Below are 454,122 nucleotides of genomic sequence, written 5' to 3'. Positions count from 1 at the left end.
TGTTACAGCAAAAACAGCCCTCTTTGTATTCACTGCATTCAGGTAGAATTCACTTCATTGCATCCAGGCGTTCGGTAGGCGTGAGAGGCAAGGAAGGAAAACCATCCTTCCCACATTATTCCCTTCGGATCCCGAGCCAGTCACGCTTCTGCTGACTGATCCCCTCCTATTTTATCAAAGTTGCATTTTTGGCATGATAGCAACGTTCCTTTTTTAGCTTGGCTACTGCATAAAATAGCACGCTGCTGGGGGAGGCGAGGTGGACGTGCAGGAGAAGTGTCCAGCCCGTATTTAGGGTGGCTTATACACAGGAAAGCAGTGAGAACATGTTGTTCTCCCCCAGGAACAACGGAGCAATGCAATCCATCCTTCTGTTACACCCCCAAACCAAGCTGGTTTTAATAACACTGCCAGATAGAGACTTGGTGCATGAATTACTGTTCACCAAGGTGCAGAGAGACAAAAGAGGTTCCCGGACTTTGAGCAGTCCCTGGAAGCAGTCCCAGTGTTCCACTTGCTTTGTGTTTTCCTGCCACCTTGCTGCAGCACAGGGATGCTGCGGAGCCAACTGACCTGCAGGACAACCAGCCTGGCAAATAGGAGGATGCTGATGAAGCAAGGACCGTCATGGGACAGGAGGGAAGCAGCAGGGGGAGCAGGGACAGGAGTTGTCCGAATAAGCACTCTTTTTCGGGGGAAATGCTCATCTATTCCAGCATAAAACCCCTGTGGGTTTAGGAATTGGGAGTTACTCAAGCAGGTAAATGAGTGATGCTTGTGTGGTGAATACTGCAGAGAGGCTCCAGCTGGGACAGCTTCTTCCCTGGAGCATCCACATTGGCAAAAGCTCACCACATGCATGTTAGGTCACACTTCTGTTCTCCTTCGCAAGGATTTTCTGAGTAGGTAATTCCCATAAACACAAGTGCTGAGCAGTTAATTGGGAACATGGTTTCTTAATAAATAAGGCTTCTAATTTCAGCTAAATCCAGCAGCCAGGTGAGTGATGTGAGTGCGGGGGCAATTTTCCTTGGTTTGTGTTGGAAGGGACCTTAAAGCTTCTCCAGTTCCAACCCCCTCACACTAGAGGGACACCTTCCACTAGAGCAGGTTGCTCCAAGCCCCTGTGTCCAACCTGGCCTTGAACACTGCAGGGATGGGGCAGCCACAGCTTCTCTGGGCACCCTGTGCCAGCGCCTCAGCACCCTCACAGGGAAGAGCTTCTGCCTCAGAGCTCATCTCAATCTCCCCTCTGGCAGGTTAAAGCCATTCCCCTTGGCCTGTCCCTCCAGGCCCTTGTCCAAAGCCCCTGTCCAGGTTTCCTGGAGCCCCTTTAGGCACTGGAGCTGCTCTAAGGTCTCCCCTTCAGGAGCCTTCTCTTCTCCAGGCTGCCCCAGCCCAGCTCTCTCAGCCTGGCTCCAGAGCAGAGCTGCTCCAGCCCTTGCAGCAGCTCCGTGGCCTCCTCTGGCCTCACTCCAACAGGTCCATGTCCCTCTTGTGCTGTTGCCCCAGGGTGTGCTCAACCTTTAGCGACCATCAGAGAATTTACCAGCTCCAAACCCCAACAAACAAAGAGCTCAGCGAGAAGGAAACATCCTGTTTACCCCTTGCGCCCATCCCATAGAGAAGCTTCACCAAAAGCCATTCCAAAAGGCCTCCCTGTTCTCCCTATGTGGTGCAGGGAGCACCGTCCCCAGCGCCGTCAGCAGCCACTGGTGTGGCTGGTGAAAATTTGCTTTATCATATGTAAAAACACAATGTGATATTTCAACCCTCTTAACACAATGTACCGAGAACAGGAACTGGGAGCAGGGAATGCGCCTTTAATCTCATCAGCTGGCCAAGATGCTCTTTGCTGCACCCAGGCAGCTATTTCCAAATGAATGTGTTTTAAAAGTAGTCAGAGAGGCAGAGGCCAGGCTTTGAGCTCTTATTAAAGAAACGGGGATAAGCATCAGCTTGGCATCTGCTTCCTGAGCATGTGAGAGGTAAATCTTTCCTTTCCCCAGAGGTGTTGCCTTGTTTCCTTGCTCATCTCCCTGATAAGGACCAGCACAGGCTGCCATCCAGCCCGAGAGGCTCCCCCTGCTTTCTGCATGCTCTGGATGAGGTCCATGCTCAATCCCTATGGCCAGCACAGGTTTTGAGTCTTTTCAGTGACACCTTTACCCTGTGTGTCCCTTCCCAGGGCTCAGAGGATGATTTTCTAACAATGCCGCCAAGCATTCCCTTCGCATGCATCCACATTTCTGATACCTCTAAATATAAGGTTCTCATTTTAACTGCTGAATTCTATGGAAATGCCAATCCAAAAGGAGTCAGGAGGTCAGCCAAGCACCCCAAGGACAGTTGTTCCCAACACAACAGCTACAGGCAGCGCTGAGGAGTGAAAGGTCAAATGAAATGTCCACTCTATAGAGTGTTGTCACACCCTGGGAAAGGGATGTTTCCGCTGGGGGAGTGGAAATATCCTGCTCCCTTGCTGCCCTCCTCCTATCCAATGTAAAGAAGGGGATAAATCACACTTACAGTTTGCAGAAGAGCTGGGATACATGTTTAGAAACTCATCAGCTCCATGAGACTGGATCTTTCCCCTAGCTGGCAGTGGAAGGGCATTGGCTTAGGGTCAAGGATAGCACACGAAGGCATGGAAAAGCAGCAGCAGATTAAATTGCTGTCATCCACTCTGCCCTGCTTCTGCTCACTCAAATACAGAGATAATGGCAAGCAGGATGGCTTTGAAAACTAAAATGGTAGCAGAGTCTTTCTTCCATTTGAAAGGCTGTTAAGAAACCCCATGCAGGAACACCGGCCCAGGTGAAGCTCCCTGACATCCATCCCAATGTGGGGATGGAACTTTCATGTTGGTTGTATCTATAGTACTTTTTAGGCCAGTGGTGTAGGGCTCAGATGGTTAGACTGCTTTTTGCTTTGGTCTTAGCTTGCATGCCAACCAGCAAGGAGCCCATTGCCCATGAAGGGGAGCTGCAGCAGCGCAAGCCTTGCAGGGCCTGAGCCAGTCAAGGCAAAGGAGTTGGCAGCACCATTCAAGCCAAACCAATGAGTCCTCTGTCCCGATGAAAGTCAAGCCATCGAGGTCACAGAGTTTTGCCCTCCAAGACTCAACACAAAAGTAATGAAGCCTTTGACAATATTTGCAGAGCACATACAAAGCAGAGCCAGCCAAAGACGTGGGAACCCTGAACCTCGATCTATGCTATAAATCTGATACTAACTCATCACCGGGCTTGCCAGATAACCCTTCCTTTTATTAGTTTTAGGCTAAAGGCTTTAGGCCAGAAGTGCTGACAACATCGATGCCAGTGATGAAGACACTGGTTTCTTCCTTGAGAAGAATGATGCAAGAATAAGAGAATGATGCAAAAATACAGGATGGTTTCGGGTAGAACAGCCAAGGCTGGGTCTAGAAATGCAGTTCATTTGTTAACAGAGGTGCTACTAGGTCCCTCAAAGGCTGCTTCATTTCATGTGTGCATCGACCGCAGTGTGAAGCAGGGTCCACCTTAGCCAACAGCTCTAGCTTAAGAGTTTGGATGCTGGAGAGGGACTCTTCATCAGGGACTGTAGGGACAGGACAAGGGGTGATGGGTTCAAAGTTAAACAGGGGAAGTTCAGGTTAGATATAAGGAAGTTCTTTCCTGTGAGGGTGCTGAGGCGCTGGCACAGGGTGCCCAGAGAAGCTGTGGCTGCCCCATCCCTGGCAGTGTTCAAGGCCAGGTTGGACACAGCGGCTTGGAGCAACCTGCTCTAGTGGAAGGTGTCCCTGCCCGTGGCAGGGGGTTGGAGCTGGATGATCTTAAGCTCCTTTGCAACCCAAACCAGCCTGGGATTCTATGATTCTAAGCTACTCTTCCTCTTGCAGTAAGAGTAGGGGTTAATCAGCTCTGGGGAGCTCACTGAGGCCCTTGGCTAAATAGTTTGCCTGTCCTGGAGCTCATTAGTGTTGCCTGCAGTGCCCTGAGCAGTGTCCCAGAGGAATGTGTGTGGCAGCCCCTCAGGAAGGACGCATGTCCCGCAGGCACGGCTGCTCCTGCTGCTGCTTATCTCCAGTGCACTAATTGGGGCAGGCAGAGGAAGCACAAGACATGCAATCAATATTATTGTGGCTGGTGTAAGTAAGTCCTCCATTGGCAAAGGAGAGCAAAAGAACAAAGAATGATGTGAGCGGGAGAAATCCCAAGGGAAAAGGAGGGAGTTCAGCAAGGAAAGCAGCTGTGGTTGAACGCAACTTGCTTTCCCTGCAAGAATGACTTCAAAGTTGGTACAACCATAAGTTGTATTTGCATGATGTCAGGCTATTTTGTGTCTGTCTCAGCAGCAACCAACTACTGTAAGCTAAAATCAAGTCACTGAAACTGCTTCAACAGTTGGATCAGCCCATTAGGCTCCTCACTGTGTGGGTCTCAGTTACCCATGGATCCCCTCTCTCATTTTAACCCCTGAGGGAATTGAGGTTGGGGTTTCATAGGTCTGGTGAAGAGCAAGTGCAGGAAGCAACAACTGGTGAACAGTTATGCCCATTACTAGTAGAAATGGGAACGGGGCTCATTTTCCTTACAATAAGATACTTGCTGTGCTTCTGCTTCAGGCTGTAGGCTTCTCTGTGTATCAGTATCTTGAGCTGGGCATATAAACTCCTGTAATGATAAAGCAAATAGAGCACGTTCAGTACTGCAGGACAGCAGGCTTTGCTTTCCCACTCTCCCAAAGCTTTGCCTTTGGACTTTGCCTGATTAGCCAGCGGTGACAGCTCAGGAAATGGATTCCACCAAATCTCACAACAACTGATTTAAAAAGCTCTAATCTCTGACAGATAAGGAGTTGCTACAGCAAAGCCAACATAAACCTGAGAGCTATGGAAGGTTGGGCTGTTGTTTAGCTGCTGTTGCTAGTTAGCTACTGTACTTGATTTCAGAGACCACCCCGTATTTAAACCTTCTCACTTAACTCAACACATATCTTTTCAACACCATCCAAAGCTCACATCCTGGACAGCCTCAGCCACACAGGGCTGAAGGACATTGTTTGGGGAGCTCCAGTGCTGCAGTGAGCATCCCCTCAGCCTAACGTCGCTGCAGATATGGCAGGCAGCAGCTTCTGTGAGATACAGAAACCCATTCCTCTCCTTTCAGTTCCTTTATTGCAGCCACGTCGATTGCTTTTATCCCTCATATTTCCTTTGTTTACTTAAAAATACAATCAAAGGTTCCCCTAAGCCCTTAAAATGCTGAGCAGGAGGTTGAGCAGTTTGCATTGTGGATGGAATCACACTGGGCATGTACCTGGCAGAATAAAACGAGGAATCAAACTTCCTATTTCCACGGTAAGCATATTTGCTCAGAGCTGGGTGTATTGCAGTGCACATGATAGAGAACTCTTCTACATATTCTGGTGTTCTCTGCTCTAAAAAGTAACTCAGTTTGCTGGGATAATGCAGCCATCTCCTAAAGGGTTTGGCCAGGAATGCTGTGTGGTGAGATGGGCTTGGAAGCGGAAATTGCCACTGCTAAACATTAGCTCAACTTCTGCTTGGATTGACATCTCCTTGAGAGGCAGGAGAGTGAACTGCCATTTACTACCATGTGTCTGAAAGCAAATGTGCTCAGTTGCTGCAGGAGGTGTTACCAAGACTTCAGCAGGCAGAGCTGGACCCCCATCCATTATTCATCTTGACAAGGGTATCAAAAGGTGGATGTTTCCCTCCACTTTTATCTGGGGGAAGAGGCAGGAATTCTAATGGCTGCTCCTTCTACTGCTTCCAACAGCCTCTTAATCCCCCAGTGTGCTGCTCCTGTGGGAATGGGGTAGGAAACCAATGTGCCTCTAGTCCTGCTCCCTGGGGAATGGCTTGCAGAGATCCAAAACCAAGCTGCCGTGCCTGAGCAAAAGTGGATGGAGAGAGATAGAGGGATGAAGGAGAGCAAGACAGGGATGAGGGGTGAAGGAAAGCAAGACAAGATACTTAGCAGCCACATTTGTTCCCAGAATGGGGTGCTGAGGTTATTTGAAAGCCTGCCCCTGTAGTGGGATGTGCAAATGAGATGATAACTCTGATAGACCTTCCCTTGGAGACGACTGGCGTTATGGTTCACAGAAGGAGAGTTTGGGTTTGGTTTTTTAAGGAATGTCTCTATTCCAATGGGCTGGGAGGGCAAAACTCAGCTTTTTCTTCTTCCTGAAATGATGCTTTTGAAGAAGTTCATGTGCACAGCATAGGTTTGACACTGTTTTCATAGGGGTGCTAAGCCATAAACTCCAGTCCTCTTTGGGTTCCAACTGTGCCAACTAAATGTGTGGCTAGACCTCGCCACTGAAACCAGCTTAATAACTGGTTGTCACCAACCTGCCTCATTTTGCCTGCAGGACAGTCAGGGTAGACACCTTTGGGGTGGCTTCAATCTGTTCCCATTTAGGCATCTAAACTCTAGACATTCAAATGTTGTCCCTTTACTTGCAGGTAAGACAAAGAGGTCTCCTCCTTATCTGGTGTCAGTGCCAGAGACAGCTTAGGTTGGACTTGATGATCTTAAAGGTCTTTTCCAACCTGGCTGATTTATGATTCTATGATTTTATGCCATGCCAAGGTGCAGCCTCGAATGTGTCCCTTTTCACAACCCAAAAACCACACCATTACCCTGTGTGGGTCTATACAGAGAGAAAACACACTTCATTTCTCCCTTAGACCTCAAAGCAGGAGTTTAGGGCAGGACTCAGCTCCCGTTTTCTGGCTGGTTTCTGTTTTCTGCTCCACAGGCACCTCCCTGAGCACTCTGCACTCCAGTGCTGCCTGTGCTAGAAATACACAGCTCTGGCCAAACTGCCCAGCCCCAGCTCTAATATCCAACACTAATACACTCCATATAATAAACCTCTTCTTCCAAGGGGTGCTGATAAGAATTTCCATTTTTAGTTGAACCATCCAGCCTTTCTTTGTTGCTGCTGCAATTGAAGAAGGAGCAGAAGCTGATTCTTTAGCTTTTCCTGTAAATAGAGCATTAATGAAGACAGATGGGTCAGCAGTATAAACAAACCTCTATCTCAAGCTAGTTTTGTCCTGGCTTTGTTTCCCTATATAGTAAGCAAAGCACCAGCACCCTGGTTCCCATCCTATTAACAGTGTTTGCACTCCAAATGTTGAACTGGGTTCTAAGGAAGTTTAAATTAACACTGGGCTGTAGTTCTTCAAATGCTTGCAGCAGATGTTCAAGTGCCAGAACTCTTCCTCTCTCTTTGTTTTCTTAACCCCCCTAAAAAATGACAGATTTTGCTGGGTTTGGCTCAATGTGTTGCACAGCAAACACTGAATTCAACTGTAGGTGAGCCAGACACTGGAGCTGTGAACTGCAGGATCCTTCTTGTGTTCTAGAGTGCTGCAGGTTCTGGTTTGCTTTGCTTTCTGGTTAAGAAGGGCAGTGAGGAGAAGATGGCCATAGTTTTTGGATGATGGTTGCTTTGGGAGATGGTTTTTCCTAAGTGACCTCAGGTTTGGGGAGGCTGAACCTCACACCTTTGGCTCTTTGGCTTTGCATACCCACTGGCTTTGCAAGAGGTATGTGCCCACAGTATTCAGGAAGGCTTTCTTTTTCCGCAAAGACTGTCATTTGGGCACCTCCAAAGGGTGGCACGAGCCAGCAGCAGACACTGCCAGGGAGCTGGGTGCTCTGCTTTGCTGCCAGAACAGTGTGGAGCTCTGCCCCTTCTCCCCAACAGCCCATCTGCCCAGTGAGGGTCTGGCAGGGCTGGGGCAGCGGTGGCAGGAAAAGCTTCGACACCCAAAAAGGCAGGAATCTGTATCCTCAATCAGCTCTGCAGGGCACTGCATGGTGAGCCTGGAGCCCTGGGATCACACCCAAGCAAGGGATAATGTAAGAAAGCTTTGGGGAGAAATGTGTTTGAGGAATTCTAGTCCATGTTCAGAGAGCTAAGAGATATGGATCATTTATGGGAATCTCAAACTTGCAAATGCTTCATGAAATCTGGGATTGGTGCTGAGTGTTTGTACAGGAGGTACAGCTTCAAAGGCCAAGCAATGAGTAACATGTCTTGAAGTTCATGCTCTTCTGGAGACATGGTGTGTGTTGGTTTAAGAGCAGCAATGCAAGACCAAAGCTCTTCCCTTAACCCCTTCACTGATGTGTTATCCAGCTCATCCTCTCCTTGTCTCATCTGTTTCTACTCCCACCCCTCTGCCTGTCTCCTTCACACTGCCTGGGGTTTCATACAGCAAAATGGGGCTCCAGATCTGCTCACACTTTTTATACATCTTCAGTTAGAAACAGATGAAAGCAAAAATCGAGCTGATGCTGATTTTGGTGAGACAGGGTTGCTGCCTCCTTTAGTGGCATGAAATAAACCAGAGATGGATAGATGGGTGTGTGGATGGATGGATGGATGGATGGATGGATGGATGGATGGAAAGATAGATACTTCCATAATGAAGTAATATTTTTCCAAACCTTTCTAAAATCGATTTGTGCTTTCAAGATTGAAGTCAAGCAACTGCTGGCATGTTGATAGAAAATAGACCAGAAATGAAAGGAAGATCAATGCACACTACTATTTAATGTGAAAAATCATTTGTTTTAGAAATAGAAGTCACAGTATCAATGTGGACAGATGGAAGGAAGGAAGAAAGGAAAGAAGAAAGGAAGAAAGCAAGGAAGGAAGAAAATGAAAACATGCAGTGGGATATTTTTTCCAGGGCTTCTGACATTCCCAGCACTACATCTTGGCAGCACTGGCTCTTGTCACACACTCACCATGTTCTTTGTGAGTATTGTATCTACACAGACAGGCACTTCTGAGCTTGCAGAACCAACCTTCATTTGCTACATAGGGAAAACTCTTTATAAAATAACTGCTCCCATTTGGGTTTTGTGCTATTTTGCCTGATCCCTGCCATCTAACTGCAGGAACAGCCAGCAAATGTCCCTATGTAATGGTATTCAAAGGTAATGTAGAAGCAAGGTAAGGGTTTGCTCATAAAGCAAGCATGCAATCCTAACAGACACACGAAATGCCATTCGCAGTAGTTCTACTCTCAGGTTATGAACAGCATAAGTGCAGTTGAAGGATTCAAGAGACGCTCAGTTTTCTACCAGAATAGCACAATATCTCATGCTTTACAGTTTTCACCCCAAACTCTGGATGAAGTCCCCTTCAGTCAGTAGCGAAGTCCCTGTTTCTTTAGGAAGAAAAGAAGTCACTAATATTAATATAAAAACACTGGCTGAGCCCTAATTCTAGAAAACCACCACTGCTGTTTTTACTGATCTTGTATAAACTCACACCTGCAGGTTTACCAGCTTCTAACACTACGTGCCTACCTACCTTTGGGTGCTGTAACACACACTATCTGCTCCATTACACAAATCTCTGGCAGTAAGAGAGTGTGAAGGCAGCCACTCTGCTTTTCTACATGGTCACTTGAATAGTAACACTGATTATGGGTGATTACAGTGGGTTATTGATGATTTTGAAGGCCTCTTCGGGAAGGTTGGCACTGTTCAGTAAAGGACAGTGGTGCAAAGAGCACTCTGCTCACATCACTGCCACGGGACCAGTCGCAGAAAAGACATGATAAAAGGCAATGTCGGATTATCTCCCTAATGCTGGATTATCACTCCTAACAAGGTGAATGGTTTGTCTTGGCAAATGGCTTCATAAGGATTGTGGATAGTTTCGAAAGGAGCTGTGTGGTCACACTTCAACCGTTGGCTGCTGCAGTTCATGTCAGCAGAGCAAAACATCACACCTCTTACGAATTCCTTTAACGTGCCATTAAGCACAGGCTGATTGCAGTGGGGGAAGGCTCTGTGGCAGTGTCAGTCACTCACAGGCTGTCACAGCCATAAAGCAATACAGCCCCACAGCAATCCTGCTATCAGGAAACAGGCAGCACGAGTGGAGACTGTGAAACTCTACAATAAACTACACCACTGGCCGCTTAGAGCAGTGATACCCCTGCTAGAGAACTTCCATGTTGGAACAGTGCTCCAGAATACCATTTAAATCACTGCAGCAAGTGAATCATTCCATAAGCAAGGAAGGGAACTGGTATGTTGTGTTTATGAATAGCTAGGGGAGAAAAAAGATCAGCAACACCCATCTCTGTGCAGCACATCTCAACAGAAATATTCCATGTAAACCAGGATTGGTACAAGGTTTTATCCAAGTGGGATTACACACAAGCACAAAAATAAAACATTCTGTATTCTACATTATATTACAAAGGCAGGCCGTCAATAAATAGGTCAATAAATTATGGGAAGCACAGAAGAGTATGTGTGAAAGTAGGTGAAACTGGTTTTTAGTTGGTGCATGATAAAGTCATTTGTGTTCATTCCCATGAAGCGCTTGAGTGATGCTTTCAAAGAGCCTTATCACTCCCAGGGACGATAGCTTTCCCTCACAAGTGAGCACCAGATGCAGGACAGGGAGTGGGCTCTGGGACAGGCTGCAGGAGTCAACGTCACTTGCACTTCCCCAAGAATCTGACAAATTTGCAGCTTAGTATAAATAAAGTGACGGGTCTATTGTTTCTGAGCTCCGACACCTCCTTATCACCACCACTGGTTGCAGAAGAGTGGTGGAAACATGGCATGTGACTCCATCCTATAGAGTTTAAGGGGGGGGCAATATCTTTATGAATTAACAACGTCAGCACATACATAAAGGAAAGATCCTCTCTATCTAGCTGGCACAAAGGGGTTTCCCCTTCTGTCTAGCTCTACGCAGACTAAATGCAATCCTACTTGGCCATTTGAATTGGGTTATGGAGCTATATTGGATGTGATTTACTGGACTGGGAAGGGGGACTGGTTTCTTAGCTGGTATAAACTGGTACAGGTTCAAGGATTCAGGAAGTTTACTTCAGTTAGTTCTGCTCTATCCCTAGAGGCAGCACATGGATAATGCAACAAAGCCATTGCTTTACACAGGGGGCTTCTGTAATAACCACACACAGGGGAATTCTGGCATTGCCCCTCAGAGCACTGCACAAACCTGGCACTGCTGTGGGGCCCATTGCTTCACCAGGAAAGATGGGAAAGAGAATGGTTCCCTTCTGCTCCAGATGCCAGATCATCCCTGCCAGTTACCTCTCACTGAGACAGGGAGAGATTAAAGATGCTTAAGACAAAAGGAGCAAAGTTTAACACCTTGTTGTGCCTTTGTGATTTGAGAGCTTGAGAATTATTGGGACTTGAGATCTTGTCCTGGGTTCAAGTCCCATTCAGTGCTCCCAAACCCTGTAGACAAGGCCCTTAGTGACATGGTTTAGTGGTGGCCTTGGCAGTGCTGGAAAATGGTTGGACTTGATGATCTTAGAGGTCTTTTCTAACCCAGTTGATTCCATGATTCTGTGATTCTACTCTATGAGCTTTAATAGCTCTGGAAATCCCTATAGATGCCAATCAACATTTATTAAGTACAAAAATACGCCTTTATTTCTGTGAACTTGCATGTGCCCCTTTGGCACAAGGAACCTCCGAGACAACCCAGTGATCTGCTCTATGCCCTGCCAGGAAGTGAGACTCAGCCATAATGTGAACAGTGAAGAACAGCAAGAAGCAATGGAACAAAATATACATTCCCTACGGTCACAACTTGCCCATTCCCCTACCAGGAAACACACAATTATCTGTACATGCCTCATTAAATAACCTTATTAAATAGGAAATCCAAAATGTACAAATTTACAGACTGAATCATTAAATACTCCCCCCTGTGCACTCCCCTCTGCTTGTGCTCCCCACTACTATCTGCAGCCACACTCTGATACCACCATGCCTTCGTATTTGAACTTGTAGGTGACCACCCCTGCATCTAAATAGAGGATAGAGATGGGATCGAGTTTGGTGGGCACACAGCAGGCCTTGGAGGCTTTCTGGGGATTCTTCAGGTGAACCAAAGTCTGGACAATGGCATGTTTCGTTGGCGTGACGTGCTCTGTTAAGGGGTAGGCACACACTCCGTGGCACTCGTAAGCTTCATATCCCGCTGGGGCGATGATCCAGGAATCCCAACCTATTTCCTTGAAATCTATGTAGAGTGGGGTCTTTTTGCAGTAGTTGCCTTTTGCGTTCCTCCGGATTCGGGCAGTAGAGTCGTAAATGATGTTGGAGCGCATCTGGAGCAGCGCCTCCTCCCCAGGCTGGCCATGGAAGTTGCCAACTTCCAGGTGCTCCAAGTCCAGGAGCTGCTCGTGGTCTATCATCTCGTTCAGCTCTTGCTTCTCCTCTTTTTTGTCATTGCTTTGGTCATCAGAGAACACAATCAACAGGGGCACGTGCTTAGCCTCAGAGTTGATGTCGATATCGAGCTTCCCCTCTCCGTTCTGCTCCTCCCCTTCCCTGCTCTCTATATGAACCTCCAGCCGGTGCGTGGTCAGGCCTGCCCTTCTCCAGCGCCTGATGGCTTCGGTCACCTCGAAGCTCTCCCACTCGCTGCTCGTGCCATAGATCTGCCTGGATGCCAGTGCCATTATCTTCCTCTCTTCTCCTACCCCCAGATGGCCATTTTCCAGCACTTCAAAAATGGTGACCTTCCGGTCAAGCCCGTCGTAGAGCATTTGGTCCCGTTCCACCAAGGTGTAGAGTCTCAGCTCTGCCATGGTGATCTCTTCATGGTGAGGGATGGAAACATTGAATAGAAGAGGGTATTTCCGAATTCCTGTGACACCAATAGGGTGGGAAGCCAAATCTGGAAATGACAAAGATCAAACATTTATGAAGGCTCAATACATCCAGCAAACACATGCACAGAAGTTCGGCTGGCACCTTTTGCATAGCTTGGTTTCAGCTAATTCCAGGAGAGTGGGTTTTACCCTTTCCCAAAACTAGACTTGGAAAAAAGGCTGACTTTCTTTTAGATGTGTAAGGACAGCAAGATCCCAGACATGCTAGAGAGCATAAACCTGGATTTAGAGATTCTCTTTCTATCCCCCTGCCTTCCAGGGACTTCCTTGTCACCTGGAAGCATTATGTATTAAGAGTGCATTGCCTAATACTGAAATACAAATTGCTTCTAGGTTGCTGCACAGCAACTATTTTAAATGAGGAAAAACATTCATTGTTGTGGAAGAGGAAGGGAAGAGAGATATAGCACTGGACTGAACGTGAGACAGGTGACATATAAGCTGTGCATGCAAGAACGGTAGGCTGGATTTGTGTCTGCTTAGCATTTCTGTGCGAGCAAGTATTCCCTTCTGCTGAAACATCCCTCGGAAACTGAGAGGGCCAAGCACTAAGGGAGGAAAAGTTGCTTTGGAAGATGTAAAGGCTCCTGGTTAGGAAGAGCAGGTGGTGAACATCCCTTTTGAACCACTAGCCAGCAGAAATCCTGCACAGCCTCAACGGGCTTCAAGTGAGCAGTCAAAGAGCTGTACTTGACCAGGCACTTTTGGCAGCTTTAGTTAATAAAACATATAAGAAGTGTGTAATGTTTGTTTGTCCGTCAGGACGTCTGTCCTATCTGCACTGTTTGTTTATACAAGAGCAGTATGCATTTCTTCACACCATGCAGGAATCAGCTCATCGTAGAACCCTGGAATGGTTTGGGTTGGAAGGGAGCTTAAAGCTCATCCAGTTCCAACCCCCTGCCACGGGCAGGGACACCTTCCACTGGAGCAGGTTGCTCCAAGCCCCTGTGTCCAACCTGGCCTTGAACACTGCCAGGGATGGGGCAGCCACAGCTTCTCTGGGCACCCTGTGCCAGCGCCTCAGCACCCTCACAGGGAAGAGCTTCTGCCTCAGAGCTCATCTCAATCTCCCCTCCGGCAAGTTAAAGACAGGACATTTCCCTTGTCCTGTCCCTATAGGCCCTAGTCCAAAGCCCCTCTCCAGGTTTCTAATTTCTAGTGATGGTGTATTTACTGCTGAGTTACTGTGCTGTCTGCTTGTAACTCAGAAGACAGATCACGACATAGAGACTATGGGCAAAATGTCTGCAAAGGCAAACTGTTCATGACCTATCACTGTCTTCATCTCTGACTTGTCCAATTTTGGTATGTTTGTAGAAAAACAATGCTGACAAAGCTGTAAGTATTGGCCATGCTCCTTCAGTGCACTTAAACAGTTAACCTTAGCACATTGTCCTGCTTCATTTCAGCTTGAAGCACCTTTGCATCTGTTCATAAATGAGGGGTGATTCTGCTCGCACTTCCCTACCTGTCAGTTGGTAAAGGTGGGAGCTGGAGATGCTTTGCACAGCACCAGGGTGGGAGCAGACCATGAGCTGAGAGGCAATGCTGTTAAAGCTTAGCTGTAATCTCCATACTGGAGCTAATTTTTGGGGTTTCCTAGACCTTGCTATGCTAAGCAAGTCTGCAGTGAATACATATAATGACAGGGTGGAGAAATATCACCTGACCCTATAGATGAGCACAAGCAGCTCGCTAGAAAGCAGTGGAAAGCCACATTACATGTAAGAAGCTGGGTGAGTGCTAGCAGGACAGGAGCAGCGTTCAGTTCTAAGTCAGGATGTGACTGATCTTGAGCTAGGAAGTCCATAGGGTGAAGTATCTCCTACTGCTCCCAGTGCCCCCCTGGAAGGGTCAGGAAGAGAGATCTGGAGTCCATAGGAAATGAAAGATTTCCCTTAAGACCTTTATTCAAGTCGTAAGAACTGATTAGTCACGTTTAGAATGGAGACATTACGGGCCATGGGTTAAATAAAGAGCTGATTCCAGCCATGCAGCATGTTATAGCTCTATAATAAGGGATTTAATGGATAATGGAACCACTATTACTGCCAGTTTTCAGCAGGCAGGTGAATAAAAAAGTTCCATGGTCTGTTTCTACTGCCCTTATCGTTGCAAGTGATTAATTTCTCTATCAGAAGAGCTCTTTAGCATGAAATGGATGGTTCTTAGTTACGCAGACTCTGAAGACACATAACAAACAGTAACACATAGTTCCTTTAACCATGTGCTTTTATGAAGCTGTCTTAACATCAGCCGTCTGTTTCACTTCACATCTTGCTGGTTTGGATTGGAAGAGGTGAGAGAAATACTGACATGACAGAGAGTGAAGCCAAGTGATGGCTACAGCATGGCACAGAACTGTGAACCGCTGCAAAAGGTCAGTGTGTCCCTTTCCAGTGCTGCAAACCTGATTTTGCCAATGGAATGATTTCAGCTTTGCGTCACTAAACCACGCTGTAGTTTATGCTTTAGCACCCTGTACTGGACCATTTTTATCCCGTTTATTTTTTCTGGCTAGTGCAAAACGGGAAAAGAACAACGCACGTTCCTACATGTGTCTTCATTTATGCTGATGAGCAGTGACAGGCAGGGCTGTTCAGATGCATAACTGCTCACCAGTGGGTGTAACTGCTTTGCCACCAACCCTTTAATAGATTTCTCCACACTGGAGAAAAGAACACATAAAGAAGATTTAAATGATGTTTAAACCAGAAGCGGGCTGCTGCTAAAGCGTGCCCAGGCCTGGCAGAACGACAGAGCAGAGCTTTTGGATTCTCTCCCTGCATCAAACTGCATCACAACACTGAAGTGACTTGCACGTAGATTCTCCTTACAGGTCATAGCTTGAAATTGCAAATGCTATAGAAAGAGTAATAACAACTTTATACTTAATAGACTAGGAAAGGATGAGAGAAGCCCCACAGCAATTTGAATAGCTGAGTGTGCCCCTGAGTAGTTAAATCAAATCACAGCACTTGTATTTGCCAAGTGGAGTGATCGGTATTTGGGATTTAGTTGGAACATATTATTAACATAAAACCTGTATTGGTGCAAATAGGTATTGACAAACTGTGGAGTGTTAGCAGTGAAACATTCTCTTGTCCTCATTGAGCTGAGAGGAAATGCTGAAGCAGAAACAAGTCACTATTAGGCTTCCTTTTCTTTTAACAGGAAATATTCTGCTCCTCCAAAGTAAAACCTAAGGGTTATCCAAAGTTCTGCTTCACGTATTTCTACGTATCTGTGCTCAGATGCCAAAGGAAGAAGATGTTACAAATTCCATGAAGATCAATAGTGAGAGGATATTAACAGAAAACTGTATTTGGTTAAGCTCATCATAGGAAAATATCGCACCTTTGAACAGTGTTTAAAAACATTTCTTGCCTTAGTTTCAAACATTATTTAAGGTATCCATTTGATAGCAGGTAATTGGAAATGATGCGCGTCACTATGGGGATAGTAGAACTGATGCCCCTACATTATACTTGGTGCTGCCCAAACATTAAAGAAACATCTTCCTCCAAAACCTTTCAGTCCCAAAAGGGAAGGACAAGGGATCTATGTCACAAGGAGTGGGATGTGGTAACCCTGGTGCCTATTCCCAACACCATCCTCACTGAAAGGCCTTTTTCACCCTAGTACAGTTCACATTCCGTGCCTGGTGAACACATTTCTCACTGACTATAAAGATGCTCGTTTCTATTTCCTTCTCCTAGAGATGCACATTTCTTACCTTCATTTTTGAAGCTCCTAATAATATTGGCGGATGGCATAGATGTCCTATCAGTGGCAAACCTGTTGTACAGCTCAAGCATGTACTCTGGCGGATCCACCTTGGCCGATTCATGCAGGGGAATGTCAGAGAGGTTCAAGGTCTTCAGGAACTCGTTTTTCATGTTCTGAAGCAGCGTGTTGAAATCAACACCATCCTGCTCGGAGAGAATCTCGTCGAAAAGAGGCACGTCTTCCTCCAAGGAAGAGTGCTCCAAGCTCAGGATGGGACTGCAAGTGGCAAGGTGAACCAAGAGGCAGAGGACAGCCCACAGCTGGGGGACTAGAGAATCCATGGCTTCGCTGGAGCCTCCAACCGCACTCAACAAGCTCTAGCCCTCGTGTGGGCTAAGTGGCGGTTTTATCCCCTGTGCTTGTGTCACGGAGAGATGACAAGTTTGGAAGCTCTTGTCTTGAAGCTTGTGATCCGTCCTGTCTGTCTCCCCCTTCCCCCTCCCCAAAAGCAGGTCTCAGTAATTGGATATGGCTTGCTCTCTCTGTGGTCGCCCTGGCTCTCTTATCTCGGGCCGTGTAAGCTGTCCACCAGATTTGTTGCTATCTCGCAATCCCCTTTCCCTTAATGAGCGTTTTGTAAACATTCTGCGCTAGGACACGCCGAGATAGGGCAAGTTTCTCCTCAGAGAGGAGCTGCCCTTTCTCTCTGCTCTGGGAGCTGACTCTGCCGCTCACCAACAACTTCCATCCATGCACGTTTCGAGCTAACACGGGAATTCTATAGAGTCTCTATCCCAACGTACCTATTTCATGCCAAGGGCAAACAACTGCTCCCTGAAGGTAACAACTCTGCCCTTGACAAAAACATTTCAGAGCTAAGTTCTTTACATTATGTTTGCAAAAGTAAGGAAAAGGTCCATTCTTTGCCTGTACAGCACAAAGCATGGGAGAAGAGCTCTAGGTCCCACCACAATACTGGAGGTACAAGGCCCTGAATGCAGAGGAGCAAGATGAGCAAGGAGATGAGTGAGGAGAGCTTCTCACATCACAACTATAAAGCTGTGCAACGGCTCTGCTGGAAAGAGCCCATTGAAGAGCCTTCAAATGCCAGCCAGAGAGCGTGGCCTGTTAAGCTGAGACATGAGTTTCATTTATGCAGGCACCATATACATGCACTGGCACCACAGTTTAGTGCTAAAGGATTTGTTATTTCTTTTGCAGCACTTATTTTTGCTATAAACTACTCTTTCCTGAGCTGAACATCAGCACCGGTTGGAAGTGAGGGCTCAGTGCTGAGTGCCTCAGAAATGCTCAGAAATAGAGAACTGGAGCATCTGCAAAGGGTTCAGAAACTCTTCCTTCTTTATCTGTGTGACTTTGCTGGTTACTGTTATCCATGATTTAACCTCTTTGGCCGTTCTGTGAGCATCTCAAAGCTCTTGAAAATACACAGAGACCATCAGACTACTCTGACTTCACGTTTGCATCAGTTCAAATAGCTCAGCGGCACAACATGGAAATGATTTTGCCAAAAAGATGTGCTAAAATTGTTTACTTTTTGCTTCAGTGTGGGAATTTCCACAAGATGGGAGCACTGTGCATGCAAACATGTGTCTAGTTCTTGTATAACATTGTCTGCTCCAATGTTCTGGTTCTTCATAGAGGTTTTTAAATGCACCCTTGTTTTGGTGGCAGGGCCAGAGTTCAGCCTTTTCCATTATGGCTAAGCACATCCATAAGTTTGTTACTGTATCCGTGCGAGTTTCTTCCCTTTCAACAGCCCAAATCTATCAGTGACACAAACAGGCACAAATCCATCTAACAATTAAAATGATACCCAAGCCATGGTTTAAATTCATCCTCTATTTTTTGTCTTAAATATCAATATCTTTATGAAATTCATGTATTGTTGCCATGGAGCCAGATGTTGGCATGGCCTTTTAACCTTGTTTTATTCAACTTTTCTTCTTCTAAACATGGGGAACTTGACAATAGAAGCCAAGTACTTTACCAAGGTCCCTGTTATTGATACACGACATTAGAAATAGGTATTTGAGCTTAGAAAGATTAAATTAGACCTCACTGTGGAGTTCATGGTTATCTGTGCAAGTTTATCTATAAAGCCTTATCAAAGGCTCATCTCGGAATATTGTGGCGTTCCAGAACTAAGCACAGAAAATTTGGGGAAATTCTGGAGTCAAGTTCAGGTCAATTCTGTTCATTAACTTGAAAAAAAAAGCACAAGCTTCTTTTGGTGGTGATTCATCACCTGACTATGCAGAACTAAGGTCCTTACTGTCATAGGAAGTGAGATTAACATTAAAACCATGAGAATAGGCTTAGCCTTAACTCTTTCATGCAGCACGATACTGGCTCCTGTAAAGTAAAGTCTTCAGGATGGCTTGTCCCAGCCAGCTGTGCAGGTAGGGGATTTGTCATGAGAGCAATAATACCTGGAGAAGTGGTTTCCTTTGCTTAATGCTTAAATATCCATTTCAGAATGCACTGGTTTCATGTATCTAAATGCAGATATTGTTAAATGAAAGAGAGAAGCACATTGGAAGAGCTACTGTTTGCTGGACGGCAGCACGTGCTGAACCTTCTCAGCACTCCCAGACATGGCCTTATCCTCAAGTCCTTGCTCATATCAGGTTTTCCTCCTCAGACAAGTACCAATAATGGCTTGTACAGGCAAGAACTCACAGATATGCCTTGCAGAGTTTATAAGCACTGGGATCTATGGTATTACATGGCTCCTTTCTGAGGGTTTGGGGTTTTCTGTGAGATTTAGAGCTGATGGGTTTGAGTTCAAAAGGATTTCTTCAGCATTTGTGAGGCTCTGAGGTTTTTAGCCAAGTCTCCTCTCAGTGTGAATGCACTGGCCCTTGATCAGACACTGAGTAAAACTCGTCTCTGTCTTAATCCAGATGAACAGTTGTAGAGCCAGAGGAGCTTTTCAGGTTCACTCCATTTTCCTGGGACTTAAAACTTAGTCTGCTGGATGTGAACTAACAGCATTCCTGCTCTAGCAGTGACATACGCAGCCCCAGCGTTGCCTTGGAGCAGAGACTGGGCTTAGTGACCTCTCTTAGCCCTGCTACATCCAGACAGATTCTCTATGAATCTGTAATTTCACACCCTGCAAATATCAATATGTAAAAAGTAGCATCTGCACAGTGATCCAACATGAATTCCCAACTCCACAAATGTCATCTTGATCCAGAGGCTCATTAGGAACACAATTCCTGCTCAGACATTCCAACTGTCTTTGCGTTTCCGCTCTCATTTTGATAACTCCTTGAACAATAGCATCCTGCAGGGCCATGCAGCCTCTGGGTTACACACAGACCCAATTCTGCTCATTTCTGTAATTTACTCAATTCAGACCCTGCTGGGAACTGACCAGATGAAGCATACCCATAGAGTACGTCTGCTACAAAAGCAGCTTCCTGCTTCCTTAGGTTGGAGGCTGATGAATTTCACACACACTTATTTCCCCCCCTCCTAAATTAAATTGTTTCACAGAAGGGCTTTATTTCATGTCACTGAAATGGAGAGGTTTGTCCTTTTATTCACATGCACAGTAAGTATCCTAGAAAGGAAATTGCTCTCAACAAATCTTTGTTAATTACATTACCTGAGGTAGCTGGAGAAGGAACATTAATAAGCATCATTTTAATTCTTATTAAATCTGTATCATAAAGAGTGAACCTATTTCATTAGTGGTGCATGAGGCAGGCAGAATTATAGACAGGGCTTTTGGCTCTCAGTCCTAGGAAGTTTGTGCTCATTTCCCCTGTTAATGTGCAGCTGATTGTGGTATAACATAGCTAATGAGAGCCTGAACCTGCCAGTGTTTGGGAACAACACTCAGCACCTATACAGCACTGTTTAATGAATGTTTCACCCTTCCTGTCAGAGCCAGAGGTGGCACTGTGGGTCAGATACTCTCCATTCTTACACCATGGCAAGAACTGGAGGGGTAAAATCAGCCCAGAGAGCAAAGAGGGGCCTTTCCTACTGCCAGCACGAAGCAGATGGGGCAGGACCATGAGTGCAGCAGCTCATGGGAATAGAAAGGGTCAGTCCTGAAGCTTGTGGGGCTCCAAAATAGCCTCTAATCTCAGGCACCCCACAACTTCCTCCAAGCCAATGCCTCCACGGCTTCTTCTGTCAAGAGGCAGCAGAAGAGCACGGGTTGGAGCAGGAATGTGTGAAGCAAGCTTGGTGCTGAAAGGCTGGAAAGCAAAGCAGGGCTTTACGAAGTGTCAAGGTCGACGATATACAAGATGGAAAGGGTGTGATGCTCCTCTGGGTGAGAGGAAGCGGGAAGAAAGAATGCAAAGTGATTTTGAAACATCCTCACCCTCCGTTAGTCTGGTTTTTGGAATGGAGGAACACCTGCTTTCACTAACACACCCAGACTGGGTCGTAGAACCTTTCCCAGGAGGAAATGCCTGAGCTTTCTGGACATCAATAGGGCTCAGTGAATAGAAAGAAAGTTTGCCAGTTAATTATAATGTCACGTGTAAACTCAGGTGGAGTTTGGTTCGGTAGTGCACACCTCCACTGATTTAATTAAGATTTTAAAGTTAGATTGTTATTACATCTTGGGCTTTTCTTAAATAATGAAAAATGGTTCCTTTTTTATTTGTTCCTTTCTTCCTCCCTTTTCCTTTGATGTTTTTTGATGGATTCTGTCTAAAGAGTCTCTCAGAAACACCACCGAGCAAACTCAAAGAGATGAAGGTAGAGGAAAACAGAATTGTTCTTGGTTTAAATACAGAAGCATTACAGAAAAGACAATATTCCTTGAAAATATATTCAATTAAATAAATTGAATTGGAGGGGAGAGGATTTTAAAATTTTGCCTGTCCTGCTTATTTCTATGTGAATATAAGTATCACAGGTAATAATGTGGCTGGAATGTGGAGGGAAGAGCATTTCATTTCAAATTTCACAGGAGAAGGACTCACATCAGGGGCTTTTGGGCACATTTCTCATAGATCTTCAAGCTGCAGTTCCAAATCCTCATACTTAGGACAGGTGAGACAGGGGAAAAGAGAAGAAAATCTATTGAATTACTTGCCCAAGGTAGCAGAGGACTTCGATAGCAGAGCCAGCAATTGTACTTCGATTCCCAGAACTCAAGATGCAGTGTTCTGCTTCACCACAAGAAAACATCCTATCTCATAAAATGTATATCTCATCTCGTATCCTATATCATATCTAATTACATTATAGCACAAAGGAACCTTTGTTTCTGTGCTAAAACCTTCGAGAAAGAAAATGTCAAGCTGGAGTCTTTTCTATCTGAGGCAGAGAGCTGTCATTCTCAGCCACAAGAGTGTTTTTGCCCATAAATAATACAGCATTAATAAAGAAGAAAAAGGTGTGTTTTAATGGAAGAACAGAGGTGCCTTTAGCGATGTCAATCAGTGCTCAATCCCACTGAGATCAGTCTGAATAGAGCCCATATGTTTCCACTGTAAGGAGGTATAAGACATCTGTACCACAGCACTTGGGTTGAATCTCAACATTCAGATTGAATCTCAACATTCAGATCGAATCAACAGCAAGACAGCCTGCTGAGAAATTGTTAACTTCATAGTAGGCAGACTTGAAATCCCCCTCAAAAACTGTGTAAATGGTTCATTTCAAGGCTGCTCTCTAATCAGGACACCACAGGCATATGTTCCATTCCAGGGAGGAAGATGAGTGCTCCAGCTCCAGCACAGCATGTGACCTCCAGTTTTCCACAATCCAGGTTTGAAATTCTTATAAAACTGCCCCACAATGGTCCCTGTCAGGAGATAGCTGTGGCATGAGGTAACTGTTGGGTGCGAGATGGGAGATAAAGAAGAGTGTGACACTGACAGTGTGATGAGCTTGCAATGGAATAACTAAAATTAGTTTCCATTCCTGCATCTGCCTAAGTCCTTATTCCTGTATGCCTCCGTTCACGGCTGCTCTGGTTTGCCTGTCCATAAATGGGCTGTTCCCAGCAGCTCTGTTCTGATTTCAGATTGCACTGGAAAAGGAAAAGATAGGATTTAATGAAAGAGAAGTGCAAGAGAAGCGCACCGATGCATTACAACCTGCATGGTTGAGAAAAAGAAATACGGAGAAGAAGGAAAGTCTCTGTGCAGCCACAAGGGCAGGAAACTACTTACACTGTGTCCTACAACCTCCTCCTGCCCCAGAGACAGGACCAAGATGCGCAGCAATAGCTTTATATGGGAAAGCCCCAGCACATCTTCCTCGTCAGCTATTTCCAGGCAAGTGAAAAGGATGAGGGTCACACTAACAAACAGAGCACCAAAACTCCCTGCACTATTCCTGGCAATTCCCTTTCCTCTCTCCTTTTCTCCTACAGAGGTGGCAGAAGCTCCAGGGTATAGGAAGGGAGTCCCTCAGGGTGCATTTGCACTTGTGCAACCTGCTCTGAGCTGCGGGTCAATGGCCATGCGGCGGTACAGATACATAAGGATAAGCAGAGATTTTGAAGCCAGCACAAAGCCTGAGAGACTGAAACAGAAAGAAAAGAGCTGGGAATAGCTGGACATTGCCTTCCTGTCAGTGTCCTGTCAGCCACATGCAGCAAATTCACTGCAAGCTCTCGGTCTCATTGTTCCTGTGAGCCCCAGCTCTGTGCGTGCTCCCTCTCCAAGCAGTTATTCGGAAGAGCTTCTGGTGTGATTGGGATGGTGCTTGCTTCTGCACATTCCAGCATGTAACCTGTCTCTTTTCCTGCTAGGCCTCAAAGTGAACTAACACAGGCAATAGACATGTTTACATTTAGCACAAGTATTTCCAGAAGCAGCAAGCTAAATATTTGCTTATATCATTGATAGGATGGGAGGTGTCTCAAGAAATCTATTGATTTGCCTCCACAACCATTATCTTGGTACATGCCCCTGTGCAGATGGAGGCCTGAATATTAAAAGGTCATTTCCAAACCAGTATCCCTAAAGGTCACATCATTTATTAACTCTGATCATACAAACATGGTGAGATGTGGTCAAAATCAACCCATTGCTATTAGAGACCTTGGCACAGACGCAACCGCACTGCAGGGCTAATGAACAGCAGCGTAGGCACGCTGCTTCCCCTCAGGAGCTGGACTCTGCAGGCTCCTTATCACACAGGAAAAGGTCAAGAGAAAGTTTTAATTTGACATTTCTGAAATTCCTTCTCTCCTCATGTAGTTATTTCGTGGAGCTTCGGGATTCCTGCGGGTGTTCAACTCCCCGGAGCAGCTTCAGTGACACTGACAAAAGCAAGGCAGGAACAGAAAGCTTCACAGCACTCTCCAACATCATTCCTCTTTCTCTGTCAGCTCTGGGTCCAAGTGGGCTGGTTCTGATCATTTTTTTCCTTAATGAACTCCATTTAAATGCTCCCACAGCCCTAAAAGAACAAATGGGAATGGTTACTAAATGTATCTCACCCTTGGTTTTTAGGATGGATTCTTAATCTTGAGCAATGGGATGGAAGAAAACAGGCTCTTTCACCAGAAATTATTCTATTGATAATCCAGATCAATAACTTGAAATGATTTCATTGAAAACCTGACTGGTGGAATATTTTCTGTCAGTGTTAGTTGACATCTCAGCACAAGATGGTGATTACAAAGCCAACAGCTTGTAACCACAGCAAAACATGAGAAGAAATTAGACAGGCTGTTCATTTGATGTTAGGGTTGGGATCAAAAGGGGAAAGCAAATTATATGTAACAGAAAAGATTGACTCAGTTAAAACACTGCTTAAGCACAGCCTTAAAAATGCAAAGATTTAAATGTAATCCATTGCAGGGTCTGTAACTTGATGTTTGCAATTAGACTGGGTAAATGAGGGTTGTCAGCAGCCTCATTCGTGTTTGCCATGCAACTGAATATCAAATCTTTTCCGTATATGTATATCTACATATTTTTTAAAGGAAACTGTATAGAGAAACTATAAGGAACTGTATAAAGAACTTTAAGGGAACTGTATAGGAAACTCAGTAATTTTTGGCTTTGAATTCAGAATATGGTCTGGTCCTCTTAGACTGCAGCCCTGTTTAAGGATGCTTAGAACACTCATTACCACTGACAAGAGGCAGGGAAATGAGAGCCGAGGGGTAACAGCTCTATGCAGATACCTTTGCAGCCAGGAAAGTCACCCCATTGATACACAGACTGATTAGCTGCCACATCAGTCAGAAATTTAGTGTATGCATACAGAGACTGCTCTATTTATACAGTATTAACACTTGTGAGGCTCAGGAGCATGAAAATACGTTTTAATTGGAGGCTTTTGGGTCAATCTGCCACTTTTTAGACCCTAGTAGTGCCAACTCTATCATTCTTGTTGCGTTGCTCTCTCCTTCACAGCTGTTTAACATCTGTAAGCTATGCAGAACCACTGCCCTATCTGAAGGATCCCACCTCTGTGGAAGTTCCTCACTTTTAACTAGCAAAACCCCTACATTTGGCATTTGGGGGGGGCTGTAACATGCTTTAAATCATGCTGCACATCTCCCAGTTTTCCCTCAGAGCAGCTTGGCAGATAGGAGTGTCCTGTGAAGCGTGGATGGCAGCTTATCTCATTGAGAGCATGGAACAAGCCCCTCGCAGGCCCTGGTGTTAAAGGGCTCGACTTATCTGGAATGAGTGGCAGAGTGCCCTGGCTCAGCTCTCAGTATGTTGCACCCAGGGGGGACATTGCTTAATGTGCTGCTGTCAAACACCTCCCAGTGTGCTCAGGGCAAACTTCTGCATCAGGGAGCTTCTTTAGGTGAAAACAGCCTCTGCTTCCCATCACAGGGAATGGAAAAGGTTATTGGCTCCCACTGTTGGCTCAAGCCTTAATGTCCCTATGTCTCAATTTAAACATTTCTAAATGTTCAACAGTCCTTACGTGACCATCTGTACAATGGTACCAGTGGGAGCGAGGGGAAACTCCCAGCAGCTGGCATCATGACTATCGTGATATGTATAGGAAGGGTGGATGTACCACATCCTACCTGGGAAGTGCCAGGCGGGATTAACAGCCTGCAAACAGGCCTTGGTTACCTTTGTAGTCTGGGCTGCCCTGGAAGCTGTCTGAATGACAGGAATCTCCTCAGAAAAACCCACTGTCCTGCTTTACCCCTCTGCCTTCCTGTATATCCCCACATCAGCTCCCATCTGAGCACTAGTAATTATAGAGTGATGCTTTCTCCACTCTGAGCAGAGCCACAAAAGGATCGACTTCATGCTACATCCACTTTTCCACCCAACAAGAACTGGCTGGAGTAACCTGAGGTCCCCATGCAGAAGGTCTGAATCACCTTCTTATCTTTATACACACCCTCAAAAGATTAAGTAAAGTGGGAACTGCCAAATCACCTGAGTCTGGCTGCCTCTTACCGAGCTGAGAGAAAGAGCAAAGAAAAGAACTTGCAGAATAGGAAGAAAGATGCTAAAACCAGCATGAACTGGCAGGCCCCCTTTCTCCCCGATCCCTTCCAAACCCCCCAAAACCAAACAAGGAGCCAAGAGCACATAATTCCTTGCTGGGTTATTCATGTCTGAGGGAGGAGCCTGGCTAAGGGCTGGCAGAGGCAGACGAAGCTGGTTCAGTTTCACATAGTGGCAACAGGATTGTGATAAGGAGAGAGAGATAAGAGGAATACAGGAGTGCTGGGGCTTCCCCTCTTACCTGTGCTCATGGTCAGTGTGTGATTGCTGTTTGTCAGATGCATCTTTCAGGCGTTACTGTGTCTCTTGTCTGAAAGGGAAAAGGTTTCCCTCATTCATCAATCTTTGCTACTCACGTTCCTAGAGCTCTTTGAAATCTTTGGTGAATAAACCTTGTGCAATGCCTCAGTAGATAATGGAATTATATATTAAAAAGAAAAAAACGACAAATATGAAGGGGTTGAAAGAGAGTTCAGTTTGCCACCAAATGGGGCATCGTTACACGAGAGAACAAACATCCCACTGCTTTGGGAATGTGAGAGAAACGATTCTAACCCTCTGCATCCTGACTTCACTTTTACATCCTGGGGAACAGGTCTCGGGTTGACAGAGGTTCATTTTATATGAGTTTTTTGTTATGGTTTGCTCCTACTAGGTGTTTTTGCTGGCCTAATAACAGCGAGATCTCACTTTAGAGCCCCGGGTCAGACTGCACGAATTAAACCCAATGCGGAGGTTACTGGAGCCGTTTGCCATCTAGTGGTGGATGAAATCACACCCGGTTCTCAGCTCGGGTGGGAAGGAGTGGATTATACGCCTTGGAAAATCTGGTCTGGCCAAGACTTTTCCTTGTTTTAAACAAGGAAATGTGCAAAACCCAGCTCACCTTCCCCCAGAAAATAATATGTATTTAAGAAAGTCCTTCCCTTTTGCGTCCTCTTTTCTTCTTGCACATGGATCTCGGTGCTTAAGCACAGCAATTTGCTCCTGAGTGCTTAGAGACACACTCAAGAGGCAGGGTTTTGTCTTCTAAAATTAAGGCAATGTGTTTCTTCCTCCTTGTACTAAAAGGGTGGGAAGCCCTAGACAACAGGACACTCATTCCCATCATGGCCTTCTCTTTCAAACAGCAGGTTTGATTCTCCAGTCTGACCTCATTTTTCTCCTGCAGTAGAAATTCTTGCTTTAAGGGACAATCTGCTGTCATTAATAGCTGTCCCCTTTCACTACCTGCTGCAAGCTGGAGAACTTGTTTTCCTGTATCAGACAAGATACCTGACAATCTGCTCTTCCTCCTAACAGAAGCAGCCTCATTTAAATGGCATTGCTCACCAGGGTCAGAATTGCCATGTCAAGCTCTGATTTTAAACTTCCCACAACTGGCAAAGGTGTCATACCCTGATCTTGGTACATAGTTGTGTACACTGGGAAATTTGGGGGGGTTCTCCATGGAATGGGTTCAGTGGTAAAAACATCTTGGATTAACGTGTAACACAGGTGATAAACTGGTGTCCTTGGCAGTGAGGGACCACAGAGGCTTCCTGCCCACTGATATGTGTGAGGATCCAGAAAGGTTAACTGCAGTAGGGCTGGAGATGTGACTGGAATGCGTGCTAATTCTGCCCTCCCCAAATGCTTGAGATGTTTTAGCTGCCTGTCAGTGTGCATCCGATGATACCATTGCTCGGATTCCAGGAATGCCTTGAGACACCTTTCAAGCTTTTTTAAAGAGCTGGGAGCAAGTAATCAGCACTATTCTGATATCCCAGCCCAGGATAAACACTATTTTAACTTACAAAAGCTGTCAGTGCATATGCACACAGATACTCAGGCACACCCTTTCACATATAACACAGAGACTTCCACATATGCACACAGATAATCAGGCTCTCTTCCATATAAAACCCCAACCCCTCACTTTTATAGGACAAGCCTAGCTGAGAAGCTAGCTGAACTTCCAAGACATGTGTGTTACTTTAATGGAGAGAAACTCTTGGAAAGATCAGGTAACTTTCAGGACAATAAGAGTCACATCCTGATACTCTCTTCCTCTCTAGACTCTTTCAGCCAGTATGTCTTTAGGATCGAAGCTCATGCACTGGCTCCTTTCTTCACTGTTGTGATTAGAGCTGTGGGAGGATCACCACAGCCCTGCCCCTCTCCTGATGCAGATACACCAGTTGCCTGTGCTGTTTCCAAGGTGTTAATCTTACACTTAAGGCTAATAAACCCTCACTTTATCCCCTCTGCACATTAGCCAACCTTGGGCAGTTGATAGGATAAGCACTTTGCTTTGTTGACCCTGAACATAACTCTCCCTCTCCCATTGTTTCTGAAACAGTCGCTGGCTGCTCTCCACTTGGGAAGTGGCTGCAATCCTCCCATGGAAGTCATTGGGAATATTCCATCCATTCCAGTGGGAAATCTCATGGATCACAATGTAAAAAGATCGTTACCAATAAATAAAGCTACTGATACATAATGAGCTCTACAATAGCAGATGCTTCATGTTATATACAACATCTCAGTTAACTGATGAATGAAATGAAAGCTCTGTAGTTCCTTCAGATCATGAACGTTCAGTCCAGACCCTTTGCTGACAGGCAAAGATTTAAAGATTGAAAATGTTTTCAGACTACAGTTATTTAAGGCAACAGATGGACCATATCTTCAGGGACACTTTACCTGTTGTTGCTGCTTGTTGCTTCATTGGTCTTTCACTTTAGTGGAATAACAATATCCACCACCTTGCAAGATAAGAAGAATAGATTCATTATAGTCTAAGACAGGTATGTAAAACACATGGTAAACTGTGGCATAGTCAGCAAAGAATGAAACAGCAGGAAATAGCACTGACAAACTACAGTATTGAGTAGATAAATTACCAAACTTCTTTCTCCTGCATAGGTCCTTTTCCCTGCTTTTGCTCAAAGCCGGGGGTAACATTCCTGCTTGTCCTGTAGTTAGTTACTAAATTCAGAATCAATTCCTTTTGCTCCACAGCCATTTCTGGCATGATCTTCTAAATCAGTGCTACGCTGGTGATACCAACAGGCCCCAGAGCTGTAACATGCCCACCCATGTGCCCGTGTGAAAACAGGCCACCCTCTGGAAAGCAGAGAAAGAACATGGGCATATGGGTCATGTGGAATATGGATCTTCCTGTGCTTCCTTTTCTTTGTGTGAGCTGTACCCCAAAAGGTACAGCACATCACAACAGATGTGTCTTCAGGGTGCTCCATCCTCAGCAGTTCCCTGTATCTGTGCACCTTGGCATTGGAATGCCACAGGAGTGGATGGATAGCTGAAGCATTACTGATCAAACAATAAACACAACTGTATTGCTAACAGACCTGGCTGATACAATGAGATTGTGAACTAAAAGAAAAGCTAAAAACAATCTTCTTCTAAGCTTGAGTACACGGAGGGCAGAAACATTACCTCCCAGCTCAAACAAAGTTAAAGAGCAGATAGATAGGAGGTATTGAGGCTCATTTCAGTTTCTCTTTGTAGAGCTATTTGCTCAGTATTGAGTGCAAATCCACAGAGTTTGTGACACTGCCCTCAAAATTAATAGGCAGCCAACACTAAAAGCTTATGGATAAGATGTATATGCAATACTTTCTAAACAAAACATGTAAGGCCTCAAGTATGATTCTAATTTCAATGGAATTCAGTCAAACTACAGCAAAGGATCTTTTTAAGCCATCTGTGAAGACTGAAGAGCTGCACAGAGTTCCTGCCTCCTTCCATGACAGCAGTCAAACCACAGAGAATAAGACTGTGCTTTGATTTCCCACTGATAGTACCAAGGCAGCAAAGCATCCCTTCTTTCGTCCATCCAGAACAGTCCTCATGAGCTGTAAGCAACTATGCAAGAGGAGGACTCTTCACACCAGTGATGGTGTTTATCCCTGGGTTAGTGGATGAGTTTAGCCCTGCATCTTTTCTACCCACGCATAACCACGCAGTTGTTCTATTCAAATCTCATGTCTCCCAACACTGTTTCATTAATAAATGAAAAACCTAATTCTGATTAAACCAGAAGCTACAGGATGAGAGTCTCAAAGGACCATTATTACACTGCACACACAGTAAAGGTTCCGATTCATCTATGCTGCAATTAGACAGAAAACCAGATCACACTGACTAGTTATTTCAAATAACTTTGAATTCAATAATAAGCTTAGAATAATAAGACTCAGCTTTGTTCGTACATCTAATCCGCCTCTCTGGAAGCTCTTCCAGTTTGTTCCTTTGGGATCTCCTTCAATCTCTGGTCTTCAAACTCTCACTAGATAGTTGATGTCGGGTCAGAATCCCTAAAGATAGAGGAAGTCTGAGACAGTGAAGGCAGTTATTTTCTATATTTTGGAGAACTTGGCTGGCTGGGGCAGTGGCTTGTCATGACTTCCATGCCCTCTAACAAGAGAAGATACAAGGATAGGGTTGAAACGTGACAGCTGTCACTGGGGAACTAGGTTAGAGCTTCCAACCAAGTTTTGAAGGTCTCAAAACAACAGCCTCAAAAGCTTTGAGTCACGCCCCACATGATTCCACTTGCCAAGCAGTGCTCCGAGTGCTTTGAGGTGTTTCACAGCCACAGTGCACCAGCCAAGAACATCACAACTAGAGCTCCTGGTTTCATTTCCCCATCAGTGAGCTCCACTTCCAAACATGACTCAAGCAGGTCTCCTCCATCCTGCAGTCACACATGAGTATTCCTGCTTCAAATTACCAAAGTGTGACTCTCCAGAAACATTCTTTGGATCCCCAAGAACCTGCAGCCTGTTGTGAATCCAACTAATTTGAAAGAAGTTTCACCCCATGATAAAACACTCTTTTAACAAACAGCAGATGATTTAACCAAGACCCTCATATGAAAGTAACAAAGTGCAGACCTGGGGTGAGGTTCTTCCCCAGGAATGCCTTTCAAGGCTCCAATAAACAATAAACTGAGTCTTCAGCCCCAAAAACCAAACTTCTTCACAGCACCATGGAAAGGATGTGTCAATGGAACCATTCCCTGAGCTCTACCATCTCTGCCTCAGCTTGTCCTGTGATCAGCTCCTGACACAAACTACTCCCCAGCATATGTGGAGCACTCAGCAAGTGGCCACAGCTCTGTGTACACTGGCATTGTGCGAAGGGATAATGTCATTCTGTGTTATCAACTTCTTAGAATGGGGATAGTCTTCTCTATCTGGGTGTGAAAAGGGCCCACAACAAGCGGCTCTGATCCATTGCTCCTGTCCACATTGCTACACATGGACACTGGCTGCAGAACTCAAGCTTCTTTGCATGTGTTGGTAACCTGGCTCTGCTCCATCCCTTTATGTCTATTCATGTTTGCTCCCCCCCCCCCTCCAGCAATAAGGTGAGTCAGCACCTGAAGAAGCTGGGTGCTGACTCCAAAGGGAAGTTCTCCTCTGGAAACAACTATCCTGGGACTGTTTCTTCGTTGACATGAAGCATATCCAATGCCCAGGTCATGTTGCAGCCGGAGCATAGGAATGCACCAAAGGGAAACGTGTCTCTGCTGCAGGAAAACTAAAGGGCCACTTTATTTCCATTCTGCTTTCAGGTTGGACATAAGGCAGAAGCTCTTCCCTTTGAGGGTGCTGAGGCGCTGGCACAGGGTGCCCAGAGAAACTGTGGCTGCCCCATCCCTGGCAGTGTTCAAGGCCAGGTTGGACACAGGGGCTTGGAGCAACCTGCTCTAGTGGAAGGTGTCCCTGCCCGTGGCAGGAGGTTGGAGCTGGGTAAGCTTTAAGGTCCCTTCAACCCAAACCAGTCTGGGATTCAATGACGACAACAGACAAAGCACTTTCATTACTGCGTTATCTTTATTTGTATATCAGAGGTTTGCTGAGCTCAAAGCTTTGGATAGGCAGGTTGAGTCTAACACCCAGTTTTGTTCCAGTTGGAGAATGTGGCTACCACCACAAAAGCATGCAAAGAAACAAGGTGTTCCCATGCAGCAGAATTGTCAGGATGCAGACTAATTGGCTCTTTCACAGATTTTCATGCCCAAAATGCTTGGAATTCCTGCACTGGCACAGCCATTATCATTCGATAGTGCTAAAAGGAACAAGAAAATGAAGATATTGAGTGACAAGATCCCTGTATCCAGTGGGGAAAAGTCTGCCTAACACACAAATTCAATCCCCAATGATGGTTCTATTTGAGACTCCTGTTGGTGTCAATGATACTGTGTAAAATGTTTATGGTGTAACTCAGAGGGAGGAAATGTCTGTACAGCTTTACATCGCCTTTGTGCTCCACCTTCCCCATAACTGCATACAGCAGGTAGCAATGGCATCCAGTATATTCCATGAGGGACCATTGTATCGCTGGGGCATCAAGTGGATACAGCTGCTACACAGTGGCTCCCTCTGACACCAGCCAAACCACTTTGCAACAGGGTTTCAGATACAAGCATCCCAAAGCCTTCCCCTTTCAATCCTATTACGCAGCTTACTCCTGCTCTCTAAAGCAGGACAATATGTTCCTGCCTCAAAGGTACCATGTGGACTTAGTCTGGAAGGACAGAAAGGTGTTTATGAACTGTAACAGAAACATCGTATTCTGATCTTGCAACTTACCTGAAGTCCCTTCAAGCTGGTAGAGAGGCAGACCTGAACAGAGCTGCTCAATGGGTTTACCGTAGACAAGCCAGTCTCTGGCACTCCCAAACATGGAATTGCCAGGTTGAAACTGTACCCACACATTATTTGGAGAGTATACTGTCCTCATAGCCTAAAAGGAAAGTGTTAGACATCATCAGCAATGTAGCTTTGTGCTCATTCTACATCCCCAAATCTAAAATCCCCCTCATTTGCACAAAGAGGTAGCAAAGGAAGCTACATACTTTTAAAGAAAAGTAAGTATTTCCAATCTATTCAGGAACAAAGGTCACTAGATACCAACTGCCAAGATAGCAAAATGGACCTGTATTGCTACCACAACCAGTTCTGTTAGCTGCCAGTAAGTTTTGCTGTAAATGTGCTGTACTGTAATGTTAGACAGTCCAGAACTCAAGGGAAAGCCAAAGTCCTACTGTGATCTCCTCAAAATGGTCAAATCACACTGCTTCCCAGGGCAAGGGATCTTGCAGTTCTAGTCCCAATGCCAACTCTCTACAAAACCCTGTGTGGGGCTGCCAAGATTGCTCATCACCTGAAAAGCATGTTTTACATGACATTCCCTTCCAGTTCCATCTTGTCAGATCTGCTTCATCATCTTGGGAATGGAAAAGCCATTCCTACAACAGCTGCTCTCAAAGGCAGAGCAAAGAGCTGCTGACAAGCACGCAACTCTGATAGTAGCCTTTCCTATACAGGTTTACTATAGTTACCTGTCTCTCAAAGGCCTGGCGCCCGATTTCTTCCAGCTCTGGGATGTCATCCTTGTTCATCTTCATGATGAAGCAGGCATTTCGTGCGAACAGCCTTGTTGCAATGTACCCCTGCGATTAAAACAAGGGGAGTTCATGAATTAAAGGCTACCACTAATATTAGCTGATTCTTTCTAACTCTTTATGACAACCTAGAAGAAACACAAACAGGTTACACAGGCTACTACTGTGGAATGACTCTGCGCTTATGGTGTCACCTATGGGAAATGGAAGTAGCCTGCCCAAGCTGATGTCTGTCCATAAGGCTGGAAGGATCTTTCCCGACAGACTTCTGCTGGAGTGATGGCAGCCCATTCTCCACTCTGACCTCACTGAGGTCAGGGACATCCTTCTCACCTTTAGAAGGTGCCGTCACAGATTTCATTACAAGTGACCACATCACATGGGTGAAACAAAGAGGTGGCCCAAGAGGAGGAAAGGTGGCAGGAGTCTTCAAAGAAATCATGTTTCAGGACAACTTATGATGAGAATGCTCTGAAATAATTTCTGAGTTTAAAAACTCAAGTCAAGGCAGATTCTCAGATTTACTTACACTGGAGTAGTCAAAAATGGTATCAGAGGAGTACATGCCAGAACGGACATGGACATCAGCAATCTTGTTTTCATTGTCGATAGTCATTGTTCCAGTGACATAGCCATTTTCAGGATCTTGCAGGGCAAAGCTCTTTGGTAAAAAACACAAAATCATCGGTCATCAGCTGGCTTGCAGCTTTTAAAGGTGCAATAAGAACAAGAACCATTACTTTATGTAAATAGTAAATCCCTTAGATTTACTATCAAGAGACTTAGAAGGCTCTTGAGGTTGAGATTAATTATGCACGAGTGTGTCAGAGTGAGAAAGGAGGGGACAGGCCCTCACTGCAGGCTCAGGAAAAACACAGGGCATCCCAGTCACTATGTGTAGTAGCAGGAGACTGCAATAGCCTCCAAATTTCAGCTGGAGCTAAGGGGATACACATCCCAACACATTTCTCCTTACTATGCACCTGCATAGAGCTGCCTCTTTGGCTTATAAGATTGCCGCCTCTGGCAAATGCTATTTTTCTCTACACTTGGCCATAAGCACCCTGTTAGTTTCTTCTGTGCTTTTCCTCCTATTATCTTCACCTCCTGCCCGGGATCCAATACATGTTAAATGAGTACATTCACTAAAAGGCTTCTCATTCTACTTACATCCAGTGCCGAAGTCTGAGTCCAGAAGACTCCCAGCAACACGAGGACTGCAGCCTGTGAAAGGAACACACCAGACAGCGCCATAAAAACCCCAGTTCAGGAATAGAGGGAAGCAGCATCAGTTTGAAAAATCCCCCACTTAACACATGTATTAGCTGAAAACAAGTCTTCAGTTCTTACTATTAGGCTCTCTTTTGCCTGCAATTGAAAAAGCAGAATGATAACTAACCCATTCCATTTTCCCAAAGTCCCTCCTTGATGCCATGTTTCTTCTTGATTTGCCTCTTCAACTGTAGCTGTTAAATCATAACCAAACCCCCCTTCTGAATTGTAACCAACTTCTGCACAAATGATGCTTCCACTGCCTTCAAGGGGATTACTGTGCACTCCAGAAATGCAAGTTTCCCATGGAACAACCCAAAGAAACAATACACAGATCATATTAGTCCCAACACTGTACCACATATTGGAGCATCATCTTCTCTATCTTTTTGCTTTTAGAAAGAAGGAACATTTTCTAACACAAGTTGAAAAATGGATATACTCACAAGCCCGTTCATTTTCCTCCAGATAAGACCAAGAGGCTGCAGAAAGGAATAATGCAAGAAAAGCCCAGAGACCTTCAACTTTTATATCCTGCTGGAGGTGTGGGAAACACTTCACAGAAGTTTTCTTGAACAAGTCCATATCTACATGCCAAACTATGGCAAAGTTCATATCTGAATTTTGGGCTGGCACAGATAACCTGCCCCCGATATGATGAAAGCACTCAGGAAGTCAGCTTTTGTGAAATCAAACACTGTGCAAGTGGCCATTATTCAGTGGTTTAAACTTTAGAGCAGTTCCCACTCTCGGTGGTTCCATTGTTTTAAATATTTAACAGGATATTGTCTAGAATGAAATGGCGTCAGGAATAACTCTGCTATTCACTCCTACCAACTGCATTTTGTCTTCTGGAATATAACCCCTAACAGTTCAATAGTCTGCAGGCAAATCCTGGAAAGAAATACCAACGTCATGGTGGCCAATACATGAACAGTAATTCTTCAGTCATTTCTTCCATTCAATATACCAATGAGCTCCTGACAGGGAGTGCTGCTTGGTTTTGATTAGTTATCATGATGTATACAACACATGCATTGACATCAGTGATGTAATCAGGAATAACTGTCCTGCACAAGACACTCCAGGTAACTTTTAGCCTCCTCAGTGTATACAGGAGAGACATGAACCTTCAGAGGATGTGCAGTTCACACAAGGTCACAAACCCAAAGGAGCAGGATGGGGATTCCTCCTTTAAAGCTACCTCTGTTTTCTATATTTAGTCAAAGTGCCAATGACCACATGATATTCATCAGGGACTGTAGTGATAGGACAAGGGGTGATGGGTTCAAACTGAAACAGGGGAAGTTCAGGTTAGATATAAAGAAGAAGTTCTTCCCTGTGAGGGTGCTGAGGCGCTGGCACAGGGTGCCCAGAGAAGCTGTGGCTGTCCCATCCCTGGCAGTGTTCAAGGCCAGGTTGGACACAGGGGCTTGGAGCAACTTGCTCTAGTGGAAGGTGTCCCTGCCTGTGGCAGGGGGTGGAACTGGATGAGTTTAAGGTCCTTTCCAACCCAAACCATTCTATGATTCTATGAGAAGTATTCCTCTATGACTACAACCTTGACTGCCTCCTCCTCAGCTGTGACTCCATACCAGCCTGTGCTGGAACCTTGACAAATCACACTCTGCTTTCTATTAGTTGTCATACCTGAGGCCTATTCCCTTCTAAGAAAACAAGAACTCAACCTAAGAGCCAACATAGTTCTGTAATCTCAGTCACTGGAAAAAAAGGTGAAAGAGATTGTATGGAATCTCTCTCAGCAAACAGGCCTCAATAAAAACAACGGAAATTGCACACATTTGCTTTATTGCACAAAAAATGGTACCTCAAGTGTAAAAAAGCTGTGCTGATAAGCAGCATATCAGAATGCATATAAACAGATATAAACTGTGAGAAGCACTGTTATACCGATTAGATTAGACTGACGTTACTCCTGAAAGCTGGCTCTGCCCCTCCTGCTCAACAGATTCTTTGTTCCTGACATTACAGATATGCCAGAAACACTCAGATTTCAGCAGCCAAAGCAGCCTTGCGTAGCAGGAATCTGACAGGGTTCAGGTGCCACAAACTAAACCAAAAAGCTTTAGTAAGTTTTAAATGCTTTTAAAGTAAAGCTTAAATAACTTCATATACTCCTTTCTTTTGAAAAGCACCCAAGAATGAGCTTCTGCATTTTAGGCACAGGTAAGAGCAAGGCAACATGTGAAACCAACAGTTATTTCATTTAGGAGAATTACACCAATAGCCACCATCTCATGATTTCCACCTCCTTCTGGACTGTTTGGATTGTGCTGATCTGATCAGACAAGGCCAAAAAAGGAAAGATTAATTTCTTAATTAACATTATTGCAAGAGAGAACCACTGCCAGATGCCACAGGCAAAGCCTGCATACACTGCCAACAGGAAAGCCTTGCTTTCCGGAGGCTCTCCCCTCTGTCTCCTATCTCCCAGTAATGCACCTGAAATCAGCGTGCAGGCGCTCGAAGGCAATGTTATCCGTGACAATGCCAGAATCACGAAATCATCGAATCAACCAGGTTGGGAAAGAGCTTGCAGATCATCAAGTCCAACCATTGACCCAGCACTGCCAAGGCCACCACCAACCCATGGCACTGAGGGCCTCGGCTACACGGGGTGTGAACACTTGCAGGGACGGTGACTCCAGCCCTGCCCTGGGCAGCCTGTTCCAATGCCTGAGCACCCTCTGGGGAAGGAATTGTTCCTCAGCTCCATCTAAACCTCCCCTGGTGCAGCTTGAGGCCGTTTCCTCTTGTCCCATCCCTTGTTCCTTGGGAGCAGAGACCAGCCCCCTCCTGGCTCCATCCTCCTGCCAGGCAGTTGTAGAGAGCGATAAGGTCCCCCCTGAGCCTTCTCTTCTCCAGACTAAACCCCCCCAGGTCCCTCAGCCGTTCCTCATCACACTTGTGCTCCAGGCCCTGCACCAGCTCCGGTGCCCTTCTCTGGAGCCCTCTAAGCACCCTTCTGCATTAAAGAACTGAAGTCGAGCTGCATGAGAAGGGCTGTGACCTGCTTTAATCTCCCTTCTGCCGGTCCACAGGCAGAGTGAGGTTTAGCTGAGGAAGCTGTGGCTCAGAACCGCTTGGTGAACATGGAGTTTCTCAGCCATGCTCACATTCTCAGAGCATTCTCTTCTTGCTTTGGATGCTTTTGATCAAAATGAAGGTTTTGATCAAACTATTCCCCCAGTAAAATCACTTTTTCCTCAGCTGTTGCGCTTGCTACAGACTGCTCATATCAGGGAAGCCAGCTGAAAATGGAATCTAAGTCATGTTCAGTACAACTAACATGTTACAACGCAGCAGCGTTGACTGTTGCAGGAAACAACTTCTCAGTTATTTTCATAAGGCCAAATACTTTCCAAATACATCCTAATTTATCCTGATGCAACATGATGAAGCTACAGAATTGCTCTTAATCTACAGAAGTCAAATCGCCAGGAGAATCTGGCCCATTATTTGGTCCCGTCATCTACCAAGCAGCATTTAAACAAAACAACCTTGAACATCAAATTTGGTGAGAAACATGAGCCAGCTGTAGTGTGCGCTCACAGCCCAGAAACTAATCGTATCCTGGGCTGCAGCAAAAGGAACGTGAGCAGCAGGTCAAAGGAGGTGATCCTGCTCCTCTGCTCTTGTGAGACCCCACTTGCAGCACTGTGTGCAGTTCTGGTCTCCTCAATATAAGAAGGACATGGAGCTGTTGGAGTGAGTCCAGAGGAGGCCACGAGGATGATCAGGGGCTGCAGCACCTCCCGTATGAAGACAGGCTGAGAACATTGGGGCTGTTGAGCCTGAAGAAGAGAAGCTGCATGGAGACCTCAGAGCAGCTTCCAGTGTCTGAAGGGGGCTACAAGGATGCTGGAGAGAGACTCTTCATCAGGGACTGTAGTGATAGGACAAGGGGTGATGGGTTTAAACTGAAACAGGGGAAGTTCAGGTTAGATATAAGGAAGAAGTTCTTTACTGTGAGGGTGCTGAGGCACTGGCACAGGGTGCCCAGAGAAGCTGTGGCTGCCCCATCCCTGGCAGTGTTCAAGGCCAGGTTGGACAGAGCCTTGGGTGACATGGCTTAGCGTGTGGTGTCCCTGCCAATGGCAGGGGGTTGGAACTAGATGATCTTAAGGTCCTTTCCAACCCAAACCATTCTATGATTCTATGAAATGAAAAGAATATTTGTCCAATTGCAGTTCAAGTCTGATTACCAAACAGGAATTCTAACACATAAAGGAGATGGATTCAAACATCATCAACTCTCCTGGTGCCTTTTTTTCCAGGTCCTTCTGGTAAATATGTACTTTATCAGGGAGTGAGCAGGTAGTGGGAGGAAGGAGAAGAATGAAGCAACACCTCAAAAAATCAACAACATTCTCTCTGCTTCCATTAGCAGAATGCCACGCACTAGATAAAGATGGGGTGACACAGCCTAGAGAGAAACTGGGTGGCACAAGGACAGGTCAAGCAGAATGAATCACATTGTGAAGTTAAAAACTAAACCAAGCCTCAAGGCTGAATGCAGAAAGGATTTCAGCACTTTTGTTCTTGTTAGACAGTAACATGTAGAAAACCAAGTGAAAATGTGTGTGCGCAGAAGGAAACAGGAACTGGAGAAAAGGTTTAAAACTGGAGCAGCTCTTGACCTTAGGAGTTTACTGCGCAGTGGTACAAGAGGCTTGTACAGAAACAGAATGTCTTGAGCAGAGCTTTAAAAATGAGAGAGACAAACTTGTGCTGGAACAAGAACCGGGTCTTATACAGTAAAAGCAGCCCTCCCTGCCCTGTTTCCTGGCTTCTACTACTGCCATTAGTTTCATTAGCTATTCCTAATGTCAAATGGTCTAGCTGTGTGGTGTTTGCCATACAAATTACTCAAGCACTCAGAAGTTGATAGAAGGATTGGAGGTTCAGGCTTCCAAGTACGACACATCACTGTAATGGCCAAATTGGCTACGGCTGTTGGAAGAAATGGGCAAAACTGCTTTCCAACTGATTGCTAACGACACCACAGGGATTAGCATTCCACAGTTTGGTCTCAAAATGCTTTTCTTGAGAACTAGTCAATTAATCAAATTTCCAGAGACTACGAGAGGGTTTTATGACACACAAAATAAGGCTTCTCTGTGTATTTTGGGTCTTGGAAGCTAAGGACATGCCTATCTCCATTTGGCATCCCCCGATCAGTCCGATTAGAAGACCCATAAATCTTTTCCCTTAGTAATTTATTACTTTCATTCACCATATTTTATACCTCGTGCAAAGTGAGTGCAAAATAGATGGAAAGCAGAGCTCTCTGCTCACAGTGCTGGCAGAGCACTACAACTCTGCTGCACTCATGTGCAAGGCAAGGCACCTCATGCATGGCAAGGCATCAGCCAGTAGCAGAATGACGGAGCTTTGAAGCTTACACCAGCCTTGACTGGTGTAGATGAGAATTGGGCCTCACCTTCTCAAGTACAATAAGATTCTGTGGCTTTTCCAGTAACAGCTTCAACAAAGATCGTCAGCTTAGTTCAGAGACTTTAGTTTATAATGACACTGAGCCCCGCTTGTGCCATTCTGGTGATGAAAAGGCAACTGAAGTATGCAAACCCACACTGCCCCACAGCAAAGTGCATGATTACTGTACAGAGGTACCGAGAGAGCTACTATTTACTAAGAAGCACTTTTGGAGTAGGTAAATGAGCATCTCTGAAAGTGCTGCTTCTGTAACAGGCACAAAGAAACAAATCCATGTTATCTGAGGAGATACACGCGTATATATATAATCTTAGTTCATTATTTCCTTTGAAATAATAGTGACATAAAATGTTCATTGTTACTGCTCCTCCCTTCCTCATCTTTTGTTGTCTCTAGCTTATGGTCCCTTTCTGGAATTAGCCCTTAGTCTGTATTCAGGTCCTACTCTGATGAAAAGGCTCTGTGAAGACACAGAGGCTGCACCTGAAGACTGGTAAGTGAATCTGAACTGAGTGAGCTGAGAAAGGTAACAAAAGAACTTGGTAATTCCTAGGATTTAGAACAACCTCATGATTTCCAGGGGCTGACTTAACATTTAACACAGCAAGATTACCACCTCCGTTGATATAAAAGCTGGTATCAGCTATAGATAAAATACCAGGCTGAGAGTCCTTTGCCATGAAGGCACAAAGTGTCACTGCAAATTTTATTAGGCATCTATTCTCCAGTTCCTATTTTTTTCCTCCCATTTAAAAGTTACTATAAAACACATTGAACTGAACACGACAAGTTTCTTTTCACCCTCCTGCACGTAATGAATCCCCTGAGGTTGGTATCAAACCTCCTCTTATCAGAGCACTTCCCCAGGAAGCCCAGTGTGACTCTGTGAACACAGGGCACGCGCCGATAGGGTAAAGCCAGTGGAAGGTTTAACTTTGGGCTATTACTGTATAAAAAGAGTACAGATCTACTCCCAGCAGATCTTGCCTTGCCTACCATCAAAATGAAGGTCACAGTAAGTATCTGCATCACTTTCTCATAAAATGGGTAAGGATGGACAGTTTTAAAGTTATTCTGAGTCTTTCTTGGTGCTGAACAAACTCGCACTGATTTACGCAGGGACTGCAGAGGGATAATGCCAAATGGGTAGGGACCGAAGGGGTGGGATTTCATTTTTGGCAGGGACTTCACTCCATATGACTGCTGAAACATGAAGGAGAGGAGTGCTCTGTTACAAGGGCAATATTCTCTCATTCGCAACTCAGGTGCAAGTCAGTCTCAGCAAGTTTGATAAAGTTAGGGCACAGCTACAGTGTAGGGGAAGCACCATGAGACATGAAAGACTCCAAGTGCTTGACTCTGAACCCAGGATATTTACAGCAGGCTGAAATTGTTGCAGGATAAATCCCAAACTGTAAGCGAGAAATACTCTGAGTCACACTTCGACTCTTCTCATAAAGATTGTCCTTTGAAGTAGACGGAGTTTGTCACCAATTCAATATTAGAGGGATTGTCTCAAAGAGAATTGTTCACAATAATTATCACCAAAGAATTTATCATCATAAGGATATTAAGTCTCTCAAAAATGTATCAGCAGCAGTTTTGACAAATCTGAGGGACAAGCATGTAAGTCACTGAAATTATACTATTTTATAAGTGGGTAAGAAAGTGTTAAACACTTCATTTTCTGCAACAGAAATGGTTGTTCTACCCTTACACGATTAGTCCTGTATTCAGAGGCATGAGATCTGCTATACTCAAGCCCCGTTTCTGCTGTATTCTGAGTACAGAGCTGTACTGTGCACCCAGATTCCAACTCTTCACAATAGGTGCACATGGACCTTTCATGCACTCCTAAATAAAGCATTTCAGCCCCTCTTTCTGCAAGGAGTTCACTGAACTGGGGCTGTATGTGTTTTACAATGCACTATTGAAATGATGTTCTTACCTATGCAAAGTATACTACTGAGGTGAAGAGAATTTAGGAAGTGATCTGATGTAAGCTCATTACAAAAGAAGCCTTCTGCATATTTAAATATCTTTCAACCAGACCCCACTTCAGACACACATGAGCAGGTACACAAAGGTAAACTGGAAGTCAAAATGCTTTTAAGACAGCAAATAACTCAATGCCAGATGATCAGTCCCAATGTCGAAGTGCTGTGACTTTCGAATGTTCATTTCAGATCGTGATTGCTTCTCTTCTCGGAGTTTTCCTGGCTCCAGCTCTTGCTAACAGGGTAAGTACAGAGCTACCTGTGATCATACACTGCTGCCACAAGAACTAGTGGCTTTTAGCTACAGCCTCTGAGAAATACATTTCTGAAAGAGGGAGTATATTTTAAAGTCTGATACTTAGCAGGAAACTGCATTTTTTTAATACCAAATAAAATATTGAAGTGCTTGATATATTGAGGGGAAGTAAGACAGCTGCTAGACATGAACTCAAAGTCTGTCTTGAGATGAGCGTAAGCATAGAAACCCAAATATTAGCATGTGACCACAAAATACAGTGAAATGCTGTAAATAACCCGCTGTCTGCACAGTCCTCCTGGGGAAAGAACAACAGGGAATTCTTTTTCTTTCCTTGGAATTTTTTCTTGCAAGCTTGACTCTGAGCATCCGGCTTAAAGAAAATTCCCTAGTGTGCCAGTGAAACAAGTGTTATATGCTTCTCTATGGGGGGAATAGAGCAGTAGTGTTAGAGGTTGGCTGTCTTTGTAAGGTGGCTGCAGACACGTGAAAACCAGGGCTAGATAAAGCCTGAATGTCAGTTTTGACACAACAGTTCTCAGGCCAGAAAATATCTCCCCTTTAATGTGATCTCTAAGAGCAACTGCTTCCCAAAATGTGGCTACTGGAGCTATGTTTTGAGTGAAAAGCTCCTGGGACCCCACGATCCTCAATCCTCACCTCCTTTCATTTGTTTCCAAACCCAGAAAAATGAGAGAAACTTCAAGGAGCACCACAGAGTGAGCTTGTTCTATGACACAGGGGCCAGAAAGAACCCAGAGGAAGGCTCTGACCCTTGGAAATCAGTCTGGGATGCCAAGACGGTAAGTGAGTGCCCCCATGGTAGAAACCCCATGGGAAACAGCAAAAAGGTGTGTCAGAAACACCTGAGCTTCAACAAAACTCTACCAGATTTTAGAGGATATGCTTTAAAATGTTCTCGTTGAACTATTTGAGTGCTTCTGCTGCACTGATGTTTGCAGCAGTGAATCCCTACACCTGACTCTGGCAGTGTAACTTCTCATACACAAGGCGTTATGGAGAAAGCAATTTACCTGTTACCAGTCCTTTGTCAGCCTCCATGGCACATTTACCTAGGCAATATCATTGGAAAAGCACTGTTTTACTTTGCTATGACTATCTGTACTGTGTAAAGCTTTATTTCTTCTTCAAATCAGTGCTTCTCTCTGGCAATCCTCTTTCACTGTATATTGTTTGCAACAAAAAGCTGCTTCTTTTCTTTCAACAGGGCTATGTTGCCACCAAGGTATTGTCAAAACACACCTGCATCATCTCTAAAATGGACGAGGGTTTCCTGTTTGATAACCTGTTTCCTGAATCACCTGAAGGCAACGAGGTAGGATGGTGAATGGAAGTGGTGAGAAAGCTGATCGCTTGCCTCTGAAAAGCCCTCATTCCCTACACACAGAGCAGAAATGGTTCCAAGAACCAAAGACCAGCTTCTCAGCAAAGCTGAGTCACTCTGAAGGTTCAGTCATTTCAAAAGCTGCACTTCAATAACCCCTCATCCATATGCAAAGATGTGCAGTGAGACTCTCAACTCACTCCTTGTTGTCACTAAATGCTGCCATCTGGGTTTGTCTCTTTGATGCTCAGGGATCTGACCCTCGCGAGCTTCCACCCAGAGAGAATCGCCTGCTCATCTCAAGGGACAGACTTCAAACCTTGCGCCCATATGGAAAACGCATTCAAGCTCTGTGCAGAGGGATTCCCTCTTATCTGGCTTACCCAGCTGCCGGTGAGTATACCCCTAGCAGTGTTTGTGTACACCAAAAGAAAGAGCAGCAAGATTACAAATAAGGATTGAAGTGAAGATGTGCAAGCTACTTGTCGAAATCCTGTGGTTTTCTATGGCTTCTTCTACATTGGGGAATGTGTACCTAAGGAAGAGCAGCAGATCTGTCACTCTTGTGCATGTAACCTGGAGACCAGGCTTTAGGCTCTGGCTGCTGACACAAGCCTTAATTGTTTCAGCAGCTTCTTGCATATGCAATACCTCACTACCACGGGTCCTACAACAGCACAGTTTTGAGATGCAAGCCCAAATTTGCAGCTTAGATTTGTCTAAAAAGACTTCACTAACAGTAGCTTGTGGTATAAGTTGAGAGAGATGCAGCTCACATATTCTCAGTGCAAATCTAATCAGTTCTTCCTTTTCTTTCAGGTTCAAACTTCATAAGGGAAGATATTTCATGCTTCAAAGTCAGGGTTAATGAACGGCCTCTCCATTACTGTCAGTAACTCCTGACGAATTAGAACAGCATTCGCATGAACAGGATTTTCCTCATCGATAACCTGCTCTTGATCACGTTTTCAATCATTCCTCTGTCTCTTCTGCTCCGTGTGGAGGCTCTTGTATCTCAATAAAATTTATGATCACCCTACACTGGTCTGTGCTGTGTTTTTACAAATCCTTTCAAAAAGTGGAAGCAATTCCAAAGACAAGTTGTTAAAGTAGTGTTCTGACAGAATGCCAACGTGGGCATAAACCTCATCCTGAATCATTTCCCAGTGAGATTTCACATGCTGCCTTAAGCAATTATTAATCATAGTAAAAGCAAATGGTGCTGTACAATTACAAGGAGACAGATGAACTATTGCTCCGATCAACCCAGAAAGCACACTGTGAATAAAAGAATAAGCATATGAAACGTAACTTGCAGCTGCATTTGGAGCTGAATACAGATGTTACTTAATGTTTTATAGATATTTCACACAAGAAGCATAAAAACATCCCTTAACCAAGTAAAAGTTGGACATTTGAAAGACTCAAATTCCAGTTAGGCCCAAACTAAGGACTACTTTCTTCATCTAAAACAATCACTTCAGTAACTCAGTCTGTCTAGAAAATACCAGACCTTCACCTCTCCCCTCCTTGCTCAGAGGCCCTTTTATTGAAGTTGGAAAGCAGTTACTTTAAGAGACCCTTTACCCATTGAGGAACAGTCAAGAGTTGCTCTATATAAAAGATGTAGCAGCCTGTTCTGTTCAGGAAATGCTTTGGGGGGTCTTTAATAGTTAACTGACATTAATACCAAAGCAAAACTCCAAAGAAAAGCAACCATCCAGCTGCAGCATTGAAAACTCCTGTCCGACGCGCCTGAGGTTTCTGGAGAGAATCTCCTCTCCCTTTCCAATGTTAGACTGCCTTTTCCCAAGATAACCCAGGCATCCTCTTCACTTATCCCATCGCATGTCACTGGGAAATGTCTTTCTGGAGCCCTTGAAGACTATGGGCCAGGCTCTGTAAGGGATGATGATTTAAAGGTGCCTGGGGTGGCAGGGACCTGACCTGAGCAGGGCCTGTGGTGCAGCACATGGCACAGGTGAGCAGCCCCGCAGGCAAAAAGGAGTAACCCTCCATTGGGCTCACACAGGTCTCCTTGGCAGGGAATACCAGGACACTGGTGCCTGCTCCAATACCCTCTTGTTTAAGGCCAAAATTGCAATACATCTGCAGCAAAGTCGAGCTTCTCACAAAACTACTTCAACTTGATGCAGAGAGTCCTATTCTTACTATAATACCAGACATTGTGATGCTTAATACTATTCCAAGCTTTTTTATTCCATGAAAAGCTTAAATTAACCATGTGTTCTACAGTAACATTTCAAACTTTACAGAAAACACCCAACTGCTACTGACCCAATGAACGAAAGGAGTTGCTTTTTCCAGATCCAAGGAATTTTTATGGTTTTATATATTAACACACACCCATTTTTTTATTTTTTTTTTTTAATAACATGCTGAATTCCAGTTAAAAAAGCAATTTTTCAATCTTTACAGGCATTCCCTGCCATGGGCTGCACACAAAATGAAACTGAGCAACTTGACACAAACCCTGAGTATTCCACAACCTCCCTGAGTGATCACCTCCTTCAGTAAGTATTTGTATCCCCGCAGAAAATACTGGGAGGCAAGGTGAAAAAAATGATGGTTGCCACTTAAATAACAAAGAGACATCCACAGACTTGCCCATCCATGGAATATTTGAGCTTGAACTGCCTATGGATTGTAAAACATCAGTTTGTAATCGGGCCATGGATTTTGTTGGGCGCTGTGGTTACATGGGTATCATACAGTATACTTCGGAAGGCACAAAGGCTATTATTTATTTGCCTAGTGCAAAGCTTTTGGGTTTTTACACCTTAGGTTATCTCTGGTCTTAAGTTTGATGTTAATTTTCAAAAGCAATTAGCTAGAAGGTTACTAGAAGACATATTTGATTTTCCACTGCAAATGGTTTCTTACCTGATAATTATCAGACTCCGGCAGGTCACAGTTTGCAGAAGCACAATCCCTGTATTCATGAGGAAGTTAGAGCAGGAAACCATGTTCAGCAACATGCAAACAGGGATATAAATGGCAAAATCATTGTATTTCAACATTTAAGCCTTTCACACCTAACTCTGGAAACATATATAAGTTCACACCATTCACTCTGCCTGCACCAGCATCAGCTCTGCAGTCAAGATGAAACTCACTGTGAGTATGCATGCTTCTTTTCCTCCTTATAGACTAAAATTGATTCAAAGCCACTGCCTTGATCTCTCAGAAGTGCATATGCCTATCTAGAGTAAAAAGGTGTTCTCTGGACAGCTTTTTCTCTTCCAGAGAGAACAACTCAGGCCCTATTAACCTAATCAGCTGAAGGGGTAAGGATCTGCAGGAAGCCTAAATCCATGTCCATTTTTATCAGTGCTTTTGCAGAACTGGAGTAATGCTCTAATGGATCAACCACTTTCTTGTAATGCTCCAGAAGAAGGAATTTAAATCCCTTCTCCTCATTCTTGTGAAATATCTGGATATTATTGTACAGGTCTCAGAAGACTGCAGATTCAGCTCACAAAGAAGCAGCTTTTTCCATGTCTAGTTTGCATTACTCTAGGGAAAAGCAAGGAGTATCATAATTCCAGTATGATAGCCCAAAAAGATCCAGATTACACTTACATTAGGAATTAGGATTCTCAAGACCAGATTTGTCAGCCAGACCTGCAGTAACACTTTCATTTTCCAATTTCATTTCAGATTGTGGCTGCTGTCCTTCTCGGAGTCTTGCTGACTCCAACCCTTGCTCAGGAAGTGAGTATAGAGACCAAGTGCCACATCCATTGCTGCTCTTTCTATATTCTCTTGAGTTTTCTTTGCTTCTTTCCCCATCCCTTTGGAGGAAAGGAACCTAAAACATCTCTGTGCGTAAAACTTTTAAACTCAGCAAATGACAGTTGTAAGATATAGGAATATTCATTGAACTATTAAAAGAATTCTCCATTAAAAACTACTCTAGAATGCCACAGCCTTAATTCTCTGTCATGTTGAAAACACTGTGCTCCCTGTGGGCAGCATTTCTTCTATTGTAGCAGTGACTTGGGGAGGTAACTGACTGATTTGGAGGTCTTACAGTGTTGTTTAATTCTGTTTTGTAGTTTCAGAATCCAGAAAGAGGAAATCAAATTCCTTTTGAAGTAGGCTACCCAAGGGTGAACTTCAATGGCAGAAGGCGCGTGGCAACTATTGAGCAGAGGGGAGCCCGTGGCGGATGGAGAACCATTTGGGACTATGATAAGGTGAGCGGCAATGAGCATGCTTTAACAGAAGGTGCCCTATAGAGCTGAAGAGCATACAGGACTTCTTTCTTTATTCTTAGCATTTTGAATCTGAGTTTTGGGATAAAAACTACCTGCATTTATTACTTTAATTCAGACTTTATTCCAATCTTAATTACTGAAAAACTGAATTCTACCTGTCAATAACTTTCTTTTCAAGGGCTTTATTGCAACCGAACTGCTGCCCGAGGGATCTTGCTTCATTTCCAGCATGAACAGAGACCTGTTCCCCAGGTTTGACGCACTTCGCGCACTGGCTCAAGAGAACAGGGTAAGAGTAGTTACTTGTGGAGTTGTACAGCTGTGCAAAGCAGACAGATGTCAGAGATACCACTACTTGCAAAAAGCTTTTAACCAACAGCTACTTAAAAATCACTTAGATCACACCATGTATTATGAAGTTGTATCCATTTCGGTGACATTTTACATTAACCTTTAAAAGGTTAGAATGGCCGGGTTCAGATGCTTGCAGTGGAGGGCTTGCATGTTTTAACAATGTTGTAGATCACTTAGATGTTTTATTTTTTAATGATGGTTTAAAAAGCAGTAAATCTTTTGATATTGTTTTATGTTTGGAGGTTTTTGGGATGGCTCTCATCAGAATCTCAGATGCTTTGCAGGCTGAAAACAAAGGTTTTGGGCAAATGGAGTTGAGAAAGAACAAATGGAATCATAGAATCATAGAAAAGTTAGGGTTGGGAAGGACCTTAAGATCATCTACTTTCAACCGCCTGTCGTGGGCAGGGAAATAATCCAGCGATGAGGAAAGAAGGTTAAGATTGAAGCTTTCAGATCTTTTTCAAAGCATCACATTAGCACGAGTTCAGCCCTCAGAATTAGCACAGGCATTTAAAAAACCACCACAGCATTCAGCATAGCAGCCTTTTGCAGACACTGGCTTCCGTCGAAGTCTGAGAACTGAGACCTTAGGAAAATCCTGGCTTTTAAGGGCAAGAAGGCAGGGTGGGGAAGTAAAAGAGGAGAGTTACCCAAGTACAGGCTTGAGCAAAACCATTCACCTCTAGCTGTAGCTCCAGGCTTGCTTGCACTAAGGTGCATCTCTGTGCCCCCTGAAGCTTATCTCAGCACCTTGCTTACCAGCAAGAGGAAGCACATTGGAGTGGGCTTCCAGGAACCCTGCGATAAAATTCCACTATAATTCATCAAGTTGTTTCTTAACTGTGCTTTTTCTTTCTTGAGAGGCTGAGGTCTTCACAGGTAGAAGGATTTTGTTCTTCTGAACAGGAATGTGGCTTGGGAATTTGCCATGGGGGTGGTTTTCCCAAAGAAAAAGAGTAGGCGCATCATTCCCCCCGCCTCCCCAGTTCTGTTTTCTCTGAGGAGCTTTAGGTCTGCAGGTTGCTAAGAAACAGCTTAAATTAGGAAACCTTCAATAATGTTAATTATTTTGGGATAGCAATACCTAAAAATAGCTCTGAGTCATTTCAATAGGAAATGGTGTTTTCATTCCAGAACATTGCTTTGCAGATGCTATTGTTCAGACCTCCATGTTCCTTTAGGGCACAAAAGAGCAGCTCTGGATTCAGCAGCTTTTCCTCCATGTTAATGGCATGAGCCAGAACAGGAGTCCTGTGGCTGGTGCTGAAAGAAGCCTGGGTCCTAAGGGAAAGCACAGACATGCAGACACTTTGTCCAGATGACAAAGCATTCAAGTAGGGAAATACCTTTGAAATTCATGTGAAACAATGCACTCTGCAGCAGTTCAGAAGCTGTCCCACTGAACCACGCAGAGCTCAGAGTTCTCAAAGAGACCAGAAGCACCACTTGCAAATAGTTTTAGTGTAAATGTAATGCCAAGTGTTGCTACTGCCCTCTTTGGCTCCTGTTTTAGAAGGCTGAATGAAAGACTTCTCCTTCCATGCTTCCAAGTTACAACCTGAGTACCTCTAGGGCAAGAAGTTAGGGGCTGAAGAATTACTTTTGTAGGAGCTCTGTGTTAAATTATTCAGTCTTCCTTGTTCAGCTGTTTCATTGAGTTTCCAGCTCTCTTTAGCCTCCCTCCACCTTGATTCCCTTGGAAAGATCTGCCATAGGAGTCGTCCTCGATGCTTGCTAGTGGTTCCACAGTGGATTAGACTGGAAGGCTGCACTAAATTCAGTTTTGAGTAAAACACATCACTAAGTCATCATTCCAGAAACAGGAATATACATAGCATTAAATGGATCAAGGCACTGATCTTGCTGGATGATGTTATTTGATGTTTAGATCCTGGAAGGTGAAGAACAACCCAGAAGGGAGCTCACATACGCCATCGGGGGACTTGTCCCTGACCTCAGCCCCTACGGCCCAGACATCTCCAGTATGTGCAGAGGACGCAACATCTACAGGGCTAATGAACTTCAGGGTGAGTGCAGGCAAATGAACGATGTCTGTATCCAGGCTTTTGTTTGGCTTTCCTTGGGGAATAACACAAATGCTGCTGTTCGAACTAGGGATGAGCACAAATCAGCATCTCTGCAGATCAGGGTTGGAACAGTGTCGAGCCACAACCTCCATAATGATCCGATCCAAACCCTTGCTACTCCTTTTAGTAAAGTTTAAGGTGACTTAAGTTTTGGCCCAGAATTTTGCAGCTTTAGTGCCAATGCAAAGAAAAAGGGTAGTTCTAAGAACTGCTCTCCTTCAGTCTGCTGCTAAGTTTTCCAAGGAATCCCATCAAATCCTTGTGTTTCACAATATTAAGCCAAGTTGCTCCATTCCCTGTAGGTTTCTCAGGTGTGGAATGATCCCATTACCTGGGAGTTTAACAATCTACACTTCATAGGATTCTCTGGTAACATCAAAGCTTGTCAGGGCCTAGTAACGAGTACAACCATATAATGCACTGGCAGTATAGAGAGCCATAGCGCCACTCTGTACTGCAAACCCCAAAGAATAATAAATAGCACGTCTTTGATTATTCATTTTTGAGGTAAAGATCCAGCTGTGTTTGGTGACTATGAAAGAATCTCTCAGTCATACATGGAAGGTATTTTTAGTGCAGCAATGATTAAAAACATTGCTCAGAGCGATAAAGATACACCATTGTAGAACACCAACTATTGCTATGGAGACTCATCTACGTCAACTGTCTTGCTGTGAGGCCATAACCATATTTTGATCACTTGCAATAGAATTTCTGGCACTGTGGATCCCATTTCTTGTACAATGGATTTCAAAAGAATTTCATATGAAGGAACTAAGTTTTACTCATAGGAGTTAATCCTGGAGCGCCAGCAGAGCACTCGGAGCCTTACTGCAGGCAAATTGCAGGCCCTATCATGAGAAAGATGCTCTGCAGATGAGGCCTAGGACGGTGCATTCTGATATAGCGGCATTTCCACCTACTCACTGGTTGCTTTGCTACTTGAGGTGGCTCAAGTCGATAAAAAATGCAGTGCAGCGTGCCGGGTATCAGGGGCTGGCAGTGAACACCCAGATCACTGAACATCATCTTCAGTATTACCACATGGCATTCTATTTTCTTGTTCTTATAGGACCTCCCTACGCATACGATGAAGGATCTTGCACTGGACTTGATGTCCTGCGTGCTTTGGGCCTTAGATACTGTCGTGGCAACAACAAGTTGTGAAAATCTTGCCTTCCTTGAACCAAGATGCTCTATAGCTGCTACACAAAACTGACCCCGAAGCTGTTCTTCCCTGGCATCTCTGCTGAGAGTGTTGTTCTTGATGATTCAGATGCTGAAACAGATCAACTAGTGACCATATCTTTCAATTAAAGATCTTTAGCATGGATTAACTCTGGCTACTTTCTCATTATTATATGCTTTATCAGCTGTGAACACATCCAGAAAACAGTACTTTGATTGCATGTCTCCTACCCCTTCTGAGCCCTTCCAATCCTCTTTTAATGCCTGCTCTTAACATAGGGCACACCCTTAGAGGTAGGCAAGTTTTAGTGTATGTACATTACAAACAAAGCATGTAGAGTTAAGACCTTCCTTTCCCTTTCCAGAATATTGATTCATGTGGCATGAAAGGTAGAAAGAAAGAGGAACAACACAAGGAATTTACCTTTTTTAGTGGAAGGGGAGTCTATTTGTAGGATTTAGAGCTGTTCTGTTCCTAGAGTTCTCAGTTTTTTCCAGTGCACACAAGGACTATGGCTAGTGACATTCAAGTACAGGGGTTTTTAGCAAGGCAAGGTCCCTATAGCTCAAAACTTTAAAGATTATTCCCTCTGTTCTATCAAAATGCCCTGGGTTTGCCAGGTGACTGCAAAGAAGAATACCAGCCATGCAATGTCCCTCAGCTGCCATTACACTGGTCCCTAAAGGCTTTGTTCTGTAGGACACAGAGTCCACTTAGGCACATCTCAAACAGAAGAATCTGAATTACCTGGGTTAGCACACATCAGGCCTAGCAGAGAAGACAGACAGTCGTTTGTTGTTGCTGATCATTTTCCCTTTTGGAATTACCCAAGTTCCTTCAGTTCCTTCCCATACCATCAGCTCTCAGCATATGGACACATTGGCTTCACTCTGCTGGGCTGAGAGTTCTGGAGCTCAAATACAGCAAGAACAGCCTCACTACAGATCTTCCAGCCTGTTCCATCCTGCAGCACTACAGAAGACGACTGTAGCCCAGCAGGTGACATTTAATGGCAGAGGGTATAGCAGATGGCCACAAAGTCATCTCCCAGGCTCTGATACACGCTGATTTGGGGTTTTCAAAAGCCACAGCTGCACCCTGCATATACTCCTCTGCATTTTGCCCTATCAAAGAAGTGCAGTACTAAAGACAATGGACAATACTCAGTTGAAGGAGATCTTTACGCATGATTAGGAGAAGGATAATATGACAACACAGCACAGTCTGAAGAGGGAAAAGTGTTCCATTTATCACTGCAGTCCAGACTCCAGTTTGGAGCATGCGTCAGTATCATTAACCTCTTCCAATGGAAGTCTTGAAGGAGGAACAGGATCAGTTAAGATACAACACCTTGCCTCATGGGCAAATGGTCACCTTCTCCATGATTACAGCACTTTGAAAGGGACAAGTCAGACACTGCAGGTCCAACAGTGCAGTAGGATTTATTTTTAAATCCCATAGGATTGAGTGAAATGTAGTCAGTAAATCCAAGTCCTTCATCCTGCACAGCTCTGCTCCCTCCTGCTGGGCGTCCATGCTTATCCTTGGCCTGAAACCCAACTGCAGAAGATCCTGCTATTCATTTAAACCAACAGTGCTTCGGCGGTGCTACTTGTGTGCTCACTGCTCATAGATGCATGTTTCTACATAATCATTTTTACCTTAGACTGAATTGCTTCAGATTCACGCACTTTAAGGTCTCCAGGGTGCCAATTACTGCTGAATATCTACTCAAATACTAATAATTACTAATAATCACTGCCTAAATATCTGGTCAAATGGAGCAGTTAGAGAGCAAGGCACCAGTGATGACAGATGCCCCTTTGATAGCCTGGGCTGAATTTTGCCTGGCTATTAAGTGAATATATAAAACCCACTTGCAGAGTTGCTGGAAGGATGCTCCAGCCCTGGCAACATGGTCAGAAGTGGTTAAAGGCAAGCACAAGCAATATACACACAACACTGAGTAGAGGAGGGAAGGCTGCTGAAAAGTGTGTAGCTTTATTACACAACTCTGTGCATACAGCTCTAACCACCGGGGACAACAGCGCATCTGACTGCACCCCTTGCTCATAAGCAGAGATTAAAAACCAAGACCTGGAAAGCGACTGTGTGGCCGCCTTAGGTTATGGTAAAATTATTCCCTACACCATATTTTCTCCTATTTTATTTAATACATTACAAGCTCTATGTTTTCATCTGTGTACTTAGCAGACGACTGCTCTTCACGAAGGAGTTACATACGTACACAGAGTAAAAAAGCTAGTGGAACAAGCTGATCACCAGAGGAATAAGGCAACACAGCTTTACATGTTGCAGCACAAGGAAGTGAAATCAAAGCAGGGCAGAGTCAGTAAGAGACAAGTGAATTCTTGATCCCTTGAAAACTTGGAGCAATCCAGGGAAGGAAAAAAGCTTTCTTGGCCACTGGGTGGCAGCCTTGAGTTGTATGTTGTGCAGTTGAAATGTAAAGGGGCACAACTCGCAACCGGAGAAGTCTTGTCCTACACTGTGTAGGTCAGGGTAGCTCTGCTGGGTGCATTACGCAATCTGAAGATACAGGCAGTGAATTTAAGGACATGTCTATACTGACAATAGGGAAATAATTCCTGCGCAGTGATAAAATGTTTGTGATAATAACACTGGGCAGTGTAGGTAATTTGTTATAGCTCAATTACCCCTACAGATGCTGTAACAGCTTCCTGAAGGGCCATGAAAACTAGGGAACAGAAGCAAATTACACACATCAGACTTTGTGAGGCAAAGGGATCCTCCTCCTCAAAGACACCCAAGTGAGCACCCACAGAACCTACAGGACACTACCAGGGGCTACATCTCCCCTATCAGCAACACCACAGGTACCACAAACTGACAGATCTGCCTTCTTCCATGCTGTGGGTTTCAGAAAAGGTCCCATAGATACACAGAAGTGACTAGATGATCATAGAATGGTTTGGGTTGGAAGGGAGCTTAAGATCATCCAGTTCCAAGCCCTGTCACAGGCAGGGACACCTTCTACTAGAGCAGGTTGCTCCAAGTCCCGTCCAGACTGGCCTTGACTTATTCACACGCTGATGGCATCAGTTGGAGCCTGTTAACTGCTGTATGCAATCAGACCCCTTACTGCTTGTTCCTCCCAGAACTGCTGCTCCTTCACACAAAAGCTTTAGCATTCTGAATCCTTGTTTCCAGCATTTCTGGTGAGGGAGGGAGAGACAGACATTCCAGCACCCCTTTCTGTGTCTCACATGAGCTTCCCATTACGGAGCTGCTTTACTCAGAAGGTTGATGCTGCTATTACAAGATCCTAAACAAAAAGCCAAGTTCTGAAGATGGGCCTATGAAGAGGACTGGACCTGAGGACAGTCAGAGTTACAGCACCAACGTGGCATTTTGCTGTGTCAGCAGCTCCCTCCATCCCAAGGGCTCTAGGCTTCATCTGATGCTTCATTCCTTGGCTTTTCCCCAAGCTTTCCTGGGCCTTGAGTCAGACTGAATCCACAGCTACACAGAGGATCTGATCTCCTCCTCTATTCCCCTCCTTTCTCTCGGAGAGCTTTAGGACAGTACAGTGTTCAAACACACACACAAAACTCTCTATGCATCACCTCATGATTTAAGCAGTTCAAGCTTTGTAAGTATGAGCAGATTTGTTCTAGAACACCCATATGAAACCTCTAAAATCCCCAAACCCACCCAAAACCATCCATCCCCAGCCCATCCACACTGGCTACAGGAACTCTCTGCACTTTGATGCCTCCCAGCAGCCTCATCTCAGGGCTTTAAGCAACCAGGACCCTTAGATACCTAAACCAGTAGTGGCCATTCTGCCTCTTTGCCACAGCCACCCAAGAGGAACTGGCTGCCCTCACCCTGTGCCTGCTCAGGGCTGGTGTGGGTGCTCACCCACAGCTTGGGCAGCACCACAGGGACCTCAACAAGAGGCTCTCACACATGTATGTGACACTGTGCTTCCTATAGAAAGCCCCATACCCTGACAGAGATCTTTGGTCTGTGCTGGAGTGAGATGTGTTACTACTGTCAGACTAAAAGATAAAGTGACTCACACCCACACTCCCAACTTCCCTTAAGTTTAGCCCAAAACACCCATCTACGAAAGGTTCTGCTCCTGTCTAGCCCTAGAGAAGCTCTGATTTCCAAGGGATCCCCACTTCCTTTAGGCCTGATAGGGATTTGACAGCAGGAGCGAAGAGGTGCCATTTTTCCCTGTCTCTGTATTATCTAGAATAGAGGGGATGGAGCTGGTGTATTTGCTGAGCAGAGCCAGGTATGCGACACATTAAACTCCTTAAGCAATGAAGACCATCTGAATGCCTGACTTGAGTGCACTTGCATCCCCTGTCAGAAACCAAACCTGGTCCCCTCACATTTGATGCAACACCTGAAGCAGTTCCACTAATCAGCAGGTTCTACTTTGGAGGGCAGGTGGGTTGTATGTGATACCCTGAGAGGATTTGAAGGGGAAGGCCAGGACTCACTGCTCTTAGGCTCTCTAGTTTAGCCCTTGTTGGTGTGGGGACTGGTCTGACTGGGGGATGCTCTTGCTTTTGAGTTGTCCTGCTCAGGTTCTAGAGCTTGTGGTGCTGTTTGTGGAAGGAGACAGAGAATGCAAGTGTAGCTGAATCTCTGTTTTCCAACAGGTTTCCTTGGAAAAAGGAGGGTTGAGGTTGAAATGAGTTTGCTAAGGATGGGAAGAGGGGGAAGCCCTTCCCTGTGAGGGTGCTGAGGCGCTGGCACAGGGTGCCCAGGGAAGCTGTGGCTGCCCCATCCCTGGCAGTGTTCAAGGCCAGGTTGGACACAGGGGCTTGGAGCAACCTGCTCTAGTGGAAGGTGTCCCTACCCGTGGCAGGGGCTTGGAACTGGGTGAGCTTTAAGCTCCCTTTCAACCCAACTTATGATTGCAAGCCTGTTTCATAGGTGCAGACATTGATATTTCTTAGGACTGAGAAAGAACAGAAGGGATGAGAACTGGCTTGTCGCTTTAACTCAAGGTTTTTAAAGGGCTTTAAGCTCAGATGTTGCCTACGTGGGAAACAAAGATGCCTCCACGCATCGCTGCGTGACCGCTGTTATGTTCGCCCCTAAAGCTGCTCGGTAGGTGATTAGTGCGCTCGGGATGCTTAAAGCCAGAGACCCCGCTCAGCCCGAGGTTTCACCACGAGGTGGCATTCTCAGAGCTCTTTTTTTTCCTTCTGAAAACTAAACCTCCCCATCCCTACTAATAACAACAATAATCAAGGCGGTGGGGGGAAAACACCCTCAAACCCTGCCTTGTGTTGCCTGGAGCGTGTGACAAAGCCGGGTTTGCCAGGAGGCTGCTGCTCCTCTTGCACAGCGCTGGTGCCGCTCTGGGCGCTGCGAGGGAGGCTCCAGTCCCTTTAAGTAAAAAAAGTGAAATTCAGTATTGTGCATCTTGAAACCTGAGAGCCAGAACCAGGAGTGCGAGGGGGAACAACGGGAAAGCCTCGCCATTCCTGAGGACAACCGCCGCGAGTGGAGCTTTAAGGGATAAAAGACACTTTAAAAGGTCGTTGAATGGCTTTTGTGGAGAGACCTGTGAAATAAAGGAGCTCTGGAAGAAGAGAGTTCTTTTTCTTCTCCTCTCTGGATACAATGGCCATTGCAAAGCAAAGCATCTTGAGATTTGGCTTCAAATGGCTCTTCCTTGCAGCTTTTGTGCTCGCCTGTGGTGGACAAGGTGGAAAGAGAGAGAATGGGGGTCCTGCCTGTTACGGGGGATTTGATTTGTATTTCATTCTAGACAAGTAAGTGAGTCCTACTTTGTTTTCAAAGAAATATTTCTCTCTGCATGCTCTGGGATGGCATACACCGATCCCGAGGAGCTTTTCCTTGGATTTGGGTTTGTAGAAGTCACTGTTTCCCCGAGGGACCTGCCAGACTCCGAACTTGCTGCTCTGGCTTTGGTTTTGTTGCGGTAACTGGTTTGGTAGGTCTGGTCTATAATCCCATTGCTCTCTGTAAATCAGATTGTTTTCAGTGTTGCTGTGGCTGAGAATGAAGCTTTGTTATGTGCTTGAAAGAGTGGTTGGGAGAAGGCATCTCCCTGGTCCTCTCTGGTTTCCCGATGGCCAGAGGAGGTTAAGGCACTCCTGGAAGTGGGGGCTGTTGTTGCAGGGGTTAGTCCTGCCTGGAAGTCTGATCCTGTTCCACTTGCTCCTGAGCTCCATAAACTTCCCTACCTTCTAAGGCAGCAACTTTCAGGTAACACCTGCCTCTGAGAGGTGGCTGCTTGCCTTTGAAAGCATCTGATTTTGGCCATTGTGATGGAAAACAGCCCTGTTTAAAGAGACCTTTATTTTCTCTGCTGAGTCACATTCTCTTTGTCTCCTGCTAATCAAATGCATATTTTGACTGCTAAAACAGTTTAACTGTTTACTGATGATAACTTCCTACCTCACTTTTTTCATCACCAATTGTGATGGCACCATCTTCTTGGTACTGGTAAGTTTTCCTCTTTACAGGCCTTCACATTCTAGATGGAGCAATGTGGAATAGAAATGTGCTGAGCTTTGGAAAGCCAATACAACAATGGACAAAAAAAAATTATTCTCCTCATTTTCTGGATTAAGAATAGTTATTTTTCACCAGAGGATTGGGAATACTGGAGAACGCGCATGCCAGAGCCATGGTACTGACATTATTAACCATGAGTTTCAGACACAGGAAAGTAGTTGCAAGCTGCCAAAGCACTCGGACTGATCCTCTGGAGTGTTTTGCAGCAGCTCCCACATTCCCTTAGTATAAATGACTTGGAATTCCATAACACTTTATTACAAAATACTGGGTAAAAAGTCAGACTGAGACAGTGGCTGTTATCGTGTACCGCTTGTCGTGATGCTTTTGAGTTTTATTACTTTATTCAGTGGCAAGATCTAACTGTCTAGTGCATTGTGTTGCTTTGGCTGCTCAGTCATTAGTTGGAACACCCGTATTGCTCCACATCAACAAACAAAGCCAGAGCATGGCTTGTCCTTCAATTGCGTTTCCCTGACAACTGAAGCAGGATTGAAGGTTTTATCGCATCTGATGGATGTCTGTGTTACACCTAGGAGCTAATGCAATTTTAACAGGAACTCATTTCAAGTTCTGGGCTGTTCTCTTGCTAAAAGTCATGACTTTCTAGCCTTGCTTAAGGGGTTATTTGGGTGGAAATATGAGGCTTGGCACAACCTTCAAAGCAGGCAGGCTTACTCCAGTGTATGCATCCAGGTATCCAGCAAAAAATCCTGCTTTGGGAGTTGCAGGATTTCCATTTCTGGGATTTTTCTGGTGCAGAAATGAACAGGGTCTGATGTAAAATTTTCCTTGGTCTACAGTGGAATTTGGAGGAGAGTTACAGTGTTCAAGCTACTCCTGAGAACAATATGCCATGGACCTGGTTGTTCAGCCTTTGAGGAGGCTTATTGGGACTTACTGTGGTGGAATAGGCTATCCCATATCCTTTATCTCGAAGACTTTCTGCCATTCCTCAAGGCTCAGCTAAAGTTCTAAACAACTTGAGTGTTCTTTAGTCTGGGTTTTCCACCTTCCAGTTGTCTAGAGGCTGTTTTCAGAAGTGCTGCTCAAGTCCTGTATGCAGAGAGGTGATGCCTATAGAGGCCTTCAGGCAAACTATGAAATTATAATAATAGGTTCAGGGCTCACTGCTTTTCTTTGAAATAGCTCTAAAAGTGACTCAAAATGATTAAAAGGGATAGAGGACACTGGAGCAGAAGAGATTCAGGTTCTCAAACATGAAATATGAATCTTGGTGGTGGAAGAAAGCCATTTAAAGCATTGAGCAACCTACTTGCTGGGATTAAAGGAGTAATAAAACCAACAAACACAGCCCTGGAAGCCACCAGTGCTGGAGCCCTCCACTGACTCTTTTGCCTCATGGATTTAGTGACTTCTCAAGTCCATATAGTGCCCTGTGCATGTGCTGCTATAGGACGTGTTCCAACTGCTGCGCTGGGCTTGGTCCCTGTCACAGCACTGGCTCTTGAAGCACGTCTGGCTGCAAGAAGCATCTTCAATGTGAATGTGTAATGCACTGGGGAAGGGGCACATGTTATGGGCTGTTCTCATCCAGTGATGCTCTAACTTCCTGCAATGTTCTCCTTAAGCAAACTTGCTGTCCAAGCAAACCGGGTTTCCCACAGCTGTCTGCAGGCAGCTGTAGACGTCCCTGCTCAGGGGACCTGAAACCAATCTCCCATTTCTCATGGTCATGAAGGAGGAGAAAATCCAGGATTCAGCTGTTCAGGAATAATCCTGTTAAGCTCTGCAGCCTGTGTGGCTGTGACAAACACCAGCAAAGCTTGAATGATGCCAGACATGCTTGTTAGGGGACAGTAGCCTCCTGTGTGCACTTGAATGTCTGTTACCACTTCCAAGAGTTCTCACCCAGCTTAGGTAGCAGCAGAGGAGCCTCTCACATTGTGGCCATGGCACCTCAGCCTGGCAGAGTTACATTCCAGAAATGATGCAAAGATACCCCAGAGGACTGCAGTTTGAGTGGGGCCAGCTCCTTGCCAAGTAAAACTGGAGTTATCACGCTGTTAGTGCAGTGCTCCAGCTTTGGAGGAAGCTATGGTTTGCCATCTCTCTTGAGAACTGCTGCTTGACATGCAGTGAACTGAAAAGGATAGAAATAGCATTACTCACACAAACCCCTATGAAATGCTGAGCTGCCTGACAGCAGGTTTGCTGAAGGAATTGTCTTCATGTGGATTAAGACTGGATGAATCCATTTCTCTTGTGCTTTGACTGTAGAAAAAGCAAAGGGAGGTAGGGCTACAACTCAACTGAATGCTATTTGGAGTGCAGTTGTATGCTATTGAGGTTATACACGGGATCTAGTCCCACACAGTGCTGAGCATCTCGCAGTGGAGGCTGTACCAAGATGCTGTGGAAGGTGAGGCTGGCTTATCTTGGGAGAATTGCTGAGAGCTGGTCCTAGATGGCACAGCCACAGCCTTTTGTGTTCCTGTGCTGCTGAGGGGCTTCACAGACTGAGGCTCCCGTAGACTGATGGTAGCAAAATAAATGGCAGAAGATGGTGCCACAGAACTTGCAGCTTGGGATGCAAGATAAGATACAGGGCCTTTCTGAAGAAGGAAGCAGCTGATAAAAGCACAAACATTTGGGGTTTGCTGATGCTGATATTGTAAAAAGATCATCCATGCAAGTGGATCTTCATTGAATACGTGCAATGAAGACTATGACCCAGGCCTGGGTGACACCATGTGCAGTGCTGTCGTATGTAATCCCCCATGAGCTCAGCTGGAACATTTAGAGTCAGCTCCCAGATGAATTTAGTTGCAGGTAGGGAGGAAGGAAGAGCAATGAGGACGTGTTCTCAGTAAGCTGTGGCTGTATCCACCATATGTCAGAGGCGTTCCTTCCTGTGCTCTTGCTTCTTGTGTGCAAAGAGTGGGCATTTATACCCATGTACAGAAAACTCGCAGGAAACTGTGCATGTGTGAAAGAAAACTTGGCTCTGGAAGACCCTTGGCAAGATGAAGCGAGTAATCCAAGCTGTTTCCTGTGATCCCTTCACTACCCAGCCAGACAGCTGATCTGATTTTAACCACATGTATTGAAGTGAAACTCCTGCTATAGGGAGGCTAATGGTTGGGGTTTTTGAGTCTAGCTTGAGTAGCTGGAGTTACCAGGCCTTAAAGTGGGACTAAGTCCAGATTTACACTCAGCGTAGGAGACCATAGGGGCCATGGTGGGATGGAGAGCAGACAGACATGGCATCACCAGACATGGAGGCTGACCTGTGTGAACTGCTTCTGGTAGTAGTGACTCTTCCCATGGGAAGTGTGAGCCCTCCACAGAGCTAACCCCAGGACTCTTACAGAGCAGAGTAATATTCCAGCTGCTCTAGCCTGAAGAAATACAAGCCTTTAGTATTGGTAATGGTAAAATCAAGTGTCTGCAGAAACAGATTCAAACTCATCTCTGATCTTCACTGACCTAGTCAGTGAGTCCTTGACTCTTTTTCTGGAATCACAGCCCAATCCCAGAGCAACATACGCAGTGTGTTTGGATGGTGAGCACTGCAAGCATAGGGAGGCTTGGTTTTCCTTTTGTTTAGGCTGAGGGCTCAGGGTGCTAGCAGGGCAGGGTGGAGAAGTTCGCTCATTCTTGTGTCTCTTTGCTTGTTGCCTGGAGAAGTGGAATTAACTCCCAATGCTGTGGGCAGCAACTGCAATAAGCTGAGTTACTCTGTGAAATCCCTGCCTGTCAGGACCTGCGCGCATGACTGCAGCCAGTGGTGAATCTAAGGTTAACTATTCCTTGGTAAAGGGATGGGCAGGAGCTACCTTCCACCCAGGGCCAAGTGTGGTGCTTGCAGCACTCTGCAATACATCTACTGCTCGAGATGTAAATCCACTCATTGTTACTTGTTTATTAGTTGTGGTTTTGTGTGACCACTGCCGGTCAGTAAGAGAAGAAAGTTCTGGGGCTGCAGTTGGGCTTAGAGGCTTATCCAGCTCTGAACTGCACCTCCAGACCCAGTTTGACAGCATCTCTGGTGAACTGTGGAGTGTGGCACAGGACAGTAATCTTTCCTCAGAGAATTGCATCACCTCTCGAATATCTTTGTGTTATTTAGTGTCTCCAAATTGCTTCTGAAGTATTTGGAAAGACAAAGGACACTTTTTGCCTCATTTATGTTCTTTTTAAAGAGCTCGATAAAGACATGCTGCAAAACTTCTTGGGTCAATGCCACCTCTGACAGCTCTGAGGCTTCTTGAAGTTAGTCCAAAACCATGCAAGTGTAAGAAGAACTTGGATCGACATCAGTCTCCGAATTGGGTGTCTTTATGTATCTGTGTCAGCTGCAGGGCATAGAACTGGTGTGAAGTCTTCATAGAAGAGTTCGTGGGCTTGATTCTGTTTTCTTCTAGTTTGTGAATTAAATAAAAGCATGGGGACTCTGAGAACTAAATGAAATCACTCTGAAAGGTGCAGTGAGAGGCTTGGGAATAAGTAGTCTAAAAAGTGCAAGACACTGTAAGGAGTTTGGGTTGCTGCAGCTTTGGGTTGTGGCACCTCTTGTCACAGTGAGAAGGAGAAAAGCACCTGCAGGAGGGCAGAGTTTAGCCAGAGTCTGGAACCATGGAGCCATGTGGAGCGTCTCTCTCAGCCTTGCATTGAGTTGAGATGTGCAAAATGCCAGCACAGTTGACCACAGAATGTTTCATTCTCTTGTCAAAGCCATAATGGTTTACTTAGTCTTAATTTCCATTTATTGGGCTTTTCTCCAGCAAGAGAATTTGGCATCCTCCCGATAAGCCTCTTCTTACGTTGCAAGTTTATAGCATCAAGGATTCAGCTGCAAAGTGCTGGCTCACTTATCGTGTTTCTCTCTGGGAATATGAAGAGATAATGATTTTAAATTTGGCTTTTATTATCTTAGAGTTAGGCTTTAGAAATACTTGTCCCACTCTGAGTTCTTGGTCTGCCTAAAGAGAGGATTTACAAGTGACAAGTGTCTTCTATTGCAGGACTTCTGAGTAACACAGTGAGTAACTGAGCCAATTTTGATTTTGTAAGCTCTCTATTGACTGCAGGAAGGTTAATTCTATTGCTTTTGGCCATTTTAGGTCAAGTAAACCTAAAGTAAACTCAAGCCTGAAGTGTGTTTCAGAAGATTGTTTATGGAGGAGTAATTCTTTCTAAATGCAGACCTGGGCATTTATAGCCATGCACTTGGGCTTGACTAGATAGAGAAATTAGCTGCAAGTAGACTGCAGGTTACAGATGGAAACCTTGCTGTGCTAGCAGTTGTTATGGTCAGCAAAGTGTGAGCCTTCATTTTGGGTCCTGTAGCTTGTTCTGGTAGAGGTGAGGAACAAACGGGTTGTAGACTGTTCCAATTGTCCCACTTCTGTGCCTTTGGAACTGAAAGCAGAAACCATTCTCTTTTTGAGGGGTAGAGAGGGTTTGTTTTGGTGATTGTAGCAATGATAAGAAGAGTCCCTAAAATAGGTGCTCACCGTTCTTGAACTTCAGGTTGTTCCCTTTGTGTGTCAATAGACATGTGGGAAGGTTCCATGGAAAATGAGCTGTAACTTCAGATGGGGGGAGTTTTGTTCCAGAGGTCATAAGGAAGGGAGTGTTGGTGGGAGACCAGGGTGAGGATGCTGGAGGGGAAGGAGGTGGAGCAGGAGCTGAAGCTTATTGTGTGAAGAACTAAAAGCACTGCTTACCCAACAGTTAAAGCCCACCACAGCAACAGTTGCAGAGACAAACACTTGAGGAGGATGTGCTATTGATGTGTTGACAGGCACAGCCCTGAACTGAGCTCTTGGGTTCAGCTTTATTCTGGCAAATGCTGTGTTCTGACTTCCCAGAGCCATGGAAAATGACAGGGTTTTATGTGACGACCCACATACCTGATGTGCTCTGTGCCTGGCTCTCATTCCAGCTGCCCTGCTGCAATAGTCATTCTATGTGATGATCAACTTCAGAGGGGAAGAAATAACCATCCTTTTAAAGGCTGATGGAGCTTCTAGGGCAGTGTCCTGTTGCAAGAGGGGGTCAGCTACAGCTACTGTGTTGGCAGGGGCTGAAAGCTGAGTTTCCCTGTAACATGAAGTGTAGTGTGATTGTCCTACCTGCTGGCTAAGAGAAGGGTGGTTTGGGTATACTTGTGAAAGGGTCTTGGTTCCACGTGTCTGCTATCAGATGGTTCAGAAGATATGTGAAACTTCAAGGAGGTGTCCTTTTTTAAGAGGTGGATATATGGTCCAAAGCAACATACATTTCACTGGAGGAGGTAAACTGGTTTATGGTTAGCAAAGCCTTGGCTTCATGTGTCTTCTGGAGCTGATGTAACCATTGCTATAAAGTCATAGAATCATAGAATGGTTTGGGTTGGAAAGGACCTTCAAAGCTCATCCAGTGCAACCGCGCTGGAATGAGCAGAGACATCTCCATCTAGATCAGGTTGCCCAGAACCACATCCAGCCTGGCCTGGAATGTCTCCAGGGATGGTGCATCCACCACCTCTCTGGGCAACCTGTGCCAGTGTTTTACCACCCTTATTGTAAAGAATTTCTTCCTCCCATCCAGCCTGAATCTCCCTCTTTCATTTTAAAACCATCATCCCTCCTCCTATCACAAAAGGCCCTCCTAAAAGTCTCTCCCCATCTTATAGACCCCTTTTAAGTAGCAAAAGGCCACAATAAGTCAAGTGTTTCTTTTATGCCTTGCCATATAATGACAATAAATACTTACTTCCCAGGTCAGTTCTCAGAACTATTTGGGCTATATAGAATTGGTAAGACTGGAGTGCCTGTCATATCCAGGGCCTTAGAGTTATTCTATACGTCTGAGAGGGATTTGCACCTGGGGTTGAGCTTTGTGTGTCTCTGATCTATCAGGTTGGATGTGGTGGGAGTTAGTTTCTTGTTTGAGAGCAAGTCCTGGCATACCTCACCTTTCATCTTTTATAAGACCCCAATTTTCCCACTGTCTGTGTGGTTTAATCAGTTTATCAAGGCCCTTGCTTGGTGTTTCTTTGGTCCTCTCTGATACGTGTTTGCATGGACAAAAAGTAATGATTTCAAGTCCTGGTCTGATGAAAGGGAGGAGAGCCAAGAAGTGATCTAGCACTACTAACCTTTGCTTATGACCAGGTCTCCTCTGCAATCTGTCCCTGACAGTCACAGGCAACACGAGGGTTGCCTCTGAGGTTAAAGAGATGCATTTGGTATCAGTCCTCTGTGCAATGAGAGTTGGAGAGTTCATTGTTCTCCCAGATGGACCATATGCTTTTGTACCTGTGCAAGGGTCCTCACTGCATGTCATTGGAGGTTGTCTTTGGACATATTTGGGTCATACAGAGAAAGAATAGCTCAAGGTACCGTGGAACAATAAGGTAAGGCTGAGGTTTTCACTGAAGGGCTGCAAATGATGTGGGGAGAATAACATCTCAAATGCTCCTCTCTTCTTCCTCAGGCTGCAGTTCAATGGAGTTTCTGTCAGAGCTGGAATAGTTATTTCCCTATAAACGCTTTTAATTGTAGCCGATGAATTAAATAAGTGATGACACATTTATTTCCCAGCTCTAGGAAGGAATTTTTTTCCCCAATATTAATATTCCGGTGTCCACAGAAGTGTTGATGCCAGAAGGGGCATTTAGTGGTGAAAGATTCTGATTAACCTAATTTTCTCCTGGTTCTTACAACATAAAGAAGAACAATCCAATCCCATTGTGGTCCATGGTTTGTTCTCCTGGACAGTTTGATTTGCCTTTAACTGAGGGGTGCAAGGATTAGCCAGAGCAGTTGGGATGTGGCTGAAGGTGTTTCACTTTTCCTGGTCTCCAGCACAGTGGAAACACTAGAAAAGCTTCATAACCTGTTCCTCCGACTGCATTTGAGTCTTTAAATATGCTTGAGCTAAAAGCTAATGGTGTGAGTTTGTGGAATTAATCTAAACCACAGTGCAGAGAGACAGGTCTTCACTCACACAGGGTTTATTAGCTTAAAGTTATGCTAAAGGTCTGTGCAACTGCGGTGTGTTATTGTCAAGTTTAGCCCCAAACACTTGCACCAAGTGGGAATTATTCTGCTTTTCAAAGCTAAATCTGAAATGTCATTGCCAGTTTAATATCTCTGTAAAGGCACAATATGGACAGTGTTAAACAAGACAACAACTGACTTGCTGAGCAATGTGCAAGGAAACATCAGGCTGGGACACGACACTGATATCTCCTGTACCAATTGTTTCCCCAGGTCGGGAAGTGTCCTGCACCACTGGAATGAAATCTATCATTTTGTGGAGCATTTGGCCCGCAAGTTCATCAGGTAAGAAGTGGGGACACGTTCTGGCATGGGCAGGTAGCAACAGGAGACGCAGAGGAGCTCCTCATGCTTCCTCGCATCATCTCACTGACTGTTTTCCCTAGGTTCCTGTCATGCAGAAATAAGAGTAGATAAGCTGATTGTTCCCTTTTTCCCCTGCCTGACTTCCATGGATCAGATCATGGTTTTGGGGGGATGGACTCCTCTTGGCTGGCTATTGCCTGAGTACAGCAGTCTGCGTCTGCAGGGACAGGCGTGAGGCTGTAGCTTTCAGACACTGAATGACTTGAGGCTGGATGAGAAATCCAGTGGGTGGGATGTGTTGTGATAAACACCATCAGCCTGCCTTTGTCTCCATGGTGATCCCGGAATGTGCTGAAGCTTTTCTTGTTCAGCAAGTATGATGCAAGTGCTATTTACATGATGGTTTGCCTTCGCTAGGAAGGCCCAGGGCAAAGCATCTTTTGCTGCTCAGGCCTGTCTTTCACCCTGTTGGGTGAATCTAGATAGCACTCAGAGCATCCTTTGTGTTTGGTATTAAGCTCTGGTCTGGACATCCAAAATAACTCTCTTTTTCCTCTCATCCAGCCCTCAGCTGAGGATGTCCTTCATTGTGTTTTCAACTAGAGGGACCATTCTAATGAGGTTAACAGAAGACAGGTAAGAAGAGGCTTAAGGTGCACAGCCTTTTCCGTCCTTGTTGTAGCTTCCTTCACTTTCCTTGCTCAGTGATTTCCAGGGCTGTGAGCAGTGTTGGGACTCCCTTCCTACACAAACAAACCTGAAAGCTGTAGGTGATACCCATGTTCTTGAGATAAAGGTGAGCATGGTTCCTTCAGAGGGCTGAAGGTATGTTATAGACAGCAGTGTTCAGGCTGGATTGCAAGGGTGTATGATTTTGGCAGTGACAGTTTGATTGCCATATTCTGAAGCGAGTAGATCCCCAAGTTAATCCCAGTAAAACCTATGGGATGGGTTTTCTTTTTTCTCTGACTTCAAGGAGAGCTGCATGAGCTCCTTTAATCACTTCTGCTTCCTTTGCTAACTTCATTGCCACGTCGAGCAAGAATATATGGAACACATGTGAAGAATCTCTAAGCCAGCATGTGTTTTACATATTGGATGTCTAGGAAATGGCATACCAGAGCAGCTGCTATAGAGGAATGAAGAGAGAGCTGGCAGCTTTCCTAAAGAGCAGTCCACATACATACCAGCCTTGACTATGTCATTAAAGCCAGACAGCCCAAGCAGATCTTGCCACTTACTGAAACTCAAAGTGTAAAGAGAATGACCCTTGTCTAACTTGGTGCCAAAGGAAAACCTGTTCTATGCTTCTTGCTGCCCAGTGCAAGATTCTCTGGTCTGTTCAGGCTGTAAGTGATGACACTGAAGTGTTTCCCATGTGGAAATGTATTTCATATTCATCCAGCTCCCCTAGAAATGTTGATGGGAAGAGGATATTGGTAAGGTATTAGTCTAAAAGCAATTAACTGGAGAGCTGCTGGGTTTTACTGGAGGACTGGCAAACAAGGTGTGAGCTTCTTGCTGGTCCTTTAGTTAACATGAGTCGGTCTTAAGCAGGAAGCTGGAGCAGTAGAAAAATCTCTGCTACCTTGACCACCCCTCCATGTGATGTATCAGCATTTGAATGTGGAGATTGAGGTTGCTTAGCATCCCTTGGGAAAAACTTAGTGCATCTCATGGGACTGCAGTGATGTGTTTTGAAGATCTTTGCTGTGTATTTTGAAGAAGAGTTCTGATCACAAGAAGTGCTCTGGATTCTATATTCGGCTTTGGCTGGGTATGCGCATGGGTAGCTGAACAGGGGAAATACTGCCCCTCCCAACCTTTAATATACAGCTCAGGGTCTGACTAGTTTGGGATATCACAGGTACAGAAGGAGTTCCTGATAGTTTGATAACTCAAACCATTGCAGAAGCAGATACTCTTTGCTCTGTGGGAGTTACTGCTCTGTAGAGTGGATAATGTCAATGTGCTGCTGCAATCAGCCTCACAAACGGGACAGTGAGGATGTGAGCACACAGACTGGATTTGCTCAAGTACTTAAATTCAGGGACAAAACTGGTTTCTGACATTCAGTGTTGCAGTATCAGTGGTCCTGCAAGCACTGACCTAATCCATTGCCCATGAAGCTTGTATATTTTGCTCAGATACACCCCTTTATCCCAGTATTAAAGACGTGTGGCCTGTTCTTGGCTTCAGAGTTTAATATCTGCAACTCAGTGGACCAGCAAAAGGGTGCTCACCCCATTGAGCCTGCAGTTATCTGTCACTATCCTGGGATTTCCAAAGAAATTAAAACATACCCTGGATCATAATAAACTATTAGGAAAGGCTTTAAATCTTCAACTCGGTCTGAGCAGGAGCTGAAGGTGTGATGTTCAGATAAACCAGAATTGGAGGCTGGTTTGAGATTGTGCCTTTTTTGGCTGTTTGGTGGCATTTGAATAGTCAGGAAGTGTGAGAGAAGTGAGCCATGTGCAAGTCAGCTGCTCTGCTGCTTGACCAGGGTGGCACAGGGAATACTAGAAAGTGTGGAATCTGACCTCAGGGATGCTGCTGTTGTGATGCTGTGGGAACACTGGGAGCATCACTGCTCTGTTTTCCACCTCCTTAGGAAAGCATCTACAGAGACATTACCTTAGCCTGGATAAACACTGAGCTAACTCCTTTTTTCCCCTCTATATCTGGCTCTGCCATGCATGTCTCCTGTACCTGGATCCCAGCTGCTGATATATGTAATCTGCCTTCATTCCAGGGAACAGATCCGCCAGGGGCTGGAAGAGCTGCAGAAAGTCCTTCCAGGAGGTGACACGTACATGCATGAAGGATTTGAAAGGGTAACTAGATGCATGCCAGTGCCTCTAAACTGTGTTTGGGTGCTCCTTGGGATCTGGTTAATGGTTCTCTGGGAGGGGAATGGGGCTGTTCCCCTTTCATAGGTACAATAGGTACACTGAAGTGTTGGCATTCAGTGTTGGAGCTGGCACAAGGGACCTGCAAACCTTACTCCTTAGCTTCTTTTATTGCCTTCAGCCTTTACGGGAAAGCTGCCTTTTCAGAAGGCTTTGGCATTGCAGTCCCACACAGAACCAGGGTCAGGAGGAGTGGAAAACTGTCTAGAGTCCTGCATGGGGGCAGTAGTAGGCTTGATAGAGCTGGGTGAGGACTGAGGCCATAGCTGTAACTTGGTGGCCAAGTAATGCTGCACAGAAGAGACTGCATGGTCTTATCTTCTCCTTCAGTGTATTTAGCAAGCTCAGAGTTTCTCTAAACCTGAGCTCCTGACCCCCATCTCCCACTCCTGTACATATGGGAGGATTGGCGAACTGTCTGCCCATTGGAAATGCTTGTCAAGGCACAACAGAAAGCCAGCTGACCTGACAGAGATGCTGTCTCTTAAACAGGAGTCCAAAACCCAACCCCAGAGCTTGGTGACTTCAGAAACTTTACAGGAGAAGACCAAAAAAAAAAAAGAGATTTAAATTCTGAATAGTAATGAAATTCCTAAGCCAGGAATGTTCAGGGTGAACCATTCTGATTTAGAACTGATGCACTCTGAAGCGTTTGCCCTTCTACCATGCACAGCGCTCTTGTGAATAGACCAAGTGGGAGACAATATCTCTCTGAGGCTGGATTATTTGCAATCAGAGTAGCTGAATCTAGAGCTGCTGGGGAATATTTGGACCTAGGATGCTTCCCAAGGAGGGAGATGAATGGGATTTTCACATAGTGGAATAGCAGGAGACTACATTATTGTTGGCCAAGGGCCTTAGGGTTGGTTTGACTACAGGCAAGAAACTTGTTCTGTGAAGCAGCTACCTCTGAAAGCAGAGGTTATGTGCAGACATGGCATCCTCACTGCCATCTTCTTATTTCTGGTGCATGTGTGCCCACAAAGTATTATCATTCATTTATTGCTAATAATATTCTGATTTAATTTCAGGCAAGTGAACAGATTTACTATGAAAATGTTCATGGTGAGAGACTTTCTTCATACATTGATTATTATTTTTCTCTTTCTGACTGATGAATAGAGTTGAAATGCATCTTTACTGTGGGAGAGGTGGGGGGTAGCTCCTGTTCCTACAGGAATATTGCTCTTTAGGGTAGTTGTTCCTGAAAAGGAACAGTTGGAGCTTTAAGGCTCCAGAGCTGGAATGAATGTGTGCCGGGCCAAAAGCAAGAAGCCAGCTGAGTGAAGGTACCTACTCTTACCCAGTCTGGTACTTTATGTGTTGCTCTCTGTGCTTGAGGACTCAGGTAACCATTTCTTCTTCCTTCTGAAACATGAGTTTGGGGAGATGCTGGCAGATAAAAGTGATTTTGTTATGAGCAAGTATGAAACCCAGTAGTAAGCGCAGACAACTGCAGAAAGGTTTGTTCTTTCCTTCCTTGCAATTAACATAGAAAGCCTGAAGTAGAACTATAAAGGTTTCTTCTCAGAAAGCAAAAGATAGGCAACCAGATGGTTGAGTACAAAGCCAGTCCTAAGGGTTCTGCAGGGACACTGAGGAATCAGATGCAGTAGTGAGTAAGTCCGCACAGCTTTGGGACTCACTTGACTGCAGCAGGATGGAATAGATAGCTCGAACAATTTGATGTGGGGTAGATAATGCTTTTAAATGCTGGTGTAAATATCACAGGTAAACAGATTGCCATTATGCAAGAAGCAGTGGACAACTGGGTCCTCAAGTCTGAATGCTGGCCTGTGTATTTGTCCTTGCTCCACTCTAAGAAGTGTTTCTGTCTCCTGCACTGGGTCCAGAGGCTCCTGCAGTAGTCAGTGGAGGGAGAAAGGCACCTCTGGAGGTCATTCAGGCTCCTAAGTTGGCACAAGAAGTGCTTGATTTCCTCCATTTCCTACAGAAAGAGCCTGGCACTTGACCCTATGTGTTGCTCATTGCTTGTCAAGTACTCAACTTTCCTCTTGCTTCATTACCACCTTATTTATAATTGGGGATTTCTAAGTAGCACCAGGAAAATTAGGGATCAAATCTCTGTTCTGCAACAACTGAAGAAGCTCCTTATTGGGATGTTTGTCTCTTCAGCAACAGCTTATAAAAGCAAAGGAAAACTCCAGAGATGGTCTCAGGAATGTAAAGGTTGATAATTTACACACCTGGACACATTCAGCCTTTGTCTTTCTTTGGCAGTGTTTGTGCAGATGTACCTACAGAGCTCCCTCCTATCTGCAGCAGGACCGTTGTCAGAAATAGGAATTGATTTTAGCTGGCCTCTCCTGCAAACTAATACACCTTGTAAACCCCAAGCTATAATCAATGCAAGAGGGAGACTGCAAGGTTTAACCGCTGAAATCAGTTACAAAGGAGTGTGGAGGATTTTAGGCCATTTTCCCACCATATCTGTTAAAATCCCAAGTGAGCTTTTTATCACAAGCTGAAAAAGCAACATCTCTGGATTTATCGAATTGGCAGCATTGCTAAAATCAGGGAATAACTAGGAACAATTTGCATTGGGTTTTGATGGCTGCAGTCTAATCGAATGGTCTGAAATACTGCAATAGTTATGAGGGTGTCAAAAGTCATTGGCACATCGAGGAGGGTGATGTAAAACTGGTGCTAAAGGCAGGTGCCTGAGTGGAAAGAGCATGCAGCAATTCCTGGCTGGTAAGGACATGAAGGGCTTGATGGTCACTGTGTCTGGCCCTTTCAGTGCACTAGAAGGTCACTAACAGGATGTTTTCTAGGCTAGTGTAACAAATACAACTCAAATCCAAGGGACTAAGGAAATTTGTGTCTTTAGGTTACAGAACTGCAAGTGTCATCATTGCACTGACAGATGGAGAACTCCATGAAGACCTATTTTTCTACTCTGAGAGGGAGGTAAGAGTCTTACACGTTCTTAGCCAGAGAAATGTCTGGGCTTGCTGCTTGGAAGGCAAAAATGAGGGAAAAGCTTTTCTCTAGTGCCAAAACTCCTGGGAATGGGTTTTTGGTATGGGTGTTCCTGTTCTAATGAAATGTGATTAAATGACTTCATACTCATGCAAGCAAGAGCATTTACAACAGTTGCTTTCTGAATAGTAAACGCACCTTCATCTCCCTAGCAATGACATAGCCTGGCTGGTTCTTTTTGCTTTATTTTTACAAATATATGATGAAGATCTGTCAGAAACCTGCATCCATCCCATTTGCATCCATGTCATCCTGCCTTTCCTCATTTCAGGCTAACCGGTCGCGTGACCTGGGAGCAACAGTGTATTGTGTTGGTGTGAAAGACTTCAATGAGACCCAGGTAAATGATGCCTCCTGTTTCCTTAGGTCTCTGGCAAAGCTGCATGTTGAACACATCCAGTGCTCCTCAAACACTTCCTCAAGTGGTCTGACTGTTTGACAGTGTGAGGTGTCTTGGTCTGGCTGTTGCATTTAAGCTCCTTTCTCTCCAAATCTCCCCGTGTGGAGGACTGTCCCTCTGCATGTCATGGTGACTCTTGCTAATAGTGAGAAAAGCAGAGGCAAAGACAACCAGAGAACAACAAATCAGCCTGGCTTGAGCTGTAGGCAGGAGGAGGTTGTGGGGACTGGTTTTTCCTCATCAAATTGAGATGTTGCCATAGAACAGTTTCAGTCCAGCTTTTCTTTCATGGGAAAACTATGCTATAAAAACCAAACAGCTTTATTAGTGACATTAATATTTTAGTGGTTTCCTATTTGATAGCCTGACTTCTAAATTTATCATATGAATGTTGGTATGTCCATGAATTATGCTTCACATCAAGTGTAACAGTTGACATTGTTTTCCTAACATGAGTGAGGCACTTGTACAGCCCCTAAGTGCTGGAATAGTTCTGGAATAAAGCTTTTCCAGGCTAACGCAGGTTCAAGGAGGAGTCATAACAAATTTGGTTTAGAACAATCTCCTTTGAATCAAAACCAGACTAGTGTAGCCCAGAGTAAGCAACAGAAAAGCAAAGAGGGAATAAAAATGGCAAAGAGACTAGATCTGAAGCAGCAGACCTTAAAGCCATTTAGGGGCTGAAGAAATCAACTGGAATTAGATGGCACTGTCTGAATTCCCAGGGTGCCCAAGAAGAAGGACTATGGGGAATGAGTTGAGGAACCCGTAAGCATCCTGGTTTACAGAAGCTGCTGTATCCTGGCCACAGCAAAGCTGCTTTACTGGAGGCTGCCTGGAGCGTTCCTCTGGATGCAAACCAGGACTTGGCACTTTGGTGCTTTGCTTGAGAAGGGGGAGTTGTGAGCGACAGGAGCTGGGAAGGTGGAGCCAGTGAGGTTGAGGGAGGAATGTGTGGGCTGCTGCCTCCCGTTTGCAGTGCGCAGGAGACACCAGGAGCCTGCTGGGTTGATGTTACCTCTGCCATGGGAGAGAATTACTATAACAAACCTTGGCTTGGCAGGACTAGACCTTGATTCTGCTCCAGCAGATGCACGGAGAGCTCATTACTTGTATTTCTGCTTAACCCTTAGCATGCTACTCACAAGTGAAGCTGCATGTAGCTCTTTACTGGTAATGTCCTGGCTCCCCTCATCTTAACACCAGCTCATGAATGGTCTCCTTCCTTGATGTATAGGTTTCCAAATACTCTTCTGCTGCCTTCTTCCCTCCATTTGGAAAATACCTCCTGTTAGGTCCCTGCTTTCTTCTTCTTGGCTCTCTAATGGTTGCACCTTGACAAACAGTCAAATCTCTGTCCTGACAGGAAAGGTGAATCAGGCCACTATCTCCAGATGGGATATAATTTGCATTAGTCTTCTTTCTGTGTGAAAACACAGAATCGTTTTGCTTGGTTCCCTGGTTTAAATGGTGTGTGTGCTGAGTGTTTGCCACAGTAGTGACCTGTCAGGTTGATGCTGTGGTGGTTTTGGTTGGGGAGTTACTGTGCTGGCTGATGGACAATCAGGTGGGAGACAGGTTTTGTACTAAAGACCATTAGGCTCTGGGCATCTGTGAAACCCGATGTCTTGTCCTCAAAGCTAAGAGCAGCTTTTTCTGATGCCTGCTACAGAGCTTTCTAAAAATCAGTCAGGCTAAAGAGAACCTTTTCAATGCCTGACAAACTATAATGCACCAGCACAGATACTTGGAGTATTTGGGGGTTTTTACTTGCAAGTGGCTGAGTCCGGAGAGGTCTCACTTTGCAGCCTGCTGGCTCATTTACCTCATTCTTTGCATTTCTGTTTGATTCTCTTTTCCCACTGTGTCAGCTGGCCAGAATTGCCGACAGCAGAGATCATGTCTTCCCAGTGAATGATGGCTTTGAAGCCCTTCAGGGCATCATAGACTCTGTAAGTATTTGGACTCCTGTGTTTGCATGTTAGTCTGGCTTTCGCAGTTGAAAGTTTAGCTTTCCTGTGTTCACACGGACCTGCTGACTGCTAATAAATCACTTACTCATTTCAAAGAAACTCACCTTTCTTTGTACTGATATTGCTACTTCCAGGTTGAGTTTCTCAATTGGTCCCAATACAGGGAGCTTTGAGCCCAAATGTTATCTTTGTATGTCTCCCTCCTTGATGGGCAGTAACCGACTGAATGGACTTCTGCACAAGGGGACAGATCATCAAATAGGTGCACAGCCTGAGACAGCAGAGATCTGTTAGTGCATCATCTGTATGAAGGATGAGAGCACTCATTGGTTTTCCTGCTTGGTTAGCATCCTTCTCTCCTGATGGTTGTGCTGCATTGCTCATCTCTTGAGAATGGGGAAGGGAAGCTGCTACATATGCCAAAATCCCCCAAACTCTGCTTTCTACACTCAACCTCCTGACAAATGGGCTATTAATGGCAGGGGGTTGGAACTAGATGAGCTTTAAGGTCCCTTCCAACCCAACCCATTCTAGGATTCCATGACTGCTGTAAGCAGGGAAAAAAAAACGGAGAGAACTGAAGTGATTTATGACATGTTGCTTTGCCATGAAAACTGGATATGTGTAATGTGGTAACTTGTGAGAACCTGATGTGAGCATTTAATAGATGAAGTATAAGAAACGTGGGAATGCTTTTCTGTGCTCATCCAGAGCTAGCTGTTCAGACTTCACTTGATCACCACTGCCAGCACTGCCAAGGCCACCACTAACCCATGTCACTGAGGGCCTTGGCTACACGGTGCGTGAAAATCACCAGCTCCAGCCTCTTGCCTTGGATAGCTGCCTTGCCTTACCCATCTCAAGTGCAGGATGAACCCCCAGGCTCAACTTTATAGTGATTCTCATTACTTATAGCAGCATATGATTATGCCTTCTACTTCTTTCTTCCCCCAAAAGCATCTTTAACAAGGGCTTAAATAGATTTATCTTGCTGAGCTCATGCAGATATCATTGGGCAGGAAACACTTCATAAACAAAGCGCTGTTTGTAATTGGTAAGAGCCATGGTTATGTAGTAATTAACCAGAACTGATAATGAGTACCCAGCCTCAGCCTGCGGGTCACTCACACTAACACTGATGGGGCAGTGACCTTCTATTAAAGTTCAGCATCCTGTTGGCTAATCAGAATTCCCAAATCTGGTGGAAAAAAAACTTTATAAGAAATATGCAGCTGTTGCATGAGGTAATCTCTCTGCATGCTTGTGGAGCAGAATTCCAAATGGGAGCTTCCAGCATCCAGGAGTTGGATTTGAGAATCTGAGCTCCTCACTCAGCATGTGCTGCTCAGGACAGTGGGATGCTTCCTCCCCAAGTGTGAGCTCTAGACACCTTTCTACCTGGATGCCAAGGAAAGCTGCAATCAGTTCCTGAGTGAAGCAGAGCTGTCGTGGCTCTCCCTATGGAACTGAGAATGTGGAATCAGTTCTCCCATGTGTCCTGTTGGAGCAGTGCTCAGCTGGGGGATTGCATCCCCACTCCTGCGTGTTATTTTCCTTTCCTGGGGAGCTGGGCTGCAGTGAATGAAGTGCACTTTTAGCGCACACAAGGCTGTGCAGCCCCGGGGAAGTAAGAGAAGAGAAGTGATGAAATCCTCCTCACTGAATGTGTTGAAGTCCTTTTGGAATGTATTTGTGATGAGGAAGAGACATGAAGGAATTCTTGGGCAATAGTCACTGTTGCCTGATTCTCACCTTAGGGTGGGTGCTCCAATGGTTGGAGCATTGGAAGCTTATTCTAAAGCAAACTAACTATTGCAGTTGGCACTGTGAAAAGCCATTAAGGCATTTTTATAGTTCTGGGAATGGATTGGGCTGGGCTGGAAGGGAGCTCTGCACCATCTAACTGAGCCACCTGCTATTGCACCCTGTGTCCAAGCCAGCTTACAGCACGAGTGTGTGTAAAGGGCTGAATAAAAGTCATGAATTTCAAACTTAACCATGTCAGGTTTTGCTTGATTTTTAAAAGAATGGATGTATTGATTGTATTTTTCATGCATTTGTTCTCATTTGTCTGCTCTCTTCCACTTCATTGTGACATGAAGGAGAAGAAATTGCTGTTAACGTGTTTGGGGGTGCTGAGGGAGAGGGGAACAGAATCTAAGGGGGAATTGGGAGAAATGTGAAATGATTCTCTTCTTAAAAGAGGTGTTTTTCAGGGGAGAGGAAAAATGCCTGGAAAAAACTCAACTCTTAGTTGTGCTCATTAGTCCTGGCACTCTGGGAGAAATGTTGTATCTTCAGAGGAGCAGAACCTGGAATGAGTAAGGGGGGGTAGTAGAGGACTGACAGGAGATGGAGGGATGGATAACTGCAGATAGGTACTTCGGAAGTGTTCTTACAGCCCTCTTTATTTTCCTTACTCTGCCTTTCAAATTCTTCTGGTGCTTTTCAGTTCTGCTCTCCACTGTTGACTTTCTCTTTTTTTTCCACTTGACAGTTCCTGTATAACCTTGTTCCTGCAAATCCTCCCTCCTCACTTGTGAGGCTGCCAGCAGCTCCAGCAGCTCTGCTTCCTTCAGTCCCTTGGTACTCCTTCCATCTCTCCCCACCCTGCTTCTGAGTAACTCAAACCCTTGTTTAAAAGTATAAGATAACTAAATCATGGCTCTGTCTGCATCGTTTGCAATCGGGTATTTGAGGCAAGAGCTGTGATTGCGGAGAAATCCGAGATTATCTTTTTCGTACAGAATTGTTGCTGTTGGTTGCTGTTCATTCCTTACAGATGTTTCAATTTAAAGTTGGGAAAATAATTTTGGTGTTGGATTTGAGTCATGATGCTTGGCTGACATTTACTTGCCTCTTGGAGCTGACCTAAATCTTGTTTAGCATTACCTCGTCTAGGGGCTGCTCAGCCCAGCACTGAACATCACAGCTCTTGATTGCTGCTCTCACAGGGGCTTATGGACACTGGCACCAGTTTGCTGACTGGGGGCAGTGAAGAATTAGAGTTGGTCTTCAGAGCAGGAGAAAGGCTGCCTATTCTAGCTAGAGGCTACCCCGCTCCAGCATGTTCCTCATGCCTGCAAGCAGCCTGCCAGGACTGATGCTGAAGTACTTGTGTCTTACATGTATAACATGGTTAAGAGCAGTGCCAACCCTTACACAGGGTTCAAATACTGCTTCATTTAAGTTTGGCTTAGGTAAAGAACAATTGTCCATACACCTTGATATGAAGTCTTTGAGGATGCACTCAGGTATGCTCTCGTAGGTCAGGTTAATATCTGAGGAAGTTAGAGCCCCTATACTGAGGCATGGGAACTGGTTATGCAGCTATTCCCAGGATGTCTTAATGCAAAAGCAAACAGCTCAGCTTAAACTTGTGCTGTTTTATTTGAAGTTCTGGGCTCCAGAATCATTTAGGAGAGAGAGGTGTGACTGCAAAGGGAGGGCAATGGCGCTGCCCCACTAACCCTTCCGTGTGTGCTTGAGTTGTTGCTGATCGTAGTCTGCAGAGTAACTTGTACCACAGACAAAGGCCAGTGTGTACTGGGATCCTGGAGAGCATCTGCTGCCTTCCTCCATAGCAGGAGCTTGCTGTGGAAGAACAGTGACACATGGCTGGTGGGTTAAATTGTCACTAAGATGGCATAATCGTGACATGAATGCAAAGTGCAATGTTGAGTTAAGCATTTGCATGAGAACAAGTGCTTTGCTGTGAGCTTCTATAGAACAAGTCCAAGATACTTTATGACATCTTGTCTCTCTTTTAGATTCTGAAGAAATCCTGTATAGAAATCCTGGCAGCAGAGCCTTCCAGTATATGCGCAGGGGGTAAGTATCAGCTGAGCCCTAGTTGGTCATGTTGCCTAAAGCACGCCTTGGGTCTATCTCTAATTGCTGGCGAGTGAAAAAGGAACCCATTAACTGGTGCTAAATCTGTTGCTTTTCTTGGTGATTTTTTTCATCTTACAGCAGGTTCCCAGTTCCCATTGCTGCCAAGTGAAGTCAAATGAGATTTGCTTACAGAAAAGGCTTGAATTTGAGAGTTTTGTCTCAGTGTATTTCAGTCAAATCAGTCTGTCTCATTCAGATCATGCTGCATCTGCTCATTTCAGTCTCAAGCAGAGACAGGATCCCTGTGGTTAATCAGACATCACTGATATGCTGCTTTTCCACTGTACTTGAACTCTCATTCCCCAGCAGTTGAGACTCCTGTGATTTCTCTTAAGCATTCATCAGCCCCCACACTCCAGAACAGAGCTCGTCTCCCCCGTCCTTCCCAAATGCTCTTGGACAATGGGCCTGTGAGGCAGCAGCAGCTTCCCTGGCTGGGTGTGCTGGGATGATTTGCAACTTGGCTGTAAAGAAGTGGGACCTGGAAGGGAGCCCAGATTCCAGAGCAGAGCTGCTTTTCTTGACAAGTACAGTGTATGAGTCCTTCAGGGAGAAGAAAGATGATGGGGACTGTAAAGTGCAAGGGCAAAGCTTTGAATCTGCAAAAACTTGATTCCTTCTTGCCCCTGGGAACCTTAAAACCAAGAGCAGTGTTTGATGCACTGTGGTTACTCCTGCATTGTCTGGAAGGTGAAGCATTGTGTGTTCAACCCACAGTCACCAGCCAAACATCAGCGGGGATTATCTGAGTGCCTCTCCAAGATAGTAATTCCCACAACAGGAATTGTGGGGGCTGTTTCCTTCGCTGGGTTTGAGTCCCTGTGTTCATGGCCAGAACTTATCTGGGACTGTGGCCCTGCTTCAACATCTGAAAGTCCAAATGTGGTGCTTCCTTGCAAGGCACTCTTATTGCTGGTGGTGTCAGGAAGCTTGTAAACCTTTCCCAGTATTAGGTTCAAGTAGTTGGGATAACAAGGGATAGTAGAGAGTGGTCAGAAAGACTTGTGAGGATGTGATCTCATTGCTCAGCTCTGCTTGTTCCAGAAAGGCCCACTCAGTTCAGCACTCAGGTGTAGGGGACTGTCCTTGATGCCTTCTGCTTGTGGTGACCTTGTGGAGCTGAGCTGGAGAAGAAGAAAAGAGGAAGACTTGGGGAAATGCCCACAGGCTCTGGTTTATCCAGAGACCAGGAAGCTGATGGAATGAAATTCCCTGCCACTGTATGGAAACGAGTCCCATCAAGGACTCCTGGTCATTGTACAGGCTGGTAGGGCAGGACGTGGCCAAACTCATGGCAATTGCTACAATTTTGAGTTACCTAAAGCTGCACTTGAACTTCTCTAGGTTATCTGTTACTAGGAGACTGTTTTCCTTTCCGTGGAAAGATACTTTTACCTTTCTTCACCCAAACCTTTCTGCTATTTAAAATGGCAACCTGGGGAGGGGGAAGCTCAGTGTTCTCACTGTGGTCAATGTTGTCACTGTGGCTCAGTTAAAATGCTTCTGTTGTGTGTTATTGCCCGTTTCTAAAAGCTGAATTTGGGCAGGGAGGGAGTAGAAGGTCCATTGTTAACTACATTTAAACTTAAAAGTTACTAAACTGCAAATTTAAACTGAGGAGACCAAGTGAAAACTTGTGACATAGACACCTTGTCTAAATGAGCATTCTTTGCCTTGCCATGGATCAATAACCCACTGTCTCTCTTGCTCCAGAGTCGTTTCAGGTGGTTGTGAGAGGAAACGGATTTCGACATGCCCGGAACGTTGACAGGGTGCTCTGCAGCTTCAGGATCAACGACACCCTCACCCTCAGTGAGTGCTTTGGATTTGTGGTTTGTCTGACTTTGTGCTTGCAAAACATTTTGGATCTTCAAGTATGTTGACTGTGAAGGGAATAATTATATGGGATGAGGAGCTATGGTGGTGGTGTATGCTGTGACTGACAGCAGGGATGTGACTAAATGAGCTTGAGCAGTGGAGGGGACAAAATACAGAAGATGAGAAGCTTGCCTGTAAAGAGTATCTCTATGCGTCCTGTTGGGTTAAGTATTTGGTGAGGTCAGGTCTGTTTCTCCTGATGGAGTTAGGCCGGAGGAGGCCATGGAGATGCTGTGAGGGCTGGAGCAGCTCTGCTCTGGAGCCAGGCTGAGAGAGCTGGGCTGGGGCAGCCTGGAGAAGTGAAGGCTCCTGAAGGGGAGGCCTTAGAGCAGCTCCAGTGCCTAAAGGGGCTACAAGAAACCTGCACAGTGACTTTGGACAAGGGCCTGAAGGGACAGGACAAGGGGGAATGGCTTTAACCTGCCAGAGGGGAGACTGAGATGAGCTCTTAAGGTCCCTTCCAACCCAAACCATTCTATGATTCAATGGCTACCTATATGTTGTGGTATTTGGCAGGTCTGGTCATGCAGCTTAATTAAACACTGCTGTTGGAAGCTATAGTGGAGCAGTGGTTAAGGCATTGATGTGCTTCTGTGGAGGCAGCTTGGAAAGATGTCTCCTCTACAGAGCTCTCCAGCAAAGGAACCAAAGTAAGAGAAGCAAATTGGACCCTGAGTGTCTGGTCTCTTTGTGAGGTGTATGAGATCCATTTAGCTGGAACAACTAATGATCGTATTGTTCTCATCTGGCACGTTTGCAAACCCACAGAGGAAACCAGATAGCATAACTCACAGCTAATACCACCATGACAGCAGAATTAATCTTGTCTAATATAGAATCTATTCTGGAGCTGCCTGATCACTTTGGAGTATGTGAGTCCTGACACTTCTGAGTATGAAATAAATGTGTGAATTCGTTTATGTGTGGAAGTCAGATGGCTCAATGTTGGACTTGCTCATGCTTTGAGCATCTGTGTAACTTGCTCTTTGGAACAGGCAACAGTTCACTAAGGCTGTTTGTCCTATGAGGAATGCCACTGAGCATTCAGGGCAGGTATAGGACAGTGAGTGTGTGTCACTTGCCCTGAATGGCTCTGTCACTGTTAGACTGGCCTCCTCTGCAGTAGTTTGGTTCTGGAATTGCCAGCTGTGGTGTCCCTAAGCAGGAAGCCTGGCTGCCTGTGGTTTGTGTTTGCTTCATAAAATCAGACCCGAACCTGACACGTGCCCAGAACTCCTTAAATCTGGATCATGGCCACATCAAGGTGTTGAACCATGTTTGGTTTCTCCCCAGAGTTCAGATCCAAAGTTCTGTTTGGATCACATGTGTTATAACGTCTCCTGTAGTCCTCTAGGGCTGCGCAGGAAACTTGCCCTCCTATCTCCACCTGGAAGGAAGGTTCCAATGGGAATGAACTTGCTATTCAGATATTTAGAAGTGGCTTTTTGTCCAAAGTCTGAAGCCACATGGAGCAAACTCTACTACTCCTGTTTCACAGATGGGAGAACTGAAGGTAGCTGCTCCAAGCGAGCTACCTGCAGACAGTTCTTCATTCATTTCTGCCTCCGTATTCACCCAACAATTATCTTTCTTATGGCCTCCTATGCACTGAGCACAAATGGAAGGTATAAGTAGCTACTCTTCCTGCTTTGTGAAGTAGGGAAGTGATATTAGTGCTTTCCTTCATTCTTCTCCTATGTAAACTCTTTTCAGCACTTGATTTCCTGTTCCACTTTATCCTCAAGAGAGGACTGCTTGCTCCCTTGCCACTGGTGTGAAAGGTTCCTCTGCTACCTGAGGCTATGCTGCTCTTGCATCCCAATTGCTTCTCAGCTCAGCTTCCTCAGAGCTGGCTGGCTCTGGAGCAAGCCATTCATTCCTGGAAAACATCCTGACGGCTTCACAGAGAGAAGAATGTCATCCATCAGCTTTCCACTCTTCAGTCTATGGAGACACAAAAGCATCCAGTGTTGCCAATGGGAGGAGCTGTTTGCGAGGGTTACCTCACTCTCAAACACTGTGACCTGGTGTTGGTGAGGAGGAAGACTCTTTCCCTGCTTTGTGTGTGCTAATTGCTTGTCTGGCCGAGTGATTTATTCTGGTGTCTCTCCCCATCACTTCATTGGAGTTTTGGGAAGGATCGGCTTCTTTTAGTGCAACCCATGGGCTTTTTCTATTTGAAGCTGTCTTCCTGTGTCCGCAAAATGACTGTGGAAAACAACGAGAAGGGCCAAATGTTTCCTGCCCTCTGACCTGGTGCATTCATTGTGTCCGAAATTGATGCATCAAAGTGAGCTCATTCTCCTTGGCACTGCACCAGGACTTCTCGCTCCGTTTTGCTCAGCTCCAGGCTGTTCTATGCAGTGACCTGGAAGCAGGAGGCCACAAACTCAGTTTCTGAGTTCAAACCATTCCCTGGTTGAGGGAACTCAACAGTTGCTCAGCAGTGCTCTTAAATCCAAGTCTCTCCTTGTGGGAACAGCTCTGTTAAGCTGCTCTATGTGAGAATGTGTCTCAGCTTTTTGCTTTATAGGAGCCTGCAGATCCAGCCCCTGCTCTCTGTGTGCCTTTGTGGCACTGAGCTGCGAACAGCTTACCCTAAGAGTTAACTGAATGAGAGCTTAGTGGAAACCATGTGGGGATTGGCTTGCTCAGCTGGTTTTGTTTGCTTGGAACCTCTCAGCCGCCGATTGTATCAGGGAGGGAGTTATTGTTAAAGATAACACTGAGCCAACAGTTCCCGAAGCCTTAAATTATCCCAGATGAGATGTCGACCAGCACAGCAAGGACTTGCTGAGGTCAAGGGCATGAGCTAATAGGGTTTTATTGGGATTATTGGCAGAGAGAAGTGACAGGTGAAGGAGACAGCATCACTCCTAATGCTCATAGCTATGGGGTAAAACATCTGTAGAAGCCATGAAGAACACTTGGCTGAGCAGAGCTGTAACCAGATGCATGTTCAAGAGCAGCGTGTTTCTGCCAGCACAGGACCTGGGAGAATTGCTTTCAGACTGCACAGAGTTAAAAGTAATTACCCAGTGCAGTGACTTACGATTGCTTTATAGTGCTAAAATGGCTTTGTCTGCTCAGGTTGTGCAGGAGCCAGCAGAGATATTTGTGGGCATAGAGACGGGCTCTGTCCTGTGCTAAAGCTGAAGGGTTGGTGAGGAAGCAGCACCACAGCAGAGGTGAGGTTAGAGCTTTGTGCTCCAGTGAATGCTTTGGACACCTGGCCAAATCTGAGCCTCTGCACAAAGTTGCCTGAATTCTTTAGTCAGCACTGAGTACCAGGAGTGAGGGGCAATGAGGCAAAGACAGTGGGAGCAGGACTCCCTAAACTGCCCCACAAATGTCTTGTGTTTTTAAAGCCTTGCTCCATTCTCCCTGTCTTTTTCCTGGCAGCACAGCACTTGTGATATCTTCTTCACTTTCTCACAGCCTGCTCACTCTTAGCACAGGAATGGTTCACTTTGCAGTTCCACTCTTTAATCCCTCATTTCTCCACTTGATCACATCACTTCAATCCTCCCCTGAATCTTTTCCTTTTAGCTTTTCCCTCTTTCCCCTATGGTACTAGAGGATGTCCATTGCTGCATACAAACCCCATCAGGTGTTCTGGGGAGGAGTGTGGCCTTTATGGAGGACACAACGTATGCTTCTATTTCTCCTAGGTGAAAACATACACCAAGGTGAGGTTGGCATCATGTTTTGAAGGGTGGCCCAAGCCATTGCTTGACAAAGAATATGAACACAGAAGAAACAGTCATACTTCCCTCAAAAGCTCTCCTGGCCTCCAAGAATTGCAGGTTAAAGAGCTTTTAGAGCAGGATTCCTGTTGAACCCATCAGAAAGAGAATCCTTCCAGATCCCTCCTCTCCATCTAGAGATTGTTATGAATGCAATATCATTGTTATGTGCAGATCTGCTCTTCCCCCCCATCCCCTAACTCTGCTCTAAATGGCTTTGGCATTCAAAGCTCATGTGTCCCTACACAAAGCAGAGCAATTACAGCATGATCTCAATGTGGTTTTCATTACAGCATTAACAAAACATCTCTTATTTATGGGTCGGTCTTGCAGGCAGTTTCTCTAGCTCAGAGAGTGTTCCAGTGTCTTCCTACATTCCTATGTCCCACAAAATGGTTTGAAATGAAAACTTTGCTTGCAGAGCTGTCACAAGGAGTGGCACAGGAGGAGGAGCTGGCGAGGAGGAACAGAGATTGGGCTTTGGTGGGTGGTGCAGAGGATTATAGGGGTATTTTGTCCCATCTGAGGTGACAAAGGTGTGACAGAAGCATTCAGGCTCTATGATTCTATGATTCTGAGCATGTACTGGTCTGATAGAGCAGAGTCTTCTCCCCTGCAGAAGCAGAAGAGATGCTCGAAGCATTGCCTGAGATGTACTTCAGTGTAACACAAATCATAAAGAGAGGGATAACAGAAGGAAGTTGTTAGTCTGAGAGATGGGAAGTTTGACAAACAGCTTTTGCAGCCTCTTCTGGACTAAACTATTGCTGATATGGTGAGTCCAACAATCAGCGCTGTGAGAAGACCCTGCGCTTCCTCCAACCCCCCATGTAAGGATCTTTGCAGACAGTTCTCAGTGTGCCACTTGGTTCTGGGGTGAACCAGTAACCAAAGAAAAGGCTGTTAGGTTTAGCTTGGTTATATGGCTAAAAGAAAGTCCTGCTGTCCTGGTCACCTTCTTCGAGGTGTTGTAACTCTCCTTCACTGAGGTTTGTTCTTCTGTGTTAAAGCTTAATACATATATTAAGGCTTTTATTATTATGGTTGGGAAGTACTCCAAGTCCTGGCTTGCCAAAAGGTTACACCCTGCTAATGGCAAAAGAAACTATTCCCTGATGCTGGAATAATAGATTTTACAGGCTGCAGATAGTTGTTAAAGGTGTAGGAATGCTGGGTAGTGACTTTCAGGAATGTGAGAGGGAGCAAGGACCTTGTTGAAAGGGGACCCACAGAAAACAGATGGATTTTTGTGTGATGTTTGTCCCTTCTTTGTTTCTGCACACTGCTCCAAGTGGCTCCTGCCTCAGGGCTGACTGGTTTTAGTGGTCTGTGTCCTGTGGGGGCTTTTATACAGCAAGAACCTCATTTTGCTTGATGGAGTGGTCAGAGGAAGGAAGCAAATTGTGCCCATTTCTGAGGGCAGACTTCCTCAAAAGTGAGGCATGGTAATATTTCCTGTAATCACGGACTGGTTTGTGTTGAAAGGGACGTTAAAGCTCATCCAGCTCCAACCCCTGCCATGGGCAGGGACACCTTCCACTAGAGCAGGTTGCTCCAAGCCCCTGTGTCCAACCTGGCCTTGAACACTGCCAGGGATGGGGCAGCCACAGCTTCTCTGGGCACGCTGTGCCAGCGCCTCAGCACCCTCACAGGGAACAACTTCTGCCTTATCTCCAACCTGAACTTCCCTTGTTTCAGTTTGAACCCATCACCCCTTGTCCTATCGCTACAGTCCCTGATGAAGGTCCCTCTCCAGCATCCTTGTAGCCCCCTTCAGACACTGGAAGCTGCTCTGAGGTCTCCACGCAGCTTCTCTTCTCCAGGCTGAACAGCCCCAATGTTCTCAGTCTGTCTCCATACAGGAGCTGCTCCAGCCTCTGATCATCCTTGTGGCCTCCTCTGGACTTGCTCCAACAGCTCCATGTCCTTATGCTGGGGACACCAGCACTGCACACGGTGCTGCAAGTGGGGTTTCACAAGAGCAGGATCACCTCCCTCGACCTGCTGCTCATGCTCCTTTTGATGCAGTTCAATGTACAGGCTTCATCAAGCAAGCAAGCAAGGTGCCCAGGCTCTGCCTGTAACTGGTGTCTGAGCTATGCTCCAGGCCTGAGCACGCTGTCTATAGCATTGCCAATGGATATAGACATTGCCAATACATCCATTGCCAATGGATATAGACATAGGCAGTGGGATTTCTTCCCGGTTACGCAGCAGGAACCACTTCCTGGGCAGCAGAGACATGGAGTGGAGCACTCTGCTCCCAGACTTCCACAGCACTTCCACTCGTGATGTCAGCTAAGCGGAGGCCAAACCACAAAATTCCCATTCTGGAAGGGAATCTGGAGTCTGGGAGCGTTCAGGCTCATCTCTTCCTGCACCAGAATGCATCGAGTTCCTTCTATAGCAGACGAGAAACGGCGTTTTACAAGCGCATCCTGCAGATAGAGATGTAACAGCAGATGAGGAGTGTTGTTTTGTTTGAGTTCCCTGTGTAAGTTTTCCAGGAAGGAGTCAGATGGTTGGAGTTATGCAAACCAAATGGATCCTCTTTTGTTTAGAGCAAAGGAAAAGAGGCTCTCATTTTTGTGGTGAAACACAAACATTCTCCAAGCAAAATCATCTCTCCCTGTAGCCAGCCACGAGCTCCCTCCTGGGACCCAGCTCTGATAAACTGTGTAGAGAGGCACAACTTCCATGCAAGTTATGGGTGGGAACAGAGAGAGAAAGAGAAACAAAAAGCTAATGGCATCGAAGTAGAAGGCCTCATGAAATCAAGCCAACTTTGTTTTAGTGAATGCTGGCACGGAGAAATCTTTGGCCTTTGCTGCCAGTGTTAGTGAAGGAGAAAACAAGACATTGGTCTTCATTCTCTTGGCATGTGTGTGCTGAGACAATGCCATAAATTGAGTGGACTTACTGATACCTTCATAAATCAGAGTGAGAAGAGATCCAGAGCCAGATTCACCACCACTGTGCTTCTCTTGCTTGTGCAAGGTGGGGAAAGCTGCTGGTTTGGTTTGGTAACTTCATTGCGAAACAGAGTGTGTATGTGATGCAAACTCGTCATCAATCCAGTGCCTGTGCTCCTGGCAGTGGGAAGTGAAGGGTGTGCATCATATCACTCCATCCTGTGTTTTAAATGCCTCTTGTCTATCTGCCTCTCTGTTCATGAGGAAGGAATCTGGATAGTATGGGGCTGGCAAAGGAATACCCTGTCCTAAAAACATCTGCTCACAGTGCTTAGTGGAAATGACTGTATGTGTTCTTACCATAGAGCTGGGTTGGAAGGGAGCTTAAAGCTCATCCACTCCCAAGCCCCTGCCACAGGCAGGGACACCTTCCACTAGAGCAGGTTGCTCCAAGCCCCTGTGTCCAACCTGGCCTTGAACACTGCCAGGGATGGGGCAGCCACAGCTTCTCTGGGAAAAGTCTGTGCCAGCACCTCAGCACCCTCACAGGGAAGAGCTTCTGCCTCAGAGCTCATCTCAATCTCCCCTCTGGCAGGTTAAAGCCATTCCCCTTGTCCTGTCCCTACAGGCCCTTGTCCAAAGCCCCTCTCCAGGTTTCCTGGAGCCCCTTTAGGCACTGGAGCTGCTCTAAGATGTTCCCTTAAGGAGCCTTCTCTTCTCCAGGCTGAACCAGCCCTGTTCTCTCAGCCTGGCTTCATGGAAAGAAATGTTGGATTTGTTTTCCTGAAGTGGAGGGTATCTGCTTTTCCTCTGTGTTTACTGTATAACTCCATGGGCTAAAAGCATACTTACAGTCGCCTCAACAGCTGCTGTGCAGTACTTTTACCCCTTACACAGTGCTTGATCCTATTTATGCATCAAGAGCGAGGGAAAACATGAATTAAGCTTGGTCTGGAAGGCCTGTATTGCTGATCTGGTAATAAATCCCAATATCTTTATTTTCCAGATGAGAAGCCTTTTGTAGTGGAAGATACCTACTTACTGTGCCCAGCACCTGTGCTGCAAGAAGTTGGCATGTATGTATTTTACTTTCTTGTGTGAGAATGAGTCTCTGTCACCTCACTCTAAGCTGTTTCTGACTTGTTTCTTGTGGTTTGGGTGTTTTTCAGGGAAGCAGCTCTTCAAGTCAGCATGAACGATGGTCTGAGCTTCATCTCCAGCTCCGTCATCATCTCCAGCACACACTGTGTAAGTTTTGATTCATGTGCCTACAATGATTCGGTAGGATGGTGGGACTTAACAGCAGATATTTTACATTGGTATTGGGTATTGTGTAAGCCTGTCATGCAAAGGACCTGTTTCTCTCTTTGAAAGGTGAGCTTGTGAGTGTGCTAATACGACACTTTGCGTATCGTGTGTGCCATAATGTGGCAAAGCTCTTGAGTCTTCGGTAAACACCATGGGCTCTGCTGTAGGATGCAGACCAGAACAGGACCAGCAGCCATCAGTCTGGAGGTGTCAGTATCTGCTTGTCCGCTGCACAAGAAGCAGGTCTGTGGCCTTTGTTAGCTAGTCTGGTTCCTCTACAGCGATGTGCTGCTGCCTGTGGAAGGTGTGTGGCTGTTGTGATCACAGCCTTTATCTGGAGACTGGTGTGGTTATCAAAAGATGGGGGAGATTCTCCACTGCAGTAGCTGGTTTATGGCTGGCAGCAGGGAATTGCTGCACTCAGCCTCTGGTGAAACCAGGCAGAGGATGATGAAATCATTTATAATTCATGTTATTGCTGAAGATACTGCTTCTTTTAAGTCATGTCTATTGGAAATAGAGCATGAAATGACTTGTGCTGAAGGAGGAATTCACTTTGAGTTCAGAGTAGTCCTTTGTGCTTTAGTGTATTCAGCTTTATCCATCTATGAGCAGACTGATCTGTTCTGGGAATGGTTGGGATGCTGCTTTACTTCTCCTGTGCGCTGACTGAAACTGCTTTATGGGAAGCCAGAGTAGTCTCACCAGCAACTCTGTCCATGGGCTGCTGTACTCCCTGCCCAGCAAAGGCACATTGTGTTTCACACAAAGCAAGTGAAAGGCTGTGTTGTAGGACATGAGTTACCAGCAGTCCGCTGCGCTTCACAAAGGCTGATGCACAAGATGAGAAAAGTCTTTTGTGTCCCTTGATCTTGCTGCTTGTTCAGTGAGGACTAGATTGTATGGAAACAGCTCAGAGCTTACAGGAGGGGTTATATTCCAAACCATACAACAACTTCCTTATGCCTTTAAAGAAGGGAATTAATTCTATCAGTTAATTTTTTGGTTCAAGTTCTCTTTGCTCACTGGCATTTGTGTGTTGTCAGCAAATTACAGGCATATTTTCCTATGTTTTGTTCATATGAGGCAAGACCTGGGAAAGAGTTCTTAGAGAAAAATTATTCCTTCCTGATAGGCTTACTTCTGAGGATGGAAGGATTATTCCTAGGTTATAGGAGGTGAAATATCTGTTTGTTGCTGTTGTTTTAATTGCTGTAAGGAAACTTCTTTTGCCTGTGCTTCATGGCAATGCCTACTCCTCTGATGCCTCCAGACTATGGAACTGGATGTGCAGTGCAGCTGAGCAGCCAGAATTCAAATCCTGGTCCTACGTCCAACCATGTGTGCAGCAACATTCATTGGTTGCTTTGAAAACTATAGCACAGGCTTCACTATTGAGGCCATTTCTCCGGGGTGCATTAAGTGGTGCTACTTGTCAGATCTGTCAGCACCAAATTAGACCTCACTGCTTGGACACTGGATGGGGTTTTGGGGTTTTGTTCTACATAAAGCTAAAACAGCTTTGGAGCTTCTAAAATCTGGACACTTTGGAATCCACTTGCCTGGACTGTGGGTGTCTGTTGTGCTTTGAGGGACTCCTAATTTTCCCTGGCTTTCTGTTCCTGAAATGTGGCAGGCTTCAAGGATTGCAGCCCCCCAAGTGTGCAAGGAGTGTCAGAAGTTAAACTGCATGGGTTCTGCTGTATTCTGCCTCTGCTTAACTGCTAGTGCTTTCCAGGATCTGAGTACAGGCTTGACTGTATGTGCCTTTATGTGTTCTTTCTATGGGACTCAAGGAATTGCTGGTTTGGGTTCCCAGAATAATATTGCCAGAAGGGCTTAGTTGTTGTTCTCTAAGCGAGCCTCCAGGTTTTCCTGTACCCACCACAGTTCTCTCCCTCTGGGGAAAGGGAATGGACTTCTTCCATTTAACAGAAGAAAACAGAAGGAGGTGTGGGAGAGGCTTGTAAAGATGCTTTTGTTGCAGAGGACCTTTCAGTATTTCCATCTTAAAGTCCATTTGCAGTCACATAACCGTGATGTCAGCTGGATCAGGGGGAGTGAAATCTCCATTTAGAGAATACAAATTCCTCTCAGTTGGCCCAGTTGCTGTCAAGCCCAAGATATGAAACAGTCCATAGGAGGCCTCTGGGGGTTTTGTGTTGTTGTTGTTCTGCAGGATTTTCAATGTGAGTTTTTAGAGGCAAGAAAGTTGGTTACACATAAGGGGCCCTTTTAAATCCCTTGGGATAAGTATCACAACAGTGAAACTCCACATGCAGGGTCTGTCTGGTGCATGGAGAAGCATCAGTCAGAACAAAGTTCAACTCCCTTATCTCATGCAGGGGTGAAGGTGAAGTTAAAGGTGGAGTTGTCATTGTCTGGCAATGGCAAAAAGCATTGGCAGCGGAATTGCATGGGATGGGCAGCCTTTGCCTCAAAGAAGGGTGAAAGAAAGAAAGCAAGAAGATGGAACCAGGTTAGTAAAGGAGCTGCTGTGGTTGGGCAGAGCATTTGTCTTATTAGATGCTGGAATGCAGACGAAGCTCTCTAGCTCAGGGCAGGGTGATATTCCATGTAAACATCCAGCTCACTTGTACCCTCCCTGTGCATGGCCAATATGATTTGTCACTCGAAGGCTTTGCTGATTGTACAGCCCAGACTGAGGATTAGTGAGTGGCTTCTGGTAAAGCTGCTGACAGAGCCTGGGCTCTTCAGAAGCAAGAGGTAACACTGTAAATCAGGGGCTGCAGACAGCACTTTAATCCTGCTCCCCAGTAACTTACATATTACCCAGTTAAACTAAGACAGTGCTGTCCTGAGTGTAATTTAGGGTGTTGTTTGGCCTGGGCTATGTGACCACTGGCAGCTACCCCAACAGAGCAGGGGAATGGCTGGAATGAGTGTTGTTAAGGTTTGGAGACAGCGTGCTGTTTATATAAGGGCGATCAAATGCCAGCATCTCCACTATGACAAAGCTCAGCTGGCTGGAAGTATGTGATGACTTTGTCTGCTGGCTTCCTTGTCTTGTGGTTTAATCCCAGCCAGGAGCCCCACACAGCCACTCACTGAAGTGGCAGGACAAGGGGTGATGGGTTCAAACTAAAACAAGGGAAGTTCAGGTTAGATATAAGGAAGAAGTTCTTCCTTATGAAGGTGGTGAGGTGCTGGCACAGGGTACCCAGAGAAGTGGTAAATGCCCCATCCCTGGCAGTGTTCAAGGCCAGGTTGGACAGAGCCTTGGGCGACATGGTCTAGTGGAAGGTGTCCCTGCCCATGGCAGGGGGTTGGAGCTGGATGATCTTAAAGTCCTTTCCAACCCAAACCAGTCTGGAATTCTATGGGGGAGAGAATCTGAAGGGTAAAAGTGAGAAAACTCATCGGTTGAGATAAAGACAGCTTAACAGGTAAAGCAAAAGCTGCACACAAGCAAAGCAAAACAAGGAATTAATTCACTACTTCCATGGTCAGAATATCCTCATTGGGTGGCAGGTAATTAATGATGAGTTTGAAAAGTAGCTTCATCCCACCGCTGAAGTCAGTGGACCTTTGATAGCTGAAGGCACCAAGAACTAGAGCTCACTCTAGTGAACTTCTAGTTGAAGTAGCAGCAAGTGATGGCTGGTGGAACTGGGAAGCCCTTAACTGGGAAGCCTTAAGGGAGTTACTCCTGTTCCCATGTTGGGAGTTCGAAGAACTAAAAGAGAGCAGAAGTATTCAATGCTGGTTATGGATTTGTCCACCAGCAGATGTGCCCAGAGTAGGTTTCACACCAACTGTGCTCAGGAAAAGGAATGTCCAATAGAGGAAACAATAACGAAGGCAGCGTGTGGAGGCAGGAAGTGAGTCCCACTCTGCTGCTGCCAAGTTCTGCAGTGCAAAAAGAGCATCTCGGAGAGGAGCCAGGATGAGAATTAAAATAAGTCTTTGTTCATTCTCTCAACTGGTCCCAGAAGAGGAAAACCCACTGCTGACCTCTGGCACTGGTAACTCCCAGCCTCAGAACTAGAAGGGAGGTGAAACTGCAATGCTGCAGTGACAGTGTAGAACAGGTCCTCCTGGGCAGCTCCCGATGGGAATAGCAGGGGTATCACGCAGTGATGTTCCTGCATTCCCTGTATCACCGAGTGAGAAACACAAGGCGCTTCTTAAGGAGAAGAGATGATGGAGGTACCCACATGTGGGCAGGGGGAACATTTCTGTGGGAGGATATTAGACCTGCTTTGGACTAGCACTGATTGAAACTCATTTTTATTTGCCATGTGTATCCCGTTCATAACGGATGTCTTCCTGGGTCATGCTGTGCTCCTTCAGGAGGAGGGCTTGGGGAATGGTGCTTGTAAAAAGAAGACTCTTCCAGCCGAAAAAGGGAAGTTCTTCCCTGTGAGGGTGCTGAGGTGCTGGCACAGGGTGCCCAGAGAAGCTGTGGCTGCCCCATCCCTGGCAGTGTTCAAGGCCAGGTTGGACACAGGGGCTTGGAGCAACCTGCTCTAGTGGAAGGTGTCCCTGCCTATGACAGGGGGTTGGAGCTAAATGAGCTTTGAGGTCCTTTCCAACACAAACCATTCCAGGATTCTATGACTCCTATGGTTTGGAAAGTAGAGATTCACAAAAGAGACCAATGAATTGGAGGTGGGGGCAGAATCACAGAATGGAAGTTTGGAAAAGATTGAATTGGGAAATGCAAAAATACCTTGTGGCTGCAGAGGTTTTTCCTGTGTCAATACTGAAGTTATCCAGAACATGTGCTGGAGGTTCTGCACGCGTGTGCATCGCTCAGAGCAAAGTCCCATTTAACATGGAAGTTGAAACAGAGCATTTGAAACAAAATGGTTTACTCTATTAAAATGTTTTTCTTCTCTGGGTACCCTGTGCCAGTGCCTCAGCACCCTCACAGGGAGCAACTTCTGCCTAAGAGCTCATCTCAATCTCCCCTCTGGCAGCTTAAAGCCATTCCCATTGTCCTGTCCCTACAGGCCCTTGTCCAAAGCCCCTCTCCAGGTTTCTTGCAGCCCCTTTAGGCACTGGGAGCTGCTTGAAGGTCAACAAAATTTGTTTTCTTGGGCTGAATTGAGCCTGTTTTCAGTGTCAAACACAGCTCCATGCATTATTCCGTGGTTCAGTGTTTCCATGAACATTTACATTGTTGTTCCAAATTTTGATTAAAAGAAAAAGAAAGGAATGAAAACAGACGTTTCAAAAGCTTCAGCCCTTCTTCAGCAGCTGTAAGACTGGGAGCAAGATTTCAACATGCCAGTGGAACTTTTGCAAACTATTTTAGCAAGCACTTTTCCTTGTTTCTTATTCAGTTTGGGCAAGTGGCAGTTTCTAGCTAAGCATAGTTCTAGCTGTATAAAACCATAGATGGTACACAGGATGATAGCTAAATTCTAGCAGAAGCTGACCAAATAAAGATAAAATAACCCAAAAGCAGAGTTTATGCCACTTTGGGTTATTAAGTGTGAGGCTGCATCTCGAATCCTGTGTCAGTTCTGGGCCCCTCACTGCAAGAGAGACATAGAGGTGCTGGAGCGGGGCCAGAGAAGGGCACCGGAGCTGGTGGAGGGCCTGGAGCACAAGTGTGATGAGGAACGGCTGAGGGACCTGGGGGGTTTAGTCTGGAGAAGAGAAGGCTCAGGGGGGACCTTCTCGCTCTCTGCAACTGCCTGACAGGAGGATGGAGCCAGGAGGGGGCTGGTCTCTGCTCCCAAGGAACAAGGGATGGGACAAGAGGAAACGGCCTCAAGCTGCGCCAGGGGAGGTTTAGATGGAGCTGAGGAACAATTCCTTCCCCAGAGGGTGCTCAGGCATTGGAACAGGCTGCCCAGGGCAGGGCTGGAGTCACCGTCCCTGCAAGTGTTCACACCCCGTGTAGCCGAGGCCTCAGTGCCATGGGTTAGTGGTGGCCTTGGCACTGCTGGGGAATGGTTGGACTTGATGATCTTAAAGCTCTTTTCCAACCTGGTTGATTCTGTGATTCTATGATTATAGTGGGATTTATTGTGTTTCACATGCTTTGTCCTGGTATGACTCGCTCTGGTTTCCTCAAAGCCCTGTTTACACCACTGAGTAGATGATCATACAATTTACAGCTCCTGATTAAAGCTCATGGTTTGATGCTTTGTAGCTGTGGCTGATCCCAGCAAATGCAGTTTGGATTTGTCTAAAATATTTTTATGATTATTCAAATGTGAGAAAAGGAATGAGTCCACTTAGAATTATTTGGGGGGTGGTGAGGGTTTGCCATCTGAAGATATTCAGCTATTTGCTGGAGAGTTGAATCTCAGCAGGTTCCATTTTGCAGATGATGGATGTGGCTTCATGTTGTCTGCCTGGAGAAACAGCACCACATGTACAGCTGTCTTCTCAATGAGCTTTAATTTCATGCTGGGGTCCACGTTCCATTACCAGAGATGTCTTGGGTGATTTCTTCTCCTGTGTGGACTACATCTGTTGTTTCCAAGTGCAAAGATCAGGTTGTCTTGATCCAAGTCTCCAGAAATTCTTTCTACACCAGAAAAGAGTTCGGAAGATGCTTTCAACCAGATTGGGTTTTTTTCCATTACACTTTTCATTATGGCATGATGGGAGAGCATCTGGCCACTGAATTGCAGTGACTTGGAACTAAATGGTCTTAGGTCCTTTCCAACCCTAAACATTCTATGATTCTATGACTTATGCAGGCACCCAGGTTTCCCATCCTCCAGGTCAGTCTGCTCTTGAATGTGTCCTTAATCTGGCACATTGGGATCTTGAAACTTGGGTGGGGGTTTTACATGTCTGGCTCTCACATCAAGACCATCTCCAACAGACATAAGTCAGGACTGTCTGCTTGCTTAGCTTAGCTTGGAGGAGGATGAGGTTGGGTAGGAGTAGCACAGGGAAGTTGGCATGTGAACCAAGAACATCTGGTTTGGGTGAAGAAATAACAAACACAGGGGTTTGATTGCTGTATGGAGCTGGCTCGTGCAGCAGTTTGTGACGTTAGCTGGTGTCAGAGAGCTGCAAATGCCTTTTTAAATGGGGAAGTATCCCACTTAGAGAGGAAATGATCTTCTAGATTTAATGGTTTGTGATGTGAAAACCCCTGTCTTTTGTGTGATGGGGTGTGCGTTCAATCCCCTTGAAGGGCTCGTGGCAGAGCTAGCCTGACTCAGCACTGCTCAGAGGAGCAGGATGACCTGAGCTGTGGGCCCAGGGACAGCTCACATCACGCTTTCTGTCTGGAGCGAAGTCTAGCGTTGCTTTGAATGTCTACTGCAAGAGGGGAACAGGATTGCAGAGAAAGGAGAATGCTTGAACTGCAATGAAACACTGTGGTGTGAGCTCTCTTATAAATCTCTTTCAGTCTTCACAACACTCTGAGGAATGTTACAGTAATTTTGACCTGAACTGACATAAGTGTGAGGTTCAGAAGATCAAGATAAAACCTGTGACTCTCTGGGCAGTGAACTAGAGCGCTCAGCCTCTTTTCAATGGGGAGTGGGTGCCACATTTGGATGTCTGAGGAAGGAGGAAAACTGCATTTGGCCTGAAAGATAAATGGAGTATGGCAGTGACCTCTGAGACACGTACTTGCCTGGAAGCAGGATGCACAGGATGCTTGGAGGGGAGTTCTGTGTTAGTGCTGCTCACGCAATCTCTGTGTTTCTCTTCCAGTCAGATGGGACCATCCTGGCTATTGCTTTGTTGATCCTCTTCCTCCTGCTGGCCTTGGTTCTTCTCTGGTGGTTCTGGCCTCTTTGCTGCACAGTGGTAAGTGACAGGAATCCTTAACACAAACCAGCAATTCAGTGATGCCTGTGTGTAAGAAACGAGTGGGAAGGAGGCAAAAGCTTTCCAGTAAGGAAGAGCATAGGACTGATCACTGAACAAGGCAACGTTTCTTCCAGTGCTGGCACTGATTGTGCTTTTATTTCATTTGCCTGACCTTTGGATTGTACCCATAAAACAGCGCTGTTGCTGACATGCAGACCTTGTTGGGAGCCTTTTAGTCTTAGTTATTGGTTGTGGAAGAGATGACACACTGAAGCTCTGCCCTTGCTTTGGGTCCTGTTTGTGCTGCAAATATAGAACAAGAATCACAATACACAAATGGCAGCAGAATTGGAGTCTGGGTTTGGTGACTGGCTCCGTGTAATGTTTCAGATGCCTTTTAAGGCTGCCCAAACTGGCTCCATTTTGTGAGTCACTACCATTAATCCTGATTTTAGACTACTTACCTAGTGTTGTAAATTTGCACCATGTTGTACCAAACCTACAATCCATTGCTGAGATCTCTGAAGCCACAAACTGCAGGAGCAGTCACATTGGAGGATGAGTCTTTGTGTTGAGATGTTCTCTATATCCAGAACAAGGATGGAAATCTCTCAGGAAAAATTTGACTTGTTTATTTTTGCCTCTGGCTGGAAATGCTAAAGGGGAAACTGCTGCTTTTCACTGTAGTTTGGCACTTCTGGCCCGAAGTGAAAAACAGAAGAGAAAAAACATTGATTTGGACTTTTCAGAACAATAAAAACTGGGTTCTAAAAATGGGCAAAGGATCAGCAGTGTGGGAGGTGGCTCAGAGCCATTTGTCTCAACTAGATGGCACCTTCCCAGGGAAGCTGGGCCAAGGTCTTTGTTGGCACATCTGCAGAGGAGGCAATGGAGATGTCCCTGTACAGATGCTTACACTGGGATGTGGTGGAGAATTGAGGTGGCAGAGAGGAAAGGCTTGAGGTGATGGTGTAGTTCTAAGGTTCTGTTATAGGAAGAAGATGAAGCTGATAAGAAAAAGACACAAAGAAAAGCAGCAGGAGCAAAGGGAATATGGAGCTGTGCCTAGTGAGGGTAGTGTGGGTCTGCTGCATATAAGGTGATATAAAGATGGTCGTGGAACAGTGTTCCTGAAGTGTGAGAAATACAGATAAGCAAAGTGAGTGCAGCAGAGATAGGGAGTCTCTTGTCCACATGAATCCTTATAAGCTTAATATCTTCCAGATTTAAATTCTGTACTTAAAAACACTGTTGTAGATAAAAGCTTTTCCTCACCCTCTCTCCTCCTTTACCTCCCACATTCCCTCTTAGCAAGGTCTTCAAGTAGGGGCAGTCTCACTGATACATTCCAAATGTGAGTCAAACACATCCCTCTGCATGCTGGAAGGATTTTAATTCAAGAGCCTGTAGGAAGCCTCTTCCACCTCTCCAGGATGGCAGTCTGGTATGTTTGGCAGTAGACCAGCGACTAAGATACTCACTGTTGTGTTGCTTACCCAAAGAGTCTGTAAAACTAAAGACATTCACAGAGGAGTACCCAGCCTGTTTGGCTTAGGGCAGGGAGAAGGAGAGCAGAGCAGTGCTTATCTGCTGCTTTGGGAATGGCCCATTAAGGAATGCAGTGTTGTCAGAAGCACAGAGTGAATTAAGGGCAGAGGAACTGGCTTGCACAACAGACAAAAGAGGCAGGCAAGAAATAACCTCCAGTAATCAAACCACAGCCCCAGAGACACTGTGGGGATTGAAGCCCAGAGATGCTTCAGAGATAACTCTGTATGTGTCCAGGGGAAAAGCAAAAAAACACAACAAACTCTTTTCTTACCACGTATAAAGTCGTTTCTGAGTGACAAGCACATTTCTAAACCCTGAAATTCCTCTTGGCATGCTTTTTAATTAAATGGGAATCATTATTATCCAGCACTTCTTCAGGCAAGATACCAAGCCAGCTTCATCCCTGGAGTAAATGGACCGAAGTCAATAGACTTACTCTGGAGATTTATCTGGCACCCAGTTTCTCCTTGGCATGCATCCATAAAGGAATGCTGTTTCCAAATGTATCCAAGTTTATTGGTCTCAGAAGTATTCTGGGATGAAGGCTGGAATTTACCACTCGGTTTACAGTAGATGCAATTGTTGCTTAGTGAATCAGAACAATAACAAGGTCTTTGCTGTGCCTGATACCAGCACAGGCAAATTTCCCTTGGTATCTGGGGGGGGAGTAGATATTACAAAGCCAGGAGCCAGGCACTAACCTTTCCAAAAGTTTCAATGATATTTATCCAACAACATCAGAAAACAAAGCAAACTGACATCCCTAACACTGTTATCATGTGAGAAGGAGGGCAAATACAAAGCCATCTGTAACAGGGTGACCCCACTTTTCCTGAGCAGAGCATATCTGCAAGACACCAGATGCCACATCCTGGCCTCGTTGATGTTTGTGGGCATTTTGCTGTTGTCTCCTTTTCCTCCTCCTTCCTGAACACAGCACAACCTGCAGGAGCCTGAGCAATCATAGTCATAACTGTGTGTGCAAGAGGCTCTTTAGGTGCCCAAGGATGAAATTGTTCTGGGTATGAGGCCAACATAAGGTTTAGGTTTAATATTGATGTAACCCAAATAGATTTGAATGTAAATGGAAGCCAAATAGATAATAAGCCTCCAAAACTGTCTTAAGATGGATTTTGCAGGCACATTGTTAGATTGGTTTGGACGGAGCTGGTTGAAGTGTTTGGCATGTGTAGTGGCGGCATAATTAATACAATAGTTGGAAGGACTGATTGTGCTAGGACACTTTCCCTGTTCCAATATACAGCACATAGTGAGCAAGTGTCTCCCATGGACACTTAGAGTTGCCAGGCTGAGTTGTGCTTGGGCCACGCTTTGCACCTGAACAGGATCTGCCTGATCTACCCTGCTCTAGGGAGACACTCCCCCCCTGCAGTCCTGATCCAGCTCTGGGGCAACAACACAAGAGGGACATTGAGTTGTTGGAACGAGTCCAGAGAAGGCCACAGAGATGCTGCGAGGGCTGGAGCAGCTCTGCTCTGGAGCCAGGCTGAGAGAGCTGGGCTGGGGCAGCCTGGAGAAGAGAAGGCTCCTGAAGGGGAGACCTTAGAGCAGCTCCAGTGCCTAAAGGGGCTCCAGGAAACCTGGACAGGGGCTTTGGACAAGGGCCTGGAGGGACAGGACAAGGGGAATGGCTTTAACCTGCCAGAGGGGAGATTGAGATGAGCTCTGAGGCAGAAGCTCTTCCCTGTGAGGGTGCTGAGGCGCTGGCACAGGGTGCCCAGAGAAGCTGTGGCTGCCCCATCCCTGGCAGTGTTCAAGGCCAGGTTGGACAGAATGATGGGTGACAGAGTCTTGGGTGACATGGTCTAGTGTGTGGTGTCCTTGCCCATAGCAGGCACTTGGAACTGGATGATCTTAAGGTCCTTTCCAACCCAAACCATTCTTGATTCTATGAAATATCTCCCTGGTGCAGCTGAGACTGGGACTCCAAGCATTTTAGGCGAAGAAGCTGGTCTGTGCTAATGGCCCACTTAGAATGTATCTACGCAATCTTAGTCCTTTTTATACTGCAGCTTTTTAAATCCAGGGGTGGGGTAAGCATATACGTGAGGTGTTGGCATTTAAGCATCTAACACCATTTTTAAATTAAAGCTGTTTGCTGGAAGGCAGCATGGAAGAACCCAGCAATTTGCTTGGCTCTATGTGGAAACAAAAAGCTGGATGGAGAAAATGCAGAAAATATATATTAAAACCATATGAAAATCATGGCTAAACTGGAGGAAGAGGAGGGGAGGAAATGCACAGGCTCTACAGCAACCCTGAAGAGTCATGAAATTACATGGTGCATGTTGGCTGATGGAGATTACTTATAAAGGTCCATGTATTCAAATTCCCACCCTCTCCCATGCGCACAGGGCCCAGATTTCCTGCAGTTACGTGATTTTCATAGAATCCCAGCCTGGTTTGTGTTGGAAAGGACCTTAAAGCTCCTCCAGTTCCAACCCCCTGCCACGGGCAGGGACACCTTCCACTAGAGCAGGTTGCTCCAAGCCCCTGTGTCCAACCTGGCCTTGAACACTGCCAGGGATGGGGCAGCCACAGCTTCTCTGGGCACCCTGTACCAGTGCCTCAGCACCCTCACAGGGAACATCTTCTGCCTTAGATCTAACCTGAACTTCCCACGTTTGGTGGTATCACTGTAACTGTAGGTTTAAAGTGGTGTAAAGAACAGAACCTGCCTTTGCAATTGCAGCGCACAAATGGCAGCAACAAGATAAAGAGAGTGTCATTCATCATCCAGAGTCCCCACGCGGCTCACTGCTCCTCTTAGCCTCCTGTCAATTGGATCAGAATGGGTTAAATATGGATATCATGCTCTATAACTGGCTGTCTTTAAACAGGCCAGCATGGAGCCTGGAAATAGCATAGCAGAGGTGTTTTGCTTGGGCTAATACCATCATCTGCACAGCAGCCCAGGTAGAGAAATGGGTTATTAGAACAGCATCAGGCAGTAACTGGGGTGCTTCGACATGCTGCTGTGATGGCTCATTACCAAAGAGTTAAAGCCAAATTCTCCAAAGCATCCATCTGGGGTATCTAAACTGAAAGATCATAGAGAAGATCATCTGAAGGGTAGGAACTTATCACTTGCCTTTGGAGGATATGCCTAGACTACATATTCCCAAACCAATTTACTTGCTAATGCATTTCCTTAAGGCCAGATCCAAAGGCCAATTACATGAATCTGGACCAGGTTCAGCACCCTTTGTTCCAGACCACAACAGATACTTAACATGAAGGAGGCCTTGTTGTTCTTTGCCCTGGTGCTGCATGGAAAGTAATTCACTCAATAAAAATGACTTCTTCCTTTGTTTTTTTTCCCCTGGTCTCCTCTCACCTCTTACAAAGGAAGTTGGCTCAGTCCAGCTAAGGAGAAATAGATCTTTAGGACACAGTCTTAACCAGAAAATTCACTAGGAATTGGAGAGTGAGAGCAAGGAATTCTGCATATAGGAGAAAGTAGTGATGGTGTTTTGCTTTAGTCCAGAAAATGAATGTTCTTCATGCGGGTTTCCAAAGAAAGTGGGTCAGACACTTGGAGCAAACCCAATGGATCGTGGCCTTGTTCATCTGTGGCACTGAAACAGCCTAGGAAAAGGAATGGCCTTTGCAGATGCGTTCCCTGGAGAGCTGCCTGTCAGCCCTATGCAAACTTCCCCAGGGTTAGTGAAATGGAAGGGGTTTTCCTCCATGATGTCATGTCTTCGATACTCGGACGATTTTGACACGTGCTCTGATCTGTATTGAATGTGGTTTGTGTATGTCAGCTTCAAGTCTTAGGGGTGAAACAGCTTCTTCTTCTAGTTCTAATGAGTTAAAATTGACATTCCTGGATGTGCTCCAGGCTGACAAGAGCAGTTAACTTGAAAGGACGAGCTAGCTTTCCTGTTGGACTCCATGTACCTCTTGCTTGTGTGGCTGGGAAGAAGAATGTGTTGTACTGCAGATGAAACAGGGACAGGCTCCTGCTTGTACTACTTGATCCTGCTTGAAGTGTAGACTAAACCTCCAAGGCTTTAATGGGGCCTTAGAAAACATGGCAGATATAAACCAAATAAAAAGCAATTGTTCCTTTATCCAGCTCATAACTAAAGTATGAATCTGTCACAGGACTTAGCAGAGGTCAGAACTATAAATATGTGAGGGGAGGGAAAAGAAAAAGGATGAGTCAGATGGGTCATGGTTACTGCTATAAAAAAACCCAAACCCTGTTTATCGGGATAACACAAATACAGATTCTGTGTTCTCCAGAAGAGTGAAGGTAAATAAGGACAAAGGATCTGCTCAGTCAACTGCCTGCTCCCTTCCCAAGTTTTACTCCTGATTAGAGGTAAAGTCCTTTATTTCTGATTTTGGATTGTTTTCTCATCAGCCTTCATTTTAAACGATGACCTGTTCCATCTTCAAGCAGATACACTTCACTGGCAAGAAACATATTGGCTTTATTTATCATATCAAACTCCAGGGACAGTTACTTGAATATGTACTTGCTGGACACTGTAAACTGATGGAGTTTTCTGGTCTTCCAACATGGAAAACATCCTAGACACATTCCTGGAATATGCAGAATTTGGATTCAACATGTGCTCTCTTCTGCCTGAATGGCTGCAGAAATTTCAGGGCAACATCCAGCTAGTCCTCGCAAGTGCTTTGGAACTTGCAGAGGTGACTGATAGCATTCCTCTGCTTGGTCATCCATCACATATAGCTGCTTCTTTGTGATACCAAGATGGGACAGCCAGCAGAGACCTGTGTCAATCACAGGCATGGTGACATCTGTGATGAAAGGCAAAGAATTGCTTTATCATCCTGAATTGCTGGCAACTGCTCTCCAAGTTCCTTCCTTTGCCAAGGAAAGCCAATGGCCACCTCTCCATCCCACAGGCCTTTACTACATGGAAACAAAACACCATTGTAGGCTGCCCAGGGCAGTGGCGGAGTCACCATCCCTGGAAGTGTTCACACACCGTGTAGACAAGACCCTTAGTGATATGGGTTAGTGGTGGCCTTGGCAGTGCTGGGGTATGGTTGGACTGGATGAGCTTAAAGATCTTTTCCAGCCTGGTTGATTCTATGGTTCTACAGCATGGTGATGATGTAGGAACCCTCAGGAGCAAATAGAGTTGCTGAATGATCACATTTTTCCTCTTTCAAAGGCAGAGGCAGGAGCTCCGGTTGCAGCAGCCGTCCCAGGAATGGCCTGGGGTTATCCAAACGTTTGCAGTGCACATGCACAAACACATCAGCCTTGCCAAGCTAAGCTGGCCCCAGCATTTTGCTTGGCCAGGTGTGTTCCCAGTAGATTGCATTCCACAGATCCACGTGTGGCATCTGGCTGGGCAGGGGGAAAGTGAGAGATGCTGCCCAGGATGAAGCATGGTGGCCAGAGCAGGTTGGTCCTCACTTGGTTCCCTGCAATGGCCCTTTTCTTTCTTGTACTTGAGTCATTGTTCCTATTTGTGCAAAGTGAGCAGGGGTGAGGCCCTGGGACCTCCTTACTCACACGCTGCTCATTTGTGTGAGGTGGCACAAAGGTCCCATGTGCTTCTCCGCCTTCAGAATAAGGCTCCGTGCATATACAGCTACACCCAAAGGGAGAAAGAGCGGGTTTGTGCTGTTTGTACACTAAAAGCCTTTCTAGACCTGGGCAGAGAGACACAAAATACATTTCTGTAAGGTCTGAACTTTGAAAGCTCTCGCAGGCTCAAGGGCAGAGACTAAACTCTCCCCATGTTTGGACCTGTCCAAACTAACTGATATAAGTTGGCAACTTATGCGGTGCTCAGATGCTCTTAGAAGTGAATAGCACTCAAAAACAAAAGGTATCTCTTTTTTTTTTTCTTTCTTTTTCTATTTTTCCTTTCCCCTCTTGAACCAGCATAGGAAAAACTTGATCTGTTCATGGAATCACTTGGTTTGTGTGTGTGCATATGTTATGAGAAGGAATGCAAATGCATGACAAGCACAGCCACCTCTTCATTTCCAAGTCTGTAACCTCCGGAGTTTCTAGTGATTCTGGCTGAGAAGTTGTGTTTGGATGTTTAGCTGGACCAAATGTGTTGGATAGATCATCCTGAGGTTTCGTGCCAATGCAAATGAGAGCAACTGCTCTGAAACCCATCATGTTCCACCAGAACAGGGGAATGAGGCCACTTCCAGTAGGTGTATTTTGGATCAGATATCTGATGTTTCTCAGCATCCAGTGGGTTTGGATGAAGGGGTTGGGTTCAAAAGGAGGTCTGCTGACAAGTGCCATCCCTCACACTGACCAAAACATATCTGCAAATGTGGCTAGAAAAATCTGCTGTGTATTTTGGAGCATTGTATGTGCTGTGTGAGTATATATTGTGTCAAGAGACATAGAAGAGATCATGTTGTCTCCATCCAAGAATGCCAGAGGGGGGCTCTTCATAAGGGACTGTAACAATAGGACACGGGGTGATGGTTTCAAACTGAAACAGGGGAAGTTCAGGTTGGGTCTGAGGCAGAAGTTGTTCCCTGTGAGGGTGCTGAGGCGCTGGCACAGACTTTTCCCAGAGAAGCTGTGGCTGCCCCATCCCTGGCAGTGTTCAAGGCCAGGTTGGACACAGGGGCTTGGAGCAACCTGCTCTAGTGGAAGGTGTCCCTGCTCGTGGCAGGGGTTGGACCTGGACGAGCTTTAAGGTCCATTCCAACACAAACCATTCTATAATTATAGCTTAAACCAAGGAGTTTTGAGTAAACCAAGCGCTTTGAGTAAACCCTGCTGCTACCCATGGTTTTCTTCCCACAGAGCAGCGGCCTGATGCAGACAACACTTCATCATTTGCTTTCCAGCAGGAAAAAGAGCCGGTGTCCCCAGAGCTGCGAGCACAAGCTGGGAATTGCAGGGTAGACAGAGAGAGATGGATGCTTTACCAGACACTCACCAGCAATTCTAGCCAGCCTGAGCTCCCCTGAGCATCATGCTAATGTCGCAGCCTGACCACAGTTGTGCTGTGTCTGATGAGCAGTGTCATGAGCAGGGCAGCAGATGCACCCACCACGCTCATTTCAAATGTCATTTCATGCTTCCACACGTGCTTTGTGCTTCTCTGCATATAAATAGAGACTCGGTGTCCATTCCTGAAGCACCACAACTCTTTAGCACTGTAGGGTAGGGGCAGAGCTCTGCACCCATCATTGCTGTGGGCTGAGATATAAAGGCCTGACCCAGCCCTGGTCTCCTCCGTAGCCAGAGGCACATGCTCTTCATTAATGGCCACATTGCATGACTGGGGCTTCGCAGAGGGAGATAAAAACAGTGAGCTCATCAGAGGGGAAAAACACGAGCGAGAGGAATTGTTGTAAATATTTATCTCTTCAGGGCCTTTAACGTGATTGTCATTTTCCCTTTCTGCATTTGAACAGCCACGTTCTTATTGTGTAGGACTGTGAGGTTTGGGTTTGAAGGGTAACTTTTAAGCCTACCCATGTGTAGCCCATGCTTAGGAAGCCTTTACACATAATACCCACTCCTAAGAGGAGCTGAGGACACTCAGTGCCACCTTCACAGGCGCTCAGCACCCCAACAGCATCTGCCTCATGGCCTGGTGTGTAAAGAAAGAGCTGCTCATCCAGATGAACTTAAAATTACTGGAGAAGATCCGCCCCTGGGGAATCGCACTGATGTTTGGGCTGGGTTCAGTCCGTTGACTGCAGTGGCTGTGCATTGGAGTGCATCTTGTGTAAGGGAGGGACATTTGACGCGCCTGTATGCAACTGCTTTCCCTTTGGAAGGCTCTCTGTTGCTCTTGGAGTGGAGGGCTGTGGAAATAGCCAACTGCCTGCTGAGCCCTCGATGCAAACTTTTTGCATGAAATAATAGCCTCACGCCCACATAAACTTCAATTGGTTCTATGGAGAATATCCTGGACCAGTGTAAAACCTCACCCTGCTTGCTTTATTCAAACCTCTGGGACAGCCTTAAATCTGCACATATATATATATATGTATAGTTTTTCAGCTTATGAGAGTGGACTGAAAATGTTAGCCTGATAATGTGAAAAGCATTCTTCATGAGAGCATGAGGTGGCACAGAATGCAGAAGGGCCTGGGAGACAGAGGCTGGGGGGTTATTGCCGCTTTGCAATGTCTCCAGGGCATTTCACTTCATCTTGATTTCACTTGCCAGTTTTTGTTCAGGCTGAATTATTTGAGGCAGGGTTTGTGCAGCAGCCAGAAGAAGGAGACACTGATTTAGTGTGGGTGTTCGGGTGAAACAGTGACTGCTGACTACGGCTCCTGCTGGGATTAGGAGGCTGGAGAATCAAGGATATATGACTGAATTTGCTGTTAGCCCACACAGGGCAGGGGTCACCTAATGAGCACTATGAGTCTGGAGCTGTGACTGGGATATGTCTCTATGGCAGAGCTCTGGGATGCCTCGGTTTCCCCTCTTGCTCTTGGTTCCTGACACCAGCACACAGCCCCGCGGCTGAGCTCAGAGATGTTCACAGTGGTGGATCCTGGCGCTTTCTCTTTGGGGTTGTTTTAAGTGACGTTTGAATTGTGCTAAAGAACAAAGGAAGAATTAACTGTTCTCTTTCTCTTTGATCCTTCTAGATCATCAAAGAGCCTCCCCCTCCTCCTGCAGAAGACAGCGAGGTGAGTAACACCAACAACCCCATTTCCTCAGTGTTTAGGACAAGGTTTTGCTCAGTTTCCTCACGAGACGTTGTGATTCTGCTGCAGGGCAGAGTACGGACCTTTTAAACCTTTGTGCTCAGCTTTGTTGCATTAAAGTCAATAGTGGTTTAGCTAAACTAGAGGCTTTGTACCTGATGTCTGCCACACGTGTTTCACTCTGCTCACTTTGCTTTCTACAGAGGTAGAGATGTGGTGTGTGTTTATTTAGGAGTGACTGTAGATGTAGGAATACAAGTACCTCCACTGAGCAGGTAGGGAAGGACAGACAATACTTCCACCTGGTACTACAGAGTTAGGCTGTGATTCACATAAAGGACAACCCTTAAGTGTATGTTGAACTTTGAAGTTAAAGGAACCTAAACATGTGCTCACTGCCTGCCTGGGAAGGCACAGTAATGATATTGATGATTTAGCATCTAAAACAACTCTTGGCAGCAGAGGGGAAACTCACAATGCTGATCCCTTGGACCACAGTTGCTGTGAGTAAAGGCAGCCCCACAGTCTTTGCAATGTGTCTGCAGAAAGTGAGCAGATGTAAAACCATCCTGGCCTCAGAAAAGCTGCAGAGAGGGAAGTTTTAATGGAGAGAAGCACTGAAGCAACATTAAAACCTTCACCTTAATTCTGCTTATGCTTTTTAGGTGAATCTAGCAACAGATGGCTTAAAGCTATGTCACCACTGCTCATGTCTAGTGCAGACTCTGCCCAAAAACATGCTCTTTTTCACCTGCCTCTTTCTGTGTCCTCCTGCTTTCAGCACATGATGAGTCTCCTCTTCACTTGCATTGTTTTGCACTTGGGATTTCATTGCAAGTCCCTGGGTTGTGTTCAGGATGCACTGATGTCAATGGGAGCTTTTCCATTGACTTCACTGGGCTTTGGATCAGTTCCTCTTAACTATGCAAGTGAAAGAAGACTTAGACCTGTGCTCAGAGGGATTTGGTTGGTTCCTTGCTTTTTGCATCTGGAGACAAATTCATTGCCTGCTTCAGCTTGCAAGTGGAAAAGCTGGAATGATCCTCAACGTCTGGCCTCAGTGTCTGTGCCAAGGCAGACAGACATCCTTAAAGCTCAGTGCTCTGCAATGCTACAGAGGTGGAATCCAACCCAGCTTCTGCTTACACTGAGCACAGAGTAAGAGTTCAGGGCACCTGGAGCCCACGCCAGTGCTAGAACCTCTGTCTTGGTGGCACTCATCCCCTTCCAACCAGGCCTGAAGGAAACCTCCAAATCTGAGCACTCCTGGACCTGAGGGAGATTTGCATTTGGATCCAGTGCTCCCCATGCCTCTTTTTTGGCCTGTTTGGGCTGTATCTAAATCCACTAGCTTTGCTAGCTTCTATCCTCTGAATGAAAAGGAAAACATGAACCCACAGTTGCACATGCTCTGTTGTGCACCTCACATGCCTCCAAGCCAGGGGATTCAAGTGCTGAAACTAATTAAAATGCATCCCTCTGGAATGCTGGCTCGCTGGCCAAGGGCTGGAAGGGGAAATTGCAGCTCTGTGCTAAGAGGGCAGGCATGCTTCAAGTAGAAGAAAGCCTTTTATCAAACCAGTAAGTGCTGCAAAAGCAAACCAGTTGCTGCAGAATAAACCAGTTGCAGAACACTGGTTATATTTGCCTCAGGTTATATTTAATTAAGCTGGTGTAAAGATATTTCTGGACATGTTCGATTTTCTCTCAGCCCTGATCCTGGCCGAGGGGAATAGTGTGCAGCTCCTCAGATGACTTAGTCCTCAAGTCAGCTGTTCCACAGGTTTCCTTTAGCAATGGATTTGCCACTGGCTTTTCATTTGAGACTCACCTGGTCTTGTGTTGTGGAGAACGTGGGGCAAATCCTCTTTGTTTCAAAGCAGAATGCAGCTCTGCTTGCTCACAGACTTGCTCCCCATAGGTGGTGGCCTAACTGCAGATCAGGCTTTGGCTGTACCCAGAGTAAGGCACTGCACGGTGCCTGAAAAATGGCATTAACTTGTATCCATTCTTTACCTGCTTCCTTGTTAATATAAGAGATCTATTTTGGCTATTATTCTTACTGTTTTGGGGCCCTGGATGGCAGGCTTTGGTTATAACAACGTGCTAGCATTGTAGGGACTAGTCTGATGGTAGAATTTCACATGCACTTTCCACCAGAGCACATCTCTCAGCTCAATAGCATCATAGAATGGTTTGGGTCGCGAAGGACCTTGAGATCATCCAGTTCCAACCCCCCTGCTATGGGCAAGGACATCACAAACTAAACCATGTCACCCAAGACTCCAGGGACTGTTCAGCCTGGAGAAGAGAAGCTGCGTGGAGACCTCAGAGCAGCTTCCAGTGTCTGAAGGGGGCTACAAGGATGCTGGAGAGGGGCTCTTCGCCAAGGACTGTAGGGATAGGACAAGGGGTGATGGGTTCAAACTGAAACAGGGGAACTTCAGGTTGGATCTAAGGCAGGAGTTATTCCCTGTGAGGGTGCTGAGGCGCTGGCACAGGGTGCCCAGAGAAGCTGTGGCTGCCCCATCCCTGGCAGTGTTCAAGGCCAGGTTGGACAGAGCCTTAGGTGACACGGTCTAGTGTGAGGTGTCCCTGCTCATGGCAGGGGGTTGGAATTGGATGATCTTAAGGTCCTTTCCTACCCTAACTATTCTATGATTCTATGATCTCCAGCATAAGGAGTGCTAATCCCTTCAGCAGCAGCATGACACTTACAGTAAGATCACTTGTCTTTTTTACTTCTCCGAAAAATCTTGGCAAACAAAGACAGACAAGAGGAATTCCTGCCTCAGCAGATCTGGGAGCTGAGGCCCATATGTCTTTGCACTGCAAGGAGAATGCATTATACCGGAACAATGCAGGGAAAGGAGTGTTGCTGTCAAAGCTGCCAGAGATCTTATTGAGCTCTGCTTTAAAGGCCTTTTGAGACATCCTGGAGACACGCTCACTGTTGGTGAAGGAAACCATTATTGGATAGAAACTTCTAATTTCATTTAGGATTTCATTCAGGAATTGCGACTGTTGTGAACTCACCGCTGTGCTCCTCGCACAGCGCAGGATGCTGGGGAGTGAAGCCCAGATGGTTTTACTTACAGCCAGGAAGGATTGAGTTAATGCCAATCGGAAGAGGTGGATGCCTGCAGGAGCCAGCGAGCACCTTTCTGGCCTGTGATTAGCCATTGATGGTGGATCAAAACCACATTCCTCTACCTCCAGTGAACAGGAAGGCTTTTGCTAGCCCTGTTGGAGGAAGACACAGTTGCTTTTATTCATGTGTCCCTTCACTTTCAGACTGGGCTTACTGGAACATGACCTCCTCAACTCAGACCAGAAGCTTCCCGTGAGGCTGAAGCTGGTTCTCTCTGTAGCAAGCCATTTTCTACATGAGAAACGCCCAATCTGCAGGGCTCTGCAGCATCTAACATCTTCCTAGGCACTACCTGACCTGTGCCAGAGTCTGCTGCTAGTCAGGGCCACAGAACAGACTCCATCTGCAGTCAGATGGCAAAGGCAGGCAGGAGATCTATGAAATGACCAAAGCCGCATCACTCAGACTTGTTTTTAACCTGCTGCTCTGTCGCCCAAGCTCCAGAGTCACCCTTAACATGGCCCCAGAGCCAAGCCACCAACCAGCCTGAAATTGGATAATTCTTATGTCTGTTGTCATCTTACCCACATACACCAAAGCAAACACACACACAGGGAAGTCCTGCAGAGAAAGGACCATTCAGCAGCACAGACATGAGATGCTGAAGGTAATTACTACTGTCATGGGAGGCAGCATGAACAGGAAGAAGTTAACTCACTGCAGAGCAGCTGTTGTTAAGCCAATACATGAAACCACCTATCATAGAACCACAGCCTGGTTTGTGTTGGAAGGGACCTTAAAGCTCACCCAGCTCCAACCCCCTGCCACGGGCAGGGACACCTTCCACTAGAGCAGGTTGCTCCAAGCCCCTGTGTCCAACCTGGCCTTGAACACTGCCAGGGATGGGGCAGCCACAGCTTCTCTGGGCACCCTGTGCCAGCGCCTCAGCACCCTCACAGGGAACAACTTCTGCCTCAGAGCTCATCTCAATCTCCCCTCTGGCAGCTTAAAGCCATTCCCCTTGTCCTGTCCCTACAGGCCCTTGTCCAAAGCCCCTCTTCAGCTTTCCTGTAGCTCCTTTAGGCACTGCTGACCTAAGGTCTCCCCTTAAGGAGCCTTCTCTTCTGTGAGGACAACCCACATGTTCAGCTTGAATTACTTTGATCTTTGTGAACTAATCTCTGAACATTCATGAGGCCAGAGAATGGCTAAAAGGGGTTTATCTGCTTGGCTTGCTGCTTGCACCCTCACTTCTTGGTGTTTATTAATCTTTTCCCCATTGTTTTCCTCTCCCTTCCTGAAAAGCCTTGCTGGGGAGACAGCAAAATAAGCTCCAGAGAAAGGATCTGATAGGAATGTTTTGTAGACACCAAGGCAGGAAATATATTCTGTTATTCCTGAAATGAAGCCAGGTCACAGTGGTGTGCCAGCTCCCTCCCTCTCCTTTGCTCCCCTTTTACAGGGAGTTGTGGAAGTATGGGAGGAAGGGAAAAGAACCTTTCAAGGCATTTAAAAGCTTGGGGATGCTATTGGCAATAGAGGAGGTGTAGGTCTGACACCATGAAGGTGTGGAGTTTTATAGCCAGATTTCACATGCAATATCTAGGCAGGCCCAGCACAGCAAACTGTTGGTGTAGAGCTGTGAAAGTTGGGTTTGATCACATCAGAGTTGCAGTGGGAGCACCAGGATTAATTCCCTTGACCTTGTGAGACCTTATTTCATCTTCCTGTAGCTCAGCGTCTGAGCTATCAACAGGCAATAGCTCAACCTCCTTTCTTCTTCATCAGAACAGGGTTCTCTCTTACCTGTGTGCATGTCTACGTGGATATGTACAACTTCAGGCAGGATCTTTAAGAATCTACCATAGCTGAATAATGGGTTTAAACTGAAACAGGGGAAGTTCAGGTTGGAGATAAGGCAGAAGTTGTTCCCTGTGAGGGTGCTGAGGCGCTGGCACAGGGTGCCCAGAGAAGCTGTGGCTGCCCCATCCCTGGCAGTGTTCAAGGCCAGGTTGGACACAGGGGCTTGGAGCAACCTGCTCTAGTGGAAGGTGTCCCTGCCCGTGGCAGGGGGTTGGAACTGGAGGAGCTTTAAGGTCCCTTCCAACCCAAACCAGGCTGGGATTCTATGAAATGAGGAGTTTCTGTGGTCATTAAGACCAACAAAGACGAGTTTTGAAGCATTTGCATTTCCAGGATAAGCTCATATGTGGGGTTTTGGTGCCTTATGAGAGCTGAGGTCTTTCTTCAGCCTGCTCCATAGTAGAGCACCAGCAAAACATTTCCTCTCAGATGCTCGTGTGACCTGGCAGTGCTTTCTGCTGATAGTTTGCAGGCTTGGGCCAGTGACAGGCAGAGATATGAGAAACCCAAAGCGATGAGTTACTGCAGTTGTGATTTAGATGCCTGGCAGAGAGCAGCAAGGAAAACCTTCCACAGCAGAGAGGAAGTTCTGGAGAACCAAGCACGGCATCTCTAAAGGGTAACAACACCTCTGCATCTGTGAGGTGGCCATGAGGTTTAGAACTGAACCTGGTTTTGGGAGAATAAGGAGGCAGAGAGGAGCCAGAAGCCTCGAGAACAGTGTATTCGCCTCCCTGTTTCCTTCGCTGTGAAGTTAGATGGTAACATCTCTTTACTCAGAGGAATGACTGTCCTGTCGTGTCCGAGCTCTCTGTAAGTGCTAAACCCTGACAGCATTCAGGCACCACAGAGGCAACTGTGAAAACAATTAGAAGGGTGGGGAGAGGGGTAAGTTGTCCAAGCTTTTTATTTTAATATCTGGCCAGATTCAGTTTGAGTCTTACCCAGAGTGGTTCAGATCTCCCCAGTGGAGCCTGAATTATCCTTGTGTTACCCACAGATGAGGTTGCCTCAGGTCAGGGTCAAAGTATACAGCATGGAGATAAACAGAGATCTTTGTTTTCTGAACCCAGCAGCTCTGGAGCTGGAGTTCTGACTGGGAAAAGTGGCTCTGTCCTGCTTCTTCTGCTTCTTTAAAAGAAACTCTAGCTCCATCTAAAGCAGATTTTGGGGGTGGAAAGATGCCAATTTCTGTACAGTCACTTTCCAGCATCCTTAAATGCACTTGAATTTTCCGGGGCTGGTTTTTATACTGCTGCTGGGTCAGAGCTGAGGATCCTTTTGCAGTTCTCCCTCAGGCAAAAACCCCATTGCAGCGAAGTGTAGAAAAATATGGGCAAAACTGAGCCAGGACGTGAGATTTCAGCCCTGGTTTATTGGCTCCGCCCTCGGGAACGGGGCAGGGAGCTGGGATGCTGGACACGGGGGTTGTTTGCCACTTCCTTAACCTGACACAGAGGGAAGATTGACATGAGCTCTTAGGCAGAAGTTCTTCCCTGTGAGGGTGCTGAGGCGCTGGCACAGGGTGCCCAGAGAAGCTGTGGCTGCCCCATCCCTGGCAGTGTTCAAGGCCAGGTTGGACACAGGGGCTTGGAGCAACCTGCTCTAGTGGAAGGTGTCCCTGCCCGTGGCAGGGGGTTGGAACTGGATGAGCGTTAAGGTCCCTTCCAACACAAACCATCCTGTGATCCTGTGAGTCCTTCACATTTTCCTGCCACCTCTCTACCCGTGACCCCCATGTTCCCAGTGTCTTTCCTTTAGCTGCTCACGTGTGCTGCGAGTGCATTTGCCAAGTGTGTAGGACACCACTGGTGGGGTTTTCTGCCTTTTTGCTAGTATTGCAAAACCTCCCGTGCCCTTCAAAGCATGTAAACAGACTCCTCCTGAAGGAAGCTTGTGACTCCTTTGTTTTTCATGTGTCCAGTGCTGCCTTTCTGTGCGTGTGCTCTTTCGGTTGTTGTTCTGGCAGGAGGCTCCTATCTCACATTCAAGTGACTTGCACAGGGCTTTTAAGGGCTTGTGGGGAAGATTTCCTAAACCTTGGTATTTCCTGTTGTGAGAAGTCCAGTCTGTGCTAAACTGCACAGAGAGAAAGAGAATTGCTGAAGGAAAATATTTAGATGGCTTTGATTCCAACTTTTTAAAGAAGTCCTCATGGAAAACTTCATGCAGAGATATTAAGTTCTTGGGTTGCAGCAAAGGAGCCTCAGCAGCTCTAAGCAGAGTGAGAGAAAGGGCTCAGCTGGGAGGGAGAAGAACCTGGTGTTTATGGCTCAATGGTTCACTCTTCCTTTAGAGCAGGACACATTTTGCACTGAATTGATGTGTATTTTGCAAAACAGAAATGCTTTTGTTTGCCATGAAAAGCAGAGTTTGTCTTGGGTCTTTCCTCCCTGCCCCCCTCTTTTCCAGTTTTCCTTCCATTCCCAAATATTTTTGGCTTTTCAAATATTGGAAATCTCCGAAGTTTTGGAGTTTTGCCAAATCCCTGTGAAAAATTAAAGGAAAAGAATCAAAAAGAAGAACGGACCATTTTTCATTTCTCTCCCCGTTTTCACAGGAAATACTTCACGTTTCTGATGAACTCTGCTTTTCTGCTTTGCCAGTTCACGGCCTCAACTGCAGGAATTAAAGGGAAAGGCACTCTATAGGTCGGGACATACGTGGAGCTGTTCTATAGTGCAACAAAGAGTGTAGAATATATAGAATCCACTCACTAGAACTTTAGATAGACTCCTTAAGGAGATATTCTTGATCTATTCATTTGACTGTGTGTGAATGACATCGCGAAGGTCCTGAGCACATTGAACTTTGTGTATGGTGGTAGGTTTCTGCCTGCACTGTGTAGGGGTAAAACACATTCAAACCTGTACACAATTTACATCACATTTATGCCTGACTTTCTGCTGCCATAAACCGTGACCCTCCCTGAAGGCCCACGGAGTTCCATGGGCAGCCTCTATAGCAGAAGCAGAAGTTCCTTCTAAGAGTTCAATCCATTCTAACTCTTCCATTAGACTTTTCCATCCTATTACACTTGTCCAGCACATCTCAAAACCCCTCATCTCCGTGTTGGACATCCACACTGGGGTTGTTTCCAAGTGTACTCCTAATTTGCCTTCACTCAGGAGGAAATTTACCTTGATTCCTTGCTTTTCCCCCTCCTTCTGTCAAATCTGAATGACCACAGGATGGTTTTTCAGGGCCCTGGAGGTTCCTCCACATGGGGAGCCATGGGGCAGGGCAGAAGCTTTTCTCTCCCAAGCCACAGGCACAAGCAAAGAGATGGCAAGGAGGAGGCAAGTCCCTGCTACCACCATTCATGGCTGGCACATCACCCAGCTTGCAGCCCAAAGACCCCAGCTCTTGAGCTGTGTTGAGTGTGGGTTTGGTGGCTGCTTCAATGAGTTTGCAACTTGGAGACAAATTACTCCCCTGAATTAAAAGATCACAAAAGACAGAGTCTCTTTAAGAAACACAAAACAAAAAGGGGTGTGTGTGTGCAAGAATCACATTGGAGCTGGCGCTGGGCTGGACCTTTCAAGTGGTGGGTATTTATGTCATGAAACATTTTCTCTTCATGAGTGTACATCCTCTAGAGAATAACCAGTGGAGACCAGAACCTTGACTGGCCTGGCTCTAGCAGGCTCAGAGGACCACATAGCCTCTAGCTGTTTATTCCTTTCCATGTCTAGTCATGCTTCCCAACAGTGTAATCCCTTCCTTCTGTTTTGTAGGAAGAAGATGATGATGGCCTTCCAAAAAAGAAATGGCCAACAGTAGATGCCTCTTATTATGGTGGAAGAGGAGTTGGTGGCATCAAACGAATGGAGGTAATTAGATACCAGTTCATGTATCCAGAGACCTTACTGGTGAGCTGAGCTGTGACATCTCCCTGCAATTACCCAGAAAGAAATTCAGGAGATAGGCAAAAACTTCTTTAAGCTTTTCTTTGTACATCTAAGTCCAGGTTATTTTTCATACAGGGATATTTGAAAGCCAAACGTAGATTCCTCAAGTTTGGGACCATCTTTTTTTCTCTAGTACAGTAAGATTCTGCCTAGAAACAAGCTTCACAGCATCGCTCTTCACCTTCCATTTGGGCACTGGGAAAGTATGGATAAGGGATGTAACTCTGCAGCAGCCACTCTTGTAACATGCCCTGATGCATCTTTTCAGGTGCGCTGGGGAGAAAAGGGCTCCACAGAAGAAGGTGCTAAGTTAGAGAAAGCCAAGAATGCCAGGGTGAAGATGCCAGAACAGGAATACGAGTTCCCTGAACCCAGGAATCTGGCGAACAACATGCGCAGGCCTTCGTCTCCTCGGAAGTGGTACTCCCCAATCAAGGTAAGCCCTGCCTTGTACATCACAGGATGTTTCTATGCAGTACAGTCTTAAGTGTTTTAAGGCTAAGATGTAGAACTGGCCACAAACCTGTACAAGATCTTAGGCAGAAGCTCTTCCCTGTGAGGGTGCTGAGGCGCTGGCACAGGGTGCCCAGAGAAGCTGTGGCTGCCCCATCCCTGGCAGTGTTCAAGGCCAGGTTGGACACAGGGGCTTGGAGTAACCGGCTCTAGTGGAAGGTGTCCCTGCCTGTGGCAGGGGTTGGAACTGGATGATCTTAAGGTCCTTTCCAACCCAAACCAGTCTGTGATAATATGAATTCATATCCAAGTGCAAAACACACCACTGGAGCTCGGATCTCATTTAGAAGTGGAGATTCTGGTTAGGGTCTTAGAAACCCTCTCCAGGCAATTAATCTGCGAGTAGTCTGCAAAAAGGGTGTAACATACGTAGTAAAATTTTTGGTGTGTAGAGCTCACCTTGAACCTTATGCTGGGGAGTGAGAAAGTGCCTCACTGCTGGGAAAGAGAAGGTTTATTCTCCTGTGTTCTTCCTCCCCAGCAGCAGCCTCTCTGGTCAGACACATTCTGTTAGCCAGATTATTGCAGTGCAGGTAGGCTACCCTGCAGTACACCCAGGTTTCCCTGTGTTGTATCTGGTTACTGGTCAGCTCCAAGCACTGCCCATAGGAATTTGGGTAAGTAAGTCACACGTTTTGGCTCTCCTCAGTCATTGATCTTGCAGCTGGTTCAAATCCAGCAAAGGGAATGGCAAGGATGCACAGGGGAGGAAGAGTGGTTTCCGGAGGATACGGAAATGTGAGCCTCTGAGAACCTGGTCCAGTGCCTTTTCTCTTTTCCCCCTTAAAGATTATCATCTAATAAACAGAGCTGACCAACAAGTCATCTCAGTCGTGTTATAATGACTTCAGCATGTGTTCATGGAGGTTATTCATTCCCACAGTGGGACAGGTTAGAGAGTCAATGTTTGCAGTTTGGAGTGGGAACGCACTAAGCACCATCCCATATAGCTGCTCCCTTGTTCCTAAAGGCATCTCCTTCCCGTTTTGCATCGGTGTGAAGTATTTGTAACACACACTTGTCCCATCTGGGAGATTTTCACTCCTACTCTGTGCTCATGGAAATGACCTCATGGAGCTGAGAGACACAGCTCAGTGCCTGTTGCGTGTTGCAGTCAGAAGGGCTCACAGCACACAAAGCTATACCTCAGCCACCAACAAGCTGACAGAAACACAGATTTTGGCACAAAGAGCCCTGCTCAGGCAGCTGCAATCCATGTGGGTGCAACTACCTGAGATCATTAGCTGAGAGTTGGCTCCTTTCCCATAGAAGATAGTGCTGAGTTTCTCCCCTCTTCCTTCATCAGTTCATGCTGTTGGATTGCAGCTTCAGGAGGGTTCGTTTGCAGAGTTTATTCTGCATGGTAGGAAATCAGCTCTGAACAGAGGAGACAAGTTCATTGCAGATCTGTCTCCCATATGGAAATTCCCTGACATTCAAGAGAGGCTTGGAGAAAAGATTCAATGCATGTAGGGTTCAAGTTCAGTTCTGCCTCTGCCTAGGAACAGCTTTGGCTTTGTAACACCAAGAATTCAGTTATAAGGGGGCCTACAAATATCAGGAGTATCCCATGGGTGATATTTTCAATTCCTTTAGAAATATCTCTGATCTCCCAATCAGATTGCATGCAGTTTCAGTCCAAGAGCCCATATCCAAATACTCCCGTAACTCTGCAGTGTTCCACATCTGGGCAGTATTTAGTAGCCTGACTCTGGCTGTGCACAAGAATGTACCTAGTTATTAATTGCCACCACACCCCCTATTGAACTGCAGCCAAAAGACAGTGGATGGGATAAAGTATCCAACACTTTCCCCACGTGCAGTCATGAGGACTCATCAGATCCAGAGATCATTCCTATGAAGCAGGGGTCCTGCAGTTCCTCTCAGTAAGGAATCAGTAAAGTCCATCAGCACTCCTGGCAGAAGCTCTTGTCCTGAAGATGTGAGCACATGGAGAGGAACTTGCATTGTGTTATGCAGGGAAGCTCAGCAGTCATCAGGCAGAGGGAGGTGGGGGGGCCTGTTGGGTCCCTGGGTCTGCACTCTCAGCCAAGGCAGGACAGTGAGCTCGAATCCATTCTGTGTGTATGGCTTTTTCCACTCTGGGGCTTAAAATAACACAGAGGCTCCCACCACTCCTCAGGAGGGAACATTTCACAGACTACCTGACCTCACCCATAGGAAACGCCTCCTGATACTCAGCTTAGATTCTCCCTCATCCCCATGCTCCAAGTGCACTGGTAGAAGCAGATGTTAAATTTCCACGCATTCCACTGAACTGGTTGAAACACCTCTTTGGAAGGGAGATAAATACACATGTAACAAGCTACTTAAAATCCTTGGTAAAGAGGAAGGCAGAGAATTAGATCTCAGGAGCAGGGAACCAGTATAGCTTGGGTCTGACAAAGAGCCAGGAAATTCACATTTTGGGGCCACTTACCTTGCTGGCCAACAGGCCTCCTTTTCCCCATGCAGCATAAGTACCAGCCTTTACTTAGAGCATTCTGCCTTATGCCAGCTTATCTGACGGAGTTTTTCCTCCCTCTCTTTGTTACCCTTCCCAGAGTTACATCTATAACGTAGGTAGAGAGCTGAGAATGGGGAGATTGCTGTTTGAAATGCTCCACAGATTTATTTGCTCCGTAGTGTGGCTGCTGACACTGAACAGATTGTGGTTGTTATTACTGGTATTATTCTGATTTGCTGCTGTTACTTCTTAGCACGGTGCCAACTGGATGATCCTGCTTTAAAAATATCATTTCAACAGTCTGCAAAGTCAGTGCAAACAACCCTAGCAGGATGACAAGTCTTAAGTAGGACTCAAGACAAGTCTTGAGTAGGACTCAAAGCTTTATTTGCCTCCAGACTTTTTTTCCTCCAAGTGACCAATTGGAAAGGAGTTCCTAAACAGGGACACAGCCCATGCACCAGAGCACAGAGGTGTTTGTATTTCCAAGTGAATGCATTGCCATTCTCATTGCTTCAGCCAATATCATCCTTTCCATGATGCGCTCTCCCTCTCTTCCACCCAGATGTCCCAGACAGACCCTGAAGCTCCATTCAGACTCCCAAAGATGGAGCTTTTCCCAAGAAATCTTGGTAGGCTCTTGGAAAATAGGACTGCAGAGTAAAAAAGGACTTTTTTGTTCCATGGAAAGTTGTAATTTTCCCTCTGTTTTCCTAAAGGAGAAATGGAAGAAAAAGGTATTTAGTTCTTAAGTTGTCAGAGGTGACAGGAGATCAAGAGCTTGAACTAGCTCTGATGTAGGGAGAAAGATGGATTGGGATGGACAGGGATGGCTTCCCTCAGGTCTGAGAGGTTGTGCTGTCCAAGAAGGGGCTGACAGAGAAGTTTCTTGCTGCTTCTTTTGAGAATAACACTTTCCTGGCTCTCACCTTGGGAAGTCTTTTCCCCAGTATCCTATGGAAATACATCTACGTAGTCATTCTGTGTGTCTGTCCGTCTCCACCCATGTATCCCTCCAAATCCCAAAGAAGCTTTGAACCATTGGCTCAACGCACTGGTTGAGGAATACAGGTCCCAAAGAGGATTACACTCCTAATGGATTCTTGAAAAGGGAAGAGAAAGACTCTGTCCCCATGAGAGGAAGAGCGCACACTGAGCGCATTGAGTCTTTAATTAGATACCAGAGAATCAGGGTCTCAGAAGGATCTTATCAATCTAAATCACCCCTTTGCCAGTTTAAAGCCATTCCCCCTTGTCCCATCACTACATGCCCATGTACATTTTCTATCGAATGCAAGACTTCAGCTCACATTGTTGAACTAAATGACCCAGGAATCATTCAAGTAACCATATAGAATCATAGAACCACAGAGTGGTTTGGGTTGGAAGGGACCTTAAAGCTCATCCAGTTCTAACCCCCTGCCATGGACAGGGGCACCTTCCACTAGAGCAGGTTGCTCCAAGCCCCTGTGTCCAACCTGGCCTTGAACACTGCCAGGGATGGGGCAGCCACAGCTGCTCTGGGCACCCTGTGCCAGCGCCTCAGCACCCTCACAGGGAAGAGCTTCTGCCTCAGAGCTCATCTCAATCTCCCCTCTGGCAGGTTAAAGCCATTCCCCTTGGCCTGTCCCTACAGGCCTTTGTCCAAAGCCCCTCTCCAGGTTTCCTGGAGCCCCTTTAGGCACTGGAGCTGCTCTAAGGTCTCCCCTTCAGGAGCCTTCTCTTCTTCAGGCTGACCCAGCCCAGTTGTCTCAGCCTGGCTCCAGAGCAGAGCTGCTCCAGCCTCATTCAGCTTGTGAGAACCATTGTGGCGTATCAAGGGTGGCATCTCTGGAGCAACTGACACTGAGACATAAATCAGAATTAGCTCTAATCCATCCCAGGGGTTGCCTGGAGCTGGAGGCAGGACAGATCAGAAACACAGCGTGTAAGATCACCGGATGCTCTCTGCATTGATTTAGCATTTTGTTCACAATGACATCAGGAGCTGAGTAGGTGTTAGAGTCTCTCTCAGCCTAGGAGGTGTCAACTTATCTATTACCTTTGGAGGTTTTCAGAATACATAAAGACACATGGATACTGTTGGCTGCCAGACATTCCTGCTTATTGCTCCCCTGAAGCCTCTTCCTTTGCACTTGCAGCAAGTTCAGAGCAGGTTCCTGCGAGGGAAAGCGCTGACTCCAGCATCTTGTAGAAGCACAGGAAATTATTAAGTATCAAGCATGTAGGTCTAAAGCTGTGTTGTCCCCGCACTGCACTTTGCCCTTGCACTTGTTCTTGCTCAGAAGATAACACTGTGTTCCTTTGGATTGCAGGGGAAGCTGGATGCTCTCTGGGTCTTGCTGCGGAAGGGTTATGACCGTGTGTCTGTGATGCGCCCACAGCCAGGAGACAAGGTACCGTGCCTCAAACATCCCTGTTCCTGCTAGGGAAAACACAACTGCTGGAGTTTCTGCTTGGCATGACATGTGGAATGGGAGGCAGGGGCTCCTGGCAGCTTAGAAACAACAATTGTCAGCATTGTTTGCAAGTGCATTTCATGCAACTTGATGCAGTGTCAAGTATGAAACTGCCCAGAACTACCCATCGGCGAGCCCAGGCCAGTCTTGCTTAGATAACACAGCTGCTTTCAGGTAATTACAGACTTCTAATGAATAGTAGGCAATATTTCTGCTTATCTTTACTGATTAAACTCTTACATTCTGAAATAAAACTCTCAACATACATGAATGCTACGTAAATTTAAACTTTCTGGGCACTTTCACAAAGCAAAGTTTGCAGAATGAGGTTTGTTGTGTGAGAGGGAGGAAGTATTCCCGTCTATTTCTAGTAAAAACTGGCTTCGTGCAAATTTCTATCCATTCATGGGTGCTAATTATGGGTGGAAACAGAAGCCATTGAAGAAAAGAGACTAATGTCACCTTACAGGAATGATGCTGTCTATGACAGCAGGACACTAGAGGGCTACAGCTCATCTCCAAGGTATGAATCTCCTTTTCAGAGGGATTAAACATCAGGATGCTTCCTAATCAATATCAGGACAGTTACTGCTATCTCTGCAGACACGTAGCTGAGAACTGAAGTGACCAACTGAAGTGACTCATGTGTTGTGTGCAGCTCTGAGCATCAGCAGACACGCAGGGATTGTATGTTCAAGGCACGCAGTGCGGGTGACTTGAAATCCCTCTGGTAGCCGTAAGACGTCCCCTAATTCCCTGCACTTTAGATGGCTACACCCAGTATCCCAGAGCTGTTCCCAATCCCCAGTTTTTAATATCTCTAAGGATGGAGATTCAGCATCTCCCTGAGCCTCTGTCCACACTCAACAAAGGAGCTTGGAGATGCTTCAGGAATATATTTGGCCTAAAGCATAAGGGACTGTGTAGCATTGGGAAGGCTTCAAAAAACTCAACTGCATATAGAATCATAGATGAAACAGCAATGTCATTTTTTGGTGGAGAATCATAGGTCTGTAACATTTGGCTCCCTGGAAGGTTTTCCATTGAAAACTCATGTGAATAAAAAGGTTTAATATTTTATTTATTATTTAATATTACTATTCCTTCAGAGAGGAGATTTGCTAAAATGTCTTTGCTGAGTGTGACAGTGATGGAGTGATGGAGTGTCTGGGAGAGAAGCTCATAGCACAGATTGCTACTGCCTGGCAATTCCCCAAGGAATATGGGATTGAAGAATGCCTGTTCTGTCAATAACTGTTTTGACTTGACGAGATAAGATTATTCACATGAAAGATGCTACTTCCCCTTATGCTGAGGAAAATCCAGAGCAGTTCAACTGAAGCTGATAGAGTGAACAGCAATTTCATAATGTATTAGGTCAGGTTGGACGGGGCTTGGAGCAACCTGCTCTAGTGGAAGGTGTTCCTGCCTGGGGCAGGGGGTTGGAACTGGATGAGCTTTAAGGTCTCTTCCAGCCCAAACCATTCCATGATTCTATGACTAGAGCCACTGACAGCAGGCTCCATCCCTTATTGGTAATGCACCTCTTTCTTAGACATGTGGTTCTGTGTCCTGCAGCATAAGCAATAGTAGAATTAGCCCCTACAGGTGTTATATGATCCAGCCTCAGGGTAAATCATTCTCTTTATGATCCCGTTGTGCTATAAAGGATCTCTGACTTGCGTGCAAGCCTCATTCCATGTGAAAGAGAAGCTGGCTGCAAGTGCACCCAGGTTTATAGCTGCTACAATCCGTCTTTCTGTCCAGCCAGCTCCTGGCAGCTTGAAATGCTGGGGCACCCTCCTGTGTAGATAGGAAGTGCTGCTCAGACTTACTATGAGGGCAGGCAGCTCTTACAACATGGGTTTGCCTTCATGTAAACAAAACTCTGGGCCTGAGTGTTTGTCTTTGACCAACCACGTGTGACCCTCTTGTTGGTTTAAATCACTTCCAGGCTTGAAGTGAGCAGTTTATGTTCATTCCTTTCCAGTAGTGGCAGAACTACCAGGTGATGTCACCCCAACAGCAGAGGCAAAACCAATATGAGTAAAGCATGAACATGACTTTCATTAGTTTACACAGCTGAAGGGGCAGGATTAGGCAGGGCTTTTCCCTCCCCTTTTCAGCAAAAATGAGGGGGTTTTGTTTCCCTACTTCAAACCTAAAAAAGAATCTGGCTTCCAAGCACTGGGTTCAGCTTTGCGATTTCTGAGCCATCTCCCATCTTGCTATAGACATTCCTCATGATTTGGGTGCTAGATTTAACCTGTCCAACCTCACTTTCTCCTTTGCAGACACAAAGTGATTTTACTGGAGCTGGGCACCAGGCAGGTTGGCTTTGTGACATTTAGAGCTTCTGTGCCTCTAAAGGGAAGGGACGAGGCAATATTGCTGTTAACTGAGTTACCACAAGTTACAACTGTGACTTGGGAGCCAAATCAGACAAAAAGAAAAGCATAAAGTTGCAAAAAAGAGTTGTAAAATCTGCACCTCACAAAATACAGAGAAACTCCAAGCCCTGTTTGATCCCTGATCCCTGCCAGGCTCCCTCCATCCTTCTCTGTGTCACTGTTCTTCAAAGAGGATTGTAAATACATGTCCAAACCCTAGGCTACAAAGGCTGCATAATTCAGGCTCCTTCAAGGCTGGTGGCTTCTCCCAAGTGAGCAAACATCAAATATTATCTGATAAAACACATTAGTGCTTTGGTGGGAGTGGAAATCCAGTGGGGAGGTCAGCGCTGAACTGGTCGGGATGGCAGCATGGATGCACCTACCAGTGCTGGCTGCGGGTCAGTGCCTGCAGCGCAGGAAGGCTGAGGAAGGGTGGACCGTTTCCTTCCCTTGCAAGGGAGAATACCAAGGAAAAGGGGCAGTTCCATAGGAAATCTTTTCCAGAACGAACCCTGTGTCTGTAGGACACTTGTGAGTTGTTCCCTGTGAGGGTGCTGAGGCGCTGGCACAGGGTGCCCAGAGAAGCTGTGGCTGCCCCATCCCTGGCAGTGTTCAAGGCCAGGTTGGACACAGGGGCTTGGAGCAACCTGCTCTAGTGGAAGGTGTCCCTGCCCGTGGCAGGGGTTGGAACTGGGTGAGCTTTAAGGTCCCAACACAAACCAGGCTGGGATTCTAGGACTACCACCAAACACCTGCTATGTCTGACACCTAGTGTGAGGAAGGTGTCTGTGCTCCGAGATATGGCGCAGCACCTCCTTGACCTGGCATGCAGAATGAGGCCATCTGGCCTGGATTTAGTTGTTCCTAGTGGAGGAGATGCTGAAGGACAGCAGTGCAGAGGACATTCACACCCAGGCAGCCCTGCACATTCACACATAGACACTGAGATGCTCCGCAGCCCTGTGTTCCTGGTGTAGGGTTTGCCAGCAGGATAGAGCTGTAAGAGCTGTTTTGGCAGTGGTGAGCTCAGCTATAAATTCCTGTGGCTTCTCCATGTGATTCCTAATAGCTCCTTTGGACCAGGGACATAGCAAGGACAGGCTTGATCCTCACCAGGTTGCAAAATCTTCAGTGGCAATGCTGCAGGCTTTCATAGCTGTCCATTGGCAAGTTTGAGTTTGATCCTGTTCTACTGGGAAGCAAAGGTAAAGCAGTGCTCTGCCCAGCTTGCCAGCAAAGGGGCCCATCAGAGCTGGTATGGACAACCCCAAGCCAGTGATGTGGCTTTAAAGTGGAGGTCAAAACTTCAGCTCTGATGCACTGGTGTGAGCCCAGCCTTGCCAACTGCAGAAGATGGGAAGCTTTAGGCAGTTGGATGCAGGGCTTTGAGGTATTGATGCACAAGGCAGCTTTTTCCTGCCTGCCTAACTGCATCCCAGTGCCATCCTTCCCCAGGGAGCTGCAGTGTGTGCTCCCATCCGGATCCTCTGCAGGGATGGAGGCAGTGGAGGGTGCCCCTCTCCCTGACAGCCAGCCCGAGGAGGTTCAGACCAACAAGCTCAGTCTTAACACTACCGTGCGTAGCCACCCAGTGTAGACTTCACAACGCAAGCTGAATAAACACTTCAGAGTTACTCAGCAGCACGCTACCATGCCCACACTGCCAGCTACACATAGACTGCCAGCTGGAGCAGTCCTTACAGCATGGATGTGCCCTGGGAATGAGAGAAGCAGGGACCAGCAAAGCATCTTACAGGAACCAGCAGGCTCAAAAGGAGCCATCTGCTTAAGAAGCCACCACATGGTGCATTCTCTGGCTGGATCAAATATTCAGACCCTGAAATTTATAGACGGGGTCTTTGACCATGTGATATTCCTAAAAGCTACAAGGAGGAGCTGTTTCAGAAGCAATTTGTACCTCCTTCCTTCTCTTTCCTGAAGAAAAGAAGGAAGTACATTTCAGACTCTTGATGGCGTCGAATGGGCACCTTAATTCACTCACTGGTCAACATACACAAGCGAAGCCAGATGAACAATCACTGAAAGGCATCTCTGTTTGCTTTGGAGCCTGCAAAGGAGTTGGACTTAGTCCCAGGGTTACATCATTTTCATATATAAGTAATCCCTTGCTATAATCAGTTACTTTATCCCCTGCCAGCACATGAGCTGAGCTGTTCAGAAGGATCACTTGGAACATGGATCCAGCTTCAACCACTGGCTTGACTAATTGTTGCTGTTTATCTGCTGGAGCGCACGCAGTCTGCCAGGTACCATCCACATTGTCAAGAAAGATGTCCTGAAGTCCACTTTAGTCTGTAACAGGACATTGGTTCAAGGCCAGTGACTAATAAGTTTGCGATTTATGTACATTGCAGTGGATAATGTGGGTATTGAAGCTTAGATTCCAGTCTTACTCTTCTCTGTGACCTCAAACAATCTCTTCGCCTCTTGTCTGTTCTTGCCCTGAAACCTTTAACCAAGGTTGAGATGCCTTGTACTAGGGCTGTTTCTTCACTGCAAAAGGTACAGATATAGAAATATAGGAAAAGAAATACAGTATAAAGCTGTTGGAGCGAGGCCAGAGGAGGCCATGGAGCTGCTGCGAGGGCTGGAGCAGCTCTGCTCTGGAGCCAGGCTGAGAGAGCTGGGCTGGGGCAGCCTGGAGAAGAGAAGGCTCCTGAAGGGGAGACCTTAGAGCAGCTCCAGTGCCTAAAGGGGCTCCAGGAAACCTGGAGAGGGGCTTTGGACAAGGGCCTGTAGGGACAGGCCAAGGGGAATGGCTTTAACCTGCCAGAGGGGAGATTGAGATGAGCTCTGAGGCAGAAGCTCTTCCCTGTGAGGGTGCTGAGGCGCTGGCACAGGGTGCCCAGAGAAGCTGTGGCTGCCCCATCCCTGGCAGTGTTCAAGGCCAGGTTGGACACAGGGGCTTGGAGCAACCTGCTCTAGTGGAAGGTGTCCCTGCCCGGGGCAGGGGGTTGGAGCTGGATGAGCTTTAAGGTCCCTTCAACCCAACCCAGGCTGGGATTCTATGATTCATTACTTTAGGTAGGCTACATCTTTACACATTATTTTTTTCTACTTCTTCATATTTATACCCACCTATACCTATGTTTCCCTAGACAAACACAAGATGAAAATACAATTATTGCAATGCAATAACCATGACAACATCATTTGCTCCCAGATTGAGAGCTCCTGGCCAAGTCTGAGCTTGGAACACATTTGAATAATCTCATCAATTCCTGACACAACAATGTTTATCAAGGAAACGCAATTGAAACTTTGAAGAGACATTAATTATTTGGCTCCTGGGCTTAGTCATTCCCTTAGTCCATTCTTAAATGATAAGGTGTTCCAAAAAATAGATATATTTTTACATCACCCCTATGTGATGATGGTTCAAATGTAAAAATAACCCCATTAATGCTGACAAGAATGCAAACCTAGGCTCCTGGGAATGTGAGAAGACCACAGGAATCCCATGTGACTCTGACTTCCTCCCCTTATTGGAACCATCTGTGCGTGTTGGTAACCTCAGGCCACTGCCAGGTTTGACTCCAAAGAAAAGGAGTTTCACAGCCTTTTAGTGCATTTCAGCCTCTCTGGTGCCCCTCAAAACAGGGCCTGAACATCCCTCTCCTTTCCTTCTGCTTTGGGAGAAAAGAGGCATGTTTAAAAGCCTTCAGCAAACCAGGCCAATGTTTATGTCAAGGTTTGTTCTTGCAAATGCAGCCGGGCATGTGGCCAGTGGGTGCAGATGTCACAACATGTTGATCGGGATCTGTGACTGCTATCGAAAGTTGTAGCTTTCATGGAGCTGTAGTGGGAACGCTTTGGCTCAAGTTGCTGTCATGCTGTGGACAGGCATCCTCTCTGGCTGATCTCCTTGAAGAGGTCTAGAAACATCTAACCCTGTATCCAGCCAGTCAGTTATTACATAGAATCAGATGGGTTTGGGTTGGAAAGGACCTTAAAGCTCATCCAGTTCCAACCCCCTGCCATGGGCAGGGACACCTTCCACTAGAGCAGGTTGCTCCAAGCCCCTGTGTCCAACCTGGCCTTGAACACTGCCAGGGATGGGGCAGCCACAGCCTCTCTGGGCACCCTGTGCCAGCGCCTCAGCACCCTCCCAGGGAAGACATGAAAACATCCCCAAAGCTGTAATTCTTTGTTCATAGTTGGATACCGAGGAGCAAATTCTGTCACACAAACCTCCAGTGAGATCACTGAAGTCATGAAATCTGTTGCACTGTAGAGTAGCCAAAATGGATGGTAACATGGGGAAAGCTGGGTATTACTGTGGCATTACTAGGTATTACTGATCAACTGTGAACAGCACAAAGCACAGGGGCAAAATCTGTCACCCTGGAAAGTCCCCTGGGTCCTCTTTTATTTTGAATAAGGAGTCTATTTTATAGATAAGGAAATTCAGCTCCAAAGTAAGTGTCTGATTTCACAGCACACTGTTCCACAGCATCATGAATAGAAACCTCCTCCTGAAACAAAGATCAGAAACCAGGAGGTACAGTTTCAAATTCCCCTTCTTTAAACACTAGACCACATTCCCTTCTCAGACCTGGGAGTAAAACCAGTTGTGTTGACTCCCAAGTCACCCCACACACAACTACACATTGCTATGTTGCTACTTGCTTGATAATCCTTCTTTCTGCAGACTCAAAACCACACAGGCACTAGTAAGGAGCTGTTGTTTAACCCGTATTTCAGTCTAAGCTACAAGATAAGAGCATCTCTCCTACGAGGAGAGATTGCGGGAGCTGGGCTTGGTTAGTCTGGAGAAGAGCAGACTGAGAGGGGATCTCATCAATGCAGATCAGTATCTCAAAGGTTGGTGCCAGGAGGATGGGAACAGACTCTTTCCAGTGGTGCCCAGCAACAGGACGAGGAGCAATGGCCATAAACTGAAACACAAGTTTCACCTCAACATGAGGAAGAACTTCTTTACACTGAGGGTGTCAGAGCCCTGGAACAGGCTGCCCAGGGGGGTTGTGGAGTCTCCCTCTCTGGAGACATCCCAAACACACCATGGGCACATTCCTGTGTGACCTGCTTTGGGTGGCCCTGCCTTGGCATGGTGTTGGACTGGATGATCTCCAGAGGGTCCTTCCAACATGAATGGTTCTGGGATTCTGGGATTCCTGTTGATAGGCTGCAGTGCTTGAGACCCAAGTTGCAACCTTTCCACACATCCTGGTGCAGTGTGGTTTTCCATTAATAGCCATGGAAAAGTTAACCTAAACATTAGCTCTTTTTCCTGGAACTAACAGCTCCAAAGCCAAAAGCCCAATGATCTGCTCGTCAGCCTGCTGGATTACTACAAAGCAGACTGCTCCTTGCTGTAAAACCAGAGCTAAACCCAGGACAATGAGCTTTAAGGTCCTTTCCAACCAAACCAGTCTGGGATTCTATGATTCTATGAGTTGTGTCCTGCAGCGTGCCCTTGTCTTTGCCCAAAGACAAATTGCACCCAGAGCGATCCCCTCCCGATCACTGATGTCTGCAGGCTGCTCGATCCCACCGGCTCTTTCTTCCTCTCCAGAGGGATGTTTACCCCTGCCCCTCATTAATTGTTCCAGTTATTGCTGCCAAAAGAACCTGTTTCATTCCGTTGTTTCTCTTCCCCTCATACCCGGCCAGTTTGTTGTTCAACCTCCAGAGGAAGGATCCCAGTCCTGCATGAGGCAGTGTCTTTGATGTGTCACTCCGCATTTCTCCAAGACTAGCTACCTCTTTCCAGAAAGACAATGGGAAAAATGACCAGATCTTCCTGGAAATAACACCCATCCCACAGCGTCCATAAGCCAAAAGTAGCTCCTGCAAAAGTCATCATGTCTATTTGCTGACATGCAAATGCCCGCTCCTCGCTGAAGGAGCCACGCTCCCAAACTCTGGCACGAGCCAAAGGTTGAGGCTATTAAGCTCATTCCCACGCTCAGATTTGGCAAGGTTGAAGCCTGTATCATCTTGTTTCACTTCTTGGAAGAGTTTGCTCTATGTTTTCTTTTCAGTAGGTTCCCCAGCGGGGTCAGCCCTGCAGAATGTAATTAGAGATATCAAGAACCAGAGGCTGGCAGAGCAATGGGTAGTATCTGGGTTGTGGCAGGTTTGAAGAGCCAGGCACAGACGAGAAGTTATGAGCAAGCTTATGAGTAAGATTTCAACTGGAGGTTGAATTGGCAGAACCACTCTTTGCACTGTGGAGCCCTCAGATGCACAGTATATATATCTATATATCTATATATGTATATATATATATATATACACACATTCATATATATAGGTATATGCAAGCTTTAGTCATAAGCCAACATGACTGAGCTGGTACTCTAAATAAACTCTTACTTATTTCAGATTCTGTGAAAGTTCTGCTAAAGTTACAATACTTCATGGTGTTTAGTTTCCTTTTGGGTTGCTTGACTAGAACAGGATCATATAAATACAAATACAACCCCTTGCTTTAACATCTGAATAGACCAGACGATGGAAAGGCATAGAAAAATGTTAGGATAGTTTGTCTGCTTCTTTTTACTTTTCTGACTTTAGGATGCTTGTCTGCACTGCAGGAAACTGCCTCTGATATAACTGGAGCTCAGTGGCCATGTGCAAGATTACTTGTCACTAAGTATGATAATGTGGTTAGCACTTTAAATTTGGAGCAAATCCCACCTCCTTTCTGGCTTCAGAAGGAAACACCATTTTGTACCGTTCTATTCCTGGGAATTAGAGAGTCAAATCCTGCACTGAGACCCAACAGAATGTCTGCATCTCGCTCCAAATGTTATCATTCTGCAGCACTATCCACAAGGTTTTGCCTTCTTTTAAGGCTAAGTCCATAGTTTTCAGTGCTACCTCTGCCATGAGAGATCACGTTATTAGAGCCCTGTTGGAGTGATGATCTTATCACTGGAAGTCTTCCTCATATTTTGGAGATAAAATAGCTCAAGCCTCCAATTTATTACGTATTGAGACGCCAAGGTGGCAGGAATGCCTTGGGAATGGCTTATGAGCTCTGTGTTTAGTAATGAGACACAGATGGGAACGGTTTTGTTGCAGCGATGTTGTATCACACAATGAGACAGTGTGAATAGTTGTTTGGTGACTAAGGGATACGGAGGTAGCTGTATCACTAGTGTGTTGCTGCAGGAGGTGGTGTTTCCTGGCATGGCCAAGCATACTCCACACACACTGATCTCACAGAGACGTGGCTAACAAAGCCCAGAAGCCACTTAAGAGTTTCCTATAGCTGTCTCCAGAGACCCTTGTGTGATTTAAAAGCAGCACATGCCAGCTCAGGCCTTGCAGACAGGGAGATTTCAAACTCATGGAAGCCACCTGGGATTTGGGGAGTTACCTTGATGGGATTCAGAGCAGCAAAACCCCCTGGGAACCCAACCAGTGCTGATCCCAAATGCTAAAACGTTGGTGAGAAGAAGATACTGATGATTCTCACCCTAGTCTTTTCCCAGTAGCACCTTTGTCCAGGCACAAAGGGACATGTTTTTGGTGAGAAGTTTGGTGAAGTACACTAAGCAAGGACCACTTTCACAGCAGGGCATCCACACCACGTTGGCTGTCGCAGTGTTTCTCTGCAGCCACAGGAGAGGCAGCAGGAGCTGTCTGTGCCATTTGGCTCTTGCAGGCTGTGGACAGGCAAAGTGCCAGGTTACTGCCTTCCTCCGAGCTGCTCTCCATCAGTATTCCTCCTCCTCTCCCCACTCATCACCCTCACAGATGTTTGTGGAAGCTTCATGCCTGGACTGGGTTCAGCTTGAGCACCCGGGATCCTTGGGAGGGAGGGCTTGGCTTGGAGCATTTAGCATTAGTTTCTCACACCCATGTATGTGCTTTGCTTTTAAAGTAGCTATAGTTTAGTAAATCATCTCTTCGCAGACCCTAGTGATAACTGTCACTTTATTTAATATATTTAATGTTTGCCTGTTATTCATTTGGCCAGTATCTCCCAAAAAGCTTTTTGTTTGATTCAGAATAAGGTATCAAATCACAGGTTAGTTTTTAGATTTCTTTTTTGTCTCTTTCTTTCCCTTTCTCTTTCTCCTTCTCTTTCTCTTTCTTTTTTTCTTTCTCTTTCTCTTTCTCTTCTCTTCATTGCTGTATTTCTCTTTGTTTCTTTCTCATAACAACAGGGTAACCCAGGAGGTTGTTTATGGAAAGTTTGCATTACCCATACATTAAGGATCATATCTTTTCCAGTGCCTCTTTTTAAACCCAGAAGCTCAGGAGCCAGCACTACAGAGCAGCTGACCAAGGCAGCAAAGAAAGTAGGAGGAGATAGGGAATGGCATACTTGAGCTGAGGAAAAGGCATACTCCATCCTGGTTTAAGGGGAGGAAGGTTTGAACTCTGAAGTTGGATCCATGTAATGCACAAGGGAATGGGGAAGAGGTATCTGCTGAGCACAGATCTGTGCTGTGCTAGCCCTGGGTCAGGTCTGGCTCTCACGTCTGCTCTCCTGTGCTGTTGGCCCTCTGGTCTGCATCTAAGCAGCTTCTGCTTAGATTCCAGGCCAACTCCTTGTTCAAACCTTGTCCACAAAGCCCGTGTTAAAGCAAAGTTACCACGTGGAGGCTGAAAAAGAGCTCTCTAATTTCAAAGCAACCCTATTTTTGGAGAAAAGGAGTTACCATTAGCCATGGGTATAAGCAGTCATTCATGACCAGAGGCTCACCAGGTCCTAGCTGACTACAAACCCTAGTGTAAACACCATGCAGCTATACACTGGTATGAATTGCTAACACCTTGTTTATGACAATGGCACTGCTGATCCACTCAAGCCAGTTGTCATCAAGAAGAAGTCAGTGCACAGGATGCACAGGATGTCCTCTCTTACCCTTTTGGACCATGCCTTGGGCATCGCCATGAGTACTAGACGGCTTTTAGTCCCCAAGCCCCAAATCCAGATACTTCAGAGCCTCACTGCATCCTCTTGAATGCTCTAAGGGTGGTGCTCCGTTCCATTTGGATCAGCAGCACCATAACCTCACTCCTGGAGCATCCAGACAGAGCATCTCTCCACACAAAAACAATTGCAACTTTTTGTACTCTGGCTGGGATTCCTGGACTGCTGCTCGGGTTTAGTTTATTCTCAACATAAATAACAAAAACAAAACCAGTGCAAGTAATAGTCTGAAACGCCTGAAGTTGCATTGTAGGAGATGTGGCGCTAGAACAAGGAAAACATTGCTGGAGGTGGGGGTCTGAGTGGAATTGGTTAATCTTGGTTCAGACTTCCCCTCACTCAGCAGGTCTGCCCCTCAGTGTTTACTTAAAATCACAGCAAAGTGCACTAAAATGATGTTAAAGCAGAGACATCACAAAGAACAAACAGAACCAGGGGTGCTCGGAGCAGATGTGTATTTATGTTTTGAGGGTGGTGAGGCACTGGAACGGGCTGCCCAAAGGAGTGGTAAATGCCCCATCCCTGGCAGTGCTCAAGGCCAGGTTGGACACAGGGGCTTGGAGCAACCTGCTCTAGTGGAAGGTGTCCCTGCCCATGGCAGGGGCTTGGAACTGAATGATCTTAAGGTCCTTTCCAACCCAAACCAGTCTGGGATTCTATTATTCTATGCTTTATTTCAGGCCTCTTCAGCCTGTGAGCTGGTATGCAGCTTGGGGCAGCACCAGGCACAGGGATGCTGTGGAGGGATTTGCCTACTCTGGCATTTCATTTTGTGTTGGCATTTTGTCCTGTGGAAGGGATGGAGAACGTGTCCCCACTGCACAGATACTAACACACAGCGTACGAGCAGTGCTCGAGCCTCTTCTCCTTTTCCCCTCTAGTTGTCTTGCTGTCAGGACAAACCTTAACTGAAGGAGCACTAATCCTCAAGGAGGGCATTACCACGGGTGTATTCCTGGCCCTTAATGGGTCTCTGCTCTGACCCGGAGTCTGATTCCTCGAGGAGGGCTGGAGTTGAAAGCAGAGGTTCTTCCTGCTAACAGAAAGCCAGGCAGGACTGAGCCATGCCAAGAGGGTTCAGCTGCCCTGAGGGGATGCTCTCATTTCCAACATGGTGCAGCTCTGAAATCCCAGTTTTCCTTAGCTGTCCTTTGCTTGCAGAAGGAGGCTGCACTCAGCTGGGGCTGCTCTGCATACCTCATCGCTTCAGCGAGGAAGACACTGTCCTGTGCTGAAGGGCTAAGCTCAGACAGATGTTTCTTCACATCCACAGAGCATGATGCTAGAACTGGCAGAACTCTCAGAGAGGAGCTGTTTGTATCACTCTATGTGTCAGCCCCTTCCACGTCAGCTCCTCTCATCCCTGACAAACCCTTCTCCAGCACCCTTCTGCCTTTCTACCAGCATCTCCCTTAGTTCACTTCGGGTCCCTCTTCACAGAGGGCTGGGTACAGCACGGAGGAGGTACGGAGCCGTGCAGAGGATTAAAACGCCTGATGTTGTTACCCAAACAGATTTACTCCATCCTGCACAGGCTCCATTTGGCACTTTTTCACCAGGCAAAACATTTACTTTGGGAGAGAAAAGAGGAAAACAGAAAATAAGCTCACACTCATGAGTCCAAAACCAAAGTATGGGCTCAGAACTCCTCCAGTGCCTTTTGGGATGATTTCATATCTGAAGGAATGAATCCATGATACAGTAGTGCTGATCCTGACAGTTAGGTATTTACAGTGGGATCTGTTGCAGGTGGAACTTAGGAGGGGAAATAAAGAACAACTCAGAGGGCAAAGGTTTTGTTTTAAAATGGACAACAAACCGTAGCTTAGCACCGAAGAGCAAGAACAGCAGTTTACTGGCTTCCCACAAGCACTAGAATATCAAGACACCCTAGTGAAGAACGGAGCAAGAAACTCAGTTAAACAAATCTTCCCTTTTGCCTGGTAAACGGTTAGAAATCAGACCGAAAAACCAGGTGTTTGAAGGAGAGGAAGGCTCTGAAGGTGCAAAGTCCAGGTTCCATGCTGTTGGATGTTTAAGACCAAGGTTCGTGCTGGCTCAGACACCAGCTCTGAAGAACAGGAATGGCTCTTGTCAGCTTTCGCAGCTTCAGTGTGACTTGAAGCACTCAATTCTGTGCTGTAGAGATCCTGGGTCAGAAAACTGTGCGAGAGGATTTCATCCTCCTCTACAAGAGCTGTGGTTGGGGTTTAACCTCTTCGTTGCTTGGCACTGGACATGCTCTTACAGCATCCATCTCTGAGAAGGAGATGAACAAGGTGAAGTGCCCAGGAGCACAACTGATACCAGGGTTGCAGGTATCTCACCTGGGATGCCGTTGCCTCCATCACTAACTGATTTCCCACTTTCTTCTCTTTCCTTTTAGGGCCGTTGCATCAACTTCACCAGAGTGAAGAACACAGAGGCCCCCCCCAAATACCCGCTCAACAACGCATATCCCCCATCATCACCACCCCCAGCACCCATCTACACTCCCCCACCCCCAGCACCCATCTACACCCCCCCTCCACCCAGCTCCCCCACCCCACACACCCCATCTCCCTCCTCCACGCTCCCCCCACTCCCCCCACCTCCCCAAGCCCCACCACCCAACAGGGCCCCCCCTCCATCCCGGCCCCCGCCTCGCCCAGCAGTCTAAGGGGTGTTCAGCCTTGTTCCCATCACTACCACAAGCATCCGAGGGGCTTTTTCAGCAGTACTGTACCACATCCATTGGCGGGGGGCGGGAGGGGGGTGGAGGAAGCTGGATTGGGTTTGGAACGGGTGACTTCGTGGTTGTCTTTGTCCTTTAGACCTCTCTTATTGTTCAAATCCCCTGTGCATCAGTGCCACCAAACTATCAAAGCAAGAGCAGCCAAGAGACTGCAGGAACAAGGCAAGTAACTCCAGTTCCATTTCAGCAAGGCTCTCCCCCTTCTTTGTCCCCAACACTTCCCTTTGCCTTACCATGGCGATTCCAGGATATTTCGGAAACAAAAAGGAATGAATAACTAGAGCAAGCTCTCCAGAAAGGCAATTCTCCCCAGGGAAGAACTGCAAGAGACTCTTCCAAGCGCAGACATCCCAGCTAGCTACCTGGAGAGCACTGCACAAACGTCATGGGACAAGACTCAAGGTATGAGAGGAATCTGATCACATCACACTTACATTCCAGCTGCCAAGCAAGTGATGACAACAGCAGGTCTGCAAGTACAGAAACCTGGTAAATCCAAAGAGAACTGTTCCCATGGACCACGAATTGGAGAAGGGAAGGTGGTGTCATCTTGGAAGGTCTGGACAAGAGAAGGGATAGGTCTCTGAGGTCTGGATTTGCGTATGTTGGTATGTGGAAGTGCAGGTGAATGAGAATGGAGTGCCACTAGGAAATTACATGGAAAATAAACCAGACAGAATGGCACAAGGCTTGGAGCCCATGCCCTGAGGACAAGGAGTAATTGGCAACAGGTCAGCCTTCAGTGCTCCCAGTGGGACAGAGGAGTGCCTGGCAATTGAGGAAGGGAATCTGGGAAAGGTATGGTTGGCAGAAGAGTCTTTGCATTCAGTTTAGACTAATAATGTCTATTGAGTTAACAGCTCTGCCATTCAGCAGTGTCATTCAATGCTGGTTTCCATTTTAAAAGGAAAGTTTCTGGATATAAGCAGAGGTGTATCCATTTCCCTACACCCAGTCTGCTCGGGCTCCTTGTTGCTGTCAGTGTGAAAGGGTTACCACTGATGCGTTTGGTTTTCCTGTAAATTGCATCCTTTCACCCTAGAAATGTTTCCACGTGGATTGTTATATTTTGTTTTCCTTTCCTCAATAAGTAGCAGATGCCTTCCAAACTCGTAGTGAAGGGGAGGCAGTGTGCTTCCTCCCTCTTGTCAGCTCTCAACAACATCACTTCTAGTAGCAGCGGTTGCCTAAGGCAAAACTCAACCCACCGGACATGCAAGATGGGAATCAGTCTTCCAAGAAATGCACTGGCTGCATTTCTCCATGCTTTCTCCTCGCCTTCACGGGACCCCCACCATATTCCACAACGTTGCACACACACGTAGCTGTTCTCCTATAGCAAAACCTTCTGAGCGCCCGCCTTTGTGACAAATAGAAGTAGGTGAGATCACTCAGCACTTGAGCCAGAGCTCTGGCTCCCAGTTGACTGTCAGGATCAGTTCTCACAAGATGACTCTTTCTCTGGAAGTTGCAAAGTCCTAAGAGGTAACCCACCTTGTAGCTGCAGTTCTATGAATGTCCAAGGGTTCTCATAAGCATATATTTTTGTACCAGTCAAAGAAATGCTTTGCCAAGTACTTCCTTCAGTGCTGTTGGAAATAGGAATTCTAGCTTTTGTAGCAAAAAAAAAAAAAAGGAAAAAAGGGAAAAAAATGCTCAAGGAAGAAAGGGAAGAGACAAAAAAGACTCAGCGAAGACTTGACCTGGGACCCTTCTGGTAAGGACATTTGTGAATGAACCCTTACTGTGAGACTCGGAGTCACTCGGAGTCATTCACCAGCCTTCCCCACCGCTAGGTCATGGCATCTATCAGATGGGATATGTACATCCGTCACGATGGATCTGAAGACACAACCTCCAGCCAAGCCTGGCTGTTGTGCAGAAAGGCTGCTTATTTCACCCCCAACACTGTTCTGTCTGCAGGCAGCACAGAGCAGCCCCAATCAGGAGCAAACCCAACACTTCTGCTACTCGCCATTGTCAGATGTATCAGCTACAGGCCATAGGTAGTTCAACAAGTCAACTTTGTGCTTGGCAGGTGGGAGTGGGAAGCTTTAAACACCCTGACACACGTCTGGTTGGACTCCCTCTTGTGATGGATGGGATCTAGTTCAATAGCTGATTTGGTTTCAGAAAGAAAGGGGTAAAAACTGGGAATGGTGTAATAAGGATCAATAGATACTTCTCTTAACAGATCCTCATGTTTCAAGAGAGCTTGGGAAGGAAATTGATTTTCAATAGGGTGGCATTGAGATTTTATTAGGTTTAAGGGTCATTTTGCTAATAAATCTAAACCTACTGCTGAGGGAAGCCCCCATAGCAGTGTATGTCCATGACTAAGGCTCACTTCTTGCAGATGTATATAGAAATCTTCATTTTCCCCAAACTAAAGGGAAAAAAGCCCCTACAGTATTAAAGAAGCAAAATCAAACCTAGATCAGGCCAGGAAAATCATCATTTTCACATCACCCAGTTCACAATGAAAAACCAAACTCCAAATTCTTTGTTGTACATATTGTTACTGCATGCTTACCATATGTTAGATGGAAGCATTTCCTATCCAGTGTGGATAAAAGACCATTGTTCAAGTTGTAGTAAATTATTATAAAGCCAATGACATTTCATGGCACGTTATTGTATCAAGCTGTGCTTGTTGTATTTTGTTCTTTACGGTTGTATTGCTTTTTTTTATCAATGTACAAATATTTCCTGTAGTGACGAATACCTGTGTTACATAGCATTAACTGAAGCACTACAGCTCCTGCCTACACACACCCTTGATCCATTGGCATTGCTTTTCCACATGGATCCAGGGTGGGATATGGCCAGAGCATGGACACCAAAGCAGAGCACCCAACCTGCTGCCAGTGAACCGCTTTTGGTGCATCCTTTCTAATGTTCTCAGACAAGATAGGAGCACATTTGGTGGTCCCTGGTCTTGTATTTAGGATCAACCTCAATGTGGCTGCTAAAAAGGCTTCCCAAAAGTACTGCGTGTGCTTTTAAAGATCATATTCCTTCTATGCTGGTCCCGAAAGATCAATTTAGGGGTTAATTTAGAGATAAACATAAGGTGATCAAGACTGAAAACTTGGTCCTGACTTTAAATCAGCCTCCAGTGACAATTAATGCTGTGTAACCGAGGTTGAACTAGCTGGTGTGCCATACACTGCCCTATGGTACCTATGTATTCTCTGTCTATAAAACCTTCCTAGAAACACATTACCCAGGCTATCAGTTCTCACTAGCCACTTCTTAAGTAAACATTCCCTATAGATCAAAGGGAGCTGAGTGGCACCACATCTGCTCCCAATCTCCCAGGGCTTCCCTGTTCACTACTCACACATGCTCCTCCACGGGCTGGTCTAGACAGCCCTAAACAGACGTCTGATGGCATTAAATAAACCCTTGTTTCATTTGCTCTGGAGACATCCCTTTGATTACTGCGTTGTTTCTCCTTCGTGCAAACCTTCCTGGCGGTGTCCTGCAGCCTCAAAGGACTCAGCAGCTGCATTTGACAGATTCAGAGCATGGTTTTTAATGGCTAAAATGCTCCAGATTGTTGCTGGCTGCATTTCAATGTGTTCACCCACGTGAACTGTGCAGGCCTCTGAATTCACCCTCTGCTCCTTGGTGTGTGAAGGATCACCGGGGAAAGGGGAGGAATGCCTGGCTTCTGGCAAGGTCTGAGGGTAACCAATTGGTGACATGGCCTTTATGTGGTGCTGGTGCAGCAAAGGAGGAGAAACAAGCCTCTGCTGTGGTGTGGAATCACAGTTTGTGGGTTCAGCCAGCGCTGTGCAATGATGTCCTACTCCCTCTGTTTGTTGCATGTGTCATTTGTTAAATTCAGTCATTACTCTTGCTGACCTTGATGTTACTATTAAAGAACTACACCAATTTGTGTTGGTCTCCCTGTGGTTCATTGCCTGGGCAAAGGGAACGAAGCAGGAGGCAGGAGAACTGCAGCGTGGTGATGTGCTTCCCAGCATCCCAGAGCCCTTCTGCCTGGCACGGGAGCTGTTTCCACTGGGATGTGACACAGCCTCAGCCTCTGCTCCTCACTGTCACCCAGAGCCTCATCTCTAAGTGCGGGGTAACTCCTCATTCACACAGCTAACTCACCACCTATAACAGAGCACAACAACAGCTACAAGGAGCTCAGCACGTTGCCTCTCACGCTTGAAAGAGTCCTTTCTCTGCTTAACTATTGCTAACTCATGATATGGTTGCAATATCTTATTCTACAAAGAAGATTAACGGAGCACGAAAAAGTTCAGCCTCAATTCCCTGCCCTTTCCCAGCAAAGCATGCAAGCCCAGGCTGTCAGCTTCCTTGGGAAACAGGAGCCAGCTCTTTCCTCAGGTCTAGGCTCAGCCTGGATTTTGCTTGCTGTGGTTGATTGAAACCAAACTTGTATCTCATAGATGTAGAGGGAAGCCACAGGACGCAGCAGGTCCCGCTCGGATTAAATGTGCTTTTTAAATGGAGGCTATCAAAGAAAATCACAGTTGCTTTTCTCGGGGGTTTAGGTGGAAAAAATTGCAAGGTTAAACCTCGGCATAGCCCGGGCTCTGAAGAGATGATGCAAACCCACCAAGCCTTGATGGTAGCTCTGGATCCTTCAGAGCACACAGAACCCATCACTCCTTTAAGGAAAACACCTGAGAAAACCCCTATAGTGAGACCCTGCAGGTTTGTCTGCCCTTCAGCCAGCCGCCAGCCCCACACCTCTTGGCTCCATGAGCCTGTTCCCAGCTCATGGCACCACATTGTGCTCCCACCGTGGCACACTTCATCACCATAATGTGCCAGGGCACAGGAAGGGATGCTGTTTTGGAGCCAAGTTGCTCCATAGAATGGCCATGTGGATGTAGCCACCCCCTATCCTGGGCTGGCTCCTGATGGCCATCAACAGGCCCCACCTGAGAGCAGGTCTAGGCTGGGAGGGAGGAGATAATGGCTTTGAGGCTCTGTGGGGTGATGTTGGAGCAGTTGGTGACAGGAATCAGCTTGCCCACAGAGCAGGGATGTGCAGGAGACCGGGATGGTGCCGGCAGCAACTGGGAGAAGCCAAAATGGTGAGTCCTGGCTGGTTCCCAGCAATTCCTTTGGGGTTTGTGCTGAGGCTGTTCTCTCCCAGGCTTTGTGCCTCTGGCTGGAGCGGGGTCAGCAGGACCTGCCCCAGCTCACAGGTCCATGAGCAGCCCCTCTCCACAGCAACTGTGCTTCCTGGGGTCTGCGCAGTGAACTCTGATTGTTCTTCCAAAGCCCCCTCTGGCTCTGGAGGGAGGAATTCCATGTTGGCAGGGAAAGGCATTTCTGGTTTTCCCAATTCTGGCACAGAAAGCCCCTTCTGAGCCACAGATAAGGCTTTTGTATGGGGCTGATGGAGACTCAAAGCATAGTAGGCTCCTCTCTTTGTTTGAAGTGATGCTGGAGAGTGGAAGGCGCTTTGTTGAAGAAACAGCTATAAAATAGCTTGTAAAACCAGCAGAGTAAGCGCTGTTGGGCACAGGCAGTGGCTGACAGTCTGCAGCTCGTTGCCAGGACAAACTTCTTACGATTATTTAAATATCTTGTCATATTTAAATGCTTTCAAAGGTCCTTCCTGCTGGTAGGGGAGAGTGAAGTGTCTTTGAAAGGTCTGGAGCACCAGGGAAGGTGTTTTCTCATGCCACAAGGTCAGTGTAGATGTTGCATGTCCTGACAGTGAAGGACCATCCCCTCCATCAAAGGCACTTCCCGGTGTACCTGGCTGGAGCTACAACTCTCAGCTATAACTTGCGCCATCCCATGAACCAACCATGCTGCAGCCTGAGCAGGGAATTATCTAGTTCTCCACAGCCATTAAATCATGGGGCCTCTTCCAGAGCTGGAGGAGTTAATAGGGATGGAGAAACTGCAGCGTGCAAAAATACCACAGCGAGTGGAAAACTCAGCAGATGAGGTAACCTCCACTTGTGAGCAAGCTGGGGATTTCTGGATTCCGCTTTCCATTCCCATGCAAAATCTTTCCTGTCCTGTGAGGCCTCTGGGTGTGTGTGTGGCTTTAGCTGCTACTAGGTGATGCTCAGTGCTTATTTCTTCTTGCATGTGAGATCCTGTGGTCTTTGCACACGCAGGGCTTGCTGGTAGATGACTGGGAATGGTGGTGTCAGTATCCTTTCTATTTCTTAGTCTCTGGCACAGTAATGCCAGGCAGGAATAGAGTGTGTCTGCATTCCTTCAGTCTGCTTTTGGGCATGGGTGATACGTGAAATGTGAGCATCCTTGGCTTTAGAAAGGGTTGTCTGCCTGTCACCATTGCCATGTAATACCCGATCGTGCCATTGTTTATGGCCTCTGTAGGGAAACCTTCCACCTTTGCAGGTGTGGGAATAGCCCCTGCTGCTGTTGGAGCCTCATTCCAGGGTTACCTCTTCTCCTGGGAAACCAGGGCAAGTCCTGCCTGTGCTCAGAGCAGCTGCTGGGAGGGTTTTATAGGGTGTGCTCAGAGAAAGGTTGTGTTTCTACAGTGTCTCACCCTCCCTACACTGAGTGGCATCACCAGCACTGGTAACTACAGCAACAGCAGATGGGGAAAGCACACTGGGCACGGATTGAAGGTGTTTTTAGCTGTCTAATGCAGTGCAGCAGCCAGGAGCCAGCACGGGATCTATGGGCAGATGCAGTGATTGCCAGGAAAGACCCTGCAGGGCAGAACTTAGGAATTTTGGGTTTGATGTGACACAGGATGGATTTATGGTAGTTACTATTTCTGGGGTAAGACTCGTGTCTCTGTGTGTGTGACACTGTTGGCTTCATTGCAATTGCAGCTGCCTGCTCCACGTGGAAACTGGAGAGATCCACAGTTGCTAAAAATGGATTGAAGTAACTGCAGTAGCATCAGGCAGGTTTTGGTTGGTTTGGGGAGGTTTTAATAGCCCAGCTCTAAAGATTGGATCCTGAAGTCATTCTCCCTCTATTCCTGCCTGGGCAGGGATGTGGATGGCTTGGTCCAGGCTATTCCCAGCCTGCTGGAGATGATCTGGTGAAAATGGTGAAAAGAATTTATGGCAAAGTAAAATAAGCGTTTTGTTGTTGTCAGAGAAGGATTTGGAGACAAATGACCTGTCAAGGATGGAAAAGGTGGTGGTTGGTGAAGCTGTTACTTGTATCTGAACAGCCTGTCCCCAAAACATGACAGCGAACCACTGTTTTCTTCCTTCTCTGTGTGCAAATATACATGTGTCCACAGCGAGAGAAACCATTTATACCCAGTGAGTGGTGATGGTTTCCCATCCCCAGCAGCAATCTGTGTGACCCAAGGGGCAGCCCCATGTGGATCAGAGCATCCCCTGAGCTTGGGAAAAGCCCCATTTGGAGGCTATAAGGGGGAAGCTCAGGGAGCTGAGTTCTTGGTGGCATTTGTTGCTTTAGAAATGAACCTGGAGCTCAGGTGACTGAATGACAGGTTATAATGAAAGCTTTCTCTTTTTAATAGCCAAAACTTGGCTGTTTGCTGCCTCACAAGGTGTTTGCACACATTCCTTTGGGATTTATGGTTCGGGACTCACCGCTGGTGTTGCACATACACAAGGTTTGTGCTCTGCCCCCAGCTCTGGTGTCCCTCAGCGTGCCCATGTCCTTTGTGCCAACCACCCTCTTAGGGAAGAACTTCTGCCTAATGCCTCATCTAAACCTCTCCTCTTCCAGTTTGAACATGGGCAGAGTTACACAACTCCTGACTCTTGGTGCTGGCACAAGTGTCTGCATTGCAGTGAGCTGAGGAGGAGCAGGGACTTGTGTCTGGCGGTGCTGTCAGTGCTGGGGCAATCCAAATGTAGGCTTTGCCCTTTGCTTTGTACCTCTTCAGGATGATTTCTTACTGAAACCATCTGGCTCACACAGACATCAGTGAGGCCAAGGGCTGGACCACCCAGGCCACCGGCCTCATCCACAGTGGCACATTTCTACATTCCCACAACATAGCATTAAATAAATAAGAAACAGACCAGAAAGTGGGGACCAGAAAGGAAGGCACAAACCGTGGGAGCCCCGCCAGAGAATCCATGGATTCAGTGGCACAAACACAGATCATGAGCAGAACAGTAGGTAGGGATCCCCTTGGCTTTTAACACTCTGGGCTTAGCAGGAGAACAGAAGGACTTGGGGGTGTTGGGTGAGGATGAGCTCCCCATGACCCGGCTTCAGTGTGTGCTTGAGCCCAGAACCCCCCCATGTGCTGGGCTGCACCCCCAGAGCGTGAGCAGCAGCTCAGGGAGGGGATCCTGCCCCTCTGCTGCGCTCTGGGGAGACCCCCCCTGCAGTCCTGATCCAGCTCTGGGGCAACAGCACCAGAGGGACGTGGAGCTGCTGGAGCGAGGCCAGAGGAGGCCCCGGAGCTGCTGCGAGGGCTGGAGCAGCTCTGCTCTGGAGCCAGGCTGAGAGAGCTGGGCTGGGGCAGCCTGGAGAAGAGAAGGCTCCTGAAGGGGAGACCTTAGAGCAGCTCCAGTGCCTAAAGGGGCTCCAGGAAACCTGAAGAGGGGCTTTGGGCAAGGGATGAAGGGACAGGCCAAGGGGAATGGCTTTAACCTGCCAGAGGGGAGATTGAGATGAGCTCTGAGGCAGAAGCTCTTCCCTGTGAGGGTGCTGAGGCGCTGGCACAGGGTGCCCAGAGAAGCTGTGGCTGCCCCATCCCTGGCAGTGTTCAAGGCCAGGTTGGACACAGGGGCTTGGAGCAACCTGCTCTAGTGGAAGGTGTCCCTGCCTGTGACAGGGGGTTCGAGCTGGATGATCTTAAGGTCTTTTCCAACCCAAACCATTCTGGGATTCTGTGACTGTCCAGCCAGGCTCTTGTTCACAAAACCATCACAGGGACTAAAGTTCCAGTCTTCGTGTACTGGCTCTATAAGACACACCCTCCCCACGCCAAATGCAGGCTGGGAATTCCAGTCAAAGCAACATAAGCCCTCAAAACTGTCATTGAACAGGGACAGAAGGGGAGTGGGGGGGAATCATGACCTTGACTTTGTTTCTTGGGCTGCAGAAGCCAAGAAGGGAAGAATCCACCCAAGAAAACCCAAACGGGCATCTCTGAAGCAGGATGCTCTGGGTTTGGCGCTTGCTTTAAAACTCAGGTCCTCTTTGGAGACTTTTATTGTTTAAAGCCTAGAACCAAAGCAAGATCTGCAGTGCAAAACACAACCAGCAAGTAGAGTAACCTGGGGCTGTCTCTAAGGGGGGGTTCTATGCCTTACTCAGTGCAAAACACTCCAGCGTTGTGCTGTGCAGAGCATGGGACCTGAGTGATGCTCAGCGCCGCCCTTGGTGCGGGCAGAGGAGGTGGCACCCTTGGGTGCTGCAGCTCACCCTCTCCTTCCCCTGGAGGCTCTGGCAGTGCTCGGAGGCAGTGGCTCGGGCAGAGGTGATGCTCAGTCTCTGGAGGCAGCAATGCGGTCCACCTGCAAGAAGGACAGGCCATAAAGAGAACAGAACAGCCTGTGGAGCAGGAGCTGCGGCTGCAATTCCACACCAAAATGGGATCCGGCATCTGGGAATGGCCACGGGCAGCTGGAGGTTCCATCCTGTCAGCCACAGGGGTGAAAAGCCCTGACATAGGGGTACTGCTTTCTGTGGTGTTAGTGCTGGGCTTAAGCAAAGGAGAACTTTGTGTGTGCAGGAGAATGGTCCAGGCTTGATGGGATTACTCGCTGTAACTGGGATACTACAGGGAAAACTCAGCATGATTAATCCTTGCTCTCAAGGGGTGTGTGATGTAGCAGCTCTGATTCTCTTTCCTGCCCCTCTGTTAGTCCCTCCTGAGCACCTCCAGGATGTGGTGGAGGTTTGCAAATCAGTGTGCACCCCCAGGGGGGAGCCGGGTGTTGGTGAATCACAGAATCCCAGCCTGGGTTGGGTTGAAGGAACCTTAAAGCTCACCCAGTTCCAACCCCCTGCCACGGGCAGGGACACCTTCCACTAGAGCAGGTTGCTCCAAGCCCCTGTGTCCAACCTGGCCTTGAACACTGCCAGGGATGGGGCAGCCACAGCTTCTCTGGGCACCCTGTGCCAGCGCCTCAGCACCCTCACAGGGAACAACTTCTGCCTTAGATCTAACCTAAATCTTCCCTGTCCCCTGTTTAAACCCATCACCCCTTGTCCTATCGCTCCAGTCCCTGATGAAGGTCCCTCTCCAGCATCCTTGTAGCCCCCTTCAGACACTGGAAGCTGCTCTGAGGTCTCCACGCAGCTTCTCTTCTCCAGGCTGAACAGCCCCAATGTTCTCAGCCTGGCTCCATACAGGAGCTGCTCCAGCCCCTGACCAGAGATTGTGTTCTGGGAACGCCAGGACACAGTTGCTGTCAAAACACGCTGGAGATGAGGCAGTTGCTTCAAGCCCAGCACTGGAGCTGGTCTGGTCTTGGCTGCAGCCTTGCTCTGGGGCTCTGATGGACCATGAGCCTCGGATGTGACCTCCCAAACTCCCTTGGGGAAGGCAGGAAGCAGGATCGGCCACTGTTAGTGTCAGCCACAGCCTCTGTGAGGTCGGGAGCTGCTGTAGGTCCCACAGGACCCCTCACTTTGGGCTTTTCTACCCGTTTCCACCCTGGGAAGCAGCATCCACTCGGGCTCCATGGGCTGAGGAGCAGCTGTAGTTCTTCATCTGTTTTTCCAGCCATAGCATAACAGCAGCTATTTCCCTTTGGAACAGGACTTTATGTAGCGCTTTCCACAGTCACTGAAACAAGCAATGCAAAGACAGCAGCATTCCCAGGCTGGTGAATCCTGCCCCAGCTCGTTTCCCTGCTGATGGGAGAATTGTTTCTGAGCTATTTCCACAGTGTTAAAGCCCAGGTTCTCGCTGAGGTTCTTTTTCCCCCCTGTGCTAACAGCAACCACCCACATCTGCTCAGGAACAGTTCTTCTCGGAGCTGGGACCAGTGTATGTCCAGTTGTCCACATCTGGCTGCTGTTCTGCTACAAACCAGCTGGTGCTTCAGCTGGTGCTTCATTGCCTTTCCATGTCGGCATTGGCGACAGGACCACTTAGACACGAACAGGAGGGTGAAGTGTTGAGGTATAGGACACTCCTTGGGCAGACGTGATGGATTTTAAGCTGTGCCGGGGTTAGGAGCAGGTTTGAGCTCTCCCTTGGTCTCGGCTGCTCACCGGGAGCCGTGTCCTCCTTCCAGTGGCACCTCACACTGTACAAAGTGGCATCAAGGGACTGAACAACCACCAAATCTCAGTGAGGAGGGGAAGGACAATGTCCTTCCCTGGATGCAGCAGTGCCTGGAGGAGAGACGACTGCCCCCAGGCTCTGCCTCCTTCTCCTTTGGGAAGTGAACGTCCTGCAGCATCACTCGGATGCTTGCCCTTGGCCTTGTTGAGCTCCATGAGGTTCGCACAGTCCCACCTCTCCAGCCTGTCCGGGTCCCTCTGGATCCCATCCCTTCCCTCCAGCGTGTCACCCACACCACACAGCTCAGTGTCATCACAAACACGCTGAGGATGCTCGATCCCATGTGCCAACATCCCACATCCCAACTGCATCCCATGCAGTTTGCTGGCTGCTCCTCTCAGCAGGAGCTGCAGCATCACTTCGGCACAGCCGAGGTTTGGGCTTTGTCTGTGCAGGGTCATTTTCTGCTTGACAAGGTCTTTGGTCACCCTCCACTTCCACCCATCCCGCCTGTGGTCCAGGGGTGCCTCAGGATGCTCGGGACCCCCCGGGAGCCTCCTTGTCCCTGCGCTCGGAGCCGTGCTGGGGTGTGAGTGTCTCCAGCGTGTCTGGGCTCACGGCTGCGGTCGGGATCCAGTGTTGGAGCGAAGCTGCTCCCCCTGCCCAGCCCCGGCCAGCACCATGTTTGTTTAAAGTCGTTTCCATAGGGATTTGTAAGGACCATGGGAACAGATTTGATTTGACCTAAACTATAAAGAATGAAGCCGAGGAGGGGGGAAGGAGCCCGGCACGTCTGCTTTGTGGGTCTGATGATTGTTCTCTTAGGCTTGGGTAACCTCTGCAGCACCGAGTGGACCATCTTGGCAAGTCCATGTGCTTTTTTCTTCTCCTTTTGTTGTTAAACGCCTGCAGTTTATTCCAACCATGATAAACGCATGGGAATGAGTGAGAAATCGCCTCTTTTTAAGCACAGAGAGGAGCTCTTGGGTCAGGCTGAAAGTAGTGCAGGAATCCTGAGCTGCAGCTGAAGCCAAGCGTCCGAGGTCCTCTGATGGTGGTGATGGAGCTCTGTGGTCTGTATGTGTCTGATGCTGACACTACAGCAGTGCCCAAGGGTTTGCCTTCTCGCTGCTTTGGGAAAGGCATGGGTAAAGCATCCTTCTTGGGAAAGGATGGTCTCCTGTGTGATAAATTAGGCTGTGCAGAGCAATGTGGGTTCCTGGGTGCTGTTAGTCCTCTGCCAGGAGGGCTCAGGGGCTGATCGTGGGCAGTGATCACACAGGTAGAGGTGGCAGAGACGGGAGGTGAAGCTGAGCTTTGCAGCCTGTTGCTTGTTGGACCTTCCAAGCCAAGAAGCTGGAAACATGGAGAGCCACAAATAGGTGTAATAGATGCAAGAGCTGCTCAGCAAAGAGCGGGTGAATTCCCACCCCTGTGCAGGGAGTTTTAATGTGTCCCAAGAATTCCATCAGCTAAAGCTCAGGCCTTTAAATCCTTCTTATTGCTCTGAATGCCCTGTGCTGCTGCTGTGGGGCTGGGAAGCTCCAGGAGCTCAGGACCCACAAGCTCAGCAGGTTGGGGTGTCCACTGGGTAACAAGTAGAGGCAGTTCATTCAATAGGAGTTAATTCTATAGGGAAAACACCCCTTCCTTGCGCTGCCCATGTCCAGCAAAGGTGCTGCTGTGAGCTGCTTGTGTCCAAAAGGGCTCTGGGGTGAGGACTCCCCATGGCAGACCCTTTGGGCTGCTGCTTCTCACTGAGCCTCATCCAGGGACCTCAGAACTGGCTTTTCTTGCTGTGCACACAGAGACTGTTCAGGGCTCCGGGATGCTCTGCAGGGGTGGAAAACAGTTCACCAGGGTGAGCAAGAGGAGAATCAGGTGTTGAATAAACCCCATTGCAGGGTCCTGGCTGTGCCCTGTCCTCCTGCAGGCGAGGGTGAGCCCTTCTTTATGGCAGAAAAGGTAAATAAAGGCAAATGAAAGGAATCTGTATCGGTGGGTACCAGCAGCAGCAGCCTGAGGCTCTGCGCTGAAGCTGTGCTGGAGGCCCCGGTGCTGTGCAAGGTGTGATGGGTGTCTAAGGAGGCTGCTCTAAAGGCACCCAGGAGCAGACAAATCTGTTATAATATATCCAACCCAAGTGTTTATGCCCTTCTGCAAACCTCACCTTGCTCCTGGGAGCTTATTTAGCTGCAAATGTCATAGTGAATGAGATGGTTAACGCAGCATTGAGGAGCTCCTGCACAAAGGGCCTGCAGGTCCTTCACCCCGTGTCTTACTTTTAGCCACATCAGGACTTAAGGAGATGATTTTCTTGCAGCCAGAGCTCGGGATCAACTTGCTCAGGACCCTGCATCTCCCTTTGCCTTTGTCTTCTCATTGCCACCTTTATTAGCTTAGATTAAACACGAGTGTGGGCTCACGTGGTCCCAGTGGGGACATGAGCAAACCAGACCCCGGCAGTGTCTCATAGTTACTGGTGATGCTACAGCTCCGTTGTGCATTGGAGGCTCATACTTAGAATGTATTAAGGGAACAGGGATCCCTGTCCCCTCCCTGGCAGGACATGGATGGTGCCTGGTGTCACTTAGGGAAGGTTCTGCACAAAGGCAGTTTTCTGTGCTGATCCATCACAATATTCCCTGCTCCTTTAGTGTCTGAGTGGATGGGACCTGTGGCTATGACAAGAAAGCCTAAAGCTTTGAGCTGTTTGATGCGGTTTTGCTCGTGACTGTGGTTTTTGCAGCTCTGAGCAAGCAGAAGTGCACAGTTTGCTCCTGACATCCATGTAGGCACCAATTCTGTTGTGGTACTAAAGGTACATGCATTGGTTCAAGGCAATGAGCCTTAAAGAGGAGCCTCATGGTGTTTTAGTTGTATAGGAAAGGTGGTGGTGGGAAGAGCAAGTCCCTGTGGGCTATCCATGGCCTCATCCTCCACTTGCTGGCTCAGCACAGCAACCTGGCTGCACCCAAACCCCTTCTCCTTCTCCAAACCCGGACTTCCAACACTTGTGGAACATGTGGAATATTCTCTTGGCTGTGCTGCGATTTTGTCTCACCCAGTGTTAGGAAAGTGGGAGTTAAATGAGAGTGAAGGTGCAGAAGGTAACACCAACTGCTCTGCCTTAGGGGCATTTTAGGGGCTTTCTTCTCGGTTAGTGGATAATCATGGTTGGGAAACAGAGTCTGCATCTCAGGCAGGACACGGGTGAGCCAAGCCTTGGGTTGTTCTGCTTTGTACATGCTGCCCTTAACTCCGATGGGGGTTTCCTATTCTTGAATGGGTTCAACTGAAGACCAGCAGTTCTCTTTGTTTCATGTAGGGCACTTGATTTTATTCAAAGGGTGAGATACAAAAAGAGTAAGCAAAAAGACAAAACCCAACTTATAAAACACTACAGACAAAAGAAAAGACATCTTCTGCATACAGCACACAACAGGAAACAAGGTACAGACTGGTCCCCACTAACCAAGCCAGCTGGGTTATGTACAAGCAGAGGCAGAGAGAGCTAGGAGGGAAGAAACGGGGGTATTTGCCACTTCAAATGTCTGTTGACACAAACTGAATGGAAGGCAAAGAGTTTTCTTTCCTTTTATTCAAAACAAACACTTCCTTGTTGCTTCTTCTTCCCGTTCCTGATGCAGAGGAGGGACTCCACGCTTTGAGGCAAGTTTGGTACATCCAGGTAGGATCTAAAATTAGCCACAGCTAAACACGGATGTGCTGCTTCAAGAGCTCAATCCAATCCCTCCCTTCATCCACACGCTGGGCACCTACTCGTGGGGTCAAGGGCTGCCCGTGGCAGCTCCAAAGGGGAAAAGCCCAATTTCACACTCACGTGTTGGGCTTCCTTATGCCTTTAGATGCTTCAATCTGCAGCTTAACCAAACCTGGTGTGTTTAGGCTAGTTTTAAGGCTCCGAACCAAGCACCATTATGTGTTGTGTCCATGAGCTCCCTCCTGCTTGACTGGGAAATGGTCTGTGTGAAGCTCTTTCATACAGAGGGGTTGAGACTTGCCCATTGGGGGTTTTCAGCTCTGGGGCTGGACGAGCAGCCCCGTGTTAGTGGTACCTAAATCAGCTTCAAGTCGGACCCTGCTAAAAGGAGATGGCATTTGCTGTGTCACTGCTGCACCTTACAGGGACACGGCTGCCCAAGGGCTGGTTTGGGCTCTCTGTAGGAACAGGCACACAGGCAGTACTCACTCATCCGACAAATTGAGGATACAACTATCTACAGCCCTTCCTCAGTAGAGCCAGGAGGGAAAAACCTCCCTGACAGAGGCTATTCCATGTACAACTTAATTTTCTATTGGTGTGGAATAGCCTTAGAGCAGTGTGGACTTGGTTTGAGGTCTGTTGGGCAGAAACAACACATGCAGAGATGAAGGTTCTCTGGTCTTTGGTGATTAAAACCCCTTAAGACCTACAGGCATGTGCTTCTCTTTAGGCTTCTGTTGATGTAGATGAGGAAAAGAGCTACTTAAATAGAGATAAATTGTCAAAAGTACTCAGTAAGAGGCAGCTGCTGTTCCAAATGCAAAGGCCTTTATCTGTGTTTACCTGTGGCTCAATTTTAGTGACAGGGCTATTGAACTTTTAAACACTTCAGTTAGGAAGGAGGGAATTTTTACTGGCTCAGTAAGCAAAACATTCATTCTGGAGAGCAGAAGACTGCCTAGCTGTTAATAAATACCACGAGACATCCTAAAAGTTGCCTAAGGAAAAGAGAAACATCATCTGTTCATCAAAATGCATCACACCAAGACGAGATGAGGTAAAGGGAAGCCAAAGGGAGTCCTCTATACACTTGCACCTCACAGCCATGGCAACCACCAGCAGTGAGATGCTGAACCATGCCCTACCACGCTCAGCAGAGGAATTCTTCATAGCAAGTGTGCTCCGTGACATTCTTTGCTATTTAACCTTACAACAGCCTTACAAGAGTTGCAAGTAGCGAGTAAACCTCTGTCCTGGCAGGCGGGTTTATGCGCTTCAGGCAGTGTGGTGGCGACCGGGAGGATGCAGAGGGTGAATGCTACCTTCCTTCTGACAGTGAGGAATCTGTCATGAGTTTTAATGTCTTAAATTACAAAGAATAAGGGTTTATCTATCCCAGCAGAAAAGCAAATAGCTCAGCACTATCTGTACAGTTACACCCGACGTGAGGGTCGGACATGTCTAACTCAGACTCCTGCTCTTTGGTCCTCTTTGTGTACAACTTACTCATAAATATTTAACAGCCTGAATTATCCAACTACTGAACAGCAACTTGTATTGTAACAGGGATATCAACCATCCTGGTTGTGAGGAGACTTGGGAAACCAGTGGACAGTCACCCGTACAAGGCTTGAGAAAAGCAAAGCTGGCTGCTTTTCTTCTGAGTGGAATAGGAGGAAAAGGGCTTTAAATAATTCCTTTTGCAGGGTTCTTTCACATGAGACCCCTTCCTAATGAGAACAGAGGATGTGACACTGCAAGTCCTTGTGCTGGGGGGAAACTGCCTGTTCCAGCCCTCTGCTCAACAGGTCTGCACAGTTTCTCTTACACAAGCTGAATGAGAGGAGGAGGAAGAGGAACTGTCTTCACTTTGTTAGCACTGGACACGAGCTGGCTTTTCCTTAAGGACAAGCATCTTCTCCAGCTGAAGCAGGGAAGTCACTGGTCATGTTTAAGCAGAGGCATGTAACTGGCATAGTCAGTGTACAAATAAAATGCAGTATTTACTACTTTGTTCTTAAACAGACACTGGCAGCACAGTGTGTTTGGAGATGAACAGCCTGAATTCTGTGTATTAATAAACATACATAGATTGGTTGAGAAGCTGGTTCCAGCATCTCATACTCAGAATAAAACTAAGCCTTGAGCTGACACCGAACTGAAGCTCAATAGTTGCTGTGGTTTTTACATAAACCAGAATTGCTACAGACACAGTGGTCCCCTGTGCAGGGAGAACCAGCTTTTAAGGGGCAGTGGCAGTGTTAGAGCCATTCCTCAGGGGCAGTGAGTGATGGGGAACGTTCACCAGCACGTGGCAAGTGTCGCTTCACACCCTGTAGGGGGTTTTGCTTTCTATGGGGTGTGTGTAAAGCCAATTCAGAACCCATCAAGCTGGTAGGAAATTCACCTTTTTGCATTAGGGGAACTACATGGCTAACTGCCCTTTAATGGCTTTGAAAAAGTCTGTATTAAGTCCTGAAGGTAGATTTTGTGTGTCATTGCCGATTCTCTGCAAGCTTGTTATAAAACTATTACCAAGGTATGTATTTCTGTTGTGTCTGTAGAGCCTTTTCTAGCCATTCCAATTTTAAACCAGCTGAATTTGACACAAGTCACATAAAACCTGCTCCTGATCACCCCAGAACCTGTGTTTTCATTACAGGACTGTGGCTAAGGCAGCGAGCCTCAGGAGGGGGACTCTAGTGCCCTCTCTTCTGTAGATACAAGGTAGAAACTCTCTTCTACACATTCTGACTACTCAGTGACCTGCAGCAGCACAAGGCTGGTTCCTCAGGACGTGTTATAGAGCCACAGTGCTCAGTTCAAGAGGGGGAATCCTCAATACAGACAGACTTGTATTCAAAAAAGCCCAAACCAACAGCAACGAGACACCAGCACAGACTGAGCACTGCTGGTTTTCCTCCTTCTCCCACTTGGAGCCTCCACACCAAGTCGGCCACAGCTTCCATTTATACTTGAAGGCATGAGTTCCACTGTCTTCACGGGCACAACTACAGGTCTACACTGGTGTTACACTGTGTTGTGGCCCACCGAGTCCACACGATTGTCACTGGCAAAGTATTTGGCACAGGTAAAATCCTGCTGAAGCCACACTGCTTTCTTAGCACATGAACTTTAGAAGGCTGACAGGTCAGTTGAATTCCCTTTTGTACACGAGGCAGAAATTTACCCCCAATGCTACCTGTTAAACTATCTGCACAAGCACGACCAGTAGCAGCTCTTGTTCCCGTTGGATACTCTGGTATCCTGCTTCACTGCCTGAGAGCACGACAGGTAACATGTTCCATGGTGTTCCATGGTTCCATCAACAACTGGAGTGAGCCACAGTGGATAAGAAACAATCACATTGTTGTAAAGTGGAGGCCCCTTCCCTAGAAGACTCAGTCATCTTTAAAGAAAACCACTGAACATCTTTCATGGAAGTCTATTGTTCAAAAAACCCCAAAGCTATTGACATAGCACGTGGAATCAATCTGACAATCACTAATGTAATGGAATTATGGTGATCTTATACACAAACAATGATTTACCAAAATAAGATTTACCTAGGGGACTTTAAAATCAAGTTATTTTGGTACCAAAAAAAAGTCTTTCATTTAATCCCCCTTTGCCCCTATGATTCAGATGATCTTTCACTCTACAGTTACGGACTTGGCCAGATTTCTTGGAAAATCAACCTGCAGAGAGGGAGGAGAAAGAACACGCTCGTGAGTATTCACACACTTTCTGTTTGGGTATAACTGTAACGTGTGGAATGGTTTTGTGTGTTTAAATAGAAGATTTGAACATATTTTCATGTTTAGGACAATCTGTGCAGAAAAAGTCCATAAACCTCATTGTCACGACTCCTCTGTTGAGAGCTAAGCAGTGAGTCCCTTTACTTGACGTTTTACAGTGCTCACATGATAAAAGGTCACTGAGATAAAAGGTAAAGGCCAGTGCCTGTATTAAGATCAAATCCCTGACACAACCAGACTCTGTCACACATCCTCCTGTGCGCTGTCACCTTCCTTTCAGCTTCCTGCAGCCCTCCAGAAACTGTGTGCTCGCACCAGAGAACAGCCACGGGTCCAAACCCAAAGTGCACAAACTCAGCCCAGGGCATAAGAGAACCTTCCAGTTCTGTTTGTAACGCCAGCTCCATGTAACCTGGCCATTCCCACAGCTCAAGCAGTTATACAGACACCCCCCCAGACTTCCAACATCCCCCAGCACATCTCCTCCAGATCTGCACACAGCAAACACAAGCGCAGAAGGGAAGGAATGCTGTACTTACATCATATCCTCTGAGAACTGCAAGGTGGAAAGCCAGGAGCTGAAGGGGGATAACACTCAGGATTCCCTGCAGACAGTCCACTGAATGGGGAACTTTGATTGTTCTTTTGTTGTTCTTAATGGTCTCGATGTCTTCCTTATCACAAATCACAACAGGTCGCCCCTGCAACAAAGGGAAATGTTGAAGAAAAACAGGGCTGGAAGGTTCTTACCTCTGTTCAAAGCACCAGTGGCAAGAACTCAATTTAGAACAAAACAGCTTAGCAACCCATGGGCATCCCTGTAGCGTGTTTTAAGGGGTAAACAAACTACATGAGGCTTCTGCTGCAAAATCTGCCCTTGAAATGCCCGGAGCATCTACTGAGCTCCCATTTCAGTTGGTGCTACTAAGGTAAATAGCTTGGGTGCTCTGTAAACTGCTTTTATATTAAAAGCACCGGTTTTGGTGTCCTGTGAACTTGTGCAGGTACTCACTTGCCGTGCAATGACCTGCTGCAGAGCATTCTGGCACTTTGCATACGTGTGATCTCTCATGATGATCATGATAACAGGCATGAGTTTGTCCACCAGCGCGAGAGGGCCGTGCTTCAGCTCACCCGCCAGGATCCCTTCAGAGTGCATGTAGGTGATTTCTTTGATTTTCTAGAGGGGGAAATAAATAATTCACAAACCTTTGGACAAACTTGTGATTTTGTTTTTAACTATCTCTGTGGTTTCTTCCACTTTCTTTGTATCACGGTAAAAAACATGTTCTGGCTCTCCCTAAATCCAGTACGTCGACAAGGGAGCCTGAAAGCCCCGATCAGAGCAGTGCATCTGGGCTGAGCTGCTCTCAGGCCATCCACACTTCAGTTCTAGCACCAAACCCACCACAGGCCTTATGATTTTGACAAGTGATCATCACAGTCTTGAACTGGGCAAGCAAAAACAAAGAGGATGTGTTTGCATGTCAGCGGGTGACAGCACAACAGCAATCTCCTCCAAAGTCAAACTGCAATAACAGTAATTGGGTACAGAAAGTACATGCTCGGTTTTGGATACTGAGCATTGCTGGAAATGCCACCCCAGCAGTTCATAGGGTGGTTTTATCTGGCTGCCCAGACTGTCCCAGTAAAGCATTCCCAGTGTGAATGTGGAAAATGCACCTTTCAACCCAGTGTAGCCTGTGGCTGTTCCCTGACTGGGGTCTCAGCAGCGATACACTGTGTTTTAGCTGTTTGGCTCCCTGGGTCAGCCAACATGCTGTAGCTGTTGGCTGCTTTAAAACAACTTGTAGCCACATGTAGTTTCCTGCATGGAAATCTGAAGTCCATAGCTAAGTGTGTTTGAACCAGCTTTAAAGAAAGAAATCTCTCACCAAAGCTCCCTCAAGACATGTAGCATAATGGTAGCCACGTCCCATGATGAGAACTGACTTCTGATGGTATAGCTCCGTGGCCAGCTTCTGGATCTCATCATCCATGCTCAGCACTTCTTTAATTAAATCTAGCAGGAAAGAGAGGAATTAGTTGTGCATGTTTATGTGCCTGTGCCTCTCATGCTACACATACTCTTTATTCTTCATACACAGAGAGCAGTGACTTGCATAAAGACTGGACTCAGTGTTTTAATAGTCCGATTTAGTGGTCTCAAGACATCAGAGAGAACACAGTAGCCAAAGTTATTGCTAATGGCCACCTTGCACTCATCTTTTCCCCTTGGTCTTTCAAAGCAAGGTTCAGGTGTTGCTGTGCTGTGCTGCTGAGTTTCACTTGGTGAGACAAAGTCAGTGCAGCAGTTTCCTACCTGGCAGTCCCTTTAGCCCACGCATGATTTCCTTGCGCCTCTCCTGCATGGAGATTCTGTCATCACACATCATCAGAGCAAACATCACCAAGGAGACAAACTGGCTGGTGTAGGCCTAGTAAGGGGAGGAGAGAGAGAGCAAACACGTCACTACAACAGTAACCCAATGGTTGTCACCTGCTGTGTGAAATCCTTAGACTAGCTGTTGGCTTTAACCTTACCATGGTACCAAAAGGCAGCTTTCAGTCCAATTAAGTAGCCAAGATGAATATGAAATTCACAGGGCAAATGTCACTGAAGCAAATCTTAAATGGAGGCATGAAATGGCACCATCTCCTTATACTCCAAGACATGAAGATACATCGAGCAAAATGGCATATTTCTAAGATTCCTATCAAATTCTATTTTGTGACCTGACTTGTGTCCTTCTTTGCTGCGAGTAAATGCTGACACGGGCAGAGCCATGGACTGGAGATGTACAGTGAAGCCCAACACTAACATCCAGCCAGCACCAACAGCACAGCTGGCTGGAAGGTTTTTGGACCCCATTTCAGGAACACAAAGGCAGCTCAAAACATCATTTCCCACCCCTCTTCTTTAGTGAGTGGTGCCGCCAATTTTGGGGGATAAGCAGCTGCACAGGCAAGTGAAATCAGTGCTCAAGTTGAGGCAATGGTATTCACCAAACCAGAGGCACAGCATCACACAGCTACTGCAAAGGCTCTGAAGGCCTTACAAGACAAATGTTCTGAAATGGGCTGTGATGCCAGCCTGGGATTGAAGTTGCTTAGAAATAAGGTTTGTAGTATGTCTTTCCCCTTCTAAACAATGATCAAACAAACTTTCATGTTGCTGTACTGGGGGAGATTTAAATAGCTCTGAAGGAATCTAGAAGAGCTTCAGTTGTGCTGACTATAGCAGAGCCTGACAGGGAATGTGACTACTTTGTTCTGGTGCAGTTGAAGGTTACGGAAGCAAATGGCACCAAACAGTCACTAACAACAGTCACTTGGCTTGTTTATAATGTTTTCTCAAAATGAAGTTCTGGAGAAGCTTAGGGCAGAATCTGTTCAAGTTCATGTTTCACATAGGCACAACGATGGTAACTCCCCACATCACCAGAGAGAAAATGCCATTTCCCCTTATCTCCATACTGCAACGTTGGCTGCATGAGACAAGCCAGGGACAAACAACTCGTTCGAGAGTTTCTTGTAAGAGACTGATGAAGTTTCCATGATCAAATTCCCCAATGAACTATTAAACTCAAATGTGGTTTTTGGCTGCATTTATGTAACAGATTGACATCATCTCGCCTCTAAATATAACTAAACCAAAGCAGATTTCACCATGCAGCAGCACTTCAACAAAATGAAATGCAGCAAAGCAAGTTATTTTATACTGTATCATGTGTAGCAGATGCATCAACCACACAATAATTCCATTGGGTGGACATACATACTGGTAAAACACCATTCCCCCAGTACAAAAAGTATAGTTTCAGTTTCACACTTCCTTTAGCAAAGCAGTGCCATTATGGGCACTTACATGAGGTCAGTTGATACGCTGGAGGGAAGGGATGCCATCCAGAGGGACCTTGACACGCTTGTGAGGTGGGCCGATGCCAACCTTATGAAGTTTAACCAAGGCAAGTGCAAGGTCCTACATCTGGGTCGGGGCAACCCCAGGCACTGCTACAGGCTGGGCAGAGAAGAGATTCAGAGCAGCCCTGCAGAAAAGGACTTGGGGGTGTTGGTTGACGAGAAGCTTAACATGAGCCGGCAGTGTGCGCTTGCAGCCCAGAAAGCCAACCGTATCCTGGGCTGCATCAAAGGAAGCGTGGCCAGCAGGTCGAAGGAGGTGATCCTGCCCCTCTACTCTGCTCTTGTGAGACCCCACTTGGAGTACTGCGTACAGTTCTGGTGTCCTCAACATAAAAAGGACATGGAGCTGTTGGAGCGAGTCCAGAGGAGGGCCACGAGGATGATAAGAGGGCTGGAGCACCTCCCATATGAAGACAGGCTGAGAAAGTTGGGGCTGTTCAGCCTGGAGAAGAGAAGGCTGCGTGGTGACCTCATAGCAGCCTTCCAGTATCTGAAGGGGGTCTACAAGGATGCTGGGGAGGGACTCTTCCTTAGGGACTGTAGTGGTAGGACAAGGGGTAATGGGTTCAAACTTAAACAGAGGAAGTTTAGATTAGATATAAGGAAGAAGTTCTTTACAGTGAGGGTGGTGAAGCACTGGAATGGGTTGCCCAGGGAGGTTGTGGATGCTCCATCCCTGGCGGTGTTCAAGGCCAGGTTGGACAGAGCCTTGAGCCACATGGTTTAGGGCAAGGTGTCCCTGCCCATGGCAGGGGGGTTGGAACTAGATGATCTTAAGGTCCTTTCCAACCCTTACGATTCTATGATTCTATGATAGGTCAAAGTTTCCATAATCTTGTCTTTCAATTTCCTTTTTCATCTTTAGACCTTAAACTGAGTCTGCACCTTAAAACAAATGATGGCAAAGAGGAGGGAAGTGCTCAAGGCCAGGTTGGATGGGGCTTGGAGCAACCTGCTCTAGTGGAAGGTGTCCCTGTCCGTAGCAGGGGGTTGGAACTGGATGAGCTTTAAGCTCCCTTCAACCCAAACCCATCAACGGTCAACACTTTGGGGAGGAGTTTCACTAATCAGTGAGGTCTGTAAACTTGTGACTTACCTTGGTGCTGGCAACGCCAATCTCTGGTCCTGCATTGATGTGGACACCACAGTCTGTCTCCCGCGATATGGAGCTGCCAACTGTGTTGGTTATTCCTACAGTTAAGGCTCCTCTTTCTTTGCAGTACCGAAGACCCATCAGAGTATCTGCTGTCTCACCTGGAAAGACAAGTATTGACAATGCTGTGGTTCAGTACCAGTTACTGCTCTCACTGCAGATGTAAACCACAGTGATTTCCCAACTTGAATCTTAGAGGTTTGTATTTGCCTGCAAGTCAGAGGAGTCAGTAGTTATTTCAGCCCTCACACACTGTGCTTTAACCCTAAGCAGATGACAGTGAAATCTAGAAAATATAAAACCCAATAGTGTTTGGTGTAAGTAAAAGTCAGTATTCTGCTATGATTAAAAAAACAACAAAAAAAGGCAGTCTCCAAGCATTGTTTCTTTAACAAAACCAACTTTCTTCCTTTTCCTGGTTAATAAAGATTCACCTGGGGCAGGATGGGATGGAAGGAAACATGTGCTGGGGATACCTGGACATCACCCAGCTGAAGTGGCTGCAGTGGCACTAAGTTACAGCCACCTTCTCATCCTCTTACTGCCACTGGAACTCATGGAACTTCGGCTGTCAGAGCGTACCAACACCACATGAGCTTGTGGAGTCTGTTATCAAAGAGGTTATGTCTAAAACTAATCATCCCTGTTCAAAACTGCACTATGCAAACACAGGCTGAGGTCAGACCTCACTTAATGTGTTGATTCAAAAACTAGATATAAAGGCAGCAGAAAAAGTTGATTTAAATGAACACGATGTGGAGACGGGGCAGAAATCCTTGTGCTGAGGATGCAGCAGTGGTGGTTGTGAGCTGAGCTCCAGAGATGGGACTAGAAATAGAAGCCACTGTGAATTCCATTTGGTGTTACCAGTTTGCTTTTGTCCTAAAAGGACACATCTCTTCTGAGTACTCCTGAATGCCTGAGGTGACAACAGAGACCCAAGGTTAGCTTGGTACACTTCTCCTTCAGCACACCCCTGCATAAGAACTGCTCGGCGTGCTGCACCACTGAGAGCAAGTCATGCAGGGTGGGAATCTAAGGCAAGAAAAACAGATTTATGGGTGGGGGCAACTGGAGTTATTTGAACTCAGTATTTACTTTGGGTTTGTATTGCGTGATGACCAAGCTCAGGTTCCTGGAACATCTTTGTTAGCTTGCCACATCCAGCACCTCGGGGGAAAGGTGCATCCCTGGTGTGTCTGCAGTTGGGACAGGACAGTCTCAAAGGGGAAGCAGAAGCATCCACATGTGTATTCAGAAACCCAGGGGACACTTTACCATGAGGCCTCCCACAAAGAGGGGATGTTCTGAATTACTGGGTACCAAGAACGAAAAATTGCTACCAAAATAGTATTTTAACCTATCGAGAATAAGTAAGGACTAATTTTGGTATCCAAGGATCAGTTATGAACATCTATAATGGTAAATGCAACTAAGAGGAAAAACAATACTGGAGTTTTGTATTGCAGTTGTCCTTGAAAATATTCTGAATATGATACACATCACTTTTTAATGCTTAAGTGTGTCTTTATCTCATATTCTGTTCCAAGGTTGTATTTTTTGATACGTGTGGGTATTTCATTTCTTTCATGGATCCAATCCACCCCATGGCTCAGCATTTGGTAGCACTTTAACTAGGGAACTACAGCTATTGAAAAGACACCATTGAGATGCCTTTACCAGAGCTCAGTAGAATTTTTGTAGTCTGGTGATTGATGGAATATCTCCTCACAGAGAAAGGAAACAAAACTACTGTTACCATATGTAGGACTCAGCTAAACAAAATCCTGCCCCAGCATGCAGAGGGATGAGAGGAGAACCACTCTGTTTCCTCCCTGTCTCTAGTACATGTGTGCCAATCTCTTCTCACACACATACCATGTGCAATCATACAGGCAGGCACAGGAATTTGGCCCTAAAACCTTTTCCCTCCCAAGTTCATATTTACAGGGAAGAGGGGAGGCAGTGGGGGGGGTCAAGTGAGACCCTACCTGACTGGCTGAGGAAAAAGCAAACATCATCTCTGAAGACAGGGGTGTTTCTGTCCAAGAAGTCACTGGCCAGTTCCACCATAACAGGTAATTCAGTCAGTTCTTCCAGAACCTGGCGGGTCTGGTAAAAGGAGATGTAAGAAAGTGACATATTACATCATGTTTAAAAAATACCAAGTGTTTTGAGCACAAAAAAAAAGCCTTCTAGTTGCCACACACTGGAAAATATTACTATCAAAATAGCCTGTGAAAACGAGTGCTAAGTTGTATTTTAATTACTCAGTATACCCACAGGCAAGCCACACAACCACCCCTGTGCAAAGTGACCCTGCTCCTGGCACCACACAGAGCCTGTGAGGCCAACTCCTCCCTCACACATAGCTTGGTCTTAAATAAGTCTCACTTACCTACTACTACCTATATATTATAAAATAGGGGGTGTCCTTCTATCAGACTATGACTGGTATTGCTGAAGAACTCCGAAACCACCAGCTGTGCCCAGGCCAAGCCAGACACTTGTTCTGGCTAGTTGATGGATCACTGTTAACATTGTCTTACAGGGCTGGCCAAGCTGAACAAAAAGGTTCTTTTCTGGTCCTTGTAAACCCATGAACATCACTGTGTTTTGCAGCACTTCTGAGAGAAGCTCAAGGATTCCTCTGTGAAGCTGCAGAGTACTTTTAATTGTAGTATTACGGGCTGCCAAGCTACAGTCTGGAAAGGCTCCATCTACAGCCATCGTGTTCTAACCAACCATGAGGTCAAATCCCACACTGGTGGTAGACACAGCCAGAATTGCTTCTGTCTGGTACAAAGTGAAACCTCTTCTCTGAGTTGGGCAAGCACAGAGATGTCTCTGAGCAGGCACCATCGCTGTCTCTGTAAATAGCAGAGGAGGAAATCCTCCCCTGCTGCAGCATTTGCAGCCTGCTCTTGTTTGTCTCCTCCCCTGCCAAGTGTCTCCTGCGACAGAGCAGGTTTGGGTTTTTAAAGCCTTCCATAGCAATAAAGTCCTAGGCAACATTTTCATAAGTAAGTTCTTCAGCTTTTATTTTCTGCTGCTGTTGCTAGGGAGCTGAAAGCCTGGTGTATGCAGCTTTCAAAAGGGTCTCCACTCATCAGTGTGCACTTGCTCAATATTAACCTGAATCATAGAATGGTTTGGGTTGGAAAGAACCTTAAGATTATCCAGTTCCAATCCCCTGCCACAGACAGGGACACCTCACACTATACCATGTCGCCCAAGGCTCTGTCCAACCTGGCCTTGAACACTGCCAGGGATGGAGCATTTATCCCTTTTTTGGGCAGCCTGGGCAGTGCCTCACATCCTCACAGGGAAAAACTTCTTCCTTATATCCAACCTGAACTTCCCCTGTTTCAGTTTGAACCCATCACCCCTTGTCCTATCACTACAGTCCCTGATGAATCAATTCTTAACCTGCTTGACACACACAACACTCTGCCCGTGGCTCAATTCCAGCTGCAGCTCAGGACTGGCCACTCACCGCAACCCCAGCATGGTAGCTCGTCCCACAGGCAATGAGGATTAAACGACGACACCTCTGAATCTCCTTGATGTGATCCTTCAACCCACCAAGATTTACTGTAAGCAAGATTCAGAAAGACAGTTAAGAGTGGCCAGGTAGCAGAAATTCCCAAGCTCACCAGTGCTGACACACAGCATGTCACCATCCCCATCAACCACTTGGCAAAAACCATCCCCAAAAGTGATCTTGCCACCAGCACGTGTAATTCTGGAAGCACTCCCTGTGAGACAGGCACATCGTCTTACACCAGCATGTTTTAATCTCCCATGTCATCACCCACTTCCTCCTCTCCAACTGCTGTGAGTAACTACTGGATACTGAGCCATAAATCTCAATTACCAGTGTAGTCATCAAAGTTGACCCTTCCTCTCATCGTATTAACGACAGATTCTGGCTGTTCAAATATTTCCTTCTGCATGAATGAGCTGAAGTTACCTATAAAAGAAAGAAACAAACAAAATCTCCTAGTAATTTACATTTTTTCTGTGTACATAGGGAAAACCTTGAACCAGAGTCACTATCAGGCCAGTGACCAGTCAGGAACTATTAAGCTGATGCTTCTTGTTCTTCCAAAGCATCAGCTCACTGTGAAAGCTAGACTGAAGTTACTAGAATGTGTCAGCCAAGGGTCAGATCTGGAATGGCAAGCCTGCTAGGGATCCATATTGGAAAAATGGATGCCTCCAAGCAGGAGGCAATGCTCCCTGCCCCACAATTCTCCTCTTTATGGTGTTAGCAGCTAGAATCACAGAATGGTTTGACTTGGAAGTGACCTTAAAGATCATCTAGCTCCAACCCCCTGCCATGGCATAGACTGCTGATTCTTAATGAAGTCAAAGAAATGTATTGTTTTCCCCTTACTTTGGTATATGAAATAAACACAGCAATCTGTGCTTCAGTTTTCATCTGCTCTACATAAGGTGAGCCCTAAATCTCAATTACCAGTGTAGTCATCAAAGCTGACCCTTTCTCTCATCGTATTAATGACAGATTCTGGCTTCAAGAACTACCCTATTGTTGGAAGTGTTCAAGACCAGGCCCCAGTAGATGCAATAGAGGGAAGTCCCAGATGAAGTGAACTTTGTTCACCAGGAGGGCAATAAAGCACTGGAACATGGGCTCAGCAGGCTGGGAGATTTCTGTCCTTGGCAATACCCCAAACCCGATTTAAACAAGTGCCGTTAACACTCTGACCTACTTGGCCCTGCTTTTAAACCACGGACTCGTGCAGGGGATCTCCAGAGGCCTTTTCCAACCTGACTCATTCTGTGACTCCAGGGAGGACCTGTGCATCTCCACAGGCGACAGCCAAAGGACTTTACCCTTCATAATCTGCTGAAGCTCCATCTGCAGGGTTTGGACAGCCCGTCCAGGGTGGTCGCCCGCCGTGCGCTTAATGCGGTGGATGGAAAGACGGCCGTCAACCACAGCAGCTACATCATCATCCTCCAGGAAAATCACTCTGTTGGTATGCTCAATGACAGCACTGCAAAAGCACACACCATTTGCCATAAGACACTGTTTCTCACAGACAGATGGGGGCTACAGCCCCATTTATAATCCAACATACAGCTTTTAAGGCAAGAAAGTTGCTCACGTCAATGGAATTTCTGTTAAAAGAAGGCGGGTTCTGTAAAGTACATTTTCACACTGCCAGTGTAACTGGATTTTTTCCACCTAACTCATTATTCTGCTTTAAGAAGAAACTAGGAATTCCTCAGACAAAGCAGCATGTGCAGCACTGGGCTCTGACTGTTAGGAGGTAGCAAGCAGACAGGAACTTGCCCTAGCACACAGGGCTCGACTGCAGGCACAGGTTCCTTTCTTGCCTTTTGCGGTGAGAAGTCACTGTCCCTGCCTCGCACCTCACTGTCCCCATCCATAAAACTGGGGACAGCTCAGCCACCTCTTAACATCCTCAGAGATCAGTATAGAAGCACTCCAAGGATGAGGTACTATCAAACACCTTTCCCTGCCCGCAGTTCACTTGGGGAATGTCAATATTGGAATGACCAGTGGGGTTTAAAATCTTCAGCCAGGTTTTAGGCTGTGCTCTCTCACAGCTGATGAAGGCAAGCTGCTCTGAAACACATCAGCTCCCTGGTTTAGGAACTTTTGCTCTGACCTTGGGCAAGCCACTGAAAAGCTCTTTAAAATCAGAACCCATGAGTGTGCCCTAAGACCCTCCAAAATGCTCTGAGAAGAGGTGCAGAAATCACCCATGGCAGTGCTTTTATATTTCATGAACAAGCACTCATGTCCCCAGTACAGAGAAACCCAAAAGCTCTGGTAAAGGCTGCTCAGTTAGGCTTCCCTCTCTCCGCTGGGATTAAAATAAGCCACCTTTGATGCTAAAGGAATTGCACACATGAAGAGATCCCTGGGGAATCAGCACAATTCTCCTGACAATTCGCATCTGGGCTGTTAATTCAGTCAGTGCTCTCTCAGGTTTCCTCTCACTCACCTCAGAAATGTTATCAAAAGATGTGCTTGAAGAAGGGTAACACTATTCCACAGTGAGTGTTCATTCCTTTAACAGAAACTCTCATCTAATCCTCCTCTGTCTCTCTCAGGACTGTGGTAACTGGTTCATGTTTGTGAAGTAACAGCCCCGTTACTTCATATACATTATCCATAACAAAACCACAGCCACCCCATCTCCTGCTCAAGGCCTCAGCTTTAAGCAGGGTATTTTTATATACGCTAAAAGGTTCCACAACACATTACCTAGCATCAGAAGCAAAGTAGTACTCCACAGCTTTCTCCTCCACAGGGAAAAGGCAGGTGGTGCTGTCCACACGAGACAGGTTGCAACTTCCCTTCTTGTCCTTCCCTAGAAGACACAAGGGTCAGGGACCGCGTGCGCCGACACACTGGAACGCGGCTGCAGCATCAGTGTCACCACAGGCCCCGTGAGTACCAACATGAAGCAGTGTTTAACTGAACAGCCACAGTGGGAGAGGGCAGCAGAGCAGCACCCGCCTTACTGGGCCCCTTCCCAGTTGGCTTGCAAGGCTCTGGATGTGCTTTTGAATTCAGCCTGCAAGTGTAACATTAGCAGGGACTTTAAGTTGAGAGGAAAATATGAGTAAAAGTTCAAATGAAAGCTTCTGCGTAGCTCTGCTGGGAGAGGATTCAAGCTGCTTTATAATCAGTCACATTTACTGAGGGTTTCCTGATTGAATCTGCCCTGTTTTATCATTTTAAGTTTCTCCTGTGCTCCTGTTTCACTCACTTCTCCGAGGCTGTGGGAAATGGAGCAGGATTGCTCTTTCTTTGTCAGTTATCTCTCAAAGCCTGAGCAACCACACGGTTCCACTGAGCACATGTCACCCAAATTGAGTTTTTTCTGGTGGAGCTGATGTTTCCCAGCTCAGGAAATCCATGATTAAGTACCTGGTGTTGTTCTTGAGCTACCAAACACAACCACTGCATTCTGATCCAAAAATTGTACAGCTGGCAAACTGCTGTGAGTCCTACACTATTGCCACGGATGGAGATAGGTGGACACAGAACTGAGAGTCAGTTTAGGAGAAACCTGTACTAAGTCTTTAAAGAAGGGCAGTGTTTGAGCAAGGATCCTTTCTGCAGTATTCCAGCAATTCCCTCTAATCCTCCACCTCCTCTTTATATACTATTTGGTTGCAAAACCCATCAGGAATGCAGGTGAGGACCAGAACACCTACTGCTCTGCACTCACCTTGGACAGAATGAGCTGGTTGTTGTGCAGGGCATGGTAAGAGGTGAGAGAGATTGTGCAAAATGTGACTATTGCCAAAGAATAACAACACTCAAGTGACTATTCTATTTATTCCTGAAGCTCTCAGGTTGTGTTTCACCCACTGGACATCAATCTGATTCAGTGATGCAAGCAGAGCTAATGAGGTTTGGATTTATACTTCTGTAAATGCAAATGTAAAGAGAAACTACTGCTTTCATGTTGATACTCAGTAAGAAGGTTCCACTCAACCAAGAATTTAGAGCCCTCCAGTTCAGTACATGAGGAAAACAGCTCCTTTGTTGTTGAGTTGAGGCAGGACAGGCTGATTTGGTGGTGAGAAAGGACAGAGCAAAGGGGTTAGTGGCTGTTCTTCCCCAGCAGCACCCAGACTTGAACAGAACATGCAAATCTGGTTCTCAAATTAGCACATTCCCCTGCATTGACTTTATTATGTTGCATTGCTTTCCTGTATTGTGGATTCTACCTGGAATGTATGGTTATTGTGCACATGCACTATAGATATATCTGACCAAGGAGTGGTTGAGAAGTTCCAGGGAGTATTATCAGCCAATTACAGTTATGTCATCCATGGGTTTGTCCACAGATTGTCCATTTCTCTATGGGTAACCTGGATCTTTGCTTTACAGCACCTACCTCCTATTTACTACAATTTAGAAGCAACACAGACCTAATCTTTTAATCTTTCCCTTTCAAATTAAAGGCCGGAGGAGACACCATGGAGAAGTCTCTCAGGTATGGTAAAAAATGGGTGAGGGAGCCTTAGTTTTTCAGAAAAGCCTCTGAAAGGTGAGGGATTTTGGTTCTTAAAGCTCCTGGGACTTGTGGTCAACCTGCCCTAATGCTTTACCCTGACTGAAGAGGGGAAAAAGAAACAAAGCCTCACGTAATGGATGCTGGAGAGGGATTCTTCACCGGGGACTGCAGTGATAGGACAAGGGGTGATGGGTTCAAACTGAAACAGGGGAAGTTCAGGTTGGAGATAAGGCAGAAGTTGTTCCCTGTGAGGGTGCTGAGGCGCTGGCACAGGGTGCCCAGAGAAGCTGTGGCTGCCCCATCCCTGGCAGTGTTCAAGGCCAGGTTGGACACAGGGGCTTGGAGCAACCTGCTCTAGTGGAAGGTGTCCCTGCCCATGGCAGGGGTTGGAGCTGGATGAGCTTTAAGGTCCTTTTCAACCTGAGGTTTGTTTCTCCTCCAGCAACAGTGCACAGATTTCACCCCCAAGCCCACAGAGTGCTGAAGGGGGCATCACAATTACTTATTAAACTAAGAATCAGATCCTTTCCTCTTACAGAAGAGCACTCTCCTGCTTCAGATGTGAATTTGGTTCATCGTGCCACACTTAATTTCTTTAAAGGCTAAACCCATCAAGTGTTTAAATGTGCATTAAAAGTGGTTCACCCTGATAAATGAGCAAAGGGATGGATGTTCCAGCCTCAGGTCGCTGCTTCTACCAGGAGCTGCAATTCACATTCCTGCCACAACCAGGAGGGAGGATGTAGCTCTTTGACCATCTGAACTCCAGAAGGAATATGGGAGAATTCTTGCATGAGGACCCTGCTCATTCCACGGGGCTGGACTAAAGATCTTTGAAAGCCCCTTCCAACCCAAACTATTCTATGATTCTATGATCATTAGCAGCCTCCTAACAGGGTTTCACTCTCTTAGGGGGAGAGGGTTTAAGGTAATTTACTGTTTCCTTCTGTAATCAGAGCAGCAGGGAGCACACAGCACGAGCTGCACCAAGGCATCAATTGCGCACATATGCTGAGAGTTATGTGAGAAGATTTGAAATGGGATGGGTGGACTCATGGGTGGACTTTCCTGTGTGTTGCTCATCAATCAAGAAGAAATTCTCACTCATTTCACTGCATGGAAAGCAATAAGCACATAGTAAACATACAATGCGTATTTGTCTCATTCGTGATTCCTTTCCTAAGAAACTGGAGGGTTTGTCTGAAATTTGGAGTATTAAATTGTCTCTCGTAGGCACCTTCCTCCATTTTTATGGATATTCCATCAAAAGAATGATCCATAGATTGTACAGCTGAAAGTGTAATTGGGGAAAAAAAAAGAACAAAACACAAAACACCAAACTTGAGATCATCAGTATAAAAATAATTACATACATACATTGAGGACTACTGCTCAATATCCAACATCAACCCAGAGCAACCACAGCACCGCTTACTGGTGCCCAGAGAACCAGGCCAGTGACTGTATGGGTTCAGCCCTCTCTGACAATGGTAAATTATGGGATCATTTAAAAGAGGAGGAAAAGGACAAGTAATTCTTAAGCCACTTTTCATTTTCAAGGGGGCACCCACGTGTCTACGGTGGTAACACACACGTGTGAAAGATGGAGGGACAATGAGCTGTGGGTGCCACACAGAGGGTACCAGCATTCTGCTTGTTAAAAGTCACATTGGGGGTAGGGGAAAGGTTTGTGACAGTGACAAGCTGGCAAAGCACAGACATGTCTGCTCTTGAAAGAAGCCAGGCCTGTGAATGCCAACATGCCACACACAAAACATGAACCCTGGGCAGTGCTCAGTGTTCAAGGCCAGGTTGGACAGAGCCTTGGGCGACAGGGTCTAGAGTGAGGTGTCCCTGCCCATGGCAGGGGGTTGGAACTGGATGATCTTAAGGTCCTTTCCAACCCAAATCATTCTATGATCTAAGTTTAACTAAACAGTTAACTTTACTATCCTATTTTAATCTATTCTAACACATTAAGACGTGTTTTCCTTGCAACCACTTGACATTAAAGCTTTGATTATACAATAGAGACTAACTTGAGGTACATGGTGGTTAAAACTGACTTTAAAAACCCCACAATCTCTTTCTTGTAATGGTTTCCTTTACAGATGCAAGTGTTAATATGTATTCCAAGGACACGACTGCCTGTGAAACTTTGTGCTGTCTGTGACTGAAGCCTGGTTCCAGGGATGCTCCCACTTACCCGTCCGGTAGAGGATGGGGATGTGGTCAGTGGAGAGCTTGTGCTCGCTGCGCACCCCGATGAGCAGGGGGCTGCCTCGCCTGCAGGAAGACACAGAGTTACAGCCCAAAGTGCCTCAAGATTCATCCGACCCAAAGGGACCAGTGTTCTCCAGCACAGCACTGAACTGGGCTGAAGAAGAGCAAGCTCCTCCCAGGTGAGCTTTTGGTGCTGCCAATATGGGAGGCCACAAAACAGAGTGAAAGAATCTCTGGATAAACACAAGGACATGAGGAATTGTCTCAAGTTTAGCTGAAACTTTGCAGGAGTAACCACAATCCCATGGACGCCTGAACCAGGAACTGCTGCTTCTTGTAGGGATCTACAAACAGCTCTTGGCTCCAAAATTCAGAACCTGTGCTAGGTACATGTATGCTTAAACCAACCCAACTGACGCTGAGATTTAAAAGCGGAGCACAAAACCTAAGCACCAGCCTGGCCAAGTGTCAGGTCAGGCAGAGGAAGACTCGTCTTATCTTTCATGATGGCCATTTTGGCAGTGGTCAGACAAAACCATCTCTTCGAATCTATCAATCACAACTAGAGCCTACAAACCCAGCTATTCCAGAGCAGTTGTGATCATTTTGGGGAATTTTATGTTATGATAACTGGAAAACAAGAGAAAGGAAATGAAACACAGCAGCCACCTGCAACCCAGCATATATAGTGATGAGAATGACCTCTACCCCTTTATCTTCTAACTTGGGGGACAAAAAAGTGACATATGGGGTGCAACACGGATGTTCTTTCCCAAAGCAATACCTACCTGGTACCAACTGCTTGACCAGGATAATGAACACTTTTGAAGACAAGGGCGAAAGCACCTTCCTGGAATAAGAGAAACACAAATTGTTCATCCCATCCTTACACAGGCAAAGATCAGATAAAAACAGCACCAGAACTTTGGGGTGTGTGCTCAGATGTGGTGCCAATGACCATATGGGTGAGACACCACGATCTGCCAGCACAATACGTTCCTGGTCTTTGCTACTGCAGCTCCTGTGTGAGACTCCACTTGCAGTATTGTGTATGGTTCCAGTGTCCTCAACATAAGAAGGATGTGGAGCTGCTGGAGCAAGTCCAGAGGAGGCCATAAGGATGATCAGGGGCTGGAGCACCTCCCATAGGAAGACAGGCTGAGAACATTGGGGCTGTTCAGCTGGAGAAGAGAAGCTGCATGGAGACCTCAGAGCAGCTTCCAGGGTCTGAAGGGGGCTACAAGGGTGCTGGAGAGGGACCTTCATCAGGGACTGAGCGATAGGACAAGGGGTGATGGGTTCAAACTGAAACAGGGGAAGTTCAGGTTGGAGACAAGGAAGAAGCTCTTCCCTGTGAGGGTGGTGAGGCGCTGGCACAGGGTGCCCAGAGAAGCTGTGGCTGCCCCATCCCTGGCAGTGTTCAAGGCCAGGTTGGACACAGGGGCTTGGAGCAACCTGCTCTAGTGGAAGGTGTCCCTGCCCGTGGCAGGGGGTTGGAGCTGGAGGAGCTCTAAGGTCCCCTCCAACCCAAACCAAGCTGGGATTCAATGATTCTGAAAACTTCCCGAGCTCCAGGGCAAGGGGAGAATTGCAGATGGATCCTGCTCCTGTGCACCACTCAGCAACAAGTGGAACCACACGCTAGGCAGTGGAGTTCCCGCAAGGGGTCAGCATCTCTTCCAGATGGAGGTTGCAGGGAAGATTTGAGACCCAGACTTCTTTTCACTGCTCTTCTTTCCACTCCACCCCACACCAGCTCCCACCCCCTGCACACTCACCACCCAACCCATCAGGGACCCGCTGCCTCGAGATACTTCTATGCCCCAAAACGTGGCCATTTCTCACCCAAGTAATGAATAATGTTAAAGAAAACCCAACATCTGTCTGAGATGAACTGCTGGAAGTAGGAAAGACAAAACCACACCACAACACGTGCTGCAGCATGACCTATGCGCAGCCCAGCACAGGGCCGCCCTGGCCACCTCCCCCTGTGCGACGCTGGAGTGGTTATTTTCTGTGTGTCTGTCTGTGTGTGTGTGTGTGTCCCCCCTGCTCCCAGCATTACCAGCTGCTGGATGACCCTCTCCACCAGGGTGGTGAAGCTGATGTCGTCGCTGTCGCGGTTGTCGTACATGTACTTGACCAGTTTGGCGATGCTCTCCGTGTCCGTCTCCGACTCGAAGTCGTAGCCCTTGCTCTCCTGCAGCGACAGCACACGCTGGTCACAGCCCGCTGCCCCCTTCTCCTGCCTGCCTTTGCTCATCTGCTTTTCCTTCCCTTTCACTCACCCCTTTTGCCTCACGTTGTTCCTGATGTTCCTTTCTCCTACTTTTTCCTTCTTTCCTGCCTTTTGTTTTCTCCTTTTATTCCTCCTTCCCCCCTGCCTTTACCTTTTCTTCCCTTGTTTTCTCAGGTCTCTCCTTTCCTTAGCGCCTGCCTTCCTCTCTACCATTCCTTTTCCTTCTGCCTTTCCTTTTTTCCTTGCTTTTATCCTTCCATACTGCATTTCTTCCTTCCTCTTTTGTTCCCTTTTCCATCCTTCCCTCCTGCCTTTCCCTTTTTCTTTCCTGACTTTCCTCTTCCTTTTTATTCTCTTCCTTCTCTCCTTCCTGCTTTTCCTTGTCTTCCCCCTTCCATTTCCTCTTCCTTCTTTTTCCCTCCTGACTTTTCTGCTTATTTCCTGCCTTTCCTCCCCTCCTGCATTTCCTCTTCAGCCTTCTTCTTTCCTGCCTTCTCCTTTCTCTTTCTCTTCCTTCCCTCTCTCCCTTTCCCTTGGACTCCTTTTCCTGCCTCCCATTTCCTGCCTTCTTCCCTACCCTTTCCTTTCTCATTTTCCTTACTCTTCCCTTCCTTCACCTCTTTGCCCTCCTTTCCACTTCCTTTCCCTTTCACCCCTTCCCCTCTGGATGTTCCTCCTTTCCCTTCTCCCGCCCTCCCACTCCATGAGTGCGAGCATGAGAGGGCGAGTACAGGAGTGTGAGGATCAGAGTGCATGTGAGTAGAATAATAAGTGCAAGTGGAGGAGTGAGTGTGCAAAGATGGGGGTGTGAGTGCACACGATAGTGCAAAAGGGAAGACAATACAGGAGTGAGTATGTGAGGAAGGGAGGGAGTTCAAGTGGGCAAGTTTAAGTGGGGGACATGAGTGGGGAGTGTGAATGGAGGAGGGTGAGTGAGGGATCAAGGGGGAGTGCAAGTTGGGGAGTGTAAGTTGGGACTGTGAGTAGGGTAGGGAGTGTGAATGTAAGAGTATGAGTGGGGGAATACAGTGAGTGGGGAGGAACGTGAGTGGGAGTGACTGGAGAAGTGTGACTGAGGTAGGGAAGGAATAGGAAGGATGCAAGTGTGAGAATGTACTCAGAGTAGGAGAGAACGTGAGTAGTGGAGGAGTGTGAGTAGGAGAGTGAGCGTGAGTGCAAAAACATGAAGGGGGAACGTGAATGGAGGAGCGAACGTGAGTGGGGGAGTGGAGGAATGGGAGTGGAGGAGTGGGACAAGTGAGTGTGAGAACACAAGTGGGGGAGTGAGTGAGTAAGTGTGGGGGAGCACAAGGGACTAAGGGGGTGAGTGTCACACACACGGTGTCACTCACCAGGAACTTGCGCAGGTCCTTGTAGTTGGTGATGATGCCGTTGTGGATGACGATGAACTCTGGGAATGGAGGAAAGGCCCCGCTCAGCCCCCGCCAGGCAGAGCAGAGGAGTTTCAGCCCCTGGTGCCATCCCCTTCGCTGCCCCATTTGGCCGGGCTGGCAAGGGCACGAGGTAGCAATGACCCGGGTGGGACAAGGGCTACTGAGGTCCTGCCATGGTGCTGGAGCCACTCGAGTGCTCAGCAGTTGCCACACAACCTTTGGGCACTGATCCTGACCCTCCCTGGGACTGGTCACTGCTGCAAACACCCCATGGCCAGAAACCAAGTCCAAACCCCTCCAGCTTCACAGTAACTGGCAGCACAGCCTGAATAAACCCACTGCCCTGTTACACACTGGGCATCAGAAGCTCTTCCAGATGAGGGGCTTTGGACAAGGGCCTGTAGGGACAGGACAAGGGGAATGGCTTTAACCTGCCAGAGGGGAGATGGAGATGAGCTCTTAGGCAGAAGCTCTTCCCTGTGAGGGTGCTGAGGCGCTGGCACAGGGTGCCCAGAGAAGCTGTGGCTGCCCCATCCCTGGCAGTGTTCAAGGCCAGGTTGGACACAGGGGCTTGGAGCAACCTGCTCTAGTGGAAGGTGTCCCTGCCCGTGGCAGGGGGTTGGAACTGGAGGAGCTTTAAGGTCCTTTCCAACTCAGCACCCACTCACCATTGTTTTTATCCGAGCGCTGCGGGTGGCTGTTGATGGGACTGGGCTCGCCATGGGTGGCCCAGCGGGTATGGGCGATTCCAAGGTGCACGTCAAACTCGATGTCAAGGTCCATGTCCTGTTGCTCTGTGGGAGAAGCAGAGGTTTTTAGCACCAAGGGGCTGTTCCCATGCCAAAGTCAAGGTGGGAGTTGCACCAGGACAGCGATGCTGATAGGGAAACAGTCAGCAAGCCCAACAAAACACGGGGTGTGTGTTCTGGAACATGGCTGCACCAGCAGCCTTCCTGCATTCCTCACCCCACCACAAAATGACTTTTAAAGGAGAATCCAACCTTCATCCTCTCTCTCATGGGCCATCCCATCACCTGCTGTATGCTGTGACTGAACCAGCCCATTTCACAGCCACATAACACTGCGGCCAGAATAGTCATCACTCGACCTCGACACTAGAAAGCATTCCATTAGCATCAGTATCTTTGGGGGGAAAAAGTACTGCTTTTGTTCCACAAGTGTACCACAATCTCTTTATAAACTCTACATCCTGCAATCTGCCTGAGCAGGCAAGCATTTCTTCAGAAATATTTGGTGTATCTTCTATTTCTGTAATGCACACACACATTGCCTGGCCTTTTCAGCTCCTGGTTTACTCTACACTAAGATTAGAGCTACCCGCCTTCCCTTTGGATAAGAGCCCACTGCACCGGGAAGGACACTAGCACACGATAAGGAAAGGGAAGTTATAAGACAGCAGCTGTCAAATGCAAACTAGAGGCCTTGATTCCTCTGAAGAGCATCTTCCCATGCCCACACAGCTAACCCGAACTCCCCATCCAACCACCTTCACCTTGTGCATAGATTTAACAAACTTCTAAGAGCATTCCACTTTTTTTCCCAAGCTCCAGGTCTCTGATAACTATTTCCCAGTAATTCCCCTTCCCCCAGCTTAAGGAGTCTTTTGTTTGGATTTTTTTAGGTGTTTTCTAAATAGAATTTCAAGTCTACTTGACTTTAACAGGATGTGATTCATTTGTCTTGTGAAATCAGGACTTCTGTGTAACTTCATGCCCATGTGCACAGGATCATTGGGTTCTTCACAGCACATGCACTTTATACACAAGTTACTTGGAAATACAGAGTTCCAGGGCAAAGCAGGTGATCTTCAAACCACAAAGGAGATGAGAAAGCATTCCAAGGCAAAGAATGGATGGGAGATACATACTGTGAACCTCTTCGTCCAGAGCCTTCACTTTCCCCTTCTGTTTGATAAGCTGGATTTTGCAGGCATTAGCTTCCCAGTCTTTGTCGTTTCCGCCATCAATTCCCACACCTAAACACCACCACAGGATACAAAGAGAAAATGTGAATTACAGAAAGTGTATTTTACACACATACTGCCCATATTTTTCTCTACATTGCCCTTTGTCCCCACTGCTGACCCTCCAAAGAAAGGCAAAGAAACCCCTTGGATAAGCACTGAGTTTTCCCTTTGTCATCTCGTGGGTATTTTTAAAGCCTCAGATTCTGGGCATCAAGGATATTCCTAGAAATGCATATACTGAAAGTGAATCCAAACCTCTGCCACATGATCAGAGGCAATTCCAATGTGTGTTTCAGTAGAAACCATTCACGAACACACTATGAAAGTCAGTGGTTACAAGCCAAAATTCAAACCAGAACGAGTGTTGCTCGGAGAGTGCTACCTGCAGAATCATAGCCTCTGTACTCCAGCCGCTGCAGCCCTTTGATAAGGGTCTCCAGGATCTCCCGTCTTGTCCGGGGAACATGGTAGTTCAGGTAAGCAAAGATTCCTGTATGGGGGAAAAGAGCACAATCTTACAGCAGAGTCACACCTGAGGGAACTCTGTACGTGCTGTCTGCTGAGGATGAGCACTGTGATATAGCTCTGACAGGCCCCAGCACTGAGAACCCCTGCCTGAAGGTACCACCATGCTCACAGCATTTCCTGACCCCACCTGAGGTCCAGTGGAGGATGTTAGTGACATCCCCAATGCTAAAGAGATCATAGAATGGTTGGAAAGGACCTTAAAGTTCATCCAGCTCCAACCCCTGCCACGGGCAGGGACACCTTCCACTAGAGCAGGTTGCTCCAAGCCCCTGTGTCCAACCTGGCCTTGAACACTGCCAGGGATGGGGCAGCCACAGCTTCTCTGGGCACCTTGTGCCAGCGCCTCAGCACCCTCACAGGGAACAGCATCGGCCTTATCTCCAACCTGAACTTCCCCTGTTTCAGTTTGAACTCATCACCCCTTGTCCTATCGCTCCAGTCTCTAATGAAGAGTCCCTCTCCACATCCTTGTAGCCCCCTTCAGATACTGGAAGATCATCCAGTCCAACCCTCCTTGACTAATGACTCCAGATGAAAAAGCCAAGGTTCGCTAGCACTGAGCTTTGCTTGCTGAAGAACCATCTCCAAAAGGAATTCTTCCTCAAATAACTTTCTCCAAGTTCCTCCCACAGACTCACTAAGAAAAAACCCCATTTCCCTCATGCAAACTAACACCCTCAAACTAATGGAGCTATTTTTCCTGTAGGTTGCAAAGGAAGATAAGTTGTTGCTTCTATTTTTAAGCAGGGATGGGGGACACAAATTCCTAGAATCCTAATGCCAACTACGGCTCTATTTCAGAAAGATTTCCTTTGGTGCCATCATGAAGCAGCAGCATGAGAAGACATTTAGTGGATGCTAGAAATATCTGTACTGAAAATCTACCATTTCACCCTAATATTTTAAAGAGGTAAAGTGTATGCGTGGAATAAAAGCAGAAGAGGTTTCACACAAACATCTGTACATGGAAGTTGAGGGGAACAGAGCTCAGCCACACAAAGTCCTTTTAAAGGCATCCTAAACCTCTGATTTGTTCCTGGTGGTACTGCCACGCTCTTACATTTTGTAGTTTGGAATTCAACTAAATAATTCTAAGCCTTTTGATGTCTTAATTTCTGTTATATGTGGAAACATGGGCCACTCAGAGTAGCACCAAATACCACACAGCCCACAGTGTGGGTATTACAAGGGACTATTTAGCCTGGGCAGGGACAAGGTCGCACATGGGCAGCTACCACTCTGACACTCTCCCATTCCTTCTCCCTTTTCCATGCACTTTGGCTACAGACCTCAGGACAAGTATATCCTAAGCTTCACCAGCATCTCTCTCCAGTTCTTCTGCACTTATCTTCTTCCATGCTTCTAGAAAAATGAGATGCTCACTCTATTGTTCCTCTTTCTTAAACCACTCAGATGCAAGGAAAAAAACCCCAAAACTGAGCTTTTCACTTGGTTTCTTTTAGCTTCTACCTTCATTTCCCCCAAAGCCTTTTCTGACCGCCACTTGCAAGACTATCAGGACCAAGCTTACGAACATCTGCAGCTTCACTTCCATCACTCCTGACATCCCAACCACGCACAGAGCTTGGCTGCTGCCACCTCCCATGGCCCTTGTTCAATCTGAACGTCGGTTGCAGGAACTGCCCAGCAGGATGAGGTCGTCCTCCACAAACCTCTCAATTCACAGCTACAACTCAGCCCCTGGCCGCAGTTACCAACGTCTGCTGCATGTCACAAACCTCCTCTGAAGGATACTTCCAATGACCAAACCCTCCTCCCCACCCTTCTGGCACAAATAAGGTTTCCAATTTGAGCTGCTTAGTTCAGTCTGTCTCTAAAACCTGTATTCTTCAGGCAAACAGCAGCCTCCCTGTTTACAAGTGAGCTGACTCCAAAGAGCTGTCATCCAGGCCAAATGATGCACATCTCACCTATATCCCAGATGCCTAAAATCCTTTCAGTGACTTCCAGGTCTTACCGCAGGAGTACAAAGCAGACTGCTTTGGTAGCAGGCAGCTGGAAAAGTCCCTCTCCCTCTATTTACCAGACACATCCCAGACAGACACCCAGTGCAGCTCAACACACATATAAATACCAAGTGTGTACCACCAAGCAGGGAAAACAAGCTCAGGAGAGGTCTTTAAAGAGGCAGGCTGGGTTCCAGCAGCCCTGGACATGTCCCTTCACACTGCCTACCGTGACATCCAAAGTACAGCTACTTCAGAAGGCACAAGTATAACCAGCACGAGTGACTATGGACCATGAATGCTGCTTACATCTAGCTAAATAATTCCAGAGCTGGAACCTCTTTCTGTGTTTTATTTACACACTAAAGGTCCCATTCCCACCCAAACCTCTTTTAGACAGTGCTGGGCTTAGCTGGGTCCGTCACAGAGCTCTCCAGAAGCACCAATAGTCTCTGCAGCTCTCTCAGGGGATTCCAGCTATCTCACTGTGGCATAACCCATCCTGCTCAGGCACACGGATACCTAGGAAGTTATTCCACCACCAGGACACACCACCAAAGACTGCTCAAGTGGGAAACGCTCTTTGGAGCAAACAGGGACCGATGACCAGCATTAAGGTGCTCTGGAGGTTGAATATCAGGCTGGCCACAGAAAGACAACTCCTGGAAACCCTTCCCAATAAACAGCAGCAGCACAAGGCATAAGTGCTTCATTTAGACTGGATACTAGGAACAATTCCTTCCCCAGAGGGTGCTCAGGCATTGGAACAGGCTGCCCAGGGCAGGGCTGGAGTCACCGTCCCTGCAAGTGTTCACACCCCGTGTAGCCGAGGCCTCAGTGCCATGGGTCAGTGGTGGCCTTGGCAATGCTGGGAAGTGGATGGACTTGATGAGCTTAAAGGTCTTTTCCAACCTGGTTGATTCTATGATTGATGGGAGCACAAAGGCACCTTCTTCTCTTGCAGGGTGTTCCTCTGAGTGACTGGGGGGCAAAACTGGATCAGGCACAATTATGAGGCAGAAACTTGGTTTCTTTTCATAAAATCTGTTTGTAAACGTGAACAGATCATTTTAGTCTCTGCCCTGCTCCTGGCACAACGATTGCAACTTATTCTGAACCAATAAAACCAGCTTAAAACCAGAATGATCCCCCTCTAGGCAGGGCTGACTCTGGACATCCTTGTTAAATCTGAACCCAAATCAGGCAGCACTTGAGAAGTTCTTTTCTCTGTATATTTTAACAAGTTCAGTCACACCTGAACTAGGAAATAAGAAACCAGCAACCCAAACCTTGATTCTTTGTCACAGATCACAACTGCAGTGTACAACAAAATGCCATGGACTGAGCAGGCACAAAGCAGAAACCAATGTCCTCCAGGAAGGGATGGCTCAGCTGGAATGAGCACAAACAACAGTGCTGTTAAACTCTACTTGTGCTCTAAATACACTGCAAACATGTAGCTAGAAAGGAGCCAACTTGGCATTTGTCTCAGTTATTAACAATTATTACTGTTAATAATTTGAAGAAATTATTAATTGCAGCACAATTATATTAAGATTATTCATGAGAATACAAAGCTAAGACTAAGAATGAAACAAACACCCCCCCAAACCAAGGAATTCAGTGCTTCGGAAAAGAGAGACTACATTAGGAAGTCAACTAAATAAAGGATAAATACAGTATTAACACTTCAAATTAACACACACTTCAACAAAGATGACCAAGTAAACATTGGGACATTCGGGTCTGAGTCAGTTCAGTGGTTAGATGTTGACAGGAAAATAGCTGGAGTGATAATGGAGATGCCACAGGGAAAAATCAAAGTCTAAGCACTCATTTCAGGAACAGGAAGGCAAGTGAGACAAGAGGGTTTAGAACTCACCTCAAAGAAAACAAAGAAAAAAATAGAATAATAGGGAAAAGTAAGAACAAATAGAATAAGAGGGAAAAATAATACATAATTAAAGTAAAAAATGGGACAAAAGGCTGCTGAAAATGAGCACAAGTCTTCCTGAACGCACGACTTCCTAACCCACAAGCTAAGATCAAATACTTGAAGGCTTCTCACCCATTTATGACACTTGCTCATGATGAATTATGTGTAAATAAGAGTTTCATTTACTGGAGATATTTTCAAATGCATTTAATCTTCCCCTTTTCAAACAAGCCACAACGATGTGATTCTTCATAGCCAGAGAAAGCTTCAATGCACATTTAGCAACCAGCACTTCTGCTGGCTTTCTATTGGGTTATTCAGGAATGTCTGAGCAGTCACATCTTGTAATCACTCCCATTTTTAAGTATAATTCCATTGCCCTCAGCAGAAACTGAGAAAAGACAGACCCAAAGCATCAAACACTTGTTGTGCTTCACTGACCTAAGTGGTAGTTTGGAGACACACTTATTTCTCCCAACAGCCACCAACAGGGGCTCTGCAGATAAAATATTCCTCTGGAGTTAGACTTCAAGCCCTTGGTCTCACCTGAGTAAATGTGCAGCAAGGAAGGTGGCTGTGCTGAGCCAAAGGGCTCTCAGGTGATCCAGCCCTGCATGATGCAAAGCCAGTTCAAGAACGAACCTATTTTTACTCAAAAGCTGAACAAAGGATTGTTCTTCATCCAACTACAAACCGTAGCCCTCTCCAAGGTGCAACGTGGCACACAGCAAACTCTACCTTGCGGTTTAAACTATACCAGACCTTTCCTCCACACACCAGAGACAGGTTGTGCGTGTAACTCACAATGTTAAAGCCCTGTTTGCTCCATCCCCGTGCTTAAATTCATCTCGATCTACAGGATTCCAAAGATGAAGAGGTATCGAGCATGAGAGCTGCCTGAAGGCTTCCGTTGGGAGCACTCTGACACAAAAGTGCCAGTTTTCCTGTCAAAGTGACAATTCATTGAAATCACAACAGTCAATGGAAACATGTCGGTTTGGATGACATTCCAGTGCAAACCTAGCAGATTTCCATCAGGGTCCCCATCTGGTGCAGCACGAAGCAGAACACTCCTGAAACCATGAACTTCAGGTCCCTAAGCAGACCTGAAAAGAAGAGTTTCAGTTTCAGCTCAACTTACCCATTTTAGACACCACTCCAGCAGGTCCATCACCACTCTGAGAAACCTTCACAAGCCTCCACTAAAACTGGCTCTTCTGCAACACCCCATCTCCAACAAATGGATATTAAACTAAAATGAAGGATAAAACCTTCTATGGCCCTTAGTGACATGGGTTAGTGGCAGTCCTGGAGGGTTTTCAGTAGTAACACCACACCTGCCCTCTGGAAGAAGCCAGAAAGAGGAAGTATCACAGAAAATGAGGATGTGTGAATGACATTTAATGACATTTCCTTGCCAAGCCTTGGGCTGGCATTGTTTGAGGTGAAATACATGCTTTGTGAAACAAAATCCCAACCTTCGAGCTTCATTCTGGTCCAGCACTGCTTGTACTTGTGTATTCCCAGCTGGAATAAGACAGCAGCAAGCATACTACAGGAATTTCTACCTGTCAGGCTCAGAAAACACAATACCTCTGTCTGGAATACACTCACATACTTCAGGACTTTACTCTCATATATATTCAGGACACTCATATACTTCAGGATTAGAACAGCAGTCACGCTTTACAAGATAATAAAACATCTCAACTACTAACTTGACACAAGACTTTGCACATAAGGACTCAAAACTCATATTCAAAGCATGTCAGCTTATCATTCAAGTCTTGATTAACGCAACCCACTGTAGTAAGAAGTCCTATATATATTTCTCTTAAGTGAAATACCTTGAACAATATACTTTGGGACATAAAACATTTCCTTTCTTGCAGGTTTGTCTTGAAAACCTGGTGAAGCACCACCAGAACAGGCATTCAGCTGCTTGTGAAACTCAATTCTGTCTTAGAAACCATTTTTAATATCCAAGCACAAAACCTAGGCCTTCTTAGTGACAGCTACAGAAAGAATTCCCTATGAAGAGGTGACAGACTTGAACAAACAGCATTTGTACCAAATGGATGTTCATAGTTTCTATTGTTGACAGTCACCAAAAATGCTTTTTCTGAGAACTTCATTTTCCTGTGAACTTTTTGGTGCTCGTGTTCCTTTTTTCCATGGTGACATCACGGGCAAATTAAATGAATCACCACTTCCAGGTAAGAAGAAACGATCTCCTCCAGTGTCTTGAAGACATGGAGTTACTCAGGAACAGCTTCACCTAATCCTTTTCCTACAGAAGCAGAAGAGCCTTGGGGCTAGGCTTAGTGATGGATTTACAGATTCCTTTATACTACACCACATACTGTTCAAACCATCACAACAGACGATGTTATCAGTGCATCCACTTGGCAATTCCAAAGAACCCTTTATCCTGGTGATCATTATTAGGCCTCAAGTCTTCAACAAATTGGATGCAGGTTACTAAATACCACACATGTAATACATGTTACAGGCTGGGGAAAGCAATAAATACATTTTCCTTCAAGCTACAGCGGGGGAGACACCAGCAAACAGCAAGTTCTCACACAGATACTCATCATAGCTCAGAGCAAAGTCCCAGAATGATGCTCAAAACCTGCTGGAGCGGGCTCCTCTTCTTTGCTGCCCTGCACTTTGGAGAGGTCGACACTGTGCCAACCCCTGTGTACTGAAACAACCCTAATTCCACATGGTTTGAAGGAGCACAAGGTCAAAAGCAAGCAATGTCATTATTGTGTCTGCTAGCTGTGTATGGGAGAGTTGATGTTCAATTCATCAAGTTTGCACTGGGAAAAAGCAGAGCAGGAAAACATCCACTCCATGGAGAGCCACATCTGTCCACTGGGTGCTGCTTTCTCTGCCCATGCACACACCTCTCTCCCCAGCTAAAAAGGGCAGAATTGCTCCTGCCTGGAGTAAACAACCAGTGCCCCAGTCCTAAGGACTCATTCTGGGCAAGAGCTACTACTCTGCTTCACAGAGGAGTATACACCCTGGCGTACACATGGTATTTTGGCAGGCGGGAGGGTAGTCCCCTCTGCTGTGCTGGAAACCAGAGTCTTTCTTAAGCCCATTTTTATCTTCAGTAATCATTGGTAACACAAGACCTGAATTCTGCATTCCCTTTTTGTCGTTAAGAATGGTCATGGCAGGTTTACTTATTTACAGAACAGTCTGGCTACCTTGAAAAACCTGTTTTCCAAACTATTTCATGGATGCCATTGAACTGGCTTGGTGCATTCAGACTAAAGCACAGCCAATTCATACCTAGCTAGGTCTTCAAACTGCAAGATATACCAAGAGCAAAACCCATTTTTCACTAATGTTATTAAAACCAACCCCCCCCGGTTGCTCCAGGCATCCAGGAACTAAACTCAGAGGCTACTTTCCTTTACCTGTCAAGCAGGAAGAGCACATGAGATCACAGGACTTCGTCAGGTCACGCACACATAAACCTGAACATCAGATTATCTTGTGTTGAAAACGTTGTGTTGGTAGTTCCAGTCTTGAAGCTGTCACAGGGAGAACTCAGATAACAGTAACAGCATTGTCACCTTTCCTTGCTAAAACAAAACACTCGTTTAGTAACTAATTTGCTACCGAAGATGAATTGGATAAAAATGTGACCATGGATGGCGCACCCACCAGACAGCACAGCAAGATAAAGCAATGTATATCCTGACTTACAATTAAAGTACATTAAGTCTAGTAAGTGTAAGTACGTGGAGTACCTACACACCAGCTCTGCCTATTTATGACACTTGCAGGATGAGCTGAAAGGCCAACGCCTCCGTTTGTTCACCTTGTTCCATCGCTGGAGTCTTCTGCTGCTGGATGGAAGGAGCCCAAAATGCCACTGTAGTTAATGCTTCCAAAAAGGAGCTGAGACCCCTGGGGATTGTCCTGTGCTCCCAGATGGAGCGCGAAGGCAGCAGCAGAGCTGACTGTGCTCCTGTGCTTCTGCCAACTGCGCTTAACCACAAGTCACAAGAGTTCATGTGGTAGCACCCTCCGACTCCAAACAGCTCTCCTCCTGTTCCCTACAAAACCTGAACTGTCTCCAGCCACGCACTTCCTGCGCTCAGAAGCTCCTCAATTTCCAAGGCTCATTTTTCTGCACGAAGGTGCTTGGTTAATGCTCTCCTCTTCTTGTTTTTCACCACACGATGTATTTCTGGCTCCCAGAACAAAACTCAACAGTCACCAATCCTTAATGCCTTTCCTCCTGTTTCACAGAACATCACAACAGCCAAGGAGAACTTTGCTTATATCGAAAAGGAAAGAAAGAGATTTCATCTTGAACACAACGAGTAACTACCCACAGCATTGTCAGGGTTTATCGTGGGTAAAGACAAAGAGAATAATGTTAATATTGCACCTTTCAAAGGCCAGACCTCAACTAAGGCAAGCACAAGGCACCAAAACCATCCCTATTCTTGCAGCAAGCTATTTATAACAATAATTACCCCTTCTATTCTTAGCTTTGCTCCACTTTGCACCTTTAACACAAATTAACATAGCGTTAAACACGAGTATGAATTTCTGACTGCCTCTTCATAGAGCTCCACAGACTTGAGAGGTTGAAGGTGATACCGGTCCCATCTCCCCAAAACAATGAGAGGAATGGTGAACTGCTCAGTGTAAACCCCACAGTCTTGCTTAGAGCAGCATTTTAATTTCACACATAACAACACAGAGGGGAAAAAAAAGAAGGAAATGTGGAAAAACAACTAAGAAGAGTCAACAGGTCAGAGCTGCATAAATTTCTATGGAAAAGCATGAAAACAACGTGCTAGAAGGAAGAGAAAGGATAAATTACATTCCTGTGACCAAAAGATGAGGGAGAGAAATTGTACTAATGCAGCAAACAGGAGTGGAAAGTACCAAATTGACTCTTAAGGCTTCTGCTCAACCGAGGGAAGTTCTGCTGGGGTTCAAGCAGACTGGGGTGAGCTGGGGCAGAACCCCACTGAGGACATTTCCAAACCACGTTTACCTGCCTGCCTCACAACCTACACTGAGTAAACTCGAACTGATGGACGAGCATCCACAGCAGAAGTTTTAACGCCTAAAAAAATAACCAGGAACAACACTTTCCACCCAGAAGTGGAAGCGGCTGTTCTGATACAACCCCATTCGTGAAACCCACGGCCCTTTTCCATGTCCCTGACGTTCCCCAGGGCTTGGGCTCCTGTGTCACTTGGCTGCTTGGAGAACTAGAGCCCATAAAGCCACCCGCCGCACAACAGGAGTGCCGCCATCCCCAGCACCGCTGAACCAGACCCACCGCCACCCCCGAGCGCCCGCAAGGCTCCCGCACCGAGGGAACAGCGTGTTTTCCGCGCTGTCGCGCCTCCCGGGGATCCGGGGCGCTGCCTTTTGTACGCTCCGGCCTCAACCGCACACGATTTTCGGGACAATTTGCCCTTTCCAGTTATTATCCCGTTGCAAGACGCCTCCCCCGGAGAAACGTACGCGGACGGTGGACAACACGATGACATTTTCAGATAACGGCGCTGAGGGCCCTTATCTCTATAACCGAGGCAACGCAGACGCGGACGGCGCCCTCCTTCCGCCGGGGCTGCCCCGGGGGCCGCGGCTCGCTGCGGGCACGGCCCCAACCGGCCCAGCTCCGCTCCGCAGGGCCAAGGACCTGCCCCCCGCACACCCCTCCAGGCCGCGCCGCCCGGCCCTTACCGCACATGGTGCGCCCCGTTCCGCGGCCGCGCCGGCTCTGCGCGCCGGGCCCGCGCCGCCCGCCCGCCCCCCGCGGCGGGGTCCAGGGCGCAGGCCCGCAGCCCGCCCCGCCATTGGGCACCGCCGCCCGCTCCGCCCCAGCCCCGGCCCGGCCCCCGGGACGTGGCAGCCGGATCCGCGGCCGCGTACGGGCGGAGGAAGGCAGCGCCGGGCGGGCGGGACACCCGCTGTCCGCCCCCACCCCTCCCCGCTGACACCGGCCAGGAGCGACATCGACCGGGGTTACCCCCAAACCTTTCACACCGAGTCCCGCAGCCCCAGCGCCAAAGGGCTCGGCCAAGCTCCGGTGGGGAGCAAGCATCGGGCTCCTGTACCCCAAACCCTGCGAGCTGTCGAATCAGTTTTTACTCCAACCGTGCTATAGCAGCAGGGAGCCGGAAAATAAAGCAAGCATCAAGATGAGTCTGCAAAGCAAACGGGGATGGGCGTGACTGACAAAGGAGAGGCTCGGTTATGCTGTCTATGTGCAGCTGCCACGGTCAAACAGTGCTGGGAAAACTAACCAAAAGCCTAAGGCTACAAAAAAAGAGAGCAATCCCTTCAGAAAAAACTGCTGTTTGCTTAAATTTGGCTTAAGAAAAACGCTGTTGACTTTGTCTTAAGAAAAATGCTGTTCACTTAACTTTATCTTAACACTATAAAAGTCAATAGATACCAAGGAGGGGAGCTGAAAGCCGTGTGGCAGTGGAAACTGGTTTCCCAGATGAGAGGGAAACTACTAATCCACAGAAAGGGGATCACCAGAAGTACACACAACATACTCTGGCACAGGAATACCCCTCTCTCTGCATCGGCTGCTGTTCCAATTCTCTTTGTTACCCATCTACCAGGCACACCCAAGTCTCCTGCTGGTTCATTCCTGTATCAGGGTTTCTTTGCAGCACTTCCCGTTCATCACTTCTCACCACGAACAGAACATCTACCTAAAATAATCTACAGCATTATCAGAAGACAAATTGAAAGGTTTTGACCCTACTTCTAACAAGGGGCGGCCAGACCTGAGGGAGCACGGGTGGGACTGACAAACACCCCCAAAACACATAGTTCACATCAGCAAACACCAAATTCAGGGGTTAAATCTGTGCCATACTTGATGTTACAGAAAGGAATCCCTCAAACTGAGGCTCACCCATCCACACACACTGACCTGGTGCAGATGCCACAGATCTTTACACATACAGATATTTAGCTCCATGTGCTTACTCTGGAAATATTCATTGCAGTTTTTTCCCCCTATAAAGAGCCAATATTTATTCCCTGCATCATGTGCTACTTCGTTCTGAGGTTTGTTGCACACACAATACATGGGTTTACTACCGCATGTAGTTCACACGGATGTAGATGTAACACTTACTACCAGATGGAGAAAGGTGAAAACAGCTTCCCAAATTCTCTCTCACACGTCAGCCTTTGAAAATTAACAAAAGGGGAAAAGGAGTCACGATTGGAGAAGAAAAATAAACACCCATTTCCTTCTTCTCTAAGCTCAATGTAACTCACTTGAAACAGAATTTCTGGATGAACTCCTGAATTTTAGACAGATTGCAAACCATCACCTCAGAGGAGTATGTTTTGTGATCCCTGATACAACACATTTTGCAGATTAACATCAGGGAACATGAGTGATTTCCTCCCGCTACCAGGTTGGAAGTACCTGTTCCAAAGCTGCTGTCAGGAAGGCTGGGGCTGTGGGTGCTTCACACCATGCGCTACAGCATCACCAGAAGTCTGCCTTACAGGCACACAGGCTAAATCCTCCCTCCCAGGAGCACGGAACGAGTCACTTCCTGACAAAAAGCACGTCCACCTGCAAACAGTTTGAAGATGATGAGTTTAGATAGCTGTCATCATCTCTTCCTGTGCAAGAGAGTGCTAGAATCCACTCCGGAGACAGGAGTGGATTTGCTCTGTCCCACGTGAGTGAAAACCAAACAGGCTGAAAGGCTGACTGTAGTTTTGCACTTATCTAAGCCACAGCAGAAATACCAAAGTACTTTTTTTTCCCCCTTTAAAACCCACCAGAATAATTTCAGACAGTCGTTACTATTTTAAATGTTCTACCTGACTGCATTTTAGAACTTCTCCCTTGCTGACCTGAGGTTAAAGCACAGCTAAAAGAGCCCTTTCTGTGTTAGGGCTGCAAGAACATCACGTTACATGCCCGTCCACAGAGGACACCTAAGCTAAACCACTGATGTCATTCCAATATTCCCCTGTTTGCCTTGGTGTCTGTGAATGGGGAAGGTTTTTTGGGTGAGCAGAAGAGACAGGACACCTCTCCCTAACAGGGATTCTTTCCATGACTAGGCTGTTCCAGAGCTTGGGAGGTTGACACATGAACTCCTCTGGATTCAGGATGATTCACATTGTGCTACTGCAGTATTAGAGTTTATGGTTTGTAGCATTAGAGCATGATTAACATGCTGTGAATACAGTTGGGGTTTGGTTTGTTCCACAGGTAAGAATTGGGACTTCAGCCCCTCCCTCTGCTTTCATTTACCCAGACTTGGAGAATTTCCCCATTGCTTTACGCTGCAGAAACACAACTGCTGCCCTGAAGAGCTTACTTTAGGGGACTGAACAGAGAAGAGGATGGGATGTGAGCATTACGTGCTCTTCTCTCCACAACAGAGCTTGAGGACACACAGGATACATGCTGGACATGGAAGCTCTTCAGTCTCAAGATCACAAGATGCTTCATCTTCAGCCTCATTACACACAGGCTTAATCTGGTCCTATCTGTACAAATCAAAACCCCATTAAAGACAAGACTGGAAATACGACGACAGTGGCAGAACTGGATCCTTACTGTACCTGGAGGAGATTAGTACTGCTTAATTAACAGAACACAGACCACATCTTTAAGAGATAGGTTTTATTTAACACACAAACCAGCTACTTTGCTGTTTAAGTTTTGGCTGAGATAGTGCATTAAATCAACAAATTAGGCCTCAAAAGCTCTACTTTTTGAGCAACCAGAAACATACTCGCTGTTCTGTGGTTTGCTGACAAAGAAGAACGTGGCAATAACGTTTGCACGAGCTCTCTTTTGGGTAGCCTGAGCCTGCCTCGAGGGGAATTTTGCCATCAATACACTTGCAGGATCAGGCCCTGTGTTACTTCGTAACAGGGTAAAGAAAACATGGTGATTTCCAACCACTTGTCAAATCATGAGTGGGTAATGTCAATGACAGTAGGTTATCACTCCCCATGAAAGCTGGAGAAATATTTTGATGAAGTCTTTATTTTCAAGTTTTGAACAAGTAATATGAAGTTTATGGTTAGATCTAAGGAAGAAGTTGTTCCCTGTGAGGGTGCTGAGGCGCTGGCACAGGCTGCCCAGAGAAGCTGTGGCTGCCCCATCCCTGGCAGTGTTCAAGGCCAGGTTGGACACAGGGGCTTGGAGCAACCTGTTCTAGTGGAAGGTGTCCCTGCCCGTGGCAGGGGGTTGGAGCTGGATGATCTTATGGTTCTTTCCAACCCAAACCATTCCGTGATTCTATGAAGTTTATGGCTAGCAAAAGCTGATCTGCACACTACAGAAAAGTTTCTCCACTGACAAACTGATCCTGATTAGGGACTCAGTGGAATTAGACTGGCAAGGAGTGAAAGAGGGGACATCCTGGAAGCTTGCACACAGGGAATATGACTGTAACCAGAAGCCACATAACAACTGCAAACTCGACTGTGGCAGCATAGAGAAGTAGTACCTCCATAGCAAAGCCATCTGGTAAAGTCAGGCACCAGGAAGAAATTAAGTCCTACACACACAAGTAAACAGAGGTATTTGCAAAGGTCGATTTATGTATTTCCATTGCAGAACAATAAATACTTCTCTTCCCATAGTCTCTAAGAGCAGAACGTGTTTTGCTGTGCCACGTCCTCGCTTGCTCAGCCAGGGCAGCCAAGTTACACACATGCTGCACTCTCTGGCACTGCAGGAGGAGCAAACAGGATATGGCCTAGGTAAACACATTCGTTTTCTTTGCTGGCCTACAAATGTAATTGGTGCCCTTAAGCACCACACATTCATCTTGATGTTGGAGTATTATGTTAAGAAACCTTCTTTTGCAAGTTTAAACAGACCACTAATGGGGGCTGAACAATTTTACTGCTAAATAAGCTAATTAGTCTCTCCACTTATTAAACCTGATAAGGATCATGATCATCTAACATTTATTTTAAAAGATGCAATTTTTCTAACAAAACACTCACATTTTTTCTGCCTGTTGCTATTTGCACAGTGGTAGTGAGTGAGTAGGTAACTTTCCACAAGTGATGGCAACATGACATCCTCTAGAACAAACGGTTGAGGTTATGGGTTAATTTTTCACACACACAAAAATCCTATGAAAAGCTTTTTAACACGACTGGTTAAAATGAACATTCCTGAATTCCCCAGTTACAGAGCAAGGGCAGAGCCCCATGACGAGGTTTGGGGGAATAAACATATAATATTTCTATTGCACCAAAAAAAACAGGCAAGAAGCTTTACTTGGGCCTCTTTCAGTCTTGATTTTTATATGAAAGAACATAGAAGAGACACATCATTTTAAAAGCCCACCATTTCTTGCTTAAGATATAGTACAAAGTAGAGCAAAAGGTTTCTTTTTTGAATGCAGGGCATTTAATAACTTAGTAGACAAACTGCTTAAACTGCTGATCCATTTTCACAGATGTAAGAGTGAAACAAAAGGCAAATTTGGTTGTTCCTCAGCACAAGGCTAGTTTACGTACACCAAGAGGTAACTACTTATTAGGCCACAGAGGATGCCAGCTCAAGTAGAATTTGCTTCTTTCTCCACGTCATCATCGTCGTCAACAACCTGAAATCAAATCCAGAAGCAGTTTAGGTAAACAGCTTAAACTCTCAGTCCTGTCAGATTGCATAGAGAATTTATTACACTAAATCCTTGTTGGACCCAAGGGGAACAGCAGTTATTCTACATCACTGAAGGACAATGGTCACGTGAAGAAGGTAAGAAACACTTGCTATCAATAACACCAGGAGGAAATGTGGCTGAAGGAACAGGAGCTGGTGAAGTTATTCCAGAGGCCACCAGAACAATCCTTACAGGGTATCAGATTTTTAATGAGAAAGCAAAAGACTCTGAGTCTTCCCTCATAGGGAAGAACTTCTGCCTTATCTCCAACCTGAACTTCCCCTGTTTCAGTTTGAACCCATCACCCCTTGTCCTATCACTACAGTCCCTGATGAAGGTCCCTCTCCAGCATCCTTGTAGCCCCCTTCAGACACCGGAAGCTGCTCCAATGTCTCCACGCAGCTTCTCTTCTCCAGGCTGAACAGTCCCAATGTTCTCAGCCTGTCTTCCTATGGGAGGTGCTCCAGCCCCTGATCATCCTCATGGCTTCCTCTGGACTTCCTCCAACAAGTCCCCAGCACATGTTGGTGCTCGGAGCAGTACAGGACACTGCAGAGTTCTGGATCTTTAGCTAAGATACAGCTTCTGACTGGGGAAAAACTGCATCTACAAACCCCCTACTTTTGCTTAAACTACCAACCTGTCCACACTGGAAAGGGACAAAGACCTTTTCCATTTGAAAGCACACAGCTATTACTTCTGACCAACCCACCTGTTCCACGCCTTCTACTTCAGGGATGTAGAACTGGAGCATGTTCTGTATCCCGTTCTTGAGGGTGATGATGGAACTGGGACAGCTGGTACATGAACCCTGCAACTTCAGCTGCACAATCCCATCCTCAAAGCCTTTATAAATAACATCACCACCATCTTCTTGCACTGTCGGCCTGGTGGAACACGATACTCAATTTAAAACAAGGATCGCTGAAGTATGTTTCCTTCCAGAAATCTTTAGTAAAGCTAAATTTAATACACACGAAGAACTGGCAGGACAGAGTAACTAAAGCCCTTTTTCTCTAAAACCACCTGATTCAGATGTCCAACAACTCATACTTTGCTGGATTCTAACTGCTGTTTTACCACAAGACATTAAGCAAAACGTATTTGCAGCAGCATACAAAGGAACCACTGAAATTCTAGGGGTGAATTTTCAGAGCAGAGCTAGATTCAGCCTGCACAGACATATGGGTTTGCCTCGAGGCCCTCCCCACACTTAATGCTGATTGCCTCAGTTATGTGCCAAATACAACAGGGGTGTGTCCTACCGCACCATGTATGTGCATCTCTTACCAGAGCAGGGACAGTGATAAGAAGTCCTTAAGTGCTTCCATAATAAATCCACCATTCACCAGTTTACACAGGACAGGAAAAAGCTCCAACTAGGAGAGCTTAATCCTGCTAGCAGATGAAGAAACCAGCATCTGAGATCACATCCCAGTACTATTAGCATTCTGCAGCCTGTGCTCCTCTTGCAAGCCACAAATGCCCAGCACTGTAACTGTATCCCCACAGGAACATCTCTCCAGACCAAGCAAAAACCATCAGGTTACTCTTAACAGAAGCTCTTTCTGCTGCTTTCCAAAGTCACTCTTTGAGAGCTACACTCCTAAGAGAATAATCTACACATCCACACATTCATTAACAACTCACCATAGAAATGATCTCTGTTCCAGAAAGCCAAAGAATGTGACTAAAAATTCCATTTTTCTTACTTGAAATTAGGGGTTTTAACACACCATAGGACCTTTCAGAGCTACATTCCCTCCATCCTGCACTTCCTGACAACTTCTTTGCACATATTATTGATCAACTAAATAATAAATGCTTTGTGTGTACCACTGGTGTATATATAGCTTCTGTAAAGTATCCTGCTCTCGAATGGAATATGAGACAATACTGCCAATGCTCTCATCAACAGCTTCTTGGTCCATCGAGGGCACAGGGGGAAGGAAGTGAAAGCAAAGGGTGGGGAAAAGCAGAAATTTGGGCAGAAAATTCTGTGACCATTATGAAAGAGGAAATCAAGGCCTAACATACCTGAGGGAGCTTAACCAAGCCCATACCCAGCAGGAGCAGGGCCTCCTGAACAAGGCTTTATACTACAGTAGACTTGGGATACGTGTTTCAACTCTTAGTAAATATGTTTGGGAAAAGTGTTTCAGCTTATTTCTGCTTTTCTCCTCTTTCCTTTCAGGAAGATCAACCACTACCATGTCAGCTGTGAGACAACCAAGTTTTGAAACTCACACCACTTTAAAATGAAGCAGAATTAAATAAAAAGCCCAAGTTTGTCATAACTTCTGGAAAAATTAAACTGAACTCCACGATTTTGACCCCCATCAGACATTTTCCCCTGCATCTAAAATGTCAAGTTGCTTATTCCTTTCAGTTCACTTTGGAAGGCAATTAATGAGCAGAAAACCACCCCTCAGGTACACATCATGATCCACAGCCACCCCTGAGACTTCATTAGTTACCACCAGCTTCTAAATTCAAGGCTTGTTAAAACACCAACAAAACTGCAACAGAATGCAAGGACAAAAATCCATTGAAGCCCAGACAGTGAGGGAAAACCACTAGTAAATTCGCCTTTAGAGTACTACACAAGAGGATAAACTAGTCTGGAATACTTGGAAGGGAAGGACAAGTACAATTAAGACAGAGACTAACCCAACAGAGGAAGGAAAATACCCTAATAGCAAAGATTGTGTTGTTTTCCCTGTTTAAAAGTAGCCAGGTTAACCCAATGGACCTGCTCAAATGCATTAGGGAGGGTAAGGCTATCCACTGTTCTAAAATCACTCAGCAATAAGGAATCTGTTCCACACATCATTTGCTTAAACAGGGAAATTAGACAGAAAGTTTTCAATGAGAGGAAACAGCACTCTCAACTCTGGCCAGTTTTGCACTTTAACCCCCCCTCCACTGGATACTGGGCCATGGAATCACACATACCCAAAGAAAAACACATTGTTCCCTAAATAAATCCAACCCCCAAGCCTGACGCACTCCAGTGAGTTCCCGGTTTACCTTATTCTTGTATCCAGCAGTTCTTTAATCATCAGTACAACTTCATCATCATCTTCTGATGCACCTTGGGAAAGGCAAAAAGTGCAAATCAGAACTTGGAGAGAATGATGATGATTATTAACCCTGTACATCCATAATGACAGAATGGAAGAGCATAAAAATATCACTGAGGTGACTGAAACCAAAAGGTAGAAGTCTCAATTCACAGCATCTCCTTCTGCATTGTCCTTATTTACATCCCAGGCTTCCACCAACAAAAGCCAGTATCAGTTCAGAGTTCTCAGCAGGCAAAGGCCTTAAGACACAACAGCAGTCCCACCTTTTAAAGGAAGCAACATCTAACATTCAGTAAGGATTCATGGATCAAGGCAGGGTCCTCAGAAGGTTTTAGCACCAAAAAAACAAAGCAGCAGAAGGATTATGACCATGCCTGGGTTCAGGAGTTCTGGATGCAATTTTGAGCTCAGTGTTAGTCTCGCAGAAGCATTTTTAAGACAACTTTTCCAAATAAAATAAAGCCTATGTGAACATTGAAATTAAATCCAGACATAGGAGAGGAATTCAATAGCCATAACCCTCCTTAAAACACTGGAAAAATTAAGTTGTTAAGTTGCAAATGAGAAAATAAATAGTAAAATACTGTCCCCGAGCTAAATATTAAGTTAGTTTCAGTTACTCTCATTATAGTTTGGAAAAGGTTTCTTACAATTTCTTGTTCATTTGAGACCATAAACCTATCATTAAGCTTGGGCACTCTTTTTGATTTAAGGAGGGAAATCAAACCCTTTGCAGGTGCCCATACAAGAAGGATATGCCACAAAACCCCACAGGTTTCTAAAGCCTCAGTACTCTCAAAAGTATTTCACACACAGGAAGTATATCTGAGGAACAAGCAGAGGCTCTGCTGGATGTCACATAAACTAAACCCAAAGCCAGATACTGGCCTCTTCCTGAGGAGTTTGATTTACCTGTATCTGTCCTAGGTGCTTCATCAGTGACTACAGGTAAGCCAGAGGCAAAGAAATCCATTATAGTTGCATAAATATCTGGTTTGAGTAAGTTCCAATCCAGGTCTTCACTCTCCTGTGAGAATCAGGAGAAGAAAGAAAGAAAGAAAAGAGTAAAACCAGAGTGTCTGCCTCCTAATAGTAAATTAGGCAGAGGTTCTTCTTCTTATGTTAAAAATATCATAATGGGCTCTCACATTCAATGCATGGATTTGACTTCCTAGTTTTGTCAGGTCCAGGTTTGCCAAAAAAGTTCAGTAAGACTCAACTTATAACGGTCAATAGAAAGGTTTCCTTGTTTGCAAGCCAAGTGCTATTAAAGCATTAGCTAAAGAGGTGAAAGTCTCCTAAATACATTATTTAACACATATTTTTACCCAACCATTGCAGAGATTTGAGATTGTCTGGCCCCATTTTGAGCCAAATTCTCACTCCCTGACTTGGCCTGTGCTCTTCACACAGTGAGAGGATACCTACACGGTTACTACCACCACCTTATCTCTGCTGACATGAGCTCCACACCTTGGGTAAACACAGTGAGCACTGACTCCATCCCCTCACAAAGCCACTCACGTGAAAGCCTTCTGGAGGTCATCCAGTCCCAATTCCTGTCTGACACAGAGCCAGCTTCCAAGCTACCATACTGCACAGGGCCTCATGCTGACCATTTCCAAGATCAAGGAATCTACAGCTTTGGGCAACCTAATCCAGTGCTCGCACACACCTTATCATGTTTTTTGCTTTTATAGTAAAGGCAATTCCCTTTATGCTGCTCGTGAACGTTGCCTCTGATGCTTTCACGACACACACCCAAGAGCCTGACTGGATCTTCTCTATGGCCATGTATTAGACAGCTGGATCTCAGCCCATCTTTCAGCACATCTGAATCTGTGCTCTGCTTACCTTGGTGATGGTGATGAAGTCTGGCCCGAAGAAAACACTTTTCACTCCTTCAATTTTGAATAACTGCCTGTTAAGAAAACAAAAAACCAAAATAACACGCATTTCAGGCAAACTCCTGAAGATTTATTTAATCTGACAGAGAAAAAACGTTCTAGAATATACCTCTAGATAAAAACAAGCACTAAAACCAGAGCCATGAGGAGAAACACACAGTTACTTCACCTACAGCTTAGTAAGAGCCAGGAGATCCCGCTGTGAACCAGTGGATGGAGTAAGACTGAACACATCTCTTAGAAGAATTCTCACAAGATCTGTGTTACTCTCTCTCTACAGTTCTTTGAAGGCAAAATCATATTCTGTATATAAAGCTGTTTGTTCAGCATCAGAGCCTGTAGGTACCTATTGTTTCAGGGAGGACTAGTGCAAATATAAGGAATGGTCCCGAGATTAAAGTTATTCAAAGTTACTGAGCTCAAGAAAAGCTCCCTTCAATTCTGCTGCCATTAAATAAAAGGATTAGTGCCAAGCAGTCCACAAGGCTTTAATGCCCAACTCACTTTGTGAGCAATCTTCAATAGTTTTAGTCATTTCAGTTAGTAAAGGCTTAAGATTCATATTCAATTGCTTGAGAGGGCCCCATCCAGCACCCAGCCACCAGGTGGTAAATTAGCACACAGCCAAAGCAACACAAGAGCTCAGATGAGAGGCAAGAGCAGATGTTTGACGATTAAGTCCAAAAAGCAGAATGAAAATGCAAAAACCAATCTCCACAGATGGTTAAATAAACCCCAACAAATTCATCCACAACTTAAATAAATGATGCTCCTCCTGAAGAGGGAAATAAATAAATAGGAAGTAAAAAAACCATTAAAAGTAGGAAGCACCCAGAGGTAAATACAGCATAAGGCTGTCAGAATGATTTTGTAATTGGGGGGGAGTGGAATCTCCTGTAAAACATCAAAAATGCAATGAAGGAATTGGAAATCTCATCACAAAGGTATGTGTGATGAAAAGAGATTTCACAACAGCCATCTGAAAGCATTTCTACACATGAAACAGTTACATGTGTTCTGGGCTTTTACACCACTCAACCAACTGCATTGTAAAGTTACTCAAACGACGACATTATGCAAGTGCACCAAACCACCCTGGATCAACCAAAATAGGGATCCCCCCTTCATCCCCTTCAGGAAGCTTTTAATACTTCTTTGGGAAATGAATATTGCCCTTTAAAATACATGAGTATTCCATTTACAAAAACCCTAATCTGGGGTTTAAGGATATAAAGAGTTTTTCTCCATGAACCTGCAGGATACACATAAGCAAGCTGGTTTGCCAAGGTACACATTCTACCTCTTACATCTTCTTTAATGAAAACATCTATTTGCAGATGCAGGTTTGCCAAAAAAGTTCAGTAAGACTCAACTTATAACGGTCAATAGAAAGGTTAGATAGATGACAGGTCAACAAAGGTTGCAGATAGATGACAACAAAAAGCTCCTTTCTGACAGTCGATTGCACTCTGCAGCCTGAGGCACTTTGGCATTATCACATCCTACAGCTTCAGCATCCCATCAACACGTTGTGATGTCCTCACAACCCTTGCACACTGTACTTCTCTAATGAGCAGAGCTTTGCTCATAAAGATCCTGTTTGCACAAACAACTCTACAAGAGTTGGAAACATCAGAGCTGCATGTTTGATAACTACAGTTCCTGGAGAGAGTGTCAGGTGAAACAGCTTCTACTTTTGCATATAATTCTTCCGACATACACAAAGATGACTTAAACTGGGATCTCCAGAGGTAACCTACTGCAGCATCTCTGGGTCTCGTGCTCAAACTGAAGCCCTTCCACCCATATAATGGATAAAGGTTCTTTCCAGAGGCAAATGTGAAAGCAATGATGCAAAAGGGATGCTTCCAAATACTTCCACAGAGACTTATGAGGGCCTGTTTCCCAATTTTGAGAAGTTGTGTGATTTCCAAGTAACTACTTGAGTTAAGAGTGTTCTGATGAGAATGATTTTGTGAACTCAGGGCCAGAGGTCTCACTGTTCAAGAGTGCTGATTTATGGTACCACTCAATCCAGTTGCATGAAGTAGAGCATGATGATACAGCCATGGGGAGTACAGACACAGAGGACTACTTTAGTAACAACAATCCTCCCAGCTTCAATTTTATGCCCAAGGAAAGCAGCATTAAAAACTGAAATCCAACCAAGCTGCTCCTGAGGGTAAGGAGCAGAATGTGCTTAAAAACATCAGTTGTCACCACATAGCCCATACGGATCCCCCCAGACACATTAATAATACCTTGCTAAAGGTGAGCAAAATGCTGCAGCTGGCGTGGAAAACTCCATAGTCCTCGACTCCAGCACTTCCTTCCCAGGAATAAACTTCAAACTGTTTGGATTTGGTGTGTCCTGAGTTTGAATAAACATCCCTCTTACTGGAAATGAAAGCAAACAAACAAAACAAAAACCAGAAAGAAGAAAAACAGTGTAATCAAACCTAAGTAGCTTCAATGAAAGGAAGGATCCTGGTTCTTCAGCAAGCCAAGCTGAGGGCGATGGCTGCGCTGTAGCAAACAGCAGCAGTGGTGCTTTAAAGCACAATGCAGTGGGTTCCACAAAAGCTTTCAGACAGACACAAGGACTGATAAACACAGGAACATCAGCTCACAGCAAACAAGATGATAAATGGAAGCTTGTCTTTGCTCCTTTTGCTAGCTTGATTTACTAAAACACATCCTACTGCAACAGCAGGAGGGCAGTCCCATCCTCCCTTTCTACTGAAGGCCAAGAGACACAACCTTCACATCTGTTGTGTTCAGGTTTCTTAACTTTATGATGCTCAAATGCTGATCAGTCCCTCTTCCAGCATTATCATTTCCTCTTGAAAGCACAGTCAGTTTTATAAACCCTCTCTTGAAGATACATATGATTTATGGGGTTTGGGTTTCATCTCATTTTTCAACACTACAAAAAAGAAAACCAAGTGCAACAATAGTTACAGTGAACCACCCCCTGCTTATACTTTCCTGGGTGAGAAACTACTCTAAGCTATTGCTTATCCTCCAGAAACTGAACTGACCAAACAACTCAACATAAAATGACTTGCAATTCACTGGTAAAGATGTTTAAAAGATAAACTTTTACTGAAGTTCCTTTTGTGGAGTGGGTCTGTCTTTCACTAGCACAATGTAAATAATCTGGTCTTGACTGAAAGTTAATACTTTACATTTAATGGTGTACATTTAATAGCTTATTTTCCTGCAGGCGTGTCCACACAGCATATTCCTGACATCCCACTGAAACCGAACACCAGTTAGGGACAGTTCTCTTGTCTCCTAATTCTTTCTAGTTCTGCTCCTTCCTAACTCTCCCTGCACATCAAAGAACACAATGGTATACAAACATTCAGGGAATAAAAACCGCATTTTAAGCCAAAAAATCTCTAGGAACTAATATTTATAAACAAATTAGAGTTGAGAAACAAACTCACAGGACTCAAAAAACATGCAACAGGGGGATTTAGAGCAGCAAAAAGAGATGACATTCTCATTTTTACAAAGTGCCATTTTGCTCCTGACTCTTTAGTATTAGATGACAAATGACACTACTTATAAACTGCCAAATTGTTCCTGCATGTGTCTGCCATGGTAACAACCCACTGGACTTCAACATGCACAATGGCAAAGCACACACACACGTTTTTTAGCTAGCCAGACTAAGCACGGATGTTCTTAGTTTTAACATGGAAAGAATAATCCCAATGGAGCAAGCAACCAGTCAGCTTTATTCACAGGGATGGAAGAACTACTGGTCTTCCAAACCCAGCTGGCATCCAAAAATCACATCTAGTGTAAGAGTGTAGTTTACAAATGACCAACAATGGGGGATTTGGATGGTGTAAACTGAGTACAGTGCCCAATTTTGGAAAGCAATGGGTCACGTTATTCATCTACCATCTCTAACGCCCTGGAACACAAATGGCTGCATCAGCTCTCAGAAAAGGTGTCTGTGTGGGGAGCCTCTGTAGTTAGAAGTGACTTCTGCAGCAGAGGATCTGCCTTCCTAAGACCAGGTTTTCCAATCATGAATCAACCTGGAGAGTTCTTCGCACAGCTGTGAAAATAACTCATTTGGAATTTATTATTCCATAGTCTGCATTTACATCAAACATCTATGGTGCTTCTTTCAAGCCTCCGTGGAACACTGGGTATATGCCCGTGCATGTGTCTGGTTTGCATGAGCTCAAGGTAAGAGGAAGATACCAAACAGAGGCCACTGTCAGCAGGATGCTTGCAGAAGCAGGTAAAATACTACATGTACTTGTCAGAGTCTGCCTGTTGAGTAAAACTGCAATAGGAAAAATGGTGCTGGAGCAGATAAGACAGGACTTGTCTGAAATCAAAATTAAAAAGAACCTTCCGCCTGAGCAGACTCATTTAAATAAGATTTCCACTTGTGACTAATGCAGTGCAACAGCACCTGCAGAATATGTCTTACACTCTTTCCACTGCAGCATTAGAGATCAGTTGCTAAATCCCTCAGGCAGGTGCAAACCCAATGTTTTTCTGCAGTGCAAATTTCAGATTAATTTTTATGAGCATCACACCCTGTCCCCCAAAATGGCAAGTACAGCAAAGTCAATCTGAAACATTGCTTTTTCAGGGTAATACCAGGTTGCAGACAATTTTCCTGAAGCATGCCATTAAAGCACCACACGTGAATGCATGGGCAAGAGGGGGGAAATTAAAACAAGAAAGTGTTGCAGGTTTAGGAATGAAAAGCTTCGCCTCCATCCTTGCCAGGTTCTAGCTGGATAGCCAGCAGTTTTACCTGGCAGAGCTCAGGAGCTGAAGCTGGACAGAAGGCAACACAAAGTCTTTCACATCAGATACATTTACACTCAGAAATTAAGTGCAGCAAAGCCCAAATATTTTGCACTAACAAAGCCCCTCGTAAGCCTTGGCAGCTGAATGACATAGAACAAACATGCATAATCAAGCACAAAGTGAGCTCCAAGCTCTAATCGCACTAAAACTGCATTAAAAACCACCTAGGAAATGTTATACCACTGGGCTTTCAGAAGGAATAACAAACTTTCATTATTGCCACAAGACACAAACTCACAGCACGTTCATCTCTTCACTTTTAAGTAGTGTTTACCTGCATTATGCCACACTGCAGGTGGAAGAAATGGTTTCTTTTGCACGAGTTGGTGGAAACACTGTTGAGGTGTCAAATTATGATCTTTTACCATCATACGACAGAACCTAGAGAGAAAGAATTTTACTAACAATTTCCAAATTGCAAGCTTGCACTAGCCCACGGAAAGAGTGTTTCACATGCTTCTGCAACCCCAGAAGTCAGCAAGATGCTCACCAGCCTTAAACCTCTTGGGTAATGCAGCAGGCTGAATCAGAGAGACAAAGCTCTCAAGTTTTAGCCACCTAAAACACTAAATTAGACTCTTTCAGTCATGAAAGGCAGGCAAATCACCCTGCTTACTTGTGACAAGAGGATAAATCACCCTAAAGAAACCCTCTGTCACCTTCTTGACAGTAGCCAGTGCCTAGAAATGTAGCTTGGACTAAATACCTGATTTTCAGAAGCTTACAGACAGCTGAGATGAATCCAGCCCCAAGCACCTGAGGCTAAATCAAGGCCAGAATTTAATCCTATACTCTGTGGGCTTAGCTGGTCAAAGATAAGGGTCTCCTATGTGATTCTCAGAAGATACAAGACAAGCTAAAAAGTTAATGCAATGGCTACTCTTACACAAACAATTGCCATAATATAGCAGGACACTTGGGTAAAAGATAAAACCCCTCTTCAGTTACACATACCAAGCCATACCTCACCCCTGTCCACCTCTATGTACTTCTTCCCTGAATAAAGATTATTCAGTACATTCCTGCACAAGTAGTGCTCCAGAATTAAACCAGTTAAAAAGAGGCCTTGCTCCATACTAGCCATGGAGCCAAAACAGCCATACTGGCCATTAGCAGCCAAAACAGGGGTGGTGTCATCTGCTCAGATGGAGTTCAAAGGGGAAAGAGCAGAGAGAAAGAGAACTGTAAGAGAAAAAGGAAGGTGGAGTGATGGAATAACAGGCCTAACTTTCCAAAGTGTAAATACTTGTACATCTGATTTCTGTAACTGTGCCCAGCCAACAGCATTCGGGTATTTCAGAGCTAAGAGACAATCAGAAAACATAACCTAAATCCACCTTGTTTCACGGATACCGCATACTGAGGACTCATTATTATTGGCTTCTCTCCTCCTTTTGAGATACACAGGAGGAAAAGCAGGTAAACTAAATACATTACAGTAACAGGGGCTGTTACTAAGAGAGGCAGCGATTCTCTCAGGGGGTCATGAATTGGAGCACAAGCACAACACCGTGTCCAGATTCCTCGAACATGGGAACAGGAGAAAAGCTCCGTGTCAGGAAATGCACCTCCCTACAGTGAGTGCGGAAACATGAACCCGGAAAAGGTCTGAATCATGTTATTTGCTTACTTTTGTGGTCTTGATAGCAGGTAGAAGGGCCACAATGGGATGTGAGGAAAGACCCCCAAGTTCTCCTTTCTCCCTTAGGTTTGGGGAACACAGATGAGAGTCCATTTTACAGCACGGAGCAGATGTGCCCACCACCACCCTGCCCTTTGATTTTCCCCTTATTACACAGTGTTTAGCAACTGGGGGGGGGGGGGGGAATTTCCCCTTACTGCTTGTCCCTAACGACACATATGTGGGGGGGAGTCCACTACCCCTCACTGCATGATCCTACGCACATGTCGGGGGGAATTACCCCTTGTAGCACGGTCCTGAGCACATATGTGCGGAATTACCCCTCATTACTCACACCTTTGTGCGCAGGGGACCAGCAATCCCTCAGGGGAAAGCCCTCAGCACCTACGTGGCGGGGGGGAATTAACCCCTCGCTGTTGAGAGAAGAAACAGACTGTCGCTCCCCGCCTGTAACGAGGGGAAGGAAGAAACAACTTCACCCTCGCCCGCCCTGCTGCAGCGGGGAAGCAAAGCGGAAGAGCGAGCGCGGCCTGGGAGGCCGCGGTGCCGCTCGCTGCGACACGGCCGCCCCCAGCCGCGGGGGGAAAGGGGCGAGAGGGGATCCCTCCGGGGGACAAAGCTGGGTTCCTCCCTCAGAGCCGGGGCAGCGCGGAGCAGAGGGAGCCCCGCGGTCACCTACCGGGAGCCCAGCCCCGCAGCCGCGCCGAGCCGCCGCGCAGCCGCCATCTTGGCTCTCCTCAGCGCCGTTGCCGCCCGGGCTGAGGCGCGGCGGCGGCCCCTGGTGGCGGCGGGCGGGAACGGGACCTGCCCCTGCCCCTCTGCGGCTTTAAATCCAACACAAATCAACACTTTTTCCCCCTCAAACCACCACTTTTTTTTCCTTTTTAATACTTTCTTCATATCACTGCAGCGCATTCCAGGGCGATGAGGCCCCATTGTCGGCATCCGAGCTGCCGGCATCACTTTAGCACCCTCTGGAAGCAGCAGCGCGGGTTACCACAAGCAGCATTGACCCGGCTTCACCACTAACACGCAAAAAGACCCTTTTTTTCCCCCTCCCAAATCTCACAAACCATCAAGAAATTGCAAATCCAGCCCAGTAACCTCCCAGAGTGGGAAAACTAAAGGTGTGTTTGCTTTGATTAGAAGATATTTGAGGTAGAAGCTCCTGCTTTTGCAGTGGGAGCCGCTGCTAACGCTCAGGGCTGTTGCACAAGCGGATAAAGAGGAAGGAGAATTTAGTAAAACCAAGAGGCTCCCCCCTTAATATGATTACAGTCTTGCCAATTTTGGACCAAAAAGTCACTTAAATTAGGCCGGTCACAGCTTATTCTCTTACAATTAACTAAATTCAACCTAAAAAATCCAGCCAAGTTCTTTGAACAACCTTCCAGCCCTTCGTTGCAGTCCTTCCTCGCTGGATTCGCTGTACCTTGGCACGCTGCTGCGCTCACATCGAACACGTTTTCCCTGGGCTTTGCCAAAACCTGTTCTTGGATCCCCCTGTGTTCCCCCACAGCTCGGCACGGATCCTCTTTGGAATGAGTTCCTGCTGCACCTCCTCTGGGTTTGCAGGGACGGCTCCATAGCTCTGCACTGTCTGGATTCATAGCATTGTGCTGGACATGAGGGTTTCTCTCTGCTAAAGTGGAATATCCGCTGCTAAAAGCCTTTGCTTAGAGCAGTAAGATGAGTTTGACTTCCCAATTGACAGATAAAACAGCAGGGACAGATCAAGTTCAGTACTTGGTGGGAAGAACTCATTAAAAGCCAGATTCCTTGTATCCAGCGTAACTACTTTGCGTGGCGAGGGGAGAAGGAATGCACAGCGGAGAAGATGTATTGTAATCAGATACAGCTTTAATAAAATGTACATAAGTTTACAACTCAAACAGTTCTTCATCATGATGACCAGAAACACAGACGATCACACCCGGAGTGTGAACTTGGCTCCATGGAATCTGCGAGCCAGATTCAGGTACTTCCAAGAACTGCCTCGAGAACAGCGCGGTGCGAACGGAACGCTGCTCTTGGGACACGAGTCACAGATGACTTGTCACAGCGGGGACCATGGGCGCTTCCAGCTCCGGCTTCCCGCTCCATGAGGAAACAAGGGAGTTTCTTTCACTGCCAGACTTGGCGTGTAGTAGCTGCATCCTACATCAGAGCAAGCCCCCTGCCCTCCCCACCTCTGCGAGCACTTAATTCTCTCTTTGGAGAGGAGGGATTGGGAATGGTGGATCATCACTACCCCTCTAATATCACAGGGGAGTATTTCTAGGGGGGTGTGAGGGTATTTACCCTACCTACAATGGAAACTACAGGCCGTGGCTTATTTCAGAAACACTAACACAGCTGACCACGTTTCAGGAATGTGTTTCAGAACTGGAACAAGATTTCACCATCAAGATAACTACCGTAAAAATGCTTTGGAGTTTTCCGGTGTATTGAAAGGCCTTGATTTAACACCATGGGAATAAAAGAAACAGCAAAAACCCCACAAGAATTCAATTCCCCAACAGGAGTCTTTGGTGGAAGCTGAGTTAAAGTAACCGATTACCACTTTGGAGTGATTGAGAGTTCAGCAATTAAACACATCTCGTTCAGTGTTGCTTTAAGTCCTGCTGAAGAGATGGCTTACACAGGTTTGCTGTTCCAAGCTTAGTGCTCCATGCAGAGCGTGCATTACAGATCGAGTGTGCGCTGGCTTTAAGAAGACTTAAGCTTGTAAACTTAACACCATGTGTGACTAGTGCTGAGCTGAATGGGAGGGAGAGGAGATGTGGGGCAAGCCCCACAAATACTGCAGCAGGTTAACACCAGGGTGGCTGGTCCCCTTATGTGCTGTACGACCCTCATGGCAGTGAGGCACACAGAGCCGAGCCAACTAGAGGTTTGGTTCATTTTTCACAAGCAGAAACTCTGATTAATCACTTTGAAGAGAGACTTCAAGCTAAAGTTGGCGATGGGTAAGAACCAGTCCCTTTGCCAGCATGAATCTAAGATTGTCACAGGGCTGTGATGAGGACCAGGGCAGTTAACAGAACTTACTCCAGCTTTAAAATGAAAAGATGAAACCAATGGTTTGTTCAGCAAACTGACTTCAAAGCGCTGTTGTGAGGCTGTACCAATCTGTCCTGGGTTCAGCTGTAACAGTCATTTTTCTCCTCCTCAGTAGCTGGTGCAGTGCTGTGTTTTTGACTTTAGTCTGAGAACAACGCTGATAACACACCGATGGTTTTAGTTGTTGCTCAGTAATGTTTACTCTGATCAAGGACTTTTAGTCTCATGCTCTGCCAGTGAGGAGGAGCACAAGAAGCCGGGAGGAAGCAGAGACAGGACACCTGACCCCAAAACTGGCCAAAGGGGTACTCCATACCACAGCATGTCATGCCCAGGGTATAAACTGGGGGGAGTCACCCGGAAGGCTCAGATCGCTGCTCGGGTTGAGCTGGGTATCGGTCGGTGGGTGCTGAGCAATTATATTCACTCCCCATATTATTTCCCTTATTGTTATTGGGGGTAGCAGTAGTGGGTTTGTGTTATACCTTAGTTACCAGACTGTTCTCATCTCAACCCGTGGGATTTCCATTCTCCTCCCCATCCCTCCAGGAGCAGAGGGAGGAAGAAGGGAGGGAGTGAGCGCGCGGCTGCGTGGTTCTGAGTTACTGGCTGGGCTTAAACCACGACACAATCTTATTAAGATCACCAGTTGTGTGGCAAAGAAAACAATTCCCATTATTCTTCCACATTCATTAAAAACAGGAAGCTTCAGAGAGCATGGAAATAAAACTTCCACTTACAATTCATCACGCTGAAGCTGCAGCACTGGTAGTGCGGGATGAGGAGGAAACCAGGCTGGAAATGAGAAGGATATCAGATGAACAGGCATTGAAATTCAGTTTTCTGCCCATAACCAAAAGTCCCATCACTTTATAGGTCACACGCAGAGATACAAACAAGCTGCCTCCATCCCCCAGAAGAGATTTCAAACCACTTAAGAGCTGGATAGATGCTGGGAGGATCATTAGCTTCTGGGGCACGGTTAGCTTGCTCTTTGTGTAAAGTGCTTGAAGAACATAAAAGCTGCCAAAATGCTAGCTGGAAATTCAGCCTGACCCGACGTGAAGCAGGGCTGCAGCAAGCCCGCACACCCTGCTGTGCCTTGGTGTGTGTTCCCTTTCACCCTTGGCTGGCAGTGCAGGAGAGGGAGGTCTGAAGAACCCGCAGCTCATCTCCACCTCACCAACAAGGGGCGAGGGATCCGAGCATAAAGGGGAGCAGGATAATGCCCCTCCAGCATCAGCTAAGGGAGGCCTGGACGTGGCATTGAAGGATGTTTCACAGAATTATCCAAATTCTGCAATTTGGATAAAAATTATCCAAAATCATGCAATTTTTCAAGTAAAAATGAAGGAAAGAGAACCTGGATCCAGTTTGCAGAGGTAATGCCTTGAACCCACCTCTTCTTTATACATGGGACCTGCTTACTCCAGGGAAGCATCTCCCTTGTTCCACAGATGCACCACCAAGGGCTGACCTCCCTTCCAGCAGCTTCCCAAGCCAATCCAACAGCTCGAGGCCAAGTTCAGCCCCGTGGCTGCAGGCAGGACCATGACACAAGTTGTGTGTTGGAACAAAGCTGGGCCCTCACGCTCAGTGCCCTCGGTACCCCTTGAATTCACAGTTTGCATCTCGCATAGATCCAATCCAGCAACAACCGACTTGGGGTGTGCATCGTGTGTGTATTTAGAACAAAAACAACCGCCTTTCGGGTATAGATTGAAACAGAAAACAACAACAAAACACAATCAACAACAGCCTCAGCGTTGCTGAAGGAACATCTCAGGGGAAATCCAGAGATTTCTTTACAGTACTTCTCAAGACGTGGTGACGGAGGACAGAAAAACCACCAGTATGCACCAATATTACTTCACTCCGAGTGTAGCAGAGCAGAACTGGACCTGACCTGGGCTCAGCAAGTCACTATTTGCCAGCGATCAGGCTGTGCAAGCCCCCCTGCTTCCAAGTGTTCTCCCTCCCCATCCCAGGGCTGCAAGACCTCAGCTCAAAAGTCTTCCTCTCCCTTCCAGGCGATCCCCACGCCAAGCACGTCCAGCAGAACATTTGGCTCATCTCTTGCAACTGGAGATATTTTGGAGGGGACTGAGTTTGGGGAGGGGAACGGAAAGCTGGAGCAGTTGGTAACTCCTATTTGCACATGCTTTGCTAGTCAGCTCCTGGCATTCAGGGTTTTTCCATCCCTCCTCCCCTTACACTGCTGGGTTAGGAGTCAACCCTGGACTGTGCAGTGCTCTGCTTTGTTCAAGCAGCCTTCACTTGTATCTTTAATATGCCTGTTGCATTCCTCTAGTGCTTATTATTTGGACAAAGCTATGTACTAGAGGTGGTAGCAGGGTTTTTTTCCCTGCCAAACTAAACTGAAGTCTATTTTCAGCTGCAGAAGCTCTCCCAAGTGGGACTCCAGTGAGTTAGGAGCAGCTATACCTGATCCTTCCATCTCTTACAGTGACGGTACTCACAGTAGTTTCCAAGCACAATCCCATCAGAGAGTGGGCAGGGCAGGGACCTGCTCTACATCCTGATCTCAGCAACCCTCCCATTGCTCCAACAATCCACCTGCAAACTCCCACAGACCTCAAAGCCACTCGTGGGAGACCCCCAAAATGCAAGATATGTCCTTTACCCTCAGTGCAAGGCTCAGCTCACACCGTAATGAACAAACTCCCTTGGGAAATGGCCACCACGAGGCTTTTAAGAGACTTGGCCAGATGCCACTGGAGTCAAGGAGGACTTTTTCCATAGATGTCAAGTCCTTAAAATGAAACCCACCAAAATCTTCTCTTGGGAGACATTCTGCAGCACCAACCCCTCTCAGGGGAGGCATTACTGCACTGCAAAGATCCATCAGTGACTGGGAGCCCAAAGAGTCCCTATACCTGGATCTTTGGAAGCCACTCCACACTTAAATAGCCTTTGAGGGCCAAAAATTGCAGATCTGAGACAACTTCTGCAACCAGGCATTTTGTAGAATCAAGATGGGAGGTTTCACTCTTATCCCTGTCCTACATCAGTGGAAGGAGAGGGGAGCACAGTCTGCTTGCTTTCTGCCCCCAGGGCTGGTTCCCCTCCAAACACTACACTGGGATTCACTACCTCAATGACTGACCAAACAAGAAGAAGTTGTCCTTCTCCTTGGGAATAGGGTAGAACACACAGTATTTCGGAAGCAGGGCAAACATTCCCAAAGGGGCACGGATGGGGTTTGTTTAGGTTCATCCTTAATCACCAGGAAAACAAAAGGCAGAGTTTACAAGCAGAAGGGAAGGTTGTCTGTAACTCAGTCTAACCGGATTGCAGCCAGGGCTGAAGTAACCACATGAGGTATGGAGCTCAGGACAGCTCGGGAGGCGTTTGCCTAAGCAGGTTTCTGTAAGGCTTATGTTTAATACTGTAAAACTGCTGCACAGCTCCCTCCTGCAACACCACCATCAGCAAATCCCTGGGGTTGGCAGAAACCAGGCAGGAGATACGCACATTAACTGAAAGCTTTGCCCACACAGCAACAGCAACAGCCTGACCCGTTGCTTTGTGAAGTTCATGCAGCCCAGAGCTTGCACGACAAGCGACTGAAGGCACCGTGAGTCCTTCCACTGACTGCTCCGGGCCCGCACGCAGAAGCACTTCCATGTGTTACACAGCACAGCGAGCAAAGAAATGGCTCTACACAGACCTGGTGCCACCATCTCCTGCATGGCATCACCTATGGGTGCACCCAACAGACTCGGGAGCATGGCTGCCAGGTTTGCCATGGCTGCCAAGCAGCAGGAATATACAACCTTGCTCTCTTCCACTGACAGGCAAGAGGGAAGAAGTCACAACAACCCTTTAACCTGGGAAATCACTTCCTTTCCAGAGCACTAGCAAGTCCCGCTTGACTTGCTCTGTAATTAATAAACCTTTTCATTCATCTTATAATGCATTTTCCCAGCCAGGACCAGAAAATATGGAATATTACTGGTTTGGGAAAGCATCTAAAAAATAAATGGAGGGGAAGACAGTGAGAGGAGGAAGGTAAGAAGCAACTGAAAAAGGATATGAAGATCCTGAGAGCCAGGCGTTCAGACTAACATAACTTAAAATGGTTCAACTATATATCACTGCAAATAGAGTTCTGACCAAAAAATAATAATTATTTATATATATATATTGCTATATCATTCATTTCAACTAAGAGGTTCGAGGTCCTGTGAGAGGTGGTCGTAGGGAAGCACACCTCCCAGCTCACAGCAGATTAAGGCTTTTGCTTTCCTGCTTTGGAAGGAAAGGGTGCTGAAGCAAAGGGATCCCCGCCGGGCAGCTCTGTAGTCCTGGAAGACAGAGGGACAACAGAGACAGATCCTGCTATCGCCTGTCTGTTGGTCTGAGAAACCACTTTGTAAGCAGCTATGGGCTTCACGTCGAGCCCCTGCCCATCTTCTGGACTGTAGTGACGGGAGTATTTGGACAGGGCTTGTGGACGGAAAGGCTTGTTACCCCCGGAGCCCAGCACGGCTTCCTGCGGCAGCGCGGCTGCTCCCTGGCTCCTCTCGCCGGCACTGCCGCCCTGCTCCTGCGGCACACAGCCTTTAGCAGGGATGTGCTCCTGGGTCTCTGTGGCTCTGACGGAAGAGGGATGAAGATTTCCTGGCTGATTAAACCCAGCAGAGGGATACTGAGCTCTCGCCAAGGCTGTGGATCCACACATTGCTGAGTCCAGGCTTGGGATCGTGGGGTTAGCTCGGTGTTGGACATCGCCTCCCTGACTCAGGAGGATGGGTGGTGTGAATGACTCTTTAGATGTACTGTGGGAAGTCAACTCTTCCACGCTTTTCTTTTTAGTGAAAGGGGCTCTCAGAAACACATCTGCTTCTTCTGGATGCCTAAGAGCCATGTTCCCCTTGGAGATAAAAGGAGCTTTGGTAAAGACATCCACCTCATCAGGCACTTTTCTCATGCTTCGGAAAGGAGCCGTGGCAAAGACATCCGGCTCATTGAAAACCTCCCCGGTGTGTGACTGGAAGGCAGGGAACAGCGACTCCCCTGCTCTAGGCTGGGAAGACTGGGAGTGGGGATCTTCTTTGGAGGCCTCATGCCTTTCCCTGGGCACAGACTGCAGGAACCCTGTGCACAACTTGCAGGTTTCCTCCTCCTCTTCCGAATCCATCAGCAAAGGCCTGGACCCGCTGCAATCCAGAATGTCTCCTTCATGGTCTGTCCCCTCTCCTTCACTGCTGTAGAAGGAGCTGTTGCTTGAAGGACCATCTCTTGCCAAGTAGTCTGACTCCGAGTTGTGCTGTGTTTTCACCTCCCGCATCTCAGACTGACCCTTGTACAAAGCAAGTCCATCACTGCCAGCAGGTCCTTTACAGAGTTCAAGAGCTACAACTGGGAATAGGGCTGGATCCCTCTGCAGACCTAAAAACGCAAGAGAAGAGCGTTACTCAACAAGCTCCATCTCCTTAGTCATAAATAAGAAAGGTACTTATTACACAAGAAACATCATGCTGTTCAGAGTTAAACCACCATCACGCATGGAAAATGGGAAGGAGAAGGAGGGCAAATAAAAGAACACAAAAAGGCCAGGGAAGGGATTGAAGACACACGAAGTGACACAGCTCAGCAGCGCCTCACAACTCAGGGACACCACTTTCCAGAAAGAGATGGAAGATGTTTGACACACGAATGGGCAACCCCAGCACTCTCTCAGCACCATTCCACAAGGTTTTTCTCTGCCATCCACAACAATGACCACCACAGGAGAGGTTTTCACTTTATAACATGCTGCTGGAGTGAAGCTGCAGCAAACAGACAAGTTTTGTCACCTCCTTCTGCACTGTTGCTTACTGACTGCCCTACACGCAGGCATACTGCTTGGCATAGCCTCTGTTGCTGCCCATCCCACGGGTACATGGAATTACACTCAGGTATGTAAAATACACAGGGATGGATCCCTACAACCTGCTAAAATAACACATTTCAAAGGATGAAGGTCAGCCTGTAGCTTTTAATAAATCCTGCTAACTACAGCAGCATCATTTAAACCACTGCAAGACAAATGATTTTAAACGCTCCATATCATGGCTTCAAACCAAACATCTAACTTAACTATAACAACCTGGCTTGCTTCTGTGTTGGTGTAACAAGACAGTGTGGGGAGAGGCTTGCTGTTCTGGTCTCCTGCAGGTACAAGAGCCCAAGATGGGGTTGGCTTTGCCTTACGACTCACACAGACAGAACACAAGATATCTTACCTTCAAAGAACTACTGGCAGGTTAGGAGTGTGTCATTGGGCTCGTGTTAGCAAGAGGATAGGAAAAAGGCATGTGAAAACTAGGCAGTATGAATTGCAGGAAGAATGAGGAGGGGAATGATGGTATCTGATGGACAAGTGAGGTAGTAACCAACACACCCTGCTATGACAAGACAGCATCGTCCCCCAGGTTAATCATTCCCTTTTACACTGGTTCTCCATCACCTCCATAGCAAGACAACCCCTTCTCACAATTAAAGACACAGCAGTCATTCATTGGGCATCAAAACCAGTATTTATTGGGAAACTATTCACTTAGATACATTACACTGCTACGGAAAGACAGTGTAGAGATATGAACATTCCATAAGTTACTCTACAAAAATACTATCGCTCTTTCCTGAAGCCAATGTTGCCAGCAGCACTTTAACCTCAGAGGCTAATCTCGGATCACAGGAACAGTACGTGTGTGCTGGGGTTTTCTTCCAGGAGGGCTGGTTATGTATTTACCAGGTGTTATTGTGAGGGTTGGAGAGCACAGGCTGAAGCAGAGCAAAACCAGTTGCCACATCATGCAAACGCCGCGGAATTACCCAGTTCTCACGGAAACACAGCGTGCAGGAAAACAAGGGAAGGAAAAAGGCATTTATCACGGGGAACCTTGACGCAAACCAGTGACCCCCTCTGCACAAAACCAGTACAAACAAGTCATCTGAGCTGAATTCTCCTGTTTAAAGAGTTACTTGCGTTAGTAGGTGTCTACATTTGTGTAAGCAATGACAGGACGGAGCAAGAGGAGGGTTGACAAGATATAAGCCTGTTTGCTTAGGACAGAGCAGCACGTGTCTGACCTTGGAGGCACCTGTATGATAGGTAGAACAGTGGGTTTAGAAAAATGACTTTTCCCCAGTGCTTTCTTGCTCTCTTTGCCCATCCCAAGTGAGAAGGGAAGCGGCTTTCCTCCTTACTAAGGCCAGAACCGGTGGTGTGAATTACTCTGGGAGGAGAAAATGAAGCGATGCTTCAGTGGGAGCTCCTTCTGGCCTTCAGTGCTGAGCTGGTTTCAGTCAGAGCTGCCAGGCAACACAGCAGCAAGGGAAAGGCCCTCAGAATGTGACACCAGAAACGGCCACGGGAATAGCAACACGCACTGAGGAGCGTCGGGGATTTACTAACAAGAGAGGAGGAGCACCAGCTACAATCCCACATTCTATTTTCCTGATGTTGAAGGAGGAAGACCTGGCTTCCAGATACCATCCCACAGTATCTGACCTCAGGCACCTTTTCCTTCCCATGTTCTTGGGTTCCCATCTGCTTCCTTTGGCAGAAAGCAAAGGGATAGTCCCAGAAGGAGCTTGTGGCAGCATTGCAACAAGGAAGACATCCTCCTGCCAGCATTTTCCTTTGGCTAACACCTGGGAGCACGCCTAGGCAGTGCCTTAGACATCTCCTCTCACTGTTGTTAATCTTATATGTTAAATGAAGGTCTGAGCTACGCTTAAGACACCAAAATGTGCAATCACATCATAAAAACCCCAAATCCCTTTGTGTAAAGGTCAGGCTAGAGCTAATAAGACACGGTCAGTGCACTCCCATAAGCAGCCACAGCTACAGGCTTTGCAGAGGAGGTTTGGGAGGACAGGGAATTGCAGTCAGGCAGCGCTGAGGGATGCTTCAGAGGTCTGAGATCAGAGACCAGTGAGGCGGGGAGGGTTCCACATGAAAAGGCATGGTAGGTTTGTTCTGTGGGACAGCACAGGAAGGGTCACTCCAGGGGCTGGTAAAGGACAAACCCTGTGAGACAGTGGCTGTTTGTGTGCAGCCCTGCCCCTCCTCTGGCTGACTGCGCTCTCATTCACACCATGCAAGAGGCCTGAAAAGATACAGGCAGATGGTTTGCTTGAATCGACACACAAAGAGATGCCTCTTCTGCAGAGGCAGCACTTCCTAACATCTGCCTATGCCAAGATGGACACGGGCAACGGGCAGCTGCCTCTTTTGTCCCCCCCTCCTCCTCCAGGCTCCAGGATCTGTGTGTGACTTCATGGGGAAGCATCCCTTCGGTTCTGAATGAACCCAGGTTTTAACACACACATCTTCCTGACACTCCTTTACAGCATAAAATCTTGACAGAGCTTGGGTTTATAGCTCAGGTTCTGCCCTACCCCTGCACAACATTTGTGTATCAGTTTGTATTCCAGGCTCAGATATAAGCACTAAAGAAACTACACTCAAGCTCCCTTTCTGCAGGGAGAGCCTGAGTGTTAAAACCACTTATCACTTGGTAACCTGCGAATGCCCCATCAGAGAGCAACCTGAAGACAAGACCATTTAGCCCTGAGTTACAGCACTGACACGTGGAGTTCCCCCATCTTCTAAGGAAAACCATGCCCTGAAGTGGCCAAGTACTGGAATAACTGACAGGAAAGCTGTAAAAGATTTACCCTTCCTATAACAAGGGGCTGCAGGAGGCAGAGCAGCCACTGAGATGATGAGCTCATTTCTGGAGCAGAGCCCAGGACAAGAAAGGGGAGATGGAGGCATTCCTAGAGCATAAAGCTACTCTTCCACCAAATAACTCCCCTGATTCCAGCCAGCCAAAGTCAGGAAGGTCTCAACATGCAGTAACAGGTAGCTAAAAATCAGCACGATTACCAGTATCCAAGATAACTGCTTCGGCATTTGAAAAGGGTCAAAAGACTTCTCGTGCCTTTGGTTCCTGAAACGGTGGAGTTTTTCCTTGCATTCCGATTCCTGGAAGCAATAAACCTCAAGACAGAGCCTTCAGAACACCAAAGTGCCTTCAGAACACCATAGGGCAGCATCACCATTACTGTGTCACTGGGCAACCTGGGGAGAATGAAGCGTTTCTGCCCATGGTCACTGCGCTGTGGCAGAGTTGGGGGTTCAGTGCCAGTGGGAAGGGGTGTAATGCCCTGGGCTCAGCACACTTGTACAGCCGTTTGCAGTGTACAAAGTGACACAGGGCTGGTGTTAAACACCCCACACACAGTCCCACCGTTTACACACAGTTTACAACACTCACCCAACGGGGACCAACAGCACCATCTGCGTTACCCCCGTTTGTACTGTGCACAAGCCATGTGTTAAATCCACAAGTCATTTTGAAGATGCAGCCATCTAAGAAGAACATAAGGTGAGTTTCTAGGGGTGAAACCTCTAGAAAGGGCAGGAGCACACGTCTCAGATGTTGGTAACATCCTTCCAACAACCCCAGCCAACAACCCACCCTTCTTCTTGAGGAACACTGAGATCCGATGCTGTGCAGGGAGCCCGTGCTCCGGTGCATTGGCACGGCTGTCCCAGAGCACAGCTTCTGCCAGGTATGGAAATAGGGACAAGAACTGAACACAAAGAAAACCCCTTCCCACCTCTCCCCACGTTTCCTGCTGCGTGATGCAGTTCTGACTGCAGTGCCAAACGCCTCAGCAAAGAGAAGTCACAGGAACTGGTCTCACCCATTGACCAATAAACCTCGTTCATCTGAGCGCTCCATCCCAGCACATTCACACCAACCATTCCCAACCCTGATCCCTGCGAGTTCCTGAAGTAGGAAACGTATTGGCTAAAAAGAAAAGAACATGCTCCATGCAAACACACGCACACCTCAGATGCTACTGCAGCACCCCATGTGCCTGATGACTTTCTGTAGTCAGAGGCCTACATGCTCCACACTTATGTTTGCTTGGACACCCCAAAACTTGCTGAACTCTGGTCTGAATCACATCTAAACTTTCATTGTAATAACCATTTCTTTCTTTTTCAATCCATTTTTAAGTAAGGTGGGTTTGGAAAGTCCTTGGAGGCAATATCCTGCAAGCTTTCAGGCTGAAGAATGCCACCATCATTCATTTGCCATCATTCATTTACAAGAAGCCTCCTCTAAAAAGAACTTTGCTCTACACAGAGATTCACTCCAGCTGCCATTCGCTTGTGTAAGTGGGCTGTAAGAGGATGCAGAATGTCTGTCACAAAGCCAACGGTCCACCCATCTCTTGGACCTCTCCATCAGGCTGCACAGTGCCTGCAGTGCTGGCCAAGTCCTTCATACTGGGCCAAAGGAACCCCAGGAAGGCTTGGACAGCCCAAATTCAGGACGCTGCAGCTTCTGCTTTTGGGACAGCTGCTCCCACCACAGTGGGTATTGTCAGAAACAAGACAAACTGAGCTGGGGGTGCAACACTCGTGCTCATCCACTTGAAGTGGGGACATTCCCAAAGGCAGGGACAGTTCAGAACCCAAGCCCCCAGCGACAGCCAACATCTGAGTTCCAGCTACTCCCGTGAACATCTTGCTGCCCCAAAACTAGAGTTTATTCTTCCATCCAAAGCACAACCTTGACTTGAAAGGAATTTGCTCCATGCACTGTGGTTGCAGTTGTAGTATCTACAACTCCTACCAGGAGGATCCATCAAAACAGGTAATGCCAAGAACAACACCACAGGCTCCAGCCCGCTGGGGCAGAAAGGAGAATCTGCTGTGATTCTGCTGGCTGTACATTTGTATTATGTTACTTAACAACACCTGACCCTGCAACCCTCAAAAGGGGACAGAAACATCTCCCACAGCTTCAAACAAGGCTCCAACCATCACTATGAGGCTCATTGTGACACCAGTTTGGGAGTGCTGGGCACCAAACGTCTCCCAGGCAGACAAGTTCAGTTTGTCCCTTCACAGCAGAAGCTTTCACATACACCCCCCTCAGCTTCCAGCAGCGCCTGCAGGACAGTCACAGGTTTTGGAGAGCTTAAAATGAATCCCAAATAGCCACTCATTCCATCTCTCTCTCATTTTCCATTCATTCCGCAAAGCATTTTCTGCTGAAGGAGGTCTAGATAACAGCCATCTCTCAAATGTGAGCTTCCATTGTACCATTTCCCACCCCGATCCATGAATAGCTACTGGAAAAAGCAATAAAATAACCATTCACATCTGCTTATTTAATAGCATTATTCACAACCCAGTGCATTTAGAGTTTGTTCCAGAACAACTCCCTCGAACAAGTGCCATTAGATTTAAAATCTTAAACATTCTTGAAAAGTACTTTAATTCACAGAAATCTTTGTTTCTAATATACAGTAGATGGTTACTTTTTTAAAATCCATTCTCTTTTCATATAATCTCAGTATCTGACTATACAATAACTTTCTATCTATAACAGCTTCATGTTTTCCAGTCCAGCTTGCCTGTGCTTTAGGAATATAAACCAAAAAAATAATAAAGTTCTATCCACAATTTTACTAAGGTCATTTCCATAAGTTCTCATGTAAAGCTTCTCTTGGAAAGTGCAGTATACACAGGTAATGATACAACACACTTAAGCAATACTTTTATTATTAAGTGTAAGGTTTGAAAAGAAGAGGAATGGAGAGCAGACACAATCCATGGTAGTTCTATTTACAGAATTTGTTAAACTAAGTGTCGGGGTGGGGAATAGCAGAGAGACTGGAGATAGGAAAGGAGAAGTCACGAGCTTGGATTTCTTTCCTTCTTAGCAAGAGGTCAGTACATACATGTTTCAGTCGTTCCTACTTTCGCACATGGGAAACTGCACTTAGTACTAATACAGCTACATACACATACACAAGGTTAGCAGGAAGCTAGTAAGGATTCCACTACAGAGGAAGAGTCCTTCTGTTCAGAAAGAGCTTTCAAATACAAGATAGAAATTCCGGACTTCAGGACCAGAAGCCAATGAAAACCAGTTTAGTGTATCCAGCTGATTGACAAACTAAGCGTGTGAAGGGAAAAGAAAAGGTAAAACCCATCGAGTTGTAGCAGCACTGAACTTCAAACCATCCGAACCAAGTGCATGCTTGTTCCACAAAGACTGAGGAGTGGAGTAAAGTCCACAGTAATCTTTGTCTACTGAAACAAATGGTTCCATACTCAACTGGTTTGCACTATATGCAGTTACAAGAGAAAACGGGGAACCCAGAACCGGTATCGGATGCTTGACTAAAACCAGGATTAAAAATAGACAAACAACTGTAGGACAATTTGATTCATACACAATTTACAGTTAGTTGGGGGGGGGATTTGTTGGGTCTTTTTTTTTTTTTCCAGTCAAACACAGAAAAGAAGTCACAGAAAATACATCTGCTGCTGCCACAATGCCCTTTTCATCCAAATAAAGGGTCAACAAAACGCTAGTCACAGCCATACTCACATGGGTTTGGTTCAAAACCTTCTTAGGTTTCACTTAGGGTCATTTCTGCAGCTTTAGCAATCTGGTTTGGGTGCGTTTTTCCCCTCCCCAAGGAAGTGCAGTTCATTCACAAGCAGGATTGTTAAACAGCAAACCGTTAGCTGGGGACAGCCTGGCAAACTCTCTTCAATGCACCACCGCCAGAGGTACGAGGACAACTTCAGAGGCATTCGGTGCTTTCTCCTCCTCTGAAGCATACACTGGTAATTTAGAAACCTCAGCTCTCCTAACCTGTGTTCTGCAGGAGAGGGACATCCCTACTGCCTTCCCCTGTCCCCTTCCTCCTGCCCCTTCAGCAGAAAACAGGAACAAACCAAAACCCAAACCCAAACCCACAAACGCAAAGGTTGAAACACAATTGTTCACGCACTACTCTAAGGAGAAAGGAGTCTGTTGATCGTACATCAGCTACAGTTCTCTAATTCCTGTACAGTTAGGCTTTCCATGGTGCTATGTGGACATCTCAGCAGGGTGGCTAAGGACGGTGCTCCCTTTACACACAGGCTATAGAGACATGTGCAGAAGGAACCGTAACAGGCTTTTACCAGCTTTAGAGAGGATGGGCTACCTGGAGAACTGAGACAGACTCTTCCCCAGGGCATGGGAGGACAGGGGGAAAGGTGGGTGACTGTCTCCTGTTGGCAGATTTGGTTTTCTTTGAATTGAGGAGAAAAGAAAAAAAGAAGCAAAAAGCAAAAAGAAGCAAAAATAAAAGCCCAAAAGAACCACGAGTGAAGGGAACTCTTCTGGAAATGAAAACGGAGGATTAGGTACGTTACAGAAACTGCGTCTGCTACTGTGTCACTGCTACAGGTCTATGAGCTGATCCACCAGCAGTAAAGACCTGGCTATGTTGGGAAGACTGGACTCAGAGCTTCCACTGTTGTTTCTAGAATGCCCACCTGAAAGTGTGAGAGATAGGAATTCAGTATTGAACAGGACACACACACACGACAGTTTCAGATGTTCAAGATCAAGCAAGCAAGACAAAAGTCAAAGCAAACCAGCAAATTTGCTCGAGCTCTTCTCATTACTCGTATCACATATCAACACACCAACATTCCCCTGCTCACTCTTCCACCCTCTTCCCACCACCCAAATCTAGCTGGCTCGCATGGAAAAACAGCACAGCAGCGATCATTTCTTCTTCCCAAGGTTTACATGTAAGCTGCAGAACTCTGTCCTTACTAAAGGATCTATCAAGTGACTACAAGAACTCCCAGAATCTATAGAAAGGGCTATTAAAAGTTTTCAATCTATAGAAAGGGCTATTAAAAGCTTTAAATCTTGGCATTTAGTTGCTGTTTTAAGAGCATCTTTCAGTTGCCAACCCCTGCGAGGAGAGTGGAGCTATCACAGGGCTTTCTATCACTGGTACTTTGATACTGAAGGCAAGATGCTCCTCTTTATTCAAGGTAGCCTATCTTGGCCCAGCTTTGGGAGAAATCTTCTCTGACTTTCAGCAGGAGCAGGGTTTCTATCTAATGAGGGTCAGCCTTTGAAAGCTAGCACTGGAAGCAGAGCAGGGGTACAGCACATTCCTGCTGCAAACAAAAACGGGCGTTAGGGAAGTCAATGAACTTCTATAACCCAACTTAAAAAACCAACCAAACCAAAGAAAGAACCAAAACAACATCAAAAGGGAGCCCTGGAGTCTGGCTTTAAACCTGCACGAGCCTAATCTGAACCTTTCACCTGCAGAGAGACCTATTTGACAGCAAAACGCTGCCTGCTTCTGTCCCTGCAAGAGCCACAAGATGCAGCACTGTAATTTGACGTAAGGGAACAGTGCTGCTTATACTTAACCCTAAGGAAGGCTGAAACTGCTTGCAAAGATCATATGAGTGTGATCTAGGTCACAGGAATGCTGTGAAATGAGAAAACTTCCCAGTCTGTGGCCCAAGGACTCTGCTCAGAGCTCTCCAGAGGAGGTGGATGGTGCCTACCAAACCTCTTGGTTCCCCACAAACATCTTTGAAAGACATCGGTGAAAAAGCTCCCTTTCACAGGAGTTTGAGTGTTAGAAAGGGTTATTATCACCTCCCTTCCTTGTGCCTCGTGCCAAGTTAGCTTATGAAAGTCAAAGGGCCTCCTTCCCTTGGCTTAAACAGTAGCTAAAACAGTAGAATGCAGCTCTCTGCTGCACTTTAGCCACAGAAGTATCCGTGCCCTGCTTGGCAGACTGGCACAAATTACTTCATGGGGTCTAAAGATGCTCCCATGTCTATTGTCTTTTGGGGCATTTAGTCTTCTCACAGAGTCTGGAGAAGTTTCAAGGCCAATATAAATCAGAGGCAGACTAAGCTCACTGAACACTACAGTGCTGGCCTCTTACACTTTACGATCTGAACTAGTTCACATGTGCTGCAGCACCACTGCCCCAGAACTGATTTACATTCATTGCTTTCCTTTTTTCCTGCCCTTTTCACCCCCCCATCCTGGCTTACCTTGTGAATTTTTGGATATCAACACTGGAATTGGGTCAAACTCATCTTCTGTCACTTTTTCAGAGCCCTCAGGAGCATCAAAGCCTGATATCAGGTTAGTATCTTCTGCAGCATAAAGGAGAAACAGAGGTAAAGAAGCAAAGACAGCAGAGAAGGCTGGTTAGAATTGCTAGAAAGTGTTAGAGCATCTTTTATGTTTTCAGAGACAGGGTTTAGAAGCAGGAGTTTCATTTAAAAGGTGAATAAAGCTGGTAAGCCTTTGGTAAAAAAAGGTAAGAAGTAAGAGAGACAACACAGAAGTGGAAGGAAGGCAAACCAAAAGCAAGCCAAGCCATGAGAACCACAATAAAATGTGGCTAATCTGAAGGTTTAACAATTGCCATAGTTGAAAGCTGTGGTAAAAGCCCAGGGCTTAAGCTCCGTGGGACTGAAGGTGTTCTCTGCCATCATGCAGTGGCTGTCAGGTATCAGGACAGTTTGAGAGCAGTCTCCTCATGCACAAGGAGAAGGAAAGGGCTGGAGGGGGGAAAGAACCAAAGAAAAGAACCACCAGAGAAGAAACTCCAGTCATCTATGTGAGACAAAAGCCCTGAGCTTTCACTTGCAGTGATTAAACAAGAAGTGCAACATGAAGTCAGGTTTGCAAGGGGTTTAAAGTGCCTGAAGATGTAACTAGAGAGGTTTTAAAGGCCCCAGGAGCAGCCCTGACACATAATTCCATTGATTTCAAACCACGTCAACTGCAGTTAGACACTTGGTGGGAGGCACTTTCAACCATCCCCACAGCAGCTGAGACATTTATCTGCCTTATCAGGCAATTACATACCTTTAGAGGCTCTCACACTCTCGCTGTGCATCACTGCTTGTTACACCTTAGACACCTAAAAGACCTGCCAAAATCTGGTCCTCGATTGCTACATGAAAGCCAAGCTGATGGTTTCTAAGGAACGAGAAGATTGCTGTTTGACTCCTATCAAGGATAAAAGCTCTTTACCTAAACCTGACAAATACGGTAACAGGTTTGAGGGGAGATGAAGAAAGAAACCACTTGTGGAAAGACACCGTCCTCTGAAGGATCAGACCCAGAAAAACACCCCACACGTTTTAGAGGAGACTGGCCTGTGAGGTGTCAAAACCACAAAGATGCTTCATTTTAACACCAAATCTCATCTTGTCATCACCCTGTCTCTGGCTTTATTTATTTGTGGCTCTTCTCAACTTCCCCGGGAGCCTTTGCAAGCCTCCTACTTCCATTTCACCTCCTTTATACATACAATAGCTCAGAGCTCGGCAGTTTGCTGTACAAGAAGCTACTGAAGGGGCACTGCTCAACTGTGGACTATCTTTCATTAGGAAAGAAAAGGCTGGTGAGTGGCTCTGTTTGGGTAAAACTCCCTCAGAAGGCTTTGAGCTCTCCTCAGTGACTGTATCTCACCAGAAGGAGAATTCTCCCTTCTCCCATACCTACAGCCTGTGCTGCACTCAGCAAATGCAAGGAGAAGGAGCCCAGTAAAGGACAAAGGATGCTGTGGCTCGGCTCAGACCGTGGCTGCTTTTTCAAGTCCTCCTGGTCCCACCATAACCTGCAGCATTGCAGTTCCACAGGCTGGTTATGCCCATGGACAGCAGCGTCTGCCCCATAGCTGCTTTCTAACCTCAAAGCCAGGACTGCATAAACAAAGGAAACAAAAAAGAAAGAGACTGAGAGGGATGTACAGTTAATGACGACACCCAGAGCTATAAAGCAGGGTTTGAAAACAAGCCATAGATGAGATTTGGGAAGATTTTGATATTTCTGGGGCCCCCCACTAATAGAAGTCTCATTTTCCTCATGCAATGTGAGTCCTCCTCATCGCTGAGGGAAGAACAAGGCAGCCCTGAGAAGTCTGTTAATTCATTTTCTCATTAAGTCACACCAATGACGTTTGGGCTTTGCTGTGCTCCACACATGGAGTAATAACTGCTCGACACACATTTCAAGCCATTTACTCAAAATAAAGTGCATTATAGCAATGAGCAATTACAACAACTGCTTGGTTAAACCCAAAAGCTCTATGAAAAAAAAACACAGACTCATTTTGAAGTGCCATCAAGTGTAAAAATTGATTACAGACTGGTTTTACAGCGATCCCTCTGAGGACAGATCATTGTCTGTTGCTATAGGGGTACTCACCAAGTGAGCTAAGCAAAACCCAGCATCAAGGGGCACTCAATAGTCAACATTTGTGCTGTGGGCCTCTGTTGAAGGCAGTAAATAGCACAGAAGTCCTGGTCTTCTCTCCCACCCGGAGGGATGTGTAGTGCCCCACAGCCACTACAAACCTGGCTTTATGTGAGAGCCACCCACTAACATCTGGCATTGTCCCCAAGGGACACGTACTCTGCTTTAGCCCATAATAGGCATGTGCCAGGATGGGAGTTAGGAGCCAGCTTCCCAGGGCCCTCTACTCTTGTTAATGGAAAGAGAACTCTGGTCACTGTATTTCCACAGTTCCTCTCAAGCTCAAACACTGCTGTACTGCAGGAGCTGATCTGCAGCTCCTGGGAAGTGCCACACATGGTTTGCTTCTCTTCTCCAGCTCTGCTTTCTCATGTTACTATAAAGCTGTTCCACTTTGCAGTTGGGTGTTGCACTGACAGGCTTGCTCTCACGATTGCTGTGAGGCTGCAGTTTGACTCAAGAACCCTCTCCTGTTAACCTCTGAAAAGGAAAACAGCTTCTAGGTCTGGGAGAGCTCAGCCACACGCCTCACATGCTAACAGATACCTTTTGTTTCAAGAACCTGTGACACTGGTATAGATGGTTATCAGGCTGCCTTCCAGAATTAATAATGCAGCCCAAAATCAGGTCTTAAACACCATGTACAAAAAGCAAACCCAGAGTGCATTCACTTATGAACCTGAAGAAGGGCTGCATACAAAAGCCTGCCCTTTAAGCCTACTGCATCCCTTCTGCTGCACCCCTGCTTCATGGAAACCTTGTCTTTACAGTCAAGCTGGATGCTTTTGTTTAGACTTTTCCCTTAGTACTTCAATGTGCATTCCAAGTTTAACCAGCTTGGGAAGGAAACAAAGCAATGGCTTGGAGAAAAAGAAAAACCACCACCAGAACATGGGTGAGAGCATCTGATGGTGTGAGCTGGGATCAGCTTCACTTCATGACAGCTACAGACCACGTCCCAGGACCAGGAGGTGTTAAGAGACAAAGGGACAGTTTTACCTTTGTGAGGTTGAGCTGCGAAAGCTACAGGAGCAAACTCATCCACGAGGTCAGCAGCAGGGTTAGAAAGCAGAGAACAGTCAAGGAGAGAGTCTTCCCCAGTTAGAGAGTCTGAATCCATGTTAGCATCCGAAGGCCGCAAGGTAGCATTAAACGGGACACAAACACTGTTAAGCTCATGTTCCCACGTTTCCTTTTCCCAAACAGAGCTTTGGTGCAAAGCCAGCACAAAAGCAACCATTTTTTGTGATGGAAACACTCCCTGCTGCTCTGCAGTGAGGGCAGGGGTGTCCCAACACCTTCAGCAACAAGTAACACATTCTCTGGGGCTAACTGCCCTCTAAAGCCCAGGACACAACAACGAGATCCCACACAAGAGACAGGTTAAAGTAGGGGCAGTGAAGGGGAGTGTGGGGAGGGAGGAGAGTTGCAGGGACTCTGGCAAAAACCTAAATGTGCTGCCTGTTTCACAGGAGAACTCTGATTGAGGTCAAGTCCATCTGCTGCCAAAGTGGGCAGATCACGGAATGGTTTGGGTTGAAGGGACCTTAAAGCTCATCCAGCTCTAGCCCCTGCCCCGGGCAGGGACACCTTCCACTAGAGCAGGTTGCTCCAAGCCCCTGTGTCCAACCTGGCCTTGAACACTGCCAGGGATGGGGCAGCCACAGCTTCTCTGGGCACCCTGTGCCAGCGCCTCAGCACCCTCACAGGGAAGAGCTTCTGCCTTATCTCCAACCTGAACTTCCCCTGTTTCACTTTGAACCCATCACCCCTTGTCCTATCGCTCCAGTCCCTGATGAAGGTCCCTCTCCAGCATCCTTGTAGCCCCCTTCAGACCCTGGAAGCTGCTCTGAGGTCTCCACGCAGCTTCTCTTCTCCAGGCTGAACATCCCCAATGTTCTCAGCCTGGCTCCATACGGGAGCTGCTCCAGCCCCTTTATCATCTTTGTGCCTTTCTCTGGACTTGCTCCAACAGTTCCATGGCCTTCACAGGAACAAAGGGACATGACTTGTTTACTACCATGCCCCAATCGCATGGACAAAAGTCAGTGCCTGCTCCAGATTTCAAAAGCACTTCATTGGAGCAATACTCCAGCACCTACAGACCTGTAGTGATGGGCTGAAGGAGCACAGTACTGTTCTTCACAGGGAGACCAGCAACACTGACCTTCAAGGAACCATGTAGCATCAGCTTACAAGACACAGAAGCCAGCCCAGTTTACACTGGTGGGCAAAGCAGCGAGAGAAGGGGTGCTTATGTGATTCCCACACTGGCAGGATACAACCCTGTCCCCCCAACACCCTCCTGCCTCACCAACCTGTTCTGTTGGAGGCCACCGACTCAGTCTGTGACACGAGGCGTTGGGGCAGCGGCGCCTCGAGGCCCGGTATGAGACTCTCAACAGCTACGTCAGGTTTTCCTTTCCAAATGTGCAGAACACCAGAGCAGAGGAGAAGCCAGAGGTTAGTTTGCAAGGAGCAGCATAAGCAGGAACTAAGGCAGCAGTTGTCTGAATCCTTTAGTGACCCTTTAACACACAGCACCTATGCTGGCAGCAACGCGAGGCTGAAGTTAGACCGATGCTAACTTAATCCTGAGGGAGGACTCAAACACATCAGTGTTTGGTGGGTTTGAATCTTCCTGTGTTTTGCTTCTTTTTGAGTGTTTCCTCCTTCCCCCTCCAATAATTTATTTCTTTTTGTGCAAGCCCAATTTATTTCTCTCTTTTTGTGGGAGGTCAACATTGCAGCTTAAGCAGAAGGCCTGAGGCTGGGCAAATAACGAGATCTTTTTCCAGCAAAAGGAAAACATTGACCTTTAAGGTGTCTCCTTGCATTAGAAGTAACAGATCATTAAAATTCCTACTGTAGAACCCTTAATGTATTCCCCATTCAGCTTGTCAAAAGGCAAGATGTGGGATCTTTCTTTCCCATTTTGAGTGGAGCAAAGATGGGAGATCCTACAGAGAGGTGGTGAAGATTTGGAGCTCAGTATCTTACTGGGAACACCAGTCCCTGGTATCATCTAATGTTGGTGTCCATCATGTGGATCCAAACTGAGATATTTACAAAGGTTGGGTAGAAAGATTAGTTTTTATAGACACCATAAAGGGAAGGGGGAGAGACACAGCCATACCTTGTCTGGGTCTCTTCCTTGAGGACCAACATCAAGGTAATGACCATAAAGTTAAAGAACAAGGATGCCCTCAACTGCTAGGGCCAAAAATGGTCTAATTGCTCAACCTAAGAGAGATTCATGAGTATTTCTGTTTGCACAGCAGTGTGTGTGATTTGCAGGATCATTACCTAAGAGTATTCAGACAACTGCCAAAAACTGCAGAAGAGAGAAGAAGAAAGAAGGTGACCCATTTCCCACCTTTCTAATCAAAGCTAGAGGTTGCACCCAGCTAACCAGGGGACCTGGGCTGGGACCCAAAACCACAACAGCAGCTGATTGCAACTAACTGCAGCTTGCAATTGTTAGCCTGTAGGACATTGGGCAAGTAGGTAAAAACATGATTCTGAAACACTCTGAAATCCTTCTACTGCCTGAAGCCTCTTGTGTCTGGGCACAGGGCAGCCCAGCACATGGGTTCTCAGCATATGCCCCAGGCCCAAGGCAATGCTCCCTCCTCACTCTGCTGAGGGTCGATGGAGACATGGACCATGGTTCCACACGAAGCCTTTAGCAGAAACAGGGAGTTTTGTACCTTCTTCAGTCAGCTTTTAACTTTCTTCTACTGTGACCAGGAAAACACACCAGGCACAACCACAGTTATTGTGCCAAACCAGTAAGCTTAGATTTTAAATGTAAATATCAAGTCTTCTGTGTTCTCATGGAGAACAGGCAGATCTGTCTTTGAATCCTAGAATGGTTTGGGTTGGAAAGGACCTTAAAGCTCATCCAGGTCCAACCCCCTGCCACGGGCAGGGACACCTTCCACTAGAGCAGGTTGCTCCAAGCCCCTGTGTCCAACCTGGCCTTGAACACTGCCAGGGATGGGGCAGCCACAGCTTCTCTGGGCACCCTGTGCCAGCGCCTCAGCACCCTCACATCATCCATCACTTCCCATCACATTGAGTTTCACCAACAGCAGTGGCTGTTTTGGGAGCCCAGTGGGGTCAACATGCACAGTTACCATGCAGGACACGACATGCTGTGTAAGACAGAGGGGAGGGGGCACCCCGGGTTTATTTTTACCATTCACAGCATCTGAGGTGCTACCGAAGGGGTCAGCGAGAGGCAGGATATCAGGGAGCAGAAGCGCAGTCTCAGGAGATTTGAGTCCCTCAATCAGTTTTTCTGGGTTAAAGCAGGAAAAGGAGGAAAGCAACAGAGAAAGAAAAGCAAACAAAAGAGACAACGTTAATCAGGTGCTCGGTTCAGGGGCTCATAGTCCAGTGTGGCAGCCTCCAAAGAGCATCTGCAGTCTTGTGTGCAAATACACTATTGCTTAGAGATAGAAGAGGGCAGCTATTCACTGGCCATGGTCATCTCAGACAACTGAGGATATCCTCATCCACTGCACACTGCTCTCCCTAAGGAGCCACTGCAAAGCAGCACACAGTTCCTTCACTCCTACCCAAAGCACAAAAGCTTACAATGAAAATCAAATTAAAAAGGAGAAAAGCCAAACAAAACCTCCAATAAACCCCCAAATCCCTGCTATTCCCCCCTCTCACCTTCCTGTGACGGGAAGGTCTTTGCCTTTGGAATCACAGAATCAACCAGGTTGGAAAAGAGCTTTAAGCTCATCAAGTCCAACCGTTCCCAGCGCTGCCAAGGCCACCACTGACCCATGGCACTGAGGCCTCGGCTACACGGGGTGTGAACACTTGCAGGGACGGTGACTCCAGCACTGCCCTGGGCAGCCTGTTCCAATGCCTGAGCACCCTCTGGGGAAGGAATTGTTCCTCAGCTCCATCTAAACCTGCCCTGGTGCAGCTTGAGGCCGTTTCCTCTTGCCCTTGCAAGAAGAGACTTTGCTCGTGTTTGTATAAGAAGAAATGGAAGAGAGGATCCGAAGCTGAGGATGCTAGAACTAGGCATCCACACCTATGAATCTGCTCAAGAATGGAATACTTACAGCCCTTAAGAGCTTCAGCAAAGGCAGAAATCACCGAGACACTCAAGTGCCAGACACTGGAACCTGCCCTTGGGTTAAACAGCTCTTTAGGTACCAATTCATTATTTCAATTATCAGGTTTCAAATCAGACGCATCATTCCCAGCAGCACAACTCCTGCGGTTCCCATTATCCCTCACACAAAGAAATGTAGATAGCCTGGGCAAAAAGCTAATCTCAATTATTAATCTGGGGGATGAGTGATTTCACCATCAAACTAAGCAGGTTTCCAACACTGAGATTAATGATGCAGCTTTCACCAGGGATTACTTCACAAAAGGAGGAGCTGAAGAACGTTTTGAGGATTTGCTGGAAGGAATCAGCAGAACAGCTCTGAGAAGCTGTGCTCCACATGGACACATGTGGCCATCTCAGCTTGTTCAAATGATGTCCTTACAATCCAACGTTAGAAGGAGCTGTGGCCCTGCCTCAGCTTTACACAGCTTTTACACCTATGTTTTATGTTCTGAGTTCGAAGGTTGATGTTGTTATTTGTTATCCAAAGAAAACATGCTCTTAACAGCTCAGGCTCTGGAATCCTGCTGTATAAAAGACCATGCTGAGAAAGCCAAAGGAGAGCTTAAGATGCACTGTTACAGTCATGGCAATATCATCGATCTTTTTTATTGCCCTATATAAATAATAAAATAGCTTTGTGGCCTTGGAACTACTTATTCAAAGCAGGACAACTTCTGCTCCCTATGGAATACTTCACAAGCCACTAAAGCAACCAGGAGGGGAAGGAAATCTAAAAAGCAACCCAAGAAGCAGCTGTTGTATCATTAAAGGCCTGAAGAAGGTCAACTGAAAGGAAAAACTTGATGTACTTGCAGCCTTGGATGCACTTGAAACCTTCCCACCTCTGTGAGGAACACACAGTATTAAAGGTTGGATTTGCCAAAGACAATGCACCCTAAGTGCATCCCTGGCCTTTTCCTTGGATGAACAGAGAGGATGGGAGCAGGGGCTTGGCAACAAAAAGAGGCGTTAATGCTATCAAAAGGGGACTAAGAGGATGGAATTGATTATAGGGTGTTGGGAAAGCACAACACAACGCAGGAGAGAGGCTTGGTGACAATAAGGAACACGCTCAATTCCTTTTCCCATAAGTGAAGCAGTAGGTAACAGGTACCCAGCCAGGTATCAGTTAATCCAGAGAGCCAGGCACAGGACACAGCTATAGGAGAAACGATGGATTGCCTCAGAGTTGGGCAGTTTCAGACTGGGTTTGGCTCCTACTTTGAGATGAAGTTTGTAAGCAATGAAGTGACACATGGTACCTGGGGGATGTATTCCCATTTCAGGCCTAAGATACTCCTTTCAGAGCAGACTCCTTCAGAACAGCAACCTGCCACTGCCCAGCTCTTCTCAAAGCACTCACATCAACCTCCATCTTCAAACCCACACATACAGTCATCATTCCTTTTACAACCCCAAGTGTCTTGCTCCTTGAAGTCTCCCTCCTTCCACCTTACCTTTCCAAACAGCTTCCTCCTTCTCCATTACTGCAGAGTCTCCATTTAACACAGTGGATCTGCCTCTTGGTCAGGTACTAGATAGTTGCTTATTGAGCTCAGCCACACTTTATAAACATGCAGAAATTGAGAACAAACATGGTGTTTCTTCTCCCTACATGTTAGTTTTAAATCCTGTCCCCTGGGCTCAACTGGTTTTATGCAAAGCTTTAGGCTGTCAGTGGTTCTTTGTCTTGTTACTTGTTTCATGAGATCTCCTTTCTTGTTTCCTTCATTGTAGGTGCTGTTACAAGTAGTCACCTCAACTCTCAGGGCATGATTAAAGGAACTTTATCCCTTTTGAGTGAGGCTGGGAAGTTCAACAAAAACAAGGTGTCAGGATGAATGGGAAAGGAGATACCAAAAGCAGCAAAAAAACAGATGCCTCAAGTCTGTTTTGAGGCTTAATAATTCATTTCCCTGGTTTGTTTTGTGGTGCATCTTGTATTAACCTGAGGATGAAGAGATAAAGGAACAGCAGTTGCTTTAAGCAGTGGGGAAACTCACATTCAACTAAGAGCAAAGGAGAAGTTGGTGGAGGCCCAGTGAAACCCATGGTTCCACATTAGTTAGCAGGAACATCTCTACAAGAGTTAGGTTTGGTCTCTTTAGCATGACACAGTTATTAAACACACACATGTGTTTTCTGAAGCCACATCAGACACTCAGGTCCAAGAACCCAACATGTCTCTGCAGTGGCAAATAAACCCAGCTCTTGAGCCTCTGCTCCACCATAGCTCCAGTGACCAAAGCAGTAACTCAAGGAGGGCATCTTCTGCACGCTGGGCTGTTTCCTTGGGCATGAACATCAGCAGCTGCAGTTTAGCTACATGGAGCCTTAGAAAGAAGAACCTTCTCCCTCATGATACTGAGCTGCCTTTTGGGTTCTGCCACCAAGGGAATTCTCCAGCAGAAGTTTAACTTGTAATTTCCAAGGGCAAAGCTGCTTCACCTGCAAGTGAAGCCATGGTTGAGATGGTGAGCAGGCAGCAATAAGTAATCTGAATGAGGGAGAAATACAGCAGTGCAAGAGGAGGAAAAACTGGGATAAGTAGTCTCGTTTCTGTTATCTGTACTAATCCTACAGTTCCAAGCCACAATTAGATGAAGTGATCATCAACTGCAGAGCAGACTCCACCAACAAAGCAAAGGGCACACAACACATCTGCCATTTGCAGGAAGAGATGAAGGTTACAGCCTTGGGTATCTCTAGAACACCCTCTCCCATCTGCCATCCCCTTAGCACAGGTCTTCTACCGAAGGAAAACCATGAGAGATGCTTTGCTACTTGAGCACCAGTTTGTTGTGACTCCCTGGGCAGTTAAATTGAGGAATTTATACTATCAGAGGCCCTTCTGCCTCAAATCCAAGAGACATATTCTGATTATTCCTATGTAGACAAATGAACAAGCCCAAGGATAAACAAGGTAAAGAAAATGTAACCCAATACAAAGGTATTGCTGTCACACAGCTCCTGAAGGGCTTCTCTCAAACTAGAGCTAGGAAATGGGTGCTTTAACCAATAACTCTGCTCCCACATGAGGCTGCCTCTTGGAGACATCCTCTTCCCCAGGCAGCTGAACATCTGCCAGATGTTTTGCAGGTCATAGGGGAAGAAAGGTTGGTTCTGGTTCAGGACTGAGCTGACCACTGGGGTTTCATTTTCTGACAGGTTTTCCACTTTGCCCATTTTCAGTCCTGACAGGATAGCAGCCAGTTTTCTAGGGCTCTGCACCAGCTAGTAAGGACACTGGCTGAGTAAGCAAGAGTCATTAGCAAGCCTTAAGAAGGTGCCTAAGCTTAAAAGTGTGCAGGGGGGATTAAAAAGTGCCCTATCAGCCCTTCTCAGAGCTACAGCCCAGCCACGTACTGCAGCCTTTAGACAAATGTTTCACATTCTTCTGAGGTTCCAGTTCCTCACAGTAAGAAATGAGTGATTATTTCCTCTCAGAGTAAGCAAAACCCACTGCAGAAAAAGCAAGAGCCTACAGCTAACAGCTCTCAGAGGCATCCCCAAATGACAGATGCTGGTAGCTTCAGAGATTGCAAAACCAAATCACTTCCTCCTGGAATGAAAGCAAGAGCCTTTCCTCTGATTTGCACCAGCATAAGAAGGAGATAATGCCATTTCACATCAGCAAAATTAACTGTGCTTTATACCATGGGCCAAGCAAGCAGGTTCAAACCCCATGCGTAAGGTGGGAAGCACAGCTTTGGGCAATCCAGGGAGAAACTCTTGGCCTTTTCCTTCAGATCCCTCCTTTTCTAACACATGCACAACGTGATCTTTGAGATTTTAGTCAATCTGCACCGACTTTGCATCTGCACCACCACCACTGCCAAAGCCTCAGTTGGCATGCTGCATTTATACTTGGTGATACTGATTTGTTAAGCCACAAAGTATATGCAGAAAGCATTTTAAGAAGGACTAGAGGTATGAAAAAATACAAACCAAGAGACAAGGGTGGCAAACGGGCTTTTAGTTAGAGCAGGACATTAGAAAGAACAACGGTTCCTGAAACACTTGCAAAGTTAAAAAGGGAACAGAGGGCAAAAATCTGCCCTTGGTAACACAGAAAACAGTGAAGCTGCAACATCTCAAAGCCAAAGGAGTCCACCAGGCAGGCACAGCACACAGCAAGAACGTTACTCACTGTGTACTGGGGAGGAAGAGCAAAAAGAAAAGACAGTTCAATAGAGCACACAGCAGAGTTCTTTTCTTCGGATGTCAACTGAGGAAGAAAGACAAGGGTGTAAAACTCCTGCCAAGTCAAGTGTGCTGCGAGTGGGAGGGCAAATCACCAAGGTGGGAATGGATTAGTCACTCGGGAAGATTCTGCCTATTGATTAGCCAAGGACTAAAGATTAAAGGAAGCCCTGCACGTTATTGGGCAGCAGAGCACTTGGACTCATCAAGGGAAGGCACTGGACTTTCATTTTCCTAATGGAGTTCCTGTGAAATGGAATTGTTTCTTATACAGCACAAATAGGAAGAGAAGGATAAAAACCAGGAGTTGGCATGCTTTAAATACACATCGCTTTGGGAGCACCGTAGAGAGTAACAGGACAGCATTTAACAGTGGCTCCCTACGAGATGAAAATCAACCTTAGCTTATCTCCCCAGATCTCAAATCTTGGTGAAATAACAGCCCTTTGGATCAAACTCAAACCCCAGACAGAACCAACACTAGATACTATGTGCACTTCTTTAGCTGGGATTCCTGCAGCCCGTTGGCTTTGTTGCTCCAAATCATCCAAATACCATCCTGTACTCACAGCTAATAATACGGCAACTAGTTCAAGTAACTATATGAGTAGTTCCCCTTTTGCATTTTCCCAACTCAAGATGTAAACTCAAATCCTTAGCACACATCAGGAAGTGTTTGTGTGTATCTGCAATTACTTCGTCTCAATGTGTCATAGAATCCCAGCCTGGTTTGGGATGAAGGGACCTTAAAGCTCCTCCAGCTCCAACCCCCTGCCCCGGGCAGGGACACCTTCCACTAGAGCAGGTTGCTCCAAGCCCCTGTGTCCAACCTGGCCTTGAACACTGCCAGGGATGGGGCAGCCACAGCTTCTCTGGGCACCCTGTGCCAGCGCCTCAGCACCCTCACAGGGAAGAGCTTCTGCCTCAGAGCTCATCTCAATCTCCCCTCTGGCAGGTTCAAGCCATTCCCCCTGGCCCTGATGAAGAGGGGCAGTTTGTTTGCAATCTGCACTGCAAGATACCTGCTTCCTTAGCCCTTTGATGAGCATCCTCTCAGACTAACATAAAAACACATCAGCCCGCGAGCATTTGAAGGAAATAAAAAGGCAAGACTCATCCTTAAGTGTTATTTAAAAGCTTTGGAGAACTCCAACATGACAATGACTCTATAATAAGCAACACTGTTTGCCTTTTCATCAAAAATGAGAAGCAGCGTGTGCCCAGATGGCACAAGGGTGCTTTCCTGGCCTGTGTTTCCTTCCCCAGCTCTATCTGTGTGTTTATTTAGCTGTGCCAGACATGGAATTTCTCTTATCTCACCTTCTGTTATGGTCAAGACAATGTCACAGAGGGCACTTGGTGTTGCTGCTCCTCAGACAAATAACTCCACTAAAGACACATTTGTCCCTCAGCTGCAGTTAAGCTGCTGAATTACTGCAGGCAGTAAATGGTCGTGTAAATTCACAAAGAATGATCCATTCTCCTTTGAAAAGGGGTAAAAAAGAGAGACTCATGGTGCAAAGATGGCACTGTAGTTGGTTCTGATGCAGAGAGGCCACCACTACAACCACAGGGACTCAGCAATGCACAGCAATGAGGGAGTTTGTCCTCCAGCCAGAGCCAGGGAGGAGCGGAGCTGCTGTTCCTCAGCTCTCACACCTTCTCCATGCTTGCTCTGCTGCCAAGGACCCACTCGCACCACCTCATCTCTGCCTCTTCTGCAGAGAGGAGGGAATAAGCTGGGAATGCTGATAGCACAGGGCATATGGGAGAAGAACATGTACCTGGAACCAGAGTGAGGAGGAGACACGTCCCTCCCATCCCAAACCAACCCTCAAACCACCGGAAAGGAGTGGTTTTGGCAGTACCTCAGGGGGCATTTCACTTATTCCAAACCTTGTTTATCTGAACAGATATTTCTAGACTAAGAGGATCTAAACCCTGTCTTGACACTAATGGATGACTGAAGAGTGTGGTTAAGCACATCAAGACTGCACTGCAGCATTCCAATTCCAGTGGTTAACAGGGGACATGGGCTAAAGCACAAGGATTCACACACTGGGTCAAACCTCCCATTAAACCTTCCTGCAAAGGAGGTTTAAAAACCCCGGATTTGGGACTATTCACACAGTGAAACCTCAATGACAAAGGGAAAGACCAGTCTTGAAGCTTCATAACTCAGTTTAGTTTCAGGTCTCCTAATACCTTGTGCAGGGTTTAGCCTCCCTAAATTCTCAGCAACAGGCATGAAGTAGCAACGCAGAGCAGAAAAATCACCCTTCTGATCAAATTCCCCATTCTGATTTATCAGCAGTGGAGCCTGCAATAAGCTTCTTGGGAAGAACTTGGCTCCCTTTCCTGCACATGCACAAGGAAAAATGTTTTCAGCAGGAATATTTAATTCTCCCTTATTTTAACAGATGTTTTGCCATATTTTTACATCCCTCTTGCCAGCTCCTCTTACTAGTTACAATTCCATTAAGACTTGCAGCCATTACATACAGGAGAAGGAGGAATATATTGAAAACCATTCTACTTCCACTTGATTACTGGCCAGAGCTGGTATTTCTGCCTTCTGTAGGTGCTGTGTTACCTCTTCTCCAGAAGCACTTATTGAAAAGCCACAACAAATGAAAAACTACCTCCTCTACGATATTGGGCATCTCCAGTGCTGTGACCCACACAAATGGGACAGTCTGATAGAGCCAGCTCTCCACAGTTTGTCTTTACTGACTACACAGACCCCAACCTGTGATCTTGCTGAAGCAAGCAGTCCTACTTAGAATTCCAGCCTGGTTTGGGTTGGAAGGGACCTTAAAGCTCACCCAGTTCCAACCCCCTGCCACAGGCAGGGACACTTTCCACTAGAGCAGGTTGCTCCAAGCCCCTGTGTCCAACCTGGCCTTGAACACTGCCAGGGATGGGGCAGCCACAGCTTCTCTGGGAAAAGTCTGTGCCAGCGCCTCAGCACCCTCACAGGGAAGAGCTTCTGCCTCAGAGCTCATCTCAATCTCCCCTCTGGCAGGTTAAAGCCATTCCCCTTGGCCTGTCCCTACAGGCCCTTGTCCAAAGCCCCTCTCCAGGTTTCCTGGAGCCCCTTTAGGCACTGGAGCTGCTCTAAGGTCTCCTCTTGAGGAGCCTTCTCTTCTCCAGGCTGCCCCAGCCCAGCTCTCTCAGCCTGGCTCCAGAGCAGAGCTGCTCCAGCCCTCGCAGCAGCTCCGGGGCCTCCTCTTGAAGCCACATCTGTTGGCTGCAGCTCCACAGCTCCTCCATTCTGCAGGAGGGCTGTCTGGGGATGCACCATATGGGTGTTTGTCATGTTTCAGGCATCACTTACATGTTTCTCATGAATCTGTTACAGAAAGGCTCATCTATCCTTCTGAGCATCCTAGGGAAAGGTGGGAAAGCCCAAGGAGGTCCCTGGCCAATATTCAGGCAATGCCACCTGCACTCTCAGGTGCCAGCAAAGGGAGCAAGCTTGAAGCAGAAAAGGAAGCAGAGCTCTCAGCAGCCCCTCAGCTGTTGCAGGTTTCGAGCTGACAACACTGGCTCTGTGTGACAAATAGGGAAAATACCAGATAAAAGCCTCCTTTATGCCTGCTCTGAAAGCCTTCCCGAACAACACTCCTCTTGTAACCAGGGGGTGAAGGCTCACACTCACTTCTCAAAGGGCTACGCGTGCTCCCAGTCTATAAAACAGACATGAAATGGTTTCAAAGCAATGAGATTCACTATCAAGGTTTGAAAAGAAATGAAAATATTCCAAACAGAAAGCAAGTATTGAGGCAGAAGTTGTTCCCTGTGAGGGTGCTGAGGCGCTGGCACAGGGTGCCCAGAGAAGCTGTGGCTGCCCCATCCCTGGCAGTGTTCAAGGCCAGGTTGGACACAGGGGCTTGGAGCAACCTGCTCTAGTGGAAGGTGTCCCTGCCCGTGGCAGGGGTTGGAGCTGGATGAGCTTTAAGGTCTCTTCCAACACAAACCAGGCTGGGATTCTAGGATTTAGCAAACTTGCAAAGAAATTGAGCTGCTTCTGCACAAGACTAAAGCATCCTGGAACCATGCAACTGGAGATGCTGCTACACCAAGAGACTGAAGTCAACCCCAGCTCTACTGCCCCAAGGGGAACACCTAAAAGACTGCCTTTCACATGCAAGCCAGCACATCCCTCTCCTCCAAGACCTCTGTGCTTGCTGTGGGGATGTTTCTGCACAGGTGACGCAGACACAGAAGAACAAAGATGACTCTGTTCTGTGTGATAGACACATGGATTGAAACCCCACATCCAGAATTCCTTTCTGTTGAATTTACAAGCACAGACAACTCCCTCCCAAGCTAAGGAGAAGTCTGTATCTCTGGTCCTTGAAAACATTTAGGAGCTCCTGGCCTCAAGTTTTATGTATAAATCAGAGATGCCTTTGCAGGAGCCTACAGGAAGCCAACAAAGCCACGTCTCCTAAATGCCCTTCACCCCCATGGAATGAGATCCACTGAACTCAACAGGAGCAGACACATGCAGGCAGAGAGACAAAAAGAGGTTTAGAAGCCTACAAAGATCCACAACTGGTCAGGGACAGATTTGTGGGATGAGCCACCTGGCACCACAAAAACCTGCAGATTGCTTATGTGCACCCAAGGGCAGGGTTGAAAGAAGCCACTGCAGAGGAAGTGCCCATGATGTAAAGAACTCCAAAGCTCCTGCAGCTGAGGGTCCAACTGCTCATCATATGGTTGTGCTGTACCAAAATGCAATAAGCAATAAGGAAAACAACCATCTCAGTGTGCATCTGTCTGCATTGAGCACGCTGGCAGAGAATTAAACAGTCTGAGCTGACAGACTTCATGTCAGGAAAACCAACACTTCCAATAGCATTTGCGGGGGGGGGGAAGAACATGCAGGCACCTATCTGCCTTCTGTAGGCTTGTTCCAAATGGGAGATGGGCTGGTCGAGTGCTGTAAGTTCTGTTTCTTCTCTCAAACTGCAGCATTTATGAGTAAAATCCCTTTTGAAGCAAACCACGTTTCTCGTGCTCTTTGAGCATCCACCAGAAGGAAGCAAGTTCCACACAGTTATGGAAAGAAACAGCTATTTCTTTTTTTAACCCCAAATTGCTTAACTTTTCATGGAGAGATGCCACCTTTGCAAGCACAGCTTGAAGGCTGGTGTCCTCCACCATCAAACCACCAGTGACCCACGGCTTGAGCTAAGGACAAGGGCAAGAGCTGCAACCAGCACTTGTCCTCTGGGGCTAGCGGCCAACAAGGGACCTGCCACATACATTCACAGGAGAAACTCCAAGGAAAAACCAACATTCCCATATTCCAAACCCCACTGAGTCGCAAATAAGCTCCAAGGCACTTACATAATCTTGTGCTAAAAAGTGTTGGCAGCATAGGAAAGGCTCTGAAGCAGCACTGCAAAGTAAATGGAAATAGCTACCAACTGCACTAGAGGATTTTGCCAAATCAGGAAACGTTCCGTGTTAAACTTGTGCATTTGCAAGAGACCTTGGAAGCCAAAGAAACACTGACTCTTGTTGGGAGAGAAAGAGTAACAGTCATAAAAACTACCCTTTCCAAACTGGAGCCTGATTTGAACATAGCTTAGGTCAGAACAGGCCAAAATACATTATTTTTGGCTTTGAATACTGAACCTTTCAAGACACCAACACTGTTGGCATTAGAAACAAGGCGATAACCCTCCAATCTGCCATGAAAATGAAGGGCTCTGCACTGCTCCCACTGATGAAAGCCCTACACATCACTACAGCTTGTCAATGCCCAGCACTACTGGCTGAGGCCCAGGATTTCAAGTGTGCCTAGAAATAGAAGCAGATTAAGCATACAAACCAAAGACCACGAATCTGCCCCCCTCCATAAAGTCAGTTCCAGTTACCTGGTGTGTCGGATAATGGGAGAGGAATGAAAGGATCAGGCACAGTCAGAAGAGGAGGGCTAGTGTCCAAACTCAGAATGTCTTTCGTTTTTTCAGCTGGTACCCAGGAAGAGAAAAGGCAGAGTGAAACAGAGAAAATAGCAGAAAGCATTGAGCAAAATCTCAGTGTCAAGAGTCCAAGCTTTGGCCTGACAAGCACACACACACACTCAGAACCAGTTTGTGTTGCCCAGTGAAAAGAAAGAAAGAGGAGAAAACACAACAAACCCAAACAGCTATTACCATGTAGCTCTCCAACACAACTGAACTCACAGACCTCTAAACATTCCTTGAAAGGGAAGTGCTATTCTCTCACTTTACAGCAGGACAAAAGGTGAAATGCCTTCACAAAAGGCCACACAGCAGCCAGCCCCCATGCTGGGCCTCTTTGTCTGCAATATACAGCATCTTGCATCAGACAAGCTGTATCCATGAGCAAAGAGAAAGAAAAGGGCTAGAAGTGCCTAGTGCCAAGAATACTTCCAAGACACCTTCCTGAGAGAGAGCTACTAAAAGAATCAAACATGTTACAGCATCCAGAGAGCCCAGAACATGCAGATGCTTCTCAGACCCTGCAGAAGGTACATTACAGCTGAATCTGGAGCTGCTGCAACTCAACATCACTCCACAAAGGCTGATGGAAGCAGCCCCCCAGAGCACTCCTGCGTCATGGACTTCAACTCCTTAATTCTCAGGTAAGAGCCAACAATACCAAGCTCAGTTATAAGCTCCTCTAAATCTCTTTTTATAAATAGCAATAAGCACAAATGGATTTGTCACTTCTTTTGGGCTCCTGGAAGCAGGTTTCCAGCAGTCTGTGCTGCACTCAGTGAGAAGTGATGCTGCAGAACTAGAAACAAGCAGCAGCCCTCACTGAGCTTTTCAGCATAGAAGGGGCTGCTCGTGGCAAAACCTTGGCACCAAAGCAGACACCAGATGAGGTCACACATGCAGAGGTCTCTGCATAAAAGCCTCTTAGATCAGCCAAGGACTTGTGGCCTCTGGACCCAGACAGCAGAGCCAGGGCAAAACTTGCCTTCATCATTTAACATGTCAGCTATGAGACCCACTGTGCTCTGCCCTGAGGACTTTCCCTGCTCACTCCTGGCTCTGCAATTCTCCCCATTGCAGAGCACAGCATTAGCATTCCTGCTCCTCTCCTCCTTCATACAGCCAAAGAGCTGCAGGCAAGGAATACCTTCCAGCATGTCTGTCCTATGGCTCTGAGCCCAATTCCCTTATTGCACACTCCATATTTTACTTTTAATTAATTACTTACTTGTAATTAATACTTTAAATTATGAGCTGCACAGAGCTTCAACACATTAAGACGTTTTCCTGTGAACTTAAGGGGCTCACTTGGTTTCTTCCCTCACCAAAAGCCTCATCTCTGTCTGCAGACAGTGCCTCCTCTCTCTGGTACCCAACTGGGACAAGCACACGTGCCATTCCTACCTTCCCTTCTTCACTGAAGCACCAACCCTATCCTACAGTTCTCAAAGCCAAGGCCCAGCTCAATTTCTATCAGTTTTACCATCCTTTCAAAGAGGTTATGACAAAAAGTTGCCATTTCTCTGCAGTGGCATTGCCCTCTAGGACACGTTCACACACTCACCTGATCCAGCAGTGAAGGAAGAGCCACCAAATGCATCCGGCTGAGCTGCAGATGAAGCTGGCTGGAAACCTGGAATCAAGTTCTCTGTGGAACTGCCCATCTTTTCTGGAGCTTTCCCTGAAATGCCAGATGCACATTTAGGGGGAAAAACTTCCATTCGGAAGGTTGGTTCCTTCCCTAGATTTTTCAGGATGCTATTTCAGTATGTGACTTTAAGCCCCTTCCTGCAAATCCCAGCTCACAGATTAAGCAGAGTTTGAACTGTAGCTTCTACACCAACTGATCAGGGCTGCTTTGGAAGTGGTTAGTACCTCTCCCTTTGAGGCTCATGCTCATTTAACTGCAATGGCTCAGCAAAGAGGGCAGGGACTGAGAAGGGAAACTGGAAGGATTTAGCTCTTACAGGCACAGGGGACCATGATAATGTGGGAACTCCCCAGCAGCACCTGACCAAAAGCATCATCATTCCATGCCATCTTCTGTTCTGAGAGCAGGCTGCTATAAAAACCATCTCCATGAACCTACCATCACCCAGCTTTGCAAAGTCCTTGTTCAGCAGCTCCTCAGCTGTGAGTTTGGAGAAGTTATCATCATCAAATGGATTCCACGTGGAGACATCGGGTGGGTTATAGACATTCTGCTGGGAGGTCCTTGGGGAGCCCGAGGGTGTGGTGGAAGCAGATCTGGATGTGATCATCCCAACCAAACAACAGTCATTAATAACCCAGCTGAAACCCTCTGGCCAGCACTATGTGCTGGTCCAAGCTACTGCATTATAATTACTTCCTACTTAAACCACAAGTTATTGTACTTGCATGCTCAGGAACCTGGGACCAGCTACCCTCACCTACTCTTAATGTGGTTGTGCATGCTGGATTTGGGGATTAAAACCAGGATCAGCAGCACCCCGTTTGGAACAATTCCCTGCAATGCCCATGTGGAGGCTTCCTGCCTGCAGACACTGTGGGAGTGAGCATCCCAGGGGAGTGCTGATGCTAACCAGCAAGCGTGAAGCATGCACCAGGGCTCCTGGTGGAAGAGCTGAAACGACATTAGCTTCTGTAACCCAGAGAAAGGCCCTGTCTGCTCAGCTTTTAGGAAGCATGGAAGCACTCAGGAGGACTTCTGCCCTTGGGGAAGCTTTTCAACCACTTCCTGCCAAGCCCTGGTCTTCAGACGGCAAAGACTCATTTAGACCTCAAGAGTTTGCTTCCTACCTTCATCTTTTTGCCTAGGGAACCTCAAGAACCTCATCTCCCCCCTCCCTCCACACCCTTTAACACCAAGTGACCAACCACCTACTTGGACTTGTTGAGACTGGCCTCAGCAGCAGCTGCCTGCAGGAGCTGGGTGGACTTGCTGGCTGGGACCCCAAAAACCGCGCTGTGGGTCACGTCGCTCAGAATCCTCCTGTGTCCTGCACGCTGGGTCTTGGGGGAGGATGGAGGGGTGAGAGACCCCAGCTTCTGACCCTGCACTGCTGGAGGGGGTGTCGTCTGGGGTTTTTGCTGTGGCCTCATTTGTGCCTGCATCTAGGAGAGAAAGGAAAGTAGCATGTCCCTGTTCGCAAAGAGCAGGCACGATGAAAACACAGCTCCGTGCTGAAGGATGTGAGCTGCAAGTCATGGACTGGGAATAGCCTGGAGGGGAACAAACACACAAAAGAATTGGGGGCAAGGAGGAACTCACTGATCCACAGAATTCCAGTATTATTACAACTGCACAAGCAGAGGTTTTCTCCCCTTTATATGGAACAGCTCGTGGAGGCAAAGCCTCTGTTAGAGCTTGTCATTAAAGACTAGCTGGTCTCAGGAGCTTGCACATGGATGAAGAGGCTGAGATCCAGGGCACAGGTAACAAAACATCAGTTCAGAGTGTGCAGGATAGGGACACAAGGAGTGAGGGTAAGGTGAAGAGCAGCGCTTCCTCCAGGAGATAATGTGTGACTGGGCTCAAATCCCCAAAGGGGATACAGGTTTTCTGCAGAAATCTTGTGCAAGAAGCTTTCTTTCAGGGGAAAAAAAAAACCCAAGGACCACAGGAGCAACATTTGTCATTAAAACATGGAGGAGAAACCCAGACACTTTCGGTTTGGGTATTTTTAAGTCAAGATAACCAGCTGCAAACCCTTTGGAAACTCCAAGGGGTTTCCTCACACTGATCTTCTTCCATTACCTCAGTCTCATGTTAAACTTACATATCCTTAAATACCTGAAATACTGTTTTGTAGTGATAAACAACAGCATCACTTAAAACTATGTGATTTTTCAGACTCTGCAGTGAGATATCATGGTGGGATTTCAAGCAGGAAAACGGGAATGCAAAGAGCTGTGCACGTCACCTCCACTGCCTGGGCACTCCCTGCTCCTCACCCTGTATCCTCCCTGACCGCAATCAACCAGGGAAGACAGAGGAAATACTTGGGAATACTTAAGAGGGCAATGAGGAAGAGTTCTATCCCCAGCGTGGTACTTAACCACAGTGGGGCAAGGCAAACAAGTGGTGAGCTGCCTTGCTTTTCAGCTGGCATCTTGTCCAGTTCCCTGAGAAGCAAACTGACCTGCCTGCTCCTCATGCACCCACCTTACCTCTCGCTATATAGGCCACTGCAGAACAGTGTGTTTGGTGCTGAGAAAGAAAAGGGCAGTGCCAAAAACCACCACAGAAATGAATGCAGAGCTGATGAAGCTGAAGCCTCACAATGTGAAAAGGTTCTGATGGGTCCTGGCTTGATATCTCTTCTGCTCAAAGGCTCTGCTCTGCAGAGACCATGTTTCACCATCGCTTTTTAAATGAGCCCATCACTGCTTTTCCTCTCCTGACTGCTGCAGGAGTGGAAAAGAGTCCAGATGCATCCATTCAGAGCAGCCTTCCAGGGGGATAAGGCTAACTTTCCATCTAGCTGATTTAATAAAATTAAGGCTGGGTTTTGTGCAAGTGAATCACAGCAAAGCCCTTTAGAGATGCTCTTCATTATTACGTTTCTGGCCTTTCTCCTCTAAAAGGACCAGGATAATAACGGGCCTCATCCAAAAGCTGTCTGCACGCACCCACCTTCAACAAACTGACTTGCCCCAGGTCGTTCAGAACAGCAACAAGGCCAGGAACACAACAGTTCCAAGGCTGTCACCTCCCCTGAGCACCAGCTTAGCACTCAGAATTCATATAAAACCAAGGGGTGAATGTGACAGAGCCTTGAGACACATCAGAGAGTAAAATGATGCTTCCCCAGCGCTGCACAGGTCACTGGCTTATGGAGTTTATTAGTCAAATTAATTCCTGATGTCACTTCAAAGGAAACATACTCGAGATTCAGCAGGTCCTGAGTAACTGGCAAGTCATGCACAGCAAGCACAGACTGACCCTTAGCTTGGCCTCAAGCTCTGTGTACCTGAAGTGGTTTGTTATCAGTTACTGCTTGCTCTGGGACAGCACTGTAACAGGCAGCTTCCCACTGCTGGATCCTGCACATGCTCTTTCCAGCACACAACTAGAGTTAGGGACACCCCTTCGCACTTCCAAAACCTGGGATTAGGCAGGAATGAAAGCAAAAGGCCCAGCTTCCTCCCATATGCACTGCAGAGACACTTTGGCAGCGGGGATCCTGCCCTCTGGCACAGCTCCCTGCCTTCACCACTGCGGGCAGCTACTTCCCTGGAGCAGACAGACACATTTTCCATTAAGTAAAGAGCATTTATTTTGGATGCACGTTCAGCTGATTAAAATGGATGATTTCTTTCTTTAATTTTAGATTTTGAGAGAGGTGTTTTGAAAAGTCTCCTTTCCATAGCATTCATTTCAGAACAAAGCTATCCCGGTGCCAGAAACAACCAGGAAAGGTTGTTGTTGCACCTCCCTCTGCATCAGAGCCCTGAATATGAGAGGGAAGATTTCCAAACAAGCAGCAACATAGAATCCCAGCCTGGTTTGAGTTGGAAAGGACCTTAAGACCATCCAGTTCCAACCCCTGCCACGGGCAGGGACACTTTCCACTAGAGCAGGTTGCTCCAAGCCCCTGTGTCCAACCTGGCCTTGGACACTGCCAGGGATGGGGCAGCCACAGCTTCTCTGGGCACCCTGTGCCAGCGCCTCAGCACCCTCACAGGGAACAACTTCTGCCTTATCTTCAACCTGAACTTCCCCTGGTTCAGTTTGAACCCATCACCCCTTGTCCTATCGCTCCAGTCCCTGATGAAGGTCCCTCTCCAGCATCCTTGTAGCCCCCTTCTGCTGCTCTGAGGTCTCCACGCAGCTTCTCTTCTCCAGGCTCAACAGCCCCAATGTTCTCAGCCTGGCTCCATAGGGGAGCTGCTCCAGCCCCTCATGGCCTCCTCTAGACTTGCTCCAACAGCTCCATGTCCTTCTTATGTTGGGGACATAAACAACAATGTTGTTCTGTTGCCTAATGCCCAACCTGATGCAGTAAGTACAAATAAGTTTTAGAAGTTCCTTGCATGTCTCCTAAGGCAGCATGATAGGAGAGGGGTAGAGGGAAGCTGCATTAAGCAGCTACTTCTATATTCTCATCTGCTTTCTGCTCATCATCTACTCATCTTCCTCCTATGTAGCCAGAGCACAACTCCCATGTCCAGCATCCTGTTGTAAAGAGCAGTGCAAACAACTGCACGGGTGCCTGAGGCAGCAAGGTTAGCGCTGACATCTGCCACCCAGACACTGTGGACACCACACTAGGGACCAGCAGGCCCCAGAGCACCCACTACCTGGGCTCTGTGGGTCAGAAAAGGCAGCTGCCCTGCTGGGCTGCTCCTGGGATGCAGGACCTGGCAGGAGAACACTCACCAGCAACTCCAAATCCCTTCCCACAAGGCTCTTACCACTTGTTCCTGCGGTTGCGCTGCCTGGGCCGCACTCTGCTGGGGCTGAGGCTGTGGTGGGGCTGGGGCTTGCTGCTTCTGCTGACCTGCTGCTCCTGCTGTCTTCTGCTGCATTGCTGCCTGCTGGGCCATCATCTGCTGCTGCTGTTGCTGCTGCTGCTGGTAATAGTTCTGCATGAGCTGCTGCTGTGCTGGCGCTCCTTGCTGCATCACTGGGAACTGGGAAACAAGCAGTTGTTGAGCTGCTTGGGAACTGGGGTACCACCACCACAACTTGGGGCCAGCCACAGGAATGGTTACAGGCACTGCAAGTGGCAAAGCAGTCACAGGCTGTGGTGGCTTGGAGACAAAGGCGTGGTGGGAAGTGGCCTTCTGATCTAACGACAGATGCTGAGTTACACTCATATGGGGCTCTCTCAGCACAGACTCTCCTGGGGTCCCAAACTCCTTTCTCCACTTTTATCAATGCTAAACCTTTCCCCAGGATGGGAAGGTTTATCATCCCTTTGCTTCCACTTTAAATATGCTTTAGCAGGGATCTCTGCTGCTATAAACACCTATAAACAGCATGCAAGTCTGTCATCTACACCCACCCCATCTAACACATCATGTGTCCACAGGCCTCCTTATCACTGCTGGCTACCACAAACCCAGACCCGAATCTTACAATTCAAAAGGCATGCCAGGCTCCTTGTATCACGAGGAGAGCAGAAGAGAAGTTGCACCCTCTGTTCATCAGCTGAACATTGACCTCAAGGCCCTGAAACACTTGGAGCTGTAAAATCTTAACCAGCACTGCTTATTTCATGTTTGTATGTGTCAAAACTACCTCAAGGCCTTTTAATATTAACAGTTAAAAATGCCAGCCTCGTGCAGCAAAAAATCTAACTAAAGAACTGCAGACACATTGGAAAATGTCCAAAACCTGCACCTTCTCCCCTCAAAAACCAGAGGGCTTGCCCTAAATGCAAAGATGCACCCTCACAAGCCTCTAACACAGGAAGCATGCAACAAACACAGTTGTGCACATTTACCTGCTGAGCCTGCATCATCTGCTGCTGCTGGTAATAGGCAGCCTGTTGTTGCTGCTGCTGCTGCTGCTGCTGCAGGAGCTGCTGCTTCAAGAAAAGCTGCTGTTGATGCTGAGGTGTGGCTTGGGGCTGAGTAGAGGGGACCTGGGGCTGTGCCTGTGGGGCTTGCTGCGGAGCTGGCGCTTGCTTGGCTTGTGGCTGTGCTGGAGCCTGTTGAGGTGCTGCTTTTTGCTGGGGAACACTTGCAGGGAGCGAGGGCTGCCCACTGCCCAGGGCAGCAGGGCCTGCAACTGGTGGGGAAGGAGAAAGAAGACAGCTCAGTTAGATCCAGCTGCACCACAGCCCTGCGGTGCTGCACGGGGAACATCACCTCACCTTGCGGCTGAATGGCTGCTTGAACAGTGGGTCTCTTCCTTGGTGTCAGGGCTGGCTGAATGGGCAGAATTCCAGGGTTGGGTTGTGTCTGTCCTGCTTTAGGTCTCTGGCGGGGGGCTATGGAAGTTTCTGTTGTAGGGATGGGATCTGTCAGCCTAGAAGGTAAGGAATAAAAGGAAGAGCATAAAAGCACAGTCTTTGTTAGCCTGATAGCTGGTGCATGCAACACACACTAGAGGTCTGAAATACGTGCCTGATGATGGTGACATCCAGACACACACACTGACTCTTTCCAGAAAGCTGCAAGCCCAGTAAAACTGAACAGATGCATCCCCAAAAATCCATCTAACACTATCCTTTCGACTACTTTGCCAACTGTGGCATCTTCTCCTGTTGGACAGCTGGAACCTGTTAAAACCACTCATTCAAATACTTGATACAACATATTGTTTAAATCCACTTCGAGTTCTGGATGAGCAGATGAAGGGCATCACAAATTAGCTTAAGAGCAGCTGGTACCTTTGGGCAGAGTTATCTAAATTGCCATCTTTAGAAGTACCTTAACTTTAGTACATCTACCCCAGAAGCAGGTCACTGGACCTCTTCTGATCTCTGCTCAGCAGTCAGTATGCACACAACAGAGCCAAGCAGCCAGACACCCCCCTGCCCTTCTGTGCATTGCTCATTAGGTATCAAGTTGTTCTACTAATGTGAGAGTAACTGCACTCAGTCATAAAACTAAACAAAGCAGACTCCTGGCACTGACAGGCAGGAGGAGAGATTCCCAGTTTCAGAGTGAAGGAAGCTGCTGGGTTTGGAGACCCGCTGCTGTACTGCTCACTATGCAGTAAAACAAGGGGCAAGTTTTGTCCAACAGAATTTACAAGTCTCAATTACAGTATCACAAACAGAGCAGCAGCAGCAGGAGAGGAGAAAAACCACAGTGGTTTCCCCACTAACTGGGCTCTTCAGATGGATGGAGACTCCTTGGGCTTTCGTGTGTGTCCCCCAGAAGAAATTATAGGGCTCTTGCAGAAATCACAGCAATTTCGTACAGTAAGTACTGGGTTTTATCATCTACCGAGGGTCAAACTCTAACAGCAACAGTCTCTGATGCAGTTTCTCAGCAGACTCGTGTTCTTTGGGCCGATTCCAAGCCCACTGCAGGCCAGCTGCAGCCTTCCTCCTGCCTTTGCTTTCAGGTACTCCGGATGGATGACACACCAGATTCATCTAAGTGCATGAACCTCAAGTGCTGCTGTCAAGCAGTGTCTCCAGCACAAAAACCTAAGCTGTTGAGTCATGCTGAGTATCACCCAAGTCCTTCCCATGCAGAAAGATTTCCCCTAATATCTGCATTTTCTGCCTTTCAGATCAATGAGATCAATGGTTATTTATGTCGCTGAAGCAGAACCCTCAGGACTGCAGTGTAGATGTAAGCCCCCAAGGAAGCAGCTAAATATACCAGGCATCTTTCCTAAAAGCAGAAGGACAACAGACACTAAAAAGGGCTGAGCATAATGCAGATGTGGTTACCTGGCCTTGGGTTGACTTTTCTTTGCAGCAGCTTCACTTGCTTTAACTGGGTCTGGGAGTTTAGCGGGGATCGGAGAGTTCTGCAGATCCCAAAAGGACCACATTTAGTGTGAAAAGAGAGTCAGAAATCATTTGCACAATGAAATAGGGAGATTGGGGGATCCCCAAAGCAACTATTCCTCATGCTGGACAAAGGGCAAAACCCCTCAATGTCAATGCCATGAGGAAACAGGAGTTTGGGAGAGTCTTTACAAGGGGAAAATACACTTCAGCTTTTTGACCATTTACTACATGTGGACACAAAGCTTCATAGCACAACCTGGGGACAATAGCAACAATACTTATTAATACTACTATAAAAAATACAGGTAGAATAGTACCATAACACCCTAAGAAAATACTTGTCATCTCTTTTTTTCCATTGAAGTCTATAAAGATACACTAAGGAGGGGGGCAGATGGCTGTGGAAGGTCTGGTGTAGTTCAAATGGAAGCAGACACAAGCTGCTATGTCTGAAACCTATTGCAGCACAAATTACACACGCTATGATGAATGTGCCTGGAAATCCAATCAGCTGCACAAGCATGGCCTAATTTTCCATGTTCACATGCACAAGATCTCTTGCTTGACCTCACGCTGGTAACTGGGTGAGGAGGTAAATCAGGGATGAACAGAAATACACAACATACGAAAGAAAATCCTGATTCCCGCCCTTATTCCCCCCCAAAAAATACCCCAAAAGCCCAAATAGCTTTGCTAATTAAAAAAGAAAGACCCTCCCAATGTCAGAGCTGGGGAAGAATTGGCAGAATCCAGCAGAATACTCAATATTCAGCAAATGGCACCCCCAGTCTCCTCCCACAAAGCCCTGCATCAATCCACTCCTTTGCCACTCACCTGGACGTTCTGGACCGGGCATTCCTTCTTTGCCAGTTTGAATGCAAAGTAGGAGACCTGATAAATATCAGGTCTCTTATCAGGGTCTGGCTCAAGCATATACCCTTTAAGAGACAGAGATGCTTAATATCAGAGCAGCAGAACAGACAGGTTCACGTAAGCCATTTGTGGCAGCGTATCAGACACTAGAGATAAGGAAGAGAGAGGTGGTGTATGCTCCATCCCTGAAAACATTCAAGGTCATCTTGGACAGGGCTCTGAGCAACCTGATCTAGCTGAAGATGGCTCTGTTCATGGCAAGGGGGTTGGACCAGATGACTTTGAAAGGTCCCTTCCAACCCAAACCATTCTATGATTCTACATTTGGCATGACTGATGCTAACGGGGTGCTCTGCCTCTTACAAAGGGCACCTCAGCAGGGCTGAGCCGGTCACCAGGGGCAGCTCAAAAAGGGGCAAGGCAGAGTCAGAATGGACTGGGATGTATGTTCCAATACAGTTATGAGCAATTTGTAGCTGCTATTGAAGGCTCTAGGGCAAAGAGGGGAAAGGAAGCCAGCCTAGTCAGGGAATAGCACTGGTTTTCAGCATTTCCAAGTGACCTTGCAGGAAAAGAGCTTGATCCAAGGCTGGTGTGTCAGCAGGGCAGGAAGACAGGCCAGCCACATATACCACTGCATATCCACACCACATAAGCAAAGAAAATACCAGGCTGCTCTGCAAACACATCCAAGTCTGTATTAGTCAAGATTGTGGCTGGGCAAAGAAAAATAAAACCAAATGCTGTGCTGGAAACAAGAGAGCTGCCCCAGCTTTGCCAAGAGCAGTGCATTGTCCCCTTCATTACACATTCACTCCAGTCAGTGGGTTATTTATAAATCATTTCAGTTCTGTTTCTCAGTTCACAGAAGATGAATTCTTATCGCTCGTCTTAAGTCACTGTGGTTCCTTTCAGTTCCTTATCCAAATAGATTTATTACTGGAGAAATACGTTCCTACATAAATAGGCTTATTGTGCAAGTTCCTGTAGGGCTCCTAAACCAAATGGTTGTCTGTTTTCCTGCCTTTCCAGAGCTCACGACAGCCTGGCCAAACAGAAACCTCTGTCAGAACTGCCTTTCAAAGAGTGATCCCTAAGCTACTTTAACCACCCTTGGGTGCAAGGAAGTGTCTTAAAAGAAGAGAAACCCCACCAGTTTCACTGTAGGAGCAGGAAATACCAGAACGAAACACTTGAGTTGTGCAGAAGGGGCTTAAGGCACTGTCAGAGAACTCACGGATGAGGCAGTGCATGTCTTGCGAGTGCCGGGAATTATCTGGAATGGTGAAGTTGCCATCACAGATTGCCACCTGACTCTCTCCGAAGGGCAAGGTGAAGTAACACAGCTTGTACAGCAAACAGCCCAGGGCCTGAAGAGACACAACACAGCAAAGGATTTAACAAAGTGGGAATGGTACAATTCAAATACCCTCGTAGATAAGAGGGGAAGTCTCCAGCTCGTTCTGCTGCGTGGGTCCCACGTGGCATCAAGCCACATTTTAACATCCCTGTGATGGACTTGGAAACAAGCAGAGTTACACAGGTAGATAAATACATGACGAGCTCTCCCTCTCCAGGCTGAGACACCGTAACCCGGGGGACTGTGTGAGCAGCATCACACACAGAGCTCCAAATACCACTACACAGTGTGACCGTTCATGCCACGACACAGGCAAAGCCTGTTTCTGCCACGTGCTGGGAGGAAAAGGCAAAGTAATAGCAAAAAGAACTGGTAACCATCATCCTTAATACATGTTTTCTGACACAGAAAAATCCAAACCGTGCTCAAGCTGAAGTTCAACCTTTCAACCATTATAAATGGGTTCCAGGGAGAGCTACACACAGACGGCTGCAGGCTGCAGGGTTATATCACCCTGCCATCTATTCCTGTGCTGCTTCTGACAGCAAGAACCACCACCTATTGCAAAAGAAAATCCAAGTTGTGCACAAAAGGCTAATTATGAAACACTCCCACCACCTCAGAGGGAAGAGGGGGGAAATATTTCCCCATCCTAAGCAACTCAGCAGCAGCTTCTATCTTTTGTCATCGGATTTCACAATCAAATTGCACTCTGGTTTAAGATAACCTTGATAAGATTTAAGGAGAGGGAGGTTTCCAGCAGGACAAACACTGCAACAGGCCTTGAAGTCGAGGCCCCACTGTGCAGAACACCACATGCTGGTTTGGAAACACTCAGTGGGTTACTGGAACAAAATTCCTTCCACGCCAGGAAGAGGAGAGCCTTTGGGTCTCCTCCTTTCCATGTTATCACAGGAAGGAGGGCAAATCCTAGATTCTTCTCTGGCTGCCTTTGAGACCCTGACAGTCTTTCCATGCTGTTATAGCTGTGAGCCCCCTCTCCAGGTCTCTAACCCCAAGGGGAGTGACCCAGCACTGGTACAGAGCCTGGTCCTACAAAGCTCCTGCTGAACCCAGCAGAGCAAGAGCCCCCCAGGAGCTGCTGCTTTCCTGCCTCCGAGCTGAGCTCAAGAGGGGACAGAGGACTCTTCCCAGCAATTTTCCCTCTTGTATCTGCAGATGCAGAGCTATTGAGGATACATTAAAACTCTGCTTCTGCCTTCTTACTTCCTAGCTCAAGGCTTCCTAAACCCTGCAAACGTGCTCTGAATTTAAACACCTTCCATGTGCTGAATTGCCACTTGCACTACAAACAGCACAGACTTCATCTCCAATCCAACTAAAGGGAAGCTTTCCATCCTTCACCAGCTTAACCAGGAATGGATTACACCCCAGTTGCATTTTGCTCTCAACATGAAAAGCAGGGCAAGACTGCACTGATCATTAGAAACAGCAGTGCAAAAGCTTGGGCTTTGGCCAGGTTTGACAAACTAACTGTGTGACACTATCCAGGATAAGCATACTATTGCTCCTAGGGGAAAGATCTGTTTCCTACTAAATTCTGACCAGTAACTTTGTTTTCACATGCTTGCAAAGCAACTCAGGCACAAGTAGTCACAGTCCTCTGAATTTCCTGTTTCAACTCATGATATGGAATCAGGTTTGCACCGTTCAGCCCGGGGATTTCATACATCTCTAAATGAAAACCACACTGCAAGTAGCATGCAAAGAAGCACGCATGGTTTATCCACAAGCCACCCTACTCAGCAGTAACTGATTGGAAACATCAAGCAGAGAAACTCTTTCCTCAGAAACTGTCCAGTCTCTTAAGGAAACTGGGTTAGCCCCAGCCAGAAAGTTACCCTGTCATTATGGTAATGAAAACAAGCTGCAGTCTGGTTGTATGATGTTGAGTGGGTTTGATACGTACCCATATGTCTGCTTTTGTAGTAATAAGTTTGCCACTGTACAGGTTGACCATTTCTGGTGCTCTGTAGGATAACGTAGTGTACCTGTAAGAGAAAGGTCTATCAGTGAGTTGGAAATGGCTGTAAGATGCATTTCCACTGTGTCACATTCCCAAAAATTCACTCTTTCCCTATTCATTTTAAGGAAAGGGATACTAAAGATGATATTCTATTGGAGAAATCTTTTACCAACAGCATCTGCTGCATCCCTCTAACAATAACATCCCAAGCATTGCAAACTGCCCTGTGGAACCAAAGCAGTGACCAAGATCCTGCCTAAAGCAAGCAATTCACTCATGAAACTGTGCAGTCATTTTAGGAACTAGAACAGAAATATTCAAGGATTCAGAGTATTAACAAGGTCAGCAGCCAAATGTCCTCTGCAATGTCCTCACTGCTGGGGCTTTGGCCAAGTGTATTACAAAGATTGTAACTGGATACAGGGCTCCTAATAAATAGGCTTCCATACCCAGAGTCCTGCTCAGAGTCATTGTGCTCAAGGGAAAGGTTATTTTGCATCACAAATATAGGTAGAATCTGCCTCTTTTTAACAAATAGAAAAGCTAGAAACTGCACCACAGTGGAAGAGACTGCTGTGAGAAGATTTCCTATCAGTACATCTATCATTTCTGCTGCGGCACCTCGCGTGTTCTTCACCTTGATCACAAGAAAGCATTGCTAAAGGCAAAGTTTCTATAGGCTTGTTACTAAGTGTACAAATAGGGCACTCCAAAGGGACTGCAAAGCCAGACTGGGAGCTTCAGCCAAGTAAGTCTAGGAAATCCATGCAGGTGGAAGTGAATCCTAATAAAAAGGAAGCATTTGCACTCATTTTTTTAACATGCTCTTTTCTAGCCAGAACATTGCATTAACAGAACTGGAAAGTCTGCAGCAGTGATGTTACAACTAAAGCAAGACCAAGGACCTGGACAGTGCCTCATTCTTCATCCAGATCCTACTGAACTGCCACCTAAGTTCCCTTCTTGAAAGCATCAGGGTGCACCTGGTTGCTACCATAGAGCTGGTCGTGTGTGGGGCAAGAGCCAGATGAAACACCTCAAGGATCTTAGGAGCTGAGGAGTCAGGCCACGAGTTCCCTTAGTCACTGCAAGGATTTATGATGAGTGGCTCGTGGAGGACAGGGATTCTGTCATCTGCTGTCTCACAGGTCAAAGAAGCCAAGATAGAGGAAGGACAGAGATAGACCCCATACATAACAGAACACGTCGCTACCTCCTCAAGGTGGGCAACTTCTCTGCATTAGTGCCTCAGTCTTTCAGGTCCAAAGCAATTACATCAAGCTCAGTTTATTGTTTCACCTTCCCCCAGGCATTTAATTGACCTGCAGCACGCACTACAAATACAAACCGTGTCCGAGCTGCAAAGGAAAAGCACACTTACTTTTTGATCTCCTCCTCTACTGCATTCACCCCTTCTGTTTGAGGGTTCTGGAATTTGTTAGTGGCACTTCCAAAGTCACACAGGACATAGTGGCCACGGTCGTGCAGCAGGATGTTTTCAACCTACAAGCATCACAGACAAACAGAGAATCAGACAAAAACTCCTTCATGTTCTGCAGATGAGCCAGGGCTTTTAGTGCCTGAAGACATATCAGAGATGTCTGACATAAAAGCATAACATGACAGCAAAGGAAATAGGCATCAAAACTCTGTCACATCTCCTGAAATAGAAGTCAAATCAGGGAAGCATAGTTATAACTATGAACTGTCTTCCCTCTGCCACCTCTCCCTTCTCCTTTTGCAAGCACATTACCTTGCCTCTGCTAAGACCACCACGTGCTTCAGGACAAGAACTGTGTCCTGGTCTCCTTAGTGCTCATCTGAAGTATGATGACCCACAGTGTGGCATCTCATTTAGGGACAGCTAATACAAGCTGTCCACAGCAATATGAAGGGCTCTAACTCCTTGCTGTCTAGTGAGGCAGAGAGGAGGCAAATGGATGAGTGCACACACACTTCTGTGCTTCATGAAATTATAACACCTCTCCAGTTCTTTGCCTGCATCTCACGTGTCACTCATTCAAAACCAACCTCAGCTTATGTTGTTTGTGATCAGAATGTGTTGGGTGCCCTGTTGGTAGCCCCATGAACAGTGGTTGTCACAGCAGAGGTTCCTCCAGGCTGCTGAAAAGATGAGCCCTTTCTTTTAGATATAGCTTGGAATGAGACAACTGAAACACATGCTGAAACCAACACCTGGGAGAGCTGAAAGTAAGGAAATAAAGCCAGCAGAGTCACTGCCTTTCCCCTAAATACTCACACTTAATCACGCAGTAACAAAAGTCCAGCTTGCATCCACCTAGGAAAGCTGTCTAAATGTTTCAACACTGACATGAGATGTGGAAACACCCAGGTTCAGTCTTTGCTTTGGCAGAGCAGCCCTCTATTCCAGCTCCTCAGCTGTACAGTGGCATTAACAAGATGCTCTCTCAAGGGAATGCATACGATTTTTAATGTAGTTATCTTCAATCAATGTCAAATGCTCAGATACAGCCATGAGATAAAACGCAGCGCTCAGCTATTTCCCAAAACCCACCACAGAACTGGGGACTAACAAAGGCCTTTGGAAGCAGAGCTCCCCAGCAAGGCTGATCTTTACAAGGAGGAAAGAAAAAGAAGGAGTCAGCATTTTAAGCACCAGAAAACGCAGCCAAATGAGAGCAGCTGAGGGGGGAAACACTGGCTTGAAACCAAGGGTTAAACAACACCCCTTCCCCCTCCGCCATCCATCTGCTTTGGATAAAGCACCACACACAGATGTTCTCCCGAGATCAACACTGATAGGGTTATTCCCTATTCCCTGCAAACATTTCCAGAAGAGCCCTTCCACTTTAGCTGGCTGAGAAGTCTGAGGTGCCTTCGCAGTCAGTTTCCAGCACTGCTCAATGCTTGCAACTCCAGCTGCAGTCTTTGACGTGCCCTGTGTCAGATTTTCATGCCCCCAAAAAATCACCTTTAAGGGAAACTATGAGTATGTAGCTCCTGCCTTTACCCTCTGAAACAAATGCTTTTCTTTGCTAAAATCTGAAGTTGTAAGAAGACTCTTGAGGCTGTTCAGTCTGGAGAAGAGAAGCTGCGTGGAGACCTCAGAGCAGCTTCCAGGGTCTGAAGGGGGCTACAAGGGTGCTTGAGAGAGACTCTTCATCAGGGACTGTAGGGACAGGACAAGGGGAATGGCTTTAACTTGACAGAGAGGAGATTGAGATGAGCTCTGAGGCAGAAGCTCTTCCCTGTGAGGGTGCTGAGGCGCTGGCACAGACTTTTCCCAGAGAAGCTGTGGCTGCCCCATCCCTGGCAGTGTTCAAGGCCAGGTTGGACACAGGGGCTTGGAGCAACCTGCTCTAGTGGAAGGTGTCCCTGCCCGTGGCAGGGGTTGGAGCTGGATGAGCTTTAAGGTCCCTTCCAACCCAAACCAGGCTGGGATTCTGTAAGACTGTACAGACACATACTGGTGAGGGATAAGGAATAAACCTGTCTAACTAGCAAAATCAACACTCGTTATCTTCTTATGCGAGCAATGGCTTCTAAGGCAAGTGCTTCTAAGCTCACGTGCTGATTTGGGTGGGATGCATGACCCAGGTATACTCTCAGACTGCTTTCCTGCACCTTCCACTCTCTAGAGACAGTTCAACATCCCCTTCTCCTGTGGCACCACTCACTAGTTGCTTCTGAAAGCTTATTTACTATTTCATAGCCAAGAAATTAATGCAATGTGACATCTAAGAGCACTAACTGATTTTGGCACAGGCATATGCTTAACGTGGTCGATACAAGGGTTTCCCAATAGAGGACTCCAGAATTTTACACATCACACTCTGAACACAGATCCAGCCAAACTGATTCGAGGCAGAGGCTTCTTGGTGGCACCAGGGCAAGACTTGGCATTACAAAGCAGGGTGCTGGAAGGCAGCGAGATAACAGCAGCACAGTGTGACTGTCTTATCACACCACAGAGAAGAGCAACAGCGGGAGATGCTGCTGCTGCTAAAAGGAAAGCAGAAGAAACTAAATCCTTAAGAGGAGAGCACAACTTTCTTACTTCAGAAAGCAGGGAAAGGGAAGGAGAAAGATGTTTTGATCAACAGCATCCTCTGGGCTGACTGAGAGAGTATTTTGGTGTATCCTGCTGGGTGTCTACTACAAGAAAAATCAGCCACTCATCCACAAGCCGCTCCTGGAGCAAGATGGGGTCAGACTAGAAGCTCCACAGGTAAAATAAGAGACCTCTCGCTGTGGAAAGCTCCGAGCTGTAGGAATCAAAGCTGGCTCTAAGATGGTGCTTTTCACAACATGAGGTACAGGATGTGAGGCTGGAAAGACAAGGTTAAATATAAAACAAGTTATGCAAACAACTGCCACTAGGTAGAGGGTAGTTGTGTAAATAGTTATCAGCAGGGACAGACAGATTTTGTGCTCCCTCCACCTCACTAACCTTACTCCTCTGGGGCCTGACAGTTATAGTTTCTCTTAATAGATTCCAACTTCAAAGCAGAGACTTCACAGCCAGGGTAATATTAACACATAGCCAGAAGAAGATTTGGCCATTTGTTCTCCACTCTTAAAAGGCCTAACATAAAGAAACAGGAATTCTTACTCCAGGGAAGGCTCTGCAGCAGCAACTGCCTATGAACCCTGAGGGCAAGGGAAAAACCTGCAAGAACAAGCAAAGGTAAGCACCCAAGGCAAGCCTGTAGGCTTACAGTGCCTCTATAGGGGTCCTAACTAGAGAAGGGGCAGCATGTGAGGGGTTTCCTAATTCCTAGGGAAAAGCAGCATCAATATACACCTGGTTTTGTGGCAGCACATCGTGCAGCTCTGAGCACACAGGGACAGGCTGACACAGCACCTCAGGGGTAACCATCACCACTGTCTTCTGACAAGGGCCTGTAGGGACAGGCCAAGGGGAATGGCTTTAACCTGACACAGAGGGGAGATTGAGATGAGCTCTGAGGCAGAAGCTGTTCCCTGTGAGGGTGCTGAGGCGCTGGCACAGGGTGCCCAGAGAAGCTGTGGCTGCCCCATCCCTGGCAGTGTTCAAGGCCAGGTTGGACACAGGGGCTTGGAGCAACCTGCTCTAGTGGAAGGTGTCCCTGCCTGTGGCAGGGGGTTGGAACTGGATGAGCTTTAATGTCCCTTCAACCCAAACCAGGCTGGGATTCTATGATCAGGAAAGAAAACCTTACCAAACACCCCAGGGATCACAGGCTGTATTTTTCATGGCCTTTATTTGCAGTGAGATGTCCACTTTTGCTTATAGCCATGCTGCTCAAAGGTGTTGTCCCCAGCTGCTGGTTACATACCACCAGTTGTGCCAACAAGAGGTTGTTCCGCTTTAGGCAAAGCCTGTTGGGTTAGTTCAGAATCACAGCTACAGGCCACTGAAGCTAATCCAGCTGCACTTGAAAGGGCTTAGAGATTATTCACCCTATCCCTTCTGCTGGCAGAGCTTTCTGGGCAGGAGCCTCCAGCATTAGAGCAACATCAAAGGCAAAAAAAGCCTCCAACCCCAAAGTCAACATCTTCACTCTTCAACAGGGTTCTGTTCACCCCAACAAAATACCTACCTGATGATGCCTTTCCTTACACTCAGAACTTGTACAAAGCTTTGCTGGCTCTAATCTCTCTGTTGGAATTACAGCTCCCTCTTGGCATTACTAAGTTTGAACTCCAAGTGAAAACATATCTAAATCATTCATTTTGTGTTAGCACTTAGATTCCCAGTTGAGAGTGGAGCTGCAGAGGCCATCACAACAGAAATAATACAACAGTTCAGTGGGAAACATGCCACGAAGCAGAGAAGAGCCAACTCTCTTTCCTTGGGCACAGCTTACCAAGAGCCAGGCCTTGCAGAAGCTTTACTGATCTAAGCACACAGCAGTGGGCTGCATGTTAGACTCTAACAGCCTATTTCAATTGCAGCTCAGTGTAGAAAGCAACACTCAAGATCAACTCATTAATCCACCACAGATGTCCCAGCATTCATTCCCATGCCACACAATGAGTTTGTTCCTTATTAAAACCTCCCAGGGACCTGCCAAAAGGTAACAGCAGGGTTAACATCATCTGAAGAGCTCCCTGTTCCTAAGCCTCATGAAACACGTTAAATCATACCAAACCCTGAGGATCTCCCCCCTCCCTGCACTACCTGGCTCTCGTTGGCACATGTGGGGTCTTTTTGCTCCTATAAACCAACAGCACAAAACAAACATCTGTTGAGGGCTCTGAAAACAGAGCCTGACCTACAAAGCACATCTGAATTTCAAATGCACACAGGAGCCTCCTCCTTGGCTGAATGCGTTATTCAGGCATTTTATGAGCTGCTTGAGAAGAAAGGGAACATCTTTCTGTTTGTTTGAGGATAGGCATGGGATTTTTCCAAGGCAATCCCCTCTGTTCCCAGCTAAGCACACAGGAGTTTTACAATGCACTTTCATGGTCAACAAGAGAGTTAGAGGCCACTTTCAAAAGCTTCTAACGACTCCTGCCCCAAGGCCAACATCTCTGGAAGGATCTTTTTAATGTGGGGCCAGGAAGCAAATTTACAGCCTGCTTTCTGCTACCTACCTTCTACCATCTTTAGTGTTTCAGGTGGTAGAAAGTCATGGTGAATAATTCATCGGATACTTTTATCTGTGCAAACCAGAATTATTCACCAACATTTGTGTGCTTTAAGTAGATCTCTAGATGGCAAACATATGGTAAGGAGCAATGAGAGGCTCATTTCTGTTTTTATCTTCCAGTAGAGAGAGATATTTATGCCCACTCTTCCTCACTGCTAACAACAGTACCAGCATTCAAAGCCTGTCTGCCGTGGCGTAGGCAGCAGACAGACACGTTGAGGAGGATGCCCACTCCCTGCTGTATCAGTGGAATCCACAACTCACCTTCAAATCCCTGTGGATGATTGGGGTTTTACACTGGTGCAACCTGGCTACGGCTTCGCAGGTGTCACAGAAGATCTGCAGGACCTCGGTCTCCGTGAAGCCCGTCTGCAGGCGCTGGTTCATGAGGTTCACAACCTGACCCCCTGAGCACAAACAGCACCAAGAATCAGAGCAGGGACATGTCTGCAACAAGGTAAAACTCCAGACAAACAGAAGCCAAGCGAGGGTTGGCCTGGTCTAAGCCCCGGTCCTACCAGACGTCCCTTGTCTTTGTCTGCTCCCCACATTGTGGCTGTACAGTCAGTTCAGGAGTTCAAATACCAAACCTTCCCCAGAGGCTTCTTATTCATCTTGTGTTGTTCTCATTTCCTCCTCTAAATCCCAGGGGGGTTTTGCATGTCTGGCAGGGGGTGTTACATCTCATCTTGGCTTTGAACAAGAGCAGCAACTTAGCTTGTAAGGCCCGCAGTCACCTGCCTGTGTTAACACTCAAATGTGATTCTAAGCCACATCTTTTCCTTTCTTCTTCAAAATAAGACTTTTTTTTTTTGGTCAGATTAGAGAATTAAAAGGCTGAATATGGGGCACCCACAGTCCACAGTTTGCCACATGTAAGCAAGAGAAGGGAGAAAGTGAGATACTAAAACCCCCATACACTACTAAGTGGCTTGGCTAAAGTCATAGACTGGCAAAGCAAACAAAATCCAGCTGGAACAAGGGAAACTCCAGACAAACAAAAGCAAGTTTTCATGAATGAGTCCTGAATTTGCCTCAACTTTGAGGTTTTGCTGCTGTCAAGGCCTTTCCAAAACAATTCGATTCTTCCCCTCTCAAAGCACCCTATATACACAGGGGAAAATCTCCTTTCTGAACCTTTGGCAAAGCAAAACTGCATCATTTCACATCCCAAGCGTCAGAAAAGGGCATCTGCATGGTACAAAAGAAAAGCTCAGCCTAATAAACATTACAGCTGCAAACATTTCCCAGTCCAAGTGAGTGCAGCTCTGCACACAAAGACACACTGATTTGCTTTGGAAACTGTTAGCCACAAAAGGGAAAACCCAACATATAACAGCAATTCCTGTGCTTCAGTCTGAATGTTGGAGACAGAGGCAGATGTGTGCTGAGCAGAGCAGCTGGCAAGAGCAAACCATGTGAGAATCATAGAATCAACCAGGCTGGAAAAGACCTTTAAGCTCATCAAGTCCAACCATTCCCCAGCACTGCCAAGACCACCACTAACCCACGGCACTGAGGGCCTCGGCTACAAGAAACAACCACCTTGCAGCTCTCCACCTTTTAGATGGAAGGAAACACCTTAGAAAGACAGATTTTAGGTCAGAGGGGAGGCTGATGTAGCTGGAGGGAGTGCATTGTGGATTGCTATGGCTTTGTGCTTCCCTCCACCACGAGCTCTGCAACCTGGAGCAGAGTAAGGATTTACTAACACTGCCCAGGCCTGTTTCTTACAACTCTCCTTGTGATACTTAGGTTTAGGCTTGCAGAGAGCTTAGGTAATGATTCCTTCAGCAAAACTACACATAAGGCTCTTCCTTTTACCAGCAAACCAACCCAATGCAGTTAGGCAGGATTCCTGCATCAAAACAAAGCAGCAAAGAGGGCATGGCAGAACACAGACGTGTTTAAAGGCATTTTAGCATCTAGTTGTTCATGCTACAATGCACTTGGCTTCAGCTAAAAGCCAAACAGTGCCATGGATACCTATTTCCATCAGCTGCCACCATCCAAAAGCAGCCAGAGACTTGTGAAGTCACCTGGTCAAAACGTTGTTTTTGCTTAACACTATTCCTGTGAGAGGCATTTGAGCATGTCATTTTCCAAACACCGCATCCTAGCCACAGGAGATCAAAGCTTTGGGACATCTGGAAAAGCCTGGAAGAGCCTGTGTGGCTAGAGACAGCCAAGCAAAAAGGTCAGAGGTAAGAGGAATACTTCTTGGCTTCATCTTATCCATTTCGTGCTTCTTCCAGAACAATCCTAAGTCAGGCTGAAGTGGAAAAAAGCTTGCAATATGATATAAAGTGAAGGAGAATTTCATTCTACAGCTTTGTAACAGCCACTTCTTGTGTGGATCAGCCTATGGAGAACAGCAACACATATTGAAGGGTTGTCCTTCACAACAGAAAGGATTTAGGACCACCCCGGGCAGGGGCAAAGGCGGTACAAATCCCATTAACAGAGTCAACATAGCCTCACACATCATCCTCTTCTCCACATCCAGTGTTAGCTTTGCTTTGCAGAGCAGTTCCTTGGGAGCCAAGGAAAGGCCAGGCCTAGGAAGAGGCTTGGTTTTTTTACAGGAAGATGCTGTGTAAGCATTGAAAAGGGGCAAATCCCCAATGAACAACACTCACCTCGACAGAAGTCCATCAGTATGAGCACTTCCCACACGTCCCCGCTGCTGACGGAGTTTATACTGGAATCAATGTATCCCACAATGTTCTTGTGGCCAGACAGATCCCGCTGTAAAACAGAGAAATTCAAAGCATAAGCCAGCCATGCACAGTGAGCAACATTTCTACCTGGTTCCTCTACGCTGCACAGCTTTCCCAGCTCTTCAGGACAACTGGATTCATGGCGATTTAAACCTGAGGTCTGTCACTACCTGTTCTCCTTCCAGAAGGATTTGAGACAACCAGCAGAGAAACAGCCACCCTGATGAACTAACTCATTCAGGGATCACTCCAGATCTTTTCATGTTCCCTTAGATGGCTCAGGTCAAGCCACTTGGAGCTGCTCTTCTTTCCCATAGGGGGAGAACCAGTCAGGTGTTTGTGGTGGTGATGTGGACATGTTGTGCTTGCTTTTCTCATTTCCTTCCCCTCTTCTGCTGGAAAACAGTATCTCAGATCCTCACATGCTCAAAAACCCCATTAAGGTAATAAATTTTGACTTTGGTTTTAGAAGAACCTTCAGTAACTCAATGAATTAAAGCACAAGTTCTCATACCAATGACTTATCCATGACCCATGCAGGGAAAAGTCATTTCTTTGGGACACCTCCTTCACACACATTCAGCTTCACCAGTAAAAGATTCTGCTGGCCATGTTCTGCTCTAATACTGTAGAATTAAAGTTAAGTTTAAAGTAATTATTGCACAACGGCTAGGAAAGAAGGAAATATTTCCTTTTAGTTATGTACTGGTTTCTTCAAGACAAAGATTAGTGCTTATGATAGGATTCAGCATGGGAGCAAGCGGACTGCCAAGGGAGAAGGATACTCCTCATCCTCACCTTCCAGGGTAGCCACACATTGCACATCTCACATGAAGGAGACAGCAGAAAGCACCAGGGAGCAAAATCCAAGCAAACAAGCTTTGTGAGCACAGCTCAAAGCTTTGATGTGAGATCTAATCTCAACTTTTCCCACAGAGCGTTAGCTACAGCGACAACAAACCATGCCCAAAAGCTCCACTGCGCTATCGCCTGACTCCACAAGTTAACTTTAAAGGTGTTAACCTCATTTAAAGCCATTTCAAAACACACACCCAGAACTACTACAGGTAGGAGCTTCTGCTATGAAGATCCTCTACCCCAAACCTACACCTCGTGTTGTAAATGAGTAGAATCAGGATTTTAGATTTCATTCCCTGCCTCACAGTTGCTCTAAATGTTCATCAGGATCTTTGAATACAGCTTCAAAGGGGGCACTTGCCATGTTTACCAGGCTCCAAACAAGACTAAGCAAATCTATTTGGATCATCTCAATTTCTCCTTTGTTTAGAGATGCTAAGTTTAAAACAACTATTAAAAATAGCTATCCTGTAACTCCTTGTAGCCAATAACCTAGAGACACATCTCAGTGCTTATTATAAGTACCTCCCTGTTTCACAAGGCCAGGCAGTAACCACCCCACAGACACTGTTTCAATCTATCAACCTCATCAACACAGAGAGAACCATCCCAACCCCAAAGATAGGAGCTATCATGGTACAGATTGATTTCAGGATGGAGGTCTTCCATTCATGCACTGACTGGAGTTCAGAGGTGGTACATCAGCATCATCAGCCTTTTCTGATGAAGCCTAAAAGGGTGAAGACTTTAGCCCTGACCTGAAGATTGTTAGATTGAAGTTTAACACCCTCTCTTAGCTCACCTCTTCAGCTCTTCCTTTTCCCAGTAAGTTATGGGGTCAACATAGGAGGTTTTTCCTGCCCCTCATTTTCCTGAAATTCCCTCTGCTTTTTCACCTACCATGTTTTTCTTGTCCACTGAAACTACTTCCATTTCAAATAGTTCAATAAGAGATAAGTTGGTAACTCCAGGAGTTAGGTCTTTCCAAAAGCAAGCCAATTTTGCTACGAAAACACACAGTTTGGGACATGCTGCTACATAGATCACAGGCAGAAGGTGCCCAGGCTCTCACACCATCCCACACCCAGTCTGGGGCTCCAGCACAAGCTGGTGACTTACCATGATTTGGATCTCCCTTTTGCAGACCTGCAAGTCATACTCGTTGTTGACGTACATCCGCTTGAGGGCACATTTCATCCCGTTGTTAGTCCTCACCAGAAACACTATTGCAAATCCACCTGTGGAAGACACAAACCATCCTGTTCGTTAGCAAAGAAACCTCTTGGTCCTTGCCTCCAACCCTGCCCCTGCCTCCAGAAGAGGGAGGACACTCAGCAGCTACCACCCGAGCCATGGTGGGAGCATCCTGCCATGTCCTTAGCTCCAACTCTGCCTAAACAATCCTTTCTGGGAACTGAGAGGAATCCAAGGGGGAAAAATCTTGAACTAATGGAAGCAAAGTTCACATTTTCACATTACCCTAAACCCAAGCGATTACACTGGTTACTTGTCCTGCCAGACATTGCTCCATTAATTTCCATTCTGAAGAAGAAAGCTGAAGTACAAACAGCAGCGTTGCCTTGGACAGAAACCAGAGCTACAGATCATCCACTGAATCACCAAAGGCCTGGACTTAAAAGGCTTCCCAACTTTTGAAGCAAAGTCACATTACAAAGCCGATTTGGGCAAGAAGCATTAGAAACCATCTCCCCCACATGGTTTGATGTCAGTGCTTCTAAAAAAGGATGGAAGAACAAATATCAAAACCCAAACAACCACAATTCATATTGTGGTCATGGCTGGTAGCAAAGGACTCCCGGGATACTGGACTTGTTCAGGATGAAAGCTTGTCATCCGTTAGCAAGGCATCAAAATCTCAGGGTTTTAGGCCTGGACAGAAAGAGGAAAAGCTGATGGAGGTATTTAGGCATCAAAGTTTCCCACCTGGCTCCAGAGACCCAAATGCATCCAAAGAGTCTCATGTATCCAAGAAGTGCTGCACAATGATAAGAAGGGAAGCACGACAACACTGTTGCTGCCACAACCTAACAGCGCTTCATTTGCTCTGTTATTACAGCACATATTTCTCTTATGCTGAAGGACTTCTAAAGTCCCACTACACCAAAAGCTGCAGTTACAGACTGTAAAAAGCCAGTCACACCCCAAAGAATTCCCACTTTAAAAGTGTGAGCCCTTTGGAGAATCCTATTCTGCTGCCAGGAACCATCAGGTAACAATACATACAGTTATATTTGACATGTTTGTACATAATTATTGCTAAGGGTTACTTAGCACTTAAATCGTGTAAAATGGAACAAGCGAGAAAGCCACGTCTGGGTAAAATTTAGTGTTAAAACAGGTTTAATTTGACAACTCCAGTCTTGCAGCAACCGGCGCTTCCAAGCTGTTCACAAATCAACCACCAGAGCCTAAAAGCCCATTGAAGCTTTTACTAAAACTGGGATTTATTTTAACTAAGAAAAGATGGGAAAAGAGCAAATGACCAGCCAACACTGCTGTGTCCAAAGGATAACCCTCCCCATCCGTTATCACACAGCTTTACAGCACCCATTACAGCCAAAGCAATCACAGGAGTTCCAGATGCATATCCCATGCCTGTCAGCACCAGAGCTTTACATCAAAGTCTCTCTTAGCATGCAAACCCCTTAGTTTTACACATCACATTTGGCCATAGGAACTAGACCAGGTTTGCTAAAGAAGCCCCATCGACTTCAAGGAGCAGAACTAACTCATAGCAGCCGCAGAGAAGCTGCAGAAAGATGCAAGACAGAGAATAAGAAGAAAGAAAAACAGGAGGAGGTTTTATTGCAGCCTCAGTTATCACCAAAACTTCTGGGCAATCACACCACTTCCTTTCATTTTCTTCCAAATCAGAGCTTGGAAGGCAAAAACCCTCTCTCCAGGGGTGCAGTTCCCTTCTCAGGGCTCCTCCTGCCAGGCCTGGAAGCCAGCAGGACACTGGGTCTCTGTTTACAACACTCAGCAGAAGGGAACATGAACTGAGCAGCACAAAGATCAATTAAACTTTCTTTAAACAGCAGATCCCACTAAAACCAAGGCCCTCCTTCTCCTAAATCTCTGCTTCAGCTGAAGTGGGACCAGTGCCTGAGACCAACTGCTAATGTCTCATTAGCAAGGTTTTGGGCTAGTGTATTTTTCCTCTAGTCTGGATCCTGGGCTGATTAACAAAGTCACTCCTGGCAGTGTTCAAGGCCAGGTTGGACACAGGGGCTTGGAGCAACCTGCTCTAGTGGAAGGTGTCCCTGCCCGTGGCAGGGGGTTGGAACTGGAGGAGCTTTAATGTCCCTTCCCACCCAAACCAGTCTGGAATTCCATGATCTTGAAAACAGAGCAGCAAGAGACAAGCCCTTCAGGTGGCAGAGGATGCCTGCAACATCTGTAGAGCTGTCACAATACTTAGACAAGTCACAGGAAAATTACATCCTTGTTTCCTTCTCTCCCTTACCCTAACTCCTGCAAACTTCAGCTGACGACACCATACACAGAAGCTCTGCAAAATCATTGAATTTCTTTTGTCTGCAAATACACCTACCAATTTGATTACTTCGTTATTAAACTCCCACTGGCTGCACATTAAAACATGACAATTTTGCTACTAGTGAAAGCAGCACGCTGCTCTGCAGAACAAACAAGCATTGCCTTCATCAGGGTGCACACAGCAACTGGCACACAGCAACCTCGAGGAAGCGCCTGCCTTTGGAGAAGCAAAAATTGATGATCCGCTCAAGAGAGGGTGCAAAGTTTTACTAAGCAACTCATGTGTCACTTGGTTTGATTGTCTCAGTTAAGCAGACCACAATATTCCTTCCAAACTCCATTTAATAAGCCCAGTAAACTGTATCCAGGATTTAGGCCAGAAAGGCACAATATACTAATACAATGGTTTGGGTTGGAAGGGAGCTTAAAGCTCATCCAGTTCCAACCCCTGCCACGGGCAGGGACACCTTCCACTAGAGCAGGTTGCTCCAAGCCCCTGTGTCCAACCTGGCCTTGAACACTGCCAGGGATGGGGCAGCCACAGCTTCTCTGGGCACCCTGTGCCAGCGCCTCAGCACCCTCACAGGGAAGAGCTTCTGCCTTATCTCCAACCTGAACTTCCCCTGTCTCACGTTGAACCCATCACCCCTTGTCCTATGCCTACAGTCCGTGATGAAGGTCCCTCTCCAGCATCCTTGTAGCCCCCTTCAGACCCTGGAAGCTGCTCTGAGGTCTCCATGCAGCTCCTCAAGAATGCCTGGCTCCCCTCAGGTCATCATTCCACATTTAAATCAGAGGAGGTGTGAAAAATACCACCTTCATTTGAATTTCTCTGCATTTATTACACTTCCATTACTAATTGGCTTCAGCACTCCCAGTTCTGCTGCAGAGAGCAGGACTGCAGACAGTAAAACAGCAGGAGGATGAGGGAAAGGGATAGAGAAAGAGCACAAAGAACAGCAGCTTCTTGCCACACTCCTCATACACAAATGGCTCTAGAAATACAAGAGCAAGGTCCATTAGCAGGACATATGGACCCATTTTTTAAGAATTCCAAGAAGCCACATGTGTAAATTGGCTTCCAAAGGAAGCAGAAGGTTCATAGACAGGGCAGAGAAATCAGGCCACCAGCTTCCATGTACCACACGTGTATCTACAGAAATGGGGCTTTATCATATCCATGCACCAGAGCTGCAACAGGAATCTTGTCCATGCCAGGAGCATTTTGGACTGCAGGTCTTTCCCAACCAAGCTCACAGCTATAGGTCTATCTGCTTATAGGTTTCTCATGTGAAAACTGTATATCTGAATGTCTGGAAAGGGCAGGATCCCTTTAGTGGTCTATATCTAGACCTAGAGGGATTTCCTTTGAAGTTTCTTGAGCACAAGAGATGATTTTGGAGCTTTGGTCTTGTTGCTCATGTTTGTTACTGACTGCTCACACACTGCACATCCTGCTGAAGAAACGCCCCTTACCCAAAAGTGCTGTATTGCAAAAAAGGTGAACAGTAAAACCACATCATCATTTAAGGTTAGAGTTAAAGTATGTTACTAGTGAATGCACTGAAGCATACTGAAGCACTTGAAACCTTCTTCTTGGCAACTGTGGCCAATACTTCAGATTAATGCTGAAAGAGCAGTTCCAGAAGGACCTGTGCTCCTACAGCTACCTCAAAATCAGCAACTTTGTTGGTAAGCAGCAGACAGAAAGCGCAATTCCCATTTTTCAGCAAGGTATGACAAAGAAGAGGGGAAGGAGAACCCAAGAAATGGCTGCACTGGAGAGCCCAGAACAGTGATGCTGCTCAGCACAGCCCGGGAAGGGACCATGCAGCATAGAATCATGGAATCAACTGGGACAGAAAAGAGCTTTAAGCTCATCAAGTCCAACCATTCCCCAGCACTGCCAAGGCCACCACTAACCCATGGCACTGAGACCTCGGCTACACGGGGTGTGAACACTTGCAGGGACGGTGACTCCAGCCCTGCCCTGGGCAGCCTGTTCCAATGCCTGAGCACCCTCTGGGGAAGGAAAACGGCCCTGGTGCAGCTTGAGGCCGTTTCCTCTTGTCCCATCCCTTGTTCCTTGGGAGCAGAGACCAGCCCCCTCCTGGCTCCATCCTCCTGTCAGGCAGTTGCAGAGAGCGAGAAGGTCCCCCCTGAGCCTTCTCTGCTCCAGACTAAACCCCCCAGGTCCCTCAGCCGTTCCCCATCACACTTGTGCTCCAGGCCCTGCACCAGCTCCGGTGCCCTTCTCTGGCCCTGCTCCAGCACCTCAATGTCTCTCTTGTAGCATCACACAGCAGGAGAGGGACCTGTCTGCAGAAGCAGAGCGGTGCCTTCTCCGATGGGGTGCTGCCCAGCTCTCGCTGTCTGCCTGGTCACTGCTGCACTGAACAAGCAGGTTTTGCTCAGATAAGTCACTCAACACTCATCTGGGCTCTGGCGGCTTTTCACAGCATCACACTGAACCTAATACAGTTACTTCAGCTTTTAACTCTCTTGCTGAGAGCTGCTCCCCACTGGTTAACCCTTCCTCCTTGCACACTACGTAACTACAACATCACCACCTCCTCAGCCCCAAGGACTGCTTTCAGCTTGCAGAGCCTCAGACCACAACCAATTTCTCTCTCATTATTCCAGTCCAACCCCCAACTTTCTAAAGCTGGGCAAAGCTGAAAGGAACCAGATCAAAGGCAAATTGACAACAATTATGCTGAAACACTGCCAGATGCACATTACAAGACCATTTACTTCTATTCTCAGAGAGCAGCAAGCAAGGCAACCCTTCCAACAGGCACAGCCTGCCAGCTCTAATGCTCTATGCCAGCTCCAGTACAATAGACATGCCAGGATTTGGGTAACTCCAATCCAACCAAGGTCAAGAGCTGCCTCAAGTGAAGTCAGATAACTGCTACATGCAGCCAGGGAGGGTGGGTCACACAAGGCAGAGCTTGGAAGCAAAGCAATCCATGCACTGGGAACATCCTCTTTGCTGGTAGAGCCTTTTCCCCAGTACATGTATGGAAAGCAAAAGTCAAGAGACCAGCCCAGGCTGCAGATGCAGTGGAGCAAATAAATCCACAGACTTTGCAAGCAGCAGAAGGGAGAGAGGCAAGAAGCAAAGCTGAGTCAGCTCGGGAACAGTTCTCCTTTGCAGTCATGAGCAAGTGCCTGTGATTTAAGTGCTGAAGGAAATTCAACTCTTTTTCCACACAAGCCAGCAGGAGCCAAGATCCCACTCTCATTTCAAGACATAAAGAGTTAGTTGTAACTTTTAAGACATATTAACGCTGTTGAACAGGTAGTGTGCAGTCGGTATCACAATTACCTGCATGTATCCTGGGCTGCACACCCAGAGCATGAGCAGCAGGTCGAAGGAGGGGATTCTCCCCCTCTATTCTGCTTTCGTGAGACCCCCCCTGCAGCACCGTGTGCAGTGCTGGTGTTCCCAACATAAGGACATGGAGCTGTTGGAGCAAGTCCAGAGGAGGCCACGAGGATGCTCAGGGGCTGGAGCAGCTCCCGTATGGAGCCAGGCTGAGAACATTGGGGCTGTTCAGCCTGGAGAAGAGAAGCTGCGTGGAGACCTCAGAGCAGCTTCCAGTGTCTGAAGGGGGCTACAAGGATGCTGGAGAGGGACCTTCCTCAGGGACTGGAGTGATAGGACAAGGGGTGATGGGTTCAAACTGAAACAGGGGAAGTTCAGGTTGGAGATAAGGCAGAAGTTGTTCCCTGTGAGGGTGCTGAGGCGCTGGCACAGGGTGCCCAGAGAAGCTGTGGCTGCCCCATCCCTGGCAGTGTTCAAGGCCAGGTTGGACACAGGGGCTTGGAGCAACCTGCTCTAGTGGAAGGTGTCCGGGCCCGGGGCAGGGGGTTGGAACTGGAGGCGCTTTAAGGCCCTTTCCAACCCAAATCATTCTATGAGTCTATGACCACCATCCCCTCAGATCCAGCAACAGCCATGGGTCTCTTGGGAAACATCACTGCCTTTAGCACTCAGGAATGCATCTACCTCTACAACAGCATAAGAATACTTATCCTACTACACACTTCAGCCCTGACTGTTGGTCTTGCTGGTTTCAGGATAAACTGAAAACAAAAGGAAGTTCCAATGATCTCCAGTGAATACAGATGCCAGAGCAATTTTCCACGCAGGCTCCTGTCAGCGTGCTGGCCAGGTTCCAGTGCTGGGAGTTGTATTTTCAGCCCTTCTGTAATTTCAGCAGGATGCAGAACCCTCCCCAGCCGGGTGAGCACTTCTAAAGTAGGTAAAAGCAGCCGCACCAGGCTGCACGTGATCCCCTCTCCTACCTCTGAGCAAGGTAAGAAGACAGCACTCTGCTGCACTGGAGTGCCTGGAGCCCTCCTGCAGCCAGCAACACCGACCTGCAGACAGGCACGAGATGCTGCTTCCAAACAAGTTGCTGCAGTGAGGAAGTTCACAGAGAAATGGGTTGCTCCTTCCATCACCCTTTTGTGATAAGCTCTTCCAGAGCTGCCTTTCACTGGTGAACATACAAGTTAGCCAAGGTCAGTGGGTGCTGCAGCAGCAGATGAGCTGCACATCTTTATCCTGGGTGGAAGCTGCACACCTTTATCCTCGATGGATGCTGCACACCTTTATCCTGGATGGACGCTGCACACCTTCATCCTTGGATGGACACAGCTGCCTCTACACACATCCCAGGTTTTCCAGAGCAACAAACCCACCTTGTCCTGGGATGGCACCATTAGTGGTGGTGGTAAGGAACCATTAGAAATAGCTTGTCCTCACAAGCCCCTTCCTGCCAACACCATTCACTGTATCTTCACAATCACTTACTCAGCTGTTTGAGCTGCATTTAAGTCCTGCTCCAGAGCTTCCAGCACACTCTATCAGGTAAGTATTTAAACACGGAGAAGGAAATGAGGTATTCCTGAAGGCAGGATTTGTGCCTGCCAGACAACAGGCCCCCATAAGAAAAACAAGAGCCTGTTTTGTTCATGCTGAGTCAAAATAAATCAAGTTCACGTGGAACCAGACAGTGTTCGAAGCACCAGCTCAATAGACCACTTCACCCAAGTTAATCATAGCCAGAAGAGGACTGGCTGGACTCTGCCCTGCACACACAGAGTAAAGCAGGTTGGATTTCACAGGATCTGCAGGACCAAAGACCTTTTCACAGCCACCAGTGTTCCCAAAACACCTGCACTTCCCCTGTTATCCTGCTATGCTGATCCACCACCCTCTACAGGAGACAGCAGGTACATTAACAAAACAGAAAGAGCTTCATCCAAACACCACCTCCTTTTGAAATCCACACTGGAAGTACCTCCCAGAGACCTTAAGTGCTCTTTGCAGAGGTGGGAATGAGACACGATGATCTTCCAGCTGCATGTTTGAGCTCTGCAATCACAGCTACAAAAACATCTCCACCACTCGGATGCGTCTCCTCTCTGCAAACGTTGTCAAGTTTTGCCTTAGATCGCATCCCTCCTTCCACCTCCCCACCTCCCCAGGGCTATGTTGAATAACCCAAAAGCAGCAAGGTTTGAGGAGGAGGAATTACTCCTCTTATCAGTTATTCAAATCATCGGGCTTGAAAGAGCCAACTGCCAAATCATCAATTCCCACTTAAAAGAAACCAGAAAATCACTTCTTCGTTTTGGAGTTTCTCCACAGCCTTCTACAAACAAATGAACGTTATCAGGAGTTACCAGAGTTCCTGATAAACCTTCTGGATGCCACTAAAAACTTCAGTCTTTCAGGGGTGAAATTCTTTTCCGAGCTGGACAAACAACACATGTGGGTTTCCCACCAAATTGTTTCCAGCTTTCCGTGGTTCAGTTCTGTCTCCTCCACCTTGGAGCTCCGTGTGCCAGAGAGCCCACTGTGAAGCTGAGGGACAGCCAAGTGCTTTTCAGATGTCCCCAACAACTGCCTGAGGAATAGTGAGCCTCCAGGGACAGCCAACAGGGCATTTTAAGCTCCACTTGCACACCAGCAGGCACTTCATTTTAAGTGCTTTGCTGCAGCAGGCACAAAGCCACTCCTCATCGGCACCACTGGAATACTTGCTGATCCTTATCCATGAAGAATTATGTCATACTTTGCCTTATCTCCCAAGCTACAAGAACTTCCTTAGCATTTACTTTCCTAAGTACAAGGGGCAGCCTCGTTCCACTTTTTATTCCCCACCCTTCCCAAGTCAGGATGCTGTGATGCAGTCACAGGAAAATCTTATCAATTCCCTTTTGCACGGGGTGTTTGCAGCTCACCATTCCCAAAGCTTTCCTAAAACATACTTCCCAGCACTTATTTCTCCCCACAGTCATAGCTACAACCAGCCAACACACAGACACTGCACGTTACCCATCACTGGGCATCATCTCTTGGCAACACCAGCACCATTTTCTCTGTGATGCTGTGCTGAGGAAGCCATCCTGCACCTCTGACACCTCTCTCCAGCTGGCACAACATGCAGCCATTCAACAAAAACCAAGGTTTTCCCTAGCTGTAGATACACAATAATCGTTCTTTCCAACCCAAATCATTCTAGAATATGATTCTGGATCATCAAAGCATCAAAATATTGGGGCATGTTTTCAAAGGACAGAGATGGCTTCAGCAAACCTCAACTTTGGAGTCACCTACTCTCCATCACAAAGAAAGGCAGCCAAGGAAAGCACTTTGGGTGAGGTTAATTATTATTAATACAATAATGTGGTATTATTTTAGCTAACAGCCAAGTTCAGCTGGTGTTAGCATTGAGCTCTGCAAACACATCAGGGAAAAGCAGCCAGATGTGCCAGTGCTTCTCTCCTACAGCTCTGAGCACCAGTTCTCAACAAGGAATAGCCCAGTCTCAGCTCTCCCCACCTATAAACCAAGGATGGACAAGTGACTTCTCTGTAGGACAGGGAAAAACCACCAAGGTGCCTTGGGATTTGCTCCTCAGACCGTATGGGGGCTGCTGAGATCTTCACAACCACTCCTTGTAACAGCTAGAAAGTGTCGCTGTGCATCTCAACACGAGTCTTGCTGTCAAGAGGAGACCTGACACACCACACTCAGTCCCAAGCAACCTCCCTTACTGACCCTGTCTCTTGTGTTACCCTCCACACAGGCAAATATTTGCTGGTTAACTTTTATACAGGCTTTTTATGTTAATTATAGCTCCCCTAGTCAGCTCTGATGGGCATTAGGATTACAGGGCTATTTTTGTTGCTATTAATCTGCACTAATATATTCTCTCTGCTATCTTTTATTCCTCTCTTGCATTGCCCAGCAGCAGCGTATTACTGCAGCATAACTGCTAAAAACCATAGGATTCCAAATCCCATTTTTCCCCTTGTGATGAAACTTCTCCATCACTTCTGAGCTCTGTGTTTCCAGGGCAGGATATTTCACCCCAAAGGAAGTTTTCTGTTCTAATATCACCCTTTTTATTACCAAATACACCCAGAAACTGGGCTCAATATTGTGAAATGTTTTGCTTTGATGTCTAACAAGGAATTGGAATGATCAGGATCACTGCACGTTGTTTTGTTCTGCCTTATGAAGCACCTACAAGAGCTTTAAAGCTAGACAAAGATGTCAGCATTAACACCTTTAAAGAAAAATATAGCAACTCCCTCAAGATTTGCTTTTTCAAGTGGTGTGAGGTTTAATTAAGAAGCCACAGTAATGAGGCAGACTTTGCATTAGGGCTGTAACACCCAAGATCACAGCTCCATCAAAGACAACACTGGTACCATCTTATTTACCGAGTCCAACCTGGAACGTTACCTCTGCTCCCACTTCCTTGAGGTGGAGATTGTCACAAACGCAAGCAATTTGCAAGTAAATCCTCTGTTCTCTAAATCATGGTCTTCAAAAGGATGCTACTAGGGTAGGAAAACCTGCAGTTAACAGAAAAGGCAAAGAAGAAGCTGCCCAAAGACCATGTGGGTCAATGGGACGACACACTACTCACAGCAGCAGCATGAAGCAAAGGCCCTGCTCACACAGCTCATGTCCCTGAGCTCTGCAGCCTCCAGAAAGCAAATCTCTGCTGGAAGGGCACCAGAAAAGACCCCTCAAACCACAGCATCTCCGAGTAAAGATACAGCAGCAAGTCATTCTAACAGGATGGGACTACAGGTTTACCCTCTCATTACATTTTGAGTATGGCACCACACATTACCAACAGGAAGAAACGCTTTTGGAGGTTTCCCAGTACTGCCAGGTATCACAAAGGGCCCTGACTGTTGCCAAGAATCCAGTCTTAAAGTGAACATTAGCTCTGCTCCTCACCACCTTGCTTTGGTCTGGTGATAGATTAACCCCTGAGAGAGTCAAAGAGCATTTCCTACACCCTCTGCTTTTTAGAAGGCAGTAGGAGTAGCCCCTATAAAGCCTGGATGCAAAAGGACACTTCAGCACTAAGTGAAGACACCAGCCTCGCTGCAGTTAAACTGGTAACTGGAGGATCACTGCCATGGTATTTTCTTCCTTTTCAATGGTCATCCCAAAAAGTGAGTGCTTTGGGCCTTCATACTTACCCCTCTCTCCCGTCTCCTTTATAACTTTATGACTAGCATACCAAATCTGCATAACACAAAGAGAGGATTTTCTTCTTGACCCACTGGAGTTGAACAGACATAGGTGGAGGATGACAAAACCAGCAGAGAGAGGGAGGCTTTCTCCAGCCTCATTTCACCCTCTCCAGGCTGCAAGAGGAGGCTGGTGAGCAACACAGGGCTGGCTCAGTGTAAAACCATGGCCCTGTGTCACCACGTCACTGCCTGCCACAGGATTTCACCTGACTCAGCCTCTTGCTTACAGGCAGGACTCACAATGCCCACAGTCACTCCTGACTGTCTAACCCGTTCTTTAACTACTCTACTCTTGGAGCAGTTTTATTCCTGGGTTGTTATTACAGTGAGGAAGTCTCACCAAACCCTCCCCTGACTTCATTTCAACCCCAGATTCTTACCCTACACACCACAGACATCAAGCTGCTGCCCGTCTTTCCTCCACTGGAGGAATGCTATCCAGAGTGTCTTTTCCAGGTTAACTAGCACAAAAAGGCTAAAGAGACTTGAAGGCAGTGGTGGTTGTACTAATCTGCTCCTTTGTGTTTGTATTTTACTGGTTGATTACTACATGTTGGAGCGTTCATCGTCACACTTGGGGTTTGGGATTTAACTAATGCCTATGACTCACTCTGCCACCCGATTCCATAATCCTCTGGTTACATTAGGCTATTTCCATGTTGTTTTATATCAATAGAAGCAAAGATTATTCACCCTCAAGCTGCACGCACAGGAATCACACCGCTTGTCCTAGAGGCACAGGCTCGCATCATGTCTCTGGAGTACATGGAAATAACCGGTGCTGGTTTCTCCTGACCCAGGCTGCAAAATGAGGATTTTCCTTACCTAAGCTAAGCAGTGCCAGCAGCTCGTGCACAAGGCAGTGACAGGGTGTGCTCAGGCACCAGCTGAAACACAACAGGCTCCTCTACACAGCTGGAAATGCAATGGGAATGACTCTCTGAAGGTGGCAGTGAGAACAGAGAGGTGAAACCCAGAACAAACTGCAGAACCAGGAAGGCCTCAATATGGATCTCCTGGTTTCAGCACACCCAAGTTGTTCTAACTCCAACCAGAGCAGTTTGCGTGTGGATAAACATGTGTGATAGAAACCACAGGGCCCAGCTCTGAGCAAGAACAGAACAAAAGCCTTCATGCCCTGCCAAGAGGCTCTGCAGCTGAGCAAAGCAGATAGTATAATGCTAAACTCAACAGGTCTGCTCTCAGCCAGGTTTTCTAGCTCAAAGGAAATAACAAGCTTTACTTAGTTGGGTTTGGGGTTATTGTTTTAAGCCACTTGACTTATGCTAGAGCTTAAGAGTGCGAAGTTTAAGGGACTACTTCAATCTAAAAGGCTCTGACCAGCATCTCCTAAGCTAAGCTCTCCTAGGCTGAGCTAAGCTAAACTCTACAGATCAGGAATACAAACCACTGGTCTCTGCAGGGTAGAAAGCAGGGTCTCTGTGCAGTACTGCAGGGGTTCTCCTTCAGCTCAAGGGCTCTAAAGCACAAAGATACAAGTCCTTATAATCCATGGAGGCCTAATGGCTATGAAGGAAATGAGGCCACACAAAACATGTTTCCTTTCATGCACTGGGAAGCTCCCCATGCTCATTTCCAAGAGCCCTCAGTTACCATATTCATCTGTACAGGGAGTTAAGCACCATTAAAGGAGAACAAGAAGCAGTGTAGATTCTGGTTGGTTTATTAAGCTGTCAGTTGTGGGTTAGTCTGATCCTTTGAGCTCTTTCCACCACCCCTAAACAGCACTTCAGGAGGCTTCATACTGGAGTGGAGATAGAACTGCTCTGGGAAACTCCTCAAATCAGATCTTGAAACATCAACTACCAACCAAATAGTGTGAACAGTTAAAAGATATCTTGAGGGCAAAGGAAAAAAGCAAACCAGTAACTCCAACTGAAAGAGCTTCATCTGGCAAAGTAGCAATGAACACAATCATTCAAGTTTCATCCATGTTCTGACCATTTCAAGTTGCTGCAGGAGCAAATCAGAGCTTCAGAACTGTGGGGAACATAGAAGGCACCTCAATAAAGCATAAAGTACACTCAGGATTTCAAGACAGGAAGCCTGAAGCAGGCACAAACAGCAGGAGAATCAGCTGAAACCTGCATCTCCCCAGATGAGATACTAAGCTGATGGAAAATCAGCTAAGCAGGTATATTTGCAACAAGATCAGGCGTTTAATAGTGATCCTATTCAAAAGAAGATTATAGCAGTGACACAACTGGAAAAAGTCAACAGAGCTCTGAGTTAAACTGAGCTTACAGCAAATGCAGCTTCTCATTTTATAAGTATTTCTAGTGATACCAGAAACTACAAGATACTAAAGAAACTATACAAGGAACATGGACACAGGTTGTGTGTCAAGCTATGCAAGAACAGCATCCTCCTGGCACAGGAGAAACTCTTGAAGAATGAAACTTTGATGGGCAGCAGCTCCATAAGATCACCCACAGCCTTCCCTCCTGCACGGCAAACACACACACAACTGCTTCCTCCCAGCAAAGGAAGGAATGGGCTTGGTCCTTCTGCCAGAGGAAAGCAGTGTTAGGAAATGATGGAACCATAGAATGGTTTGGAAAGGACCTTAAGATCATCCAGTTCCAACCCCCTGCCACGGGCAGGGACACCTTCCACTAGAGCAGGTTGCTCCAAGCCCCTGTGTCCAACCTGGCCTTGAACACTGCCAGGGATGGGGCAGCCACAGCTTCTCTGGGCACCCTGTGCCAGCGCCTCAGCACCCTCACAGGGAACAACTTCTGCCTTATCTCCAACCTGAACTTCCCCTGTTTCATTTTAAACCCATTACCCTTTGTCCTATCACTCCAGTCCCTGATGAAGAGTCCCTCTCCTGCATCCAAAGGCAGGTTCTGCATTCACCTGGTTCAAATTCACACCAACAGCAGTTCAGAACAGAGCAGGTCTTAAACTCACATTAATCTTCTGCTTCACAAGGCCTGTGGCAGAGAGAATTCCTCATGCAGCCCTACAGCTCCAGAGGTCTCCAGGTTTAAGTGTCAGGCTCCGCACTCCTGCACCAATAATCATTATAAGCAACAAGAAATTCTCCACTCAGCTCACATTTGAGCTGGAAAGAATTCGGTCTTCACAAAGTAGATTTGCATGTATGAGCAATATGACTGTATGAGCAATCCAGTTTCCATGTTCTGTTGGCTTAAAAGAAGCTTCATGCTGAGCAAATTCACCGGGCATGGAAAGCCCAGCATCTGTGTCAGCTTTGTGCTGGGTACAAAACGCATCTGCTGCACAACTGAGATAGTGGGAAGAGGAGGAAGAGAAAAAGGAAACAAAACCCAAACAGCTACAAAGATATCTCTGGAGTCACGTGCATCCGTTGACAACACCCCCAGAGGGAGAGATCTGCATCCAGCACTGCAAAACAGCCCAAGGTGTGCAGGCAAAGCCTTCTCTAACTACCAGCTCAAGAAAGCAGCAGCTCCCAGCTCCAGCACTGCTTAAGCTCTAGTCTTTAAGTACAATAAAACACCCAACATATGTGACAGAGCAAAGGAAGTCTCCCCAGCTTTGGGTCAGGTTCTCCAGGAGTAAAGCAGGGACACAGGTAGCCCTACAGATCTACCATAGCTGAGAAGCCTAATGTGATTAGGCAATATTACCACCATAACTTAGTGACTCTGCTGCAATATCTAGGCCATGATAAGAGAGATTTAGATGTAGAGGCTGCACCTTCTTCAGGGTGCTTTTTCAACAGGCAGGATGTCACAGTTAACATTAGTGGGGTGTTTACAGCCTAAACTGTGCAAAAGAATACAACCAGAAACGTCACGCACCACAGAACAGAAGCACAAGGTTTTACCTCTCCTAATCTGAGGAGAGCGGGTGAGGATTGTGGTGGGGTTTGGGGGTGAGTATTTCTTGTGTTGGCCATGATGCTCACAACAGAACCCCAGAACCATTTGGGTTGGAAGGACCCTCTGGAGATCATCCAGGCCAAGGCAGGGCCACCCAGAGCAGGTCACACAGGAATGTGTCCATGGTGGGTTTGGGATGTCTCCAGAGAGGGAGACTCCACAACCCCCCTGGGCAGCCTGTTCCAGGGCTCTGACACCCTCAATGTAGAGAAGTTCTTCCTCATGTTGAGGTGAAACTTGTTGTGTTTCAGTTTATGGCCATTGCTCCTCGTCCTGTCACTGGGCACCACTGGAAAGAGTCTGTCCCCATCCTCCTGGCACCTACCTTTGAGATACTGATCTGCACTGATGGGATCTCCTCATATCTATATAGTCCCAGGCATTTTCCCTGCACTGATGACATGGAAGAAGCTCAAGTGCCCTTTCCTTCTTTCTGTGGGGTTTATATAGGTCTGGTTTAAAGCTGTTTAGCTTTCTTCACATTTTCCAGGACCCTGCCTCATTACAGGTCTTTAAGAGTCACTCCTCTCCCCTAGATGACACTTCAACACCTAACAGCTTCCATGGAGAAAGTCCAAAAGGAAGCTGTAAATCATAACAGAGCAGAGAAATAAGGGGGGCAAGAAGAAGAAATTAATCTCTGCCATGCAACAGCATATTAGAAGCCTAAAATCAGTGGGCAAGGCTCATCCTGTGCATTAACTCTGCATTCCCCTTTCAAAAGCTCTAGATCAAGGGCAGCAATAGCTTGGTCACACTACCCCATCCTCCAAGCACACAGAACACAGCCTGGGCACCTTAATTTCGGGGTATTAAAGTCTCACAGTATTTGTGACAGCAATATCATGGCAAACAGCAGCTCACTAAAGGCTGTGGAGCTGCCCTGGCCTTCATAGCAGGTTCAGATGTTCACGTGGGTAGGTTTGCCAGGCATGTGCTCTGCTTTACAGTCTTGTGCATCCACTCAAATTCCTCCCTGACAGGCAGGCTTGGAAACCCAAAGCTGATAAAGCAGTGCTTTATTACTATGCAGCAAGATACACTGCCTCCAAGCAGATTATTTGGCAAAGCAGAGTGAGTCCCTCTCTCCTGTGACAATTTTAGTCCTTGAACTTCCACTGTAAGACTGGGGGGGGGGGGGAGGGAAGTAATTACTGGGTCATGAATAACTCACAGCTTCAAAAAAATACCATTTGTTTAGTTATCAGTCAGCCTTCTCCAAAGCACATTTCAGCTGCTATTATTCCAAGCAGCTGCTAATAGCATCTGAGACCTTGTTCATCTCCAAGTGAAATCAGCAGTGGCATAAACATGCTACAGAGCATGACTGTTCTGAGCGAACACGACTGGAAGTGCAAAGCCGGCAAGAAGCTGCAGCTGAAAAGCTTCAGTGGAAAGGCAAGGAAGGGTGAATCACACTGACAGGAGAGGAGAGAAAACACGGGACTAGCTGAGCAGAGAGCAGGTTGTAACTGGAGGTGCAGGGAAAGGAGAAAGCAAGACTAAGGCGGCCAGACTGGGACTGGTTTTAATGGGACTTGCTTGCAAGGGCCAGGCAGAGCGGGTTTATGGAGACCCCAAGTGCTATGGTAACAGCAAACTCCATTTGGGAAGCAGTTATGCAAGGATCCAAAGAGAGCTCATGGCAACAGCCAAGGCAGACATTGAGGAATTTTGATTACTATGGTAGCACTCAGACATCCCTGTGAGCAAAGCAGCATGGAAAACACAAGAGAAACCCTAATACATACAGATACTCTAGGAAAAGCTCAGGCTTGCAGCTGCCATGATACTGTGAGAGCTTCACAACAGTGTAGGTAGGCTTGTTTCAAACAAAGTTCTTCTGCTTAAACCCAGGAATCCGGATTTCAGCCTTTTCAGGTCTCCCAGCTACACACTTGAGCCACAGAAGTGCCATCTCACCGAGTGACAGGAAAACACAATTTAAGGACTACACAATATTCCTCTAGAAGAGTATATGCTGATTGAAGCCTGAAGACAGCCATGAACTTTTCAACTTCTCACAGCACAGAAAGAGACATCTACTGCCCCACCAGGCAGCTCTCGGGGGATTCAATCCACTGGGTACAGTCAGGAGCACGCAGCAGCCATCAGTCAGCACAGGGAAAAACTGAAACTAAATAAATATTAAAAGAAAATTAAGCCCTACATGAAACAGGGTTTGATTCCTTCCACATCCATGCAGGAGAGGAAGGAGAGAGATCATAGAATGGTTTGGGTTGAAGGGACCTTAAAGCTCATCCAGCTCCAGCCCCTGCCACAGGCAGGGACACCTTCCACTAGAGCAGGTTGCTCCAAGCCCCTGTGTCCAACCTGGCCTTGAACACTGCCAGGGACGGGGCAGCCACAGCTTCTCTGGGCACCCTGTGCCAGCGCCTCAGCACCCTCACAGGGAAGAGCTTCTGCCTTTTATCCAACTTGAACTTCCCCTGTTTCATTTTAAACCCATCACCCCTTGTCCTGTCACTACAGTGGGTGATGAAGGGTCCCTCTCCAGCATCCTTGCAGGCCCCTTTCAGACACTGGAAGGCTGCTATGGACAGGCATATGCCTGTCTGTTCATTTCTCAGATGTCCAGACAGGGTTGCAGGGATCCAGAACCTGCAGTCTTGTGGCTGGTACTCACAAGCCCCATAATTATTAGAGATTTAATTCATTAGCTCAAACGAACTTACAGAATTGCTTGAGAATCCCAAATGACATATAATATATCAATACATGTATTTCGAGCCTGCTCCGTAGCCAAAAAAGTTTCAAAGGTACAGAAGTAGCTTCTCATGTTGTTAAGTTTAAAACAAAAGCAAAAGGTAGAAACCTGCCATCTGACCCACTCCAGAAATAGCATCATTTTAATGTAAAAAACCCCAACACATTTAATCCTTGTGTTGAATTGTAATGGATGGGAACCTAGCTGAGAGTTGATTCCCTCTCATGCCCGAGAGACATAACAAAGGATGTTGTTTGCCACAGTGTATTGGGCAGAGTATATATGTTTATGTTCATGGTAACTGTTTGTCAGGAAGGGGCAGGAAAACAGAGGTGTGCAGGTGTTCTATGACCCTCATAGAACCTTCAAGCATGACCTTCATACTTGGCTGCACCGGGGTGCCTGGCCAAGGCTCTCAGAGTGGCCAACAGTGAGATCATGAGAAACTGCACGGTCCCACAAGTAAACGATTAGAGATCTGGCATAAAGCTGGTTGTTTTGATAAGGGTATAAAAGCAGAAGCCTCTTGTGGCCATGGGAGAAGCCTCACCTATAGGTGGATGTAGGAATTTTCCCAATTACCTGAGACTCCCAGCGTCGGCTGCAATGGGGCTTCCCAGCTGGAAGTGTGGGCCTGGATGATGATTCAGTGACAACTGATGTATTTCTTCTTAATCTCTGTTCTCTCCGTGCAGCAATGCTTTGATGCATTGCTAACTTTCTTTGGTACTTTACTTACCCACCTATAACTCTAATTTGCTTTACTGGCTTTAGTGTGCTTGCTTATTAAACTCTGCATATTACACAGCTACCGTGTGGTCACTTTGTGGCGTACCCTGTCTGTCAGCAGAACACGAATGCTGCGTGAGGAAGGACTTTGTGTGTCTCCTGAGGCCTGGGAATAACATCAGCTCTGTGGAAGATAACTGTGTGTTAACCATCATGTCATGATCAGCTGTAAGATTACAGCTGCTTGCTCCCAGTGATGTGTCTTTCTGAAGGTGTTTCCTATGGCAGCAGCACAGGAGCACATTTTGGTGCCCAACACAAGTGTTGAGCCTCAGCAGGTAGTGGCAAGGGCAGCCAGGCACCTCCCAGGAGCATGGACATCTTTGTTCTACGTTTGCATGATGTGACACAGGGCCCTGGACCACGACAAAAGTTCCTCAATGCTATGGTAACATGAATATTAATGACACTGTGGTTAAAACACCAGACAAGGAGCTGTTTGCATTTAATACAAGGCTTCACCACCACTTTCCTCCATAGCCCTTATCAAATCACTGCATCTTCATGGGCTTCAGTTTCCCAGTTGTGAAATACTTTGATAAGCCTTTATTCCACCATCTGTTTGCCTGCTCTGTAGAGAGGGGAAGGGAACAGCCACGGGCAGAACCACAGGTTGTATGGGACACACAGGACACAGAGGTCTTTATGTTCACTGAGAGCAGAGGCAGCACAATAGTCCAAACTACAACCAGTAATGAGGTATAGAAACAGAAGGGTAAACTCATATTCACACATCTAAGTACATCTAACTGAAAAGCAACAGGTAAAGGCCAAAAGAAGGGCTCTGACTTTCAGCAGAGCTTTTCTTGCCAGCCTGACCCATGTCTGCACTATCCATTCCTTTTCTCTCTGCCACACTGTCCCCCCTTCACCCTCTGCCACCCCCAATCCACACATCAGTGCTCTGGGATGCATTTCATTTCCTTGCAAACATAACTGATAAAAAAAGAGAACATCTGAACCAGCATGATCTCACCAGTTGATAACTGGGACTAGGTTCCTGTGTCATCTTACATTCACTGACTTGTGAAAGGGCTGTAGTGAATATGCAGCCACCAAAGAGCTTAAGTCAGAACACGCTCAACTTTGCAAGCAGCACTTGCTGAAATCCCCATGGAACACTCAGTGCACATCAGCTACAGTCCACATCAGCTGCTCCCCAACATGGTCACAAGCATCCTGCTGACACTGCAAGGGGGAAATAAGGCACAAAGATGTTCCATGAGCGTAGCAGGCACATCTCAAGTGTGTAAGTTGCCCAACAGGACATCTGCAGAACTCCAGGCAAAGCAACACGGATCCTACAAAGGGGAAACCCTTCCATCCCAGCCACTGAGCCATCCTTATCTCTGCTTACCTCCTGCCCTTACCCCATCTCTCTCCCCACAGAGACATGGCACTTCCCTCCAGGCTGTCTGTGCTCCACCCCAGAGGGGTGGTTATTCCTTGTTACCCACCTAATCTCTACACATCACCCATATGGTGGCCTAACAAGAGGTGCTACAATATCCAAGAGAAAAGGCAGGTAAGTCAGCACACAGCACATGCACACACACAGATCCTTCTCTTAACTTAAAAGGATATTATTTGCTTTAGGAATTTTACTCTATCTTTCATGCCACCAATCATTTACACATCCCCTGGCATTAGGCACCTCTTGCCAAAGGCTGTGACCATCAGACCAGAACCCAAGGGTCAAGAGCAGCCACAAATATCTCCTTGTGAACACACTGCAGTGGTAAGGCAGGGATTTCCTATGGATCCAGCTCACCCCTCCAAAGCAGCAACTGAACACTGGAGAGAAGGTCTTTATTTCTGAAGCACTTGCCAGTCAGAAGCAGTTAATCCTTCAGAGGCTCATGACAGGTAACTAAAGCATCACTGACTTAGCAGGTAGGTCGCACAGAGAAGGCACATAAAGCAATTGATCTGTGCTTCAGTGCTCCTCTCACATCAGCACTGGTTATTTGGGTTCATTTTAAGCATTTTAAACCACTTTCAAAGTCAGAGTTTGGTATCACTCACTCCCACAACATGTGAATAGCTTCCATGTGCATCCAGAGCAGCAGTGAAGTCACAAACACAGGTACCCCACATGAAACCAAGCGCTTCTCTTGCTTGCTGCAGCACTTGGAAGAGAAAGTGCTGCTCAGGGAAAGCCCACACAAAGCAGGCCACATCGTGCTTCTCCTGGAGCATTCTGTACTTCAGAGACAAGCTCTGGGTTGATTTTACTGCTGCCATCAGAGCTGTGCAGCCAAAGCACATGTCAACCTTGCAAGCATCATTTAGCTTACAGAAGTAAAGGAGAAACATGCTATCATCTGGTAAGGGATGTGCATTAAAAACGCTTCAGAAGACCACATATTTTACTCTCACACCCTTGAGAACAGCACACCAGATTGCTTCTTAAGTTCACACAGGCACATTTTGGGGTCACCTCCCTATTACAGCCCCTACAAACACCAAATAGGAAGTAAACCCAGCGTATTCCTAACAGTGAAGGAAAGAAGATCAGCTCTACCTGTCCTCATTGCAGCTTCCAGCTCAGCTGTGAGGTAGATGTATATGCACGCAAAGCCTGGCTTGGGGAACTCAGCTGCTGATGGCTTCTTTTATTTTTAATCTATGAGATCACCCAGCCCTGGTAACTAATTTGTTTCTGCAACATCATGAAGCAAACCAGATGCTACGAGCATCTTGTTCCAAAGAAGTCTTTAATGCAATCCTGTGCCACATGGCCCAAGGTCCTGGTGTCAGCATGGGTTCTGCCACACAGCAAGTGTAAATTTCTGCCCAAATCACACGTGTGCCAAGAGCACCCCCATTGCAAACACACCGAGGCAGCACTGGAGGGAAAACACCGACTGCAATTAAAGCACTCAAGCTGGAAGGCCAGAGATCAATTCTGCACTTGGCCACACATATTCTTCACCTTCATACCTCACTATATTATTTCCCAGCAGCCCTAAAAGGAACAGAAGGACATTGCCACAGACTGTGCCAGGGCTCAGATACTCTGGCAACAGGGTTAGTGAGAGCTCCTCACATTAGAGGAGCTGCAGCAGCTCTCCTCTGCTTTCATTCTATGGCACCTACAACAACCTTCCCTTCATTTAGTGGCACCTCCCTCAAAAGGAGAAAAGGAAAGTTTCCCTAATGCTAAAACCCACAAATGAGAAAGAATTATCCTGCAACTGTGTTTCACTTAAGCCTTTCCAACCCTTTTCCTTGTGCTTGTAAACCTCTGCTCCTACATTCAGAACAGTACAGCAGCCAGTACCTGCTTTAAGGAGGTATTATTCCAGTAGGATATCCAGAGAGTATCCTGTGCTTCCCCTCATCCTTTCCTGGGAAACAACTGATTCAGTTACCTCTTGTTACCAAAAGAGAACTCCTCCACAAACTCAGTTTGCTTATGGCATGTTTCTCCTCAGAGAATTCCCGTCTCCTTCCACATGTGAAACACAAGTAAACACTTACTTAGTACAAAGAAAGGTAAATTGGTTGTGACTTCCCCGAGGAGCAGCAGCGAGTCTTGTGGATGCTGTTCCAACAGGCACAGCCTCAGCCTGTCCAAATCCCTATTTGCACTGGGAAAAGCCACCTCCCAAGGCAGCAGCTTCCAGTCTCAATGCGAGTGTGCAGCACCTAGTCAGTCCTGCCCTTATCAGCCATGATTAATGCAGGTGGGTGAGCTCGGAAGGCAGCAAGTGCTAACCCCAAAGTGGATTCCAGCTTGTCTTCAGCACATTTATAACTTACCAGCTGCTCTCTTTAACTGCTGACAAGCTCCTGTGCAAAGGGGAGAAGGCCCACGACACAATGAGAACATGCACTGCCATGAGGTTTTCCTTAGACCTGAAGTGTCACTCCTGGTGTTGCAATCAGAGGTAACGTGTTCATACATCACCACCAGAACACTCTGCAAGACCCATGTTGGATAGTTAAACCCTGTAATTTCCCCAGTCCGAATCCTAAACCTAAGCTTTCTTACACTAAGGAACTGATGACTTCCTAAGGCTGTTGCAGGACTGCTGGAATTAGGAACTATTTTGGTTTAACATGGAAAGCTCCTTCCTTGGGGGAACGACTCCATGATTGCAGAGGGCTAACACTGCCATTAAATTTAAGTATATCTAAAGTATATTTAAGTATATTTAAGTACATCTAAAGAAGAAACTAGCCACTCCCATGTACAATCCCAGACTCATTTTCTGACATGTTGCATAAAGCTTAGAAGTGAGGCTAGATGATGCCAATCTCTACACTATACAACTTCTTACACAGTTAAATCCATTACACCTTCTTTTCCTTCCTGGTTTCATCCAGGAACGTGGCACAAACTCTGCCCCAGCAAAATCTGCGCTGCTAAAAGCACCAAAGCACTTGGGACACCTCAACATTTACCAAGTAACTCACTGGGGATCCTCCACCAGTTTGCCTGGCTTGTACACTCAAAAAACCAGACTACTACCCCACAGAGGAGCCAGTATCCTACCTAGCAGTGCAGAGCACACAGGCCCTGCCTCACAAGGTACACAGGAAAAGCTGAATTAAAAGAATCCCACTTCCCATTCCAAGAGGAGAAATAGTTTAATTCCTAATCCAAATGTCAGCTGGCATTTGGCAGAAGCTAAGAAGCGACAAAATAAACTTCAAAGTGATGCCTTCAACACAACCATGCTGGAATTGGGGTGAGGATCATGTAAATCTGCACAATTTACCTCAGATGGGGGTTCTTTCAAAGCAAAGTTAATTCACAAGAAGCTCATGTGTCATTATATGGGTTCAGACTGAAACAGGGGGAGTTCAGGTTGGAGATAAGGCAGAAGTTGTTCCCTGTGAGGGTGCTGAGGCGCTGGCACAGGGTGCCCAGAGAAGCTGTGGCTGCCCCATCCCTGGCAGTGTTCAAGGCCAGGTTGGACACAGGGGCTTGGAGCAACCTGCTCCAGTGGAAGGTGTCCCTGCCCGTGGCAGGGGTTGGAGCTGGAGGAGCTTTAAGCTCCCTTCAACCCAAACCAAGCTGTGATTCTATGATTTTAGAGACTTAGGGTTAAGGAGCTGCACACACCAGAGAAAGGAAGCGCCAGGCAGGGGTCAGCAGAAGCCCTCTGCCATTAGCCCAGCCACACATTCAGACAGCCCAGGGGACCTCCTTTGTGCATTCACAGCCTGACCAGGCTCTTCATGAAACCCCCCCTCAGCACCCATCCTTTCTGAACAGAGTAAAGAATACAGCTGGCAAATTGAAGCTGATTTTACATTGGTTTCTAACGTCCACTACTGAATGCTTTGAAGTGGACATTAGCCAGCAGGCATGTATCTGAAACACATTCAGTTATCTGACAGTTATTAAACTGAATCACCTAACTTACATATTTTAAGGAGAAAAGACCACAAGTAGCATTTGTAGGATACTACTAAGTGAAAAAGAGACTCTTCCCAGAGCTGAGGAACACAGCCTGTATCTTTTACTGGGAGTAGACCAAGACTAACAAAACCCCAGCTCAAACACTCCCCCCATCAATGCTTTTGTACCTTGGATCAATTCAGCACTCTCACAATATTGCAAGTACAGAGGGTAATACAAAATATAGCCCCCCCCAAACTGGATATTGGGGCAATCCCCACCTTGTTTGAGCTCAGAGGAGTACCTGTGGCTGGTGGTACCTCACCACACATGCACATCCCACAAACTCCTTAGCAAATCCCTGAATTCTGGCAACATCCTTCTGAACAGTTCTGCTGCTCTGATGCTCAGCAGAGAGACACCTTCTTCCTTAGAGCTCCAGTCGGGGGGCTGGGGTGGGTTTTCAGTTGGGGTTTGGTTGGTTGGTTTCCCCCCCTACACAGAGGCAGAAACAACAAGCAGCATCCAATTGGATCACCCTGGTTTGGTTTCTTTTCACAAAGGAAGCAGTAAGACAGCAGCCTGACTCTCCTCCACACTCAAATGCCTCCTGGGCATCCACCTCAGCTCCCTGAAACACCAGGCACCTTCCAGCTGGGAATAACCCCTCGAGCCCCTTTGGAGTTCCACTATGGATGATGCCACTGACTTTAACCCTGACCTTGCAGAACTCCAAGGCCAGCAGTGCTGACTTCCCACAGCACGTAATCCCCATGCAAACTTTGAGGGGAATTCCTCCAGGGTTGTGCTATGACATGGATAAGAGCAAGACAACTACAAAGATTCAACTAGGAATCATTTACTGCAATATACTTGTAAAAACCACTGGTTCATCAGTATAACAACGCCACAGACAAACAACCATTCAAGTTCCTTATGTATTATTCCCATCCACTTCCTCCCTGCCCAGGAAAGCAAGTATCCAGACAACTATTTTTAAGGGGGTGTGGAGCTGTACCTAACCGCAGCAGATATTTTGGGGGATCACGTGGAGACATTTGCCATCTGGCTCTATGACTGCATCAAGAGCTCCCATCCTGGGCCAGGGAGCACTCATCCTCAGCAGGGTTGCTCAGCAGAATTGAGAGGGACCAGCCACAGCTTGATGGAGAGAGGTAAATCCCAACATTTTAACTCCAAAAGCTCTGGTTCGAGCAGTTCCTCGGGCTCGCAACTCAAATCTCGCCCACACCATCCATCATTTCAGAGCCTGTCTTTTACATCTCATTTATTTTCTAGGCTCACATGACTTGGCAGTCCCGGGGTAACAGTTGGATTTGATGATCTTAAAGGTCTTTTCCAACCTAGTTGATTCTATGCTACAGCAAAACACAGGCCTCTCCTTTCCCTTCTAAACAGAGAAGAGAGATGTTTCTTTCCCAGACAGGATATTCCTCCTCCACCAAAGTGCTTCCCAGGAGACTTTTCCTTTTAGCAGAAATAGCCAAGACTTCACGAGTTGCCTTTTCAACACTGCTGAACCACCACAATTCACTGCAGACACAAAGAAGTTTTCCAGCCAAGGATGGGGACATCAGTAATGCAGGGACCGGTTGCCAGAGAGCCCCTCAGGTCTCCAGCTGAGTCAGGGGAAAAATGCTGTTTACCAGCACTTGGGGAGCACACCCAAAGGCCAGACGTGTGCAAAGCTGCTTTTGACCCACATTGTCTCCCCAGATGATCTACTTTTCGATAAAGGAAATGGTATTTCACCCCTCTGCTCCCATCAGAAGGGGACAACCTGCAAACCTACAAGCCACCTTGTTCCTGTCCCCTTGGAGACTTCACTCACCCCACAGAAAGCTTTTGGACTGCCCTTGCCAGGAGTCTAAGTGTGAGGAGAACACCTGCATAGCACATTTCACCAAAAGAACTTCTTTTGCCTCGTAATGTGGCCAGGAAGAGAACACAGCACCCATTTTACAGGCCCGTCGCTCCTTGCTTGGCTTGTGCATGCAGATCTAAGGGTTGTAGCCCACCCTAGGCCATGCTTCATCCCAAAGGCTGGCCAAGAAACCAGGAATCATAGGGAAAAGCCCTCAACAAGCAGCAGTTCCTGTGGGACAGCGAGGTTACAGAGAAGCACTTGTCCTGTGCAACCTGTGCTTTTGTGGCTGTAGCTTAGGGCTGTGGAGCAGAGAGCCCAGTGACACATCAGCTCACTTCCCAGCGCTGTCAGCACCAGGGCACAACCTGCCAACACATTATTCACCAGCAGAGAAAGCCTCTGGTTTCCCATGTTACCAGGATGAGGCCAACCTGCATTGAAGACGACTGTGACGGCTTCCCAGGTTGAGCTCATATAGTCTTCAAGCTTCTAAGGCCCTGGAAATACCAGCCAAGCCAAAGCTATACTGCAAATTTCAAGTCAAGAAGAAAAAAGATCACTACAGCTACTAGCTGAAGGACTGGGGTCAGTGTTCCTCTCAGCTCAGCACGCAGAACATATCAGAAACCATGCCTGAAAGCTGGTCACAGCTCTATTTTCTTCTACCTTGTGGTGACTCTTTACAAACCCGAAGGCACACGGCGTACACAGAGTCCCTTGCCCATTTTAGGGGTTTTTTTCCTGCAGAAGCCTACACAGGTCCTCCCACTCAGCTCTCACAAGCAGCTACGCTCTCCCTCGCAGTTACACCAGCAAAACACAACATTGTTTTGACTGGAATTGCAAAAGAGATGGACCAGGAGCGGCTCTAAGGAGGCCAACACCTCGCTGAAGGTCGAGGCTAAGGTTACCAGCCAGAGCCATTCAGAAGGATCCTTACAGCCCAAACAAATGAAACGGAAAATGATAGTTACAGCAGCAGTGCTGGCTGCAATTGAAAAGATACCACCAGCAGCTTCCCGCACTGCAAGGACTGAACATGTGAAGAGTTTTATAACCCCTACTGTTCATTTTTAGTTAATTGGTTGATTTTGACATCCCCCCACCAAAAAAAAACCCCAAATACACCCCGAAAAACCCCAAACAAGTGGGATTACTGCTGAACCCCTCATCCCAAATCACAGGTAGCTCTACTCAGCCTACCTACATGCATGACATTACCTACAAGGAATTTACTCCAGTGCTTTATTCCTCTCTGCTCAAGGTAGGAAAGGAGGCCACAGGCTGAAGAAAGTTAGAATGAAGGCCACTGCTTGCTTTATTTACAGCACCTTCTTCTGCAGTGAAACATTTGGCATTTGATTCAGTTTTGGTTTGGTTTAGGGATGGTGGGAAACAATTAATTGCTGAAATCCCCTCAATTTCTAAAGCACTTTAAATAAACCCCACCAAACCAAAGCCAGCAAACCCACACTGCCTTTCCATATGGGAAGACCAGGAATGTCAGCTTGCAGGTGCCACTCGATCACAAGTCTGTCAAGGACAATACAATATATGGGGAACTAGGGATAGAGGGGGAGGTGGATTGCCCTGGAAAGGCCAAAGCCTCCCTTTTCTAGCTTTGTGAGGGGAAAGAAGGGAGAAGCAGCAAAGGCAGAGCGCTCTACAAAGGGCCCTGGGGTCTTACCTTCCGCCAGCACCTCGTCCACCGTCACCTGGTGCCGGCCGATGCTGAACACCCGGCCGATGTACCCGCTGCCCGGGCCGCCGCTGCCACCACCGCCGCCGCTGGTGCCCGCTCCGGGGCCAGAGCCACCCTGCTCCCGACGCGAGTCGAAAAACTTCTTCATCTCTCAGGAGGCAGCAGCCGCCTGCTCGTGGGGCGATGCTGCTCCGAGGGTCCCAAACCCCCTTCCCTGCTCCTCCTTCCTGCAGCCCGGCCCAAGGCGGGGGGGAAGCCGGGGCCAAGCGGAGCGGGCGCGCTGTCCTCCGGGGGCTGGCGAGGGCTCACCCCTGCGAAACCACAGCGCGGAGAAGGGGAAAGCGGTTACCCCTGGGCCGCCGCAGCCCCCTCAGCGGAGGCCCGACTGACAGGGCCCCTGACACGGCCCCCGCCCGGTATCTCTCTGCGGGCGGCAGGGGGGGTGCCTCCATGCAACCCCGCAGCGGCGCCCAGGGCCGGTCTAACCGCAGCCCCACCGGCGGGTCACGGCGGGGGCCGCCTGCCGGCAGGGCCCGGGGCCCGCATCACTGCCTCGGCGGCCACTGAGCCCGTCAAGGACCGACCCCGCCGCCCGCCGGCCCCATCCGACCAGGAAATGGGCTGTCACAGGAAGTCCCGGCTGCCGGCGGCAGCGCCGCCCCTTCGCACCCCGGACAAGCCCGGAGGGCCCGGCCCGGCCTCGTCACCCGGGGTCGTCGCTGCCGCCGACGGAGCCCCCCCCGCGCCCCAGCCCCACAGCGCAGCCCCTGCCCCACAGCGCGTCGGTGGGGAGAGTGCCCTTTGGCGGGGGAGGCGGAATGGCGGCAGCGGCACCGCCGCGGGGCACCCTGGGAGCTGTAGTTCGCAGTGCCGAGGCCATAGTGGCAGTGAGGGGGGCGGTGCCGGGGTGAGGACTACAACTTCCACAGTGCAGCGCGGCGCTGCCAGGGCGGGGAAGAAGAGGGGGTGCGGGCGGGGGGCGACGTTTTGGGGGGCCGTGAGGGGAGACCCCGGTACCGAGAGCTCCCCTCAGCCCGCCCGGCGGCGGGGGGGACCCCGGCGGCATCAAGGGGTGCCCTGGGGCCATTTCCTCCCTTCGCCGCGAGGGATGGGCATTAAAATCCTGTCAGCGAGGAGCCGCGGCCCGTGTTGACACCTCGGTTGGTGAACGGTTATTTACATTTATTTTCCATATAGTACGCTTAAACTTCTTCTTCTTCTTCTAATTCTTAATAATAATGATAATAATAGCCTCCCTGCAGTGATATCTCGGTCAGGACCTGAAGTGCGAGGCTTGTCTTCACACAGGCCCTTCAAAATGCCTCATTTAAGAGCCTCAAATGAAGTATAAACGAGATCCCCAGCCCTCAAAACCCTCTGAGTGCTTTAAGCCTAGCAGTTGGGTTTGTAAAGCCTTAAATTTACACTAAATTACATCTTCCTCCTCCCCACCTCAGTACCTCACGGAGCTGACAGCAAGATGCTCGCAAGCAGCCACACAGCTCATCCAAAGAGCCCAAAGCCTTTGGGTCAAGCTTTAGTTTAGTTTGAAACTCATGGAATTTACTTTAAATGCACTTTGGCTTCTTCTCAGCCTCTTTTTTTCCCCTCAGAAATGAGGAGATGTTTCCAGCCTACAGCATCCGCAGCAGCTGGCTCTTATTCCTGCTGGGAAAGCCAGAGCTGGGATTTCAAACAGAAACGTTAAAATGGGGAAAAACTGGTTTTCCCAGCCTGCAACCCAGAGTATAAAACCCTGAGGAGCACTTGGCTGCCACAGAAGTGCCTCCAAGACACCACTGCTCTTTCCTCCCCTCCGACTGGGGCAGAAGAGGAAACCAGAGCACGCTCGTGTTTTCCCAATGACTATTATTTCCTGTATTATGGTAATAACTACAGCCATCCTGCTGACAAGCTCCTGTCCCAAGCGGATAGGAAAGGCAGGTCCTGGTTACTGTGGGGTAGCAGAAATGTTTACCCTTTTTCCTGCGTTGCTCTTGGGCACAGGCTTCCTGCAATGCCAACAAGATTGGATCATCGTGTTGGAAACAGACCTAATTGTTCCCCCCTGCAGGTATTTGAAGGCTTTGAAGAGGCATGTGGCTCTCTGAATAGGCAAGTAAAATAGCTGGTGATAATAATATTTAGCATGTTGGATGTGCAGATCTAGAACTGCATCAGTGTACAGTTGCTTTTCTGCTGAGCCACTGTACCTCTTCATTACAGTTAATGCTACAGCTCTTGTCATTCTTGTAGGTAAGGCTCCACAAACCCACCCTGGAGACCTCAAAGTCCTCTTTGGCCACCATCATTCACCCACAGTTTGTGGGGGGCTGCAGAGTGGCTCCTATCTGTGCCTCATTCCCATATATATGACACTCTAACTCCACACACCTACAACTGCAGTCATTTCAGCCAGCTAACACAAGTGTGAAAGCAGTCCTTTCTTGTTTAGCAGGCTTTAATCTTGATTAAAGCTGTGGTTTGGGGCTATATGCTGAGTTGCCAGTGGTCAGTATAGAAGGTTCACTTGCCCTTCAGATTAAATATGAACTGGGTAAAGTCTCCGTTGCTTCTATATCCTTCCTTTTTAATTACTCTAACCTGTGAAAGCTCCTTAGGGATCTATTAAGGCTGAGGTAAAACACCCAGTGCAAAATGAGAGTCCAGTAATCAGTGATTTCTGGGGACTCTGCAGAACTGAATGATTTCCAAGGAAATTGAGCATCTCAGTACAGTACAGGGAAATGACTCATTTCCAACTAAAGAAGATAAAGCCTACTGCTGTGCAGGCAGCTTGCAGATGCATTGCTGAACATCTGAACTAGGCACTGAGAAGTACTTTTAAATGTACCTAGGGGTGCTGAGGTGTAATGCAGATGAGTGGCAGACCCACATGCAACTGATGTTCTCGCCACAGACTCTGTCAGCGACCATTCCGAGGAGCAAAAGCACAGCAGAAGCCAGGCATCAGTTGCAGATGATATTCTTTATTCCAGAAGGCTGCACTGCTGCAATCCCAGTGACCTTCATAGGGTCAGAGAGAACTGACCCTGAAAGCTTGAAGTGAAAAAGCTAATCAGTGACTACAGGAGAGACATGGTCTGGTACTCCTGTGTGTTAGCCTGGAGCAGCTTCCTTGTGCTCACAGACAGATTTGTCCCACTGCAGAGAGAAACCTCACTAACTGACAACCTTAAACACCAAATCTTAGCTGTTAGAATCCCATGATGCTGGGTTTAAAATGTTCAAGTCCTGATGTGGTCAACAGAGGTGTGTGCATGCAGATCATCTCCCTCAGCCTGATCCCCCTGTACTGCTAAGAAAGTGCATTCAAATCCCCAGGAAGAAGCCCATGAATCCAGCTGCATCCCTACCCATCAAACTTTCCAGACAGCTCAGCATTTTCTAAATAAAAACAGACGTTTGGAAAGGTTTCAGGCTGTCAACCTAAAAGCGAGGGCACAGTGACCCCTCCTGAAGAGTTTGGGAAGTGGCAACAAGGCAGGAAAGAGCCTGCACAGCTTCCTGTGCTTGACTACTCAGAACTACCCACGGGCAACAAAGTAGTGCTCATGTTTTCCTGTATTCAGTGCATAATAATCAAATCATCTCATTCAGTTATTTTTACCTTGATAAGTATTTTCCCTTAAGCACACACATTTACTGCAAGCATTTCTGTCGAGCTTCTCACCAGCTAAGCAGTAACAGAGCCACGATTTTATCCCATGGCTTTCTAGAAACCAAGAATTGCTTTTAAGTGCATAGTAATGACCTGCAACCACTATTAACATGACCAGAAAAGCCATCGCTTTTCTTTACCACCCCCAAGAAAAGGGCAACTCTCAAGCATGCCAGCACATAGTTAATAACTTAGGTAGGTTCCAAGCTCTGCAGAAAGGCGAAAAGGCTCCAAAACACATATATGTATTTTACCTGCTTAAAAACTTCCACCTCTTATGTGCTCCTGGTTACCCTTTTATGTAAGGCATGCTCACTAGATCCAGCTCCACTTCCTACAACTAGAAACCATCATCTTCCATCAATGGCAATGGTGCATGACCTGTGTATAAATATAGAAGGCACACATGGCAATAATTGCCATCTGATTGTTGCAGGCTCATGCATGTTTGATGCAATGCTCCACACAGCCTGGATTGAGACTGATTGACCACCAAGTCAACAAGAGCCATGCTTCTGGAGGAGCATGACTTTGCACTACAAAGAGGTGCTTTTGTTTAAGTTATTGTTACATTAAGAGAAATTTGCAGCTTGGATTATCACTAAGGGGGGATTTATCAGCTGTGTTTCAAGTGTCAGGGTCCTGAATGTACCCTCAGGCTCTCATTGCTCCAAGCAGGCTCACCTGGGCCTCAACCCACCACCCTTTACTCATCAGCCATCACCTCTATTTAAGCACAGGCAGAAGATACCCACTCTTTTTGGAGTGGTGCTGGGGGTGGTTCTGTGTTTGCTAGTTAAGCTCTGGACTTGTATGTAAGTAGTATTGCTCATTAGTGTTTATAAGTTGGCTTCCTGAGTAGGCTGTGGACTTGCTGCCTTGCTTTGCCTCCTGGTTACTGAGTGGTTGATGAAGCTGGTTATTGCCCCTGGCTATCTTTAGGCATGGTAGGACTGGATCCTACCTGCAGGCTTATCCACAGTGCTGTCAGCATCCTTTGCTCTTACCTTGTTTTCTCTCACGCAGCAGCGCTGCTTGTTTTGCTTTTTGAACACTAGCTACCTCGTGTTAAGATCATAGAATCACAGACTGGTTTGGGTGGGAAGGGACATTAAAGCTCCTCCAGCTCCAACCCCTGCCACGGGCAGGGACACCTTCCACTAGAGCAGGTTGCTCCAAGCCCCTGTGTCCAACCTGGCCTTGAACACTGCCAGGGATGGGGCAGCCACAGCTTCTCTGGGCACCCTGTGCCAGCACCTCAGCACCCTCACAGGGAAGAGCTTCTGCCTTATCTCCAACCTGAACTTCCCCTGTTTATGTTTAAGATGCTTAACATGTCATCTTCTCTCTAAGCTGTCATGAGCTTCTATTGGTATTTCCATCAAGGAATGAATACACATGTGCCTTAGGAGTCCCACTGAGCTGGGCAGTCACTGCCCTGTTTCCACCCCCTAGAGCTGTGTTAAAGCCAAATTACAGAGCAGCTGAGTAAGATAAAGCTACATAGAAGCAGATATTAATTAAGAAGAAAAAAATTAAAGCTACTCATTTCCTCTTCAGATCTATATGTATGCTAATTAAAGCAAACATTCATTAAGCTCATTAAATGGAATTTAGGCTTGATAATGCATTTAAGGCTGCTGGAAGCAGTGGTGTAGCAGTTCATAGCCTGCAGCTTTGAGGAAGGAGGGTTTGGGTTGTACCACAGGGACATTAGGAGTTTTCCTGACTGAATGTCTCTCCGTGGAGCTGGCAAATGCCCTAAGGCCTGGGGTTTAAATAATATCAATTAGTCTTGATTTATTTGAGGCAAAATTAATATGTTTGTACAAACTGTAAATGTAAATGCAATTAGAGTAGTCTAGTCTTGTCCTTAAAGTACATAGGCTACACCATGACAAGCAGTGTATCCTGATTGCACTGCATCCACACTGGGTGATGTCTTCCCAGCAAGGCTTGGGAATGGTTTATTAAGACCAGGCAACCCCAGATCCTGTGAAGGCTCCTGTCTTAAGGCCACAGTCTGTGCCTTAAGCTCTGCTGTGGGTGTTGAAGCAGACCTGTTTTCCCCAGTTCCGTCTGAACAGTGGAAGGTGAGATAACACAGCTATGATCGAGAGCAAGTGACAACTTGTGTGGCTGCAAGGAGCTCTTCCAAAGGCAAAAGTGCCACCCACAAGTGCTTAACCTTCTTCACAACCCCGCTACAGAGGTGCTCACTGACTCCAGCTCCTCTTTGGATGGCATCCATTAACACAAGGAGCTGATGAGGCTGTCAGACAACCCCTGGCCCAGGACTGTTTGTGCTCCCTGTTGTTTATAGCTTTAGTTAATAAAAGAAAACAGCAGGCTGGGCTCATGGCCAAGTGCAGCCTGAAGTTTCTCTCTGAGAGGAAGGCAGAGCGTGTGGGCACTTCTGAGATGGTGGCAGCACAGCATATGCTGTGGGACAGCAGTGTGGAAAGCACTGAGTGTGGTAGCACCCCAGACGCTGTTATAGCTGTCACTTATAAATGGCAATAGCACCTAGGAGCTCCTCTCCTCCCCTGCAGAACATGCAAGCAGCCCTGTCTTAAAAAGTCTTGTGATTGAAGCACACTTGAAGTGGGGAGTTTGACTTGTGGCTCTTGCATATAGCTGCTCATCCCTGTCTCACCATAGAGCTTACTTTGAGGTGCGTAGATCACCGTGTCTATGCAGTGTCTTGTTCTAAAGGCACTTTTGGTTAGAGGGATATTCTCAGATCAGTTCTGCTCCCCTCTTCCTTGGCCTTATGTGACATGTATCTTTATGTAATCAGCCTAGGTCTGTGCAGAGAGCCCTCGACTTGCATAGCAGAACTGGCTCAGGCCCTCGTGAAGTCCTCTCTGAACTGCTGCAAGGTGGAGTGCTACACATTCCCCTGGTAACAACAGTGTCTCTAATGGTTATGGTAAGTAATGAAGAGCTAAGAATGCTTTCATTTCTTGCATGAATTGGAATGTTTCGGTCTTCCCACCTCAAATCAACGCTGCTTACCTAGTTCTGGGAGTGTGGATGTCACCTTCCTTCCTCTCTTTGTGTTTAAAAGAGCTTCACTTGAGAACAAAAGCTTCAGGCTCGCTGTTCCTAGGGTCTTTGCCAAAACACCACTGTTTCTACACTGAGGCCACCTCTGATGTGTGGAAATGCATGTTTCATCTTACACAGTGCTGAACTGGAGGTAAGGAGATAAAAGTACCCCTACATCTCTGCAGTGAGTCCTAATATCTGCAGTTAACTTTGAATAACCTGATATCAATATGCAGAAGGTGAGAATTCTTTACCCTCTTACAACCACATGAAAATTGGTGCTTTAGAAAAGCAAGTGCTGGTTTTCAGCCTCCATCCCAACGTTGGCTACCCTGCTGTGGAAACAGCAGAGCTGCAGTATCGCTGCACAGTGCCAACAGCACTTGTGCAACAGTTGAACAACCCCATTTTCAGGGGCTGCTGACTGCAAACTGCTGGTACTTGGGTATAAAAATGAACATTCCCTTAAGAACTTCCTGAGAACACCTGCATGATCCCCAAAGGTCCAAATTCTGGCTCTGCTTAAACCTGTGGGAGATTGGCTGATGATTTCATTAGTGCCAGCATTTGCACCTCAGTGATTGAGGTGAGGCTGTTTCTCTAAAGCTAAAGGCAGGTATCTGCTAATCAGGTTTCCCCTTCCAGCACTAGGCCCCCCTGCTCTTTGAGGTGCAGATTTGAAAGGGAAGATCCTCAGGGCAAAACCAGAAATGCTGCCATTTTTCAGGAGATTCAGCTCTGTTCTCATTGTGGGACCTAGAATAAATCCTTCCTTCCTTCCTGCTTGAGCTCAGTTTATTTACTCATTACACACTGCCCTGTCTTTCTGTGACCTTTAATTTCTATTATGTCGTTTGTAGAGATGGGAGAACAGTAGGATGGAGTGGGAATACAGAGCAGGTATGCAACCACGTAAAGTCTGGAGCTTTGGAGGGCTTTGTAATAAGGGGGCTTAAAATAATCGATGGGGCAAACAGGAGTTATCAGTGAAATGTGCTTTGTCACTTCCTACACTGATAGGAGCTGTGGGCTTGTCCATTACTGTTGAGGTAAGGACAGCAGAGCTGTGTTAGTGCTTCAGGCTGGAGATATTTAAGGATAGCCGTAACCTTTTCATCCTTTAAGAGATGAAAAGACACGCTGAAAGCTGAGCAGACCGTAGATAAAGGGCTCCTGGAGAGACAAAGCTTTGTCTGCTGAATCTTACATAGGAAATTTCTCCTACAGCACCAGCCCTTTGCCTTCCTGAAGGGAGCAGCTCTTGGAGTAAGGTACAACAGGGTTCAGACAAACGCTGCCCTAAATCCCTCCTCCTTCCATCCGCCTTCCAGAGCAAGCTCAGCAACTCTCAGCATGGTCAGAAGCTTTTGTGCTTTGGTTTGGGGCTTTTTTTTCCCCTTTTCTGTCTGATTAATTGTGATAGTCTGAATTGGATGGCTATGGAGGCAGCATCCATAACCAGGCAAGGTTATAGGAAACTCAGCTGTGTGTTGGGTCAGGATCTGGCTTCTGAATGGGCTACACTGACAGGACTAATTCCAGATGGCCAAAAGCATCCACACACTTTCTCTTCAAATATTCCTCTCTACTTGGAGCCTCTCCCAAGGGGAAAGAAAAGGTTGAGTTATCCCAATCTCAAATGGCAGGATTGGGGCAATATATAAAGGATGAATACAGAAAGGATGAATAACTTCTGGTCTTAAATAAGTACTGTTGCATATAAATACTTACTGTTGCATATACCAACCCTGCAGTGTCACAGCCGTCCTGTCCTTGGGTTGAAGAGGCTGGAAAGCAGCAGAAGGAAGCTTTGAAAATACACAGGCTAAAAAAAAAAACAACCCCAGGCAACATAAGAGGGAGAAACAGCAGTTCTGGTGGTGGGTTAAAATGAGGGGTATGGGCTCAGAGCAGGAGGCAGCTGACGTGAGAGGAAGGGCTCAGAATGGAAACTTTAACAGATGTAGGAAAGAGCAGAGCTTCTCCTTAGTGACTGTTGATAACATGCACTAATCCACACTGAATCCTGCACGGGGTAAAGTGCCAGCTTGTGCAAGGAAAAGGGCTCTGCAATGGAGAAGGAGAAGGCTTGTGGCTTCAGCCTTGTTTTGTCTCTTCCCTTCTGCTCAGTGACCCCCTGCAGCAGCAGGGAGGGAGCAGATGCTCTTGGTGGCCTCTGTGGGGTTGTTTTGGGGAGCTGAGCTGCAGTGGGAGCTATAATAAGGCAGCTCACAGACATGCTCACAGGAGCACAGCCTGCATTCATCCCAGCTGCTAAATTTAGGTCTCTTCCAGCAAAAGAGCATGTGCAAAGAGGCACAGGGATGATTATAACTTGTATGAGTGGAAAAATGAACCCGAGAGGGTTGATTTACCCATTATAGTAACTGTACTTTTGGCATCAGAGGAGACCAAAGGCCCTGAGGATAAACAGAGTGAAGATATGTATCATTGCAATGTTGATTTCCCTCCTTCAGCTTCATGATCTTGCCCATGGCTGTGTCACGTAAGGGTAAAACTAAAGTCCCTTTGCCTCCAGTGTTTTGACTTGAGGGTGGTGCCATTTATTGAGGCAAAAGTACTAATCTTTATTAAAATAATCATTCTTCCAGAAATCGTGGCTGTTTGTTACTCTTAGACAAGGGGAAAACGATGCTGAAGAGGTGAGGAGGTGCTGTGGGAGCAAAGGAGACACAATACAGGTAAGAAATCCCCACAAACCACATGTGGGCATGAGCAGGACTCCTTGCTCAGGGCTGTTTCTGCCTGCTGCTGTGCTCCATGCTGTCGTCCCCCTCAATCCCCCTTTGGGGTGCCCTGTTACACACAGCACAGTGAGACATCAGATGCTGCTTGTGTGCTCAGGGGGCTTTGTGGAAGCCATCCCAGCCTGCCAGGCCAGCTTTTACTTGCAAAGACCACTGTGTAACCCCAAAAGTGCGTTTCCTAAAGGTGTGTGATGCTCCCTGAGGAATCTCTCCCTGCTCTGGGTCACAGGTGCTTGGGGAAGGGCAGAGGAGGGCAGCGGGGCTGGATTGCTTTCCCGTCAGGAGGGAGGAGTTCCTCCCTGTTCCAGGGCGGGGACTTCACCATCCAGGACAAACCCCGAGCACAGCTCTCCCATCCCTGCCAGGGCACCCGCTGGGGACATCAGGTGAGTGCCAAACCAAGCGGGGGTCCCCTTTGGCATGGGGAAGGGGTTGCACGGCGAGAGGTGCCTGGGAAGGTGCCAAACCGCTCCCTGTTTGCCAGACGGCAGCGGCCGAAGTGCGGCTGTGCGGGAGCGGGACAGCCCTTGGCTGGGTGGGTGCCCATCAGGGTCATGATGCCAAGGCATTGGGGCAGCCCTAGAGGACACAAGCCTGGGGGGAGGAAGGACGAGGAAGGAAGGATTTCCTTTGGGAAGGAGGAAAATGGCTGACTCTTTCCAGGCACAGGTTTTGCTTCCTATTTCTGCCGTGCCCAAGCTGACACGTCCTCCTTGCTGCTGTGGAGGGCATGGCAGAGGGTTGTGAAACAGCTTTGAGTGGGTGCAGAGGCTGAAATGAGGAGAACAAAGCTCTGCTAACTCAGTATTATGTTTGTATTCCTTATGAGGGCAGTGTGGCCAGGCAGAGGTCATGGTGTGGGAGGTGCTGGGATATTTTGGCTATCTCAGGGCTTGCCAGAAGAAGGGAGATCCTTTCCTAAGCTGCAAACTGGGCTGGGATCAGAGCTGTGAGCCCCACACCTAGCCCGGGGCACTCTGCTGAAGCCCAGCCAGCTGTGGAGGGAGCAGGCTGTATCCACACACTGGAAACCACTGGTGGTGACAGAGCCATGGAAAAGCTGAGCAGGCGCAGGGTGTGGGGTTGTGCTCCAGTAGACCAACGAAAGAACTAGCCAAACAAGTCCAGTGCTTGCCTTGCAAGGGGATGGGTCCCAAAACAGTGGGTTTCCACTCCAGATCCTAGGTGTAAGGACTGGAAATATGTCTATGAGCTTAAATTTGGGGAAAAACCCCTGAGTTTATATACTGTTAAGGTGTTGGGAGCTTCTGGGAGCTGTGTGTGCTCAGTGCAGTCAGGCAAACTGGCTTCAAAGCAAGCCTAGGTTTGAAGTGGCCAGCACACATGATAGCTTCAGCTGTTTTCTGATAGATGAAGTTTATTCTGGAGTCAGCTCTTAGAAGAGATCAATGTGGACTTTTAACTGCCTGGTTAGCTGATAGAGCCTGCCAGGAAACAGTCGTCCATGGAGAAGATTTGAATAATGGCAGGGCAGCTTCATACACCTGCACTCTGGCATCTGGGCACAGTGTTCTGAGCCTCTTCTAAGCCAGGTTTACTGTGCTGTGGGAGCGCATCCCTCCCCCTCTCTCCTGGACCCAAGAATTCCTGATAGCCTTCGCACAAATGCATGGAGTTGGATGGCTGGGAACCCCCTGACCATTGATTCTCATCACCCAACAAAGGTGGGAAGGGCCACACGGTAACAGGAAGGCTGGATGCTCTCTTATATCATGATAATGAAAATGGAAGTCATTCCCTGACAAAGATCTGAGGCCAGCATGAAAATTTACACTGATTTACATCATCTTAAGACTCTGTAAATAGTGGTCCTAAGAGAGAGCCCCTTTGAGCTCTCCTGGATCCAGTTATCTCCCTCTGAGTGGGACACATCTCAGAGCCCCCAGATCTCCAAGGTTAGGAAATAGGGGGATCAGCTGCCTGGGCTGTTCCTGCTGCTCACTGACACTCAACCCTGCTGAGAAAGCTGCTGTGAGTATGTTGTTAGTATAGGATAAGTATTCTGCTACACTTTTACTTTTTCCCAAGGGAAATATTTAACATTCAAACGTGTATATATGTCTATAATCTCTATATCCATATATCTCCATCTTAGTGTGTTAGTTTAGGTACTTACTTGTGAATACATGTACATTAGGTTCAATAATCAAGTGTTGTTAGAAATCCTGTGATTCATTTTAACAATAGAAACTGCTGCTAAATGACATTTGTCATCCTTTAGACATAAACAATTGGCCAGGTCTGGGATGAAGCCCGGGTTCACCCAGACTCCTCTCTGAGAGGAGGTTTAGGAAGCAAAGTGGTCTAATCTGAAGGAAGGTCTCTGTTATTCCTTTGTATTTTCAGTTTCTATACACATCATTTCAATTCAATTCTATATAAATCACTTCAGTCCTGTATAAATCATTGCTAGTTCTGACCCAATCTCTTTTTGTATCTGATAGAGTGAACCTTGCCATTGAAATCTGTCGAATCACACATTTATCAATTTCTAGTAAAATTACTTTTCTTAGTGTCTCTGACAGTGATTCTTTGAGCAACCTTAAACCCTCTGGTTTCCTGACATGTATCAGCAAGCTGAGGCCTTTATTCTGGGCTGAAGCACGTAACATGGGGACAGGGATTAGCCAGGACACCTTAGCACTTGCTGGCTGGCTCTCTGCATGCATAGTTTAATTCTTCAAAACACAGGTAAGTGTTGCTCCTATCCTGAAGCTGGTTTTCCCTATTTGAGCTGCAGGCCAGGAACTGTGTTAAGCTGCAGAGTGCTGACAAGTCTGGCTTTATGTTCATAATATCATGTTTAAGCTGGATGAAGGATTGGAATCTTGCAGTCAATATTCTGTTGTGATGTGACATTGCAGGAGCACTTGCCCTATATCCAGCACACCCATCCTTTCCTCATGTGTTGGTTTCTTTCTGCCAGCTCATTTGGACACAGGATTTTTCTGCCTCCCACCCCTTTTTCCTTGTGTATTGACCTTTCTTTTCCCTCTAATCCACTAAACCAGGCTGTCAAATATTCCTGCTCCTGTGAACAAGCCAACTGAATGGTAAAACCGCATCAGAAAAGCAGCTGTGAAATTCAGAGCCGTTATTTAGCGTCTGGCTAAAGCAAACAAAGTTGGGTTTATGGCTCTGTAGAAGATTAGAGAAGAGCAAAGATGACTTTTCAGTGGCCTAAGTCAGGTTTTGACTGCTGAAATCTGTCATCAAATGAAAGAAACAAACACTAATAACTTTCCATGTGTTATCTGATTGCACAGGGTGTAATAAAGGTGACCTAGAAAGCGCTTGGGAGTGCCTGTGTGTAACACATCCATGGCTAATGTCACACTGAGCTAACTTGCCTGAACTGCACCCTCCCAGTGTATGCTGGATTTGTAAGAGTCATGTGGAGCATGAGCAAAGACACTCCTGTTCTTGCACAACCGTCTGGGCTCCTCAATACCAGCTCTTAAGCACCACGAGCAGGATTAAGGAGAGATGTCGTCAGCCGCTGGCATCACCCTTCATGGGAGAAGCTGGGCTCATGCTGTGCTGAGTTGGAATTGCAGGGAAGTGAACCTTGTCCTAGTACTGTCAATTGACCAGGAAGATACTTTGGGTGTGTTCATGTGTAGGCCCTGTGCATGAAAGCCAAATCCTAAGCAGAAAAGATAACCCTGGGGAGATGGCAAGAAAGGGTTTGTTTCGTTTTCGAGGGCTTTAACAGTCAGTTAAAGCTGCAGCCCTACAAGGAATCACACACTGCACCAAGCTGAGGAAGGGTTGGATGCAGCAGATTTTAAGTAAGGTGGACAATAGTTCTCCCATCCCACTCCTCAAGTGAGGTTATCCTTTGCATGCTCATCTACACCTTGATGCTGGCTCTGCCTCCCAGGGAGTTTGTGTGAAGGCTGCCAGGACACCCTCACCTTTAACCTGAGCAGGTCAAAGCCATGTGTTTTAGAAGCCATGGGAATTGAGTCTCTTTGCTCCCAAGGCAATGTTATCTGCTTCTCCTTGTAGCCTCAGCCAGGCTGGCACACCAGTGATAGAAATGTCTTAAATCACTGGTCATCTGCTTGTGCACCACGTCCCTCCTTCAGGCAGGGCTGGTGTCCTGGCACTGTGCTGTTGCAAGCAGCCTTTGTTCAGTACAAAGGAGGACTGGAAACACAGCGATGCTGCTATGGGAGTTCAGGTGTTGCTTTTAGTCCCCAGAGGAACCAGATGGTTACTGAACCAGCCCCATTAGCTGGCAAGAGAAGGTATATTCTATTAATTATTTGCTAGAAAACTAACACTCCTTTTTTGTTACAGTTGTCAAGTGCCTGGAGACTCAGACAGCAACAGCCTGACCCCATCCGAGAGCCATGGTGAGCGTGTGTGTTCTGTGCTGAGCAGTTGCTCTCACCAGATAAAACATGGGGAGTGTAGCTCAGATAAGGACACAGCAGGAAGAACACTATCACTGTTCCTTTATGGGGTGGTGGTGGGGGAGTTTATCACTTCTCTTTGCTTCCTTATTCTAGAGGAGAATGACCCACACAATTGGGGTTTTCCTGTTTGGGAGTTAATGGAAAATTCAATCAGATATTAATGCATGAATTTCTCCAGATAAACTTCCTGGCTATGTTATTCTTGCCAGGTTCAAGCTGCAAGGTAGCCATCTACAGGGTAGTTATCCGTGTTTCAGAAAGCCTATCCTACAGGAATATCAAGCAGTGTTTTGCTGATGGTTTTCCTGGGAATATTAAGAGCTTTGGAAGAGACAGTGTAGTCCCACAGAAATGGCACTGGGCAGGAGGCAGGAGAAACCTGCTTGTGAATCACTGTTTTGAGTAAAACACTGCTTCCTTGTACCTTATGGTACAGAATGATGGTTGCTCTTGGAGAAGTCAGGAAGAGGGCTTTGATGGGAACAGCTTCATCTATGATTTACACGGAAAACTGCTGGGAAGAAGCCCCAGCCAGACTGAACAGAGATGTCAGGCTCCTTGCCATTGTCTCACTGGAAATCAGATACTCTGTGGGCAGCAAATGAAGATGTTTCCTCCTTTTATTTGTGTCCCTGCAGCTTATTTCTTCTGTGGCTGGGAAGTCCCTCTAGAACTGTCTCTTTTTAGGAATCCTGGTATAAAATCAGCCAGGTTTGGTCAGTGGACTTCAACTGGAAAAAAAGGGGGGGTTAAATTCAACTCTATTATGTGTATGTCTCCTTTTGAGTTTGTCTCATAACTGCTCTCCTCTGGGTTTAGGCAGCAATCAAGGGAGCCTCAAGTTTCAGTGCTGAGCAAGAAGCACAGGCACTAAGGAAGGCTATGAAGGGATTTGGTAAGTTGGTCTCCATCCACTATTAAACCTCTGGTTTTCTCCAAGCATTGGGAAGGTTTCGTCTGGTGGTTTGCTAGAGGGGAAGTCCAGCCATTTTCATTGTGCCATGAGGGCACTGAAAGGAATCGAGTTGCTTAAACCCAACTGGAAATCCAAGTCTTGGCCACAAAACCATCCTTAGTCAGGCTCTTGTCTCTCCTGTGGTGTGGCACTGCCATACTGCTGGCTGGGTTGAGGCACTTCTGTGCATTGATCTAGTCCCCAGTGCTGTTGAGAACCAGTTGTGTGAGGAACAGAAGATGTTGAGAACCAGGTCGTGTAAGGAATGGAAGATTAGGACTAATGGCACGCTCTGGACAAGACCAGACCATGCATCTGGTTCTTGTGCAAGCAGCTCGACTGGTTTACATTGCTTTTTTCCAGGCACAGATGAAGATGCCATCATTGACACCTTGACCAAACTAAACATTTCCCAACGTCAGCAAGTTCTGATCACGTATAAAAGCACTATTGGCAGGGTAGGTGGTCTTCAGAGGTGAGTGTCTGTGGCTTTACCTGGGAGATGCAGGCATTCTGGGGTTATACCACTTGGGGGAAATGTGAACAACATCCTAATTTCCACAACAGTAAGGTCAGCACAAGCTTTTCCTGGCCCAGTTTGTTTTGGCCTTGTTCTCTTCAGAGCAACAGTACATCCAGGGAGTGTTGGAGCGTGAAGAAAAGTGGTGAATGAGTTTGTTCTGCTCTCAAAGGCTGTTTCTCCCAGCTCATTTCTCCTCTCTCCGTCTTTCAGGATCTGATTGATGACTTGAAGTCTGAGCTGAGTGGGAACTTTGAAAGGGTCATCGTTGGTATGATGACTCCTGCCATCATGTACGACGTGCGTGAACTGAGGAGGGCTATCAAGGTTTGGGAATCTCCCTTTTTTGTTGCTTTTTCTAGTCAGTTTAGCATGATATGCCACAATTATATATTTATCATGAATTTATTATTGTTAACTTCTATATCATTAGAAAAATATCCTAGTGGCACATCAAATGGTTGTCATAATGCTCTTTGATCTTGTCTTTGCAACTCCCTAGGGAGCAGGGACAGATGAAGGCTGCCTGATTGAAATCCTGGCTTCTCGCTCAAATGAAGATATTCGGCGCATTAATGAGAACTACCAACTTGGTACGTGGTGCACACTGCAACCCATCACCATCCTGGCTGAGAGTCACTGGTGTGCATGCATGGACATGTGGAGAGGAAGGAGAAAGGTCTGATAGCCTTTAAGTGTGACAAATCAGCAGATACAACTATTGCCGTTTGTCCAGAGAGAACCTCTGAGTTAAACAAGTGTCAGCAGCAGGACTGCTAAAGCCTCAAGGGTTAGAATTTCACCCAGAAATTGAATTGGCATAAATGGGATGGAGCAGGGCAGTGACTGTCCCCCTGCACTGGGCACTGGTGAGGCTGCACCTCGAATCCTGTGTCAGTTCTGGGCCCCTCACTGCAAGAGAGACATTGAGGTGCTGGAGCGGAGCCAGAGAAGGGCACCGGAGCTGGTGCAGGGCCTGGAGCACAAGTGTGATGAGGAACGGCTGAGGGACCTGGGGGGTTTAGTCTGGAGAAGAGAAGGCTCAGGGGGGACCTTATCGCTCTCTACAACTGCCTGACAGGAGGTTGGAGCCAGGAGATGGGGGCTGGTTTCTTCTCCCAAGGAACAAGGGATGGGACAAGTGCCGGGTTAATGGTTGGACTTGATCTTAAAGCTCTTTTCCAACCTAAACTATTCTATGGTTCCATGATGTTTAGGGACCTGAGTAGATTGATATACTTGCCTAGCTTGAAGCTTGCAAATGTTGAGGACAAACACTGTCCAGGTGGTGGACCTGTTCCTAACAGATGGCATCTGTGTGTGCTCTTGCTAGAATATGGCCGTACCCTTGAGGAGGACATTGTCTCTGACACATCTTCCATGTTTCGGAGAGTCCTCGTGTCCCTCCTGACGGTAAGTCCCAGCTTAGGAAAACAGGGAATCTTCCTGTTGCTGATTAATGTGCCTCTCACTTCAGTGAGGAGGTGTTTCAGGCTGGCTTTTATTTCACTTACCTTGCATTTCACCTCAGGTGTGTTTCACACACAGCTATTCCCTGCAGTGCTCTGGGTATGCCTTAATGCCATGTGCTCTTCATAACACGGGCCAGTTAGAGTGTATTGCTGCTCATTTCAAAAGTACAAATCACATCTGAGCCAGATTTTGCTGTATTTCTAAGCTATCATTCCATTTTAAGGATCCCACTGTGCATCTCCAGTAACTTGTTTTGAATGGGGAACTTGCAGGACTTGCTTCCATTAGTTGCTCTAGTGAAGTGAGTTTTTCATCCTTCTGTCTCTGCAGGGTAATAGAGATGAGGGAACCTATGTGGATGATGCCCTTGCTCAACAAGATGCTCAGGTGTGTAGCAACTTGCCTCCTTGCAAGAACTGTCTGTTCTTGTACATGTGGTGTGTGGTGAACCCCTGCTTTTTCTAGACCTCACTTTTATCAAGGTGGAACAATAAACCTGAAGCATCCACAGCAGTGCCCTAGGTGGAGACGTGGGCTCTGTTCTCAGTTTTGGCCCTTAGAGAAGCTGCTTTGCTGTTCTGATTCAGCTGATGAAATGGGGATAATGGTTTTAATCTCTTTTGCAACTCTGTGGTGAGAAGTCTCTACACAGGCTGGGTTTTTGGGAGGGGAGATGACATTTCCATTGAGAGATGCTTGGTTAGTAGTTGTTGAAAAATATCTGTGATCTGAACAAGCTTCAGGCCAGCAGTGCTCAAGCACCAAGGATCTCCTCTGGCAAGGTCGTCTGCTTAGTGCATGAGGGAAAGGCTGTGGGTGTTGTCTACCTTGACTTTAGTCAAGCCTTTGGCACTGTTTCCCAAAGCATTCTCCTGGAGAAACTGGGTGCTCATGGCTTGGATGGGTGTGCTGTTCACTGGGTAAACTGGCCTAGGGACATGGTTTAGTGGTGGACTGGGCAGTGTCAGGTTAATGGTCTTTCTGGACTCCTCAATTAGCCTTACTTTGTCTATTCCTAATGTCTTCAAGTGTCTGTATGAAGCTGGGGAGCAGAAATGGGGAACAGATGAGGTACAATTCATGTCCATCCTCTGTACACGGAACAGATACCACCTACTAAGAGGTAAGATCCTCTGCAGTGTCCTGGATGTTTTTCCTTGTTTGAGGAAGATACTTTACTCATGAACTGATTGTGAACTCTTCCTGAGACAGCAGGTATCCTAGAACCCAGTTGTATTCAATTGTTTGAGACCAATTTATTCCCTCCTGAGACAAAAAGGGACTGGAGAAAACTATCAGTACAACCTGCTCCAGCCTAGGAAGTGTAGATGATGAAGTGTGACTTCCTTTGGGGCAGAGCATTTAAACTGCCATCACTATCAATTCTGGAGAATGCTAGCAGCAGTGGTAGGCCAATTAGCAAGACTTGATAATTAAAATGAGTTATTTCTGTGGGACAAGCCCTGATTTAGCTCATAATGTTACAGTAATGGTACAAGGTTCAGTTTGAGTATGAGGAGCTTGATCTTACAAAGTGATCCTCAATGGTTTACGCACTGTTATGCCCTGAAGCTTTTCTTGTCACTGACTCTTCCTCCTAGTTTTTGATGCCTACAGAGGAATTGCTAATAAGGACATAACAGAGAGCATTAAATCTGAGATGTCAGGAGACCTGGAAGATGCTTTGCTGGCTGTGGGTGAGTTCCCTGCTTTTAAACTTCGGCTACAAAGTACTTAAATGATCAGAGATATTGTATCTTGCCGTGGCAGGCTCTTTATGGAGCTTCACAAGGCAGCTCCATTGGGGCTTTTTTGCAAGCCACAGTGTTCTAATCATTGCAGATACAATTGGGTGAGAAGATCCTGTGCTTTATGACATTTGCTTTCACAAGTGGTGCTTTGGTAGCTGACATTTGCTGTCAGGAAGCATTAAAGCCTTAAAGAAAATATTACTGTTCACTGGGCATGGAGACATCAATTTATAACAGATCATGATGGATGTCTGCATTGTACTTGCTGTTTGTTGGCCCTGAGTTGCATCTTTACAGAATAAACACCTGCACTGAGAAAGCACTGTAAAGGTTTGGAAGATCCTCTCTTTCTGTTTTTATTGGTGTTAATTCTCTTGTTCTCATTCCCTTACAGTAAAGTGCATGCGGAATAAACCTGCATATTTTGCTGAAAGACTGTATAAATCCATGAAGGTAAAGAGCTTTTGGTGTGAGATTATTTTCCCTTCCCTTTGCCTTTCCTTGCTTGAGTCAGTAGCATCACAACAATCATTAGCTGCTAGTGGATCACTCCATCAATGCAAACATGCTCTAACTACGAACAGATCCCGCAGAAGACCAAGTGATAAAACCTTTGGGTCTGTCACTGATTTATCCAAAATGCTTTGTACTTAGTTGTAAAGTTGGTTTATTCCTTTAGGGCTTGGGAACAGATGACAACACACTGATCCGAGTGATGGTGTCCCGCTCTGAAATAGATATGCTGGATATCCGAAGGGAATTCCTGACCATGTATGGGAAATCACTCTACTCCTTCATTAAGGTGAGCTTTCCAGTGTTGGAAACAAGGAGCTGGATTTGCTAAACAGCTTGAAGGAGGCAGGTCCCTCCTTGACACCTATTGGGTGTTTTAGAGGAGGTGGAATTAAGAAGACTTTACATTTATGTACTGAAAATGTTCCTGAATGTTCTTAAGTTGCCAAAGAGGACACAAACCCTACAACAATCATATGTGCTGGGAAGAATCCAGCCTTGCATGGAGATGTAAAACTAACCACATTCCTTTCTCCTTCTCTCTCCAGGGAGACTGCTCAGGAGACTATAGGAAAGTGCTGCTCAGACTCTGTGGTGGGGAGGATTAAAGGATGCCTGGTTACTGCCTGGGTGATGGGAAGTGGCTGATCCTAAGGATTTCTGTCTTGTAATTTTTTTCCCAAATATCTTATTAATTGCTATGAGCATTGACTTGGGTTAATGTTCTCATTAGATAATGGCCATTCCAGTTGACCCTTTTGATATGCTTTTATGCTTGGAACACCCATTTGCCTACTAGTTGAGCTAGTAAAGCCCATCTTAAAGAGAATGCTGTAACCCAATATATAAAAGCTAAATCATTTCCTGACAAGCTGTCCCTTTGCTGTTGCAAAACTTATCAACCAAAGCAAACTTGGATGCAGAATGTGAGAGGCTGCACAAGGTAAAATTAACCTCACCAATGGAGAGTGCAGAATGCTTCAGTTTTTGCAAGGTAATTAAACCACAACTCAATCATCTAAAATACAAGCATGTTTAGGTCTTAACTTGCCCTGTTAGTGTGGGGCATTATGCACTTAATGTATATGTTGCCTGTAGATCTGTAGGAAAGGAAGATGTTGCTGGTGACATCAGAGAACTCTCTTGCTGCCCTGGTTATGCAGCAGCCCCATGTTCTTGGCTTCCTTGACTTGTGGGAGTATAAATCATGAGGCTTCTATTACAGATTCTTCCTCTGGATAAAGGGATGTCATTAGAATGGTGCCTTTTAAGGAACAACCAGTCCCCCCAAAACCTCATCAGCACTCCCTGGTGCCTTAGAGGAGGTGCCTTGTCCTGGCTGGAGCCCTGTGTGACGCTGTTCTTAGAGGGTCCTGTTTTGTATCTGCAGGCCAACCTCTGGAAGAGGCTTTTCCCTCAGACCCTACACACCTGCCTGTTAAGCTGAGCATTGTTTTCACTGCAGAAATGTGCTGCTTGCTTGGCTTAGCAGTTCAAATATTTATTTTTAGCTGTTGGTAAATAACCCTGTTTTGAAGGCATCAGACAGCGGTTGGAATCCAAAGGTACAAATACTGATATGGCCTACACCCAATTGGGACACACATTTTCTTCTAAACTAGGCTACTGTTGGCTTGAATAGGAGATACTGCTGTGGCCTCAAATAAAATCATTTTCTTCCTTTCCATGCTGCAACTGGAGACACATTCCTTAGTTTTGGTGGGAGTGGAGGCAGAGCTTTTTCCAGTGGAGCTTTTTCCAGTTCCACTGAAGCTCAGTGAAAGAAGAATTGTCTTACCCAGTGCTTACCAGATGTGCTCAGGCTTGAGTTTGTGTTTAAATGCCTTATGTTGCTGACTTTTTAATAATAAATGATTTGTTTCTGTACCTACTGCCATGACTGTGCACTCTGGGGAGGTGATGGGGAAGTAACCACAGTCATCTTTTTCTCAACTTCTGTGCTCTGCAGGCACTTTCCTGGCCTCAAGCTGTGCTGGGAGAGGTTTAGGTTGGATATTGGGAACAATTTCTTCATCAAAAAGGTGATCAGGTATTGGAACAGGTTGGATCCATGGGCTGTGGCCAGTGGGATGAGGTTCAACAAGGCTCAGTGCCAGGTCCTGTGCTTGGGCCACAACAGCCCCATGCAACACTCCAGGCTTGGGGAATTGTTGCTGGAAACTGCTCATGGGAAAGGACCTGGAGGTTCTGATTGATGGAGCTGAACATGAGCAGCTTGTGCCCAGGCAGCCAAGAAGCCACCAGCATCCTGGCCTGGCTCAGCACCAGTGTGGCAGCAGGGCCAGGGCAGTGACTGTCCCCCTGCGCTGGGCACTGGTGAGGCTGCACCTCGAATCCTGTGTCAGTTCTGGGCCCCTCACTGCAAGAGAGACATTGAGGTGCTGGAGCGGGGCCAGAGAAGGGCACCGGAGCTGGTGCAGGGCCTGGAGCACAAGTGTGATGAGGAACGGCTGAGGGACCTGGGGGGGTTTAGTCTGGAGAAGAGAAGGCTCAGGGGGGACCTTATCGCTCTCTGCAACTGCCTGACAGGAGGATGGAGCCAGGAGGGGGCTGGTCTCTGCTCCCAAGGGATGGGACAAGGCGAAGCGGCCTCAAGCGGCACCGGGGGCGCTCAGTGCCGCGGGTCAGCGGCAGCGGTGCCGGGCTCCATGGCCCTGGGGCAGCCGCGGTGCAGCTCCTCAGCCCCTCCCCGCGCAGGCGCAGACCCGCGGCGGCCGCCAACGGCCTTTTGTGGAGGCTCCGGGGGCCGCAGCCGGCCCCGGCTCCGCAGCTCCTCACCGGGCCGCGGCCATGGGCTCGCTGCTGAGCCGGGACCTGCGGCGGCGCTGGGAGCGCCTCCCGCTCGCCGACGGGGCGGCCGCAGGGAGCGGCGGCCGCGGCAGCAAGAGGGGCCGCGGGGACAGCGACAGCGACAGCGGGGACGAGCGGCTCCCCAGCGGCCGCCGCAGGTCCGGGCTGGGGGGGAGCGGGGGGAGCGGGCTCGGTCATGGCGGTGGTGCCGGCGAAGCGACGGGAAGTGATGCCTTGAGGGCACCGGGGGAGGATAAACACCCTGTTGGGTGCTTTGTATTTAGTGTTGTTTCTGTGTCTCTGCCTTTTTGTATAGGAAGAAGTTCAAAAGCACGTCCGAGTACATTTACCTGACTCTGTTTTTGAACGGGGAGAACAGCGATATCAAGATCTGTGCCCTGGGAGAGGAGTGGAACTTGCATAAGATCTATCTGTGCCAGGTAACAGGCTTGCTTACTCGCAATGGAAGCTGTGTTTTTAATAAAATAACGTCTGGTAAATGTTAGGTGTGACCTGAGATATCTTTCTTTTCTTTCGTTATGTTTTTTTCCTTGTATATTACCTGAAAGGAGGTTGTTGCGAGCTGAGTCAGTCTCTTCTCCCAGGCAACAAGTGATGGGACAAGAGGAAACGGCCTCAAGCTGTGCCAGGGCAGGTTTAGATGGAGCTGAGGAACAATTCCTTCCCCAGAGGGTGCTCAGGCATTGGAACAGGCTGCCCAGGGCAGGGCTGGAGTCACCGTCCCTGCAAGTGTTCACACCCCGTGTAGCCGAGGCCTCAGTGCCATGAGTTAGTGGTGGCCTTGGCAGCGCTGGGGAACGGTTGGACTTGATGAGCTTAAAGCTCTTTTCTAACCTAAAGGATTCTGTGATTTTACATGTGTTAGAACTTTTGCAAGGGCAGGAAAGGCAGTTGTGTGTAGCCAAAGGTCGAGCAGGGGCAGCCAGCTCTGGATAGAACAGTGTTTGACCCGGGGACAGCTGGCAGACACAGCTTTAGGTGTCTTTAGTTGGCTTTAATTGTCATTTTGCCTCTCCCTAACAAAGGGAGGATATAAGCGGGTTGGACAGTCAGCCTTGCCTTGTGCAGCATAAAGGAAGTCAGGTTTCTATTTCCACTTGTGCTCTGTCACTGGAATTATGTGACTGTAGCTGAAATGTTTTTAGAGGTTAAATAACTCTCTCTGTAAATTACCCTTGATGAAATGATGACTCTTCCTGTCTTGGTCTGAATGTTTCTGTTTCCCTCATCTCTCAAGTTACTGCATTGAGTTTGCTAAATGACAATAAGGTGCTGCTTTACCTGTTCATAGCAGATGTGAGAAATAGAAGAACTCCTTTTTCTGATGCTGTTTACTAAAATGATCATTCCTCATGAAACTGAGGAGTTGATCTACGTGGCAAAGCTAATGTAGCCTCATAAGGGTTGATTGGTAAGATGAATAAGGTCCTGGCTTTGAGAGTAGGTTTGTGTGTCATCACAGGTAGGGGATATGCTGAAAGTGTGGAAATATTCACATCATCAAATAAAATCAAAGTTGGATTTCATGTGACTTGCTGCCCTGAGTTGAAATGCTGAGGTAAGAGGTCAGGGAAGATGCTGCTGTACAAATAGACTTTATTGATCTCTCAGGTGAAGTTTGGTGAGTGATTGCATCTCCTAATGGGCACATCTGCTGCTGAGAAGGAGAATCATGACTCCTAGTGGAACAGTGTGTTTCACTTCGTTTGGTTGGAAACCTGTCAAATTCTAATCTTATATGCCTTACACTTTAGAATAAAAGGTCTCTTTACATCAATGGTGCATGTGTATGTGTCATTGGTGTACCTTAGTTTGTATGTCTTGCATGCTTTTTCTGTCTACCCCCCAATGCCCAAACTGGCATTCCCTAAGGCCTGCAGGATTTGTCGTCCACCAGTAACATTAAAGACTTAGTTCTTGGACTAATTATATCCCTAACGATGGTGTGATTTGAAGGAAAAGAGCTTATGTGGCTTTACTGGCCTTTTCAAGCTCTTTACTTACTGTGATTACAGACATGTTGTCCAAATTTCCTATGCATCTTCCAGAAACAGAGCAAATACAGTTCACCCTTTCTCAAGTATGTCAAAATGTTTGAGCTTGTGAACAGTTCCCTTAATACACTTTTGATCTGCATAAAGTTAAATGTTAACGATTTTTCATTCCATGTGCTGCTTTTGACAGCTTTCGTTGGAATGAAATCCCTTACTTGAGTTCTTCTCTCATCTTCCCTCATAGTCAGGCTACTTTTCCAGCATGTTCAGTGGATCTTGGAAAGAATCTAGCATGAACACCATAGAGTTGGAGATTCCTGACCAAAATATTGATGTAGAAGGTGAGTGGGAACCTTTTATTCGAAGAAAACCCTGAAGGTAGAGGTTAAGCTGAACTTGGCGAAAAATAACTGCAAATATATACTTTATTTTTTATGTTTTAAGAATGATTTTCACACTTGAGAGGATGAGTGATGTGCTCATTCAGGTTTGAGCTTAACTGGAGTCACCAGGAGAGTTGAATTCATTTTTGTGCCTCTGAGTTGCAACCACTTGTGGTGGTGTTTTGGCACCAGCGCTCTTGAGATCAGCTCTTGTGGAGACCTGAGTTTGAGGGTGAATCCCATCTTCCTCTGTCTGGTCTTGAAAAGCTCAACCAGGGCAAGTTGACAATGTTTTGCTGTGGTTCCAAGCACCATGGAGCAAGGAAGTAGTGTTTTTCAGAGGAATTGCAGAGAAACTTGTAACATCATAGTAATATCTCAACATTCTGGTAGTGATCGGTTGCAGAGAAGGGTCATGAGGTTTAACTTCTTTTTACCTAGTTTTACTGCTCTCTTCATTGCTCCATGGTGTGACTTGGTGGCTGTTTTAAGATTAATATTTTCTTTAAGTAGTGAAAGGGACAGGACAAGGGGAATGGCTTTAACCTGCCAGAGGGGAGATTGAGATGAGCTCTGAGGCAGAAGTTGTTCCCTGTGAGGGTGCTGAGGCGCTGGCACAGGGTGCCCAGAGAAGCTGTGGCTGCCCCATCCCTGGCAGTGTTCAAGGCCAGGTTGGACACAGGGGCTTCCAGCAACCTGCTCTAGTGGAAGGTGTCCCTGCCCGTGGCAGGGGTTGGAACTGGATGATCTTAAGCTCCTTTCCAACACAGACCAGTCTGGGATTCTGTACTGGGTAACACCAGGTTTGTTTTCTGTTTCACGTGTGCTTGGGCTGGTAAAGACTGACTTTATATCCAGAGCAAATAAGATTGTAGAGAATGCGTGCACACAAGTGGTCTGGTTACATTTAAGGATTCTTTTAGTCATCTGTGCTCAATGTCCTACCTTTGTTTGATGCCTGTACTCTTTTCAGCTCTACAGGTGGCTTTTGGCTCACTGTACAGAGATGAAGTGTTAATAAAACCCAGTCAAGTAGTTGCAGTTTCAGCAGCAGCCTGCATGCTGCAGCTGGTAAGTAATAAATATGCAACATTTTAATGCTTGTTTTTCAGATAAACAGTTGATAATACACTTGCACGTGTGTACTACTTCACCCAGAGACATGAATCATGTTTTCAGACCAAGTGGGGGAGAAACCCCAAACATAAGGCAGTGGTTTGATTGAAAAATGCTGTGACACAAATCCTGTTGTAATATTAAGTGCTGCTTTGGGAATCATATCTAGTAGATTAAAACATGTTTTAACAGCTTATTTGTTTTACCCTGAAGGTGTTCATTAAGCTTGTCTTTCACATGATGTATTCTTGAGGAAAAATCTCTATTTCTGAGGAATGTTGGCTTAATATTTTGGATACTGGTCCCTGTGGCGTGTGTGACTTTGGTAACTGTTCAGGCATGAAAATCTGTATGAGCTGCACAAGCTTTGACACTTCCTGTCGGGAAATGAAAACTTTGGGTTGTTTTTCTTCCCCACAGGATGGCTTAATCCAGCAATGTGGTGAAACCATGAAGGAAACCATTAATGCCAAAACTGTGTGTGGTTATTATAAGGCAGCGGAGACATACGGGTTAGACTCTGTGAAGAAAAAGTAAGAATTGATTTCTTCAAGCTGCTTTGTCCATTGCTGTGTAAAAGTGTGAATTTACAATCACTAGGATAACACTCAAGTTATTTATTATTGGTTTAAAGCTATCTGACTTGAGCTTTGCTTGTCCTATTTAGTTTTCAAGTTTCTACTAGAATCATTTACCTTAAAATTGGTGTAGATGAGCATAGATGGATTGGCTTTTGGACTGAATGAATTACTGAAGTATATTAGGCTTCAGTGTAACAATGAAGTAATGCTTCTGATCATTGACTGTGCTATCACAAAGCTGCTTTAACATGCAGAACCTAAGCTTAGCTTTATTTAAATAGGGTGGATAATTACACACTGAGGAGCAGAACGCTGAGGTCAGTGCTAACTGCTTCCTTCTGCTGTGAATTACTGTGTCCTCAGAGCTTTTTGTGGCATTATTAGTGCTTTGAATTTAGCTTTCACTCTACCCGGAGAGAAATTAAATGCAATTTTGAGAGTTTCAGGAAATGTTGGAAAAATTTATGGTAAACATCATTTTAAATACTTTGTCATATTTTTATGCCCTCCTGTCTGGGGATTATGTGGTACATAACCAGGCTGTGTGAGCCTGAGCAACTATTGCAGGAATGTTGACATATGTAATTAAAAATGCAGGTCCTAACTCCTTCTTTCTAATGTAGGTGCCTTGAGTGGCTCTTGAATAACGTGATGACTCACCAGAGCGTGGAACTCTTCAAAGGAATCAGGTATTGAGGCTGCAGTTAACTTCCAGTGATGAAGTACAATTCCTTCCAAAGTATATAGCTCACTCCAAATAACTTCCTAGGCTATTGATGGTTGCTTGTCACCTAGCTTGCTTGCTTGGTTTTGTCTAGATTGTCTCCTAGAACTCTTATGATTTGTTTGCTTGTTTTCAGCATAAACCTCATGAAGCAGCTGATCAGCTCTTCAAACCTCTTTGTAATGCAAGTGGAAATGGATGTGTACACCACGCTCAAAAAGGTACTTTGCAAAGTATCAGAAGCTTTGTAGGAATGAATGCATTATGAAAATGTCCCTTTAATACCACATGTGTTCCTTACTCGAAAACTTCAGTTCACTCACTAGAGGCTGTTTATTTTACCTAGTGGATGTTCCTTCAGCTCGTGCCTTCTTGGAATGGGTGTTTGAAGCATCTCTTAAGTGAGGCTGATGCCTGGTTTGCTGAGCGTAGGAAAGGTAGGAGCAATTGCCATGGCCTTGGATTGGGGAAGATGTGGGTTAGGAGTGAAATGTCTTCCTCCACTTGCAGGCTCTCATCTCTGCCAGCACTGCCCAGCATCAGATTCTCAATAGCAATAGCTTTTTCACTGCTTTGTCCACATGTTTTCACATGAGCAGAGATAGTCACTGGTTTTGCTTTGTTGCTCTTGCTGTTGTTCCATTAGGTTAACCTTCTGTTGCCTTCTCACTAGAAGGCACTAATGCAATTCAAAAAGGCAAAAGTTTGCTTTAACATTTCTGCTGAAAGGATTTGGATGCAAATGATTTCATAATTTCAGCTGCAGAAGGTGGTTTCCCTGCCCATAATAACTTTCTCTGATCAATAGCTTAAAACTCAATCTCAAATACAAATAGGGTCTGGAAAAAATACTTAGGAAAGCAAATTGTAATACAGGTGCTGTCTTTTGCAGATTTTGACAGTGACATTGCATTCCTGGAATCAGAAGAGGGGAATCAGTTCCTATCAGTGTTCACACACTTGAGGTTACAGCATATCATCAGTGACTTGGCATCGGCCAGAATTATTGAGAGAGATTCCCTCATACCCTCAGGTGAGTGAATACTTGGCATTGGTGAGGCTGCACCTCGAATCCTGTGTCAGTTCTGGGCCCCTCACTGCAAGAGAGACATTGAGGTGCTGGAGCGGGGCCAGAGAAGGGCACCGGAGCTGGTGCAGGGCCTGGAGCACAAGTGTGATGAGGAATGGCTCAGGGACCTGGGGGGTTTAGTCTGGAGAAGAGAAGGCTCAGGGGGGACCTTATTGCTCTCTGCAACTGCCTGACAGGAGGATGGAGCCAGGAGGGGGCTGGTCTCTGCTCCCAAGGAACAAGGGATGGGACAAGAGGAAACAGCCTCAAGCTGCCCCAGGGCAGGTTTAGATGGAGCTGAGGAACAATTCCTTCCCCAGAGGGTGCTCAGGCATTGGAACAGGCTGCCCAGGGCAGGGCTGGAGTCACCGTCCCTGCAAGTGTTCTCACCCCGTGTAGCCGAGGCCTCAGTGCCATGGGTTAGTGGTGGCCTTGGCAGTGCTGGGGAATGGATGGACTTGATGAGCTTAAAGGTTTTTTCCAGCTTCAACGATTCTATGATTCTACTCAGCTGATGAAGTTTTGTGCCTTTCCCAGCCTGTCCTACTCTAGAGCACTGGGGAAGCTCTTGGTGTGTTTGTTTATCACTCACATGTTTATCTACAGTGTCTGAATTGTGGCTGAAGATTCAGCAGAAGTTGAATATTCAACTTTACATGTATAAAAGCATTAAAAGGCACAAACGTAGGTGTGTGAGCATGTTGTTGATCAGTCAGTTTATCAAAACCCTCTATAATCAATACATAGTACATTATCAATGTTTAAATGAGAGAGAGCCCCAGACATGCAAAAGTCTTTTCCTTTTGAGAGAGCAAACCTTGCTGGGACTCAGTTGTATTCCAGCCATTATCCTTCTGAAGAGCTGGGTAGGTTTTGATGGGATTTGGAATAATACCTGAGAGTTAAAACCAAAAGCACAAGATGCTGTGAACTCTACTCCCATCTTCAAAGACAAGTGTCATTTACTAACAGATATTTAGGGTGATTTGGAGGGGACAGGATAGTTTAGATGCTGCTCTTGTCCTTTGATTTGCATTTAGGCTTGTCTAAAATACATCCTCATTCTAGGTCCTGTTGCTTTTTGAAGCCTATAAATGGCATTTCACTCTGTTGTTGTAGATTACTGTTATTAACATCACATTATCACTGAACAATAAAAGGCCCCATTCTCAGCCTACTGCTGAAGTCCGAGTTCACAGATCAGCTTTGTTCTCTGCTCAGAAGCTGTGTAAATCCAGCTGAGATGAGATGAGTAAGTGTGGAAATGAGTTATCAAGTTGGGCTCTCACTTGAGAGTGTTTTCCCTCTCTCATTCATGTCTCTTATGATGGGAACCTGCCCTTTTTTCTTTCCCTGTTTTGGGGTTTCTGTGGGTTTGGGTTTTTTCCTCCCCTCCCCAGAGTTAGCTGTGCTCCTTGTAACAGGGTTTGGACTTATCATGTTCTGCCTTTGAATATGGCTCCTGATATCCTTGCTCCGTGTTTCACTCTGTCAGTGTTCCTGTATCACAGTTGAATCTTAACACTGAACTTTGCATCTAAACTCAGGCAGGTTTATTTCCTGGCTCTCATGTACTTTGATTTACTTTTATCACATCTGTCTGCACTATAACTGTCCATTCACCTGTGTCTCAGTGATGTCTCTTTATAGGTGTAATTCCCAAATGTCAACTAAGACTGCTTTTATTAGCTGTTTATCAGTCTTTGTAAGCTCTTGACATCTGTGTTCTTGTCCATGCTTGTAGCCTTAGGGTGTCACTTTGGCCATACATAAATATTTAACCTGTCTTTGAGTTCCACTGCTGTCTCCCTGTAAAATGAAAGTGATTTTGCTTCATCTCATACTGGCTTTTTCCTTCATGCTGCCATGGATGTCAACATACTGATGATACAATGCCAAAACACACTTGTCAGGGTATTTCTTGTTGAAGCCTGCTCAAGTTGTTAGGTGTTGTTAAAACACTTCCCTTACCATTAAGATAGCATAGTGAGCATCACACATTTGCCTTTCTTGTACTGCTGTGTCCTGTCTCTGCTAGAAATAATGGTTTAGTTGCTCTTTGGAGATGAATGAATAACCTGGAGCAGCTCTTTCTCCCGCTTTGAAGCTGAATTATAGCTCTTGATGATGGGAGTAGGATCCTTTCCTCACTAGAAATCTGTCTCCTGAGTGAAAGTGAACAATTTCTGCTGCTTAAATGTACTGGTTTTCCCTGCTCCCTGTTCTGATTTGAATTAATACCTTAACGGATGGAGGAGAGACTCTTCTGCGCTAGTAAAAGTACAAAGGAACTGGGTTATCCTGTGCCCAAAATGTCTCTTGAAATGCGTTCTCTGAACAGCAGGTGGAGGCCGAGCATTAGAGACGCTGCATCCAGGCCGGGTGCAGTCTTTGTGAGCAGCCTGCTCCGTTATTGCCAGTAGATGGGGCAGTTTTTGACCTCAAGCAAGTGATAACATTTTAAATGATGCCTAAAAATCCCGCCAGAACACATCTGATTTTTGATATGTGGTATTTTATATGCTTAAGTGGTGTATAAAGTAAATATAATCCACCTTACTTAAGATTGATATTGGTACGGATTATAATCAGAGTGCGAATGCATCTTCATTCTGTAATAAACCAGATAACTTGGAACAACTCTTTTAGATCCTAATTTATTGATGGCACAGGAGAATTGTGGGTTATTTCCTTGTGAAGTGACTTTGTCACCGTGTAAATAAGATGTTGCAAACTAGAAATTTGCCAATATTACACTTGATTTCCTTCTCTTAACGCTGCTGCTGTTCTTGCTTACCAGGATTAATGGGCAGCCTCTTCTTAGTGTTGCTGAAGTGCTGTTAGAGTTTAACTCTTGATAACCCTTGTAATCTGTTGATATCAGTTTCTACCCAAAAGGTGTGTTAAGATCAGGAACTTTTGCTCATCATTTAGGAGAAGGTTTAGACAAAAATCTGGCACTGCTCTTTCAGAGAGGTTACTGGCTGCCAGCAGCCACTGTTGAGGAGGAAATCATGTTGAAGAGGTGAAAGAAATGGTGAAAGAAATTCATTTCTTTTATATCCTGTATGATAGGACCTGCAGGAGGCAACTGAAGTACTGTATGGAGAATGTTCTTGTTTGAATAGGAAGGATGTGAGAGACAGAAATACAGACTGTGTCTGCCTGAAAGCCAGGTGTGTGTTGTTCTGTTTCACTTGGTAACTTCTGAACATTTCCTAAGCAGTATTTTCTCTCTTAATGTTTGCAAATTAACAGTTGAAATATGATGCATGAAATAGATGCATATATAGAAATAGAGAGGATGCTTTACCTCCATTCTCTGTTCTTTACCTGTGTAATTTTCCTTACACTTTATCCTTTCTCTTGTGCTTTGGTTAATTCCCATTTTGGTCCTATCACAATCTGAATCTTAGCTCTAGAGTTAGTCGTACAAGTTTGCATCTGGGACTTCTAAGACAATCTCACTTCTTCCCCCTTCTATCATATTCATCAACCTCTTGTTTTCATGGGAACTGTGGTTCTCACTGTCCCTCTCATCCATTCCTCCATAGAGTTTGTTCTGGAACGTGACCTTGCGTACTTGCCCCTGTTTTTTAGCTTGGCCAAGAAGAACTTGCTGTGCTTTTGGTTGCCTGTCATCCCTTTTGTGTAACTGACTTTAAGCTAGGAGGTTTTGTTCTGCTTTATCTCTTGGTTGCAACTGTTAAACTAATACAGCCGATAAAATCTTTATAGTGCAGTCAGAGGAAGATGTGATTTATGTTTATTCCTGGTAGGAGACAATTCTTGTTTGTTTTTACCATATCCGTGATAAGTCACTGTTTCCTTTCACCTTTGGTTCTGTTTTCTGCTTGTTTAACTTGTGCAGAATTTTGCTGAGGACTCAGAAAACAGCATCTTTTCCCAAGGGCTTTTAACAAGCTCCTTGGCTTAACAGCACTTTGCTCACCAAGAAGATGTGTTGAGCTGCATCACTTCTGGCAATCGTGAATGCTTGATCAGATGAATGCAGTGCTGAGTTATTTCGTGTTAGCTGTTTGTACTTTTTTATCATAGAGTCACAGAATCATCGACTCAGCCGGGTTGGAAAAGAGCTTTAAGCTCATCAAGTCCAACCGTTCCCCAGCACTGCCAAGGCCACCACTAACCCATGGCACTGAGGCCTCGGCTACACGGTTCCTTGGGAGCAGAGAGCAGCCTCCTCCTGGCTCCATCCTCCTGTCAGGCAGTTGCAGAGAGCGAGAAGGTCCCCCCTGAGCCTTCTCTTCTCCAGACTAAACCCCCCCAGGTCCCTCAGCCGTTCCTCATCACACTTGTGCTCCAGGCCCTGCACCAGCTCCGGTGCCCTTCTCTGGCCCCGCTCCAGCACCTCAATGTCTCTCTTGCAGTGAGAGGCCCAGAACTGACACAGGATTCGAGGTGCAGCCTCACCAGTGCCCAGCACAGGGGGACAGTCACTGCCCTGGCCCTGCTGCCACACTGGTGCTGAGCCAGGCTAGGATGCTGGTGGCTTCTTGGCTGCCTGGGCACAAGCTGCTCATGTTCAGCTCCATCAATCAGCACCCCCAGCTCCTTTCCCATGAGCAGTTTCCAGCAACAATTCCCCAAGCCTGGAGTGTTGCAGGGGGTTGTTGTGACCCAAGCACAGGATCTGGCACTGAGCTTTGTTGAACCTCATACCAATAGCACACGTGTGTTACCAGGTAGTGGGTTTGCACTGGTTAATAAGTATAACCTTATTGTTTCAATGTCATTTTATTTCTCCATTTAACTGTTTATGAATGTCCCATTCCCAGCTCCAAAGACAACACCCACCTTATTCATTCTATTATTGTTTTTAATTTTAGAATGGCTGTCCCCTGTTTACAAACAGCTGTGGTTTGCCATGCTCAGAGTAGAACAAGAGAATGATATTGGGTAGGTATATTACAGGCTTTCCTTTATTACTTTCTTAAATTAGAAACCTTCCTCTCATATAAAATCTGACATGCTTAACTTTTGGAGTTTAAGAAGAGCAGGGGGAAGGGGACTTCAGTGGTTTTAAACTCTGTTGCTCTCTGTGGAGCTGTCTGTTCCCTTGGGCTGGCTGATCTCCTTCCCTTTCAACAGTAGAACTCTAGAAAACTTGTGTAATGCTGGGTGGGATCTTCTGTATTTTCTTTTATGTTGCTTAATGCTTTTCACTGCTACTTTGCCTTGAAATATATGTCAAGGCTGTGAAGCAGTATACTTTAGCCTTCCACGTTAAGGATGACTTTAGGAGAAGTACTGCAGACAGAGAAGAAGCCTCTTCTGTCCTGCTTCCTTCCTCCCTGGGCTAGGTGGACAAGAGGTTGTGGTGCAATGTAACTGTATTGGTGTAGAAAGCAATGTGTCAGGTTTTGTTTAGGCAAGGATAACTCCACACTAACCTTTGTTCTGCCTCTCCCATCACAGCCTCCCAGGCAGCGAGCGAGGGCCCAGCACCCAGCAGGGTTTGGCACCCAGGGACCTGTTTGCCTTGTTCCTTTCTGATATCACAGCCTTTCCCCCAGCTGGTGGTTAAGTTTGATACCACTCTCCACTGTCAGTGCCTCCAGCTTTTCCCAGGCACTGCATCCTTCTCCACTGCTAAGATGCTGCTCTCTCTGTAATCCTCTTATTTTATATCCCATCGTTCCTTCTTAAACCACGTGTTTCACCGTGGTGGCATTGCATTGCCATTGAGGAAGATTCCATGGTGGCATTGCATTGCCATTGAGGAAGATTCCATGGTGGCATTGCATTGCCATTGAGGAAGATTCCATGGTGGCATTGCATTGCCATTGAGGAAGATTCCATGGTGGCATTGCATTGCCATTGAGGAAACTTCCATGGTGGCATTGCATTGCCATTGAGGAAACTTCCATGGTGGCATTGCATTGCCATTGAGGAAACTTCCATGGTGGCATTGCATTGCCATTGAGGAAGATTCCATGGTGGCATTGCATTGCCATTGAGGAAGATTCCATGGTGGCATTGCATTGCCATTGAAGAAACTTCCATGGTGGCATTGCATTGCCATTGAGGAAACTTCCATGGTGGCATTGCATTGCCATTGAGGAAGATTCCATGGTGGCATTGCATTGCCATTGAGGAAGATTCCATGGTGGCATTGCATTGCCATTGAGGAAGTTCCATGGCAGCTGTCAGCACTCGTGTCGTTTCTGTGTCCTGTCACAGACGTGCATGGAGCTGTGCTTTGTGTAACACCCTGATGGTGTCTGTGTGTGTAATGGGAACCTGTGCCTCACAGGGGTTGCCAGTGGTGGTGGCTTGGGCAGCAGGGCATGGTGATTCAGTATGTTACATGTGTGCATGTGATCACAAACTGTTTGCCTTCCTTCTGCTTCACTTCTGTGCCTTGAGCCACGTCCCGTGATCTCTTACAAAATACCGAAACTACGGCAAGATGCAACTGGGGGAGTGTTTCCTGCCTTTGTCTTCTCTCCTAGTTCTTAGCGTGCTTTGTGGAGGAGAAACCTCAGGTCAGGAAGCTGCAGAATGTTTGTTACCTTTCAGAAACCGATAAACCAACGTCTTTATTTTCTGCCATCAGTTCTGTTAGCGCAGCATTTGCTGCTCTGAAGATCATAGAATCCCAGACTGGTTTGGGTTGAAGGGACCTTAAAGCTCATCCAGTTCCAACCCTCTGCCACGGGCAGGGACACCTTCCACTAGAGCAGGTTGCTCCAAGCCCCTGTGTCCAACCTGGCCTTGAACACTGCCAGGGATGGGGCAGCCACAGCTTCTCTGGGAAAAGTCTGTGCCAGCGCCTCAGCACCCTCACAGGGAAGAGCTTCTGCCTCAGAGCTCATCTCAGTCTCCCCTCTGGCAGGTTAAAGCCATTCCCCTTGGCCTGTCCCTACATCCCTTGTCCAAAGCCCCTCTCCAGGTTTCCTGGAGCCCCTTTAGGCACTGGAGCTGCTCTAAGGTCTCCCCTTCAGGAGCCTTCTCTTCTCCAGGCTGCCACTTGTCTGGCAAGTTGCCCTTCCCTCGACCTGCTCCAGCACCTCAGTATCTCTCTTGTAGTGAGGGGTCCAGCTCCTAAAGATCCACGTCGGGTGGTCACAGCTTGTTTCTGATACTTATTGTTTTCTTGGGCAGACTTTTCCTGTAATGCTGTTGTTAATGGATTTAGCAGTAGGCGATGGGACATTGTGTGTTACTTCTAGCTGGTATGGGAACCACAGTTAACATGGAAGTGAGTATTAGCATAGTCATCAAAATTGGTTTTGCTTGTCCAGATTTCTCTTTTGCAGGATGGGACTTTCTTTATTTTTAAGCCAGCTAAATCTGAAAGTATCAGTCAGAGAAAGTTTTACTTAACTATAGACTGTGTTTGCCCAAACTTCTTATTCTGGCATTCGTTGTCAAGGGCTTTCTTCCATAGCAATGGTAAGAAGTGGGTGGGTTGTAGTGTTTCTTCTCAATATGTCTTTGCTTCTGACTTTAATAGTTTGCAAACTTAACATGGTTCAAGGTGACCTCCAGGTTACTGTTTGTTTAACAATCGATAATGGATTGTCTTGGGACATGGTGTTCCCTGGAGCTGCACAGGAGGCGGTGGGAGTGCAGGCACATGTGTGTGTAGCACTTCCCTGTAGCTATGTGCAGCTCAGCTCTAATGTTGTTGGTCCATAGCATGCAATCTCTTATCAATCATGTCATTTGAAGTCCTGAGATCACTTCTCTGTCTTCTGCTGGCAAGCTGCAGTGGCCCCCTGCAGCGAGATGCTGCTGGTTCCTAACCTGTGTCTTGGAAGGGAAGGCTTGAACTGTTCCATTGTATTAAAGCAAATATTTTGGACGTTTGACCAACCTGTGGCTGAAAGAAATCAGGTTTTATTAGACCATCCTGTTATCCAGGTCTGCTGCCCTTTCTCTTGCATTTACTGCCTCTATTGGTTATCTTAACACATTTTTCCTCTTAGAGATAAGGATGCAGACGTGGTAAGCTGAACAAAACATGAAGTCTGGCTCCCAGCAAGCTAGAGTAAGCTCTGTTCTTATATCCCACCCTGGTGCACGGCATCGTTGTACCTCCTTATTCTAGGACTGCCAACAGGGAAATCACATTGCTTTGAAATGTGCAATGTGGTTTCCTCTTTTGATAACTGTAGAGAGGAAAAGCAAATGTTTCTCTCCTACTTCATATAGTTTGCGTTTAAAAGGACTAAACATTTTATATCTCTTCAGAATTTGAGATGTTTTTAGTGTAATACTGGAGGTTTTGGCTTTGAGCTGCAAATGCTCAAGGTTTACTTGATGTGCTAAAGTGGATCTCTCTTTTTTCATAACTAAACATCTGTACCAGATGCCAGACAGATCTTTCAAGTCCTTGACTGGATTTTCTACTCTTAATAGTCATGTTGGCAGTGTTTAAGACTGAAATAGAATAACTTGCCTGTTCACTAAGCATATGGTAGGCCAGTGGAAGTGGTTAGAGCTGGAAATCCTGCATCTTCTGAGGCTTCTCAAGGGATTGAGAGAGGGGAATACTGATGTCTGCCTGAGCATTATGTACTGATGTTTGTGAGAGTTGTGACTAAACAGAAATAAATCTTTTATTACCATTACTTCATTTAGGTTGGCTACATAACCAGTTCAGCTAGAAGATGTGGAAGGAGCACACAGGAGGTTTTGGGATGAATTTGGTTAGCATGATTAGCTTATTTGCTTAACTTCATAAAATCCTTCATCTTCCAGGTTTGGTTGGTACAGAAACAGGGGGTGAAAAGGCTCCAGACTGAGTTTGTAAAAGCTGTAGCCACAAGTGTGGTGTATGTACAGCAGGAAGGGAAGAGCTGCTGCTCCTTCTTGCTTGTGTAACTTGAAGTGTATTGTTTAATATTGCAGGTGTGTAATTTAACTTGTGGGGGGGATGTTGCCTTTCGTTGTGATTTATAATACTCAGTTTTAAGTGTTTGTCCTCAGTGTAACATGAAGACTTCCTGGCAGTAGTTGCTTATTTGGTTACTGATGTAATCCTGTCTGAAATGAAGTGAGCAACATACCTCTGAAAACTGGGACTGAGTTGGCTTACACTGGCTCTGCAAGGCTTTACTACACGTTGAAACGCCGCTGGCAACTTGGGTGAAACAAGTTCATGTTGATAGAGGATGCCAGAACCAAGAGACTTGTGGCACTTTGTGATCCTTGTGTGTAAACTTGTTTTAGACAAGCTGCATAACCAGACACTTGAGAAATCTTATGGTGTCTCTTTGGGCACTGCTTCATGCTGCTGTTCTGCAGAGTCCCGCAGCAGTTCCTTAGTAGCAGCACTCTTATGTTTGCACCTAGTAACTACTAGGTGCAAACTGCACCTACTGCAGTTTAAAAAGGACTTAGTTTAGGGTTTGGGGGGGTGTTCTCTTTTCTTTTTTAGAAGGATTGGATAATGTATTTCATTGCAACAGCTATTATTTTCTTATCTGGAAAGGTTCTTCTGTAAAACTCCTGCCTCTCACAGCTGAGAGTTGGGGTTGTTCAGCCTGGAGGAGAAGACTCCAGGGGAACCTTATTGTGGCCTTTCAGTGCTTAAAAGGGGCCTATAAGAAAGATGGGGAGAGACTTCAGCAGGGCCTGTTGTGACAGAATGAGGGGTGATGGTTTTAAACTAAAAGAGGGAGATTCAGGCTGGATGTGAGGAAGAAATTCTTCACAATGAGGGTGGTAAAACATTGGCACAGGTTGCCCAGAGAAGTGGTGGATTCCCCATCCCTGGAGACATTCCAGGCCAGGCTGGATGTGGTTCTGGGCACCCTGATCTAGTTGAAGATGTGCCTCCTCATTGCAGGGGGTTGGACTAGATGAGCTTTGAAGGTCTCTTCCAACCCAAACTGTCTATGATTCTACCTGAGGTGTCACAACCTGATTTATAGGGCACTTTTGTAGAGCAGTTGGATGTTCATGGGACAGTTTGGCTTGGAAGGGATCCTGAAAGCTTGCCTGGTCTAACCTCTGCTCAAAGAAGGGTCAGTTGTGTGGTCAGGCCCATTTACTCAGGCCTGTTCCCCTTTCCCACATTGAAATACCATCCAAAACTGTTCCAAGTGTCCTTAAAGATGCACTTTTCTTTTTGTAGGCCTCAAGAAATAAATAAAGAGGAGCTGGAAGGAAACAGCATGAGGTGTGGTCGAAAGCTTGCCGAGGATGGTGATGTAAGTGTGGCACGTGGCTAACTGAGCATCACTGACGTGTCTTGGACATGTTGGGTATTTTCAAAACATGTTGGTCTTAATTGTCAAACTGCATCAAAAAGATGTGGTGGAGATGGTACGTTAACGAAATGATTGTCTTCTCCCTGAAAGGATGAAAGCCCTTTGCTGTCTTTGTGATGAATAAGGAATTAGTGTTTTAATTGTGCTCTTAGGCTGCAAGCAAGGCCATGTTTGGAAAAAACTTTAGTGTGTCAAAGGAGAGAATGAAGCCCTGACTTGTCATTTGAGACTTGTAAAATACGTGGAGTTAAAGTATAGCTCTGATCCCTGATGAAAAAGACATTTTTAATTGGAAAATGAAGTTTTCTAGATAAAATGTGTAATAGCCACAGCCAGAAGCCCTCTGTGTTCCATATCCATATATATGTGTCTTTAGGTGACAGGGCCTGTGAAAAAACATAAATATTTCCCCACTGAAGTCACTTAACCTAAGGATTTTGTACTCCAAGGAGTGCTTTAGGTGTGAATAAGACCTGTAATTAAGTGCTACTCAGAAATCACAGAATCCCAGCCTGGTTTGGGTTGGAAGGGACCTTAAAGCTCATCCAGTTCCAACCCCCTGCCACGGGCAGGGACACCTTCCACTAGAGCAGGTTGCTCCAAGCCCCTGTGTCCAACCTGGCCTTGAACACTGCCAGGGATGGGGCAGCCACAGCTTCTCTGGGCACCCTGTGCCAGCGCCTCAGCACCCTCACAGGGAACAACTTCTGCCTCACAGCTCATCTCAATCTCCCCTCTGGCAGGTTAAAGCCATTCCCCTTGGCCTGTCCCTCCAGGCCCTTGTCCAAAGCCCCTCTCCAGGTTTCCTGGAGCCCCTTTAGGCACTGGAGCTGCTCTAAGGTCTCCTCTTCAGGAGCCTTCTCTTCTCCAGGCTGCCCCAGCCCAGCTCTCTCAGCCTGGCTCCAGAGCAGAGCTGCTCCAGCCCTCGCAGCAGCTCCGGGGCCTCCTCTGGCCTCGCTCCAGCAGCTCCACGTCCCTCTGGTGCTGTTGCCCCAGAGCTGGATCAGGACTGCAGGGGGGTCTCCCCAGAGCGCAGCAGAGGGGCAGGATCCCCTCCCTGAGCTGCTGCTCACGCTCTGGGGGTGCAGCCCAGCACACGGGGGGGTTCTGGGCTCAAGCACACACTGAAGCCGGGTCATGGGGAGCTTCTCCTCACCCAACACTCTCAAGTCCTTCTCCTCAGGGCTGCTCCATCCCATCTCCCCCAGCCTGTGTTTGTGCTTGGCAGAGAGAATGCAGCACCAGTTACCAGGATGCAGAATTAATTTAGACCCCTTTTGTTAAATATATTTCTGTATGTTTGGAAGGTTGCTGATACTGTCTCGTGTAGCCATCTGTCTGTGAGGTTTGGCCACTAACGTGAGTGGTTGCCTACAGAGATGTCTCATGTGGCAAATAGGTGTCGGCAAGGATCCTCAAATCCACCATACATCTCTGTAGCTGAGAATCCCATTCCCCAGTTTGATTTTTTGGAGAAGTGGTGCTTATAATTCATGTTGTAGCCAGTACTCAAACTGGTTTGTTTGTTTCATTCCCCTTATTTTCTCCAGTACTGCTGGCGCTGGACTGGATTCAACTTTGGCTTTGACCTCCTTGTTACTTACACAAATAGTTGCATCACCTTTAAACGGAATACACTGAGTCAGCCATGCAGTGGATCAGTCAGTCTGCAGCCTCGGAGAAGCATAGCCTTCAGGTGAGCAGTAGCCAAGAAGCAGACCCTGTTTGTATGCCAGAATGTCTTCCCATAACGAAGTTTTCCATCCGTGCTTGCAATTTTGTTGCCTCCAAGTTAGTCAGGTTTGAAAATGTTATTCTGTCTCCTTGGGAGAAACTGTTGGTGCTGGAAAAACTAAGTTATGGGAGATTAAGTAATTTACCTGTTGTTGCATCCCTAGGTTACGTCTTGCCTCTTTCGACAGCACCGGGAGAGTTACTCGCAGTATAACAACAGGGTATCAGATCCTAAGCCTTGAGAAGGACCAGGTATGTTTGTGCCTTTTGGAGCTGTTGAATCGTGGAGTCCAAGGCATGACAAAAATGCTTGGACTTCAAAAGCCACCAAGGCTTTTGAAGAGCTGTCGTTCTTCTTGTTGCTTATGTGGAATTTCAGGTGTTCCTTTTATAGGCAGTGGATATGAAGCTGATTTGTGAAGTGTAACTAGTTAGGATAGCATGGGTTTCATTAGTGTTGATAGTAATGATGGTACCATGTTGCTGCTGAAGGTACCTGCTGCCAGTGTAGTGTTCTGCTGGGCAATTCCTTGCTTTCCCAGACTTCCAACACTGCTGGGATTCCCCGTCTGAATAATACACCCATCAGACTCCTACTTACTTAGAGGCAAATTTGGAGTTTGTTTGAAGACTCTCTTGTATTGTAAGCTGAAGAGTTAAAAGAGTGTCTGCGTATTGTTCAAGGGTGGCATTTATTAATTTATTAGTTATTATTATAAAAATCAAGTGAAAGCCTGTTGTGTCAGCATTATACTCAGACTAAAGCCAAAACACAGCACTTTAGGAAGAAAATGAACTCTATCCCAGCCAAAAGCAGGACAAAGCCTCAGAGAGGAGTAGAGTTTTCTTAAGAGAAGTTGCCCTTTTCTACCCATCTGTGACAGCAGAATCTAGCAAGAGATGTGAAAGACTTGATCATCGAGTCTCTTAAATCCTGATCAGCAGTGGTAAATAGATCATGAGTACATAGAAAACTACTCCTTGAAGCTTAATCCTGCGCTAGGGATGGCACTTACAGTTTTGCTACCCCAAACCCAGTTTCTAGAGTAAAACCAAACATTTCCTACCAACAATCTGTAACTTGCTTTAAAGTACACACTGCTCTAGGTTGCCTGGGTGGTTATACCTCTGGAAACTGATAGTGGCAGAAAAGTCTCCAGGGTGCTTGAAAGGAAAGTTTGCTCAGCCGTTTCGTACGCTTCTTATCTGTGGTGCAGCACTGGGTCAGAGGGTTATAAGCATGTTGAGAGTATCTTATCAGTGTTAATATTATAAAACATCTGCTGAAGGTGAATTACTGTTTTTTATCTTCTTTTTAATATGTAGTAATTAAAATATAGGGAATATTATTATCAATCTGGTTTTCCTTTTGATGTACTTCTCTCTAAGAGCATCGCTTACTGTGCACATTCCCCTGTGTTTGCTTTGCAGGAGGAGGTAGTGATGTATTTGGACAGTAGACTCCTGATCTTCCCACTCTATATCTGCTGTAACTTCTTGTACACATCACCAGAGAAGCAGTGAGGCACTGCCAGATCGTTTGGGAGCCTGAGACCTCTTTGGTGGAATCCAGTAGCACTTCTCTAACTCTGCATGCCTGCTTCCCATTAAACGCCCTGCTGACGCACAGAGCTTGGCACCAACAAAGGCCTTACACTGTGGCAAAGATATATGGCCTTAGTATCCTCCTATGCATCTCTGAAGAGAAGAGCAGAAATTAGATAGGACCAAAACTAGTTCTCCCATTCTTTTTTATTTATTTCTCTTCTGCATCTTCAGACAGGAGCCATTCCATGTTTAAGGAATGTTTCACTTTGGGCAAAAACTGAGCCAAATTGGAAATAGAGAATTTGTGTGAATGTCATCTTGTAAGCTTACCTGTTAGATTCTGAGCTCACATTGTAGGATGTGTGGGTTTTGTTACCATGTTTTGGGGGGTTTTAATACCAGATCTGTAAATACCAGATCCATGTTACTTACTTTCGTGGTCCTTTTCCATTCGGGTCAACTACATTTGTCTAAATGTTGCCTGTACCTTCTGTTAGTTATTTAACTGTACAGATTCTCAAACCTTGGTTTTAAGCCTTTATTGCCTCAATTTTTTCTTGTTCTTGGGCTTTTTTTTTTAATGTTGCAGCATATATTTAATTTTTTTTAGCATGTGAATTTGCTGTTAAGGATGTTCATAAGTGAATTACTTGTTTTCCACGTACTGAAAACACTCTAATGTACTAAGCAGCATTTGAGTATCAAACAGCAGCTTACTCTACTCACACGAACCAAATACCAGTGTTTAAACATTGCTTTTTGTGACTTATTTTAACTGTTACATTGGGATTACACCCTGGTTTAGCTCAGGAACCTGTGACCTTTCAGTGCCTTTGAGTTGTAAGTGTTAACCCAAACCTCACTTCACTTGAGCACGGTCACAGCATCCAAAGGAAGAGCTGGGAACAAGGGATTCCTTCTGGGGTTTGATGAATGAGTCAAGTGTCAGAGGTACACTGTATTCTTGCTTTGTATGTGCTGAGTTTTATGTTTCTCTGTTGCAATTTTGAATTCTTATCAACAGGATTTTTGGATTCAAAGGGAGAATTTTGCCTCTTTAGTAGGCTATTTTTTTTTTAATGTCAGAAAAGCATAAAACCATTTGTACTTTTATAACAAGGATAAAAACGTGTTAGGCGAGGTGGAAAAATGGGGCAACTTGTCAATAAAGGATTTCAAGTGGAATGCTCACCCACGTCTATCCTTTTCTGCCATGAATAGCTTTTCCTATTGGATTCAGCCCTCGGATGCACCTCTCTATAACCTTGCCTTGTGTCATACTTAGGAAGCAGGAAGCAAAAGCATTTTAAGGCATTCACCTGCTGCAGCATCAAACTTGGTATTTAGATTCTTAAGCAAGCAGTTTTCTTGGTTTTAACCAGAAATACCAAGTCATGGGTTGAGTGGAAAGGAGTTTGTGCTGCTGGTTAATGGCAGAGCTGGTACCTAAAAACCAGGTTGGTTTTAAACAACTCCTTGTTTTCTATGTAACATAAAGGTTGAAATTTAAGCTTTGGTGGTGGGTTGTGCTCCACAAGGCTCCTGCTTTGTGTGCTTTGGCCCTTGCACTTCGCTGGCTCCCAGGGACAAGCCATTGCTGTGTGTGAACACAGCCCTGGCCAGCACATCTGCCCTGCAGCTGGGGAACCACCACCCTGCCATGGGGTGAGGATGTGCAATGTGGAGCAAGAGCTTACATGAAGCTCATCGTGGTCTTGTTTTCCAGATATGAATGACTCCTCCTCTTGATCTCTGAGTGTCCTGATCCAACCTGTACCCTCCCTCACCCTCCTGGTTGTGGAGGGACTGTCAGTGCAAGGAAACAAATCCCTTCCAAGCTTCGGTCCAGCAGGCAGGATGAGGGATTTGGGATGGGGCAGTGGTGAAGGTGCCCTTCCTCAGGGATAGCTAAGGAGCGAGAGGAGCACGGAAACCAAAACACATCACAACTTACCCCAGAACATGGGTGGTTGGTTGGTTGTTTTTCTCTCTTTTATTTGTCACTGACTAGGAGCAGCAATCATGGCAAAGGGGAGCTGAGAAGTACAACACCACACTCAGGAAAACGGTATGAAAAGTACAAAAATAAGGAAGCCTATTATATATAATATCATTGCAGTCAATTACTAAAAATAAATATTGTAAACACGACAGAACAACATCAGGTGAATCTACAGTCACTCGTTTCTGCTAGCAGCTGAACAGTCTTTGGCTTTACTTAACTCCCCTGCCCCGCACGGAGCCAACACCCACATTAAGATGCATTTTCTTTGCTTCAGGCCAGAAAGACTCCGGACTTGTCAGGAATGTGGCAATAACATGACTCTTCCTTACTCCAAATGCCCTTGTGACCAGGAATTGCCTCTTTTGTCTTCAATGACCACTGTTCTACCAGAGCAAGCAAATGATGTCTCAAAAGAAGGTATTTTCCTTTCTATCTGCTGGGAGGGGAGGGGGTTGAGGCGAGGTGGGGGCCCAAGGCTCCCCCCCAGGCCAGTTTAGTTTGCTGCTGTCACCTCTTGCATGGGGAATTGTGGGTTTTGTCACTATTTTACACCTCTCCCTGTTCCCCTCTCATGCACTTGGACCTTCACCCTCTTATCTCTGTCAGATAGCCTGGCACATTTGGATTGCTGATAAGAGATTAGATTGCCAGGGCACCAAAAGCCTTTTGGGACAGGCTGCCTCAGGGCTGCTTTCAGGTCAGTGATCTCCACATCCCACATACTCCTCCATCATCTTGGGTGGTGGAATACGAGCTTCTCCTACTCTGCCTTTGACCCTGAGAAGGAAAGAGGCAAATTCCTCTTGCAAGGCTCAATAATTTGCTGTTTGTGTGTGTATACACGTATACATTTGTGTATATAACTTAAAATAAGCAGTACCAATAACATCGTGTCCAAACTACCAACGAGGAGAGAATTGCCAGGGAGGAAAGGTCAGTGTCTCCAGTGTAGCAGCTGCCACAGTGGAAGACACTGTTCTCCTGCTGCTTCTGGCCAAAGAAGGTGCCAGCACAAGGCCAGGAGTGCGAAGAAAATGCATCCTAATGGGAACAACCAAGCGAAACAAAAGCCATCCTAAATCCACAAAGCAGTGCTTCTTACTGAAGAGAGGAGACAGACTGGGCAACTCAAGGTGATCAGTCTGTCCATCTCTCCCTACATATAATAATTTGATCTTCCCTTCATATCAAGAGTTAGGATTTAATCTTCCCTTCTTCATTTTAAACACATTCACAGAACATCCCACGGCAACATTTTGGTGTGAGGTTACAGTCCCACTTAAAGGTACAATCAGACTGTACAGCAAACATCTCGGGTGCTCACCCCCTTTGAGACAAAAAGGAGCACAAACTTCTCCAAGTGTTGGATAAAACCCTTTCTTACAGCCACGGCCAAGGGCATAGCTGTGATCACAGGTTAACGTGGGTGTCTTACAGCGCTTCAAGTATTACTCTTTAACTAGAAACACTTCAGACCCTGCTTTATTCTGAGCCAAAGGGAAGCAAAAGCTCTCAAGCTTTACAGGAGCCTCACGGATATCCAGGTGAGCATCCATCTGACCACAAACCCAGCCAAAAGTCCCCCCTGACCTCACAGAAAGCTCAGATCCATATTGAGCTCCATGTGGGCTCCTTCCCTGCGTCAGCCCTGCAGAGCAGATGCTGTGGGACAGACCGAACGCAGCTGCAGCTCCAGGTAACTCATCCTGCCTTTACTTCCTCTGTTCCAGGAGAGGAGAAAGCGCTCAGCAGTTCATCACCACCCTGCGAGCTCAGGGCTAATCCTTCCCGCTGCTGTAAAGTCCCAGCCCAACCCTGCTGCAGAGAAAGGGCACGAGATTACCTGCTCCTCCTGTCCTCACTAACCAGGTACTTCACTACCCACGTTTCCTTCTCGCCCTTTTAGTCACCTGCTCCAACAATTCACTGAGCTAGAGCCTGAATCAGCTACCAAAGGGCTGCCCCTTGCCCCAACCCTTCCCACTTTCCCCCCAAAACTACCCTTGTATAAAATGCAGCTCACTACCTGATGAAAACACTACCTACTTTAAAAGGGGTACAGCTGGATGAGAGTTTAAAAACAGCCACTAATGCAACCTCCTGCGTGGTGCAGCAGGTAAAAAACCCATTTCTCAATGTTTTTCAGTAGGCAAAATGCTGGTTTTCTGGGGAAAGATCACACACAACTGCTTGGTACCACGTTAGAGGGTTTCTGTATCAGCTTTCCAGATTTATTTGACATCTTCTAAAACTTCCACTAAACTTAGTCTCTTACATCGTTTCTATACGCAGGCAGGTTCTATTGGTTAAAATTGTCTTGAGGCTTATAAAAAAATAAGCATTTAAAATGCCCAAAGAGTAATTTTGCTTTAAAGTTGTGCTACTGAACTTGACCCTCACCATAGAAGAGAGACTTTTGGTAATGAGGTTACCCCAAGCAGTAGAAAAATATACATTAAAAATAGACAAAATCTCTATCCTCCAAACTGAAGGGCTCCTGGTGGGAATTACGAGTTAAATTCTTTTTATACATCACTGGAATTTCATTATCTTCTGCTAAATATTTACAGGAACATCCCTACCCCCATCTGAGCCTCTGCTCACCCAGAGAACTGCAGCATCTCCTTCATCCATAGGCTTTTCTGTTGGCAAAAATGCATCTCTGCTTTTCACCATGGCACACAAAGTGATGCTCCGGGAGCACAAAGTGATGCTGTGGGCACGCACGTCCCTGGGAACGCTCCCAGACAGCCCTGAGGATGCCAAATGGAGCTGAGGTGACACCAGTTATTGCTGCTAACTTCATGGAATGAGTTGGGATCGCCACTGCCTCGCTGCATCACACTTGGGATGTGTGACCGGGATGGTGGCATGAGGGACATGGGCTCAGACCAGGGTCCCTGCAGAGCTCTGGGATACTTCAAAGAGCAAAACTGGTCAGGGAGGGCAGGGGGACAAAATAAAACCTCTCCTTAGGATAAAACCAGCCTCGTCTCCCTGCAGGGCCTCACTGCACGTGGCATCCCTGGCTTTCTGGTATCCCTTTTGTTCTGGTGGTAAATGCAGAATGCCCAAACCTCTGGTGTACCTGCCCTCAGGAATTTGGGATCTCTTTCTCCAGTCTACCCCAAGAAAGTTTTAAATTAAAAAAAAACATAAGTACTCTGTACCCTTCTTAAGCGACATTAAAAGGTGAAATCAAAACTAAGCAATATAACACACCCCCCCCCCACTCCAAGACTATGTACATACAAAGACATAAGATCTCTTGAAACATAAATACACAGTGTATGAATCCAGGTGTCACCTAAAAGGCTGAAGACACAGAACTATTTCACAGCCAAGAGAAGCAAACCCAACTCGCCACACCAAGTGTAGACACAGGACCATGACATGGGGTGAGACCGACCCAGCGTGGCGGCGGCTCCTTGTACCCGCACACGCACCAGGGAAGGGTGCTAGTGGTTTCCAGGGGGTGTAACACAACCCTACACACATGCCACATTCCTACACTCTATTCAGGGTGCGGGTGAGAGGTTGGGAAATGGGGTTAGACCCTGAGTCCCCAGTTATTTCCAGGCACGTGCTCTGCCAGAGCGGTTAAAGGGGCACCTCTAACTTGGCCCAGCAGGTTCTTTATTATTGCTCACCACCAGAGATACTTGGTACCTCTCAGTGCAGACTCGGAACACGCTGGTTGAAGTTCTGCACCCTGTGCTTTTAAAAGTTACCATGACTTTCATGGAAATAATACAGCCTTGATCAGGGTAAAAGACTAATGGAGGTCTTTAGCCCAATCTTAAAGAGGTTTGCTTTCTACAGCACAGACACGCTAGGACTCGGACATACATAAATAGGTACCAGTTAACTGTAAAGTGACAATGCAGCGTCTGAATTATTCTAGCATTATCCTTTCTGCTGTTAGGGAAGATGTGAGAGTGGTTAGGAGATGTGGGGAGGAGAGCTGCAAGTGGAACAGGCCCAGCTCTAACTGGAAATGTAGGTAGACAGCCAAAAGACACTTTTAGCTTTACTTGATAGGCGGTTTTATGGCATGCAATAAAACTCCTAAGACAACACTTTATACAAAGCACACAGCATCTCCAGTCCCACTGGGAGGATGTCGAGAGAACAAGTAAAGCTAAGAGTCTGCTTGCAGGGGGAGGCTGCACGTGTGTGTGTGTGTGTGTGTACGGAGGGAGGGAGGGAAGGGGAATGTCCTGCTTTGCTGACACCAAGCTCTTCGGCAACCCTCCTTGCTCCTACCGCTGGCCAGCCTCCCGGATGCGGCACGCCACGGCCGTGATGAGCGCTGCGCCCTTGCCGCTGCCGTCCTCCGACTGCAGGAAGGTCACTTCGCACTTGGGAGACAACTGCTTCACTGTCTCCTGCATGACCGTGGAGAAGCTGCGGGAACAGGGAGAGGTGGCGACTTAACCCGCCTTGGGTGGAAGGTGCCAGCTCCACATGGAGCAAAGCACGTCGCCCCTCTCGTATTGTTCAAACAGAGCTATAGGGACTCTTCATCAGGGACTGCAGGGACAGGACAAGGGGGAATGGTTTTAAACTTAATCAGGTTGGAGATAAGGCAGAAGTTGTTCCCTGTGAGGGTGCTGAGGCGCTGGCACAGGGTGCCCAGAGAAGCTGTGGCTGCCCCATCCCTGGCAGTGTTCAAGGCCAGGTTGGACACAGGGGCTTGGAGCAACCTGCTCTAGTGGAAGGTGTCCCTGCCCATGGCAGGGGGTTGGAGCTGGGTGAGATTTAAGGTCCCTTCAACCCAAACCAGGCTGGGATTCTACACAGAGGAGGAAGATGGATGGAGAAAGAGCTGCCAGGTATGAGGCATTAAAAAGCCAGTCTCCATGCTGCAGTCCGAGCCCACAGTTAGCACAATATAACCATGATCTTCCCCCACCTCAGGACTAAACCAGCCCCACCTCTAGTCCCTCCAAGCCCTGAGAGCACTAATAAACCTTAACAGCCCCGACCAGCCTCACCTGGGGGACCTCCAGAGCCCTCCCTCTACCCATGGGCCCCTGAGCCCTAGTTAAGATCAGTCTGTGCCCTTAATCCCTGCTGAGCAACACTGTCCTGTAAGTATCACCCTTCAGCTCAGGCCTGGTTATAGCTTTGCTTGGCCATGAACCTTCCTGATCCAGATCATGGGTTGACTTCTTGGGTTAGACCTGCTGCATCCCCCTGATGATTTGGAGTCCCGGCTGAACCTGGTCATCATCATTGAGTCAACCTGGCCTCAGGTATGTTGGGGTTGGGTCCTGCCTGGTGCCGTATTATCCGTCTGGGCACCCCATCCTTTAGGGAGCAGATGGTTCTTGCTGTGCCTCGACAGAGTTTAGGCCATCCCTTGGGACCTTCAAACGCTCCTCCCTTCTCCAACAACCCCATGAACCCTTCCATACCACCTCCTACTTAGCACCCATCAAGCCGAGCACATACACCAGCGTTAAGCGCCCTTGGAAGACTCTATTGAGCAACTCACTGTGGGTGCAGCTTGTAGAGGGTCCCGTCCACACCGACCGTGATCTTGAGGAAGTCGAGGCCGCGGTTCTCGCGGATCTTGTCCACCACAGCGGCCATGCCGGCGCCGCAGAGCTGCGCCGCGCGCCGCGCCACCACCGTGCACACCTCCTTCACGATGATGCTGTCATCGCACGTGGTCTCCAGGCCCAGGTGCTGGAGGATGGAGCGGACCTGGAGCAGGGCTAAGCAGTCGCTGTGGGGGGAACAAGGGGATGGGCAGCGTGAGGAGATGGAGCAATGTGGATGCGTGGCTTCCTCTCCTCTTACCTACATCTTGTGCGACTCTGGAGGGGCTCTACAGCTCCCCTTTAACTTGGCTTTCAGAGCTGGATGTGGATCTGATGTCACATCCTAATCTATGAAACTATCTCAGGACAAAGCCCTCTGTCCAGGGCAGAGGATAAAGAGGCCTCTGTGTAGTCAACCCCAGACATTTCCTTGTCTCTCAACACCGGTGCTGTCAGAACCACGTGGGTTTTGCTGCTGTGTTGCACCACCCTCTGTCATCCTGGCTCCAGACTGAGTGCTGGGGACTTGTGCTGCAAGCCCTGGGAGTGCTTTCCCCAAACTACATCTCTGATGTGCAGCTGGAAGCCCAAGGCTGGTGCTCACACTGCCTGTTGGTCCTCACCTTTCGATCTGGGACAGGAACTTGGTCTCAAAGATCCCTCTGGTCTTGAGCCTCTCTGAGATCCGTCCCCGGAAGAGCAGCCCTCGCTTGGTGAAATCAATCAGGATGTTCCGGACGATCTCCCCCAGGTACATCCCACTGATCATCTTCTCAAACCTGGGGAGGAGAAGGCAAGGCTGGGCATCAGAAAGTGGGGCCAGAGAAGGGCACCGGAGCTGGTGCAGGGCCTGGAGCACAAGTGTGATGAGGAACGGCTGAGGGACCTGGGGGGGTTCAGTCTGGAGAAGAGAAGGCTCAGGGGGGACCTTATCGCTCTGTGCAACTGCCTGACAGGAGGATGGAGCCAGGAGGGGGCTGCTCTCTGCTCCCAAGGAACCGTGTAGCCGAGGCCTCAGTGCCATGGGTTAGTGGTGGCCTTGGCAGTGCTGGGGAACGGTTGGACTTGATGAGCTTAAAGCTCTTTTCCAACCTGGTTGATTCTATGATCAGGACAAGAAGGGGCACTGGGTCTGGATCATCACCCCAGCCCTGCCAGATGCCTTTGATATAACCCCATAGCCGGACACCATGGAGCAAATCCAGCAGCATGGTCCCACCATGGGCAAGGGACACAACGGTGCGTCGTAAAGCCAGACTCTGCCCTGCTCACCATCCCCTGATGCTCCACCAAGAGGAACATCCTCTTCCTGGACACCCAGCCCCCCCAAAGCCACCCCGTACCTTTGCTTCCCAGGGTTGAGAGACAGCTCATCCACCGCCAGGTCGAACTCCGTCCGGAAGTCATCCAAGCACCCGTTGTCACCGAACGCTCCCCATTCCATGTTGATGCACATCCTGCCCTCCTCCCCTTCCACCAGCTCCACGTTCCTCATCTCCTCCATGTAACAGGCGTTGCTGCCTGTGCCTGCAGAGAGAGAGCAGCAGCTTTCAATGAAACAAGGTAAAAGCCCTCAGATACTTCCCGCAGCCAGGAACACCCCATGGGAGCAAGTTTGGGACCACAGGCAAAGGAACCCCATAAGAACATTTCGTTCCTCACCAACTATCAGCCCAACTTCACAATACGGATCTTCATATCCACAGGTCATCATGGTGCCAACGGTGTCGTTTACCACCGCGACCACGTCCAGGTCAAATTCCTGCAGAGGGATGGGATTGAGTGGGGTTATTCCTGGAGGATGCAGCTTGTTCTGCCAGAAACAGCCCCCAGGGCATGAGCTTTGGGTGGTCTGCACAAAGGAAATGAGCTTTGGTGTCTCCCTGAGTCACAGAGAGACAAGTCTGCTCCAGCCCTGGCCAGGAGCCACCTCTTAGCTCCGGGGTCTGGAAATCCAAGCTCTAGTGATGACTAAGGGTGTCTGTTAAAGCTCAGACACTCATTAGGCCCGTGCTCAGCCCATTAATTTGCTTTACAGGCCAATTAAAGATGCCAAAGACATCGCCGGGGTGTGGGAGCGAGCAGCAGCCTCCTCGCAGCGCCGTGGACACTCACCTCCCTCCTGTGAATCGCCTCCTTCAGCAGGTTCACCACGTCTTCTCCTTCACAGCCGGTCGCCTTGAAACCCTTTGTCCACTTGAGGAGAATTCCCTGCGGTGGAAATGCCCCGTGGTAAATAAATCACCCCGGTTGATGGGAACAGCAACCCCGTGCCCGCAGCAATCAGTGAGCGCTGAGATCAGATCCTCAGATCCACTTAACTGGCTTGTCCCTAAAGCTCAAAGGATCTACATTTGCTTTGATGCAACAAGGGGACCTTTCAGAAGCACCAGTAGCCCCGAGCTCCTGCTTCCCTCTCTCCTGGGTCTCTATCTGACCTGCCACATTGATGTTGGCACATGAGTTTCCATCTGCTTTGGCTTTTCAGCCAGACCTGGGTATTCTACCAGGTAGGTTGGGGTTACCTCATCCAGGTTGGTCTGCTGGCAAGGGAAGGAGAATGTGAATCCAAGCGGGAGCGATACGCCCTTCATTCCCATGTATTCCAGGAAGTCGGAGATGCAGTGGACAATGTGGTCAAAGAGCTGGGAGTGCAGAGCCAAAAGGAGAAGTTACCATCACAGCAAGAAACTCAGCGGGATGCAGCCTGCCTGACCTACTGGAGGTGTTGACCCATTCCCAACAGGGCTTTGAACAGACCAGGATGCTGCTGTGTGAGGTGAGCAAGCCCAAACCAGCTCCTTTTCATCCCCTTCCCCATCTCTGTGATACCTCCACCCTGCAGGTCCCATCCTGCACCCAGGAGGGATGGAGGAGACCAGCTTCCCAGGGGCAACATTGGAATCCAGTCCCTCTGCAAAGTGTCCCCATTTGCTAGAGATACTCCCAGTCCCCAAGCACTGCCTGCAGTGGTTTGCAAAACTCCTTCCATCTGCAAATAAGACTCTGGAGACATCTCCTAGTGCTTGTGTTGTGGATTCTCCATCTGGGAAAAGGGGACAATGCTTATCTGCTCTTGTGGAGTGTGTGGGATTTGGGAAGGTTCAGTGATGTCTGGGAATAACACGACTTCTAACCTATAAACCAGTTTCAGGCTCCCTAAATCACATCTCAAACTGCAGAGCCTTGGGCAGAACTCACTGCTCTAAAGGCAGGAGAGCACCAGCCTTCTCCATCCTGATTTCTGCATCCTGGAAAGCAGAGCAAGGCAGGACCAGCTCCTGTGGTCAGCCAGCACCGCTGCCTGTCCCTCCTTGCTGCCACCGCAGGGAAGATGCACCAGTTTTCCACCTCCAACTGTCCATCCTCACCTCCTCTCCCGTCCCCTGCATGATCTCCACCGGGATGGAGTAGATCTTGTTGTGCATCTCAACGCCGCGCCTCATCCCGTTCCTCACGCGCACCAGCAGCACTCGGAAGTTGGTACCTCCCAGGTCCAGGGCAAGGAAATCTCCTTTCTCTGAAACCCAAGAGAGAACTATTAGGAGAGAGATCCCGACAACGAGCATCCTGAACATTGCCTAAAGCTGATCCGAATCTGCCCTATTCCTGGGAAAGGATCAGAAACCACGACATGGCTGGGAATGGAGAACATCAGGTGCAGGTAGGAAGGTGATGGAGAGGTTTGCTCCAGACCCAGGCAGATCCCAGGGCTCCAAGCCAAGAGGCAGCAGCACACCCAAGCCACTGACGGAACAGGGAGCACAATCCAGGACAATGGTGGTGAGAAACCTGCGGTGGTGGTGAAACCACAGTGAAAGCCAGGCTTTGTGTTAAGGCAAGTGCAGAACGTCCTGAGGCTCAGCTGCTTCTCTCAGTATCATACTGGAGGCTAAAAAGCTTTGTGCCATTCCTACTATAGAGGAAACTGGCCATGGCAAAGGTCCCAGCCCTTCCCGACATGGATCAGGTGTTGGGAGCAGCAATGCCACCCCTTTGCCCTATGCAGGACATAGATGGGTTTATAATACATGTGGTATTATTACCTGTGCCATCTGGGGTCGAGCACACGTAGGTGGGCAGCATCTTCACCGCCGCCTCTGCGTGTGTCTCCTTGCCCAGCCCCTTCTCCATCTCTATCCTCATCCTCTGCTTCACCTCCAGGAGCTGCTCGTAGCTCAGCTTGAGCGCCTCCAGGATCTTCTGCCGTGCCTTGTGCTGGGCGGCCAGTCTGTAGGCCACGGCCGTCACCATGGCGGCCCCTTTGCCACTTCCATCCTCCGACCTCACGAAGCGGATCTCACAGTCTGGCAGCAGCTTCCTCACTGTCTTATGGAGGCGCCGGGCAAAGCTGTGGAGGAGGAGAGAGGACCTGAATTACAACCTGACCCTTTGGGGTTGTAATTGACTGGGGCTCCTTTGGCATCCAGAGGTGCCCATGGGAATATTGGAGATGCTCTGCTTGTGCCAAGCTTTATCCACTGCTGGCAGGACTAGATTTGGGAGGGACACATTGCTCTCTACAACTACCTGAAAGGAGGTTGTAGTGAGGTAGGACAGCCTCTTCTCTCAAGGAACAAGGGATGGGACAAGAGGAAACGGCCTCAAGCTGCACCAGGGGAGGTTTAGATGGAGCTGAGGAACAATTCCTTCCCCAGAGGGTGCTCAGGCATTGGAACAGGCTGCCCAGGGCAGGGCTGGAGTCACCGTCCCTGCAAGTGTTCACACCCCGTGTAGCCGAGGCCTCAGTGCCATGGGTTAGTGGTGGCCTTGGCACTGCTGGGGAACGGTTGGGCTTGATGAGCTTAAAGCTCTTTTCCAACCCGGTTGGTTCTATGGTTCTCTCACCCCCCTCCCCGCCAGCCCCTCACAGACTCACTGAGGATGCTTCTTGTAGACGGAGCCATCCACGCCGACCGTGGACCGCAGCCGCTCCACGCCCTTGTTGTCCTTGATGCGCCGCAGCACGGCCGCCAGCGTGGCCCCGCACAGGTTGGCCGAGCGCGTGGACACGATCTGGCAGATGCGGTGGGTGGCCACGCAGTCCTCGTGGGACGGCTCCAGGCCCAGCTTGGTGAGGATCTCGTGGGCTTTCTGCAGCCCTTCCTTCTCCCTGCGCAGTGAAGGACAAACATGGATTCACGCCTGGAAATCCAACCTTTGCCTTCTCAAGTGTCCTGGTTTGCCCAGTGGATAACCCGGTGGTGGGTGCTGTATTTACAAAGACAGGCTGAGAACATTGGGGCTGTTCAGTCTGGAGAAGAGAAGCTGCGTGGAGGCCTCAGAGCAGCTTCCAGTGTCTGAAGGGGGCTACAAGGATGCTGGAGAGGGACCTTCATCAGGGACTGGAGCGATAGGACAAGGGGTGATGGGTTCAAACTGAAACAGGGGAAGTTCAGGTTGGAGATAAGGAAGAAGTTCTTTACTGTGAGGATAGTGAGGCACTGGCACAGGTTGTCCAATTAAGTTGTGAATGCTCCATCCCTGGCAATGTTCAAGGCCAGGTTGGATGGGGCGTTGGGTGACACGGTCTAGTGTGAGGCATCTAGGGGGCGTTGGAACTGGATGATCTTAAGGTCCTTTCCAACCCAAACCAGTCTGTGATTCTATGATTCCCTCAGCACAGATGCTGGGAGATGGGCTGGGATCCCAGGAAGCCATCTGGATCCTACTTACTTCTCAATAGCAGAGACATATCTGGTCTCAAAGTGACCGGTAGTGAGCAGATCTGGTGTGAGCCTTCCTCCAAACAAAAGCCCTTCCTTGGCCATCTTCACCAGGATGAGCCTGACCAGCTCTCCCATGTACATCCCACTGATCATCTTCTCAAACCTGTCAACGGGGGAAGACCAAGACTGTGTTTGCTTGCCTGTGTGTGCCATAAGGTGGCCACAGTTAAAACCACTTGCCAGCCTTCCAGGCCCAAATGCTGTCTAGGTAATGTCTTTCCCGAGTACTTTATCCCATCCCTGAGAAGATAAAGCCATGTTGACATGACCATCATTCTGCAAGGAGAACTTATGACTACCTGAAGGGGGTCTGTCAGTTTGCAGAGATATTCCACCCCAAATCCCACCCATGCTGCCAGAATCCATCAGGAGAATGGGAGGTCTGTAGGACTTGGACGCGGACATTAGGTGGTGGTGTTTGCCGTGCCTGGCAGATCACTTCTTTGGCCGGGGAAAGGGACAGAAATGAACATATTCAGCTGAGAGGCTCACGAGGGAAGCACGTGTTGAGTGGTTCGGTTGGGCGAACCAACCCAAGTGCGTGGCACAGCCCCTATTTGCATTGGTGCAGCTGGCACGGCGCGGGACGCGGTGACCTAGTTAGCTAGGACAACCTCTGTGTGCCACTGACGGCAGCGCGGCGGGAGGATGGAGGATGCAGAGCAAACCCCGAGCTGAAGCCAAGGAGCTGCTCACAGTTGTTTGCCGGGGTTGAGCGAGCCCATGTCGATCTCGTGGTCGAACTCGGTGCGGATGTCGTTGAGCACACCATCGTCCCCAAACGCTCCCCACTCCATGTTGATGCACATCCGGCCTTCGTCCCCTTCCACCAGGTCAATGTGCCTCATCTCCTCCATGTAACAGGCGTTGGTACCGGTACCTGAACCGAGCACAGGGATGCAGTGAGAGAGGATGCTGCCTTTCCCTTATTCCCCATAGTCACAGAATCCCAGCCTGGTTTGGGTTGAAGGGACCTTAAAGCTCATCCAGCTCCAACCCCCTGCCATGGACAGGGACACCTTCCACTAGAGCAGGTTGCTCCAAGCCCCTGTGTCCAACCTGGCCTTGAACACTGCCAGGGATGGGGCAGCCACAGCTTCTCTGGGCACCCTGTGCCAGCGCCTCAGCACCCTCACAGGGAACAACTTCTGCCTCACAGCTCATCTCCATCTCCCCTCTGGCAGGTTAAAGCCATTCCCCTTGGCCTGTCCCTACATCCCTTGTCCAAAGCCCCTCTCCAGGCTTCTTGTAGCCCCTTTAGGCACTGGAGCTGCTCTAAGGTCTCCCCTTCAGGAGCCTTCTCTTCTCCAGGCTGCCCCAGCCCAGCTCTCTCAGCCTGGCTCCAGAGCAGAGCTGCTCCATCCAGCCAAATGCACCATTAAAAGCGAAGATGGAAGGAAACAAACACTGGGCAATGCTGGTTTTTATCACTCTCCCCTTTCCTTTTCCCACAGAAGACCCTGAAACCTGCAAGAAACATCATCTCCTTCTGCAGTTCATAGAAAGATGGGCCCCAATTCTCCCCCTTTGCTCACCAACAATGAGGCCAACTTCACAGTTATGATCATCATAGCCACAAGTCATCATGGTCCCCACGGTGTCATTCACCACGGCCACGATGTCAATGTCAAAGTCCTGAGGTGGTGGAGAGAAGAGATAGTGTCACCGAAACACCTCTGCTGCCACATGGAGCCAAGCTGCAAAGCCTCAAGCACCTCATCCCACCACCCCGGGAGTGACAGACCTGCCCAAACTCTTACCCCTCTTTTCTTGATGGACTTGCGCAGCATCGACACCACGTCTTTCCCCTCCACGCTGCTGCATTTGAATCCCTTCGTCCACGTAACGAGGATGCTCTGTGGAGAAACAGCAAGAAGGAACGCTCAGAGGACAGACCCACCAAGAGCTGTGCCTCAAGGGCTTGGATGGATGAACACACAGCACCCGAGGTGAGTCCCTCCCTGTTCCCAGCATGCGAGCTGCGCTATCAGCAGTGATTTCCGCATCTCTGTGCAGATAAGGTTTATGGCTGTGAAATAGCCTGTGAGTAGCTCATTGCTCCTGCCACCAGGATGGAACCTGATTCCCATGACTGGGTTTTATGGAGCCCTGGAGCAAAACCTGTTCCCAAGACTACAGAATGCTCCTTGACCCATCCCTGTGGGATGGAGGTCCTGGAGGCACCCGCTCAGCAGAGTCATTGCAGGCACCCGGCCCAAGGCAAAGCTGAGCCCTGGGTGAAGGGAATGGTCTTGGTTGCATTTGAAATCCTGTATCCCGGAGCCCTTAGCGAGGCAAACCCCTCCTTGCTTTACAGATGGGGAAACTGAGGCAGCGGGAGAAGCCGGACAAAATCACCAGGGACAGATGTTTCCTCTCCCAGCTTCTTTCTTTATGGTTTCATTTTTAGAGCCCCACTTCCACCATGAGCAAAGCGTTAACCTCCTTCCTCATTACTCCTGCATCGCTCGGGCACTCGAGCACGACTTGCCCCATCCCTGGTGGTAGGAAACGCCACCATCCCCGCGCTCCCGAGGACGTGCCGGATTGCCAGCGCTCCCATGGAGCCGCTCTCCTGCCCGATCCCGGGAAGCCGGGTGAGATAAGGGCAAGGAAAGCACCGACCCCCCCGCTGCAGCCCCCTGCCAAGAGCACGAGCGCGGCAGAGGCAGGAGCGGGGCCACGTGGGATGTTGTGTCTCGCGGCGCGGTCACCGGCTCCTGGCACGCTGAGCGGAGCTGACAGGCACCGGCTCCCTGCTGCTCCATGGGGAATGTGATGCTCGGCACGTCCTGGCTGCCTCTGCCTGCTGGAGCCGCATTCCTTGAGCGCTGGCTGCTGCTCTCTGCAGAGGTGTCCATGCAGAGGGGGGCAGGCAGCTCCTCCTGCACCCCCGCGAGCCTCAGCACATGTTCTTTGCTCCCATCAGAGCCCTTGTGTGCTACCCGAACCCAATCAGCCTAATTAGAAGCTAAATTAGTGTGGGATATCTACATCCCACTGCGTCCCAGGCCCAGCCACAAAGAGGTGAGACCTTCACTCACCTCATCGAGCTTGGTCTGGTGACATGGGAAGGAGAAGGTGAAGCCAAGCGGGAGTTTCTTGTCTTTGATTTTCAGCTTATCCATGAAGTTGGCCAAGCACTCGGCAATGTGGTCAAAGAGCTGGAATAAAAGGGCAAAGAGTGAGCCCTTACCCATTGACCCTGACTGAGATGATGCACCAGAGCAGTGCCTGCATCCTGGGACCGGTGGTTTGCCACCACCCTCACACCTCTGTGGTCCTCACTAGGAATTAATAGCTCCAGGCAAAGGAAGGTAAGGATTTACTGGGATGCTGCAGCAATAGGATGCACAGCCCTGCTCCAGCCCCATTTCACAGCTCTGGGTCTTGGGGGGGTGCCCAGGAGAGTGGGGATGGAAGAGAAGGGGTGAACCCACCTGCACTCCACTGCCTCGCATGAGCTCCTCGGGGATGGCGTAGATCTGATTCTCCATCTCCACTTTCTGCAGGCCATTGTCCGACACCTTCACCCTCAGCACACGGAAATTGGTGCCACCAAGATCCAGCGCCAGGAAGTCCCCGTCCTCTGCGGGACAAGAACAACCATTTAATGTGGTGGGTCCCATTCACAGCATCAGTGACAGCCCCGGGGCAGGCGAGGGAGCAACCAGCCACCTCCAGATATGAGGGTAAGGTTTTAGTTTTGGGGGAGTTTAATGAGAGCTGTGTCTGTATCTTCTGCCCTTCCTCTGCACTCCTGGCACCCCCACAGTTGATGGGGGATTGAAGCAACATAGAGCCATAGACTCAACCAGGTTGGAAAAGACCTTTAAGATCATCAAGTCCAAGTGTTCCCCAGCACTGCCAAGGCCACCACTAACCCGTGGCACTGACGGCCTTGTCTACATGGTGTGTGAACACTTGCAGGTGGTGACTCCACCACCAACATTTTAAGACCTATCCTGATGCCCTGGGTAGGGCATGCAAAGGCAGAGGCTGAGCTATGAGTGTGTCTGCTGGTAGGACAGACCCCACCAGCCCCATTCAGACAAGCCTGTGCCCAAACGCATAGAGTTCCCAAGGAAGAAGAGCTCCAACCTCAAGCTCCATAAGGAAGGAGGCAGCAGAGACTGTTCCTGACCCTACTGATGCTTGTGAAAACTCCTAAATCTCCAGCCCAAGCAGTTCAAACAGCTCTCAACATCAGAAGGACATGGAGCTGTTGGAGCAAGTCCAGAGGAGGCCATGAGGATGCTCAGGGGCTGGAGCACCTCCCGTATGGAGACAGGCTGAGAACATTGGGGCTGTTCAGCCTGGAGAAGAGAAGCTGCGTGGAGACCTCAGAGCAGCCTTCCAGTATCTGAAGGGGGCCTACAAGGATGCTGGAGAGGGACCTTCATCAGGGACTGGAGCGATAGGACAAGGGGTGATGGGTTCAAACTGAAACAGGGGAAGTTCAGGTTGGAGATAAGGCAGAAGTTGTTCCCTGTGAGGGTGCTGAGGCGCTGGCACAGGGTGCCCAGAGAAGCTGTGGCTGCCCCATCCCTGGCAGTGTTCAAGGCCAGGTTGGACACAGGGGCTTGGAGCAACCTGCTCTAGTGGAAGGTGTCCCTGCCTGTGGCAGGGGTTGGAACTGGATGAGCTTTAAGGTTCCTTCCAACCCAAACCATTCCATGATTAAACCCCGGCAGCCAGCTGCCAAAACACGGGTTTGGTTGCACATTTGTTCTAAGGAAAAACCCTCATGTTCAGGCTTGGCTGCAGCAGCCTGAGAGAACCTCCCTGCCCTGCCCCAGGAATCCCGTGCACTCCTGGCATGTGGCTTCTCGCCCAAGGCACGGTTGAAAGGTGCAAGCAGGAAACCAGGGAGGAAAAAAACCCCAACAGAGCTCCGGGGACTCATTGCTGCCTTCCTGGGCAGACGTAGGAAGCAGTTTCTCCTTGGCGTTGGCCAAAAGGAGCTCCAGGTCCTGCTGCTGCTGCCTCTAAGACCCAAGGGCTGGGCCCATCTCCCTGTTTGTTGTTGTTTCACCAGGCACCAAAGCAGCTCGCTGGGTTTCAAACCCAGGATGTGGGAAAAGAGCCAAGCTGGCTGTTTTAAACACGGCGCAGCGTGGGGAGAGGGCTGGGGGAAAGCCCTCTATCAGCACTGTTTGATTTCTGAATGCACTAAATGTGCTGTGCTGGCTCCCCCGGGCAGATTACAGCCCCCGGGGGCCGCATTGTGCCCGCCGATGCTTTCACAAAGGGGCTCCGGTTGGAACAAAACCTGTGGTTTATTAGTATTCCAATGACACCAGAGCAGCATCCCCAGTGACTCCAGCCGGCCTGGCCCGTGGGGTGTCCGTCTGTCCTGGGGCAAGGGAACAGGGGACAGTGAAGAAAGTCTCTCTGCAGCTGAAAAGGTCCATTAAAAGCAGTTCTGGTGCTCCAAGGAAAGGAGAAGATGAGGAACAAGAGGGGCTCAGAGGTCCTGAGCTGTGTTAACAGCCTTGCTGCTTAGATGGAGAGCTGCGGGATCAGCACATCACCCCAGGGGTGATGCAGGGCAGGCTGGGCTCCAGCTCCCAGTGGTACCAGTATCCCCCCGTGCTCTGGCTTCAGTCCCTTTGGTTAGGCTTAAACCATGAGATTGACCAGCCCCATGTCCCCACACAGGCTCTGGCTGACCCTCACTTCATCTCTGGACATGGGTTAGTGGTGGCCTTGGCAGTGCTGGGGATAACAGTTGGATTTGATGAGCTTAAAGGTCTTTCCCAACCTTATTGAATCTATCGGGCAACACACACACCCCCTGCAAGAGCCTGTCACCCAGAGCCATGGATCACTCCAAACCTGGACCCCACCAAAGCTTTGCAGCTCATCCCTCCTCAATAACACCCTCAGCACAGCTCTAAGCAAGGCAGGTAGCCAAGAGATGTCCGATTCAGCGCTTGCAGAGCTGGAGAACAGCACTGGAGCTACTGGTGCCCCAAGCATGAGAGCTCAAGCGTTGGGGCAGTCCAACCCTGCACCTTCATTTCTCCTCCTTGCCACAAGCCCATGTTGACCCTTTGCAGGGATGAGGCTTAAACCAGTTTGGCAGCTCGCTGTGCAGACTGTCTGCCAGCCACAGGGCATGCCCTGGCCACCTCTCTTAACACAGAGGCTGAAAATACACCTCAGTGAAGCTCCTCACTGTCCTCATGTCTCTGGTAAGCCCACCAAGGGGATTTAGCCTCGGGCACGGGTGGGCAGAGCTGGATGTGATGCTTGGCTGGGCACCACCGGCGGCATGCTCTGCCCCTACCATGGGTCAAGCTGTGCTCCTGCTTCCCTTTGCTGCTGGCACAGATGCTGTTCTGCTTGCTAGCAGAGCATGAAAAATACCTCGGAGGGCTGATAAATACACCAGGGTGAAGAATGCTGGAGCCAAGAGGCTCACAGGCTGCTCGGCTCCTTGGAGATAACTCAGGGAATCAAGGGATAGCCCCCCAAAAAGGCCAAGGAGCTGTGGATGGGGTTATCCAACCCTCTACACATCCTGTATGTCGGCTCATGGCTGACAGAGCTGCACAAATCAGCTTTCCTTTGACCTGCCACTCACTGCCCCTTGCCAGAGGACCCAAAATAACACCCAAAATCCCCCTTGGAAGCAGCTCAACAGCCACGGGAGAGATACAAGCGGTTTGAGCGGCAACTGCTGAAGTCAAGGTATGGATTCCCAGGAATGAGGCTTTGCAGGAGGAAAAAGGCAGCAAAATCTCCCTTGGCAAATTCCCAGGTTGAAGCAATGTCGTTGTCATCGGCTCCACTGGCTGATGCCACATCTGGGTCTCTGATTAGAGCTCCCTCGTTACGTGATAACGTGGAGGCCGTGATGCTGAGCTTACAAACCAAACAGCGAGGGTAAACACCGAGCTTGGATTCAAGGGTGTGTTTGCGCTTAGAAAACCAGCCAGGGGGTGTGTTTAGTGCCTTTAGAAGTGCCCGTGTTCCCTGGGAGAAAGCACGGGGCAAAGCAGGCAGAGGAGCTCTGCTGGCCCTATAATAGAACCACAGCTTGGACTGGGTTGAAGGGACCTTAAAGCTCACCCAGTTCCAGCCCCCTGCCATGGGCAGGGACACCTTCCACTAGAGCAGGTTGCTCCAAGCCCCTGTGTCCAACCTGGCCTTGAACACTGCCAGGGATGGGGCAGCCACAGCTTCTCTGGGCACCCTGTGCCAGCGCCTCAGCACCCTCACAGGGAAGAACTTATATCTAAATACAATCAGGGCCAGGGGACCAGAGCATCATGTGCAGGATCATGCTCCAGCACCTTAGAGGTTGGTCAGTCCAGAGCAACCACGTCAAACCTCAGGGCTCCCAACTGGCTGCAGTCTCATTTTGGAAGGATCCTCACTCAAATTGGCTTAATAAATAATAAGAGGAAGAGAATGGAGCAGGACCAGCTCTGAGAGATGCAGGAGATGGAGGCACAGACCCCAGCGTTTCCCATTGCTTCCTTGCAGCAAGTTGAGAGGCTTCAAGCAGAAGAGGGTCTATAATGCTTCAATCATCAGCACCTCCACTGAAATAGTGCAGCAAGGGGCTTATGATGAATTGGGTATGAAATTATGGGATTGCAGCAACAAAAGATTCAGGATTAACCTGGCAGCTTGTCTTGGACAGAATTGGGTCCTGCAAAGAGCAGCTCACACTGACCACAGCAAGAGTCACCCAGTAGTGATGCCCAATGTAGTTCCTTGCTGGGAAGTGTGGTAGATCACCGGGAGAGGGGCTCTGAGCATGAAAAAGGTGTTTTCTTTAAAGCCTTTCAAGACCATGGGTCATGTTTTCTTGCAGAAGCAGCTGTTTATGGGCAGGAACTGAGCCCACAGCCCAAGGGAAGGGTGTTGCAAAGAACCATCCTTGGAATTCCCAGGGATCCAACCACCAAAGTGCTGCAGCAGCATCCTGAAAACTGCAGGCCATGGATATCAGCTGCTGGGGCTTAACAGAGGATGCAGCAGAAGATCCTTGTGTCAACTTTAGCACGGAGGAGGAACCGCGGTGACAGCGGCAAAGCCTGGGAAAACCAGGAAGGAAGCAAGGAGAGCCCTTGCTCAGAGTCACCGGCACTCCAAGGAAAAGCTTATTTGGGGTCTGTTTTCCCCCACCACAAGCACAGCACAGCTTGGTTTGGCGGGTGCTGGAGCAAGAGAAGCTGCTTTCAGGAGATCCCACTTCAGGAGCTGAAATCTCTCCTCTTATCACACTGCACCAGGAACAGCGAAGCCACCAAGAGCCGAACCCACGTGGCACCGAGGAGGGGAAGAGCAGTCGGGAGCCAGGACTGTGTTTTGACTCCAACCTGCAGATGTGACCTTGTACCTCTATAAGCTCCTCTCATCCTCCTGGATCCCAGGGAGCTGCCGGCTCCGCATTAGATGAGGCATAATCCGAAAGCAGAGACAGCTCCTGCTATAGCAAGGAGGGGAGGAAGGGCAGGGATGCTCTGCAGGAGGAAGGCATAGAGCCCGTGCAGCTGGTGTAGCATCGTGTTGAAGCGTGGCCACAAGCTGGAGCAGAGCAGAGGAATAACCCATCATTTGGGTGGGAAGCAGCTGCTGATGCCCAAAGCGGGTGGGTAAATGCCCAGCCAAGGGCAGACTTTGCCCAGAAGCTTCATAAAAGAAGCAGGAGGAGGAAGGAACCACCCCTGGGCGTTCAGCTCTTCCCATGCTGTTGTCACACCATCTCCTCACAAAGCAACGTGCTGGGGAGCCTCAAAGTGCCCGGTTCCAGCCCCCTCCATTCCAAACCCAACAGCAGAGATGCTGATGCTGCGTGCATCCCGCATCCAGCTGGAGCCAAACAGGAATCCCAGGTCTTGGCTCTCCAGGACTTGCGTGAAAACCTCCTGCTTTCCAGCCCCTGGGCAGCTGCAGCCCCGTGACTGCCCCAGCATCCCTTTTGCGTCATGTTTTCCATGCTGCTGAGCTCGATTCGGGTGGGAAATGCCAGCTGGGACACTGGAAAAGCTGCAAACACAGCGAGGGAAGCTGAGGCTTGTCTTGTGAGGGCAAGGAGAGAGCTTGCACCTTCTCCCTAGCATGGGTCAGAGCGCTGAGAGCTGCTCCTGCCTCTGGAGAGCTGTGACACACGCTCCAGCACCTTTGGCTGCAATAGTTCCCATGCCCAGGGGCGGCATTCTGGCTATCCCTGTAATTAAAAATATTCTCCACCATTTAAATAGATGGAAATCTCAATCCCGAGGCAGGGAGCCAGGGCCAGCTTTTGGGAGTACGTGCAGCAGAGGGGCTGAGCATGCGGGATGCAGCAGCAGGATGGATGCTGCCCATGTCAGGGCGGTTGGAACTAGAAGATCTTAAGGTCCTTTCCAACCATAACTACTCTATGATTCTATGGCTCTGGGTGTAGGGATGCTTCCATACTTGTAAGAAAGATGGGGATAGAGCTTTTGGAAGGGCCTGTAGCTACAGGACAAGGGATGATGGTTTTAAACTAAAAGAGTGGAGATGTAGACTTCCTATAAGATATAAGGAAGAAATGAGGGTGGTAAGACACTGGATCAGGTTGATGAGAAGCGGTGGCTGCCCCATCCCTGGCAGTGTTCAAGGTCAGGTTGGACACAGGGGCTTGGAGCAACCTGCTGTAGTGGAATGTGTCCCTGCTTATTGCACAGGGTTGGACTAGTTTGACCTTTAAAGGTTCCTTCCAAACCAAACCATTTGATGATGCCTGTGTCTCCTCAGAGAGCCAGGCAGTGCAACCACTGTCCCCCCCTGCCCACCTTGTGAAGCCAGGTATGAACATAAAGCAGTGGGAAAAGAGCTAGGGATGGGAAGGGAAAAGCAGATGGGTTTTCCATCTTTACCCTTTCTCTTTACCCATCTTTTCTGCTGGCTACCAGCAGTCTCCACCACCGAGGTTTTGCACAGAACCCTGTGAAGGTGCCAACACTGGAGTAACTCCAGCCAATGGGACCAACCAGCCTGGGGGCTTTCCCAGGGGCCAGCCCCGATGTGGAGCCAGGGGCAGTGTTGGCTGCTCAGGGTGCTCTGCCCCTGACTCAGCAGGTCCTGAGTGCATCCACATCCCATTGCCAGCCAGCGGGCAAGAGGCGATGCTGCAGAGGCCACCACAAAGCTCCTTCCCAAAGCACCAAGAGGGAGACAGAAGATTTCCCATATAGATGCTTGGGGAAAGCAGGTTTTGGGTCGAGAGGAGCCTGGAACTGGGATGTGCCTGGCCGGGAGCAGGCAGAAAGGCTGTATTGTGTGGAGCTGAGTGTGCAGAGCCCCTTCTCCTCCCGTGGCCCTGGTGGCATTCAGGCAGCAGCTGGCACTGCTGCCCGCTTCACTGCTAATGAAACCTGATGAGCTGGACCCGTGACTGTCGCTGTCCTGCCAGGAAGGGCATGCCAGGGCTCTGCCCACCATCCCTCCTTTCCCTCCCACCGGTGGGAACTGGGAGCCTCCCCAGTGCCAGCACGCAGGGGCTGTACCCACGCTGAACAGGAGCAGGGTGAAGCCCTAAGGATGAGGAGTGAAGGCAGCCATGGGTGCCATCCCTGCTTGGGCAGTGCCATGAGGATGGGTGGCTCCAGCCCTCCCTCCTGGCATGTGTTGGTGCCAACGAGACCTCCCAACCATGCTGTGCCTCTGCTGTGCCAGGAGGGAGCATCTCCCATCATGTTGGAGCGAGTCCAGAGGAGGCCATGAGGATGATCAGGAGCTGGAGCAGCTCCTGTATGGAGACAGGCTGAGAACATTGGGGATGTTCAGCCTGGAGAAGAGAAGCTGCGTGGAGACCTCAGAGCAGCTTCCAGTGTCTGAAGGGGGCTACAAGGATGCTGGAGAGGGACCTTCATCAGGGACTGGAGCGATAGGACAAGGGGTGATGGGTTCAGACTGAACCAGGGGAAGTTCAGGTTGGAGATAAGGCAGAAGTTGTTCCCTGTAAGGGTGCTGAGGTGCTGGCACAGGGTGCCCAGAGAAGCTGTGGCTGCCCCATCCCTGGCAGTGTTCAAGGCCAGGTTGGACACAGGGTCTTGGAGCAACCTGCTCTAGTGGAAGGTGTCCCTGCCCGTGGCAGGGTTTGGAATAGTTTGAACTTTAAAGGTCCCTTCCAACCTCAAATCATTCCATGATCTCACGGTACCTGTCCCATCCGGGGTGGACCTCACGAAGGTTGGCAGCATCTTCACCGAGGCGGTGGGGTTGGTGTCTGCTCCCAGCCCCTTCTCCATCTCCTTCCCGAAACGCTGGGACACCTCCTGGAGGGTCTCCTCGGAGAGCCGCATGTGGTAGAGGTACTTGTCAATCTGAAAGGTGGAGATAAAGCCAGGAAAGTCAGCTGGAGGGTTGGAGACACGGGCACAGCCCCTGTGACACATCCAGGACAGCATTCAGCACCCCTCACGTCTGCTGGGGGTGATGCAAGAAGCAGGAGCAGGTCATGACCCATCCCAAAGGACGACAGCTTATCTCCAGGCACATCAGTAACACCCACTGCTGCTCCTGCACCTCTTCCTGAGCATCCAGAGAGCTCACCAAACGCCACCCTGCACCCTCCTCAGCAGCATCCCCTTCCCCAGACAAGTACCAGCCTGGGAACACTGAACCCTGAGGAGCTCCCGATGCTCTTCTGCACTCATTCACCTACGGGCACCCAAACAGGTTGTTACAGAAGGACCCAAACTCAACCCAGCCCAGGCTGTGAGTCAGGAGGTTGGTGGTGGAGGTTTTCCAGCTTCGGAGCTCTTCCTGAGCCACGGTGGCAACGTGCCTCGACCTTGACCCCCAGGGCCTCTTCCTACGTGAAGGATACTCGGCAGCAATCCACTGCCCATTCATTTCTTTGCTGCTGAGATCACCCCTACAAAGGGTTACGGTGCCGAGAGCTACTCAACCCCCTTGAGCAAACAACGCTGGTGTGACACAAGTGGGTGCTGTGGCCGGAAAGGGAAGAAATCCACCCCCTGCTCCTGGCAATTGCTTATACCCTGATGCTGAGGCTATGAAGATGCCCACCTCCTTCTATAAATGGCATCGAAGCATCTTGTCTTCCCCAGGAAAGGCATGGAAAAAGCCCATCCATTAGCACTGTGCATGGCCGGAGCAGAGCAGGGGACCGGAGAGGCAGACAGGACAGACTGCCAGCTCCCAACTATGCCCCTGTTTCAATTAACTTCACTTAACATTAATTAAAGGGCAGCTGCAAAGTCGAGAGGAAAACTCCACCCAGGCAAGCTCACCTGTCTGCAGGCACGTAAGAGCAGGTCATCAGAAATCCAGCATGATTGGGTTTCTTTTATAGGGCTACGCTATAGGAAATGGGCATTTTGTGGGCGAGTAATAGCGTGACCTCGCTCACGGATGCAGCCGCTCGGACCCAGCTCTGCTGTGGGTCAGGCTTGGGGTGCTCCTGGTATCCTTTTTAACCCCCCCATCCCCAGCTCTGTTGGGAATTGGGAAGCGAAGTCCCCGCTTGCTCCACGTGCTGCAGCGAGCTCAGAGCATGGATTTGCTTTGTTCCCTGGGGAGCTGCATCCTGGCCAGTGTGATGGGTACAACCTCCTCCTTCCCATTAGTTGGGGATGGAAAGCAAGCACCCACCAGCCGAGAGACGAGGAAGACAAGAGGGAAAGGATCAGAATTAGGAAGCCTGGAGGTTTCCCGGTGCCGGCTGTTTACCAGCCTCTCCTTATCCACCCCAGCAGCAGGAAGGCAAACATTCCCCTCCTTCTCCTTCTATTTGCTTTCGCTTGCTGAAAATTGCCACCCATGTTCCAAGGTTCTAGTTATCAGTGCGGGAAAGGCGGCTGCTGCCCCAGCTTCCAGCTTCCCAGGTCTGGAGCTCACCTCCATCCCAGCCCCAAGGTTAAGAAATCTCCCATTTAGCTGCCCCGACGGTTATCAATCAATGGCATCGACCCAGGACAGACAGCCCAACCCCATTTCCTAGCTGTGAGACAGAGATAGTGTTATCTCAGCTCGTAGGGACCTTTCAAAACCTCTTCTCAAGCCACCAACGTGCCCCTTTGGCACAGAGGGGATCTCAAACAGCCTCCCTCTGCTCTCCAGCAGCATCTGACCTGGGTGTTGGTGATAGACAAACCCACTGGCACTGGGTGCTTTGCCTTCCCGCAGCATCTTACCCCTGCGAGATCTTCCTTCACTGGACTCCTTTGACAGCCTGTGGTGGTCAGGGGGTCCCAGTGAGACCATCACAAGTGGGGATGGGGTCCCAGTGAGGTGTTCCCCTTCCCAGCCCTGGGGTACCACAGCAGCAGGGCTCAGGGCAGAGCTTCACCTTGCACCAACCACACGCTGCTGGTGTTCCTCTCCTGTCTGCCACCCTTTGCTTGCCTTTCCTCCTAGACTCACAAGATGCTGCCCCATCCCACGAGGATCTCATCCCAGAGAAGCTGGGTGCTTTGGAAGCTCAGATGCACAAGAAACCATTGCTGTTTGCTCCTCGATTCCTGCTCAAGACACAGGGCAGTGAGGATGCTGCAGGCACGACCCGCCAGCCCCCGAAATCACAGCACAGGGGAACAACACAGAGGTTTCACCTCCTTCCTCCAGGACAGGCCCCGCTCAGCATGTTCCCCATGTCCTCCAGGCTCCCCATGCCAGGAATAATCAGCAGCATAAGAAAGAGGGTGACCTTCTTCTAATCTCCAAAGCCCTTTTAAAACCTGGATCATCTCCTACAAACACAGACGTCGTCCCACTTGGCAGCTAAGGCAGGTCAGGGCATCCTGCAGGAGCAGCTCAGCTCCTTCCCACGCGAGACCACCTTGGTGTGCACTTGACCCTCACCAAGGAAGAGCCAACGCCACCTTCATGCTCAAGGCTTCCCAGCCCCATGGCCTGGTTCGTTACTCCAGGTACCCCGACTGCACCCAAGCACACCTCAACCTGTAGCAAAAGTTGAGTAAGATGAGGGAATTCAGTCTGCATCATAGAAGCACGAGTCTCTTTCATCCTTCTCGGTTGTTTGACCTCCGTTTAAGATCACTGACAGTTCCAAACAAATACAGACACTAGGTTAAGACCTAGAACGGGGCAATTGGAAAGCTTCCATCCTAAATAATAGCGTTTCCCTGAGGAAATTGAAATAAACTGAACGGAGGAGGAACAGATTTAAGTCTGGGCGTGCTCAGAGCAAAGGACAGCGCACACAGGGCACCACAGTTCATTAAAGAACCGGATCATTAGAGCGTGCTCGTAGGTGTAATGAGTTTGAAGGAATTTTTTGGAACTAGACCCAAGCAATTCCCCAGCTCCTGGCTCAGGGCTGTCTCCAAAGACTCGGTTAATTTCTATGCCCAGCATCCGCTGCTGGAGAAGTGCCTGGTATTGCCTTTCCCAGCTGCAAGGCCACTGTTGGGCAAGGTTCATCCGCCCCAAGGCTGAAGAAACCTCAAGTTGCCCAATTTTTGCCACCAGCTGGAAGACGGAAGAGCTGAGCTGAGCTTAAAGTAACCCAAAAGCCAGGTTTGCTTTTGCATTGGTGGTAACTTACAGCTCCAGCACCAGCACTGCAGCTGGAGGATGCCTGAAGCCTCCTCTTAATCCCCTGACCAGGACTAGACCCTAAGGTGCCAGTGCTGCAAATGTATTAACCTGGGAATAACTTCATTCCAACTCAATGCCACTCTCCACAGAGAAAGGAGTTAATTCCTCAGTTTATGTGTTTGCAAGATGGTCCCATCAACGCAGCTACTTGCAAGACTGGGCAAACCCTCCCTGACAGATCTATCCTGTATTGCTGCCCCTCTCATCAGGGGGATGCACAGGCATTGGAATGGCTCAAGAGCTCCGAAGCAGGGAGGATGAAGGATGCTCTTCCCCTTGCGGGGGTAGTGGGGACCCTTTGCCCCATCACTCGGTGGGGACATGGGGCAGGATTGCTCTTAGTGATGGAAATGACAGCGTGACAGTGGCTTCCGGCAGAGCACAACCGCTTCCTGCCCAGCAAATGGCAGCGGGGAAGGGGGAAGGACTCGGGGTGGTTTATTCTCATGCAATAAGGTTTCGGCCACATCTTCCCCATTGATGATCCCAGGCTCTGGAAAGTGGAAGCGGCTCATCTTTACTTTTAGTTTTGCTCTGGATGTCTCCAAAACCACGTGTCTGGTGAGAAACGGACCCGGAGCAAATGTTTCCGGTCCCCCCCCTATCTCCCCGCTGCAGTTTCGAGCTGAATGTGCCTAATTTCAGCAGCATTTGGGGGAAAAGCATAACTCTGGGAGGGGCTGGCTGGTTCCTGGGCTGGATTCTTTTCCTTTTTGGGAACGAAGTCAAATATTTGTTGTGTATAAGAACAACAGAGAGATGTTCAAGTGTGGGGAAGGCTCAAACACTCCTAACCCGCAGTGCGCACAATCAAACCCTGCTCCAGGGCAATTTCTGCCTGAAATCATTTTCCCTTTAAATTCCTTCCCTCCCAATCCCAGTTTTTCCACTTAAACCAAGTTGCTTTCTTAAAAATCACTTCATTTTCTCAGAACACCAACTCTCTCCCTGCTTCTTTCATAGGGGGATGCTGTGCGAGTACCAACGCTTAGCAGCTGCGCTCCCATCCTGCCCGGATCAGCAGCGGGATACGATGGATTCAGGGAAAGCGAGGTCGCAGGGTGAATCCGGGAACGCATCCAGCACACAGAGTGTTTTATTTCCTGGCTCGGGACTGTAATCCAGCACCCTGCAGCTTTATTGTCAGATCGGGGCCAGGCAGCACGGGATGGAACCTGTGCCACGTCCTCAGCCCCTGCGCTCCCCGTGTCGCCGTTACCCAGCCTGGGCTGACTCAGTGCTGGGAACCGGCTCGTCCCCTTCCCCACCGTCCCCACCTCCAGTGACACAGGACTGATGCTGAGCTGCACCCACCCTCCTGCAGCCCTGACCCCGGCAGCTCCCACCCCACGTCCTTGGCTGCTATTGAGGGCTCTGCACGGAATTATACCCCACGTGCCCTCCCCACCGCAGCCAAGCCTCTGATGACACATGCCCGGAGTCATCTTGAACCCAAGTGAGTCAGATGGTTTCCTGCTCAGCCGGTTCCTCCCGGTCCTCACAGCAGATGAACCCCACGCTGGAGGTGGAGCCCGGCACCCATAGTGAAGAAGTCACGCTGCAGAGCATCAGCGGAGGCCGGGAACCCATCCTGGGGTGAACCCGGTGCCCCACAGCCCCGTGATAATCCCAGTTTAACCAGGAAAACGTTCTGGTTTCCAGTTCAGGAGTTGGAGACATCAAACTGCTCCCAGCTCCCAACAGCCTTGAGCTGGGCTTTGAGACACCTCCCTGCCCACATGTCCTGTTTTAAACCCAGGTCTCTGGAGCAGATATGAGGCAGCATCTCCCCTTTGGGTGCTGCTGGATCAGAAAGCCTCGCTGGCACCAAGACCCCTGCCTCAATACCAAGAGCATCCCACCATGGTTGGGGAAACTGAGGCTGCGCCTTATCCCGGGGGTCCCCACAGCAGCTCAGCTGAGAGCCGAGGAGATGGGAATGTGTGATGGCTCCCCCATAGGTGCCAGGGATGGGAAAGACCGTCCTGCCACTGACCTTGGCAGGCCCCAGAGAAGCTGTTAAGTTGGTTTCCAGGAATTAGCAATCGGGCGTCACTCCCACAGCCGCAGAGGAGCCGGGGAGGAATCAGCGAGACAAAACCAACCCCCCCCAGCAAAAGAACATGGTAAAAAGAGAGGAAAACCTGCCTGGGAACGGCCACAAATGCAGGAAAATTAACTCCATCGCCCATTTCTCCTTCTTTTGAAGGAGCGATGAGGAGGAAGAGCCGCCAGCCCGGTTATTTAGCTTGTTGGCCTCCCGCTCCTCCCGTCGCATGACGAGGCTGAGGTTTGGGGACCAGGAAACCCAGCATAAGCCGGCACATCCGAATGGAACACGGCTCATCCGCGGCAAACTTTCAAGCCAGGATCTCGGAGGACGCTGCTGAGGTTAATTAAAGTTTGCACAATCCCTTGGGGGTTAGATAAGTGGGGCCTGCAACCCACTTTCCAGCTGGGCAAAGCGAGGGGCAGGAGGTTGGGGATGTATGTGACATCCCCCAGGGTGGGCAGCAGAGCAGGTAAAGCTGCTCGGTGTCGAGAATGGGGAAAGAAATCCTATTTTAGGGGCTATTTTTAAGGGCCTGACACGCACACAAACCACAGCTCTTAGAAAGGGCACTTTCTTTCCATGGCCAAGCTCCTTTTCTGCCCGATCTACAGCAAAAAGACACAGGATTCAAGCACACGCTGCCCGAAAATCTCTTCCCAAATAGCCTCAAACTGTGGGTAAAACCTTTGGGTTTAATGAAAACATAAATCACTGCTTTCCAGGGATATCACCCCTACATCTCCGTGTGCTGAGGACTCCCAGCCCTGCCTGTCTAGGAAGATTTGTAAGCCAGGAATCATTTAGGGAAGCATCCAGCTCGGAAACCCATCTGCTTCCCCCTTTCTCCTCAGTTCCTGGAAGTGAAGCCGAGCTCGGTGCTCTCGCTGGAGGCCAACCCCAGCTTTGCCTTAGTAGGAGGATTCACAGGCATCTGTTTAAAAATAACCCAGTGAAATCCAGCGGTGGAAGCTGGGAGGGCAGAGCCATCTCCCACAGCTTTTCCCCCTCCACACACACACATATCTCAGCAAATCCTTTTTGTTTGGGCTTTGGAGCCGGGAGCAAAACGAAGCCGGCTCCTGAGGCTTCGCACACCCTTACCCCAATGGGTAACGAACCTGAATATCCTAAACCAAAACCTTCCCTCTCCATTATTTCCAGCTCCCGATAAGGAACTCGTCAGCTGCCCGGAGCCCGAGCCGAGCCGCTGGCCTATTTCTGCCACCAGGTTACACAAGCCCTTCCCGAGGATTTGGCTGTTGCACAATCCTGGGACACTTGCGAGCGGAGACAGAATCCGAGCCCATATTTCCTTACGGATTGCTTTGCATTGGGAAGTTATTTCTATGCACTTTGGGGTGTTTTCTATGTTCTCTCTTGTTTTACTTCCTACTTAATGCAGGCAAAGGGCCAACATGGGGAGTTTTGTTTCTCCATCAGCGTCCCCAGCGTGATCTGATGGAGCGAGCCAGGGCTCTCCGTGCATTTTGGGTTTGGGTTTTGGGGGGGGGTTTAAAGGGGATATTTGCAAATCCCAACCATCTCACACCCAGACACTGCAACCACAGGAACAGGAATCACTGCACAGCCTCAGCACTCTCTGACATATCCTTAGATGCCCCAAACGCTGCCGGAGGAGCCTGAGCTTCCACACAGTCCTCCAGCGTTATTTCTTTTTCCAGGAATGTTAAAGTGCTGCCCTGGCCAAACACAGCCCAGCTGCTTCCCACCAGCCATAGGAGAGCAGAAACCTGAACTTTCCAAGCCCCTGAACTCTGGAATTGCTGGTGACGAAGGCTCCGTGCATCCCAACGGGACACTTGGACTTGCGTTTGCGGTCCAGGAACAGGCTCTGGGCGTTCAGGACCCGTAAATCAAGGGAAGGGGAAGGCGCGGGGATGTTTTCCATCGCCGTCAGTGCAGGGGATGGGGACACACACACACAAAGCCTGGGGGTTCCGCGGGGTGCCCCGGAGCGAGGTGGGACGGGGGGGTCCCGGCTCCGCGCCAGCAGCACGTGCTGCGCGAGGGTCCCGAATCCCGCGGGAAGGGGGGGGGGGGGGGAACACGGACACTTCCCCCCCCTCCTCTTCCTCCTTCTTTCTCCATCTCTTCCTCCTCCTCCTCCCCTGCTCCGCGCCGCCGGCCCGCGGGGGGCGCCCGGCCACGCGGGGTCCCGCAGGCGCCCGCCGCGGCACGTACCGCACGGCGGCCCCGGCGGGGCTGCAGCCGGGCCCGCGGGGCCACAACGGCGCCTCACGCCCTCCCCTTCCCGTGCCCGCTGCTTCCCCCAATCCATTTCCCTCTTCTCCTGGCTTTTTCGTTTAGTTTTTTAAACTCTTTTCTCTCCTTTCCCCCTTCATTTTAGTTTTCCTTTTTCCTTCCTCCCCGGTTTTTTTTTTGGGGGGGAGGGGGTTACCTTTTTCCCTTTTTTTCTTTTTTCCCTTTTTTTATTTTTCCCTTTTTTTCTTTTTTCCCTTTTTTCATTTTTCCCTTTTTCCTTTTTTCCCCTTTTTCCTTTCCCTTTTTTCCCTTTTCACCTTTTTCTCCTTTTCCCTTTCCCTCCTTTCCCCCTTTTTCCCCCTTTACCCTTTTACTCCCATTTTCCCCTTCCTTTTTTTCCTTTTACCTTTCCCCTCTCTCCTTTTTTTTCCCCTCTTTCCCCCCCCCCCACCCCAGATTTCACCCCGCGCTTTGTCCCGCTCTCCCCTCACCTTCTGCGCCTGGTCATGGTTGAGCTCGGTGAACAAGTACGCGAGTAGGTGGGAGGCGATCATGCTGCGCGGTGCGGAGCGGGTGCGGGTGAGGGTGCGGAGCGGTGCGGGGCAGCGCGCGCCGCGGTGCTCCCGCGACAATGTGGCTCATTGAAGAGGTTCCCCCGGCCCACGAGTGACGCGGCGCTGCGGTGGCTTCTGATTGGCTGAGCCGCGAGGGTGTGTGGAAGTGTGTGTGAGAGGCGGGGGGGGGGAAGTGGGGGCGACCCCCCGCTAGGGGGCGCCCCAGGAGGGGGGGAAGGGGTTGTGCATGGGGGGGCATTGGGGTGAATATGGGGGGTATTTGGGGGTGTAGAGGGGGGAGTGCATTGGGGGGCTGTAGGTAGAGTGGGGGGGGCATTGGGGTTGCATTGGGTGCACTGGGGGGGGCACTGGGGGGTGCATTGGGGTGCACTGGGGGTACACTGGGGGGTGCGTTGGGGTGCACGGGGAGTGCGCTGGGGAGTGCACTGGGTGCATGCATTGGGGGGCCGTAGGTACATTGGGGAGCACATTGGGGTTGCATTGGGTAGTGGGGGGTGCCTTGGGGTGCACTGGGTGCATGCATTGGGGGGCTGTAGGTACATTGGGGGGCGCATTGGGGTTCCATTGGGTGCACTGGGGGGTGCACTGGGTGCATGCATTGGGAGGCCGTAGGTACACTGGGGGGCACATTGGGGTGACATTGGGTGTACTAGGGGGCTAGGGGTGCGTTGGGGTGCAAAATGGAGGGTATGCATTAGGGGTGCACTGGGGGGTGCATTGGGGTGAACGGGGGGACATTTGGGGGTGTAGTGGGAGGAGCGCATTGGGGGGCTGTAGGTACACTGGGGGGCGCATTGCAGTTGCATTGGGTGCACTGGGGGGCTGGGGGTGAGTGCACCTGGAGTGCATTGGGGTGCACAAAGGAGGGTATGCATTGGGGGTGCACTGGGGGGTGCATTGGGATGCACGGGAGGACTGACGTGCATGAGGGGTGCATTGGGGGGCTGGAAGAGTGTGCGCATTGGGGGTGCACTGGGGATGTGCTCTGGGGTTGGCTGGAGGTGCATGGGAGGTGTATTGGGGTACTCTGGGGGGGCTGAGGGTGCACTCGGGGGTGCATTAGGGTGCTCCGTGTGTGTGTGTGCATTGGGGTGCACTAGAGCATCATTTGGGGGTGCACTGGGGGTTGCATTGGGGTGCACTGGGGGTGCTGGGCGTGCACTGGGGGTGCATTGAGGTACAGGGAGGGTGTGCATGGGGGGTGCACAGGGGGTGGGTGCATGGCCTGGGGTTGAGGGGGGATGTACACCCTGAGGGGGGGGCCACATAGCAGCATGCATGTAAGCGTGCGTGCACGCATGTTAATGTGTGTCGGTAGCATGTACCCGTCAGTGTCACGGTCGCCTGCGTGTGCCCTGTGTGCTGCGTGCGTGCGGGGTCCGTCACATGTGCGTTAACGTGCGCATCCATGTGCACCCGTCAGCGCGCATCCATCAGCACACAGCCCGTGGCGGTTCCTGCGCCTGCACGCGTGTCCTCTGCATCCTGCGCACAGCCCAGCGCACCCCGAAGCTTTGGGAATCATCCGCCTGAGTTATCCCAGGGAAAGGCCGGGATCTCATGGTTGGATCCCTCTTTCCTCCATCCCGGCTCTATGCGGGAATGGAAGGGCCGAAGCCGGGCGTTGCGAGGAGCCCTACGAGGGCCGTGGCACGTCCTGGTCCTCCCGAAGAGCTCTTGCTGCCCGGATCCTGGCTCCCAGAAGAGCCGGTCCCAGCAGCCCTGGGGCAGGAGTTACCCAACCCGTCCGCCTGCTCCCTGCCCCGCTTTCCCAACCAGTTCTGAGCAGCCCCAGCTCTTCACGGCTTCACCTCGTAATGTTTCTATTCTAAGTGGTCATTTACATCATTTTCTTTCCAAGGAATTGAAACTCCATTTCAAAGAGAAAGAGGGGGGAGAAACAACCAAAAGAGACGAAGAGAAACGGAGCCGAGATGCCTTTCCCTGGGCGATCCAGTCCTGCTGGACCCAGCCCATCCAGCTCCAGTTTGTCCCAGGTTTTGGTTAAAGCCCCATATCGTGAGCTGATGTTCTTTAATTCACCCTCTCATCCTGCTTTTTTTTTCTTGCTAAATACCCAAATTCTCGTTGGTTAAGATGAAATTAAAGCAGCATTTAGCCTAAAAATAGCCGGGCACATCTGTCCACCTTCCCCATCTGCTGCCTGCCTGGCTCGGATGAAGGAAGTGATTGTATGTGCAAAATGAGGGGTCTGTCTCGTCCTTCTGTCCCGTTTGGGAGCTCAGTTCACCTCTGTCAAATCAGGTTATTCAGGAAGAGATATTCCCTAAGACTTAATGTATTTGCTGGATAATACCCTCTACAAGGAGCAGGTCTCAGTGCATTGAAACAGAGCTTGGTTTTGAGGTGACTTTTGCCTTCAAAATAGGTTTTATAACCCGTTTCCTAACGCCTTTCGAGCAAGAAACCTCAAAATCTACATGTTTTCAGGCCATCCCTCCCAGGTGCTTCCTGGCTTCATATGGACTTGTCATAATCTATCGGCATTTCATGCCGCGTTCCTTAGCAGAAGGAAATGGGCTGATTGCAGGGATTGAAGTTACAACCGGCTCTAATTTCTCTAATGTGATTCTTTAAAGGCAAATGACCGCGGTAATGACAACGTCGGAGCTTGAAAGGAAGGGCCGTGCCCAGCGGCCGGAGCAGGGATGGAGCATCCCGGAGCCCTGGGATCGGCTCTGGATGCCAGCACACACAAGCAGGACCAACATGATGAGTGGCACAGGGCAAAGCACCCTGGGTCACTGCTGCACGAGGGGTTTGGGGACCCCCAAACGGAGAGTAATATCCCCCCATGGGATATACCCCATGGGGAAACCATGGGATGGGGATAGAGGGGTTGGGAAGCAGACCCGGTGCAGCCAATGTTTGCATGGAGCAAGGCAGGATGATCTTCGGAGCTGGCACTGCTCCAGGAGAGGCATTAGTTCATCTCAGATCACCTGCCCCGTGACTCACGGCTCCATCGGTGCTCTACATAGTTTCCAACAAGGTTTCATTTGACACACACACACACACACATCCCAAACGAACCCATCGGCAGGAGAATGACACCGGTGACCATGTATTTACTTTGCCTGGTCACCCAACGCACCGGAAACCTTGAACTGGGCCGGACCCAGCCCTGGCACGGGGCTGGGAATGGAAAACCGGTCTGAGAGCTTTTCTTTCTCCGGCAGCCGTGGGATGGAGCGCGTGACCTTGGGGCTGAGCCGGGCGAAACAGCCTTTCCCCAGCTCCGCGGCGAGGAATGAGCTTCGCCCATCCCAAAGTGCTCCGCAAAGGTGGAAGGAAAAGGGAAGAATGTGCCCTGTCTGTGCTGGGGGGGATCTGTGCATCCGGCTGCTGCTCCTCTGGGGATGCGAGGAGAAGCTCCCCATGACCCGGCTTCAGTGTGTGCTTGAGCCCAGAACCCCCCCGTGTGCTGGGCTGCACCCCCAGAGCATGAGCAGCAGGTCAAGGGAGGGGATCCTGCCCCTCTGCTGCGCTCTGGGGAGACCCCCCCTGCAGCACCGTGTGCAGGGCTGGTGTCCACAGCATGAGGACATGGAGCTGTTGGAGCAAGTCCAGAGGCGGCCACAAGGATGCTCAGGGGCTGGAGCAGCTCCCGTATGGAGCCAGGCTGAGAACATTGGGGCTGTTCAGCCTGGAGAAGAGAAGCTGCGTGGAGACCTCAGAGCAGCTTCCAGTGTCTGAAGGGGGCTACAAGGATGCTGGAGAGGGACCTGCATCAGGGACTGGAGCGATAGGACAAGGGGTGATGGGTTCAAATTGAAACAGGCGAAGTTCAGGTTGGAGATAAGGCAGAAGTTGTTCCCTGTGAGGGTGCTGGGGCGCTGGCACAGGGTGCCCAGAGAAGCTGTGGCTGCCCCATCCCTGGCAGTGTTCAAGGCCAGGTTGGACACAGGAGCTTGGAGCAACCTGCTTTAGTGGAAGGTGCCCCTGCCCATGGCAGGGCTTGGAACTGGATGATCTTAACATCCTTTCGAGCCCAAACCAGGCTGGGATTTCATGATTCTATGATGCTCATAACCTTGGAGTTGACTTCCAACCCATCCATCCTAAAACGTCCATCTGCATGCCAAGGCCATCCTCCCCTGAGCAGCCAGCACTCCCTAAAACAGCCAGAGGAATTCCTTGTGGATCAGGAAGGGACCAGCAAACCAGATGCCCCTGGGCCGCCCACCCAGCACAACCGGAGTAATCTCTGTCATACAGCCAGAAAAGGGCAGATTAAATTAGATTAGATGTACCTGTCTAAGTTTAGCTCCCTCACATGTTTCAGGCATGCTGCTCTGGCTCTCCCCTTCCTCCTCTCAAAGCCATGGGGCCACCAACCAGGACAGGAGGAAACCAAGCTGGGTTTGGCTGGGAAGTGGTACCCAGCGGTGTGATGGGCACTGGAGGTCACTGGACCTCTGCTGAGGTGGCGATGGTCACCCTGCACTGGTGATGGTCAACATCCATTGGTGATGGCCAACATCCACTGGTGATGGCCATCCTCAAGACCTTGGGAGCATCTCCATTCCAAGGCCAGGGAATGCCTCCCTACCCATCCAGCCTGCCCCATCCGTGCTAAGCTCCTGCTGCTGCCTGTCTCTCCACCTCGTGCTGAACTACTGCAACATGACATCGACATTTGCTGTCCACTGCCTGCCCTGACCTCCCTCATGCCAGCCCTAAGCCCTTGTCTTGTCCTGCTGCCAGCTCCATCAAATGTCTCCTGATCCAAGGTGACATCTGATCCCCGACAGGACCAGCCTGGAGTGCCTGGGATCAGCCCTGCGATGCAACAGGGATAGAAGGAAGACATCTGAGCCCTGTGCTCATCATGAACCACACCATCCCCAGAGTCCCAGCCAAGCCCCCAAGCCCTGGAGGGGGTGTCGGAGCTTTGGGGGGAAGGATGGTGTCCCCTAAAGCTGTTATGGCCAAACTGAGGGAGAACTGGGGACCATCCCACATCCCAAAGGGGGTCCTGGTGCTGCTGAGGGCTGTGGCGGGCACCACGCAAGCCTGGCACAGCTCTGAGGTCAAAAGTCCCTGTGAGGACACAGGACCTTGAGTCACAGCACCCATGCCGGGGATGAATAAGTCCCGCGTGTGGCACTTTCTCAATCACAGAGGAAGGAGGAGGTTTCTCCAGCGTCCCCAAGGCGCTTTCCCAGAGGGACAGAGCTGGGTCATAGCCACATCCCTGGCGTGGGGCGAGCGCACGTCCCCAGTGCCACCACCCGGGGCTGGGGCATGAGGGCGAGCAGCAGCAGGCAGGGAGATGCTCAGTGCCAGCGGCATTTCCTTCACCTCATCCATGGGATCCCTTGAGCTTCCTCCCGGATCAATGGGTGGTAGCAAGCCCAGAGGATCTGTGGTCCGTGCTAAGCGTGTGGATGCTGTTTCTATTTCTCATCCAAAGAGTTTGGGTATTCAAAGTGATGATCTTAAAGGTCTTTTCCAACCTAGTTGATTCTATGATTCTAAGTGCTCCCTGGTTTTCCCGCTGCTACAGCAGGCTCCCAGAGCTGGATTTCGGGGGTCCCATCCTGGAGCATGCAGGCAGTGGGATAATGCTACCATCACCCCAAAATGACCCTGTGCCACAGCCGCATCCAGCCCAGGCTTGGCACAGGGTCGGTCCTCAAGCCCTGGCTTGCAGAAGCTGGGAATGCGGGAAGTCTCTGGCTCTGTTGGGATGTTGGAGGGAAGGGCTGTGGAAGCAGCAGCCTGGAGCAAGCCGGAGGCTCAGGGGAAGCCCAGGGACTGAGCTGGGATCAGATCCCGAATGCAAATCTTTCCCAGGACCTCCTCCTGCATCAATTCCTGTGAAATCCTTCCCAGCCAGCACTGGTGATGGGAGGAAATCACCCAAAACTCGGTGTTGAAGCAGACCCGGGTGCACAACCACAGCAGGATCCCACCCTTTAGTCCTGCTGGGAACATGGGGAAGCCACCTCACAGGCAGGGACCAGTGTCCATGTCACCGTGGCAAATCCATGTGTGGATGGACGCACCTCACAGCCCACCCTTGGTGTTTGGGTGAGGCTCTTAAAACCCAGATTGATTTGGGCATCTACCTCCTGCCCATTCCAAAAGCCCATCCTAAGCTCTAATGGTGGGATTAAAACCCCACTGACCCCCCAAGTCCAGAGCAATTCCTAACCCGGAGCCTGGCCAGTTCTCCCCAAGATGCAGGACCAGGACCAGGCTTTCCCCTGGACCTTTGCTCACAAGCAGCATCTCTCATCCCTCCCGGCAGGGAGGACCACATCTCAAAGCAGAAAACCACCCTGAACATTACATCCTGCCTTGCTTCAACATCAATCAGGGCCAGAGGATTGAGAAACAGCTCTCTGACACCCTTCCATGGATTATTCCACCAGCATCCATCCCATGATCCCGCTCCCCACAGTTTCTGACGAGCGGCAGCTGGATGAATTGGCCTCACATCCCTTCATGCTCCTTAGGCAGATACAAGGAGTAAAACCACCCCAAAATCCCAAATCCAGGGAGAAAATCCCCTTACCGGAGTGAAGCTCTTGCCATCCATCCCGTCTGCTGCGTGCTCGAACATCATCCTTGGAGCATCCGAGATGGTTTGCTGGGACTGGGAGAGTTTTATCATCTCTGATCCCTGCGGAGGAAGGTCCCTGCCTGTCATTGGCTGGGCGCTGGGGATAAATATGGGATTTTAGCAGCACTGGTGTAATCCCGGAGCCGTGGGATGAGCACGACTGAGCTGCCTGGGATGTGATGCTACGTGTGTGGTGCTGGTGGGGTTGGGTACCCACTCTGCACGGTGTCACCATCACCAACACCCCTCATGGAGCATCCCTTTGCATGGCAAGAAATAGCAGCCGGCTCATGGACCAGCTCATGGGTGACCCCCACAATGTGCAGGCAGTTTTATTGATGAATCCTCTCTCCTTTTTCCTAGGATTGGGAAATAAATGAGGAAATTAATGCTGGGGCAGGATGGATGCGTTTGCAATGGGGAGTTTGGAAGCTCCAAGCTGTGCTGGGTCCGTACATCCCCAATCCTGGTAACACACATGGACAGCAGATATCATGCGTGTGCACATGTGCGTGGTGCACGTGCATGTGTACATGAGGCAGGAACATGTGGCCACACACATGGCTCTTATCTGGCTTAATCGGGATCTGCAGGCATCTGGCGCAGTGATGGTGGCTCCTCCGCTTATGCAGAGCTTTGGGAGCCTTGGAGAACCCCCAAACACCTTGATGGGGGGTAAAAATCAATGAGGAAGAGCTGCTGTGGGAGCGGGGAGCCCCGTGGCTTTGTCCCTGTGTGACCGTGGGCATGCGAGTCCCCTCTCCCCACCGCCAAGCAAAGAGGTTTAAGGTTGATGCACTTCTTCCTTCTGTCAAGTGGAGATTATCCGGCTCGCGGGGCCGGAGCACTGGCACGGAGCCCCGGAGCCCTTATCTGGGGCAGGCAGGGCAGAAGCGCCATGGGGAAGGAGGGGGACAGAGCTGCAGCCCCACGGTTCCCTGCCACAGGCGGCTGGGACAGGATGGGGGCTCGAGAGAAGGGACAGGGCTCAGGTTTGGGGGCAGCAGCATCTCTCCCGCCCCGCGCTCGGGCACCTCCTGCATGTGCTGAAGGTTCAACCCAGCCCTAAATCTTAGTCTGGCCTCTGAGTTCAGCACCTTCCCCTTGCAAGGGGAGACCGAGGCAGAGATGAGCCCCAGTCCCAGCCCTGTCCCCATCCTGCTCCCTATCCCACCCCTGTCCCCAGCCCCATGACATCCCTGTCCCCATCCTGGACTATATCCTTATCCCATCCCTGTCTCCAGCCTCATCCCATCCCTGTCCCCATCCCCTATCCCATTCCTGGCCCTGTCCCATCCCATCCCTGTCGTCACCTTGGTCCCTGTCCCAGTTCCATCTCCATTCCCATCCAATCGCTGTCCCCATCATGGTCCTTGTCCCAGTCCCATTCCCATCCCCATCCCATCCTTGTCCCTGTTCTCAGTCCCATCCCTGCCACCATCCCTGTCTTGGTCCCTGTCCCAGTCTCCTCCTCATCCCATCCCTGTTCCCATCCCTGTCCTTATCGCATCCCCATCCCTTTCCCAGCCCCATCCCCACCCCTGTCCCCATCTCATCCCCATCCCTAGGGCACATGGCTGACAGAGACATCCCAGGACTAATCCTGACCCCTATGGCAGCCGAGCCATGAGCCGCTCTGCTCACACCATGGGTTTGGCAACACCTTCAGCTGACAGAAACTTCTTTTATCTCCAAAACCTCCTCTTTTATCTCCAAAAAAATTCCTTTTATCTCCAGAAATTCCTGTGCTGGACAGGGAAAGCTCTGGCTGCTCCAGGCTGGGATCCTCCCTCCGCCGGCTGCTGGCTTTGACAAATAGACTTCTTCAAGCAGGGAAGGACAGAGCCACCTTTGTTCTGTCCCTGCTCCTATTGCTGCCGGCGTGCAGGAAATGTCACAGAGCCCTTGGCACCGGCAGCTTCACAATCCTCCTCCTGGCACGTCCGCGCTGGGAATCTCCAGGAAAGGGAGAATAAAGTGACCCACAGGCGCTGGGTGGTGGGAGATGTGTTGGGGAGATGGGGGTCAGGGGCATTGCGGTGTGTCCTGGCAGGTATTTGCTCCCCCCATCAGTCCCAGCAGGACTTTAACTATTATTTATATGTAATTAAGCCAGGGTTGCTCCTTCTCCTACCATCATGGGGTCAATGTGATGCTGATCCCCACCTCTCAGCCATTCCCACCCTCCCGAAATCCTCATTGCGGCAGGCACCGGATAAACCCCGTCATTGTCCCTCCTGCCTCATGTATAATTCAGCACATGGCAGGGGCAAGACCTGCCCTTTCCAATGTGGGACCCCCTTGGGGACCTCGGTGGGTGGCCAGGGACCATTCCCAGCACAGCACCTCCTGCTTTATAAAGAGGAGGCAGAGGAGCAGCCAGCTGGGATGAGAGCAGGATGGTGATTCCCGCTGGGATACCCCTTGGAACCTACTCAGCTGCAGCTCCCACAGCGTTAACCCTATGGCTGGGTGTGAAAGCAGCCTCTGGACTTTCCCTCTCCAATATATTTTCCCATTTCTGGCTCAAACAGCCAGGAAAACTTGGCCAAGTCAGAGCGCTCTGCCTCCCGCTGGAGCGTGGTGATGTTGTACTAGGATAAGACATTCAGGAGACGCAGATACCAGCAGCGCTGATGGTGGGTGAAGAGATGATTTTATGGCTTTAATAGTGGGATAAAAGCTTTTAAGGAGGCCTCGATGGTTATATGGCATTTCCCACACCAGCCACTGTGAACCCTGGCCCCGGGCACCCGTTGGAAGTGGGATGAGTGGTCCCAATGACAGTCCTCAGCGAGCTCAGAGACTGGGATCTGCTAAGTCAGTGGCAGCGCAGTGAGGAATCCTTGCCTCAAACAATGCCTGGGTGCAGTCCTCCTGGAGAGCGCGTGTCTTGGGACACATTGGAACAGGCATTGGAACAGTGGTGGAATCACTGTCCATGGAAGTGTTCACACCCCGTGTAGCCGAGGCCCTCAGTGCCATGGGTTAGTGGTGGCCTTGGCAGTGCTGGGGAATGGTTGGACTCGATGAGCTTAAAGCTCTTTTCCATGATTCTATGATTTGCCAGGAAAAGGAGGAGGAGGGAGAGGTGCAAACACTGCCCTTGCCCTGCCGAGGCCAGAGGTGAAGCCACCACTCCATAAAGCAGCTCCAAGTGCTTTTTAAGGCTCTCCCCATGGGTGGCCGGGATCCAAGCAGCAGCACATCACGGATCCGGCATGAGGCCGGCAGCTCCGGCAGGGGCCGGCTGCTTCCGAGACGCCTGGGGCTGAGCCAGCAAAGATTGGGCTTAATCACATGTCAACAGCTGCCCCATGCCAGGATCCGGCCCCAACCCAGCCCTCTTCCCTGACCTTCCCTGCTCCAGTAACTAGAAACCGCCGGGGAATTTTTCCAGTCTCATGATAACAGCAAATGTCAGATCCTGAAGGAGCATCGGTGTTGCCAGCTGGGTGGGATAAGGGGAAGCCAATGGGATGGAGCCACAGAGCTTCCGGGAGCATCCTGGGGACAGCAATCAGTGTCAGGGAATTGGGATCCAAACCTGGCTCTTGTTTCAGAACGGGGAAAATGAAAGGTATAACTGGACACGTTTGAGCCTAAAGTGCTGGAAAACAGCCTCAGCCTGAAGCGTTCCCCACAGGCAAACCACCCCCAGGCTGCTGTTTTCTAGGAATTCAGGCCTGGATGCTTCCCAAGCTCAAGGTGAGAAGGATGCCTGGCCTGCAGCAAAGCAGGCTGTGACCACGGTGGGGAGGAAATCAGGATGAATCCCCTAAAACTCATCAATCCTGGGGATACCCTAAGCCTAGGTTGGTTGGGGGGACTCAAACTGTTGTCCAAAAGAGGCTTCGCTGCTGCAGGAGTGCTGGGACACGTTGGGCCTTTCACTTCTGCTTTCCATGGATCATGCTGGCTCCGTGAGGCTGCTGCTATATTTAGGAAGCTGTGTCCCGGGCCAGCAGCAGCAGAAATAGGGGAGGAAATGAAAATAAACCCTGTGTGGCTTCAGAGCACTCCATCAGCTGCAGGTGCGAGCAGGGGCTGATAAATCTGAGCCCTAACAACTGCAACCAGGAGAAAACCATGACCCCTAATAATTGAGAAGCCTAAAAGACAAGAACCCCAAAAACATGGTCCCTAATAAGCAGAACCCCTAAAAACTGTGACCCCTGAAAACATGGTCCCTAATAACCATGACCCCTAATAACCCCAGTCCCTAATAACTGTGACCCCCCAAAAACATGGTCCCTAATAACCTAATAACCCTGACCCCTCGTAACCCTGACTCCCCTAAAAAACATGGTCCCTTATAACCCTGACCCCTAATAACCCTGACCATCCCCCAAAAGACATGGCCCTTAATAACCCCAACCCCTAATAACCCTGACCTCTAGTAGCCATAACCCCTAATGAGTGTGACCCCTAATAACTAATGACCCCTAATAAACATAATCCCTAATAACCCCAACCCCTAATAATGATGCCCCCCAGGTCTTCTTGCTTCCCAGTGGGGTGAGATTCCTGCTAATCCCATTTGCACAAGCATCCCCCAAACCCCTCATCATCCTCCTCCCTACTTCCTATTTTCCTTTTGATTTTTCATCTACAAACACCCAATTTGGGGCAGTTTTCCCAGCTATTAAACACGGGGAAGGGAACACACCCCAGCTGCTGGGAGGTGGGAATTTTGGCAGCCCTAATTCCCCCTTGGATACTTCCACCTTCGAATAAGACCTTCTTTTTGGGATGGCTTTAAACCCACCTCCCCTTGGATTAATCTATAAGCTCCCCTCCTCCCGAGGAGGGCAGTAATAATGTGATTATCCAGATCTGGCTGCGGGATGGGGAAGCTCATTATGGAGCATTAAAGAGGGGAAAATTGGGGTTTCTGAAGTTCTAATAAAAGCTCGTTTCCTTCCAGGCATCTCCGAGGCTCATTTTGGGGCTTATTTGTGGATGTTTTTGCAGTTTGGCAGGATCTGGGGATGGTTTTCAGTGCAATCATGTGCTTTCAGGTTTGGGGAAACTGAGGCACAGCGACCACAGCCTGCATGGGGGAACACTTCCATGTCCCTCAATACACCCCATGGGGCGCCCGCTCCCCACACAGCCCCCAGACCCCCTGGAAAAAGTGGGGTGAGGCACCTTGGGGGGCTTTTCCCCATGAAAACACTGGAGAGGAGGATGGGGGGGTGTTTGGAGAGGGGGAGACCACCCCAAGGAAGGGCTTGGGGTGAGGTTCTCCCCATAGTGACTAACCCAGTGTCACCGCTGGCCTCAGTTTTGATGGGAAAAGCGGAATTTGCCCCTTTTTCCAGCCGCCCTCTGGTTTCCAGCATCATGAGGACTAATAGTGCCACCTACCGAAACACCCTCGCTGGTATTAAACCCTCGTATTTCCCTTTTCCACATCCTAAAGAGCCTTCTCATGTTTTTAGGGACACAAGAACCCCCCCAAACCAAGCCCTGTTTGCCCCTATGGGGCAACACTGGCTGCCCATCCCCAGAGCATCAAGTCTTGTCCCCCACAAGGCTCTCCTTTATGCTTCTGGGGGTGGTTTTAGGTCCCTTTTTGGCCTTGGATCTGTAAGATCTAAAGGGCCTTTCCAACCCAAACTATTCTATGATCAAGCCTTTGTGACTACTAACTCTGGGGCTTGGCCACTGAGTCCCACACTTTTAGGGACAGGAGAACCCCCCAAACCAATCCCTGTTTGCCCCTGTGGGGCAACATTGGCTGCCTATGCCCAGGGCATCAAGCCTTGTCCCCCATAAGGATCCCCTTTATGCTCCTGGGGTTGGTTTTAGGTCCCTTTTGGGGCTTGGAACTGGCTGATCTGAAGATCCTTTCCATTCTAACCCAAACCATTCTATGATGAAGACTTTATGGCCACTGACCCTGGGGGCTTGGCCACTGAGTCCCACACGCTTTTAGGGACACAAGAACCCCGAAAAAAACAACCCTTGTTTCTCCCTATGGGGCAATACCGGCTGCCCATCCCCAGGGCATCAAGCCTTGGCTCACACAAGGCTCCCCCTTATGCTCCTGGGGTTGGTTTTAGGTCCCTTTTGGGGGTCAGAACTCGATGATCTAAAGGTCCTTTCCAACCCAAACCATTCTATGATGAAGACTTTGTGACCACTGACCCTGGGGGCTTGGCCACTGAGTCCCACATGCTTTTAGGGACACAAGAACCCCCCCAAACCAACCCCTGTTTCTCCCTATGGGGCAACATTGGCTGCCTATGCCCAGGGCATCAAGCCTTGTTCCCCATAAGGATCCCCTTTATGCTCCTGGGGATGGTTTTAGGTCCCTTTTGGGGCTTGGAACTGGATGATCTAAAGGCCCTTTTTCAACCCAAACCATTCTATAATGAAGACTTTGTGGCCACTGACCCTGGGGGCTTGGCCACTGAGTGGGGAAACTGAGGCCCACCCAGGCCTGCCCGTTAGGCTGCGCTGAGCCCCACCTGCAGCTCGTTGGGTATTTAAGGACCCATTTCCAAGCACTTCACCCCTGCGCAGGGTCTGCTCCATCCCTGCCTATGGAGGAGGCCGGTGGAGCCGGGGTGCAGCTGGCGCTCGGGGTCCTGCTGCCCACCCCTGCCCCGGAGGTGCTGGAGCGGGTGCTGAGGCAGCGCTATGGCCCCTTGCCCTGCGCCGCCACCATCGCCCGCCTGCGCAAGCAGCCGGCCGGGGGCTACGAGCCGGCCGGGAACCCCGAGGACATGCTGGAGAGGCGGCAGTTGGCCAATGCCAAGGAGCGGGAGAGGGTGAGGGACCCCCAAAAGTCATGGGGGGGGGCTGCGGGTGATGGTGGTACCCGGGTCACCCCCTGGCTGCTCGGGATGGGGTCACTCAGTAGTGTTGGCCTAAGGCCGCTTTGCTGTGGGTCACTAACAAGGGGGTGTCTTTGCCTCTGCTTTTGGGGTGCATGGTTTAATATGGGGGGGGCTAGTTTAATCCTAAAAGGACCTGGTTTAATCTTTGGGGGGGTTGGTTTACTCCTAGGAGAGCCCAGGTCAACCTTGGGGGGCCTGGTTTGATCCTACAAGGGCCTGTGTTAATTTAGGGGGATCCTGGTTTAATCTTGGGGGACATAGTTTAACCCTTATAGAGCCCAGTTTAATCCTGAGGGGTCCAGGTTTAATCCTGGGAGGTTCTGGTTTAATTTGGGAGGGAGCTGGTTTAATCCCAGGAGGGCTTGGTTTAAACTTGGGGGGCCTGGTTTGACCCTAAGAGGGCCTGTCTTAATTTGGAGGGGGCCTGGTTTAATCCTGAGGGATCTAGTTTAACACTTACAGAGCCCAGTTTAATCCTGGGGAGCTCAATTTAATCCTGAGGGGTCCAGGTATAATCCCAGAAGTTTCTGGTTTAATTTAGAAGGATCTGGTTTAATCCTAGGAGGGCTTGGTTTAATCTTGGGGGGCCTGGTTTAATCCTAACAGGACCTGGTTTAATTTGGGAGGGAGCTGGTTTGATCCTAGGGGGCCCTGGTTTAATCCTGGGGTGCCCAGTTTAATCCTGAGGCGGAGCTGATTTAATCCTAGGAGGCCCCCCAAGATTAAACCAAGCCCTCCTTGGATTAAACCAGCTCTCTCCCAGAGTAAGCCAGAACCTCCCAGGATTAAACCTGGTCCCCTCAGGATTAAACTGGGCTCTATAAGGGTTAAACTAGGTCACCCAGGATTAAACCAGGACCCCTCAAATTAACACAGGCCCTGGTTTAATTCTGGGGGGCCTAGTTTCACCCTAGGAGGGCCTGGGTTAATCTCAGGGGGCTCTATTTAATCCTAAAAGCACATGGCTTAATTTTGGGGGGCTCAGTTTAATCCTGGGAGCACATGGCTCCATTTTGGGGGGCCCAGTTTAATCCTAGGAGCACATGGCTTAGTTTTGGGGGTTCCGATTTAATCCTAGGAGGATCTAGTTTAATTCTAGGGTCCCCACCTTCATCCTGAGGGTTGCCCAGTTTAACCTTGGGGTCCCTCCCTGTGTATCCCATTGGGGTGTCACTCTCTTTGTCTCCTCCCGGCAGATCAAGAACCTGAACAGCGGCTTCTCGAAGCTGAAGGCGCTGGTGCCCCTGGTCCCCCGCGACCGCAAGCCCAGCAAAGTGGACACCCTGAAAGCAGCCACCGAGTACATCCGCCTCCTGCGGCTGGTGCTGGAGGAAACGGGGGGCCTGAAGGTAAGGGATGGTCACCCCAACATAGGGACTCTCTGCCCTAAACCTTCCTCCAATATGTGTGTGGGTTTGGGGGGTGAGAGGAAGTTCCTTGCTTGACATTTTGCAGGTTGCAATTGATTGAAATGGTAGAGTAAATGGATTTATTATTCCAGGGGGGTTCTCATAGACTCATGGAATGGTTTGGGTTGGAAAGGACCTTAAATCATCCTGCCATGGGCAGGGACACCTTCCACTAGAGCAGGTTGCTCCAAGCCCCTGTGTCCAACCTGGCCTTGAACACTGCCAGGGATGGGGCAGCCACAGCTTCTCTGGGCACCCTGTGCCAGCGCCTCAGCACCCTCACAGGGAACAACTTCTGCCTTATCTCCAACCTGAACTTCCCCTGTTTCAGTTTGAACCCATCACCCCTTGTCCTATCGCTCTAGTCCCTGATGAAGGTCCCTCTCCAGCATCCTTGTAGCCCCCTTCAGACACTGGAAGCTGCTCTGAGGTCTCCACGCAGCTTCTCTTCTCCAGGCTGAACATCCCCAATGTTCTCAGCCTGTCTCCATACGGGAGCTGCTCCAGCCCCTGAGCATCCTCGTGGCCTCCTCTGGACTTGCTCCAACAGCTCCATGTCCTTATGTTGGGGACACCAGCCCTGCACACGGTGCTGCAGGGGGGGTCTCATGAGAGCAGAGGGGCAGGATTCCCTCCCTGACCTGCTGCTCATGCTCGGGGGGTGCAGCCCAGCACACGAGGGGGTTCTGGGCTCAAGCACACACTGAAGCCGGGTCATGGGGAGCTTCTCCTCACCCAACACCCTCAAGTTCTTCTCCTCAGGCTGCTCTGAATCACTTCTCCACCCAACTTGTAGCTGTGCCTGGGATTGCCCTGACCCAGGGGCAGGACCTTGCCTTGGCCTTGTTGAGCTCCATGAGTTTGGCATTGGGCACCTCTAAAGCCTGTCAATGTCCCTCTGGATGGCAGAGGCACCTCTGCAGCAGCTTCTCAGAGCACAAGGACTGGGGGGGCGGGACATGACACCCCAGTTTCAGTGTGTTTTCTCCCCCTTCTCACACCAGCAGGAAGCTGATGCTGAGCAGAAGCTGGGTGACACCTCTGGGACTGGGTCTGGCAGTGCCCCCCCATGCCCATGGGGTGCCCCTGGGCTGCCCCCCAACCCTGGGCTGCCACAGGAGAGTGGGGAGCTGGTGAGTTGGGGGTCAGGCCTGGCTGTTGGGTTGGGGGGGTCACCCTGGCTGTTATGTTGGGGTCACCCCAGCTAAGGGTGATGGGGTTGGGTGCACCCAAGGGGGGGACAGGATGGGATGGGGACACCCTGTATGCAGCTGGGGGCACCCATGAGCCTTGCAGGGAGCTCGCTCCCTTGAGCTCAGGGTTTGGGGAGCCTCTGCTTTATATCAACACAAGCTGGGGTTGCTTCAAATGAGCTTTGATGCCCCAAAATATTCCAAATGAGCAAAAACTTGCGTTCTGGGGGGTTGTTTTTGAAGGTTTTTCCAGCCAATCCCTAAAAAACCTGGAATGTCCTGCAGAGACCTGCGAGGGACCTAGTGTGACACCAAGTTCGATGCTCCAGCACTTCTTTTGGGGGCTGGCTCCTGTCCCATGGCCGGATCCAGCCCCACATCCCATCACACCACCCCTCAACCTGCCTGTCCCCAAAAACAGGGGGGGTCCATTACCCCTAAACCACGATGGTGAGGCCAGAGCTGTAATTAATAGCTTTATGTAAATGTAATTAGCAATTAGCAGCACTGTTCCTTCCACCCCCCCCGTTATTTAATAGAACTCCCAATTCACCATCTCATAATAAAAGAGGATCTTGGGGGTGTCTCTGCTGCTTCTGTGTGCTTCCCACCGGGTTTATTTGCACTCGGTGGGTGTCCCGGGGGGGGTCCATGGGTTCTCCCCCCCCTCTATGGGGCGGAGCGTGTTGGCAGAAGGAGCTGGACCTGCGCGGGGGGGGGGCCCTTTGTCAGGATGCTCTGAGGAGGAGGAGGATGCTCTGAGGAGGAGGTGGGTGATGGCAGCATCCTCCCGGCCGCAGCTTCCCCTTCCATGGGAGGGTTTTGGGGGGGAACAACAAAGTGGGTGACCCCCCCTCTTCCCTTTCCCTTCTCTTCTCACCCCCCTTAAGCAGGCTGCATGCAGGTTTGGGGGGGCTGCGTCTATTCCCCCCCCCCTTTCCCCGGCCTTTATCCTCTGCGGGCGGTGGGTACCGATTCCCCCCTTTTCCCCCTTCAATCCCCATCCACGGGGGGTGCGATGTTGCTCCCAAAACAAGGAAAATTCCCTGTTTTCCATCCTCATCCGCCATCCCTGCGGCTGCCGCAGCGGCGCTGGGTGCGGCGAGGGCGGAGGCGGCCGGGAATGCTGGATGGATGGATGGATGGATGGATGGATGGGGGGGGTGGGAGCATGGGGGTGTCGTTTATCCCCCCCTATCCCCAGCACACAGTGATGCGGGGGGGCCCTTAGAGACCCCTTTGCTCTTCCTCCTTCTCCTTTGTGGGGGGGGAATTCCTGCTGGGATGCTCAGGATCCTGCCACCGCCTGACGTTCGCACTTCGGTGGGGACCCTCCCTTGGAATTCTAGCCTGGAAAAGGTTCCCTGCTTCCCTGTGAGCCAGGTTGGTATCGGAGCAGCAAAGCTGGGGGGAGACATGGGGGGCTGCGGGGGATGTGGAGGACTCTGCTTTTGCATTGAGGAAAGCACTGAGCGATGGGGAGGGGGGGATGTTCTGTTTGGGGGTTCCTCTGGGATTTGGGGGAGCAGCTCAGGTCTGGACAACCTGTGCACCCCCTATTTTGGGGGGCGAGCAGTGCCTTGTATTTGGGTCTATTTACCCTGTATTTTGGTGCAGCAGCACCCCCAAAACACCTCATTGAAGACTTTACGGGGGGGGGGTCAGTGTTGGTGTTATGGGGTTCACCACGGCAGGGCTCGGTCCCCAGCATGTGCAGTGGCACCGTGGCATCGATCCCCAATGGAGCATGGCCCCGATTGGGAGCATCCCCAGAGACGGATGCCATTGGCGCTGCTGCCATCAGTGCACCGAGCTGCCCGTTCTCAGCCGCTGCTTCTTTGGGGGGGTGATTTGGATGGCGCAGGCCCCCCCCCCCCATCGTGTCCCCAACTCGTCACACGGATGGGTTGTCCCTGCGGGCAGGGCGGAGGCTGGATGGGGCTTATCTCTAACGTGCAGCTTGGGGGTATCTTCGGTGGTTGCTTCACAATCTGTATCTGCGGAGGGGCCGAGGGCGCTGGCGCTGACCGTGTCCGTGGGTCTGTCCATCCCCACGGCAGGATGAGCTCGGTGGCCAGCCCCGAGCCCCTGCCCGAGCCCCCCGGCCCCGGGCCCCGCTACCTGGAGAGCTTGGCCGAGGAGGACCCCGAGTACCTGCGAGCACGGAACATGGCAGCGGACCTGAGGCAGGACTTCAACATGATGGAGCAGAAGAAGAGGGTCACCATGATCCTGCAGAGCCCGGTGAGGGGTGGCACCTCTCAGGGTCCCCAACCCTATTCTTCCTTGTCCCCAAACCCCATCCCTCCTGTGCTTCAAATCCTATCCCTCCTTATCCCCAAAACCCATCCCTCCTGTCCCCCAAATCCTATCCCTCATTATCCCCAAACCCCTTTCCTCCTGTCCTCAAACCCTTTCCTTCCTATGCCCAAACCCCATCCCTCCTTGTCCCCAAATCCTATCCCTCCTTGTCCCCCAACCCCATCCCTCCTGTGCCCCCAAACCCTGTCCCTACTGTCCCCAAACCATGTCCCTCCTGTCCTAAACCTGTCCCTACTTGTCCCCAAATCCCATCCTTCCTGTGCCTAAACCCCATCCCTTCTGTCCCCAACGTTGTTCCTCCTGCCCCTGTCCATCCTTGTCCCCAAATCCTATCCCTCCTTGTCCCCCAACACAATCCCTCCTGTCCCCAAATCCCATCCCTCCTGTGCCCCCAAATCCCATCTATCCTATGCCCCCAAACCCCACCCCTCCTGTCCCCAATCTTGTTCTTCCTGCCCCTGTCCCTCCTTGTCCCCTAACACCATCCCTCTTTGTCCCCAAACCCCATCCCTCCTGTCCCAAGCAAATGCCACCATGTGTTGGATGGGGCTATGTTCCAGTGCCACCAAGCTGGCAATGTCACTGCCACCAAGCCATGGGTCTGCTGTCACTGAGTGGTCAGTGGTGGCACTGCCACCATGCCATCAAGTGATGTGACTGTCACCAAGCTGGTGATGCCACCACCATGGTGCCACCAAGCCAATGATGCTGCCACCACTGATCTGGTGGTGCCCTCACCCTGGTGCCACCGGATGGTCCCTGTTTGGTCACCACATCCCTGCGGTGACGGGGAGGTGACACCGCTGGGGCCGGGGTGCCACAGTCTTTCAGGGAGGAGCTGGAGAGCCTCATCCAGGAGCAGATGAAGAAGGGGAACAACTCGTCCCACATATGGGCCCTGCGGCAGATCGCTGACTTCATGGCCACCACGTCCCCTGCCGTCCTCCCCACCTCCCCCATGGGTACGGCCAGCAGCTTTTTGGGGGAAAATGGAACAATTTGGTGACATTCTTGAGTGGTTTCCTTAATTTATGGGCTTGGAGGTGAGAAAACACCCCCTAGGGCTCCATGTTCTCATTTCTAGTAGAGAGGGATGAGGGTGGAGGGAGAGGATCGAGGCCCACAGGGACAAAGTGGGGTCACTCTGCAGACCCCAAGTAGCCTCTTCCAAAACCCTGGGATCTCCTAAAACCTTTGGCATCCCCCAAACCTTTGGGACCACGAAACCTTTGGAATCCCTTTACCTTTGGGACCACCAAACCTTTGGCATTCCTCAAACCCTTGGGATCCTCCAAACCTTTGGAATCCCTTCAATCTTTGAGACCCTCAAACCTTTCGAATCCCTTTGCCTTTGGGATCACCAAACCTTTGGAATCCCTTTACCTTTGCGACCACCAAACCTTTGGCATCCTCTAAACCTTTGGAATCCCTTTAACCTTTGGGACCACCAAACCTTTGGAATCCCTTTACCTTCAGGGCCACCAAACCTTTGGGACCACCAAATCTTTGGCATCCCCCAAACCTTTGGAATCCCTTTACCTTCAGGACCACCAAACCTTTGGGACCACCAAATCTTTGGCATCCCCCAAACCTTTGGAATCCCTTTACCTTCAGGACCACCAAATCTTTGGGATCCCCCAAACCTTTGGAATCCCTTTACCTTCGGGACCTCCAAACCCAGCTCCATCACCCTCCACTCCCCAAGGGAAGATCCTGGGGTTGGGAAGGGGGTTTCAAACCAACCCCTTCCCACTTCTCTGCTCACTTTGGGGGTGACACATCCCCAGGGCTGGCGTCTGTCACCCCCATCAATGACCTGCATGGCCCCGAGGCACCAGCACTGGCCAAGGGCGAGCGGCTGATGCGCTGCAAGGTGGGCAGCATCCACCGGCTGCTGGACCTCTATGGCTGGGCCCAGCTGGGACACGCCGCTGTCACCGTGAGCACCCCAAAAATGGGGGGGAATTGTGGTTTTTGGGGAGGTTGGGCCTTTTTTGGGGTGTATTTGGTGGGTTTCGGGGGGTTTGAGGTGTGTTGGTTTTGATGGCGCTTTGGGAGAGTAAGGTTTTGGGAGGGAATTGTTATTTTTGGGGGGATTTGGGGCTTTTTTTGGGGTGTGGGAGGTGTTTGGTGGCATTGTGGGGGGGTTGAGAACTTTCAGGACAGGTTGGGTTTGGGGGGTGCAGTGGTTTTTTGGGGTGTTTTTAAGATTTCTTTTACATTTTGATATCTATATGGGCTTTTGGGGGAGGTATTTGCGGGTTTTAGTGGATTTGAGGACTTTCAGGGTGGGTTTTTTATGGGGGGCTTTAGGCGGGGTAAGGTTTGGGGGGTGCAGTGTTTTTTGGGGGTGATTTGAGGGTTACTTTTACATTTTTATATCTATATGGGCTTCCTGGGGGAGGTGGGAGGTGTTTGGTGGTGGGTTTGGGGAGATTTGGTGCTTTTTTGGGGAGATGAGAAGTGTTTGGTGGCGTTTTGGTGGGTTCAAGGACTTTCAGAGTGGGTTGTTTTATGGGGGGCTATGGGCAGGGCAAGGTTTTGGGGGTTGCAGTGAGGTTTTTTGGGGTGATTTTAGGATTTCTTTCCCACTTTTATACCCATACGTGCTTTCTCCCATCGCAGCTACGTGTCAGCAAGGAACAGGAGCATTTCTTGGTGGCCCCACAGGGGCTGGCATGCAGCGAGGTGACAGCGGCCAGCCTGGTGAGCATCCCTGTTATCCCTCTCCCCCTATACCATCACCCCCATCCCTGTTATCCCTATCCATCACCCCCACAACCTGGGGTGCTGAAGGAGCTCTGAGCCCCCTCTATGTGTCCCCAAGATCAAGGTGAACGTGCTGGGGGCCGTGGTGGAGCAGGGCAGCACCAACTTCACCCCGGACGCCCGCAGCTTCAGCCTCCACGCCGCTATCTACGCCGCCCGCCCCGATACCCGCTGCATCATCCACTTGCACACACCGGCCACGGCTGCAGTAAGATATGGGGGTGCGATGTGGTGGGTTTTGGGGGGGGCTGGAAGGGGTTTGTCACCCACTATGTCCTGCTGCAGGTATCGGCCATGCGCTGTGGTGTGCTGCCCATCTCCCGCGCCGCGCTGCTGCTGGGGGACGTCGCCTACTTTGACTTCCGAGGGGAGGTGGAGGATGAAGCCGATCGGGTCGAGCTCCAAAAATGCCTTGGCCCCACCTGCAAGGTGAGGGGATGGGGACACGCACACGTATATAAGGGATGTCCCCATCCCACCCTCCTTGTCCCACTGATGTTCCCCTCCTCGGTGCCGCAGATCCTGGTGCTGCGCAACCACGGGGTGCTGGCGCTGGGTGACACCGCCGAGGAGGCCTTCTACAGCATCTTCCATCTGCAGGCGGCCTGTGAGATCCAGGTGAGCACCCGGCCGTGCACCGAGCTGTGTATGGCCTCAGCTGCCAGCACTGTGCCCATGGGAATAAGCACTGAGCTGTGTATGGCCTCAGCTGCCAGCACCGTGCCCATGGGAATAAGCACTGAGCTGTGTACGGCCTCAGCACCGTGCCCCAGGAGCTTGTGTTGAGCTGTGCCAGGTCTCTGCTGTCACCATGGTGCTCTGAGGCCATGCACTGAGCTGTGCCAGGTCTCTGCTGTCATCATGGTGCTCTGAGGCCATGCACTGAGCTGTGCCAGGTCTCTGCTGTCACCATGGTGCTCTGAGGCCATGCACTGAGCTGTGCCAGGTCTCTGCACGCTCTGGAGTGGGGTGTCCCTGCCTGTAGCAGGGGGTTGGAACTGGATGAGCTTTAAGGTCCTTTCCAACCCAAACCAGTCCATGATTCTGCTATCACACCATGGTGCTCCAAGACCATGCACTGAGCTGTGCCAGGTCTCTGCTCTCACCATAATGCCCTGGGACCATGCACTGAGCTGTGCCAGGTCTCTGCCGTCACCACGGTGCCCAGAATGAAGCACACCAGTGCATCCATGGGTGCTGTGGGTGCCATGGGCGCGCATGGGGCTGTCCCACTGCTTCCCCCCCAAAAAGCCACATCAGCAGCACATCCCTGGGGCTGTGCCGTAGGTGTCGGCGCTGGCGAGCGCGGGGGGCACGGACAACCTGATCGTGTTGGAGCGCGCCAAGCACCGGCCCCACGAGGTGGGCTCCGTGCGCTGGGCCGGCAGCACCTTCGGCCCCATGCAGAAGAGCCGCTTGGGCGAGCACGAGTTCGAAGCCCTGATGAGGATGCTGGACAACCTGGTGAGCTGGAACACAGCAAACCCCCAAACCAACCCCATTCACCTCTTGGTCTTTTAACCCTTATCTTACAACCCTGTCTTTCCCCAGGGTTACCGCACAGGGTACACCTACCGCTACCCCTTCGTGCAGGAGAAGAGCAAACCCAAAAGCGATGTGCTGATCCCCGCCACGGTGACAGCCTTCGTGTTCGAGGAGGAGGCCGCCCCTGTCCCCGCGCTGCGGCAGCACGCCCAGAAGCAGCAGAAGGAGAAGACGAGGTGGCTCAACACCCCCAACACCTACATGAGGGTCAACGTGGCTGAGGAGCAGCAGGGCAGTGCTGGAAGCCAGAAGACCAAGACGACGGTGCGGGGCTGCTGCGGCAGCCCAAGGAGGGGTTTGGGTTGATTTGGGAAGAGGGTTGGCTCAGGGAATGGCATTAGCTGGAGGGTGGGTTTTGGGCGCTAAAATAATAGGTAGATTGGGGGATGGATGGGATGCTACCAGAAGCTGGTGTGCAGGAATGCTTGGGAATGCCTTCTGGAATACCTTTCAGAAGTGATAAGTGCTTCTTTTGGTGCCTTTATTAAACACAGACTTTCTTCTTCTATTCCCTGCCATAATAATAGTTATTGGAAAATCCCACCTCCCCAGCCCAAGGGGCTGAGTGCCATGGGCTTTATCAGGGTCTCCCCTCTATGCAAGATGCATTTATAGAGTCATAGAATGGTTTGGGTTGGAAAGGACCCTAAAGCTCATCCAGTTCCAGCCCCCTGCCACGGGCAGGGACACCTTCCACTAGAGCAGGTTGCTCCAAGCCCCTGTGTCCAACCTGGCCTTGAACACTGCCAGGGATGGGGCAGCCACAGCTTCTCTGGGCACCCTGTGCCAGCGCCTCAGCACCCTCACAGGGAAGAGCTTCTGCCTTTTATCCAACCTGAACTTCCCCTGTTTCACTTTGAACCCATCACCCCTTGTCCTTTCGCTCCAGTCCCTGATGAAGGTCCCTCTCCAGCACCCTTGTATCCCCCTTCAGACCCTGGAAGCTGCTCTGAGGTCTCCGTGCATTTATTGGGGTCTCCTCCCTTCATGATGTGTATTTATGGGGGTTTTATCTCTGCAACACACAGTGGCTGAAAGCAGACGAGGTGGAAAAAGGCAGCAGCGGGACCCCCATCCGAATTGAGAACCCCAACCAGTTCGTGCCCCTCTACACGGACCCACAGGAGGTGCTGGAGATGAGGAACAAGGTACGGTCCTGGCCCAAAACCCCCCAAGGCTTTGGGATGTGGGTGCAGGGGTCCTGCCAGACCCATGTGGAGGGAGAACACTGTTTCCCCATCCTCATTCTGCATCTCACCCACAGATCCGGGAGCAAAACCGCCAGGACGTGAAGTCAGCAGGACCCCAGTCCCAGCTACTGGCCAGTGTGATCGCTGAGACCAGCCGCAGCCCTGTATGTCACCCCACATCCCCAGCCCCATGTCCCCTCACCCCAGAGCATTCCACCCCTTGGCAGGGATAACACCGCTCTGGGGCTGCTCCTTCAGTCCACAGAGAGCCATTTGGGAGATGCAGAAGCCAAAGAAGCATCCCGGGATGAAGCCCCTCCAGAGCCAGAGCCCCCCAACCCCTTCAGCCAGCTGACGGACCAGGAGCTGGAGGAGTACAAGCAGGAGGTGGAGAGGAAAAAGCTGCAGGGTAGGAGGGGTACAGGGGAGCCTTGATCCTAAATCCCACTTGGGGCTCCACTCAGTGGACTTCGGGACCAGCATGTGCCTCCATTGGCAGGCGAGAAGGCTGCTGTGGCCGAGGAGAGCCAGGCTCCCCCTGCTTCCCCACCACAGAGCCCGGCACCGGCACAGAGCCCGGCCCCGACGCCTGCGGAGCCCTCGGAGGGTGAGTGAGCCCATGGGACCAGGGGACACGAGCAGCGGGGTCTGCAGTGAGCAACCGAAGCAGAGGGATGAGGGTGGATGTAGCCAAACCCTGCTTAAACACAGATAAATGTCTCCGTTTGCCTTCCCTGCTCTAACGGGGTGCAGCACTGGTGGGGATTCATGTCACAAAGGCAGCAAAGCCATCGCTTGCCTTGAATGTCACATCTGGAGGACATGAGCATCCATCGGTGGCTTTGCTGGGTGCAGGGGACATCTCCATCCCGTTCCTAAGAGAATGAACCAGGTTGGAAAAGAGCTTTAAGATCATCAAGTCCAACCATTGACCCAGCACTGCCAAGGCCACCACTAACCCATGGCACTGAGGGCCTCGGCTACACGGGGTGTGAACGCTTGCAGGGACGGTGACTCCAGCCCTGCCCTGGGCAGCCTGTTCCAATGCCTGAGCACCCTCTGGGGAAGGAATTGTTCCTCAGCTCCATCTAAACCTCCCCTGGTGCAGCTTGAGGCCGTTTCCTCTCATCCTACCGCCTAAGGATGTGATATTCCCATTATTACATGGTCCCAAGTGCAAGTTGGGTCTCGGGGCGCAGGGGAGGGCAGTGGGAGTGCGCGGCTTCTCGCTTTCTCATCGTGTGTCGTGGTGTCTGTGTGTCTGTCTGTGTCCACAACGTCTTCCTTTCTCTTTCCTCCACGTGTGGCTTTCACCCAAGGAGTTACCTCTGACTCTGAATACTTGTCACTGTAGTAAGTACGGAGAGGCCATCCTTGAGGAGGAGGGACACGGGTGACCGCGCTCCCCGCTAGCTCGGGGTGCCCTTGCTCTCCGTGGCCCGTTTCAGCCGTGCTCCTGCGGGGAGCAGCGCTCTACTGAGGGCTTTGCAGAAGGAAATGCCTTGGGTTATCTCGTTTTCTTTGCTGCCTGCTTTAATTCCAGCGGCGAGGCCGGGATGGAGCCAGCCGCCCTCCCCGCCTGCCTCTTCCCAGCTCTCCATCCCGCCTCGCTTGTCCTGCGGGGAGGGGGGAAAAGCTCAGGGAAGCAGCACCTGAGGCAGGAGGGGATCAAATCCCAGTGTTCTCTATCCGCAGGGGTCAAATCCTGCTCCTGCCCAGGTTAAACTGGCGAGTTGGAGGGGTTTAAACCTCCACAGCGCCGGCAACTGCTGCCCAAACCTCACCTTTCCTCTTTGCCCTTGCCAAGGTGACAAGAAGGAGGATGGTGGCCAAGCACCAGCTGATTCTGCTGTTGAGAAGGAGCCACCAACAGTGGTGAATGGGAAGGATGAGGAGCAAAGCACCGAGGAAAGCAAAGCTGGCGACCGGACAACCTCCCCTGCCAACACCGACACGGATGCCCCTAAGGAGAAGGAGACAGTGACCAGCAGCCCCGTGTCCCCCGAAGGTTCCCCCTCCAAATCCCCCTCGAAGAAGAAGAAGAAATTCCGGACCCCGTCTTTCCTGAAAAAAGGCAAAAAGAAGGAAAAGATTGAATCTTGAGTGTCCTCCGAGGCCTCCCGCCGCAGCGGCGGCCCGGAAACCTCTCCGGATGGAGGCACCAAAGAGAGAGAGGGACGGCTCCTGCAGCTGAAAAGCCCAGAGACGAGCTGTTTTCTGAGTACTCCTGGCACGAGGCACCTCGTCCCCTTGTCACCCGCTTTTGGAGGCGGTCACTGAGCTTACGAAAGATTGTGGCCCCCGTTTGCCGCTTGGGGAAATACCCGCTGCGATCTCCCTTCTCCCACGAGCATCCCCTTCTCCTTCCTGGGCACCAGCCCCTTTCCCAGTCACGGATTGAGGGTTGGATTCGGGGTGTTTGTCCCCCAGCCACCCTCGTGAAACGTGGGGCGCAGCTCGGATGCGCTTGGTTTGAGGAAGAAAAGGGTGTTTTGTTGTTCTTTTTCTACCTTCTTGTTCCAAGCTCCATGGGAATGGCACTGGCTTCACCCCCTGGGCAAAATTGTTTGCTGCTTTGCCAAGGGAATTGGATCAGAATGGGGGGGATTGCTCTTCCTGAAGGAGAGGCCACGACCATGGGCTTGTGAGCCTTTCCTTTATGGATCGTAATCTTCCTGTCCTTGGGCTGGAGAGCCGCTTTGAGTCCCCTTCTCCCGGTGCTGCTGTCTCTGTCTTTGCTGTATGAGGAAGAGCAGCAGGATTTCCCACCACCAGACCTGCACCTGAGAAGGGAGAAGAAAAGAGCCTCTGGGAAGTGTCTGTGTTATTAAAACTGAGCAAAACTTCACTCACTAAGTGCTACTTCGGGATGAACACACGCTGCCAATTCACTGCCGATGCCGCCATCCCCACCACCCCTTCACCACGACACCGGCACCCGCCGCTGGTTGTGCCAGGTCTCTGCTCACGCCAACACCATCCACATGCTTTTCCCAAGCTCTGGAATCCCAAGCACAAGTTAAACTCCTCCCTGGTCTTTCCTTCCCACCCAGCCTCGCCTTCAGCGCTCCATGCAGCGACATGACCATCATTCCAACCTCCCGGCCGTGCCTGAAGGGAAGACAAGACCCAGTGATGATGATTTGCCCTGACACTGCTCCAGCGCTGGTATTTAGGGGGCAAAACCAATGGGATCAGCTCCCGTTCTCCCACAAGCCACAGGGATTTGCCATCTTCATGGGGACGGGGCTTCCTTGCCACAGCCCAAGTGTCCAGTGGGTCCTGTCCGCTGGTGAGCCCCAGAATCCATGGGCAGTGGGTTTTCTCAACCCAATCTGATATTCCCACATTTTCAAAGCCACCACTACGTTTTCAAAGCCTTTTTGCTGCTGGGAGGCAGCTCTTGGCTTTTATTTTCCCCTCCAGAAGAGCAAAAAGTCAAAGGGAGGAGGTTTGTGAATGCAGGTTCGTTTTTCCTTGCAGGGCAAGTAAGTTGAAAAGTAAAACATCAGTTCCAGAGATCAAAAGAGAGGACCCAGAGCTCCCAAATTCACCATCGATGAGGACAAGCACCAGCCCTGTGCTTTATATCAGCCTTTGAGATGCTCTGTACCTGTTTCCCATGGGGTGTTGTTAACTGCCACTGATTCTAAAGCTCTTTGTGGCCACTTCTGGCATCGAGCCTGCCCCCCCTGCATGACCCAAGCCACAGAAGCCCCATAGGGATGGCTGCGTTGCCTCTCGAGATGCCATGGTTGATTCATTATAACACTGCCGCACACCCCGGTATCTCTGAAGCTCTGTCCCCAGAGGCTTTGCAATTCCTTTCTCCAGGGATTTTAGAGGAGACAGGGATTTATTTCCCCATTTGGAAGCCAGGGGTGCATTAAGCATCCCATGCAGCGTAGGGAAGCAAGAGCCACTGATGCCTTCAGCAGGGAGGAAGGCTCAAATAGATGTCACCATGATGTTGGTCCTCGCTGCTTAGCTGGAGGAAAGCAGATACAGGATTACATTGACATGTCAGGGCAGCCCTGGGCCCTTTCCATCCTCTGGATAACTTGGATAACTTGGATAACTCTCCCTCTGTCCCCTGCCAGTGTTTTACCCACTATTGCAGCAGGCAGGCCATTGGCTTGCTGCTTCCTTCTCCTTCCAGCCCCAGGCTGGGCTCTGGATGTAGGAATCTTGAAGCAGGGAAGCGGGAATGTGTCCCTGGAGGCAAACCATTGATCCAAGAGGTGCCGGTTGCTGCCCATGCGCCTTTTGCTCATCACCCTCCATGTCTGCACCCCTAATTGAGAAGGAGAGAGGCCAGTTCCAACGTGGGCCACGGGAAATGAGGATGATGATGGGGTTCCTATGGCTATTGCTGCTTGGGGCTGGCAGGCACCCCGCAAGGGTCCCATCGAGGGTGCGGGTGCTGAAGACCCCCCGAAATGAAGCCGAGAGGAGGCTGCGCGCCCCGGCTCTGCCACTGGGGGCCGAGGGGAGGGCAACCGCCGGTGTCTGACAATCGCTGTGTAACGCTGTGTGTAAATAAACCCCGTGTTTGGCACCTCCAGCGCTGTGGAGCTTCTGGGGGGCGGCGGAGGGAGGGTCCTGGCCCCATTGTGGGGCTGAGGTGGTGGATGGGGGGCTCTGGGTCGTGGTTTGGGCGCTGTGGTTGTGGCTCTGGGCTCGCACCTGGCTCTGAATGGGGATGGGGATGGGGATGGCGATAGGGATGGGTATAGGGATGGGGATGGGGATAGATATGGCAATGGGAATGAGGATGGCGGTGGAGGTAGAGATAGGGATGGGGATAGGGATGGCGATGGGGATAGGGATGGGGATAGGGATGGCGATGGGGATGGGGATAGGATTGGGGATGGGGATAGGGATTGGGATGGCGATAGGGATAGGAATAGCGATGGGGATAGGGATGGGTCCAGCCCCGCCTCCATGCGGTGTATGTAGCAGAAACCCCCCTCCCCGGGAACGTTTTGGCTGCGGAACCAAAGGGCTGCGGCGCCGGTTGCCGGGGGAGCCGGAAGTGCGGGCGCTGAGGGGCGGCCATGGGCCGCAGCCGCTCCCGGTCGCCGCCGCGGCGCGGTGAGGAGGGGCCGGGGCCGGGGCCGGGGGCTCCGGGAGCGGGTGGAGGTCGCGGGGGGGTGCACGGAACCGGGCCTCTGCGGTGCGCCCCGTCCGGCCGGGGGCGAGGCCTCGGCTGGTGGCGATGGGAAGCGCGGAGGGTCCTGTTGTCCTCCCGCTGCTGCCGCCCAGCTCAGCCCCTTGGGGAGCGATGTGCAGGCGCGTTGGTCACCACAGCCCTGGCAAGGGGGGTTTCCTGCCGCCGTTCCCTGTGCTGGGGGTGCCGGGAGGGGTCTGTGGGGCCAGCGGGGGCTGGAGGAGGTGGGAGGGGTTATTATGGGGTTATTTTGGGGTTATGGGGTTATTTTGGGGGTTATTGGGTTATTATGGGGGTGTTGTTATGGTCTGCTTGGGAGCTGTCATTGCGTGGCATCATAGATCCTATGGTTTGGGTCGAAGGGACCTTAAGCTCATCCAGTTCCAACCCCCTGCCACGGGCAGGGACACCTTCCACTAAAGCAGGTTGCTCCAAGCCCCTGTGTCCAACCCGGCCTTGAACACTGCCAGGGATGGGGCAGCCACAGCTTCTCTGGGCACCCTGTGCCAGCGCCTCAGCACCCTCACAGGGAAGAGCTTCTGCCTTATCTCCAACCTGAACTTCCACTGTTTCAGTTTGAACCCATCACCCCTTGTCCTATCGCTCCAGTCCCTGATGAAGGTCCCTCTCCAGCATCCTTGTAGCCCCCTTCAGACCCTGGAAGCTGCTCTGAGGTCTCCACGCAGCTTCTCTTCTCCAGGCTGAACAGCCCCAATGTTCTCAGCCTGTCTCCATCAGCACATCAGTGGGGTTTCCTTGGGAAAGTGGCAGCCAGGGGGGATGAGGAAGCAGAAACTAACGCAGGCTTTTCCCAGAGCAGAGCGCAGGCGTTCCCGATCCACCTCCCGGGAGAGGGAGCGGCGGCGCCGGGAGCGATCCCGGTCGCGGGATAGGGACAGGAGGAGGAGCCGGTCTCGCTCCCCGCACCGGCGGCGATCCAGGTGAGGGGTGGGAATGCCGGGGCTGGGATGAGGCCGGGCGGAGGCTCGGTGCGGGCAGCACGGGGGATACTGGGAGCTGGATAACGTTGAACCCCGTCTGCGGTGACGCCACAGCCGGGAAGGCGCGAACCCGCCTGCGTTTGTAACGTCAGGTCACCGAGACGGCACCGATCCAGCTCGTCCTCCCCCCCGCGGCTCAAGGAGAGGCGGGATGAAGAGAAGAAGGAGATAAAAGACTCCAAAGGCAAAGAGCGACAGATCACGGGTAAGGGAGGGGAGGATTTTCCTCCTTAAATATGGCCCCAGTTGGGTTGGGACCAGCCCAGGGGACCCCTTGGCGCTGCTTTAAAGTGGTGTTGTCCCAACTCTTTTGTTCCATTGCCTCGGCAGAGGAAGATCTGCAGGGCAAGACGGAAGAGGAGATCGAGATGATGAAAATGATGGGCTTTGCCTCCTTCGACACGACAAAAGTGAGTGTGGATCAGCACGATGGAGCCCGCAGGCACCTCTGACACGCTCGTCGTGCCCGTTTTTGGGGGATAGTCATAGAATAGAATCATGAAATCAATGGGGTTGGAAAAGAGCTTTAAGATCATCAAGTCCAACCGTTCCCCGGCACTGCCAAGGCCACCACTAACCCATGGCACTGAGGCCTCGGCTACACGGGGTGTGAACACTTGCAGGGACGGTGACTCCAGCCCTGCCCTGGGCAGCCTGTTCCAATGCCTGAGCACCCTCTGGGGAAGGAATTGTTCCTCAGCTCCATCTAAACCTGCCCTGGTGCAGCTTGAGGCCATTTCCTCTTGTCCCATCCCTTGTTCCTTGGGAGCAGAGACCAGCCCCCTCCTGGCTCCATCCTCCTGTCAGGCAGTTGCACAGAGCGATAAGGTGCCCCCTGAGCCTTCTCTTCTCCAGACTAAACCCCCCCAGGTCCCTCAGCCGTTCCTCATCACACTTGTGCTCCAGGCCCTGCACCAGCCCCGGTGCCCTAATCCATACTTTTAGAACCTCTTTTTCCTTGCTCTCTTTCAGGGAAAGAAGGTGGACGGCGCCGCAAACGCGTACGCCATCAACGTGTCCCAGAAGAGGAAATACAGGTTTGTGCCTTGTGGGGGTTTTCTTCTTCCAACTGGGAATTCCTTTGGTGTGACAGAAAAGGAGATTCCACCAGGGTCCTCAATCCAGGCACTGCCTTGGTGGGAGGTTTCCTGCTCTCCTGTGTGTAAATCCTCAGGGAATTCCATTCCGTGATGCCGTTGGGCACCGTTAGGGGCTTCCCGTGTGTGTTTCCATGTGGATTTTGCTGACTGTTCTTTCCCTCCGGCCACAGGCAGTACATGAACAGGAAAGGGGGATTCAACAGACCCCTGGATTTCATCGCTTGATGCTGCGCTCGCACCGAGAAGGATTTCCCTTCCCAGAGACCGGATTTTGGAGGGATTTGGGGTTATTCCCAACAAATCCATCTCCCCCACACCAATCCCTCATTGTTTTTCATTACAATACCTGCCCCGGGTCATTCCTTGGTGGAATTCTGTTGTATTTTCCCTGTTATTTGCTGTCATTTCAATAAAACCCTGTGTAAATATTATTACTTTTCATTCTGTCTTTAATACCCTCAAGTAGAAGCTTCTAGAACTGAATCAAACCACGTGGGGCCGCGATGGCGCCTCCTTGAGGCCCTCGAATTGCTTGAAAACCCCCTTTTTTTGGCTTATTTTGGGCAGCCTGGCTGGTGTTTGGTACATCCGCGTGTCCCGCACCGCTCCGCGCTGCTGCCCTTAGGTAATTAACACCCGTAGGTAATTAACACCCGTAGGTAATTAACATGCTTATAGGTAATTAACCCTTTGCTAATGAACATCACGCCTTGCCCTCCCCGCAGCGCCAGGCGGCGCTGAAGCCCCGCCCCTTTTCCCGCTTGCGGCCCCTCCATTGGCTGCCGGAGCGCGAGGAGTGGCCAATAGGGCGAGGCAGTTTGGTGGGCGGGGCCAACGGGCCAATGACAGCGCGAGGGAGGCGGGGCTTAAGGGACGGTCCCCCACCCACCCTCCCATCTCGTGCCGGTGCTGGGCGGGGCCTCCTTCAGGGCTTCCACCAATGAGCAACGGCGCGGGTGGCGCGTCCACCAATGAGAGGAGGAGGGGGGCGGAGCTTGGAGGAACGGCCGGGCGAGGCGGACACAGCCGCCGCCGCCGCCGCCGCTCCCGGCCCCGGCCCCGGCCCCGGCCCCGGCCCCGGCCCCGGCCCCAGCCCTCCCAGCGCGGCTCCATGGCGGCCTGCGGCGGGCTCGGCATCCAGCTGCTGCTGGAGGCGGCCGAGTACCTGGAGCGCCGGGAGCGAGGTACCACATCCCCCCCAACACATCCCCCCCCAAACCGGGGCACGACCCGTCCCGGTACCCGCCGGGCCCCGGCGCTGACGGGCGCCCCGCGGTTGTGTCTCCGCAGAAGCCGAGCACGGGTACGCCTCGCTGCTGCCCGGCGGGAAGGACGCGGAGGCCGCGCAGCGCCGCGCCAAGGCCAGGAGGAGCGGCGGCGGCGGCGGCAGGTAACGGCCGGCACCGGGCGAGGGGGGCACCGGGAGGTGATGGGGGGGGGGCATCGCGGGTCGGGAACCGGCCGCTGCGGCAGCGTCAGGCGGCTGCGGGGGGGGTCCTGCCACCGGGCCCGCTGCAAGGGGGTGCCTGGTAGCGGGGGGGAACCCTCCTGTCACTGGGTGCTTTAGGGTATGGTGAGGTCCCATTCTCACAGGGCACCCTCCTGTCACCGGGTGCTCAGGATACAGTGAGATCCCATTGTTACAGGGCGCACGGCAGGGCTGGATGGGACCCTCCTGTTGCTGGGTGCTGGGGCTCCAGCATGGCCCCACTGTCATGGAGTGTGTGGCCGGACAGGGACTTCCCTGTCACCGGGTGACCGAGCTGGGTGACATGCCGCTGCCACAGGGTACCCTCCTGTCACTGGGTGCTTTAGGGTATGATGAGGTCCCATTGTCATGGAGCACCCTCCTGTCACTGGGTGCTCAGGATACAGTGAGGTCCTGCTGTCACAGGGCACCTGGAAGTGCTGGATGGGACCCTCCTGTCACTGGGTGCTGGGGCTCCAGTATGGCCCCAATGTCATGTGGCCAGACAGGGACTTCCCTGTCCCTGGGTGACTGAGTGGGGTGACATCCCACTGCTATGGGGTGCCCGGCAGGGCTGGATGGGACCCTCCTGCCATGGGGGTGCTGGTGCTCTGCCATCACAAAGCTCCACAGTCCTCCACCCCATCCCCATCACACCTCCACCAACAGGTCCCCATCAGCACCCAAACCCCAAATTCCCATTGACCAGACTGGGCCAATGTCTTTCCGGAGCATCCCGGTGGGATGTGAGGGGAAATCTCCCATCTTGGGCAAATTTGGGTTGGAAACATGCAGTTGTGTGATGTGGTGGGAGGGTTTGCTGGAGGGAATGTGGAAGTTGGGCTTTTGGTTTCAGGCATGAGCTGATGAAGCTTGGGAAGTGAAACCACGCTCGGTCCATGAGGATTCTTCTTAGAGAAAGCAAGGTTTTACTTCCAACACGCTGCTGGCCAAGCACAGGGTTCTTCTGTGGTGAGATTAAATCACTGAGTGCTGCTTTCCTTGGGAATTCCTGAATTATCCTCCCCAAAATCCACCCAGAGCCTCAACATGGGTTTACCCTCACTGATGTGCAGGGCTGGTGTCCCCAACATAAGGACATGGAGCTGTTGGAGCAAGTCCAGAGGAGGCCACGAGGATGATCAGGGGCTGGAGCAGCTCCTGTATGGAGACAGGCTGAGAACATTGGGGCTGTTGAGCCTGGAGAAGAGAAGCTGCGTGGAGACCTCAGAGCAGCTTCCAGTGTCTGAAGGGGGCTACAAGGATGCTGGAGAGGGACCTTCATCAGGGACTGGAGTGATAGGACAAGGGGTGATGGGTTCAAAGTGAAACAGGGGAAGTTCAGGTTGGAGATAAAGCAGAAGTTCTTCCCTGTGAGGGTGCTGAGGCGCTGGCACAGGGTGCCCAGAGAAGCTGTGGCTGCCCCATCCCTGGCAGTGTTCAAGGCCAGGTTGGACACAGGGGCTTGGAGCAACCTGCTCTAGTGGAAGGTGTCCCTGCCCGTGGCAGAGGGCTGGAACGGGATGAGCTTTAGGGTCCTTTCCTACCCAAACCAGTCTGGGATTCTCTGATATTAAATACAGGAACACCACAGCACATTCTGTCCGAGCTCCAAGCAGTTGTGTTGTTTTCCAGCACCGAAAGCCCCACCAGCCTGGGGGTTAGATCTTTGCCAGGGAGTATTTCATTACTCCTCCCAGGATTGCAGATTAATTGCTTTACCCTCTGGTTTGTACAACAGAAACTGCCACCTCGAGCCAGCTCTTGTGTCCCTGGAGCCTCTCTGCTCACTTCTGTCTTTCCAGCGCCCATCGTGGCTTATTCAGGACCATCATCCACTGAGTTTGGGGAGGGCTGAGCCCTGGAACGCTGCCTCTGCACCGGGATGTGCACGTTGAAACGGCTACAAGGGAAACTTCATTGAGCAAAGCTGAGCCCAAGCAGGTCCATCCCAACACGTCACCGGGAGCCGATTGCTTCCCATGTTTGAGGCTGTTTGCCCAGGGAGGAGCACCACGGCGATGGCACCAGCTCTGCCACATCTTCCTGCTCAGGAGCACACTCGTCTGTGTGACGCAGCCAGGGCTGACCTTTGAGAGGTGCCATAACAGCAAACACCTTTTGGAAGGAGCACACCGTGAGCTTGGTTCCGACCCTGAATCCCAACGTGTCCCCAAGCCGGGGTGTTTCCTTCTCCCTCCTGCCATCACTTATTAGGGGAGCAGGAGGCAGCTTGAGGTCTCTTGGTCTCATCCCAAGCAGGTTCTGAGTGAATCCAGGTGTTTGTCAGACTCTGAGTTTCCTCTTTGGAAGATTTGGAGCTTGGTCTTCACTTAAAGCCAAACAAAGGTTTGCTTGGAGCAACCTGCTCTAGTGGAAGGTGTCCCTGCCCGTGGCAGGGGTAGGAACTGGATGAGCTTTAAGGTCTTTTCCAACCCAAACCAGGCTGGGATCCTAGGATTCTATGCTTTATGACCAAGGGAAGAGCTCGGTTTTGGCACAGTTTGTAAGCACTGTGGTGAAAGGCTTGGTGTGAAACACGGGGCTTTTATCCAGAGAAAAGCGTAATGGAGAGATCCCATGGGAGCCGAAGACCCGAGTCCTTCCTGGCTGTTTGCAGATGCCATTCCCTTGTGTGTCAGGATAAGACCTGTCTAAGTGAGAAGCTTCTCCACTGGAATTGAGTGATTCTGGACTCTTTGGGAATGGGTTGCTTCAAGCAGTGCCACCAGGAAGCGAATCCCAAGGAGTCGGGATGAGTCTCAGAAAGGCTGTGCTGGCTTCCCAAAGTGCTGCTGGTGAATCCCACTTTCTTTCCAATAGAGGCTCGGATACAGGTTTGTGTTGAGCTGGAGCAACCTCCCTCCCCAGAGATCAGCCCTTCACCACCAGCCTCAAGAGCCTTCACTTTTGGTGTCGACTTGTGTCACTGCGCTGATACAGCTGCTTAATCCTAGTCCTAGGTCTAAAGGTTGAGCCTTTCCACATTAAACCCCTGGTTTATGGTTTTACTGGCCCTTTATTGCCAGTTATCCTGAAATTTCTCCATTACATTGAGCCATCTGCATCCCTTTCTGCTGTTTTTACTGTTCCCAGGCTACCAAGTGGCTCTGGAAGCCCCCAAGGTTTGCAGTTTTCCAGGGAATGTTTTCTAAGGCCGGCATGTTAATGCTGATGGTGGTGTGCCCAGTCAGACAGGAGTTAATAATTTGTTCTTTCTCTTTCAGGTCAACACACAGTGAGATGGAAAAGAACAGGTAAGTGTTGGAGCTGGGTTTGGGTGAATCGCTGCTTTTCCAGGAGGTGGGAACCAGGGTCTGGAGCCAACGCGGTGTTGAGATGTGGAGCGGGAGGGAAGGGATGAGGCCGCTGGATAAAGTGGCCACTGAGTGGCATTCCCTGCCCTTGGCCACCGGAGCAGCTGTGCAATAAGAAGGTGGGAATGATATCATATAATGATATATATCTATGATATGATATCATAGAATCCCAGACTGATTTGGGTTGGATGGGGCTTGGAGCAACCTCCTCTAGTGGAAGGTGTCCCTGCCCATGGCAGGGGGTTGGAACTGGATGAGCTTTAAGGTCCTTTCCAACCCAAACCAGGCTGGGATTCTGTGGTTATCCATGACATGGTTTTGTATCCATGAGGGGCTGCTCTTTTTCTCAGCATGGCTCAATCTTGTCTCATCCTGCTGCCAGCACAGGACCGCTGTGAACTCACTCAGTTTGCATGGGCAGAACTGCCCATGTGCCAAGGGATGTGGGTTAGAAAAGGCCGTGGATGTTTATTCCTTGTTTGAGAAGACAGAGAAGATCAACATTTGATTCCTTCAGGCTCCGCTGGCATCCCGCTTGCCTTGGTTAGAGCAGAGCTGTGTTGAAATCCTGTTGGTTCATTGCACAAGTGAGTGCAGTAAGTGCTCTGTCCTTCCCATCCCTTCTCTACAGCTGCCTGGCAGGAGGTTGTAGTGAGGTGGGACAGTCCCTGCTCCCGAGGAACAAGGGATGGGACAAGAGGAAACGGCCTCAAGCTGCACCAGGGCAGGTTTAGATGGAGCTGAGGAACAATTCCTTCCCCAGAGGGTGCTCAGGCATTGGAACAGGCTGCCCAGGGCAGGGCTGGAGTCACCGTCCCTGCAAGTGTTCACACCCCGTGTAGCCGAGGCCTCAGTGCCATGGGTTAGTGGTGGCCTTGGCAGTGCTGGGAATGGTTGGACTTGATGAGCTTAAAGCTCTTTTCCAACCTGGTTGATTCCATGATTCCCTGAACAGGTTGGGAAGCTGAGCTTCAATCCAGGCAGAGATTACACAGCCTTTCCTCCTTTGCTTCTTGGTAGAGATACCTTAATCCTACCCTGTGATGGTCAAGCCAGGGAATCTTGGCCTGGACCAAAGTTAGCTGGCACAAGGAGCGGTGAGGGGCAGATGAGTATCTCATGGAGTATAAGGACATGCACAATGAAATGGGATGATGGGCTTGGAAGGTTCTTCTGCCCAAGAAATGAATCCTTTGAGGTTTTTCTTCTTCTACTGTTACAAGCCACTGGGAATTGGGCAGGTTTTTAAGCGAGCAGCAGGTTGAGCTGGGTGAAGCAAGGCAGAAACGCGTCTCTATGTGTGTGTGCCTCCAGCTTTGAAGCGGAAGCCCCAGGTTGTGTAATGCAGAAGCTTGCTGGGGGCCGGCAATCCCAGACCAGTTTGGGTTGGAAAGCACCTTAAAGCTCACCCAGTTCCAAGCCCCTGCCACGGGCAGGGACACCTTCCACTGGAGCAGGTTGCTCCAAGCCCCTGTGTCCAACCTGGCCTTGAACACTGCCAGGGATGGGGCAGCCACAGCTTCTATGGGAAAAGTCTGTGCCAGCGCCTCAGCACCCTCACAGGGAAGAGCTTCTGCCTCAGAGCTCATCTCAGTCTCCACTCTGGCAGGTTAAAGCCATTCCCCCTGGCCTGTCCCTCCATCCCTTGTCCAAAGCCCCTCTCCAGGTTTCCTGGAGCCCCTTTAGGCACTGGAGCTGCTCTAAGGTCTCCCCTTCAGGAGCCTTCTCTTCTCCAGGCTGCCCCAGCCCAGCTCTCTCAGCCTGGCTCCAGAGCAGAGCTGCTCCAGCCCTCGCAGCAGCTCCGGGGCCTCCTCTGGCCTCGCTCCAGCAGCTCCACGTCCCTCTTGTGCTGTTGCCCCAGAGCTGGATCAGGACTGCAGGGGGGGTCTCCCCAGAGCGCAGCAGAGGGGCAGGATCCCCTCCCTGAGCTGCTGCTCACGCTCTGGGGGTGCAGCCCAGCACACGGGGGGGTTCTGGGCTCAAGCACACACTGAAGCCGGGTCATGGGGAGCTTCTCCTCACCCAACACCCCCAAGTCCTTCTCCTCAGGCTGCTCTGAACCACTTCTCACCTTTGAGCCCATCAGTGTTTAGGATTTACGCGAAGAGCAAAGAGCTCGTGTTTTGTTTGGGTTGTAACTCAGGAGGTATTTTGTGTAGGCAAATGCCTGTTTACTCCTCGCGCACCCAAAACGAGATAGGCAGGAACTTGCAAAACCCCAGCTTGCAGCTGCCCGGGCTGATGGCGTGTTTCTAAGGTGGGTGTTGCAATGATGCCCAAGTATGTGACCTTCATCTTGGTTAGCGATGGATGAAGGGACTTCCTCGAGGAGCCAGGGTTCCCCTTGCAAGTTGTTAGTATTGATGCGGACAAAATCTGGGTGTTATACACAGAGGGAAGGATTCCTGGTGGCTGGAGAGCTTGGTGCTGCTCAGGACCAGTGTTCCTGGTTTTGTTTTCACTGTGTGCCAAGGTGATGGATCCCAATGTGGCCCTCTCCTACTAAAAATAGGGAAAGGAATTGCTCCCAAGGGATGCGCTGGGTTTGCAGCTGCGTGGTGTCAGCCTGGGCAGCTTCAGCTGTCAGTGGAGCAAGGCAGTGACCAAACGCTGCTGCTGGGAGGTGTCTGGTTCAGTTTGGCTCCCATCCAGCCTGGTTATCCGCACTCACAGGGTGAAATGCCACTTGGGAAGCGGGAAGCTGAATGCTCTGTTGTGTGATGTTCTTGCAGGCGAGCTCACCTGCGGTTGTGTTTGGAGAAGCTGAAAAGGCAGGTCCCGCTCGGACCCAAAGACAGCAGACACACCACGCTGAGCTTACTGAAGAAGGCCAAATTGTACATCAAGGTGAGCGTGGGCTTGGTTGGTGCTGCTGAACCCACCCGCTGTGGGAGGTGCTATAATCATACAATCCCAGCCTGGTTTGGGTTGAAGGGACCTTAAATCATCCAGTTCCAACCCCCTGCCATGGGCAGGGACACCTTCCACTAGAGCAGGTTGCTCCAAGCCCCTGTGTCCAACCTGGCCTTGAACACTGCCAGGGATGGGGCAGCCACAGCTTCTCTGGGCACCCTGTGCCAGCGCCTCAGCACCCTCACAGGGAACAACTTCTGCCTTATCTCCAACCTGAACTTCCCCTGTTTCACTTTGAACCCATCACCCCTTGTCCTATCGCTCCAGTCCCTGATGAAGGTCCCTCTCCAGCATCCTTGTAGCCCCCTTCAGACACTGGAAGCTGCTCTGAGGTCTCCACGCAGCTTCTCTTCTCCAGGCTCAACAGCCCCAATGTTCTCAGCCTGGCTCCATACGGGAGCTGCTCCTGCCCCTGATCATCCTCATGGCCTCCTCTGGACTTGCTCCAACAGCTCCACGTCCTTATGCTGGGGACACCAGCCCTGCACACAGCGCTGCAAGTGGGGTCTCAAAATAAGTCAGTGTCTGTCCATTTAGGGCTGAATTCTGCAGGGCACCCTCCACTGCAGCCATGCCCAGAGGCCTTTGGGATGAGCCTGGCTGCAGGACTTGGTGCTGGTGCCTTTTTCCCTTCTATTCTAGAGTATTTTGTACTTCAGTGTTGATCCTTTAGGCTTTAACTCAGCAATTCCTCACTTGGTGTATTTAGAGTTCTGTGAGCTGTGGTAACTGGGGGAGCGCTGGCATCAAGCTGTGTTTGACTCTCTGGTTATCAAAGACTCTGCAAATAGATAAATAGGAGGGGGCTGGCTCCAGTGTCACTGTGCACAGAACCTTTTTGGAGGGGAAACATCCTTTATCTGCCTTCTCCAATGTCCTCAGGCCAGGTCTGGACCTCTCCATCACTGGGCTGGATGCTGCACCCCACTTTGACATCTGTTGGCTTGCAGGGGGATTCAAGTTGAACCAAGCATCCCAGGGCAGTGGTGGAATCACTGTCCATGGAAGTGTTCACACACCGAGGCCTTCAGTGCCATGGGTTAGTGGTGGCCTTGGCATTGCTGGGGAACGGTTGGACTTGATGAGCTTTAAGCTCTTTTCCAACCCAGTTGATTCCATGTGCTTGACATCCCATGTTGAAGCTGGGGAGCCCCTCAGTAGCTGATGGTGGCCGTGTTTAGGTGGCTTAGGGAGCAAAAGGAACGTTTCCCATACGTCTGTAGGCTGGGAAGCTCAGGCTCAGGCTGGGAACTCGGGATCAGGTTGGGATCTCAGGCTGCCTTTTCTCTCTCTCATCCCCTGCAGAAGCTTGAAGACGACGACAGGAAAGCCATGCACCAAATAGAGCAGCTGCAGCGGGAGCAGCGGCACCTCAAGAGGCGGCTGGTGAAGCTGGGCATGGAGAGGATAAGGATGGACAGTATCGGATCCACTGTTTCTTCCGAGCGCTCCGACTGGGATAGAGGTGGGACCTGGTGCTCGGGATGGAGCAGGGTGAGAGGTCTGCCTGGCCGGGCTGTAACTCTGTGTTCCTCTTGCAGAAGAGATCGACGTGGATGTGGAGAGCACGGACGACCTTCCTGCAGACCTGGACTGGAGCAGCAGCAGCCCCAGCGACTCGGATGAGAGAGGGAGCCTGCGGAGCGTCTGCAGCGACGAGGGATATTCCAGCTCCGGCGTCAAGAGGTTGAAGTTGCAGGGCGATTGCAAACCTTCTCTTGGTCTATAAGAAGCAACTCCCGTCGCTCTTTCACCCCTGGCTCTTTCCCTTTGGATCCTGTTAGGTAGCACACCGGACCTTCCCACCCTTCTCTTGCAAGTCAAACCACCTTCATGTAGCACCGACCGAAATGAACTTTGCTCAAGTCCCAAAACACCACTTGAGGCTGTGGGTGGTGAGTTGCTCCCTGGAGCTCCTCTTTCCATCCAGAAACTCCTCTCTACGAGATTCCCACATTCCAGCCACATTTGGAAGCACCTGAGGGTATCACAGCAGTAACAGCAACATCCAAAGCCCTCCCTGGTGCTGTCGCTAGCCAGTATTCCGGATCTACTCCGCATCTGCCCGGCAACATCACATCCCAATAATTGGTGGCAGGGCCCAAATGTAGGGGATTTTTGGGTGAGGATGTGAAGGCAGAGCCGGACACTTGTGTAGTTTAGATCCATGAGGGAATGGGGGTGAGCTGTGTCTTGGGATTGCACTGCCAGTGTGTTAGTCGGGGGGCTCGTCTCCACCGACTCTAAATATTCAGAGGAGCAGCACAGCCATATACACCCTAGCCCTGCCGTGTTCCCAGAGCCGCTTCCTCACAGCAGGAATGCCGCTCGGGGAGCTGCAGGTCCTTGTCACCCCTCTCAGGTCGGATGCCTTCGTTCTGGGAAGTTTTGTGTCCTACCTAAAACCAAACAGCCCTTGTCCCCATCCCTCGTGGCTGCGCGGCGCTGTTCCAGGCGAGCGCTCCTGGAATTTCCTTTTCCACGCTTCTTGTCTCTGGGACAACATGTTATTCTACCTCGGAGAGATGAACAAAGATTATCTCCATCCCTTTAGCACAAAACCCCACCAAGATGATGCCTCGTGTCTCGCAGAAGCCATGCCCGGCCCCGCTCGCATCCGTGGCGCGATGGTTCAGCAATAACCCGGTGTGAGGGGGAGCGGGGCAGCCTCCGGCCGTCGGATCCTCACCGGCACATCCGAAGCACTTCTCCAACCAGCAGCGATCTTCTGGGCGCTCCAAGGAGGATTTTGGTCGCTGCCTTAAGGGACACAAACCTGAATATGCCAAGGAAGACCCAGAGCCCTTCCCAGGGCCCCAGTTGAGAGAGCACAGGAGCTATAAACAGTATTTGTTCTTTTTTCTATGTTCTGGAGATGACATTCTTAGGACTTTCTGCTTTTATGGATGTTCTGGATACTTTACACATAGGGGTCTGCTAATGGAGATGTTTCTTTTCTCCTTGAGCCAGGCAAAGGTCTTTTCCACCCCTCAGCAAACCTCTTGCTCGATCCCTGTCGGGCTCCAGCATTGGGCAAGGAACTGCTTTGTTCTTGCAGGGCTTCTCCTGGTGAAGCCACCAAAACACTGCAAAGTGCAGGAAAATGGAGAATATCCAACTCGCTTCCTATTCTTATTTCCTTTTTGTTCTTTTATTTCCTTTTTAACATCCTAAATCTGGTTTCGGATCATTTGAAGCCTGTGAGCAGTGAGAGGATGGGGGACGGGAGCTACCAAATCACTGCAGTCTCCCAGATCTCGGCTCTTTTTGCTGGGTTTTAAGAGAGGAAAAACAATCAAAGCCGTGAAGGATTATTTTGCTTAAAGCAGTTGGAGTTTTCCAGCATCCAGCACTGACCCGGATGCCTTCAGCATCGGCATTCCCGAATCCCAGTACATGAGCTCAACCCCCCTGATGCTTTCAAAGAGAGGGGGGAAAAGGCAAAAAGAGGCAAAGCCCAATAAAAAGGAAGCGGAATATCAGTACTTTGCCAAGAGCCCTCCGTTGCCCTCTTCTGGAACCACCTTGGGATTCCCAATGGAGCTCCGGATTGCACTACCTTTGAGCAGGGAAGGAAAAGCACCTCAGGGTTGAACAGGAGGTAGAAAGAGGTTGATTTGAGGTTGATGTTTCGAGTCTTAAGGTTTCAGCTCAGCATCAGTTATTGGTTCTTTCAGCGTTGTGTCTCTCTGAGTTACCCACCACCTTCTTGCCCTCTTCTTTCTGCCCCAAACTACTAAGTACCAGACCTTTGCACTGTTGGGATGTGCCCCTCTCCGGCCTGAGGGTGAAGAGAAACAGGAACCCTCCAAACTGATGCACTAACCTGGAATGGGGCTGGAAACGCGGCGCTTGATTCCTGGTGAGCAGCCGGGACCGTCTGTGGCGGCTTCTGATCTCTCCAGGTCCCTCCTTTGCCAGCCTTTTCCTTGGAATTCACTGATCCACCAGCATTCCTAAGAACTAAGCTGCAGGTAGGACACTTGCATAGATGGGGATTCACAAGAGGGGGCGAGGAGCCGCTCGCGCACCCCACGTTTACGACGGTCGTGGCACAGACCTGGGTTGAAAACACGCTTTTTTGGGTTGGTTCATTTTGCTTCTTTTTCCTCATGGAAAGCGGATCCCAAACCACCATTTCGGGAGGTGAGACCCAGCTCCAGGCGGGGAATGGGAAGCTGATGGGAATGGGGGTCTCTCCGGAGGCAATGGTGCTTTGCTTCCTGGTTTGTCCCCCCCATAGCGATGGGTTTGGGCATCACCCACCTTTGTTTTGGGGCTGGACACGAGGAAAGCTGCCACATCCAAGCCCTGTGCTTCCCGGGAATCCTCACCTCCTCCCTCCTGAAAGCCACAAGGTTTGTTTCAACCTCTTGCTTTATCCAGCATAGTGGCCGATGAGCCATTGGAACACCCCCACCAGAACCATCTCAGTGTTGGGTTGGGGGTTTGTTGGGTTTTTTGGGGTCACATTTGGTGCTTTTCCACCCTTTTTCTTTCCTTCATTTCATCTTTTTGCTTCCTAAGAAGCCGAACCCGCTCCGGCTTCACCAGCCGGCAGCTGGGAGAACGGGAATTCTGTTTCCTGCTGTAAATACCACGTTGTCATCCCCACTTCTGTGTCAGGACCATCTAATGGTGCTTTTTACTACAGTTGGCACACGCCTTTTTAGAGAGTACGTGTTTGAGCAGACGTTTGCTGTGTACCAGGGTAATTCTGTCTCGTTGGACTGTTATAACTGTGTTGTTAGAGAATAAATTATTTCAGTATGAAAGAGAAGCCTGTGCCTCCATCCCTCCCTTCCCCATCCCGCTGCCTCCATCCCTCCTTTCCCTATCCTGCTGCCTCCATCCCTCCCTTCCCCATCCCGCTGCCTCCATCCCTCCTTTCCCCATCCTGCTGCCTCCATCCCTCCTTTTCCTATCCCGCTGCCTCCATCCCTCCCTTCTCCATCCCACCGCCTCCATCCCTCCTTTCCCTATCCTGCTGCCTCCATCCCTCCCTTCCCCATCCCGCTGCCTCCATCCCTCCTTTCCCCATCCCGCCGCCTCCATCCCTCCCTTCGCCATCCCTCCCTTCGCCATCCCGCTGCCTCCATCCCTCCTTTCCCTATCCTGCCGCCTCCATCCCTCCCTTCCCCATCCCGCTGCCTCCATCCCTCCCTTTGCCATCCCTCCCTTCCCCATCCCGCTGCCTCCATCCCTCCCTTTGCCATCCCTCCCTTCCCCATCCCACTGCCTCCATCCCTCTTTTCCCCATCCCTCTGCCTCCATCCCTCCTTTCCCCATCCTGCTGCCTCCATCCCTCCTTTCCCCATCCCGCTGCCCCCATCCCTCCCTTTGCCATCCCTCCCTTCGCCATCCCGCTGCCTCCATCCCTCTTTTCCCCATCCCGCTGCCTCAATCCCGCTTTTTCCTATCCCACTGCCTCCATCCCTCCCTTCCCCATCCCGCTGCCTCCATCCCTTCCTTCCCCATCCCACTCCCTCAGCCTATTTTGGTACCCAACAGGGCAGAGCTTCGCTGCTGGAAGGCTCTGGGGCCTTCCCCATGGTGTGGGGTTGTCCCTGGGTTTGTTCCCATCCCCGTCCCTGGATGCAGCCTCAGCTGCTTTAGAAAGCACAGGACAAGGGCAAGCACCGACCTGTGTCAGGGCTCAACCCCCTCATTCCAGCCCCTTGGAGCTGTCCTGGATCCAGCCACAGCTCCTGTGTGGAGCTGCCACGGGCAGGCTCCATCCACGGCCCTGTCCCGCACCCGCAGGCAGCATCCTGCACCCTGCATCCTTCCCAGTGCATCCTGCCCTGGCAGCTGGCACACACATCCTCCATCCCGCATCCCTCCATCCCGCATCCTTCATCCCACACCCTCCATCCAGCAGACACTCATAGAATCAACCAGGTTGGAAAAGAGCTTTAAGATGGGCCCGATCCAGCCAGTCCTTCAGCCTGCAGCCACCCCCTGTTGAAGATGGGAATTCTGTGAAGGGATGGGATGGATGGAGTGAGGGATGGATGGAGCAAGGGATGAGATGGGGCAGGGTGGTGTTTTGGTGGTGGTGTTATCATGGGCCCTACACCCTCACAGGGCTCCTGGTGGCTCTGGGGTGGGTGCTGGGGGGCAATACCCCTCTTTTCTCCCACAATGTGCTGCAGCTCCTGCTGCTGGGCTCTGCAGTGTGCAGAGACTCAGGTTGTGACCTTTGGGGTCCCTTTCAGCCCCCAAACCCCCCTGGGTGAAGCCCCCCTTATTTCCTTCCCCCCATGGTGGGTGCAGGAGGCTCAGGGTGCTGAGTGAGCAGGAGCTTTATTCTGTGGGTGCTCCCATGTCCTGTCCCTGTGGCACTGTTGGGGGGCTCAGGAGAAGGGGATGGTGGTGAGTGGGGTGAGCTCCAGCCCCGGCTCCATGGTGCTGGGGGGCCGGTGCCGGGCGCTGGGCCGGGGGCCGCCGTGGTGCCCATACTGGAACTTGATGCGGAGCTCCCCGATGCGGGCCTGGGGCAGGATGTTGGGGATCCACTCGATGATGAAGGGGGTCGGCTCCTTCTGGGTGGGAGACATGTTGCCTGGGGGGGAAAGGGAGAGAGTGTAGGTCCTGGTGCCCCTTGAGGTGGCGTGGTGGTGGTTGTGCTGTGGTAGTGGTGGTGGTATTGGTGTGGTGGTGGTATTGGTGATGGTGGGGTGGTGGTATTGGTGGTAGTGTTGTTAGTATTGGTGTGGTGGTGGTAGTGTTGGTATTGGTGTAGTGGTGGTATTGGTGATAGTATTGGTGGTAATATTGGTATTATTGGTGTTGGTGTGGTGGTGGTGGTACTGGTGTGGTAGTGGTGTTGGTGGAGTGGTGTTTGTGCTATGGTGTTGGTATTGGTGTGGTAGTGGTGCTGGTACTGGTGGTGCTGGTATTAGTGTGGTGTTGGTATTGCTGTGGTGGTGCTGGTGGTGCTGGTAGTGCTATGGTGTTGGTATTGGTGTGGTACTGGTGGTAGTGCTGGAGTGGCGGTGGTGGTGGTGCTGGTATTAGTGTGGTGGTGTTATTGGTACTGCTGTGGTGGTGCTGGTAGTGCTATGGTGTTGGTATTGGTGTTCGTATTGGTGTGGTACTGGTGGTGGTGCTGGTATTAGTGTGGTGTTGGTATTGGTGTTGGTATTGCTGTGGTACTGGTGGTGGTGCTGGTATTAGTGTGGTGTTGGTATTGCTGTGGTGGTGCTGGTATTAGTGTGGTGTTGGTATTGGTATTGCTGTGGTGGTGGTGCTGTGGTGTTGGTATTGGTGCGGTGGTGGTCTATTGGTGTTGGGGCAGGTTCCTGGAGGAGGCTGGTGAGAGCTTCAGGGACTTTAAGGGGTAAGAGAATGTGGGCTCCCCCTTTAGTGCCAGGGGGTGTCTCAGTGGGAGCCCCCCTTTGTGGAGGCTGAGCCACGGTTGGCTTTGGGGTGCGGGTTTGGTGTTGCTGGAGGTTCCTGAAGCAGCAGCACAAGACCCTGGAGGTGAGGTTTGGGGCTTTTCTCCTCTGGGGGCTGGGAGAATGTGGGTTCAGGTTGCTGGAGAGGAAGAAGAGGAAGGTGTTTGTTATTTTGGGGGCTTTCTCTGGGCCCCCAAAATATGGGATGAAGGACGAGGAAATAGAGCCCATGTGTCCCCCTTGTGCCATGTTTTTGTGCTGCAGCTCCCTGGAGAAGCAGCCAAGGTGGAGTTTTGAGGGGCTGGGTGAGTTTTGGGGGCTTTTTTTGCCCCTGGGGGGATGTTTTGGTTGCCTCTGCAGGTTCCTGGAGGGGAGGAGGAAGGTGGTGGCCACCCCGGCTGGGAACAGAGGGGAGGTTTTTGCTCTTCCTGGAGAACCGTGTGGGACCAGCTCAGTTGTTTGAGACTATCTTGTTGTGGAGGATAGGGGGCTGTGCCCCCCAGCCTGCCCCACTTACTTACCCACTTTGAGGAAGGTCTGGAGCTCCAGAGGCCGGATGGGTGGCTTCTTGGGGTGCCCATAGGCCTTGGCGATGCTCTCCACCTCCACCTTGGGGCACCTGAACACCTCGTAGCTCCCGTCCTGGTTCTGGATGAAGCTGCGTGTGATCTCCAGTGGTAGCTGCCAACAGCAAGGGAAGTACCTGGGTGAGGGGCTGGGGGTGAGCAGGGGGTGCTGGTGGGGCTGGGGGCTGCATCCCCCCTTACCTCTGGTGTATCAAAGATCTGCTTGACCTGCAGCACGTTGGTGATGTGCCACGTGTACTTGGAGAAGGTGCCCAAGGGGAGAGCATCCTTGCGGACAAAAGCTGTGGGGAGGGAAAAGGGTGGTGAGGGATTTGGGGGGCTGCAGCTCACAGGGACCTTGGGGTGCTCTCCTGCTCCCCTTCTGTGCTCCTGGCTGCAGCTACCTGCCTTTGTCATAGAATCCTAGACTGGTTTGTGTTGGAAGGGACCTTAAAGATCATCCAGCTCCAACCCCTGCCACGGGCAGGGACACCTTCCACTAGAGCAGGTTGCTCCAAGCCCCTGTGTCCAACCTGGCCTTGAACACTGCCAGGGATGGGGCAGCCACAGCTTCTCTGGGCACCCTGTGCCAGGGCTCTCACAGGGAAGAACTTCTTCCTTATTTCTAACCTAAATCCCCTGTTTCAGTTTAAACCCATCACCCCTTGCCCTATCGCTCCAGTCCCTGATGAAAAGTCCCTCTCCAGCATCCTTGTAGCCCCCTTCAGATACTGCCCTAACCCAGTGCAGTGTGCTCTGCCCTAACCCAGTGCAGTGTGCTCTGCCCTAACCCAGTGCAGTGTGCTCTGCCTTACCAGTGGTGGAGTTGGGCAGCCTCTTCTTGGTGCTCCCACTGGAGATCCTCTGCTGCAGTGCCTCGAAGAAAGCCTGAGGGATGTGGAACACCAGCGGCTCGGGCTTGCCTGTGTGGGGATGAATGAGAAGACAAGGGCTGAGGGCAGGGGAGAGGTAGGGCTGAGTGGGGACACTCCAGCTATTCCAGCCCTCCAGCATCTCACCACCTTCACAGTAGAGTTCACAGGCTGGTGTTTGTGTCCTTTGCCTCCTGCCCTGTCTGCAGGTGGTGCTGAGCAGAGCCTTGGGCCTCTTGGCTTTATTCCCTTCTACCAGCCAGAGCAGAACAGCAACACCAAGTTGTGTGGGGAGTTGGGATGGATGCTCTTTATGGGTCCTTTCCATGTTGAGATGTTCTATGATCTCTATAAAGTGTCTCTCCCCACTGTCTGCACTCCATGTGATGGCCCTGGCTCTCTGATAGAGACCCCAGCCCCTCCATTGCTGCCCTAGGATGTCCCTGTCTGCCCTGGCCTGGGGTGTGCAGTGATGAGGCCTTGTGGCATTTGCTCCCTCTGTTTGCAAAGCTGGGTGGTGACAACTTCACTGTCTTTAAGATCACAGAGTCTTCTGGGTTAGAAGGGACTCTTGGGAGCATGGAGTCCACCCCTGACCCAAGCACAGCAGGTTGTGCCTCTCTGCTGTCATTGCCAGCAGCTTGCTGGAGGCCAGTGATGCCACATAGTGATGCACAGCAGGATGTGTGTGTTTGCCTCGTGGGACACTTACTGCTCTTATGGTGCTTGGAAAGGGCTGTTCCCCCTCCAACGGATGGGAGAAAAAGCTATTTCTCCCTTCTCAGCATAAACACCAGCACCAGGCTGCCAAAAAGTTGTCCATGTTCAGGGAATGACCCAAAGCAGATAGATAGAAACTTCTCAGAGCAACTGCTTGCTTCCCTTCATAGAATCATGCTTCCCAGTTACTTCATAGAATCACAGAATGGTTTGGGTTGGAAAGGACATTAAGATCATCCAGTTCCAACCCCCTGCCACGGGCAGGGATGCCTCACACTAAACCACGTTGCCCAATGCTCTGCCCAACCTGGCCTTTACTGCTGCCAAGGGCTTCATGATGGAGGTGGTGCATGGAGGGGAGGGATGCTCAAAGGGTCCCCAAAGCCTTACCCTCAAACTGGTAATGCATGGTTTGGTGGATGCGCTCGGTGACACTGGCCAGCCACTCCTGGAAGGAGAGGGTCACTTGGGACTCGTCCAGCAGCTGGGGACAGCCTGCAAGAGACAGGGAATGGAGATCAAAGGGGTGCAAAGTTTATGGTTGGAATTCATCATCTTAAAGGTCTTTTCCAACTTAAATGATGCTATGACAGCATGAACTGAATGGTTCCGGGCATCCACCCGGTCCTGAGTGCTCCCAACCTCTGGTGACATGCATGGCCAAGGCTCACCTTGTCTTTTCAGCGAGGAGGAGGCAACTGCTGGCTTCTTCAGGCTGCTTCTCCTGGGGTTGCTATGAGCCAGGTCCTGAGCAGGGAGAGGGCTGGTGGCCTGTGCTGCTGAGGGATGGATTAAGAGAGTGTCAGGGCACAAGTCCAGGGGCTCCACAGGCACCCCACACAATGGCTTTTGCCTTCAACCCACATCCTCCTCGTCCCACAGAGCCTCCAGTTGATGCTCACCAGGTGTTAGGTCCTTTTTCCTCTTCTTGGGCTTGGCAGCAGCTGCTTCTCCAGCTTGCACCGGGGACTGGGGACCACCGACCGACTGTGGCACCACCATCCCCTTCACACCTAGGAGAAACACGCTGCTGGCCCTAAAAGCACCAACACTACAAGCACCAGTGGTGCCGGGACATGAGGTCCTGTGTTCAACTCCCCACATCAGCAATTGCTCCCCTGAGACCTCCCCAGCACACCCCAAACATCCTCAGAGTAGCCCCAAAGCCCTCCTGGTCCTGCAGACACACTTCAATGTGGGGGAACATTGAGGGGAACATAACGCCCTCATGTCACCTATGTCACTCTCCTTGGGTGCCTAAAGACACAATGGGATTACCCAGGGGCACCTACTGGGGTGAACAAGCCCCTGAGGGACTGCACCCCAGGGGCTCACACTGAGCTGGGCTTCCCCCAGGGCTGCTCTGGCCCGAGGAGAGGAGGACACCCAACTTACCCTGAGCACAGCAAAGCCCAGGGAGATCTGCCTCCATAGAATCACAGAACTGAATCACAGTCTGGTTTGGGTTGGAAAGGATCTTAAAGCTCATCCAGTTCCAACCCCCTGCCACGGGCAGGGACACCTTCCACTAGAGCAGGTTGCTCCAAGCCCCTGTGCCCAACCTGGCCTTGAACACTGCCAGGGATGGGGCAGCCACAGCTTCTCTGGGCACCCTGTGCCAGCGCCTCAGCACCCTCACAGGGAAGAGCTTCTGCCTTAGATCCAACCTGAACTTCCCCTATTTCACTTTGAACCCATCACCCCTTGTCCTGTCTCTACAGTCCCTGATGAAGGTCCCTCTCCAGCATCCTTGTAGCCCCCTTCAGACACTGGAAGCTGCTCTGAGGTCTCCACGCAGCTTCTCTTCTCCAGGCTGAACAGCCCCAATGTTCTCAGCCTGGCTCCATACGGGAGCTGCTCCAGCCCCTGAGCATCCTCGTGGCCTCCTCTGGGCTTGCTCCTCATCCCCTCAACCAGCTCCCAGAGGAGCACAGGGAGCACCCCCTCTGCTTCCACATCCCAGAACCCAGGAACAAGCTGCCAAGTCCAGGAGGGCTCACTCCCCAAGAAGCTTTCTGCCTGCAGAGGGATGGGGCAGGAAATAAAGCCCCGGCTAAGGAGGAACAGCGAGGAACCTGCCAGGGTATGAGCAGGAGGGAAGGGCAAGAGCAAGTAGCCCCTCGATGCCCCCCAAAACCCTCTGCATGTCACATCCCCCCTCACCTACCACCAGAGTCGTAGGCGAGGACATCAGCAAACTCCTGCGCCAAGCTCTCATCGCTGGCAAAGGCACAGATGCAGGCGAAGAAATGAATGCAGCGCTGTGGTGTCGGGGTCTCCTCCTCGGCTGGGCTGCCTTTGATGGGCTTTGGAGCCTGGCAGGAGCAGGAGAACCTGTGCTCTGCCAACGTCTTGCTGCTCACCTTCTGGGCGAAGGAGGCGTGCAGGTAGCCCAGGCTGTGCTTCTGGCTGGCCTTGCACTTCACCACCAGCACGTTCTTGGTGATGCGCTGCACCAGCGGCCCCGTGGGCTCCGTCGCCAGCTGCCAGATGGTTTGCTTGGTTTCGGGTGAAGCCTGCATGGAGTTGAGCACTGAGCTCTTCAGGGCGAGCGGGGTGGCCTCGGTTTGGCAGTTCAGGGCCAGTTTGATGTGCTGGCACTGGTTCTCCACCACACCTTGCGTGGCTGCTTTCAGACACGACGGCACGTAGCAGCGGCCGGAGCTGAGCTGCGTGATGATGGTCCCGTCCACCGTCTGGATGGCTGTTTGGGAGACCCCCAACTCCACAAAGCACCGGTAATCCGGTCCCCGGTCCCTTTGCCTCACTGAATAGACCTGTAAGTCAGAGCCAGTGATGATCTTGACGGCGTCAACACTGGGCTGTTTGCGTGTGCTGTAGCGGAAGACGGTGCCGCAGTTCTTGTTCTTGCAGCTCAGGCCTCGCATCCCGTTGTACGTGCCGCAGCGGGGACATTTCCGGATACCCCGGAGCGTGGCTTTCCCCAGGTCAGATAGGAAGGAAGGGACCTTGGTCCTCACTGACGCCGGCTCCATCCTCTGGAGAACCTGGATGGGCAGAGATCAGGGAGAAGAGGAGGTTAGCAGCATGGGGAGGCAGCAGGGATGGGAGGGAGAGCACTGTGAGGGTGATGTCCCCTGTCCCTGAAGTGTCAGGGGAGAAAAGGACAGAGAGAAGAGTAACAAGTGGTTGCTGATGCCAGCAGGATGGGCAGGAGTTGGTGCTGGTCCTTGTGCTGCCCTGCTGCAGCCTGAGGTGGGACACGATGCCCCACAGCATCACACTGTGTGACCAAGTGCCCATCCTGACACCCATCCCCTGCCATTTCCCAGGCTCAGCAGAGCGGGAGGAAAACAGGGGTAAAAAGAGAGGTTTTTGGTGCATGCAAAGAGAGGTTCATCCCCGGGGGTAAATAACATTAATTGAAGGATGTGGGATGGAAATAGAGCTGGGGGATGCGTGACGAGGGGCCTCGGAGCAGCACTGAAGTGGAAATGACAGGACAGTGCTGGGGAGAAAACCCGGTGTCAGTGGGGCAGGAATGGGGTGATTCCCTCCAGACCCACTCCTGTTGGGTTTCTGCACACTTTGTCTCCACCCGCTGCTCCGCACCATGGCCAAAACCCCTCTTCCCAGGGGACAACCAGGCACTGAGCGAGGGATGGAGAGAGCAGGGGATGTTCATGTCATAGACTCACAGACCAGTTTGGGTTGAAGGGAGCTTAAAGCTCATCCAGCTCCAACCCCTGCCACGGGCAGGGACACCTTCCACTAGAGCAGGTTGCTCCAAGCCCCTGTGTCCAACCTGGCCTCGAACACTGCCAGGGATGGGGCAGCCACAGCTTCTCTGGGCACCCTGTGCCAGCGCCTCAGCACCCTCACAGGGAAGAGCTTCTGCCTCAGAGCTCATCTCAATCTCCCCTCTAGCAGGTTAAAGCCATTCCCCCTGGCCTGTCCCTCCATCCCTTGTCCAAAGCCCCTCTCCAGGTTTCCTGGAGCCCCTTTAGGCACTGGAGCTGCTCTAAGGCCTCCCCTTCAGGAGCCTTCTCTTCTCCAGGCTGCCCCAGCCCAGCTCTCTCAGCCTGGCTCCAGAGCAGAGCTGCTCCAGCCCTCGCAGCAGCTCCGTGGCCTCCTCTGGCCCCGCTCCACGTCCCTCTGGTGCCGGTTCTCACCACAAGCCACGCTCCCCGGTGCTGGTGACCACTCACCCCCCCCCCTCCCAGCGCACCTCAGCGATCCCTGTCACCGCGCAGCGCCGCCTCAGCACCGGCCCCCTCAGCGCGGTGACGGGTCCCAGCCCCTCAACCCCTCGCTCTACGCCAAGCACCGGGAGTCCGAGCCCTCGGCCCGGCGGTGAAGGGGACACCCCGGGCCCCCGCCGATGGCGGGCTCGGTACCGGGACCACCCCCCCTTCACCTCACGGCGCCCCGCCTCAGCGGCATCCCCCCCCCCGACGTCACTTCCCTCTCCCCCCCCCCCCCCCCCCCCCGCCCTGCTCCCGCCTTACCGGCGGCGCGCACCCTCCCGCTCCTGCCCTCACCGCCGCCGCCGCGACCCGCCTCCGCCGTGGCGCCCTCTCCCATTGGTCCGCTGAGGTCACGCGGTGAGCAGCGGGGGATGCTGGGAGTTGTAGTTCCCGCTCCCGCTGTGCTCTGCGGGGGGGGGCCCCCCCCCCAGTGAGGCGCTCGGAGGAATTGACCGATTTTAGGCTTTTTCACTCCAAAATTCCCCCTGCGGCCGCTCTCCTCCCGCCTGTTTCGGGCCGAGGAGGCCGCGGGGCCATTGGGTAAGAACAAATGGCGCATACAGTGCCAGTTTTGGTGATTTTCCCCTTATTTTTGGTGGGCTTTCCCTTATTTTTGGTGGCTTTTCCCTTATTTTTGATGTTTGTTCCCTTATTTTTGATGTTTTTTCCCTTATTTTTGGTGGTTTTTCCCTTGTTTTCAGTGGTTTTTGGCATTTTTCTTAAGTCTGGTCCAGAGGTAGGACAGAAAAAGTAATTTTTAGCCTTTAAACAGTGCCAAAAACAAGAGCCCTGGTCACCTTCCACTACTAAGGGCAGTTTTATACCATTATTCAACACGAAGCAAGGAGGCACGTTCTTCCCAGAGCACATATTCAACATCCACAGAGCAGAAAACGAATGAAAAGGGACTATGTGAGGCAGAAATCACGTGTGAAGGACTTTGTGTCCTACCTTTTAAAGAAGGAGACGTACAAATGGTTGTGCAAAATCTTAATTTGCTAAAATATTTTACAGAACCGGTACATGTTGATGTAGAAATCAGTAAAAAAAGAACCCAACCAATAAAGAAACCGAGAACCTGCCTTCATGTTATAGTGAAAACAGGAGTCCCGCTGTCCCTGGGAGCTGAGGGGAGCAGAGCTGAGGCTGAGCCCACCCTGCGAGAGACATGGAGCTATAAAAATGATGTAAATCAATAATTTAGCATCAAAAAATAACCCCCCCCCAACCCCAGTGTAACAAAAGTGGAGAGACGGAGGCTTTGTACAAGAGGCGTGTTTAAAAGGCTTCAGGATTCACACGCTTTTGGCTTCATTGTTGTGTTTGTTAAGTATGGGTTTTGTACAACGGTTTATAATACACTGGTGGGAAGCGTTGGGAAGGCCAAGGGCACACGCTGCTTCCCAGGAAAGCCAAGAAAACCAACCAAGAAACCCCAAAAAAGGTTCAACGTTGTGCAATGTGCTGCCCCCCGGTTCCTGGCGGCAGAAGTCCCTGCGTTCGGCTGCGTTTCCAAACCCGCAGGGGTTTAAGAAGCACAGAAAGGAGGAAAAAGAAGGCAAAAGTCAGCGGATATCCAGCATCTCGTGGCGTGGGATTCTGTTTGGGTTTTTAAACAATGGGGATGATAATTTCAGGATCCAAAAACGCCCTTTTGTTGTGGGTTTTTTTCCTTTTTCTTCCCTCTCCCCCCTCCCAAACCCCGTTTTTCTCCTCTTGCTTAAATAAATACATGGCATCCAACGCTCGATGGGATAAATCCTGGTGGTGACACACCTCCGGGGCTCTCCTCCCTCCCTCAGGGTGTTTCAAACCCTGCCACACGGTATCCCGTTTGGTTGGTGATCACGCTCCCGTTCTGCCCCTGCGGTGGCTGCACACTGTAGTTAGCGCCCATCCACGCCGCTGAAGACTGTGTCTGGCTGTTGGGGAAATGGTGCGTTAGGAGGTGAGTTGGTAATGAAGGAGAAGGGAATGCAGAATGGGGGGGTGGTGGATCCAAATCCCATCCCAAATCAAAGCACCAGTGTCTGAAAGGGGGTACAAGGATGCTGGAGAGGGACCTTCATCAGGGACTGGAGTGATAGGACAAGGGGTGATGGGTTCAAACTGAAACAGGGGGAGTTCAGGTTGGAGATAAAGCAGAAGCTCTTCCCTGTGAGGGTGCTGAGGCGCTGGCACAGGGTGCCCAGAGAAGCTGTGGCTGCCCCATCCCTGGCAGTGTTCAAGGCCAGGTTGGACACAGGGGCTTGGAGCAACCTGCTCTAGTGGAAGGTGTCCCTGCCCGTGGCAGGGGGTTGGGACTGGAGGAGCTTTAAGGTCCCTTCCAACCCAAACCAGTCTGGGATTCTATATAATAAAGCATCAGGGTGCCTTGCAGTTTGTGTACTTGGAATATCCCCCTCCCACAAAGCCCAAATACTCACCTAAAGCCCTGCTGATTCCACGCCTGGCTGTACACGCCGTAGGCAGGGACCTGCCAGCCGTTGGGCACGTACTGCCCGATCTGGGCACTGCCGTACCACTGCCCCCACTGCCCATACGCTGGCGGGTAGCCCACCTGGTTCTGCAAGGGGAGAGCACCCGCGTGTTACATGGTGGTTTATGTCAACTGGTGGGACACACACAGCCCAGAGACCCTCTTTGAGGGGGGGCCGACTGCTACGATGACACCAGAACGGCCACAGAGATGGATGCTTGGTTGGACACCCCTCTTTAATGAGTGTTTAATAGCCAGGTTGGACACAGGGGCTTGGAGCAACCTGCTCTAGTGGAAGGTGTCCCTGCCCATGGCAGGGGGTTGGAACTGGAGGAGCTTTGAGGTCTCTTCCAACCCAAATCAGTCTGGGATTCTATGAAATAAGCCATAACATAAGTGACATGTGTTATGTCAAGTCTCTAGCTGGCACCCAGATGGATTTTACAGTCCCTTAATGAGTTCCTAGCAAAGACTAAAGAGCAAAGCCCTCATGTGTAGAGGTCCTGACCTGCTGGACTGGATTGACCATGTCTGGCGTCTCCTTGCCCCAGAAGCACTTCACTACGTGTCCTTCTATAGTGGTTCCATTGACGGACACAATCGCATGCGCGGCGCTCTCGTGAGAGTTAAACCTGTGGAACAGAAGTTGTGCCAACATAAACAACCACCTCGGTGTGGAAGTGCCAGCAGGAATCCCCAGACAGCTCTGCTTGGATCTGGGATGTGATGAACACCAGCCCGGACACAGAATCCTTCTCCCATCCCCTCCACGGAGGGATCATGAGGCCTTTTTCACTGTCTCAGTGTTGTTTTTCCTGCCTCAAGGTCATAATCATCCCTAAATAAATCAGGACATTCAGCAGCAAGGACAGTAAATCAGTTTACAATTGGTTTTTATTATCTGAAGCCTCAACAACAGAGATGAGGATGCTTTGGGGAAAGACTCTCAAGCTTAACTGTCTGCCTCTGCTGTTAAATTATGCCCAAGGAACAGACAAATCTCCTACGTGAAGGGCTCTGCACCAGTTTAGGCTGGGCCAAGGGGTTTTCCTTCTTGATGCCACAAGCCCTAACTCCCTCCTCAGACCAGGCTGCTGTGAAGCTTTCACACCCACCCAGCCACGCACCACAGCCCCAAAAGCATGTGAGATGCCATCATTTTCACCACCTTCATCCACCCAGAGCCTACCGTACAAAGGAGTAGCCTTTATCTGGGAAGACTCGGATTTCCATGATCTGCCCAAAGGGAGAAAAGGTCTGGCGCATCAGCTGCTCTGGAGCAGGAAGAAACAGAGCAGCCAAGTGAGGTGACTGTAGTGTTATTCACCACGCTCCATGCGACTGTAGTTTGAAGCCACGGTACCTGTGAGTCCCGAGGTGACACCTCCACAGTACACGGTGCAGTTGCTGGGGCTGGACTGATTGACCACATCGTCATAAGACAGTTGTTTGGCGTTTGCTTAAAGAGATTTTACAGAGTTCTTTAGTGGATCAGACAGACATTATGGAGGAATTCTAATCCTGACCAGAGCGAGATGTGGAGCATGACCTGCCAACACCTATCAAACAGGTCCCATACACCTAATTTAGGATGTCTCTGATGAAATTTGATGCAGTCCCACTTTGTGTCAAGCCCTAAAAGCAAGGGAGTGGAGTTAAAAAGCTCCTGGTGCTCTGGAGAGAAAGCAAGTGTGCAGGAGCCATGAGAAACTCCCCCTGCAGCGGTACTAGAGTCACCATAGTCATGTTAGTCTTTAGCATCCTCTTTCCCTTCTCCCACTATCTCCAAGGCTGAAGCTCGCCCTTTTCTCTTCCTCCTTACGGGCACAGCTGGAGGTTGGCAAAGACATGAATAAGGGAGAATCATGGAATGAACTAGGTTGGAAAAGAGCTTTAAGCTCATCGAGTCCAACCATTCCCCAGCACTGCCAAGGCCACCACTAACCCATGGCACTGAGGGCCTTGGCTACACGGGGTGTGAACACTTGCAGGGACGGTGACTCCAGCCCTGCCCTGGGCAGCCTGTTCCAATGCCTGAGCACCCTCTGGGGAAGGAATTGTTCCTCAGCTCCATCTAAACCTCCCCTGGTGCAGCTTGAGGCTGTTTCCTCTTGTCCCATCCCTTGTTCCTTGGGAGCAGAGACCAGCCCCCTCCTGGCTCCATCCTCCTGTCAGGCAGTTGTAGAGAGCGATAAGGTCCCCCCTGAGCCTTCTCTTCTCCAGACTAAACCCCCCAGGCCCCTCAGCTGTTCCTCATCACACTTGTGCTCCAGGCCCTGCACCAGCTCCGGTGCCCTTCTCTGGCCCCGCTCCAGCACCTCAATGTCTCTCTTGGAGTGAGAGGCCCAGAACTGAACACAGGATTTGAGAACCTACATTCAAAGGTAGTCTTTGGAGCCGGAGGTTTTCTCGTCGCCCAGTTCGTTCTGATTTGCCTTCCACCGAGCCACTGACCACCCATCTGCTGAATCGCATTCTCTGCGTCCTGTCCATCAGAGGGAGAGAAGAAAACCTGTTGTTGGCATCTCTTCCTTTTGTGATAGAGCCGAACTAATGCCCCTGGCCGACAATTGTGATGTGCTGGAAGAAATCCTACTCTAAAGGAAGCAGATTTCGGCAGGGCAAAAGACATGGCGAGGCCTAAGACCCTCTTGGTTGTCACTCTATCACCTCAGTACATCATCCATTTGGATGTCCCTTGTGTTTAGAAACATTAAAGCAACAGCAGAGCGTTGTGGCAAAGGGAGAGAAAAGCATTCCCCTTGCAGACAGAAGAGAAGGGAGCGGGACCAGCAATGCTCCGTCCCCATAGTGGCTGCTGCAAATCACTGTCTGCTTTTTGGGGACCCCGGAGCTCGCGCCGCAGCTTACCCATTTATTGAAGAAGGACACGAAGCCATATCCTTTAGATTTTCCCGTTGCCATGTCCTTAACCACACGTGCATCTCTAAAAAGCAGAAACAAGACCCAGTTCAGCGCCTTCCCCACCCGAGCCTCCTAAAAACGACAACCTGAGTCACACCTACGCCTTATCTTCACGTTTCACCTTTACTAACGTCAACTGTTTATTGCACCAGCAACACAGTCAAAGCAAAAGGCTTCTTTTCTAAACAGAACTTTACGAATGCTTTGGCAGGTAGTAGCAAAATTAAACTTAAAATCGTGTAAACATGCAAATCAAGAGCTTCTCTAATGTACTTTACAACAGTTGGCCCCCGCTTCCAAATGCTTTTACAGACTGTTAAAAAGACACAAAACCACGGTCAAAGCAGCTAGTCCAAAGAATCACTTTACAGCACGTAGCTGACTAACACGAGCTCAAGGGCTCTCTTTAATCATGCAATCTTTAATTCATTTGCCAACACATTTCTACCTTCTAATTCAAAGTATTAAATAGAAAGAAAGGAATAAAAGATAGGAATTAAAAGGCATACGTCGCCTGTTAACTGAATTCTTTAATTTTCTCGGGTCAATTCGTTACCCCCTTTTTGGCCTGTGGGCAGCTGTAAATTTTGAGAGATTGATATTTTCAGAAATTATTGAAGAAAACTCAAACACTGAAACATTCATGTCTTAAAAACACACACAAAAAAAAAAAAAGGAGAAAAACTACAAGATCACACGTCATTTAAAGCGCATTTGCACAACAGCAATCACACAGGACTGATCGGAAACTACGAGAGAGGAGGAGGAGGGGGGGAACAAAACAAAAACGAGAAGGAAAGCAAGAAAGAAAAGTGAAAGAAAGGAACAAAAAAAACAACTGAAAGTTTATAAAAGTAAATAAGAAAACTACAACGTTTGTCCACTGTGAACTGTAGCTTGTAGTTAGCCATGGCAATTCTGTCCATTCTTCAGAGACACTCTGCAAAATAACCAGAGCCCTATTATTTGAGATTGAGTTAAAAAGAGAACCCAGCTACAAGAGCTAAAACCCCACTCCTGGAATGCCATTCTACCCTGTTCCTCAGGCAATCTGTGGACACGCCAGCCAAGGGGCGAGCTCCTCTCGTGTACCACAGGCCACCCTCTCCTCCCCTCCTTTGCCCCACACAGACAGGCATGAAAAGAACAGAAACAACATAAAACCAGTCAGAAAGTCATGCAATGTCACTTACGGCTGTGTAAAATAATAGGGGTGGGGGCAGAGAAACTACAGTGTTAACATGTGCACGATGTTTAGCATTCAGAGACTGGCAAGGAAAGTCACAATGAAGAGGTTTGTTATGCTCAGGATGGAGGGTTTAAGCTTTTTTAAGCCTTATGGTAACTGGAAATGCTGCATCTTAAGTCTAATTGAGCCCAGAGCGCTGACACCATCACCGGAGGCCCCCGGGAAAATACCTCACCCAAAGCTACAGCAGAAATGTTCTTTCCCTTCTCTTTGTGAGACCCCCATTGCCCCTTCCCCCTTTTTATTTCTCCCCTTCCTGGGTTAGGTTAGAATTGGGGTAATACGTTACAAATTGCTTGAGAAGAGGCACTTTGCTTATCTTAGATGGGTTTGCTCTGAAGAGCCTATAGAGGGAGAGGGGGGGGAAAAACTCATCTCTACTTACCCTCAACTGAAAACTTTGAAAATAAAGACTTGAGAACAAGTGAAAACATGCATACAGCAAGCATAAAAGGAAACCACAATGAAAGTGTGCTTTTACAGTGATTAAAACCCCCAGATGCAAAGAATTACCAACAGTTCTTATGCGCTAATCATGCAGTAGTTCAACCTTGGTGTCATTAAGGGAACAAAAAGCTCAGTTTAGCACCAACAATGTTAACAAAAATAGTAATAAAAGAAAAAATAATCAGGAAATATTCCATTAGCACCACATTTCCAGAAACCAGGCACTGATGAAGAACAGGTAAAGTCAAAGTAACTTCACTCCACCACTTAAGAGACAGTAGCAATGTTTTTCCTGGTGCAAATTGAACAAGTAGAAAATCTTTGGCTTTATTTAACCCCTCGCTTTTGGAACAAGAGTTCTAAAGAGTCATTGCAGGGCTAATTCTTAATCTGCTGCTTTTGGGGGAGGAAAAGAACTTGAGTTTCACTTTGGAGAGTCAGGTTGAGGCAGGGCAAGCCACGAGTGCCCCACCATAAGCAAGAGCATCGCTCGCCCTTCCCTGTCACCAGCACGCAGCAACAGCTCTGCGTCCAAAAAGCTCTGCTAGAAAAGATGGGACAACAGCCACAGCCCCACAAATCTGGACCGTGGGCTGATGGTCACTGTGATTTTATACTCACCCAGCCAACATTCAGATTTGCTTTGGCCTCAGGAGGGGGTCTGGGATGTTTTAAGGGTCATTTGTTAAGGGTGACTGTCCATTTTGAACCTCAGACACCCAGCGCTGACTCGGGGAGGGGAAACTCTCACAGCTCCACCGCAGTCCCACCGGCGCGGCCACCTATTCCTGCCTCCCTCTCACACTCATTCCAGCAGCTCGGCTCGACTTTAGAGCCCCTCATCCCTTCCATCCAGACCACATTTGGCCAGAGGATAAAGTGACTCTCCTTAGGAGTCCAACCCTCTGCACTTCCTAGATGACAATTACAAAAGATGCAGTCAAGCGTTACAGTTGTCTGAAGCAAGTCACATTCAGATCACATTTTGTTTTCAAAACCTTATCATAAGGAGGAAATCAAGCTGGCATTAAAAGAGTAATACACTGGACTCTGAGGGGGAAAAAAGACAAACAAAAAACAAACTTACTTCAATTAAATGTTCACTACCCAACACTCCAAAGCACTCTATGTTCTCTTACATCACCATCAAGAAACTTCAATGTCCAGTACAGACAACGCTACAAGGAAAATTAATGGTTTACGTTTGGAGGATGGAATGAACGAACCGCTCCTTACTCAGCTACACCCTCAGTACAACAAACTAGCAGGTGGAGACTTGTGAGCACCATTCCCCCTTTGCAACACGTTCACTGGCTACACCATCGCTCTGCACCGCTGCGACGAGGGCAGCTCCTTGACCCGACATGCCCCATGGCTTTGGCTTGAGCCCTTCGGGTCAAGGGCTTACAGTGACCCAGCGCTGAACGCTTTGAGGCCGCTCTAACTGCAGCCTCCGGGTGCCCCAATGAGGCTGGTGCTAAAAAAGGTTCATTTTGTGGGCAATGGGAATTTAACTTTGGCTACGGGTGGCTGGCACACCACGGCTAACAAAGAAACTAAAGCCTCACACGATGTGAACGTGCAAACGGACTCGGTCACGGACTGTCCAGCGTGGTGCTGATGCGATCACCGAGAGGGGAATGCAAACCCCAGGTTTAGGAGTCAGTTTTTTCTGGCGTTGCTTTGCCAAATGAGGCAAGGAGTATAAAACCAAAGCAAGTTGGATGCGACCTTTCTAGGAAAGCAGAACAAACTACTCTAAAGGCTTTGGGTTCCAGGTCCCTGCCTCACGCCTGACCGCTCACGCTCAAGCCGCTGGATGAAGAGGTGAATCCTGCACTGCACCAACTCTCCTGTTTTACTTACTGAAACATAAGGCTGCCTCCATTTAGGAGAGATAAACTTTTTACTTTATTTGCCCTAAGAAATGACTTACGATATTCTTCCAAACGGTGCGAAAGCTGCTTTTATGTCTTCGGTTGTAATTTCTGGGCTGAGGTCTCCGACAAAGACGTGGAAATGGTCTTTTGGGGAAGAAAAGAGACAAAAAGAAGGATTTTAAGGTTGGAAGGTGGCACCTGAACACGCTTCCCAGCTATGATTGAAAACTACATGAAGACTAGTTTACTATGAAACAGAATTTACTGCTGTTCCTAAGAGATCCTTTGCTTGGCAGTGCTACAAAGGCAGGGATTTTAAGGCTACTACAGCAACACGTGGCATTTACGGCTTGTATTTTAGAAACTGCTTTTCAGAGCAGCCAGCATTTACTGCACAATCTTAAACTATTACTTAGTCTTAAACTATTTATTGAACGTGTCAAGACTACAGGGGAATCTCTCCACACACTAGTGTTATGCTTTGACACGGCAGGAGATCCCTAGGTATTCAAACTCAGGTTTCAGGACAGGGGTAACTCTTGTTCCAGAGCATTTTGAACCTGGCCACAACGCCCAGGTTAACACCATAGGTCATGAAGAACAACTCAAAAAATGACCCTGCATTGCAACAGTTTGCTGTTATAAGAATTTTGGGTTCTCAAAAGCCACCAGTTTTGGTTGCCCAGCCAACACACCATGGGAATTCAATGGCTGTGAATCCACGAGTGAAATAAGACTGAAGGTAGGGGAATGGAAACAGGGATCCCTTCAATTTGGATCAGAGCCATAAAAAACATGCACTAAAGCAAAACTAAAGGCCTGCACCTAAGGTGTTTTCCACTACAATCGATGTGTCACATCCTATCCTAGTGATACACAGACTTCTTTGTAACCTGCCAGGTATGAAACTCTCCAGCCTCCTCAGCTGCTGATGTAGATGAGCCCCACTGGTCTATAGAAATTCAAAGCTGGCCAGGCTTGCTGTGAGCAATGGAACCTGATTTTGGAAGTCTAGATACCCCTGAGGAGCCTGTCTGCAGGAGCACACACCTCACAGGGAGCCAGCTACACTGCCTCGACAGCAGGGGTTAAGGGGCTTTGTGGTTTTAACTACTACACTCACAACCAACTGCTACAGACTAGCACCAGAACAGTGGACACTATATTGCTTTCTGATACTACAGGGAAATGAAAGGGAAGTCTTTCCATAAACCAAAAGAAATTCATAAGGAACAAAACCCCCACACAGAGCTTCAGGTGGTTAGTGAATAACCCTGGTGACATTTCATTTTATGTTTAAGAAGACACAATTACCTTGTGAACGCTGTGTACTGACAACGGTACTACCTGATGACAAAGATTAGATTTGTTCTTAAGTTTATTAACACAAACACATCCAACAACATCTTAGGATTACGATCAAAACGTTACTGTTTCTAATTGTATGATGCTTACTGCTTAGGTTTAAAAAGTACTCATACAAATCAAACAGGTAGTCAAAGCACAAGCAACACTTACTGCTGGTATCTTTCTTCTGGCTGCTGGGGGTCGTCGCCCAGTTGACTTTAACCTCCTGCAAGCATTAGTTGCTCACGTTAGATCAAGCAAATCCTGGCTAAGCTCAGACACCCCCAGCACTTTGTTCTAATGCTACAGGGGCACCAGTTTGGGGTGGAAGCTCAAGTTTAAGACATACTGCTTGGGAGAAGGTTTGCTCTGCCAAACTGTGTTTCACCGGTTAAAAGCAAAGACAAGAAGCAGATCTGCTCTGGGGATTTGGTTTGGTTGAGTGGGTTTTTTGCAGGGGGAGAGGGAACATTATGCTGATAAGGTTGGCAGAGCTAAAACACTCATTGCACCCACTGTCTCTAGTTCTACATCCCCACCTCCCTCTGTGTTCTTCCTGTAACAACTTGTTCTCACTCGTGGCACGTTAAGCCCTCTGCCCAAACCACGTGCCTAATATTTGCAGTGCATCCGCTTTGTCTCAAGTGGTATTTCACCCACAGATCTGTCACCCACACCCCCTGAGACAGCCTGTTTTGCAACTCCAACTCACCCTGTAGACATGACAGCTTACCTTACCCATTATCTTCCGGCCGTTCATAGCAGCCAGTGCTGCAGCCGCGTGCCGGTGCTCATAGAACTCCACAAAACAGTACGGATCGTTGCCAGCTGTCTGATAAAAGAAACAAACAAAGGATTATGGATACGACCCTCTTCCAACTGTCCTCTCATTATTCTACTCAGCTCCTTATTCATTACATCTAAGCAGCTCAAAGAGGAAAGCCCTTCTTGCCTCACATAGACACCCCAGCCAGAGCACTAACGATGCTCGAGGAGGTTTCAGTTCTGCTTTAGGAAGGTTAAAGAATGGCAAAGAACTTTCTCAATCTCCTCTAAGACACCCACATGTATGAACATCTTCATTCCTTCTCACAATATCCATCCATCCTTACATTTAACATCAGACACAAGGCAGAAATGATGGCAAAAGGACATGACTGTGATCTCCAGCTTTATTACATCCCACTAGTGTGGTCATGCTGTATTTCCAGTGGAATTCCAAAGCATGCACGTACAGCCCACGGCCATGAGCTACGAGAAGCATGAAAACCATTAGGTGAAAGCTCTTACATCCATTATCATTTTGCAGTTTTTGCATGGTCCAATCTGGCTGAAGAGCTGGAGGATGAGCGCTTCGGTCACATCTCTTGACAGGTTCCCCACGTATCTATAGGAGCAAACACCAAGTTAGACACCATCCTCGAGTCTGCTCGTCAATAACTGAGCAAACACGGCCCAAAGCTGTCCCCCCAACACCCAACCCACCAGGTTAGGGTGCTGAAATGAAGTGTATGGTGGGATTACATCCTGGGTCGTGGAGCAGAAATGGTTTGGTGACAGCGGGTGGCACAGTGCCTGTCCTCAGCCCTCGGTCCCACTCAAGGTCTGTGTGTCTAAAATAGCACCCTGGTTCAAAGCCACATGTGGACAACTCGACCTACCAAACCCATTTCCACCTCTAGGAACAGCAGTTGTGCTAACCCCATGTAGCCACTTCCCCAGCTGCCTGAGCAGCTCGATCTCATGTTTAGCAAGCACAGGACAGGAGATTTAGTCAGTTCCTTTTAAAGAAGGATTTGTCATCTGAAAGCATTACACCTGCCTGAAACAACCAAGGGCAACCGAGCTCAAGTGTGGGCATTCCCCCATCCTCTTCCATTTGAAAGCATCAGCCTCCTCGAGCACAACCAGAACGTGAACCCCTGCTCTGATTTGGGATTTTGGCATTCTGGGCAATGAAATTGCTCCTCAAGCCACAAGTGGGGTTGTTTTTGTTGTTGTTGTGAAAGCCCAAGTCACGGGAGTTTTAAAAACAGCACCCAGAGAAACCTCAGCTCCGAAGGTGTGGCAGCACCTTCCCACGAAGGAACGTTATGTGGTGAACCACGGCCTCTGCAACGAGAGCCCTGGCCAAATCCTGCCGCCGGAGCCACGTCAGTAAAGCAGGAATCCTGCCTGTCTCCATGCAGGAGCTGCAAAGATGTTGGAAGAAAACAAGAAGGCAGCAAAACCTGGGACTTGCTGCACTCCTCCTGTTGACAGAAGGGCCTGAACAGCCTTCCTGAAGAGACAAGCATGCTCCGATATTGGAGTGAGCAGAGAGAATGGGGGAACAAGACACACAGCCCCTGGTTTTGAGTCAGAAATGACCCTGTATTAGTAACCTGAATAAGTATTTTAGGTAGGAGTCAGAGTTGTTCTCCTTCTTAAAGTCCACACACCAGTATCAGATCTTCACAAGCATCCTCTCCCTCACAAAGCAGGTAATCGCTGCACTTCTGATGAGGTTTCCTTAAACAGAGGAGGGTTTAGGGTGCTTCATTAAGGCAATTAACTTTGTGCTTGATAAACCAGGATATTCTAGATATTCTACCCCGCCATGAAGTTCAACTGAGCCATAACTTGAGACTTGTTATTTTCTCTTTTTTAAAACAATTTAGCACCATTTGGATAATAAATAAGCCAGGACATAAAGCGATGAGAGTCTCAAGTGACCTCCCAGGTCTAAGTTTATTAACAGTTTATTTGTGGCTGAGATTTACCTACACAGGAACCTTTGCACTCACGCTGGAGTTTCACCCTGCTAATCAGACAGGCATCTCTTGAAGCATTCCCCATCTTAATGCTGGATTTGGCTGGAAAAAGCAGGATGTAGGGAAGTGACCTCCGACAGCCCCATGAACCTCTGCATGGGCAGACCTTTCAAACTGCACCCCCTCAAAGGAATGGTAGCAAGGTGTCCCCCCTTTGGGGAAGGAATTGTTCACCAGCTCCGGTGCCCTTCTCTGGCCCCGCTCCAGCACCTCAATGTCTCTCTTGCAGTGAGGGGCCCAGAACTGACACAGGATTCGAGGTGCAGCATCACCAGTGCCCAGTGCAGGGGGACAGTCACTGCCCTGGCCCTGCTGCCACACTGGTGCTGAGCCAGGCCAGGATGCTGGTGGCTTCTTGGCTGCCTGGGCACAAGCTGCTCATGTTCAGCTCCATCAATCAGCACCCCCATGAGCAGCTTTCCAGCCACTCTTAGATGTGAGCTACTCACTTCTACACAAAGCGGACAAACAAAGTCCTGCCGTGCCATCAACCATGCCAGGATGGATAAAACACAGAGCTGTAACCCCCCCGAGCAACAATCCCTTGTGTTATTTCCTCTCATGGACTCTCTCTGTGCTATGCTTGAGCTGTTTGACCACCTCAACCCTGCCCCAGAGCTCTGCTGTGGCTCTGCTGCCATGCAGCTGACACAGGGGCAGGGTCCAGCACACCCGGACCTTGGCCAGGACCAGTTACACAAGAAATCACTGGGTGCTGAGGCGACCCTGCCAGCTTGAACAGGAGAGCTCTCCTGTGTGGCATTCCTGTTGTCTCCTGCACCTTTCCCATCCCCTTCTCTCCTGCTAATTGGATTCTCATTAATAAGTCAGCCAATGTTTCTTTGCAGATGAAGGACTATGCTCTACAAGGCAAACTATGCAGGCAACTCCATTTATTCACTGCACATGGAATACATCTTGAGAAGTAACATTAATCTAGTGGGTGTTGGCACCTCTGCATCTTTCAGACATAGAGAGTAAATGAGAAGTACACGTATCCTGCAAGCACCTCCGTGAAAAACACAAACAAGAGGTCTTTGTAAATTCAAATACACCATCTGCCTTGTAACTGCTCTTCAGATTCATAATCTCTGCCGTTGAAAAGCAGCTTTCAAGGTAGGTAACGCGCCACGTGAACACGAGCTGCCTATCCAGGAAATCATTTACATGAGTAATACAGCTCCTAACGTGCCCTGAAACACCAAGGCTCTAACGTCCCCCTTCAAGAAACGGCAAATGCAAGAAGTTACTTCCAAGAACATGAGGAATCTGTTCTGGAAAAACGACTTGAAGGTGCTAAAGGGACGAAAGGCAAAAGGCACATGGTGCGCAGACCACTTTGGAGGCCCCTCACGATGCTGCAACCAAGGAGGGAGCCCCGTAACCCACATCCAGATGGGGTTTCTGTAGCACTAGCGACAGGAATCCTCACACGAGCAAAGATCTCAGCCACACTACAGAGTCAAGCTGGAATGAGATCACTTTTAGCTGTGCTTTCCTCCTTCGAGCTGCTCATTCTAAACCTCATCTGTGAAATTCAGCTCGTGACAATGCTTCCATATGAGTGGAGAAAGTCACTCGGCGCGATTCAAAGGAACATCATTCTGGGTCCATTGCTCCATACTCAGTTCTGCACCCCAGAAACCCAGCCCCGTGTTCGTGCAACGAGCCACACGTGCTCCAGGACAGATAACTCATTCCCTTGAGCAGACCACTGGGCTCCAGACAACGGCTTCATTGGGATGGGGGGAAAGAAACACTTTCCTAAATAAACACACAAACAGGTCTGACCGTGTTTGCAGACACCAAGAATAGCTCCCAAAATGCACACCCTACAAAGACAACGGGATTGTAACCGCAGGGAATGTGTAGAGCTCAGGAAAGCCTGGCCCAGAGGAGCTGGCTTAAGTCACGTAAGGGGCTTGTTTTCCTGCACTCAGCCACGTCACTGAGCAACCCTTGGGGGAGATGCAGCCACTGTCCAAAGGCAGAACTTTCCTCTCGCCTTGGAAAGCTCCCATCTCCTTCCTGTCCTTCCTCCCCTCAGCTCCAGTACTGAAAGAGATCAAAGCTTATACAGAGGTGGAACAGAAACACACTGGGCTGTGATTTCTCAGCTCTTAACAAGGGAAAGCGCTCCAGAGGAGAGAAACACACACCTATGATGTGCACAGCTCTCCTGCCTTTCACAGCCGCTTCGAAAGCCCCGATCCCTTGACAGCGGCGGGCGCCTGCCTAACACTGCCGGAGAAGTTGCTTGTAATTAAAGGAATTTATGATTTTAACACGTCAAAGAGCTGCCCTACAGCTACGATTAGTTCTTTGGGAAGCAATCTGCTCGCAGCATGCTTTAAACACCCGGTTTTAAAGGCAACCCCCGTTTATTTCTATGGAGCTGCTGAACCAGGCTCCAGCTGCGAGGCCAGGGCACCCCCCACCCCCCTTGCGAGCTGGCAGTGCGAGGGAAACGGTGAAATCCTGCTAGATCCTCGCTAAAATGTACATGGAGCGAGTACCGGGGGGGATCAACGTGTCCCGAACCCCCTTCCCTCCACACGGGAGCCCCGGGTGGGGGGCTGGAAGCCGGGAGCACCACTGGGAAGCAACGCAGGGGCCGGGAATAGCGGGAGCGGGCAGTCCCACCATGGAACAGTCCCCGTTGGCACTGAGGAGCCGCCGCCGCCCATCGCGGAGGCCCGATCGCGGCGGTCGGGCCCTGAGGGAACGTGTGTGAGGGGAGCCCGGGCCGCCCCTCCCCGCGGGGCCGGGAACAAAAGGCGGTCTCGCCCCTTCCTCCACTCACAGGGTCTTGGGCATTTCATCCTCCATGGCACCGCCCGCCCCAGCTCTTCACGGCCCCGCCGCCCCGTCAGCGCCTGGGCAGCCCGAGCGGCGGACAATGCCGCCGCCGCCGCTCCTCGCAAGATGGCGGGTGAAGGGGCCCGGGCGGCCGGGAGGGGGCGGTAACGCGCATGCGCCCACCTCAGCCGGCGGGATGAAGCTTTCCCGCCGCTCCAGCGCATGCGTCCGGTTACCGGTAACCGAAGCGATATCCCCCGGTAGCACCGGGGGTTTGGTGCCTCCTCACCCGAGGGGCGAGAACGTGAAAAGAAAGGGGTTAATGGTTAAATAATGAGAATTAAAACATTTTGCGCCGCCCGGGAATCGAACCCGGGTCGCAAGAATGGGAATCTTGCATGATACCACTACACCAGCGGCGCTCTTGGCATGAGTTCGCCGCCCTCCCTCATGGCGCGCCGCCCGCCCGCAGGTCCCGCCCGGCGCTGGGACGCGCTGACGGGGCGGTGCTGCGCCCAGTCCCGCTATGGCGGCGCCGCTCCTCCTCCTGCTGCTCGCCGCCGCTCTCTGCTCGCCCGTCCCGGGCCTTGCGCAGCAGCGCGATGCCCCCGGCAGGATCGGTACGGCGGTGGAAGGGCTGCGGGGCGGGCTGCGAGGGGCAGCGCTGGTGACCGGTGTCCGTTCTTCCAGCCGTGGTCGGCGGCGGGATCGGTGGCGCGGCCGCCGCGTACTTCTTGCGGCAGAAGTTCGGGAGGAATGTGCGGGTGGAGGTGCTGGAGAAGGCGGCGGTCGGGGGGCGCTTAGCCACGCTGGAGGTGGAGGGCGCCAGCTACGAGGCGGGGGGGTCCGTCCTGCACCCCCTCAACCTGCACATGAAGCATTTCGTCAAGGAGCTGGGTGAGTGGGGACCCCAAAAGCACCACACGCATCCCCACAGGGGTGCGCTGGGTCCAGCTCACCTGCTCTGGTATGGGCACGTCCCCATAAGGAACAAGTCTGAGTTGTCCCCCTTCCTTGCACAGTGTGTGTGTGTGTCCCCCATATCCTCCCTTCCCCAATGTACTTCTCCAGTATCCCTGTCATTATCTCCCCAATATCCTTCCCCCCAATATCCTTCCCTCATATCCTTCCTCCATATCCCCCCAATATCCTTGCCCAATACCCCCCCATCCTTCCCTCATATCCCCCCAATAGCCTTCCCTTATATGCCCCCAATATCCTTCCCTCATATCCCCCCCAATTTTCTTCCCCTATATCCTTCCTCCATATCCCCCCCAATATCCTTGCCCAGTACTCCCCCATATCCTTCCTTCCTATCCCCCCAATATCTTTCCCTCATATCCTCCCCAATATCCCCTCATATACTTCCTTCATATCCCCCCCAGTATCCTTCCCTTATATCCTTCCTCCATATTCCCCCCAATATCCTTCCCTAATACCCCTTCCCCAATACCCCCTCATAGCCTTTTCCCCTGTGGTACCCCAGCCTCTGCCCAAGGAAAAGGGGACCCGTATCCCAATGGAAATGGTACACCTTCTCCCCCATGGCAATGCATTAATCCCCTCATAAAGGTCCAAAAGTCACTGCAAATAACTGCTTGGCTCCTGGTCAAGAACAAATTCCGCTTTCTCGAGGATCCAGTCAATTGGTCACCCTTATCAACGCAAAGCTAGGCTGCCAAAATCAAGGGGTAATACAGTTTGGCTTCACACCATCCTGGCAGTGTTCAAGGCCAGGTTGAACAGGGCTTGGAGCAACCTGCTCTACTGGAAGGTGTCCCTGCCCATGGCAGGGGGTTGGAACTGGATGAGCTTTAAGGTCCCTTCCAACCCAAACCATTCCATGCTTCTATGGCACAAGCTCTATCTCTCATTAAATAACCTTTTCTCCCCGAGGCCTCTCGGTTGCCCCAGGGCACAGCAGCCTCACAGGTATTTATAACGGGGAGGAGTTCGTGTTCGAGGAGAGCAACTGGTACATCATCAACCTCTTCAAGCTCCTCTGGCACTACGGGCTCAACCCCCTGAGGATGTACATGTGGGTGGAGGACATCCTGGACAAGTTCATGAGGTAGGTCTGGCCCCTGGTAGGGAAAAAGGCTGCAGGAAAAGGGTGAAACCTGCTGCTGAGCTGTAAATATTGGTGAAACCATCCCATCACTGTTGAGAAAGGAGCCTCTGGTGCCCTTTCTCCATCATCAATCAGTTTTCTAAGGGAAAAGGACAAGTTAAGAGCTGTCGTCTTCAAACAGCAATAACAAGAGGTGGGAATGTTGGGTGTGGGATGTGCCAACGCTCTGGCACCTGGGTGCTAAAGAGAATGAAATTCCTAACTTAGGAAACATCAGTAAATGAATAATGAGGGTCCAGGTCTACTTAGGGCTGTGCCACTTAGGCTGACTTGGCTGGAAGGACAAGCCCTGCTGTTCCATGAAGGGCTGTCAGGCTCTCAGGAGCTGCGCTGTGAGATCCTCCCCAGCTTCAGAGGGGAACAAAGGTAACTAACAGCGACTGAACACTTATTTCTTGTCTCTGATTAAAGGATCTATCGCTACCAGATGCACGACTACGCCTTCAGCAGCAACGAGCGCCTGCTCCATGCCCTGGGAGGGGACGACCTCGTCCAGATGCTGAACCAAACCATTGACGAAGCCATGCAGAAAGCTGGCTTCTCCCATAAATTCATAAATGAGGTGGTTTGCCCGGCCATTAGAGTCAATTATGCACAAGGTGTCAAAATCAATGGCTTTGTAGGTGAGTATTTCATAGGTTAAGCTTCCAGTTGGCTAGAATCCCACACCAGTGTAGGATTCCAGCTCCCCAAGCTGGGCTACTTCTTCACTCCCAACAAAGTGCTGCCAACCTGCTTAGCCCTGGCCTTCAGCACCCTCTGTGCCCCAAAAAGATGTTTTCCCCCCTCGTTTTCCACAGTTTCAAGTGCTCCCTCCACAAAACTACATCAAATGAATCGCTCTAATGATTGTGGTTCCCTCGTAGGTGCTGTTTCTCTGGCAGGGGTGGAATCAGGCCTTTGGTCAGTAAAAGGTGGGAACAAACTTGTCTGCACTGGCCTTCTCTATGCCTCGAAAGCTGAAGTTGTCTCTGGTACGGTTCTATCTATAGAGCCAAAAGTCAGACCCAGGCGCACAGGTGAGTTGGGTTTGCTTTCCCTTTGGTGGGGAAGGGAATGGCTCGTCCCAGCAGCTGGAGACCGGCGTCGGCCTCCATCACTGCTCTAGGCAGACCAAAACCACAGATTGGGTCTTTCTTGGGGTTATTTTAAGATGAAATTAGGGCTCTGCTCAACGTCCCATCTCACCACACTCCCACAGCTAAGCTGGTACTAGTTTATAAAGCTACTTCAGCCTGCAACAAGGCATCAGTAGCCTCAATGTGATGGCATTTTAAAGGAATGATGTTTTTTAGAGGGACAAACAGGATTCCCTCCTGCCATGGAGTGAGCTAACGGAGCTTTTCTCCCCCAGGGGACCCCGTAAAGCTCTACCAGGTGACGTACAACACTACATCAGGACTGACAGGGGACACGTACGACATCGTTGTCATTGCTGCTCCGCTCAACCACGAAATGGCCAACATCACCTTCAAGAACTTCGACCCTCCTGTCCCTGAGTTCCCAAACCTTTACCACAGGGTTGTGGTAACGTTCGTGCACGGTCGATTAAATGCCTCCTTCTTCGGTTACGAGGACCCAGAGGCTTTTAGTTTCAGTGCCATCTTCACTATGGAGAATCCCAAACTGTTCATCTACAGCCTGGAGGTGGTGTCTCCCGTGGAGGATGGAGGCGATGAAGGAAAAGCGTCCTTGCAATCTGCCATCTGGAAGACGTTTTCCAAGGACGTGCTCACCAAGGAGCAGCTTAACCTGCTTTTCTCCTCGTATGATTCTGTCAAGGTGAAGACGTGGTTGGCCTATCCCGACTACAGCCCCCCTGAGAAGTGCCCTCCTGTCATCCTCCATGACAACATCTACTACCTGAACGGCATCGAGCGAGCGGCCAGCGCCATGGAGATGAGTGCCGTCGCTGCCAAAAACGCCGCCCTGCTGGCTTACCACCGCTGGTACGGCAACAGCGACAAGATCGACCAGGAGGGTTTGCATGAGAAGCTGAAAACGGAGCTTTGAGCCTCACGGAGCCAATGGCTGGAAGCAGCCGGAGCTACGGATCGTGTATTGTAGCTGTTTAACCACAGTTAGAGCTAATGAATGAGGAAGTTTTTGCTTAGCCCTCCAAGAGGGGACATGCAGCCAGCTCAAGATGGACTAGAATGACAGAGGAAGCTTTCCCGTGCAAACTGGCCCTTCCCCAAGCAAATTCCTCTGGCCCTTCCTTGAGAAAACTCCTCCATCTATCATCTCTGTGTGAGATGAAAGAAGTAGTTTTAAATGCCATGTTAACCCCAAAACACCCTCCGTGGGAAGAAGTCCACCAAACTCAGGATCTGCATCACTGGGATTACTGCGATGAAGGCACATCACCTTCCCTCTCTCAGTGTTTCAGGGAGGGAATGTCAACTTCTTGACTGTAAATCTCTCCACCTCAGCTATTTTGTGAAGGGTTTATCAAGTTGTTATTCCTGTTAGTGTGGTGGAAACTGGGGCTGTGTTCCTAATTTGCTTCCAGAACAAGTACTGGAGCTTATGGGTTTGGGGTATTGGTCTGCTGGGAGGGCATGAGTTGCTAAAATGGGCTGGAAGTAGTCAAAACCACCCTTGTCCTTTGCTTTATTAAGGTTTAAAAGCATGAATAATTTAGATGAGAAGAGTTTGTGTCCCATAACTGCCTCTAATAATGCTGACATACCTCAATTGTGTCTGAATATTGCCCTTACAAATGGCTGGAGAAAGCACTTGGCACCTTGTATTGAACTTTAATTGAATTAAAAACAGAGTGGTAAAAAAAAGATGGTTTCTGCCTGTAAGGACCTCTTTGTGGAAGCACCTTTGCTCACAAAAAACAAACCCAAAAGACTTAATTTGGACCCATTTGGGGGAAAGATCCAAAGGTTTCTTCGGTCCCAGTCAGCTCCAGCAGGCTTTGGTTCCTGCGCCACAAATCCATGGTGCAGAATTAAGAGTGAAAATCATGATTTAAAGAGAATTCCTGCTTCCAGGCAGCCCAGCTTGGCACAAATACTCCACATCACTCTTCACCAAGGAGAATTTTACCATTTTCCTGCCCATTAAGAACCAAATAACCCCCCAAATAACATCCGTCAGAGCCAACAATGCTTCAGCTGCCCCATTACACCCCCCAAAACATAAAGTACAACTTAATTTATGTCAACCATTACAAAATTTATTTAACAAACCAAAAATAAGTTTATGCTCAGGGTGCTTCATGGCAGATTCAAGGAGTAAACAAGTCAGGTGGGTCAGGACTGGTTACAGTTGGTGCCAAGGAGGGTTTCCCTGGTGCTATACTCGTTCCAATGCCTCCAGCATGATGATGCTGTTCCCTCTTATTACCTAAGAGCAAAGATTCAGAGCGGCTGGTGAGATGCAGCACACCAACACCCACTGCTCAGCACCCTCCCTCCCATTTATGATCCCCAAAAAGCTGATGCTGCACCAAAAATTCACATGGGTTTTCCTCCCTGGTAGACTGATTTAACTCAAAAACCTCCTGGATTATTCCGTGCTGTTGAAATCCAGGTTGGTTTACACACAGCAGCTCCAGGCTGAGCCTGCCCTTCGCCTGGTCTCAGCCGCAGCACTCACCACCATGCCGATGTTGTTCTGCTGTCCGCCCGGTGCCATCTCCACGCACTCATCAATGACCAGATTCATGAAGGGATCAAACCCCCGGAGGATCCCTTGGACGTGTCGGCCACCATTTAATTTCACTGGGAGAAATTGGGAGAGCAGTTAAAGAAGGGAAAGGGGGAAGTGCTGGAGATGATCATTCAATGTTTTCTCACCAGAAATGTGGCTTTGAAATGGAGCGGGGCCACAGGGAGGGAGGTTCTATTGTTAATCGGAAGCATTTAGAGCATCATGGAATAAACCAGGTTGGAAAAGAGCTTTAAGATCATCGAGTCCAACCATTCCCCAGCACTGCCAAGGCCACCACTAACCCATGGCACTGAGGCCTCGGCTACACGGGGTGTGAACACTTGCAGGGACGGTGACTCCAGCACTGCCCTGGGCAGCCTGTTCCAATGCCTGAGCACCCTCTGGGAGAAGAAATATCTTCCTAATCATGTCCAACATTGCAAGAAGGCTATTGTAAGAGTTTAGGAGTGTGAATTTTAAATTAATACTGACCCAGATCAACGGATTTTGAAGAGGAATGCGAATTTTAAACCAATATTTATCCAAACAAATTGATTTTGAAGAGGAATGCAAATTTTAAACCAATATTGATCCAATGAATGGACTTTGAAGAGGAATGCCAATTTTACAACAGTGACCTAAATGAATGGACTTTGAAGAGGAATGCGAATTTTAAACCAATATTGACCCAAATGAATGGATTTTGAAGAGAAATGCGAATTTTAACACAATATTGATCCAAATGAACAGACTTTGAAGAGGAATGCCAATTTTAAATCAATATTGATCCAAATGAATGGATTTTGAAGAGGAATGCCGATTTTAAATCGATACTGATCCAAATGAATGGATTTTGAAGAGGAATGCCGATTTTAAATCGATACTGATCCAAATGAATGGATTTTGAAGAGGAATGTGAATTTTAAACCAATATTGACCCAAATGAATGGATTTTGAAGAGGAATGCAAATTTTAAACCAATTTTGACCTAAATGAATGGACTTTGAAGGCTGAAACCCGCCAGGGCCCACTCCAGCCCTCGCTGAGCAGCAGCACCAGCCCCGTTTCCCCACTGCAGAGAACCATGAGGCGGGCACCGCGACCGCCCCCCCCTCCTCCCGCGGCCGCGCAGCCCCTTTACCCCGCCGACACCCGCGGCAACGACAGCTCGGGGCCGGGCGCAGCTCCGGGACTCACATGACAGCTTCTTGTCCATGAACCTGCAACGAGAGGACGGCGCCGGGTGAGCGAGGGGAGAAGGAGAGAACCGACACCATCGCACCCCATCCCCGCCGCCGCCATGACACCGGGGCGCCCGCGGTGCACGCCGGGACACCGGCAGGCCGTGGATCACAGCGGACCCCGCCGGTATGTCCCCTCCCGGTCCTCCATCGCCCCCTAGCCCCGCTCCCGGCCCCGTTCCCGGTCCCAGCCCCGCTCCCGGCCGCACTTCTTCAGCTCGGGTGGGTGCGCTTTGCTCATGGCGGCTCCACAGACCCCGCTCCCCTCACGCTGCCGCTCGCGCCGCGCCCTGACGTCACGGCACCGCCCAGCCTCCCCGCTCCCCCGCTAGCCAATAGCAACCGCGCCTCCTTCCCCCCTCCCACCTCCCGCTCCCGCTCGTACCTTCCCGCCGCTCCTCGCGCCTTCGCGGCAGCCAATCACCGCCCGCGGAGCCGCTACCGTATTGCCCCGAGCAGCGGTGCGGCGCGGAGGCGCGGTAGGAGCGGCGAAGGGCGGTAGTGCGGGGATACGCGGGGAAATACGGCGGCACGACCCACATGCACCTCCCGCATGGGCCAGGGCGGGCGCGCACATGTGTGAACATGTGTGTGCACATGTGTGTGCATGGCGGGGGCACCCCGGGCCTTGCACAAACAAGGGTCACCCCACATGGTGCACACATCTGGGGGGGGGGGGGGGGGTGGGTGTGTGTGTGTCACCCTGCCTCCTGTATATGTGCCATGTATGCACGTCGAGGATCACCCCATGTCATGCACATGTACAGGGGTGACCACACCATGCACACACATGGAAGTCACCCCTGCGCCTTGCACACACACAGGGGGTCACCCCACGATGCGCACTGCACATGTGTAAGGTGGACCCATGCTGTGCACACTCACCTTGTGCCTTGCACACACCTTGTGCCGTGCACACACCTTATGCCCTGCACGCTTGCAGGGCTGCCCCACATCTTGCACATGTGTGGGTCACCCCATAATGTGCACACACGCGGGGGCTGCCACACGCAGTACACATCCGCAGTCCCCCACCACCACCAGCATGCAGCACATCTGCTGCACATCACCCCACACCCTGCAGACAATCAGAATCAGAACAGTTTGGGTTGAAGGGAGCTTAAAGCTCATCCAGGTCCAACCCCCTGCCACGGGCAGGGACACCTTCCACTAGAGCAGGTTGCTCCAAGCCCCTGTGTCCAACCTGGCCTTGAACACTGCCAGGGATGGGGCAGCCACAGCTTCTCTGGGCACCCTGTGCCAGCGCCTCAGCACCCTCACAGGGAACAACTTCTTCTTATGCAACCTGAATCTCCTGTTTAAGTTTTAACCCATCACCCCTTGTCCTATTGCTCCTTGTGCACAAGCATCTCCCAATACACAGCACATGAGCAGGGGACGCCCCGCGCAAGCATTGCCCCGCAGCACCCTCCCACCCCGACCCCGCAGCACCCGCGGGTGGTAGCAGCGTGGCACCTCGCCTTTAATGAGCGCGGGGCGGGGGGCCCATCACTGCTGGAGGGCCCCCAGGCTGTCCTTCATCTTCTTGGCCATGGCGGGCACGAGGCGGAGGTGGTCGTCGCCGCACGCAGCCAGGCAGGCATCGAGCTGCCCGCGCACCTTCATCTCTGCTGTCCCTGCATCCAGAGCATCCTTTGCCTTGTCATTGCAATGCAGTGTGCAGCGGCTCAGGCGGTCCTGTGCGGGTTGGGGACACACAAACACACACATATATAGTGGGGGGGGGGGGTCAGCCGGTGCATCCCGTGCACCCCATCCTGGTGCGGGTTGTCCCAGCCCATCCTCACCTGGAAGTTCTCGAGCTCGGCGGTGACGATGGCCTGTGCTTGGGCGAGGGGCGCATGGCAGCGCTCGATGCAGCGCTGTACCTGCTGCATGGAGGCCGTGCTGTCCTCACAGCACCGCGCACTGCACCGGAACATGGTGCCCTGTGGCGACATGGGGAAATGGGGCGGGGGGGGTCAGTGGGTGAGTGGCCTGTGGGGACGCCCCCACAAACCTTGGGGGAGTGCCCTGTGTGCAGCTTCCCTGGTGCATGGGGGTGCAGGGCAATGGGGGGATATGTGGTGTGCTGGGGGGGCACAGAGGAATGGGGGACACAGGGTGTGCTGGGGGTGCAGGGCAGTGAGGGGCACAGGGTGTGATGGGGGGTGCAGGGCAATGAGGGGCACAGGGTGTGATGGGACTACAGGGCAATGGGGGGCACAGGAGATGCACTGGGGGGAGCACAGGGCATGTGTAGGGGACACAGGACATGTTGGGGGCACAGGGCATGTTGGGGGGGACAGGGCGTGTGTTGGGAGCCACAGGGCAATGTGTGGGGGCACAGGACATGTTGGGGGGGCACAGGACATGTTGGGGGTGCGCAGGGCTTGCACAGAGCAGGGTGTGGGGCACGCACGTGGTTGGGGGGCTCCGGGCATGCACTGGGGGGGTCACACGCTGTGCTCACGCCGGGCACACACACGGGGCATGGGGCGGGGGGGGCGGCAGCGGCTGCACAGTGGGGCCCGGTTCCCCCCCGCCCCTCGCCCGCAGCCCCCCCGGTACCTGCAGGCCGCGGATGCGCTCCCGCTCCAGCTCCTGCACCGCGCTCTCCACCGCCGCCTGCACCCGGCCCTGCGCCGCCTCCGCCATCGCGGCCCGGCCCGGCCGGCGCTGCACCGCCCCGGGGGCGGGCCGGCAGCGGCGGAACGCACCGGAACGCAGCGCGGGCACCGTCCGCACCGCGAACAGTGGTTCAGCTCCTCCGGTTCCACCCCCTGCCACGGGCAGGGACACCTTCCACTAGAGCAGGTTGCTCCAAGCCCCTGTGTCCAACCTGGCCTTGAACACTGCCAGGGATGGGGCAGCCACAGCTTCTCTGGGCACCCTGTGCCAGCGCCTCAGCACCCTCACAGGGAACAACTTCTTCCTTATCTCCAACCTGAACTTCCCCTGTTTCAGTTTGAACCCATCACCCCTTGTCCTGTCACTCCAGTCCCTGATGAAGGTCTCTCTCCAGCACCCTTGTAGCCCCCTTCAGACCCTGGAAGCTGCTCTGAGGTCTCCACGCCGCTTCTCTTCTCCAGGCTGAACAGCCCCAATGTTCTCAGCCTGTCTCCATACGGGAGCTGCTCCAGCCCCTGCTCATCTTCGTGGCCTCCTCTGGACTCGCTCCTTGTGGCTGCCCCATCCCTGGCAGTGTTCAAGGCCAGGTTGGACACAGGGGCTTGGAGCAACCTGCTCTAGTGGAAGGTGTCCCTGCCCGTGGCAGGGGGTTGGAGCTGGATCAGCTTTAAGGTCCCTTCAACCCAAACCAGCCGATGGTTCTATGATTCCATGCTTCGCAGCAGCAGCAGTTTGCTCCGGGCTGACCCAGTGCCCCCCCCCAGCACCATCCTGCACCCTCCTCAGCCCATTTCCCAGCCTGGCACACTGAGGCCAGGGTTGGGGGGGTCTCTGACCCCATGGGATGAGGCCCGTGGCTCCATGAGTGGGGAAGCATCGCCCCCCCCATCCCTGTTGGGGCTGTATCCGCTCCGGCACCTGCACAGCAGCTGGGCTGTTGGGATGTGCAGAGGACCGGGTGTGCGCACACACGCACAGCAGCACACCCAGCACAGCACCCTGCTTGGGGATGGTGCCCCCCAACAGCACCTCCTGCTCCCGTATTGGGGATCTCTTGCTGGGGAGGGTCCCCACTATGAGCTCCTGAGGGTGGTGTGAGGCTGGACCCCCCCAACCCTGCTCCGCATGCAGCGGGAACAGGATCAACCTCATCCATCCATCCATCCATCCACCTCTCTACCCTCCCTCATGTTTCGGGCTGGAAACACAGGGAAACGGGGCTGAACCCATCACCAGGGTATCAGTGCTGCACTCTTTGAGCTGGAAATGCGTAGGAGCAGCGCTAAGCCCATCACCAGGGTATCAGTTCTGCGCCCTGGGGATGCTCCCCTTGCACCCAGCATCTCCTTTGCCCAATATCCCCCCCCCAAAAAAGCCTTGAAACACATGTTTTCTGAAAAAAAGTGTCCTTTATATCACTTAAATAACTCTAATCCAGGTATTAGGGGAAAAAAAAAAAAAAAAGATCAGCCGATCACAATAACATATTATAGAAATCAACATTAATTTAACCACACAAAATAAATTAAAACATTAAATATTAACTTTCAGTGCAACATATACAGAAGACATGAGAGTAACCATGACTTTAAAAAAACAAAACCAAAATGAACCGAGAAAGCTTTGGGTTGGTTATGATAAAAGACTATGGGGAAAGGATTAAACGCTGCACCGGAAGGTTAGAGCACCGGCCTGAGGAGGGTTCCTAGGATTAAAGTTCATTTGATTATTAATAAAAAGCTCATTTCTGCCCCCAAAGTGAGCGACTGCCGAGGGGTTCTGTCTCTATAGAAAAATAAAGCCCCATCCTGCAGGGGGGGAGGGTTCTGGTGTTAAAAAAAACCCAAATAATCTGAGAAACAGGAAAACCAAACCCCAAACCCAAAGAAAAACCCCAGTTGCATGTTGCTGGGCCAGGGTTTGGCTCTTCAGAGAGGGTGATGCTGCTGCCAGCATGCTTATGGTGCTGCCGAATGCATCGTGTGCCGGGGCGCTTCTTGTCATCTTCCATGGTGGGGAAGAGGGGGAATAAAGGCAAAAAAAGGGGGAAAACCAACCAACCAACCAAGAAAGAAAGAGAAAACCAGAGGAGAGATGCTGCGCTGGTCCCCGGCGAGGGCTGTCCTGGGTGAGGGGCTCCATCAGACCCCTGCGGGGAAGGGGATGGGGAGCGTGGTTACACACCAGCAGCCGGTGTCCCACCGTGGTGCCCCCCGGTCCCCTTACCCATCTCAGTGTGGCAACAGGAGCTTCCACCTTTCAGGAGCCCACCCGGCTTCTCCTGGCCTCCGCCGGGCGCCCGGCACCATTGGCAGTGCTTCCGCAGCCGGCAGCAGCTACAAGGGATCAAGAACAGGATGCTCAGTGGCTGCATCCCAGCATCCTGCTCTCAAATGGGCTGGGAAAGGTGCTGAGCCCACCCCCGAGGGCTCATACTTACTGTATGAGCACGCAGGCCCCGATGAGCAGCGCCGAGGCCACCACTGACACCACCACCAAGGCGGTGATGGTCTGTTTCTTCTGGTTGGCGGCCACCACGGCCAGGAGGTCGGCGTGCTCGCACCGCGTCCCCACGTACCCTGAGTGGCATCTGCACCGGTGGGAAGGGGACAGGGAAGAGCATCAGCATCAGCCCGAGGACCGGAGCATCACTGAGAGCCCAGCAAACCCAAGCTCAACCCCAGGTTTAGGGGGTTCCCAAAGGGAAGACACAAAGGGCCCATTTGGATTTGGATTGGGGGACTGTATTCCCGGCACTTACACGCATGCCGGCTTGTCCTCCTGGACCAGGAACCGGCAGGTCCCATGGAAGCAGAACTGGCTGTGAGAGTCGGGACAGTCGTTGAAGTGGGACCTCACTGCTGCTGCCACCGGCGGGCCCGGAGCTGGGAGCAAAAACAAGGAGAAAAAATGGCGTTTTGGGGCGTTTCCAGGCATCCACAGCTCTGGTTTAGGCCTGGATGGATTTATTTTGGGGTTGCGAGGTGGGATGTGGTCCAGTGGCTGCATCCTGGCCAGGACCACCCAAAGGAGCTAAGATGGGTCCTACTTAAACCAGGACTGAAACTAAGCCTCATTGGCACTAAAGGAATTTCCTAAAGAGCTTAAAGCTTAGAACAGAGGAGGAGAGAGTTAAATAACGCCGGAGCTGGCTGCAGCTCTGGACCGGTGGCTTTGGGATGCTGTTTCCCATTATATCCCGCACTGGTTTGAATTATCCTCCGCAGCAGAGACGGAAAACAAATATCCTGCTTTCGGATTAGCCTGGGTATAAAGCACATCCGATCGCTGTCGTTTCAAAGCCACCTCAAGTTCCTGTTGCTGTGAATTTATGGCAGGCTGGGGTAATTAAACCCACGTCTGCCGAATGCTTCCGGGTCTTCGGGGAGGTGAAGCAAGGGAAGATGGAGCGGGGTCGGCTCAGACAGGGATGTTTCCCGATGTCCCTGTCTCCAGTGGTGGGGAGAGAGGCATCAGAGGAGGATTGGAGGCGGTGGCAGCATCCTCATGGAGCCAGGAGCTGGGATTTGGGCTTCGTGGTGAGAATTGCCGCCGTGTTGCATCGCTGCTGAAATCCGCGCCTCGGTGCAGAAAACCCCAACACCTCCATCCCTAGGGATTGCTTTATCCCAGGACTCCTGACTAATCCCACAAAAATAACCCTTTTGGGGGTTTTAACCCCAAAAAGCCAAGCCTAAACATACCTTTGCACATCCCTGCTGCCAGTGCCCACCGTCGCACCCAGCCTCAGTAGTGGTGGCTATGCCCTGGCTTTGTAGCACCGGTGGGGACGGCATCAGCACAGGGCAGTGAATCCCTTTGGCCCTGCCGGCAGTGTATCCCTGGATCCAGGGCTGGCTCCGGGGTGTCCTGGCTTGCATTAAGCCTTGGAGCGCTCGCAGCTGCCGGCCACATTGCAGCCGCCTCATCCTCCCTTACCCCCACGCTGCTGCTGCTGCCTACACGGACCCTGTCCCCATCCATGGGGTGTCCCCAACCACGCTGCATCCCTTGAGCAGCCCCTTTCCTCCAGCCCCCCTCATTGGGCATGAATCCATTGGGAAAGGGGCTGCGCAGTGCCTGCCCTGCCATAGGGCTTTGCTCCAAAGCCTCCCGGCACTGTGGGAACACCGTTTCCTTTAACGCTTCCCAACCGATGCCGTTGAACCATCCCATTTTCCAGCCCCAAAAGGAGGTTTTTCCATCCCTTGCCTGCAAAACAGCCCTTTCCGGAGCCTCACATCCCGACGGACGGCAAAGCCCCCGCGCTGTGCCGGGCAGGGGGAAGCGAAGGGCTCTTGGCTGCTGCAGCCCATTGTGCTGCTTTCATGAATGAGGCGCTTTATCGGATGCGACCGGCTCGGTGCCACCGGGAGCCGGCGTCAGGCACCGGCAGCTTCCCTGTGGGAGCCACGGCACGGTTAATGGGACCACACTTCCCTGCTGTGCGCCAGGATTCAGCCCCCCCAAAACACGGAGCATGGGAAATACCCGCCACAGAGCCCTGCTTCCCGGTTTTCCCTTGGGGATAAAGCACCTACGGGGTCAGGATTCCACCTGGGGAGCTGTTATATCCTCAAGGGAAGTGGATGGGATGCAAGAGCATCCATCCGGCTGATCCAGCACACGCATGGGGTGAGGATGCTTTACCCACACCCGCACTTTGCTGCCTGTTCCCGGGCTGCTCCACGAATCCCACCGGGATCACACTGGCTCTGTCCCAAACTCACCGCTCTGGGCTGCTGTGGTGTTCTCCAGCGCGTGGCACGCAGCGAGCAGCACACCTAAGGAGGGGACAGAGAGACAGGGGTAAGCTGGACCATGTCCATGTGCTGAGCCTGGTTGACGGCTTGGGGTGGGGGTTCTACCCAAAATCACCCCAAGATTTATGGTTTTTGTCTAAAAGAGAATGCAATGGTGCTTGTGAGGGTGCTTTATAGCCAGAACGGAGCCTGAAAACAGCCTGTACACGTGCTCTCTCATCTAACAGCTCCGTGCAGCACAGCCTGCATCGCCTGCCCAGATCCTCCTGCCCGCGTCCGCACAGTGGGACCGGATCCAGCCTTGATGCAACCGCTCCATCAGCCCCCTAAACGCTGCCTGAGCTGCAAGTGCTGCTGCTGTGCAGGCAGAAAAGCCCTTTGCAGGCAGAAATGCCCATTGAACCCCAACCACGAGGGGCTGCAGATCCAGCCAGGCTCAGAACAACCCCCCCGAGCCATCCCTTTGCAGGGGCACAGCGTGGATTGGGGACCCCCCAAGCTAAGAGGCTTTCCCAGGGTGGGTGAAGCCAGATGAGGCCAACAGCCCCTTCGCTGGGTTTGACCCAATTTCCACCATGGGTTTAATTAAATCATGCAGAAAGGCGACGGGCGAGAAAGCAACACATGAACCAGCCCTTGGGGTTCACATCCAGCAAAGCCCAGCAGCAACCAGCAGCTCCAGTTATCACGGCAGCTCCAGTTATCACAGCAGCATCCCTTGTTTTGGCTTCTCCCCGTCGGTCCCCGTGCTCCTTTCCCCACACCGCCGCAGCCCTCGGGCATTTTCCTCCCATGGGAATTTAACCAGAAATATCCCGTTTCTTCCCAGTTTTTCCTCCTTTTTGCAGCTCGTGGCTGGAAGATGCTTCGTCCTCCTGCTCTGCTCCCGCTCGCGCCGATATTGCACCTCCGCACGCCAAGGAAACAACGCGTTACTTGGGAAATGGCTCATCCCTGTGTCACTGGGCGGCTCTATCATCCCCTCCAGCATTCCAGCTTGTCCGTCCTCCTGCTGGGACCCTGCTCGGCTCCAGCGGTGCCTCTTCCCAACCTCCCTCCGCTGGCAGGTATCACACCAGCACTTTTCCATTGCCAAGGGCTCCCAAGAGAGGACACTGGGCACCTTATGGAGACACGGAGCATCCGCACCCTTGGGCTGACTGGCCAAACTGGGACTCCCAGGAGCAGGGCTGTGTCCATCACCTTGTTTATCATCAATCCCATCCCAGCCCCACTCTCAGGTTTCTCTCTTCCCAAATCTTAAAGACCAAATCCTGCACTGCTCTGGTTTTATCCCAAAGTCCGTGCTTGGCTACACCAGCCAAGCTGCTGCCTCCAACCCCATCCTCATACATCCCCTGTTCCCTCTGCTTTGGGAAGGTCTCCTTGCCATCCCCCCCAGCCAGCAAAGCCCACCCTGAACTCACCCAACTTGCTGAGGGACCCCCCAGGCCTGGCTGATGGGCAAACACAACTCTGTCCCCAACACAACATTAACCACCAGCCTCTGCTTCTTCTCCACCACCAGCCACCAGTGAAGGGCTCAATGTCACCCCCATTCTTCATGTTATCGTGGGGTTTGTTCCCTGCTCCAAGTTTTCCCTCCTCATCCACTTGGCTCTGATTTTCCTCTTGGCTTTGCAGATCAGCCCTTGGCAGCCGCCAGGTGAACGGACGTTGGGCTGAAGAGGTTCCCCTTTTCCCTGGTGCTTTAAGTGGATGCTCCGATCTTCTGTTTTGATGTGGTTTATAAAGGACTCCTCTCCCTGTGCAGCATCTGGGGTGGCTTGGACCCATCCCAGGCTGGAGGCCGGGAACAGCCATCTGGATAGGGGATTGAGGTGGGAAACCCACAGCTCAGCCCCCAAAATGGGTGACCACAGGGGTTCGAGAGGTCCAAAGCCACACGAGCAGGGAGTAGAGGGGACATGGGTATCCGTAGATCGAGCTGGTGGGACCCTCTGGGGGCGGGATGGGGCTGATGGAGTAACCAACCCCTGCGGCGAGGGATGCTCGGGATGGAGACATCCCGGAGGAGCGGATGAAGGAGGCACCTCGGTGCCAGAGCCAAAAAGGCAGCGCTGAGAGGAGAAGGGCTGGAGGGGGGCCAAGACCGGCCACTTTCCTGAACCCAAGTGCTTCAAAGAGCCTTTCCCCGCCGGGCTGGCGCTGCCTCGTCCCCCCAGCCCCGGTGCTGCGGGTGACACAGGCTGGGAATGCACAACCCTCCCTTGGGACAGCAGGAAAAAGCCAACCACAGCACAGCAAGTGCTGCCCCACATCAGCCTCAGCCCTGGGGTCACCTTCCCAGCACCACAGCATCACACGCATCCCGGCGAGCAGCACCCACACCCCGGGTCTGCGCTCTCCCACCTCTATAATCACCACATCTCCGGGCTGGGAAGCGTGTCTGGGTCCGTCCCATTCGCAGCATCACCCGGGTCTCGCTTGTCACCACCTCACCCCGTTCCCCAGCGAAAGCAGCGCACAAACAACGTCCCCTCCGTTTAACTGCCAGCCCAGAACACGCTGTGGCTCATTAACTCTGCCCTAAACTAAAGGGACGGGACCGGAGGGCTCGTTGTCCCGCCGGGGCCGCACTTACACGTCGTGGCGAAGGCGCGTTCCCACAAGCGAGGAGCGGTTCAGCAAATAACTCCGGCAGGGACCGCAGCCAAATAGTTGGGAGGATTTAAGCGACCGATTCACTACGTGACCCCCCCGCACTCATTACCCCCTCCCCGCGCAGAGCATCCCCCTTCCTTTTCCCCTTCCAAACCTCCGTAGGGATGCTGGGGCGGGATGCGCGGGGGGCTCCGTCCCAGCTGATGGGAAAGTTTTGGGGAAAGCAGCCCCAATTACCCCCCCTCCCTCTAATCCTACCCCCAAATGGGGCTGGTGGCAGCTCGACCCCTTCCTTAAGCCGCCCGTCGGCGCTCAGGGGGTACCGGAGTACCGGGGTACGGGGGGTACCGGGTCTCCCCCCACCCCCCATTCCCGCACCTACCCATGGCCAGCGCGGCCGCCGCCTCGCCGGTCATGCTGTCGGTCTGTCCGGGAGCGGAGGCCCGGAGCGAGGCCCGGAGGCGGCGGCGGGGCCGGTGCGGGGCCGGTGGCGGTGCCCAGCAGCGCGGCGGGGCGAGGGGCCGGGCTCCGCGCCGGCGGAAATGGGCGCGGACACGCCGCCAGCCACTGCGGCCCCGGGGCGGAGCCACCCCCGGCCCCCCCCGCTGCTCCCGGGGTGCGGGACCCCCCCTGTATCAGGGGGCCCGGTTCTTGTGTCATGTCCCCGTTCCCCCCCCACCCCGAAAGTGGCTCCGTGTCACCACAGAGTCACGGGCTGGGCTGGGTTGGAAAGGACCTTAAAGCTCGTCCAGTCCCATGGGCAGTGGCACCTTCCACTAGAGCAGGTTGCTCCCACCACCCTCGGTCCATCCGAACCCCCGTTTTTCCCCGGGGTTGGGGTTCATGGCAGCCCCCCTGTGCATCCCCGAGCACCGATTGCCTCACCGACCACAGGCACATTCCTTCATCTGGCCCAGCTCCCACGCCCCTTCCTCGCCTCCCACCCCGCTGAGCCCAGCCTTCGTCATCCCGAAATCCATAGGTCCCCTTCGAGGGGGGAGGAATGTTGCATGGGCATGGAGGGGGCAGCACATCCCGATGGGGCGATGGGGACCAAAACCATGGTCATGGCCAAAATGTCATAGTGCATCGCGCTTGGAGGGTCATTCCCCATGGACAAACACATTAGGAGCATCCTGAGATGGGGCAGGGGGGCAGGCAGACGACCCCATGGACCCCCCCAGCGCAGGGACCCCCCACAGCCGTGCCGGTGCTAAGCCAGGTCCCTGCGGGAGCTGCTCCCAGCCCTGTGGTTTGAGCCTTCCCGGCGTTCCCAGGTGATACCATCTCCCCTTAGCACTTGAAAGCAGCTCTTTGAAGGGGCTGGGAGCTGTTTGTTCCCAACGCTGCCGATCCCTGTATCCCCAGCACCGAGTTTTACCCCCAAGCCCCAAGTGTTCCGATGCAGCTCCCAATGGAGCCCCATCCACGTGGAAGTGTTTGACCACAGCACTCCCACCCTTCGGGGCTTGGGCTTCCCACCCCAACCCTTGCACCCATCTACTCATGCACCATGAGGCAGGTAGAGTCACTGCGGAAGAGCAGACTCCACCGCCTGTCCCAGGTGGCTGCGGTGATGGGCAAAGCTTCCTATTGTCCCTACAAAAGGGCCGCCAAACCCTTTGCCAGCAGCCAGTGAGTCACTTTCCAGCCATCCAAAGGGAAAACAAGCTGGGAGACGACCCCGGTGCAGGCAAGGTTGTGTTGTTCCCTTGGTTCTTGCTTCCCCCTCCCTTCCCTGTGCTGATAACCAGTATATTTATTTGTAAATAGAGGCTTCCTTCTTTGCAATATTCCTCCCACTCCTGGTGTGAAACACTTGGTGGAAGCACAAGAACTGGAATGGTGGCAGCAGAGCTGGCAGGGAGGAGCACGCTGCAGGCAGGGCAGGCAGGAGCGAGGCACAGCAGTAAGCCCAAAGGAATTTGGGGATGCTCTCCAGATCCTAGAAAGCCAGCTGGGAAGTCAGGGGTGAGCTGTACGAAGAGGCGGCTCTTTCCTCCCGGCATGAGGATGTGCTGCAAGAAGCAGTAATGTGGCAAAAAAGCCTGGTTTTGGGGGTGTCTGACACAAGGGATGGAGATTGGTTAAAAGGAAATAAATCAGCTTATTGATTTTTTAGTTTTCATTTGTAACCTGCCTTGGAAAAGCAGGAGCAATTCCTGGAGGGAACATGTTGTGTCTGAGCAAAGAAAACCGAGCCAGAAGATTGCACCCATCAGCACCCACCAGCATCCCCGACACCCACCAGCATCCCCCATACCCACTGATATCATAGAATCCCAGCCTGGTTTGGGTTGGAAGGGACCTCCAAAGCTCATCTATCCAACCCCCTGCAATGAGCAGGGACACCTTCCACTGGGTCAGGGTGCCTGGAACCGCATCCAGCCTGGCCTGGAATGTCTCCAGGGATGGTGCATATCCCACTGGCTGCTCTGCTTTGGAACCATCATCACCCATCACCGCTCCAGCCATCCTTGTACCGCAGCTTGAGGGTTTCATGCTTTTCCCCACTGTTATAACCCCACAACTCCAGTTATTCAGTTGTTTCACCCCGATGCTGGTAAGGTGCACGATGCTGGGAGCCTCTGTGGGTTGGTTTTAGTTCTCCTTTTCTAATCACTCTTTATCAGTGGCTTATTCTGGGTTTGTAGATTAAAGGGGTTATTTCCCCCCTACCAAATTAAGTGAAACTGGGGGCAAATCCTGTCACTCTCAGAGCCGGCCAGGCAGCAAACTGAATCGTGCCCTGGCAAACTGATCAATATAGGGCAAAACCCCCTAAACAAAGGTGATAACCCCACTGTGGGGAGGCTGTATTTGGTTTTCCTTTAGTTTTGAAGCTTTCCTTTTGTATTTCATCCCCCATCTCCCTGCCTGTGGGCAGGTTTGGGGCTGGAGGGTGGTATTTTGGACCCCTCCACTGCAGGGGCCTGCGGGAAAACCTACCCAAAGCACAGCAGAGCACAGATTTAGGGGCTGGTTTCGGTGATCCCCCAATGCAAAACGCTCTCTGTGCCCTAACGGTGCAAGGAGGAGCCTCAAGACCTGTGATGGATGGGGACTATTGCTGGTGAACACCACCATCCTCAGCCATGGCTCTATCAGCTCAGCCCTCTCGTGACAGAGATCCCTTTAATCTCCGCTTAAAATACTCTGACGTGGCGATAAAAAGAAGGGAAAAAAACCCTTCAAAACCCCCCTCCCCATCTAGATCCTGCCCCGAAGCGGTGTGTAACAAGGGGGCTGTGTGCTGGTGTCCGGCATAAAAGCCTGTTTATGTTGGATTGTGGAGGTGAAAAATGAGGCAAAGGGAAAACATCGCCTTTCGCCCGCCCCAAGGGCTCACACAAACCCAGATTGTGGCCGTCGGGATGTTTTTGGCTTCTCTGTTGAGCACAGAAATCAATCAGGCAGCGGCAGCCGGGCTGGGGGGGGGGGGGGTCACTGTGTCCCACCCCATTTGCTTAATGTATGGGATCGGGATAAAGTCAACATTATAGCTAAGGTCAGGCGCTGATTGCAGCTCACTCATCCCAACCTGGGATGCTCAGATCCCTGCAGCACCCTCCGTGCTCCCCTATCCCACATTCAGACCTGGAATGGGGGGGGATCCAGCCCATTCCTGGTGCTGCTGCCGGTTGGGAAGCGCCTCTGACGTCTCATAACCCTGCTCAAAATGGGGCCTTATTGGAAGGGGTATTTTTTTCCTGGCTTTATCTTACAGCCACCGGTTCTGTTTTTCTGCCAGTTAAAAGGCTCTTTCATAGCCGGGGTTTTCCCCTGTGAATGTACATTTTATCCGAGGGCTTTTTGTGTTCTCTCCTTTTCCTAAATAACTTCTTGGGGTTTTGTTCCTTCCCAGACATTTTCTTTAGCTCCCCCCTTTCTGTTTATGGCCTTGCTTTGCAGAAAGCCTCTATAAATAAAGGATTTTTTGACCTACGGGCACCCCGGTTCAAGCCACTAAAAAGGGCTTTGTTGGCTGCAGCAACGCAGCTGGTTCCAGGCTGGCACCTCTCAGGCTAAAGTCAATAGTGGACCGGTTAGCACGAGATTATGTTTTTTTTATATATATATATATATATATATATGTATTGATCTTTATCCAGCAGAGAGGGGGGATAAGCATGGTCCAAGCAGGAATTCTCCTCGGGAGCACCGAAAGGCCGATGTCCCGTGGCCGGTGCTGGTCCCGACAGGTCCCTGTGCGAGGTGTTGTGGCTGCTGTGGCTTTACCAGCTCTCCATAAGCCTCCGTGGTCACAAGGAGCCACGTTCCTCCGTGCCGCAGAGGGCTGCCAGACACAAGGGGCATTGAGCTGCGGTGGCCACAAAGCCAGCGAGCACTCGAGTGGCTGCACGTCGGGCCGTGCCCTTAAAATCCCGAGGCCGTGCGCCTTTGGATGCATCCCAAGATCCAACCGGCTCTGGTTTTCCTTCTCCTCGGGGTCCTTCCGAGGGTTTGGTAGGGGGAAGCCACGGCCAAGTGGGATGCACAGAGATGGGAAGGGCAGGAGGGTGTTGGGGGTGCTCCTCATAGAATGGTTTGGGTTGGAAGGGACTTTAAAGCTCATCTAGTTCCAACCCCCTGCTATAAGCAGGGACATCTTCAACTAGACCAGGGTGCTCAGAACCACATCCAGCCTGGGCTGGAATGTCTCCAGGGATGGGGCATCCACCACCTCTCTGGGCAACCTGTGCCAGTGTTTTACCACCCTCATTGTAAAGAATTTCTTCCTCACATCCAGCCTGAATCTCCCTCTTTTAGTTTAAAACCATCACCCCTCGTCCTGCTGCAACAGGCCCTGTTAAAGTCTCTCCCCATCTTTCTTATAGGCCTCTTTGAAGCACTGAAAGGCCACAATAAGGTTTCGCTGGAGTCTTGTATTCTCCAGGCTGAACAACCCCAACTCTTTCAGCCTTTCCTCATAGCAGGGGTGCTCCATCCCCCTGATCATCCTCGTGGCCTCCTCTGGACTCGCTCCAACAGCTCCATGTCCTTCTTATGTTGGGGACACCAGCACTGCACACAGTGCTGCAAGTGGGGTCTCCCCAGAGCACAGTAGAGGGACAGAATCACCCCCTTGACCTGCTGGCTGCACTCCTTTGGATGCATCCCAAGACACAATCAGCCTTTTGGGCTGCATCCCCCCAGATGCGTGCAGGACACTGGGAAAAGGGGCTCTGGATACCCTTACAACACAGGTGGGATGCACCAAACAAGACGTCCAAGACATCTAGCTGAAGTATTCCAGCTTGGGAAGCTTTGCCATGTCTTTCCTTCCACCTCGAGCCACCGGAGCAGAGCAAAGGGACCTCAGTGTCCGGCTGGGAATAAGCACCCAAGCGCAGCCGGAAAGCAGGCGGCGGCTGAACAGAGGCCCTCAGTCCTTGGGCTATGAATCCATCTGTGACCAAAGGCACGGTGGCAGGTCACAATGCATGGCACATGCCCGAGCTGGCTGCATTTGTCCTTGTTCTGCCTGTTTATCTATCATTTGCATTGTGCCTTGTGGCCGCCGGGAGTGCTGAGTCAGCACCTCCAGCCCCGTGTCCCCACGCAGCGACCTCCCGGGCATCCATCGACATCCAACCCTGCTCCCGAGCCAGCTTTTGGGATAGCATCGGCACAAGCGGAGCCCCCG

At 48.9% G+C, this 454,122-nt stretch overlaps 20 protein-coding genes and 1 non-coding gene across 57 annotated transcripts; 8 read left to right on the top strand and 13 right to left on the bottom strand.

Annotated features, from left to right (window-relative positions):
- Positions 1-11,392: 11,392 nt before the first annotated feature.
- On the bottom strand, positions 11,393-16,876 carry BMP10 (bone morphogenetic protein 10). Its single transcript, XM_030510098.1, has 2 exons — positions 16,458-16,876; positions 11,393-12,723 (listed from the first exon to the last, which is right to left on the bottom strand). The coding sequence occupies exons 1-2, from the start codon at positions 16,789-16,791 to the stop codon at positions 11,780-11,782; spliced, it is 1,278 nt and encodes a 425-aa protein (XP_030365958.1). The 5' UTR covers positions 16,792-16,876; the 3' UTR covers positions 11,393-11,779.
- A 15,018-nt stretch (positions 16,877-31,894) lies between these two features.
- GKN2 (gastrokine 2) lies at positions 31,895-35,502 on the bottom strand. The gene is made up of 6 exons (XM_030510281.1): positions 35,494-35,502; positions 34,484-34,537; positions 33,843-33,974; positions 33,251-33,361; positions 32,499-32,652; positions 31,895-31,974 (listed from the first exon to the last, which is right to left on the bottom strand). The coding sequence occupies exons 1-6, from the start codon at positions 35,500-35,502 to the stop codon at positions 31,895-31,897; spliced, it is 540 nt and encodes a 179-aa protein (XP_030366141.1).
- Positions 35,503-56,808: 21,306 nt separating this feature from the next.
- ANTXR1 (ANTXR cell adhesion molecule 1) lies at positions 56,809-138,677 on the top strand. Its single transcript, XM_030509895.1, has 18 exons — positions 56,809-57,321; positions 66,316-66,387; positions 66,973-67,044; positions 69,164-69,245; positions 70,352-70,385; positions 72,172-72,251; positions 72,595-72,663; positions 74,595-74,675; positions 78,467-78,527; positions 80,304-80,402; positions 88,133-88,202; positions 88,296-88,374; positions 96,094-96,189; positions 106,348-106,389; positions 115,099-115,194; positions 115,541-115,708; positions 120,568-120,648; positions 134,426-138,677. The coding sequence occupies exons 1-18, from the start codon at positions 57,170-57,172 to the stop codon at positions 134,696-134,698; spliced, it is 1,707 nt and encodes a 568-aa protein (XP_030365755.1). The 5' UTR covers positions 56,809-57,169; the 3' UTR covers positions 134,699-138,677.
- Positions 138,678-143,896: 5,219 nt separating this feature from the next.
- On the bottom strand, positions 143,897-184,948 carry GFPT1 (glutamine--fructose-6-phosphate transaminase 1). 9 transcript variants are annotated; one of them, XM_030509893.1, is made up of 19 exons: positions 184,546-184,642; positions 174,761-174,868; positions 174,280-174,387; positions 173,060-173,185; positions 172,350-172,408; positions 170,824-170,958; positions 169,547-169,608; positions 168,742-168,821; positions 164,768-164,873; positions 163,363-163,526; positions 162,380-162,475; positions 161,999-162,096; positions 160,494-160,614; positions 158,446-158,603; positions 155,749-155,863; positions 155,321-155,448; positions 154,438-154,605; positions 153,965-154,126; positions 143,897-144,219 (listed from the first exon to the last, which is right to left on the bottom strand). In XM_030509893.1, the coding sequence occupies exons 1-19, from the start codon at positions 184,550-184,552 to the stop codon at positions 144,190-144,192; spliced, it is 2,031 nt and encodes a 676-aa protein (XP_030365753.1). In that variant the 5' UTR covers positions 184,553-184,642; the 3' UTR covers positions 143,897-144,189. The 9 variants fall into 9 exon arrangements, with proteins under 9 accessions (XP_030365753.1, XP_030365747.1, XP_030365751.1 ...); XM_030509887.1 differs by lacking the exon at positions 184,546-184,642 and adding an exon at positions 184,139-184,466; XM_030509891.2 differs by lacking the exon at positions 143,897-144,219 and adding an exon at positions 149,259-153,365 and having other exon boundaries at positions 184,546-184,756.
- A 2,517-nt stretch (positions 184,949-187,465) lies between these two features.
- NFU1 (NFU1 iron-sulfur cluster scaffold) lies at positions 187,466-201,745 on the bottom strand. Of its 4 annotated transcripts, XM_030509882.1 has the most exons (9): positions 201,651-201,668; positions 200,960-201,032; positions 199,604-199,710; positions 196,743-196,878; positions 194,429-194,495; positions 193,487-193,601; positions 192,519-192,582; positions 190,201-190,375; positions 188,608-189,431 (listed from the first exon to the last, which is right to left on the bottom strand). In XM_030509882.1, the coding sequence occupies exons 3-9, from the start codon at positions 199,698-199,700 to the stop codon at positions 189,384-189,386; spliced, it is 702 nt and encodes a 233-aa protein (XP_030365742.1). In that variant the 5' UTR covers positions 199,701-199,710; positions 200,960-201,032; positions 201,651-201,668; the 3' UTR covers positions 188,608-189,383. The 4 variants fall into 4 exon arrangements, with proteins under 4 accessions (XP_030365741.1, XP_030365744.1, XP_030365742.1 ...); XM_030509881.1 differs by lacking the exon at positions 200,960-201,032 and having other exon boundaries at positions 187,466-189,431; positions 201,651-201,745; XM_030509883.1 differs by lacking the exon at positions 200,960-201,032 and having other exon boundaries at positions 199,604-199,729; positions 201,651-201,716.
- Positions 201,746-205,634: 3,889 nt separating this feature from the next.
- On the bottom strand, positions 205,635-226,037 carry LOC115618380 (uncharacterized protein FLJ45252). The gene is made up of 3 exons (XM_030509879.1): positions 226,034-226,037; positions 221,283-221,286; positions 205,635-209,449 (listed from the first exon to the last, which is right to left on the bottom strand). The coding sequence occupies exon 3, from the start codon at positions 209,346-209,348 to the stop codon at positions 208,287-208,289; it is 1,062 nt and encodes a 353-aa protein (XP_030365739.1). The 5' UTR covers positions 209,349-209,449; positions 221,283-221,286; positions 226,034-226,037; the 3' UTR covers positions 205,635-208,286.
- On the bottom strand, positions 210,561-289,522 carry AAK1 (AP2 associated kinase 1). The gene is made up of 21 exons (XM_030509878.1): positions 288,771-289,522; positions 261,453-261,571; positions 259,395-259,503; positions 257,020-257,162; positions 251,517-251,638; positions 250,079-250,160; positions 248,026-248,158; positions 246,750-246,853; positions 245,853-245,932; positions 244,317-244,471; positions 243,945-244,231; positions 242,911-243,129; positions 239,378-239,607; positions 238,601-238,758; positions 238,076-238,192; positions 236,422-236,517; positions 225,383-225,484; positions 223,500-223,601; positions 222,181-222,291; positions 218,961-219,065; positions 210,561-217,415 (listed from the first exon to the last, which is right to left on the bottom strand). The coding sequence occupies exons 1-21, from the start codon at positions 288,931-288,933 to the stop codon at positions 217,321-217,323; spliced, it is 2,832 nt and encodes a 943-aa protein (XP_030365738.1). The 5' UTR covers positions 288,934-289,522; the 3' UTR covers positions 210,561-217,320.
- A 237-nt stretch (positions 289,523-289,759) lies between these two features.
- ANXA4 (annexin A4) lies at positions 289,760-309,835 on the top strand. 3 transcript variants are annotated; one of them, XM_030509872.1, is made up of 15 exons: positions 289,760-289,945; positions 295,268-295,399; positions 298,131-298,220; positions 302,613-302,668; positions 303,551-303,626; positions 304,050-304,144; positions 304,420-304,533; positions 304,709-304,799; positions 305,540-305,619; positions 306,010-306,066; positions 306,709-306,802; positions 307,281-307,376; positions 307,825-307,883; positions 308,110-308,232; positions 308,492-309,835. In XM_030509872.1, the coding sequence occupies exons 4-15, from the start codon at positions 302,666-302,668 to the stop codon at positions 308,549-308,551; spliced, it is 948 nt and encodes a 315-aa protein (XP_030365732.1). In that variant the 5' UTR covers positions 289,760-289,945; positions 295,268-295,399; positions 298,131-298,220; positions 302,613-302,665; the 3' UTR covers positions 308,552-309,835. The 3 variants fall into 3 exon arrangements, with proteins under 3 accessions (XP_030365732.1, XP_030365731.1, XP_030365733.1); XM_030509871.1 differs by lacking the exons at positions 289,760-289,945; positions 295,268-295,399; positions 298,131-298,220 and adding an exon at positions 298,387-298,672; XM_030509873.1 differs by lacking the exons at positions 289,760-289,945; positions 295,268-295,399; positions 298,131-298,220 and adding an exon at positions 298,398-298,470.
- An 836-nt stretch (positions 309,836-310,671) lies between these two features.
- Positions 310,672-331,359, top strand: GMCL1 (germ cell-less 1, spermatogenesis associated). The gene is made up of 14 exons (XM_030509857.1): positions 310,672-310,912; positions 311,071-311,194; positions 313,014-313,110; positions 314,126-314,223; positions 314,689-314,801; positions 315,473-315,538; positions 315,710-315,794; positions 315,920-316,010; positions 316,466-316,606; positions 321,493-321,562; positions 326,751-326,826; positions 328,437-328,582; positions 328,785-328,872; positions 330,052-331,359. The coding sequence occupies exons 1-14, from the start codon at positions 310,755-310,757 to the stop codon at positions 330,142-330,144; spliced, it is 1,446 nt and encodes a 481-aa protein (XP_030365717.1). The 5' UTR covers positions 310,672-310,754; the 3' UTR covers positions 330,145-331,359.
- A 772-nt stretch (positions 331,360-332,131) lies between these two features.
- LOC115618370 (hexokinase-2) lies at positions 332,132-366,779 on the bottom strand. 6 transcript variants are annotated; one of them, XM_030509845.1, is made up of 18 exons: positions 362,793-362,967; positions 354,601-354,763; positions 346,892-347,040; positions 346,496-346,615; positions 345,212-345,307; positions 344,987-345,086; positions 344,148-344,331; positions 343,399-343,554; positions 342,602-342,835; positions 341,769-342,073; positions 341,094-341,242; positions 340,248-340,367; positions 339,838-339,933; positions 339,385-339,484; positions 339,066-339,249; positions 338,346-338,501; positions 337,674-337,907; positions 332,132-336,580 (listed from the first exon to the last, which is right to left on the bottom strand). In XM_030509845.1, the coding sequence occupies exons 1-18, from the start codon at positions 362,853-362,855 to the stop codon at positions 336,436-336,438; spliced, it is 2,754 nt and encodes a 917-aa protein (XP_030365705.1). In that variant the 5' UTR covers positions 362,856-362,967; the 3' UTR covers positions 332,132-336,435. The 6 variants fall into 6 exon arrangements, with proteins under 6 accessions (XP_030365705.1, XP_030365707.1, XP_030365704.1 ...); XM_030509847.1 differs by lacking the exon at positions 362,793-362,967 and adding an exon at positions 355,697-356,220; XM_030509844.1 differs by lacking the exon at positions 362,793-362,967 and having other exon boundaries at positions 354,601-355,546.
- A 9,240-nt stretch (positions 366,780-376,019) lies between these two features.
- FIGLA (folliculogenesis specific bHLH transcription factor) lies at positions 376,020-377,786 on the top strand. The gene is made up of 3 exons (XM_030510280.1): positions 376,020-376,247; positions 377,513-377,665; positions 377,772-377,786. The coding sequence occupies exons 1-3, from the start codon at positions 376,020-376,022 to the stop codon at positions 377,784-377,786; spliced, it is 396 nt and encodes a 131-aa protein (XP_030366140.1).
- A 1,813-nt stretch (positions 377,787-379,599) lies between these two features.
- On the top strand, positions 379,600-391,308 carry ADD2 (adducin 2). Of its 2 annotated transcripts, none has more exons than XM_030509852.1 (16): positions 379,600-379,687; positions 380,211-380,301; positions 380,979-381,162; positions 382,064-382,202; positions 383,028-383,179; positions 383,866-383,946; positions 384,068-384,217; positions 384,295-384,438; positions 384,529-384,627; positions 385,297-385,473; positions 385,561-385,818; positions 386,583-386,702; positions 386,819-386,908; positions 387,003-387,153; positions 387,244-387,341; positions 388,551-391,308. In XM_030509852.1, exons 3-16 carry the CDS (start codon positions 380,980-380,982, stop codon positions 388,845-388,847), a joined length of 2,139 nt encoding a protein of 712 aa, XP_030365712.1. In that variant the 5' UTR covers positions 379,600-379,687; positions 380,211-380,301; position 380,979; the 3' UTR covers positions 388,848-391,308. The 2 variants fall into 2 exon arrangements, with proteins under 2 accessions (XP_030365712.1, XP_030365711.1); XM_030509851.1 differs by having other exon boundaries at positions 387,244-387,351; positions 388,552-391,308.
- Positions 391,309-391,753: 445 nt separating this feature from the next.
- Positions 391,754-394,446, top strand: SNRNP27 (small nuclear ribonucleoprotein U4/U6.U5 subunit 27). The gene is made up of 6 exons (XM_030509877.1): positions 391,754-391,838; positions 392,735-392,855; positions 393,008-393,120; positions 393,246-393,325; positions 393,888-393,952; positions 394,186-394,446. The coding sequence occupies exons 1-6, from the start codon at positions 391,802-391,804 to the stop codon at positions 394,238-394,240; spliced, it is 471 nt and encodes a 156-aa protein (XP_030365737.1). The 5' UTR covers positions 391,754-391,801; the 3' UTR covers positions 394,241-394,446.
- Positions 394,447-395,007: 561 nt separating this feature from the next.
- Positions 395,008-406,496, top strand: MXD1 (MAX dimerization protein 1). 3 transcript variants are annotated; one of them, XM_030509876.1, is made up of 6 exons: positions 395,008-395,199; positions 395,306-395,405; positions 398,711-398,740; positions 401,536-401,650; positions 403,022-403,181; positions 403,261-406,496. In XM_030509876.1, exons 1-6 carry the CDS (start codon positions 395,127-395,129, stop codon positions 403,443-403,445), a joined length of 663 nt encoding a protein of 220 aa, XP_030365736.1. In that variant the 5' UTR covers positions 395,008-395,126; the 3' UTR covers positions 403,446-406,496. The 3 variants fall into 3 exon arrangements, with proteins under 3 accessions (XP_030365736.1, XP_030365734.1, XP_030365735.1); XM_030509874.1 differs by having other exon boundaries at positions 403,258-406,496; XM_030509875.1 differs by having other exon boundaries at positions 395,100-395,199; positions 395,309-395,405; positions 403,258-406,496.
- A 1,118-nt stretch (positions 406,497-407,614) lies between these two features.
- C21H2orf42 (chromosome 21 C2orf42 homolog) lies at positions 407,615-415,787 on the bottom strand. 3 transcript variants are annotated; one of them, XM_030509853.1, is made up of 9 exons: positions 415,744-415,787; positions 413,442-414,282; positions 412,177-412,287; positions 411,946-412,053; positions 411,665-411,769; positions 410,498-410,605; positions 409,884-409,984; positions 409,638-409,797; positions 407,615-408,281 (listed from the first exon to the last, which is right to left on the bottom strand). In XM_030509853.1, the coding sequence occupies exons 2-9, from the start codon at positions 414,268-414,270 to the stop codon at positions 408,073-408,075; spliced, it is 1,731 nt and encodes a 576-aa protein (XP_030365713.1). In that variant the 5' UTR covers positions 414,271-414,282; positions 415,744-415,787; the 3' UTR covers positions 407,615-408,072. The 3 variants fall into 3 exon arrangements, with proteins under 3 accessions (XP_030365713.1, XP_030365715.1, XP_030365714.1); XM_030509855.1 differs by having other exon boundaries at positions 411,946-412,050; XM_030509854.1 differs by lacking the exon at positions 415,744-415,787 and adding an exon at positions 415,464-415,618.
- A 668-nt stretch (positions 415,788-416,455) lies between these two features.
- On the bottom strand, positions 416,456-431,586 carry TIA1 (TIA1 cytotoxic granule associated RNA binding protein). 12 transcript variants are annotated; one of them, XM_030509861.1, is made up of 14 exons: positions 431,426-431,586; positions 427,100-427,196; positions 426,543-426,641; positions 425,981-426,035; positions 424,519-424,606; positions 421,761-423,760; positions 421,396-421,464; positions 420,833-420,908; positions 420,338-420,446; positions 419,325-419,420; positions 419,151-419,235; positions 418,470-418,593; positions 417,909-418,048; positions 416,456-417,404 (listed from the first exon to the last, which is right to left on the bottom strand). In XM_030509861.1, the coding sequence occupies exons 8-14, from the start codon at positions 420,884-420,886 to the stop codon at positions 417,281-417,283; spliced, it is 732 nt and encodes a 243-aa protein (XP_030365721.1). In that variant the 5' UTR covers positions 420,887-420,908; positions 421,396-421,464; positions 421,761-423,760; positions 424,519-424,606; positions 425,981-426,035; positions 426,543-426,641; positions 427,100-427,196; positions 431,426-431,586; the 3' UTR covers positions 416,456-417,280. The 12 variants fall into 12 exon arrangements, 11 of the variants coding, with proteins under 11 accessions (XP_030365721.1, XP_030365724.1, XP_030365723.1 ...); XM_030509864.1 differs by having other exon boundaries at positions 421,758-423,760; positions 426,548-426,641; positions 431,426-431,571; XM_030509863.1 differs by having other exon boundaries at positions 426,548-426,641; positions 431,426-431,571.
- A 186-nt stretch (positions 431,587-431,772) lies between these two features.
- On the bottom strand, positions 431,773-431,843 carry TRNAG-CCC. Its single transcript has one exon. It is a non-coding gene; the product is annotated as a tRNA-Gly (tRNA).
- An 81-nt stretch (positions 431,844-431,924) lies between these two features.
- PCYOX1 (prenylcysteine oxidase 1) lies at positions 431,925-436,342 on the top strand. Its single transcript, XM_030509839.1, has 6 exons — positions 431,925-432,041; positions 432,112-432,318; positions 433,318-433,492; positions 433,964-434,175; positions 434,419-434,571; positions 434,907-436,342. The coding sequence occupies exons 1-6, from the start codon at positions 431,948-431,950 to the stop codon at positions 435,563-435,565; spliced, it is 1,500 nt and encodes a 499-aa protein (XP_030365699.1). The 5' UTR covers positions 431,925-431,947; the 3' UTR covers positions 435,566-436,342.
- A 375-nt stretch (positions 436,343-436,717) lies between these two features.
- SNRPG (small nuclear ribonucleoprotein polypeptide G) lies at positions 436,718-439,955 on the bottom strand. 2 transcript variants are annotated; one of them, XM_030509843.2, is made up of 4 exons: positions 439,938-439,955; positions 438,413-438,435; positions 437,162-437,286; positions 436,718-436,909 (listed from the first exon to the last, which is right to left on the bottom strand). In XM_030509843.2, exons 2-4 carry the CDS (start codon positions 438,429-438,431, stop codon positions 436,859-436,861), a joined length of 195 nt encoding a protein of 64 aa, XP_030365703.1. In that variant the 5' UTR covers positions 438,432-438,435; positions 439,938-439,955; the 3' UTR covers positions 436,718-436,858. The 2 variants fall into 2 exon arrangements, with proteins under 2 accessions (XP_030365703.1, XP_030365702.1); XM_030509842.1 differs by lacking the exon at positions 439,938-439,955 and adding an exon at positions 438,666-438,769.
- FAM136A (family with sequence similarity 136 member A) lies at positions 436,718-441,161 on the bottom strand. The gene is made up of 6 exons (XM_030509841.2): positions 441,028-441,161; positions 440,265-440,405; positions 439,938-440,154; positions 438,357-438,435; positions 437,162-437,286; positions 436,718-436,909 (listed from the first exon to the last, which is right to left on the bottom strand). Exons 1-3 carry the CDS (start codon positions 441,112-441,114, stop codon positions 439,966-439,968), a joined length of 417 nt encoding a protein of 138 aa, XP_030365701.1. The 5' UTR covers positions 441,115-441,161; the 3' UTR covers positions 436,718-436,909; positions 437,162-437,286; positions 438,357-438,435; positions 439,938-439,965.
- A 1,331-nt stretch (positions 441,162-442,492) lies between these two features.
- On the bottom strand, positions 442,493-449,051 carry TGFA (transforming growth factor alpha). 2 transcript variants are annotated; one of them, XM_030510219.1, is made up of 6 exons: positions 448,858-449,000; positions 445,818-445,871; positions 443,849-443,972; positions 443,528-443,677; positions 443,314-443,423; positions 442,493-443,236 (listed from the first exon to the last, which is right to left on the bottom strand). In XM_030510219.1, the coding sequence occupies exons 1-6, from the start codon at positions 448,889-448,891 to the stop codon at positions 443,229-443,231; spliced, it is 480 nt and encodes a 159-aa protein (XP_030366079.1). In that variant the 5' UTR covers positions 448,892-449,000; the 3' UTR covers positions 442,493-443,228. The 2 variants fall into 2 exon arrangements, with proteins under 2 accessions (XP_030366079.1, XP_030366078.1); XM_030510218.1 differs by having other exon boundaries at positions 442,493-443,423; positions 448,858-449,051.
- Positions 449,052-454,122: the final 5,071 nt, after the last annotated feature.

The sequence above is a fragment of the Strigops habroptila genome, chromosome 21 (genome assembly GCF_004027225.2).
Source record: "Strigops habroptila isolate Jane chromosome 21, bStrHab1.2.pri, whole genome shotgun sequence".
Classification (NCBI taxonomy): Eukaryota; Metazoa; Chordata; class Aves; order Psittaciformes; family Psittacidae; genus Strigops; species Strigops habroptila.
This window is presented reverse-complemented; position numbering and strand designations above follow the sequence as displayed.

Coding starts and splice junctions, on each gene's coding strand:
- NFU1 (XM_030509881.1), bottom strand. CDS start 201,697: ATGGCGGCTGCGCGGCGGCTCGGCGCGGCTGCGGGGCTGGGCTCCCG. Junction 194,496..196,742: donor TTTTGCTCACCTTTAGCAAG/GTATTATTAATG, acceptor TTTTCTTAACAG/GCAGTTATTCAAAATTGAAG. Junction 192,583..193,486: donor AGCACCTAGGACAGATACAG/GTAAATCAAACT, acceptor GCCTTTCCCAAG/GTGCATCAGAAGATGATGAT.
- ADD2 (XM_030509851.1), top strand. CDS start 380,980: ATGAGCTCGGTGGCCAGCCCCGAGCCCCTGCCCGAGCCCCCCGGCCCC. Junction 382,203..383,027: donor CCTCCCCACCTCCCCCATGG/GTACGGCCAGCA, acceptor ACACATCCCCAG/GGCTGGCGTCTGTCACCCCC. Junction 385,474..385,560: donor TGAGGATGCTGGACAACCTG/GTGAGCTGGAAC, acceptor GTCTTTCCCCAG/GGTTACCGCACAGGGTACAC.
- FIGLA (XM_030510280.1), top strand. CDS start 376,020: ATGGAGGAGGCCGGTGGAGCCGGGGTGCAGCTGGCGCTCGGGGTCCTG. Junction 376,248..377,512: donor ATGCCAAGGAGCGGGAGAGG/GTGAGGGACCCC, acceptor TCCTCCCGGCAG/ATCAAGAACCTGAACAGCGG.
- FAM136A (XM_030509841.2), bottom strand. CDS start 441,114: ATGGCGGAGGCGGCGCAGGGCCGGGTGCAGGCGGCGGTGGAGAGCGCG. Junction 440,406..441,027: donor AGCGCATCCGCGGCCTGCAG/GTACCGGGGGGG, acceptor ATGTCGCCACAG/GGCACCATGTTCCGGTGCAG. Junction 440,155..440,264: donor CCGAGCTCGAGAACTTCCAG/GTGAGGATGGGC, acceptor CAACCCGCACAG/GACCGCCTGAGCCGCTGCAC.
- MXD1 (XM_030509874.1), top strand. CDS start 395,127: ATGGCGGCCTGCGGCGGGCTCGGCATCCAGCTGCTGCTGGAGGCGGCC. Junction 395,406..398,710: donor AGCGGCGGCGGCGGCGGCAG/GTAACGGCCGGC, acceptor TTTCTCTTTCAG/GTCAACACACAGTGAGATGG. Junction 403,182..403,257: donor GCGCTCCGACTGGGATAGAG/GTGGGACCTGGT, acceptor TTCCTCTTGCAG/AAGAGATCGACGTGGATGTG.
- TGFA (XM_030510218.1), bottom strand. CDS start 448,891: ATGACCGGCGAGGCGGCGGCCGCGCTGGCCATGG. Junction 443,973..445,817: donor CACCACAGCAGCCCAGAGCG/GTGAGTTTGGGA, acceptor TTTTGCTCCCAG/CTCCGGGCCCGCCGGTGGCA. Junction 443,424..443,527: donor GGGGCCTGCGTGCTCATACA/GTAAGTATGAGC, acceptor GATCCCTTGTAG/CTGCTGCCGGCTGCGGAAGC.
- LOC115618380 (XM_030509879.1), bottom strand. CDS start 209,348: ATGCGGGAGGTGAAAACACAGCACAACTCGGAGTCAGACTACTTGGCA.
- GKN2 (XM_030510281.1), bottom strand. Junction 33,362..33,842: donor CCATTTTTGACTACTCCAGT/GTAAGTAAATCT, acceptor TTTTAATCGCAG/GGGTACATTGCAACAAGGCT. Junction 32,653..33,250: donor GCCAGGCCTTTGAGAGACAG/GTAACTATAGTA, acceptor CTTTCCTTTTAG/GCTATGAGGACAGTATACTC.
- GFPT1 (XM_030509885.1), bottom strand. CDS start 184,349: ATGTCATCGTGTTGTCCACCGTCCGCGTACGTTTCTCCGGGGGAGGCG. Junction 160,615..161,998: donor GCTACCATGCTGGGGTTGCG/GTGAGTGGCCAG, acceptor TCCTTTTACCAG/ACCCGCCAGGTTCTGGAAGA. Junction 154,127..154,437: donor AGCAGGTCATTGCACGGCAA/GTGAGTACCTGC, acceptor CCTTTGTTGCAG/GGGCGACCTGTTGTGATTTG.
- LOC115618370 (XM_030509844.1), bottom strand. CDS start 354,847: ATGCTGTCCTGGATGTGTCACAGGGGCTGTGCCCGTGTCTCCAACCCT. Junction 342,074..342,601: donor GTCTACAAGAAGCATCCTCA/GTGAGTCTGTGA, acceptor CCTCCTCCACAG/CTTTGCCCGGCGCCTCCATA. Junction 339,250..339,384: donor TGAAGTTGGGCTGATAGTTG/GTGAGGAACGAA, acceptor CTCTCTCTGCAG/GCACAGGCAGCAACGCCTGT.
- AAK1 (XM_030509878.1), bottom strand. CDS start 288,933: ATGAAGAAGTTTTTCGACTCGCGTCGGGAGCAGGGTGGCTCTGGCCCC. Junction 257,163..259,394: donor ACTGATGGACTTCTGTCGAG/GTGAGTGTTGTT, acceptor GTTTGTGCTCAG/GGGGTCAGGTTGTGAACCTC. Junction 248,159..250,078: donor CTACAAAAGCAGACATATGG/GTACGTATCAAA, acceptor GTGTCTCTTCAG/GCCCTGGGCTGTTTGCTGTA.
- ANTXR1 (XM_030509895.1), top strand. CDS start 57,170: ATGGCCATTGCAAAGCAAAGCATCTTGAGATTTGGCTTCAAATGGCTC. Junction 72,252..72,594: donor TTTTCTACTCTGAGAGGGAG/GTAAGAGTCTTA, acceptor TCCTCATTTCAG/GCTAACCGGTCGCGTGACCT. Junction 88,375..96,093: donor TCATCTCCAGCACACACTGT/GTAAGTTTTGAT, acceptor TTTCTCTTCCAG/TCAGATGGGACCATCCTGGC.
- BMP10 (XM_030510098.1), bottom strand. CDS start 16,791: ATGGATTCTCTAGTCCCCCAGCTGTGGGCTGTCCTCTGCCTCTTGGTT. Junction 12,724..16,457: donor TAGGAGCTTCAAAAATGAAG/GTAAGAAATGTG, acceptor TGTCATTTCCAG/ATTTGGCTTCCCACCCTATT.
- SNRNP27 (XM_030509877.1), top strand. CDS start 391,802: ATGGGCCGCAGCCGCTCCCGGTCGCCGCCGCGGCGCG. Junction 391,839..392,734: donor CCGGTCGCCGCCGCGGCGCG/GTGAGGAGGGGC, acceptor TTCCCAGAGCAG/AGCGCAGGCGTTCCCGATCC. Junction 393,953..394,185: donor TCCCAGAAGAGGAAATACAG/GTTTGTGCCTTG, acceptor CTCCGGCCACAG/GCAGTACATGAACAGGAAAG.
- C21H2orf42 (XM_030509853.1), bottom strand. CDS start 414,270: ATGGAGCCGGCGTCAGTGAGGACCAAGGTCCCTTCCTTCCTATCTGAC. Junction 410,606..411,664: donor CATGCATTACCAGTTTGAGG/GTAAGGCTTTGG, acceptor ATCCCCACACAG/GCAAGCCCGAGCCGCTGGTG. Junction 408,282..409,637: donor CCAGACCTTCCTCAAAGTGG/GTAAGTAAGTGG, acceptor TTTCCCCCCCAG/GCAACATGTCTCCCACCCAG.
- ANXA4 (XM_030509872.1), top strand. Junction 303,627..304,049: donor GAAGGCTATGAAGGGATTTG/GTAAGTTGGTCT, acceptor GCTTTTTTCCAG/GCACAGATGAAGATGCCATC. Junction 307,377..307,824: donor AGATGCTTTGCTGGCTGTGG/GTGAGTTCCCTG, acceptor ATTCCCTTACAG/TAAAGTGCATGCGGAATAAA.
- TIA1 (XM_030509858.1), bottom strand. CDS start 431,451: ATGGAGGATGAAATGCCCAAGACCCT. Junction 427,197..431,425: donor GATGAAATGCCCAAGACCCT/GTGAGTGGAGGA, acceptor TTGCTCCTATAG/ATACGTGGGGAACCTGTCAA. Junction 417,405..417,908: donor TGGAATCAGCAGGGCTTTAG/GTGAGTATTTGG, acceptor TTTCCCCAACAG/CCAGACACAGTCTTCAGCGG.
- GMCL1 (XM_030509857.1), top strand. CDS start 310,755: ATGGGCTCGCTGCTGAGCCGGGACCTGCGGCGGCGCTGGGAGCGCCTC. Junction 310,913..311,070: donor CTCCCCAGCGGCCGCCGCAG/GTCCGGGCTGGG, acceptor CTTTTTGTATAG/GAAGAAGTTCAAAAGCACGT. Junction 314,224..314,688: donor CAGCCTGCATGCTGCAGCTG/GTAAGTAATAAA, acceptor TCTTCCCCACAG/GATGGCTTAATCCAGCAATG.
- SNRPG (XM_030509842.1), bottom strand. CDS start 438,697: ATGAGCAAAGCGCACCCACCCGAGCTGAAGAA. Junction 437,287..438,412: donor CATGGACAAGAAGCTGTCAT/GTGAGTCCCGGA, acceptor AATTTCTCCCAG/TGAAATTAAATGGTGGCCGA. Junction 436,910..437,161: donor AGAACAACATCGGCATGGTG/GTGAGTGCTGCG, acceptor CTTTGCTCTTAG/GTAATAAGAGGGAACAGCAT.
- PCYOX1 (XM_030509839.1), top strand. CDS start 431,948: ATGGCGGCGCCGCTCCTCCTCCTGCTGCTCGCCGCCGCTCTCTGCTCG. Junction 433,493..433,963: donor ATCCTGGACAAGTTCATGAG/GTAGGTCTGGCC, acceptor CTCTGATTAAAG/GATCTATCGCTACCAGATGC. Junction 434,176..434,418: donor CAAAATCAATGGCTTTGTAG/GTGAGTATTTCA, acceptor GTTCCCTCGTAG/GTGCTGTTTCTCTGGCAGGG.